Source organism: Penicillium hispanicum, assembly GCF_028827665.1.
Source record: "Penicillium hispanicum strain IBT 35686 chromosome Unknown utg000003l_segment0_segment0, whole genome shotgun sequence".
In the NCBI taxonomy this organism is placed as follows: Eukaryota; Fungi; Ascomycota; class Eurotiomycetes; order Eurotiales; family Aspergillaceae; genus Penicillium; species Penicillium hispanicum.
In genome coordinates, this window is record NW_026623195.1 from 3,074,696 (window position 1) to 3,630,801 (window position 556,106).

Below are 556,106 nucleotides of genomic sequence, written 5' to 3' on the forward strand. Positions count from 1 at the left end.
TAAAGACTTAAAAAAGAATAAACTTTAAAACCTTAGTTAATTTATAGCTTAAAGAGTATAATAAGTAAAAATAGTTTTTATAAATAAACTAGGAAATAGAAGTAGATTAAAAAAAGGTCTAAAATAGTTATTAGATAATTAATTCCTAAAAGCTATTTAAAAAAAAATCTAAAAAATAGAGAATAAGTATCCTAAAGATATCTATAGAGATACTAAAAACCCTAAAGATCTAAAAAACTCTATTATCCTAAAAAACTAATAAAATATTTTTAATATCTTAAAAATCCTTTAAAAATAAATACCTAAGAACTTAGAAGTAATTTAGCTAAAAAAGTGACCTAAATAGTATATTATATATAAAAAACCTATAAAAGGTACTATATAATAAATCTAATAGTAATAAATTAGTATTATATATTAAAGATATAAAAAGAATATACCTATATATATAAAAAGACTATATATATATTAGATATATAAGATATCTAAAATATAATCTAAAAGCTATAATTAGATACTATAATAAATTATATATAATCTATATAATTAATAAAATAGATTATAATAGAATTAATCTAAAACTACTATAATATATATAAAGACTATACTAAAAAAAATAATAATTAGTAACTATTATATAAAGAAAATATATAAAAACTAAAGTTTTAATAATAATCCCTAAAGAAAGCAGTATTCCTATTTAAATTATATTTAATTTTAAAGCTATAAAAAAATTTATAAATCTATAGTTTAGTACTAAATACTAAATACTAATAGTCTAAAAAAGTTAAATTATATTAATTATTAAGCTATATAGATAGGAACTAAAACTAAGAATTATTTACTATATAAAATAGGTTTAAATAATTATTAGAAACTATAAAAAAGAAATATATTTTAATATTACTAGATTAAGATAATATAATATAGTAATTAAAGTACTATAACTAAAATAATATAATTTAAAGATTAATTAATAATATAATAGTATTTATTTTAAAAACTATAAATATAAATAAACTAAAATAAAATAGACTAAATATAAAATATTAAGTAATAAAAAGTTTAGCTTTACAGAGATAAGAACCTATTATAATCTATATAAATATAAAGCTAAATAAAGTTAGTAGCTTAAAAGTAAAATATAGAATAAGACTATAGATATTAGTATTATTATAATAGTAAAATAGTTATTAAAAATAACTAATAATAAGCTAAAAGAATATATTATAGTGAACTATAAATTAAAAACCCTTTATATAACTAAAAAAAAGATATAGATATCTAAAAAGTACTATAAATACTAAAATATATTTAAGCTACTAAAAAATAGTAAACTACTAAAGTATAGTTTATTTAACTATAAAATTAAGATTAAAAAAGATAAAGAGCCTATATTCTAACTAATTTATTAGTTATTAAAGTTTAAATTAGAGATATTATAAACTTATATTAATAAAAATCTAAAAAAAGGCTATATCTAGAAATTATTATTATTAGCTAAATACTCTATTATTTTTATAAAAAAAAAATAAAAGTTTATAACTTTATATAGACTATTAATAATTAAATTTAATTACTATTAAAAACTAATATTTATTATTTTTAATTAAAAAAATCTAAAACTAGATTAATAAAATAAAATATTTTCTAAAATATAATATTACTAATATATATAATTAACTATAGATTAAGATAGATAATAAATAGAAAATAGTATTTTAAATAAAATATAGATATTTTAAATATATAATAATACTATTTAAGCTTACTAATATATTAACTATATTTTAATAATTTATCTTTAGTATATTAAAAGAGTATCTAAATATTTTTATAGTAATATACCTTAATAATATCTTAGTATTTTCTAAAATTATAAAAAAATATATTAAATATAATAAGAAAATCCTTTAAAAGCTTTAAGAGATTATAGTAACTTTTAAATTAAAGAAATATAAATTTTATATCTAAAAAACCAGATTTTTAGGATATATAATTAGTAATAAAAGATTTAGTATAAAAGAAGAGAAAGTGAGATTTATAAAGCAGGAATGGTATGATATTTCTGAGTTAAGGGGAAGAGTGCTTAAGTATGCGACTGTATAGGAGCATATAGTTACTAAAGAAACCACTTATATAGGTCCTGGGTTCCTAGACTATATCCTCCCCCACTAGATCTAAGTATATCCTTATACAATAAAGCACTTATACCTAAATCCTCCTAAAGTGCCGTTTTTATTAAAAAAGCCAGAGACCTAAGGTCTATATAGTAATATAAATAAAGGAAATATAGTATAAGCCCTAATATAGGTAGTATAGGCTATATTAATATAATAGTGAGGGCACAAATATATATTTATTTAGTGCTGCTACTTTTAAGACACTAAAGCCCCCTTCTATCACTAAAAAGGGAGCTTTTAGGGTATATAGTGTATATACTTAGTTATATAGTAACTACTATATATAGTTAATTATAGGGAAAACTGAGATATTAATTCTAGATACTAATTAATAAAGCTAAAACCTAGTAAATATTAAAAAATAGTAAGATAGCTATAAATAGCTATAATCTTAGTATTTAGCTAGCTAGATTAGTAAATAAAAGAAAATTAATCTTTATTTATAATTAGATAAATATATTTATATTATAATAGTAAATAAATATCCTAATTAGGAAATAAGATATAATCTTAGTTATTATTAGAGATATAAATATTATCTTTCTTCTATATCTCTCTTTATATCTCCTCTTATTTACCCTTTTTAGTCTTTAGTTAGTTATCTCTTTTTAAATTCTATCTGATTTTTACCTTTTTTTAACTTTTTCTTCCTAAAAACTTTTCTCACTATAAATAAGTAAACTTCCTAAACTATCTATATATATAAAAGTATATAAAGTAGTATATATATACTAATATAGTATATAGCTAAAACTAAAATAGTTATAAATCTATCTATATTTTTTAAAGGCTTAATAGTAGCTAATACTATAAATATATCTAAAATAATAAATTCCTTAGATATAATAATTCTATAAATACTAATTATATATATATTTATAGACTAGTAAAGTAATACTCTAAGATTAGTAAAAAGCATTACTATATATTAGGCTATTTTTATATAGTAGATTAAAGTAAAGGCCCTAACTAAAGAGATATATAACTTCTATAGAAAGATATTAGATCTATTTACTTTATACTATATCTTAGTTATTAAAGGTATATTTATTTTTAATAGTACTTATATTAACTATATATTTAGCTAGAATAGTAAATATTACTCCCTTTATAAATTCTTATATTTTTATATATAGTTTATATAGTAAACTAATAGTAGAATTTAGGATAGATTATAAAATACTATCTATATTTATTATAGACCTCCTATATATTTAGAATCCTAAATATCCTTTTTTAAAGGCTAATAAAGTAAAGCTTAGTTTAGCTATTTTTATAGATATATATAAGCTAATAAGATATAGATAATAACTCCTTTAATTATATCTAGTAGCACTATAACTATAAATAAAAAGTATAAATAAGCTAGTAATAAGCCACTAAAAACCCCTAAAAAAAAGATTTATAGGGTTTAACTAGCCTAAAATCTAGTTATAAAAAGCTATATAAGATTAGCCCTAATTTTAATACTTATTAGTATAAATCATCTTTAGATAACTATAAACTTAATAAGAGTAATAATCCTATAACCCTTTATTTAGCTTTTTAGAGTATTAAAATTATAAATATTTAGATCTATTTAGATATTAATTAGCTTACTAAGATATTTATAGCTATAGATAAACTAAAGACCCTATATAGATTAAAGAAAAAGAAGGAAAAGAATATCTTTACTATAAATAAAGATAAAAAAGAATAATAAATATTTATATATTAATATTTTAGTAGTTTTTAATTATTTTCTAAGTTTTTTAGTATTTTTTTATTTTCTAAGATATTTAATAAAAGCCTTTTATATTTATTATTATAGGTTTCTAGTAAGCCTTATAAAAGCTACTAATCTTTATCCTAGGATAAGACTATTCCTCTCTTTTCGCGTTTATTAATATATAGATAAAGAAGGATAAAGGATAACTATAGTAAATAAGCTATTAAATACTATAGTATCTTTTTTATACTAATAAATATACTAATTCTTCTAGTTCTATAATTTAAAGAATATCTCCTTTATTTTCTCCTAAACCCTTTTTATTAAGGCCTAGATCTATAGATTCCTAGTTATTTATTTCTAAATCCTATTTATTAGATTTAGATTTAATACTAAAGGATTATATTTCCTTAAATATAGTTTTAATAGGCCTTTATAAATATAATATAGTTCTATAGCTAGAGGTTTTAGTTCTTTTAGATATAGTTTACTATATAGCCTTTTTAGATAGGGCTTTTTTCTATATTTTCCTTATATTTATTTTTATTTTTATAATAATATAATTAATAATATCTCTCTCTTTTAGTAAATAAAAATAAATATCTAACTATTTAAATTTATTCTATTTAGTATATATAAATATAGAGAGATTAGTATATAAAAATATAGAAGAGTTATCTTTAATAATTATATAAACTTTTTTAGGTATTTTTATATATATTCCTATTTACTATAATATAGAATAAGCTACTATAAATATCTATAATTATATAAGATCCTCTCTATTTATATTTACTATAATTAGATATAATCTATTAATTAATATATAAAGCACTTATCTACTATATTCTTTAAATATATATATCCCTAAAGGGTAGCTTTTAAATATTTAATATAGACTAAACTATTTACTTTTAAACTTTTTTCCACTTTTATTTTAGATAAATACTTAATTCCCTATAAAAAAACTAGTTTTTATTACTATAAAGTCCTAAATCTATTTTTTTTAATAATATATATAAGAAAAAGTTTATTTACCTTTATTTATATATCCACTATACCTTAGATATAAAAATTAATATCACTAATACTATCTAAGGTAGATATATCTAGATCTTTAAAGATTTAAAGGTAAACACTATAAATAAAGAAGAAAAGACTAAAATATATAGATAAATATTCCTATATATATATAATAAAAAGGGCCTATAGTAGACATAGGTCCTAAATATATATTAGCTTATTTATAAGATATTTTATAAGTATTTATCTAAGTACCCTATTTAGATTCTCTATTTTCTTATTTATTTATAGATAATAAAGTATTATTATTTAATAGTAAGTCTTTAAGATTCCTAAAAAATATTAAATAGCACTAAATAATAAATTTAGCCTATTATTAGAGATTAGTTTCTATAAAGCGCTATATAGAAGGAAAATATCTTTATATAGGAACTAACTAAGCACCTCCTCTATAGCTTTAAGGATAGCTCTAGCTATTAACTATCTAGTTATATAATAAATAGCGATAATAATTTATCTATTCTTATTTAGGGTAGTTAGTAAATAATTAACTAAATTAATCCCTTAATATTTAAATAAATATATATTAGTAGTAACTATATACTATACTATTTCCTTTTTAAAAGACTTTTTTAGATTCTATAAAATTTAGTAATTTAAATACTTCTAGATAGCTTCTTTAATATCTAATTAAATATTAAGCTACTAAATATAGGGCTAGATAACCCTATTTAAATCTAAGAAACTAAAATATCTATACTTATAGTAAATCTTTTACACTAGATCTATATAAAAAAGTGATTTTAGATATAGTATTTATATACTATCTTTATAAATAAATATAAACTAATATTTTAAGGCCTTTTTAAATAATAGTATACTAATAAATAAAAAAAGTATCTAAAAACTTAGAGCTAAAATAAACCTTAATATAGTATAAATAAAGGCTCTTCCCTTTAGATATATACTATCTATTAGATATATAATAGTAATAGCTAGCTATTTATCTTTAGGAATTCTTAAGATTATATATATTATCACTAAATAAGCACACTAACTAGACTAGGTTATAGCTATATTTATAAATAAGTTTTTAATAAAATCTAGCTATTAGCTAATAGTATTAGAAATAATAGCTTTTAAATTTTTATAGTAGTATATCTTTAAATTATATTCCTAAAACTCTTTAATCTAGTAAGCTAAACATTTACTATATATAGTAGTTATCTATAAATACTATAAACCTTTATAATTAGTAATAATTATAGTTATTATTCTATTTTTAATATAATAGTTCCATAGATATAAGGCCTTTTTAATAGCTAAAAGCTTTTTTTTATAAATAAGATAATTTAGTTCTATTCCTTATAGTTTCCTCCTATTAAATATAACTAAATAAAAAAGATTAGCTTTATCTTACTATATTAAAACTATTTTAAAGGCCTATTTAGAAATATCTATTTTAATAGTAAAAGATTTTATGTAGTTTAGTTAAATTAAGATAAAAGCTATAGTTATAGCTTTTTTTAACTAATAAAATACTATTTTTATAGCTAAAATCTATTAAATAGGATAGAACTTCTTTATATAGAGCTCTATATTAGTTTCTTTTAGTAATTTATATAGTAATATATATATTTTTATAAAATTATATATAAAATAGTAGTAATAAATAATAAAGCTAAAAAATTAATAAACCTTATAAATATTCTATAAATAAAGCTATATCTAGATTACCTTAACTTTCTCTAGAAAAGGTAAGATAGTGCTATTTTAGAGGATATAGCTATAGAATTTTAGCTAATTTATTATAAAGATATACTTTTTTAGTTTAATATATAACTTTTACTATTAGAGTAAAAAGAGAACTATTTCTAGATATTTATAGTATTCTATTAATATATTAGAGAATATTAATATATTATTAAAGTAAATTACTATATTTCTATCTAAAAAAGGGTATAATATATTATTTATAATAAATTAGAATATTATAGGTATATTTATTAAACTAAATAATATAATAAGCTATTTATACTTCCTTTAAATAGTATTAAAAGCTATCTTTTTAATTAAACCTATTCCTATCTAGATCTACTAATATCTAAATACTAAATTAATTTTTAATAGATACTTTACTTAGCTAATTTAATCTAAAAGGTCTTAGATATATAAAAATAAATAGCTATTTTTAACAGTAATTTAGTTTAGTATATAGTAATTAATATATATTTATTACTTTTTACTAGATTTCTTTATAAAAATAATTAAAAAACCCTAAAAGCTTAAAAATAGCTATATAAGTCTTTTTATAAAAAAGATTATAATTTACTAGGCTTATTCCTTTAATTTTTCCTAGAATATTAGATATAAATTAATATTAATAAGAGCTTTTATATCTATATAAATCTTATAAATAATAAAACACTTTAAAGATATTTTATTAAAGAGTTTATCTTAAAAGATAAAGGAGTATTTCTAAATAAGTTTAGTTATATAGAGATTAATATAAATAATAAATATATCTCCTAGTTTATCTAGTTTTAAAGGCTTAATTATAATAAAATAGCTCTAAATTATTTTTTTCTTTAGTATTTATATAGTTTACTTTATAGATAAAAGATTTAGTATTTATAGACTACTATCTTATAATAGATATAGATTTATAATAGTATATATAATATAATAATAGCTTTTATAGTCCTATAAGATTATCTTTAGCAGTTTCTAGTTAAATAATAGTATTTTATTATAAAAAAAGTCTTAATTAATAATTAAATTATAATTAATAACTAATACTTAAGCCTTAATAAATCTTTACTAGCTTTTAATAAATATAAAGAGATAAATAAAATTAGATATAGAAAGATATTTACTATTAAGTAAGATTATAATAAAAGGGTTTTTTTAATTTTTAAATATAAACTATTAAATATATTTAGTCTAAAATATATAAAGATATAAATAAATAAATTATACCTATATCTATTAGTATCTATACTATAGCAGTTTTCGAGGTTTCCACTCTAATCTAGCCTTTATAGAATATTAAAAAGCTATATATAATATCTAGTAAAGCTAAAATATAGCTAATTTAATTAAGAATAAAATATTTTAGTAGTTTTAGATTTACTTTATTAGCTTTAAATAGATTTAAAAGGTTAGACCCCTTTAGATTAGATATAATTAAAGCCTTTTTAAAGTAACTAATAAAGGTTTTAGTATTATTTAGTTACTTTAATTTTTTAAATTAGCTACTATAAAAAGCGTTTAATTAAAAGATTTTTATATTTTCTAGCTAGTATAATAGTAATAATAAATATAGCTAAACCTTTTATAGTTATAGCACTAAAATAGTTTTTAGGGATTTTTTAATAGTTAGTTTCTTTTAAATATATTTATATATAAATCTCTATCTATATTAGTTATATTTTAATATATATAATTAGTAATTTTAGTCCCCTATTTAAAGCTAATAAAGTATTTAATAACTTCTATAAATATTTAGAGATAATAGAGATCCTTTACTTATTTCTTCTAGAGATATAGGTTTACACTATTATAAAGGTATTAAATAAATATTATCTTTAATATCTTAGGATTATATTTAATAAATACTTTATAAAACTCTATAGTATACTCTTAGAATAAATAGTTCCTTTAGTATATATTTTTAAATATCTCTTAATATTTCTTAGGGCCTTAATATTCTAAGAATTACTTTTTAATCTATATATAGTATTATTCCTATATAAAGAGTATAGTCCTATATCTATAATTAATAGTTTATTAAACTATATACTAGATATTAGTTACTTACTTAATTAACTATTTATTAGCTATAATAACTATATTAGGCCTTTTTAATAGTATATTAGTCTATTAAGCTAATTCTTAAAAGTAGTATTTATAGTTATCTAAATACTTTTATATAGAATCTTTATAGATTTATTTACTATAGTTATTAATTAAATAGATATTCTTAAAGAGGTTCTTCTTTATTAAAAGCTATATATTATTAAACTATAATCTCACTAATATAGATATAGGATTAGTTATAGCTAACAGTAAAATTAATATAGGTTAGTAGCCTTATTCTACTATAAATATAAATCCCTATAAAATTATATTTAAAGGATTTTCCTTATATTCTTAGTGCTAATATATCTCTTAAGCTATAAATATAATAGCTTTTATTTATATTTTAGGGTCTAGTAAAGTATTTAAGACCTTTAGTATACTATCTATAAATATATAGGGTAGTACTGTTAGTATATATTATAATTATAGCAGTAGGGGTCTTTTAGAATTTAGTAATAGATTAATAAAGCTAGTATTAGCACTAATAGATTAATTATTAATATTTATTTCTAATATTTTCTTAATTTAAAATATATAATTATATATAACAGAAAGTATAAATAAGTATATATAAATATATATATATCTTTATTTAAGAAAGAAAATTTCTTTACCCCCTATCTAGCTAATATATCCTTTTTTCCTTAGTTAGGACTAGTTAAGTCTATAGTTCTAAGGGATACTATCTATTTACCTCAGAGTTCACTAAGGGTCATTAGTAAATAAATTTTTTAGGGGTTATTAGGCCCTAGATCTATATAAAGGTAACTATATAGGAATATATAGTCCTATAAGAGAGTATCCTTACCTAAATAACTATAAAAGATTATTTATAACCATAATATACTACTAGATAAGATTTATAAAGTAGGAATAGTATAATATTTCTAAATTAAGGGGAAGAGTATTTAAGTACACAACTATACAGGAGTATATAGTTACCAAAGAAACCACTTATATAGGTCCTAGGTTCCTAGACCACAAAAGTATAAAATATTATTAAATAGCTAATACTAAAAAATCTTAAAAAGATATAGTAGTTTATAGGACTATATAACTATTACTAAAATTATATCTATAATTTTAGAAAAATTATAGTTAGATTTAATAAAATAATAAAAAAAAATAACTATTAAAAATAGAATAATAAAGCCTAAGAATTATTTAATAAACTAAAGTAATTATTTATAAAAGAAATAATATTAATAGTCTATAATCTAAAAAAAACTAATAATTATTAAAATAGATATATTAGATTATATATTAAAAATATAAATAACTTAACTAAGAGATAATAGAAAACTATAACTAATTATATTTTAGTCTAGGAAGATAATCTAAGTAAAGCTTAACTATAATATCTATAATAAAGAACTATTAGCTATAATATTAATATTTAAAATCTAAAAACTATATTTAGAAGGAGTAAAATATATTATAATAGTGAAATTAGATTATAAGAATTTAATATTTTTTATAATAATAAAAGAACTAATTTATAAATAAGCAAAATAAATAAAAGTTTTTATATAATATAATTATAGAATTAAATATTATAATAGTAAAAATAATAGCTAAATAGATATTTTAAATTAAAAACTAGACTATAAAGAAAAAACTAAAAAAATAATATTTATAATCTTAACTATAGATACTAAAAGAAATCTTATATATAATTATTAAATTCTTTTAGTAATTAGTAAAATTATAAATAATAAATAGATTAAAAAGATTAAAAAAATAACTAAAAATAATATAAAAATATAAGAAATCCTAGATATAGATCTAGAAGAAATAATTAAAAAATAAAATAAAAAAAAAATCTATATATTTTAAATATTAAAAAAAGAAATTATCTAATAATATTATAATATATTAATATATAGATATATAGGAATTAAAAAAATAATTAAATATATTTTATATAATTACTATTTTCTAAATATATATTAAAAAGTTTAGTAGTATATTATAATTTATAATATTTATTAATAAGATAAGCTAATAAAATATTAGCTATATAAAGAAATATAGAAAAATAAAGTATTAATATATCTATAAGAATAGATTATAATAGACTTTATTACTAAACTACTAAAATCTTAAAAATATAATATAATTATAGTTATTATAGATAAATTAACTAAATATATATATATAATCTTAATAATAAAAAAGATTATTATAGAAAAAATAGTAAATATTCTTTTATAATATATATTTATAAATTATAGGACTTTAAAAAAGATTATATTAGATAAAGATAAGCTATTTACTAATAAGATATAGTAATTATTTATAGATTAAATAGATATTAATTATAGACTTTTAATAGTTTATTATTTATAAATAAATAAATAAACAGAATAAATAAACTAAACACTAAAATAGTACCTATAATACTATATAAATTATTAATAAAATAACTAAATATAACTATTAATTATTATATAATTTATATATAATAATATAATATATTTAACTATAAAAGAATTATTATTTTATACTAACTATAGATATAATCTTTTATTAATTAGTAAACTATAAAATAATTATATAGTTATAGAATTAGTATAATTACTAATAACTAATATTTAGTAATTATATTTATAAATAATAAAAGATATTAAGTTTTTTAATCTATATATAAAAATATACTATAACTAAAACTATAAAGAGGGGCCTAACCTTAAAAAAGGGGAGAAAGTCTACTTACTATAATAAAATATTAAAATAAAATAACTAAATAAAAAGTTAGATTATAAGAAACTAAAACTATTTATAATTAAAGAAAAAATAAAACTAATTAATTACTACTTAAAACTACTAAAAAGTATAAAATATATTTATTTAATATTCTATATATTATTACTAAAATTAGTATTAAAAAATATATAAATTATTATTAATATTAAAATTAAAGAAGAAATAAAAGATAAATATAAAGTTAAAACTATTATAAAAAATAGCTAATTTAATAATTAGTAGTAATTCTTAATTAAATAAAAAAGGTATTTTACCTTGGAAAATATATAGAAACCTATTATAAATCTAAAAGGCTACTATTAACTAATTTAATAGTATTATTATAAAATAAAAAAGATACTTTAGAGATAGAAGCAAAGAAAATATTAAAATTAATATTAATTTAGTTTATAAAGCTTATTAGATTAATAAATATAATTAACTATATTAAAGTAAGACCTTTTAATATAGCTATAAAGATCCTATTAAGATTATAAATAGTAGATAGAGCAGACTTATTTATAGTATAAGCACTCTCTATAGGATAATCTTTTTAATAGATAGACTTAATATTCCTTTTTAAGATAATCTAACTTTTCTTTTTTATAATATTTAAGATCTTCTAGTTTAGAAATCTTTTTAAAATTATATACTATAAAATTATTAGTATATTTTTATAGTAAATATTTTTACTTTTAAAGATAAGAAAGTTTAGCTAATATTATCTACTATTATAGAAAGATAGCCTCCTCTTTTTCTTTAAGGGAATTTTAGTATCTAACTAAATAATACTATTTAGTATCAGAAAAAGTAGGGTTAAATATAGTATATTTTATATTACTATTACTTTTTATATAATTACTATAGTAATTAGAATAATTAAAATAGATATATATTTAATTAAAGTAAATATAATAGTTATAAGGAATAATAGACTAATAACCTTTATCCTTAATATAATAGGATAAAGTATTTTTATAAATAAAACCTTTAGAAGATATAGTTAAGATAATATAGTAGAAAAATCAGAAAAAGCAGAAATAGGGGTATATATTTATAAGATAGCTATACTTAAGAAATCTTTAGGATAAAGACCTAAAAGAAGGGGATAATATTATAGATCTAGTGTTAGTAACATACTAAAGTATAAAGATAGAGAAGTGATAACTAATTAACTTAGAAGTTATATAGAATAATCTTTAGACTATAATTAGGATAAGTGATAAATTATATAACTTAATCTATTAAGTAATAGAATTAGATCCTATTAAATAATAAGACCTAGTTTTATTAAGTGATATAATAGACTAAGTATATAGGAATACTTATTCACTAGTATATATTTAGTTCTTTATATTTAATCCTTTAAATTATTTAAGACTATCTCCTTTTACTGCACTAAGAGTAACTAGATTAGAATATAACTTATCCTTATTCTACTTTATATTACTTGATACCCTAACTAATATTTAACGGCCTTAGGAGCTTACTTAGAGATAAGCTATCCTTAAGTGACTGACTTAGTTAGCACCCCTGATTAATATACCTTTCGGGATAAACACCTTAAGGACTCTAGACCTATATAAGGCTAGGATAGCAGTAGTAACAGGAGATAGATAAGCTTAGAGGGACTATGGCTACTAAGATAAATATCACCTTTAAGGCAGCAAGGCTAACACAGCAGTAGACGATCAGCCAGTGTGTAACAACTATCACTTCCTACTATTATTAGATTATAGTTAATAATAGGGTATTAATTATTTTTTATCAACTTCACTTAAATCCTAAATTTAGCATTTAATATATCACACACTAGCTAATTATCCACTGCTATATTAGCCTTACTGCCTTAAAAGTAATACTTCTCTTAGTAGCTATAGTCCTTTTAAGTATACCTATCTTTTATCACTACTACTATACCAGCCTTATATAGGTTTAGAGTCTATAAAGTACTTATCCTAAAAGGTATATTAATTAAGGGTGCTGACTAAATTAGTCGCTTAGAGATAGTAATCCTTAAGTGAGCTCCTAAGGTCGTTAGATTATAGTTTAGGGTATCAAGTAATATAAAGTTAAACAAAGATAAGTTATATTTCCAATCTAGGTGTTCTAAGTGCAATAGTTTAATTGAACGCGAAGAACTAAATATATACTAGTGAATAAATGTCCTTATATATCCAGTCCATTATATCGCCCAATAAGACCAGGTCTTATCACTTGATAGGATCCGATCCTATCACCCAATACGTCGTCCTATCACTTAATAGGTTAAGTTATATGATTCGTCGTTTGTCTAAATCCCATTCTGAAGATTGTTCTATGTGACTTCTAAGTTGATTGGTTATCACTTCTCCATCTTTGTACCTTAGCGTGTTGCTGGCGCTAGGTCTGTAACAAGAGACAGGCAAGCTTAGAGGGACTATAGCTACCAAGAGAAGTACCACCTTTAAGGCAGCAAGGCTAACACAGCAGTGGACAATCGGCCAGTGCGTGACACTATCCTGATTGGATATGACTAAGTATGACTAACTTGATTAAGATTACACTTAAGTGTTCTTTTAGTTGAGTGGTCTACGAAGTCTGACATAGGGTTATAGAGTTAGTTCTATTAAATAGTGCGAGTACAAGCTGGATATAATATAGCCAGAAAATCGCGCAGATAGACTAGGTCTTATAATCAGCCTAAACTTATCGATCTAATCAGAGGTATTGTAGGGGCGTTTAAAGGGGGAACGAAGATAGGAAAACAGGAAGCGAATAGCGATAATAGAGCGACGCACTATAGATTTATATATTAGGGATATGAAGTCGCGAGGCGGTAACTGGATAAGCATACCTATTAGGGATTAACGTAACAGCTAAACCATATTAGGTGGGCACTAAACCACAGCGGGCGGCAGTAGGGGCGGATGCCAAACTGGGATCAGGAAGTTGCCGTTTCCGGCGGCGGCGACCCAAATCGATTTTCTACTAATTATAATAGATTTTTACCTATTAAAAAGTAACTAAGAATAAATTAGCTAACTAATATACTAAAGAAGCTACCTAGAAGTATCTTAACCCCTAAAACCCCTAAAACTAATATATCCTTCTTACTATAATGTTATAGACCTAGCGTTGATAACACGCTAAGGCATGAAAATAGAGGAACAATAACCAATAAACTTAGAAGTCATATAAAGAAACCTTTAGGCTATAATCTAAATAAATAGTAAATTATATAATTTAACTTATTAAATAATAAGGTAATATAGTAGATAATAAAATTAAATCCTATTAAATAAGAAAACCTAGTTTTATTAAATAATATAATAGACTAGATATATAAAAACAGTCTTTACTATATATATTTAGTTTTTTATATTTAATTTATTTATTATTACTTAAAATATCTAGATTAGAATATAATTTATTCCTAATTAACTTTATATTAATTAATACCTAATTAATATCTAATAACCTTAAAAGCTTACCTAATAATAGTGATCCCTAAATAACTGATTTAGTCAGTATCCTTAATTAATACACCTTTCAGATAAATATCTTACAGACTCTGAGTATATATAAGACCAGATAGGTAGTGGCAATAAGAGATAGGTAAGCTTAGAGGGACTATAGCTACCAAGATAAGTATCATCTTTAAGGCAGTAAGGCTAACACAGCAGTGGACGATTGGCCAGTGTATAACATATAATAGCTAAATACTATATCTAGGGGAAATAAATAGGATTTAAAGAGATTAATAAATAAAATAAAAGACTAGATAGCTAATAAAATAGCTAATTAAGGTATTAATAAAGAAAATATTAAACTACTAATCTAGCTAATATAAAGTAATATTATTAGTTATAATATAGCTTTAAACTAGATATACTATGCTAATAGCTTACCTAAAGAAAATCAGCTATTAAGAGACTAAGTAATATAAATATAGCTTAGTCAATAAAACTATAGATTATATCCTAATAATATACCCTTAGTATATAAATAAATAAGTAACTATATAGTAGGCTCTATTTAAATAAGAAGTAACTATTAATCTTAGCTATAATAAGCTACTATTATAATATATAGTAGTACTAGTAATAGCTAAATGTATTATTAAAATAAGGACCCTAAAGTAGTTTCTAGTAATAGATACTATAGCTATAAATAAATAAGAAATAGAAAGGAATAATTAGCAGAGTAATATAATAAAAATAGAAGGGTATATAGAATAGAAGGATAGAACTAAGTCTCCTATACTCCCTTAATTACCAATAGATATAGAATCGGCTAATATAGTATAGAAGTGGTATATAGATACTAAGAGATAAATAAGGGTAATCTAAAGATAACCTAAGAGTAGGAAAGGCAGTAGAAGAGCTATAGTAGCAAAGATACTATTAATAATATAGTGCTAGTAATACTTTTTAATAGTAGATATAACTATAGGGACTTAGTGGGCAGTAAACAGTTAACTCTCTTTTTACTATTTCCTTTATTGATTCAATTCTACTATACTTTACTATATATAATAGGCTGGTTAACCACTTCCACGCTATAGGCAGGCCTATAGCACTCCTATATAGCAGAATATATCATAGCGAGCTACAACAGGAATAAGAATTCATCATCATCATTATCATCATATCTCAGGTTTATTATATATATTAATAAAGGTATTTATATTAATCTAAAAAAAAGTAAAAGCTATTTATATATAGAAAGCTCTATAAATAGTCTATAATATATAGGGATTTTTAGGATTTATTAATTTTTATTAATTATTTATCTTTTAATTTATTATCTTATTAACCTTATTAATAAATTTAATAAAAAAAGATATTCTATTTTACTAGAATAATAAGTATTAATATGCTTTTATTAAATTAAAAAAGTTATTTATATCTATACTAATATTATTATACTTTAAAAAAGACCAAAAGATAATTATTAGAACTAATATATTAAGATAAATAACTAAAAGAGTACTATCTTAGTATTAGAATAATAATAACTTAGTTTTATATATATTGATCTTATATAAATTCCCTTTTACTAAGTTAAATTATAAGATCTTTAATAAAAAGCTATTTATAATTATATATATCTGATAAGAATAGAGGCTAGAGTTAAAGATGATCCTATAATTTACTATTATTATAGACTATAAAAATCGTTATTATTTTACTTAAATATAATATCTTAATAAATAATAGATATATTAGGTAGATCTAATAAATACGTTTAATTTTAATCTTTTTTATTAGCTAAAGAAGTATATATTATAACTAAATACCCTATCTTAATATAGATTAGATAGACTATAAGATATTATTAATAAAAAGCTATTAAATTACTTCTAGAAACTCTTTAAAAATATATTAATTTATATAATCTAAATAAGGCCTAAGCTAACTATAATAAAAAAGCCTATATAGATTTTATAAAGGACATCTTAATATTTAATAAACTAATAATATAGGAAGAATAGTAATAGATATAGAGAACTAATAGTATCTATTAAGCCTATTTAGAAGTATTATAGAAAAGAGACTAATAAATTACCATTAAAATAAAAGTAAAAATAAGCCTATCTAAGTACTATCTAGATAAATATAGTCTATTATACTTCTAATAATATATATAAATTCTAGATAATAAGCACTTATAGATAGGAATTATTTAAAAGGTTTATAACTCTTATATTATTAGCTATCTAGAGTAGGATATAACCTATATAATATTATTTTAATAATTCTTTTAGCTAAATACTATAAAGGATATATAATAATTCCTATAGAACAATATAATCTATAGAAGAAATATAGTATAGTATAATATAAAGTATAGTTTATTAAAACTATTACTAATTCTTTAGTAAATCTAAGCTAAAATATTAATAGATTTTATTATAGATCTTTTATTAATAAAAAAAGATAGAGTAATAAATCTATTAATTATTATAGATTAATTAATAAAAAATATAATTTTAATAAAGATATAAGAGATTACTTTAGAGTAAATTATATAAGTTTTTATAGTATATTTCTATATATACTATAGTCTTCTTTTAGTAATAATAAATAATTAAGAACTATAGTTTATAGGCACTTTTTAGTAAATAATATATAAAAAGCTATTAATTTGGCAATAATTATTAATAGCTTTCTATCTATAAACTAATGAAATAATAGAATAAGTAAATTAAGAGGTTAAATAGATAATATAAATATTTATAATATACATATATAGGATAATTAATTAAGTCTTCTATCTATTACTTTAGTAGTAATTAATAACAAAATACTATATCTATAGGGTTATTACCTTTTTTCTTTATATGTAGCTATTATATTAACCCCTTAGCTATTAAAAAAATAACTATTAATATTCTCTAAGATATTATATTAGCCTATATGAATAAAGCATTTATAAATTAACTATAAAAAGCTATTAATTAAGCTTAGTTAGTTATTATAATTATATAAAAAAGATAGTAAAAATAGTTAAATTAATCCTAGTAAATAGCACTAATTTATTATAAAGGGGATAAAGTATAGCCAAATTTATAAAATATATATATTTAGTGCTTATTACCCTGACCCATTTCCTCTGCTTACCTGCATCCTAGCCGTATTCAGCGCCACTCGATTGATCGCTGATACGCTATACGGATAAATAATTTAAATCACTACAATCGATTATGACGCGATGCCTGAGTAGCGAGGCAGGTCACCTGCTATGAGATTATCCCTTAGCTCTATTCTCTCCTTCCCCTCTCTAGTGCACCCCGTGTCTGCGCTTTTGTCTGCTTCTTTAGGCTCGATTATATATAGTCGTCGTTTCTCTGTTCTTTCTCTTCTTCGGCTGGATAGTCTGATCTTGCACTTGATACAGATCTTCCACACTATCAGATTATTTCAACGTGAGAATGACATCCAGCAATTGCAAGTCCAGTTATCCAATATACCAAAAATACCAAGATATATGATCATCCACATCACTACACCGTGAAGGCGTTATAAACCACTTTTTTAGAAGCCACCAACGCCCCTCACCCGCTTCACCGCACCAACCACTCCTTTAGCCCAGCTAAAATGCCCCGGATCAGTACCGATAGAATTCTCAGGAATCTCGCCAGTCGATGGATCATGCCAGCAGCCATCCTCGGTGCTCGCCGCACCGTACTTGGCCGTGTTCTGGTTATTGTCGATTGCCTCGCGCCATGTTTTGCAGACCAACCTCGAGTCAATGAGGACATTGATTTCCTGGCTGTGGAAGAAGGACTGCGTATCCAGATTGCCATTCCCTGGACCGGTCAGTTGGTCGATCGTCCAATGATCAAGGCTGGATGCGGTCTTACCTTGGATGGCGATCTGCTCATCCACAATCATCAACTTGATGTGACAGCTGCGCTTCTTGAATGAGTTGTGGATGGGCCGGGTTTGGTCTTTACCCACGTAGTAGAAGACGTCCAGGCGAGATTTCTCGTCCTCGGTTTCGAGGGTGTTGTACAGTCTGTTTGCGATCATTTCATTCGTCCCGTTCTGGAAGGGCAGCAGTTCACCGGCGTCGTTGTAGCCGAGACATAGGTAGCAGGAAACGGATATTCCGCGGCGGACAGCATTTAGGAGGGGCTCTAAGAGAGGTTCTGCGTTCATGTTCGGGGTCTGCAGGAAGATCGACTGCTGTGCGTTGTTGATGGCCGAGATCCAAGCGGCATTCTGGGGTGTGTGGACGCTGTTGTGATTTGGGGCTTTGGGACGATTTAGCACATTCCTCTTCTCCGGAAATGCAAGGTCCTACCTCCATATGGCTCTCGGTTGACCATTGCCATGGGTACGGGCTCGTGGTAAGGCAGCGTGATGTAGGGGTGCATCTTGTTTTGCTGGTCAGACTCGGGCGCGTCGCCAGTAGTCTCCGGTTGAATCGTCGTGTCTGTAACGCGTGAGTGAGAGTCTGATAATTGATCGGAATCGACACTTACTCAGATGGCGTGTCACAGCCTGGGTTGGGGTTTCTTCCCCGCGGGGACTGACGCTGTTGTTAACACGTTCGGTCTCACCCTGGAGAGTCTCATCGTAGTGTTCAGACTTGGTCGTATGCTCTGCGAGATCATGCGCTACTGCATCCGTCAATAATTCCATCTCCTGATTTGCATGACACGGAATGGGGGCATTCGCAGCTGGTGAGCTCAAAAGTGGCAACGGAGGAGCCAAAGGCTTTCCCCATGATAGCAAAGCGGAATCGTAGAATCCATCGACAATGGGACCCTCGATATGAGCCAACATCTCGAGGTTGTCATTGTCCTGGATGTTACTGCTCTGAAGCAAGGCGATCTGGCGATCAATGACCGTGAACTTGGAGTGGAAAGTGCCAAAGACCGGCCGGTGGAAATTAATCACTTCGAGATCGACATTGGGGATTTCTTTGGGTGAAGGTAACCGTACTTTCCCACCGCTGTATTGATCTTCAGGGACAGTGAGACGGTTCTCCATCACCTGGAGAATGTCAGAATGGATCTCCGAACGTGCGATTCGGAAGACAGACCTGACGAGGATCCCCACGATCATAGACCATCTTCATGATTATCTTCTCGCCTCGTTCCCCGGCTCTTCTCGACAATTCGCGAATCGCATTGGTCACTAGCGTCGATGCCTCAGAATGGATCCAAAAGTTGGTGCCCAAGAAAACCTCGTGTTTCGCGCGCGCAATGCAGTTGGCGAGATGGCGACAAAGATCGGGCAGCGGAGCGATAATGGTAAGAGGGACAACACCAGTGCTGCCCATCACCGGGGGTGATACCATGCCGGAGATTGGTTTCTTCTCGAGGGAGCATAATGCGTCATGATAGACCTGGTGCAAGACTTATAAGCCTCGGTTTTCCATCAATTGGGACGGATCGACGTACCTGAAGAAATAATTTGCTAGGCTCTGCTGCTCCCCAGTTCCCGCAGGCATGCACCCTTTGCAATGCGTCTTTCTTTTCGAATTCAGCCACCTCATCCTCGTGACCATCATTTGTGCGATGAAAGTGGTGGTGGTGGTGATCGTATAAAGTGTCGAAAACCTCCCCGGGAGTCTGCGACGGATCCCGTGCCAGCTCCGAGGTTACAGTGCGTGGCTCTTTGCACTGCTGATACAGCTTCCACGACAGCATAGTTTGGCAATGGCAGTCTGCGCCTGGTGATTGATAATAAATCGCAAAAATCCCAACCGCCAAAAGGAGTCCCAAAGCTGCCCCGAGTAACTGGCAAAAATAATTGAGTAGACGGATTGCAATGACCCATAGGTCGTTCATAGCTAGTGCCACGGTCAGTCTGGTGACGTAGAAGCCAGGGTGGCCAGTAGGAAATAATTATGGGAACTGATAACTGATGTTTGACGTTAAGCCCCATAGGGCTGCATGGCGCGAGATTGGGGGGCCGAATGATAAATGTGGATGCCTACTAGCTGGATGCATACATTGTACAGTATAAGGATCTAGCTCAGCCCTGTTTGCTTGCTTTCGCTCCTGGGCGACGTCATATCCTCCCCACTTTCTCTGGAATCCACGAAAGGCGTGGATTAATGAGTTCATCTCCAGCTGCGCAAACTTGTCTTTGTTCATAGATGCAGCCACTCGTGACTGGGAACAAAGGAATGCATAATGGAATCAATAGTAATTCCAACTTGACATTTCGATTTTTGTCTGTCTAGACATTGGGACTAATAATAGCAGGAGCTAGCCACGTCACTAGGTCAGAACTATCCCGATAGAGCAAGTTGCGAGAGCCAGAAAAAAACCCCTTCGGCCCTTCGGCGCCCGGGGAGTAGATGACGTAGTGGTCCCCACTAAAGCTTAGCAAGGCTTGTTTACACGGAGACGACACTCTGAGTATTTAATGCTAAAGATGAACACATTTTCCACGACTGGTTATTTCTCAATATGCCAAGTGGTCAATTACCAGCAGCCTTGAGACAAAGAAAAAGCTTACTATAAGCAGCGTCGTCTGTTTCCTCTGCAGTGCCGTAAGACGCCCGAACAGAGTTCTGCATTATTGGGGAAACGGTTTAGCATATCATCGTAAACCAGAAATACGCCCTACCTTGAGTTTGAGAATTATGCATTATTGGGCTCATACCGGATTGAATCGCCGTAGGTCGACGCAAATGCTATACTAGCTATGTAGCTACATTAGGCCGACGTGGAAAGTACTATTCTAGAGAATAATGGCGATCGAACCAAAGCAGATTGAACGAACCGGTGAGCTCGACTTCTGTGGTTATATGGTTATATTCTGTGCTGCACATGGACAGGCTAGAACACGTCTATTTTACACCAAGGCAAGTCAGAAGGATGATCCTCGGTGCCAGGTGTCTTAGGCCATGGAAAGACTGCTTACTTTCTCATCGCTAGACCCTCGTATCTCTGTCATCAATAATTCGAGCCGGGTACATGTCGGAAAAATTAACCAGGGATCTATCAGCCGGGTGGGAATTGAGCCCGCAGTTAGCCTATAGTGCAAAACTATTAATGCATCATGAGAGTCTATGTTTAAGACAGCCGAGCGATCCGAGTGCAAGTTGATGCAACTGATATGGTCATTAACACGGGGACGGGGCACCTGTCATTCAATGCAGCAAGCCCCTCGGGTAGCCTCCTGAAATATTTACGGGACATGTGTTACGGTTGCAATGACTATGTGCGCTATTTATATTGAGCCTGGGCCATCGATCCTAGATAGAATCGATATAGTGGTCTTTTGGCTGAATGGCAAGGCGCGTGCCTAGGGGTACCTTAACAACTTGTCTCCCTGTGACTATAGAGTATTGATGGGACTAGCACGAAAGTGGGGTTGGCCTTTCATTGATTCGTGGCGGAGTTCAAGCTCAACTACTACTTACTATCTTGGTCGAATTTTGCTGACATGTGAGGCTCTGTACTCCCTCGGGAGACACACCTAGTTCTATATGGAGCAGTTCGTAACCCTCTGGAGATCAATATGACATCTTGATTTGCTACATATTCTTGGCTTCATAACTATCAGAAGGTGGCTGAGATGGCGGTTGCAGCCTACTCTCTTACTGGTCATTCAAATGAGCGTGCTTTGTGCTCGTGTCGGAAAAGGCGCGCGCCTATCTTGATGGTCGAAGACAATGCCTCCCGTTTTCTAAAAGCGGTCCCACGAAGCCGTCTCCTTGACTGTCGGTGGACTATGTTCATTTTCGAGGGTATGCAGTTTATGTCAACGAGTAACTAGTTTCTCTATGTTGTCGGGGTGTTGCGACCATGTCCACAGACCCTGGAAAGCGAGAAAAGCCTAGTATAGGGTGAGATTACCACAAATAGCATGTCACAGTCTTAGGCGCTTACGCTCGCCATCCAACCCCGCTTCTTGACAGGACAGCGAAATATAAAACTAGGCAACGATGCAGCGCAAATTCCGAGTCCTTCCCTGTCACCTCGTCCAATATCCAACTGAATCAATCTGTATTCGATATGATACGCCTGCTCTGACTTATGCCCGGATTCATCTCTAATAACGCACAGCGTTCCATGTCCTCTGGTCGAAAAGGCAATTGTCCGGTTTGCAAACACATGAACGCCGTGCACACTTTCGAAGAATGTAAGGTGAAAGGCTGCCGAAATGAATGGAGTTATTGCCAAGCTACTGGAAGATGGTCGTTATGTGGAGTGTGTTTTGATCATCCAGGAGGTGTACCAGGAGGGACAGAGCCAGGAGGCTTCATCAGGGACGGAAGATCATGCCAGGCCTCGTCGGGACAGGATCCGGCAAAGAATTGAAGAGGCAAAAGACCCCATCACCCGAAGCTGTTGAATTTATACTGACAGCTTGCATCCAGCAGAATCATCCGAAGGCTCAATTTCAGATTGCCACTGCTGGATACGACTGATTTTTATGGCCGTTGGTTTCCATCTCCACGTCAGACGAGCTAGAACTGCTGGTGTCATATCGTGCCTGCCTTCTCAGCAGAATTTCTAGCCATTCATGATTCCAAATGTCCCTTTCTTCAGGCCTGATACCGTCGGTGAAAAATGTCCATGAAAAAACACTGCGGGTGGAGAGCTCGGAGAATTCCTCGTTAAATGTGTCGTCATCCAACTGCTGGGTTGCCGGACCAAAGGCTGACATGATAGACGAAAATGCGCGGCCGAGTTGGGAGAACGCTGCAACTAGCCGTCTATGTATAGCGGAAAGAGATGATCGAGGAAGAAGACACACGATGACCAACCCACCAGGCAGAAGCAGGCCACTGAACTGCTTTATTGGGAATTAGCAATCAATGGAAAGATGAGTTCAATAAACACCATTCTTACCCTCGACCTGCGCAGTCGAATAAGTGAAAGCCCAGCCACTCCCAAGATCATTTGATAAAGTCTCTGCGCTGAAAAGAAAGTGCTTCTCGCTGGTTGATGTGTAATTCCGTAGTCACACAGATGCTGGCTCTTCTCGCATTTCCAGTTCCACGAATGATATTCTAGACGATGATTACATGATAAATGTAGCCGAACCTCAAGAGAAGTATCTTTAAGGCTGACCCATCCAAAGGGGGGGTAAGGGGAGATCGGGGGTTCCCCGTAGACAGTGGACTCATTATCGGTAGCAAACAAGATCCGGAATTCATCTTCTCGGGGAATCATTTCCAGGCCTTCTTGTATATGGATCGGTACTCGGCGGTGACTGGCAGGGACCATGAATGACTGAGGAGATGCTGTCCACGCAACCGCCTCGAGGCATGCTGCGGGTATGACATAGACTTGATAAATCTGAAACACTTGGGGTAACAAGCCAGTGATCGCTGCACCAAGCCACAGTGGAGCCACATTCGGTCGACGAACTGACATCGCTGACACGATCGTATGGTATTCCTTTGACTGGAGAAAGGGGGGAAACACCTCATGTAACGGTGGATTGAGCCACTGACTGGCTAAATTGCAAGGAATACCGGGCTCCCAGAAGCTCCCAAAAAGACATGATGTGATCAGCCCTGAAGTGCCAGAGAGTACCATGTAATGAGAGAGTTCGGAGATACTGGGTATTTGGGAACCGTATTGTTGCTCGGTGTTCCGGCAAAGCACTGGGCCTTTGGTAGGCATAGGCAAGGTGACGCGGGCACCAAAGCGATTAGGCTCCGGCAGCGTAAGTGCAGCTGCAAAAGCCCACGCCAACTGATCAAAACAATCGTGGACCCTTGCGAAGCTGATGAGATATTCCTGGGCCTTGGATGATGAAGCTGGTTCATTGGAATGCCCTAAGGCGAGATCAGTAGGGTGAGATAGCCAGAATGGGCTACTGTTTAGATGAAATTCCCATACGGAGTAGTAGTCTCGGTTCTCGCGTCTAAGCGTTGCACTCCATCCACGCCCAGCGGCAAGAACGGCAGCCCACCATCTGATCTCAGCATGATTGTTGCTTCCTATCTCTAGGCGAAAGCCATCGCTGGCTGAATTATTCACCCTCTTGTCAGAAAATGCTGTGCAGTCGGTATAAACGAGCTTGTCGTTTGATGATGTTCGTCGTAGCTCAATCAAACGGGCTGAGACGACATATGACCAGCCGAGGACGAGGATAGCGAGGTAGTTGCCTCGCGCATCTGGGGCTAGAGACGACTGAAAGATGGGCAATTTTGAGGCATTTACTGACAGGTCACCAGTGTTTGGAGATGATGAGCCGACATAGACGCGTCGCGGCACGGCCTCCTTTATAGGAGGTAGTCCACATCTCTCTCTTGAGCTCTTATCCGACGGGACTGACCATTTGGAGAATCCCTCCAGTGACAAGTCACTTTCGGCAAGCTCAGCTGCATTAGAGGAACTTCTGGGAATTGAGGGGGTGTTGTTCAAAAGGGCCTTCATATTGCAGCAGGAATCCGGCAACCCAGGCAAGTACCGGGCGGAGGAGAGTAAAGAATGCCATGTTGAACGTGAACGGGCCAATACCATGGATGAGTGATGGCTGCCAGGGCGTAGGGCATCTTGGATGGAAGCCATGGGACACGATCAAACCGATGGGCGACATTCACTTTAGGGATGTTGGCGAGTCCTAATGCCAATCTCGGAGGCCGGAGTTCAGAACATCCGGAGCGGGAGAAAGTAGTATATGTCTGTCTGCCCTCATCCTTTATATTTCTTTTTCTCGTTTTCTCTTTTTTTTTTTCTCTCACTCTTTCCATGTACCCAACATTCCCTATATGCTCTGTTTCCTTCTCTCTAGTCCACGCCATTTCTTCTGGCCCATCACCGCACTCGATTGGCATATGTTGTATGTACACAGTGATGGGATCTGGTTCGTGTCCTAGATCCCACAGGGCTGTGTCGCTCTGATATCACCGTCCCTCCCACACGGCAATCAAACCTTCGTCTTGATCACCAACCCGGCCCTCATGAATCGCACGACAATAAGAATCAGCCCAGCGACGCACCCGGCCACGCCTCCATAAACCCACAGCCCCGTCCAATCGAGCGGATCGCTCTTTCCAAGCACCGCACCACCACTGGGCCCGCCAATCAGCAGACCCAGGCCGCCGATCGCAAAGCCCTGCCCAATGCGCGTGCCGATCATGGACTTGTTCTCGGTAAGCATGCGGAAGCACACCGGAGGCAGGGCGACCACAACGCCGCTGAAGAAGCCGGTGACGATGGCCTCGACAATCATGCCGGCCTCGTTGTGCACGCCAAGCATACATAGCACAGTGACACCCAGAAGCAGTGTGATGGGGACCATAGTGTTGAAGACGCCGATGCGGTCAGACAGCGCGTTCGGCGCGATACGACCCAGCACCGACCCGGCGTTGAAGATGGCGGCCATGTAGAACGCCATCGAGGAATCGGTGAAGCCCCGGTTCTCCGGGTAGAAGGAGATGTAGAAGATGAGGATGGCGTTGCCGATGAAGAGGATGACCACGCTCAGCGTGAAGACCATGAAGGGGGCGTCGGTGAACGCGGTCCAGTCGATGATCGCCCGCGGCTTGGGCGCGCGCACTCGCACCCGCATCACGGCCAGCGGCAGGATGAAGGTGGCCAGAGCGATGAAGCCGATGCAGCGCACTGCCCAGGGGAAACCAATTTGAGAGATCAGCCGGTAGAGTGCGATTGGGTAGATGATGCCGCCGAGCGACGAGCCAGATGAGGCGATGCCGACGGCCAGCCCTATGCGCGTGCTGAACCAGGTCGGGATCAGCGAGACGGTGGGCGTGAAGAGGAGGCCGCCGCCGATGCCGATGCAGAAGGCCTGTGCTAGTAATGCTTGCCAGTACTGTGTGCACAGGGAGAGCATCATGAGACCGAAGACGACCATGAAGCTGCCAGTGATGAGCAGCAGGCGCAGGTGGCCCCGGTCGTAGATCGGACCGGCGACGAGACCAGTCAGTTGGAGGAGGAAGCATTGGATGGAGCCAATCCAGGAGATGTTGGAGGAAGATGCCTCAAAGAGTTCGCCGCTCTCGTAGTAGGTTTGGAAGACGGCGAATGTGTTGATCATGCCCCATGTGTTGAAGAAGAGCATGAAACCCGCGGCGACTTGGAGCCATGCAACCAATCCACCATTAGGCGGAGGTCCAGGAATACTTGGAGCTTCAGGAGGTATGGGTGGCTTCTCGTCGGTCGCGAAGGTATTATCGTGGTTGTCGCGATCCATCAGTCTCTCTTCCTTGGGCGAGTGGTCGACGGCTGATTGAGAAGCCATGCTTGGCACTTCTATGAAAAGCCACTGATCCGTCTAGGGAGTTGCTTAGGTTGGCCATGTCGGGCACAGAGATGGGTATTTAAACAGGAGGATGGAAAGCATCTGAAATGAGGACGTGTTTTCCGCCGAAGCGGGCGAAACCAGGCGAGGCGTAGGTGAGACTTGCTCTTGTCCGCCGGGCGGGAGATCGGCCAAACAATCGACAGCCTTTCGTCCGTCGCGGCGGAATTAATCGAATCCAGTCTTATCTCCACGGCCTCCGTCAATCTCGGATATCGGCCAAGCATCATTCCTCTACCATCGGTAGTTAACGAAATGTCAAAGCGGCAGACTCCATGACGAAAAGCCACGCACCGCCCGCGCATTTCCGCCGTCGCGGCGATTTAACTCCGTCCTCCATGCATATTCCTACTCCTGTCATCCGCAAATCCATCGCTCAACCCTCCTAGCAGTTGCGAGACGAGTCACTCATCTCAGCACCGATGAATGACGCGACGGACGAAGAGTCAACAGCACCACTCCACCCAGAACCATCGGCCAAGCGCAGGAGGGTTCGCAAAGGGACGCGGTCCTGCTGGGAATGTAAGCGACGAAAGATCCGATGCATATTCTCATCCCCGGACGATGTCTCTTGTATTGGCTGCCAGCAGCGGCGCGCTCCATGTGTCAGCCAGCATATGCCCGAGGACTTGTCTCCGGCGAAAAAAGGCAGCCGACATCTTGGTGAGCGCATCGCAAAAGTCGAGGACTTTATAAAGAACTACGTTGCTGGCAATGCTGGTGACTCGGCAAGCCAGACTGAAGAAGGGGCGCAGAAAGAGAGACGACGGTTGGATTCGAGTGCTCGAGGTCTTGCGAAGGATTCAGCTCTTGCGCCGCACTCGGGGGGTATATCAGGACGAGCCAACCCTGAGCGATCTGCACTCCATCACCTGCTGGCGACTTTTTTGACTGAGCGTGATGCCAAGGTTCTGCTCAGTGCGAGCTCCAAATCGTCGCTTTACACTGAGCTGGTCAACACTCAGCCGCATAGCAAGCTGACACTCGAGTCGCTTGCTGCGTCATACCCTGCACCGGAGCTTGCTGGGCCCAACACCCATCCGGTCCTGCTGGCCAGGCAAATGCTCATGTTTGCAATTACCTTGCAGAGCCCGTGTGGGGAGAGGGTCTGTGGTCTCTCGGAGCCACAAGGCGTCCTGATGCGTCGTTTGATGACAGCTGCAACGACATCAGTGATAACCAAGGAGGAGATGTATGGGACTGTTGAAGGTTTGGTGTGTATCATGCTAGAGGGTGTCTTTGAGGTCAACTCTGGCAACCTCCGACGAGGTTGGGCAGTCTATCGCAGAGCGATGACCGTGGCCCAATTGATGGGCCTTCACCGTTCTCCCATCCCGCCCCTGAAGCACATCGACCCGGAGAGTAAAGCAGACCCGAAATTCATGTGGTTCCGCATCGTATACATGGATCGTTATCTCAGCTTGCTTCTCGGTCTCCCCCAAGGTACAACTGATCGAAGTATGGGAGCCACGTCGGCCCTGCAGCATGAACCACCTCTCGGTAAATTCGAGCGACAACTCACCGTCATTGCATCTGATATATTGGAACGCAACGAAAGCTCCTTTGTTGCGAGCGCAACTACCACGACCCGATCGATCGATTCGGAGCTATTGAGACTGTCTCAGAGTATGCCAGCCAGCTTTTGGCGGCCGGTCAATTTTCATAACCTCACTATCGGATCACCGGAGACACTGCTCGAGACCGTCCGTCTGGCATCCCAGGTCTACTACTATGGCTTGTTAATCCAGCTCCACCTACCCTATATGATGAATAGGGTCGGCGACCATGCCGAGCACGAGTACTCAAAAGTCACTTCTGTGAATGCTAGCCGGGAGATCATAACCCGCTTCATCGCCCACCGCACATTCAACCCAATGTCCTCCTGCTCGCGGCCCGTAGATTTCTTCGCTTTCTTAGCAGGAATGACGCTTCTCCTCGCACATCTCGACGCTCATCGACATCCAGAATCCCCCAACTTCCTGGCTCACCAGCGCTCGAGTGACCGCGCCATGCTCGACCAAGCGCTGGAGCGAATGGATGCAATCAGTAAGATGAACAAGGACGCGACCACCCGCAAGAGCGCCGAGTTAATCACACGCCTCCTCGATATCGAGGCCGATGCCGCCAAGGGAAGCATCTACACCACGAACACCGTCCCAGAAGCAGACCAGGATGCCGCCGAGGGTGTCGAGGACAAGCGTGACGAGCTTCGTCTGCATATTCCGTATCTCGGAGTCGTGAAGATCGCGCGCGAGAATCCCATTTCTTGCGAACGTTTCAACGCGGGATTGGGATCAGATCCTATATCATCGTCGAGCATCGCGTTCCCACCGGGGGTGTTAGTACCCGGCGCATCGAACGAGGCGCTTGCGCCTCTGTCCCATGCAACACTGGCGGAGGAGTTACACCCGCCGTCACAACGGCAGAATGCGCCGTTGCAAATGTGGGAGTACAATGCGCAGTCGAGCCGGCAATGGCCCACCCCTACTCAGGGTGACAGTGGTCTGGAACCACATATGCGACTCCCTGGCATCACGGCCAGTGTCGATGACTGGGCTTTTCAGGGGGTCGATATGGCATTCTTTGATAGTTTAATGAAAGGAATGCCCGGCGTGGATGACGAGGATGAGAGTAGTATAGTGCACGGCTAAATACTTGAATAGTACGTAGATACAACACCAAATCGCATATTCATGGTTTCTCGTGCCCAATTTGCAATATCGCGAATGTATTTGGTTCTTGCCAATGGGGAGTAGCCCAGAAATTCAACTCACGCCATCTCCATTATTGGGGGGGTTTTTTTTTTTTCTTTTTCTTTTTTCTTTTCTTTTTTCTTTTCTTTTCTTTCTTTCTTTCTTTTTTTTTTACGAATTCCACCATATCGGAAACACGAGACAAGGCCCCCTCAAAGTCGTCAAGCCTACATCGAGCCGAGAGAACGAAATGGACGAGGCATAGTTTTATTCATGTCAGGCATATACGACACAACCGCGCCGCTGTTCAAGTCTAAACCGTCATATGTACGCACAAATGCAAACGTGTCCAACATGAAAAAGAATACGAACCAAGCGCCGATGACGGGCAGTCATATCGCACAATTATGGATAAAAGGAGAAGAGGTGTTCGAATAGTTCAACGAGTCGTGACATCGTCCCAAAATCAAAACAGCGACAAGAACAACTGTACGCCTGCAACTAGCAGCAGCAGGGTCGAGACGCTCGTCACAGCCATACCGTGCACAGCGGCGGAGGCTTGACCGCAGCAGGTGCGGTTGTAGGTGACGTTGTTCATTTCAGCGGCAACTTCAAAGACGGAGCCGTTGAAGTTGCCGTAGTTGTAGTAGTCGACCAATAGGAAGTTGGGTGGGCGATCCCACATAGCTGCAGTCGAGTTAGTTTGATCCGGCACGAGAGGGGGAAAGTAGCTTCCGGGGTAATTGGAACTGACCGGTGCAGTTGTGCGCCATGAGACCCAGACTGCCGTAGTCAGAGACGCCATTGGTGGTCTGGATTTCGGCCGTATTGGGGATCAGCAGGCTGAAAGAGCCCAGACTGAGCTCCAGGTTGAGGTTGTGGTTGGCCATGTACATGCGCCCCTTGGCATCCTGGGTGGACAGACCCGGCGGTCGCTGCTCCGTGCAGGGGAACTCGCGATCCGTCGGGGAGAATGGGGTCTCCCATATTTGAGAGAACTCATCCAGGAGCCAGGGGACGGCGGTCTGGTTGGCCTGGTAGTCCATGAAGAAGACGACCCGCTTGTTGGAGAGGATCATCTCCGACAGCGTGGGCCAGTCCTCCAGACCCATCGGGATCTTCGGCGGGCGGTATACGTAAGGCAACAGACCAGACTGCTCGACCGGACCCGTGAAGTTCCCCGGCGCGACGTAGTCGGAGTTGCCCATCAAGATCGTCACCACCTCGTAGTGGTTCTTGGCCACCCATTGGGTCACCTCGGCAAGGTAGGCTTCGAGCGTGCCGACGTTGAGGATCTGACAGGAGCTATGACAGAGTGTCATTGTGCCATTCTGGTTGTGGACTTGGAATTGCACTGCGGGTGAAACAGACACAGAGTCAGCGGGGCACGGCAATTGATCATCTAGGACCGGGGCTGGTACGTACGCATGCGAACTCCGTCATTTAGCTGGTCGGTCACGGTCAAATCCTGGTTGGCGGCAGCATTGCCTTTGCGCACGAACGGGCTGTTGTGCGCAGCAACCATGGTGATGTTGGAGTACTTCCGCTGGCAGAACTCGACATAGTTATTGCACGGGCGGGTGTTGATCACCGGCGTCGCGGTCGCCGTGCTGGTCGTACTAGCGGTCGCGTTCATGCTGCTGTTTCCCAGGGTGGTGGTGCCGGCGCCTCCGACGAGCACAGTCAGTGAGTCCGAGGTGGTGGTGGTGAGGACCGTCTGGTTGCTAGTGGTCGTCGCCGAGGTGTTGCCAGTAATGCTCGAGCTGACCAGGACGGAGGCATCACCATCGCTGAGCGTGAGGGTGGTACTATAGACCTGATAGGAGCCCGACGGCATGGCCACGGAGCTGGGATCGCTGACCGTGGATGCATCTGACAGAGCCAGAGACGACGAGGTCGAGCTTGACAAGGTGGACGAATCAGTAGTGGTGGTGTCGTCGGCGCCCAGGGCCCCTCCTGCGAGGAGGGCGAGCACTAGTGAAGACCACCTCATGGCGATTGAGTTGGAGAGAACTCTCCGTGGGGAAGCAGAAAGATATCGGTCACAGCAGGTTGGGATCTCGGGTTCCGCCACGACCCTGGTGACCAAAACCTAGTGGTGCTAGTTCTGGTTTCCCCGAATGGTGCCAGTGGCTGGGCCAGGGTCTCAGTGGAGACTGGCACAGCCGTGAATGACGTTGCCTACCGGCGTTGCTGGGTCGATGGGCCAATTGACGCTGCAGAATCTGCAGATCCACCCAGCTGCGCAAAGAGGTAGGAGTGTGGCATCACAACGAATTGTGGCTGTCACCGACGGTCAATTGACGCGTAACTTGGTAGGACTATGAGTGCCATGTCCTGCTGGTCAATGAGCACCTTCGACATAGTATTGCACCCTGCCTTACGTGCAATTAGCCTTGCATGGCCATTGATGCGCATGATCGGCATGGCTAGAAATCAGCTAGCGGCAAGCCACTGACGATCGCACGGAAGCTGGTGGTTCTTGGTGGTTCAGGGATGTGCAAGTGGCGGGAGTGGATGCGATCAGATTGGGAATGTCGGTGGTAGATGGGAGAAAAAAAAGGTCGAGTGTCGGTGCCTAAAGTTGGACATTGCGGCGTCTAGACTTCCTGCAAGACTAGGAAACGTCATCTCCCATCTTCACGGAGACTCCCAGTTGGAGCTGTCTCCGTCTCCTCCTTTTCTCCCCTTCCACTCTCTCACTCTCTTTCCCTCTCCTCCCCCTCTTCGTCCTCCGTCTTCCATTATGGCCGGCGGGACGGACGTCCCCGTCAATGGCAGGCGAAAACTCCCCTTCTTCCGCCGCGCGACTCCGGCTCGACCGATCACTCGCCGGCGACAGTCCACCGTCCATTGGCATCGTACGGTGCGCTCTTTCTGCTACCTGATCGCGTGGATCTTCACCGTGCTGGTGGTGATCGGGAATGTCTCCAACAAGCCCGTGTTGCGCGACACGTACTTCCTCTACCTCGATCTCTCCAACATCATCCCCCTGTCAGTGCCCAATGCGGTGCTCATCAACTCAATTGCTCAGTCTATTGGGTTGCATGATTTCTACCAGGTTGGCCTGTGGAACTTCTGCGAAGGCTTTGACGGGCAGGGTATCACGCGCTGCTCCAAGCCGGAGACTTTGTACGCCTTCAACCCGGTCAAGATCATTCTCAGCGAGCTACTGTCTGGCGCTAGTAGTATGTCTTCCCTATCTTCCCCGTTGAGTGGACTGGCATTGGTCCTACACTTGCGACCGTGTTCCAGCGATCCACAGGCAATCCGGCGCTAACCGATCACCTCACCAGTTGCTCTGCCGTCGGATATCACACAACCGCTTCATCTGGCCAAAGTCGCGTCGCAATGGATGTTTGGGCTGTGGATCACGGCCGCCGTGCTCAACTTCATCATGATCTTCCTGGCTCCGCTAGCGGTGTCCTCGCGGCCTCCCCAGACCATCAAATCGTGGGTTGCTGCTCAGTCCAACGGCGCCCACATCTCCCCGTCGGCCCGCCTGCCCCACCGCCGCTGCCGCTTCCTCCTGCTGCGCTCGTTCCCGTTTCTCTTTCTCTCCTTCTTCACCGCGCTCATCACCATCGTCGCGTCGGCCATCGCGACCGTCATGTTCGTCATCTTCGCCAATGTCTTCGTCAACGCGGACCCCAGCCTGAACATCAAGGCCCACATCGGCAAGCAGATGTTTGCATTCATGTGGGTGGCGTCAGCCTTCAGCCTGATCCCATTCATCATCCAGCTCGGCTCCTGCTGCGCAGCCTGCTGTGGTGGCCGGAAGGCGCGCAAGAAGCTCAAGACCGAGGGTATTGACCTGCACGAAAAGCATGTTACGCCCAGCAGTGGGCCGGATACCCCGGCTGAAGCTCATGCGGTGACCACGGAGTAATTGGGATTTGCGGTGATTGGATATAATGGTCGCCTGACAGATTGGTCGCCGGGCGTGTGCCATATACTGGACGGCATGGTATTGTTTTTCTTGTTTAGAGATTCTCACATATGACGACGTGGACGATCTAGCGTGTCACGGATTCCCTGGTGTTTATAGTGTTTATTGACGACCTTTTACCTTGGATTTGCAGATAGTTATATTGGGCATATATAGAGAAAACGCAATTGTCGAGTCATCGGAATGTCTCCATCACCGATTCATCTGGATCTCCATCTGCATCACCATCGTGCGTAGACTATCCCTTGGATTCGCACTTAACCACCTAACCATCCAGTCCTATTCGAGATATTCCAATCCCAGCCACGTTTCGCATCATGCACTACCTGCACCCCGCAGTGCGAGGCTCATCGTATCCAGCGTGAACGGTATAAGCGTTGCTGCCCCACGCGCTAGTCCTAACATCGCCTCCACTCCAAGCCTTGTCGAGATCGCATCTTGTGGAATTGTCGGGATAAGCCCACACTGCCTCACGGGGAGGTTGGGGAATTCCAGCCAGCCATACGATACGATAAGAGAGACGGACCACTTGCGTCGGCTCTTGAGTGCATTCATTGGGGCCTCTAGGACTCGTATACGTACGGGCTTGACTGTCTAGACAAGACCCAGAAGAATGCCCACTGCCCTTCATAGACGAATGAAACTGGGTATGAATATGCTCGACCTACTCTGAATTCACCGTAATGGTCCACCGACAAGGTGCAAGATATCCCGATCATCTTCTACATCTCGCCCCATTCCACACGTCCAAACGTGGAGATGACATGTGGGGTTGTGGGGATAAGTTAATATAAATTTGGATGTGACAGTGGATCTGCTTTCGATCATTGTTGAGCCAGTCGATCTAACGAGTACCGCGCGAAACTTCATGATTTATATTCTAGTCACGCATCGGTCGTGATATACTCGCCGCTATCAAAGCATTCCACCTTGACAAGAGGCATCTGATCAGAAACCGAGCTTGCTGGTGATATGCTCGCATGCGGATACCCAGTTCGCCATCCTCATGTCCGGTGTCTATGCAGCCAGGCTATTGGAATTACCTGCGCGTGAACACCATCAGTACTGATCAGTCCCGATTGGGAGCTCAGAGTTCGCATCCGCCAAAAACCATCGTGCCAACCTCCCTCGGAATGCCCTCACATCCCGGAATAACCTCTTACACTGACCGCAAAGTCGTGACTCAATTCGACAGCCATGGAACAACGGGCGAGGACTGTCTCAGCCTCACTTTGGACACCCTTGCACTCCCCACCGCAAAAGCTGCACGTATTGATCTGCGCTGTATGCGCTGTCCTCGCTATCTGCAGGCGAACTTCTGCGAAGGCCACCGCTGATACCTCCGCCGACACGACTGTGGGACCTTAAGCAGTATTTTTTGTATTTCTGGGTGCGTTCCATGGCTCAGAGTTGCCGCTGGTATTTGGGACGTATACGGGTGATTGTGGATTGCGAATGGCTTTTGAGAGTGGGAATGGCGCGACGGTGTAGGTTAGTGGCTGGCTTTTACACGGGGAGGGCTTGAGGATGAGTACTGCGGGTGGTTCTGGGATGTTCACCAGCATTGTGTGGGAGGTAGTAGAGAGCATTATGGGAAGTGCGAATTCGCTGGCTGTCATTGTTTAGACTGGATTGGCACGAGTCATCGGATCGAATGTATGATACATCTCATGCCTGACACCACTTGGCCCAGAGGAGTTGAGCTGGTAGATCTTGCCTCTGGTTCTCGTCTTAGCGCAGGCGAGTATCTCTTTGGTATATTCCTATTCCATTTGCTTTCTGCAGAACACTCGTCCTGTAGAGGCGTAAGCTTGGTAGTAACGACTTCAGGTGCTTATGCGATAGAGAGACAAGTGCATCACGCTTCATTAACTTGCCACTACCTTCATCGGTAGATACAGAACTATCGTCATCACGTCCTCAGTCAGCTAACCTGGAATAAGCAGGCTCGAAATGGCTCAGCCTCTCCCTCTAAGCATTGGCGAGCTCTTCCTCCATCATGCGAGCCAGGTCGTCGTCAGTCGGGTTGTACGGCTCTTCGCTAGGGGTGCTGGAGTCGTCCTTCGCAAGTTCCTCCTCCATCATCCGGGCCAGCTCATCGTCACTCGGGTTGTACGGTTCCTGATCAATCATGCTGGAGTCGTCCTTCGCAAGTTCCTCCTCCATTATCCGAGCAAGCTCATCGTCAGTGGGATTATACGGCTCCTCAGCAACCGTACCGGGACTCGAGCTGTCGTTCGCAAACTCTTCCTCCATCATACGGACGAGGTCCTCATCGGTAGGATTGTAAGAATCGTTTTTCGCAGCGCGCTTTTCCTTCGGGAGCTGCTTTTCCATCATGCGTACGATGACGGCGTCAGTAGGGCGATTGGCTTCACCAGAAGTCGCATACACGGGGGAGATCGGAGCAAAAGGGCCACCGAGGGATCGGCGAATCCCCTTCTGGGTTTGAACGTGTTCGTAGCATCGACCGATACCGTACTTGATGGCGCCACTCTTCTTGCGCTGGTCGATGAGTTGCTGGAAGAGCTTCTGGGTGGCTTCGCTGTCGGTTCCCTGGTTACGGAGCCAGGTCATTTCCTTCTTTCTGAATTGGTTGTGAAAATTGGTCAGCTGGGTGTTTGCTGCTGGTGGTGCAGTGTTGATGTTGATTCCTGGTGCACTCACGGGGTCGACAGTCGAGTCCATGGTCAGATCGATGACATCGATGACTTGAATATCCTTGGGGGATTCCTTGGGGGCCTCGGTAGGCAGAGAGACATTGGTAGCAGCGGCGGCCATGGTAGCAGGCTGAGCCATGTTGCCGGCAGTTTTGCCCATAAGGTGGGCGAGGAAGCCCCATTTTTCCTCGAGCGTGAGACTGGCCAGAGGGACGTTACGGGCAGCGGTGGCAGCCATGTTGTCAGTTAGTGTCGAGCCAGCAGCAGAGAGATGGTTCGAGGGTGGACGCGTGGAAGGTGGTGTAGGAATTGGACCAGACGGTGCTGGGTTAGTCGCGACGCACACCACTGGAGAGGGATTGGCTGAGAGTGAAGCTGGCGTCGGGGCACACGACGCTAGGTGAGAGCCAGAGGGAAGAGTTGTGGAGAGACTGGTAGAGGGATGAGTTAAGGAAGGAGTGGGAAGTGAAGCGGGAGATGGGGGAGATATTGTAGTTCTAGGGCTGGGTGGGCTCGAGTGAATGAAGGCCGTGGACAGTTCATTGAATGCTTGACTCAACTGCTGGTACTTCCCTTTCCAGTAATCATGCGAGGCGTTTGCCTCATTGGGTGGTGGGTTGGTCGACTGGGAGACGGACTGCTGAAGCTGCTGATAGTCGCGCAGCAGTGAATTATGACTCTGAGCCACATCCACGTATTTGCTCCTCCACTCCTGGACATCTGCTTTGTACTGTTTTGCTCTCTGCTGCTGGGTCGAACACACGCGACGCAACGTTGCCAGCTCTGCCTCCATGGCGTGGATTCCTAGTTTGCCCGTTTTGGGATCAAAACTGGTGTACTTGAGCAACCCGTCGCGATACTTGTTACGCTCGGCCGTGAGCACATCCACCCGACGTCGAGAATTCACTAAGCGATTCTGGAGTGTCTGGTTGGTGACCCCAACCATTCTGGAATGCAGTTCGGGGGCCGATGGATGATACCCTACCGGCCCATACGGCGAAACATGATCGGAGTCTCGATGGCCACGGACTGTTGCTTCCACAGCCACATGATGTGCGAACTCCGCCTCGCCGATCGGAAACCTGTTTACTACCGCAGCGCTCGCTGATAAAGCAGCTGGAGTGTCTGGGGGAACATGGGATGCGATGGAGGCTTGATGTTCCGGAGTCATACCTAGCGGTTTCTCAATGACGGGCAAGGGAATTTGCCCGCCGATACTCGGCCTCTTGGTGACTGGACCAGCAACCGCGAGCTGGTCGACCTCATCTGCAAATGCTTTATCGCGAGTACGCTTATTTGAGTCGGCCAGCTGGTGTACAACTTGATGAAAATTTGTGAATGGATCGAAGTCGAGATCGAGTCCTAAGTCGTGGAGATCGATATCCGGGCCCTCTAACCAAGGGCCCGAAGGCTGAGACTGAGATCCAGGGGAGAGTGTAAGCCCCAGATCGCCATCCTCCATGCCATGAAAATCAAATGCAGGCAACTCACATTGCTGCTCCATGATCCCCTCCATCATGTTAGAATCTGTGCTTCAGACTCCGATCATGTCATTCTGTAAGGAATCAAGCGCACGGCTGTGTGGCTTTCTAGTAGAGACCAGAAGAGTTCATGGTAAAATAGAGAGTAGCATCAAGCTAGGTGCAATATTGCCCAAGGATGATCAAAGGCGCCTTTTGGAAGGAATGCAGTTTGCTGCTGCCAGCAGGGTGAGAAGTCACTTTTCTGTTTACAGCCACTTTCTGCCTGACATATCTGGAACCCTCACCGCTTCCATCCCAGCTTCTCCTGACCGCCCTCTCACCACCCACGTTGATTCGTCCATTATCTCCAACCACCAATATTCACCGCCCAGTCACGTGTACAACATGGCAGAAAACCATCAGTCCGCTCCGCCCGCGCTTGAGGCTTCCGCGCTCGATCTCGATTCCGATCCCAAGCCTGCTCGCCCCGTCTCCTACAGCGTCGGCACGAACCCCGGGGCCTTTACTGATTCTGTCTTCTCCCGTCGCCCAACTCTCCCTGCACCTGCTCCTACTGCCAGCGCATTTACTCCACCCGCCATGAGCGTCATCCTCTGCACTGGTAAGTGGGCCTGGTGGTCGAGGAGCTCCCCGCATTCTTCGCGAACATGAGCTAACCACTGCTGTTGCACCTTGCAGCGGGGTATGATCATATCATTCGGTACGTGGAGGGTCAATTCCTTGCCTTCTAGTCTTCTCTGTCAAGGCGTAATTTCATTGGTCTGTACTGATGCTATCCCTTGTATAGCTTCTGGGAGGCCCTTTCGGGCATCTGCTCCCGTACCATCCAGCACCCGGACTCCCAAGTCAATCGCCTGTGTATCACCCCAGACAAACGTTTTCTCGCGGCAGCTGGCCACAACAATGTCAAGCTCTTCGACATCAAGTCTACCAACCCCAACCCGGTCATGACTTTCGAAGGTCACACCAACAACATCACCGGAGTTGCCTTTCACTGTGAGGGCAAGTGGATGGTCACTAGCTCGGAGGATGGAACTGTGAAGGTCTGGGACACCCGTACCGGCAGTCTTCAGCGAAACTACATCCACCGAGCTCCTGTCAATGACGTTGTCATCCACCCCAACCAAGGGGAACTCATCAGCGGTGATCATGCCGGTATGGTGCGTGTCTGGGACCTGGGTGAGAGTGTGTGCACGCACCAGCTAATCCCGGAGGACGATACCGCCGTGCTGAGCGTGAGTGTGGCCAGCGACGGGTCTCTGCTGTGTGCTGGCAACAAGAAGGTATGTTCCTTACCTGCCCATCCGACTGCTCCTTCGCATTAACAATTCAATCCCAGGGCAATGTTTACATCTGGCGGATGGTCCAGACCGAGGAGGCTACCCGCATCATCCCCATCTGCACCTTCCAGGCTCACAAGGACTACCTCACTCGTGTTCTCCTGTCACCCGATGTCAAGCACCTGGCTACCTGTTCTGCCGACCATACCGCCAAGGTCTGGAATCTTGACCCCGACTACCCCCCTGCCAAGGTGGCGATCCGGGAGTGGCAGGAGAAGCAGGCGCGGAAGGAGAACGAGGAGGAGTCGACCAACACCCAGGACGACGTGGCGGCTCAACAGGGCCTCGATCTCCTCAACCAAGCCCGCGACCTGCTGCGCATCTTTGACCCCCCTGCCCGCGACCGAGAGCTGCTGCGGATCTCGGACAACGCCTCGCGCGCCGAGACTCCGCAGCAGACGTTCGCCGCACAGCCCGATGGGCCGCCCATGGACCCGGCGAATGGTACTCTGTTCCTGGAGACCACTCTCGCCAACCACCAGCGCTGGGTGTGGGACTGCGCCTTCTCGGCAGACTCGGCGTACCTGGTCACGGTATCGAGTGACCACTATGCGCGGCTGTGGGAGCTTAGCTCCGGCAATATCATCCGCCAGTACAGCGGTCACCACCGGGGCGCGGTTTGTGTCGCCCTGAACGACTACTCCGAGCCCCGTTGAGGCAGCTCGGTTTTATGTTTTTGCTTCGGGGAATTCGAGCGGAGTTCGAGGGGTGCTTCATGGCGTTTTTCTCACAATCATAGCATGGCGTAGGGAGGGAAGCTCTGAGATCTCGCTTCTGGTTATTACGTTACTTTCATGGAGATACCAACAGCAAAGGACACTTCAGTCCTAATGATATCATTACTTTTCATCATTTATCTTTCTCCTTGCCGTTAATCTGCATCCAATTAGCTCTCTCTTCCGGTGAGATCGAGCGTCCCGACCACAGCCTTTTCCGTGTCAGATAGTCTGCGACTTGAAGCAGGACCAAGATCTTCATCTCACCCCAAGTGGTATATTCACTACCACGCTGTCTTTGCTTGGTAATAGCGCCCCTCTTATTTGCTGCTGCCTCTGGGTTCTATACATTGTAAATTAGATTTCACCCTCTGTACGAACGGTCATTAGTGTTCTGTATGCCAAAGTCGATACAGATCACTCAGTTGTAGTATTTGTATACCGCCATCAACACGCCCTATGCTATCTACACGGTGATCCGAGCCGGACCATTCTCGGTGGCTAGACGACGAAACTGCTCTTCCTTGAAGACAACGATTTCTAGAAATTTCCGCAACAAGATAACAGACTAGACCCCACCGTCATCACAGGGTGTCCTACTTTACACAACTCGATCGGAGCAGTCTTGAGTACCTGATATTCAAAGACTGGTAGAGACAGCAATCGCTCAACAACAAAATCGACACAAGAAAGAATCGGATCTCAAAATACACCAGAGAAGAAAGCTCAAAGCACGACGCATTGTGAATCATTGACAAAGGAACTCGGTATAAACTGAATAACAGGAATCTCGAGGGGGACGGCGAAGACGAGAGATGAACGTATCCACACAAACATATGCCTCTCTAGTACCAATTCCCACGTTTTATTTGGATCACTCTTCGCAGGACAAGGCATCGCCGCGCCTAGTTCATCGCGAACCAGGTCACGCTGACCACGACGTCCAGCCCCCGCTCCTCGGCGCCGGGGTACTTGAAGGTCCACATGCCGTCGCGGTTGACGTCCCAGAAGGCGCCGGACGCGGAGTGCATCCCGCGCTTGCCGGCGTTGCTCTGGGCGCCCTCCGACGCGGCGGACTTGTCGATCACGCCCTGCTGCACGATCGTGCTGTTCACGGTGAAGCGGTACGGGGCCGGCTTGGAGGAGTCGGAGGGGGCGGTGGCGGTGATGAGGGACTTGAGGATGGTGTTCTGGAGATTGCCTGTGGTTAGATGGAGGTGCTGGATGGAGGTTTGGGGGTGGATGTATGTGGTCGCAGGGGCCGGAGTACGTACAATGATCTGCGAGTTCCACTGGCCGACCTTGGTGTGCTCGTACTCGGCACTGTCCTTCAGCGCATCATCGCAGGCCTGTCATGCCGTTTGTCAGCTCGTGGATCTGTTGAGGGAGCGAGACTTGACTTTGCGGTTGGAGGCAACGTACGTCGGCGGTGATCTTGGTCAGCTCCGGGATCGGGATGGGCTGGTGTCATGAAGCGCGTTAGTGAGAGCTGGCAAGGGTGGGATTCTTGCGAGTTGAGGTCGTTGCGGGCAGGAATCAGGCGATCGACCTACCGACACGGGAGTGTTGCCCTCGACGGCCATTGTGTTTGTTTCGTCGGGGTGGGTATTTTCAAAGTCTATCCAGAGGCAAACAGTCAGGTACTGCTATTTAAAAGGGTAGTGTGAGACTCGACAACGCCTCTTTGAGGCTCCAGACATGGCTAGAATGCAACCGCTAGGCGCGTCCGGCTTTGTGATGCGGGGAGACCAGGCCGATTGTCGGCTAGGCAGGGAGTGTGGTCGCAGATACAGCCAGGATAGTGCACCAGAACTCACTAGGAAGGATTGCAGAGTAAGGCAACAAGCTCAGGTGGGGAATAGCGACACAGTGAATAGCGGACTGATTGTTTGGGGTGAGTGGCATCATGGCGCGGGCGCGCGGGTTGAGGCTTAGCGCCGCGATTAGATAATAATCGCTATCGAGCCCTACCTAGGTAGGTAATTAATGGTGATTGTCGCGACATCTGCCACAGCAGAAATCTATAGCAGACTCTATCCTTCTGAGTGATAGGTGTGGCACATTAGCCGGGAAACGCATGAGCCAAACTATCAAGATGACAATGAACGCCCGACTGTTCTGATGTGACCGTGAAAATCCTTGGTATAGGAATGGGCATAAAACTGTGGATGCAAGATGTAAGCTGTCAGAACCAGCATCCACGGATATATAATTTGGGTTGTATAATAATTGTCGTTAAGAGCAACTGTACTCGGCCGTCGCTGTTGACGGTCAACGAATACACCTAGGTGTAAACATCAGAGAGAGCCGAAACTGGCTGCTAATGATTCTAGTGGTTAAAATCTCCTCCTCCTGCACTAATATCACTACGATAGACGACACGACTCGCGATGTACGACTGAAGTGCCCATTCGACTATTCTATCTAGACTTCTACAGGGGCAGTGGAATAGGTAAGCCCGCTAATACAAAGGAAAAGGACGATAAGTGCCTAGGTATGGCCCTGGATATTGTTCACATCAACCCCTGGCCCTGCGCCATAACCACTGAGAGTCCGCGCCGGCCTCTCCGTTCTAACGTCTGTTTTTTCTACTCCCAAAATGTGCCAATCCTTACTTCAGGCCCTGGGCGACAGAGGGTGGACTGTGTATCCGTAAATTGGAGAGCAACCAGTTAGCCAGCCAGATTAAACTCGTGGTAAAAGGCCCCATCGACAAGTAGGCGAATCGAGCCGACCCGTTCGTAGAAAATCAGTCCACACAACGCCAAGTCAACCCGCCTGTAGAGAATCGTCACGAGCTCATCACGAAGACATTTGGCAAACCACTCCGGCGGCGTGGCAAGTTCTTCCATTGCCGTCGCAGGTCTATTGCGAATGTGAGACAGAAAGTCGCGCATATCTTGACTCGCATACCACTGCTGATATGCCACCGACTCCGGGGGAAATGAGAAGCCGAATTCTGCAGAACGGCAATCGAGAATGAGCGTCCGGAAGTGCACGGCACGATCATCATATACTGGGAAACCCTGGGCGGGACAGAGACCCAGGCGGCCGTTCTTTTGGCCAACAGGCCCGTATCGAAGAAATCGCTCGAGGAGAGTAAAGAAGCCCCAGTCCATTTCGGTAGTGTCCCTGCTGTCCCATATACTACACAATGGACTTGGGTAGAGAATGTGACCGAACAACCGCACGTCCACTGTGAGTGTGTCCACTTGATTTGATATCCATGGCACTGAGAGCCAAGTCGGGAAAAGATCAACTTCGTTCAAGACGGAGAGATCCAGGATGTAATTGAGTTTTTTTGCTGTCTGGATAATACATCGTGTTTCAGCAGAGATTTGGTGGTTGGTCAGGAGAAGAGGAAGAGCGTTGGATGGGTGGGTTTCGCGTTGTTCATGATAGACTCCGCACATACTGGGTTGCACCGTAGATTCCATGTCAATGTAACGCACTCTGCCTACTCGCCATGGAGATGACGGTGCCTGAGAGATTGAGTAAAGAACAGCCTCGATGATGGCCGCGCGGAGCTCTAATGGGAGAGTTAAAAAGGGAACACATGATCCCGTCGTGCGATGGGCTTGGGGAGAGAATAAAGAATGGAGTTGATGGAGTGGTGCTCGAAAGAAAGAGAAGGAATCCAAGACTATCTATAGGCGAGGGCTGCCTCAGGCATGTACACTAACGAGTTCTACTTCGGTCAACAACGATGGATTTTCATATAGATAAAATGCCAACCCGTCTAGAACATGAGATTTCCATCTCGCGGGGCGATAAGGTACACTTGAATGTGGAGTTGGACAATGGAGAGACCCAGAGAAACGCCTGTCGGGGAGAGAATAGAGAAATCTGAAATGATACCTGTGTTCTTATTTACTCTCCAGAGATGTCACGGCCAAACAAGCTAACCTCGAACTAGTCAATGGCGACCAACACACGGTTGCGAGCTACATCCAAGCTTCAAACAAAGGGGCGCAACATACTACTAAAACATATGCTCAAACATGCACTGCTAGAAGAGATAGGTCATGGTGCCAGCGCTGGCAATATTGCCCGTTGGCCAGCTGATATCGGCCACAGCACGCTCCTTGCCGATATAGGCCAGACTGCCCTGATGACTGTATTCGAAGGGAGTTATGCCATGATGGGCCTCCTGCAGCTGCTTCTGGAGCCGTTGGATCTTGCGCAGGACTTGGCCATGCTCCCCATCGCTGTTGTCCTTCAACTCTGTCTCTAGAGCCTCGGTCTTAGCCATAGTATTGAAGAGATGACCTAGGAAGACGCCTTCCTGGCTAGCGACCTGGGCAGTCGGAGCATATTTTGTTATAGCGCAGTCGCCGATCGCCCAGATGTTATCTGTATCCTGAACGGCAAGATAGTCGTCCACCACTAGCCCGCAGGGAGAAGTTTGGGTAGGAATTTGGTTCTAGATAGATTATAAGTAGTGGAAAGCTTAAAAGAAAGATATAGAGAAGTTACGCTAGAAATACTAATATATAGAAGACTTATATAATCACGCAGTAAAGTAATTAAGAAATAGACGGCCTCGATTTTTGTAAGCCTCGTGGTGTTAGCTTCTTTGGGTCTGACTTCAATGAGCCGAGATAAACATCAATAGTTGTCCTCAATAAGCCTAATGGTGTCGTCTGGAATATGGCGTTCCTCCACTTCTTAACAACCAAGCGCCCTAAAATATATTGATCGACAGGGACAGAGATAGTTTGGGTAGTTATTTCGACAGAAGCCCCATAATTGTGATCTGCTGGGTTATAAGAGGCGAAATTGGATAGGGCGGATGGGACTCCCGAAGGGGGGCTATAACTAAAGTGTTGTGTCATGGCTATGTTGTAACGACTGTCCAGGGCGTCCAGGGCTGGGGGCTTAATTATGGGGACAAGGAAAGTACCGACCAATCAGCATCCATTAAAAATACCTTTGATACCTATAGGTCCGTAACATCTGGCTACCAAGAGAAGTATCATCTTTGAGGAAGCAAGCCAATACGGCAATGACCGAGAGGCCGATGCATGACATCCTTGGAGCGCGAGATATCTAGCTACGTATAGGTGGCCTATCTTATAACGTAACCGGTAAGCGAGCTGCGCACCCCAGAACACACAGTAACTACGATTCCATAACTCAACAAGCATATGATAATTCTATCTTGAAATTTAATATAGTGTACGATAGGGATGCCGTCGATGTAATATATGGTTTAAGGCTAATAAGAATAATGATATTCTGACATTACCATAAAATACACCTCATTTTGGCCATTCTCGGTTCATAAAAATATATCTGCACAATAACATGTCGGAATTGCCCGAGACTCTCTACATACACTCTATACACTATGACTAGTAGAGTATTAAAAAAGAAACCTCTAATAAGACTTGGTTGTTGATATATAGAGCTGTAATATATCGCTTTTACTATGCGTTTCGGGGTGCGCAGCTGGCTTACCGGTTACGTTATACGTAGACCGGAATTCATCTGCATTTCTATTCTGACGCTTCTATGCTCTATATCACCTTTCGTCTTATGGTAATGTATGTATCCTCCGCGGCTCAATCAGGTTGGTTCGCTGCAGGAGAACTGTAATACTTTGCTCTAATCAAACTCGGCGAGCAGGAGTAGTAGAGGCAGTAGGGATACGGCGTTGGCGTATATGAGACACCTAGATGGAACGGAGAGTCGCTGGCAGTGGGCGATAAAAGACCGCAGTAAAGGGGCGGGTTATTGTCCTTTGTCCTTCCATCCATATACGCCAGACCAAATACATCTGCGGGTGTGCTACCGCCTTCTCCAACAGTGTTAAGAAAAGATATATAGGCATCCCATTTCGCTACTTCCTCACTAGCTAGCTAGATAGGCCTAGATTAAGTAGTCAAGTGTGATACAGCTAAAAAATTTAGCCTTTTCTGGCCACTAGTAGCTATATATAGGCCTATTAGACTCGATCTTTATCAATTTTAGGTGTTTTAGATATATTAGTAGGTATAGGGTAATAGAAAAAATGAAAATTGGTATTTACAGTGGTTATTGGTTACGCTGTGGTGCACTAACATCCGAATGCGTGTGAGTTACCCAAATAGGAATAGTTGATATGGGTAGGGATATGCTATTACTGCTGGGCATACAGCTCATTAGGCGGTCCGCCAAGACCTCGGCAATAATGCCCCCGAGTCCGAGGTCTTGGCGGACCTGCTCCAAGGCTTAATGAGCTGTAAGTATAATTCGATTCCTGCTCTATATTGCCCTGATAGGAAGTGAACGCGCACATTGACCTCCCGCCCCGCTAACCCAAAGCGGAAATAAAACTACTTTTGGACCCATTCGGTGCAGATGATATTATCATAACTACGGTGTATGGTGGCCCAGGTCAAGTTAGGGATTTTGATCGAAATTGTTCAGAGATTTCTGAACCAAGGGAAACCATAAGATACCCTAACCTAGCTATGATGGGAGCCTATGAGATTCTGTAAGTACCTAGGTAAGGTCTAGAAAGCTGACCAAATGATAGGGACCCAGCGATGTAGGGGAAGTTTCATCGCGTAAATTGAGATAGATACCGTTGAAAATACAAGATCCGAGTAGGAGATGTTCGAGGGAAGGATTGATGTTTCACTAAGTCTGGCCCCAAAAGACACTACGGGGCGTCCTTGTTACCTTCTTATATCGCAGACATTCGCGTTTTCTTATTCTCTCGTTACCCCTGGCTTTCTACACGCTTTCTGCCACGATGAAGCTGGCACTGTTAGCCAAGGTATTCCTCCTAGCTGTGGCTAGCTCGGAGGTAGTGGCACGAGGAATACGACAGAGAGCGTCTGGTTCTCTTGTGAACCCTGCGCGAAGCACGAGGTTTGTTGCCAGATCAGTTTGAGGAAATACGTCAATACTAATAGCCTCTCTCGACCTATATCACAGTCATAGCGTATGCGCCAATCCACATCATACACACGCACCGAATTCGACTCAGACCGGGGCTGCGTCGAAGACATCATCTAAGGGATGGAAATACTCGCACCATAGTGACGAGATATACTTCAGTCCACACCATCCAACCAATTCACGCGCGGCTAGCACTGTTTCGGGGCACCATAGCGATTTTTGTACGCTTCGTCCAAGCAGTTCTCACGCGAAGAGCTCTGCCTCGAAATCGAGAACAACGAAAAGGATTAGCACTGTTTCGGGGCACCATAGCGATTTTTGTACGCTTCGTCCAAGCAGTTCTCACGCGAAGAGCTCTGCCTCGAAATCGAGAACAACGAAAAGGATTAGCACTGTTTCGGGGCACCATCACGATCATTGTACGCTTCGTCCAAGCAGTTCTCACGCGAAGAGCTCTGCCTCGAAATCGAGAACAACGAAAAGGATTAGCACTGTTTCGGGGCCCCATCACGATCATTGTACGCTTCGTCCAAGCAGTTCTCACGCGACTAGCACTGTCTCGAAATCGAGAACAACGAAAACGACTAGTACATCTACCACCACTTCCTCCGCTACTTCGAGCCATTCACCGAGCAGTACCCCAGTGAAAGGGGCCAACGGTGTGCCGTATTGGTCAAACGTCACTCAAGAACAGTGGGATGTTACGTGCGAAGTGCTCGCCGGGACCCAAACTTTTGCAAATGTATCCGCCGAGTCACTTCTTGAGGGTGAGTTCATTTCCCGATGTAACGAGACAGGATACTGGATCTGACGAGAATGGGTGTCTTAGCTGGGTGGAATGAGACCATGGGAGCTTTTAGAAAGCACAAAGGGGATAATACCATCCCTCAGAATTGGGACGAATTTCTCTATCAAGATTGGAATATTGGAAAATTCCCGAATTGTTTTGACACGTCAAACAGTGAATGTCTGTCTCCTCCAAGTTGCAATAACGGAAGTATTCCGGCGTTTCTGGAGGTCATCTTGATCAGTGTGATGGGAATTAATCGAGTAAGCAGTCATAACCTGTCCCCGGGTACCAAGTCTTCGCGTTCTGTGCTTACTCCAACCTAGGCGGCTGCTGTATCCGTGCAGGCATACCAGGGCGCTTTGGATGCCCTCCAAACGCAAGAGTATACTGAGACCTTCATCGAGTTAAAAGACCCCAACAATCAGTTCGATTGGATGGAATTCCTTGGATTGTTCACGGGCATTGGGGAGGCTTTAGTAGGCGTGGGACTGGCCGCAAGTATGGGCTCGCCCCTTCCTGACTCGACCAACCTTGAAATGTTTCTTTATTGATATTGTCTTGTAGGGGGAATAGCCAACATGGCAAAGGACTCGATTACAGCTGCACGTTCGGCCGTGAGCCAAGCTGGTAAGCCGTTCTATTCCCCATCTTCCCCCCTTGACGGCCTTATCCTCCGAGCTGACATCTACCCCTTCTCATGACAGCCGCTCGCGTAGGAAGCGGAGGCCTGCCTTCCTACGATGAGGCCACAGGCCAACTCGAATCGACTGTGCAACAAGCCAAAAATATATTGGCTCAGGCCCGTACGTATCCCGTTAGCCACACTCCGTGCTGACTGGTCTGACGTTGCTCCAGAGAACGCGAGGACCCAATGGAAAGAAGCTACTGGAGCGCTGGCTATCATGGGCTCCAGTTCGGCCCTGAAAAATACCAAGTAAGTAAATTGAATCCAATTTCGACTCGGAGATGAGCAGCAGGAACTTATGGAAGACCAGAAACTCCGTGGACCCAGTGGATTCCATCGAAGCGACGCTCGACAGTTACTTCAAGGAGTTTGTGACCCAAATCACAAATTCCGTGAGTAACTATTTGCAGACGATGTTCGGTGCCCTAAATGAGACTACTCAAGACCTCTGGACGAGCCTGGTCTTGGGAGGCGTCGGTTGGCAGTGGGCATCGGATCGCAACGATTCCAGCTCACTCCAGGAAGAAATACTAGCCACGTTGTATACTGGAGCATTTCCCCTTGCAAGGCAATTGTCCCCCGTGACGCAAGAGGCGGTCCTCCTGTGAGCACCCCGTTTCTTTCCCCTTCGTCTGCGCGATATGCGGCCACGGAGGCTTGAGCTGATTGGCAACAGGCGCCTGGACAAAGACGCCTACGACTACAAGTGCGGCAGTACCATCGATAACACGCCAGCAGACCAGAGTGCGCCCAGTAAAGCGATTGAAATTCCGCTTGGTGAGCTTATTATGAACAAGTATGCGCAGAAGGCCATGGTCTGCGATCCAGCGTTAGTTGTCTCCTGCTCCCCCATTCCCCCTATCCTCTTTCATTCCTTCGCTGCTTGAATTTGCTGACCAGTTTTGTCTCAAGTGGGAACACGTATCTACTGGTCAACGCAAGGTATTCCGTCTACACGCAGTGTAGCGATACACAGAAGGCGCGGGGTGACTGTTTGACGACCACGGAGGAGAGTATGCCATTTGTGAACTTGGCTGGCATGGAACTGGATACGCTCAATGGAGATTCCCCGTGGTATATCGAATTTAAGTAAGTTAGACTCGATCCAACCCTCCGTATACAGGACAGCTCGCTGAGCCGCAGTAACAGGGAGGTCGTTCGCAGCATCTGGGGGGGCTTTCTCGACAACGGCATGAAGAACGAATATGTGGGATCCCCAATCAGCCCGTTAGCCTCGCTCCCTGCTCATACAAGAATATAGACGATGAAAGCGCGCAATCGCAGATTGAACGATGACTGGACAAAGGTCATCGAGGATGACACCACCCTTGAGCTAGGCTACAAGGCTGCCGGATTTGTTCAAAACGTGACTGTATGCCTGAATGCTGATGAGGCGATAACAAGAATGGCAAATGGCGATCATCCACCATGTCCCACATCGCCTGATACAGGTTCCTCGGTCTATCAAGCGCCGGATAACGATGCAGGCTTTGCGTCGGGGTGGTGTACTATCCATTTCACCAAGGTCCAGAGAAACCTCCACGGGAGCACCAAGGATCGAATGAACGACTACAAAAACCCATTGACGGATTATTTGATGTCGCTGACGATTCTCGATAATAACGGGGATTTGATGGCTCATGCTCCCCTGCAACCTATGGACGTCCCGTTTCGAGTCACGAATGATAGTACTCGTCTGAATGGCGACTTCACGGTCAGGGCTGCGGACAGCGACTCTGGTCATGACGAATTCTGGATCAAAGACAACTACTGGAAATCCAATAGCGACGCTCAGAAATGTTCCTATGGCAAATGGGACAGCAGTTATGCCGAGGGCAGTTGTGGCTTCACATGCGACGCCAGCCCCCAGACAACTGCCCCGTCTGTGGATGTTCCCTCGAATGCAAGGGACGCTTGGATGGGCAATGCAGACGCAGCCCTGACTGACCGATCGACGCCCCCCTACACCATTTCCGGCGTGAAATCCTTTTCGAGCGGGACGTGTTCCATCCGCATTTTCCAGTGGCAGCAGAATGAAGCCAACGAGGACAACTGGCATAATCCGGGGACCTACAGCATGCAATATGCGGTATGGGATGACGATAACAAGCTGGTCGCATTCGCTCAACAAACCCACGGAGCCGTCGGTGCACAGATACCGGGCGGGTATATCACCTACTGTAACCAGATGAAGTCTGATGACAGTGCTGATGTCAAATGTGTTTATGCTGATAAATGGTGTCAAGTGGGCGGCGATTTCAACCACGGTTATCGGCAACTAGATTGCAAAATCGCCTGTCCCGCCGCGTCCTAGGAGTGAGCGGGTTGGCTCTTTTTTCCAGCGTTCGAGTGGCTATCGCCATGGGATTTTGATGCTAAAATAGCATCCCAACCGAGGCTCTGAGAGATGTCACATTTGATTCTATCATCGCCTGGCATAAACTTCCTTACTGTATCCTACATCGGGGGGATTTGTTCTAATTTCGCTTTTTCTTCTTTTGCCCTAGCTTAAACAAAAACCCACCATCAGGAAATGTGCGTTCTAATGTATCATATTGCAACATGCTAGCCGGGTATAAATGGTTTGCATGGTGCTGTGGAGCTTCAGTAGGTTTATTTAGCGAAATTTCTACCAGCTTAAGTTGATTGACGTATATTAGAGCTTATCCTACGAGCTCTAGAATATGATCATCTATAGAAGTAGATTTTAAGTAAATACGCTCTATCTTCACGGATTCACCGAATATTTCAAATATTTCATTGCGTTGGGCTGCGACCATGCCTCTGAACCTCGTCTTAAGGTTGGCGAGTGCCGTTTCTTGGGTTTTAAGGTATATGTTTCATGGAACAGGTTTATAAGAGGGCTGCTATTGGACTTACGTTACTAAGGAGACGAAACACACGCGTACATAGCAGGATCATTTTCGCGAACAGTTGCATGTCTGCGTTACTGCTGGTCTCAGGATCTTCGGCCGTCTGTAATAGCGAGACCCAGAAAAGCCCTGCGAGGCAACTAGGCTTCGAGCAATATTTTGACCTGCACAGGGCAAGGTATTCAAGCCAGCCCCCCACTCTCTCTTTTCAGGTTGATAAGACGTTTATTGTTCTTCTGGTAACTGGTATATAAGGGCTTCCATTCTCAACGGTACTCTTTTGGCTTTAGAGCTAGCCTAGTGGCTACGCTTAAGATGGCAACTATCCAGAGTTTGATCATGCGCCCGCCCCCAAGCATCTAGTAAATGCTGTACCTTTGGATGCTCATATTGTGGCCGGAGATGTATGGTTGATATGCGCTTTTTCGCTGCAAGTATACTCAATTGTCTATGCACTAATATTTCCCCAGTTTTGTTGTGGTTCTTGTGGCCGATATACTTCCCTTACCATCTGACGATCATTTCTGGGATTCTTCAAGGTAAAAAACATCAAGGGTAGATATTTCTCTCCCCATATATATCTACATACGTAAACACATGAATAGATATCTAGTCTTGTTTATATTGATTTGCAATTCATACTAGTCGTTCTCTCATTCCTTCCTTCCCCAGCACCCTCGCTATATTCGTATATTGTCCTGTGGGCTGATCATTCGAGTGGATCTTGTCTTGATCTGATCTGCCTGACATATACTGGGTAGATCCTCAGTACACTTATCTTTTCTTCTGATCCTTGATATATTGGAGGTCTACACCCGGCTACAAATGCAGAACGTGGTTGGAATCAGAAATCAAGATTGAAACAGCTCATTTATTCTGCCAACAGAAGTGATATATAAGTGAAGAGATACATGCAGGGGGAAAGCAGCAGGGAGTGCTTGATATGAAGAATTCAGCCTTTCGGCTCAGTTGTCGCTAATCCGGACGCGAACCGTCTTCACCTGTGTGTAGTTATCAAGAGCGTACGAGCCCAGCTCCCGGCCCAATCCGGATTCCTTGCAACCGCCAAACGGCATCTGGTAGTGGAGGGTATTGTAGTTGTTGACCCACACGGTGCTATTCAAGGGCAGTGTTAGCGACAAACCACAAAAGAGCTGCTAGGGGAGGACCATACCCAGCCTTCACAGCGTTGGACACACGGATTGCCGTGTCGATGTTCTTGGAGTGAACCGCCGCAGCCAATCCTGGATCAGTGTGTTAGTCGTGGTCTTGTCAAGTCCAAAAAGAAAGAGGGCCTCGCGCATACCGTAGTTGGTACTATTCGCCAATTCGATGGCTTCTGCCTCCGTGCTAAACTTCTGGACAGTGCACACAGGACCGAAGATTTCTTCTTTGACGATACTCATGTTCTCATTCACATCCGAGAAGATGGTCGGCTGGATATAGTATCCTTGGGAGCCGTGGCGAGCGCCGCCAGTAACCACATTCGCGCCGGCCCGCTTGCCCTCGTTGATATACCCCATGATGCGGTCGAATTGCAACTGGGAGACTTGGGGACCTTGGAATGTCTCGGCGTTCATGGGATCGCCGACCTTGTTCTGCTCCGCGCGTTGCCGGAATTTCTCCAGGAACTGATCGTAAATGGAGTCTTGCACGAGGATCCGGGATCCCGCGCAGCAGCATTGCCCGTGGTTGAAATAAATCCCGAAATTCACCCATGTCACCGCGTCTTCCAGGTCGGCGTCGGCGAAGACGATGTTGGGAGACTTGCCCCCGAGTTCCAGGGTCACTTTCTTCAGGTTGCTTTTCGCTGCCGTCTGGAGGATCTGACGACCCACCAACGTGGATCCAGTAAAGGCAATCTTGTCGATATCCATGTGCGAGGCAATCGCTGCACCGGCGGTCTTACCGAACCCGGAGATAATGTTGATGACACCAGGCGGGAAGCCAGCCTCCTTGACCAATTTCGCAGCGTAGAGCGCAGAGAGTGGCGTCTGTTCAGCGCTCTTCAGGACGATAGTGTTTCCCGTTGCAATCGCAGGACCAATCTTCCACGCCCACATCATCAACGGGAAGTTCCAGGGGATGATCTGGCCACAAACACCAACGGGCTCATGTCGGGTGTAAGTCAGACTACCCGAGTCCGTGTCGATTGTCTGCCCGTAGATCTTGTCTGCCCAGCCGCCATAGTATCGAATGCAGCCTGCCGAGCCGGCGATGTCCCCGCGAGCCATGCCGACACCTTTCCCATTATCCAACGCCTCGATCACGGCTAGGGTTTCGGCATCTCGCTCGAGCAGATCTGCGAGTCGAGTGAGAAGCTGCCCACGCTTGGACGGCGTGATATGCTTCCACTCGCCGTTCAGCGCGTTCCGTGCAGCCTGCACCGCGATGTCCACGTCGCGCTCTGTGGCTTCATGGACGGCAACGATGGGCTTTTCGTCATGGGGGTTGATGGTCTGGAAGGTCCTGCCATCAAAACCCGGGACGAACTCGTTATTAATGAAGCTGTGTAGTGCATTAGTGATGAGCAGGAGAAGCCTAGACGCGGTACTCACAGGCCCGTGGGCTGCTCGTATGTAAGCGAAGCAGTCTTGATGGTTTGCTGCACGGCCATGATGGAAGGGAGAGGTATGAAGACTGATGAAGGTGAGACGAAGTGGTTGGGAGAAGGGAAGCTCGGAGATTCTGAAAGTAAATCTCGATCAGCGTGCCAGGAAATCGATGAGGAGGATGATACCAGCCACTTTATACTTGTCGAACGGATTCCTGTTTCCCCCAGACCGGACGCCCAGGACTATTGTGCGGAGACAGAAGACCGCATGGACGACGTATCCATTGATCCGAGACTCCCTGTTGGCCTTTGTTCCCTAGCATCCTCACGCGGCGTGTTGTTGGCGTTGACCGAATTGATCATCCAAAACCTTCGTCAGAACCCCCACTTCGCTTCCGCATTCCGAATACTACTTCACGGCTCGGTCGAAAGGGAAGGCGACCCATCAGGGCAGATAGGCTTGACTGGTCGGTAGATCCTCTGATTTGGTGTCTGTTTGGATGCTCCGCGGGGTTTCCATAGTCCGCTTGGTGGATTGGGGCGTCTTGACAGGAACCTGGAGACCCCAGAATGAATCCATACCCGAGTTCCTCCGCATCGAACAGCGTCATTGCGGGGTTTTTAGTGTGGAGAACGTAATTTCCATCTGTCGGTCGCATTGCACTGGATCACTCACAGTCTGCTGGTTTCTCGGAATAGCGCTACGTCGATGACTAGTACAAGTCCGGAGTCATGGTTATGGAGACGAGTGACAAGGATCTCGTTTCTTGTGAATGACGCGTGTCAGATTGAGAAATTCCTGTATAGACTAGGAATGCTCTACTTGGTAGGAACCTTCTGATTTGAAGCTATCACAGCCATTCCAACCTGCTCGCGTGTCGTGGCGGCGTATGGAAAATGACTCGAGTATACAGATCCAGTGGAGATATCCACGAATATCAGATTTGCGTAAATCTATGACTTCGGTTTGTCATAGGCTACTTAGAAGAATACTCTGTTTTCGGAACCTTGGTTCATTTCAAGAAAATCTCTTAAACTTCGACTATACACGCATCTCGTTGCCGACTCCACACTCCGCTCACCTTATCCCAACAACAGAATAGATATGCACCACTCACCCCGTGGACATTCGAACAAAAATATCCGAACAAAACTGCACAGCGCGAATTCGCAGTTTATGGAATTATTAGGCCAGGAAATCCGGTTATTCGGGAATTTCCAGCACGTATCGGCCGGCAATCTTTCCTTGTTCTAGAGTTCTCTGTCAGCATGGGCCAGTGAAATGACAGCGCTCGACATAGCATACCCATCAGCTCATAAATATGGGGAAGGTCCTTCAGAGGAGCTGTCTTGAAGGGGGCTTTGATCAGACCGCGGTCGAAGAATTCGATTGCCTCGACACCGTCCTGGCGATTGCCAACGTAGCTTCCCTTGATGTTAATCATGCGCACCACTGTGTTCAGGACGGGAGCCTTCAGGAAGGCACCCGCCGGAAGGCCAATCGCCACCACGGTGCCTCGTGAGCGGACGTATTCGGTGGCTTGTTGGAATGGCTTCTCGGTGACAGCGAGAAGGATCACCGCGTGGGCACCGAGACCGCCGGGGGTAGCTGCTTGAACATCGGCGACCAGGTCCTTGGACTTGGTGAAGTCCACAAATGCCTAGTTACCCTCAATCGTTAGCAATTTGCAATATTAATATCTTAGAAGGTGACTTGGGATAGTTACCTCAGCACCGAGGCCCTGGCACATAGCTTCCTTCTCACTACCCCCGTCGATGGCGACGACGCGAAGACCCATCGCCTTGGCATATTGTATCGCAAGAGATCCGAGTCCACCACCCGCGCCGACAATCGCGACTGTCTGGCCCGGGCGCACACCGGACTCTTTCAGTCCCTTATACACCGTAATCCCGGCACACAGGACGGGTGCCACCGCGTCCAGTGGGGTGTTCTTAGATAGCTTCGACGCGTGGGCAGCCTTGCCAACAGTGTACTGCTGGAAAGTGCCGTCCACTGTGTAGCCAGATAGCGACGCATCCTGACATTGGGACTCGTGGGTCTGCCGACAGAATTCGCAAGACAGGCACGACCCATTCAACCACTTGATGCCGGCCGCATCGCCAATCTCAAACTCCTTGACCAAGGCACCCTTGGCCACAACGTGTCCGGCACCCTCGTGCCCGCCCACCAGGGGCATCTTCACAGGGAGCGGCCAGTCGCCCTTCATCGCGTGCAGGTCGGTGTGGCAGACGCCGGAGTACCGCATCTTGACCAGGATCTCGTCGGGCCCGGGCGTGGGGACGGGGATTTGCTTGTAGACTAGAGGGCCGCCGACCTTCTCGGCGACCTGCGCCCACTGCATTGCTGGGATGGACATGACGATAGGAAGACTGGGGAAGTTGGAGAAGATAATTGCGTGTGGGGATTCAAGATGGCTGTGGTCTGGTCACTGGAGAAGGGAAATGATGGAACGATGGGAGATGTGGGATGGGAGGATGGACCCTTTATAAGTCGTTGCGTCCGTTGGCTTCGGGCTCCTCAATCCCCGACTTCCCCATTCTTGTCGAGCCCCCGATGACGGACATATGGATCAGGTCGGTGTAACGGAGACTCCGCACTATCCAGAAGCCAGATCAATGCCTCCAAGGGAATGTGCCTGTGTCAAATCTGGGAAATGCGGGCGGCGGGGCAAACCGCGGGGTGGCAGGATCGACGGGGGAGATGCTCGTGAGGATGATGGAATCCGAGATCAATTCCCTCTGGCATATGCAGAGGAGTGTTTCTGTGGTAAGTTTTCCCCGCAAATGCTGATTGGGTGGAGAAGGCCGAGTGACGGAACCGCCCGAATCTCTGAAAGTTCCGCAGACGAACGTTGTTCAGCCCAACTTTCCTTTCTTCCGCACACCCGTGGGTCATTGGCCTCTTCAGCGATCAAGTCATGGTAGACCTTCTTGGTGTGGCAGACGAATCTGTTAGACTTCACTCATCGTCATTATCTCCCACTAGACCCAATTCGTGGGCGCAGAGAACCTTGAAACTGAATGCTATCATCATCGAACATGCGCCTATTAATGCTCCAAAGTCCCTGGGCCTGAGAGGGTAGAAGTGTCATACCTATCGTCGACCTCGGATTCTTTGGATTCCTTATCATACCTTGACTTGATTTCATAGGGGTTAGAACTATAGTTCTCAACTTCTCTGACGTGTTCTCATATTGTCAACACAAGAGCTCAGAATGAATGAAACGGCAGGTCTCTTCAGTAAAAGCAGGTCAAAGCGATACTAACCGTATCTCATCAGGCTCGCTCTTCGTGTCCCAGGCCCTGGCACCGCAAGGAACTGCCAGACACCTCCCTGGGGGAGAGCAGTTCACCCGTCTGCGCGATCCCCACCAAAGAAACTTGGATCGCTAGTGACAACGACAGTCAACATCAATTTGTGACTCCGGGAGAATACTCGCTCGTTGGGATTAATCTTTGTACACATACCATCAGTGACAAAAAATCCCGTTGGGATTCACCAACGGCCGATCCGCAGACCTCTCTTGGGGAAGCCACTGGTCCCAAGAAGTCAACGCATGAACCCTCGTCCGTGCCAGACAATCTACCCCTGGATGATTGGGCCAGTTGGAATATCCCGAGTGGAAATCACAATTCCCACCTCACTCCGGAGGAGAAAAATTATCCCTTGCGTGTTGAATATGTATCAAAGACGGACAAGATCCAGGCATTTACGATCAGCGCCCGGTGGTCCAGCACATTCCTTCCCGGACAGTACGATTGCTAGGGATGCGAAGGGGGTTGGCGTTATTCTTCAGTTTTGAGACCATTGAACCTATTGTTGTTTTCAACGGAATCGATTTATTCTACTTGCAAGTGCGCTCTCCATGAGGTATTCCAAATGAAAAAGGCACGCGCAAAGCTATACGGGAATCATATCGACGAGACAACCCCTTGGCACTCTCCTCAACCCACATACAGACTGTCAGCCAGTTGCTCCAACTTGGTAGACTGGATCTACAAGGGCCGAGCTTTCTGTTCAATAATTTCATGTATCCATCAACATGCTAGGTAGGCCACTCCCTTGGTTGCGGAGAAGGTTTTGCGGGGATAAACACGTCCCAGATGCGGCTCCGCATGAGGTACCCATGGACACGATCGCCCATGCATTAGCTGCGTCAGTGGGGATGTTGCATTTCCTGGATGCGGAGCCGCACGGCGAACCATTCTATCCTCGCTGTTACTTTCGCCCCGGTTTTTCTTTTGCGGAGGTGGCGCCCTCTCCACATCCCCCGGTCTCCCCTATGTGGGGACGACCCAGATCGTCGTTGGAAGATATTGCCAACTCTACAGGACGGCCGGATTGCTTGTTTCTTGCAAAAGCGAGCGGATCTGCTTGGAAGCTTCCGGGTTATGACCAGATCCTTGCGGTGTCGCTGGCATGCATCCACGCCCAGTGACGAGAGTTGGGTCGTCAGTACTTGGGAGGAGTTGTTGTTCCTTTCTTCCGCGTCCAATCAGATCGCTCGAGGGAACTCCTCTAGCCTACAGTGATGAGTTTACGCGAGCAATAAAGACTCCATGCCCCATTACAGACTGTTGAGCTCCTTCCAACTCACCCAGGTTCTTCTTCGTCTTGTCTTCTACCTCTGGACCTGTTCAATTACCCCAAGCCAAGATGGACAACGAGATCAATTACAATGGCGATACAAAAGCTCCTCCGCACGAGAATGAGAGCTCCGCGTCTGGACTGACCACAGTCCCGACGTCAGTCACCCTGACTGCCGAGCAATTCGAGAGGCTGTACCTCACGCCAATGACTCGCCGCCAGCCAGCCCTTGCCAAGCAGGTGGGCAATCCGACGCCGCTGTAAGTTCTTCTAATCTCTTCAGCCGCTGGGATAGGCCGTGGGAAGCTCCGACTAACTCATCGCAGAGCGCTGGGAGGGTTCGTGATAACTACCACGCCCATTTCGTGCTGCCTGATGGCCTGGAGGGGAGCCAGTGGCAATGGAATTGCATTCACGTAAGACACTAAACAGCCACCATGTGGGACGTGTGAGCTGACAGAGGACACCAGCGGCCCCATCATCTTCCTCGGCGGCCTCCTGTTGCTGATCACGAGTATTCTCGAGTTTGTCCTCGGCAACACCTTTCCCTGCGTGGTATTTGGCACCATTGGTACGTCAGGCCGCCTTTCTGTGCTTTCGTCTTTCTAACTCCGTCCAGGCGGGTTCTGGTTCGCTTTTGCAGCCACCATGATTCCCGCTTTCAATGCTGCCGGTGTGTCTCCGAGCCCTTCCTCTCCTGACCACGGGCATTTTCTAATACCCTCAAAGCTCCCTATTCCGCGTCCGGAACAGATACTGGTGCTGGGCTTCTCGGTGCTAACTTTATGAATACCTACGGCAAGTGAAAACCTTCTCTTTACTTTGGATCCACGTTGCTAACCGACCACACTAGCCTTTCTCTTCATTACAATGGCCGTCCTGATGTTCATCTTCATGATCTGCGCCACACGCACCAACCTGGTATACACGCTCATCTTCCTGTCGCTGCTCATGGTCTTTCTCATGTTGTCGTCGGCGTACTGGCGCCTGGGACTCGGTGACACCACGGTGGGTGATCGATGCGTGATCGTAAGTTTTTCCTGATTCTCAGATAAAGGTTCCACTGTGAGCGGCGCTAATGAGGTCATTCAAGGGCGCCGGGGCATCACTCTTCGTGGCTAGTCTACTCGGATTCTATCTGCTGATTGTTCAATTGTTCGATGCCTTGGGATTTCCGTTCAACCTCCCTGTTGGGGACCTGGGACAACTCTGGGTCCGCGGTCAACGCAAGTAAGTAGTTTCTGGAAATTGCGAGGGCAGCGTTCTGACTCGGACAAAGGGGCGAGCAGCGCGACGTGGAATCTGCCGCAGTCCGGGACAACTAAAGGCGACACCAGCACTGCGGCTTGGGGGCTTGCATGCATGTCGAATTTCCCTTGGTTAGTGAGAAAGGTGGATCCGCGTCACTGGTTCTTCATGTATCTAACGTCGTCCCCACGCAAGCTTCCCGGTGCGCGACATGAGCAACTCCATCTACCGGCATTTTGGCGTGCGAGGCATCTGGTTGGCGTGACTCTGAATTGCCATCATTTCTCCATTGGAGACATTGCTTTGTCAAGAGTCTCGAGGGTCACAGTGTATGAGCCCGCGCTATGATTATTTATTACTTCAATTCTCTTTCTCGAACCCTGTTCACCTATTGCAATATTGCTGTCTCAGTGGATAAGATCAGGTCACCACCAGATAGACTGCTGGATAGTGTCCATATAATAAGAAACTTCAATTCGTTGATATGCCAGTACACCTATATAGATTATGGCTGCAGACACCAAACTCCACTAATAAGTATATCTCCGCGGAGAACCCCAGAATTGGGAAAAATGGCCACCCAAGACAAGAGAAAGTTTGGTTTAGTCCTGGCGACTGGCCTCTCCAGCATCCACGAAATGCACCTATGCTCCTGGTCGCGAGGCAAGGATCCGTGTCCCACTTAACAGCCCGGGGAAAATCGCGATATATCCATGGATCCGTATTCCGTGCGGACTCGATCACGAAGTATTGGCTGTAACTCATGTATCGACAGCGACGCATGCCTGTAAAACAAGGCACCGGGGAAGGTCGAGCTGTCAATCCGTGGGAAAATTACGCCCGTTCCAGAGTCGCCTGATTACCTGCCGAAGAGGGTCCTTGGTCGCGAGTGTTCAGTGACAGGGACGATGGGAATATCGCACTCGAGATCTCGGTAAGGGGCGAACCTGGGGGATTGTATCCAATGGGAGCTTCGCCCAGTTCTATCTAGCATGTAGAGCATTCTCTCCACATACCAGTCTCGGGCAAAGGGAACTATCTCCGCGCCAGTCTACCCTTGCCTGAATTCATCCAGGATGCCACGGTTTAGCAGAGTCAGCATTTGACGCGATTATCCCCACGTCCTCGTCTTAAAGAAATCCGGCAATGGTGCAGGATTTTATTCTTATCCCAGACGTGATTGACGGTATCGGAGGGAGAATCCATGGATCCCAAGTTTCATGATTACGTGACAGTAACCGACCTTCCAAGGTTCACTGGAGCAAACCTAAACAAAACCTGGAGAGACCAATCAGATTGCAAGGTTTCGCCGGCATCGGGTTCGATGAGCTTGACTGTCTTTATTTGCCCAATCGCAAAGAGCGAAGTTGCCCCCATAGCGATGTTGACATCATGTATGTTCAGACTAGATATACACGAACGGATCCGGGGCTGGCGTACGTGAGTTCTGTCCAACAATATCTTCACTCCGGCCTAGTTCTCTTTTTTGCATTTGCTTTCCTTGACATATGTTGCAGCGGCCGACGAAGCAGTGGATGCTGATCCAAGTGGATCTATTCGTCTTCGCCTGTAGTCCCCTCGTGACCCATGATTACACTCCTCTCGCCTCATTTCGTGCTCCCACCGGTCACTGAAAATGACATGGTCATTGCTTCGCTTGCATGGGGCTTCACCGTGGGCTTTGGGTGGCTCACCACCTGGAAAGCCGTGCGACAGACATTACAGATTCAGAAGAGGAAGGGGATTCGGGTTCTCAAAAGCGCCTACGTCTGGATGGTATGGCTAGAGATCCTGGCGTGTCTCATCTTTAGCATCATCTGTTGGTTATATTTGCGGGGCGTGATTCCTCCTTGGTGAGCGTGAACTTGTCTGCCAAAGGAATTAGTGCTGACCGACCTGTCAGTTTTGCATTCTATTTCTCAATTGGTATGTCCACTGCGATGTCTCTCATCCACGTACTAACTCCTGCAAAAGTCACCACATGGGCACTACAGGTAATTGATTCCACTGAATCTGAAAATGTGAAGTGACCCACTGACGCGAATACCCAGGTCCAATTCCTCCTACAAATCATCATTAATCGCTGTTCACTTCTCCTCGCGAATCGGAAAAAAGCGCGCCACCTCACCATTGGCGTTGCCATCTTAATCACCGCCGTCAACATTTCGGTTTACACCATCTGGATCCCCGCCCGTCTCCAAATCTCAGCGCGCTACATCGCGATCAACGAGTGGTGGGATCGTTGCGAGAAGGGCATCTACCTTCTTGTTGACGCCTCGCTCAACCTCTACTTTATCCATATTGTTCGTAGCAGCCTCCTGAGGGCGGGTCTGACCAAGTACAAAACTCTGATACAGTTCAATATGAGCATTGTCGGACTCTCGCTGGGCATGGATGTCCTGATCATATCCATGATGAGTTTACGAAATACGTTTGTGTGAGTACTGTCCCTCGGACACGATGCGAATCCAGCACTGAGAGCCCCTGCTAGCTATATGCAATTCCATCCGCTGGCTTACATGGTCAAACTCAACATCGAGTTGTCCATGGCCGACCTGATTGCTAAGGTCGCGAGTGAGAGTTCCTGCGGCATCATCTCGGATGCTGCGTTGAGAAATTTAGAAGGGGGAGAGGACTTCAGACCCAGTATGAGATCCAGCTCGATTTAGAAAGAATGATATGGCGGTGGGATTTGTGATCGATCATCTTTTGGCGAGGCGCGAGTCGTAATACGGTATTTTAGCGCGTTTGATTGGTAGAGTAATCATCAACAATACCAATACGACGGAATACACATGGTTCCGCCGCCCCGGATTCATCGAGTCCCGTGCGTCGCCACAAACCCCGCAAACTCCATCGTCGGAGACGTGTTGTCCTCAGCTCTCCTCTCCCACGTATTCCATCTTCCATCTGATCCCATGGAGGACTCTCGTCGACGCCAGCTGCATAGTTGCGACCCATGTCGCAAAGGCAAGAGGGGCTGCGACGCACCGGTTCGTGAACTTGGCCCTGCCTCGCCAATGGCAGATTCTAACCTCGACATGTAGAAGAATCGCAAGGATAGCGGGTTTACTTCTTGCTCCAACTGCAGGCGATGGAAGAAGGAGTGCACGTTCAAGTGGCTCTCCTCCAAGCGGGCGGAGTCCAAGGGTCACCGCAGAAGAACGGATGCCAGCACTGCCGGTGCCCATCCCTCTCACACTCCCCCGTCTGTTGTGACACCATACGGTGTCACCTGGGCTGAGGGACCACGCTTATCAGAATGGTATCCCACCAATCCGGGTGGCATGTTGGGTGCTACCGAACCCACCAATTGCGCCTCCTTGCTGAACCTCACTCCTCCAGTCGCGGGAGGATTAGACGGAGGCGAGCTGGACCAGTATGACTTCTTTTCTTGGAGTACCGACATCCCACATGGTTGGCCGCCCAGGGCCGTGACGGAAGGATCCGAAGAGACCTCCAGCGAACTGGAATCCCAGGCTGTCATCCCTGATTTGATTCCAAGTTCTTTCCAGACCACACCTGAAACTGACCAACAATTCGAGGACGGATCCAAGCCATCCTCTTTCGAGTTTGCGGCCCCAGGGTACAAATATCCTGACCACGCATATTCGGTGCCTGAACAGAATTACAGATCGGCTTCATCATTCGAATGGCGCCTATGCACCGCCTCCGGCGACACAACTAGACAATATGCCCGTTCGACAATGACTAGTAACTTAATCCGCATATACCACGACAGTATGGAGAACGCGCTGTCGTGTTGGCTGACCGAGCACAACTGTCCTTACAGCGGCTCGAACAGCAATCTCCTGACCCACACAAAAAGGAAGGAATGGGGCCCGAGTTGGTCGAACAGAATGTGTATCCGGGTTTGTCAGCTAGATCGTGCCTCGTCCTCAATACGAGGCCGCGCGTTAAGCGCAAAGGAGGACCAAACTGCGGCCCGAGCCCTCCATCTAGCGATCATGGCATTCGCCTCACAGTGGACTCAGCATGCACAGAAGGGGACGGGGTTATCGGTCCCAGAATCAATCGCCCACGACGAGAGATCTATCCGAGAGAGAGTCTGGAATGAAGCACGCCACGCATTAGAGGAATCAGCCGGCATTCCCTCCTTTCGCATTATATTTGCCAACATCATCTTCTCTCTGACGCAGAGGCCGCTGGACAACGAGCAAGATGAACTCCTGGGCCAGTTATTGGAGAATGACAGTGCACCGCGGTTTCTGGAAGCCGCCAATCGTCAACTATTCACTTTTCGACACAAGCTCGCTAGGCTCAAACGAGAAGCTCTTCCAAGCACAAGAGAGCTTCGCAAGGCTTCGATAGGATCGATGATGAGCGACATGCTGGAAGTGCCGAACCCTTCTGGGTCCTCACAGGGCACTTCAATTCTGACTAGTTCCGAGCACCAGAGTACTTTAAGCCTTTTGTTCTGGCTAGGGGTCATGTTTGATACCCTGAGTTCTGCGATGTATCAACGTCCACTGGTGGTGTCAGACGAGGATAGCCAAATTGCCTCCGCATCGGCTTCACTGCTCGATTCGGCAGACCATGTTGACACCGATGGCTGGAATATCCCACGAAATCGGTCTCGTGAGAAACAAGACGTGTGGGGCGACTTCTTTCTCCGCGGCCCTGTTGAGCGCCCATATAGCCAGGCCCAACCAAGATGGCCGTGCTCCTACGAAGAGGCTGCGTCGGTGCTTTCAGAGGCAACCCCTGTCAAGGTCTTGCTTTACCGCCGGGTTACACAGCTCCAAACCCTAATATACCGAGGCGCATATGGCGATCGCCTCGAAGAAGTCATCCAGAAGACCCTCCTGGTGTATCAACATTGGAATTGCACCTATCAGCGATTCATGCTCGACTGCGTCGCTCACCACGACCTACTCCCGCCACGCATCCAGTCGTGGTACGTCATACTCGACTGTCACTGGCATCTGGCTGCCATGCTCCTAGCAGACGCGGTAGAGAGCATTGACCACGGACGACTCGGCTCTGAAACCAAACGCGAGGCTCGGGAAGTATCAGGCCTCATCTCGGCGCTGCGGATAGATAATGCCTTAGCGGTTGGTGCCCTTGCTCGCTCCTCGCTTCAAGGGCAAGAACCGACCATGCACCGCCATTTCCACGACTCTCTCAATGAGGTGGCTTTTCTAGTTGAGCCGTGGACCGTGGTTTTAATTCATTCGTTTGCCAAGGCGGGATATATCTCGCTGAACAGCTTCCGTGCGCCTCGCGCGCATGGGGCGTTGGCTGAATGCTTCCGACAGAATTGTCTGTTTTGCATTCGTGCGCTTCAATACCTGGGAAGAAAGTCCGATATGGCTTTCCTGGTTGCTCGAAATTTATCGAGGTCTTTGGATCCGAACAATGCGTCCCGTTTCCCTTGACAAGGAGATCAATGTCGTGAAGTACGGGATATACAAGCTTAATACAACGAGAGGGATGGCAAACCTCTCAAATCAACTATTTCAGCTCATCCTGGCAATCTTAAGTAGTAGGGGGCTTCTGAAGTTTCAGCTTCCTTGATGTTCCAGCATGATCAACCGTCCAGCAACAACGCTGTCCTGGTTCGGTGCAGCAAGCTAGTCGGCAATAGACACCACGACACCCAATGCCGTGTCAACGGCGCGGGGCTCCATGCGGTTCTGCGGCGGGCGATATGGAACAGTGACGGTGCTGACGCCATGGCACAAAGCAGCATCCACGGATAGTAATCCATCCTGTCATGGATCTAGGCTCATTTTCCTTATTAGACCCAATTCTCTGTGGCGGCGTCAGTGGCGGATCTTAGCTCATCTTGAGGGGAATGTGGAAAGAGCTAGAGCAGGAAGAGTAGCTGCCATGGCCATAGCTAGCCACGTCGGTCCATTTGGAACCAATTGGGCAGGGGGCACAGACAGGCAATTCGAAAGCGCTGTTCTATATGGGATTCAGTGCAATATCCCCGCCCAGAGCGTTGCACCCAGGCAGATTGGTGAAAACCAGTTTCCAACGCGAGCCCTGCGATATACTCAATCAGACTCAATTCGCGAGCTGAGTGTCGACGAGCCGTGCGTGGTTGATGATTGGACAGGGCAGGATGGAAAGAGTGGGAAATCCATCCGGCGTTAGTCTCAAAGCGACGAAGCTTGCAGAGACGAACATTCACAGTTGCACGCTTGACCTCTCTTGGTGCAATTTGCGAGTAGTGGATCCGGCTTCAGCCAGTCGCGAGTGAGAAGGGGAAGAAAGGAAGAGGAAGAAGAGTGTCTGCGTGGGGGCGATCGCGCGCGGGATCCTCCCAGAAGAGAAACTGAAGAGTAATTGCTCGAGACGATGTATTTAAGAGCATGAAGATGGACAACCACTACCCTTGGTTTTTTTTTTTTTTTCTCGCCCTCTTCTTCGTTCTTTTCTCCCTTATCTGCTCTGTTTTTTATTCCAAGACAACTTCCATCATGGCTGCGGCATTCGAGAATCCCAAGAAAGACGGTTTTGTTATGCAGCCATCAGACCCGTCGCCGCCACCTTATACATCTTTACCACCATCCACCGCGATCTATGATCAGCCAAGAGACATCGATCAACCGCTACCCGCGCCGAACCAGCCTGCAGATACATATCCCATATACCCCACATATCCTGCCTATCCCACATATCCCACGAATCCCAATCCATACCAGGCGCAACAACCCTACCAGGTGCAACAACCCTACCAGGTGCAACAACCCTACCAGGCTCAACAACAATACCAGCCAGAACAGCAACAGTGGCCAGTGTCTACACCTTATGGTCAACCCCCCGATCAACAGACATGGAACCAAGCACCAGATCCGAGCCCTTTGGGGCCGACCTACGGTCCAGAGCCTCCGTTAGAGCCCCAACAATCACCTCCAGCGAAGGGAAGGCCCTGCGTGATCCCTCGTAAGCAGGCGTCCGATCTCCCCGCTAGTGCTCTACTAATATCAATGCCACGACAGAAATCATAAAGATCTTCGGAGACTCCTACATGAGCCCCTTCGTCCGCCCCCACGCGCCGGAACTGGAGCTTGAACACGGCTTCACCCCAACCGAGCTTGCAGAGTTCATCGACGGTCTCAACGAAGCGTACATGACAAGCCACGGGATGCAAATGACCAGCGCGGTGGGCACCATAATCGGCAAGGTGCCCATCAAACCCATTCGGCTCCTCGGCCGCGGTGTCAACCTGGCCGCCGGGGCGGGCACGGCCGGGGTATCGATGCTGCGCACGAAGCAGTACATGAAGAAGGCCAATGAGCGCATTTTCAAGCCCAAGGGCCTCTACGCGCAGATCTGCAAGACGGATAAGATGCTCGAGCAGGTCGGGATGGTGGATGAGGCGGCTGCGTTTTCGCGGACGCAGTACGATGCCATCATGCACGCCGCGGAGCCGGATGGGTCGATGCGCCACCCTATGGTGAGGCGGATGGAGGCTTTTGGTGGCCGGGTGGTGGAGCTTTCGTTCGAAGATGCCGCGACGCCTGTTGAGGCGGATGACTGGGTGCATAAGGTCGGGGCATATACTGGCCAGCGTGCGGAGCAGAAACAGTTGGGAAAGCTTCGGCAGCAAGAACGAAAGCTGGAAAGAAAGTCTTCCAAGGCGGCGGAGAGAGAGAGGGGAAAGATCGGGCAGCGGCAGGGTGAGGTCGATGTCGAGATTGAGAAGATCGTGGCCGAGTTGCAGGGGCTTGATGTCCAGATACAGAACCTCGACGCGCACCAGCCCGGCTATAACGAGGCGCATCGAGAGCTACAGAGGGAGCACGGAGAACTGGAACAGAAGCTCCGCCCGACCCAGGAGAAGCGGTCGCAGATCGGTCAGATGGAAAGGCAGCGTGGCAAGGAGCACAAACCGGGTGCTGTGCCGTCGGGAACAGTCAATAAAATCCTCTGGATTGTGATCACTGCCGAGGAGAAAAGCGCTCCCGGTGACGACGATTGGGACTCGGACAAGCAGACTGTTTCGGACAAGAAGAGCGATTGAGCAGAGGCTGGCGGCCATGATCACAATGCTCCAGGTATTTCCTGCGTGTCTTTTAGTGCTAATTAGATTGCGCGATATTAGTTGATATTTTGAATTCTCGCAATACCCCATTCTGTTTTCTTCACTGAAAAGACCGGCTTACTCTATGACTTGGAGCTTCTCCTGGCGCCCATCCTCAGCTTCATGCAAATCTGAAATTTAGACACATACCCGTCTGCAACCATAATTCCATGCGCTCTCAGCCTGTCAGTGCGATCCTTTGCACAGCTCTGATGTAGTCTGAAGCGATGGTGGGTCAATTCAGGGCCAATGAAATGTGTGTTGATCGCCAGGGCTGAGTGTATATATTGTTCCCGAGTACCTAAGTAGATTATCCCCACGATGCTCGATCATGATGGCATATTCTGCACAATGAGGCTTCAGGTGTGTACACTAGAGTCATTCCCATTAACCCTCTGCCTAACTATTATCTGTATTTAGAGAGTGAAAGCGAGCATTTCCGGATATCTACGAGTACCGTGAGAGACCAACCGTTGGGGGCCTGAAGCTATCACCGACTCTTTCCCCGCTCTCCATCTTGCATCTTTCATTCCCCGCCAAGCTCGACCTGAAGATGCCCACGTTGGCGGAGTCGTATAGCATGAGTATGGCGAGTCCACCTCTCAGTACCAATGGTTTAGGTTCTCGTGCCTTGCACCAAGGCGTGGATGTGCAACGTGACACACTAGCAGGAGCCGAAGCCGACGTTGCACCATCGCATGCAGTGAACGTCGCCACGAGATGGAACGAGTCAAAAACGACGACATGGAAACTGAGCGCCACGCTCTGGTGTGCATTTGTCATGGGCGCCAATGACGCTGCCTATGGAGCCCTCATCCCATACGTACGCGCTAGATTCCAACCCCATCCCCACATTATCCTGACATCGCTTTCTAGCTCGAACTCTACTACCACGAGAGCTACACGGTGATCTCCTTGGTCTTTCTCTCTCCCTTCGTGGGCTATGTGGTCTCCGCAGTCCTGAGCAACGTGATCCATCAGCACTTTGGCAGACGCGGAATCGCCATTATCGGCCCTGCGTGTCACCTAGTCGCGTTCACGGTTATATCGATCCATCCACCATTCCCCGTGCTAGTAGTCATCTATATCCTGGTGGGTCTGGGAAGCGGCATCCAGAATGCAGCGTGGAACGTGTGGATCGGAAACATGGCCAACTCGAACGAGGTGCTCGGCTTCTTCCACGGCTTCTTCGGCGTGGGCGCGACCATCAGCCCCCTCGTTGCGACGACCTTGATTACAAAGGCTGGATGGCCGTGGTACTCGTTCTATCATCTGCTGGTATGCACCGCGACACGTTATCCCCTGCTCCGAGTAAATTGCAGGCTGACGCGCTGGACCGACTAGACCGGGGCAGCTGCGCTCGAGCTGCTCTACGCGGCCAGCGCATTTTGGAATGAATCCGGCCCCAAATACCGGCGCGAGAACCCCATTACCCCCGGCGAAGGCGGGCCGTTCTCCCGGACGCGTGTGTCGCTCACATACAAGGTGACCTGGATCTGCGCCGCATTCCTCTTTCTGTATGGCGGGGTCGAAGTAGCCATCGGCGGGTGGGTGGTGGTGTTCATGACCAACGTACGCCACGGCAATGCCTTTGCGTCCGGAATGACCGAAACGGGCTTTTGGCTCGGGATCACCGCCGGGCGATTCGTGCTTGGCTTTGTATCGCCGCGGGTCGGCGAGAAGCTGTCTATTGCGCTGTACATCGTTTCAGCGATTGCGCTGGAGTTGATATTCTGGCTTGTCCCGCAGTTCGTGGTCTCCGCGGTAGCTGTGTCCCTCGTCGGGTTCTTCATGGGAACCATCTTTCCTGGTGTTGTCGTGGTTGCGACGCGTCTCCTACCGAAGGATCTGCATGTGGCTGCTATTGGGTTTGCGGCTGCATTATCAATGGGCGGAGCGGCGGTCTTCCCATTCATGATCGGTGCGATTGCACAGGCAAAGGGCGTCACTGTCCTGCAGCCGATCTTGCTGGCAATGTTGGCCGTGGCGTTGGGTATTTGGGGGACCCTAATGCGGGCTCCCAGTGTGCAGTCTACCCATCATGTTTAGCTTGATGGATCTGAAATACGGAGAAATGAAGATTGGAGAGTATGGGACATTCCAGTTAGTAGAAGGTAGTAATTTGTTGTCCCTTGCATACATACGAGGGCTATTCGAGCGGAACCCAAACGGGTGAGATTATATCGCGGATTATATTGGTGGGCATATTAGACACATTGGAGGGGACTTCGTTTTCGAATGCTACCCAGATCGAGGGTATTGCGAAGGCAGTCGATGGATTAAGAACCGTTTGGGCCTTGAACTTCAAAAGAGTCTAGTGATGTTCGGATAAGTGAATAAGTGAGCGACCACGATGCGATGGGTTCGCCGTGGAAATGTGCTCTTCAACTTCGCGCTCATGACCAGCGGAACTTGTATTATTGGCTATTTTCAATGCCACGACTTTCTCTCGCTCTTCAATATGTCTGTATATTTGTTAGAAGCAGAGACTCGAATTGAACGGGAATCAGTGAAGGCTACCCTTGCAAATCCCGCGCGAGCCACACAGTTGAAGACACGCCCCAGCCAACTTTGACCAGGGTTTGGTAGCGATCAGCTAGGATCTTCCCAGGCTTCGCCGGGTAGAAGCACTTGGATCCGTATACTGGCGAGATCTCTTCATCAACGAGTATACCGGACGGTAAAGGGGGCCCGGGAAAAGGCACAGGAAGCGGTTTCTTGCGAAGCAAGGCGGGCAAAGCAGGAATGGACCGCTTTATAATGTTCATTACGGAGTTGCTCCCGTAAGCCGGCGGGAGAATGCGATATCAATGGGTGGTCGTTGAAGACGAAGATCACGAAGGAGCCCAAGCACGGCTGGTGCACATCATCACTTGGCCAGATCCCCCATGAGGCGACATCAAGCCGGTGAAACTTCTCTGTTTTTTTGATCATGTAGTCTTGTTTGTGACATTGTCTACGAAACGTGTCAATCTCAAATCCATTCATGCAGACATCATAACGACGAACCTCTACCCGATCGTCCCGAATATGACAACAAATCATCATCCATGGTTACTATGGGGGGGAAGAGGACTGGATTAGTTTACCACAGGACGGAAGAGAAGATCCATGGATGATAACTCACTACCTAATTATCTCTAATATAGATATATAGATATATAAGCGAGAATGAATTTACAATTCTATTTTAATACAACTTAGTCTATATATTACGGGTTCCCTCTATAAGATTCATGGACCTGGAGATTCGCAGGAGTCCTAGGCTAGAACTAAGTCAGTATGGGATATCAGGGTGCTGTAACAAAATGTTGTACATCGACGAATACCTAACGAGTATAGATAACGCTGTGGGTCCCGCTGTCCTCGGGGAGGGCAATTAAAAGGGCTGCCTATGATAGGCAGAAGGCTGAACTGCCCGACTACTCTAGAAGATTCCTCTTCCGTCGGAAACCCGTTAGAGTCTAGAGATGGCTGGAATCAACGCTGCCTAAACGGAACGCGGATATGCTTGATAAGGGAGTTGGGGGCCTGATGTGACCCACGAGAGGAGACCGTCTGGGTTTAAGAAGTCTCATTTTCCATCTTCGTGAACAATCGAACCACTTCTACAATACCACCTCCAATCGTGTGACAATGGACATCTTCCAATCCAAACGCCTCCTCTACCGGGCGCCTGAAGACTCCGACGCGGACAAGGCATTCTTCCACAAGCACATCGTCAATGACCCGATCGTTCAGACAATGAGCAACCCGCGCCTGCACCGACCGCTACCATCCAAGAGCGCAGAGGATACGATCAAATTCATCCAAGACGCTCTATTAGGCGTATGCATTTATGTGGCTCCCCAAGCGTCCGGGGACGAAAACTCCACGCCTGCGGGTGACGGACAAGCCTCGGAGAAACTGAAAGAGCCCAAAGGCACGCCGATCGGCCATGTGAGTCTGTTCAACTTCCTGGGCCCGAGTGCCAGCCACCACCGCAAGGCGATGCTGGGCATCTCGCTGGCTGAGGAGTATCGCGGCCAGGGATATGGCAGGGAAGCCATCGACTGGGCTTTGGACTGGGCGTTCCAGCATGCTGGTCTTCACCGGGTGTATCTCCATGCGATGGCGTACAACGAGCCTGCGCTGAAGTTGTACCGGAAGATGGGCTTTGTGGAGGAAGGTCGCGAGCGTGAGGCCTTGCTTTATCGACGCGCTTGGCATGATGTTATCAATTTCTCTATGCTGGAGCATGAGTGGGAGCAGCTGCGGGAGACGCAGAAAGCTGGGAAAGAGTGATAAGTTTGCCGTTTAACGAATACGTCCGCGTGAGAAACGATACGAGTCCGTTGTCATTCTTGTTCTACATACCCGTCAACGTCAATTGAAGTATATGTACACTTGGGAGACTTTCATAGAGAAGGTCCAAGCTAGAGGGCCTGAAAAGTAGTGCGGCTAGATGATGTACAAACGGCAATTTGATAGATTTCATGAGTTGGCTTCAACCTACATAAGTCTCCCTGTGGATCACTAAACGATGCGAACAAGATCGGAGAGGACGTCTCGCGGTGATATCGGAATCGGTCGTTATTTATTGATGGAACTGGCTGTCGCGTGTGTCATGGGTACTTCGTCTGTCGCGCTTTGGTCCTGGGCCCCTGGCTTTTTGCTGTCGATATGTCCCCATCCTAATCCAAAGCATGTGAAGAATGCGACTGCCGCAAGAGCAACTGCCAGATACTATACGCCCATAGTCAAGATACAGTTAGAGCAGTCTAGGAGATCAGAGATGGGGATTCTTACCCAGGACCGTGTCAATGCATGATTATACGCGAGAATCACCGAATCATAGGAGCCTGCCGGTATAAGATTCCGGAAGCTGGACGGCAGCGCACCCGCATCTACAATTTCCTGTGCATTCCTCAATCCAGGGATATAGGCGACCAGGGTAGCATAGAGGCGATTGGCAAAGATAGTCTGGCCGGACGCCGAGAAGAGCGAACCACCGAAGAATTGCCCGAATAAAATGAATGCGGTTCCTGAGGACACAAGGTCTGGTGGGAGTACAGCTTGTGTCGCGATGATAGGCTGCGTGCGGTGTTCCAGTATTAGTCGCAGATGTTAGCGTCTGGGTTGGGTAATACTCACTACTTGAATCGACAAACCTCGTCCGGCACCAATGAGTACTTGATAACCAATCCATTTGCTCGAGCCACTAGATGGGCCCATAGTCGTCAATAGACCCGCACCGATAGTAGTCAATGCGCATCCGACAAGTGCTGGAGGCGCGCAGTATCCGCTCTTGGAAACTGGCCGTAGGGTCAGTTTGCCATTGAAAAGCCGGATGGGAATGAAAGCGCTGGAACAGATTACTCACCAATTGCACCTGCAACAAGGGTAAAGAAAGTCTGAGAGGTAATAGTCGGTAATAGCATCACACCACTTCGAATGGGACTAGCGCCTTTGACGACTTGGAACCATAGGGGCAGATAGTAGGTTAGGATGATGAGTGATCCGAATTGGAACAACACGATCCAGAATCCGAAGAACGGAACCGATTTCTTGACGATTCTAGGCGTGATCATCGCTTTGTCGCCTTGATATTTCTCCTGCGCGATGAAGACAACGAATGTAGCTGCAGCACCACACAACAGCCCAATGATGGTGGCCGAGTTCCACGGGTATGACGTCCCACCCCACTGGATGGCGAGCAAAACCATGATGCAGGTTGGGCAGAACAGTAAGAATCCGATCGGATCAAAAAAGGTGATTGCCTGACCCAGATTTCTAGGAAGTGTTGAACCCTTACTTTTTGATGGAAATCTCAGAATCAGTAGGCATAAAGCAGTCACACCCCCTGGGGGAAGGTTGATATAAAAGCCTGAATAATATCAAATTTAGATCGGAACCAGTCGTTCAGGGTAATCTCGCACGTACACCATCTCCATGACACCTTTGAGGTCAAACCACCACCGATCAAGGGTCCGAAAACTGAGCCTATCGTGGCCATCGAGGTTCCTAGCCCGACCTGCCCTGTGCAAGTCCCGGTGTCAGCAGCCTTTCACTAGGCAAGCGTCGTTGCACATTTCATACAGGCTCTGGTAGAAGGCTTCATTTCTGTTCCCATAATGGAAAGGGAGCCATTATAGATTCCCGCACTCCCGAGTCCAGATATCGCTCGACCGATGATCAACATCTTGGACGAAACGGCCACGGCCGACAGAACGGATCCCAGTTCAAAGACGAAAAGGAACGCTAGGAAAGTGAACTGCTCAGATAACGTGTCAACGCGATATCCACACAAAGTCTCTCGGTAATCAGACCTTGGGCACGAAATGTGTGTAAAACTTCCCTGCCATCGGAAGGATCGCGCAACTAGATCGCATCAATGGTTAGTCTCCGGTGTCAGTCTTATACTGCGACAGACCTACAGCGCCATCATATAACTCGAGCTATACCACCCGATATCCAGTGTCGAGTGGAAGCGACTTGAGATTTGCGGCACTGCGGTGGAAATGATCGAGGCATCGAGCGTGGTGAGAAAAATCGCCATCAGCAAAGACACGGTCACGCAGTACATGCGGAACCCATGGAGATGCTCTTCTGGCTCCAACGATTCTCGTTCATCGCGTAGTCTCACTTCACTCGTCGACGGATCTACTTTCGGACCAAACGTATCGTGGTCCTCCATCGCGTCTTGAGGCACCATGGCGTATGGTATGTGAAGGTGTGGGATGGAGGTTTAGTAGAGGGGGACGCGACGGCCGGACGGAGGGCGCGGAGTATACGAGTCAATCGTGCATCCTGCAATCCGCGAAGCTTTCTTGATAGGGAAAAGGCGCCGATCCGTGTCAGGGTAATTGTTTCAATTCCCAGCTCGCCGAAACTACCAAACGGGCTTAGTCGCCCAGGGCGCAGAATGGGCCCGCTTGGGGGCTAGTATAACGAGCGCGAGCCTTGGAAGAATTCCTGCAGGAGTTCTAGAAGACGTTGCGGCAACGTACGCAGCACCTTCTCTACTGCTGTCTTGATTTCCGATCACCCCAATTGTGCTATGCATTTTTGAGAGCTTTATTTCCTGATGTGGGTGAAGAGCTCATGTATAAGCTCGTGGATTGCAAATGTTGTAGATTCAAGACCCCGATCTATCATGGCGAATAGTACTACGCCCCAACCTTCACACGCAGATCATTCTGAAACCGAGTAACTCCCGAGAGCATCGTTCGAACTGAAGACACTGAATCGTGTCCGTTGGATCCCGGGGACTGGCTCCGCGGCACCATCATGGAACAGATCACCACAAATGGTTGTGCAGAGTAGCTCAAGCGAGCTAGGAGATGACCCAATGTAGTTGAGGATGGGGCACTACATAGCTCTAAAGCTGGAAAGGGGGAGCACCCACTATCAGGCGTCAAAACTGAGCAAGAAAAGGTCGGAATGGGGTGCTCGCAGAAGTATGAGTCGTTGTCCCCTGGCGGGATCGCATCCGCGTAGATGTGAAGAACTCGGTGATAGCAAGTGAGAATCAACAAGGCTAGAGAATCGGCACAGGATGACAGCTCCAAACTATTCTCGGCCCGGCTCCAGAAGAGGTGGCAATAAACATCGATGACATCCATCAGCTCCTGCGTCATCTGTGCTATCAGTTGGATTGGCAAGCCGCCATCGGTTCCCCACGGCGTGGGACTGGGCCGCGGCGCGATACACGCGGCACCGAAAACGCTTGTCTGCACAAGAACAAGCTTTTGAAGACATTGGCTCCACAGGTGAGGACCCAATGGGTCTGGCGAGGGCGATGAAGAGTAAGCAAAGTCCGAGCCTTCCCAGACAGAGACTGCTGAGTCGGTTGGAGGGACTCCGGGCGCAGGGGGAACGCCCCATGACATCCCTTGAGAACTAAATATCAGCCGAAAGAGAACTAATATGGAGATTGTGGAACGCTTGGCTTCGGCTCACCAGACATGTCTAGCGGCAACGCAGACGGTGCAGGCATATCCAATGGTGCGTTCATACCGCGTGGGGAATCCACCAAGTCGGAGTCACCACCGTTGGAGATTTCCTGGAATTTGACTTCGGCGGCCGTTCTCTCCAATCGCCAAACTGTCTGATCCCAAGGCAGGGCTGTGGATCGTTTTCTCTTTCGCGGGCGCCCGGTTTGTAGGGACTGGCTGTGGATGCACAAAAGCCCGCTTGATAGACAACGCTGGCATCCATTTACATCTTCCGCTGTACGTTGACAGCGTAGCTTCTGACTATGGCAGCGATCGCAAGCTCGGCGAGTCTGAGAAGAAAGCATGGCAGAGGTATTCATTTCGTGATAGAGGCAGTTCAATCGGAGGAACAGAAGAAAAAACAACTCGTACTCCGAATAGTATCGTGGCCCTTGTGTGGTGGTGTTCGTAGAATGGGTCCGAGACTAGCCCATAACTGTCAAATGAGAAGGATGATGGACAACTCTAGAAGGATTTGAATGGCCTAGTAGCCAAATGCCGCCGAGCGCAGATATGTGTCTATGGTGCCAGCCAGGGCGTCCATAGATGTTCAGAATTCATGGATTTGACAGCTCCACCAGAACTGGAGGTGACTGAGGAGAGATGGCATCTTCCCTAAGAGAATACGACCTATTCCCAGCCATCATCGAGCTGTCATGCAGGTGGCCCTAGAAAGGGGCGGCCGTTCTGGGGCCAGAATCGCGACTCAGTCTTTCGACGGGCGTGGCGTCGGGAATATCTAGGAAGAGATCTCGGGACATTCATCGATTGGATGATTAGAAGAGGTAAGGCCTTAGGCAAGCCATAGTTCTTGGCGATTCATATTCGACGTAATTCGAACCAGAAGTTCACCCTGTCAAGAGGATCTGTCAAGCGGCGGCGTGAAAGGATCACTCTAAACGCTCGAGTCTAAGCTCAAGAGAAGCCCGGGGGGAAGTCCATGAACCCGTTCTCTATCTCCGTCAGCTTCAATCAAAGCACCCCCAATCATTCCCAGAGGGATCCATTACTCCGCCTGAGTGGGACTTTCCCCATACTCAAAAACCCACCGAAAAGTGGATCAGCCGAACCTCAGGGGTGTGCAGCGCCCGGTGTGAGGAGTGATTAATTGGCCTCGTATAGACCACGATCTATACGGTGGCCCCAGTCCGAAGACAGCGAAGGAGCCGATCCTGGATTTTACCCTCGCACAGCAAGCCCCATCGGGAGGATGACAGCGCAGAATCCCTACGATTCCGCGTTGGGGGATTACTCGCCCAACTCAACGCTGTCATTACGGGGTGGTAATTTGGTTGGAGGTGAAACATTGCGGTGTCTCTGCGTTGCATAATTTGACGAATATTCGACTTGACACTTCTGGCTTGACTCAAGCCCGGTGGCGCTGAAAGCTAGGCATAGACGGGAATACATGATTCAAACGGCGCAAGGCTTCAGTGTCTCCACCAAATATAGGCGACGGCTCGGGCGCCTTGAGGCCCGTTGTCTGGTTGGGGATCTGAGCTCGTTGGGGCAACCATTCCTTAGTATTGCGCCATGCAGAAAGGCCCAGGGCTGCCATTCCGAATGGGGTATTTGGATGTATACCAATGAATCGTAGAGTGCTGTTTACGAAACATTTAATACACCCCCAATAGAAGGAGCGCTGTCGACCAGGCCAAAGTTCTCTCGTTCACTCACTATTTTTCTTTTTTCCGGCCCTATACATCATGGACAGCAGAGCCAGGGAGCCCATTGCTATTGTGGGCAGTGGTTGTCGCTTCCCAGGAGGTGCGTCCTCGCCAGCACGTCTATGGGAGCTACTGCGTCAGCCTCGGGATGTCTCGAGCCATATTCCAGAAGACCGTTTCTCATGGCAAGGGTTCTATCACCCCGATGGCGCTCACCATGGCACGACCAATGCCACACGAGGTTACTTTCTCGAGGAAGGCATTCGTAATTTCGACGCCAAATTCTTCAATATCCCACCTGCAGAAGCCGACTCAATCGACCCGCAACAGCGCTTGCTCCTCGAAACCGTATACGAGGCCATCGAATCCGCAGGAATGAGCTTGGATGCGCTGCAGGGAACTCAAACGGCGGTGTATGTGGGCATGATGGCCTGTGACTATCAAGATGTCATGCTGGCAGACACAGAGTGTACGCCGACGTATACGGGCACTGGAAGCGCACGGAGTATCGCGTCGAACCGGATATCCTACTTTTTCGATTGGCATGGCCCATCCATGACCATTGACACTGCGTGCTCGTCGAGTATGATGGCCATTCACCTCGGGGTGCAGGCGTTGCGAAACGGAGACGCTCCGGTAGCTGTCGCCGCTGGGGCATCGTTAATGATTGGCTCTGGTAAGAGATTGGTATCAGCCTATTGACATTTCCCTGCGCTGACATCCGTGGATGACTCTCAGAGATTTTTACCGTGCTCAGTAATCTGAGCATGTTGTCGCCAGACGGCCGCTCCAAGATGTGGGACGCAGATGCCAATGGCTACGCGCGCGGTGAGGCGGTGGGTGCCATCGTTCTCAAACCACTCAGTGCCGCTTTGCGAGATGGTGACCCCGTCGAGTGTGTGATTCGCGAGGTTGGCGTCAATCAAGATGGCCGGACGAAAGGCATCACTATGCCAAGTGAGGTGGCCCAGGCGGCTCTCATTCGCCAAACATATCGTCGTGCCGGGCTGGATCCCACCAAGGCATCCGATCGTCCTCAGTACTTCGAGGCACACGGCACTGGCACTCCAGCTGGTGATCCAAGGGAAGCAGAGGCCATTACTCAAGCTTTCTTTGGCGCAGGCAGTGACCCGTCTGGCGACAACCCCTTGTATGTGGGTTCGATCAAGACCATCGTTGGCCACACAGAAGGCACGGCGGGAATCGCGGGTGTGCTGAAAGCATCCCTCGCCCTCCAGAATGGCTCGATTTCCCCGAATATGCTGTTGAACCGCCTCAGCGCTTCTGTCGCTCCGTTCACAAAGAACTTGAAGGTTCCCACCTCTCTGACTCCCTGGCCTACAGTGCCGGGCAACGCACCAAGAAGAGCCAGTGTGAACAGCTTTGGTATGTATCTCCCAGATATTGCCAGTCTACTGAGCGACACGCTCAAAGGAATCTGGCTAACTCTCGTGCACAGGATTCGGTGGTGCCAATGGCCATGCCATCTTGGAGAGCTTTGTCCCTCCGCGAACTGTCGAGCACAATCCTCTCGGCTCGATCTCCTTGTCTCCTTTCACCTTCTCTGCTCCATCTGAGCCAAATCTGAAGTCAACACTTGAGCGTTTTGTAGAGCATCTTCATAGATTTCCCGAAACGAATATTCGCGATCTTGCATACACACTCCAGGCTCGTCGATCGGTATTCCCCTTCCGCACATCATTTTCGTCTACCACTACCATTGGCCTGCACAAGGCAATCACACAAAAGCTAGAAGACAACCAAGACAAGAATGGCCCAGGTCTCGGTGTGCTCGCGCTGTCAAAGCCCAGCAAGAAGATACTCGGTGTCTTCACCGGCCAAGGAGCACAATGGGCGGGTATGGGTAAAGAGCTCATAACGCAGATACCCTATGCTCAGACTCTCCTGGGGGAGCTTGAGCACTCTCTCAACTCTCTTCCTGGTGCAGATAAACCATCGTGGTCACTTCGTGAGCAGCTGCTTGCTGGACCCGAATCCTCGCGGCTGAATGAGGCCGCGATAGCCCAGCCATTGTGCACAGCAGTTCAAGTAATACTTGTCAGCCTGCTCCAACAAGCTGGGATCAATTTCACTGCGGTCGTTGGCCACTCATCAGGTGAGATTGGTGCTGCGTACGCGGCGGGCTTTCTTAGCGCGTCCGATGCCATCCGGGTGGCCTACTACCGGGGTCTCTTCGCATATCTCGCCGAAGGACCGAACCACGAGAAAGGTGCTATGCTAGCCGTGGGGGCATCACTCGAAGATGCCCAGGCCCTCTGCAGAAATGCCGATTATGAGGGTCGCATCACGGTCGCGGCCAGTAACTCACCGGCCAGCGTGACCCTGTCGGGCGACATCGACGCTATCAATTGTGCGAAGCTGCAGTTCGACGAAGAGAAGACGTTCGCACGGCTACTCCGTGTGGATACCGCCTATCATTCCCACCACATGCTACCAACGGCCGGACCCTACGTGCAATCCCTGCAGAAATGCGGAATTGAACCCCTGACGCCTGAAAGTGGCCGCCCTCATTGGTATTCGAGTGTCAAGCCCAGCTCTGAAGCAATGCGACTGGGCAAGGAGCTGGGTGGTGAGTACTGGAGAGACAATATGACCCGGGCGGTCTTGTTCAGTCAGGCAATCGAGAACGCCATTGACTGTGCTGGGCCCTTCGATGTGGCCGTCGAGGTCGGACCGCATCCAGCTCTTCGAGGACCTTTTCTCCAAACCCTAGATGCTCTTACGGGTAAGAAGCTTCCATATTCAGGGTGCTTGGCCCGAGGTACGAACGACGTGAAGGCTTTCTCGGATGCACTTGGGTTTTTCTGGACGTATCTGGGCCCAGCGGTGGTCAATCTCGATGCCTACGAGCGCAAGGTCGCACCTGACAGTCCAAAGAGGACTTTCATCCGTGGTCTTCCGTCCTATCCATGGACTTATGAGCGCCCCTATTGGTATGAAACGAGGGCTGCCCGTCAAAGGCGTTACCGCGAACGCCCATTCCATCCACTCCTGGGAATCGCGGCTGGGGACGCGACGGAAAGTGAATACCGGTGGCGAAACTATCTTCGTCCCAAGGAGATTCCCTGGCTGGACCATCACCGTCTGCAAGGTCAACCCGTTCTTCCAGCTGCTGGCTATGTCTGCATGGCCTGGGAGGCAGCGCTCGAGGTCTCGGACGGCCGGCCCGTCCAACTCTTCGAGCTGCACAACTTTGAAATCGGGCATGGCCTGATGTTTGATGATAATCCTGCGGGCAGGGAGATCATCTTTACACTTTTTAATATCAAGAGATTTTCAGGGAACCCGGATACACTTTGTGCACGATTTTCCTGTCATTCTGTCGGCAGCCGAGAGAGTAATCAATTGTTTGTCAACGCTGGAGGCGAGATCACGGTGACCTATGGCGCACCTTCTGCGTCTATACTCCCTTCGAGCCCACAGCAGCTTACAAACCTCGTGGATACGGATCCTGACGCTTTCTATGATGCGTTGGCCCGTCTAGGATATGGGTTCGAGGACGAATTCCGGAGCATAGCTTCGCTCCAGCGGAAACTATGGCATTCGCGTGGTGTTTTGCGAAGAACCCCTCACAGTGAATTGCTCGTTCATCCTGCTACCCTCGATGTTGCGTTCCAGGTTCCCGTTGCGGCGACAACCTATCCCGGCGACGGGGTACTCTGGACACTTCATGCGCCGGTCATGGTGCGGCATATCAGCTTCAACCCCTATTTCGCCAACGTCAAAGAAGCAGACGAAGAATGGGTCTTTGAATCGACCTTCGCCAATAAGTACAGCATGCACAGAGAGGCAACTGTCCAAATCTACCCTCGAGGAAGCTCGAATGCTGTTTTCCAACTTGAAGGGATTGAAGGCAAGCCACTTTCGCCCATGACCGCGGCAGATGACAGGAAGCTCTTCTCAAAGAACACTTTTCACCAATTGTCTCTTAATGGTGATTGGGCTGCAGATGGACATAGAGCCTCGGCGAAGGAGTATGAGCTTGCCTATCTCCTTGAACGAGTTGCCTACTACTACCTTCGTCAATTGCATCAGAATGTCAGTGCACGCGAGAGGGAGTCTGCTCAAACCCATCACCAACACTTGCTGGCCTTTGCAGGCCTCCTTGTGGAACAAGTTGCGTCTGGTCAGCATGTCTGGGTCAAGCCGGAGTGGGTGGCGGATACGAAGGAAGATCTCATCGAGGCCGCGGTAGAGTAAGTCTGAGCGGAGATGGGCTAGTTTATGCAGCCTCACTGACATTTCCCTTAGACATGCCGATTCGATCGACTTGCGGATGATGCACTCTGTCGGCGAGAACGTGCTGCCTGTTGTTCGCGGGGAAACAACGATGCAAGACAATATGCTGGAGGACTATTACCGCTCCGCGTTGGGTTACCCTGTAATGAACAAATGGCTGGCTCGGATGGTCAGTCAGCTGGTTCATCGCTTCCCACGAATGAAGATCTTGGAGATTGGTAAGTCCTGAGGACTCGATATATCTATGCCAATCCTCACAAATCTCTAGGCGCTAGTACAGGGGCCACCAAGGAAATTCTTCATTCGACCGGTCTCAAATTCATATCCTACACCTGCACGGATATTTCCCCCGCAGTCCTTGGTCGTGCGGAGATGGAGTTGCAAGAGTTTGCCAGCAAGATAGAGTACCGAACTTTGGATCTCGAAGCGGATTTCGTGGAGCAAGGCTTTGGCGCGCAGGGTTATGACCTTGTCATCGCTTCTAATGCTATTCACGCTACCAAATCTCTTCACAAAACACTGTCTCGAGTTCGAGGTCTTCTTCGACCTGGTGGATATCTCGTGCTGTCAGAAATCACGGATAACTCGCCTACTCGATTCGGCTTTGTTCTGGGAGGTTTGCCCGAATGGTGGGTTGGACACGAAGATGGCAGGCCGTGGGCTCCGACTATTTCCACTGCTGAGTGGGATGGTGTCCTTCGCAAGGCGGGCTTCTCTGGAGTGGATGCGGTGACCCCAGCAGATGATCCACTGCCATACCCTTTGTCGATCATGGCTGCTCAGGCAGTGGATAGTCGTATCGAAGCCCTACGGGAGCCGCTTTTCCATCCTCATCCGATTGTCGGCTCCACGGGGAACCTGGGTGAACTACTTATTGTCGGCGGAAGCGGCCTGCAAGCTTCAAAACTTGTTCAAAGCATCTCGCGCATCATCTCGGCCCGATTCACAAAGGTCGTTTCGGTCAATAGCCTTGAGGCTGTTTCTCAACTCTCGATTCCCATTCCACCTAACATGATATTCCTCGGTGACCTGGATCAGCCCACCTTCAAGTCAATGACCGAGAGCAAGTTGAAAAGCCTCAAAGCCCTTATCAAGGCAGCCCGCAGTATCCTTTGGCTCACATTCGGCACTCGAGGAAGCGAGCCTTACAACAGCATGAGTATCGGATTTGGTCGATCGGTGATGCATGAAACACCAGAGATGCAACTCCAATTCCTCGATATCAACAAGCCAGGCCACGTCAATGGGCTTTACGTCGCGGAAACACTATTGCGACTGTGTGCGGTCACCAATTTGGCCAAGTCAGGACAGATGGAGGAGATGCTCTGGTCTTCTGAGCCAGAGATCTATCTCCAGGACGGCAAAGAGTATATTCCTCGAGTTATGCACGACCAAACTCTGAACGATCGCTACAATACCCGACAACGCACGGTCACGCACCAAGTCGACTCTTCGTCATCTTCCGTTCAATTGGAAGTTCTTCGTGACTCTTATATGCTCAAAGAGAAGCCATCGAAGGCACTCGCAGAGGCTGACATGGCCGACTTTGTCACTATTGAAGTCCTGGCATCAACCTTGGCTGCTGTCAATCTTCCGTCGATTGGACCGACTTTTATTGCTTACGGTGTAGTGAAAGGGACTACTGATACGGTTATGGTTTCTACTGCATTCAATGCTTCCATCTTGCAAGTCCCTCAGAAGCACCTGGTGGCATGTGGTGATCGTACAGCTGCTCGAGACCAAATATTGGACACAGTGGTCTGGGAGTTTACAGCTGAGCGACTCCTTGGGGAAGCTTTCCATTCTGGAACCATTCTCCTGTACCAGGCACCCGCCGGATTGACATCTGCACTGAAACGCCGCACTTCCGACAAGCAGGTGAATGTCATTGAAATTTTGCACACTGCAGCTACCGCGCCAAACCAGATCCATATGCATCCCAGGATTATGGCACACCACATTCCAGCGCTGCTCCCGCAGAGGGTTTCACTTCTCGCCAATTTCTCGCTCGATGGAGGACCCGGCAGCTTTGTGAGCCGTCTTCAAGCAAGTCTGATCCCGGGCTGCAAGGTGATAAGCTTGAATGATATGTTTAGCCCCGTCGTCGAGATACCCTGGTCAACCGCTGCGGACGCAGACAAACTCCATTCGTCTCTGAAGTGTGCAGCCACTACTGCTATGGAAGTACTATCCACTAATCCATCGCTACCCGACATCAAGGTAGCATCTGTGGAAGAATGTCTAGCCCAGGTTCCAGGATCAACAGCTGGATGGATCGTTAATTGGGAAGCAAGCCATAGCCTAAGCGTACAAGTTCAGCCAGCAACAGCTCAGGTCACGTTCCGTGGTGATAAGACCTACTTGCTAATTGGACTGACGGCAGATTTGGGTCAGTCATTGTGTGAATGGATGATTTCTCAAGGAGCTCGCACCGTCGTCCTTGTTAGCCGAAATCCCCGAGTGGAGCAGATTTGGTTGGACGCGCAGCAAAAGGACGGAGGTCAGGTTCATGTCCTCTCTGCGTAAGTCCATGCATTTCCGTCTTTTCCATTTGGAACATGGCCACTTAACTGACATTTCTATCGAATAGCGATGTGACCAAGCAGCAAAGTGTCCATCAAATGTACCAGAAAATTGTCACCGAGCTGCCCCCTGTTGCAGGGGTTGTCAATGCTGCCATGGTGATGCAGGATTCTATCTTTGCTAACACAAGCATCGACATGCTGAACAAGGTTCTCTCACCCAAGGTCGATGGAAGCAGATACCTGAACGAACTCTTCTCGGAGCCCAACCTTGACTTTTTCATTCTTTTCTCCTCGCTCAGTGTTGTGGGAGGAAATAGTGGCCAGACGAGCTATACTGCGGCAAACGCCTACCTCACAGCCCTAGCAGGACAAAGACGAAGCCAAGGTCTAGCAGCATCTGTAATGGACTTGGGAGCCGTTCTGGGTCTTGGCTACGTCACTCGCTCAGGAACGTTTACAGGCGATGACATTGATGCCTTTGGCGGCTATCCGATCGCTGAATCTGATTTGCGAGAACATTTTGCGGAAGCTGTGTTGGCAAGCCCAGTTGGGGAGGACAGCAACCATGAGATCATTTCAGGGGTCAGAGAAGTTGACCCTATACTGGACGACCGGGTGCCGTGGATTAACAACCCCCGAATGTCCCACTTGGTCGTTGACAAGGAAGCGCAAATCGCTGGCGGTCATGACGATAAAAAGAGCCTTCCTCTCAAGGAACAGCTCCGTGATGCAAAGACCATTCAGGAAACGCACAAAATAATCCTGGGTAGGTATCCCCTACTTTGGCTCTTTTAATTTATCTGCTAATTACTATCTCAGATGCTCTCACTGACCGACTTCTCGTTATCCTTCAGCTTCCCTCGGATGGTTTGGCCATCCCGGTGCCGTTGGTAGAGCTTGGAGTTGACTCTCTGGTTGCAGTTGAGATCCGCTCGTGGTTCATGAAGAAGCTCAGTGTAGAGGTTCCCGTGTTGAAGGTTCTTGGAGGGTCTACCATGCCAGATCTTGTCGATCACGCAATTCAACAACTTCCCCAGGAGGCTTTGCCGTGTCAAGCCGCAGAAGAGCCTGCCGCCGAGCCAAATACTACGGCCAAAGACGCAAACGATCCCCCTGAAACCTCGGGCCCTGTGGTAGAAAGCGATGCTACGATACCGACAGATCCCTCATCCGATGCCGATGATACAGAGCAGACCGGTTCAGACAAAGACATTCATCCGACTCCTCCATCGAGCCCCAGTCTAGATGGAGAAGAACCGTCATATGAACATGTCATCCAGAAGGAGGGGAGGATGTCGTTTTCCCAAGCGCAATTCTGGTTCCTCCGGCATCATCTTGAGGATCCCACCACTTGGAATGTCACCTTCTGTCATCGCATTGAAGGAGGCCTTGATCCTCAGGAAATGAATCAAGCTATGGTCTCATTGGGGAAATCCCATGAGGGACTGCGCACATGTTTCTTTGATGGAGGCCCTGACGGCACTCAGCCAATGCAAGGTGTTCTGGCCCAATCCCGTCTTAAGCTGGAGTTCCGTCAAATCAACCACGAGGACGAAGTCGATGCTGAGTTTGCACGACTACAGAGTTATGTGTACGATTTGCAACATGGCGATACTATGAGGGCCGTGCTACTTCGCAAGAGTGCCCAAGTTCATTATCTGATTATCGGGTATCATCATATCGCCATGGACGGTCTAGGATTTGCGGGATTCTTGCAAGAGCTCGTCCAGGTCTCGGGTGGTCTTCGCCTTCCTCCAATCAAACATCAAAATATCGACTACGCCGCAGAGCAACATGAAGCGTATGAGAGTGGTCAGATGACTCGTGAGCTGGACTATTGGCGAAAGGAGTTAAAGAGCCCACCGCAAGCGCTGCCCCTGCTCCCCTTCGCACACGTCAGCTATCGCCAGCCATTGAGAGTCCATCGGCACCACTTCGCTGATTTCCGAATCTCTCCAGTCCTGACTGCGAGGATCAAACGCCGTTGTCGTAACTATCATGTCACCAGCTTCCATTTCTACTTGACAATATTGCAGACATTGATCTTCAAGCTGGCTGACGTGGATGATCTTTGCATCGGCATTGCGGACTCCGGTCGCCGGGATCAAGACATGTTGCGGACCATGGGTGTATTTTTGAACTCATTGCCCGTGCGATTTACCAGAGACCTGAATCAAACCTTCGGAGAGGCCGTGCGAAATTCCCGGACGAAAGCGTACGGTGCTCTCGAGCACGGTAGCGTCCCTCTCAGTGTCATTCTCGAACAACTGCAGATACCCCGATCTACTGAGGCTGCGCCACTTTTCCAGGTATTCTTTGACTTCCGGCAAGGCGTCCAAGAGAGGATGGTGCTAGGAGGCTGTCAGGTCCAAAGGACGCACTGGGACTACGGCAGAACAGCCTACGACATTACCTTGGACATCATGGAGAATTCGGACAGCGACACAGTCGTTTCTCTAGCCACGCAGCAGAGCCTCTATTCTCAGGAAGATACCGAACTACTCAGTCGTATGTTCCAAACCCTCATCGAAGACTTTGCCACAAGTCCCGCGCAGCGACTTTCTGAAGCGCTGCTTTTCACCAAGGAGGATGTGAATAAGGCAATTGAAATCGGCCGCGGTAAGACCCGAAACTTACACGGATTCTTTAGGAATATTTGTGGTTGGTATGCTGGCACTCGCCGTCTCGACACTCTACCTTGATGATTCATCTTCAAAGAGATCAACAGATATATACATCACTGCGCACATGCCTCCTCGGGGTATCTACATGGGTAGCCACGCAGTGGGGAAATACATAGCTGTCCAGGAAGAGTGTTGAGCATTTGTGTCCATTATACTTACCGCAATTATTTTCCTGGGGCCCCTGTGTTATCGACGTCCATATTCAGAGGCATGCTAACTCTGAGAACAGGACCTCAAATGCGCTCATGCTGGCCCGAGACTGTGGACGCATGTATAGATCGTCACGCTGCTCAAGCTCCTGACTTGGTTGCCCTTGTTGACGGAGGCATCGATAGCGTTGATATCACATACCGCGAGCTGTCAAACCGCGCCACTTGTATTGCTTCGGCCCTCCATGGCCTTAAGGTTGGTGATAGGGTTGTCATCGCGCAGGAGCCAGGCTTCGATCAGATCAGCGCAATCCTGGCCACTTTCCGTCTGGGTGCGGTCTACGTTCCTGTCGATACTCGGCAGCCTATCCAACGACTTAGGGACGTGGTTGAGGACTGCCAAGCAACCATCATACTATGCCATACCAAGACCATTGAACTGGCTGACTCTTTGTCATCCGGGAAGACTCCGATTTTGAACACTTCCAGCATTGAGCAAAAGCAGCAAATGATGATCGAGCCTCGCTCCGTCAGCCCAAAGTCCCCTGCCATGATCCTCTACACCAGCGGATCAACAGGGAAGCCGAAGGGAACTGTCCTGTCTCATGGAAACTTTTGTCACCATCTGGAGGCCATGGCAACCACATTGAAGGTGGAAAAGGACATCATTCTTCAGCAGACTGCCTTTACATTTGATCTGGCCATGTCTCAGACACTCATTTGCCTCTGCACTGGTAGCACTCTGGTCATTGTGCCGCAGCCACAACGCAGTGATGTTGTGGCAATCACCAGTTTGATTTCGCAGAAGAATGTCACTTTCACATTTGCTACACCTTCTGAATACGCCGTATGGCTGCGGTTTGGTGAAAATCTCCAGTCTTGCAACAAATGGAGACTGGCTGTTAGTGGTGGGGAGCTGCTGACGCCTGCGCTTGTGGACGAATTCCGAACTGTGCTCAAGCATGCGCCACAGGTGATTAACTCATATGGACCCTCGGAGGTCACCATTGGAAGCCATTGCACTCCAGTCAACAGTCCATCAAATGGCCGTGCATTCCCCGTCGGGAAGGCTTTGCCTAACTACACCACCTATATCATGGATGAGAACCTCAATCCCCTGCCCGTCGGGTATCCGGGGGAGATCTGCATCGGAGGTTGCGGTGTCACTCTCGGGTACCTGAACAATCAGGATCTGACAAGATCCAAGTACGCCTCTGACTCTTTTGCCTCCGAGTATACTCTTTCCCGAGGATGGACGCAGATCCAGCGCACTGGTGATCGAGGTAGGCTGACAAGTGACGGGTCCTTGCATTTTCATGGTCGAATGGGAAACGACACCATCGTCAAGTTGAGAGGAATCCGAGTGGAACTGGAAGATATTGAAAACGTCATCCTTCGCCAGGCAGGGGGCGTTCTTGACCAGGCTGTTGTTTCAGTTCGTGGTGATCCAGCATTCCTCATTGCTCATGTGGTGTTCTCACAAAATGGCGCAAGTACCAACCACGACCTGTTCCTCAAGGATCTACTGTCGAGCCTCCCGGTTCCGCAGTATATGCGACCAGCCATGCTCATTGCCCTTGATGGGCTACCGCTTACTCCGCACAGCAAAACGGATCGTCGTGCGATAGCTAAGTTACCACTACCAGCAACGAGCCAAGTGTTCAGTGGAGATCGGGCATATCTGACACAGGCCGAGAAAGCGCTGAAGGCTGTTTGGAACGAGATCCTTCCAAGCGAATTAATCGACTTGACAGCTTCACGCCCTGACATTACCTTCTTCGACGCAGGAGGCAACTCATTACTTCTGATCAAGCTGCAGGATCTCATCAGGCGACGCTTCTCTGCTGTTTTGTCCCTGGTGGATATTTACGAAGCCCAGACATTGGAACTCATGGCGAAGCGCATTGAAACGGCAACGCGAGCTGCCCGGTTAGATTGGGCCGAGGAAACGTCTATTGGTGACATTTCTTTGCCTTCAATGCCGCCCAAGGCCGGCGCAGTGAGGGCTAGCAGCCTTGTTGTCATTATGACCGGTGCTACGGGGGCCCTAGGCTCTAGGGTACTCACCCAACTTCTGAGCGATTCGCGCGTCTCGCACATCCATTGTGTTGCAGTACGAGGAAACTCAAAGAAACGCCAGGATTCGAGCAAGGTTTCCTACCACGCCGGTGACCTGAGCCAGCCGTATTTGGGACTGGCCACGGAGAAGTTTGAAGAACTTTCCGCTAATGTTGACGCGGTTCTGCATATTGGGGCAAATCGCTCTTTCTGGGACAACTACCAGGTGACGCGCCAGCCGAATGTCAATTCCACCAAGGCTCTCGTTGCTCTTGCTGCTCCTCGAAAGGCTCCAGTTCATTACATCTCCTCTGGGGGTGTGTTCTTCGTCGAGCCAACACCCATGACCTCACAAGGCTCGAAGCTGCCGGAATCACGATGCGACTCGTCGCCCCCGTCTGATGGCTCTGATGGGTACTTGGCCTCCAAATGGGTCAGTGAAAAGATCTTGGAGAATGCGGCCGAGAAGATTCATCTTCCCGTCACGATTCATCGACCTATGCCCGTACAAAGCCCGAGCGCATCTACGAGCAATCACCTCCAGGCCTTGACAGAATTGCGTGACATCACTCAGGCACAGGGACTGAACAACGTTTCTTCTGGCGTGAAGGGTCACTTTGATCTGATCAAAGCGGATGACCTCGCCACGGCCGTGAGTTCTGCAATCTTCGGCGAAACCATTGCTTCTCCATCTTCATCTCCCGCGGTCTCCTATGTCCATCATCCAGGCTCCGTGCGTCTAGGTACCGATGACCTCGCGAGTGTGTGGGATCAAGTTGCAAAGCCAGCCGAAGAAAAAGAGAAAATCTCAGGCCCCGAGTGGATTGGACTGGTCAAGGCAGCTGGTTTCTCGTACTTGATTGTCTCCCAGGAATTCCAGTTCATCGGTGAAACAGCCGATGGAGAAGACGAGAAGTCCCCCCTTTTATCTCGACGATGAAATCTTTTCCTATATTTTGTTGTATAATTTCTGATTTGCATTTTGTGTGTATCTATTTTCATGTTAATTCTCTCCTTTGCAAAGCTTCGCATTTGTGTATAGATGTTATTAGATGGGACACACTTTCTGTTTGTTTACCTCTTATCCTCTTATCCTTTTATCTATTGGCCAATACCTCGTTCTTGTTGTGAACAGTGCTTTATCTCCCAGCGCCAAATTACCTGTTATTCTAACGAGAACCAGCCTAGCAAGACACCTCCACACGTGATGGCAATCGATGTCGTTCGTATTCTTATTTTCACCCCCTTGTCAATCTCGGCATTCTACAGTCGCTAAATCATTGCGAGGGCTCCTCTGGACATCACAAACGATGCTTTGTATATTAGCCAAGCTCAACGCTTGCTGACTTCGGTTGGTCTTTACAACGATCCAGCCCTGCATTAGCAGGCAAGACTGCGCAGGCTCCCCCCCCCCGGGGCTTACTGCGAGGCACCATCCCACTTCATCTTCAACGAACATAAGTCGATTGCGGAATGCAACTTCCAGTCACCCAGGACCATCGCAAGAATGGGCTTTCAGCGTCTCCCGGAAGAACTACTAGATCTTATCTCATCAGATCTCTCGCAATGGCACCCGCCAAGTCTGCAAAGCCTCGCTCTCGTTAACAAGTTCTGTTTTGCATGGTGTTGTCCAGTCATCCATTCGCTTCGCTTCCATGATGTGAAGGTAAAATTGAAGAAAAGCGATCATCTGAAACGGTCTCTGGCCAAAGACGTGGACAGAGTCCTGCAAATCCTACAGAATGTCAAGGCCACTCAGTATGTTCGTCGACTCGTCATCGATGAACACGATGAAGACACTTGCACTGAGTGCAAATGGGGCAAAGAATCCGATCTATGGCAGATACCAAAACTCAAAGACCTTCCACGTCCTGTGCTGGGTGAACCATTCCAGCCTTTGTACGGCAATATGAATCATCCGCACCATTACAGCGACTATCCGGACTGGGACCACACCCACGGATTGATCAAAGATCGTGCCGAAGATCCCAATGGGCTCTACAACAACTGGTCTTGGAAACCAGTAGTCCGTCTGATCCAAGCACTACCGAAACTGGCGGATCTCTTCTATTTCTGCGCCGCGCAGTTCCCGCCCTGTCTTCTTGACGCTCTTCATGAATATCGGCCAGACTGTCGGCTTCGTTTGCACTCGCTAACGCTGCTCAGCCTCAAACGTCTGGAAATGGACCTCCATGAGCTCCGAATCATGACTTCGCCCTCGTTGTATAGTATCGTGTTGGATCGAAATGTGTCCGGTGGCTCTCGATCTGTCTCGTACAGACGTGCGGCAAAGCATGCCTTACTACGTCTCATTCAGGGTGCTCCCAACTTGAAAGAGGTCTATATCTACCATACCGCAGAATATGCAACGAACGATGAGCAGGAACGGCATCTAGCTTTAGCTGATTCCCTAGACAAAGTCGAAGTCAAAGTCAAGAATCCATCCTATCTGAGCTCTGTGGTGCGTTTTCACGTCGCGGCCAGCAAGTACTCAGATATCCACATGCTTCGCGATTGGAGCTGGTATACCAACTTCACTGCCTTACAGTGCTTGGAGCTACGATTCGCTGTCAACCAAGAAGCCATCGAGCGGCACTTGCTACGCTGCGAGTTCCCATCTCTCCGGAGTCTTAAATGGTGGATGCGGATGAAGAACCAGCCGATCGGATTCTACACGACGGCCAGGCACTTCTTAGAAAGCTTGCCACCACTCGAGGAGCTTGTCTTGGAGGGATGGCACTCCCTCATCCCCGTGGATAGCATCGTGATCTACCACGGCTCCCGGCTCCGCAAGTTACACCTCCTATATCCGCACCGGCATGCCCGCCGATGTCTCGACGAGCCGGAGATAACCCAGCTTGCCCTGCACTGCCCGCGTCTGGAAGACCTCGCTTGCAAAGTCCAACGATCGCAAGGAGACTCGTCCGAGGTCGCGCGCTACCGTGCCCTAGGCACGATTCCACGTCTGAGATATCTCACGCTGTACCTTTGCGCTTCAGACCCAGCCCTGGACGGCGGCGAAGAAACCAAAATCGAGCCCTGGTCCTGGCACGGTAGAAGAGATCGCGATCTCGCGCCGACTCATCCGTCCTTCGACGACTTCGACAATGAACCCTCCGACCCAGATACGGCGCAGTACTACCGCAGCCGGAATGGTCATGCCCGCCGGCTGATGATCAATACCGCGGTGGACGAGAAGCTCGCTCGTGCGATCTTCCGGGTTATTGCGTCGAGTAAGCCGGTGCATGCGGTGGCTTTGCAGGGGCTGGATCTGCGGATGGACGAGCCCACGGACGCAGTGCATCATATGCTGTATACGCTGTCTACTTCGGAGTGGCGGGTTGAACCTGCACTGCGTGATTCAAGGAAGTTGGAGGTAGTCGAAACGCGGCTCACTAAGGATTGGGCGACGCGTGGAAAGCAGGACATGTTTGCGGAGCCTGGGCCGCGAAGCAATTTCCGACGTATTTGGCCCAGGCTGGGGACATTCTATAAAGAGGGAGATGGTTTAGAAGAGAATAATCATCCCTTGAGCTGGGTGAAGATGAATGTGCCGGTGGTCTTGGATTGGGGTTGGTGGAATGGTTGGTCGAGTCTTCCTCTTGCAACAAGATAGTACTTTTGACGATGTGAAGGTAATATGAATCGTTTTATTTTGTTGGCGCGCTTCTATTTCCTGAATTAAACAATCCTTGTCCCAAGACACTCGAATTCGGGAATACGCTTCATTCAACGAGATTCTCGAGTCCGCGGTCTAGACCTACCACAGGATATCTAATGGACGTTGCCAGTCCAGCCGTCCCCTGTAAGTATCGCAGTTTCTTCCAATAAGATAGCATGCACAGCCCTATTAATCTTGGCAGTGTCAGTTATGCCAAGGTATTGGTCGTCCACAACGCCATTGACGTCGTCGGCGGTGCGGGACGTGTGGCGTCCGACGAACCAGATAGGAGTATTCTCAAGAAACCCCTGTTCCATGCGGCATGGCGTATGCAGGCTGGCGAGCTCCCTTTGCTCAAGTATGGATATGGCAGGTTGGGCGACGAAAGGCTGATTTGAAGGGCCGTGTGGAGGTACTACTGCGCCTGGGATATATATACGGTGGGTGACTAGGATGTCAATGTACAAAGTGGTGTCGGGCTATACCCAGCTACTTACCAGAATACCTTTTGTGGTAGATATATCAAGCACAAATGCAATGCCCCTTCTGACCAGGTAGCTATCTATGCTGTAATATCCTGGAAGAATGTATGAATGACACAGGTCTACGGCGGGAAATAGAAAAGTAATCCAGAACGCTGGCGAAGATCCCGCCACACGAGAATAATTCAACTCGGCGAGCTGCCACGATGATACAATGAGGTACGTATTTACAAGCTGGAAAGCGCCACCCGAGAACGCACGACAAAGCACAAGCAATAAAGCGACAAGACGCGGCCAAGGAAAGGACGAAAGGAGGCACAAGGCATGGTTCACATGTCACCCGAATCCATGCTGGATCGGGGCCACACGCCAGGCAAGTCGATAGCTGATGAAGTACAGATGAACGGCGGCAGGACGGGGCAGCGACTGGATGGAATACTGCAGGACAGAGCCGGAGTTCCTGGGGAGGCGCGGTGCGGCACGCTACAAGAGACGGTGGGGACGAAGCAAGAGATACGGCTGGACTCTCGGTGCGAGGAAGAAGCGGAAGCAGAAGAGGTATGTGAGGAGAGAAGAGAGAAGCCGCCGCGGGATGAACATGGGACCGGATCGCCTCTGCGATCAAGCGGGGAGAAGTTGCTGGGTTGTTTGGGATCCATGGATTACTGGGGTCTAAGATGGGACAAGAACTTGATGTGGGATCATCCTGCATTGCACGGCAGAGTAGGGTGATGGACCTCTATTCTTGTCCGAATCCAAGTGTTTCCTCCACGGCAATGGACAGCTTGTGCTCCAGGGTGTCGTGCGTCTTGTATGGAGGGAGGTCAAGACGATTGAAGCTAGTATAATGTTAGCAGTGAAGCCAAAATTGCACAACGGGTGGTAGAAGGAATGCATACCAGGTGTGCGACTTGGGCAGCGCAACGGGGTCGCCAGACTTCTCGATTGTGAACCGTCGGGGTCCGTCAGAACCTTGAAGATCCTTGAAACCGTTGACGGGAATACGCGAAGTGCCAGTGGTGAACTGGAGAAGACGCGATTTCTGCTCCGCATCCCAGGTACGGACGATCTTCCAGAAGTTCTGGATGACCTCATCCTGCTCCTGGTAGCCGCGGTAGTCGGTGTGTTTCTTCCAGTCATCCACGTCGATATCAGCAATACCGCCAATAAGCAGTTCGAGTTCACGCTCGTCAAAGACATTGACCAGATCCGCCGGAATGAGCTCGTTAAAGCCAGACATGAACGCATTGAACTGTTCTTCAACTCGCTTGACAATCTTCCACTCTGTAACCAACCTGAGAAGCATCGAGTTAGCAAGAGGAATATCATGCATTCTGAACCACGAAGTACTCACTCAATGTATTGTGCCTTGTTCTCGTTGGAGACCGGGATATCCCGACCACCGGGTATCAAATCAATAGTGCGACGCTCGCCAAACTTCTCATCATCGACCGAGAATGTAAGTTCCACAATGCCTTCAATGTCATTATCCCTGAGTAAAATTAGCCGATAGCCCCGCCTACCGAACTAACATGGTCAACTTACAAGGTCCACGCCAAGTTTCGATGCAAGTCTTCATCGACGCCCTCCATGTCTTGGAGAGTGACCTTCTTCCGCAGCATCATCTTGTAGAATGCACCGATGAAGAACGAGTCCAGGAAGCGGCGGTGGAAAATTGCCAGGCCAACGACTCGCCCAATGAACTTGAAGTAATTGAGATGCTCGGGGTTGACGCCAGAGTGGGGATTAATCTGCAGGGTATAATTATCGTGGGCGGAGTATTCGAAAAGACAGTAGAAAGGATTGAACATTTCGTGGGAGAGAAGAAAGAAGAATTCACTGGCAAATTGTCAGTACTGGGCCAATAAACACATATAAAGCGAGGCATACCGAGAAAGACCACCATAATCCAGGCCATCTTCGCCGTCGAACTTGATCATCAAACGCTTCTTAAGGTCAGACGCACTCTGTCGCATGATCTCGGCGTATGAATCCTCAAATATATTGTTACGGCGAACTTTGACGTGGCACTGCCCAGACATGATCCGCAGAGCAGGTTGCGATCGGAAGTAGATCAACTTGCGGCGGAAGTCACGCTTGTACTGCGGTACGCCCTGATCCAGCGATGAAGGCAAGCGGGGGTCATCCCAGGTGGTTGTCTTGGTGTTGTGGTCCACAAAATACACTCGAGCAGTATTGGTGAGACGCATTTCCCATCCGCTCGGCAACGGGCCCAGCTGGGAAACAGGCTGCTGTTGGATGGTGGTGTTATTGCCGCCGGCATTTTGATTCTGGCCGTACATGCGAATGTACTGCTGTCTGCGGGGGTCGACCCAAGTTGTCGTGCGTGTATTGTGGTCGACAAAATAGGACCGGCCCTCTGGAGTATGGCGTTGTTCCCATCCGGGTGGAAGCTCTCCTGTGCCTGCAGTGGTAGCTCCCGTTGCCATCATCGAAACTGCGTTGGCATGACCTCCTGGAGCGGCCGGTGGAGGGACCGCCGCGCCAGGCGGAGGTGTGCTGGCCTGTTGTGCATCAGGCAAGTTCGGAGAACTGGCACCGGTGCGGTCCTCGGGTAGCATTCGACTCTGGTGAGCCCGTCGCTCCAGCTGCATGTTAGCTTCGCGCTGGCTGCGCTGAGTGTGTTCATTATAGTTGGCGGATGGTCGCGACCAGGTGGTAGTGCGCGTGTTGTGGTCCACGTAGTACGTCCGTCCTAGGTTATCCTCACGTCTTTCCCAGCCTGCGGGTAGCCGACCCTGACTATCTTCGAACGAACTCAAGTTGGCGCGCGAGGGAGCGCCCACCCCGGGAGGGGCGGCGGCACCGTTAGCAGTAGCGGCAGAGGGAGGAGCGGTAGAGGGAGTGCGGTTGTGGAGGGATGAACTGGATGCCGCGGCTGGCGACATGTCGGCGTGACTGGGACCGGCCTGCGATTGTGGTGTCGTTGCTGCAACTTGTGGAACGAGGCCGCTCGAGGTGGAAGATTGAGCCTGTTGGCGATGGAGCCCGTTCTGCGGGTTAGGATGAGGGGTAGTGAGGTTGGTCGACAGGTTGATGATCAGTTTTCCATGCACGACGAGGTTATCGTTCGACTTTTTGAGATCGCGAGTGAGCATTTCTGTGGGCAAGTAAGGTGAATGTCAGTCGGGTTGGAATCATCGCGTTGAACCGGCATCCTCCACAACGTACCATCACCGCCCATCTGAAGATCGATGACATCTCCGATCCGAACATTAATCACGCCCAAAAAGCCCTGATCCTTCTTCTTGAACTTCTTCTGATCGAAAATCTGGATGGCGAGAATGCTGTCTTCGTTGACTCGCCTGCGCCGATCGAACGCCGTTAATACCATTCATCTCCGATATCGCGCAAGCGGGGTACATCCACATACAAGTCAAATGGTTCGTTCCAGTAAGGGTTCAAGGTCTTTTTGATCACCGAGGTCGTGTGGGTTTGCTCGCCCCCGACCGTGGCCACAGCGAAAGGGTCGGGGAAACCTGCAAGAAAACGTCAGTCGACCACGCTTGGCCCGAATTGGGTGATCCGAGAGGAGCACGTACGGAAGACATCGCGTTTGTAAAGACCATCTGCCGCGATAACTGGTGGGAGAGAGGAGAAAAGTCAGCGTCTGGTCGAAGCAACAACGGACCCCGCAACGTCCCGCTTCGATGCAGGCGAGAAACAAGGCAATCTTACTCGTGACCCGGAGATTTGGCTGGCTACAATTCGACATGTCAGCATTGGGAGCAACGGAAAGAGAAAAATAAAAATTCGATCGGACAGAAGCCAGTTCGTGTAGAGAGATCGAGAGGAAAGTACGTACGCGGGCAGATTGGATGCCATGGTTGGCCCTGGATTGCTTCACAGCACACCGTCCGGTGCGAAAGGCCGATCAATCAAGCCCGGGGCGAGAAGGGCGGCGCGCACATCCACGAGGAAGCGTAAAATTGTGGGCGACCGGGGAGTGGTTGCCAGACCAGGGAAGAAAGGCACCGCAGCCAGGAGGAAGGTGTTTTCGGGGGGGGGGAGGAGAGGGGGAGGGGGAGGAGTGATGTGCAGAGAAGAATGGAGAACGGAGAATGGAGATACGTTGAAGGAAGAAGAGGGAGGGAAGGCTCAGGCTGGGCCGTCGATTGGCTCCGGGAGTGGTAGGGTGCAGGTACTCCCGCTACGTATTCACTATGGGCGTGGTACCTGATCGGTACTTGCGGGGCTGAGCCCGGCAGATGGCCTGATATCCTGGGCTGGGCCGAATCTTGTCATGGATGGACAGTCAACGCGAGGACAGTGAGCGCTGGGCAATGGATGAGCTGGCCGACACGAAATTGCTACCAGTAGGTGGTAAAGAGCAAGTGCGATGCAATGCTGCAAGTCGTCCAGCGTACGTAATACATTGGGCGGGTGCGGGCGGCAAGAAAAGCGCGTTGCATAGTTTTGCAGCGAGTGGCAACGAGAATAATAATAGTAGTGGCAGCAGGATTCGACACCCAATTCTAGTGCTGCGGATGGCATCCCTGGGAACTAGGCAGCCAAATTATGATGCTCTCGGCCATCGCCTCTCACCCACCACATAGATGCAGTCGGGGATCATTCTAACGGGCGTAAAAGAGTGATTCTGATACTCCAAATTCGAGCGCTTGACTAAATAGATTCGAAAATCTGAGCTATCCATGGTTACACTATTCACTCAGAGCTCCTGACTGCTTTTCGGTGAGTTGAGTACACTGCTTCCTGATACGTAAGCCCGGCGGTTATTGTACATCCCATTATCCCATTATCCTCAACTCCGAGGCCGCACGCCCCCAATGAACCCAAGAGGACCAATTGATGATGTTATTTTTTTTTTCCCGTCTTTTGCAATCGGACGCCAATTGACGCGGGTCTTTCGGAGTTGAGGGGCGTCCCGGCTTGTCCTTGCCGGTCTCTATGGCAAGGAAAGTGGAAATCTTAGAAATCAAGTAAGAAGAAAAAAGGAAAGTAAGAGAGCAGCGCCCCCTCAGCCACGAGATTAGTACGGAGCATAGCCACGACCGCGACCCCGATATCCACCGCCGCGGTAGCTGCCCCGGAAGCCGCCACGACCGCGGCCTCGACCCCGTCCACGGCCACGGGTCATACCTGGCAGGTTGGTGCGCTTCGGGGTGACCTAGTGCAAGGGAAAATGGAATGTAAGCTTCGGAACGGGCAACGGCCTTTCTTCGATCAGCTCCAACTTACCTTCAAGTTGCGACCGCGGAAAACGCTTTCGTTCAGAACCAGAGCCTGGGCTACCAGACTCGGCTCAGCAAATTCAACGTAAGCGTAGCTAGAATTCAACTCCGGTCAGCGTTTCCTACTAGCTAAGATGATGAGGGGAAGAATAGATCGCACCCCTTCGGCTGGCCGGTGAATTTGTCAAGCAGGATTGTGACCCGGTTAATCGAGCCGCAGCTCTGGAAGTGGGCTTGGATTTCCTCGGGTGAGGCGCCGTAGTCCACGTTGCCCACGAAGATGCTCCGTGCATCGATATCCTCCTTGTTCTCGGCGAGGTTCTCCGATTGCTGGTCGAGGTCGGCCTGCATCTCGCGCAGCTTGGCAGCTTCAGATTCCATCTCAGCCACGCGCTTCTTCATCGCTTGGATTTCCTCCTAAATGACAGTATATCACATTAGTCGTCCGGTTCAGTATGGCTCCATAATCCGAAAGCAAGTGCATGGTAGAGTCTCGTCGCGCGAGACCCTCGCATGTTGCGCAGGGTTCGTACCTCGTCATCGCCGCCCTCTCCCTGAGGAAGCTGCGCATCCTTAACCTCGGCCTCTTCGGCAGACATGTTGCTCAGTATCTTGTATGCTGCTGGTGGTGGAACCGCCGTGTCCTCTTCGATAGACGATGAAAGAGCGGCGGGAGCTCTTTGACGCGGATTGAATCCCTGGGCACCACGAAGATCGGAAACGGGGCAACAAAGGGGAGCTGAAGGATAGGCGCAAAACCCTAGCGAATATAAGATACAGAGTGGTTGGCTGGAGAGAAGAGCCCGGTGCACTCGGGAGCTTTGCGGGGAGGACGATGCCGCGCGATGGAAATTGGGAATCGGTGGCTTGCTGTTTCGGGACTAGCGCCATTGGCGGGACGCTGGACTCGGCGTCCATGATGTATAGGTTCAATCCTATATGATACACAATGGTAGTTGAAAGGGGGTTCTGTGGGTGTTGGACAGCGATTAACACATTACTAATTTATGTAGTTGATTGAGGGTGAAAAATTATGGGGGTAGGAAGTTTTTCTTGGGTACAAATGTCAAAAGTGTTCAAAACTGTGTACTTAAACACGTAGTTGGAGATGTCTGTGGTCTCTTAAGAATGTATCGTCAAAGTGGCCTGTGGTATACTTTGAGAGTTTTGGTATACACGCCGTTGAAAACCAATAGGGCCCAGGTACATAGATGGTATTCATGGCATACTAGCTCAAGCTCCAGGTATCAAGAAGTCATATTGAGAGCCAGGGGCTCGAGCGAAAAGACGAAGCGCAGTGACAAGAGGAAACGGATCATAAGGAGTCTATATACACAGGCTAATGCGAGATATGGGAGAAGAAAATGGGGGCGTTCACGACGCCGGGGCGGCGTGGTTCTTGCGGAAGGAGACCTTCTCCACCGAGACATTCTCCACGCCGTTGACATCGGTCTTGAGTTGATAGACATAAAGGACGAGGACATCACCTTGGATCTATGTCGGTCCGAGTCAATATGGGCCGGTGGGTCTAAAAGGAAAGAACTGCAACTCACGTCCATTAGGCAGAAGCTCGGCGTCGGCTCTTCGCCATCCGGCCAGTATCCAGAGCTCATAGCCCCCGTCGCACTGCCCGGGTTGATGAAGAAGCGCCCCTCCATCTCAAAGGCCTCGAACCGGTGGGTACCACCCCAGAGTAAGATATCCACGTCCATCTGGCGGGCTGCAATCAGGAGCGCATCGGCGTCGCCGGTCGGGACGATAGTATGGCCGTGGGTGAAGCCGATGCGGAGGCTGCCATGGTTGACAATCTTCGACAGTGGGAGGTTGGGGGAATCGACGTCGAAGTCACCCTTGACCATCTGCATGTCCGGGGCGACCTGGCGGAGAAACTCATAGGTGTCGCGGTCGGTCAGGTTGCCTAAACACAAGATTTGACCGATTTTCCCAGGGGTGAGAAGCTTCCGAAACTGCCGGGGGAGTCAATAGGGGTGTCTAGAGGATCCACATGACAGCAGATGCGTACCTTGGCCGGGAGATCCTAGGGGGGAGCAAGTCAACATCATGGAGCTCAGCTTAGGTGACGGCGGACTCACGGGCGCGCGGTCGGGGATGAACAGGTCACCAATGACCAGGACCAGACGGGCGGTCATCCTGGAATGGGTCTGGAAGAAAGTGAATGCTCAATGGGCCATTCCAGTTGGGATTCAAAGGTCGCAGAAGCGCAGGCCGATCGCAGGGGACGAGGGCGACGATGACGGTGACGCCTGGAGCTTCGCGGGGAAGCCACGTCGGGGCCCTAAACCCTATACGGCGCTTGTATCGGGCCTAGTGGACGCAGCTCTGGAAGACGAATCTCCATGGATGAGAGACCTGGTCGCTTTGATCGGATGCTTTGCCGATCCTCGATGGCTCCACGCCTTTGCTCGGCAGTCTTGTCCTGCTGTTATTCAACCAATCCTGCCCTCTCCATCCACGTCGAAGCTTCCATTGCGGAGCTCGCCGCGATGCTGCGGGGGATGGCGAGGACAGTGAACTACGGCGCAATCCCGATACTGCATGAGTCAATGGCAATTGGAATGTGCTGGGAAAGAGAAGAAGAAACCGTCGATATAGGCATTGGTGTTAAACTGCCTAGGTATCTTTGAGGAGCAGGAGGAATGTAGCCGCGATCTGTATACCTCGTCTCATATGCTCGAGAATTCATTGCTTGCAACGATCAATATATTCTGCAACTTCAATTACATCCCCCGAGACTGAAGACTCGGATTCCGAGTCTCTAGCGCTGCAACTGAGAATAGATGCTACGGCGTACAATGAAGCCAGAGTCGGTAGGGCCCGTCACGACTCCGCCAACGCGAACAACAAATCCGTTGGGGATGGAAGCGCAATCTTTCTTAAAACCCCGTCTTTCCTTCATCACATCACTCCATCACCCCATTACTCTCTTATCCAGCGATCTATACCACGCCAAGCCGTTCCTCGCTCAGTGACACCTCCATTCCTCCGCTCAGCCAATCCCAACTCTCGCTCCCCCATCGGCGGCGCTCCCCGACGCTTCAGCGTTTTGCCTCGGGAACTCACGCGCGATCCCGATCGCCTTCGCCAGAACGTCCAGTCAACCCCGCGGCTGCCCCGCCGCGAACCGGAAAAGCTGGCGCCCACGTCAACGAGGCAGCGCCTGAGCCTGATCTCCAGACACCTGGACCAGCGCCTGCCGTTGCCTGAACTGAACACGCCCTTCTCGACCGAGAGAAACTCCCTGTCTCCGGACGACGTGGAATATAAACCGATCGATCGCTCTATCCCTCCCTCTCCCTCTTCTCCATCGCCCACCATGTCTGCCCAAGCGCCTCACAACACCCTGCTCATCCCCGGCCCGATTGAGTTCGACGATGCCGTGCTTCAGTCCATGGCCCACTATGCGTGAGTGCTTCCTCCCCCCGCGATATACGTCAATTGGCTGACCTCTCGCGCGTGCTGCAGTGAGAGCCATGTGGCTCCCGGCTTCGTCAAGGTCTTTGGCGAGACCTTGACTCTGGTGCGCAAGCTGTTCCAGTCCACCGACCCCTCTGCCCAGCCCTTCATCATCTCCGGAAGCGGTACCCTCGGCTGGGATCTGGTCTCCGCCAACCTGATCGAGCGCGGCGAAGATGCCCTCGTTCTGAATACCGGATACTTTGGCGACTCCTTCGGCGCCTGTCTGGAGACATACGGTGCCCAGGTCACACAGCTCCGCGCGCCCATTGGCGGGCGCCCTTCGCTGGAGCAGGTGGAACAGGCGCTGAAGGAGAAGCCCTACAAGCTGGTCACTCTCACCCACGTCGACACCTCGACCGGTGTGCTCAGTGATGTCAAGGGCGTCGCCCAGCTCGTCCGCCGCGTCAGCCCCGAGACTCTGGTCATTGTGGACGGTGTGTGCAGCGTGGGCTCGGAGGAGATCGCCTTCGATGAGTGGGATCTGGACGCCGTTGTGACCGCCAGCCAGAAGGCCATCGGCTGCCCTCCCGGTCTGAGCATCGTCATGACCTCCGGCCGCGCCATTCAGCGCGCGCAGTCCCGCAAAACCCCGCCCGGTGCCTACTACGCCTCCATCGCCAACTGGCTTCCCATCATGCAGAACTATGAGAACAACAAGCCCTCCTACTTCGCCACCCCGCCCACCCAGCTCATCCACGCTCTGCACACCACCCTCAACCAGATCACCGCCCGGCCCATGGCCGAACGCTTCGCCATTCACACCAAGGTGTCCGACAGCGTCAAGGCTGCTGTCGCGCAGCTCGGCCTGTCCCAGCTGGCTGCTAGCCCCGAGGCCCAGGCTCACGGCATGACTGCCATGTACCTGCCTGAGGGTCTGACCCCACCCGACGTCCTGCCCGGTCTTCTGAAGCGCGGGGTCATCTTCGCAGCGGGCCTGCACAAGGAGATCGCCACCAAGTACATCCGCTTCGGCCACATGGGCGTCAGCGTCACTGACCCCAACCGCAAGGATATTGACAACGCCCTGGCGGCGCTGAAGGAAGCTCTTGCCGAGGCCAAGCAGGCCAAGGGCTTGTAAACAGACGAGCGTTGTTCTGGTTGAATATAAAATGTCTTAAATAGCATTCAGGGATACATTTTATACAATGGTGCCTCGGGACTTCTTACGGCAGGTAGATTAAGCACACGTTCAACGTCCCTTTCGACCGCTTCTTTCACTGTCTACGCCCGTATCGCTCACATGTAGCTATAGTTGTATCTGTAGGGTCACTAGATATCTGTTAATTTCTCTACGATGCTTTAGTGACGTGAAGTGTTGAATACAAGGTATCTTACTACAATAGTTCCTTGCAATCCTTACCGAATCTCTAGGATCATATATTGCCGTAGCGTACTCCTGGGCTATTGTTTCCCCTCTGTCGTTCCTGTCGAGACCTCTGGAGTACTTCAAGACAAATCCCGCCTTGCTCAACTCTCGCGATTTACGATTTACGCCAGGTTCTGAGGTTCCGAGCCCCTCTAGTGCCCCAATTTTCAATTCTCAATATCCTACCAGATAACTTCCTTTCAAGTTTCCACAATCAAGAGTGTGCGATGAGCTAACACAACTATAGTATCTTCATGGCTGAGACCCCGAGCCCGACGACCGCATCAACGAGCTAGGTGGACTGGTTAATAGTGAGGCCATAGAAATGCCAATGCTGAAGTCTTCTGTTATACACACACTGAGTTTACGTGCCGCTTCCAGCTTCAACATTGTCAATGCAGAACATGATGGGGAGTGCTTGGGCACTACTGGTAGGACTTATTTAATCGGCGCGTGTACACCAAGTCTGCAGAGCTCGTGGTAGGACATCTGTCTGGGTGTCTGGAGACACGAAGCTGTTGGTATTTTGTTCTTCCTCGGACATGTCTAGAGGTTGTACCCCGGTTATAACATTTGACTCGAGTGTTAGATCCATCGTGTATTGTAAACATGAAGCCCAAGAACTCTACATATAATTTTGAAATATATTAGAACGCAATAGATGACGAGTCGTAATCAGGGCTGACTGGAACCACGGATCTCGACCACAGCTGGCCCAGCTTTCCAGACACGTACATTCCCTAATCCAGGAGCGGCCACCGAAATACAATCAACAGCATAGAGATCACAGCTCACGTCGTAGCGCGTCATCGTTCCCTCTCACCCTCACTTTTCCACCTGACAATCGATCCCCACAGCACGCCCGACGGTTCTATATCTTCGAACATTTCACTGAGTAACGGCGTTACATCGCAACCATGGCATCTACCGATTTCCTCGAGATACTTGCTGATCTGCTAGGGGGTGCTCTCATGATCGTCTGCTTGATAGCCCTATTTTCGCTATTGCTTTTCGCTCTATTCAAGGCCACGGTATATGTCTATGGGATATACAAGCAAAAGCGCAACGCAAGAATCAAAACCCGCAAGGACGTGGAGCTGGAAGTCATCCACGCGGCCGACCCGGCATCCTCGCAGATCGTCGATCTGGAAGCTACGCGAAATCGCGCCGGCGAGGCAGAGTGGGCTGGAGAACGGGAATATGCGACCAAGGCCCCGACTGAGATGCTCTGGGATGAGGATGGGTTGTCGTCTTCGTTTACCGGGAGTCGGGGTGAACCGAGCTCGGACTCGGAAGACTCACGTTCCTCTGGGGATGGGGACGAGGATTTCGATGTGGCGGGGATAGAGAACAGGATGGGTTGGAGTTGGGGGTATAGTAAAGTATAGAAATTGTGGATCTGGGTGGATGTGATTCCAGCTCATCGAGGTGTCTTGCTTTTGAATGGTTCTTTGGGTGGTTGATGCTGTTGTTGAAATTATACATATTGTTAGACAGGCCTGGTTGATGAGACGTTTTGCTTTGAATTCACCTTGATATCGCTGTGATATGAAAAGGTCTTACTCTGTTACTATCCGCGTTTGCAAAATTCTCAAACTGTTACTGGAGGGTCCTAACTTGGCAATATATCATCCAAAGCCTGCAGTCTTGTTCAACCAAAGGTATTCTTTGCAGTCCAAGCATGAAACTTGAGGTATAAAGGGACCCCATGCCCAATGCGATAGGATCTCAGAGTTTCATAGAACAGGCACTATAGTAAAGAAATACTCAGCTTGCATACCAAGTGCTTGAACACGATGAATGACACGTATCCACGATATTCGGGTATACAATAAACAGGGAGAGAAATAAATGCAAATGCCGCCAGATCCACATACACACATTCTGTACTCATCACTCCTTTTTGTTCTTCTTGCTATTCCTCGACCCCTTGTTCTTCCCTTCGTCCTTCTCTCTCTTCCGCTTCTTTCCTGCCCCGTCCTTGTCATCTTTCTTCCCACCCTTCTTCTTCACTTCCGCTGCAGCCTTGGCAGCCCTCCTCTCTTTCTCTGCCTTGTCATATGCGATGGCCTTGGCCTCCTGGTCCGCGTGGGCCTGCAGGATCTCCGTTGGGTCGACATCCGGGTAGAAGCCGGAGACAGCGATGTTGCGGAGGACATAGGCGACCTTTTCGATGTCGACATGCGTAATCACCTCCAAGCCCTCGGTCTTCTTCTCCCCGTCCTGGTTATTTCCATTCTCCGTATTCTCGTCGCCCGCTTCGGCTTCAGCCTCAACGGCGCGGTTCATGCGCTTCTGCAGTTCCCACGAGGCATCCCACAGATTCCGATACTCGGCAATGTTGTATTTAACATTCAACTCGCCGTTGGGCCGCTTGAACTTGGAGACCTTCTTCTTCGGCTTGGAGGGCTCCGCGCCGCCGTTGCTGATCAGCTGCTTGGGCTTGGATTCCGTTTCGGGAAAGTCCTTCAGACACAGCCATAGGTACACGTCGTCGCTGTAGAACGGCACTTGGTGGTCTGCATCCCCGCATCCCGTGGCGATGGACAGCATCAAGGACGCAGTGGCCGTGCCGACGCCGCGCAAGGGCTGCAGAGCGTCGATGCTGGCTTTGGGAAAGGCCTCGTTGGGCGCAAGCATGGGATCCGCCGTGGGCAGGGCATTGATCGCCGCAGCCGCGCACCGCAGTACATTTTTGTTCTGGTTGGACTTGACCATGCCCATGAGCGTCGGACGGGGAAGACCGTGTTGTCTAGGAATATCAGCACACATCCTCGACGGAACCCAACGCAACAAGGGAAGAGGAACTCACGTCTTCCAATCCATGATAGTAATCAACTCCTGCTTATCGAAAAACGTCTCACTCTTTACCATCCCCGCCTCCCCATCAGCACCTACCAACCCCCTCCGCTCCGCCAAAGCCCGCGGCATCGTCTCATACCGCCACGCGTCCAACCTGGCAAACCGCTCCGTCTCCTCCCGGATATACTTCAACTCCGAGGGATTGAAATCCGTCTTCTGGAGCAGCGCTGCGCCCCGCAGATTGGCCGAGGCCGAGCCCGCCTTCTTCTCGGCGGACCGCTTCGATCCTTTCTCCGGCTTGGGCTGCAGCTTCAGCATGGTCTTGCGCCGCTGCACCTGCTCCAGCGTGGTCGGGTAGCAGGAGAGAAGTTTGCGAAAGGCTGGGAGCGTGATACGGTGGGGGTGGAAGGAGTCCTCGTCTTCTTCAGAGGCGTCATCGTCGCTGTCGGTGCCGTCTTCTGCATCTGAGGCCGCGCCGAAGCCGATAAAGTCCTCGTCGCCACCCAGGGAGATGAATTCTTCGGCGGGCGCGGTGGAAGCTTCAGGGCCCTTGGGAGGGTTTGTAGGTGCCTCTGCCGGGCTGGAGGGCGTGCTGGTATCTGTAGACATGCTGGACATGCTGGACCTGGGGGGACTGGCAGAGTAGGAGCCGCCCGCTGGAAGGGTGACAAGCTCTGTGTTGGCGAATTTGGAGGTAATGTAGAAGAATTGGAGTGTATGAAATGCTCAACTCAGCAGAGGGGGTAGGGAGATGGCCAATTGCGAAGTTGACGACCGAATCAAGTTGGACTCTGGTCCGCGCATCGCAAGAAAAAAAAGCAGAAATTGGCTGCGTTATCGCGATAAGGGTGTGGTATCTTTGGTATACTTGATACTGGAATATACCGGGGCCATGTATATTACAGTATCACAATACCACGATACCACAAGCCATGGAAAGATCATCAAACGCGAACACGAAACTGCTCTACGGAACACATCAGAGCATACATCCTTCTATCGAGCCAGGTCGCATTTTGGTTAATCTCACACCTATGTACATTGTAGTCCCACAGCCGTGAAAAGTCTTCATTAAACAGATAATCAAATACAGGCACATCATGAAGAAAGTCATCATCCGTCTCACCATCGGGCCATCATCAAGATGAGCCTGTAGACCGAACACGAAACGTCCACAAGGACGTTCAACATTAAAACAAACAGGGATAACACACTGTCATACAGGAGAACAGACATGCAACGATTTTTCGAATATGACGACCGGTCGAGGAAAGATAAGGGATGGTCGACAGATATCCCGGTAGGGAAAAGAAGAGGGGAGTAAGAGCGAACACATGGGTTATGCTGAGACACCGACAGTGTTGAATCGGCACAGAATGGGTGCAGCTGCCGCGTTTAACGGCTGGCCGGAGCGGGTCTGCGCACGTTGGGCTGCTTTGGATTGGATGCATCCTCAGTGGAGTGAACGAGACCACGACGCTGGTCATCGTGGTCGCGATCACCGAGCTTGGGAGCCATGGCAAGGTTACTGGATCGGTTCTGCTTGATTGGCTTGGAGAGCGGCGCGGCAGTTTGAGGATGAGGGTTCGTCAGTGCAGGACCGGGCTTGCCTTCAGCAGCCGCAGCGGTCCGAGCAACAGCGCGCTCATCATCCTCGACCTCGATGTGTCGGAATTCCTGATCCTCCTCGTCCTCGGATGAGCTCGAACTCTCCGATTCAGATGCGGCACCAAAGTCGTCCTCATAATCGCTGACCAAGCTGGGGGCTTGGTTGGACTCGATCGTGTTCGGACTGAGGTGTGCCGGGTGGTCCATTCCATCTGCGTCACGGGGAGTGCCCACGGAGAAGGCCTGGGAGGCGGCAGACAACGAGAGTGCAGTAAGACAAGTCTGGTGCTGCGGCTGAGGTCGGGAGGGAGTCAAATCCTGCGGCTGGTTAAAGGCACCAGCGGCGTGATCGAGAGCCTTTCGGCTGTCAGGCCGCTGTGACGCAGTCTGGGCGGCCGGCATGCGCATGGGCTGGGGCTTGGGGACTGCAAAGGAAGAATCCTGTCCGCAAGAAGCCGATGCATGGAACGAGCCCGACTCATACTCATCGGACTCGTCGTCCGACAGGCCACTCAGGTCGACGGGTGTCTTGGCTTCCGCCACCAACTTGTCGATGTCCAGGCTCATACCGCGCTTTTGGATAAGGGCAGAGAGATGAGGAGTAGCCGGCGAAGCGAGAAAGGAAGAATTGGCAGTCTTGGCAGTCTCTGACTTGCGGCGCGGCTGGCGGGCTGCCTTCACAGTGGCAGGAGGCGTGGCCACAGCCGAAGCGGCATTGACCACGGACTGTTTCCGGGGCGTGACAGCTTCCTTGCGGGGAGTTGGCAGGTTGGTTGCGCGGGAAGAGGCTGGCAGTGGCGAGTGAATCAACGGGTGCACATTGGCCGGCGTCGTGGCGATGGGAGTCGACTCGCTCTGGCCTCCGACCACGGCACCAGTGTCGTCCACTTCGACCGGCACGCCGCATTCGATCGCAGCAGCCTCATGGCTGACGTAGTTCCGGTTATGGGCGATGCGACAGTGGTTGATGAACCCCTGGGTGCTATAGAAATTGACCCTATCACAATCTAAGCACAGGAGTTTCACCATCACACCGTCGCACTTGCGCCGCATGAAGATCGGACCCGCCTTCTCTTTCTCCTTCTCTTTGGCCACCTGGTTCCCAAGTGCTTGCAGCTTGGAACCGCTCGAATTCCGCGAGGTACGCGTCTTGCCCGCCAGCGAGCTGTAGTCCTGTGGGTTTCCACGAGTCGACCGGCCCTCGGCCTGCGGAAGGCCAGTCCCCGCAGCGGCAGATAGTGCAGGATCGACCTCGCCGCCGTCGAACCGAGGGTCCGGCAGCAGCCAGCGCGCGTAGTGACGAGAGTATGGACCTTCCGTCACGCCCCAAGGCGCGGGCGAGACCGGTGCCAGGCCATTTCCAGGCGGCAACACCGATGCGCCCGTGCCAGCGCTCACGTCGGCTGAGATGCCGGTGGCCACCGAGCCGGGGTAGGGGATTTCCGCGCAGCGTCGCAACTGTTCCAGAGCGACCTGGCATTTGGCGATTTCCTGGTCGATCAAGCGTAGCTCGTTATGCTTCAGGAGCACCTCCAGGCTGAGTTGGGCGGTGATGGTGTCGCGTAGATGGTTGACGTCCGTGATCCGAGCGGCGGCCTGCGCCGGCGGACGCGCGGTCGCAACCGAGGATGTCGGCGCGACGGGCGAGGATGAAGCGGGATCCAAGGGGGGAGCAACGCTGGGCGACGGAGTGGGCTGGGCGGATTGCGCGATCGAAGCAGTCGAGTCGCTGGTGCGCAACTTGGTCGACGCGGGCGCGTCGCTCGCTGTGGAAGCGGATCGTTTGCGCTTGAGCTTGGGCAGCGACAGGGCGTTGACACCGGGGGCGCAGCCCGACGGTGCGATCATCTTGACCTCCTCTGCCATTATCTTGTTGCCTCCGATCGCAGAGGGCCAGGGTAGCAGTCGAAACATGCCATGCGAGAAGGAGTGGGAACCCGGGGGAGAAATAAATAGAACTTCAACAAATGTAATTAATTCACTGGGCCAGTGAATGAGTCCATGCGGGAGGGACTCAAATAATTACGGGGGTGGCGAGGTGGGAGGGTGGAAAGGTAGAAAGTAGAAAGTGGAAAGTGGAAGGCAAGACACGGGCGTGAGTGAATGAGGAAAAGGGGAGTTGAGGTAGTAAGGAATGGACGTCGACGAGACAAGACACTCGCGACCGACGAGTTCTCGGCGGGATCGGGAGTTAGGAGTTACGGGGGGGGGCGAGGCGAGGTGTGGCGGGTGTATTATTAAGAGGCGTGCGGATGGGGGGGAGGGAGTAGGAAGGGGAAGTAGAGGCGAGAGTAGAGGGAAATGGGAATAGGAGAATGGGAGAATGGGAGAATGGGAGAGTGGGAGAATAGGAATGGGAATGGGGAAACACCCGATCGCGGTAGAGAAAACGAGTTGCAGGGAAAGGGGGGGCCAAACAAAGGGGGCTCCACCGATTGCAGTGACTTTCGTGACGTGGGAGTTGCGACACGTCATGCAAGCGATCTAGACTCTGTGTTGCGACAATATCAGAATCATCGATGCTTCGACTCTGCAGTGCCCCGTGGCCCCTATATAGGAAGATATTATACCACTCTGGTCACGGATAAGGTGTGGTCTGGGCCTCCGGTGATAGCGAGTTAGCGACGGTGATCAGTTGTCCTTAGTTACTCCTAGATCACAACTAGCTTCCCCATCTATATGTAGCGCTAGGCTCCCGCGGAGTGCGTATATCGCGATCCATTGGGGTCGTTGCCCGTTTGGGGCTGTGCTTGCATGGCTGATGTATCTTCTGTACAGCCTACCCACTTTCCAGCTTGCTTACTTGGAAGTATAGAAATCTATCGTGTTCTCCACCACTGCTCAGTCGAATGTGGTGGAATCGGATCGAATCACCCCGATGCTCGGGCCCAGTGGGATCCGGATGGATCACATTCTGGAAGAACAGGGACTCTGGGCGCTTTGCTCCTGGGGAAGGTCGGGCGCAAGAATGAGGCAACGCGGCGAATCACAATGCGGTCGGAGACTTGGTGGGGCCAGATCATTACTATACATGTCAGCCTATATACGGACTTGGTACTTGTGTCTTCAAGTATAACGGATGTCGGTCAACTAACAACCTGGCATGAGAATACCTAGAATACCTAGTACTAGTGAACCCTGACCAGCATCCCCCCCCCCCCAGACTAATACTGCCGATAAAATACTCGTCCGTTTATACCAACGGATGATGCAGCAACCCGCATCTCCCCGGATATACATAGTTTCTCAGAGGCCAACCACCACGTGCGCCTTCTCACCGTCATAGCCATCCTTAGCAATCTTCACGACAGATGCCACACCTCCAACCTAATCTCCGTCATAACCGAGAGTAGTTCCAAGTGCGATAGTGGTGGGGCAGCGGGAAATTCTGAACATGCGGACTGGTTATTTTGGATGGCAGGCCGTGGAGAAAGGGCACAATTCGTGAGTCGAAGCTTATGGCGGAAGGGATCGGAATCTGTGTTGTTCCATAATGATAGCATGGCATTTTGGGTCTGACTGGGAACCACGGAATGAGATCTATGGTACCTAGCTGGATATATTCGTAGCAATGGTGTGCGATGGGGCATCGGTTTACACAGCACCCGCCACTTCCGCGGCCCACGCCAGCAGGACGGGAATAAATAGACACCACCCAACCACCCTAACGCCCCAATTGCAAGATCACGAATACTCCAAATGACGAATGGCCATGTGACCGGTCTTAGTGACACGAAGGGGGAGAATAATAAGTACCCGAAGGCCGTACCGAATGCGCCGAGAAAGCCTAATGAGACAGAGAAGGACCATTGACAAGCAGATGAAAACCCTGGACAGGGAAGACGGCCTGCAAAATGGGTGCGTAGACCGACAAGATTCATGCCAAACCCAAAGGAAACGCTAGAGACAGATTATGATGAGCGATGAAGGATCCGAGTAATGAAGCACGGGCCATATCAGTTTAACTCGCTATCCTGCATGCGTAGAATGAAGTTGACCACGACGGCAGCCAGCAGTGCAACGGCCAGAACGGTCGGCCCAAATCGGTCGTCGAAGCCACTCTGGCCTCGGCGCCGAATACTCTGTGCTCGCCAATGGAAGGTGACGACGGCGTATATCATGGCTGCCATGGCGATGATGGTGAAGAGGGCGGCGGAGATGCGGCCGACCCGGTCGCCAAAGTTGAGTAGACCCACGGCCAGCCCACCGAGGATGACAGTGAAGTTCAGCCAGGAGAGGAAGGTGCGCTCGTTGGCGAAGAAGACCTTGGGTTCGACGCGGGTCGGGAGGGCGATGCGCTTGCCTGCAGGATTGGAATGTTAGATCGAGTCCTAGACTGGCAGATCGCAGACCTATTGCACCTGGGCACGATTGGTCTTGTTCCTGTGATCATTTGACAAGCAACAGGACATCACGTACCCGGGGCAGTTTGAAGGAGAGGCTGGCTGGACATGGTGTCGAGATTGGGGGGTGGGGTTGAAGCCGAGAGATGGGGTCAGATAGGGCGAAGTGAGGTGAGGTGAAGCTGCACCGAGGTTGAAAACGATTGCGACAGCAGACACACGGGGTGGGTGAGGTCGACGAACACCGGGATAGCTGGAGGAAGATGAAGCAAACTGCAGAGAGGTTTTTCTCTCTCTCTCTTCACCGTTGAGAAAAGCACCGAGCGCAATTAGCAATGAACGAGGAACGTCGAGACCGCTAAGCTTGTACCGCTAACCCATATCGGGACTAGTGTGGGCGCTGTCTGCTGCACGTGCGCCCGTGATTTGCTGCTGTTGCACTCGGTGATCGGCCTGGGTATTGAGGCCTGCAACCACGTTGTTTCGGAATAGGTGGAAGTAATAGTTTTACGTTTCTGTATGTTTTGATTGGTTAAGTATATACCCCCTATTGGGCGGGATACCTAGGTCCTAGGTAGCAATATAGACTTCTTCAATTATGTACCTCCTATACTAACAGCACCTCTACCCGTTTTGTGTGTTTCTTGTGACTTGGGGGCATGCACAGTATTCTACTAGCGGAAAATGTGGTATCGAGGGCATCAGCCGATAGTAGCCTTGGGCATTCCAAAAGTCCACCTAATTTAAGGCACTGGCAGGCTTCTATTCTGCTGAGTGCAGCTTCCCCTCATATATGACGCATAGGGGCGGGCGTGTAGCACATATGTATGTAGCTATTCAGACGTGTATTGCCAGGTCTACGGTCAATGATGAGCGGTATGTAAACGCCAGTCCCTTGGACTATGAGAGGATGCGGCTCAAAGCTTTCCTTATCTGGATAGATCTTTACTACTTAGGTCATCCTCTCCTTCTCTCTTGCACCAAAAAAAGCTGCAATTTAAAACCCCACCTTGACTCCCGTCTTCAAGCGCCCAATAAGGTAACGCCACCATACACATCCTTGGCGACATAAGCTAGGTGCTCCGAAGAGAACCTTAATAGCCAATAGATATGGGACGGAGACCTTTGAATATATTGGTCTAAGCGCTTAATAGCGCCACTGGATGAACGGCCAATCAATTATTTAATCGAAGCTAGAGCGTTCTTGAGGATCTCGAAAAAACCAGCGCAGCATACACCAAGCCACGGCATCAAGATACGCCTACATTTCGCACTTGTGGAGTAAATAGAAAATGGAAGTTTGGCTTCACAATGCGTCTGATTTCCTACTAGATGGGACAGAACCGCAACTTCAGGTCGAATTGGTGTTTGTTCGAACTCGAGGTGTCGATATTGGAACAATGAGCACAGTAGGTACAAGTGCAAGGAAGCAAGATGTCGCAAGGGATGGAAAATATGCCAGACCGGCGACCACGGCGATTTAGGAGTATACGCCATCTATTCCCCGGTGTCCCAACCACCCCAGCTAGCGGCCCAGATGGTTTTCATGAATACATTGACCTCACGGTTTCCAATTCGAGAGCGCTATTCAATATCGTCGAGCCACCTTTCAACATGTCTGGTCTTTGAACCCGACTGTACTTCAATGTCCGATTCCGCATTGTCGGCCTCCTCTTCATCCGTATCTTCTAAGTCAATCCAAGAATGCTGGTATATGTGTCTTTCACTGCGTGGGTACCCTGTCGATCTCAACCATTTAAATATCCCACGCGTGGCTCCCTCAGAAAGGGATTGGGAGAAGAAATCATAGTTATAGTCGTCGAGCACAGTCGATGCACTGGGGACGGAATGCGATTTTTCGTCAGGTGGCTGGCTTTTTATTTCTTTTCCGAAGTCTTGAATCGAACGATCATTTTTGAGAAGCCATTCCCAAGATACGTATTCTAGGCAATGAACACCACATTGAGAATGTTGTCGAACTGGCAGCTCTGTATCGCATATTTGCGTGACCCCAAAGGGCTTCCACGGCCAAATTGGAGGCCGCTCATAGCCGTCGCAAGCTGTAATGAATAAAAGCCGGCATTCATCATCGCGGTGTATAGACTCGCTAGGACTATCCCCCATTTGAGATGTCAAGAACGTCTGTGTAGTCCTAGTCCAAGCAGAAGCTGGAAGATTTAGAGCCGTCATCCCTGCTCGTATGTCGCGCAAGATGGATTTTGCCAAGTCTGTGAGTATTGCACCGAGCCAGAGGATTCCGAGTCGAGGCTGTCGGTTTACAAGAACTACAGCTAGCGAACGTTTGCTGGACGATATCGAATCCAGAATCGCAAAAGCCGGGTTTAGCCACGCACTAACAAGGTTACATTCGACAGTTGAATCGAAGAAGGTGCTATACAGAAGAGAGCGTAAGCCCCACGTATTGGCACTCATTGTCATGTACTGAGGAAGTGCTTCGCTGTGGTCGTTGAGAAGGTCCAAGATCAAAGTAGAAGAGATATCAATAGGTTCCTTTGGTTCAAGCTGAGAAACTGCTTCTGGAAACGGAAGAGAAATTTCTCTCTTCCTCAGGGACGGAATATAGAGTACCCCAGCAAGGGCAACTGAGCATTGAGCGTAAAGACGATGGTGAGCACAGAATCGAGAGAGGTATTTAACAGCAGTCGCCGAGCGCGGCGGCTCTGACTTGGAACCCAGAAAGGCATTCGTGGCTAAAGTCAATTCGGCGTCCTTTAGCGACACCGACCATGGCGACAAATAGACATGGCCGTTGTACTTGGTGGTCGCATCCCAGCCGTCACCAGAACGCAAAACGGCGCGCCACCAAACGACCTCTTCTTCAGAAGCATTGCTGCCGAGGTCAATTTGAATCAAAGGGTGTTCATGCGACTGGGACGAGTTCTCCATGCCTTGCGCCGTATAGCTAATACGGCATTCGTGGTCGCCAGAGCGACTGAGCAACTCAACTCATCTAGCAGAAAGGATGTAGGCCCATGCCAGGTGTAGGACAGACAGATAATTCCCTTTGTCGTAACCTAAGAGACCCTGAACTCCGGGCCAGTCTGAAAAAGGAGCATCTTCTGACAACCCCACGGTTAGCCGACGGCCAACTGCTAATAGAAGTTGCTTAGGTAGGACCCTCGGCTGTAAGTCACAAATCCCTTTCGAGGTTCTCCACGTCGACCGACCGTTGACAACAAGACTGTCTTTCGACTGTGCCGATTGCTTCTCCTCGCAAGCGTATGAGACCTTCTTGTCGGAGGAAGTAAGACTATCACCGAGGAAAGGCGGAGTCTGGCCAACGAGGGATTTCAGGTCGATGGCTTGCTGGGGGAATGGCTGATCGTCGTTGCTAACACCTAGGTAGGAGGACCATTTCCGGAGGCTCTTTTGAAGGACCTGGTTGAATTGATCATCACTCGGGCGTGGAGCATCGCCCATAGCCACCCACCCATAGGTTGAGAAGGCCGTCTAATTGCTCGGGGCTTATCTGACACCAACAGCAGGCGAAGTGTGTCAAAAGATGAAGCGGCTTCTGTCTCTTCGCCGAGGTCCTTCGGGATTGCGGGATCGATGGTTTCAATGCTGGTTCTCAGGTCGAGAGTGCCGATCAGCAGTGACTGCTAGCTCTAGGTCACCAAGTTTAGGCACGAGCCTGAAATGGTCACCAATGTGGTATTTTTGCTACTGGACGATGGCGACGGGGCGCAGCAACTCGAGGACGCCAGGAAACAAGCTGCGACAGAACAGGAGTGACCCCGGCTGGGATAGACAGAATGCAGCGAATCACAAGCACGGGGGTGGACTGGGGCATGTGCAGGCGAGGTTATGAATCACCGAATTGAGGATGTAAAGCATCGAAGGGAAGGATGAAGAAGTGAAAGAGAAAAAGGTCGAAACAAGGCGAGGGTCGGGTTTTTTATGTGGGAGGTTACGTGACGGTGTATTGGAGAGCTAAGCTGGAAAAGCTGAAAAAAAGGAATTTACTAGGCTTCCATTTACGTGACCTCGCAGGTCTTAACCAATGGATTAGTTGATAGAGTAGTTCCTCTGCTTACGTCTAAATACTTAGTATTTTAGGTAGAAAGAGAAGAAGAGTATAGCCTAAGTAGTAAAAACAAATTATTTCGGTCTTTCGCTCAAGAAGGCCACTGTTTCTTGATCGTCGTGCTCCAGTACACATGTACATCCCTTGCTTCTCCTGGAGAAATTTGCACAAAACGTTTCGTTACCTCCAACTAAGCGAGATTTACCTTTACTCTGAGCTTTATCAGTAAATGGCCCTCTTCCACGGACCATAGGAGGCGGCTAAGTGGAAGTTCCATGGTTAGGATTGTAGACATCTGGACACTACGGAGTACACTAGGGTATAACGGGTTTACTTGAATCAATATTGATATTGTTAATTGGTGAGCTACACTGAAATCACCATAAACAGCTCTCCATAATGTAATTCTATTGGACCTCCACTCGCAATTACCACAAGCAAACCAAGCCAGCTGCAACTCATCGCCAATCATCCATCACGCTTGACTCACCTTGAACCCGCCAGGCATCTGGGTCTGAAACACGCCGGCTGGGTCGTACTTCTTTGCAACTCGCAGAATCTCGCGGAGATTGTCAGCCCCGTACCCTCGTAACGGGTTCTGGCTGCGGTCCGCATAGTTGAGGTAGATATACTCGTGGTCCTCGCCGATGCTGGCGGCGTACTCACGTACCTGCGTGATAATACGGTCGCCGGCGTACTTTACAAGAGAGTCGTCGCGACTGTCATCCCACGATAGGAACAAAAGATAGACTATCATGGTGGCAAGGCAAATGTTAGCATGGTGCACCAATCCCGCGCCCTGCATCCACGCACCTAGATGATTCTTCGTCATACGATCGATGCCCAGCACGTTCCCACCGTTTCGCTTGCCCTTTTGCCCAAACAACGCCGGGAAGGGCTGCAGAAAGCTGACAAAATTCCAGTCCGCGCTCTTCATGTACGGCTTCACCTCCTCTACGAGCGCGCCCTGCGTGTCGACGAGTCTCTGCAGCACCCGTTCGTCATTGCCAAAGGTCAGCGTCAACAGAATCACCCGCTTCCCGGCTGGCGGCGACGTCTCCATCATCAGGTCGTATATGTCAGCGTATCGGACCGAGCTCGACCAGCTCGGGATCGCAAGTAACTCCCGGTACGCCTCCGGGTTCTCCACCGGGAGTAGATACTGCGGCGCCGTGGCCGCGATCGTGGTTCCCAGCTGCGACGAGTACTGCCAGAAACTCACCAGGCACGCATTCGGGTCCTCCTCCACCCGGTTGGTGAAGTTGACCAGCGCCGAGATCTGCTGCGACACGGTCGACATGTCGTGCACGATGATCCCGCCCCACAGATCGCCCTGCGCGAATGCGCGCAGGTTGACTTTCGTGATGATGCCGAAGTTGTTCGAGCCGCCTTTCTGGGCGCGGAAGAGATCAGCGTGCGATGTGGTGCTTGCCGTGACGATCTCGCCGCTCGCGAGGACAAGCTCCATGCTCTCGATGTTGTCGCAGACAAAGCCGTCTCGGGCAGCGAAGTAGGATAATCCGCCTGGCGTGGGTTGGCATATGCTATATGACATGGGATGGCATCTGTTCGGAGGGAGTGTCACTTACCTCCCGTCACTAATCCCCCGACGCCGAGCGTATCGGATCGGCCACCCGTCACTGCGACGCCGTATTCTTTGAGGGTTTTATACACCGAGGCCCACCGGGCCCCGGCCATGATGGACGCGGTCGAGTTCTCGGCGTGGTACGTCGTCGCATTCATGAGGGAAAGATCAATCGTGACTCCATCCTGCACCCCCGCGGCACCTGCCCAGGTGGTGTGGCCGCCGCTGCGGACTGCAAACTTGCACTGAGGTGAGTCGTCGTCTGCCTCCACGAGGACCGTCACTGCTTGGGAGACCTCCTGGGCGGAACGAGGTTGAAGGATACAGGCCGGATAGAGGCGTGCATTGACGGCATAGTGGGAGTGTATGGATTCACGGTAGGATGGGTGAGAGGGGAAAAGCAGATTTGCGTTCAGCGGCGAGTTGTACAAAGCTGTGCACTTCCTAGACTCAGTTCTCATCGGCTTTCGTGCTGGGCCAGGCTGCAGGACATACACAAGCCGAGTTGCTAACAGGACATGTCTCTTGTACCGCACCAAGAAGGGCGATCACGTTCGGACAGACCTTCATCGAGCCGCAATTTCTGAGGAATACTTTGATCGAGGTGAGGGAAACACAGGGAGGAGTGCAAGGAAAATATCAGCTCACCATGATACCTCAGGACTCCACCACGACCAGATGATAAGGCTAACTATATTACGATTCCATCTAGACGGTCTGTGGAGACCGTTCAGGCCAGGAAATCCTGCTCGGTTTCCAAACAGGATCGTTGCTGACGGTGGAATGAGGGGTTCTCGACGAACTGTAGAATCCTGGAGCGACGCTGGTGGATCATGGCGTGCTCCACATTGGTGAGATCGCCAGCGACTCAACTGCGAACTCGGGCTCAGATGCAATGCGAAGCGGTGTATAGACAAGCTCAGTAAAGCGTAAGCAGCCCATGAACATCATATTTGGCTTATCTATATATCCCCAAGCTACGCCCAAACTACGCTTTACTGTCAACACTTCCTTACATCCGTTGCTGACTGCACAACTCGGCTGATTGGGGAATGGAGGATGTTTCCGGGATCAATAACGTTGCTATTGGGCCAAAATTCCCGAGTCATGCACTGTGGCTCCTACTAAAGAATAAAGGCTGGTGAGTGGAACGAATCACCCATTAGTGCGATGCGGGCTTCGTGTGCGCCGGTAGAGCTTGGGGGCCAATTTTGCAAGTCGAACACGGTGACAGGGCCATGAACCGACCATAAAAATCATGAGAGCATCACTGGAGATGAAACGTTTGGTCGCAGCCCGAGCGTGAGGCTGCCCGCACCATGTTTCTCTGGAAGTGACCTGATTCAAGCAAATTCACCTGCATGGTGGAGACCACTGTATGTGTAGGCTCTTCCTTGCCCCAAATATTCCTCGAGACCCCTGGATGGCTTAGGGCTTCAGGACCACGGCGTCGGTGTTTTCCCCTCGCTTGACGGTCACGTCTAATAAAGGAATTTAGTCAGGTCCAAAGTCCTTCCAACTCCTTTAATTGAAAAGAGGATGAAAAAGCAATTATCAATTTAGACCTATAAAAGGAGAGCTCAAACTCTGCTCCCGGCACCATTCGATTGACAACCTTGGAATATAAGATTCAGAGTATATGTAATAAGGCAGATCTAGCAAGACTGTATTAAGTCTATCATGACAACATTTCGGGAGAAAGACACGTAAAAGGGTATTTGTACTTCTGTTGCTGGTTGTCGGGGGCTCACTCATTCTGGCGTGCTTTTTCTTTCTGTAGGCGTCGCTGTCTCCACTTGATGCCGTACCTGGTCATTATCCACAAAATGGGCGACGCAGCTACTGAGATGAATGCCAGCGTCGTGTATGCCCAGCCCCAGCCCATAGCTATTTGCATGGGATTGATCGCGGCAGAGGCGGCGGCACCTAGTTCGCATCGCATGAGGTTGTTCGCCGCGGTTGCAGCAGCGGATTGCCCGGGCCATATGTCGACCATCAGAGCATTCAGGACCTGCGAAGTGGCGTTGAGGGCCCATCCACTCAGAAACAGCAGAATCACGGGCGCGGCCAGGTTGACCCGGCGACCCATGACCCAGCCATAGGCAATCATGAGTATGTTGCTCAGATAGTACACAGGTAAAGCGATTTCGAGCCTGGCTCGCTCGATGTTGAAGTTGGTGATATCCTGCCGCCGGTTTCTGACCACTGGCATACCGGCTCGCCTGGCATGTCGACGATAGTTCCAGTCCACAAGTCTTCCGGTTGTGAAGGCGGACGCGACACCACCTACACCGATAGGAAGATACATCAACGCAGTTTGGATGTTGTTAAACCGATATACTGAATGGAATGAGGCTGTTGCACCCGTCATGACAGCATAGAAACCAGCGTACATCAGCCCCGTTGTCAAGAGAACTGCCCCAGTCTCCACATCTGTCACAACGCGGAGGGTCGGCAACGGTGAGGGGAAACGGACCGCGTAGTTCTTTCGTGCGTCGGAGATCTCTTCCGGTGAGGCACTTTGCCCTCTTTGCTTGCGTCGTCGATGCCGGATATAATCCGTGAGAGAAATGTTGATCGGAGGGGGAGGTATTGATCCGTCTCCCACCACCTTTCGGCAGGTTTCTGGCAAGAATAGCAAGATCGACAGGAAGAAAACCCCGGACAAGATGAGAAGAAACCAAAATAGCCAGTGCCAGTCAAGATATTGACTTATCAGCCCCCCAATCACAGGGGATAACGATGGTCCCAGCATGCTGCCGAGGGAAGCAAAGGCAATGTAAGACCCTCTTTCGGAGGAGGTGATCATGTCTCCAACCAAGCCATTTGCCAGTGCCACAGTCCCACTGCTTCCTGCACTTTGGAGACATCTCAGGACAAGAAGAGCGGCATAACTGTTTTGCAGGCCGAGGCCCAGATTGGCAGCTAGATAAATCGTAAAGCAAATGATGTATGCGGGACGTCTGCCTGCGGTGTCGGAGAAGCCCGCGATCAACATCGGCGCAATGCCTTGCATGATCTAATGGATGAGTATTAACCGTGAGCCAGATGGTAGACCAGCATTCTTTGCAGGGCAACTTACCAGGTATGTGGTTACGGTCAGGTTCACTTTCGAGGTCGAGACATGCAAAGCATTGGCGATGGTATCGAGGGCTGGAAAGTAGATGCTTGAAGAGAGCGGAGAGAAGAAGGATGCCAGAGAGCCCACTACCACAATAGCACGCTTCTGGTTGACCGTGAAAACCGAGAAATCGCGTGTATCTGTTCCCGTGACCGTACTCTGGTCCGGTGCCGTGCTCTGATCGAGCTCTTTGGATGGATGGGTGGGTTTGCCATGCTGAGCAGTTTCTGGAGTTGGTCTGCTCATTCTCCAAGATCTAGACAGAAAAGAGGGAGAGAGACGATAGTGCAAGTGAGTGGGAAAGGGAACACTGTGCAGTCCGATGGTTAAGTAGATGATGAGACTCAGCGGTGATCCCGGTACCGGCTGGCTGACGTCCACGCTAACCATGTCGGGCGATCAACCGGATTTCTTCACAGCTTAATTCCTCTTGACATCCCGGTCCAATGCCGGTAACGGGATCTCATCTTTCCCTTCCATCCATGGATACTTTCAAGGTGATGTACCGGCTGCAAAAGTCCCTTGGGTGTCGTCTTGGTTTTCAAGAACTACCTTTACGATGCTTTCCCTTCTGGACCGAACTATCGATCTGCCTCGTTGTATCTGTCTTGAGAAGAGTATTCTCGCCGCTAACAATATCTCACCCTATTTCTGTGTGAGGTTGGTCGCATTCACAGTAATTGCAAAAGTCTACTTGCGTCACAACGTTCGTCGCAGATTACCCTCGATGTTTTGCAGGACATCAGTAGACTCCTAGGAAAAAGAAACATTGGGTGTGGTTGGTTTTGGAAAGTTCTGAACACTTTCTGGGTGAGCAAGGATTATTCCTCCCTTTCATCTCGACTTGCGGGGATCATCTTCGACGGTGACTGACTTCTTTGTCTGTCTCACCCCCCTCCCTCATTCTTTGTTTCTAAACACCTTTCTCGACTTTGGGTCTTCGATGCTAGCCTTGAGTGGCTCCCTGCCAATGCCCTATCTTGGATCCTTTGCTATCTCTTTGTGTTGCCCAATACCTTCTCGCCAAGTACGGGGCCACCGGGTCTTGCTTCAGGGATCTGTTCTTCGGAGAAGCCATCATCCCTACACAGGACCACAGTGTCAAAGAAACCAGGATGGAGCCGATGAGCATGCGCAAATGTGAGGCAAATGATAGGATTCGGGACGCAGTCGAGCGATGCATTGCTTTGCTGAAGCATGCCCCTCACTATCCACAGGTTCATGTATAAATGAGACCCTGGCCACTGTCGCAAATCGCTTCGAAGCATTCACCACTATAGTCCTTCTTGGCCTTCCTTTTCTATTGATTCGCCCCAATTAAACCCAAGAACCTCTGCGCGGTTTCCAATTCGCCAATATCTTCGATCGCAAAATGCCACCTCAGAAGAAACGTGGGAAACAGCTCAAGTCGGTCCAGAGCACTTCTCGCCCAGGCAAGAAATTCCTCTAGCATTCGGACATTTGTCCATTCTAACGGAACGAATAGATCACACCTCTATAACCTCCGGTCCTTCCCATCGAAACCCTCATTCTGGCGAGAGTAGCCCAAGATCCCCTCAAGTTGCCCGTCGCGGAAGGAAAAGAAAGGCCGAACCGATTCCCGAGGCCGCAGAATCCTCCTCAAAGAGATCACAGCCCCATGGAAATGCCCCGATGGCAAGTGGCGTTGCCACGGAGGATTCCAAAAACTCTACGCGTGAACGCAGTACTAAGGGAGGTAACCAAAAGAGGCTCTCCGCGATCGCAAGGCCCTTCAAGAGAAAAAGGGAGGAGGACGATACAGCGCTAGGCTCTCCATGGGACGAAACGACTCGCAGGAAGCTCAGAGTTGAGGATCTGGATCTCGAAAAATCCTATGTTGATGAGATCCCAATCCCGGACTCGGGTCATTCAGAATTAGGCCCGCGGAACCCTCGGTGGCAGCATAAGGGGAAGAAACCACTGATCGACGTGGACAAACTACCCGAGGGTTGGAACGCACGAGAGCCTGATCTTGACGAAGAGTGAGTCTCGCCCCAACATGAAGGGTTCGTTGACTGAGTTGGATGTGGTAGGGATATCGAAGGGCAGATCGAAAGATGTGAAGAGAGAATTGCCGATAATATCATGCCGCATTCCTTTACGCACAAACTGAAGATGTATCAAGCAAGAAGGGCCCTCCGCGAGTGAGTTCCTCTTTTCCTTCATGCTTTCGCGCTGTGAATTCGCTAAACAATGTGTCCCTTACAGCAAAACTGCTGTCGGAGAGCCGGCGGGTCTTGGCTGGCCCGTTTATCAGCGATTGGATAACCTCAAGCAAACCCAGACACAGCTGGAGAACGATGGCGATAAGTACGAGCAGCTACCAAACATCAAGGCTATTATTGAGGCCTACAGAAGCAAGAGATTGGGTTGGACTGGACTCGTCACCTACTGATCGAAGGGAAACCAGCTGTGTCTGCCAAGACCCTTTGATTGGGACGAGTTTGAAGCGATCAACTCGAAACATGATGGTGGTAAGAGCTTTTGGACGGAAGGAGTGGGTCGCACATTCCATGTACTAAGGTATATCTCATGGGCGCTAATAGCTGGACTGTAGATGTTTGGCCCAGGGCCTGTGCCCAGCGTGCCGGCCGTGAGTGTCAATGTCGACAACCGATTGACCTTGTTGCACACGGTATACTATGGCCTCACTAGCCCATTTGAAAACGGGTCTAACTTATCACCGAGCGTTTCTAGATCACACTTGCTCTTCGGCTGCCAAACTACCAGTATTGGGAGGAATTTAGCTTCATCTACGATACGGGGTCCTGCGTGATGAGCCTATTCGATCAAGATATCGAGACGTTAATGGGTCCCTTCCGTCCACCCGATGCCCCGGCTGTCCCAATCGTCAGCGGAATGGACATCACCACGCATTTTAACACCTTCAACGTTCCAGTCATCACTGTCGAGGTCACGATGCTCAATGCCAAACGGCAGCGACAGACACCGTGGACCCGCATCCCAGCCTTCATCAAGCCAGGAAGTTTTGTCAACCACCCTACAACGCCTCGATGTGACGGTCCCTTCTTGCATTATCTCTTCTACGTCGCAACGATCCCAGACAGGACTCCCAGTCTGCAGATCGCCACTTCACGATGGGATATTAATCTTGGAGGGGGGCTCAATATGAAGAAGAGAGAGGCGCCGGCCTTGAACACGATTAAATCGGCAATGCCACCATTTGGCTACGGTGATCTCACGGCCCAGAATGCACCAAAGGGTTGGGCGGCCATACACGGAGCAAAGGAGATGCCGAAGCCGGCGAGAGGAGTTCCATGACCACCTCACTCTAGTGAATGTTGCTCTGGCTTTTGCTCACAGCCTCGGGATTGGGTTTTATGATGTCGGTGACGTGCAGAGATCAAAGAGGTTCTGTCGGAGATTGCGTTCCGCTTCTTATTTTTGCTTATATTAGTTCTTGCAAGTACCGCCGGGTGGATTACAACATGAGATCGATGAGTCAAGTCACGATGTGATATAAATGCTAGAATGAAGGATTTCTTTTTTACTTGCTAGTGACCAGAATCTATCGAGCGAGAGGAGTTTCGTGGAGAGTATTTATCCAGTACTGGTATAATCCTCGCATCGTAGTTTCTAACACCAGTCTCTTCAAACGATGCTTGGTAGTGAAAATCAAGTCATCCTTGATGACAGATTTTGCGGTGTTATATCCATTGCGCTTAGGGTCTTTGTGGACGGGCTATTCAGCATAAGATTCTTTTTACGGCTTATCAATTCAAGGGGCATTTGTTTTACCGACTTTTATGTTCGTTGCATGAAATTGATATCATGCTAAATGCATTATGATGCCGGTTTCTTACGGCGTCAGAAAGTCCAGAACTAGCTTGGAAATCTCATCCGGCTTATCCTCGAGAGAGAAGTGTCCACGGCCTTCCACAATATCGAGTTTCGAGCCTGGGATTGCTTGGTTTAGTCTATGAGCCCAATCGACGATCTGCCATCCATCTTCTGCGCCCCAGATGATATGCACGGGCAATTGGCCAAGACTTGGGAGTTTCTCAACAATCTCCATCGTATGCTTGGGATCGTAATGGCGAATCTGGTGCTCGAAGAGACTGCCTTGGCCTACTGGTCCAGATATGTAATCGAGAAAAGTATCCAGGCTGCTCGCCGCAAACTTCTCCTTGTCGTGCACTGCAGACAACAGCCATTCTCTGAAATGGGCGCGATGATCATGATCAGACTTTTTGATCAAGCTCTCCAGGCCGACTTGCATCTGCTGCTTGGTTCGCTTCGACGGGTAACTATCGAAGCTCACGGTGTCGATCAATGTCAATGTCTTGACGCGCCGCGGGGATTGAACGGCAAAGCGTTGCGCAATAGCCCCTCCAATATCGTGTGCGACTATGTGTGTCTCGCGCAGTTCCCAATGAGACAGAAGGCCCTCCAGTATGGGGACTTGACCAGATATCGAGGTGTCAATAGATGAATCCCATGGGCGCTCAGATAGTCCATACCCGAGGAGGTCGAAGACATGGACTCGATAGCCCGCTTTGGTGAGACTGGGAACGACGTTGCGCCATATCAAAGATGATGAAGGCGTACCATGCACCAAGACGAGAGGCTCGCCTTGGCCAAAGACGCCATAGGCAATGCGGCCTCCATTGATCAGACAGTTTTCGGTGGCTAGTGGCTGCATCGTTGTGGTCTATATATGTCGACGATGTTTGTCTTTGCAACTTTGAAAGATGCAGAACTTGAGTCACTTAAACTGGTCAAGTCTTTAAATCGCAAGAGAGTTGGCCGGCAGTCATCTCCATTTGTCAGCGTCGCATTTCTCTGATGGCTTTTGGATTTCAAATCGGAAGGCTTCCGATGGTCGGATCTTAGGAGCTCATGCTCCAATCACAATTAGGGTCATGTCAAGCTGGCTTAATGTTACAACCCCGGCTCTCGCAGGGACACTATATATAGTCTCTACGGTCCTACGTACCTTTACACCCCTACGGACCGTCTCGCAGCGCCGGTCCTAACACCTGCGTAGTCAGTTGGGATATGAAAGCCCGCATAATTCACGGTGACAATCTGAGATGTCGCGCTGAATTACTTGAATGGTATTATTTATAGACGTTGTTTCATCCTTCTTTGTTGTCGCCGGTTGAATAGGGCTGTGAGTTGATATGCGGCTTTGTAAGAAGCGTGCATGATGCTTGGACTCTAAAGATAGCACCCCGTTGCTGGTATAGGGATAATCCAAGATTGTCGAGTTTCAGTCTTTTATGTTTGCAGCAAGTAAGCGCCTTCTTCTCTTTCTGAAACGAACCCAACAATGCCAGCGTACCCTCACTGGCTGCAACGGCCTGTACTTAGCTGGCACAGTTAAGGTTGTCGCTATATCGACTCGCAGATAAGTTAGCTCGATGCCCAACCACTTTCTTGTGCTCATAGCTTAGTTCCAGAGGCTGGAGTGCCAAATATTCAACTCACCGATTTCTGTGGTCATTGGACGTTGTATGTACCAAAGGGCGACGCTCTCTTTGTTTCCCCTAACTTCCTTTTACTCTGATGCCGGGAAAGAGAGATTCAACTAACAGCCTGAATACTTCAGGACTCGACTATCATTGAATAAACTCGATCGAGCAAAATGTCACTACAAGAACTGCCCACCGAAATCCTGCTCATCATCCTTGAGTTTGTTGGCAGATGTGCCTGCCGGACGACCAAGGCGCGTAGCCTCACTGTCTGCAAGTGGTGGCATCGTCTTGCAGAGCCAATCTTCCTGGAAGACATCACAGTCTCTGCCAGCAGACTTTCCAAACTGTCCAGCGCATCACAAACAAAGATCAGACTCTTCACCCAACGGTTGGCTGTCAACGTGGGTGACACGTCTCCAAGTCCAGTTCACGCAAAAGGTCAACATCCGCACGGTCGTCATCTGCGGTTGAAGAGGTCGCAGGAAAAGCGACTTGTTCTCCATCTAGAACGCCTCAATCTATTGCTTCGCAACTGCTCCAGTCTTGAGTCTTTCTCCCTTGGCTGTTTTCCCGATCTTTCTGATAGTCTTCTGGGCTCGTGGTCCCCTAGTCGACTTCTGGACTCACTGTGGTCGTCAAAAATCTCGCGACTGGAGATGGACACTGGAGGTGTGGATTTTGGCACAGAAACAGGCCATTTATGTCCTCAACTAGCGCTGCAGATCCCGTCGCTACGATTCGTTCGGCTGCGAATGCGAAGTATTTGCCCGGACATTCTTCGGCTACAACACGCAGGCACATTTGGCCCATCTCGAATTGAAGAACTTATTATCAACCTGAGTCTCGCAGATCTCAACCAATACTCGATCTCACTTAGCGCTCATTGCTCAGGGCATAGTCCGGGCTTGGATCTAGCAGAGGACATGATCGTGGCCGGCAAAGCCGCCGTCAGAGACACCCCAAGCCTCAAAACATTGAAGATTGTTGGCTATATATTCCCGAGCGGGCAGGCTGTGACGCATGATTGTGTGGCTGATATCACCAAAATCTTGTCCGAGGATCTGGATTCTGATAGCGACTGCAATTGGGCTTGTGAAGACTATAAAGGCTGACCAAAAGAGAGCATTTTCCTTGGCTTTTATAGCTGCATGACCAGAACCATCAGATAAAATAATTCCGTTTTCGCTTCTCTAAACCCCTCCGTATAGCCACATTAGCAAACCAAAGAATATGGCTTCAAATTCATGGGGGCTCGTCCAGTCTCGGTTGGGGCGAGAAGTGAGACTTGACGTCTCGGCCCAAAGCCAAGGAGGGGCGAGACTAGCAGAATGCAGTAGAGCCTCACGAACTCATCTTTCCACAGACCTCTCACGCCCTGTCATGCTTCCTTTCGGTATGCCTCACCTGCCTCTGGCTATCTAGATACCTCATCGGTATCTCTCACTGGCCATGGCAGTCGATGCAGCCGGGCTGCCCTTGGGCAAACTCCCCCCGCCGCGCTCAGCCGAGTTTCTATGGATCGACAACCATCGTGAGACTCGCGAGAAATCCAGTGGAAAAGCCACCTTTCGGTCCAAGCAAGCATGGCTGCGATCAAAGTCCCACAGATTGCGGAAACAAGCAGGTCTACAACGACTCAAAACCTCCATCGCCCCGTTTCCGACCACTGGGTGCGTCTCGGCGTCTACGCCCTCTTATACTGATCCACAGAGTCTGTCAGATCCGCATTCATTGGTCTTATACCCATCACTTACGGTGAGCATTCTCAAATGCTTCCCTTCCCTGCCACTCGACGTCAATTGGGATGTCAACTTGTACCTGCATCATTGTAAGTGGTTGTCTTGCCCCAGCAACCGAAAGTCGCTCCCACGCGACATGGGCCATCTTTTTCCAAGCTCTCTGCTAATAAATGATCCAGATGAGCATCACACGTCAAAGGCTTGCTTCCCTTTCGGACATGCCAGTATGACGCCTTGGTTTTGGCAGAAAGCCCTCGATCATCCCACATTGATTCCAATAATATTATCTTGCGGGGCATTCCATCGCTGTGCGAGTCTAAAGGCGAGCGGCGCTGCTCCGCATGTTGTGCACCGTTCTCGTCAAGATGCACTTCGACTCAGGGCAGATGCAATAAAGTCAATCCAGAAATTATTAGAGGATGCTTCGACGGTCTACTCAGAATCTGCCGTTGTGGCAATCGCCCGACTGTTGTGTCTGGAGGTGAGTATCCATCACCAGCCGTCGTTGTTCGAGCGTCTTGATTTGAGAGACATTGGCTGATGTAGGATTCTAGGGTGCCGAAGCCAATACAAGTGCCGTCGAGACACACGGTGTCGGTCTCAGAATAATCGTTGATAGCCTTGGGGGGTCAGACAACTTTGAAAGTCAGACAAATACTATTATCTATAGGTGAATGTTCCCTTGGGTGCAAGAGTATACTCTTGCTAACACCTTTCTCAGCTGCGACTTCTTAAAAGGTTACATCATGAACTCACCTCCCACATTCTCTGTGGCTGATCGGTGGGAACAAGACGTACAAAGCCAGATTGCTGTAGACCCCAACCGGGTACGCGCAAGATCCGCGCTTGGGAGTCACTTTGTGACCTCTCCTTGGTCTGGCGCTCTCCATTCATCATTACGATCATCGCTTCGGCTGTGCCGACAGCTAGCGCTCTATTTCGAGAGCACATTCTACGCCCAGCCAAAGCTATCTTCGGCAGGATTGGTCATTGAAAATAGCTTGCTTATATTGAGTCGCCGGCTGCTGTCTCTTTCAGGTGATCCTTTGCTCGATCCTTTCCAGGATACTTTGCGACAATCCATCCTAGTCTACTGTGGACTACGATTTTGGAAATTTCAGGGCATGCCATTCATGGTAGTTCATTTTGAGCGCTTCCAACGGACTTTGGTATCAAGTCTATCTTTGATTCAGGAGGATTCCCGTCTATGCTTCTGGGTTTTATTTGTAGGCGGGCTCGCCTCTCAAACGTTCAAATGTCATTCCTGGTTTTTGTTTCAGCTGAGGGAAACTGCGGAGCAGTTGTCTCTACGTGATTGGGATCATGCTCGCTCTTTGCTAGAGGGGTTTTTCTTTGTGTCCTACCCGAAAGATGATCCGGCGGAAGTCTTTTGGGAATCTGTACTCCAAAATTGAATGTATGCCTACCACTGAGCTCTTCTACCACTCGGCTCCGTTCTCTTCATCGCCAACGCACCAGCTCAAATGATTCGATCTATATACTACATTGACAACATCATTTTCAGACCCTAGGATTCACATGTGAGATTACTCCCTCGTGGGAATTCCAGTACGATCCGGTCGATGTTCAAACTCGTCGACAGATATATTGTTCTATCATAATCCATCATATTCCATTCATTTCATCGATGAGCTTGGCAATTTGCCTCTTGATAACCATGTAACCTTCATCGTGGGCTGATGAAAACTTATTCATGTTAGCATGGTCACCGTCGATAGTGATATGAGATGCAAGCTCGTGTGCCGAAAACGAAGCATCCTAGTCGATAACAATCAGGTTAGTCCTATATAAAATGGTAGAGTAATTGGTAATTCTGTCTAACCTTTCTCTGTGGGCGCTGCGCATGCTCGTCGTTCCTTTTTGCAACGGCATACGTGATATCAAATCTGCCGCTTATAGAAGAGAACTGCTTCAATACATCCAGTAGCCAGTGAGCTTCCTTGTAGGTGACGGTTTCCATTTGATCGGATCCGTGTATGCTCTCCAAATAAAGTTCCAACCCAGCAGTACTAGGTCCTAATTCAGGGGTTTCCATGAATATTATCCCATGGGTTGAGTTGCTGATTGTGCGAGAGCGCATGGAGAGGCTGTACAGCATGTTTTCAGAGTAAAGTATAGCCTAGATGGTTTCATCAGCACCATCTAGAGTTGTGTCGGGACAATGGTACTATACACTCTTTATTATACTACCACCGAAACTGTGGGCTAGGAAGATAATGGGACGATCGTGTGTCTGAAGGAAATTCGTTAGCATTATGTCTTCGGAAATCAGTCACCACTTATACATACGTCGGAAGCCTCTCTCATTTTCCATAAATCAGAAACCAGCTCTTCCGATATTCTTTGCAGGGGTGGTGATTCCGAATGGGATTCTTTGGCCGATGCATTGTAGCCCCAGGTAAGAACTCTGATACGCGGTATATCTGTTGGTAGCAATGTTTTAAGCCAGTTCACCCCGTTGGGAGCTGTCCATGATTTCTCTCGATGGCCGTTCAGTCCATGAACAGCGACAATGCTAAGATCGGCTATCAGCTCAGTCTGTGGCGGGATATGGCGTGTTGCATTCATACTCGACTAGCGGAGACTGGCCTTCGTACAACAGCTTGAGACCGTCTTCGCCAGATATATCCTGCTGTTTCCATTGCGATATCTAAATATCTATGAACACGCAAATCACACTACCTAGATACTGCATCTATGCTTACAGTCTTTCTGTCTGTTGACCGGGGCCGGCTGAGCGGCCAGCACCACATACAAGACATCGGCGTCACTTCTGGTAAGCGATGATATGAAGGACGATATGTTGATCTGTCAAGGTTGCTCCGAGAGCAGGCAGGTCAAGTTCAGCAGACGAAAACCACGCATGTCGCGTCAAATCGGTCGGTCACGTGTATTATGAGGTAAGCATATCACGACGCCCATAAAATTTCCCGACATCTCGCCGTCACCATTTCTCCCATTGCTGATTTGATAATGTCTGCAAATTCAGAGAAGCCAGGGGAATCAATAGGAGACGCTCTATCTTCGACCCCTGCGGACTCCAAAATCAACCATGCCGCCTCAATAGACTACTGGAGCAGTGTCCCCAGTACCTCGAGCCAGATGCTGGGCATGCTGGGCACTTATCCATGGTATACACGCATCGAGCTACAAGGGTCCAAGAATTTCCTGACCAAGGTCCGGCGACTGATACCGGGCATCTCTCCTGGCGGGAAATTCCGTTTGGGTGTGGACTGCGGCGCGGGCGTGGGACGCGTCACGGAGGGCTTTCTCAGCCATGTCTGCGAAGTGGTCGACGCGGTAGAACCCGTCGAGAAGTTCACTCACGTCCTCAGAGAGAGCAAGCTCAAACAAGAGGGCGTCGTGGGAGACATCTGGACTGTCGGTCTGGAGGACTGGCATCCGCAGAAAAACTACGACTTGATCTGGACTCAGTGGTGTGTGGGCCATCTGACAGATGCACAACTGATTGAGTACATCGCGCGGTGCCGCGGCTCGCTGGCCAAGACCGGTCTGATGGTGGTCAAGGAGAATCTTTCCACTGATCCTCGCAATCAGGATATGTATGATGACCTGGACAGCAGCGTCACGAGAACGGACGCAAAATTCCGGCAGATTTTCGACGCTGCAGGAATGGATGTGATCAAGTCCGAGATTCAGACTGGATTTCCCAAACAGTTCAAGCTGCTGCCTGTCAAGTCTTATGCGCTGCGACCAAAAGTTTGAACGGCTTGGAAGGAGCCGGCTGCTACAGCCTCTCACTCCATCAAGAATCTTGGTAGTCCCTTTGAGCTGCAGGGATTAGATTCACGAATGACCGACTCTCTCATAGGAGATGAGTACCGTCAGTTCAAGCATCCTCTGATAATTATTTGGATCGCGACTGCCAGTCTCGTGGGCACGGATCATTCACCCCACGCTGCGATCTGCATGCTACCATTGCATGTGAAGCTTGAATGAGTCTTGTATGATAATCCAGCCCAGCATATCGTTACGTCCTCGTGTTGGTATATCAGGTAAATCGCAGCAGAGGGTAATCCGGGATCCTCTGGCTTCCCTCACATAAATGGATACTGTTCGCAGACTAGAGTTCCAAATCTCTGCAGAGTATATTAACTGCCAATTCTACACTGCAACTGTATCTTAATATCTAAGATCAAGCAAATCAGTACAAATCTCATCGCTGCTAGATTAAAGAAGCACACTGCCTGTCTGACATGACGAGGCTGAACAGACATTCAACCCAGATGATTTGCACTCTGGTCCCAGCATTTCATAATACATCACCCATCATCCACCGTACGACTCATCGCTCGAGCTAAGCTGGCACAAAACCTTCGCCGCCATAGGCGTGTTGCCACACACTCGCTCCTTGGCGTATCCTTTAAAGTCGGTTGTGCATGTCGTCGCCAGATTGACGCACCCGAAAGTGCCGGCCGAGTCATCGCCAGGCGCGTATACGCATCCTGGCAACTCTGATTTGACTGAGAACGTGTGCTTGGGCGGGAAGGGCAGATCCCCAATCTTGATGTCGCCGCTCGCCTCCCAGCTGGACGCCGGTGTAGCGTTGCACAGATTGGGATTCTCGTCAGCATCGCCGCTCTTCACAACAAATGCCTTCCATTCTGGGTCCAGGGTCTCTTCGCTGAAGGCAATGTAAATTTCAGCGGTCGGAGATGCTGATGCCGAAGAAGTGGTGGAAGTAGACTTGGTTGAAGTCGAAGAGGTATCAGCCGACGACGTTGATGCCGATGAGGTAGTCGACATAGTCGAGTCACTCCCTGAGGATGATGACGTAGTCGACGTAGTCGAGTCACTCCCTGAGGATGATAAGGTAGTCGACGTAGTCGAATCACTCCTTGAGGATGATGGATTTGAACTACCGGACGCGGTGCTAGTCGAAGTTCCAGACGCAGTGCCGGCACCGGACGTCAGTGGTACCTCTCGTGCCACACAGGCAACCTTGGTGGTGCTTTGGATGGTCGTCGGGGTGGAAAAGCACCCCGAGGTGGCAAAGCATGTTGTCGTGACGGTTGACCAGTGTGTCACAGAAGTCACATTGTCTGTTAGGATGATTGACTTGGTTCCAAGAATCTCATCATCGAAGCAGTCAGTGAAGGTCACAGATGAGCAAGACGAGCTCGAGCTGGACGTTGATGATGAGCTCGTTGCGCTCGACGACTCGGTGTTAGACTTGGTCGATGACTGGGAGTCCGACTGGCTGGAGTCCGACTGGCTAGTGTTGTCATCTTTCTCCTTCTTTTCCACCTGCTCTTCCACGGATTGCCAGAAATCCGTAAGATCAACCATATCGTCCGTGAGATTCTCAACGGTTTTGATCTTGTCATCGGGGAGATCTTCGACGTCGTCTGGAAGGTTGGCATCTATTTCCTTTCCTACCTCGGAGATGCAGCCCAGGACACCACCGAGAGCACCACTAGCAATACTTGCGGCTTTACTAGCAGCACTGCTTCCAATATCCTTGACGGCATTTTCGGCTGTGCTGAGTGTGCTTCCGATATCACCAAACAAGCTTCTCTTCTTGAGAGATCCGGAGCAGCCAGACTTCGATGTATCAATGTCGTTCGTTTCGGAGTACTCCGTAGTGTCGTCGAGAAGCTCATTCAGCTCGCCTTTATACTTCTTTCTTGACGTCTTGTCCTTGATGTCATTTCGGTTGTCCCAGAGTAGCTTCCAGCGCCCTGCAAGGATAATACCCTGGTCAGAAGCTGCTCCGGAAGTGGTAGCAGTAGGGGCTGCAGTCAAGGTTCCCCATGCAACCTCTGATGGAGTGCCGGTCGGCTCGTATTCAACAATCGCAGCTAGCCATTCGGAAGAACTTCCAGTCAAGGAGCCACTGACCGCTAAGATATCCTCGGCGGATGGCCACGTCGTCGATACAGTGGGCTGTGACGCGGTGGTGCTTCCACTGGAGGACGTACCTGTTCCAGAAGCTGTCGAACCAGTAGATGTACCAGTGGAGCTGCCGGTCAAGGTGCCCGTTGAGGTACCAGTACTCAATTTTGAGCTACTCCTCGGAGCGCCGGATGGATCTGAAGGGTGGTGCGCCCCGTTGGTGCTGGTAGATGACCGACTCGTGTCGGTTGAGGAGTCAGTTGACGAGTCACCCCCTGTTGTAGACTGAGACGGAGATGACGATGAAGATGCAGCACTGCCACCAGACACAGAAGACTTCGAGCCACTCGTAGCAGAAGCCTTGCCACTGGATGATCCAGATGTTATCGTGTGAGCACCACGGGTAGACGACGAAGATGAGGTCGTGTCAATACTCAAGCGAGCAGCAGACGCAGTCTCATTGGCAGACGATTTATGGGATGATGACTTTCCGGACTTGGTTGACAACCTGGGACTGGTTATAGTCGAAGCAGGGGTACTCGAGCCTGCAGACTGCTTCGACGTTCGTGTACGAGCGCCACCGCGAGTGCTACCAGATACACCAGAGCGGGGGGTAGAATAGGACTTTTGCGGGGAAATCGGTGTGAAGTGAACAACGGGGATCGAGCCAGGCGGAATCGTGATGGAGGTGGTCAGATTCTCCTTACGGTATCCCGAATGGAGCGCTGTCGAAGTGAACGAAGTCGTAGGCGTCGATGAACCGCCTGGACTGCTGCCTCCAATTCCAATCGCAGTAAAGTCAACCACGGCTGCCGAACCGGACGGCACCGTGATGGAAGTGGTGAGAACCGTCACTTGGTCATTCTCATCGTGGTCCACAGCTCGCACGCCTTGTAGAAAGGGGAGCAACCAGACACCAACACCTCTCCAGAGAACCATCTTCTCAATGGGATCGAACGCCGGGGGAAGGAGTGGAGTGAGATCCGAGAGGCCGACAGATCTCTGCAAACACGTTTTATACGGCTTGCTGTGGCCCACTGGGAGTGAAACGCCCGGGGCCGGTCTATATACATCTCATGCTCCACCGATTCGACGAATCGACTTTGCTTTAGACAGCTCATGCGACAACATCCATGACAACATGCCCATGGCGTAATTATGCATCGACATGATTGCAACTGGGTCGAAAAGCGCCCGAGAGAGATGAAAGTGGATATCACAACAGTAATGCTGTTGCAGTGCAATTGTTCACGAATGGGGCCACTGTGCTTCTCGCATGACAAAAGTGCAGTCTGTTCTTGCCTTGCTTGGACGGGGACGAATGAAATCGCGCACTTCTCGTCAACGTCCCGGCTGTTCATTTATTTGCAGCAATCCGTCTGGCTTTCGTCCGAGATTTCAGCCTTGTCGGGACGCGTGTCAGTATTCCTTCAAAGTTGGCTATTAGCACCTGACTCGCAACGACATGGTTCATGGTGCAGGTTTATTTCAGATTCAAGGGCCATTCAGCGAGAGGAAACAGCCGGATGAACGATTATGAGCTGGCCCCAACACTCCTTTGTAACGGCTCCTGACTCACGGGGCCCAAGAGATGTCATGAATTCCGGAAATCCCTCCAGTTTTCACAATGCCCGGAGAGATCGCTACTTCGTTCGAGGCAGACAGACTTTCCTTTGCGAAAGTCCATTTGCATTCATCTGGCATGGAAAGTCCAAGGTGTGAACGTGCTGATGCATTCTTCTGCATGCATAGGATGTCGTCAGGATGTCCGGCATATCCACACCAGTGGAGCTCGGGGCCAATTCTTCACACGGTTGGGGCCCGCGTTAGACCCGATATGAGCTCGGAGATTTCGGAAAGCATTGAGTAACAGAATGAGGGTTGGCCCCAAGGGCGGTATCCTGTTGCCCTGCTACGTCCCCATAGCTATGATCCATAGACCAACAATAGCTTTCTTCGGATGGGATGCGGCGTGAACGCTACGTCGCTAGATAAGATGGAGGACCTTGTGTAGGATATATACGGCCCTTCCATTCGCCAGGCATCTGGAAGACAGCCAATCCCATTATCAATTATGACGGGATAAGAGCTTTGTACGCCCGACTTGACATCCTTCATGAAACCAATGTTTTGGCTGGTTGGAGTTTCTTGTTGAAAGGGCCGCTGCTTCTAGTAGAACACAAAAAAACTCCCTTTACACCTACATGCCTATCCATAGTTACAAGCCAGAGATCAGCTACGTCTCGATTTCGCCTCGGCGAAGCGCCAGAAAAGCCCTGACGTCGGTGGCGTATTGCAAGGCCTCAAGCAGGGGGATCAGGTGCAGCAGACCGTTATCCGTAGGGTCGTTGATCCAGCCCTCAATAGGGATGGCATTGTCTGTACAGTCAACGTTAGCATCAAGCGATCCCAGAAATCGAAATCCGATCGTGTAGCAACGCACCCTCATGGAAGATATAGCTCATCGGGCTGTTGTCCAAGATCATCACCTTGCTCAGATCCGGTTCCACAGAGCTGAGGTCTTTGATGTATGCGCCGTTGCGGAGCGTGCAGTGCTGTCGGTAATAACGGGCCTGGAAGTACTTGCGTTCCTGCTCGAGCCAGTCGATCACGGGATCGGCGTACTCCTGAACACTCGCCGTAAAGATCACGAGTTTGTACCACTTGCAGATCTTGCGCAGAAAGTCGTCGCAATGAGGCCGCTTGTGAACATAGTATAGAATCGGGTGTTGCGGCCCAAGGGTGGTCTGCGGCCCCCCGGGCGTCAATGCGGTCGTCATGGGCATAGAGAGTTTGACTTCCACCATGTGGCCGCTGGACATGCGTCCACCCTTGGCGAGCGAGTGAATAAGGGTTTCATCGAGGTCCAGCACCAAGGTCTTCTGTGGGAGCTTGGCATTGCGCGGAGCAGCGGTATATGAAGGCAAGCGGGGAGGGAGGAGAGGTCGCGGTGGAGTGGGAGAGTGCGGGTACTTGGTGATGCGATGAACTGAAGGAGAGGTGGGAGATTTCAGACTGTCCAAGTTGACGCCCGCCTGGACCCGGGCCACGCCCTCCGGCATCGGCGGACCCAAATCAGCACTCTGCGTGCGTCGCTGTCTCTGGCGCTTCAGAGATTCTTCGTTATGAAGCTTGATCCGTATAGATCGCCGCGGTGTGCTTTCGTCGGGAATGATGTCTGCGTCGTGGTCCAGGCTCTTGCTGGGCCGGTGGCTCTTTCCACTTGTATGTCCACCCGCACTTCGTCGCTCGTGATCTGATTCCGAGGTCGTTGACAGGACAGATTCACGAGATGTTTGGGATTTCAACTTGCGAGTAGACCCACTGCGTCGCCGAGTTTCTACCCGAGAGCCCCCTTTAACCGGCCGGTTCCTTGAACTGGAAGACGATCTCCAGATTTTCCTGACTGGAGCAAGGAGTGAATAACCCCCGTCAGTGTCGCGAAAACATTGCGCCACAAGCACGCCAGGGGCGGCAAGTGTAGAAAGAATAAACCGGATTGTTTCGGTGATCGCGTCGAAGATGCGCCGCGTGATAAGTCGCCAGGTACTCTTGGTTACGAGCGCCCCATTATTCTGAACACCATTTATCAAAAGCGCTTTCTCGTCGAGCGGATAGGGCGTGTCCTCTTCTCGGTCATATTCCGGGGGTGATACCGTGCCGTCGTAGCTCTTCTCGCCAGTGGAGCCCGTGCGAAAGCTATCTTGACTGTAAGACCGGAGCTTGCCAAGGTCTCCGGGCGGGGTCGCGCGCTGATTATCACCGTGTGACTGCGATCGTGGCCGCGCCGAACTGGAAGATTGGCCGATGACTCGCGATGAGAGTATGTTCAGCGAGTTCATCTTCCAACGAGGCCCACGGGAGACAGGGGCACGGGGGATCTAAAGACGGGTGGAAGATCGTGAGCGAGTCGTCAAAGCCACCTGGGGCAGTCCATCAGGGGTCGTATGGTCGTAGGGTCGAGGAGCCTCAAGGGGAAGGGAGGGGCATCGCAAGGAGACGTAAGCTGGACAAGTTCTACCGACCTCAATGCGCCAGTCACCCGTTACCTCGGAAGTACTTCCACGCCTCCAGTCCGGTTTCGACCACGAGTAGTAGCAAGGAATGCAAGGATGCCAAGAGAACGGGGGATTGAGTCAAAGGGACCGGAATCAAAAACGAACGCGCGAAGCCGAGAAAGGAGAAGAAGGGCGACAGAGGAACAAAGTGTGGGGAAGCGGACAAAGGTTGAACGGCAGAAAATCGGTTTCGTTGCCCACTTTGGCCGTCGCCTGTGATTCTTCGTCCTGCAGGAACGCCGTCTCTCTCTATCTGCAGCAGATTGCCGCGAGAGAAGAAGCAACAGGGCAGCGAAATATTTCCAACCCAGTCGAGAACCCTTCCATTCGGAGACTTTACCTACGAAGTGCGCTAACCCTACAACAAAACTTCGGCAATCCTCATCCCACTTCCTCATGCCGTCGACGTCGTTGGCCCTGACGCCGGGCCTGGCGTCCTTCCTCAAGTCTCTCAAGAATAGTCCGATTGATACCTCTATTGAGGATCTGATCTCGTGCGCCTCCCCCTAGAGTGTGGTTATCATACCATCCCATCGCTAACTATGAGGCCAACCCTCAGATTACTCAAACGACGTCAAATCCGCCATTCTCGATCATGCGCAACCGCAACGGCTTACCTCCTACGTGGAGTGGTCTCTATGTGCCGTACCTCCGATTCGGCAAAGCTTATTGAGCGGGTGCAGAGCGTGGGAAGGCGCCTGATGGCTGCGCAGCCTCGAGAGATGGTGGTGGGGAACATTGTACGACGAGTGCTCGGCCTGATTCGCGACGAGGCGGAGGATGATCGTGAAGCTGAGTTCGCTCTCAGCGAAGCTGGATCCGAAAGCCAGCCCCATACTCCTCGAGCTTTCGACGGTTAGTTTTCCCGCATTGCCTTCGAGAGCAGTAATGTGTGACTCATGAAATGGGAACAGATGCGTCACTGCCTCTGGACCGAGATACGCTCGGTCTACGAGCCGACGGCTCAGACCGATCTTCCTCCCGGCCTCCCCTTACCTCTATGTTTAGTCTCCTCTCCCATCCTGAACCAGAGACCTCGCTACCAAGCACACCGGGCACCCAATCTCCAAGTGGACGGGTGCCCGGTCACGGCCCCAGTAAAGATGTGCGAGCAGAGGTCTTGGAAGGTATTGGCGAGATTATCGACGAACTTGGGCAGGTAGACGACCAGATTGCCGCTTATGCATTGGATCATATTCACTCCAACGAGATTATCCTCACACATACCTCGTCGACGACGGTGCAAAGATTTCTGCTGAAGGCCGCCGCCAAGCGCAAGTTTACCGTGATTCACGCCGAGTCGTTCCCCAACAATCATGAGACTACGCATGCCACTGTCAGCGGCAGCACCTCTGGCGACGAGGAAAACTTGAGCTTTGAATCCTTCCAAAAGCCACTGATCGCCCACGGTATCACCGTCATCCTCATTCCTGATTCCGCCGTCTTTGCCCTCATGTCCCGTGTGAACAAGGTCATCTTGGGTACCCACTCTGTACTTGCTAATGGCGGCCTCATCGCGGCTGCTGGTACCCGTGTTATTGCCCGCGCTGCCAAAGTCCACCAGACCCCGGTCGTCGTCGTCAGCGGTGTCTACAAGCTGAGTCCCGTTTACCCATTCGACTTTGATGCTCTCATCGAATACGGCGATGCCAGCAAGGTCATTCCTTACGAGGATGGTGACCTGGTCGAGCAAATCGATGTGCAAAATCCGCTCTATGACTACGTCCCGGCGGAACTTGTCGATCTTTATATCACCAACTTGTAAGCCCCCCCCCCCCCCCCCCCCCTGCCCTTCGTCTTCTCGTTGCAATTTATATGACTGACCTTATCGTTTCCATGCAGAGGTGGTCATGCCCCATCATATCTCTACCGAATTGTGTCCGACCACTACCGAAAGGAGGACATCAGCTTTTAAAACAGATGTCAATCAAAAATCAATTGCACTACAGGTCGTCAGTGGGACGATTCAAGAAGCATGGTAGAAACAATACCCGAGGAATGATGTGCGATGATCGTTATGCGGGAGTCTTGACTAAAAGGCTTTCTATATGGAACGCTTGGCGAGTAGATATAAAGATCAAGATATACGTTATAAAATGGGAATTAAAGAAATCCCTTCTTTTCTGTTCCTTATTTACTACAAACGTTCGATGTAAATATTGACAAGCAATTGGTGTCTTTTCTCATAACGTAACGTTTCGAGATGTGATATATATTGGAGGTTCGCCCAACATTCGACATCGAAACATCTATTATATACAAATTTGGAATTTATATACCAGTAAAACAGGGAAATGAATTGGCATTGATCGTACTATCTGAGTGCAGCAACTCTTGCATGTATATCTTGGAGTCTGGTCACGTTAGGGACGGTGGTCCCGCATCAGCAGGAAGATGGGCCTAGAAACCTATAGATAGGCTCGACAAATACACCGAGCGATCCCGCAGGCGATAGTATAGAGATGTTATCCAGGTCGACTTATCAATGGACAGGGGCAACACGATATTACGACTTCTCAATGCTTACAAGTCCAATACGAGCAAGATGAGGTAACAAGCCCCCAAGATGAAGATCATAGCGCCATGTCTTTTTGGAATTTATCAAATCGTGGTAATTCGGACACATGCATCCAGACGAAAGCCCGCCCGGGTAGTATTTCCCCAAAAAAAATTCTCATGAAATCCAGGCGCTGATAAGGCGGGCTTCCTGTCCGACACCGATTCTACTCCTCGACCCCATTTTGCTTTTTGACTCTTTTAAGAGCGGGGCTTCTCCTTCTTCTCCTTCCACAGAGCGAGCAGACCGACACCGGAAACCTTGACGACCTTGAAACGGACACCGGGAATATCACCCTTGGCCTTGCCCTTACGACCGAAACCGGCCAGGAGAACCTCGTCGTTCTCGTCGATGAAGTTCAGGCAACCGTCGTTGGGGACTGTAGTAAAACGTCAAGTTAGCACCTTGTGTCTGTGATAGGATTTCGTTGGTCATTCAGTATCCGCGCGATCCTAAGCGCACATATCGCCAGATGACCCGAACATCGCTAACGCGTCATAATTCTGAGGGAGACCAACCGAAAGCAGCGACCTTCTTGCCGTTCTTGATCAGCTGGACCTTGACACACTTCCGGATAGCGGAGTTGGGCTGCTTGGCCTCAACGCCGACCTTCTCGAGGACGATACCCTTGGCGTGGGAAGCACCACCGAAAGGAGAGGACTTGTAGGCGGTACCGAGAAGGCGCTTCTTGAAGTGCAGGTCGGCCCAGCGCTGCTCCTTGCGGTGCGCCTGGAGCTTGCGGGCGGCGTTAAGACCACGGGGCTTTCCTTTACCCATATTGACGGATTATTCTTGACGGTCAACTAAAGCGAGAGAGAATTCGCGTTAGTCTTCGATTCTGATGTCTCCAGTCTTTGGCGAATCGAGTCGTGAAAGGGTTCGGCGAGTGTGCGTGTAGAGAGGGTCGAAGACAGTATCGGACTTTTTGTGCGTGCTGGCGATGTAGGGCTCGCCTTTCTGCCACACAAAAAGAAATCCCAGACGCCTTTGCCAACTGGAGGTGACACGGAGAGATGAATGGCGGTATACGTACCGGTTGAAACTGGGTGTTGTCGCCAAAAGGGCTGGGGGTCGTGGGGTGTCGAAAAGTCGAAGGTTTCGGATTCGCCTTGGACGGCCGCTCTCGCTTGCTTGGGACGCTTCCTCCCGTGACTTTGTGCGCTTGCCCTAAGCGAGTCACGGGATCCATCAAACCCCCACATCTATTATATAATCAAGTGCTCCCGATAGCGATAGCGATAACGGGCGTTATCGTTATCCGGCTCCAATCTACTTAGTTACCTAGGCTGCTGCATGGCGGAGCTGTTGATGGAACACAACCGCCATGGAATCATCGAAGAAACCTGCGAGCTCCCAGCGGCTACCACCGCCGGCCCTATTCCAGGGCCCTCCCTCTCACAATGCATCCAATATCTCTCTTTCAGTACCACCGGCCACCTCTAATCTTGCGACTCCTTCCGGCAGCCAACCTCCGCCTCTCCATCGCAACCGGTCACCCCGCAGCAATGACGGCAACAGCGTGGAGCATCGCGGTCTACTGTCACCACTTGTCGCTCGTCGCCCTTCCAAAAACGACGTCGATGGCTCCGATGCCATCTGGCAAGAAATGCAGAGCGCCTTGTCCGAGGTTGAATTGAGTGCTGTGACCAGAGAGCACGTCTTCGGCGAGAAACACGCAGAGGCACTGGAGGACTTGCGATTAAAACAATTAAAGCTTGCACAAGCTTGGGCGCGCAGTGAGGCTGACGATGAGGTTGTCGATTCTAGCCGCAACACTGCAGACGGAGATGCCGCTCTGCGACAAGGCTCTACAGAAGCAAGTAGCGCGGAGGCTGCAGCCCGTGAACAAGATCCCACGAGAGATCGCGTCTCGTATCGGGCTTTGGATGAGGAGACGGAAAAGGACATTGTTCTTGCGCGTAAACGGCGCGAGGCGAATGATCGATACTTTGACCGGGTCAACCAGGGCGTGTTAGATGTTGTTGCCAAGCTCGAGGAAGTCTCCCAGGCTATGCGCGCCATGGAGCGGGAAAGCATGGATATCTGGAGCGATTCAGAGAGCGCGACTACGGCACCGTCGTCGACCAGCATGGAATGACACCTCGTCCTGTTCAAGCGATGCTGGCCAACGCCAGGGCTTATCGTCTTGTCTATCATGCATTAATGCCATCATGGAACCGCGCTGGACGCGCGTCAAATCCCTGGCATCCATAATAATACTAATACTACATTGTAAACTATCACAAAATCGCAACATGAATCAAAGAAAGTCTATTTGACATCGTTAAGGGTATCCAAACTCCGGTACTCATCACGCAAATACAAAAAGAAACATATTGTACATATTCAGACATGGAGGTCGACTCAAGAGCAGGGTCGTCTCTTACTCTTTTTTGAGCAAGTTCATTGCGGCTTTCCATCCATCTGCTGCGGTGTCCCGCACATCTTCCCATCGAGTATCGTGCGCCTTGCGAGCCAATTTCTCGACCTCTTGATTCCACCGATGCTTCAAGACTTCTTTCATGGTTGTCTGATCTTCATGTCTGACACTTTGATCTTCCGAACATCGCGGGATATCCTGTGGAGCAAAGCGACGGTCATAAGCACCTGAAGACGAGGCTAGCCAGTTGATTTGATCAACTTGTTCGCGAATGGCTCTCCGCTGTTCCAGGCGATTGGCCCGGTGGACCTGGATAGTAAGGTACAAGACCGAGGTGGTGAGGGCAAAGCCGCTGAACTGATGATTGGACAAATGAGAATCAGTAAGCGTTCCAAGGTATCCAGATACAATGAGACGTACAAAGCCCACGAAGAAACCCATCGCGGCGATCTGTTCGATGGTCGCCTCAGCGCCAGTTGTTCATACGTGGCACGCTGAAAGCCCAGTCCAGGGTAAATCTTCGTATAGAAGGAGGTCCCCAGTTCGCAAAATAGACGAAATCAAATTGCCAGCGACCAAGGATCCCGTTGTGGTTGATCCGGAGGCGCGTGGAAAGGCGAAGTCGGCCAAGGCGGTGGAAGCTCCCCGATTGGCCGCGAGCCCGACTCGAATCTTTTGAGCCGAACTTCCCTATCACGTCTCTTCAAGTCGGAGTCTAAACAGAGCGGCAATCACCCGCAGACTCGAGTGGAACTATCAAACGACTGCTTCTGCCTGCAATTGGTATCTCCGTTTGTTTTTCTGCTTTTCTCCCTCTTCCTCAGAACCCTTTTCACCATGGCCGGCGGCGGAGGAAAATACCGGCACTTGGGTCGCAAGTCCTCGCATCGCCAGGCTTTGCTCCGCAATCTCGTCACTTCGCTCTTTGAGAATGAATCGATCACAACGACCTGGGCCAAGGCCAAGGAGGCTCAGCGTCTGGCCGACAAATTGATCACGCTGGGCAAGAAGAACTCGGAGGCCAGCCGAAGACGAGCCCTGGAGATTTTCTATGTACGTCTGTCCACATGAATGCCCTGTTCCATGTTGTCCTTGGGCCAGTGTGTTCGCTCTATGATGAACACACCACCAGAATTTGCTTTCTGACAGCCGCCACTAACACACGGGCTCCGTCTGATAGAAACCCCATTCGATCATCCCCAAACTCTTTGGTCCTCTCCGTGAACGTTATGCCGATCGCCCTGGCGGCTATACGCGTGTCCTTCGTGTCGAGCCCAAGCAGAAATACGAGTATTACTCCGTGCCGAAAGGAAACAAGAATGCTACACCGCAGCTCAAACCCCACGACCAAGCACCCAGTGCTATCCTGGAACTCGTTGACGGGCCAAAGGACGTGCGGTTTGCCATGACTGCACGCACAGTTGCGCGTCAGCGCGAAAAGGGACAAGATGAGCTGAACCAGCTCACTGCACTTAATGTGCGCAAGGTTACTCGGTTCCGCAAAAATGGAATTGAGGTATTGGAGGAGGCTATTCAGAATTTGAAGATCGGGGATAAAAAGAGCGTTCACAAGGAACCAGAATAAGAAGCACACGAGAGCTTAAGACCTGAGGGTGATGCTGTGTCTGATGTCTCTACCGATAAGCGGAACCTGCGCATTGATTCATCCTGCCTGTTCTTCACTGGAGTGTACCCACTTCATTTAAACCGCCTTTCCTGTGCTCTCGATCGCCATGTGTTTCTACGGAGTTTCTTGCTGATTTTATATTCTGGCATTTTGTCTTCCTGCGCCTGCACTCATGTGACATAGCCCGTGTACAGTATCCAGTGTTTTAATACCGTCATGAGTCCAAAATTTTGCCAAATCAAGTTCTATACGTCTAGTCTACACATATAACGCCCTATCATCTTCTCCTGTGAAGAAAAGTCCAGTGCGCCACTTGTGAGGTTCTGGGTAGCCAAATATCTTGCTGTCAAAACCAACGGCACTGGGAAGTCTAAGCCAACGTTGCTGAATTGACTGTTACTAGACAGCTAGAATGTATTCTTGATAAAACACTTGCAATCTTCGATTATATTCAATCGTGAAGGTTAACCATACGGCAACTTGATGTAGATACCAACCCATCAGGGATAGGTTGCGCCAGACTCGGAATCTTCTTTACGTCAGTATACCAGGTTGCACACCGTCATGCTTGGAATTTTGCCTCGGCCTTTTTATTGTAGGCTAATCTCAATTTTTGGGGGGTTATCTGCTAGGTGGTCAGACAAAGATCACTTGTATGAGCGCCCGTGGATGCAACAAACACTACTCACCCTGCATTAGATCAGCCCAAAGCAAGTTATCATGAGCTGTCAGAGGTGCGCCTGCACGGAAAATGAGCCATTCGATTCTCAACATAATACAGAAAAGACCCAACCCTCGTTCGTCACATACCAGCAAGGAGTAGTTTATAAGAACCATCGGCAGCGACAGCTGTAGTCGAATGAATTAACGATGGGCCTGTCGCATCTTTCTTGAACCAAAGTACTCGTTTAGGAAGAAGGCTCCGATCATCGACCAGTGATCGTCCAAGATACCAGTCGTCACATTCAAGACGACCCTGGTTCAGGGTGAAGACAGCCGGCTCGGGCCCGAGTGATGCGTGGATTTGAGCCTCGCCATTTTCATCAGCCTTGGTGACTGTTTGACCGTTGACTGTGACTGTGAAGGGGCGCTCGATGCAATCCATAAGACTTCTGGTCAATTCGGAGTGGTTCGTAGATACCAAGTGCTTGCGATGATGGTGGGAGGAAGGAGGAAGGGCAGTAGCGGTGGAGCGGGGACTTAGTGATCGGCTGCATTGCGCACTCGGATATCTTGAGCGATGCACAGTGGATGGCGAGTGAGCATTGCTCCGCTGAAGATATACTGCTGGGGCACGTTTTCCTCGGCTTCCAATGATGTCCCCATAGAATACATTCATCGATTCGCGCCGGAATGCGGTTAAAAAGCCGTATTGATAGCTAGGTAAAGAAAACTCGAGATTGACAATATTGAGAAACAAGATATTTGACAGCCTGTTATATTCTGGAGTATGAGATGAGACACCACAACAAAGTGCGCCGACTGTTGCATCAGATAAAAGCTACGGGATCAGAATGCCTGGAGATTCAAGACAGTGAAGGATGTTGATTCGTAGCTAACAGACGAGCGATGCTTCCGAGCGTCTAGATCACTGTGCACTGCCCGAACTGTACAGGCCAATCGGGCTGACACCTTCCATAATGAACGATTCTTACTAGGAATCCCTCATCGCAGACCAGCATGCACCTTACAGCCACTACGGGCGCATCACTCGACGCTGAAAGCCGCACCTCTAAGCCGCTAGTTGGTTTTGGAGACGCTCGAACCACCAGAAACCACGAGCGGACCATTCCTAGACACAGGTATCCCGTTACTGGTGAACGATGGCGGGTTAGGTATAGCAGTGGATCCAGATCGGTGCTTTAGATCAAAATCCGAGGGAACTTCAGAAGGTGGGGGTTTGGGAGGGAGGTGAGATGGGGTACCCCATTTGGCGATCGAGTCGCGAGTATTGGCGTTCGATACTCGGGCTGGGCTGATGGCAGACGAGTGATCCATCGAGCGGTTATGGAGGGTGTCTGGGTATCCAGTCCACTGACTTGGTACGCTGGGAGGCATGTTCCCATATGGTGCCATTGGAGGCTGAGCGCCTTTGCTTAGATGGCGTGCTGACGAAACCCCACCTGGGACAAATGACCGTGTCTGCGGGTTGAAATGAGACCTGGCAAAGTTGCCCGACATGGTGGGGTTTGCGGATTGATTCTGAAGCGCAGCATCCAAATGCTGCCCTGGATACTGGGCATAAGGATAAGCTGCCATGTTGGGCGTCATCGATTGTGCAGGGTAATTTGGCCAATGAACAGGCGGTTGATTTCGCTGAGGTGGAGGTTGCTGGTAATTGGTGGGGTAGGGCTGGGTGTTCCAACTAGGGGCTTGTGAGTATTGTGGAGGCTGGGGAATGGCGTAGTTGTTCATGGCCGGCGAAGATTTGCTCGGTGGCTGTTGGCTCATCATTCCTGACTGGTTGATCGAGGCATATCCAGAATATGGCGATTGCTGCGGCATGCTTCCTCCTTGCCACGAGCCATTAGAGGCCATCTGCGGCGACACTGCCATTGGATACTGCGACATGTTGTTCATGCCCATATTGCCCGGGTACAACACGCCATTCGGTCCAGGAGACATATAGCCGCCGGTGGGCGGGGACACACCAGGGCCAACCAGGTAAGGAACTTGGTTGGAACTAGGGTTATCGCTCACAGACGTGTTGTAAGAGACTGGGCCATTGTTGTATCCCGGGTAGTAGGCGTTGAATTGTGAACGGACCTCAAAGCTGTCATCGTGAGGCGTTCGCTGTTTGTTATTCTTTTTTCGCCCAGTCGTCGAGCTAGATCGCGATATGTTGGGGTTAGAATCGCCGCTAGCTGTGTCTGACTTGGCGCTTTCGGGAAAATCGCGGAAGATCCGCTCCCTGACCTCTTGATATTTGGCCTCTCGCTCTTCTCGCGTCAACGTCAATCGATCTTTAGCGGGAGTGGCACCTGCCGAAGAACCTGCACGATCTCCATCTGGACCGCTATCGCCGGCCTCAGAAGGTGCCTTGGACGGCACGGAAGAACTGGCTCCGACGCTACCTTCGGTAGAGGGTCGGTCTCCCTCATTCCGGCGCATGATCTTCATGGCCGGCACGCTTGGCGGAGGGGTGGTGTTGTTTGCAGCATGTATTGCAGACAAAGGAGCTGGCAAGCGGCAGAATGGGGTACGATGAAGCCGAACCGAGGTCACATTGTTGTCCACGAAATGCGTCAGGTGGTAGTAGTCTCCCAGTTTATGAGCAAGAAGCCGCCCGAATGCATTTGACGGCGGCAGCTCCAACGATTGTTCACTGGTCCAGAATAGTCAGTCTCCACGAATATCAAGCAAAACCATGGCCAGTTGCGTACCTGGAATCTCTGATGAAGTAACGGATCTTCTCCTCCAACTGAAGAATGAGAAGTCGGTCTTTGGGAGTTTTCATTGCCTCCAAGAGCTTCTCATCCGGTTCGAGGGGGAACCCATGCAGGCTCTGACCATCGGACAGATTACCAGTACTGGCAGGAATCACAAAGTTGTTCGAGACCGAGTCTGGAGGAATGGCGCCGGGAACTCGCTGATTCCCAGCACTGAAGAGGGGACCAGGCGCCGGTAGGATCCCGCGGGGTCGAAGGGCATTGTTATCGCGGAAATGATCTCGAAAGGCACGCCCACCGGCTTCAGAACCTGTCACTGAGTTGGGGGCACCAGACGCGATTCCCGATAGAGATTCCTCTTCATCAATGGCTTGCACACTAGCACTATCGTCCGGTCGTACAGAGTCCTTTTCGTCCATCGCAAAAGTAGTCACTGAGACCAAGCTCTTGGAGTCAAAATTGGTCATTTTTGTGGATGAATTGGAAAGGTGGGTGCGATCGTCGTCAAAGGAATTTTCACGTTTGAGCAAGCCGTTTTCCTGGCCATTAGGCAAAGACCTTGACCCTTCAGGATCTTTTTGCAGGTTGATGTCAATCTCCTGCACTGTTCTGCCTAGGTCGTCAACCCCAGCGTCGCTCGAGACACTCTCCTGCTTGCTTGTATTCAAAGTGTGTGGATGGGTTGAGGAGGCATCAGGGGCGAATGCTGCCGAGCAGGCTGATCCCTCTGCCGGTTGAGAAATGCCACTCTCGTCATGGGCAGTAGATGAATGAGGGTTGGGAGGAGCAGGCATAGCAGCGATCTGTTCGCAGGGAATGAGTAATTGTATTCCGCACACTTCACGGTGGGAGAGCGTACCTTTGCAAAGGAGAATTGACTATCCCCGGTTGTTGTACTTTTTGATGCCATGTCTAACTACACCCCACGGGATGTACGTCCAGACTGTTTTGAGGATTTCACAAAAGAAGAAGAAACAGAGTCGAGACACAAATGACCTCAACAGGTTTCCAATTTGGAAAGGCGCAAAATCGGTGATTGAATGGAAAAGATGTCACTGAAGAAACCCGCTTCACACAAGCCCAAAAAGAAAGACATATCTCTGGTAAAAGACATTCGCCATAAGGGAAAGGCTGTAGAAGAATTCGTAGTCAGGATCAACTATGAAACCGCAGTCAGACACACAGTCTCATAGTGCAAGGAAAGACGGACTCTTGGCGGAAAACAGATGGGGCAGGCAGATCTTACACGATGTCAAAGCTGGTTCATGATCAGGGCGATAGATGCCTCGAATTGAGATGAGAGCCACAAAGCAGGGGCACAGAGGACACAAAGTACAGAGGACTGGTAGGTGAGCCAGTCACACACGCAGACCGAGAGTCAACAGGCCCTTAATGGAAGCGTCACAAGAGAAGGAGCGCTGGGACGTCGGGAGTCTGAGTATTCTACAAGACCCGAAGTGTTCGTGGGCAAACTGATTTTGCCGCGCCTGACCGCCTCTGCCGCGCGCCTACAATTTCCTTTCCAATGTGAACAACCGCGGGGGAGTGAAGCCTCTGAAGGTCCATCTGGAGCAGCTTGATCTTGGCTGTTTTGTTCTGCTGATCCTCTCTATATAATAAACATTGTTTCTTTCACCGAACAATCCCCATCCCAATCGCCCATGAACCGCTACCGAAACGCCCCCGGCCTCCGAGGCCCTAGCAAAGCTTCAGCGAATACTTTATGCCAGAAATGCTTGAAACGAGATATGTCACTCTTTGCTCCTTATATGGTGGACTGCATTCTGACTCCAATATACGACACTACAGCTATGAGTGCAAGGCAACCGCACAAGAGCGCCCATACACGTCCCGCCCCTCGAGGACTCAACAGTTGCAGAATCCGCGGTTGATGCCGAAGCTCTCAACAGAAGTCCCCAATGACCTTCTACGGACGTAAGTTGAGCTCAGATTTTTGCCCCATGTGCTGACTTCCGCGCAACATTTGGTCACTAACGAGTGGACTAGCAATGGCGTGGCAGACGAAATATTAGCAAAGAGAGATGAAGAGCGTGGCCGGAAAAGAGACCTGGATGGAGAGGATGCGGCAGACTACCCTGGCTACTCCCCGAAGCGAGCGAGATCAGTGTCATCACATTCAACAAGCTCAGTCTCGACAATAAGCACAAATCGCTCGGCATCAGCGTCGCCTGATCGCAATAAGCGCCGTGCCGATGGCAATGGTCGCGGCGCTAGCTCTGAGTCGCCGCCTCCCGGCAAGTCACGAAAGAGAAGATACAGTGATTCGGCGGGTAGCTACTCCGGTTCTTCTTACTCGGGAGATAGACGGCGATCGCGGTCTAGAGAGTGGGCTGAGGATAGAAATATCCGGCGAAGACGCCGGGAAAGCAGTCCCAATGAGCGAGGAAGACACCGCGACGCCAGAGAACATTCCAGACGAGACCGGCGTAGTCGAAGCGCGGACAAGAGTCGAATTGCCAAGGAGCGACGCTCGATGACCCCCAACGCCAGCCATGACCGTTCTGGAAGACGGTCTTATCGAGATCGAGAGGTCCCGACAACCCAATCGCATGCCTCACAGCCCGCACGATCCAGACAGGATCCTAGGGCACGGCCGGAACCGCCTCGAGAACGAAGTCTGAGCCCATTCAGCAAGCGTCTCGCGTTGACACAAGCCATGAATTTGGATCGCTAAAGCTGTTTCTTTTGGTGGTCATTCCCGGGGAGTTTGGCATGGGTTCTCAAGCGTTTTCTCATCACGAACTTTCTCCTTTTATCAATTTTTTGCGTTCCGTGGATCTCCATTGGAACAATTGTATCAATAACATTCCTACATCCCAATATGCAAGACCCTTTCAACGCCCCATTTTGAGTCCTCGTCCTTAATTCGACGCCCAAGAGATGTCAGAAATGAGCCTAAGGGGATGGACATAAGACAATAACAAAGAACAGATTACAGTAAGTAAGAAACAGAGCAGTCAGGTCACGGCCACGGTCCTGCAATATAGGGTATCACTTCAGATCGTATCCTCGTCTTGCTCTTCCTGCTCTCGGACATGAATTCCCTCCACCAACATTTCACCCTCAATACCCACGTTCTCTCCCTGTTGGTCACCATTAGAACTACCCCCTCGTTCCTTGGCCGCACGTTGCGCAGTCTCGATTCGCTGCCGGACGAGTCGGGCAATGGCATTTTCCGTCCTCACGTTGAGAGTCTTAAGCTTCTCGTCCAGGTCTCGTTGCAAGTCCCAATTGGGCTTCTTCGGTTGTAGTTTGAACAAGTCAATTGGCTGGTCGGCATCTTCGTCTTTTTTGGCTTGTTCCTTGGCCGCGTCCGCAATCTCGGCGGCCTGGGCTTCCACAGTCACTTGTCCCTCGTGCGGACCTTGTTCAAAACCCAACTTGGGCCCCCGAGTCTCAGCGTCGTAGTTGCGACCGGAGAGATATGAAGTTGTCACACCAGCAGGCACAGCTTCGGCTGTTTCAATGCCCGCATCGGCATCCGGCAGAGTATCGGGCTCGGGTTGCTTGCGCTTCAGCGCTGCGAGCTTGGCGAGGCGGGCTTTGCGGTCGGTGGATGCCGCGTCCAGCGAGGCTTGATTCGACGACATGGCTTGGAGGATTGGGAGCGTATGGGATGAGGAGGATGTTGTGAGTAGTCGTGGTTCGAGAAGAGCAGATAATGAAAGCGATCTCGACGCAGCCCGCAAGTGCTCCGCATCTGGAAAAAGTGGAAGCGCGCGGTGATGCTGGAGCGATAAAGGATAACGATTGGGTGCGCCACACTCCAGCCACAGTCGGAGCGATTTCAACTTTGCGGAACAACTGCGACAACATCTTCTCTCCCTCTCCATCGCAGCATCTCGCACCGGTCTCTCTCCTTCTCACAATCCAATGCGCACGATCGCGGGCCCCTGAATGTCGTTTGGTCCGTGCCACTTTGTCCGTTCTCGGCTTCATAGGCTGGCATCGGCACAATGTAGGACCCCAGGCCATTGGTATTGGAGCTCGAGGGCAGGATACGGAGCCCAGTACGCGTCGGCCTACACTTCGTCGCTGACCGAGCTCTCTTCTGTGGATCGTGCATCAGTATCCCCTTTCCCCACACACGCCGATGTCCACGATTCGTCCGAACACGCCGACTTGAGCAACCAACCGATGCAGACAGCGAGGCCGCGGAAAAGGAGCAGACAACAGCCGAAAAGCCGAACTTCAGCCAACACACCTGCTGCTTCAAGCAATGATGCGGACACGGAATCCCCCTCGCGCAATAGCCCTGGCCGTTCCCGACGGTCTGTCTCGCGACCTTTAAACAAAACCCAGATTCGAAAGATCATCCACCGTGAAGGCTTCCATTCCCAACTCACCAATGTTGTGTATCGTCGGATTAATGGGGAATTGAAAACTCAGAACAGGTTTCTGTCCAACAAATCACTTTTCATAGCAGCTCTACTTCGAAGCAGGTCGATCTTCTCACGAGAGCTGGCGCTGCGCCAATGGAAAACCGCCTATGCGGAGATCTACCGGGCAAAACTGTATCAACGAAAGGTCAATCGTGCACTGGTCCCAGCCTTGAAATCGAGAAAAGGACAGGAAGACATACCTGCTTTCCTCGAGCAGATTCAAACCGACTGCCGCGGCGGTTTCCGAGACGCATGGCAAGGTATGCCACGGTATTCCAAGGCCACGATCTGGCAACCTCTCGCTATCTGGTTGCTACAAAATGATCCAAAGCTGGCTTTGGAGTTTTTGTTTGTCACCACAGAGACCCTAGAGAGCCCGGACTTTACCATGGTTGCGGATTGTTTCCTATATCTGGATAACTTCTACTACGCGGACTGGTTGCAGAATTGGAAAAATGACATTCATACTTACCCGTCACTGCTCGAGAAATGCCTCCGTCCGGGTACCTGGCCCATCGTGTCACTGCCAAACAAGGGGGCTCGTCTTTACATTCGACGCTCGCGCCCTCCGGGCGTCAGTCATGCGTTTCGGATGGTGAAAGAACGCAATATTGGTTTGTGTCCAGAAACGGCGCTGTGTTTCATGTGGCGATTTACCGAGTTGGGGGATGTGGATCGAGCATTTCAGGCTCTCGAATTCATCCCAAAGCTCAACGACCCTCATTTTTCAATCAATTCGACAGAGGTCTTCCGACATTGCTGTAAGCTTTTGACTCTCGATACCGTCCACGATAGCCCGAATGGACGCAATTTCCAAATCCTCCCGCGACTTCTCGAAATGGGCGTGCAACCAGACCGAGACATGATGAATATCGTCGTCTCCAACGCCTTCCGAACAGGTGATCCTCAGCTTGGGTTCGACATGCTTCAATTTATGAAGAACCACGGCCACGAGTTCGATTCATATACCTATGTGACCCTTCTCACTGATGCAGTCGCACGCGGAGATCGAGGTCGAGCTGACTCGCTGATCCGCGAGATTGAGCTGCAAGAAGACCTCCGCAGCAATGAATACCTCGTCAGCAAGATCTTCCATTCTCATTTCGTCTTCACGGCCAAGTATCAAGATGTCGACACCGACAGTTCGGCATTATTCTACTCAATGCTTGGCCTCTACAATCAACTTCACGACATCACGCCCCTCAGAGAACTCCTCATCATCCCTCCGCATTACACTCCCAAAGAAGAAGGAACGAACAGTCAGCCATCTTTGATAGCGCTTTTCATCATGATTGCAACTTATCTCCGCTGTCACAAAGGCCTCTCAAACGTACAGCGTGTTTATGGTCGGTTCCACGAACTCGTCAGACAGGGTCATCCATCCATTGCTCCCCTGGCAGCGACCGACCATACCTACAATGAATTCCTCATCGCCCTTCGGGACAACCCTCGTGGGCTGCGAACGTCCGTGCGGATAGTGGAGGACATGCTTCGACCCCCAACGTCGCAAGCCAAACAGGTCTTCACGCCTTCCAAGCCTACCATACGCACGTGGACGCTCCTCCTAAGTGCTTTCAACTATAGCAGGCAGCCCCAAGCTGTGGACAAAATCAAAGAGATGATGGCCAAGCATCATGTCTCCTATAGCGACGTGACCTGGAATATCATTGTCAATGGCTATGCCAATGCACAGGATATCCCGAGAACCGCCGTCTCCATCAAGGCCATGGAACAAGAAGGCTTCTCTATTGACAGCTACACGATGAAGAGCCTGCGGTATCTTCGTGACCCTGACCGTCTCTGGGTTGCCATAGATGAGTTGGATACCAAACCACCCCAGGCAGAACCCCAAGAGGCTGCCATCGACCCCGGTCCCGAGCTCACTGCTGACTGTGGTGCACCAGCACATGAGGACCTGGTTGACCGCGGGTTGAAAAGACTGCGCAGCAAACTCAAATCCAAGCTGTGAAATGGCCTTTTCTTCAAGCTTCTCTGCTTCTCTTGTATTGATTTATACAATCTGCATCGTATGATTTTGGCCAGACCGGAAACCCCATGTTGTGCTTTTTGTGTGGAGCTGTGTGAATTTGCCCTCAATGTACTTATACATAGAATCATTATGAAAGAAAAATGCCCCTGGCGTTCGAAATATTCATCGCTTTAATGACTTGAAGACACCCGATTCCTTTAACACCAGCTTTATTGTCATTCAGACATCGACACCGTCCGTCCGGCGGGAAGCAAGTAAGAGCAACCAATCAGCCGCCAAAGAAGATAGAGACCTAGACGACGGTGAGCATTCATTGACCTGTATTAATGGTGGTGAGAGGGTTGTCTTACTGCCATCAGGACACAGCATATGCTGACATATGGGCTGAGTCGTTCTCCTACCCGAGCACATTTCCAGAAGATGCCAAATACTCTACTCTCAGCCAGTCAGTAACCTCGCCACATATTCGTCTCTCCGACCCAATTTGATCTGATCATGGCATTGGGTCTTACCCGTTCTGGTTTCGATCCATGATACCGGGCATTATTGAATGCGCATAGGTGCTCGTGCAGATGATGAGCAAAATCACCAGGAGTAGTGATTGGAAATTGAATAGAGCCGACTAGGTACGTCTTGTGGTCAGCTATGGTTTCCGTGCAGGCAACGCACATGCTGAGATGGCCATCATAACATCGTAACATCAACAGCTCCGATCTCGATTGTACGAAGCCTTGCAAAACTGAACCGCTCAACACTCACCATCTTCAGTCACAGGCGTGTCCACGTTCTTCACAAGGAGCAGGCAAGTCCAAGCTCGAGTCGGAGAGTGTTGCCAGAGCTGAAGTGGCCGACTCGCCCGCACTGCTAGTTCTGCCCATCATGCCCGCCCACCGCACGGACCCCTCACCCCGGGGTTATCAGCGTCTCCGGCTGCGCGTCTCTCCGCCAGATCCATCCTCGCCTACCAGTCGATCGCCTCTCTCCACGCCCCCGCGCCCATCTGGCCTGCCATCTGTGTCGAGTGCTGTCCCATCGCGATACACAGCTCAGAATACTGCGCTCATCCGCGCTGGCTACACACCCGCTTGGGACCCGAACGAACGCTCCGCGCAAGCGGGCTCGACACCGACCTCAGACCCTTCGCCTTCGAAACGTCGCTCGCACAAGTCCACTATGGCGGAACCCCGTGCTCGTGTTGCCCGCCACAAGGGCCAGATGAACTTTGCCTCTGAACGTGAGTTACCTCTTTGCGTTGACTCGACTCTGGAAGATGATCGGCCGGCTAACTCGTTGAATCAAGTACGACTCCTGCTCCTGGCATACGGCGACCCAAGCCCACACCCATCTTTCCCCGCTGAGCCTCTTCCTGAAACAGTCCGCGTCCTCGATGAGATTGTCACAGACTTCATTCTCGAACTATGCCACGGTGCTGCGCAGGTTGCCCACCACGCACGCCGCCAGAAGATCAAGGTGGACGACTTCCGATTCGCCCTGCGCCGTGACCCGAACAAGCTGGGTCGTGTGCAGGAGCTGCTGCGCATGGAGCGTGAACTGAAGGAGGCGCGGAAAGCCTTCGACCAGAACGATGATCAGGTTGCCAAGGATGCGGGCAAGAAGGGTGCCGCTGCACTGGAGGAAATTGAGGGCAGTGAGGCTGTGCCTTCTGCGACTGGCACTAAGAAAAGCAAGGGTAAAGGGAAAAGAGCTGCTGCGCCGCGGCGGGAGTCTGATGCCACGGAGGAGTCAGTCCCTAAGAAGCGGAAGACTATCGGGTGATTTATCTCTCCGTGTGATACATCTTGGGACTTCGTGGACAGTAAAAACGCATCACCGGCGTTTATCAGAGGGGCTTTTCTTTTCTCTCTCTTTTTTTTTTTCTCGATGACCTTATCGGCCTTGCATATTGGAGTTTGGCGGGAAGATGTCGGATTCTCAGAAATACCCATGGACAATACAATTGCGCTTTTCGAACAGATTGAATACTCTTGTACTTCGTTTATACCTAAGAGTATCGGATCATAACAACCGGCAGTGTATAGACGGAGGCTTCTGTCAAAGAATCAATCCGCTTTCGACTGAGGTCCAGCTTAAATGGCCATCTCATCGACTCGATATAGCATTTATACTGTATCTTTATCCACCGCACGATCTTCGGGTCTCAACTCACAAGGTCTTATCAGTATATCAGAATTAGCACCAGTAGCTTGCTTCCAGCTACCCTATAATATGCAAATGCACTCTCTTATGCGGGGTCTGGAAAAGCTGAGTCCCAATCAAGGTTCTCATGAACGAACCTGCATCAATCCAGAGAATCCACAGGTGCCCAGCACAATTGGCGTTCGCTTGAACCACAGCTAGGCATATATACCTAGGTATATTCAGTATATTCAAACAAGCGGATCCCTGCACGTTCGGGCTGAATGTATTATAGCTGCAATACCAGGGGTGACAGAGACGTAAATTTGACTGGACCGAGTGGTTGACGTGGCACTGTACTGTGCACATATACCAACTTATACCGGTGGATTTCTGGTACTAAAATCGACTACCGAATAGCTGTTTGCATGGACTTGACTGCTGTTTCTACTTAGCATACTTTCACCCTACGTAGTTCTCCAAATTCAACCCAACAGCCAAGCTCACCCATACACAAGCACACCTAAGCATATATGCGCCAACGAGTATCCATTTTCAGCCCCATTGCAAGTCCCCGGGTAAATTACTCAAATTACCTACCAGCACCAGGCCCGGTGTTTCTCGAGTCTGTTCTCTCTCTTCGACAACCTTGGCTTGCATCCAACCGCTTTCTGAGCCAAAACCGACCATCACCAATCCCTTTCCCGAGTCCCAATATATTTCTCAATAAAGAAAAATGCCCCAAGCTATTCCTAAAGATCCCGATGACAGCGAGCTGCTGGAAGTGAAGAAACGCTACGCCGAAGAACGGGCGAAACGCCTCCGCGACGATGGCAATGCGCAATTCATCGACATTTCCCTCTCAGCGCGACATGAGCGTTTTGCAGAGGATCCCTGGGTCAACCCGGCCGCGATCGAGGCTGTGCAAAGCAAGTTTCCCAACAGCTCTTGCGAGATGCTCATCATCGGCGCTGGTTGGGGCGGGCTACAGTACGCAATCCGCATGGTTGAAGCAGGCATCCGCCCCGACGATCTTCGTATCATCGACCCGGCTGGCGGGTTTGGTGGTACTTGGTACTGGAACCGCTATCCGGGCGTGATGTGTGATATCGAAAGCTATTCCTACCTCCCTCTTCTTGAAGAGACCGGGTTTGTACCGAAACAGCGCTATTCCCATGGCGAAGAGATTCGGTCTTATGCGAATCTCGTTGCCCGGAAATGGGGCCTGGCAGACTGTGGTGTCTTTCAGACAAAGGCCCAGAAATTGGTCTGGGATGAAGCTGCAAAGGAGTGGCAGGTTGAGCTGGTCCAGCAGCGCGCTGGACATGCAGTTCAGCATCTCAGCGTCCGGTCTCGCTTTGTGGCCACGGCGACGGGTGTACTCAATTGGCCCAAGCTGCCTGATCTGCCGGGCATTCTGCACTACACGGGCAATGTCTTCCATACTTCTCGCTGGGCATACGATGTCACTGGTGGTTCGCCCACCGACCCGTCACTCACCAAGCTCCAGGATAAACGCGTGGCTATCATTGGCACGGGTGCAAGCTCTGTCCAGGTTGTTCCACACCTTGCACGCTGGTCGAAGCATCTGTACGTCCTCCAGCGAACGCCAGCGGCAGTCGACCGGCGAGATCAAAGAGAAACCGACGAAGAATGGTTTCGGAAGACGGTTGCGCAGTCCAAGTGCTGGCAGAGAGAGCGAATGAAGAATTTCCACCAGCACTTCACTCTTGACGAACAGCCGGAGATTAACCTGGTTGACGACGGCTGGACTCGCGCGCCTGGATTGGTCGGGCTTGCTGGGAATGCCAATGGGCCAAAGTCACTAGAGGAGGTCGCCGCATACACGGCAAAGCTGTATGATATCGACCACCCACGCCAAAGCCGCATCCGCGTCCGAGTCGATGAGCAGGTCAAGGATCCGGCGATCGCAGCTAAGCTGAAGCCGTGGTATCCGTCGTGGTGCAAGCGCCCACTGTTTCACGACGAGTACCTCGACACATTCAACCGCGACAATGTAACCCTCGTCGATACCGATGGCAAAGGCATTGACAGCCTGACCGAGGACTCCATCACCGTCGGCAACGAGTCGTACCCGGTTGATGTGATTGTCTTTGCTACCGGTTTCCGGGCTCCGGCGGCTGGTTCGTCTGCCGACAAAGCGAACATGACCGTCGTCGGCACTGACGGCATATCCATGAGTGAAGAATGGGACCGCGTGGGACCTACAACGCTGCATGGAGTCCTGGATGCCAAGTTTCCTAATTTCTTTCTTTCCGGGCCAGCACAGGCCTCGTTAAGTGGCAACTATCGGTTCAATCTCGATGAGCTCGCCAAGAATGCCGCATATATCATTGCAGAATCAAAGCGCAGGGCTGATGGGAAGCCATTCGCCGTCGCACCAACTGCGGAGGCTGCTGAAGCTTGGGCGACGCAGGTCATGATGCATGGGGCACCACTGGCTGTTGTATTGGGATGCACGCCGGGGTATGGTAACTTGGAAGGTGATATTGACCGCGCACCGGTCGAGAAGCAGATGGTCATGGCGCGCTCTGGTATCTGGGGATGGGGCATAGAAGACTTCGTTGCTGTCATTGAAGCTTGGCGGGCCGAGGGTGACATGCAAGGCATCGAGGTTCGAGTCTAGCATAGTGTGGTCTACGAAGTGCCAGAGGAATTTGGTGACAACCCAGAACCATTTATATTGTCTTGATACCACAGGAAATGACGCAGCCCAGAGGACAATGCTCCAGAGTGAAACAACTGTATACCGTTCATTGCGTGGTCTGGAAGTTGTAGCTCTTCGAAGCAAGCCTTGGTGTCTCGTAACGACGCTGTCCCCTTTGTTTATGAAAGGCATTCCATTCGAAGTTTCTGCTGGCCACTCTTGCAAATACAACGTATTTTCGAAATAAGGACGTCTCAGGATCGAGGGGCCTTGTCTCTTGCCATCATTTCACACCGTGTAGCTGGATCTAAAGCCGGTTGTAGTTTTGACCGTTGAACATGTGAGGATGCCCCTTATTCATGCTGGATGTTAATGTTATATTGTCTTCATCATCCACCTGGCGTTTGGTTGGAAAAAGAAGCCTTGAAGTATAAAGTGGTGGTTTAGGCCTGCTCGCTTGGCCGGCTTACCGATCACGTTAAATTGCTTAAATTGCTAGATCGTTACTGTAATTTAGACTCCCCTTGCGATTCCATTGGCCGAAGCATATATCGTTGTATCACCCACGTGACTGATGTAACGCTCATTGGTCAAAGCATTCATGGGTGATTCCGAGCACACTTCAGGGTCTGCATCTCCAATCCTCTTCTTGCTCAGTCCTTGTTCAACCAGACGACTTCATTATACTCCCGCTTCACTATACAGCATGGGCAAAGTGGATAAGACAATGTTGCATAGCTGGCAAGTGGAAAGAAGGAAATATCAGAACGTAACTGCGCAACGTCGACGACGTAAGTGAACATATACTGTCTCCTCCTGTGCTGTATCATCCAGTGGCTGAGTAAGGGTCCATAGGCGCGAGGCAGAGAGAGAAGGAGCGCCTTTCGCAGCTAGCAGCCGAGCATGGCCTCTTAGCAAATCCTCAATCGCAAATGGCAGCATATGGGGTTCCTAATCTTTCCAACAAGCTTGTCGCTTTATTGTTCGATGCCCTTGATTCCGACGCTGAGCGATCGAATATTGCCATTATAATGGCTTCAGAGAACTTTAGTCTACGAGACCTCATCAAATATGGCCTTATAACACTTGGCTACGCGATGAACCCCCAGGATTACAGCCTCGCAGAAAGTCAGCCCTTCCATACTTGGGCTTCATTAATACTGTCCACAGTCAAGAAACAAGTGGACCTCGAACGGCTTGTTTTAGCAGGTGCTCGGACTTTGGCTCAGCTCGACGGCCCTAAAGTCTGGACTGGGGAGCTCTCGAGAATCGCCTCAACAGCAGCCGAAGGGCCCTTATTGAGTCCCCCGCGCATAATCGAATCCATAAACTGTCCGCATCCTATAGGCTTCTTCGCTGCCTGCCTTGCAAATTGCCATCTGCTAGGTCTGGAGCCACACACTATTATGAAAGACGACGCAATATCACCGTTTTGGCAGACCCAAGACGCCGATCACCAAACTGGCGCTCGTGATGTGGAAATTCAAAGTACCACGCTGCTGCCACAGCAGATTTCGTTTCATGGGTTGACTAATAGCATACGCCCGACCCCGGAACAACTCACCATCCCTCACCATCCATACTTGGACGTCATTCCATGGCCTTCTTTCCGAGCACGAGCGGTTGTCGCATCCTCGATGAATCCACCGCTTATTGACGAGGGGGATTTATGCTTAGATCTTTTCAACAATGGTCTCTATTGTTGGGGCTCCCATGGAGTCTCTCTCCATGGCCGTGGGGAGGGAACTCCGTGGGATTCCCGTAGTTGGGAGGCAAAACCATGGTTTTTGCGAAAATGGTCTCTTCTAACGAGCGGTTCTGATGTCCAACATTCAAGTGCATGGTGGCGGTCCAAAAATTGACGTCGCCAATTCTTGTGGAAATTCGTTCTATGGAAGGCTTCGTCCGCATGTCTATGTTCACTGGAACTGGCGGTGATTGGGAATATTGACCGTTGAACATTTAACTCAGTCCACTAGGCACGTAGCCTCTTGAAGAATAAGCCGACGGATTGAAGAAAGACGAGAAGCGATTCGATCCTGAAGCGATTCTATTCCGTTCCCAGCAAGTCTCACAGTGTTTGGGGTTCGCCAACCATGTTGAACCGGAAAGGTCTCAATTAGGTCATAGATTTTCTACTCATCACTTCCAATTCTTATGCACGACCTGCGGCGGAGATCAAACTGACTTCACTCCAATGTTACAATGAGGATCATCAAAGTACATCTCCCGTATAATTTTCCATTTCTGCTGTTAGGTCTGAGGTTTCCATCCAGGCATCGATATAGTGATGTCTCGACAAGAACCCTCGGTCGGCATGCCGAGCCACTGCCGAAGTGCTGTGCGTATGGCTTCCGTATCATAAATGTGATATTATGACTGAGTGCCGTGGCAGATAAATTCAGTTATTACCACTAGCGCAAGTCAAGTCGGAAATGACGCACTCCAAACTGATCGATCTCGTTGGCGAGATTGGCGAGATGACCTCGACTTGTCAGCATTTGAGTTCAACGTGGGGCTCGAATTGCATCCTGATTAGCTTTTGCTTCATATGAAAATTACCAGATATGCCATATACAGGCTTGCACGCAATTATGCAGTGTCTTTTCCGATTCATTCAGCAAGATTGCCACCCAGCCAAACTCAAATGCTGACAGGCGTCATTTCTCAGCCGGGTGTCGATCACACGCCGTTCACATAAACCCCGGAGTGCACCTTACATTGCTGGAACTTGGAGTGCCCAGCATCCCGTTCAGCACTGTCAGATCAAAAGATTGCGACGAGTCAACTCTTCGACGCAGATAAGACCTCGACCTCATTCCTCCATCCCGAGTCTGCAGATCCTCCCCTTCTGACATCACTCCAACATGTCTATACCTCGCTTGAGCTCGATTTTCCCTCACAAACCCGTCCTGACCGAGCAGAATCTCCCCGATCAACGAGGCAAGGCTAGTCTTTGCCCGCCCTACCCTTCATTCAATAAGACAGTGCCAGTTGCTAAAAGTATTCCAGGTCTTCATCATTACCGGCGGCTCGGGTGGCCTAGGAAAGGAACTCGCTACGATCTTATACCAGCATAATGCCAAAGTCTATCTAGCGACCCGGAGCGAGAGCAAAACCACAGAAGTAATCAAGGAGATCGAGCGAGCTCACCCCGGATCCTCCGGTCAACTACTGTTCCACCCCTTACAGCTGGATGACCTGACTACCATCAAGTCATCTGCACAGCAGTTCCTGGCTCGTGAATCCCGACTAGACGTCCTCTGGAACAACGCTGGTGTGATGGTTCCCCCTCAAGGATCCAAGACTGTGCAAGGATACGAACTGCAACTGGGGATTAATAACCTTGGGCATTTCCTTTTTACCCAATTGCTCCACCCTCTCCTAGTTGAAACGGCCAAGGTGGCGCCCAAGGATACAGTCCGGGTCGTTTGGGTTTCGTCTAGTGCCGCCGACAACGCTCCTACTCCGGCGATTGATTTCTCGAACATGGACTATCATCGTGAAGAGGGCATCTGGACTAAATATTCTCGGAGCAAAGCCGGGAATGTTTTGCATGCGGTCGAGTTTGCGAGAAGAGCTGGAAGCCAGGGTATCATCAGCATGGTTCGAATGGCCTTCCTCCAATGGTTTTGACCGATGCTGACCGGAGGGAACAGAGCTTAAACCCGGGGAATTTTGTGACCAATCTTCAGCAGACAATGCCTAAATGGCAGCTGGCCCTGTTTGTATGTTCCTTCCCACGAAGCCCAACTTTCCTTTTCCCTTCTCTCCCGTCTAATGCCTGAACGCAGAGACTACTAACCCATGACCCGATTAATGGCGCCTACACAGAACTTTTCGCCGGCCTTCATCCCTCCGTGACCCAGGAGAACAACGGCGGTTGGGGTAAGTCTATAACCATTGGCGCGATCAGGAATATGCCTAGATATAGGGACTGATGCATCATCCTAGTGTCACCATTTGGAAAGTTGGAACCAGTGCGCAAAGATATGCTGGATGAAACCCTCTGTCGAGAGTACTGGGAATGGTCTGAAACACAAGTCATGCCGTACATGTGACAATTGGCAAGCAACGTTCTTTTTATATACTTCCCGATGCCGAAAATTTAGGAAACCTTAATGGCGGAGCTAGTTCTCAGGCTGTGAGTATCTTTATAGGAAGTTTTTCCAACTAAGTTATCTGAAAATGTGCCTTCGGCTACCGTATGAAAAAGCGTAAACAAGAGAGCTATTATTAGGCGAGAAAAGACTACTGAGGACGAGACCGGTCTTTATTCAGCAAACACAGTGCACCGCCTGTTCGAGTTTTAAGAGGCAGAAGGTTAAAGTTAGATATATAAGCAGATCGCTAGCTAGACTTGGATGTTGGGCCCGTTCAGAAAACCAGGTAACTCATATTAAACGGAGCATTAAGTATCAGGACACAAAATCCTGAAAGAGTTTGAGGTCAAGTTTTAGGTCACTATATCCAATAGCATCACCGCCAGCAAAATGTGCTTGGGACGTTGACGGTGATAGTGCTCTCATTATCTTCCGCCAATGTGAATTTCTCGGTCATAATTCCTGCATTCTCCACAACTATATCTAAGCTGTCTACACACATGGCGAAGGCCTTGAAAAATTGCAGCTTTCAGTTCGCAGAGAACGGGGGAGGAGGTTTATATTTCTGCTTCTCACTGGACATTCGAAGCTTCCGGCATTGGTATAATTGGAAGTCTAATGCTAAATTGTGGATTCCGCAGATCGGAATGCTCAGCAGTCAACGCTGGCTTAGATCTCAGTCATTTTCAGAACAAGTGGGATTCTGTAGCCCGCGATGTATGTCAGGTAGCATAAGGATAATGACATATATTTGGCCAAATAGCAGTATCGAACTGAACTCTTCATCCTTACCCCTTGTCTCAATCCACTCGGACACCAGCCCGGCTCCGCGGCAGTATAGACCCTCCTCGTACGGCAGCATATATAACTCGGTTCAGCAGGATCAACGATGAGGTGCGTACTGTGGTAGAAAATAGAGATGCAAGATGGACATGATCCAACTGGGAAGAGGGTGCAATCGATGGAGTCCATGTAAATCTATACTATTGCATCTGTCCCTCTATCCCATCAATCGGTTGATAGTCGAAGACATATTGTGACTGCATGGCCGGTTTGAAGACTCCCTTTCCGACCAACCCCTGGGTCTGGTTAGAGTGTAGAACTACATACACTACAGCCCTCACTCAGCACACGTTCTATGTACTCGCCGGGAAATCCTACCTGGACGAATGTTTTTCTGTAGTTGGCAGTGGCCTCTCTGTTCTTCGCTCTGCTAGGATCACCGAAAGCAGACTCCCGGTACTGCAGCACGCAGTTCTTCAGAACGGCCTTTTCGGATAGCGCTCGATGCTACTGCACAACCAGTATGCCTTTTGAGGTTGTAGCGCGGCAGCGAGGTCACAGAAAAGAGCGAGGATGCAGTAGATATGAAGCTCTACTAGGAGCGAGTGAGAAGCTGATAACCTCGGCGAGTGGAGTGTATATAAGGAGTGATCAGCAGAGATTGGGGGTGATAGAGGAAGCGATCTATGTGGTCGGTCGTGTCGTCTCAGAAGCCGCCATTAAAGACGCCTACTACTGCGTCGGCCAGAAAGGCTCGGAAATTCAGACTCAATTGGGATGGCTCGTCATTTGCGAAGGTTATAGTTCGTATCTAGAGCGATTTTGTCAGCATCACCTCAGACCGGGCTACAACACTGGAGATAACCGACCCGAGGAGAAATGGAGAAGTAGGGGGGTGCAAATGAGGAGGGCCCAAGGGCTGTTCATCAGGTAAGAATAGAAACGGTAGGGCTATCTCCAGTCTCGAAGTGACTGGCGATCGCGAGTTTCTTGCTAATACTGCTCCTCTTCGACATCAATGAAGACGCGGTTGTTAAATTCTAAAGTCGATCGCTCTCTGCAGTTGTTGAGAACTAACTGGCTTCACCAAGCCCGTCGTCGAGCCCACATCCTTGCTGGAGGCAGATCGACTGCATGTATATAGATGATTGCTATCACAGCACAGGACGAAGGGAGAATTTGAAAGGTATATACTTGGCAGTGACGAAGTGGAAAAGGCAGAGCTTTATGAAACAGTCTTGTGGGAAGTTCCAGAAAGCCTTGGTAGCAACAAAGTGACAATCTCAGGCATCACGGCATATTCCAGGTTGAATCGTCGATCTATACAGCCGCAACACTATTATCAGGACAGTATTGAATGACCGCTGGAGAACATTACGAATCCAGGCGTACACGTCAGGCTCTAACATTTTTATGTCCATTTCGTCATAACTAAACGCCGCGCCCAGGTAAGATGCGACTTCGTGATACTAGGCAATAGTGCCCAGTCTGTCCTGACTCTGTCTTCTGCGGCAGACCGTCTCTCACTATCTTCTAGGTCTGCATTTCCCGCAGTGTTTCCATCGTCTCACCCCCACGCTGGCTATGTGAACAAAGCCACATCGACTCCAATACGCCACTTTGCTTTTTTTTTCTGGTGGGGCTGTCTTGGTGTCAAGATAGCCGCAAAGGGAGATAGAATGCGGACGGGGGTGTTGTGTCTCCAATATTTCCGGTCTCGCAAGAGGAAAAAGGTGGGAGAGCGAAGAGAGGGAAAATGGTAAAGAAAAAAGAGAAAAGAAAAAGATAGAAACAAACAGAAGTACGAACCCAAAAATGTCGACACTAGGAATCGAGACATAAGAAACATCAACGGGGAAGAGTCTAGCTCCTCAGGATCTGGTCCCCTCATGCATCATTTCTCCTTTTCATGACCCCCCTATGCGCGGGTCTCTTCGGTAGCAGCCCGGTCCTGGCGCTGCTGACGGCCGCCCTTGCCGCTGCGCTGGCCGCGCTGCTGGCCCTCACCACCGGCACCGGCAGACTCGCCGCCGCCCAGGGTGAGCTGTGCAGTCGCTAGTCGGTTAGACAGCTCCATCTGTGTGCGGATGGTGTTGGCCAGGTAGGAAACCACCAGGACGTCCTGGATGTGGTTGTTGCTGCAAGCAAGTCAGTAACGTGAGTCAAGTATCAGGTCCGAGGGGAAACGTACAAGTCACGCTCGATATCAGCTGGCTCCACCTTGGGAGCGAGAGCGAGAGCGTTCAGCAAGAACTGGCCCATGGCGGTCGATGCCGGGGCCTCCTCGTCGATGACAGACTCGACATACCGCGCAACGCGGTCAATCATAGCCAGAACCTCCTCAATGGCACGCTCAAGAGCCTCAACGTCGGTGGTGATGGCGGCGGAGCGCTCCTCGACATCCTTGGCGTTGGCAATGGCCTCGAGACCGCTCTTGTCGGCCTCGCCGTATCGGAGCTCGTAGGGAACGGGAATGAAAGCGGCACTGTCGGCGGCCCGCTCAGCGGTGACACCAACGGGGGCGGAGATGTAGGCGCGGGTCTCGAGGTCTTTGCCGGGCTCGGTGGATACAGTCAAGTGGACAGCGGGGTGCGGCCATGTGCCGTCGCCCTGGCCGCTGTAGAAGTTCTGGATCAAGGCAGAGAAGGTGTTCAGCTCGGAGGCGGTGGCGTACCAACCGACCAGGACCTCGCGCGGGTTGGCCTTGAGGTGCAAGGCCAGCATCTGCTTGTGGTATTCCATGTCGACTTCCACCTGGTCCTCGGCTTCCGAGTGGCCCACGGCAAATGCGGAGCGCACTTCGACCTCGCCATCTTCCGATCGTGTTCCAAGCAGCGTTCCGATCACTCGTTCCTGGTCGGCGTTGCGGCGAAGAGAGTGGTCGAGAATGGAGAAGATGGCCTAGCGTGGACATTTAGCGGTGCCCCTCGGGGTTGTTTCATCCAGACAACGTTACCTGCGGCTGGATCACCACATTCAGAGGGGCGGTGGTGGGAGCGGTCCCGACGGAGACGGGGCCCAGGGGGCGGGCGAGGTGCAAGAAGGAGTCTTCGGCCATGTTGGGAGGGATGGGTAGGGGGATGTGTGGAAAGAGTGGCTTCTCACCAAACTCAGGCTCGACGCTCGGAGGGACAATTTTTCCTTGCAGAGTGGAGAGCGTCTTGGTTGTTCCGATTCTCTTTGTGTGTGGGAATTTTCGCGCTAAGATAAGAGATAAGCACCGTAAACTCCAACCAGGAAAAAAAAACCATCGCCAACTCCAACATCCCCCACACACCATGGCTCCCCCGCGAGGTGGCCGGTCGGCCAGAGGCCGTCAGCGGCATCGCGCGACCGGGCGCAATCGCTTCGCTTCCTCGCGCTTACATGAGGTCGAGTGAGTATTGTACAATGGAGAGATCGTTGGTTCCGAGAGCTAAGTGGTCACAGATCGGAGGAATCCTCCGGCGAAGAGGCAGGAAACGAACATGCAGACAAGGAGATGGGTGATGATACTCTGATGGATGATGCCTCTTCAAGTAGTGACGAGGAGGAGCAGACTACGGAGCGCCCGTACAATGAATTGCTGCAGCTACTCCAGACCGACACTGATCCCAAAGGACCAGCTCGAAAGAAGAGAAAGCTTGCCGCTGACTCGCAACCGGAGGATGTCACAAAACTAGCGACGGCCGAAGAGAGCGGCGAGCAAGACGAGGATGCTTTGGAGGCCCAGGAACCGTCTGACGATGAGGAGGGTAACCAAGAAGCCGAGGATGACGACGACGACGTTATCGGCCCCTTCGAGAAGCACTTCAGCCTACCAGAAGAGGCCACTCTCACTAAGAGGGTTGATCAAATCCAGTCCAACAAATGGAAGTCGGCCAAGAAAGAGGTGGATGAGCTACGACTGGTGCAGGCCATTCCTGATACTGAAGATAGTCGTGCATCATTACTCCCGGTCATGAAGAACACGACCAACTTGAAGGTACGTGCACTATGAGTCCTTGCTATACCATTAACTCCAGCATACTAAGCTGTTGTAGATCAAGAATAAATTGAAACCTCGCGTCGCGAAGCTCCTCCCCAACATTCGCGGACCCGCCCAACATATCGCACCCTATGTATTCGACTACCAGGACATTCTCTATGGCTCGCGGTCTGTGTCCACGGCAGGCGCAATGCGTGATATCATGGCCCTCCATACTGTCAACCATCTCCTCAAGACACGAGATCAAGTGCTGAAGAATAATGCCCGGTTAGCCAAGGACCCTGACACCGACATCGAGTGTCGAGACCAAGGTTTCACCCGACCTAAAGTCTTGTACATCCTGCCGACTCGGCAAGCTTGTGTGCGAGTGGTCAACGCAATCACCCGCTTCTACCAGGCCGAGCAGCAGGAGAACAAGAAGCGGTTCCTGGATACTTTCTCTGCACCCGAGGACGAGGGGTGGGAGAACAAAACGGAAGATGCCCGTGAACTGTTTGGCGGTAACAACGACGATATGTTTCGTCTGGGACTCAAGTTCACCCGCAAGACAGTCAAGTATTTTGCACAATTCTATAGTTCAGATGTCATCCTGGCCAGCCCGCTGGGTCTGCGAACAATTATGGACCAGTCTGAGTGCGTACTCCCAGCTTCCGTCAACTTGGACGTTCATCGGCGCGCTAATATTCGAGTAGTGCCAAGAAGAGAGACTCCGACTTCCTATCTTCCATTGAGGTTGTCATCGTGGACCACGCCGACGCTCTGCTCATGCAGAACTGGGACCACGTCTCATACATCTTCCAGCACCTGAACCTGCAGCCCAAGGAAGCCCATGGTTGTGATTTCAGCCGCGTGCGCAACTGGTATCTCGACAACCAAGCCCGCCACGTACGGCAGACCATTGTGCTCGCCTCCTTCATCACACCCGAGATCAACTCGCTCTTCTCCTCGCAGATGCAAAATGCCGCAGGCCGGGTCAAGATCACCCCAGTCTACGCAGGCGCCATCACGGAACTGCCCCTTCCAGTCCCCGTCAAGCAGACCTTCTCCCGCGTCGACAGTCTGTCGCCCGCCAAGGACCCAGACTCTCGCTTCAAACACTTCACAACCACCGTTCTGTCGACGCTCGTCAAGAACATCACGGGACGCGGGAAAGGCGGCGCCGGCACGCTGATCTTCATTCCCTCATACCTGGATTTCGTGCGCGTGCGCAACCATTTTGCCACCTCGGCGCAAACGACGAACGTCTCCTTCGGCGCGATCTCCGAGTACACCGAGACCCGCGAGATGTCGCGCGCCCGCAGCCACTTCATGACGGGCCGCCATTCGGTGCTGCTCTACACCGAGCGTGCGCACCATTTCCGCCGCTATCAGATCCGCGGCGTCAAGCGTATCATCATGTATGGTCTGCCCGAGAACTCCCTCTTCTACAGCGAGATTGTCGGATTCCTGGGTCTGGACCCGGCGGCTATTGACGAGGCAGCCGAGGGTGGCGTGCGAGCGTTGTTCTCCAAGTGGGATGTGCTGAAGCTTGAGCGCGTGGTTGGCACGCAGCGGGTGGGAAATATGCTGCGCGAGAAAGGAGGTGACACTTTTACTTTCGTATAGGCAGCTGGGATTTGCGCTGCATGGGGGGATGTGTAGATCGCCCACCGTAATGCGAACCAAGTACATACATATAGCTACTGTAACATGTGGAGCATTCAGAAATTGACTATGCATGTCTCTCAAAATGCGAGTCTTATCCTGTAGTTATCACAGCCCTGTCGGGTAACGTATGGGTTCTTGATGCTGATGCATGTTGTGCAGCAGCAGGCTTCAACATGCATGGCCATCGGCCACCAGTCGGAAATCGGAAGAGGAAAAAGGAACAAGAGAGCAATATCAGAGGTCATATTTATCTCCCTCAATACGGACGTCCCGACTCAACTTATGCTTAGCGGTCACTGGAGGCTCCACTCCTTGTCATGCGAGCACATCTTTTTTTTTTCTTTCCTCTACGCCCCTCAATCTCAACGCCTCCTTCTTTTCCTTCAGTGCTGTGCTTTCGTGTTGGTGTTAGTGTTGTTTCTTCTTGTCCCATGGCCCATTCTTTCTTTTCCTTCGCCTGGTTATAGAGCAGATCAAAGGATCGATCAATATAAAAAAAAATGCCTTCTCGACCCCCGGCCGATTCCCCACCTCACCAACCACTCCTCGCCAATAACGACTTCCAAATCCCACATCCTGACCCGACGCTGGACCAGACCTCAGAACAGGATCAGGAGCACCCGGATGCACCCCTGTTATCTGCAGTGCCATACCGCGATGAGGTAGATGACTCTTCGCTGGCCGAGTGCGAGCCTCGACCCATTGGGGACGAGAGCGAGGATGCGGCGGCAGCGGCAGCACGCCCCCGCCGGGCATGGCAGGCCAGAATGCGAACGTTCTGGTTGACGAACAAGGGCATGTTTTTGGTACTGTTGGCGCAGATGTTCGGGGCGTCGATGAATGTGATGACGCAAGTGCTGGAGATCTATAGTTCGATGCACCCATTTCAGGTCCGTCTCGTTCTCCCCTCGCCCTCTTGTCTTATCTGATTGCAAACTCAATTGTACTTCTCGCGTGCCGTCCACGATGTATACATACTCACCAGAACTTGTCTGTGGTAGATCCTGTTCGCCCGCATGTCCGTCACGGCACTCGCTAGCTACCTCTACATGTGGTATGCGCGGGTCCCCGCTCCCTTGGGCACACGACCCGTTCTCGGTCTACTGCTACTGCGTGCGACGTGCGGGTTCCTGGGCGTGTACGGGCTGTATTACTCGGTGCAGTACCTCCCGCTGTCGGAAGCAACGGTGCTCACCTTCCTAGCTCCAATCTTAACCTGCTACGCGTGCTCCTTCCTGATCCCCGGTGAGACGTTCTCGCGGCGCCAGCAGCTGGCTGCGGTGGTGTCGCTGGTGGGCGTCGTGCTCATCGCACGCCCATTCCAGACTCTCGACTCGGATGACCGTGGTGACGGTCAGGGCACGGGCGAGACTGAGAATCCCGGCGCCGCAGACTCGTACCACCACGTCCTCGCCACGATTGTCGCCTCCGTCGGCGTCCTCGGTGCGGCGGGCGCGTACACCTCGATCCGCATAATCGGCCGCCGTGCACACCCGCTCGTCTCGGTGACGTACTTCTCCACCGTGACGACGGTCATCTCGTTCATCGCGATGGCGGTCGTCCCCGGCGTACCGTTCCGCCTGCCCAGCACCTGGATCGAGTGGACGCTGATGGTAGGGTTGGGCGTGTGTGGGTTCTTGCTGCAGTTCATGCTGACCGCGGGCCTGTCGTATGTCCCGCCCGCGTCGGTTGCGAGCCCTAAACCGGGACAGGGTTCGCGGGCGACATCCATGGTCTACACGCAGATGCTGTTTGCCCTGTTCTACGACAAAGTCATCTGGGGAAGCACGCTGTCGCCCGTGAGCTGGGCGGGGTCGGCGCTGATCCTTGCATGTGCCATCTCTGTAGCGATGATGCAGGAGGGCCGATCAGAAGCCACGCCCGCCGTTGGTGGAGAGGATCAGCCACGATTCAAAGATGTGGAAGCCGACGGTGACGAGGTGGGCGTTGTTGCACGGGCGTAGCGGCGGGCGGATGGCGGGCATTGAGTTTTGGATGATGATATCCCCTGGACAGCTCGTATACCGGGATTCGTCCGCGGGATACCTTGTATCTACTATAGACGCCAGTCTGTACATAGTCGAATCATGCCACATCCGGGGAGGCGCGAATTGGCTTCAGCACGGACGCAGCTGAAATGCAGGATTGCGCGAGTCGGAGCACTCTGCTCCTTGTCGAAACCTCTTCAAATCACAATCGCCGCTGCGCGCGACGTCATAGGGTTGCAGCGCCCGCCCGGGATCGCCCGAGGCCTGTCATTGGCGCCGAAGTTGATGATGGCTTCGAGGCGTTTGTAGTGTGAAGAAAAAAAAAAAAACGGTGGTAGATGAGTTTCCTGAGACTCCGTCGTGGATCGCGGGCTCCATAAAAAGCCCACTCGCCCCGGTTTTCTCAAGTGGATTCTCTCTTCCCCAGATTTTCACTCTCAATTGCTCTCTTTTGCTTAGATCCGTTTTGATCTTGAATCCTGGATCGGCGCTATAGAGATGAACTGATTCGCCGCGAACTGAATCCCGCAGTCTCCCCGTCCATTCTTCCATTCAATAGTTTATAGAAGCCCCAGTTCTTTCTCATTCTCACCATCACCACTCTCCCCACTCGTCAACATGCGCCATTTCGATGCATGGGTCGTGCGAGACCCCTACTCCATCTGGCACTACTACGCCACCGGCCGTCGCTGGCAAGACACCGTCCGCAACCTCATCGCCGAGCGCAAGATCTGCGCTCCAGATGCCAATGCCGGCATCAATGGGCCTGACGCACCACCCATCGAGTCCTTCACCAGCGCCAGGCCCATGGCCGCGCAGGACAACTGCAGCCTGCTCACCCGCCTCCCCCCAGAGATCCGCCAGATGATCTGGGGCTACGTCTTCGGCGCCGACACCCTGCACCTGGTGCAAGTCAAAGACAAGATCCGCCACGTCCGCTGCACGCATCCAGCACCCTCCCTCACACACCACCGCCACTGCTGCCCGCTCACGCCAGCCCGCTGGCGCGTCTACGACGGCCGCGTCCCCGGCCACTCGGACCGCCTGCTCTACCCACACACCCACGAGCGGCTGCCCGAGAACCTAAGCAACGCCGGCGCCGCCCTGCTGCGCACCTGCCGCGCCATCCACGCCGAGGCCGCCGACCTGCTCTACCGCGCCGCCACCTTCGACGTCGACGACCTGTACACCTTCATCGCGTTCGCGAGCGCCGTCGGCCCCGCCCGCCTGCGCGCCATCCGCCGCCTCACCGTCCAGTGGATGCCGATCTGGCAGCCGCTCACGGGCCAGGACCACAAGGGCTCCATCTACGCGCACACCCACAGCGACGCCCTGTGGACGCAGTTCTGGGCGTGCGTCGCCGTCCTGCCCGCCCTGCGGGAACTCCGCCTGAGTATCGACCTGGGCCGCTTCACCGGCACCATGCACGGCGGCGGCGCGGTCGTCGTCGCCGGCCAGCGGCTGCCGCTCGTGCTCGCCGAGCCGTGGCTGTTGCCGCTGCTGCATGTGCGCGGGCTGTGTGACTTCGAGCTGGCTGTCACGGCGCGCTGTGATCCCGCGGCCAAGGGCGTGATCGAGGGCGATTTGTGTCGCGATGCGGGCGTGCTGAGGGATCAGCTGAGAGCGGTGATGTGTGCGCCGGTGGGGACCTTGCTGGAGGATATCAAGGAGCTGGGGCTGGATGGGCTGTGTACATTGGAGGCGCTGCGGGATGAATCGTCTGCGAGGAATGCGCGGCCGCTGGCAATTACTGCGGCTTGAACTGGTCTTGTCCTTGGCCGTGCTTGTTTTCGATGTGCTTTTTTTTTTGCGATTTGTGATACCCATAGCTTCGTTGCATTCTGCATTGCCGTTGACATCTCATATCAAATAGATCAAGGGAGCAGCAAAAGTGAAACAGATAAGAGTATGACCAGACCCGTGATACACTGCATGGAAGCGTCGTGGCAATTCTTTCTGAACCTCTACACATGGTGATCATGCAATCTATAATCTCCCTGCCAGATGTCGTATTCATTTCTAAGCCCGAGATACGGCGGGACGGAAAATTCACAAGCCAGGGCGATCTATACATCCCAATCCTTTCTTTTTAAAGCCCATGCCGAGGAGATCGCCCTGAAATCCTCATGCTGCTCAAGTCACCGCTCGTCCAGACCAATCTTTCTCAACCATGAACAGGAAAAAGCCAAAGAGAAAAATAGCAGCCACATAAGTCAGATAGAAGGAACGAAACACGGAAGAGGAAGATAGAAAGGCAAAGAAAAGCCGGCGGTAGAGGGGAGACGAGGGTTCGATTCGCGGAGTATTAGGGTTGGGGCATCGTCAACGCAAAGGAGAAACGCCAGGCACCAGACAAAAGAGACCGCCTGCAATTTGGGACCAAGTAAGCAAATCCGGAATTATAAGACACGAACGAATGCAAATGGGGTGGTGAGTGAGATGCAGTTAACTGGAATGTCAATTCAAATTCAATCGCCTTGTTATCTACTGCGATGTCGACACGCCCTTGCCTGCGCGACCGCGGAAGTCCTCGTCGTAGCCGTTGGTCTGTTCAGACTCTAGCTCGTCCTCGGCGGGCGACAGCGGGTGGCTAGGGGGCTCCTGGAGAGATTGCCGGCTGCGTGCCATCTGGAAGGCGTTAGTCACGATCTGATTAAAGAGTAAAGGGAGGGGAGCACAGGTGAAACGTACCCATGCTCGGACACCACCAATCAAGCCAAGGCTGTATCCTGTCGCGAAGTCTTCGTTCCGACCGTGGCCCATCGGGCTGTCGGGGCGGTTAAGAGCCTCGACCCGCGACAGGTGAGACTTGCTGCCGCCCGTCGGGCTCGCGAGAGGTCCCCGGGCACTGCCATAGTCCACGCTGTTGCGAGCGCTAGGCGCGGGGCTGTTGGGCCGACTGTTCTGCCAGATCTGTCGCAGTTCCCGTCCCAGCTCCTGTCCAGTCATCGTCCAGTTGTTGCGGATGTTGTCGCGCAGCTCCACCACATGTCGCTTGATCTCCAGCTCATTCTTCTTCAGCCACGATACATTCAGTTCCTGTCGGGAAGCACCACGCTTGAACTGGCGGGAAATGTACTGGTCATAGTCACGAACAATGCTGCAGAACGAGAAAAGCAAAAATTAGCTGATGAAGTTTGCACAAACGGCAAGAGACGAGTCGCATACCGAGTAATGATACCAGTGGTACTGACACCCTCGGTTCTCTGGGTGACCAGGAACTTGCCCTGCTCCTTGATGGGTGCGTAGATATCATCACCCTCCGCCGCCTCGTATGGCAGATCATCGTGGGCGACATAATCGATCTGGTGCTCTGCTAAGAAGTCGGGTGTCACCACCCAGGGGCAGCTTGGGATCACTTCATCGACCCACTTGCAGTGTCGGACGGTCTCCGCGCGCTCTGCACCACTGAGGACAGTCAGGCCCTTCCGCATGTGTGTCTCCTCATCTCCAGTAACTCCAACAATGAGATGGACATCTGGGAAGGCGCTCTTGGCCTGCTCTAGCTGCCTCATGTGACTGGTTCATGTCAGCAATGTTCAACCTCTTCCACACTCCCGCAGCCACGACCAACCCGTTCATATATGAAACGAAACAAGGAAGAGGAAAGACAAAGATGGAGAGGCATACCCAAGATGAAACAAATCGAACACTCCATCCGCATACACCCGCACCGGTCGCCCCGTCGGTGGCGGGTTCGTTTTGTATCCCACCGGGTCCTGTAGTACACCACGTTGCGGCGGCGGCATGGCCTCATCCGCAGGCAGCTTGATGTGCAGACCGGGGCGACTCCTGGGCCGATTCTCAATATCGCTGCTGGCCACGGTGGTTTCCGACGGCTCGCCAGGGTCCTCTTGATGGGCGGTGGTGCCGTTGGGTGTGACGGTCGACCCGGAGTGGCTCACATCACCAGAGCTCTTGCGGGCCCGTTTGGACGGCGGCACGGTGTCGTTCGAGCCGGCAGCCTTCTTGGGTTTGGCCGTCGACGCATTGGCGGGCCCCGTGGAGTCCTCGCCGCCTTCTTCGCCGGACGCGTCGCGTGAAGACGGCTGGAGCTCGGCCGGGCCGGGCTGGGGGACGGGGAGGTGCGAGGCGCTGCGCTTGCGCTTGCCGGCGGGGGAGGAGGACGGCGGCATGATGGTCACTGACGCCTCGGAGATGTCGGTCGAGGGTGGAGGGTTGAGGTTTAGGGAAGTAGCGGGAGAGTGCAAAAGCCCCCGTTGCGATAGACCCTGATCGTTTTTAGTCGGGTTAGGTGGGTTCGACGGGGGGTGGAGGGAGGGAAACCTTGAGAGATCCCGGGCCTCTCATGCTACGACAGCTGGTACCATCTTAGGGGTCCCCCGTGTAATTTTCCTTTTTTCTTTCCGGGCGCAAGTGGGGACTTCCGCCGCGATGAGCGCGCCGAGTGTGACGAAACGTGACCGTACGCGGTGACGCCGTAAACGGCAAAAACGACGTAGGCGTAATTGGCATCCGCCAAGACCCCCGAAGTGCGAGCATATAAATAGTACGACTACGAGTACGAGCACGCGCCAAGCTGGGTGGGAGTAATTATTCCATTCCGTTCGAACGTTAGAACAGTCATTCACTACGGGTCCCAAAAGAGGCTGCTCCCGGTCTCATGGCTGTCACTTGTATTACTCCTATTGCAACCATTTATGGCGGTGACCGCCATTGCCCGAGACTCCACGGCCGAAAAAGCCCCAGCATCTACCATGGCGGCCCGAACGGACTGCCGTCACAAGTATACCGAATACGCCACGGGAGTGGGTGTGAGGGTGGATGTGAATGTGGATGTGCCGGAGACCAGAGCCATCCTGGCTCCGATTCGCCAAGATCTAAAAAGGATGCATGGTTCCTGTGCCTGGCGCCGCCCCGGGAGCTTCTGATGGCGGAGAGGAGATCAGAGAAGACGCGTGGAAGTGCAATGGTTCGTCAATAGCGGGGCATTTTCTGCGGTATCTCGTGTGGTGTGAAGGCATAAAATAAGACAAGCGTGCTCTCATGAAGGCCCGTGACTCCCGGCGAGGGCCTCCCCCACGATCAGCCCCCGTTCTTCGTCCCAATCCCCAACACACTCTATCCTTTCCTTTCCAACTCTGACAATAATCCTTCTCGGGAAGAGAGCACAGAACGGACTCGAAAACAAGGCCCGAAGAGAACTGAGATAAAAAAAAAAAAAAGAAAAACAGAAAATAAAGGGCACGGGGGTCGTTGGTCGTAGAATCAGGGGGTGGCGAGGGAAAATAGGCAGGTGGAAGGTCGTTCACAAGACAAACAAACAAGATGGAAAAATAGAAAGAGAAGAAAGATCAAAGCCAGACCGAACAGAGGCAATGGGGTTCCCTGGATCAAGGACTATGCGGGCGTCGATTTCTCCTTGTCATCAGTGGAGGCCGGGGACTCGGATATTTGAGCGGGCGCGCTGCCTGCCTCCTGCTTCCCCTGCGGTCCGGGTGTGCCTTCGCGTTCATTCCGGGTAGAATGAGTCGGGTGCACCTGGTTGGCCAGATCCTGGTCTTCCGTTTGATCAAAGAGCTCCTCCTCGTGCTGGTCAGGAATAACCTCGGTGCCATCCCCCAGGAGAATGATCCGGCCGGAGCGGACGCTGTAAGCTCGCGAACGCTCCATCTCCATGTCATACTCGTCAGGCTGGTCCTCGAACTGGTTCCGGATCCCAGGGCCGCGGAATTCGGCTGTGCGCAACTCTGACCGTCAGCACGAAGCAAGACTCCCTTCGGGTTCCTCGTGAGACTTGCCGTACTCGGGCGGAGCACAAGGCCCGTCTCCGTTCGCAACCCGCTCTGCAATCTGGTTGTACCATTCCTCCTTGGTCTTGCCATTGAGCAATCCAATGATAGTCATGGTCATGTTGTCGCAGCCTACTCCACCGGTTTCGCTGTTGGAGGCAAGGCAGTTGTCCATCATGTTCTCACAAATCCGGGAGAGATCTTGCTTGGCGGCAATGCCTCTCCGCACAAATTCCACCACAGCCTGAGAGGACTGGCAATCCCAGATACCTAATGGGGTGTTAGCATGGCTTGTGTGAAAATTCCCTTCGCGTTCTGTTTTTGAACCGGTTTGGATAGTAAATTGGCGTACCATCGCAAGCAATCACAAGGAACTCATCATCCGCGGTGAGTTCGTGCACGGTCACATCGGGGTATGCGGTCACAATCTGCTGCTCGGGCGACAGCTCCGCACTCTTCTTGAATTCGAAATCGCCAATGGCACGGGAAAGAGCTAGGTTACCATTGACACGACCGAAGTCGACGAACCCACCCGCGGCGCTGATACGGGCCTTCTCGCCTGTGAGGGGGGGGGGGGTGAGCAAGGAGCGCTAGTTGGAAAACAGAGCAACGAAAGGGATACCGACCTTCGTTCTGGGGCTTGTGATCAAATGACAGCGGTTTTGCGCGGCCCTTGACCCCGAGCACTGACCGAGAATCGCCAGCATTTGCCTGTTGCACAGTCAACCATCTCCCCATTTTTGTCTGTCTTTCCGATCTCTCCGGGCACATACCACCCAGATCTTATTCTTCGAAATGATGCTCGTTGAAGCCGTACAGCCGGATACTTCCTCTTCGTATTTCGGGTCTGGAACGGACAAATTACTTGGTCAGGAGGTTGTGGGGGTCTCGAGATGGGTGGCAGTCCAATCTGCACGGCAAAGCCCACGAACCTTCCAAAATGGCCCGGTCGGTGGCCAGGAAACCGTCCTTGAGGGCCTGCTCGATATCACCCCGGGCGAACGAGTCCTGCTTAGCCACAATCTTGTGCAGATGTTCCCCCGCGAACAACGCGACTTTATCTCCACCGTGGCCGTCATATACACCGAAGAAGGCTAGACGCTGGTCCGGACCTGTCGGTTTCTCATCATCGCTGCCGTTGTACTTTGCGTGAAGATCGAGCACGGCGGCGTGGGCATCCTCCATACTGATTCGCCAGCCCTGCATGGCCGACACGCCATACAAGCAGCACTCATCTTCGCCGTCGGATGAAGTCTGAAAATGATAGACAAGAAGAGGAAAACGTTAGCCTAGGAAGTCATGATGACACCGGATATGGTGTTCTAGAAGCGAGTGGGTAGATGCCAGCTTTGCCATCCTGCCCGCCGCAATCACCTCAGCCCCTCCGAGTCAGCAGGCCCCGCATGTATGAACTCCCAGCGAGGATTCATGGCGATCGGAGCATGATAGACACGGTATCTCCTTCTCCAAATCATACACTCGGGAGCAAAGCGATCATCCACGAGAGAAATGGGGAGAGGGAGGGATCGTGGTGAGCACGCGGCTTGGGCGGGTGAACCGAGGGCGTTCAGAAAAAGCCCCGGCGTCACATTGGCAGTGTGGGGAGGGGTAGGGAAACCCGGGCAAATTGGAATTTTCGACCACTCACCTTCTCGACCACGGGCTCCGACAAGGTCTGACCCATAATGGCACGGATTGAATAAGTTCGGGGGAGTGGAGGGGGAGGAATTCGGAGGGGAGCACCAGATGAATAATGGTGGAAGAGGAGAAAGGAAGTCAGGTGAGGACGCAGGCCTTTCAGCGCGTCTTTGGGTCCCGCGATCAGTCGCCTGCCGGGTGGGGAACGATGACGATCTAGGGCTCGCGGCCTATGAGGAGGAAGGGGTCGGTATAGGAGTAGAAGGAAGAGCAAAAGGAAGAGCGCGACAGTCTTGGGATTGGCTCCAAGGTGTGAGACTCAGGTCGTTCGTCTAGGCAGAGATTTCCTCGGTCACCGCATTACCTTACGGTCGTGTGCTCTATACAGTCAGGTGACTGCAACGCCAGACTGAGCGAGTTCTCCAGTTTCTCCCGGCCTCGAGCTCCCTCGCATTCCCCTTTCTCCCTCGCAACTGGTTTTGGTTGGAGCAGCTGCCTCTTGGCCCTGTTCCTGGCCCTGCCGACTTCTGGGCCGACCGTGCCTCAGCCAGGCACCACTCGCCCTCAACGCCAAAGATCGTCACCCAACAGCCCACCGCGCCCGGCATGGGGCTCGTACGAAAAGGGGTAAAGGTATCCCACTTAGGGCCGGGTTGGTTGAGATACTGCATCGCCTCGGATACCACAGCCTCCACTGCCATCGACCTGAATCTCTACTTAGACACAGAATCCTTCCAAGTAGTACATAGTACATATAGTAGTGTCGCCTGTCAACGCGCCGATAGGCCACCGCACGTGCCACAGGCTGCCCTGAGCGAGCGTGGAAGCAATTGCCTATTCGAAACAGTGACATTTGGACTATCAAGACTAGCTCAACTAGCGTGAGATCTGAGATCTGTAACATCGTAACAAAACCAATGGATATCATGTTCGCCATGCCCAAGAACTCCATCCAAGAAGAAGACCACCAGAGCAAAAGGAAGATCAAATGAAGCCAAAGAGATAGGCGAAATTAAACAAATGCGAGCTCGCCGCTACTAGCGACTGGGAGACCACGAGAACTCGCGCTCTTAACCGGCGGTGGAGGCTCGAGGGGCACAGTGTTCCAGGACTGGGTGTCCGCGGCTTTCTGGGGGCTTACTTTGCGCGACAGGTGCTCTTCCAGATCGGAGATGATGGACGAGCTCGGTGGGACGGCCAAGTCGCCTTCGGCTCGACCCGCCGCGGGTTTGGCGTGGTTGTCCGAGTCCAAACGACGAGCACTGCTCAAGCTGGTCTCACTCCAGAATCGGGGCAGCGGAGAGATTACACCGCGGTAGTCCTGCGCCAGGCTTAGCTGACTCTGGCTTTTGCCGCCACCTTCGGCGAGCGGGAACAGACTAGGGGGTGGCTGCAAAGTCTGGTAGTGTGAGAGACGGCTATTGTCGTCGCCATACTCGGAGACGGACAAAGCCGTGGAGTGGGGTCGCTCTTGAACCGATTGTCGGAACTCGTCGGTGAACGTCGAAACAGAGACCGTGTCAGCACGGCTACGCAAACTGCGTGCTCGCTCGAGGGCGCGAATCCCAGATGTGCGGCGGCTGGTCTGCGCAGAGAACAATGGGTTCGTGGAGTTGCGGTGCTTGGCCCGACTGTGGACAAAGGCTTCAAGGGAATCAGCCTCGGAGATGGTAGACTCATCTGGCTCTACGGCTCGCAGTGTAACCCATTCAGAGTTTTCTGGGATGCTGGATGCCACACTGTGCCTCATCCGAGCAGGGACCGAAGGTCGGGGAAACAGCGGTGTCATGTTTGTCAAGCTGTTTTCGTCACTGAGCAGCGATGCGTTGGTGTTCTGCCATGACATGTGCACAATTCCATGTCCTGGAGGGCCAAACCCGCCGGCGCCGTGCCCAGCTCCACTCAGTCGCACCGGCAACCCAGAAGCAACAGATGAAATTCCACTGGAGCGTTTCGAATATCTCTTTGATCGCGATGACTGGACGGATTCGCGCTTCATGGCTCGTGGTTGAATCGGCTTCAGAGGCTCTCTCCGCGAACGATTGGTTGTCCTGCGACGCACGGGAGGGCTGCCCGTATACGAAACACGCTGGCTCTGTTTCTTGGTGGAGCTCTGGAAAGGCTTTTCTTCTTCGATGACTGAATCTCTCAGTGGAGTAAACCCTCCCCTTTTAGGAGAACGAGGAGGTGGGTTGGGCTCATGAATCACACCCAAGGACTCTCCTGGTTTATCGAATGGTGACACGTTCCACGCCGGTCCAAGTTCAAGTTTAGGGAGATCGGATGCAGGTGAGATTGAGCTCGCCCAGTCATCAGAATTATCATCTCGAGAGGGCCTTCTATTATCACCGGGCTGGCAACTGGGAAGATCTGGTCGAGCAGGTCGGGGCGGGGGTGATTTTGCTTGGAATGGAGCCTCCTCCACCGTGTTTGTCTTTCTTCGGCGGCGCCAGCAACAAAAGAGAATGATGGCACTTAAAATCACCACGACTGGGATGACCACGGAGATTGCAATGATTCCAGCTTTCTTGTGCGAAGAGCCGGACGAACCAGAGAATGGGTCTCCAGAGGTTGAGTTGGTATCTGACGGCTCGAGAACATCAAGCTCGAAATCCTGCGTATCCTGAGTCTCTCCTTGGTGTGCTGTCAAGGAAAGAGTGAATTTTTGCGGCTTCATGTCGGATGGGACATGTCCAAAAAGGGTTTTGTTATCAGGATAATAGGCGAGCCAAGAGGAAAGCCCCTTGTCTAAGTCGACATCGAGTTGCACGGAGTTGTCCGTCACAACGGACTGGTTGAATACGAATGTGAAATCCTCGCCTATAGTTGCTTCACAGCCCTGAACAGTTTCGAGAAAGAGCTTCAGAAATTGCAAGCGTACCATAAGCTTTGCCTGATTCTGATAGGTGTCTGTCACAGTAATGGTGACATTCTTGTTCACGGCATCTTTCGGGGGCGTGCCACTGAGAGATAGCGAGTCATTGTCCAGAGACAACCAGCTCGGCAAATTCGCATCGATATCAGAGAGATCCTTGCTCGAGATGGGAGAGTTATCCAGAGAAAGAAGATCACGAAAGTCGGGGCTGCTGAATTCGTCCCCTCGAGTCAGATTGAAAGTCTGGGTTGTTTCATTGAATGCCAGTATATGTGGTCCAATTACAATTTGAAAGGTCGCGTTCGCAGCGCTATATCCGGCCACATCCGAAGCAACAAGCTGGAAGTTGAAGGCCTGAGGCCCTGAACCTGGAAAAGCCGGGCTGTTTCCAGCAAATTTCAGATTTGATGGATCGAAGCTGATCCATGATGGTAGCGGGGCGTTATTGGGAGATGTTCCGTAGTATATCGTGGAAGGGTGAGTGTTGCGGAAGGTATCTGGGTCAAAGCTGATTGAGAACGGATGACCGGGGTGCATGAAAAGCGTGGATGGGTAGGACACGGGACCAAGAGCCTGTAACTGGGGGGTTAACGGCAAGCCTTTGGTTGGCCCTTCATCTGCTGTCACGATCAGAGTGACTTCCATGCTGTCGGAGTCAGATCCATCTGATGCCACGAGTTTGAATGTCTTGGACCCAGTGTCGCCGGATCCCGGAGTCCCTAATAGAGCTCGACTGCTGCTGTCCACGGAGAGCCATGACGGTGCATCCGAAAGCGAGTATCTAGTGCCTGAGTCGGTATTGGCAAAAGTGCTGTCTGCGAACACAAAACGAAATGGTCGTGAAACACGCGCGACTGGAGGTAATTGCGCGTTGATGGGATAGTTGGCCGATAAAGCTGCCGCGCTCACGGTAGCTAGAAAGACCAGACCCACGACGAGAAAGAACGCCATCTCAGGTTGAGATCCGGAACGAGTCCGGGGCACTGTATATAGCTCGGTAATGAAGCACAGCTAACAGAACCAGACTTTGAGGAGAAAATAATCGCTGAACTGGACACCAAAGAAAGCCTCACCCGTCAGATAGAAAAAGTGAACAGGGTAGATTGAAGGAGATGGAAGACAAAGATGAGAAGACACATCTCAGATCCCCATCAAGGACTCGGCTCCCTGGCACTCGGGCCAAGGGACTGATAGGGAGTCATTCAAGGCGTGCCCTTCGATGGTAGCCATGCCTGGATATGCTCAACGTCACCGGAGTATGTAGCAGAGTGACAGCAGAGAATGGGGAGCGCGCAGAAGATCGCGGCTCACGTTTCGGGGTGCGCGGGCTCCTGCAAGGGGGACACTCCTTCGGCAGCCAAGGAGCGTCGAACATGCCCAACCACTGCCATGCTCTCTGGCCCCTCGTAACATTGTCAGGGGGGCCTAGGCAGGCAAGGAAAGTTGTGCACTGAGAAAAAACCCCGACGGATCTCAGATCGCAGTGGCTCACCCGTCACGTTCCAGGTCCAGCACCATTCTGATGCCTGTCCGTCCAGGGGCATAATAGTCAGGGAGCTCTTCGCGCTCCTCAAATCCACACCTCCGATACAATGCTCTGGCAGGCTCCCTAGCCCCATCTACCCATAGCTGAATGCACTGGCAGCCCTCCTTTCGCAGGCGGTCGTGAATGTAGGACATAAGTTGCTGCCCGACGCCCTGGCGGCGATAAGCCTCGAGCACACACACCTTGTGCAAAAGTGCGATGCCCTTCTGGCGTACATACACTGCGTAGGCAGCAAGCTCGGGGGGAGCGCCATCAGCTGGCACATGGGTTCCGTATAGAACTCGCGTGTTGGGCTTTTTTCTCCATAATTCCTCGTCGAAGCCGAATGCTTCATTGGTTGGGAATGTCTTCTTCTCGACGCGTGCAATGCGGGTAAGAATTTCGAGGGCTTCGTTCCGCTTCAAAGTATGAATGTCCGAGACTTTCAAGGCACACATTGGCGACATTCTTGACCGCGCCGTTGTGATCACCAAAGATCATTCCGGAGTGTCGCATGGATCTGCGAGCGGGTCCACGGATCTGTTACATAAGCACCCAGGCATTGCCCAAGCCCTAAAATGCGTCTCCGGGTTACAGCTCAGTAGGTGTAGGAGTGGGCCCGCCAAGACCTCGGATTCGGCAGCATTATAATTCCGATCCCCTACACCTAGCGAGCTGCTTATGCACCCTGCTTATTAATTATATCAAGATCCCTCTCATACATCTGTTTAACCCCCATATCCGTGCAGCACGCCCATAAGACTCCCTCGACTGCTACAGCTGCTTTGAACTCGATTCATTGATTAGAACCGATTCCTACGCTTCTTTTTCGTATATCTGCCACATCTGGCTAGCACTGTAAGTATGCCGGCGCTGATATTTCTTTGTCAATTGATTATATATATGTATCGCCGATATACTGCCCTTATGCTTCTATGTATATCTCTCTTTTTCTCTTTAACTCACTCTCTTTTCCTATTTAATCAACTCTATCCTCTCTATTTCTTGCATTATTATAGCGAACTAGACCTTCCGCCTTAGCTAGGGGCCTGTAAAATAGCTATTTAAAGACCTAATAGTGCTAAATGCTGTTAATCCCGATCCGATATAGGGTTATTCTTTTAGTAAGTCTGATCAAGATATCATCTACGCGTTATTAATATCGATTCTGACTGTATATAGGCCCTATGTATAACCTAAATCCTGGTTAGAAGCTAAGTGTATACCTCGCCTTTCTGCTGTAGTAGTGGTGCTGGTATAATATCAAAGTGAGTGATATCGAAGTAGATATTACTGCTGGTAATGGTCCTCTAAATCCTATATTAGTCCTCAGTAAGGAGAATATCTTAGTCTGTCTGGTTGTTATTACTGGGCAGATAATATGTGGTTTTTGGTTTAAGATGTAGGTTGTATTCCGTTGTTATCTATGGAATGAGTATACTGGCTGCTGTAAGTTAACTTTATCCTGTGTATATATAGAGTATATGTTAACCTATCTTTAGTTATAAACCTAATAAGAATGCTAAAGTATGAGCTTGAGATTATAGCGGGGGTTAATAATATGATAAAGCTGGTGATCTATAGGACTTAGTGGAGTGCTGGATTTATATATAAGCCTAGTTGAGGCCCTAAGTATAGTAGGATTGGTTATTATACTGATGCTCTAGAGAGGATTATATGAGTATTAACTATCTATATTAATAATTAAGTTTAATTGGATTTAGTATATAGGATTTATCTTTCTAGCGCTAATAGGGTCGATATTTCTATTAAGTCTTAGTTCCACTAAGTCTGTATAATGTCTCCTGCTCCTGTTAAGTGAGTATATAACCTATAGATACTGGATAGCTTATTAACTATATCCTTCTTTATAGTGTGGTCTACCTATTCCTACTGGTCCTATTCTTTTTATAGGATTTGTAGTAGCTTCTTTTTTTTTCTTCTTCTCCCTCCTCCTCTGATTGTAACGATGATGATAGTGATGATGATAATGATAATAGTGATGATGATTATAATGAGGAGTTTAAGTCTTTCTATAGATTTAGTATAGATAATAATAATTATAAGGATAGTGGTGATATACTTCTACTGCTGCCTATAATAATAGGAGTTTACTAGGTTATATACCCTAGTTAAGAGTATATTATAGATAATAAGAAGGTTAATAGCGATAATAATAGTGATAGTGCTATAGAAGATAATAGTGATAATAATAGTAGTTGTACTCTGTATGACCCTGTATAGTATTTTTGATAATTATAATAATAATAGATTGACTAAACTATTTATTAAATCTCTGCTAATAGATAATTATATTCCTATTGTAGATTATATAGCTTCTGTAGCTATTAAATCTCTTTCTGTAACTGTCTTTCCTCCTTAGTATAAGAGGAGATTATCCCTCCTATAGGAGCTAGTGATTCAGAGATTACTAAGTCTACTCTCTTTAGTAAGCTACCCTATAGACCTTTTGATACTGCTCTACTCTATGTTAAGGTCTGATTGGTTAAATTAGAATCTGTAACTAATATTATATTAGAGTATAGTATAGGTAAGGGCTATATAGATAGCTTAAGTGCTATAAAAGGATTCTATAGATTAAATAGTAAGTATAGCTTTTAGATTTAACTTACTGTAACTTATTGGTTCTATATATCTAAGCTAATATTAATATATATTTAGCTTATATAGTGAAGATTAACTTACTTTTTTAGTGATACTTTTTACTGATTCTTAATAAAAGATCTATAAACTGCTAGATTAGTGCTTGCCTATTATATATATCCTGTCGTCTCTTCTTAAGCGTCTTATTAATATATCTTTTAGTCCTATTTAAAATATCCTTAGATTAGTCTTATATCAGGCGTTAATATAGGAGATTTACTAAAAGATAGCAGTAAGAAGTGTAAGCTTTTAGCCTACTATTTTATTATTGATATAATGACTGCTTTTAGAGATTTTAGTATAATATAGTGTATTAGTTTACTATAAGAAAAGAATCTTTAACTGCTTTAAGGTTAATCTAGTAAAGATCTAATTAACTTTCTTATTTTTTACCTAATTAATTATCTTTAGCTATTTCTTAGTTAGTTTATCTATAATATATAAGACCTTAGCTTTTAAGGATACTATAAAGATTAAGTTTAAGGCACTAATTACTTTATATACACTAAACTTCTTATAGAATATATATCAGATATAGGTTTAGTAGAAGATAAGGATATAGTGTAGGTGCTCTAACTAGGTATAATAAGGATCAAGTTAATAAAGATAATCCCTAAGTTCTGATAATATCAGTCCTAGTGCGATATATACTAAGTATATATAATATACCTAAGGCCTATTTCTTATATATATTAACAGTAACTGTCTAGATTCCCTTAATATTATCGTTATTCCTATACTAATATACCTAGTATATAGAGTATTTACCGACGTTATTAAAGATCTTAAAAAGTTTCTCGAATATCACTAAATAGACTATATAGGAGTTAATATTTATAAAGATATATATATAAACGACTAGTCCTATAAAGAGGGTTAATATTAATAAGTGATACTCTAAAAGGCAAGAATATATAATTGATAGTATCATTAAAAAATAATAAAGAGAATATCTTAGTATCCTTTTAAACTATCTTAAATATAAGATCTATCTATATATACTTTATATCTTTAAATAACTTTGCCTATTTATATATACAGTATATAATTAGGAACTTTATATAATCTATATTAAAGAAGTAGACCTCCTAAATCTACTACTTATTATTTAGCTTAGCTTAGTTAAAGAGATATTCTCTCTATATATCTATAAGACTGATACCCTAAAGATAGGTAAGAATAGTCTTCTTATAGATAAGTGCTATAACTCTATCCTTAATATTAAGAGAACTATATATATACTGGAGCACTAATATACTAAACTAGTATTCAATCTATATAAATCTTAGGGAGAATATTAAGCTATATACTGTTAAGCTAAGGATATTATAAGACTTAATTACGTTAATAATTTTATTAGAAATCTTTTTAGACAGTTTTAAGATAGATAGAGGGATATATAAATAACTTCCTCTGTAAGCTAAGATAATAAAAAGGAATTAGTGCTATACATAGGGAATATAAAGATCAAAGAGTATATTATATATTATTTAAATAAGCTTATTAGTACCCTAAGTATATATTAAGTCTATATTTAAAGTATTAGATCTATTAGTTTAAATGATATTAATTTAATATATACTATAGTATTTCTATTTAGCTAGCTGAGATATAATAAATATATAGTCTCGGTTCTGATAATATAGTAACTGTATACTATCTTATAAAGAAGCTTCAAAAAGGAGATATCAATATTGTTAAGAACCAGATATCTAAGTTGTCAGGATAGATAGCCTATTGGTCAGGTAAAGATAATTAAAGCAAGGAAGGATAATATCTAATTCAGACAGTAACTGATTCTTACAGAATCTAACTTAAGCAGCAAGGGAGATCTCTTTTTCCATCCCGAATTATCAGAGAATTGTAGGGATTTGTTATTAACTAGAGTTTATTATAATATTAAAGGATATAGTTGGAGTAACCTTCCTCTGTTCTACCTAGGGACCCTACCCCCTATAATAACTTATCCCCTCTCTTATAGTAGACGATCTAGCTAATAGATGAAGAAAGTATAGAAGGTTATAGAATATATTATAACTTTTTAACTAAAAAGACCTAATAGAAATATTACTCTCCCTTTAACTTATTATACCTTCCTATCTTAAGCTATCTACTATATAATAAAAAAGTAACTAAAGATTATAGGATAGAGTATATAATAAAAAAAAAGGCAGTATAAAATTATTAATTTGTTATATCTTCTTTAACTCTTCTATATTAATCTTTTAGTTATTATATCTTATAGTACTTTTTTAGTTACTATTAATCTATAATACTATTTTTACTAGGGATATTTAAGTTATTCTATTATAACTATATAAGGAGTGGTTCTTTTAGTAGCACTAATAATAATATATAAGATAGATTTAGAGGATTCTATTTTATATTATTATTACTATTCTAAGAAGTCCCTATACTATACTATAAGTGTCTTTCTGGTTTAAGAGTGAATTATAAGCTAATCTTAATAGGCGTTAATTAAGATATTAGCTAATATATATATTTTTATATTATTGTTAGAGTTAATTATAGATATTATAGATAGATATATATAGATCCTTATAATAGTAGTCTTTCCTATACTATTCACTTTTAGGCTAATAGCTATTATAAATATAGAAGTAAATAATATCTTTTTAGGGGCTAGTTTTAGTGTAATATAGACTATATATATATTAGAATATAAACTGTTAGGGCTAAAAAGTAAGAGTTATATAAATATATTAGTAAGTGTGATTTAGAATAGTTTTATTAATAAATTAAATAGGCTTATTAGGATAAGTATTATTAGTGTATAAATATTTATTAATAGGAAATATTTATTTATCTAAATAAGCTAATTATATTAGTGTGTCTTAATTTATATTTATATCTAAGTGATAATAGTTATATTTTATAGTATTATATAATTTAGTTATTTTTCTATAATATTAGGAATAGAATAGCTATAGATAGAGAAACTATAGTTGACTAAGAATAATTTTTTAGATTTAGTTCTTAGTTTATCTATAAGATATAGTGATATAGTATTATTTTATTAGTAAAGATATAGAGATACCTAAATAGTTTATTAAGGCCTTATAGTTTCTAATTTAGGTTTATTTTAGTTAGTTATTAAGGTATTTAGGTATTTTTGGCTAGTTTTATAGTAGAAATAAGAGATACTGTGTTTTTTCTAAAACTTCTTTTCTTTAATTTTCTAAAATTATATCTCTATTTACTTTTTATATTTTTAAAGTGTTTTTTTTCTAATTTAAAAGCTTTTCTTTATTAAATTAAAGTACTAATCTAGTTTTTAAAATATCTAAGGTAAATTTTACTCTATCTTCTATTTCTTTACCTCTTTCTTTACTATATAGGCTAATTAGTACCTTTTTATTACTAATTCACTTAATATATAATTATATTTATATTATTTAGTTTAACTAATATAGTTTTTACTTTTAGTTAGCTAAGAATAGCTAAAATAATATTAAACTATTTTAGGTAAACTATATATTTAATATACTGAATTCTTAAATATATATATTTTATTTAGTAGGGAATACTATATATAATTTAGTAAGCTTTTTATAATAATTTAAAAGTAATATATTTCTAATATAGATTAGATTCTAAATAAAATTGCTAAAGATATTATTAACTTAATAAAGTTAATTTAGTTAATAGATATATTTTAGGATCTTTTTTGCTCTTTTAATAGTGATTTAGTAGAGATTTTTAATTAGAGTGCTTAGCTAAATAATATTTAGCTTTATATAGTTTTAGCTATTAAAAAGTTATATAGGGCCTTTATATTTTTAATTATTTTTTATTAGTCTATTTATAGATTTTTAGCTATTTAAGTTTAAGTTCCTTTAGTAAGGGTTTCTTAATTATCCTTTAGAGGTTTAATAGCAATTTACTAATAATTTATAGACTATTTAATAGAAGTATTAGTAATTTTTAACTAGATAGATTACCTTTTTAAATCTTTTACTATAACTTAATTTTTAAGCTACTTTAAAATAAATTATTAACTATAAATTATCAATTTAGTATTAAATTATATCTATAGATAATAGTTATATACTTTAGATAATTATAAAGGTTTATTTCTATAAAGTAATTATAGAAATTATTTATAAAATAAATATTCTAGATAATAATAAAAAGGCTACTACTTTTTAGTTAGATATTTAGGACTAGTTAGAATTTTATTAGCTTTTTCCACTATTAATCTTATAGGGATTTAGTATTATTTTATAAGCTCTAATTATAACTTTTTTATATAATTTTTTAGCTTAATATATACTAAATTAATCTCTCTACTTTTTCTACTTTTTCCTAAATTTATTAATTATAGCCTAGATATTCCTTATATCTTTATATATAATCTATTAGTTATATTCTAATAGCTATTTTATCTATTTAACTAGGAAATAGTAATCTCTATTAATAAATTTTTTATTATAAATTTCTTTAACTTCCTATTTATTATTATTAGCTAATTCTAGTATTAGTAATAATTTAGTATTAATTCTTCCTCTTTATAGTTCTAGAAGAGATATATAGAATATATTATAGATTTAGGAATATTATTCTAATAATATTAAATAATATATCTAGGGTTTAACTATAGCTAAGATTAAAAAAGGTCTAATAAATTATAGGGCTAGCTTCTTAGATAAAAGCTTTAGTTTTAAATTATATATTAATAGGGCCACTAAATTCTCTTTTTCAAATTTTATTAGTTTATATTTTAAATTATAGTATTTTATTTAGGATTTATTTGATTTTTTCTATAACTCAGTTAATTCTTAACAGAGAATTTTTAATTTTTCTATTTATATAGTAGTAGCTAAGACCTTTTCTATATATAAATAAGCCTTAATTTAAAGGTAAAAATCTAATTAATAACTATAAAGAATATTAAATAAGCTTTTCTTAGTTATTATATTAACTATATTATTATATATAAATTTTACAGTATATAGTAAATTTAGCTATATTATCTATTATATATTAATAAAATATTATAGGTATTTCTTAAAAGTTTAATTTATTTATTCTGTTTAGTTATTTATTTATAAATAAAATATAGTAAATAGTTATTATTTAATATATATTATCTATACTAAAATTAACTAAAATTTACTAATAAAAATAGGGCCTTTATTAGATATAATACTATCTAAAAGTCTAAATTTTAATTCTACTTTATTATAAAATAGTTTAGCTAACTTTATAGAGTTAATTAATATAAAAATAAGGAAAAAAAGTATATTTTTATAAATCTATTAATAATAACTAAAATTAAGTTAATAAATTAATTTTTAAAATAGATAGTTAGTAACCCTATAATAAAATCTATTAATAGTTTAGACTAAAACCTATATAAAATTAGCAGCAATTTAAGTCTACTATAGAGCCAATATTATAGGGTAATTATTCTTTAATAAACTATATAGTCTTTAATATATTTAACTATATTATTATAGAGATTTACTTAATAGAATTTTTTTTAAGAACTTCTTCAGTTTAATTTTAGCTAAAATACTCTATAAAAGGGTTATTATAGTATAATAATAATAAATTTTGCTATAGCTATTCCCTAACTAGGATATATAGCTATTACTTATAATATAAAAGGTCTATAGAATTAATAATCTAGTCTTTCTCTAGATTTATCTCTAAAATAGTAGTTTTTCTATATTATATCTTAGGGTCTTTATTTTAAATCCTAAAGATTAATAATTTTAAATTATTATTTATTTTTATAGTATAAATCTATTTATCTATATATATAGCTTAAACTATATACTAAGAAATTTATTAATTATAATTTAATTCTTCCTAGATAGTTTAGTTAGCTATTTTTACTTTTTTATTTTTTTTTAGATTTATAGTATAAAGGGCTAAAAGGATCTCTTTTAAACTAAGATTTACTAATAATAAAATCTATTATATTTATTAATTTAACTATAATATCTACTTTATTCTTCCCTAAATTAGTAATAAAATAATCTTTTAGTAGGTTTAAAAGTTTAGTACTTAAAATATTTTTTAGGTCTAAGTTTACTATTTAAAATAATATATCTATAGGGTTTTTTTTACCTTTTTAGTACTAATTTATAAATTTAAATAGATTTAAAAATATATATTATTATATTTAATAGCTATTTAATTTAAGTTATCTTATAAATATTTATAAATTAGAATAGTTAGAAAGGACTTTAATTTAATACTTAGCACTTTTAAGATAATATTATTAGTGTTTAAATAACTAAATAATAGTAAATAGTTCTTAATTTAGTATCTTATAATTAATTTCTACTATTTAGAACTTTTATAACTAAAATAAAATAAGATAATAAACTCTATTATTATCTAGCTATAATAAGATACTAACTATATTTTAGTTAGAAATATTAGTTTCTAAATAAATTTATTTTTTTAAGTTAAAATAGTAAAATAAAGGGGCAATCTTAAATATAGTAATAAGATTATAAAATACTACAGTTTTAACAGTATTTAATTATATTAGCCTAGGTTTTTTCCCTTTCACACTACCCTTTAATAAAAAAGTTAATAGTAGTATAATTAAAGAATAATTTTTAATAAAATACTAATAAAAATTATAGAATCTAAGAAATACTTAAATATTATAGTATAATTTTAGAATTAGCTATAATTTAATAATAAAAACCTATTAAAGATCTATTAAAATATTTTCCTAGTTAATAATATACTTAAAGAATTCTACCTTATTCTAATAAAAAGTATATTTTAAAGGTTTTATATAAAGTTTAGTATTATATATTTATTATAGAATTTTATAAAGATATTAAATATATAAATCTTAATCTACTAAAAAGATTAAGATATTATCTAGATATATTACTATAAAAATATTAAGATATCTATAAAGCACTATATAGATATAGTTCTAGAATATTATAGATATATTAGTTAATCTAAAAGGTATTACTATATACTTAAAGTAGCTATATTAGATATAAAAAGCTATTTTCTATTTATCTCCTTTTTTAATTTAAATTTAGTAATATATATCTTAGATATTAATTTTATTAAAGTATTTTACTCTAAAGAGCTAATTAAAGATTTCTAAAATAAAAAATAATAGATATCTATTCTTAACTAAAACTTTATTAAGCCTTTAATAATCTATATATAAATATAAGCTACTATCCTTTTTAAGAATAAAAAAGATTAGAGTACCAATAGGACTTTTTAAATATTAGATATAGTAAAGTATAAAGTTTTTATTAAGGTATCAATAGAGTTCTATAAGTTCTTTTTGTAAAAGAGGATAGATTAGTCTATATAGAGGATTTTTATTTAGATTTAAGTTAACTAAATAATCAGTATTTTTATTAAAAGATAATATTTTTAATTTTTAAAAAGAAAAGATATTAACAAATTAGTATAGTTCCAGTAGTAATTTAATAGATTTTAGTAAAGATTTTAAATTATTATTTAAAAGTTATATTTCTTTTAATAATTAAACCACTATATAAATATATATTTAGTTTTAATAAGTTTTAGTGAATTTATATATAGTAAAAATAGAGAAAGTAAATTATTTAAACTATTACTAATTATTTTAAAGAGATAGATATATCTAATAGTTATTAATAGTAGTTTAAAAAAGCAAAATAGGACTACTTTATAATCTAGGGTCTTAATTAATTATAATATAAAGCTAAATAAATATTTTTTTAGTGCTTTTACTATTAGTTAAAATAATAAGAATTTTCTATATTTTATATATAAATATAAAAGATTATAGAATTCTAGAGATTCTAAGAGAATTAAGTTTTACTTATTAAAACTTATATTTTTATATAAATTGCTAACTAACTAAATTAGCTTCTCTATAAATATTAAGGTCTATATATATTTTAATATTATTTTAGATAATAATTAAAATATAAAATTATACAGTAATACCTATTAATAGCTATTAAATAAAAGTAGTAAGTTTTACTCTAATTTATTATTATTTTTTAATAATTCTGTGATTTAGTTTTCTAGGGATTTATTATTATCTTATTAAAAGGATTAAATAGTAGCCTTTTTAGATTTAAGATATTTAAAAAAATAATATTTAATACTCCTATAATTATAATACTAATTATATTTTTTATCTAGTTTATAATAGTTTAGATAAGATTTTAATAATAATTTATTAGTGTTTTATAAAAAGGACTTAAAAGATTAAGTTAATTAGTTAGAATTCTTTTATCTCTCTATAAATAAATATCTTTTATATTAAAAAGATTTATATTAATCTTAAAATTTAAAAGATTTCTATTAAAAAGAGGATTAGGATCTTTAATAAAATAAATTAGTATAAAAGATATTAGTCTTAGAATAATTAAATTATTAATATAATATTAATTTATCACAGTTTTACTTATAACTCTTAAAGTTTATAAGGCCTTAGTATTAATAGATAATAGACACTATTTCTTAGTAAATCTCTAAAAATTATAGTATATATTTTTAAATATAATTCTATAGGGAATTATAGAGTTTAGTGAAAAATAAGAGTATACACTCTTTTTTAGGAGCTTTTAGAAAGTAATATTCTAAAATATTAAGGTAAAAATAAAACTTTTTTAGATCTTAACTAAATTATTATTAAACTAAAATAAGCTTTTCTATAGTCTTTATTTCTAAAAAAGCAGTATTTTTAATTAAAGTAAAAGTCTATTTTTTAAATTTTTTCTATAAATTCTAACTATTATTAGCTTATTTTAGTGCTTTATTATCGACTTTTTAGTACTATTAATTATAATAGTTTCAGTTTAAATAGCCTAGACCTATAATAATTTTCTTTTTATCTATAAAATACTATTTTTAGCCTCTATAGAATAAGATTTTTATATTTATAAGCTAGATTTATTATTATTAAAAGGTAAAATAAATATTAAAAGTATTAATATTTTTAAAAAGGATATCTTTTTTTTTACACTATTCTAGGTATAAAAAAGATTCACTAGCTTATTAATTTAATAGTAATTTAGATATAAATTATACTTAAATAGTTAATCCTTTTTAAAGTAACTTATTTTAAAGGTAAATAGAATTTTAATATAGTTATTATAGTTATTAAAGCTTAGTGATTCTTATTTAAATCTTATTAAGTTTAGCTTTAAGCTAAGCTATATTAAGCCTTTCTAGATATATTTTAAGGAAGCTTTAGCTTTATATTATTAATAATTTAGGGTTAGCTCCCTCTCTTAGTAAAGTTTTAGTAGTAGTAGAAAGCAAAGTCTTAGAAATAATAAAAAGCAGAGTCTTAGCAGTAAAAAGTTCCCCTTAAAAGTGATTATCTAGTTAAGTTCAGGGTACTATAATTATCCTTAGGTAACTAAAAGAGAAGAATCAGAAATTATTAAGAACCAGATATCTAAGTTGTTAGGATAGATAGCCTATTAGTCAGATAAAAATAATTAAAGTAAGGAAGGATAATATCTAATTTAATTAACTCTTTCTTGGCAAAATTGTTTTCTTGGAATATCTTGCCAATGTGGGGCTTTTAGGCCTTAAGAACTTATTCAATTTTAAGCCATCCTTAGTGCTATTAATCAATCCTAATATTATTAGGATAGATTATAGCTATTGTTGGTGGTATACAAAACATATAAATACTGCCTATTCTGCTAGGAAAAAATGTGTAGCAATCTCTGACTAGCCTATATATAAATATTACTAGTATAGATAATATTGCTTATAGTGTATATTATATACTTACTAGAATTGAGAATAATAGCTTCTTAGTCGATAACTATATTGTCTACTTTGTCTAAAGAGTCAAATAATACACACTAAATACCTATAAAAGCGATATAGGATTAATACTGTGGGTATATAAAGCCTTAAAGAAGATCTTTAAAATAACTTTGTAGCTTAATTACTGAATAAAAACTATTAAAAAATTAATTAAATTAGCTTCCTAAATAAGTACCTCCTAATCTAATTTAACTAGATCCTTAGTAACCTTTTAGAATATTATATTATATATATAGAATTAGTAATAGTAAGTCCTTTTAAATAGTCCTATATCTTTCCTTTAGAGCATTAGTATATCCTTTTTTAGCATTAGTGATATTAAATTTTAGAAAGACTAAAGGTTATTATTAAAATTAAAGATAATAGTATTTAGTAAAAGCTATAAAAACTAATAATAAGCTAACTAGTGGAAATTATAAAGAGGGTATATAAGTTAGTTACTAAATAGAAGAACTTTACTGTTTTTATTAAGGGGGTATAGTTTAAAGCAGCTAAATAACTACCTTTTAAGGATATTATAATAGTTATTAATTCTATTGCTAATACTAATCTCTTTTATAAGTATAATAAATAGCTAAAAGCATTTAGCCTTAAAGCCTATATATAGATACTAATATAGGGTATAGTAGTATATAGGGTACTTATACACTTAATTAACTTACTAATAACTATAAAGTTAATATTAACTCTAAATAAAAAGCTAATTTACTAAAATATATTATTCTAAAGAGGATAAGATAATATTAGTATTATCTATATTAGTTAGCTAGTTTATCTAAAAGAAAAATACTAAAAAGGTTTAATTATAGTAGAGTTTACCTTTTTAATTATAGCTAATTAAACTATCTAATAAAATACTCTTTAAGAGTATTAAATCTACTAAATAATATATTTATACTATAAAGGCCAGTTAAGACTATATATAAAATACTAGAAACTAAGATATATATAGTCTTAGTACTTTTATCTAGTTAAATATAGTTACTATATAGATAGCTATTTAATCTAAGAGTACCTATCTACTAGAGGCTAAGCAATTCCTACTAAATATACTAACTATAGTAAAGGCTATTAGTCTAATTCTAATCTATATAAAATACACTAAAAGACGATAAAATAAGCAAAGAAAGCCCTTTTTAACTATCCTCTCTATTACTATATACCACTATATTTTTATTAGTAGATAGTATAGCTAATATAGTAGTAAATAAAGGCCCTTATTACTAATCTTTTAGCACTAACTCTAGTAATATCTTAGATATAAACAGTATTTTAGCCCTAAAAAAATACTAGATTAAAAGTATTAAACTATATATCTATACTAAAACAGACGACCTCTATATTAATATAGATATAGCTAGTAGACCTAATTAAACTAATAAAATATTAAAATAGACCTCCTAGCTTAAAAAATAAATCTAAATCCAGAGATAAAGATCTCCTAGTATCTATATAAACAGTAATAGCTATAAATAGATTAGCTAAATCCTTACACTCTTAGCTATAGGACCTATAAGATTAGTTATCTAACCCTAAACAATAACTCCACTAGCTTTAGTCCTTATAACTCTAATTTTTATAGCTATAGCTAGACTAGTATACTAAGATTAAAATAAAGATAAGATATATACTAAATCAGTTTAAAAACACTACTAAGAAACTACACCTAATTAAGCTAGAAAATATTATAGATAAATAAAAAGATAATAAACTATTACTAATTAATATTAATACTAATAATAATAATCTTTCTCTATACCCCTAAAACAAAACTAGCTATCTCTTAGATTAATTTACTAACTATAATATAACCTAAAAAAAAGAGATTAATATTATTTTTATACACTAAAAATATATAATCTATTATTAACTATAAAATCAGATTATAAATATTAACAAAGAAAGTATAGTAATTAAAGGTATAAATTTACCTCTCTTTTCTAAGCTATTCCTAGTTACCTCCTTTACTAAAACCACTACTAACATCAGTGCCTCTTATAAAAGAGTAATAGAATCCTTACCTTTAATAAACCCTACCTAATCAAGATCTTCCCCTTTTACCAATAATAAAGACAATAATAATAGTATAGAATATTATAATATATCTAAGAAGAGTAATAATAATTATTATTAATAAAAATATTTAAAATCCTTTAATATAATATATATAAAAAAAAGAATATAGTGATAGTACCCTTCTTTAAGGAAAAAAGGGTCTAATAAACAGATATTATCTATTTATAGGAGCTATAGAAAAATAAAAATAATAATATAACTTATTAACCAATTATAGCTATATATTAACTACTTTACCCCTATAGATATAGCTTAAATAATAATATATATAGTATCTATCTATTAATCTCAAAGAAGATTAATTTAGTAATATAGTCCTATTAGATTATTACAAAGGACTACTAACTACTTAAACTATAGTATATATATACTAATTAAGACTAAATAGATCTATTTATCTATAATATCTATAACTAACCTAGTAATAATACCCTAGCCAGAATCTATACTAAACTATTAAAACAGTATAACACAGAATATATTATTTTAAGAGACCTAAATACGCACTATCCAGTATAAAGAGGTCTTAGTTCTAGAATTAATTAAAAAAAAAATAGTCCTATAGCTAATAAATAATTATAGCCTAAAAATAACTATAAAAAAAAGAGTTATTACCTAGCAAAAAAATAACTAGTCCTCAGTTATTAACCTAACCTTTATAAATTCTATATTAGTAAAATATATTATCCACACAGAATAAGCTAATAATATTAAAAACTTATCAGACCACTAGCTAATCTAAATAACAATCAACATCAAAATATTACTATTTAAATAACCTTATTAAAGGAACTAAGTAGCTATAGATAATATAAAACTTATTAAATTTATTAAGACCTATCTAAAAGTAAAAGATTTATTAAAAACAGATACTTTATAGATTAATATTAAATATTAAACCTTAGTTAAGGTTATAGAAGCTATAATAAAAGAATCTATACTATAGTCTAAACTATCCTCCTAGACTAATCCCTCTTTCAATAAGATATATAAAAAAACTATCAAAACTATATACCACTTATACTACTAATTTACTAAAACTTAATACCTAAATAATTAAATCTAATATAAGATAGCTAAAAACTAGAAAAAATATATTATTAAGAAAATACTTATATATAGCTATTATTAAAAAGTATAGTAAGCTATTAAAAAAAGACCCTAAGGTTTTTAGAAGCTATTAAAATAGGCTAAAAATAGGCAAAGTACCTATAAATATAGAATTATATCTTTATTAAGAACCCTTAAAACTAAACCTTTTTTAAAGACAGTAAAAGAGAAGATATAAATATTTAAAACTACCTTTTTTCTATAACTACCTTTACTAGATCTATTAAATATTAGCTAAGAATACTATCTAAAAGATATTAACTTTTTAGAGATTATATAGTATAAGATTAAAGATATAGTTAAATCAGCTAATATAAATAAAGCTTTAAAAAAGAATAGCTTACTAAACTCCCTCTAGTAAAAGTTAATTAAGATATTAGTAGTTATAAAGACTCTCTACTAGTTATTTAATATATATATATAAATCAGCTATAATCTAGCTTATTTCTAAAAATTAATTACAGTGGTACTATATAAAAAAGGTAAATAAGACTTTTAGCTAGCTAAATTATACTAACTAGTAGCTCTCTTAAATACCTTTAGTAAATTCTTTAAATCAGTGATTATACACTAAATTAGTTATACTATAAAAGAGATAGGCCTACTATTAAATATTTACCTAAATAGCTAAAAAGGTATTTTAACTAATTATACTATCTACTAAATTATTAATTAAATTAAATATATATAGAGAAAGGATATATTAATAGTATTAATATTTATATTTAATATCTTTAGTATATATAATAATATCTCTTATATCTAGCTACTATATAATCTAAAGAAAAGAGGTCTTAGCTAGTTAGTCTTTTAGGTTAAAATATTCTTAACTAATTAAAATACCTATATCTATATATTAAAGGGCCTTTTTAGTAGAATCCCTATACTAATAGATATCTCTTAAAATTTACTGATCTTACTAATCCTATACCTCCTCTATAATATTAACCTAATTAAATAGTATATATCTTAAAAATATATACTAAAAAGATAATAGTATATTAATATAGGGAGCTATTAAATAGGGCTAAATATAAAATAGCTAAATATATATTTAGAGGATAAACTTAATAACTAACTATCAATAATAATATATAGCTAGATTAATAATATCTATTTAATTATAATTAAACACTCTAAAAAAGAAACTACTTATATACTATACTAGAAATATTAATTAGTATAGCTCTAGGCTAGCTAGTATATATCAGTTTTTAATCTAAAAAAATACTCACTAGTCCACTTTATTAACCCTATAAATAGTATTAAACCTTACTTTACCTTACTAAGGACGCCTAAGACTAAAATAGTTATATAAATTAGTAAAGATACAGAAAGATATTTTAGCTTCTAGCTAGATCTATAACTATTATTCTAGCAGCACTAACAGAAGATACTAACTAAAGCTAATATTAGCCTATAAACACTATAAAGGCTAGCTAGATTAACCTAAAATGTATCCTTAACTACTATATAGAAGATATACCTTATAGTAATAATTCTATAAATAATATATAATATATCAGTATAATTCTAATTACTACTAATAATAGTAAAAATATATAACTAAGTTATTTATTAATTTACTTCTATTTAAAAATAAGCTATATATCTTATTAGCAGTATATTTAAGATAATAATAGCTAACGCCTTTAATATAGAACTTAATCTACTTTTAATTAGACTATATATAAATAAATTAGTAAAAAAAATAGCTCTCAGAATCAGAACTAAACTGTCCTTTACTATCCCTAAAATAATACTACAATACTATACCTAAGATAAATATAAAAGAGATAAATAGACACTAATAGAAGCCTAAACCTAGTAAATAGATAGATACCTTATACCTTACTTAGAAACTATCTTAGTAAAAATAGACTAAAAAAGGTAAAAGATATTTATTTAAAAACTATAGTAAATATCTTTACTAATATTTATTAAAGACTATAAATAAGCTAAAAAAGATTATAAATATATTATTAAAATAAAATTATATAAAGTATTATTAATAATCTATACTAATAACAGTAGATTTAAAAATAGTATTAGAGCTATAGCTATAACTTTTAAATCACTAATAGATACTAATTAATATATAAAAAACTAAATAGGCTAGATTAGCTTCTTAGTAATATATATTATAGAACTAAAAGGAATAGAATTAACCCTTACACTAGCTAAAGAGGACCTCTAACTACTAAATAGCTAAACTAAATAAAGAGTAATTATCTTTACTAATAACTAAACTACCCTATAAGCTATCTATTAACCTAAGATACCCTCTAACTAGATATATTTAATATTATATATAAAGCTTCTTAAATAGCTCTCTATAGAGGATATCTAGCTAGAATTCTAATAGATTCCTATATATAATAGTATCCTAAAAAATAAATATATAGACTAGCTTACTAAAAAGGCTATAACTAATAAAGTTAAAATCAATATATTTAATAACTATATTTACTTACTATCTACAACTAAACAGAGTATCCAGTAAAAGATTAAATTACAGTAAATAAAAATATAAAAAAGAGGGAGGACTATAAAACCAACTAGACACTTAATTAAAGTGCTAGCTAAGAAAAATCTATTATACTAATAGGATATATAGAAGGCAATATTATTAATCCTAATTCAGCTATAAACTAGATATATAGCCCTTTTAGTATACTTAAACAAAATTAACCAATATAATAACCCTTATTATAGCTACAACAATAGAAACTAAACAGTTAAATATATCCTTTTAGAGTATATATATCTAACTAGCCTATATAAAGAGATACACTTAAAGCTAGATAAACAGAGTATCTTAATAGTATTTAGGGTAGATAGGATTCTATCAGAGATAGCTATAAAACCAATCATAGCAGATTTTATAATTAAATTAAGGCTACTAAAGTAGTTCCTAGAGATTAACCCAGATATAATTAGTATAGAACCAATAAAAGAGGAATAACTAGATAATCAAGTAATTAATATAAAAAAAAGAAAAGACTTAAAGGACTTAAAGGAAGCAGACAGCACTTACTAAAAAGCACTAAGACTTAAAAATAAATAAATTATAAACCAGTAATACAGTACTAAGTCCACTATACTATCATTAAAACCAATATACCTATATAATAAATAGCTATAGCTAATATAAAGAAGTAGTAGAAGTAAAGCACCCCTAATAATATAGGATCTTAGTAAATTAAAGAGCTAAAGAATAAAGCAGTAATACAGCAGAACTAAGGTCTCTTTAGTGATTTAAATAAATAGGGGTGATATAGAGAGAGGAAAAGAGGGCCCCTAGAGCTAGGCGTAGTACAGTTAGGTTATATATTCAGGATACTTTTCGATAATACACAACCATAGGGACTACATAGGGGCCCGCCACTTATTTAATTTCCTTTTTAGGAGTGTTTAGTCGGTTTACACTTGTTTAATCTCGTTTATTTGGTTTACACACCCATTTGTTCTGTTTGCGTCATTTCTTTCGTGCGGGCGGAACCAGCTGGTCAACAGTTCAATTCCGCCCGCGGCGCGGGCAGCCACTTTTCTGCTACAGACTAGTTCTATTAGCACTCCCACATAGCAGCATATATGTAAAGCTAGCTACATCGGGCAAATGAACTCATCATCATCATAATATCTAATTCAGATAGTAACTGATTCTTGTAGAATCTAACTTAAGTAGCGAGGGAGATCTCCTTTTGCATCCCAAATTGTCAGAGAATTGTAGGGATTCGTCATCGACTAGAGTTTGTTACGATGTTGAAGGATGCGGTCGGAGTAACCTTCCTCCGTTCCGCCCGGGGACCCTGCCCCCTATAACAAATATTGTCGATCTATAAAGACACTGCTTATATATAATACTAAGTCTATCAATCTAAGTGATTTAGGCAGCCTAAAAAGAAGGTCTAAATAGATTAAAGAAAAGTATAGCTAAACTAGTAAAGATTAAATACTTACAGTATCTCTAACCTAGACTAATAGCTTCTATCCTCAGCAGGTCTAGTATAAACTAGAATAAGTATATAGTCTATTAGAGTCCTAGTTCCAGAGAAAGCCCTAATAGAACTGTCGAGTCTACTGTTTAATCTATTCCAATATCCGCCTATAAACTGGCTGAGCTGCCTTTAAGTGGAGTTTATAAAATATCCTTAGATTGAAGTAATTATATTAGGCTGATGGAGTGATAAGCTTATTATATATAAACTGATAGTGTCTAAAACCACTATATCTATATAGCTGGTGCTAGTAGTATACTTCAGTATCCTTTATATACTTCCTAAAAAGTATACTTTATATCTTTTTTATCTATAGTAACTGAGATGTGGAGAATTAGACCTAATATACAAGCAGTTAATATTATATATATATTAAATATATAGTTAACTTACTAAGGATATCAGATCGCTAAAAACCTTATTAATCTCGATCTTATTGGATAGAATTCTTTTAAGAGGATTCTTCTGAAGATAGATAAAATATAAAATACCTTATTAATCAGTATCAGAATATTTAGGAGTAAGAATATAGTCCTGGAACTTATATACCTAAACGGAATTTCGATTATTTAAACTGATAATTAGCCTATTCTGTCGAAGATCAGCTTGATTTAGGCCTAAACTAAGGAAAGAAGGTGCTGATTCAATCTCCACTAAGTCCAAGGAAGCTAATTCAATCTCCACTAAGTCCTGTAGCTTAGAAAGGACTTGGTTATTAACGCAGTCCTCGTAAACAGAGCTCTCTGAAGCTAATTCTGATGCTGATCGAGTCCTTGATCGAGATGGGTGCACTAGGAGATTATAGAGAAGACTGTTGATAGTATAATTAAGCTCTCTTGGTGCAGGGAACGGTGGTGGAGGAAAGAATGTGCGGGATGCCATGCTGCAGAGTGACAGGGGTTAAACCAGATCGGATAGAAGATTAATGACAGGGATATGAAAATGGCTTACCTAACCAGCTAAGGAATCTTCCATTCCTACACCTAGCGAGCTGCGCAGCTCGCTAGGTGTAGGGGAGCGGTGAAATAATATGCCGAATCCGAGGTCTTGGCGGGCCCACTCCTGCACCTACCGAGCTGGGTGCCCATGCGTCTCGTCGCGGTCTGCGAAAAATGCATTCGCAGAGACAGTATACGGCTAGTCTAAAAAAAAGAGGCTTGAAGATCGTCTCATCTCACGTGGTATAGTGTGCTAGCTTTCAATCACTTCTTCGGTTCCTAGTCCCGAGGTCCCTGCCTAGGTAGTTTCGATCCAGGGGGACGCCCTGACTACCGCAACCACATGTTCCGAACATGCCTTCCTGAATCACATTCTGTGTTGGAACACAACTTTGTGGAATATGGAAGAGAAAATAAGAGCACTATCTCAAGGTCTCATTTGAAGCTTGAAGCCATAATAGGATAGTGAGCATGGCAGACCAAAGCGCAATGATTTTTAGATACAAACATATATTCCCAGGGTCGGGCGCTCAGCCTGTTCTTTGGGACTGCTCGTCCGTATTCAGAAAACCGTGTACATACCACTTTAGCCTATGGTGTTACAGACCTGTAGCTCGTTAGATTCTCTGTCCAAAGGGAAAGCGAGGGACCGAAGCAATGATTTCGATCAAATAGATCTCTAACGTGGTATTCAATGCTGCAATTTTGACAGGGTATCTATTTCCGTGAAAGGAGTCGCCCCAAACAAAACAGAAAAAGAGCTCTATATATGAGGCGCTAGTATCAGACGACACCACCGCTCCAGTCTCTGCGCAACTTTTCGTACTTCTTCAGGTCAGTGACACTTGGACGAATAAACGCCTTGGCAGCTACAAAGTCCTCAAACTTAATAGTGTCACGACGCTTGATAGCTGAATAACCAGCACGGCGCAATAAACTGCCCAAATCTGCACCACTGAAGCCTTCACATTCTTCGGCAAGCCTCCGGAGGTCATCGTTAAATTCAATAGAGATATTCCGAACGAGAGTTTGGAGTATCTCAACACGCTCAAGTGGCGAGGGCAGGTTGACAAAGAGCAAAGTCTCGAGACGACCGGGACGGAGCATAGCGGGATCGATAATGTCGGGACGGTTCGTCGCGGCAATAACATAGATTCCCTGGCGACTACTGCCCAGACCGTCGAGCTCGGTAAGGAGAGTGTTCACGACTCGCGCAGATGCCTCGGAAAGCGTGTCATCACGGCGAGGGACGAGGGCGTCGAGCTCGTCGAAGAAGATAACGCAAGGAACAGAAGAGCGAGCGCGAACAAACACCTGGCGCACAGCGCGTTCAGATTCACCAACAAACTTGTTCAATAGCTCGGGACCCTTGACACTAATGAAATTTGCGCGAGACTCATTGGCCACGGCCTTCGCCAGAAGCGTCTTACCGCAACCTGGCGGTCCCCACAGAAGAACGCCCGTAGGCGCGGTAATGCCGACCTGCGCATAGATGTCTGGATTCTTAATTGGTTCAACGATGGCAGTGGCCAGTTCGTCGCGAATACCGCTGAGAGCACCAATGTCGGCCCAAGTCGTGTCAGGTATTGTGGCAAAGCCTTCTCGCTTGGATGACGGTTGAATTTTGGGGAGCGCGATGAAGAAGTCTTCGTTTGACACGAGAACTGTCTGGGTCTCGTCGCCAACGGGTGTCTCTTTAGCGTGCGTGATGAGACGACGCAGTTCACGGACCTTGGGACTAAGATCATCCATCCCTTCAATTTCCATTTCCTCGCCGCTATTGGATTTGAGGATCTCTAGATATCGCTTGATAGCGGCCGCGCCTGCAGTTGAAACAAGGTCATTGAGATCGGCTCCGACGAAGCCGGGTGTTCTTTTGGCCAATGTCTTCAAATCAAGATCGTCAGCCATGCGCATTTTGCGTGTCAGTGCCCGCAGAATTTGTTCTCTGACGGGTTCCGAAGGGACTGTCATGTTGATCTCTTTGTCAAAGCGGCCACCTCGACGCAGAGCAGCATCCAGGCTGTCGGGGCGATTGGTAGCTGCGAGAACAATGACGGGTTTTCCATCAGTCTTTTCAAGGGCGATCTCGTCCATACACGTCAAAAGCTGGGCGACGATGCGCTTCTCCATTTCTCTTTGCGCACTCTCTCGCTTCGGAGTAATCGCATCAATCTCATCAATGAAGATTAAACAAGGAGCAATCCGCTTGGCCTCGTCAAAGTATTCACGCAGGGCCTTCTCAGATTCACCGGACATCCCCGACACGACGGATGGCGCGGAGATGGAGATAAAAGGCACGCCCAACTCAGCCGCAAACGCATTGGCGATCATGGTTTTACCGCATCCTGGAGGACCATGGAGCAACACACCCCGCGGTGGCTGGACATTGGATGACAGGTAGACCTGGGGTCGAGTCATGGGTAAGATTACCAGGTCACCCAATTCTTGAACAACATCATCCAGACCACCCAAGTCTGCAAGGCTGACATGTGTGGGTGGTGAGCGATCAACCGCCTCCCCTTTCCGCCGCTTGGATGCAGATTCCCCGCCATGTTGTCTTCTCTTTGAGCCCGAGGGTGCGGCTGCGGCTGCGACGGCGCCATTTGACTCGCCAGTCTTTCGAGACGGTGTGGATTTCGAGGCGGTCGACCACATGCCGACGATGCTTTGATTCACGCCATTGGGTTCCTATTCCACCCAGAATAATCAGAATGAAACTCCTGGAAGTTCCCATCGTGTGCGTCGCATACCGTCACGGGTGGTTCTTCCAGACCCTCAAAGTCACCCTCCACAGAGTCGTCGTCGTCGTCGCCGAGCACATCACTCTTCACGACTTCCAATACTCGTTCCAGACAGTCCTCCAGAAGTTTCTTAGGCTTCCGGTTCAAACTTGAATTCGATTTCTTAATTGTCTCATAGATAGCCGGGACCGATAGACGGATTCGGCCGGTGTCGGGCTGGTCGTCGATGATCTTGCGCACTACTTGGTAGACCTGGGCGCAAAGTATGAGCAAACACGACGCAGCACTTCAAGTCAGACGTCTTACCTCGCGGTCCAAGCCCTGGCTGAGGGTCGGTCTGCCCGCGCGATTCCTAGGCGGCATGGTGGACTTGATATGTGCGATAACCACAATCTCGAAAAAAAAATCGGGGAAGCGGAAGAGAGGGCGGCACCGAGAAATACGCGGATTGGCGGTCGCGGCGGTCTAGGTGGAACCCACGTCATCCTCCGCATCGCCGGCCTCGATCATACCCAGTTCCCGATCAACACAATGCAAGATGGGGAACACTGGTAGTTCACAAAAGATCTCATCTCAAGATCGGTGAGTTGCTACCGTTCATGGACTGTCTACTCGGTACACACGCAGCGTCCCACGCAGGAGCTCATACCTCATTTTCCCCTCACGAGACCCCTCCTCCGCCCTCTCGCACGCATGCAAAGGAAATCCATAGGCTGATGAGCATTCGTCCTGGGAAATATAGTGCGATATTAGATCTCAAGAACCAGCGCGATAAGCTGAAACAGTACCGCAAGCGCATCACTGTTCTCACTGATCGCGAGACCGAAATTGCTAAGGAATGTTTGGCGCAGAACGATCGGCGGCGAGCATTGCTAGCTCTCCGGCGAAAGAAATATCAGGAATCTCTACTGGACAAGACAGATGGGCAGTTAGCTCAGTTGGAGCAGTTGGCGGGGCAGGTGGAATTCGCGCTGGTACAGAAGGACGTGATGTTTGGTCTGCAACAGGGTACCCAGGTCCTGCAAGCCATCCACAGAGAGATGGGTGGAATCGAAGGCGTGGAGCGTATGATGGGAGAGACAGAGGATGCGCGCGCGTACCAAGAGGTAAGGACGCTTTCAGTCGAATTCTTTTTGGGGGGATTTGCTGATAGCTTCATACAGGAGGTGAGCCAGATGCTCGCAGGCCATCTTTCCAATCAGGATGAAGACGATGTGGAAGACGAGCTGGAAGAATTGCAACGCGAGTTCGCCCAGCCAAACCTACCCAACGTACCTACAGCAGAACCGCCTGTCGAGGAGCCCGAGCAGAAGGAACCCACCACCGAACGAGCAAAGGCAAAAGCAAAGGCTCCAACAGCTATGCTGGCTGCGTAATGTCCGCTTTTTTTCTCCTTGGATGACTGTTCAATCAGTTGCAAGAGATTGAGAAGAGCATTGCATGGTGTTGGCGGTTGGTTCAATTGCTTTTTCTTGTTCGTCATTCATTATGGTTGGTAATAGAAGACATGGTTATTACACATTGGATTGCCTCGGTCTCAAGAAACCCAGCTCCTCCCGCCAAGACAATATCTTCTGTATGCACTAAAGCATAGGCTTATTATTGACCGGGCATGATCCGTCCTCCGACGCCACTGACACCGGGGATCGCGACATGATCGTTAGGGTTGGCAGCAGCCTCATACAGGAAGCTAACGGGCTCTCGGTTCAATGCCATGAACTGACCCTTGAATCCGATATAGCCCACTTTGGTCACATCCTCTTCCCCGTCACTCCAATTATCCTCGAAAAAAAGTGTAATAGAAGTGGTGGTATTCCAGTGGGCACGATTCAACGGTAGCTCAAAGACATCAGCACCCGCTACGGGCTGTGGGATTTCGACGGTCTGTGTTGGAGAGAGTTCGGAGGCAGTAGAGAAATCGAGGTCATCACGGTTCTTGAACAACTTCAAGGTTTTTGGAGCCGAGGAAGTGGGCGCAGTGTAAATGAGAAGGGAATGAACTTTAACCTGTCCGGTGAATCTGCAGTGATGCTCGCGTCAGTTTTTGTTTCTTTTGTGATAACAATGAGGGGCATGAAGTGGGGGAGGGGTTATCGAATGCCACAAGGTCCCTGCAAAAGAATTGCAAGCGACACTGCGAAACAAAGAACACATATAGGAGAAAAATGGCACCATACGGGATGTACATCAGCAACTGCTCGTCGGCATCACTCTCAAGTTCAGGTTGGTCGTTCAATCTCTCAGTCCAAGTCTTTTCAACAATGGCAGATCCAGCCTTTGGGGTTGCCTCTAATGTGGAATCAGAAGTCAGTACTGGATTGGGAAGATGTAAAATACTGATGCACATGCCATTGAGGGTGGTGATTGAATCAAAGTCGATCTGGGTATAGAGCAGAGACTGGATCGCGGGGGTAATATCGTTGGAATGGTCATGCCCATCCTCTCCATGACAGTGTCCACCATCTCCATGGTGATGGTGATGATGACCCGACATGATTTAGAGGGCGTTTGTGGATTGATCAAGCTGTAAGAAAAGCTCGGAGAGAATCTGAGGCAAAGTTCAAGGAAGCTTAGAAGCTAAGAACGGATCTACTCCGCATCCCGTGACGTCGATCTGAACAGACCCTGGAGAATAATGAAAGTTACCTAGGTATGGACAGCACAACTGATTTGTTAGATCACATGCTTTCTAGCATTACATGCTATCTTATGTTATCTATGTAGTTTCTTCCCGTGGCTTAGGTAGTTTCCATCAACCGTCATCCACGCACAATCTGTTTTGCTGGGTATCTTCAGATACAGCATTTCATTTCTAGAGATATTATCTTCGGAGGTCTAATGAATTTTGAGGTTATTTTCAATAATTGGGTATCAGTTAAGAGGTTTTGTAATATTCAGGCGCATATTCCAAGAGATAGCTCTTTTCAATCTTTGTGAGATCACGAATGTAGGTCTTGTCGCCTGTTTGCATGATCTCATGAAAGATCACCCAGTCCGCTTTCCGATTCTGATGGCCAACAGTTAGTCTAAAGTAGAGCATGATGATTAAGACGTATATACTCACAAACATCAAAGAGCTCGGATGGGCATGGAGAGTCAGATTTCCACTGACAGTCTTGAAAGTGCCATCTGGTTGCATTTTGGCTGCATGTGCAAAGTAACCTGTGGTCAGGCACCGCTGGATATTCTCCGGTCGCTTGCTCAAGTCCATCGTGGAATGAGACGAGAGAGTCTCGTCAATCTGAATGCCGAAGCGCTCGAGATAGCGCTTCAGCTGGGCGCGGATGCTCACAGCCCGTTGCAAGGCCCGATAATTCAAGAGATTATCACGACACCATTTCGAGTCCTTTTTGCCCTTGGTCACAAATGCTTGGTACACATTGAGATAAGTGAGATGGTCACCTTCCTCAACAGCGAACTTTCGTCGATGGCTCTCGGCGGTTCGCTTGTCTCCGTCATGTTTCACCCAAACAGTCCCTTGGAGACTGACCATGGCCGCAATGGATAGTAATTCACTCGGACAACCGAATGCCGGTGCTGCAAGAAGGACTTTAGCCATCATTGGATCAACCGCCAGTTCCGCCATGCGCATCCCCAGTGGTTTTGTGAGTTTGGCATAATCATCAACTGCACCAAGCGAGAATAATAGCTCAAAAGCACGGATCACCAGTTCTGCAGGTGGTGATGTCAAGAAATCAAACCGCACAATATTATCGATTCCCAGTGCCTTGAGCTGCATGACAATGGGTGCCAAGTTTGACCGTTGGATCTCGGGAATAGTCGCCTCAGGGAGTTGGTCATACGTCTGCTGAGTGTAAAGTCGAAAGCATTTGCCGGGCTTCGTCCTCCCTGCTCGCCCGGCACGTTGGGTAGCAGATGCTTTCGATATTGGTACCGCTGTCAATGTCTCGATGCCAGTATTGGGATTATAGGCTCGAAGCTTTGAGAATCCACAATCAATCACATAAACAATCCCATCAATCGTGACGGATGCCTCTGCAATGTTCGTCGACACAATCACTTTCCGTGTGTTCTCTGGCGTCGGCTCAAAAACATACATCTGCTGATCAGTGGTCAGACCAGCATAAAGAGGCAACGTGAGTAGTGACGGAGCCTTAGGATGAAGGTCGGCTGCTCTTTCAGAGATTGACTGGATCGCCCTGTCAATCTCTTCCCGGCCTGTCAAAAACACAAGCACGTCGCCCTCTGCTTCTTGGGTGTGTATATCAAAAACCGTTTTGACCGCTCGTTCAACGTAGTCTTCCGCAGGAGACTCAAGGAACAAGGTGTCTACAGGATACATTCTGCCCTCCAAACTGATGATCCGCCCAACGCTTCCGCCCAGGTCCGCGGGCGGGGCATCAAGCTGATATTCATCACCAGCGAAGAATTTCAGAAAGTCCTCTGCTTGCAAAGTTGCACTGCTGATAATAATTCGAAGTTCAGGGCGCTTCTTTCTAATTTTCTTGAGAATCCCAAGTAGAACGTCGGTGCTTAGAGATCTTTCATGGGCTTCATCGACCATGATCACCGAGTATCGGGACAGCAGAGGATCCACCAGGGCCTCCCTGAGAAGCATACCATCTGTTAGAAACTTTATCCTGGTGGCTGCGGATGTGACATCTTCAAATCGAATTGTGTAGCCCACTTCTTCGCCAACCTTGCTTCGCATTTCCTCTGCGACCCGGGTTGCAACCGTGGTAGCAGCCACGCGTCGAGGCTGGTGATGATTAGTTAGCTCAATATAGTAAGCGCGAATATATATTCATAAGCTTACCTGTGTGATGGCGATGACCTTGCCATCTTCACACCAACCTGCCTGGTCCAGATACTGTGGAAGCTGCGTCGTTTTTCCACTTCCAGTTTGGCCCACAACAATGGTGACTGGATAGGTCTCCACCAGGTAAAGTAGGCTCTTTTTGTGTCTCGCAATAGGGAGAAGAGCGGATGGCTTGTACAGCGCCGGAATGAACGAGCTCGAGAGATCCAGCTCCGAAGCCATTTCGCTCGAGATGGGAGGATCAAGTATATTATCGGTACTTGTCAAGACCCGAGGCTTCACTCATGTGCATCTGAGATTCTTGCAATAAGAAAACAACATTCTGTGGGCTCTGGGGCTTAACGACAAGACAATTGAGGGCTCATCGTGAAACTCGTTGTGCTAAAGGCGGCAAACCGTTGCGCTCTATAAAAACACCCGTCATCACGTGCACCCCACGTCACTTGTTTGGAGCTTCCCCGATGTGTTCTGCCTGTTTCGCCTTGTCATCTTCTCGTCTGCAGGCAACACCTTTTCGTTGACTCTGTCTAATATCGCGGTTTTTGCTTGCTTTTTGGGTTCCTACGCTTCAAAATGTCGGAAGAGGATAAGACTGTATGTCCCGACCCGATCTGCAGGTGCGATTCAAAGGCTCACTTTAATATGCAGTCCACTCCTAGCAAACCCTCAGTTGCGCCCAATAGTCCTCGAGCTGAGTCGCCGACCACCGCGCGACCACTGGATTTTGATGATGAGCCCCAGGAGTCAGGTGGTGCATCTGCGACTGGAACACCTGCCCAGCAGTCCACCGAAACACCTCCGGCTGCCCCGCCAAAGCCGCCCCGACCTCTGAGCGTGAAAGAACAGTCAGAAAACACCTTGCGAGAAGCTTTCCCCACAATCGATGCTTCGGTAGTCAAGGCTGTATTGAATGCAAGCAATTGGAATGTCGAGCGAGCATTCAATGCCCTTCTCGGTTAGCAGGATACCTTTGCAAAAGCAAGACAATATCTAAATTCCAAACACAGGCATGACGGACCCTACTGCCCAGGAGGACATGGTCCCTCCTCCCAAGCCGCCTCGTCCAACACAACAGTCTACTTCAACCACCCAAAGACAGTTGGAAGCCGATGAACTGTATGCGCGTCAACTGGCTGAACATTACAATGCGTCGGGGCGTCGAGCACCGGCCCCAGGCTGGGAGAACGATCCACGATACCGCCAGCCGAGAGGAAGCGAGGAGTCAGAGGAGAGGGAATACAATTTCTTTGAGGGTATTTTCCATGTGTCCTTTGCCAAGTGTGCTCATGCTGACTCTAGGACGATCTCCAGACGATCTTCCCGCGATTCGTGAGAATCTACGTAAAGGATTCCTTGAAACACAAACGAAAGTCAACTCGTGGGTTGCGAATCTGAAGAAGAAGATTGATGGCGAGGAAGAGGAGCAGCCTAGTCGTGATCATGAGCAGCCCCCGACATATGGGCGCTCACGGCGTAGCGGTGACATGGGTCGTCGCAGTGGCGATCGAGAACGCTACGATGCAGACCCTCAGGTGCTAAGCGACGACTTCTCTGCGCTCGAACTCAGAGACTCCGAAGGTGAGATTTTTCTTCTTCTTCTGGGCAGCTAAGATCTATGTGTACTTTTGCTAACACCATGTCAGCTCCTCCGCCTCGGCCGCCTCGGCCCCTGGCAAACCCCAACTTGACGAAGACATCGTCCCCATCTCCTGATAAACGGAAGGTGTCCTTCCAGGACGGACCACCAACCGAGATCGATACCAATTACGACGCATCTTCCGCTACCAAACGCAGTACCCCCGCCAGTGGCGGCAAGCCCAGCAAGTGGCAGCCCTTGGCCACAGTTGAGCCTTCTCCCGTGGCCGAGAATGATCCGTTCAGCCTAGGCGACAGTGATGACGAGAAGGATACAAAGCCCAAAGAGCAGACCACCGTGCCGGAGAGTGACCAGATCAAGAAGGCCACCGAGGAGGCAATGGCCGGTGAAATGGGACCGTCTAAGGATAAGCAATCCGAGGAATCGTCGAAATGATCATGGAGGACTGAACCTTTGAGTACAGTTTGCTGCTTGCATTTGAGTTGTCTTTTATTTTGATATTCCCCCCAAGTCCATCGTTGACTTTTTGATCACTACTTATCCTTAAGTAATGAACTCAAGATGCTATTAGCATCCATCCCGTCCACATCCCCGATTTAGTCTACGATCCCGAGTAGAAATAGCCAATACAAGCTGCCTCATGAGACTCTGATTTCTTTTCCCAGGACATAGAACAGACCAAAAAAAGGGTATCTTTCATATCAGGCCGTCCCGGCCATCGAACGCCGTGAAAAGCAAAAATCGGCACACCATCCTTCAAGCATTGAGTCGAGTCATCCATGATGCCAAACAAGCACACAAGACCAACTGCTCCGCCATAGACTAGTCTCATCTAGAATTGGCAGCCTCCTTTCGTAAATCCTTGATAACAGCCTGTGTTTCATACACAGGTTAGTTGCAATTATCGCCTGAATGCCTCTGCTAGCGGGAGACACTGGGGACAGGTGGACGCGTACAGCAAGGGCATCAGGATTCACCCCATTCTCAATCAGCGACACACACAGAGACAGTTCAGTCCGATTGAGACTTGTGTTCTGGATATTGTTAACTCGGTTGCTCCGAAAGAATCGTGCCTTGGGCCGGGCAATCGATGGCATCGCAACAGGAAAATCCAGGGACACAGAACACAAAGAGCGAGCTAGTGACGCACCAGAATCTTGGAGATATCTTCAAGGATATCGATGACATCCCGGGCAGCTTGTCGCTTGTTGTCGGCTTCAGTGGGCATTTTTGTGTATTTGTCAAGAGAAATGGGAGGCGAGGATGCTGTGAGCAAACAGCAGCGCCGGAGTGTTGTGGTTCTTATGTGGGGTTTCCGGGCCTCAGCTTCAACCGCCTTTTATCCGCCAAGATGCTACCAAGCTATCCATGGATAGTTAACCCAACTCTGGTCATTTCCATCATGCGGTCTACCACTTGTGTGCCATTACATCTCGACGTGAGATAATATTTGTATCGCCTGGAAACTCATATTATGCGAAATACTGGATAACGCTCTGGAATAGTGTTGTATTTGACTACACGCACAATCCTTATCAGAACATATTTGCTGTGCAAAGATCGTGGTATAGAGATCAATAATATCCACATGAAAGTTCTAGAGTTCAATCAGAGAAACCAGTTACGGCAGAGCCTGGTGGTGAAGTAGGACGAAGTCTTAAAGTCGATAAATACTTTTTGAGGGAGTATGAGGCTATACAACAAACTATGCACACACACATACGAACATAACGCCATGTAAAAAGAGACAAGTGTATCATGCAGACAATCGTTGAAAAGAAACAATTACGTCCACAACCGACATGTTCCGTCCGCACCAGCACTGACACACCACGGCTCACGCGGATGCCAATCGATATCCAAGACACCCAGCTCGCCAGTGATCTTGTGGCCCTTGAGGACCTTCAGAGGGACGATACTGGCATTGCTGAGCATGTCGCCCGTGACGCTACCATGGAAAATCTGTAGCGAACCGTCGTCACTGGCATCCGCGAAAAGTGGGTACCGGCCACCGGGGTGGAATTTGACAGCGCGAATAGCCTTACGGTGGTAGCGTAGGGTCTTGTAAGGGCGCTGAGAGAGATCCAAATCATGCCAGAGCAGACGGCGGTCGTAGGAACCGACAATGATGTTGTCGCCACCAGAAGCAGTGGATGAATTCGGGTGAATATCGAAGGATGAGATCCAGCGCGCACCGGGCTGCAGGATCTTGACTAGAAGCTGACGTGACAGGTCGTATGCACGAATGGAACGCTGGTTTGCCACGAACAGTATCGGTTTTGAAGGATGGAAATGAGCGGTTTGCGGACCACCACCGCCCTTAAGGCGCCGGCGGAAGGGGAACTGTGTGAGGTGCTTGGAAAGGGTGTGGATAGAGATAGCGACGGAGGCTGGTGTTGAGGCACCAGAGCACACAGTGACGAAATAGTCGCCACGGCGGTGCCAAGAGATCGACTTCGGCACATAACGAAGAGGGATGACAGCGTAAATACCGGAATCTGCGAGGCTTGACGAAGGCCGAATCCATTTTGGGGGCGTATTCTTCTTGTTGGCATCGGCTGCGCTGGGCGCAGGCTGGGATGCTGCGTATCCCCAGCCCGCATCGAGAATCTCTAGACTAGTCTTCTCGATCTCGGGGTCGGCAATCGGAGGAACAGCGAGGAAAATATCATCGCCCGCAGCAACGGCCAAGATGACAGCGTCCTTGCCGGGGCGCCAGCGGACCACGTTGACTGCCTCATCGTCGTTCACCTTTGCACTCCACAGCTGGCGACCGGTGAGAAGTTCCCAAACACGAACCGTTCCGTCGTCACCGCCAGTCGCAAGCCAAATGCCGGACGGGTCAACAGCAAGCGAACGAACACGGCCCTTGTGTCCGCGGAACACGGTCGCACATGTAGTAGGGAACGGCTTCAACTCTTCCGGGCTGGGTAATTTAGGAAGAAGACTCTCGGGGTCGATGTTCAACTTGCTTCGCCGCACTCTTGGAGCAAGGTACAGATCAAGACAACGCTCAAACTTCTCCTTGACAAAGTTCTCATAACCGGGCACCTTGCGCAGAGAGCCATAGTCGTTCGGCAAAAATTCAGTCTCGCGATCTTCGGGGTCTGTCTGCTCCCATTCCTTACGTTCCTTGTTATCAGGAACATACTCAGGAGGCGGGTGGTAGCTCTCCTCGTATCCAGGAGGAGGAAGCTTAGGGGCTGGGATATGCATCGGGTGGTCGGAACGTTCAGCCTCGTCAGCCCACAAGTCGTAGTTGATAAGATCTTCATCCTTCTCTTCCCTCTCGGCTGGCGGCTTATAAGGAAGAATGCGGCCCTCCCGAATAGCCTTCACGAGCTTCATAACACGCTTTGCCTCATGTTTTGACGGCACAAATCGACGCTTGGGCTCAGGAGCAGCGCTGAGAGGCATGATTTCCTGCTTGCTGCTGAAGTATTCCACAAGGGGTTCATATTGATCGTAGCCTTCACCGGGGATTTCGTTCATCTGCACCTTGCGCAGCAGTTCCAATTCATCTTGGCTCAGCTCTAATGGTTTCCCAGTCGATGGATCCGTCAGACCAGTCCATCCCTTTGGAATTTCGATACTGTCCAGCAATGCATCCAACGCCTCGCCCTTGGCCGGGCGCATGATCTTTTTGCCATTGATGTCGTATCCAATGTGAGGATACTGGTCGTAAAAGGAAAGAGGGATATCTCCAATGGTGTTGGCATCCTCATCGACATCTGAGTAGTCCGAGTTGTCGTCAGGATTGATCTCATCGTACAGATAACGGTCGTTTCCGTTGGCGTCCTTGACAATGCGGACACCGGGTTCGTGGTCGACAGGGAAAGCTTTTTTAGTGTGCTTCTTCTCCTTCCCATCCTCTCCATCGGAGGGGATTTCATCACTGTCCAGTTCTTCTTCCCCATCTTCCTCGTCCTCGTCGCTAAAGTCGTCCACCAATTCGATTTCGGAGTCGCTCTCATCTTCCTCGCTCTCGGACAGATTGTTGGTGTTGTCCGAGAGAGCTCCATCCAAGTTTTCTGAGTTCAGCTCGTCACCTGAGAAGACTCCAGCCTCCTCCTCCACATCGCGAGTGACCGCCTTGCGCTTCTTTGAGGCCTTGGCATCCATGGTTACCGTTGAGCTTGAGACTTTGCAGGTCCGCGATTTTTTTTTCTTTCTTGACGGGTGATCTCACCGCCCACATGACTAACCGCCCCCCATCTTATCGCCTGCCCAGGTGGTTATCGATGATCCATGACATGAAGGCTCAACTTCTTTGCAGACTATCTGATTGTGGCTCACAGTTGATCAAGTTTTGCGGTGGCAGTTATGTCTGAACCTATGGACATATCATTGCCCTGTGGAAACTCTGCTCCAAGCTCAGAGCCCAAACGGCATTCAGCATGTGACGAATGCAGTGGGTTTTCCGAGTGGAATCCATAATTTGATCGGCGCTAATGACATACTGCTTGAATACAGGGAAACGAAAACTGAAATGCTCAGGTGACCTGAATGGCTGCTCTCGCTGCTTGAAACAGTCAATAAAATGCCATTACTCCGAACAGAAGCCCATGGGTCGACCACCTAAGAAGAGGGCACGAGCCGACGAGGGGGCAGAGTTCTCAACCCAGCAAAGCAATGACTTCTGGCCAACTCCAGAACACACTACCCCTGGTTCTTTCTCTGTGGCTCCAGACCCGACCGCCGCAACTGATGCACAACATCTTTGTCCGCAACTCTTTTGGCAATCCACAAGGCATTCGCCCTCCTCGCAGTCCATGTCTGATTTACTACTTACTGGAGGCGGAAATCGCGATAGTATCGGGTGCTCAGACCGGCTGAAGAACCCCAATCTTCCCGTTCCCTCATCATCGAGCCCTTGGCCAGACTTTTCAACCGTATCCGAATCATCTGCCATGCCATTCCCAGTACCTACGAACTTCCCAGAGATGCCTTCCTTCCCAATCACCACTACATCTGTTTGCTCGTCCGAGACACCCTCTCCTCGATGCGCCTGCCTCTCATATCTCTACCTTTGCCTTAGCCACATCTCCTCCATCGCCTCCTTCCCAGTGAATTCGCACACTCTGGGCTCTCTCTACATTGCAGCCCGGACAGCGCAGGACGTGATCCGCTGCGAGGCATGTCCCAAAGACTTCGCTACGGGCGTTCAGAACATCATGTTCACGGGCACCTTATTAACTGTTATTGCGGACGCATGGCTACGTGTGTATAACAGTGACGCTGCCGAGCTCGGCATACAATCCGCACCGCCGGAATTTGTCTCGCATGTCCTTCAAAGTGCCGATCCTGCACAAGCTTGGAATGATTGGCTACGGCAGATCGTCCGCCGTGCTGTCATCGGTGGCCCGTTTGGCACGGAGGCTGAGATACGCTGTTCCAACCAACGTGATCTCCTGTCACTTATCAACGAAGTTGAGAACCGCCAGCGGCGCTGGCATGAGCCTGGACAACACCCTCTTCATCATAACCCTCTTAGTCCTAGCCACCCAAAGGAACCTTGCGATGAAAAGGAACTCTTCTGTCTCCGTATTGTGGGAAGTGCGCGGGCCGTTCTTTCGAAATTCAACTTCGAGCCTAGTGAATTCCCCGATGGTATTGTTCCCGATGATCTGAGAAGCAAGCCAGTCTGATTTAATTTGATGGCTGGGGTTGGTGGGAGTCTGCTTCCGTATTTATGGAGGATATCAAGGGTAGGTTGTGCCATTTGCGTGGTTGTTTTTGCGGGTTTTGAAACTGCAGGCGTATATACACATACCACCAAGACGCGATACGCAGCACATGAATAATCAGAATTTCTGACCAACGAAGTTGACAACTGGCGGGATCATCGATCATTTCATTAATTTTTGGTATCAACATGAGAGCCCCAAGAAAATGAGGATACAAATCAAGCTTGATGATCCTTGGAATGCCAACCCTCATAATTGTAACGCCCAGATCATATGCGTCCCGAAACAAATCACAAGGTATTTCCTACTCACTCGTCCTCATCCTCGTCATCCACCACATAGCGGTTCTTCTTCCGAGCTGGTGGTGTGCCAGAGCGAGGCGTTTCGGCGTCAAGCTTGCGCGTAGGCTTTGCAGGCGCAACCTCCTCATCCGCCTCACCCTCAGCATCCATGTCTTCGTCCTCCAGCTCCTCTTCATCATCTTCTGCCTCTTCCTCAACGTCCTCATCACTGCCAACCAAGAATCCATCATCCTCGTCGTACTCGTCTTCGCGGGTACGACCACGGCCGTAGTCGTCTTCGTCATCTGTGTTAATCTCACCTCGGCGGTTGGTGCGGCGAGGCTTGCCACGGGGTCGAGTCGTAAGCAAACCATCATCTTCGAGACCACCGACACTTAAGCCCGTCTGGAGAGGACGGGGAGCTGCACGACGTCCGCGGTCACGATCCGCCTCACGGTCAGCAAGCATCTGGCGGCGACGCTCGGCCTTGATAGCCTCCTTCTCCATGTGCTCTGCCTTGCGCTGAGCCAGTTCAGGATCCTCCCTCATATCAATGACAGGTGCTGAGCCATCGGCAGTCTGCTTGCTGCCCCGAGAAGCCGCAGCCAGCGATTCTTGGAGTTTCTGAACAGCATCGTCGGTCTCTAGGGTAGTCGGAAGAACGGTGAGCCCGTGTGTGACATGTGAGGTCAATCGGAACATCATGGCAGTTTCTGCCGCGGCACCCAAGTAAACATGAGAGTCCAATTTGGTATCATAGTCGCCGGACTTGGAGAGAGGTGCAAGTGGTTTGGATTGAATGCGATATTGCTCGAGTGGAGCAGATGCAAGTTGGAGGGTAATAGACCCGTCTTCCCATTGGATCATGCGCGCATTCGACTGGAGTTGAGATTCATCATTGGGAGCTTTGCGCCAGCACAATGATGTCGCAGCCGTGGAATAGGGAGGTGCGACGTAGGTCTCAGGGTTGAACTCTTCCGATTCTATCGACAAAAACTCGGGGATGCGCATTGTGTAGACCTGTCAGAAAGGGTCAGAGCGGACCCAATGGCTTCTTCAGTCCCTTCTGCTGCCTACCTGTCCATCGTTTGTCATTGGTATAGGCGCCCGCGCAAGGTCCACGTCCATAATATTGAGTTCTTCAGCAACATGCTCTTCGTCCGCCACCTCGTCCATTCGGTCTCCCCGTCGGTCGTAGCGGTCCTCATCATCCCCCGAGTCTAAGCGCTCGTCATCTAAGGTGCGGTGACCCCGACTGGAGGCCTGATTAGTATTCTGCGCAATCTGCAACTCCAACAGTGTTGCGTACTCAAGATTCTCAAGTCCGCCTTCCTCGCCATCGGATCCGAACAAATCGGCGTCGTTGTCTTCGTCCATCTGGTCGCCATCAGCACCAAACGGACTCTTGTTGCCAGCATCGGAATCATGCTGAGAATCGCTGCGTGCGGGACTTTGCATGCCATTGGCACCAGTACCGCGGCCGGGCCGTCGGACAGCCTCCTCGTCGGATGACATGCTGTTGGGATGTTGGCTTTGCAGTGCTCTGTGACTGATGGGAAAGATAAAATGCAACAATTAGAATAAGAGAAAAGAAAGAAAGCAGAAAGGATAAGAAAGACCAGAGCCAGGGAGTTAGTCCCAGCTCTCGTTGCAAGCTCCCCCAAAGTGCTTCCATCCACTATTCCGCGGACTAACTCGATGATCCGCGCCGGGCCCCAAAGCAGTTTAAGCGGGCTAGGGGCGTGTAACTGGACTGGGCTTCACCGTCTCGTCCCTGTCGCGCCTTGCTTTGTTTCCATTAATTTGGATAGTTTCAGATTCCAAAATGGCCACATTCTTCCAGAGCGTGTAAGTTGTCACTTGCGGAGTGAGGCACAACAGCAGTTGCTGCGCGTTCCCCTCTCCGTTCTCTTTACATTGAGCCCTCTTCCCCCCTCATACTGCATTCAAAAGCAGCAAACCCCCCCCCCCCCCCCCGACGCCACAATCACCAGGCAGCTTGCAGGCTCTCCAAATTCTGATAGCCGCCCCAAATTACCTTCGATGAATCTTCCACCTATCCCAATTTTGATCTCATTGGCCTTGTCCTGAGCCACTGATTGCCCCTCGGCTGTGTTGCTAACCCGCCTTCTTACAGTCGCCAAGGGTTTGGCAGGGGAGGAAACAATAAGAACAACCCACCCAAGAGCCCTGCGCAAGCTCCTCAGGACCCTCGGGCCAGCAACATGTCGAATTCACCTTCGTTATCCAACAGCTTGACCATTGATAACCTCGCCGCGAATGATCCCGATGCCCCCAAGTACTTCTTCCAGGAGAAGTACGCCCCTTTGAACGTGAGGGGCAACTTTTTGACCCTATGTGCATGCCCGAAGAATGTGGAGCTTGGCGAATGGCTGGCTCACCAGAGTGAGTGTTATCAACAGCCCATGGCTGCTATTGAATCACGGTTACTGATGTGGTGGTCCTGCTAGTTGTTGAACAATACCGCCTGCTCCACGGTATGCTCCAGGTCATTCAGGAGGTGAACGCTGTCACGGGTGTTCCGATTTGCAATGAGAGCACATGTCCCACGATGTCTGCTGGCCGGTACGTAGGAGATTGCAGGGTAGAGATCAAATTTGGGTCATGGCCTACTAACGATCTATAGGTTGACTTACACCTGGCTGGTGGACGGCCGCGCGGCAAAAATCTCTGCCCCAAAATTCATCAACCGTGTCGAGAAGTGGATTGTCAGCAAGATTCATGACCCTGTCATGTTCCCCACCGAGAAGGTGACAGGCACCCCTGAGACCTTCGCGGTCAAAGAGGCCACTGCCGCTTCTGGGGCACCCTCAAGTACTACGGATAGCGCAAGCTCAGCTGGCACGAACGGCATTCCGTCCGCGGATGCGTGGATTGGGAAGTCGAGTGGTTTCCCGCAGACCTTTTATAAGGACTGCCAGGGTATCATGAAGCAAATGTTCCGCTGCTATGCGCACCTGTACCATGCTCACTGGCTGAACCCGTTCTGGCACATCAACAAGCATGACATCCTGAACATGTGCTTTGTGCACTTTGTGACAGTGGCCAAGTACTACCAGCTCGTGTCCGACAAGGAGATGGAGCCCATGCAGCCTCTCATTGACCTCTTCATCAAGCAGCAGCGGGTGCCTCCGGAGGCACTTAATGGAGGTCATTGGGCTCAGCAGCCCTCTACCTAAGGACTTTGCGAGTCTGGAGTATGTTCCCTTTTCTACATTGACGACCGTTGACATGTTCTTCAACCTGGCGTTGGGCCGCGCTGTCTTACATTCATGTTTCTGCTTCCTTCCTTTCCGCCATTCAGGCAAACTGGACAAAAATGCCAATTATTCGGCACAGATCCTGGGCTTTGAGCATTTAGCATGCGGTGTGAATTTTTTTATCATGATGATCTTGCATATTTTCTTCCAGTTCCAGCATCAGCTACTCATGGTTGAATATTTTGCGATTGAAGCCCCATCAGCTGGGGTGCTCCTCTGGACACGGCATTATGGGATGACCACTTGATGTGAGGATGAGTAGACACCTGAGTTTTCTCTTTCCGCCCTGATTTTCATCTGAATCTGTAGCATGCGTAGCAGTATCCAGGTCTAGCCGGCCATACCATCGAGTGCCAGGTCCAACGACCCCTTTTTTCTTCTTCAGAGCGCAGTTTTTGTTGTCTTGTAGGAAACCCTTCGTCGGCCCCTTGCGCTGTCGGGCGTGTCAACAGGACTGATTGCAAGGGACAGGAAGACTTCCCGATGCAGCTTTGCTGACGCCTCGCATTTCAGAATCCAGGTATTCGTCCTGATCGATTAATAGCACCGATGATGATTGGTAGGTATGGACAATCTTTCATGGGGCGGATTCACAGGTATACTCCGTTCTCGCCGTCCTGCCCCGCATCCGAGCTCTGATGTTGATGCGCAGAGGCTCCCCCGGTCGTCCCATTCGTTGCCGGCGCAGTTGTCTCTGTGGATGTATTCTGTTCTTCATTCTCCTTGTCATTCTCCTGCTCAGTCTCAACCCACGGCTGCCCGCGGTTCTCCAGCTCCATCTTGAGGAGCGAAAGCCGCTCATTCATGGACGTTATCACGCCCTCGTTCTCAGCGATATACCCTTCTAGCTCTTTGTTTTCTTCTTCGGCATCTTGTGAGCCTGTTGATTGCAGAATGAATTGTCTGAGTTCATCGTTCGAGCGATGGAGGTGGGAAACGGAGTTGCGTAGCTCGGCGACTTTGCCGTAGACTGCGGAAAGCGGGAGCTCTTGGATGGCCTCGGCGAAGGCAGCACGATTGATTGAGAGTCTTTCAACCGACATTATTGCTGTTCGAACTTTCCGCTGGGGATTCTGTGGAGTGAAAGAACTCTGACTTTGCTGGTGATGATGCAAGACTTGTGCAAATTTCTAAGGTTCGATCTCACCGAGGTCTGGTTCGTATCGTCCGCCTCATCACGTGTGAGAGGGGTATGCCAAGGTATATACACATTCGCATTCCATTTGGAAAAAAAAAAAAAAAAAAGTACAGTATAATTGAAGAGAGCAGCTGGAGTATGAGGCCAAGATAGTATTTGACCTTACTAAGTGGGCTATTTGATATTGTTTTGCATATACCTAGGTATTAGTGCAACAAATGAGCAATCTATACCCAGCCTTGGAAGTATATATTGTATGGCAGATCGCGAATTCCTTGTTTTACAAAAGGAGATAAGGGACCCAGACTGTTTCCACTTTTGCCTAGACCCTGTTAAAGATCCTATAGAGGCCTTATTATCATTTCTATCTACCTAGCCAACTCCTCTGGTTACTAAGTATGAACTCAAGATCCCGCAGCTCAGCAGTATCCCGGAGATCGGAACAACCCTGCGGCCCGGTCCATCAATGTCAGCCAAGAGTTGGACCTAGGCTAGCACTCATTCCCAATAACATTTGTGGCTCACTCTTTCTGAGGCGAGCCCGCCCAGTCTCAGGATTATGAGCAATGCGGTATGGGCTGCATGGCGGATCCCATGCTGGGGCCTTCAAAGCGCGAGCGTGCTCCCCAAGGTGACCTTCCGCTCTGCCTTTCGCGATCTCCGCATTACACCACCTGGTCTCTATAGCGCATGGAAAAGACCCTTTAGCTCGCTGAAACCCCTTTCTCGAAACAGATATCCCCCTGTCACGCTTCCACTCCTCCCTCAATTCTCGACACCCGCCCCCCTTCAGAGGAGGTTCAAAAGAACCGTCGCTTCCTCTCAGCCTGCACAAGGCCAGTCCGAGACGCTGCCCGACAGCAAGATCCTTTCCGACGCTGAAATAAAGGCAGTTTTTGGCCCTGAGAAACTCTCGGCAAAGTTGGGAAATCACACTCTTGCAGTCTTGCACACTCGGCGGTTAGAAGGAACACTCGACCTTGACCTTCCGACGGAAATCACCCGTGCTGTCCCCCAAACTCAGCTTGACAACGCTTTGAAATGGCTACGCACAAACTATCCAGTTGATGAAGATGCTGCGATTATAGCTCGGATCGAAAGAGAGGAGCGCGAGGCGGAAGAGAAACTCGTGCGACGAGCAGAAGAGCTTGGTCTCTACAAGCCACAGAGCGGCTCGTATGAAGCTGAGCGCGGCGAGGACGATTCCGTATACGGAAAGAGTGTTCTTAAGGAGGCGCGTGAGTCGAATGAGAAGCGGCTACTGGACGAAAGAGAGCGCAAGCGTCAGCAATGGCTGGAAGGCGAAAATGAGGAGCGTGAACGTCTTCAGCAGCAGATCCAAGGAAATACGGCTCTACAGCAGTACCAAGAGTCAGCTCTGACAGAGGGTATGTTTTTTTGAATATATATCGACAGAGGTTAAGAGCACCGCTGATATGCGCAGCTCGTCCGCGGGCGGATCCCCATGAGCGGCCATATCTCGCCTGGGTCCAGAAGCACCACATTGCTGGTACCCTCAACCAACCCGAGGCTGTGGATATCAGTAATGTATGAAAGACCTGGAATGACCCAAGAGACTGCGAGGAAAATCCAGCTCGACTAACGTGTGCATGTAATTACAGTCCCAACGTCTTGTCGCACCTCTACTTTTCACCCTCGTCATTGTCGGCCTCTGCTATGTCTTCTCCCAGAACTACGAGACTCCAGCGAGGCAAGACCGACTTTGGCCTAATGTCCCACCAGCTGCCGCAACGGTAGGAGCTATCATCGGTGCCAACCTGGCGGTCACTTTCTTGTGGAAGTATATCCCACCGTCGTGGAGACTACTTAACCGTTTCTTCGTCATTGTTCCATTTTATCCTAGCTCACTTAGCGTGATTGGTAGTGTCTTCAGCCATCAAACATGGAGACACCTGGGAACCAACATGATGGTCTTGGGCCTTATGGGGACTAGAGGTAAACATTCTGTCCTCCGTTCATTTCTGGCGATGACTGACCAGCTCATTATTCATGGATAGTTCACGATGAAATTGGCCGAGGAAACTTTCTGGCGATCTACATCGCATCCGGTGCTGTCGGTTCTTTCGTGTCGCTGTCCCGAAGTGTCTTGTTGGGAGCCCTCGGCATGACTTCTCTCGGTGCCAGTGCTGCCACCAGTGGAATTGTTGCTGCGTGGTGCATGTGTCATTTCAAGTAAGCTTCCCTACCTGGTATTGACAGAATTTGCATAACCAACACATTTTGCAACCAGTGACAAAATAACCATGTGGATTCTTCCTCATGAATTGCGCGAGACTATCTGGACACAGGGGTGGATTTTCTTAGCAGGACTCGTCGCCACCGAAATCTTGAGCATGGTGACGCCTGCTCGATTTTTGCGAGTGTTCCCCCTGTCCCGGCTCACCAAAATGGATCACGCCGCCCACCTGGGGGGATACTTTGCCGGCGCTGGATGCGGATATGCCGTGGCACAGAGAAAGAAAGCAGAGCGAGCTAGGAGAGCTCGTGATTCGAGGTGGTTCGAAAACCTTGTTCGATGAAGTGTACGTCAATAGCCCAAGAGTCTCCGACTGAGCACCTGTATCATATCAATTGTCTATATTTCACGGAAATCAACACATCTCGACTGGGATTGAATATCATGGAAAGACCTCTGTCTTCGAGGGCGATAGGAATAATCGAATTCACTTATGAAACCGGTTTTGGTTGGAATTCCTTTGTTCTAATCCCGGCACGTTTCGAGTCCGGCATTGTCCCGCTATCTTGTTCAACCCAACAACAAGGATGCGGCTTTGAAGACACAACTCGAAGGTCGGGTATATCTTTCGTCCTATTGTTTGCACCTTTGTTAGTTCGAGGGTCTCTTTGTGTTGTGGGTAGCAGCAAAGGGGATCTTTGTCCTCGATAATAGATTTCCTTTCAGGTCAGTCTCGCTTTTATTCCCCCAGAAGGCATTCTCAAAGCCATTCCTTGATTCGAGATCTCATGTTTCAAATCGCTCATTTTTGCAGGAAATTGCCGCCAAAGTTCATGGCTGAGGTTCCTTTATGATGAGCCATAAATATGGCCATCTGGCCCTGCTCATCGTCTCCCAAGCTTCTAACCATCCATCCCAACTTCCTGTACACTTGCTAATTTCGAGACACAAGCTATTCGCTTGATCTTTACCACTTTACTTCTTGCCAACCGCCGTATCAACAACATACGCACCACTACCACTATGAACGGGTCTTCACACCCGCAGATCAATTGGGACAAGAAGGTCCTGCCGCTGGAAGAGTCGCAATGCCGCAAGTCACATTTTTCCCGGCCAGATATCAACCGGGCCACCCAGATGCAGAAATTCGCCTGGCACCCTTGGAGTCGGACTGACTACCATCTCTACCTAACGTGTATTGAGCAGCGCAGAGACACTAGAACCCGCATAGAGAAGGTCCAGCTTCTTGAAACTGACAGATTCCGCCAGGTGTGCCTCGACGATCTATTCGACAGCGAGACTTTCGCCCGTGTGCCTGGCACTAGCCGCATGGTGACATTTGTGAGCCTCCCCGTGCTGCCTCTCTCCACCCAAGAGCAACCGACGGGACAGCAACTCGTTCTGGGCTTCGATCTCCAAAAACGCCGTCTGCTCGGGTACCTCTTCGACTCCGCGCCCGTCCACCTTGCTGACATGGGACAGGTATGGGAACGAGGTGAGCTGGTGATCGACATCGCCATCCGCCGCTTCCTGGACATCTTCCAGTACACTATGGAGGGCCACATTGAGATTCTGGACGTGGGCATGTTCCGGTTCTTCCGGGAGACAACGCGTGAGTTCCCCTTGGGACTGGACATGGTGATTACTATTCAATTTGCGCAGTTCCTGGACGACTTTGCCGATCTGCTGTGGGGGGAGGGTGCCAATTTTTGGGATACTTACAAGGTCTACGAGGAGAAGCTTCGCGATCTCCTCTCAAGGGCCTCGCGCGATGCGTGGTTTGCGGCGCGCGACGGGGTGACACTGGATATTTTCCGCCAGCGCAAGATCCAGGAGCTTGTATGTTGCAACTTGTTTCCCGAGATTCAGCATCATACTGCGGATGCGCCTATTGCCGATCAGACTGTCGAGCAGGCTACTCATCAGGAAATGTCGCGCCGTCTAGTGGTGATGTCGAACCAATTGCGGTCCGTCCACAAGCAGGTGCTGCAGATATTCTTTGTGCTGATATATCTGTTTTCCTTGGTCGCCTGAGCAGTTCACGCCGTACAAATTTAATGATCATGGGGAGCTTTGGGGGGCTGGGTGGATGGAGCCAAGCCAAGCCACTCGTCGGGATCCATGGCGAGACAATGGAGTGGAGATCGGTAAGATTGGATCGGGAATAGACGACGGGCTTGCAGGTCGAGCCCGAGGCGAAAAATGCATGTTTTAACAACAAAACTCAGTATGGAAGTAAATTGAAGCCAAATGTCCCTGGAGAACTGCCCACGTAGTTCTGTAGTCGCTGGTCATCAGAACGGCACTCGATCTGACCTCCTTTCCTGATTAGATTATATATTCCTTAATATAGCGTAGACATGAAAGTTATAAGCCCGGATTGAAATTCATCTTAACTCTCATTGTGCTGTCGTCTATGACCTACCCGAGTGTGATCCAAAGTAAAAGGCCATTTTCGTTGACAGAATCACCCATACAAAGTCAGCGATATCTTCAATGTATATGGTTACCTTCGGCCGTCGCACAAGGCAAAGCTTCCTTTTTTTTTTTTTTTTTTTTTTTTGGCCATGATCGCGAGAACCTAAAGAGATCAGTGAACTTAATACTCTTCCTGGGGGACCTGGCTAACATCTTCAATCTTCACAATGGTGCTCGCCCATGACTGGGCAGCCTCGGAGGATGCCGTTTTTGTCAGGCAGACATCGCTTGTGCTCGGCCGCTGTATTTTAGCACACATAGCACACATTATTCCCTAGCTTAGAATCAACATAGTCCTTTCCCGATTGGACCACATATCCAAACGAACGTCGCATGGAATATGACTATTGGCAAAAGCAAGGCCGTGCTTGCGCCGATCGGAGCTACTGTGCACCGCCACGCCCAGAAGCCAATCAGCGCCGACCAAAGACCGGTTTCTGTGGCGCTACGTGGCTCATGCTCGACGCGAGCTGAAAGCGCGCGACGTGATTGGCTTACCCTGCGCGGGGGGAGCGCGACGCCGCGCTTGGCAGCGTCATTGCCAAACAAAACCGAATCCGAGATCATAAAAATAATACGACTATATGTAAGCATGCGCGCAATGGCTGGGCCGCCAAGCCTCATAGGAGCAACGCATTGCCCAGAGCGGAACCCGGAGAACCAGAGGTCGTGAGCGACCAATCTGCAGCCAATCTCGCTTCTCAGCCCTGCAGCCCTACAGCTGCGTTGTTCTCTGGCCTTCGAGTCTGCCTAATCTCTTTTCCTCCCGTGCTCTCCTGGATTCGTACTTGCGCTGCTTGAAAAAGAACATTCCTCCCCGCCGCCTTTTCCCCCGTGCGACATCCTGTCCACGCTTCCCTCTCCTTTCGCCTTTTTCCTCTTTTCCCTTTTGAAACGGATTCCCGGTGATCTTTGAGAATCGCGCCAATTGCCTGATACCCCATGGCTGACTCTGCGACACAAGCCCCGGTCAATGGTACGTCGAATTCGAAGCTCATGGGCCCATGAACGCGCCGCGCTGTAGGCAGACTGCAAAGCTGACCGGACTTGCCTCACATCATTAGGGGCGATCCCAAATGGCGACTCGACACCCGTTACGCGCGCTGCCAACGACCGCTTCGAGCTTGTCTCCGGCCCGCTCATCAACCTGAAGAACATGCACTATGAGCCCTCGCCCGTTTGGCATGGCAGTGTGTTGATTGTCACCAAGCCGATCCAGGACCAGCCCCAGTTGCACCTACGCCAGCTCGGCCCCGTCGCAGGCCAAGACCAGCCCCAATTCCAAACAAATCAAACCGTTGACGGTCTGAAACTCTATGAGGATCCACAGAAGGCGTTCTGGCGATTTACTCTGGCCGTGCCAGTCGAGTCCTACGAGGCACGATGGGAATATGATATTCCAGGCTTATACAACGAGTCCAGCGAGCCGGTGAACGCCCCCTGGAACTTTGTGGTCCCCGCTGCAGATCAGTCCATGCGCATGATGTTCCACTCGTGCAATGGGTTCTCCGTCGGCACCGACATGGACGCCTGGGTTGGCCCGAACTTGTGGAACGATGTGCTGCGCGTCCACGGCGAGAAGCCCTTCCATGTCATGATTGGTGGTGGTGACCAGATCTACAATGATGGAATTCGTGTGGATGGGCCCTTGAAGCCGTGGACTGCCATTGGCAACCCGCACAAGCGCCGGAACCACGACTTCAACAACAAGATGCGGGCCGAGTGCGACGATTACTATTATGCCAACTATGTTCGCTGGTATAACACTGAGCCCTTCCGGGCTGCCAATGGCCGAATCCCCCAGGTCAATATCTGGGACGATCACGATATCATTGACGGCTTTGGTTCCTACACTGATCACTTCATGAAGTGCGCGGTTTTCCGTGGTATTGGTGGTGTTGCCTTCAAGTACTATTGCTTGTTCCAGCACCACGTCGCTCCACCCAAGTCCACCTTCACGACTGATGCACCCCAAACCATGCATGCAGTCAATGGGACCGCCGGTGCCGATCCACGTCAGCTTGAGAACACATTTGTGCTGGAGAATCAGCCCGAGGATGACAGTTGGATTGTAGGCAAGCGACCAGGACCGTATGTGGAAGAGCGTAGCCGCAGTCTGTACATGCGTTTCGGAAAGCGTATTGCTTTTGTTGGTCTTGATGCCCGCACCGAGCGTACTCGGCACCAGGTGAACTACCCGGATACCTATGACATCATCTTCGAGCGACTGAAGCGTGAGATTGCTGCGGCCGATGGCGAGATCAAGCACCTGGTTGTCCTGCTGGGTGTTCCGATCGCTTACCCGCGCTTGGCGTGGCTCGAAAACATCCTTACCTCTCCCATCATTGCTCCGATCCGCCTGCTCAACAAGCGCTTCGGTGTTGCGGGCGGTTTGTTCAACGAGTTTGACGGCCAGGTGGATCTGCTGGACGATTTGGATGACCACTATACTGCCCGTCAGCACAAGCGGGAGCGGAAGATGCTCATCCAGCGCCTTCAGGAATTGGCCCGCGCCCACTCGGTGCGAGTGACCATCCTGGGTGGTGACGTTCACCTTGCAGCCGTCGGACGCTTCTACTCGCATCCCAAGCTGAACCTGGCGGGCGAGAATGACCACCGGTTCATTGTGAACGTCGTCAGTAGTGCCATCACCAACAAGCCGCCACCCAAAGCGGTTGCCAACCTGCTGGCCCGCCGCAACAAGATCCACCATCTGGATCGGACCTGCGATGAGACGCTCATGCCATTCTTCGACAAGCAGCCAGGCGGTCAGGAGAAAAGCGCGTCGTGGAACAAGGTCACCATGCCGTCGCGCAACTTTGCCACTCTAACGGAGGTCGTGGCCCCGGTCACCAACGGCGATGCCAGCACGGAGACCGCCAAGCTGGATCATCTGCCCAAGGATGGCCATGCGCCGCTACACAAGGGCGAAGTCGATGCTGGTACATCCCACCGTGCAGCTGATGGGTTTAGCAGCGAGAGCGGCATGCACGGCGGTCTGGACGTGGCTATTCGTGTCGAGATCGATCCCCACAACCGGCAGGGAGCCACGGAGGGCTATGGCTTTAGTAGTAAGTGCAACCAATCCCAACGGACACAAGCTTTCTTCTCACCAAGAGACACAGTTCCGCCTCTGATGGCCACCGCGCCTCCGCCCTCTTCGTCTCGCCACAGCATCCGTTCGCGCCAGTCGCGTCACGAACAGGCCGGACGCCCGTCGACTGCCCAGTAACTGTAATGCCTGTATACCACTATTCACTATATAATCTCTTGATTCCCGTCCTGCGTTCTCTTTGTTATGCTGTTTCTCTGGATACCTCTTTCTACGTCATGCGGGGATTCTGATGGACGTGCATACTGCCCTGCCAAGTTCACTCTTTAAAACCTTCAAATACAACCAAGTCAAGCTCGTCGATCCGCTGCAAAGGCCCCACGCAAGGACATACTTGTTGCGGTTTAGATCCTGCTGGGATCGTGGTCGAGGTCCCCGACGCGCCTGTCTTTCGACTCGCTGAGAACCGCATTTTTTTACTAGTTGCGGGTTAGCAGGAGGTTCTTATCTCTCCCGTTGATCAGCCCAGCGCCTCCACCACATATTATACTTCGTTGCCATGGTGGAGCTATTTATCTCGCCCAGTGACAATCGTACTCTGGGAATACAACCGTCTGCTATCTGCAGCGATAACGATAGCTCGAACTCTGCAGCGTAGCCTGTGCGATCAGTAGAAGCGCGCCGTGCATTTCTCCGCCTGAAGAAGAGCAGGGGGAACGGATCCTCGCATAAGAAGCGCTCCAGGCCGCATGTTCTCCCTAGATTTGGTTCCTCCCCCGTACCTTTGATTCGAATCCCAGCCACGGCAGACTGCAGCGCAAATGACCCTATCATGAGCCTATCTGCCACCTGACGCATTGAGAAACAGAATTGTGCCCTGGTTACCAGTATTCCGTCTGTTGCTACCATGGGTCTCGACGCTGCCAACGAGAAATTCGCTGGTCCGTCCAGTGAACTACATGGCCCCGACCAGGAAGCTGGCGAGATCGCCAGCGTGCATGAACGTGAGGAGCTCGATCGCTTGGGATACAAGCAGGAGATGCGCCGCAATCGGTCCGTCATCACGCTGCTCTTTCAGACACTGGCCATCGCGGCAATTCCGTACGGCGAGGGCAGTCCCCTACTCAGCGCCATCTACGGCGGTGGCCAGCTCTCCATCTTTGTTGGGTGGATCGTCGTCTGCGTCCTCGATCAGTGTATCGCCATGTCGCTGGCCGAGCTAGCCTCGCGGTATCCCACCTCTGCTGGGCCATACTACTGGACCTTTCAGATCGCGCGCGGCTCCAAGACTACTGTATCATTTATCAGTGCTTGGATCTGGCTCGTTGGCAACTGGACGATTACCCTGTCCGTCAACTTTGGCTTTGCATCTATGCTCTCTGCCACGATCTCCATGTACCACCCAGACTGGAGTGCCAACAGTTGGCAGCTGCTGCTGATTTTCTACGCAGTCTGCATCGGATCCCTGATTATCTGTACCTTTGCCAATCGCTATCTACCCCAAGTCGACATCGCCTGCGCAACCTGGACTGCTCTCACGGTCGTCGTAATCCTCATCGCGGTCTCCGTCAAGGCAGATGTTGGTCGTCACAGTGCTGGATATGCTCTTGCTCACTATGATAGGAGCTTCGCTGGCTGGGGTAACTTCACCTTCTTCATCGGCCTCCTGCCGGCCGCTTATACGTTCTCCGCGATTGGCATGATCTCCTCTATGGCCGAGGAATGCGCCCACCCAGCCATCAAAGTCCCTCGTGCCATCGCGCTGAGCGTGCCAGTGGGCGGCATCACCGGCTTGTTCTTTATCATCCCACTCTGCGTCGCCCTGCCCGCGTTGGGAGACATCATCAACGCCCCCGGCGGCCAAGCCCTACCTTACGTGTTGCACCGCGTGATGGGCTCCCCGGGCGGCGGGCTAGGCCTTGTCTTCCTCGTGCTTGTAATCACTCTTTTCTGCTCCATCAGCATCACCGTTGCCGCATCCCGCGCGACTTGGGCTGTCGCCCGCGATAACGCCCTCCCACTCGCCCGTGTCTGGGCCCACGTCAACCCTCGCCTCGGTGTGCCCGTCTGGTCTCTCGTGCTGCTCACGATCATCCAGATGCTGCTGGGGCTGATTAACCTCGGCAGCTCGAGCGCCTTCACGGCTTTCGTCTCTGTCGGCGTAATTGCGTTGGCGGCCGCATACGCCATCCCCATCGCGCTGAGCCTCTTCCACGGCCGTGAGGAAGTCTCCCATGCGCCGTGGAACTGCGGTCCTATTGTTGGAACTACTGTGAATGTCCTCGCGCTTGTCTGGATTGCTTTTGAGCTGGTGCTGTTTAGTATGCCCACAGCTCTACCTGTCACGCCCGTGTCGATGAACTATGCCTCCGTCGTCTTTGTCGGGTTCATGGCTATTTCGGCCGTGTGGTATATTGTATATGCAAGGAAGTGTAAGCTCTTCTTGATTTTGTCTTTGGCTAATCTCGTCATTGGTCTTGCTGATGATACTCTAGATTATAAGGGCCCGCCGGCATCGGATGCCCTGGATTCCGAGTGAACTCTGCCAGGAGGATTGTGTTTTATAAATGCTGGAAGAGTCTCCGTCAATAGATAAAATACCTTTCGTATGCATATATCCAGAATATGAGTATTCCAGGGAAAAGATTGCAGCGTCATGGTGACTCAATTAACATCACTTTTCACTCTTGACGCGGCGCAATAACTCCATTCGAAGGTATGTTTGACTTGAGGATATAGACTCCCTCCGCAGCGATATCACTTCCTCTAGTAGAAGTAGCGGTGTGCCGCTGCAACCATCACAGCTACACCTGCAAAGAAAAGCAAGCAATCGGGAAGAGTGGAAATTTATCTTCCATGGGATGGGGATTGCCTGCCCCGCCGTCATCGACAGTCTCCATCTCGGTATTAATAACTCCTCCTGCTTCCACAGGAGATTTCAACGCCTTCATCCACCATCCATATCAGCTTCCCATCATGCCTAACGGATATTCCTACAAGGGCTCCGGCACCAACAGCCAGGTTCATTCTTCCGGAAGCCAGCTGATTATTTGAACACTTGACCATGAAGCATCCCCCTTCACGTTCAGGTTCATGTTCAATCTCAGAGGTCCGTTCTCAATACACGCGCTAATGGGGTATCAGGGCAACCACTACTGTGCTCGCGATTATGGCTCTGGCGCCTCCAACTCGAATAGCTACCACGACTCCAACTCGTGAGTTGTTGCGCGCCGTCCTTTCCTTCTTTGTTTTCTTTCACTTGCGTCTCAGATGCATTGGACTGGGATGGCCATCCGTGTGCTACCTCGTGTCGGGCGACAGAAATGGGTCGTACTACTACTCTAACTCGAATGGTAGCACGTACTACAACAATGGCAGCGATGGCTCGACTTACACCCCTTCTTCGGGTCAGTCTTCGGGCCAGAAGTAAGCCGTGACTTGCTCTCCTATGAACTTTCTTCTGCAATGGTTTGCCGAAATGACGCCTGGGGCTCCTCTGCGAGAAGCAAGAGAAATTGTATTGGATTCGGGCAATCGATTCTTGACAACTTGAATTGTTTTTTTTTTTTCTTTTTTCTTTTTTCTTTTTTCTTTTTTGATTCCGTGTTTACTTAGTTCCCTGCGCACGTAGGAACGTAGACTGTGTTGTAGAGCGAGTCGTATTAGCTTATAACTGATATCCATCCGTAAGTTGTCCAGTCTCCTGATCATCCAGGCCGTGATTCGCGCATCGTCGACGAGTCACACCCTCGTTGGGGGAGTGGCGCGTCGGTACAGGCGCAGGCTGGTCACCTGGACGACGGCGGCGGACAATCTGATACCCACGGTCTAGTTCGATCTCGACAGCTCCGCGAACCTTCAAGGCACTCACTGCGGGCCAGACGCCTCGCTCGCCTTTCAGCATCCATTCCGCCACGCGTTCTCGTGTCGGGGACTGGAAGACTTTGCCTAGATCCTCCACAGAAAGATCGGGGACCAGGGTTATGTTTGGACCCGGAATGGTCTCGTCAATCAACAACCGACTGATTGACCTGGGAAGGACTCCAATATAATCTAGCTGTCGTAGGCGATGGCGGAGCTCAGTCAAGACCAAGCGCATCAAAGGCCGAAAGATGTTGTTCCAGCCTGTCTGCCGGCAGTCTAAAAGGTTGAGCTCTGACCGTAGAAATGGGATTAGGTATGGTCGGGCCTGTGAGACGATAAAGTGATTGACATTAAAGAGCTCTGCAATGCGGGAGAGCGGTGATTCACCGTCATTATAGTGTATATGTCTCCAAGGCTGGAAGACGGCATCCTGCGCGTGTGGCCAAGGTTCAATTTTGCCAGTTTCGTTCTTGCAGTATATAGTGACTGGGGTAGAGCGAGAAGCGGAGGCGTTGGAGGCAGCAGCGGCAGACCAGATTAACTGAACCGTTAGTTAGAATTGCCCACTGTTAAACCGAACAAGACAGAGACATACCACATTTGGCGCAGTCAAGTAGTTGAGAAGATTGGGGGTGCCAGTCTTGCCCGCAGTGGCTACAGTAATATTCAAAATACGTTTCGATCGAGCATATGCCTCTTCGAACGTCAAATCGCCCACGTTTGCTCGGACGCATTCTTCCAGCCACTTCGTATCATATATGTGCCCCGTTTGGAGAAACCGCTTCAGCCGACGCGAGAAGTTCCATGTCCAGCTCTCGTCGGAAGCGCTTACGGGCTGGTCTTCTCCTTGGGAATCAATGGACAGACCAATTGTGTCTCCCTCCAACAATGCTAGCAGCTCACTCTCTGGATGGATGCCTACTAAAGCCGCGATCATAGCTCCCGTAGCAGTGCCGGTGATGATACGAGGTAAAAGCCCTTGCAGATGCAACGCTTTCACGACACCCAGGTGACATAGTCCAAAAGCGGAGCCACCCTGTAGGAGCAGTGTCGTGCGGCCGAATGCCTGTCGAGTGTCGTGTAGTAGCTCGAGCTTAGCTTGCGGTGTGAAGCCACTCGCGTGTACGGGGGCCGGCTGCAGCGAAGCCACATACTGAATCGACAGAGCAACCTGCGTTATATAATCATCGATCAGAAGCTTCGTCCCCGCGTATGCGTGCGTGAAGAGCTTGGCAGATGTGATGTTGCCTAGGTTGCGCACGAGTCCCGAGCGAAGTAGATTGACCAGGGTCAGGATGTCCTCGCTTTCACGTGCTTGCATCATCGCATCCAGACGCCCGACGATGAGCCGATAGTCATAGTGCCGGCTGACTGGATTCTGACGCCTGTGCATGCGATTAGCTGGATCATTCAGCTGGGTCGTCGGAGCTTCGAATGGCCATACCACAAGTCCTTGCTTAAGAGCTCATCCAGCTCAAACGCGGCTTGCTCCCACTCGGGATAGCTCTGTGCCGTAGTTAAAGTATGAAAGAGCTGAGCTCGAGGTGATTTCGATCTCCACCAGGACAGGACATGCTATGCGACTATGTGAGCCTGGATCTGGCTTTGCCGACGCTGGGCTATCTCGAATGGCGGACAGTCACTCCCCGCCATCGAGCGCCGGCAACAATGACGACTCACCCCCTTCCAGAATCTCGCGACATCCAGAATCATACTGAATATCGCCGACAGAAATCCCCACATATCGAGAAGCCAGGATGTCATTCCGCTGGCCAAGGAGTCCCAGGTCGAACGGGGAGGCTGGTGGTCCGGGTCTCGCTTTCACATGCTATTGCTACGTCACGCGCGGTGCACTCCGAGAAGAAAAAAAAGAAAACGCAACGGGGCGATTCAACAACCGAATGAATTCAAGATGAGACGAGATGAGAACAAGACAGATCGGGGGAAGATGAAAGTGGCTGTCGGGTAGGAGGGTGAAGTGTCGCTACCAAGGATCGCGCGGATCGTTCTCGACTCTTTTGGACTACAGACTGCGAGCATTCCATCTAGGCAGGTCCCGCAGCCTCCAACACTCTACAATCTCGCATACAAGGACCCTGGAAAAATAGTCACGTACAAAGTCGGACAAGTCGTGAATTTGCAAGGTCGTTGGTTTTTTGTCATTTCGCTTTGCTTCCCTATATGCAAGTAGGCGAAATTAAAAAAGAAGCTCTCCCGGACACCCGAACCCATTTTCAAGCGTCATCATTTACTCCGCCTCGATGATGTTGCCTCGCTCCGACACATACAGACCGTCCAAGAACTGGATAAGTATTAGCATGGGAAGTTCTGGTGGGGTAGAGATTCCACATGACAGGTGGAAATGGTAGTCAACGCACCTTACGGATATCCTTGTTCCGGACACGGCAGATCTGCTGGATGTCGGCGGCACTCTGGGAAACACCCTCCAGGGAGTTGCCGGACAGCTGGAGCTCGTCCTTGACGTTGGGGGAGGGGATGATCTCAACACCGGGCTGAGCAGTCACGCGGCGGACATACTTCTCACCCAGGAAGTTACTGCGGACAAAGATCTCGTCAATACTCATGGTCCATTCATAGCCGGACCGATCGTCACGGGGGATATTGTCGTAGTGGTACATACCGGATCTCAATCTCGGCGCAGCCGGTCTCAGCGTTCTTCTCGATGTTGACGTTGATGGGAAAGTGAGCGTAGACGTAGCGCATCTTGTACAGGAAGCCGCGGGTGACACCGATGACGAGGTTGTTGATGATGGTGCGGACGGTGCGGAGAGTAGCGACACCCTTGCGGGCACCGTGGTGCAGCTCGATCGAGATGACGTTCTTCTCCGGGCGGCCGAAGGTAACGGCGATATGAGAGAGGTCCTTGACAAGCTTGCCACGGGGACCCTCAACGGTCACAATGCGCGAACGAATGTGAACCTTCACTGTAGAGAGAACATCACAAATCAGTTCAGGTCCCCTTCTCAGTCTTGGTTGTGTAGTATATGGTTGGTCCAGTGCTAAAAAAAAACTCCTCCGTGTCGTCGCATGCGAAAAGAATCTGCCTAGGGAGCGGATAGGTGTCGGCGCAGTCGAACGATCTCCCTACTCAGGTCCATGTCCATGGCTGTCCCATGTTCATGAATAGGTGTGCCTATCCCACCACTCCCACAATCCTCTCGAAAAGTAAAAAAGGTCGCATGCTCACCATTGTCCGGAATGGGCAGCCGTTCCTCGGAGTGAATGTACCGCATCTTGACTGCGTGGGTGGAATTGGCCGAGGGGGTAAGTTGTCGATGTCGGGAGGTTCAAAATTCAGGTTGGAGTTGTTGGTGGAGCGAAATTACATGTCACGGGATTGTGCGTCGCTTAGGAACTAATTCGGCTTAGCGTAGGGTTGCTTATCGGCCAATGTGTTATCATCACGTGATTTGATAATAGATTGACTTTGAGGTTCCCATGTATCCCAAAGTAGGCTTACATCGCCTTCCAGTATTATTAGTCTTCAATATAGTATGTACAAAGCACGACCGCCAGAAACGCCAACTAGTGAAAATACAAACCAATGAGAATATACAAAAGAAAGAACATTTTCAAAGTTGGTTCTTGGGCGGTGCATGCGTGACATCCGCAACCCACTTGCCGCCCAAGGTTCGCAGCGTCGATGCCAGATCGTCGCTCTGGTCCAGCGCAGCGATATCATCTCCACCCCCAATACTCTTGCCATTCACCAGCACATTTGGGACGGTCCGGCGTCCCGTGTTCTGTGCCAAAAGGGTTTGAAGATCAGGTCCAAGCGGGTGTTGGTCAAGCTCGACCACGAAAGGCTTCGGGGAGATGGTATAAGCCTCCAATAGGATCGACTTGGCTTTCTTGCTGTAAGGGCAGTAGGACTTGGAGAAGATGATGACTGGACAGCGATGTGGTTAGCCTCAAGCTCAACGTGACTCGTAGATGGTTTGCATTTGCAGCGAAACGGCGAGAAGGTCAACATACTAGGAGATCGCTTCAGGATCGTGTTCAGTTCAGCCTTTGTATCCTGTTCGGCCTTCGCATCCTTTTCGGCCTTCGCATCCTTTTCGGCCTTCGCATTCTGTTCAATTGTCTCGCCTTCTTTCTGCGCGTCTGAAGAGTCTGAATCCGATGATGCGACTTGCTGGTCCGCCTTGTTCTTGGGAATTGTCATCTTCGTCCGCCCAGCAATAGGAACCTCTTGCAACTCCTCCGTCTGCTTGTCCTTGGCCGCTGGGACCGCTGGTCGCTCCAGGTTGACATTCTCAGCCTGTCCACCCACCGGTCGGGCCATAGCATCTTGGATTTTCTCTTTTGTTTTCATGTGTTTCGCTTCCTCCTTGGCCTGCATTGCTTGGAGCGTCGTTCGGTAGAACTTCTGATTTTGAATCCTGCTTGCCTCGCCCTATGGAAATGATTGTTAATGACTGTTGGGACTGCGGCACAAAAGACAACAACCTTAGGGGAAAGAACCGCATACCGAATAGTAAAACGTCAGGAACAGAACGGCGATGACCGTGATCATCAGGAGCTTGACACGCCGTTGGGAAGGCATACTGGGGTAATACTGGGGTGGTGTTAAATGCAACGGAAAGATGGGCGTAATGATGGTAGAATCGAAGCCGCAATGATGACTATGCGCGATCGGCGAACGCGACCTCGGGATGCAATACTGAAGTGCAACGTGACACTTCCCGGGCGCCAAGAAAACCCGGTCGACAAAGCTTCAACAGGATAGGAAATGCTTGAGACAGGAAGAAGATCTATCTCCTCGTGTGAGACAAAACCAGAATAGAATCGAGGGGAAGTGGGGGCATTTCTTCCAGGGGCGAAAGTCATCCCTGAGACCCGGTTGCGCGTGATGCTTGGCGGCAGTTAAGCTACGTCACGGGAACAGAAATTAAAATTAGATTTGGAGTTGGATTCTCAAGGCTGACATGGGTATTATGCTAAATCACAGGGTTTCTGGTCTGGAGACATCTCCACATGAGGACTCCATCAATGGGGCGTTCATCGGCCTGTAACTATTAGGTTTATGTATGTGGGTATGAGGGCAATAGGTGGTGGTGTAAGCAGTAGGGGAAAGAGGAAAGACCAAAGGCACAGGCCCAGCTGTAGTAGCCATTGTCAAAAGAAGGTGATTAAAGTCGGTTGGTTTGTACCGCCAGGGTGAGCTTTGCGCAGAACATCAAGCAAAGGGGTCGAGGGGGAAGATACAGAGAAGAAAAAAAAGGTCGAGTTGAAGGTGTCGGGGATTGACTGTATCGAAGAAGCAAGCAGGGCCTGAAATCTTTGGTTGATCGCAGCCGATCATGTCTGAATGGAGAGACCCGGTCGCGTGGTATAATGGGTGTTTGCTCGGCGCTTGCCCTGGACAATCGTCGTCCAGTCTTCCCACTCCTTAGCAATTTCAGTCAAAACGCTGCCCATCACACTCGCAGAAGCCATGAGACCGTGGCCTTCTCCGTCGAGAATTCGGACTTCACAGCGTCGCATCGTCTTTCCCAGCCAATGGACATTTTCCACGGGAACGCGAGTATCTTTACTACCATGCTGGATCACCACAGATCGGGTGATATCCACGTAGCGGAAACCAATGGTTTGGCGTCGTTCCAGACATATCAACAGATCGACAGCCGGGTTGGCATTTGTAGTGGCAAGCTCCCAGATCTTATGGGTCAGGCGGGTGTCATAGTCTTGCTGTCGCTCACGTTCTTCCTCAGGAGACTTGGCGCGAGAACCAAGGGTTGCATCGCTCCTTCTTGACGAGGCGTGGGCAAGATTTGGCGGCTTAGTCCCATTCAAAGTAGTATGATCCTGTGTTTGCTGTTTTTGGGAAGTCTCAGTGTTGGCTGCTACATCGGGCACAGCAGGTCCAGCATCTGTAGCAGAAGTCTCTTTGGCAGTCTTGCGCTTGGATCGCTTCGGGGATTTGGGAAGACTGGTGGTGATGCTCGCACTGGTGGCGCTCATGAAACTGGTATTGGCTACTTTAAGGAGTGATGTTGGAAGAGCACGAAGGATTCTTTGCGAGTAAGGGACTGCATTGTTCGGTGCAGGCTCTTTTTGGGAACCGATGCTGGAGAGTTGAGATGGAGGAATCCATGGCGCCAAAAGATGGATGCGCCCACGGATATGCTGTGGGATTCGAAGAGCCGTTGCAAGAGCGTATATCGCACCGGCCGAATGAGCGAGAATGGAGAATTTGGTTACCCGGAGGTAGTTACAGACAATGGCAACGTCATCTGAATCTTGGTCAGGAGGGGTTACTTCGTGACCGAAGAGTCGAGAGGTAACTTACCAGGCCAGCTGAGAGGTGTGCTCGGCTCATCCAATTGATGTGGCCCGCTCTCGCCAACGCCAGGGCGGTCCAGAGTCACCAAACGCAAATTGAGGGTCCGGGCCAGCTCATCGTAGAATGCCGGAAGATATCGAGTCAGCCCCATTCCAAGACAGCACAGTACAACATGCCCCTTTGGGTCGCCGACCTCGGAGAAGGCGATCGTACGGCCTGTAGTGGGATGCACCACCTTCTGCGTTAACTTTGGGGAAAACACATATTCATCCACGGCCACATCAATAGAATCCGCGCTGGATGGTCTTTCATTGCTGAGCGAAGACCGCCCAGCGATGGTAGGACCTGACGGCGAGCGGCGATGACTTTTTGTGGGTGTGATGGGCTCGAGAGACCGTCTATATCGTGATTTCTCGTATTCGAGCTTCTCCAATGGTGACTTGGACACCTGTGGTGAGAAGTTCGGGGGCTTCGATGCCAAGGGGGCTCCAGGTTTCGCAGCTCGATTCTTTCCAGTCATGACTGACGGTGACGGAGCGCTATCGTTCAAGGCAGAATAATCATCGTTGGCGCCAATCTGAGTCCCCCGGCCCTGGTCAACTTGACTAGCTCTACCCGAGGGCTTTGCCGGTTTCACAGGTGTCGTCCTTGTGGGGTTTCCAGGGCTCCCTGCTGCTTCCAACTCAGTCTTGATTTTCTGCTGGTGGTCCTTCAGCTCCTGAATCCTCCGGGTGACCTGTTCGGCATCATTGCTCGTCCCTGGCAGCCCATTTTCCGCAGTGGTCTCTCTGCTGGCGGTGGAAGAATATCGACTATGACGGGCAGACCTTCTCTTTTTCGAACCCGATGATTGGCTGTGTCTGTGTCGTAAAGACGAGTCCCGCGTTGGGATTATTCTCCCACTACCAATCCCCCCCGGGTTTTTATGAGTGTCCGGCGTGCTCTGTATGGATGGGTGTTCCCTGGTTGGCGGAGTACTCGTCACCAGGCCATCACCTGAATCCCTAGGGCCAGTTTCTTCGGCCACATCTGCCATGGAATGCATTGAGCGCAGACTAGCCCGGCTGCGTGGGACGTTATGCCGTAGTCCTCCCTCGTTGAGACTGTTGGTTTTTCGCAAACGGTCAATCGGCGTATCTTTGTCGAAGGAAAATTCGCGCGACGATCTTCTCAAAAGCCCGAATTGACCTTTGAGGCTCTTGCGTCCCGCGGAGCTATTAGATGCGATGCTGGCAGCGGTTGAAAGACGGGGGCCGGGCTCCGCACTGATCATTCCAAACGCAGTGTCTTCCGGTACAGCCATTACAGACGTATAGGAGTCTCTGGAAGCTGGCCGAGTGGACGAATCGGACGCTTTGAAGGGCTTAAATTTTGGCGAGCGTGGAGACTTGGGTGATTTGGGGGACGGGGGCGCTCTGGCCATGCGAATGACGGGGGCGAGTGCAGCATCATCTGGGTGCAGGAACGGACTATTCGGGGGCTCCTCGGCCGCGGTGTAAGTGCCGTAGCTCATTCCAAACCCATGCTGGTTGGACGAAGGAATGGTCAAACAAGGTGCCGTGTGCGGCACTTCCGGTAAGCCGGGATCGGAAGAGTCCTTCGAGTCGATGCGCGGCACGTTGTCGAAGTGCGAGTTCAGGGGCACCGAGATGGTGGACAGGGACGAGATTAGCGATGAGATGACTTCCGGCGACGTTGGATCGGCGGACGAGTTTGCTCCCTGGCCGCGAAGAGGGAGCGACTTGCGACGGCGACGGCGGTTGAGAAGGGCCGACTCCGCCTGTTTGGGCGGTGCCGGGGCACTTTGGTCCAGCTGCATGGCGTTCATTAGTCAAGGAGTGTCGAGTCAGAGTCGACAGGCCCCAGGATCAACGAGATATGCAGGGTGTGGTCGATGGGGTGGCAGCGCGCATGATCTCCTGCAGCCGTTTGAACACTGCGGTTTTGCGTGCGCTGTCGCAGTCCTTGCGAAAGCCCCTTACGGAGTCGACAGCGGGGGAACTGATAAGAGAACGGAGTGGATGTACATATGTCGAAGTTTAAAAGAAAAAAAGGAGTGGCGAAAAGAAAGGGGGGAAGTGAGGGTGACCAAGTGCAGAAAAGAGAAGAAAAAAAATTATAATCGAGGACTATCTGTCAGGGAGTCTTTTTTTCCCCCTCCGTATGGGTTATATGGGGGGTTTTAGCGTTCGCGCGCGCTTTCAGCTCCACCGATGGATCCCAATTTCCCACTCGTTTGTGTACAAACCCGAATGGGGAAGTATGAGCTCCGATCCATGGATCCCATCTGCCCGAAACCTTGATGGCATTAGACATTCAACTAGCAGATACGATCGAGATCCGGATTCGTGGACTCTATGGAATGCAATAGGCATTCCACGTGGAGTGTGAAGCACAAAATGTCTGGAGAGCTGCCAATCTTCTGGGATCCCCCCCCCCCTTAGATACGGAGTACCACGCGATCGGCAGCGCGCGGTTTCGGAGAGCAATCTGGTTTTCGGCATGAGACCGATTTATGACACGGTAGGGGGGCACGGATACACCAAAATGAAGGGAAAATGCACCCGGTAGTAACAGTCAATTTGAAACGATTAGTAGGGAAGAATCGCAGACGTTTCACAGCTTCCAGTCATTGGAGTGTTTACTTGAGAGCTTATATGTACGCATGTAGTAGGTAGCCACTTGCATAGACTATGTGTATATGAGCTACATGTCCCGTTGGAGCCCATGCTATTTACCCATCTTGAAGTTTCGCGCAACCAAAATAGTTCTCTTGAACATGGCAGGCTTTCAGACGTTGGATTTGCGACCATTATTATGTTATCAGATAGCAGTCGTCGACGAAACATGGATGGACGCCATACCGTACTGACCGCCCGCAAAGGATGCGGCAGTATCCACGCCGTTAGCCCCGAAGCTATGGGCGTCGCAACATTCCCCTCCACACGTCAAGACGGACGCCGCTTATCTGACCTAATAATTTCGATTGACTGCTCCGCTGCCGTTGAGACTATCTGAAAGACATTTAGTCAACTAGACATGAGGTGACCGAGCTTGCACAACCATCCATTGTCCGCAATGGACGCCTATCCAGAAGACTACGTCAACCACAATCTCCCTTTGGTTCTGCTCTCGGGCCTCGAAGCAGACTCAGAAGATGGATCGAGTTCCTCCGTGGATTACCCCTTACTTCCCGAGAGAGGGCACAAGATCTTCTCCGATTTTCCCCGCTAAGCGGGGCTGTCGCAGAGGAATTGCGGAGGGTACTGTTGGAGGAAGATGGATCTCAGATGCCCTGGAGATCAACGACCGGTTCGAATGGGAATCCTTCTTCACCGAATATGGGATATAGGATTAAGAGTACTGGCCGTGTAAGCACTGCCAATACCCAACACCCGCACCAGAAAACTACCTTCTAACCCAATTACCAGTCGTATCGACTCCCGCCTCGGAAAGCAGACCCTCCGCGAAGCTCCCCGCCAGCCAGTCCTACCGACACCGATAACGATATCTCGGCATCGAGCAGTTCTTTTGTCCTCCACTCGCCCATCTCGCCCTTGTCACCGAGCTCACCCACCTTTCCCGATGGCCTCCTCACACCATTGTGGGTGACGAAGCACCAGGAGCTCGTCCCCGCAGCAGTAATCACCTTCTTTCCTCTCTCCTTGGACTCAAACATGAACTCGCTACGAGACAATCAACTTAAAATTGAGATAAACAGTTTGAAAAAAGAGTGGGCGACCACTGGGTTTAAATCCCGGTTCTTGGTTGTCTTGATATCCGAAGAGGGCGAGGGTGGCTATATTGGTGAAATTGATGACCGCGTGGCGGCGATTCGCAGAGCCACAAACTTGGACCAGAAGTCAATATTTGTCATACCACCAGATGCCACATCGACGGAGCTGAAGGAATTTGTGAAATCACTGTTTGCTCTCTTGCAACCATCCGTCGTGGAATACTATCGGGACCTGTCCAAGCATGCTCGGCGAAAACGCAATCGAAGCAGCATTCCACCGCCGACTGCCCCTCCCACCAGTGGCACTTCCCAGACGCTATCTCTTCAGGGGTGGAATGTTCGATATGAATTCAAACTCGGCATCTTTGCTGAATTCCGCCAGGAAATGGATGCTGCGTGTCGAAATTACGAGGGCGCATATGGCACCCTGTTCGGGCAGGAGGTTTTTGAGAATATCGCAGGCTGGAGTCCTAGGTTCGAGGACGCACGTCTCTTGGGTGACACCCTGGCAATTCGTATTATTCGTTGCTTGCTATGGACAAACCAGACCACTGCTGCGGCCCGATTCTGGGTTGATCATAGAATCAATACCAAAGGCATAATCAATCGTCGAGGCAAAGGTAGCAAAAATTATGGATGGGAGGCCTGGGAGGCACGGTGGTCGATGATCATGGCCCAACTTATACGTCGAGCTGAAACGTTCCTTCTACCACGAGAGGGTTCTGCTGACCATACCTTGGAGGTTTCTCCCGTCTACAATGCCCCTGAGAAGTCCATCCCCGCGGGCGAAAAAGTCAATCCTTGGGAGCATCTACATCACGAGGGCTATTGGCTATACCGCTCAGCCAAACATACTATGCTTCGGAGAGCGCTTGCCCAGCAGATTCCTACCGAGGACCGAATAGCCCCTGGCCAGACACCTGCCTCTCAGATTGCGAGCAAGTCCTATCTATATGACACGTACCTTGCTCCTGAGACATACGTTGAAGCCCCTCAGACGGGCCAGATAGGCTTCGACCACTCTCAGTTGATATTGAACACTTTGAAAGCTGCCCATGAAGAATATTCAAAGCGGCAGCAGACTCGGAAGGTAGAAAGCTTGAGTCTTGAGATTGCTGAAGAATACATGCGAATTGGCTCGTGGTCCGACGCATATAGCGTCTTGCAGCCACATTGGTCCACCCTTAGTTGGCGCCGCTCTGGCTGGTGGCAACTAATGGAGAAATTAGGGTGGGCGCTGAGAGAGTCAGCCCTCAAAATGGAGGACAGCGAGACAGTATTACGGGTAGATTGGGAACTTCTGAACAGGGGTAAGTAACATCGGTTGCCCATACCTGCATAGTGCAAGGCTTTTCTAAATCATATTAACAGTTTTTCCGTCGAGATCGACATGGCATTATGACATTCATAAGAGTCTCGAGGACATCCCTTCAGAGAAACCCAAACCATCTGTCGTTCTTCGAGCCGAAGATGTTATGACGAGCTGTAAGTTGCTCTTCCAAATGACCAACCTTGAAGGGTCTGGTTCTGACACCGATACTTAATAGTGACCGCATCTCTCGCTTTCGAGAAGTCCGAGGGCAACGTTGGTGAGCCTCTTCAGGCTCAGCTTACTATTTCATCGTCTGCTCAAAAATCGTCATGCCCAATCAAACTTTCCGAGATCAAGCTTGTATTCGAGGGGTGTCTTCGTCCTGTCAAACTTCAGTCTGATCGAAATCAAAATGCCGACACGACGACCCCATGCATCATCTCATCACTGTCTCTTCGTGAACCGAGCATTTCAGGCGACTCTACCGTACAATCTCCCGCGGGCAGCTTGGCTACTCTACTAGGGGTCGCGGATCTGTCAATTGGGGCTTCTCAGACGAAAGTCTTCAATCTCACTTGCATTCCCCGCGAGGCTGGCGAGGCTCAGGTTGCTTCTATCACAATGCTTATGGAAGAGGAGAAGTTCGATCTCGCCTATGTTATTACAGATCACAACTCGCGTGAGTGCTTCTGGTGGCAAAAGACCAAGACGGGCACATCTCGTCGGAGGACTGGCAAGGATCGGGATACTGGTAAATGCAAGGTCATGCCCAAGCCACCCAAGATTCGCATTTCAACACCTAACCTCAGGGAAACCTACTATACTAATGAACGGGTTGCACTGGAAGTTACCATACACAACGAGGAGGATGAGGCTGCTGACGTATCGTCGGAGATCCGGCTGTTTGGCAGCCCTGAATCCGCTGCTAAGCTTGAATGGTCTGATACAGACGATATTTCCGACGCCGCAGCAACCGGGACAAGTTCTCCGACTGAGAGCCCGTCTCATTTCCTGAAGCGGACTGTTGGGGTCATGGAACGATCTTCTGTCAGAGACCTTAGTGTCATCCTGGCCAACACACAGGATGCGGTGAAGTACTCCCTTGAGATCTCTGCCGTCTACCATCTTGTTTCAGACGTCCAAACACCCATTATCAAGACTATTACAGTGGAACTTCTTTTCATTCGCCCATTTGAAGCCAACTATGAGTTCTTGCCTCAGATACACCCCCAGCCCTGGCCAAATTTCTTTTCGGTCAGCGACGACCTGATTGGAAATGATCCCGTGCCGACGCCGGGTGGCTTGTTGCAGAGGTGGTGCCTTAACTCCAAAGTGGTCTCATTTGCCACCGAGCCTCTTCTGATTGACAAGGTTGCTCTGAAGCTCTTGAACGTGACTGGTGGTGCTGTGTGCACTCTTGAGCCCGAGGTTCTCGTTAGCCCAGAAACGCCGCATCTTTCCCCAGAGGAATTACGGGATTCCAACTTCTTCCTCGACATACAGAAACTGACTCTGGGTGACCGCCGACCATCTGCAGTCAATTTGGCTTTGGAGATTGCTTGGCGACGACAAGGATCTGGCGCAATCTCATCCGACACTGATGAAAGGGTGACTCTTTCCACCCTCGAGATTCCCCGTTTCGTTGTCCCTATGGGCGAGCCTCGAGTCCTTGCCTCCGCCTCCGCCTCCAGCAACCTGCTGGGCCTGGTCCACCTTGACTATACCCTGGAGAATCCGTCCACCCACTTCCTCACCTTCAACTTGATGATGGAGGCCAGTGAGCAATTTGCCTTCAGCGGGCCCAAGACCACAGTCATCCAACTTGTGCCATTGAGCCGCCACACCGTTCGCTACAATCTCCTTGCCGCGAAACGAGGGCTCTGGATTCAACCGCAGCTGGTGGTCGTGGACACTTACTTTAACAAGACGCTTCGCGTTCTTCCCACCGGGGATATGCGTGCGGACAAGAAAGGCATCTCGGTGTGGGTTGATGCAGAGGACTAGGGTGGCTCTGGTGGGTTTCTGTTGTGTATTTAAGAGACGTTGTCGGTACAAATCATGAGACATGCGCAGCAACCCGAGTAGATTCATGAGATTTGAGGCCTTTGTACATTCAATGCAACAAACCATATCATTATGATCCGTCCCGTGTCCGCACCTCAAAACAGAGTAGGTATTAATCTACAGCATAATGCACACACTACAGGTTCATCTTGATCGTCTATGATGGTCAGCCCCCTTCTTTCTAGCCAAGCAGCTGTCTCAGCACCATCAGCTCCCCCTTTCATTTTGCAGCGCGTAATCTTAACTCATCCTGCGGGCATAAATTACAATGCAGACCCGTTCAACCCGCCGGCGAAAAAAAGAAAGCCGAGACCGAAGCCGTCCTGGTTCTTTGTCGACAGAAAAAGTCCGAGTGCCCCCATCTGAACCCTAGCGCTTCGTCAGTGCGTGCTGGTAGGCAGAGCAGAGCTGACCTCGATATTAGGTTGAAATGCAACCGTATGCACCCCTGTGACAATTGCATCAAGCACAATAGAACGTATCTGTGCCACTATACTGGCCCCCATGACCAGGACGCAATCACAAGGCATCTAAGAACATATCCGCAGTTTAGAGACCCACGTCAAGCAGTTGTCTACCGCTGGGGCTCAATCTTATCGTCCAAGCTTCAATTACTCAGTTCCCGGCCGCTACAAAATTGAGGCAGATATTTTAAGTGTGGCAATGGAAATTCTCAGGAATACGGACACTCGCGTCGGTCCCTCTGTTCTCTTGGGCTTAGCCACGAGACTAGCAATTCACGGGGGATATCACAGACGCGAAGCATTATTGTGAAATTTCTGTCTTCGACGGGGAGATGCGTCGCCGGGTTTGGATGTATCTCTATTTGCCCGATCACTACATTTCTCTCCAAGCCGGTCTGCCACCAACCACAACCCTTACACAATCTGATACCGAGGAGCCTCAGAATCTGAACGATGAGGACTTGGATCCCTCGACGACAATACTGCCCCCGCCAGACCACCGAGCGACAAGACGCCCATTCTCTTCCCAGTTGCCTTGAACCGCATCATGTCTGCTGCCTCCGAGATAACCAACAAGGTCTGCTCGATCAAGAGTGTTCCGTACAACGAGGTACTTCGTCTAGGCACGAAATTGAAGCAGCTTCATGCAACTGTTCCTCCTCCACTGCGATTTCGTGCAATAGGAGAATCGATCGCTGATCCACCAAATACCATTCTGGATCGCTATAGCATTGACCTGATGTATCCAAAAGCACGTTGTGATTTTCATTGACGGTATATGGCCCAACATCGCATGGATGCAGTGTATGCTTAGCCCAGACAAGAGTGCTTGGATGCGGCCAGAACAGTTTTGCAGCATCAGGCGGATATATTTGATGCGAGCTCCACCGGAGGCCAGCTCGGCTTTACTTCATTATTCTTCTCACCTGTCGTTGCCATATACTTTTGCTCCGCGGCTATGATCGCTTCGTTGGAGATATCACGCCTATCTCGCTATGATCTCAATCGAAACCTGTCGTCAAGCGAGAGACAGTCATTTTTGGCAGAAAGACGGCGACTCTCACGAGATTGAAAGGGCTTTTAGGATTTGGGATGATTTGCGGTCCCAATCCAAAGAGGCCTCGAAGACAGCTTAGGTCCTTCACATCATGTTGAAGGTTACGAATAACTATCTGCAACAAGGGGTAATCTCCGAGCAAGCACAGCCTTCAGCGGCTGGTTCCAGCAGTCAATATCAAAGCGGAGCAACCTATTACGAACACACTCCATTAGATTCTGATCTCATGGACATCACATTCTATCTAGGACAAGATGCGATTCCTGATACTCACAACACACAATTCGCTGGATCGAATGATGCTGTGGACGTTTACGAGCGGTATTGGGATAATCTGATGCATTTGGGTGGTGACCAATCATTTATTGACGCGAATCCGGAGGTAGACGACCAGGGACTCTTCGAAAATGGAGGTTTATTGATTACACCGAACTATATGCGAATATGATAATTATGGCCGGCTCGGCCAGGTGAAGCCGCAATACCCTGCTTCTGCTGAGCAGATGGTTCTTCCCAGACATATCCCTTGTTTATGCGAAATGGTAGGCAAACGGGATCTTCAATATTCGTGCGCGCGTTCTTCAAGAAGGAAAGACATAGGATCAACCCTCTCAATACTACCCTCGGGTCTAAACTCGGAGTGTAGGTATGTTACAGGTACTTTGTACCTGGCCTCCTGGACAGAGGGCTTATCACGTGCCAAGCCCTTATCACAGGTCTTCCTGAAGCGGCTAGCGGCGATCGGGCGTCGCAGCTCTATCCGCGAGCTTCGTCACTTCGGCTCGTGCTGCTCTGCAACGCGGGCAATCTCTCTCAGATTCGAAGACTGGCCAGTTCCGATACCACGCTGTGAAGTTCCGTCATTGCAGATATCCTCACTTGCATTCACTTCTTCAACGTTCACTTTTTACGCGTTCCCCACGTGTCTGTCCCGACTGCGCCGTCGCAGACCCGCAGCCATGACGACTCAGGCAGCCCTTATCGCTGATACCATTGTCGGTATGAAGCGAGCATTGCGCAGAGAGCGTGATGGTGAGTTGCACTTCGTTTGATAGAGCCTACAGTGCAGTGATGCTGACCTCCTGTCCTTGCAGATTCCGGCCCCGACGACTCCATCACCCAGCCGACTAATCGCGGAAATAAAATGAGGGCGAACGCGAAATATGTCCGTGAAGGAGCTATGGGCTATATTAATGCTGAAGAATTCTACAGAGAGGTGTGTGCTATTTGGGTGTGCGAGGGTCCTCGCGCCCTCTTCGCCCCGGCGGCGAGAACGGCTCGGGGGACTCGAAGACCGCCGCTAACGAATGACTTTCGAATAGAAAATTGATCATGCCGGCTACACACGTCATATTTTGCAGCGCAATCCCATTCGTTACGATTCAGAGGGGGACGAGCTCGATGAGGAGGATGAAGATTCTGAAGCTGACGCTGCAGCGGCCGAGGAAAACCCTTTCTCGGGAATTGCGCTTGAAAGTTAGTCATTCAACAACACTGTATACCCAGCCTACTTAACATGCTAATCTTTGTGATTCCACAGCGCTCTTGTGCCCCCTGAAACACCCTTCTGAACTTCCATCCCACCCTTCACTATCCCAGCCCTACACTTCCCAGGCCCTCGAGCAGATGACAACCGCAACCGAGAAAAAGCTGCGACAGGAAAGAGCTCTCCTTTGGCGCGCAAGGAATCTTCACCGGCAGTTCCTCGGCGACAGTGGTTGGATGCCCTGCGGCATTTTCGAAACCCAAGAGGATCGTTGGATTTTTGAGCCAAGGATTGCGGATGACAACCAGAATGAATCCATGGCTGAACAGGAGCTGAGCATGAATGGTACACCATCTGGAGGCGCCGGCTTCAATACACTGCCCCAAGTTCAATCTACTGCGGCGTCTGTCAGGGAAGCGCAGGCCCAACACGAGTCGGAGGACACACCTCAGACTGCAGAGAACGACGTGGAGATGACCGAAATTCCAGCAGTCCCGGGTGAGCAAACTACGAATAGTGAGTCTCGGGAACAAATCCAGGAGTTCAAGTCAGAAGAAGCCGATGCTACAGTCAAAGACCTTCCACCGCACCCAAGAGCCACAAGTGCACTAACTCGAGAAGGCAATGAGGCTGGTCTGACCGTTGGACTGGCTGCAACCGCAAAGCCTGATGACCAGCAGGAAGATATGGATACTTCCAAGGACGGAGAGAGGGCCGATACTGAAATAACAAATCGCGAAGCGGCTGAACTACACGAGGACGAGCACGGAGACGAACAGGATGCAGAGATGAGCGATGGATCATCCCCGGAGCCGCCACGTCGTATGACCACTCGTGCTCAGGCCAGTGCAGCCCACCCGTCCGGAAATCAGTCACCTTTATCGTCTGTCGGCACAGCTAGCACCCTCCCGACTCCGCATCCCCTGTTCCTCATTCCTGATCACGTCCGTCCAGACGCAAACTTTGGTCTTCCCGCTGGCGAAGCCGAAGAAACACGTCGACTTTTGTGGTCCTACATACAGAAACAGGAGGAGACAGTGCGAGGGTTTGAACATATGCTTGATTCTTTGCTGCGAGCATGCCACATGAAGGCGGATGTGCTGGAGTGGTGCAAGGCCGAGGGCCACGTGGGGGAGATGAGTGATGGAGAGGACTGGTATGACCGCGAGAAATGGGGTCTAGCTGAAGGCGAGGATCTCAAGAAAGGGACGGATGAAGACGAGGTGGAAACGGTTGACGACAGTCGGACGACGGCGAAACGGGGCCGCGGGCGACGCGCATGATGGCTATCTCCCACCATCTCCCCCTCTCTGCTGTCTCTCTGTCTCGTTTTCTCATAGCGTGGTGTTGGTGGTGTTCCGTAATGCATGATGATACGTCTCCCATAATGTCTGCCCCCCCCCCCCCCCCCAAGCGGGGAATGCATGGACCATGCGGTGTCGATATACCCTTTTGAGAATGAATATACTCAATTCACTTATTACCAGAGTCTTGGGTCAAAATCCTTCTACGTACCTGACATCCCGAAAGTGATGGCATAGCGTTGACTCCGCTGCCGCGAGATTACTCACCAGTGCAATACACAACCCTGGCGGCGGTCGTCAAGTCTCGGGGTGACCTAGTTGGTGTCAATGCAGGATCAGTAAAGCATTTCTTTGGTGCTAACATATGACGGTCCAAAGTGGGTTGATTGTGCCTGGCCGACAAGGAACTCCTCGGGACCATCGATCTACTCAGGTGTTATAGTCGAAATCCTCGGCAGCCCTAACCCGGGAAGCCGTCGTCTCCGTGCAACCGACCCGGTTGATACGAATCTTGTCGACTCGCATCTCCCATAGCCTATGTTCGACTACCTCCATGAGGCGGCCGGAATGCCATGATTTTGGCCAGCAGCTCGATCAGGAAATTCCCGCGCCGCAGGACCATTTTCTCATGCGAATAGCACTCTATCCTGGTTGCTCAATCACCTTGCCACGATTTACCTCGCACTCTCGTTGGCGCATAATACAGATGCCATTTTCCTTTTACACAGACTCAACCTCTAGGTACTGTGCTGAGGTGATTCAAAACTGTCAATTCCGAAGATCTGAGTTTTGGGACACTGTTCGAACAACTAAATGACACCGTAAGAACTCATGAAATAATATTTCCCAACAGAAATAGCACTTTCCTTGGCATCTAGATTCCGATAATAGTCTGAGAGGGGCTGACTGAGCTGGGAAGAACAGAATCAAGAGCACACTTACCAGCAAATGAAGCTGCTGACTATCGGATTGGTTCACGGAGTTGAAGTTTGCTTGCGTAGTATCTTCAGATCCATTAAAGATCACTGGTCTAGCCTGAGGAAGACGCGGGGCCAACGAACAAGCGCACATTGTCGTTATCTGGTAGCAAGTATACGAATAAGTCTATTCTACTTTCTATTCTGAGCGTGCTTTAGAAGGAAAAGTCTATAGAGCTTGCTTGAATTAGTTGCCTATGAATTATTTCCTACAAGAGCCGTCGGCATGGACTGTCGTAGTTCAATGTTTAGAGTCTCCGGACTTAGAGGTACCAACACGCTGTTGACGATTTTGTAGGTAATCAATTCATATCGTCCCATTGAGAAAATGAGTGCATCTCAACTTACGAATCTTACCTTGATTCTGATCGAGAGTGTCCATGTCAATGAGCTACCATCTCCCACTTCCCGGACTGTGGATGCCTCTGAACGTGTCAGCTAGTAGTGGAAGGCTTCTTTCTCTCATCTTAGGCACCAATCGTTCCTTTCTTCTCTAGAACCTCTCGTGTCATTTCCTGGTTTCCCTTCCCAACCTCCTTTCCTCCGTGTCTGTGGTCATCAGTCACGTCAACATCCAGCATCCCTGGTCCCCACAGCCATATCAATCTCACACACACACACACACACACACACACACAAGCCGATCTGATCCACTCACCTAGAGAGACTTCTTGGGCTTCACTTCAGGCGAGTAAGAAAAGGGTCCGTTATCACAATATGATGATCCGCTGACCATTAGTCTGAAATAGGCTTCAGAAGCGTTGCCCCTCTTCCTTCTAGTCCCTGAACAAGCTCTTCTTTCCGCGCTACAATCTCAACTCCTTGGGTGAAAACAACCCAATATGCCATCCACTTACACTCCTTTGAGCAAGCTGCCTCTGGATTGCTGGCTGCTGATCCTCGAGTATCTACCATCCAAGGATCTCGAGGCTGTGTCTCGAGTCTCCTGGGAGATTCGTGCATCTTCTGAGCCCTTCCTTTACAGGCACGTCAGCTTTGACTGGCGCACTGTGCCTTGCGATCGCTTGCTAAAGCTCCTTCGAACTATTCATCAACGACCAGAGCTTTCTGCCTGCATTGAAGAAGTCACCTTTGTTTCTGCCAGAGAAAACGAATTTCTGCCCTACCGGACGCTCAATTGGCGCAGTAGGTTGAATACTTCAGAATACGGGCCGGTGCTTGGTTTCTGCATTAGCATTGTTGAACAAGGAAAGTTTCCTTATCTTCGTTTCTGGAAGAATGCTCTACGCACTGCTTCTGGCTATGCATTTGCTGCTATCCTCATCTCGCAGCTTATCAACCTTCAAACTCTCCAGCTTGACTGCTCTTTTGTCTTGGAAGGCGGGTACACCGGGCTGATGATGAAGCACGCAATGCTTTCTGCACCCCCAGGAGTCCTGTCCGACTTTGCTAGACTCAAGGTAGTCGACTACGGTAGTAACTCGGCCCGCCTCAAAAACTACGCGTATTCGGCTGGGTGGATGTCTCCGAACGCATCACAGATTCCGAACTGGGATACCGAACAATTTGTGGGCTGGTTCTTTGTTCCCTCTCTCCGAGTTCTTTCCATGTGGGCGCGAACCCCCCGCCTGGCGCAAGACATCGCTCACACTACATCTATCAAACGGTGGAATCTGCATAGACTTCGCGTTCTCCAGCTTCCTCACTCCGCGGTGAGAGTTTCCGACCTGAACTTCCTGCTACCCTACATGCGATCGTTGGGGGCTCTGCACCTGGGACTGCATTTTGACTCTCCGGGGCTGGCGTGGAAGAGCTCGAGAGACCTCCAGCCCGGCCTCAGAGGCGTCAGTGCCACTCTGAACAAACTGTCACTCAACCCTCAATTCACTTTCCGGCGCAGGTCCAATGGACTGGAAGACGCAATCTGGTATGTTTGCCCACAGGAACAGATGAGGCTCGAGCCAGGGTTCCTCCGGGATTTCCCCAAACTTCGCTGCATTCACATCCCATTCTCGGACGCCACTGGATGGGGTACTCAGTCTACAAGCCTCGCCTGCGCTTTGCCGCCTCTCATCGAAGAAATCCATATCCGGGACTGCATGGCCGATCTCTGCTTGCCTGGTCGCCGGGGCGATGAGATCCTTGATTCGCTGGAGCAGTTCCTTGTCTTTCATGCTGCTCGTTTCCCGCATTTGCGGCGCATCGTCATTTACGTCGTGTATCTGCTCACTCTTTCTGATTATTTCACGCAAATGCACGACCACGTCTGCCAGCTGGGCCAGCAGAAGGGAATTCGAATTGAATTTCTCCAGCCTGATGGGAGGTCCATTGCGATATGATCGGCGGCAGCAGGTTGTATTGTCTTGAGCTGGAACATACTTTCTAATCTAATGATCGTGATCAAGGAACAAAAACGGAGTGATCTGCTTACATATGGGGAGCCTTAGGTAGCTCAGCTACAGAATGGATCCAAAGAAAAGTTTGAAATTGATGTGCTTGTTGTTTATCCGAAATCTACACATTGCGTTTCACGACGAATAACTGATCTTTCCCACTGTAAACTCAAGGTTCTTAACAGTAGGTTGGCTTTCCAGTTCAAGGTACATAATCGATACGAATTGGCTCGAAATAGCAAGATGTCACTTCGATCTTTTTTCCCTGGTAAAAAGGACAAGCTAGAGCATACATAATTCGGATGGTCCAAGCTACTCGGAGTACCCGGTCATCGCATCCGGCCAAGAGATAAGTGTCTACAGTAAAATGGCGTTGAAGGATCTGCACCGAATTCTTGTCGCTATGGGTGGATGGAAGAGTTTCTTTTTGAGTCGCGTATGGGAAAATAAAAATGGGTGCGCACACCCTGTGGCCTTACTCGTCCACTATATTGTGGGCCAATGGACGGGCCACCGTCTACTTTTTCAGCATCGTTGAAGATTCGAATGCGTCCGTGTGCTGGATAGCTGCCATCTCCAGCAAAGAAAGCCCCTTCGGGCTATCGACGAGAGGATCAGGCTTGTAACTCTCGGCCCGTTCGAGATTTGTCATGCGCGGATTGTGGATGTTGAATGTCCCAGCCAATCCTGTTATACATGCACATCGTTCATTGCTTCTTGCCGCCCTGCTTCTTGGCACGCTCACGCTCACGCTTGGCATAGATCTCGGCAGTAAAGGGGCTGGAAGACCCAAGTCAGCTTGGGTTCTGAGAATGACAGGAAAAGAAGAACTTACTCTTCCCACTGCAGAGCAAACCAATACATCACAAAGACCTCTAGGGTCAGCAGGAGCCCAGCCACCTTACCCTTGTACAGAGCAACGCCAAGGAAGTTCATGGTGCTCCCCCAGTACATTGGCGAACCTGTGACGTTGAAAGGGAAGCCAGTAACTGGAGCATCCATCAGGATACCGAAGTAGTCACCCAGATAGGTGCCAGTCACGCCCAGAGCCCACATGCTAGAAAGCACCAGAACAGACCCAGCCACGAACAGAACTCCACCGATGATGGGCTGATGCACCGGGACATAGAAAGGCTGCTCATCCAGAGCTACCTGGTACACATGGTCACGCAGAATTCCGAGGGAGAAGATAGTCAATGCAAGAAAATAACATCCTTTGTAGGCACCTCCGAAAATCCGAGTCAAAATGTGGTTGTGGTACTCTGTCGAGGGCCAATGTTAATTAAGTCATGGAGAGACCAACGAATGTTCACTGTTTACTTCGAGTATTGAACTAACCTGCACGGGCGACAATGCTGATAGAAAAAAAAAATACGTTAACTTATTTAAGCAACAATAGTGTCACCAGATGGAGACATACTTCCAGAAAATGGGGTTGAAGGCAATTGTCGCGGCGGAAACTGTTGGGATCAGCCTTCGATCACATGCAAAAGCACGGTGATGAAACACAGTCAACATTGACTTACTCGCGAGAGACGAGGAGGAAAGGTCGACAAAATCAGACAAGCTGGCCATAGTGAAGGAGCGTGTTGGGCTGGGACGGTAAGGACAAGGTGCAGAGGTGCAGAGGTGCAAAAGAGGGGAATTCGTTTACGAGGAGAAACGGGGTCCACGGGTCGATCGACACAGCTTAAGTAAACAATGACGTTTCTGAGCGGTCACGGGATCTGTATGCGGCCGTTGCGCGTTACTGCATCGAGGTATTGGGGTGTTCCATGATTCAGGGCAGTGCGGGATCCCTCTCCATGCTCCATATCTCACTGCTGCTTTTTCTATTCTAGATTCTCCCCGCCCAACAGCGTCCGCCTGCTGTCCCATCGCAAGCTTGTCTTGTCTTGTTCCATCACCAATGCCGTGTCGAGCTCCGCACTCCTGACCCACACTCGAGAAAGCGTCATGAGACGCAGGGCTCCCATACGTGTCCGGGGAGAATGGCCCTTTACCGCCGCGATCTGTTGCTAGCGGGTGCTGGCGGATTCATTGCTTGGGGCCTGGTGGTCCGCTGGTTGCCGATTCTTCGATATCTGGGATACGCTCTAGCTCTGGGCGCTGCGCTCTCCTCCGCCAGTTTTCTCGGCTTGGTTGTCTTGACAATTCGAACTCAGCAATATAGGAGGAATGGTTCCAAGGATGTCTCGGTCGCATTTGTCACCCCCAAGCATTGGCGAAAGGAGGCATTCAATGTGCGACGGAGCGCACGATACCGACCAAAGCCCCTCTACCCACAATCTTTTGTCGTGTCCGAGGGAATCGACGAGCTACTATCTCTTATAACTCGGGACTTTGTGTCCTCGTGGTATCACAACATCAGTCCAAATCCCGCCTTTGGGAACGAGATCGATCGGGTTGTCCGCGTTGCCCTCGAGAGTCTTCGCGATAGGCTCCTGGCGGAAGATCTGATCTCGTTGATCGTATCGCGAATTTTTCCGATCTTGACTGCCCATCTGATGGAATTTGATGTGGCCGAGCGCTCGGTGCGTGGACGGAATTTGAATCGCAATGTGACAGAATCCGACGAGCTAGACCTGGCCATCGCCAAGAAATTCCGTGAAGGCCGTCTTCACCCGGCTGTTGGGCTCTCATCATCGGATCAAAAGGCGGCCCAGCAGGAGTATCTGCGGAAAATTGCCGTTGGGATTCTTCCTCAACTGTTCCCTGAGAGTGTACTCAAGAGCCGGATTGTTTCTGTACTAGTTCGGGAAATCATTTCTTGCGCCGTTTTATTACCCATCGTGACAGCATTGTCAGATCCAGACACATGGAATCAGTTGATGGAAGCCTATGGCCGAACCGCTCTACAGGACCGGAAAACTGTACGAAAGTTGCGAGCTGCACTGGATGAGCATGCATCTCCCGTTCCCAAGTCAAAACGTGGACAGCCATTTCCGAAACTTGCAGCGAACGATTCTGAGCGAGCTTTTGAGAAGTTTGTCCGCACTATCCGGCGTTGCAATAACTTGTCTGATGCCCGTCGATTCCGTGCACTTGTTTCCAGCCAGTTAAAACGGGAAACCATGGTCGACGGGCAAGATCAAGTCTATCTCAAGCGGCTAGAAACAGGCAAACGAGTACTCGACCAGAAGGTCGCCATACTGTCCACACCAGGAGGATCTTCTCCTATTCCCCCCGCCGTTGCCGATGTCCATCGCCCTGAGAACCCCTCCATGGCACATGAGACTTCTTTGGTCGATGTGATGCGCAATGCATCGGGTCTCTCTTACTTTATGGAGTTCATGGACCGACAGAACTTGATGTCTCTTGTTCAATTTTGGATTGTCGTTGATGGGTTCCGAAATCCTCTGGAGGACGACTTCGGTGATGAGCTCTCTCCTGTCTCAGCGACATGGACGATTGCCGACAGAAATGACTTGGCACTTCTCAGTGAAACATATTTGTCCAAACCGGCGCTCAAGGTATCAGAGGAGTCTCGGCGAACAGTCAAGGCATTCTTGAGTGCCGGGAAGCGCGCAACTCCGGAGCAATATCGGAAAGCTCGAACAGTGGTGCTAACCACTCAATCGGCTGTTTTGGAAGAATTGGAAACCATTTATTACCCCAAATTCAAAGATTCTGATCTCTACTGGAAATATCTGGCGTCAGACCAGACTTCAGGCTCTCCGACAATGACTCGCCACCCATCTCCACCAATAGTTACTCCTGATACTTCTGAGAGACGACCTCTTCCCCCGCTCATTGTGCGCACTACTTCACAACCCACCGGCAAGCCAACCAAAGACCTTCGAAGAGCCGCCATCTCATCTAGCGACGTGCGGGCTATGGGCAAGCTTTTTGACGATGACGACTCATCACGAAGATCCATAGACTCTGAACGCTCGGCGCCTCTCTTTGATGATGACTATGAGGCAGACAATCTTGCTATGTCCACCCAGAGCTTGGGCAGAGACTCTCAAGATGGTGATAATGATGCCACTCAGAATCAAGTCCTCGAGACCATGGAAGCTGCTCTCAACGACATCATCACCAGTGAGCCAAAGAACACCAGAGTTGAGGATCTGAAACAAAATGACGCCTCTTCCCTCTCATTGCTTGGATCGGACCGCCCTGAGACCTCCCCTCGTAACTCAAGCGAGACACCTCGCATTGACAGTCGTGCAAATGAGAAAGCCAAGAAAAGCATTGCATCCCTGGGTCTGGTCGGCCACGGATCACGACTAGGTGTTTTTGATGATGATCTTTTCCCGGATCAACAAAAGTTCATCGAGGATGAATACGAAGAGCCTGTTGGTGCCGATGAGAAAGATCCGGCCGACGAGGTTCATGAAGCTGCACCGGGAGACCTTGGCCTCACTGAAGCCATTGAAGCTCTTAGTGTTGAGATCGACAAGCTTGGCGCACAGGATTCCGTTGTTGGGGCCTTGACCCGCAAAGCGGAATTGACGAACAACACGGCTGAGTTGAGGATTCTGCGCAAATCCAAGGCTAGCATCCAACGCGAGATTCATCGCAAGGAGATGCAGCGGCAGCAGTACATGATCCAGGAAAGTGACAACAGCTTGTATGGTCGCTCTACGGTCCGCATCAAGTCCATTGTGGTGGGCAAGGAGGAGGATGGCCGTGAATTTGCGATGTGTAAGATGGTCTCTTCTACTGAATCTTTCCTTTCTTCGGCTAATTCTCTTTCCAGACGTTGTTGAAGTCCAACGAAATGCCGGGGAACAGATGCCCGCGGCCTCCTGGGTCGTTGCTCGCCGGTATAGCGAATTCCACGAGCTCCACCAGAAGCTCCGTATGAGCTACCTCTCAGTCCGGCATTTAGAGTTCCCTCGGCGGCGCGTCGTCATGAAGCTTCAAAGGGAGTTTCTCCAGAAGCGACGTTTGGCGCTAGAGGCATATCTGCAACAATTACTTCTTCTGCCGGAGGTATGCCGCAGTCGCGACCTACGCGCCTTTCTTTCGCAACGTGCCATTCTGCCTCGTGAGGACACCAATCCTCGCAACAGTGAGGGTGAAACCAAGGACCTTGTAACCAGAATTTATAATTCTGTCACGGATGGAATGGATGACTTTCTTGGCAACTTTGGTGTTCTTGATCAGCTCTCCACAGCCGGACAGAATCTCATCTCAGCAGCAACGCAGCAAGCGGGTCCCATTGCGGCCCATGATCCGGTTCTTGTTACTGAAGATGCAGTCACAACTGCAGAGGCCGAAGCCGAGCTGAACGCCTTCGAGGACCGAGAACTAGAGCCTTTCATCAAACCAATATGCGATCTCTTCCTCGAGGCCTTCGAACTGAATCGAGGCAACAATTGGCTCCGCGGTCGGGCCGTCGTGGTCGTGCTGCATCAGCTCCTCGGCGGCACGATCGAGCGTAAAATCCGCGACAGCGCACACGCCTACTTCCAGGATGACTCCATTCTGCGCTACATCAATCTAGCCCGCGATACACTCTGGCCTGGTGGCGTTCTGCGCAAGGTGCCCCCTCGCTCGGCGTCCGATCGGCTCAAGAGTCGTGCCGAGGCGACCGTCGTTCTGGCGACCCTCATCCCCGATTTGGCGGCGAATGTCGTGGGCCGGGCAAATGCACAGGCTGCTGCCCGCCGACTCTTCGCTACGTTGAATAATCAACCTGTCAACACCCATCTTGCCTTTACTATCCTCGACGAGATTGTCCTTGTCCTCTTTGGCAGTCGAGAGCTCGGTCGCTCTCGCTAGCCCCCCGCGTTTTTTCCTCCTGCCCCCCCCCCCCCCCCCCCCTCTCTCTCTCTTCATGTTTCTTTCTTTGGTTCCATGCATGATGCTTCCAGATCCAACTTGATTGACGGTGTTGTTCCTTATTCTCGAGAGCGGTTGCTTGAGACAACACTTATTGTCCACATAAGCACGCTCTCCGATTCCCATTCATGTGCTTCAAATTTGCGTCTCCCTATCCAGCGATGTATATACTCATAGCCTTCGGACAAGGTGCCTCCTACATAATGGGGTAATGGTAGTGTTGCTGTCCTTGGACCACTTCGCCGTGTTTGGTGGCGTTCAAGAAAAAGAAATGATCGATACAAGCTAGAGCGAGCTAAGCCGCGGGTTGTGGGCCGGAGTGGATACACCATGCTTAGCGCAACGCCCACTCCTAACGCGACTCTACGTCTGCACCCGGGCAGACTTTACACTTTCCGGTGGACATTAGTGATTTGTATTGAGCCTCCCGAGTGAAAATGAGTGAATCGGTTCTGGGCCTGTTCTGTCTCGTCACCGGGTCTCACCCTGGATAAAAGTTGCGAGCCAGCGACGTCGTGGGAACGACTGCAAGCGCAGTAGATGGGAAGCACAAACACAGCAAAGTACACGACGAAGCTCAATTTCACTCCCGCGCCCTCTTTCAAGTCTTGTTTCTACATCCCGAAACCAGAAGAGAAACGTGCAATTGCAGAGCAGCCGATCGGGATCCCGTGAGATAGCAGAAAAGGATAACCATAGAAAGAAAGAAAAAACCACAGAACTTGGAGGGGTCAGGCCCTTATTGTTTTGCCGAAAATCAGAAAAATTCAGGACGAACTTGGAAGATAGGATGAGGCAGGGGAGGGGAGGGAGGTAATAAGGTAGATCTGAGCATCCGGGATCAGTTGCGCCCCACCTATGCGACCTCTTCCTTCTTCTTTTTGGATTTCTTGCTGGGCTGTGGCGTGGTGCTTTCCTTCTTCTGATGCACGATCAGCCTTGTCCAGCACTCCTCCTTATCCCACTCAAACCCAGCGAGGTAGGGGTTTTCTAGTTCGTCATCTGCCTACAGCCGGGTCAGCGGGCGTCTCAACACACCATCTCCGAGAACGAGTAGATGTACCTTCTTTTTGAATTGCTTGTAGATGGCATCCAGGGCGTCCTTGATGGTGACGCCTTTCATATTTCTCGCTGTGACCTCCAGTCCAAGGGGGAAGTGCAAGTCAATCTTTTTGACTGGCGGGTTGACGAGGTGGAGCTTGAGGATATCCTTGTCCTCAATTGAGTTGGGTGAGGTGTTGAGTTTCCTGCGAAGTCAGTTCATCAGCAGTGCTCTAGGAGGAGAGGATGGGAAACCAGGTGGCAGGAGCCAGCATACCATCCAGTCTTCTGTGTCTCGATGGGTAGAGTGATCTCGATCTTTTGTTCCTCTGGGCCAGAGTAGTTAGGATCTGGGGACATACGACGACAGGGGAAGGGAGCTGACTCACCCAGATCCTTGATGTTCCAGATACCCTCAGCCTGAGATGAAGCCCGCCTTTGTGTCTTCTTGACTTCCTTCTCCGTGGATGGAGGGGCTTTCTCGTCTGATATGGACAGGCCAGCAATGGCAGAATCGACTTTAGTGAGAGGAGCAGACATGACGGTTGATGGTTCAATGGAGAATAATGGAAGAAGGAAAGGACACGAGGAGAGAAGATCCGGGAAGAGAGGACAAGAGGGGGCCGAGAACAGGTGACCCAGCATTGTCCGAGGCGGGGGTTGTCAGTCATGGATGTCATGGGCAAGAGAGACCGGATCTCGCCATTCGCATTGTTTGCCCATTGACCACTCTCCCGCCCATGTCCCATTGATAACCCTACAGTATGGCACCACCTGCTATTACCCTACCAGACAAATGCTCGCATGTCTCGCCATCCCTCGCCTTCTCTCGCCTTCTCTCGCCTTCTCTCGCCTTCTCTCGCGGCAACCCCGGATCACACGAGCAACTGACATCAGGGGATTCTGTTTGGCTTCCCGCGCCAACCAATCTGCGAGCTGCACCCCGCATTCTGCTCCACTCGGCTTGAATCCCGATTGTGTGTTTCTCCCGTTCTAAATACGTTCTCCCCTTCGCTCTTCTCATCTCTACGTGGTCGATCTCATGATGGGACGATGCGCTAATGTCGAGGATTCGCCAGGATCGCGAGCGCCTACACTTCAGCATACCTCACGTTGTGCCAGTTTGGGCATGCGTCGTTCGCTATGTCATCATTCCAGTTCATCGGAGCTTGCCATTTCATCCATTCTCTTCCCACATTCCGCTAATTGCTCGCTCCTGCTGGTCCTAGCTCCGAGTTTCCGACAGCCAGCTACATCCCTTTGCATCGGCGGATTCCAACGCGGCCACGCCGATCGCCTTGGACGATAAGACAAAGTGGATCCGCCGATCTCCACACCAGCAGCGCGTGGTTATTATTAATCTCGAGCACTCCGAGCCCGAGACTGTTAATCTCTTAGATATACATCTGCGTGCATATACCTTCGGCGATGCCGATTGCGGTGCCGGTGGCATCTTGCGGTGGCCGCTAAGCTAGTCTAAAGCTGAGGTACTCGTTTGATGCCGAAAGCAAGCGACTGGGTTATAGAAGCGAAATTTCTTACGAATAGTCTTGAATACCCTGGTGGGTTCTTTCCTGGCCATTGAAGACGCGCGGATGTCCGTTCATACCTTTGACATATTACCGCCTCACTAGCTATTCTTACCTCCAGAGCTAAGTTGTGTGTCGCTAGCGAAGTCATAACACTTTGATATTCTCACAAAAGACAAAGCAAAAAATTTTCATTTCTACGGGTGTTTGATCTTGACGAGCTTTGGACAGTAAAATAAGAGATCAGAGCGCTGACCACGAACAACCAAACGGCCCCAGGATACTATATACATGTATACATATCTTGACGATCAGGACATCAGGTTGCCTCGGATCGATGTATCGTAAGTAAGAATGCCACTCGATATGAGGCTCTTGATCTTGCCGAACACTCTTTACTGAGCTTGGGGAGAGGGGGGGAGGCGAATATATTCTGCTGCTGCTATAACAAAATACCAGCAAACCTAATCAAAGTTTTTTTTCTTCTAATCCAGGCTCACCAAGTTGAATCCTCAACGCCATCCTTTTGAACGATCATCCATCCTCGCTTGGTATAGTCTCCAGGATAAGAAGGCGGTGAGGCCCAATTTTCTGCCGAAGACAAGCATCTTGCGCGCATCGAAAGCAACTCGGCCCTGGATCGCGAGCTACTTTTCCAACTTCCCTTAACCCGGCGTCCTTCTTACCCCCTCTGCATGAGCCGCCTTCATCAGTGAACGGTGGCTGTGCTATTTCTTCCAATTTTTACTTTTACTCAGCCTTTCTCGATTCCTTCACCCACAGAGCTCTCGAGCACCCTTTCAGATGTCCCTCTTCGGTTCCGTCACCACGCCGGCGTCAACTAGCCAGACGAATACTACCGGCGACATCTCCAAGGATGTGGCCCTGAACCAGCCTCCCGAGGATAGTATCTCCGATCTTCGCTTCTCCCCTGCCAGCGAGCACTTGGCCGTTGCGTCCTGGGACAAAAAGGTCCGCATCTACGAGATCAACGAGCAGGGCCAAAGTGAAGGGAAAGCACTCTTTGAACATGAAGCTCCTGTTCTCAGCTGCTGCTGGTCACCGGTAAGCTTCATACCTGGTAGTCGTTGTGCATTAAGACCGTGTCTTGGAAACTAACGCACGTGCTCTTTTCTTCCCTTTAGGATGGAACCAAGGTCGTTGGCGCTGGTGCCGATAAAGCTGCTCGCATGCTCGATCTCGGCGCAAACCAGACCACCGCTGTCCAGGTCGCTGAACATGCTGCTCCGATTCGTAGCTGTCACATGTTCCCCAGCCCGGCTGGTGGTTCTCCACTGCTCGTGACAGGTTCGTGGGACAAGACGGTGAAGTACTGGGACCTGCGGCAACAGACTCCAGTCGCGCAATTCGAGTGCCAAGAGCGTGTGTACACAATGGATGTCAAGGACAAGCTGCTGGTTGTCGGCACGGCTGATCGCTACATCAACATCATTGATCTCAATCAACCGACCAAATTCTACAAGACCATGCAATCTCCCTTGAAGTGGCAGACGCGGGTAGTCAGCTGCTTCTCTGATGCTTCGGGATTTGCCGTCGGCAGCATTGAAGGCCGCTGTGCCATTCAGTACGTCGAGGAGAAGGATTCGGCCTCCAACTTCTCCTTCAAGTGCCACCGCGAAACCCCGCCGACCAACCGCGATGTCTGCAACATTTACTCCGTCAATTCAATTTGCTTCCACCCCGTTCATGGCACATTCAGCACTGCCGGTAGCGACGGTACCTTCCACTTCTGGGACAAGGATGCCAAGCATCGTCTAAAGGGTTATCCGGCTGTTGGTGGTCCCATCTCTAGCACCGCCTTCAACCGCAGTGGAAATATCTTCGCCTATGCTGTCAGCTACGACTGGAGCAAAGGCTACTCTGCGAACACCCAACAGACCACGAACAAGGTCATGCTACACCCCGTCGGGCCGGATGAGACTAAGCCCCGACCCGGCACTCGCAAGCGGTGATAGAGCCAGCAGAGTGAGGAAAAAAAGGAGAAGCTGGATTTGCTTCTGAGGGCGTCATTTCTTCTGGCGCTATGAGCATTTAATGAACTTACTGTCATATCGGCGTGTATTGATTAGATAAATTTGCAAATGAGAATTCCTCTAACCAAGCTCCATGTTCTCGTATCGGATTTGCTACTCAATGCGGAATTGTTGATCTTTTACCTCTCATTTCACTCTGGTTGGACCTAGCAAATATGGTTTTCTGCGGGGCTACATTGTAGAGTGGAATGTTTGCATTCTCTCTAACCATATGAACCAATGATTGGTTCGATGTTGAAAACTACAGCTTTGATACGAGGACTAGGGGAGTCCCAGATCCTACTCATAAAGCAATAGATGAGATAATAGAGCACATGCAACATGCAATTCCCACTCTTTCCGAAACACCCTTCATAGATTCATATGTTGAATGAAATGCCAGTCCAACGTCTAGTATACCAAGGTCCCGAAACCATGTCAACATCACCCAACCATCACCATAAACTACAATATCGTGCGCCACAGTAGAAAAACTTAGCCTTCTCGCTCAAATCCAATCTTTTCTGCCACCGCGCATCTCCATCGTCGCTATTTACCTATGAGGTCGGAAGAGTCACCTGGGCAACGCCGTCGGTGACCTTGTCGACGGCAGCATTTGAGCTCTCAGCCGTCACGCTGGGTGACTCGGCACCGCCTTTGGCGGATGCCTCAACCCCGACAGGCTTCTTTTCCTTCTTTCCCTTCTTCTTCGCCTTCGCTGCGGCCTTCTTGGCTGCGATCTTGGCCGCCTCCTCTGCTTTTTTCGCTCTGTCGGCCTGAGAGCCACCGAACATCTCGCGCCATTCATCCGCTTTCTTGGGATCGATGCGTGAGAACAGATACTGGGCCTTGCCGATCTTGTGACCAGCCTTGAGGCTGTTGGGCTTCCAGCCGTCCTTGATAGCGTCTAGAGTCGGGATCAAAAGGATGGGGGCGTTTAGCTGTTCCAGAATGGACTTCGAGGTCGCGGGCATGTACGGTGCGAACACGGCAGACAGCAGGTGAATCAGGTTTAGGACGGTGCCCACAACCGCTGCAGCACGCTCGGGCTCATTGGCAATGAGGGCGTTGTCGAGGCGGTTGGCTTGAATGAGACCGTTACCGGCCTCGGCAATGCGCATGGCGGTGGACACACCCGCGCGCAGGTGCACACTCTCCATTTCTCCGATGTACTGGCGCAGGTGAACAGTGACCTCTTCCAGGAAGGGTTCGAAGCTCTCGGGGACAGTGAACTCGGGGATGACGGATCCGTATGACGCGGCAACAAGCTTGACGACACGGTTGACGAGGTTTCCCAGCTTGGCTAGCAGCTCGCCATTGTTGCTATCGAGGAATGTCTGCCATTCGAATTGAGTATCACCAGTCTCCGGACGGTTCTTAAGCAGGTAGTACCGCCAGACATCAGCTGGCACACCGGTTTCCTTTGCGTTGGTTCCAAAAACTCCAACGCCTCTGGACTTGCTGAACTTGCCACCCTCGTAGTTCAGATATTCTGTGGCGCTTAGGTGGTGGTTCATAGTCCACTTGTCGCCAGTACCGATCTGGGTTGCCGGGAAGATAACGCTGTGGAAAGGTACGTTGTCCTTACCCAGGAACTGGTACAGCTGGACATCCTCCGGGTTCCGCCACCAAAGCTCCCAGTCTTTGGTGTAGTTGGCCGTGATTGATGGGTAGCCGATGCAAGCCTCAAACCACACGTACAGCACCTTATTCTCAAAGCCATCCAACGGAACAGGGACACCCCACTTCAAGTCTCTCGTGATACCACGGTCCTTCAGACCCTCCTTCAACCAGGACTCAGTAATGACTCGTGAATTCTTCGGCCAGCCACCCGTCTCAAAAGACCCGTTTGCCCATTTCTCAACCTCCGGCTGGAGCTTGTCCAGCAGCAGGTGAATGTGTGTTGTCGAGCGGCGAACTGGAGTTGCTCCGTCGAGTTTGCAGCGGGGCTTGATGAGGTCAAAAGGATCGAGGAGGTTGCCGCATTTATCGCACTGATCTCCACGCGCATCGTCGTAATGGCACCGGGGGCATTCGCCTTCAACATAACGATCTGCCAAGAAGGAGCCATGCTGCTCGCAGAAGGGCTGTTCGGCTGTCCGCTCGGCGAGATACCCATTATCCCACAGCCGTTTGAAGATAGCTTGTGAGATCTCAGTGTGCTGCTGGGTCGGAGTGCGGCCAAAATGGTCGAACCCAATGTTGAACCACTTGTAGACTTCCTGATGGATCTTGTTGTACTTGGCACACAACTCTTCTGGCGTCACCTTCTCCTCCAAAGCTTTCGTCTCTGTAGCTGTTCCATACTCGTCCGTCCCACAGATGTATAGTGTTGGTCGTCCACAGGCTTTGTGGTAGCTGGAGTTTGAAAATCAGCTTTTGGATCTGATAGTGGGGTGAGTTGAGTCATACCGCGCGAACACATCGGCACTCAGCACAGAGCCGACGACATTGCCCAGATGGGGCACGTTGTTCACATATGGAAGTGCGCTAGTGACAAGAATATTGCGCTCGCCCTGCTTGGGCAAGATTGGGTCTGAAGCCATCGTGGTTGAGAAGATGGAGAGGGTGGTAGAGGGGAGCGGCGGGAAAATCGAAAAGTGGGCTATCGCTCGTGACATACGCCCCGCATATCAAAATTTCCCTTTGTCACTGTCGGCTCAATCACCCCTTGCTTTGAATACATTTCCTCTTGCATTTATGGACTCTAATCTTCTCGATAGTCTCCTTGACCTGGAGCAGCAATTCTATCAAGAGGGCTATGATTTAGGCGTTTCCGATGGCGCAGAAGCCGGCTACACCGAGGGTAGCGTCTTCGCCGTGGAGAAAGGCTTTGAGAAGTTTGTGGAGATGGGACGCCTATATGGCAAGGCCTTAGTCTGGGCCCAACGCTTGGCCGACCCAAAGTCATCTGAGGCGTCTGAACTGATATTGTCTCGTCCAGCAGGCACATCTGACGCCTTGTGCCTCGACCCGCCAATCTGTCGTGACATGCCCAGCCTTCCAGCGACTAGTACTCGCCTGACAAGAAACCTGTCGACTTTATTGGAGCTCGTCGATCCAGCTTCCTTGGACATGACAAATACGGAAGAAGCCGTGAATGACGTGGACGAGCGTCTAAAGGGAGCCGCTGTCAAAGCCAAGCTTGTCCAACGAGCGATGGGTGAAGGCGAAGAACCATTGAGTGGCGACTCGCACGTCAAAGACACTTCTAAACCAGGGGATGGAACTGGCAGCATTGAAGATATCAGCTCCTTGAACGTGCGTCACTGAGGCCATCACAATGTCTGTTTCTATTCGCCACTGGCAGGCAAATATCTGCCAAATCCATATATATTCGACTCCTCAAGAATGATTTCAGAAAATTCCGGAAGAGTTACGAGCTAGATAAAGGCTGCATCCATTCCCAGCCTCATTTCCGAGGCCAGCTACCCTCAAGCACTCTCCCGAGTCTTTCGAATTTTCAACCACTGGATTGTGCCTCGTACTGCTCGTTCTGCGAAGAAAACTTGTCATTGCTGGTTCACCGGTGGCCCTCTATACTCCTGCCGAACCTCCAACTCTGGTTACTGCTAGTTGTGAAATATTTAGCCAAGTGAGAACCAGAGCCCATTCAGAGAGGCTGAAAGAACAACACACCTTACAAAATCCCGGAGACTACGATGAGGTTGGGGCAGCACCGCTATATCGTGAACAACCAAGAGAAGACTTTTTAGCCGCCATATTTGCCATGCAATTAAGATAACACCGGCAAGTTACTTTCTTTTCATGTCATTAGTTATAAAGGTTCCTTTTTTTTTTGTCTTCCAAAAGATAAATCTAACTTTTTCAAACTCCGTACTGTTTGAGAACTGCATGGGTTCATTGTTCAAGACTTCTAATGGCCATGGCCATAGCACCCTCCTTGGTCTTATGGCCACCGATAAATCCACTAGCATGAACAAAAACAGCACCCTCCGGAAGCTTGGCCTGACCAGCCTTCTCAGCCTCCGATGCCATCAAGCCATCTAGATCCTGATCACGGACACCGCGCCAGACCTCGGGGAGCGGCTTCCGGGAGACGAAGCTTCCTTCGGACTCGGACACGCACTGGACTCGCCATTTGGAGTCTTCGGTGGCACTCTCAGGGTATAGAACATAGTACACCTGGGATGCAGGGTCAATCTCCGTGCCTCCCGAAGCATCCTTTTCGAAATTGTATAGGTGCTCCTTCCAGGGGACACCACCTTGCGGGAGAACAATGATGCGGCCAGACGGGTGAACATCGGCACGAGAGCTATAGGCAGCCCCAACGGTGGTGCGGGCAGGAAGCCACGAGGAGCTGGCATGGTGCAGCTTCCGAGTGAAGATGTTACCAATAAGCGTACTGGCCCGAGCAAACAGACTATCCTCGTCTTGCGGCTCACCGGGCGGGCTAGTGGGGTCGGGGTTGTTCATGTCATTCACAATGGAAGCGAGGGTGACACCGCCATCCTTGAAACGCTTCTCCAAATTGGCCGCGGAGATGGCCGCTGGGTCATATGCAGAGATACCGTTGTCATTAGCGTCGATGGCCTCAATAAAATCTGTATAGAGCTTTTCATAGAGTAGATCAACGTCGGCGTGGTCCTCGGGCAGGGACATGTGCTGGGCAATGATTGCACGGCCAAAATGCATGTACACCAGTCCGGCAGACGAAAGCTTGGTGTAGTGCTGGGGGAAGCTCGTGGAGAAAGTCCGCTGGTGGTGATCGTATCGATTGAGCGCAGGGTCGTACACCCCACCGACGTCAACCACAGTGTGACAGGGCTCTAGCTGAGCTGGATCACGAGTACGGACGAGCGGGGAGGAGGCGTAGGTGGGCAAAAGACGGAGAAGGTAGACCGCGAGAGCCTCGTCGGCATGGAAATGACCACTGGAGAGCCGTTAGTTTCCCGACGACCGACATCTTTCGCAGGACATGATGGAGAAGAGAGATCCTTACTTGTGAGTACCGATCAAAGGCGATGGGGTCTTCAGCTTCTTTGCAGCAGTCTCGGCCATTTTGAATAACTGAAATCGCAGCATCCAAGGTTATCAAAAGGATGATTATGATTTGCTGCGCTTTGGTTGCGCGGCTTATCTGCGGCCACCATATCGGGCAACTAGGGCTCTGACCAAAGGGTGAAGCATGTCACCTGATTGGGGAGGGTGGTCATTCGCTCTTTCTTGGCCCAGTCTCGGTACTAGGTACATAGTTCCATACGCTTGATCTCGGCACTGTTGCAAGTACTGGGTACATGTTCTATTTGGCGTCCACTTCGCATTTCCACGCCGTTCTGGACTCCCACGAGCCAATCCCCTCCTTCTCTGCATGAGATGCTCGTGTCTTCTATTGCGACTATACGTATATAGTTTCGTAATTTTGAAATCAGCTCCAGGATCGAAGGCTCTGTGATGGTGTGCTCTGACCGCCAGTCTCGTCCCCGGGATACGTTTCTTAGCACCAACCTGGGGGAAAGTGAAGAACCAGGACTGCTGTAAAGCGTCATCTACAAAGAAAGAGAGCGACCACGCATCCTGGTAATTCTTCTTATCCTCTGCTTCTGCTTCGGCCTCTTTCCTATCCGTCTCCGTCTCGATCTCCTCTCCGCTGGCACTCCGTGTCTCCCATTTCCTGCATCGCCCGGCGCTGGGGCCCACGTGAAAGTCGATAAGCTCCAGAAGAGAAAAAGAAAAATAAAGTCGTGTGCTTCCCCTCCCCTTCTCCTCCTTCCACCACCAACGCGATCCGATCTTGTTTTGCGCGCCCGCGCGTCTCCCGATGTGGCTCTTTCGAGTCTTCTCCTCGGCCGTCTTCCTTGCCGTCACCGTCTCGTCCATTCCGTTGGCCTTTGATGTGGGCGGCAGGACATGCGGTCTGGCCTTCTCGCTATCCCTGGCCAGCTTCTACTTTCTCGTCTCGCTCTTGCGCCTTACCACCCCGGATCGCTCATGGTTTCGTTCATCGCTGATCACCGTTATTCGCTCAACGCAATGGATAATCATTCCTATCCTGTTGATCTGGTCCCTGAATCGATTCTCAGTCGATGCGGACAATGGTGGCGGTTGGGTGGAGCGCACTCTCAGCGGAAAGCGAGCGCAGGATAGCTCCGTTCACGAATGGCTTTTCGGTCGCGACGGTCTGATAGAAACGATGACCCTGGGTAACTGGGACCGACTGCTGAGATGGTCGACTCCCGTGTTCCAACTTGCCGAGGGTTTCTGCAGCCTGCTGGTCATCCAAGCAGCCGGGCAAATTACCCGCTGGCTCGTGAACCGAGGTGGACGGAGCGATAGCTGGATGGTATGTTTACGTCTATTGGGTTTTTCCATCTGCGCGACAACGTGTACTTACTCCCATCACAGATCGGTCTTTTGGTTGTATCGGCTACTGTAATCTCCAGCTCCGTTTATTTCCTCTGGCGCGTTCTCCAATTCCCTGAGATTTCCAACGTGGATGCAGCCTTAATCGGCGTCTCCGTCACTTGCGCAGTCATCTTGTGCGCCTGGGGCATTGGCAGCGGACGTGGTAACCCAGTCGAGAGTTCTCTGCTCTTCGCCTACATTGTCCTTTGTATCTACCAGATCTTTACCGATTATCAGCCGTCATACCCTGTGGATTCGATTCCTTCGCCTTCGCAAGTGGGCGACTTTCCTCCGCTTCCGCCCATTATCATGGCATCCTACACCACCCTCATGCATGCCTTGTCTCTGCTTCCGTCCATCATCCACGCGGCCTTCAACGTGATCACAGCGGTCTTCAGTGCTGTCACCCCGTCTGTTCTGATCTCACTCGCGTACCGATTGCTCGTGCTGTATGCCTCGACGCGCATTATCCCCGCTGTCCGTGAGTCTGGGGCCCGTGCCCTCTCACAGGAAGCTTCACTTGAAGACACCGATGCAGCCGGGCAGGTTCTCGGCTTTTTGAGCTACTTTTCTCCTTCCATTCTCATTGCTGTCTATACCAGTCTGTTGATGCAACACTTCTCTTCCACGTCACAGGCGATGGGAGGAAGCGGCGAATGGTGGAGCAGTCAAAATGGCGGCGGAGGAAATATTTGGAGATGGATCAACCTTGCTTGCACCATCACCCTTTATGCGGTGGAGCTCTGGCTTGGGGAGCACGATGATCTCGACAACGGACTGGCTGGTCACTGGAAGACCGACTGAACTGTTGCCCTCCATGGGGAATGATAAGCGCGCACATTGTCCCTCTCTTGCAGATAAGACTTGTGCACGCTACAGGTGCATAAACGCGCACTAGTATTCCTCCGCGGCCACGTTCCATTTACCTCAGGCGAAGCAGTCATCTTTGATTCAGGTGGCCTATCTGGCAGCGGTGGCTGTCCCCCAAAAACGCCACATATTGTTGGGAGGGGTCCTTGAAAGGCCGAAGTCAGGGGACAGCCCATCGAACACAATCACTGAAGAACTGCAGTGGTGCTACAGGGATATCCCTAGGGCAGTACCAATATCTTGTGCTTTCCAGTGTCATCTAAAGCCGAGATGATCCCTCGCCCCGATTCCAGCTGCAATCCATGGGGATCTCGCACGTCTTCCTTTGACTGATGCTATAGACGGACCCAGTATTGGAAACACTTTCCTTGATCCTGGTCCTCCGCTTTTGTGGCCTCAGTCCTTGCTCCCCTCAAGTGTATAACCAAGCCCCTTTTCTCAATACCAATTCTCAGGATGACCCGTATCCTGAAATGGATACTCCGCTTTCCTCCTTCACCTCCCCAATTGCGTGTTGACTTTTTACCAATTCCTGGCTCATTGATGGACTCTATCTCCATTTCTCGTTCCTATCGCCTCGCCCTCTTCCCGCAACCATGATATCCAATACAAATTTTCCTGCTATTTTTTCATTCCTCGCCGTCTTCCTCCCGTCCATACTATGTGGCGCCTATACCCTCCTGTCCTTCTCTGCTTTGTCTCGCTTCTTATTCTCCCTTGTCCTTTGGGTTGAATACTGTGCCATTCGTCCTACTCAGTACGATATCCGACTACTCTTGCTTGCCATTTCTGTAAATAGAAAACCTGGGGGTTCCTTGTCTTCTTTCGCCCCTTGTGATCCGGGCATAGAATTAATTAGAATCCTGTCTACCGGTTGCTGTACTTTTCTCGCCTACTCGATAGATAGTACTGCACAGCCTGCACGACATTCTAAAAGATAAGATCATTTCTCGTCGATAGTCTCGAGGTCAACAACTTGAACAGGTGAATGAGCCGTAGGAGAAGGTACTATCCATAAGCAACAGAAAGAGAAGAGAAAACGGTAAGACATGCGAGGTTAACAAAAGGCAACATGGATGCAGCATATGCAAGACATTCTTGGTGCCAGGAAGATGGCAGTAGGGCATAACGCAGGTGGCGAAGATCGCATAGGCTGAAATATCGACAAGATGAAACGGGGACAAGAGAAATCCAACGGTATGTCAATTGTCGGGGGTCATATCCATAAATTGAGACTGCATAGAAGCCAGATCGTCGACGACTTAGCGTATGAGATGACTTGAGGACCAGGCCCTCGAATCTCGCCCAGCATCACGTCGAAAAGTCACACTGCGCACAAGGTTCTTCCGTCTCTTTTCTTTTGAAGTGTTTTTTGGTGGGAAGCCTTCCCTCCCGATTGATTCCATTGGGTGTCATTTGCCCTGTCCCGCAGTGCACCTCATCCCCGGAAGAATCATTCCCATAGCGCCAGGCTTTTGAACAAAGATAAAGAAAAGGAGCAATCCCAGCCTGATCAGAAGTAAATGCAATGGAGCCAGCAGTGTTTACCGGCGGATGGGCACACCCTCCCGGGCAGGCGGAGGGCTGACACTAGGCTCCTTCGGCTCATTTTGCTGATCGAGGGGACCGGCAGACCCTTCGCTAACGCTGGTTCCGCGCTGCAAGTAGCTACCTTCTTTCACGGGGCTGCGACTCTGGAACCCGACCGAGCCTGGATGGCCACTGATGCTACCGGGGATTTGTTGTCCTTGCGCGCTGACGGTCCCGCCGTTGTTGGTGGCTGCTGCCGGGTTGTTGGCACCCGGCGACGTTGCGGTCAGATGGGGGATATTCTCCGGGACTGGGTGGCGCGATCCGATGCTGGTGACACCGACGTCCGAAGCTTTGCCCGCCTTACTGAGGGCGTAGTCACCCGAGTCGAAGTATTTCCGTTCCTGAAGAAAAGAAAAGGAGTCAGAAGATATATGAGGATTAGGGGGTGGAGAGGGGCAGTATCGTCGATACGTCGGGCGGAGGAGGGGTTCAACTGAACTCACCTTGAGCTTGTTCTGCAGGAGGTCTTTCTTGGTAGGCATCTTGCCATACAGGCGGAGGAGCCGCTGTTCCTCCGGAGTCAAGGACTAGAGCAATGCTTTAGTTATTGTGCCATCAGGAAGAAGAGAGCCGGGGAAGCGGACGCACGTTGATATCAACCTTGTTCTGTTGGTGGGGGTTCATGGTGTCGCGTTGTGTGGAAATGTAACTGAGGGCGGGGGTGTTGAAGGAGAGGTTGGGTGAAAAGCGTCCGGTGGAAGGAGGGGGGAGCGCGAGGTTGATTAATACGGGGAGAAGGAATTTCTGCGCGGGACAGTCAAGCACAAAGTCGAGAAGGGAGAGGTTGGGTGAAAAGGGTCCGGTGTAAGGACGATGACATGCGCAGTGGAGCTGTAGAAATGGGAACCGAATCCGAGTCGGAGACTATCGATAACACACGCCTGTCCGCGGGGCTCTGCTAGCGGCACATTTTTACTTGTAGAGAGTTTCAAGAATGCCGGTAGGCTTGCTGCTTCCGATTTCGACCTATGCGGCTTTCCGATCCCCCGCCGCTATTTCGATCTTGGATCACTCCTGACTATGCTATTGTGAACATCCATGGATGGCGAGCAACCATCGTACGTCATCAAGGAGGCCATGACGGGAGGCAAATTGCTTTCGATTTCCAGACACACCGGCCTCATAAATCACAGTAGCCATAGAACCGACCGCAATGACTCCAGGGAAAATTCGGGCGTCGTGTTCGACAAAAGGTAGACAAAAGAAGTAGAAGGCACTGAGCTGGACTGGCGTACGCGGAGGTCTGGACGTCGCCGCACATTCTAGGTTTCGACAATTCATCGTCGACTCCAGCCGAACTTGAACTCTCTTCCGCCTTTCCAGTCCTCCACACCCCCCGCCATGAGTGATCAGAAGACCCAGGAACCAGTGGCCTTTGTGGTCGAACACTTGGATCCCGAGCTGGGTCCTTGGTCGGCGCTGGAATACGGCTGCATCGCGCGCGAGTCCCATGCCCGCGGTGCCCGATTCCTACTCAGTTCGGTGCCGGCTGCGCTGCAGATGCCCGCCGACCTGGCCGCCACTCGCGGCCTCGAGGTGGAGCAGCGCAGCGTCGAAGAGATCTTCTCAGACCGGAAGGACAAGGTTTGTCTACTAGACCCCGCCGCTCAGGTCGAGTTGAGCCCGGAAGATGGGGATACCTTCGAGGTCTTTTTGTTCGGCGGCATTCTCGGTAACGAATTGATTCCCTTCCCACATTACCCGCGATTTCCACTAGGGGTTTGTTTGAAGCTCCAATTTGAATTCAGAACTAACCTCGTGCGTCTATCCCGGGGACTGCAGGCGATGATCCGCCGCGAGGTATGTACATATTGCGCTCGTGGAGCGGTAGTCGACTTCCCGAAAAGACAGTAGCGTGCTGACAAGCATAGATCGCACATCCGAACTGCGGAAAAAGGGCTATATCGGCCGACGATTGGGACCCAAGCAGATGACGACCGATACAGCCGTGCGAGTAACTCGCATGGTGGTGCACGAGCGAGGTGCGAGCAGTCTCTTCCTCTGGGGGTTTGCGTCTAGATTTGCAAGTCACAAAGCTTACATTCACACCAGTGCCTCTGGAGCAAATCTCCTATGCTGACTACCCCGAGATTCTGATAAACGAACACGAGCGGACGGAAATGCCCTTCCGCTACGTCAAAGACGCCAATGGCCAACCGATCATGCCCGAGGTGAGACGAGACATCCGCTCTCAAGACGCCGCTAGTAGTAGAGTCGGCACGCTGACAGAGACACTCAGGGGATGGTGGATCTGATTAAGAAGGACGCCGACAAGGGTGTCGGCGATCTTTTCTGAGGTTAGAATTGGCGGGCCCATGCCATTCTCCGAGGGCGAAATTCAAACTATATATATCTGTGTATGTATAGACCCAAGGATAAGACCAGGCGCGGTCTTATAACCGAAATGGACTCCGCCATCACGAGAGTGAAAAGAGGGAGAGTACGCACTTTCCAACTCCCCGAGGGGAGTTGAGGGGGATTAAGTGGGCTCTGGAGAGATGGTCGGGCGATACAAAACCATCTAGAATCCAATCAAAGCCTCAACTATCCTGTGCCAATAGCCTCGGTGCGCTCGAAGAGGGCGTGAATAACGGCGAGAAGAGTGGCGCATCTATAGAGCCCCCGAAAGGGGAAACGGGACATGGTATCTGTACTATTATGTAATGACAGATTAATTTCTCAGCTGCAATATGAGTGGTGGCTGTACTATACTTGTAATAACGAAGAATTTCTCATTACCGCAAGGCCACGCCAGCAACTCCAAACGCCGCCGCCTTTGACACCCCAAGGAGCCTGCTTATTTCGTTATCTCTTTGACCTGCTTCTCGTCCGAAGAAGCCATCTCTTTTTGCCCTCTCAATCGGCGTACTCATCGTGGATGCTCGCCATCGATTTTTCTGCCCATTCTCCTTCTATTCTCTCTTCGTCTTGCTCGTGCGCCTCTCACCCATTGCTTTTCCTCGCCCCGGCCCGGTTTCAATGATCGCTTGAACCGCGCAAAAGTCCCAGTCCGCCTCGGACCTTGCCAGACTCGCCTTTTAGCGCTTCGTCTCTTTCCTTTGACAGTCCCATGAGGAAATCGATAGTGGTCATCCTCTAGCATGCTCCCCATACCTTCCCTCCCTCAATCCAAAAGAGGCGGCGCCCTGGCTATGTTGTCATGGACGCTGTCCCTGGCCCTGGGACCGGCGCTGGCGGCGGCGGCTTCGGCTGCTGATTATTACGTCCATTCACTGCCAGGAGCCCCTGATGGTCCCTTTCTGAAAATGCATGCTGGGTAAGTCGTAATTTTTATTGATCGCGACGACCAAGGGATCGCAGCTAATATGGAGACTCGACAGGCACATCGAGGTCGACCCGGAAAGCAACGGCAACCTCTTTTTCTGGCATTTCCAGAATCGGCACATCGCGAACCGGCAACGAACTGTCATTTGGTTGAATGGTGGACCAGGGTGCAGCTCAATGGACGGCGCCCTAATGGAAGTTGGTCCGTACCGACTCAAGGACGACCACACATTGGAATACAATAAGGGATCATGGGACGAGTTTGCCAATCTGCTGTTTGTTGACCAGCCTGTTGGGACCGGCTTCAGCTACGTGAACACCGACAGTTATATCCATGAACTCGATGAGATGTCTGCTCATTTTATGGTTTTCTTGGAGAAGTTCTTTGAGTTGTTCCCCGAGTACGAGAAAGATGATGTGCGTCGTTCCCGTTTACCAGGAACCACCCACCCATCGTGGCGATATAACTAGAGACACGGCTGACGGTGTGCAGATTTATATTTCTGGTGAATCGTACGCGGGTCAGCATATCCCCTACATCGCGAAGGGCATCCAGGAGCGGAACAAGGCGGCTGCTCAAAACGGCAAGGACCAATGGTCGCTTCGCGGGTTGCTGATCGGCAATGGTTGGATTTCGGCCGTCGATCAGTATCCGGCGACTTTTGAATTTGTCGCAAGGGAGGGCCTGATCCGGGAAGGAAGCCAGACTTATAGGAATCTCGAGGCCTTGAATTCTGTTTGCCTTTCCGCGCTGGAGACACCCGAGGCCAACAACCAAATCAATATTGATGAATGTGAGATGATCCTGAGAGAGTTCACGAAACTCACGAGCACGCCAGACGGCCTGTGCTACAACATGTACGATGTCCGACTGAAAGATGAATACCCGTCGTGTGGCATGAACTGGCCACCGGATTTGGAGTACATGGAGCCATACCTTCGGCGACATGATGTGGCTCAAGCTTTGAACCTCAACCCCGGAAAGATGACCGGCTGGCAAGAATGCTCCGGCCTGGTGAGCAGTGCCTTCCGTGCTGCCAACTCCCGTCCGGCTGTCCAGCTGCTCCCTGGACTTATTGAATCTGGTGTCAATGTTCTCCTGTTCAGCGGTGACAAGGATCTGATCTGCAACCACATCGGTACGGAGACCTTAATTCACAATATGAAATGGAAGGGAGGCACCGGCTTTGAGACCTCACCAGGCGTTTGGGCTCCGCGCCATGACTGGTCTTTTGAAGGAGAGCCGGCAGGAATCTACCAGCACGCCCGCAACCTGACCTACGTTCTCTTCTATAATGCAAGTCACATGGTTCCCTTTGATCAGCCCCGCCAGACTCGCGATATGCTCGACCGTTTTATGAAGGTCGATATCGCCAGCATCGGTGGTAAACCGGCGGATTCGCGTATTGATGGCGAAAAGCTACCACAGACCTCTGTCGGTGGTCACCCTAACAGTACCGCTGCCGAAAAACAGGAAGAGCAGAAGATGAAAGAAACCGAGATGCATGCCTACGCAAAGTCTGGCGAGGCTATCCTGGTAGTCGTTATCATTGGTGTCACTGTGTGGGGCTTCTTCATCTGGCGCAGCCGTCGCTCTCATAAGGGTTACCGCGGCGTACAGGACGCGGAAATGCGAGGAAGCTCCACCTTGGGTCGCTTCCACAGCAAGCGCTCGGCTGCCGACGTTGAAGCTGGTGACTTTGACGAGTCTGAATTGGATCAGCTCCATTCGCCTGGTCTTGACCGAGAGCATTACGCTGTCGGCGATGCTAGTGATGACGAGGATAGCGACCATCAGTCGCCCGCAGCAGGAAACAATGCCCCCCATCCTTCATCATAACAAGCAACATTTCCCGAGTATGGTGTCGAGGTTCCTCTACCTGGAGTTTGTTCATGATTCTCCTGCGCTCTTCATGAGTGGGCATTTGTATAAAGCGGAGACGTATACTCTAATAGACTTAAATATATTTGACTCCTATGTATATGGTTCGTACTCTAGCTGTCCAGGCGCATTTTTTTCGGTGCAGGGAGATGAACTGTTCCCCTCTCGCTATCTAGTCAAATGTTGAGCCTTATTGCGACGTTGGTCTCTGAGAGTCATGCAACCATAGAGATTCCTTGTATGTGTGGATCATGGCTGCAGCGTCCAGACTTTGACGCTACCATCATCCGCCGTCGTCACCAGGATCTCATCTTCCTCGCGCCCTGCAGATCCATGATTCGCTCGTTTCGTCCATGCAATATGGTTGATCTCGTAAATTCCATGCGCACCATCCAGCACGGCAAGAACCGTCCACTCAGTCTGTAATGAGGTCTTATTCTCGGAGTCGGTTTCCATGGCATCGGGATCGGTCGACGTCGGCACAAACCGTTCCTCGTATACAACGATGCGCCCATCAGCACCCACAGACGCAACGAGTCCGGTTCGCTGACTCCATGCAACGGCGTAGATAGCCAGCTCATGAGCATGCGGAAGCACCGCATCTTCCTCCCACGTCTCATCGGTGCCCGTTGGCCGAATAATGCTTGGGATCCCAGTGGCAGCAGACGAATTCACTCCCGGCTGGACACTTTCCTTCGGCAGGCGGCGCCAAACTCGCACGGTGCGATCGTCCGAACACGAAATCAGCCGTGGGCCGGAAAGAGCGCGCTGCTCTCGCCATTGAATCTGCAGCGAAGACGAGTCGACACCTTCTGTCGAGACAGGTACCGTCTCGGTGCCCTCCCAATCCAAGAACCACACCGTTCCTTCGTGCTTCTTGATGCAGGCAACCTGTCCCCAATCATCCAGGTCTTCGCGCCATAGACGAATCGTGTCGTCATATCCACCGCTTGCGAGACACTCTTCGACTGGGTGCCACGCCACAGTCTTGACATCTCCGCCATGCTCCTGCATCACAGCCACGGTCTCGAAGTTATTGTCCCCGTCATCGAGATCCTCCCAGATCCAAATCGATTTATCGCGTGCACAAGTCGCAAGTAGCATTCCTGACGGCGACCATGAAACAGACTTGACCTCGCTGTCATGTCCGTCCAATAACACGGCGAATCGCCACTCCTCTTCCTCTTCGTCGCCATTCTCAGAAGCATTAGAGACATCTCGGTCTGTAGCTTCGCCATCGAGGCGGTTTGAATGGTCACTGAGCCCCCACCCTGAACTTCCTCCCTCCGCCCGTCCATAACTGTCCCACCGCCGCCAAATTCCAACTGTCGCGTCAAAACTACCTGTCGCCAGCACGCTCTCCCCGGAGATGTGCGGCTTCCATGCGCACGTCCGTACGCTACGCTTGTGTCCACCGGAAATCGTAGAGAGGAGTTTGAAGTTGGTGAGCGAATAGACCCGCACCGTCTTGTCGGAACTGCAGGTTGCGACGATGGGGAGCGTCGGATGCGGCGCAGTGAGCCAGGTTCGCTCCAATGACGGAGGCGTCAGATCTGAGAGAAGGGAGATCCGCGGCTTAGCCATGGTGTGTGTCTGGAGAAGGGAAGCAGGTGCACGTCTCCGTGGCTTGTGGGTGGCGGAGGGGAAATTTTGGATGCGGCTTGACGTGGGGTTGCGATTAGATAGAGCTGTTGCTTATTGATCAACACGGATGAACTGCTCCATAACTAAGGAACCTACTCGATAACGACCTGATAACCAAGCAAATGGGCGTATGCCTCATGCGTAGACTTGAAAGATTGGTTTGAATGTGTCAAAAACTCGCAATTGCATTCCCAGGTGCCGATAATTTCATCTTCTCATTACAATTCACAATGCCGGTCCTGCCAATCTACCATAAATTCCAGACCTAAAAAAACAAATCAAGCGACAAGGACGAGAACCTCGGAAACCATGATATTAGTATATGTATGCCCACGTGTAAGACAAGTCATCATTGTGGGGAAACGCCTTCTTCATATAGACGCTCATAAACTGTTCCGTGGCAGAGCCAATCTACCTCCCGTACTTTCTCCAGCTCGTCCACCAACTTGCCAACTTCATTGACAAACTCCGGCATCCCAGCGCCAGCCAGACTCTGACTTGCTGTCGTTGTTGCCCGCACCCTCTCCGAGGCGCTCGAGGCGCTAAGTCGAGAAAGCACATGACTTCGAAGTCGCGATAGAATCAGTCGAGCCACCGGGTCTGTAAAGCTGGCTGCAGATGATCCAATTCCGGCAGACTCGGTCGCCAAAGCCCTGGAAGTGGCTAATCTGTCCGGGATGTCATCAGGGCACACTTGAACAGCACCCTGGAGTGCGGCTGTAGTGCTTGCCGTGGCGACAGGTGCCAGGACTCGTCGGATCGTGGCCGCAAGTTGGGCACTTGCATTAGGCGGCATTGGGTGCGTCGATTCAAGGATAGATTGCACACGCTCTGCACTGATCTCATTAAAATCCAGGGAAAGAATCCGGTCGGCTTCAGGCCGCCACTGGGATCGAGCATCACGCTTCATCAGATTCTTGGCAGTCAACAAGATGGATGCCGTTGCTACGACCTGGAAAGCTCTTGCGTGCAAGCGCTCTAGTCGCCGATGGTCTAGTGCCAAGGTCTCCGGTATCAAATCCTCCGACACAGTAGCATTGCTAAACACAAGGTCTGCGAGACCATGGGCATATACCCGGGAGACAGGTGGACGAGGTTCGCCCTGAATATTTTCAGGATCTCGCTTCTTCATTTCGTCCACAATGATCTTGCGGTGGATTCGCCAGAAACGCCTGGTCTTACCCAGGCTAATTGACCCGTCGGTCACGCTCCGATCAAAGGTTCGTTCTTCATATCCGGGTGCTTCTTGAATCAGCTGTGGCGCTGCAATTTGGATCATGAAGTTCGTGTGATCCAGCGACAGCAGGTCTATAATGCTCATCAACCTCAGTAATCGATCAATGGCGTCTCCTGAAGTGTCCTCGGCAAAGTCTTTGATCACGGGGTCACGGTATGGAGCGCAAAGGCGAGGCAGGATACTGTTCATAAAGTCGAAGAAATTATCATAGGAAAATGAGCCGCTTTTGCACTGACTCTCGACCAATTTAGGATCCAGCACCTCACTGATGAGAACGTAGAGAGAATTCCCAGGTCGGAGCGAGCGTAGTAGGCGGTCCTGAATTACCGTGGCCATGGCAACAGTCCAGCTAGTGCCATGTCCGGCCTCGACATCTCGTCTCATCTGATCACACATGTGCTCCATTATTCGCCTTCGGGGTTCCGTATATGACGTCTCCTCAATCTTATATTCTTTATTAAGGAGAAGCTCATGCACCAGTACTCGGTTCTCGGGGAGAGCAGTGAGAATCTTGGTGAACTGTTCATGTGGAGAAGCCCGCTGCCTGTCCAATTCTTGAAGAACTGCAGCATCGACATTGTTGAACGACTCGCTAATAGGCGATGTCATACTTTCCGTCAGAACGTCTGTCGAGGTAGATGCCACCTCGGCAGATCGAGGGATAGCCTGCTTAGAAGCAGAGCGTTTCTTTTCCCGCTTGGCCTTCTTGAGCGAGTCTCGGACCATCTGCATTGCACGATCAGAGCCAGCGAGCCGCTTGAGTCGAGCCAGGAGGAGGATCTGGTTTTGGCGAATACCCTGTCGATAATCTTCCGCAACGCCACCGGCAGTATCATCTTTAACGGTTTGCCAAATCAGTTCGAGCTCAACAAACTGCGCGAGCATGATTTCAATCAGCACGGTAGAATCGTGCGACTTCCACGCGTGGAACGCTGAAAAGAAAACATTATGAGACTCGCAAAGCGTTTGCAAATCGGCTGTGATCACAGATGGCGAGCAACAGCCAGATGACAACAATGCGGCGACCTGGTCGAAGCCTATCAACAACTCACGCGCCTTTGATATCAAATCCTGCTCCTGTTCTCCATCTCCACTCAAGACCTCGGCTGGATGGGTGACGATGAGATAGCTGCTCAGGAAGGTGCGCACGGCGCCGCGTTCACCCAGGGGCCCGCCTTCCATGTCCTGTAGCCCACAAAGCCGAAGGACTTTGGTCATGATCCCCAGCACCTCCCGGTTCGACACGAAAGCTCCGACTTCTTCGAAGGGCATTGTACGCACCCGGTCGACGGACAAGTTGAGAGCCCGGAACTCCTGCATCACCTTCTTTGCATGACGGGTTCTCCAAACAAGCTGTATTTTCCGAGCGGCCGCATCCTGGGTGAGCGACTTGGTGACGGTTCGAGCCATTTTCTTTTCCTCCGCAGCCGGCAGGCTGCTGGTGCGCTGGCGCCGATGAGTTTGCTGGTAGAGGGTGCGTCGCTTTTCTGCTTCAGCAAATTTCTCTGCCATTTCCAGCCTCAAGCGAGCGTGCTCTGCGGCCTGCTTCTCCCGCTGGTCCTCGGCTTTCTTCTTTGCTCGCTTGACCTGGTCCTCACACTTGGCAGTAATGTCCGCCAGAAGACGCTCTCGGGCTTGTTGGGCCGCCAACGCTCGCTCCTCACTGTGCAAGTTCCTACTTGCCGCCTTCGCTAGGGCGGCACGCAATCTGACCTTCTCAGCATGAAGCGCACGGTCAGCTAGCCGTGCTTTGCGGCTTTCAAGGATCGACGTGCGCCGGAGGTGTTGGGCAATATTATCAGCGCTCGGCGTGCCATTTGAGGAGGCGTTTGAGTGGTGTGAATGAATCGAGGAAATGGAACTCCGGCGTGATGAGGCGGCGGAGGAGCGGCGCGCCTTGCTACTCCGGCGGTAGAAGCGAGCGGCAATGTGCGGCGGTAGTGTTAGTGGCAGTGTCTGCTCTTCAGACAACATCTCCACGTCGGGCTCATTCACAGAATCGGGAGAGAGGGGCGAGGGCCCTGCATCGGGAAGCTGGATCTCGATATCGGAGTTGCGACGCATCATCTTCGAGTCAGATCGACTGCGACGCTGCGTAGGGGGCAAGAACACGGCGGGGCAGAACTCGACTGATAAGAGATTAGATGCTGACGTGGGTGCAATTCACGGGTAATTCCCGGGTGAAGCCAGAGTCTGCGTCACACCCTGGGTTAAACCTAGGGCTCGAGAAAGGAGGAAAGTGATCTGGAAGCCTGAAACTAGGCACGGGGGAGCATTCTCGTGCCAGGGCGGCCGGGGTAGCGGAGGGATCCGTGCTTCGTTTCAGAATGGAAGGCGAGCCTTCAATTCATTTTGGAGGAAAGGAAGGAAAGGAAGGGGGGAAAAGGAACGGAGGAAAGAAAGAAACGGGTGAGGCAGTCGGGATTCTCAGCCTTTCCACGAAAGCAGTCAGGATAAGGTGATTTGCTGACCAGATGGAATCCGATGGCCGCAAGCAGAAAGACGTCAACGTAGCTTAGCTAAGCTGTCTCGGTCATCGTGATGGTGTGTTTTCAGCATGATGGATCATGTCTGGAATGTAGTTTGGGCTCGGATGAACGTTTTCAGGGTCATTCCGTGGTGAGATGGCACCTGTCTAACCTCATCTTAGGTTGTTGATGGTAGGCGAGGGAGTCAACGCTCCATAATAAACAACCACCCATCGGAACACAATGCATCCAAGGTATCCGACCATACTTCAACCGAGAGACGAGAGTATACGACCCAAATCAATTCATTGTAGGCCTGACGATTTGTACAATCTAGAATTTACACTACCGCAGATCCAGGGTCGAGTTGTAAAGGTGTGGTGCTCCCCAAATCCGAGAGCTACGCGTCGTCGCTCCGCAGTCCACACAGTCCATATCGGTGGCCTCGAACTCTCAGTAAGTGATAACTATGTGATCTCGCAGAAATGATAGAGATGCCCAACTGCCCATATTAAGGACGTCCCGGAGGACCCAGCCGATATGGAAAAACCTGCTGTATGATTTGACATAGAATCAGATCTAATGTATCTAAGGATGTGTAGCATATTCTCCGTTGAGAAATGAAATGAAACACTCCTACGTATGATTCACTGCTGTCTTATCGTGATGCTAATGTGACTTCATAAATACAGAAATATGTAGGCGCCATGCAATCTGAAGCAGGCTGTTTTATGTACTGCTAGGCCAAAGGAAGATGAACATCCAGAAACTGGGTGTTTTAATTGGCCCTTGACGCCGGGAAAATAGACGAGAGCAGGCGAAATTCTGCAGAACATTGTGGACTTGGGAAGACTTCGGGTTGGACGAACAATCCTTGTATCCGCCTAATGTTGTTGTTCGTCTTGGAAAGTGCAATTTTGTTTAGACAAGTCCAGTCAGGTACCATAGGGCCAATGGCCGGCCATATTTCCAGGTATCAAAGACCTGGGAGATTGTACCAAGATTTGCTCCTCAATGCCAAATTGAGGACATAGCGAGCACCTCATGTTCGTGTAAATAGTCGCGTGGTGAAGCTATGTGTCAACGGATACCATCTTAATTGTACTCTTTTAAGAGACGCTGTGATCTTGGAAACCAAGCAGTCCCACTCAGATCATCGATGACCGAAAATGTCGATGTATTCGACTTCATCCTCCTCCTCATCATCATCACCGTCACCTTCCCCGTCTGACCCCACGGAGTCGGATGATTCTGCATCGTTTTCCTCCTCAGCATCTGAGGCGCCTTCAGCTGTTGTCTCGCCCGCAAGGAATCCATATCGGTCCCGAAGCTTTCTACTCAGGAAGTTTAGTGCACCATACTCTGTCTCGCCATCGGCTCTGGATAGATTTCCAAAGAACGGCATAGACGAATGTTTTTCAGATTCACGCTCAGGGGGTAGGCCAAAGTAGTTGCTCACAACCGGTGAAATAGCACGGCCATGAGTCATGTTGTAAGACACAAATCGTCTATCAGATTGAGTAGCCATGGGGACACTAAGGTGAGAATGAGAGGTGAGACTCGTGTCGAGATGCAGGGCGGCCAGCGATGTTGTTGAATCCTCATTTCTGTTCAATGACGACGAGCGCGGCCGAGAGGGGAGTTCGCCAACACCTTCTTCGTCAAGCATGACAGATACATCTCCTTGCAAAAGCCGGATTTGAGCTGTGTTGTAAGACTCGCATCTACTTACATTAGCACGTGTCCATAAATTGCGGAGCAGGGTTACACACAAATCACATTTCAAGCCTAGCCAATGGTACTTGACAATCGATTTAGCGCCACAGTCATTGCAATAAATGAGGCCTTTAGTGTCCTTGAAGTCGGCAGGCATAGGCTGACTTTCGATTGTGCGATCCAGGTTTCTGAAAGTCGATTCCATGTTGGTAATGGTCTTACTGCAGATAGGACAGCGGAAGGAGGTCTTTGAATATTCCGAGAGACATTTATGGTGAATGCTATGCCCGCATCGCATCACGACGACCGTCTCTGGCGAAGTGAACATGTAATCCCCACATATGGGACAGTCGCACTGCGTGGACCTTTCGATACACCGATGTGTGTCCTCAATCGAGATCGGTAAACAGACGGAGCATGTCTAGACACAATGAGCATCCTTTCTTAATTTCAATTTGTGGCCGTGGGAAGAGCGGTCATGCAAAGAGATATTACCTTGCAATGGAAGAAATCTTTGCCAAGTCCCTGCCCAATCCGGCAGATACCACAATCAGCGCAATGGTAAATGCTCTTCTTACTATCGTTGTCCCATAGTTTGCAGATTTCACAGTAGTATTGAGCACTCTGTTGGCCGCATTGTCTGCAATTTTGTGCCGCGGGTTGGGGATGTCCACAAAGCATGCATAGCATATGTTCTGTGTCTCGACGAATGAGATGATGATCCTCGACTACATCATGACAGAATCGACAAGTATACCACTTCTTGCAGGTAAAGCATTGAAGTTTGACATTTCGCATGTAGTGCTGGCAGCCCAGAAAGGCCTCTTCCAGCTCTTCTATGTCCGGATCTTCGTCTCCTGCATCGGCTACTGGCGACTCAGGCTCGACTCTGGAAGCATATGTGGGTTGCAAGTCTTCCCGTTTCAGCGAAAATAGGGTCTCATGCTGTGATGTTGAGGCTGTCAATGTTGGACTCATCGCACTCGTATCTAAAGCTTGTTTGACTTCGGGACCAGACGGACTCGTAGGGATGCCCACGCTTAAAGGGCTTAATTGCGGAGACATCGCTGCTGATCCGTTTGGTAGCGACGATCGAGAAGAGTTATAGCTGGCTGTCATCAGGTCATGGATCATCCGTGCCTTCTCATCGTTGCTGCAGGCCAAGTCCCGTATAGCGTGTATCTTGTTCCGTAACCACCCCATTCCGTCATCTGCCGGTAAAGAGGCTTGACCAAGTTCATCGATATTGAAAGAATGACCTCGATGTCTCCCAGTTGTTTCACTTGTGTCATGTCTCAATCCGAAGGTGACGTCCGAGGATCCATTCGGCTGTATCATTGAGGCTGGACGTTCGGTGCCAGAATCTTGACAATCTACCGAGACTATATGCGTATCATCTTCAAGGATGGTCTCAGGTAGGTTGCCGTTGCTTGTTCGACTGGATACCGGGCCATTCAGAGGCACTAGTCTAGTGCTCTCTGGCTCAGAATCTCGGCCACTCATGTCCTTCGGTAGATTCGTGAAGAAGTGAGGACTGGGCAAAGACACTGCATCTCCCCCAGCCAAATCCGTTCTACCGGGATCTTTTTTCACGTCGAGGGCAAGTGGAGGTTCGGTCTGACTATTTCGGGTCGGTTTTGTTTGTCCGATCGGGGACTCCGCCTCGTTCTGTGACGGGGGGTGGCGAGAGGTGTGTATGCTTCCGAATTCGGCCAGCAGCGAAGAGACGAAGCTGCTCATGAAAGCTGTGCCGGTCACATCAGATTGCAATGACCACCAGCCGAGCAGAAAATTGACCTGGAGAAAGATACTTGGGTGGTGGTGACATGTGACGTTGTTGGGCTGCTGAATCATCATCACATGGTGGCCGCCCGCGGAGATCTACGTGCTACCATGTATGAATCCCAACATGCCAGCCTAGTCCCCACATATCGAGATATCTCGAGAAGGATGTAAATTGTAGAATAATGTCTTCCGAGCACACTCATTCTTGGAGATTTTCCACTATGGCAATTCTATTTCGGACTAATTGAACCCGCAGGTCACAGACCTGCAGCAAATCTGCATCGGATCTGATTACTTCCCATGGCCGTTTTCCTGGGGCGACCGGGAGCGGCATCGATAACATCGATGATCCCACGATGCTGCAGCCTCCAGTGAAAAATAAGCATCAATCAGAAACAAATATTGCTCATAATGGTAGCGGAAATCGGTAGAGGGAGATTGGGACCCGTTAGGCCTGAGCAACCATACCCAACAATCCCGAGATTTGTATGGGTGGGTATGTAACGAGATCCCAGACTGGACGAGATCTAGTGGGTAGCTTCCGATTTGGGAGAGCTGCCTCCTCACCCCGTTCTGGATTCATGCCCAAGGAAAATACTGGCGCCTGACGGGGACCGGTGGTGCCGGTGGTGCGGCGAATGGGAGCTGTATTCTGCCTTTTCAGTTGGAACTGTCCTATCACTTCAAACACATCCCCAGACTCTCATTCAGACGCTCGAGAGTGGAATTGTAATGTTGGAATGCATTCTGGCGTAGCCGATACTCCGCTTTCCCGAGTCCGAGAACTTTTAACCTGTGGCCAACTCAGAGATATGCTTCTCCCCCTCTGCATCTGCCGGTACGGGGGCACCTACATGCGAGACTCTTTTGCGACCTGGGGCATCTCCCAGAATCGAACGATCAAAAGATTCCGCACAATCCTATGTTCAAGACCTGCAAATTCGGTGGCGGACTCGAGGAAACGCAGAGTGTTGGCGATTCGCGACGGATCGAAGTCTTCGCGGGAAGAGGATCGAAAAGCATTGCGTAACGTTGATCGTAGAGCATGGCGAGCCGGAGTCGAATAGCGGATTGCTTTGAGACCTTGTCGGTAGAGGTGACGGTATGCATAGACGATAGCTTGCTGTTCAGCCAGTGAGCTGGCCAAGATCGAAGCGCTCATTGCCTCGGGCAGTTGCAGTATGACTGATTTGTTCGAAGATCAGCGCAACCGCAACGAACAAGTTGGAGCTGCGGCCTCGGGCCGCGCTAGCCTGATCTGGACATGGTGACTTTGGGCCGCAACGAGCCCTGGTGTTCACCTTGTACTTTCCCATTTACACACCCCCAACCTTGTGTTCTATCTCTTGCGAGCTCCCGGTCACTTCTTGTCGAACTGGCTTCAACAGTTTATCCAACGTGTCTGTCTTCTATATGACCACCGTGGACAGCGCGTCGACCCCACCCGATGCCACCCCCCGGGTGTGGTTTTTTTTATGTGAACTGACCGCCCGTTTCCACGCTGACCTACAAACCGACCTTGACGGCTCCGCCACTGGCATTAGAGTCAGAAACATGTGTTGAGACTTCTGTGTGGGACTGTCTCAAGAGTCAGCCTGAGAAGAATGGCTCGAGTCGTGAGGAGAGCCGCCTCGGCTTCAGTCAGGCGCGCCCCCAGTCGGGCTGTCCAAAGGAGAGCTCGAAAGCACAAAGTGATAATGGAGTCGGTGACCCAGGAGAAGAAAAAACTTCGCAGTGTCGTATGTGTCTTCTCGCGAGGATTTTGCATGGATGGTGCTTGACAGTTGGAATAGATCTCTTTCGAAGTGAAAGCGCCGAGTGGATACACCTTTATCCCGGCAGGCAATCCACTGCTCACCACGACATGTAAAGAACGATGCCGAAAAGAAGGACTTCAAATTTATGCAGTCTCTGTAGGTTGAAAGTCTTCAGATCGCCGCCTGGGGCTATTTGAGCATAGCTTATTCCCCGCAGACAACTCCTCATACGCGCACCCATAACCTTTCCCAACATGTTCATCGCATAGGATATCATTTCCCCAGCACTGAGGTGGCAGCTGCCTGTTCGGAACTAGGACTCTATCTTACGAGTGCAGGAAAAGCAGTGCCTTTCCATACTCTTGGCACTGCAAAGCATCATACACCTGCCGACTCTGAAGTTTCTCAGGAGGTGATCAATATGGAGGCAAGGGATGCCATTAAAGACTTGTTTCCTAATATCCCGGACAAGGATCTGTTTCAAATAATCAAAACTGCATTTCAAAAGGTACGTTCACAAAAACCCCCCCCCCCCCGACTGCGAAGGATGAAGATCAGGGATGTCTGACGCCGTTGATGTTAGGGTCAAGGGAAAGTCGGCACAGCACCTGAATTACCTTTGGCTCGTAGAGCACAGTTGGCAGTGGTGGCGCACATTCGCCATATTTACACTGACTATGACCGTCTCCTAAAATCTGGTTCCTTCCATGAGGCAAGGTCTGCAGTTGAACAATCCACCCTGGCAAAGCTAATTGCGTGGCGGGGTGATGACGAAAATGGTCAGACTGTCTTGGAGGATGTCTTTCGCGAAGTTATTGTCATATCCGACGATGAAGACAGTGAAACAGATGAAGGGGTTGCTGCAACAAGTACTCGTGACCCTAGTGTGGAGGTCCTTTCCAGAAACGCCAGGACCCATGAGATACAGACATTAGCGGTCCCTTCCTTGAGATCTTGCCACCAAGACTCTCCTCAAGAGCTCTCTGAAGAGGCTCCGCCGCCTGGGTTCCGGTTTGTTGCCAAGATGCCAGCCAAGAAGGCCATCGATCGTCGAGGATTTAGCCGATACCAAGCATGGAACCGCGCTTTGAACCGATATCGGGCTGAGGCACATGGCACTGAGCAAGACGCGCATGGGGATGGTCCAGCTGAACAGCAAAGCCCGCGTTACGTGAAGCGACCTGTTGCAACACATGAACATTCAGACCCTAGACGCCTGGATATTACGCCCCTACCCACAGAGGCCATTACTAGATTTGCACCAGGACGTGTTCATGTTGGAAGTCCAGCCCAGCGAATGCTAGGTGTTCCAGCAGCAAATCGACTGGTAGAAAAGCATGTAGGTGCTCAGGAGGCTCAATCTCCTTTGGATAATCAGCGAATACCTTCTCAACATGGGTCTATTGTAAGGCCATCAGTACTAACCACGCAGCAGCCGCATGAGGTTCGTTCTTTGGAGAAAAGCCCTCGCTCAAATGGGCAAGTCTTCTATTTCCAGAACATGCCTCACCTGGATATGGAGTCCACTCGAGCCGAGAGGTTTCCAGTATCCTCAATCAATAGGGCGAACGTCCCTATATTTGTGAGCGGTCCCAAGGAGCTGCATGACAGTAGCGAAAGCCAACTTCGGACCCGGAATGAAACCACCATTCCTCATCCTAGGTCAGGAGTGAACCCATCAAATCCCCAGGACGTTGTGTTACCATCTATTGAAACTCCTTGGACACCGGAGAAGCGGCAATCGGAGGGCCGCTTAGAGAACCTGACGAAGAGAATGTCGCTCCGCTCCTTAACTCCAGGCCATTCCTCAGGAGATATCTCCCATAATACCAATGTTGCCGCACTAGACGGCCCTGATCAAGGTTTCAAGAGAAGACGGCTGGCATACTATGGCCCGCGTCATGACAATTCCAGCCTTGATAATCGGAATCGACCCATTGGAATATCGGCCTGTGAAAAAATTGATCCAAAAGGTCAATACCGCCGCAATGAAATCGTGCCAGAGCACCGTCCACAAGGCAGCTTTCATTACCGTCATGATCAGCCCACCTTAATGGAACAGCCTGTACTCACAGGGCATCAGCGAGAACGGCCGTCGAGTTCCCTTGTACTCCCACAGGTCAATCCAGATGCTAGGGCCTTTTTGGATCGGACCCGAGTCGTCGATTTACACGAGCAAGCCCCCTTTCAATATCCTCAATCTGGACCCTCCGGAATCAACGGTGTGACTATGGCTGGAGACCGTGCTCGCAGGTCTGCACTGGATGTTTTACGTCCCGAGACCCAACCGGCTTATGATGATGATCGTAGTCCACGTATGGATCGTGTGCGGCCAACTATGGTCAAAGAAATCCGTGCTCCTCTCTGGCAGCCTCGTATTGATGGTAACCGTCCTGTGGTCCACGATGCTCCCTTCGATGGACAGCTTTATGCTGATGGCTTTGTCCGTCACGTTGACATTCGCGAGCCGAGACCGGCCGAATACTTTACCCGCAGATCCAGGAACCAGCCCATGCGTGGGGGAGAAATCTACATTCAGCCCAGCCGGGCGAGGATCCCCGACCGTTATGCTGCCCAGGATCCACCCCAGCGTCTGAAAGCCTCCGGGAAAGGTCAGGTCCCGAGTCTGCATATGGCGGACACCTCTCATAACCAGATCTCCGATGTTGCTTCTGGGAAGCATGAGCAGCTTCAGTTGTCTACTGCAACCTCTCGTGAGAGGCGCCCTGGGAGCGGATTCAGCACCACACGGTAAGCCCATTAACATGGGAACTACTACTTCACTTGCGCACATCCCTTCGCATCATCCAGGGGCTTACTGACTTTGCTCTCAGACGTGTGCATGATCCCCGGTCGTTTCCAATGGCGGAGCAGAACCGCCCAATCTACGTACAACGGGTTGAGTCACGCCCGCCGCAGTATACTGCGCCAGATGAAAGACATATTGTCATTGTCGAATGAAGGAGGTTTCAGGATGGCGTTTGTGGAGGGCATTCTTTGGTTTGCATTTGTTTCCATCCATTGTTGTCCATGATACCCACCTGCATATTCTTAGAACGCCTGTATTCATGGGACTACAATCTCAGTCGTCATGCGACAACATGCATCTTATTACTCGGGCCTTGCGTAGTCTCTCCCTCGTGTTTGAGTAGTTTGTGAATATTAGGAGGGAGATGCAGTATGTATATTGCGCTTATAGAATGGTTTCCGACAGCCAAACATCCATCCGAGCAGCCTCTAATTTACCCCCAGGTATGAATCGGTGGCATCTTGGTCGATGAAAAGACATAGGCCCAAAAACAAGAGCTTTCTGGGATACCGCGTAGCGGACAGATCAAACACTCATGGTCTGCCCATCTGCCTCGCCACTGTTCACCGTCTTCCCGGTCTTCTTGATGACTTCCAGCACTGTGGCATATGACACAGTTGGTTCGGTGGAGACAAGCGCTGTCTGGGAGTCAAGGTTGACGTCGAAGGACTTGACGCCTATGGTGTTGTTAGTACGATCTCAGGAGGACCATGGTGGCAAGTATAAGGTAAGATAATATCATACCTTCCAGCTTCTTGAGCACACGCTCCACGGCGCCGGAGCAGCCGCCACAGCTCATGGATACGTTAAACTTGTACTGGTGGTCCGACATGGTGGTGGGATGAAGAGTCAACGAGCGCGGGGCTGCGGGAGGAAAGGCGGAATGTAAAGTCGGCAGCGACAACTGACAGAGATCAGAGAAAAGCAAGGGGCAGAATAATACTGCTGTGCATCGGATGCTACACGGAATTGACAGGGACATATACACAAATTTATAATCCCCTCTGCGCTGGTCTCCCCCGGCTCCAGGGTCGCGGCTTTGTCATAGGTGTTTCATCCCTTCCAGTGAGCGATTTCCGCGATTGGCCTCCGCGCCACGGTGGGTTCTGCAATAAACATAGTAGTCGCACGTAATATCTTTGCTTCTCGACTCTCTACCAGCTCTATTAATGGCTAGAAACCTGCTGCCCGCCGCTTCTTCTTGTTTTTGCCGCTTTTCTTCACTTCGCGTGTCCCAAACTGGCCTCGCTCCATCTGGGTCATCGGCTCCTCCATCGTAGGCTGGCTGCTGGGGAGCGGGAAGGTAGATGGTGGGTGTTCAGGCTGACTACCCCAGTTACGTGTCGTGAGTGCCACAGGCGTCGGTGGCAGGGATGAAGGATCGGGTGCAACGATTCGCTGGGATCGCTTCTTGCGCAGCCGGTGCCTGGGGGTGGTCGGCCCTGATGCCCCCTCTCTCTCGTCCAGGAGATGTGAAGTCTTTTGCCATTCATAGGTGGCAGGGTTGGCTCCTGTTTGCCAATGGAACAGCAAATTGGCGACATTTCGGGGCATCGCACGGGGTTCTTTGAAGGTGGTAAATGCGGCGAGATTACTGTAGACAGGCGCGGGGGCTTCTTTCGGTCGATCGCCAGATGCTCCATCTGCCTGGAAACGCCTCTCCCTTACAGCCAATGTTTGGCTCAAAGGGATCTGCGAAGATGATAACTGAGGGCGAAGGTCCGGGGGCGACGTCACGCGTCTGTCTGCACCTCGATCCACGTCGGCCGATTGGGCTGGAGGGGGTGCTTTATCATCACTGGGCTCGTTGGAAACCCGGATCAGTCGTGCTAGGAGAAGATCAAGGGCAACCCCTCGAATGATTTTTTCCTTCATTCGACGAGTGAGGTCGGGTATGTCGTGAGGGAGGTCTGTCAGCCACTCGTGAACCAGTCGATCGTAGGTCTCCAAGAGATCCAATGTCAGCTGTTTTTCATGTGACGATGTCGGCATGCCATGGAAGAGTTTGGAAAGCCGTAGCGGCAAAGCCATGAACCCAGGTTGACCTTGAGGGTAGGGGTGTTGAGACAAGGCGGTTGAGACAAGGCGCGCCAGGTCATGAGCGTTCTTATCAATATCGTGCAGCACAGGTCGGCCACCGGTCAACTCAAGCCTGGATGTGATCAGTGCTCCAATCCCTAAAAGGGCCTATGGTAGTAGTTCTCAGACTCACATTGTTTCACTTGCTCGTCCGTCGGTCAAGCTCTCAGTCATATCATTCTCCAATTTCTCAATCATTTGGTCCAACGTAGCCGGCTGTTGTTCCAGACCACTCTGCCTTGCAGCTTCGGGTGTTCCCACAGCAAGTCCATATACAGGTTCCCAATTCAGAGTCCAGTCAAGATCGGTGTCAGTGATTGTAGGCATAACATGTGGAGAAGGCTGGGGATCGGAGGGGCAGGCATCCACAGACTCATCCCAATCGTCCACGACGAAATTCTCATCATCAATGTCTCTGTCCTTCCCGATCGGCCTGTGTCGTTTCAATCGCATAAGACTGCTGTCTTCCTCAAGGTTTAGATCCTGCTCGCTGACATTCTTATCCGGTCCTTTGAAGATTGTTTCGTGCACAGCAAGAGAAGAGTCAATCCAAAATAGCTTGACAAGCGTCAGGCCAGGGTTGTGGTGCGCTTTGCTCACGGGTGCAACAGAGTGAGCAACTTCCCTGAAGACGAAATTCGAGTAATGGGCAAGATTCGTTTGCTCAATAGAAGAAACATCGACTACTGATGGGACGTCGAGTAAAAAAGGATCAGATACAGCTATTGACTCCATCTGGTCATCGGCGACAAAGGGGCATGGAAACACTTGTACCAGCTCAGCAAGTCGAGAATATAATACGAGATGTAAATCTGGCTCGGTCAGTATTCGCATCGAATGGCGGAGAGCTGGGCACATACCCCCATTCATTACTAACTCGCTAAAACGCAGGGTTGTGTCTTCTGGGTCTCGGAAATGACGCCAGGCTAGACGAGCATGTAGAGTTGGTCTCAAGCCCATTTCATTTGGCCGAGTCCCTGTGCTGTCGAACCAGAGCAGCCGAGACGTCGTCAGGACGAAAAAATGAGATTTATGCTGGGTGCTTCTTCGCACATCCAATATCCACTCGGATTGCTTGCCCATGCTGAGCTCGATAATGCTGGACCGAATATTATCACCGGTAATTTGGAAAAGCATAGCGCTGCGACGATCGGCAACCAATATAGTCGAAAAATCGGCAATCCACTCAATAGACGCCCAACCATCATGCCGAGGACCATTCGCACTTGGCTTGTCCTCCATCGTCAGCGAACCTTTCGGGCCAGGGGTGGCAGTCCAGTTAGCCTTGCGTCGTTTTTCTCGGCCCATGATCTCCCAGATGCTCCAGTTTCCCGCAGTATCAACGATGGCCAACTGTTTCTGATACCAAGGATTGAATGCTACCCCGGCATGCGGGAAGGTGCCCGTGTATTCTTTCGAGATTTTCACTGCGGGGTTCGCATCAAGCCTAGAATTTCGCAAAGGCATCGAAAGCGTTGCTATATCTTCATTTTGTATGTGCATGGACACACGGTCTCGTTGGTATAGAGGGCGAAAAACCACGGTTGAATCTGACATGCGAGCAGCCATCCAAGTGGCCTTCTCCTCGTCGTCTTCTGCCGGTCTGGCAAAGCAGATTTGAAGAATTGGAGCCCCGTGCGACGACCATTCAGTCGTTTCCGCATCCCCAATGGACGGTACCCGCAATGCAGAGTCCTCAAAAATGAGCTCTGCGGTATCTTCTACCATCACTCGAAATGAGACCGTATTCCCACATTCTCCAGTCACCACCGCTGCGATAGCAACTGGAGACGGACGAATCTTTACATCATCGTTTCCGAGGTCTACCGCAAATCCCAGGTCCAGAAGCGAGGAGACTTGGGGGTCATAGAGGTCATTTATAGTTGTGACGAACTTGGAGAATGAGTCGTCGCGAATAATGGACCAGTGTGTTGCCAGATCGGGGTGCGCGTTCGGGATCAGCTTCTGATCTGGTGGTCGGATCGTCTCAATTGACCGGTCAGGTTTGATGACGATAAGTGGCGTGGGCACGGTCGTCTTCGTCAAACCAGTGTAGGATATCGAGGGTGGCTGGATAAACGAGCGCGAGAATGTCCAGGTCTTCGTCTCGGGGAGATAGACAGCTCTTCCCACATGCCCATAGTGTAGAGCACTGTCGGGATGTTCATCCATCGGATCTTCTTTTGTTCCTTGCGATGTGCGCAAGGCCCAGCCAGACCATGTCGAGGACTGGTTAGGCGATGAGAGAGAGATTTGGCCAATCAATAATTTGAATGGGTGTCGACAGCAGGGTCATCCAAGCTCGCAAGTTTTTTGATCGCTTATCGATAAGCCCGCCCTTTCGTTGCGCCGCAACCAAACACGCCGATCCCCACGCGTTGGGCTTTCTTCCACCAACATCGCGCCGACGACTTCGCAGCGCAACATCTGGCATATCTACCATGGCTTCTTCATTCGAACCTTCTCTCTCGACAAGTGGCATGCGCCCCCCTCTTGCGTCGGCGGATGCCCCGTCGATGGCCGACTCGTTGCCTAGCATAAACTTCGGGTTCGAAGACCTGCGCAATCGAATGGCCCAATTCACCGCCAAATTTGACGCCTTCATTGAGCGAGGACGTAAACAAGTGCTGGAAGAGCGAAATCAATTCCATATCAATCTTGCTGAATTGCAAGGTACGAGAGCGCCACTCATTTATTCCGACCAGTCACTCACCGTGATACTACAGAGGACGAGCGAATGCGACAGCGGGACATTGAAATCCTCAATTTGAAATCACAGACCCATGAACAGACACTCCAGAAAGAAGCGGCCGAAGCAGCTGAGATGCATGCCGCTATCTCTTCCATCACCATGGAACGCGACTCGCGACTTAGCAAGAGGGACCGCCTCAAACAACAGATTGCAGAGACACAGAAGGCGATCAATCAAAAGCTGGAGGCGCAAAAGATCCACGCCAAGCATTTGGATGCGCAGTCCCGACTCAACTTCCCCGAATTGGAATTTTGGCAGGATTATCTGTGTTTACGGATTGAAGGAGCGGGTCGTGAAGACAGGTTAAAATTCGTTTACAGTCATCTATTGGAGAAAGACTGGGAGGCCGAAGCGTGGTTTGAACTAGGAACCGCTAGCCGCGACTACGAAGTGTTTCACACGCGGCCCAAGGTGGATCGGGATGCGTTGGAGCGTGAGGTCGATCTGGTCAATGATGATCGGGACTTTGGGGGTTTCCTCAAGCGAATGCGCAAATTGTTTATGGAGACCATGAACTAAGGCTGCTTCAATTGTGGTCGGATATCTTTGATGTGAGATTCATAAGTTTTATGCACAGGCAGGACTGAGTTTTCCCAGATCATCAATGTTACGTAGACTACCTAGGTCGGTGTAGGGTGCTCAGCCCCCTGTGGCCTCGCGATAGAATGCCACACTTCGATTTGCACCCGCAGTCGCAAATGCTTCCGAACGGTTCGTTTTGGGGAGCCAGATGACGCTCCAAACCGCCTTTTCAGTTTCGGAGTGAGTGGCAACACACGTTTTAGAGTCAATTGACCAGACCTTAACCTTGCCGTCAAATGAGCTATAACATGCGTCAGACCGAGACTGGCCGATCAAACTGAGAAGAAGCTATGAACTTACCTGCTGAGAAGGTATTCGCCTGTATTGCTCCAAGAAAGAGACAAGATCCAAGCGGAATGACCCGAGAGGTTGGCAATCTGTTCACCAGATGATGTGTCATACAGTACAATCACTTTGGAGTCTCCAGCAGCTGCCAATATCTTCCCACCGGGTGAGAACGCCACAGCTCTGACCGCTTGCACCAGACCTATAGATGCGTTAAATATCTGTGGTTCTTGATGATCAATATCACGGACCTGACAGGGAGAAGGGCATGCGGCCCTCTGAGGTCGTGAAAATGTAGACAGCGCCGTTCTCATGCCCACTGGCAAGTTCATTGCCATCGGTCGACTGTAGTTGTTAGCAAAAGTTGGATTGGATTTTTTTTTCTTTTTGACTGGAGAGACCTACCAGGTCGATACAGGTACCAAAGCTGCCTTTGGTCTCATGATCTCGGAGCTGCTTGCCGGCGTCGCTCAGATCCCACACCCTAAGATGGCCATCTTGGGAAACTCCTGCGAGATACTGCCCATCCTCAGACAAGGCAATCGCCCATGCATTCACACTCGCTAGATGAGCTGTAGGTTTTTGGTTAGCCCGCTATTGCTTCCTCGTTGATCTAGGGCTGCTCATGCCTGTGGTAGACTGGTCTGCGGACCAATGACCCTCCTTGCAAGACCAGACCTTCACGTCACCTGCAAATCCAGCGCTCACGGCGCGGGTACCCTTGCCGTCGGTCACGACGTGGTGGCAGCCCAATGAATGAGCCTCGTCAATGGACTGAACCAGTGGGAATTCGGTGTCGAGGGTCGAGTGTACCTTCAAAGATGGAGCACCCGATGCCGATAAAATCTGCTTCTCAGTCGCTGCGAGCGAAAAGATATCAACGGGGTGCGCTGAAACTCGTTAGCACATCCCATGGGTCAGTCTCATGGGCCAGATGCCAGCACCCACCATTATCTGCTGAGCCCCACGCAAGATATTGCCTCGACTGTTGAAAGTTAGCTGTGGCATCAATCACAAGCTCGAGTCTTTCATACCATTTTGGATATTGTCTAGGATTGCGTGGGTGGTTGTTTAGGCTCGCTGTTTCACGCTGTTGCCGAGCCATGACGTTCCACTCGCGGAGGCCTGCATTCCATTCCGCCTTTGCTTGCAAATCTGCTTTAGGACACTGGGAAAAGTTTCAACTCTATGGGTCTACACCACTCTGCCCAAAGATCGTCTACTGATGAAATGCATTTTGAGATTGTTGGAGTTAATTGAATAAGAGACCGGATCCGAGCAACGCCAAAGAAAAAATATTTATTGATTCCCACATAACCAAACGCCAGGTGCCATGCAGCCTATATCTTCACCACACAATTCTAGAAATACAGTACCCTTCACTTTTCACTTTCCAGGGTCAAGTCTGACAGGCCTTGCAATCTTGAGAAGTGACTACCCTCTCGTTCAATCACAAGGCTCATGCAGTTTGCACAGTTTTCCACGATTCCTTGATTTCTAACGAACTGTCAGTTCACCTGATATCCTTGTGTTCAGGAAGGCACCTATCCCAAAAGATAGTTCCAATTAGGTCTCATCAAGGGCTCATCGTGGATAGCATTTCCCAGAGAAAAGCAAAACCCCAGGGCTGATTCAGTTTAGTCTGCACTCACGTACCTTTGACACAATGGGGGCACAACAGATGAGCCCGCTTGACTTGTCCACAGCCAGGGCATTTGTTGAGGCTTTGCACATCCTTTAGAGCCTTCCCTGCCATTTGTCGGTGGCGCTTCTTCATGTGCGAGGTCTTCTTCTTCGGAACGGCACGGAGGACAGACTCCCAGAGGTCGGCGAGCAGCGGTGGAACAGTGATAGAGATGGGGAGAGCAAACGACGTCGCCAGGAATCTCAAGGGAGTGGGCTGGGATGTCCGCGACAGCGGAGCAAGCAGTCGCAGAGCCATTCTGTTGCGTGGGTGGTGGGAGGGAAGCGCACAAGGTGTAGAAAGCCAACCTTGGGTCGCGCCGTAAATGCGATTGGCGAATGCAAGAAATGCAAACACTGCTCGACTTCTCTTTGCGCAGAGAGGACACACTAGGCCCAAACAGGGATAGCCCACCCCTGAGTTTCGATAGGGAAATAACAACGCCGACCTTAAGGGGGTTCTCCAACATCTTCACCTGGGGAACGCTCTGTGTCTTCACCCCTACCTCATTCCCACAATGGCTGCCGCTACCAGTGCTGCTTCGGCTCAGCAACCCACCGTTTTCCCCCACAGCCATGTCGGTTTCGACAGCATCACCTCGCAGATCGAGCGGAAGCTGTTGAAGCGTGGTTTCCAGTTCAATGTCATGTGTGTCGGTATGCTTGACCCCTCAGCCTGGTTCGACATGTCTGCAATGTTTCAGGGAACTGACTTTTGCTGGTAGGTCAAACTGGCCTGGGCAAATCGACTCTGGTTAACACCATCTTCGCATCCCACTTGATCGACTCCAAGGGCCGCCTGACTCCCAATGAGCCCGTTCGCTCGACCACTGAGATCCAGACTGTCTCGCATAGTATGTTTCCTTGTGCAGGACTATTCAAACACATATGGCGCTCAATGGCTGATTGGTTGGTTAGTAATCGAGGAGAATGGTGTGCGTCTTCGCCTGAACATCGTGGATACACCTGGCTACGGTGATCAGGTCAACAATGATCGCTGGTAAGCATGCAAACATACAACCTTCCCTCTCGAGCACTTGCTACATTTGTAAAGCTTGTGCTAACCGTAACTAGCTGGGATCCCATTGTCAAGTACATCAAGGATCAGCACTCGGCTTATCTCCGCAAGGAACTCACTGCTCAGCGTGAGCGCTACATCCAAGATACCCGTATCCACTGCTGCTTGTTCTTCATTCAGCCCTCTGGTCATGCGTGAGCCTCCCCCAGCCACCAATGGCATCTTGAGCCTGCCCAACTAATCCTATCCACATGATTATCTAGCCTCAAGCCAATCGATATTGTCGTTCTGAAGAAGTTGTCGGACGTTGTCAATGTTGTTCCTGTGATTGCCAAGGCCGATTCCCTGACGCTCGAAGAGCGCCAGGCATTCAAGGAGCGGATCAAGGAGGAGTTTGCTTTCCACAACCTGAAGATGTACCCCTACGATAACGACGAGCTTGACGATGAGGAGCGGGCCATCAATGCCCAGATTAAGGTAACCAAGCCTTGACGCAATGTTTCGGTGTGGCTCTGACACATTTCGCAGGATATTATTCCCTTCTCCGTCGTCGGTAGTGAGAAGACTATTGTCGTCAACGGCAAGCAGGTTCGCGGCCGCCAGAACCGCTGGGGTGTCATCAATGTCGAGGATGAGAACCACTGCGAGTTTGTTTACTTGCGCAACTTCCTGACCCGCACTCATCTCCAGGATCTAGTCGAAACCACCAGCCAGATCCACTATGAGACCTTCCGTGCTAAGCAGCTTCTGGCGCTGAAGGAGAGCAGTGCCGCTGGGGGCCACACTGGTGGTAGTCGGCCCATCAGCCCCTCTGCGGATCGGGAGCTCAGCCGCAACTCGCAACGGGCGGCTATGAATGGATACTAATCTATCTCCATCGCAGATGGTGTTGTGATTGTCGCACGTTTGGCGAAGTGGGCGCTCTCTGAAGCGCGACGGTAGCAAACATTCCAGCGGACAAGGCTCATCATTCCCTCCGAAAATTTTACTGTCCCTTTCGACGCCAGCAGGCCCTTGCAGATATCCCATTTTTCTTTGCGTCTCCTGTTTTCGTCTCCGACATTCTGTACCCCGGGTTCCTCTCTTCTCTGAAAGTGATCGATCGGGCTTTCCCTTATTCTCTAGGATTCGTGTTGCCGGGGGAAAGAGTCCGGCATCCAGCGCTTGTATCTGGCCTTTCCCATGTACTTAGTTTCCTTAATTGACCCTGATGAGAAATTTCTTATTCTTGGATTGCTGCGCCACGATGTCATGGTGTCAACGTTGCTTGCAAGAATGCTTCTCGAGCCGAGTGATGCAATCGAACAACATCTTATGGGATAAGAGTATGCTGCGATGCGTACAACTGGCCGCCGTCTTATCACCCACTGCTCCCCTCGCACGCCTTTTTCAAACCATCGTTGACCATGGTTCGATCACGGGCAGCTGCTGCGATTAGTCGATTTCATTTCTTTAACCTGGATCAACCGCCTGCGCAAGCTCTCCCCTTCAGTCCACCGGGCGCAGGGCCGCCTCTCAAGCTCCTCCAGAGATGGTGATACCAGAACAAAAGCATCTGGGGTTGCAGTTAATGCGCCTCGCCCGCCTATCTATAACCATTTCAGTGTGCATTCTCACTCCAAGGAGATGGATGTCGGAAGACTAGGCTTTGGGTTTTCATCCCAATTTCCCATATGCAGATGCGATCCTTCTCTGCAAGATTTCAATGTGGCTTTCGTCCCATAGTAATTGCCACTAAATCCAGCTATGGTTCCAAAATAGGCCACTTCATCCCTCTTGACTATCAATTCCAGAAAAAGTTCTTCATTGGAAAAGGCTTACTCCATGGCATTCTGCTCACCAGGCAGGAGAGCACACCTCATGCCCATACACACGTAGTTGATGCCAGCCCAGCTTGCTCTGTTTTCACAAGACATGATGCGGCGTATGCGTCTGGGGCAGGGGTTGTCACATATTAGATACAGAGAACTCGAACTAATCAGGGAACTCGCAAAAGAATAGCTCCCAATTCTGTGCTTGTCATACACAACCTGGCCGCGGACGGGGTCTACCGCTTAGGTGCGGTCGTGGCTCGGTGATTATGGAGGTGTCAAGTTCAGGAGTATGGATATAGCGGCACTGGGAGCTATTCCAGATGCGACCTGGTTCACAGAGGATGTCAAGAGCAGATAGACAGGACACGAAAGGACGCAAAGCAGTGCATAAATGGGACCGGCACGATGAAGCCAATCCATGTGTGCATGAAAGTCTAGAACGAAGGCGAAGGCAGTGATGCCAATTCTCTAGTGGGGGCCTTTATACATACACCAAACTAAACAAGCACTCAATTATTGCCTATGACTTGGACGGTCCTGGATGGCTTCCTCGTCTCATTGTACTCACGCTTCCGGCCTCTGCTTCCTGCTCCAGAAAATTGGACCACAATTCGGCCAGTGTTTCTTTGCTCGAGGCGCCGTTGTCCATGAATTCAGTAGCCAGATTGGGAGTGCTGGGAGTGCGCAAAGGAGTACCTGGCACCCGAAGCTTGCCTGGCATATTTGATGTACCTGGTCGGGCTAAACCAGCTTGTTCTCGTTGTTCTGTATGAAGGTGTCAGTTAAGCAAAAACAAGAAAACCGGCAGTACCTACCATCATCCCAGCCCAAGAGAGCTGCAATTAGCTGAAGGATTTGAAACTTCTTAGGATCAGATCGATCCAGCGCAAGGAAATGTAATAAATGGTTGGTAACAATATGTCTGGCGAAAGGTCAGTGATTATAATCTCTCAGTCTGGCAAGATCATGTTTAGCTCACCTGTCCACATTATCTTCCGGCTTTCCTTTCTTGAGGAAGCGTAGGGCCTTCGTCAGATGGTCATTCAGCGTGACGGCCTCATGCCGCAACTTGCCGATAAGAAGATTCTTCTCCTTCACTTCCTTCTCAAAGGGTCGAACCCGCTCCAGTTCCTCCTGTGCATGGTGGAGAGTCTTGTCGGCGTCATTAGCTTGTTGCTGTGCTTCACGTAGGGATCTCCTCAACTCCTCAAGTTGAGCATCGGAGCTTTCCACAAGTTCCCGCAGTTCCTGTTTTCGAGTGGACTGAATATCCTGCAAAGCCCGCTGTAGGCCGTCGACGGTTGATTGTTGAGCATCATGTTCGTTGGACGATTTTTCGTAGGCATCACGGAGGTTGCCGAGCTGCTCCTCGAGGTCGACAACCTTCTCATTCAGGTTTTCGCGAATAGATCGTTCCTCCATGGCGAGAATTTCCCAATTGTGCATAGCCTCCTTCGCCTGCTCAAACTCAGATTGAAGGTATGACTCTTGTTCCATCAGCTCTTCTTTCTCCTTGAGCCAATTTTGCTGGGAGAGATTAGTCCGATCTCGAAGGGTGGAAATCTCCTTCGATTTCTGAGCCGATTCATCAGAAAGCATTGCTAGTTCTGTAGATTTTGATTCGAGCTCTGTCTTCAGGTTCTCATTCTCATCTTCGATCTCCTCGATTTGGGATCGCGCTTGAGCCAATTCCTCCTGGAGGGAATGAGCAAGACTATCGAGAGCAACAATGAGGCAAATAAACGCACCGCATCCTCCTTGAGTCGCTCCCCAAGTTGGGACTTGATTGTATTCACCCGCTCCAAAAGCTTCTGAAACTGCGTTTCTGCCTGTTCTTTCTTGGACTCGGCGTCATCCAATCTCTGCTGCAGAGCCTCCATGTCGGCCGTGTGTTTATATTGGATCTCCTCCAGGGATTTGCGCATGTCGGTCACTTCGGCTCGCAGAGAATCTCGGTCTCGAACGAGTGCATCGAATCGATCTTTGGGCTCGGCATTGCCCATGGCAGGATCGTGGGACTGTCGAATATCGTCGCCAGCGGGTCCTTGAGGATCAGCATCCTGTTGCTGTGTGCTGTCCGCTATCTCCTCGGGCTGAACACCATCTGCGTCCGGGTTTTCGAGTGGGTCATCTGGCTCATCGACGTCGTCCTTGGGCCTTCTTCAGTAATGGTTGCAACAGGAGACAGGAGAGGGGTGGCAGGCGCACACACCTGAGAGACGTCATTGTGGTTTCCTGCTGCATCTACAGGCTCTCTTGCATCCTGCTGGGCATTCTCTTTGGCCTTTGCGCCCTTCTTCTTGTTCTTCTTCGACTTCGCGCCTAGAGACCGGGGGGCGGGGTGAGTGGATTGCAACCCTCGGAGGAATTCGTCAATGTTCGCACCTTGCAGGGTCGGAGGATTCTCTCCAGGCATTCTGGGCAATATTGTAAGGCGATCCCAGTGGAGGAGGGGGAGAACAAGATGGCGAATTGCCCAAAGTTGGAAGACTGTCAACACCTCCACTAGCGCGGCCTGGGGAGACCTTTCCGCCCTGCGGGATTGCGATGATTAATCCGACAAATCACAACGCAGACAAGATGGGACTTGATCTCTACAGTGAACTGCACCCTGAAGAGCACTTTATTATGTATTCCCATACAGTATGGTTGCATCACTCAGGTCTCTTTTAGGGGGGCTAGATGTCGAGTCACCTGCTGCATTGCCACTGCTAATTGATAGCTATCTGGGCCGATGAGATTCCTCAAGAGTTTCTATAGGAAGCCTTGCTCTCAGCTTGAGCTACTGAAGATCGCAAGGGCCTTATGCATTCTGGTGGTCTTCTCACTTAAAAAAAGAAGAGAAAGAAGGAGGTTCATGGCTTCATTTCCGATGGTCTGAGATCGCGCAAGGTCGTCATTACATAAAGTCATCCAGGAAGTCCTCGTCTCGGTCTTGGTTGCTGCTGGCCTGCATGTTCTCCTCGCTGAACATGTCGTCATATGCATGGTCCTTTTGCCATTTGAGTTGTTCACGCTCTCTTTTCTCAAGCTTCTCCTTCTCCCGTTGCTGCTCTCGGTTTTTTCGTTCATCGTGTCGCTTCTTCTTCAAGAAATCCTCTCTTTCAGCTCGTAGGTCAGGGAACTTCTCAACGCGGGTCTTGTTGAGCCGGTTGACAATTGGGTTCTCGCGCTCTCGGACTAGAACTTTGCGGACCAACTTCGGATTATGGAAGGATACCTGGCCGGTGGCCATTGAGCCGTCCTTGTACAGATTTGACCACGGCGTGTAGATGATCGTGATATTGTCCTTTTTGTTGCCTACGCGTGTCCGTCAGTCTCCGTGGGCGGGTCATTATGTTCACCCGGGGGGGGGGGGGGGGGGTCTTTTACGGACCCTCTATCGAATTGGCCTTGGTGAGTTGGGCGCAGTCATCTAGAAGCGCCTGAGGGATGTTGTCCCAGGCTTCCCCGTCGCGCATGCGTAAGTAGACGTGGGCACTCGATAGGTTATCAACGTGAAACTGTGAGCGTGAGGATTAGGGCGATTGTCGCTTCGGCCGAGAGTTTAAAGAAGACCAACCCTGTCGCGGAAAGAGATCAGTCAATAAGAGTTACCCTAAGCACAGCCTTGATTGGGGACAACCACACCAGACATCCTGGTCCAATCCAAATTTAATCAGATCCTCATCTGGCAAACCCATTAGAAGCTTTCTTCGGTAGGCCAATCGATGCCATACTCTCGAACTTGTCCTTGCCGACATAAATGAACGCGGCGGGACTAACCACATTTGACGTGAAGTAATAGACCATGGTGGGCGAGCGGCCAGTAGTATCTTTCCAATCGCAACCTGAACAAGTTGGTTTCCAAAAGTCGCTGGCGGGAAGAATTATAGATTAGTCAGCACTATAGATCTGGCCCTGCGCAGCCCGGAACGCGTGTCTCTAGTACCTAGGTACCTAGGTATCTGTGATGTTTTCTATATATACGGGGTAGAAGCCAGCATTATTGCCGCGAGAAAAGCGCGGGAGTATCGAGTACATTACTCTCTCTCTCTCTCTCTCTCTCTCTCTCTCTATTTTAGTATAACCATGCCTGCTCAGTTCGAAATGTATCGGTTATTGTTTTTTACCTAAAGACACATACCCTGCATCTCTCAGGTAAGGTCAGCTGGTGTGAACAACGGCTCCTGGAATAGACCTATTTTCCTTTCCAGGGACCAGTGAACAGGCTTGTAAGCATATACCCGGAGACAGAGGGAGGGGGAAACTCCAATCATCCTCTCCAAGAATACACCTGGGCAGGCTCGGACAGAATGGAGGCACCAAGCAATCCGCAGAATTCCTGCAATTGATGTATATACATATATACTTATATACTTATATACTTATTAGCATGAGCGACTGGCGGCTCCTCAAAGTGGAAGTGAAGGGAGAGTAGTGTGCAGGTTGATGGAATTCCAAATTTGGGACCAATGGGTGAGTGTGTGGTCAGTGTAACGAAACACACAGGGTAAAATCCCTTTCGGTTCATGAAATCCCAACATGGAAAAGGCATGGCCTTGCTGGCAAATAACACATGTAGGGTCGTCGATCAACGATGAGACTTGGCAAGTCATGAAGTACGTCTCTCCGAGGAACTGATGGAGAACCGGCCGTCTGATTGGGAAACCTCAGTAGCCCAACGGGGGTCAGCGCAGGGTCGACGCAGGTGAAACCACCTGGGACAAGAAGAAGAAAAAAAACCATGGAAGCTCAGCGAGTCGAAGCTTTGGCTCGTTTCGGTCCGCTCAGCCACGCGGTTTAAAGTTGGGGAGGTGGAGTCGAGACCACGTCCGCCCCGTTCCTGGTCCAGCACACTCAGCTAACATGATTGCAGGTCTCGGGAAGTAGTCATGCAAATCAGACCATCTTGCGTGACGTGGGGAATCAACGGACCTCATTCCGGCGCAATAACCACTCCGGGATCTAGCTTCCTTTCGGTGCGAAACCTTCGGCCTGCTCTCCACTCGCCCCTGAAGCCTCCTTGAGCTCCAAGCTCACATCCGTTCTTTATGATTTTGACTCTATAATCCGACCTCACATTTGACCGGGTGATGATATCGTTTTCACGAGATGATGGGAACAGCCTTCAAACCCCAGAGACATATGGGCGGCTGTGTCGCTCGCGCCTGTTGAGACATTCTGAAACGGCCCAGGAAGCTCGCGATCATCAAAGCGACCCAGATGAGACCCAAAATGGGGCAGGATGGATGAGATGCCCTTTGGAGGTGGAGAGCTTGCAGTTGAGAGAGCCATCGGTATTCAAATCCTGCGATAAAGCGACGACCGGCTCCTGGCACCTGTAAGCAAAAGTCAACAGTTCAAACATCGAAGAAAGATCAGCACTGATTCCTGAATTGCTGAGTTACGCGTTGTGAGCGACTCGGCTTGAGCGAGGTGCGTGCAATGCCTGCTCCCGAAGGCTTCGCCAGAAGATCTTCGGCTGGGCGAGAAGGGCAAACGCACGCCCCCGGCGAGGAGGGGGAAAAAGCCGTCGACGCCTCGTTCATAAGTGTTGCGGAAGGGCCAACCGGGCGAGTCGAGGAGCCTCACCATCTCCAGTGGAGCAGGAAGATCTCCACTCAACTGAGGCACCGGACTTGTTGGGCTCTTGGGGGGGGGGGAACATGCACCATTCCCAGGCATCGAGGCGGATTCGTCGCGCCTCTAATCTAATGGCCCTAAGCGACCTGTCCCGACCCTGGAACCCTATAGCTTCGCGGCGAATCAACACCCAGCAGACGTGGGCTCGTCTCGATCCTCCCCGGCTAGTTCGATCCTAGCCGGAGCATGTCATTTCTGGTCCGAGAAAACCGTTACGCCAAGGGACGGTGGTAAACGCGGGCGAGCCCGTCCATGGCAAACCACACCCCACCACACCTTTCCGACCCTTAATTATCCCAGGCCATCCTGATGTTCCTCTCCCGGCCTCCCCGTGGCTCTCGCGAGGGCGTCTTTTCTTTTTTCGTCTTGCCCTACGCTTTTATGCTTCCGGCCACTCTCCTTCTCACCCTAATCGTCGGGATGAAGTCCGAGCTGTGCCTGATCTTGTGCAACGGGACCGTCTGGGTTGAATAATCCTGATCTTGCTGCTGCTGGCCTTTTCTTCCGGGCGTCACTCCTACAAATCTCGGGACTACTGGGCCGGGGCCCTCACCCCCCTTTCCCCCTGCTCCACTTTGGCTCCATTCCATGATTGAAAAGACTCGGAATCTCCGTCTGGTCGCATGCAGAATTTCACCTTCTTGTCTACGCTATCTATCCTAATTCTATCGGAACCCTCGGGCGCATCTCCAATCCTCCCTTCCGCCGTCCGCGGCATTCCCTTCACGGTCTCGGAGGATATCCCCCACATTTGGGCCTTCGCGCGCCTCTCGCCATGCCCAACGTGATGAAGGACCCGGCCGGTGTTCGACAGGCCTTGGAACGCGCCCGGAATTGCGAAGATGCCACAGTGGACCCTCAGACTGCCGCCATTCTGGAAACCGCCATCACTGAACTATGGAACCGTATCCAGGCTGAGCCTGACAACTATATTCTCAGCCGCGATGAGTTTGCTCTCTTCAATTATTTTCTCGAGCGCTATCGTGGCTCAGCCGTCGCCCAAAGGGCTGTGGCTCGATTTTGGAATAACTACCACGGCTCTGCAAATGCCGATGCTGGGGGCAAAAAATAGCGGGTGCCACTGCCACTAGATCAACTCTGACAAGGCAGACGAACTGAATGGACAGGTTTTTTTCCCCCACTCAATTTTCCAGGGAAAGGCCAAAGGCGGGCCCATCTGCATCAGGAAGAAATGGCCGTGAGGACTCGTCTGCACTGCACATCTGCAATTGTCTATCGCATGCTAGCGCAAGACAGTCAACAAGCAGTGCGCCTCGCGAGATATTCACCCATGCCAGAAGTCCACATGTCACCACACCGACAGTCCCTCAGCCAGTCACTGCAAAGCGATCGTCGTATTGGTCATAGATTTGCTGGCAGTGGATCAAAGAGCAAATTGTCTGCTGGATCGCCCGGTTCTTCTCTGGCCATAGGAAAGGAGGGGGGAGTGAGCATGATGCAGGCCATTTCGCTTCCAGCGGGAATCGGTGGTCGTATGGGGCATCAGGACATGCTTGGATCCCTGTCTCAGTCGGGACCGCATGCATCAGGCAGGGCATCTCCGCATGCCACACGGTGGCATCTGATTGCAAGAGAACAAGAAAAAAGACTTGAAGGGGGGTGGACAGAGAGACTAGAAGGGCCAGTCAACTTCTTGGAACGAAGCGATGAATTTGTATATAAGCATGGCCGGGTGGGGAGCCCTATGACCCTGGCGTTCAATCGCGGAATTTCCTATTCTAAGAGACGTATGGCGAATCAAGTATCCATGGAGAGCCGCGGTGTGACACAACTGCCTGGCCCCGTCAGCAATTCTCCGACTGGCCCACCACGGTGGGGATAGGATGTACTCGGGCGGTACGGGGCATTGAGGGACAGAGACATCTCTTGAGTTGCTCGGTTGAATGTCTACTGCAATAGGTTGCCCAGGCCAGGGAAAATCATTCCTTGGTATCAACGACTCCGAGCTGCAGCGTAAGAGTCCAGCAAAAGTCGGTGGGCTGAGCTGCAGGTGCCCATCATGATGGAGAGCCGAAGCAGTGCCAGACTGGGATTTCTGTGGACAAAATCAGGATGTCGCCATGTGGAAACAAGCCCTATTGTGGATTGCTACGGACTGAGGAGATCTTATTTCACTTGCAGGGACGTGGTCCAGACCTCCCGCTCGCTCCCAACCCCTAAGTAGTTGGATGTTTCTTCTGTCTTTTCTGTAGACCAGGAGCTCAGGACGAGTGGGCACTATCACTGCGACAATAACAAATGAATAGACAATACTTAGGAGGGGGAATTGTCCGCACACGAAAAACTGCCTCCTGCAACTCCTGCTCTTAGGTTCTGGATAATGGATCGAATAGAGGAATACACACCAACCACACACTAGGAAAGATAAGTCGTCCGCCACTTTTAGGAAGAAAATGATATCCTTGACTTACAACGACCAATGCGAGAAACATGAGGGAAATATTGAAGCTAAACATGATCCGCTGTCTCCAGGTCAGGAACCAGCGGCGACGATTCATGTGGAGCCAGAAAAATCCCGGTAGACCGAAAGAAAACCAGCTGGCAAACAAGGAGCTCTGACAGGACAATAAGCCTTCTGTTTGTTTACCACACTAACGAGCAGAACAATAGTTACTTACTGCAAGGCCAAGCACGTCGTTCAAGACGGGTACTCCTTCTGCAATGACCCCAGACATGACCCACAGAGTAGCATTAATAAAAACCCATAAGCACCGCACAGTGATGGACCGGGTGTGTATGGCATCCGTACCTCGGAATCGGCGGACGTAGATGTACTTGACTGCCACATGAGCATTCACAACTCCTCCGATCAAGATCTGAATTGCATGTCAGCCAGAAACTAGGCCATGAATTCCTCTATACTGCAGGGCATATACCGTTGGAATTGCAATGCCATAAGAGATCCGACGAAAGAGCTGCGCGGCAGAATTCAAGGCTGGTGATGTGACCTCTGGGCCGACATAGACATATATCACAATGGCTACGGCGGTGTATAGTATCATTTCACTGGTCTGCAGCAGGGCTAGCGCTTTAGGAAAGTCATCAATATCCTGCAGCTCGGAAAACAGTGTGAAGAAGGCAACATGGCCAGCATATGCAAAGACAATGTTTGCAACCGCAAGACATGCATCATGCACTATCGGTGCAGGGGTCAAGAACGCCAGTCGCTCTACATTCATCTTGGCCAGAGAAACTCCAGCCATGGGGGTCATAACAGCACCGACAATGCTAATGAAGCCCACCGAGGACAGATGAGAAAGCCTTTCTAGTCGCCGGGGAAGAGTCAACAGGAACGAGACAAGCACACCAATAGCTGCGTAAAGGATGGTACAGTTGGAGTGGTCAGCTAGGACGTTCATCATGATTGAGAAGGTCAAGGCATGGCTTGCCATCACGAACACCAGGAAAACCTGCTGCCCGAAGCCTAGGACCCGCTGGCTGAAATGACCCACCAGCAGTTCTCTTGCGTCCGCCATGCTGTAGATTTGCATGCGTCGATGCTTCAGTTGGCGAAAAATGTATCCGGTGTAGATGGAGATGACACCAACCGCCAGGTTGATCAGAATTCCGCTTGTAAGCCACGTTAGCCACGCCCGTCGTTCAGAAACCAGCATATGAAGTGAGAAGGAAGTTCACGCATACGAAAAAAGACCTAGCGTTCCTAGTGCCTTGGGCAGTGCGAGAATTCCGAGCGAGATCGTCTCCGCGATCATGACTGATGGTTGTCAGGACCAGAACCGTGTGGATATGACGAGTTGGATGACCTACTCATGCTGGTTTGCCTACAGGATAGCTCAGTGTCAAACTCGATCTTCCGGGGCAGAGGTCACATACCACCAGGTCACAGTCCTGTATTGCACGACGGCCTTGCTTTCATCACCGAATGGGTCCTGGTGCCCCGGTGACGCTGGTGCAGACCCAGTTTGTTTGTCATCGAGGGCGTTCAGTCCCATCGTGCCAAGTTCCACTGTTGAGGGATTACCGCCAAGTTTTTGGTCCTGCGGCTCCATGATGAATGGGATGGTAGCTTGGCAGATAGAGGCAAAGTGCGAAGTATCGAGTACACGCAAAGCACCATCTAGGCCGCGCCTGCCGTTCGGTGGGCCGGAATCAGAGTATTGCCGGGATAAAGAAAGCGAAAAGAAACAAGACACTTCTATTTGTACATAACCATTCTATATATTAACACATCTATTTGTTGGCTGGGGACTCCGGGGAGATGAGAGGGCCGGAACTAGGGCTGGCAACGTTTTCACCCTCAAGAATATCGGCTGGTGGGTCTGGGTTGACTGTCAGCATTTGTCTTGAATCTTGGGTGCCGGGGGAGGATGGAGAAACCTACCGGTTCGAGAAAATGACTTGCGTTCCTCAATGTCAAGGTCCTTAGCCCGTCCCTTCTCAACCTCCTGCCGTGATAGGCCAAGGAAACTCTTGGGAAGACCCATGGAAGATAGGTATGAGACCGACTCCTTCCACTCGACATCCTTGCGCTGGTTGTTCCAATTCAACTCCTCGGCCATGAGGTCAATCACGTTCGGCAGCGCTTCCAAAGCAGCCTCGGCATTCAAGAAGGCCAGGCGGGTACGACGGGCAATAACATCAACGGCAGTCTGGGCATACTCGTGGCGGACTGCATAACGGACCTCGCCATCCACGAAGGGGTAAAGGGGCGAGATGCGGCAACCTCGGACGGGGTAGCGGGCGTTAGTCGGGGAAGACAGAGCAGCAACTTGCCAGGCTCGGTCACCATAGGATGTGGTGAGATGCTGAGCCACATCAGTCTCGAGCCCAAAGTGCTGAATTAAGTTGATAAAGAGAGTGTTAGAATAGCCGTGAGCACCAATTAAGCGCACCTGATGGGTCTGGCATGAGCCGTCCAGGGTTGCACCATCAGCCACCAGGCCACTGCCGCCAACTCCACTGATATCCGGGACCGAATGCAACTCCCGGGGCTGCAGATTAAACGAACTGATAGCCTCGTCTACAGCCTCCTCGGCCATCTGGCGGTAGGTGGTCCACTTACCACCAGCACAGGTCAGCAGGCCGGATGGGGAGACGGTAATCAAGTGGTTGCGGACCAGGGCCTGTGAGCTGGTCTTGTTCGGGTCCCGCACCAGAGGACGAATACCCGACCAGGCCGCTAGAACATCGCTGCGGTCGACGGTGATATCTGGAGCCAAGTAGCCACGAATCTCGGAGAGAATCCAGTTGATGTCCTTCTCGGACGGTTCGGGGTGGGGAGTGATCTCAGTGGGGGCATCCGTGGTACCGGCAATGGTGTTCCCATGCCAGGGCAAGAAGAAAATGACACGGCCGTCCGAGGTAGACGGATCAATCAGACCCATGTTTGATGGGCTGTAGTATCCGGGAAGGATGACGTGGACACCGGAGCTGGGAGCTACAATCTCCTTGATTTCCGGTTCATCCATCTTGCGAATGGAGTCGGTGAACGGACCGGTGGCATTGATAATACCCTTGGCCCGAATGGGAAACTCCTCAGCCTCTTGGCCATCACGGCCCGGAATCACGTCCTTCATGCGCGCACCGTTCAGCTTGCCAGAAGCGTCCTTGGTCAGACCGGTGACTTCCATGTGGTTTACAACGGTGCCGCCGTAGAGCGCGGCAGTTGTAGCCAAGGAAACGTTCATGCGGGAATCATTGTGGGCACCATCATAGTACACCATGGCTCCAATCACGTTGTCCCGCTTGAGCATGGGGAAGGCATCAATAGCTTTGCTCTTGGTCAGAAAATAAGAGCTCTCAATGCCTTCCGAGCCAGCCAGGAAATCATAGGCTTTACAACCGGCCCAGAAATAAGGAGCGTGCCACAATTTCTGTAGCGGCACCATGATGGGCAGCCATTGCGAGAGGTGTGGGGCGGTGTTCAAGAAGTATTTGCGCTCACGGAGAGCTTCCTTCACCAATTTATATCTATAATGAGCCGTCGCCCGTCAGCAGATCCCTCCCAAGGACATGGTCAACACAGGCGAGGGTGATGAAGAGGGATGAATGCGCTCCAATAAGGGAGGAAGAGGGAACAAAACTGACTGGTTGTAATCCAATTCCCATACAGCCTTTTCCAGATAGCGCACGCCACCGTGCACCAGCTTGGTACTCTTGCTGCTCGTTCCGGCACTGAAATCGTCTCGTTCCACCACGGCGACCTTCAGACCACGCGTGGCCGCATCCAAGGCGATACCGGAGCCGGTGGCTCCGCCACCGATGACCAGCAGATCGTATGGTTCATCGCTCTGGCTGCGTTTCAGGTCCTGGATCTGTTCGAGACGAGATTTGATGGTTGGGAAGCTGGGCGGGACCAGTTTGCCTTCATGGTAGCCGGGTGGGGGAACGGCGGGAGCTTCCAAGCCGGGGATGTTACGGGGGCGGTAGGAAATGTAGAGAACGCCGGCTCCGGCGGCCGCGGCCGCCGAGGTATAGAGCAACGGTCGCAGGAGCTTACGCGAGTGACGAGCGGCCATTCTCCGAGGAATAGGGGACCCGGTCGGTGGTCAGAAGGAAGGGGAATTGATTATGACGATAGTGATTCCAATTGGGTCGGAGGAATTGATCCCAGGACCAATGGCGCGCTCAATGTGAGATCACGCCCTGGAAGAGATGAGTGTGAGAAGGGATAGAGAGTGAAGAAAAGGCTTGGGGAAGGGAGGAGAGGAGAGGAGAGGAGAAAAGGTCCGGGGGGGGGAAATAATATTGAGTCAAGGGAGACCAGGGCAAGATTAGCGACAGACCGCGTGGTCGGTACACCTTCCATAGCAAACCGGTTCACGGGGGAAGAGTTGTGGTCACCTCGCCGCTGCGTCATTCGAGACTGGGTCTGGGCCAGTAGAGCCAAGCAGTCCGGGAGCAAGCTGGGCAACCGGCACGCATGATTGTCGCTGGGCCCAGTTCTCCCACCAATGACGGGCTCGGGTCTGGTGAGGCTGTCCTTGTCCGGATTTCCACCCCGGACCCATGTGACGTGCAGAGATTTCGGAATCGATGATTATTATGATTATGATTATTTCTCCTGGCATCTGATGACTGAGGTGCGATTGCTCCCCCAAATTCTAATGCTGCCAGGTTCCCCTTACCCAATGGGACCATGCCATGGGTTCTGCTGTGTCCATATATACATGCATGTATATCAGTGAGCCCCAAGAAAACCGACATGGTTGAATATATGCCGAACAACCACAGCGAATAATCCCGAGTGGTTCTCCAGCGGGTCCCCGCAAGGGACACCGTGTCTAACCCCCTATATATAAATCTCTGCGTGCGCAGCTGACTTGCGGCTCGATCCACTCGATCGCGGCCCCAGTTTTCCGAATTTCCAGGTTTTCCAGTTTCTCTTCCATTTTCAGGGGGTTCCCTTCGACGGGATGGGTGGTAATGTATGTACCTTCATGTCTTCCTGCCATACCGGAAATCGTCTCCACGTTCCTTGCAGGGTTGTGGAATGTACCGCGCTGTTCTGTCTCGCCAGAGCAACCACAACGGTGGCTACAGCCATGATTTTCCCATAAGGAGTCTAGCTCCTGCTATGGTATGTATACATATATATATGGATAGGTCGAGTGGGTCGTGGGCGGCATTATTATTATTGCTTATTCTTCGCGCTGTAGTTACCGATGCATCATTCCCTTGTACATAGAGCTATATAACAGTACATTGTAGTTGCTAAATATCATTTGCGTTTGCAGTTGGTACTCCCTGAGGACTATATAGTTATTTGCTCCATGCTTTGGGTAGGCCTACATATGCATGTATGTACATACCGGTCGGTACCTCACCTAACCTAAGTATCTTTGATCGTAGAGGTCGTTAGCGATGTAAGCCTATATATATGGTCAAAGTATGAAGTTCAGCAAGGTCCATCCCCCGGTGCGGAAGAATTCCGGGTGGAAAGTGGCCACGGGGGCGACACTGGGGGGGAAGATTACGGGGTAGCAAACCTGTTAAATTCTGCCCGAGATATTCGAGAGTCGAAGAGGAAACGGAAATGTTCTTCATTCTCCACGTTTGACGGCCAAAGCGCCTATAAAATATGATCTCCATGAAGTCCCTTAGATCCACACCAGGATCGAGCCATGGCTATCGCGACTGAGCTAGCAGTTTTAGAGGGCTGAGCCATCCAGTCCGTAAGGCTGTTTCTGGGCATCGCCACGTTCGTGATGTCTTTGCTCTATGTCGTTCTCAATAGGGCATCGGCTCGCGTCAAGGGCATGAAGGGTCCGGCCTCTGATTAGGAGGCTGGCCTGAATTCGAGTCAATGCCGCTGAACAGTACCGGATTTGGTCCAAACAGTTTCGCTTCGTGTATCAGATCATGCTGGGAAGCCATCCCCGTTGTGGTGGTTAGATCTGCAGCAGCAGCAAAGGTGTTGTTTGGTTAGAACGCCCAAGCCTTCAGTTCGCGACCTGAATTCTATACTTTCCCACTAGCGTCGTAGGAGGAAGACCTGTTTGACGAGATCGCCCAAGTCGAAGAGGAAATCAGCAAGTTCCCGAAGTACGGGCAATCTTCAGGACTACGTCCTGCTCCTACCCCTTAATCCCTTCAGCAGCAACTCCAAGAAGGCTGCTGAGATGCGCATACGCTGAGACAAGTATTTGGGCTCTCTCAATCGGGTCCTGGACACCTGAATGGAGAAGGGCACCTATAGGCAATGCATACAGGCGAATATAATTCTCGGCAAGGAAGCCAAGCTTAACCATGCGGAGTTCACCTCAATCAGTTTGACAATGCCGTTGCGCGGTCTTGATACCGTTACCACCCTCGTGGCATGGAGTGTTGGCCTCCTCTCCCAGCGTCCGGATGTGCAGGAGAAGGCCGGAAAAGCCATCCAGGAGATGATGTATGGTCAAAAGGAGCCGATGTGCTCAGTTGACGATGATCACAAGTGTGTCTATGTCACCGCTCTAGTTAAGGGACGTCTTCGGTACAATTCGTTCCCCCTTCCTGAAAAGATGGGACTGAGCTCTCGCACCCCTCAGATACTTCACGGTCCTTCGTTTGGCTCTTCCCCAGACATCAATCTGAGGGACCATCTACCATGAGATTGTGGTTCCTAAGGGCACCGTTTTCTTTCTGAATGCATGGGCATGCAATCTGGGCGAGTGGTACAACGTCGCATATCTCCTGCACCGGGCTCAGACACTGACAGGTCATCCGAAATACAGACCCAGGTGTGTGTGGACAGACTCAGACGTGTTTCGACCGGAGCGGTGGTTTGAGTAACCGGACGCGCCGCTGTTCACCTACGGCATGGGTTACTGCATGTGCGCAGGCTCGTTGCTGGCCAACTGTGAACCCTACCTGGTCTTCATGCGCATACTCAGCAGCTTCCATATTGAGCCACATGATACCATAGACTGGCACCCGGTTCGCGGCAATTCAGACCCGGCCAGCCGTGTTGATATCCCGCAATAATACAAGGTGCGGTTCGCACCTAGAGATGTGGAAGTACTGAGGGAGACCCTGGAAGAATATCGAGGCAAGCTGGGATCACGAGGAAGATAAGAGAGGGACGTGCCCCAAGAGGACATGACAGTAGCAAAGCACATCGCAGGAAATTGGGTACGGTGGGAAAGAGGAAACAAAACGACTTGGCCCTTACACACGGGCTCGGGACGGGAAGCGAGATCAAACCACTCAAACGGGTGGAGCATCGACGGGGATCCCCACTGTTTTATACCCATCCATGGATGCTACAGTAGGTAGCCAGTTACGAGGAATGAATAACAATGACACCAAAGCTACCGACTCTGATCAGCTCGGGCCAATCGGGGCTCCACCGAGCTTCTTTCATAGGTACATAAATGCCTATAGTTATTAATCTACATTCTGCATGAATCGTCTGAGAAAATCAACAAGCCAAAGCAGACTGGTGAGGTCTGCGCAAACATTCTGGTCCGGTGTATCATGAGGCCATCCAATCCTCGCAACGCCAATATGTCAGTGTACACAAGTCAAGAAGCACAAAAAGAAAGAAAGGGTATAGGCGATCATCAAGATCAAAGTCCAATTTCGAGGTCAAATCCAACAGTCCAGATTCCAAATTCTTTGCACAGACGCCTGGTTTTCCGGGATATGCAATGTGTCGCTGAGAGCAGATAGAAGGGTGAACGGGGCGCAATGATCTGCCCTCGAGGGTCGAAGAGTAAGTCGAAGGAGGCATTAAAAAAAAGGCCAAGGGTTTGAACCTTAAGAGGTGGTCAACCGTCGTTTCAGATCTCGCACTGGGTCGAAGCAGCTAGCATAGTCGCGCAGCTCGTCTTGGAGATGATCGGAGAGGGTGGAATTGGAGGCATGGCTCCTCAGGGAAGAGAGAGATGTCTGGGAGGACGAGGCTGAAAGACTGCGAGCCGAGGGAGTCTCCGCGGTCGAGTCCAAGGTGGAGGAACGCGAGTGAGCGGCCGTAGATTCTCGGGCCTTCTGGGATGCCCGTTCAATCTCTGGTGATGGTCGGTCCAACTCAGCAAGCCGGCAGGATTGCGAGCAGTAAGGGGCGCCGAGGGTTTGTCGGTCACAGACCAGACAAAAATCCAGAGACCATTCAGTAGACATGGTGATGGCCGTGATGCGAGGAGGAAGGAGGAAAGCACTGGAGCAGGGAGAGAAGGAGTGAAGAAGTTGTGTAGCTAAAAACGAGCACAGCGATCACCTTGATCACCTCATAGGGCTCCACTAGCCCGGAGTGTCCCCATCATGCCACACCTGGGTTTCGAAGGCAAATATACCTCCCGTATCCCGTCAATGCAGTAGGGACACGACTGCGGGGGCGCGCTCATACACAGAGATTATGGCGTGGTTCGGGCGCTTAAGGCAAAAAAGAAAAAGCGGGCCTTGAGCGAATTATGCAGGCGCCTCGAATAGGCAACCTGCCCCACTGGCAACCTGCGATACTTCTGCATTATACTGCATGACTGAGGGACTAGCAAGTACCGGGCAAGTGCCTAGCGACCTACTTGCCTGCGTGCCTGCGTGCCTCACGGGCCTGTCATCTGCGCACATGGGGTCTGAGCGTATGCCCCCCCCCCCCCCCCACTATTTGTACTGTATATATATGGTCACAGAATACATGTACGTACATAGTGGGTGGGAGTCGGGATGCTGACTGGTAGACTCTGGTGGAGAACCTTGGAAGAAAAGATTATTCCCTGTGCAGATAAGTCCTTAGTGGCAGATCTCCAAAACCTTGCCCGATTGCTCCAGTTCCATGCACACTTGCCCCCTTTTCTCCTTGATAAGCCCACCTGCCCTCTGTGTATACGCTATCTACCAGAACTGTAGAGTGACAGGGTCACGAGAGAAATACTATGCTCAATGCGGGGGAGGGAGGGTGCGTCGGGAGTGCTTTGCCCCATGAGGAGCTGGTGGATCATCCTGGGCATCGTGCCCTGATCTTGCTCGGACCATGTCGAGGTCCGGGCCTATAGGCGTGCCCATGAGGTAAATTGAAGACCGTCAGTGCAGGAGTTGTCGTGGTCGTAAGTCGGGCGCACGTAACAGGTACAAAGGCGGAATAAATTCGGGATCATCGAAGAAATCACCAAAAGTGAGGGAGTGAGAGAATTGGGGAAGTCACCCAGCTTCATTCGCCAGTCTTCTCACGCCGGTCGGCGGGGATGCGAACCAAGGTGGCTGGCAAATGACTCTCGTTGGGGGAGATCTCCAATTCCTCGGCTCCCGTGGTATCTTGGAGCCCACTGGCTTTTTCTGCGGTAGCGGGGTTAGCGAGCGCATTTTTCCTGATAAGCATCACTCGGAGCTTACTGGAGGCGAGACTAATGGCGCGGAGGACATTTTCCCAATTCGAGAGAACGCATGCAACCGCTGGTTCCAGTCAGCGAGGTTAATGGCAGACTACGAGAGTTTGGAACCACCTTCGGTGCCATCTTTCAACGTGGCAATCTTGCTCTCGAGCGCCTGCATTTGCATAGCTAATGTCCCGCTCAATTCGCGGAGCTGTCGAAGGTTCTCGAGCTCGGCTTTTTTCGCGGCAATGCGCGTCGAGAGGGCCGACGAAGGCTGGGCAGCTGGCTGACGAAGCCCTGCACCGGGAAGCATGGAGGTTGGTCGCGACGAGTACGCCATTGCGCGCGGGCGGCGGGGGGAGAGAAGATAGCAAGAGAGTGTGGCGCGTGCTGAAACTGAATTGCGGCCCCCGAACATCAAGGGAAAGTATGTATGAGGTCACGGGGCTTGCACATTAACTAACTAGCCTGCCAACCTTGGAAGATCGCCCAGGAGGGGAACTGCTGAGTCACCCAGATATGCACTAGACCAAATCTGGACAAACATCAACACCCGTGTTTACCTGCTACCCTCGCACTTGAACCTCGATCATCCGCGGAATTCGATCGCACTGCGGCCAAGCCCCCCAACATGGCCCGACTCAATGACTACGCGGCTCCACCAGAGTCGGTGGAAGCACGTAAGTCAATATCCCAAATGTTTCCTGAGAATGGTGCTGACACGATGTTCCAGTAAAACGACGATTCGTACGACAGAACCGGGAGATCGCGCGCGTCAATTCAATGCAATCTCTCCGTATCCGCAGCCTGGAATCAGAGGTGTCACATCTTCTAGCTGAGAATGTATCGCTTCGGGAACAGGTCATCAACCTCACGCAGGAGATCGAACGACTGGAAGCTGTCAAAGGTCTACACAATGGAGTTTACGAGATAAAGTCCCGCCTGGACTCCAAACTTGCAGAGTTGAGCAATCTCGCATCTGAATTGGGTATGCTGCCCCGGAGAGCAGGCAAACTGGATGGCGGAAAATCCAACATCGACCCCAATTGTCGGAAGGCGACAGCACCCGATTTGAAAGCCCGAACGGCTGAGTCAGAGCATCTGACAGAAATTGATTATGGGAGACTGCCCCCAATCCTGGAGAACAAATACTATCCTCGAAGAACGCTAGAGTAAGCACCGGCTCTATTATTTTGCCAGGCCTATGGCATGACTGATTGGCCTAGGGCACAAGAGATTCAGAATCTCGTGCAAACCGACTCTAGCCTACTCGGCACACCACAGCCTGGGGTGATGGATGTCTACGAAGATGATTGCGCGCAGCCTCATGGTGCCGAAGTGATCGAAACTCTGCCTGAGAGTCATACCGATGAAACCACCAGCCCCGAAGCTTTGCTCCCGCCCACGCTTGAGACACGGAAGAGAAAGAAGAAGGCAGATACAATGACCATAGATTCTGGATACCAGCCTCCTTGCACACAACCCATATTTAACGAAGGAACCGCCCATCTCACCAAGTCTGGAGCTAAGCGCAAGTTCAGCCCAGATGACGATGGGTTTCTGCCCGATCTGAGTCCGGACCACAACGAGTTCCAGTTTAGCCGAGCTCATTGTAGTCCAAGAAAGTCTACGCCCTCATCCGACCTGAACAGAAAAAGTCCTTCTCCAAGCAAAACATCAATGAGTACGCAACAAAGCTCTGCCAACCTTGAACCTGCCAAGCGGAAGGTTCTTGAGCCGAGTATGAACCATACCACTTTGCTTCATTTTACAGTGGTGACCTGCTCAGCTAACAAATTGACAGAGAGTGCAAATTTAAGCCTTGGCTCGCCCAGAAAGGTCTGCGCAACGTCGAACTCGGACAAGATCGCACATCGCATCGATAGGGATGGAAATGCCAAGTCGTCTCGAAAGCCCAAGGAGAATGAAAACCACGTGGGCAAGCCTTTGACTCAGAAGAGATCTGATCGGGGCTTGCAGCAGGAAAATCGCTCGAGTCAGTCTATTGATCTGCATGAAGCTGCGCAGAGTCAATCCCAAGACACACTCGCAAAGGATTCACCCGCAGAGAATTTAGAGGAGTGTTTATTGGGAATGTCTGAAGGGACAACTACATCTCGTCCCTCACGGCGTCGTGGTGCAGTGGTCAGCTATGCCGAGCCGAATTTGCGAGACAAAATGCGTCGCCCGACCAAAGAACTGATCGACGCCGTGGGAAAGCATGGAACACGCCGATCATCCAGCTTTCAGGTTATTCATGACAGTATGGGCGAGGAGGGCGAAAAATCTCAACGCAGCAGGAATGGCATCAGCCCCCGTCCTCCCTCCGCTAGGAACTTCCCGGCAGATCTAACCCTTGCGGACCAAGCCACAGACATATTTTCCGCCGGTGGTGATGGCAACCAACTGTTTGCAGCAGTATCAAGGAGAAAACGCAAAACGTCCTCCAATGTCAAAGACAGTGATGTTCATACAGGCCTAGATAGCGGGGATCCTTCAGCCGCAACCTTGATATTCAAGGCTCCACACTTATCCAACCGCCTGTCGAAGACCTCTGGCGAAGCGTTGAACTCTCGGAGGCAATCCAGACGACACTCTTCAAATCCGAAGAACACGACCGATAGCGCATCGCCTCGAAAGGAAGTGAATGTTAACAATGAGCCGCAGTCTCCTCTGTGGAACAAATCTCCAATCGACATGGCATCTTTAGCGCAGAACGACGACGGCCTGGATGAAGAGATTTCAGGGCAGCGGCTCCCTGTGATAGATGCAGAAGCCAGGCGGGAAACCCGCGTTGCGACCAGAAGAAAAAGTATGATGGTGTGAGGCTTGGTGGCATGCCTCGAAGTTCAATCTTCTAATCGTGTATTTATATTATAAGACTGTATCTGCTGCAGTAAAGATACCCTCCGCTTGTCTTCTTAGCCTGGCAATTCCAAGTTATCTTTCTTTTTTAGCCTTAAGATCCACCAGTCAACCGCATTCAATTTAATATGAGAAACCCCTAGTGGACTGGGAGCGCGAGTGAGAGTCTGACTTTCCAGGTTCTCTATGCAACCCGGCCCTTGGACTCCCAGCCCTTGGACTGGCGGGAAACTTCGAAGGTGGGAAGGAAAAAAACCCTCGCGGCAGATCGTGAGTAGAAGCCGTCAAATGGCACCTTCCGCAGACTGAATCAATCAGCCGCATGAATTTCTCTTTGCGAGCATAAGTGTTGACCACTGCAAAAGTCCTTGATGAAATCACGCATGATCAATGTGCACCATTCATGTATACCGCGATATGTTCTTCGATGACTTGGGCATCTTCTCATATGCGTTCGGACTCGGTTTTCTGTGCCTTGCCTGACGATGCTGAGAACAGCAGCCACTGGTCGTCTGATCTGGCGATTGCTCCTGCGAATTCCCATCTCTCGGTTGGCGCCCTCGATTGTGGGGATGGTGGGAGTTATTTCTTCCGAGTCTACGACGGTCCACCTCATTGTCACTTTCGGAGTCCGAGGAATTGGAATCAGAGGACGAGGACGAGGACTCAGAGCTACTTTCCCCCACAGGTCGCGATTTGTGGTAGATACAGCACACTACCCATGCTCAGCAGTCATTCCCCAGTGTGGGTCGCCAGAACAGAAACGAACGGACCTTTGGAACTCTTCTTGCCCATTCCTTCGTTATCCACCACGTCCTCGCTCCATCGGATACGACGAGCGGCCGAGGGCTCTCCGGTAGTAGTCGTGGAATCTTCGCCCCTCAATCGGAGAGTTCCTGAGAGGCGAACCGTCGACGAGTCTCGGGATGTCTCAGTGGTGGTTTGCAGCTGGGGATTTGCGCCAGGCTGACGTGTTCGAGACATGGCAGATGATATCTTATGCCAGTAGCCAGTGGGATGGGATGTATAAATCGAAACCTTGCACAACGCGAGTTGCAGACGACAACTTTTTGAGGCGAGCTTCACGACGGCAAAATGAAATGACCGGTAAGACTCTCACCGCCTTGGCTCCCCGGGTCTGATGAACAACTAGTGTGGGTTCCTAGGACCTTCGAATGGCGAAAGGTCGGACATGGCTAGAAGATTTTTTTTTAAGAGAGCTATCTTAAGAAAATATCAAACAGAACCGCCTTGCGAAGGGTGAGCGTGCAGAGTACAGAGTATCGTAGGGGGGAGTGGGTATGCAAACTAGCATGATCCTACACCAATGTCGGACCGGCTCCGTCGCAGGGAGCGCGGCTCTCTATGCTGTATGCTGCCCCCTGAGTGCTGCCGCCTGCCTCCTCTGAAGGGTTAGAGTTCATACAGGGACCAGCCATCCAAGCCGTTATTGGCCGGTCTCGGTATCGACGTGTCCTCTGTCCATCCCGAAGAGCCAGCCGACACAGGTGGGGGGAACTCGGACCGTAACTCGTGATCGAGTCATAGTTCGTCTTCCTGGTCCATCTCCGACGGTTTCAGCAAGCCTCCCACTTTCATGGCTCGGTTTCTCTCGGCAGTTTGTGCATCACGAACAGCTTGCTCGCGTTCCTCGGCATAGAGCTCTGCGTTGTCGCCGGAGAACTCCTTGAGCGAAATCAGGAAATCACGCAAATGGGTCTTGAACTTGTTCAGGTCATCGGTATATGCGAATAGCCCAATCACAAATTGCTTGATTTGCACACTGCCGTGACATTAGTATCTGCCGATGTCCTATCCCTTCGGGGGGAGGGGCATGAAAGCGACCTACTCTTGCAAATTCTTGAACGCATTCTGTAACAGGTTGGCAATGTACTCCTGCAAGAACTCCTTGTTGGACGTCCCCACAGGTGCTTGCTCGGGGGCATAGATGGGTTCTTGGATCTTGCCAGATTCAATGAAGTAGAACATGCGCGATAGGAGCATAGCTTGGGATTTGAAACCTAGGGGGAAGAGACACGTCCTCAGCAATAAGTCGCAGCCAAAACAAATGAAGTGGGGGGCAACATACCAGCCTTGTGATCACTGTCGGTAAGGACGAAGAATACATCCTGGAGAATGGGAATATAGAATTGGCGGAAAAAGATGCTCGACGTCTGCATGTCAGTCTCGGCCATATTATTCATCAGCTCCAGGCACATGGTGAGGCCCGTGTTCTCAACCTCCCGGTTATCGTGCTTCGATGCCCACATGCAAGAATCAATGACAAACTTGAACTGCGGGGCATCAAGCTTCAACAGCGCTTGGAAGCAGTACAGGTTGATGGCCTGAAGAAGCTTGAAAAACTGAACTCGATGTTCAGGGTACTCGTGGAAATCCTTGTTGATCATTTCCAGAGTACAGCTGAATACGCTATCCATGATAGCCGGAATTTTATCCTCCATCAGATTCTGTTAGAGAAACATTCTGTTAGCTACTTCGGAGCGAATTGACAGAGTCCTAGTCATAGCAAAAGGTTTAGTCCAAGACATACGTGAAGCTTGTGGATGATTGTGGTCACAACATTCAACACCTCTGCTTCTCGAGCATCGGGCACGTTCCGGTGGTAGTCGATAAGAACAGCCTCCAAAAGAGCCGGGACCATGTTGGCATTGACCATTTCAAGGTCGTCCGACTTCTCCACATAGGTATCAACGAGCTTCAAGATCTCCTTCTTGATAGTCCGAAGCCCGCGGACTTTGGGGGTCTTGGGCGCAATATTCCCTATAGCCGAGTCGATTTAGTTAAGTTACCTTTCCACAAATGGGTTGAGAAGTTTTACCGTCAGTCGCCACAGCTTCGTTGATCAGCTGGCTAGAGGCTCGGTACATGTTCAACATGTCATGATAGATGCGGCCGATCTGGGAATAAAAATAAGTTCCAATGGATGAGCACGCAGCGACGTTGGTTTTCATGATATTGCCAATGATCTTGATCGTGTTTCCATCCTGAAGAATGGCGGCATTTTGGTTGGCTTCCGCGATGATTTGATCCCAAGCTGAGTTTGGCAGAGCCATCAGGTTTTCTATCAGGCGATCCTGCAGTCCCTTCTGACCCTGGGCAGAGATCATGTAGCCGCACGCTTCGTAGAACGTATGAATCTGCTGGGGAGAAAGGTCCATGGTGATCTTTCTCATATTTCGAACGATCTCCTCGATGAATGCTTCACTCTCCCCTGGCTGAAGGGCCACAAAATGGCGTCGGCACTTATTGGCAATCTTGATGAATGTATCACAAGCCATATCTTGGACACCTACATTGAGTCAGTCAAGCGAAAAGGCAAATGCATGCATGGGGGACGGGCGGGCGGACCTTCGTGCGTCTCGTGCATGAACTCGAAGAGCTTATTGACCACAGTTTTCAGGAACTTCCAGTGAGCCTTCAAGAATCGAGGGTACTGGCCCACAATGTACATGATGTTACTCGCGACGACGGCCTTGTTATCCTTTCCACGTTTCTGCTCTGTCAGGCCGAGTAGATCCTTGATAACAGTGACCAGGAACCGCTTTTCCGTCTCTTCATTCATGGCCCCCGAGATTGAACCAATTGCCCAACACAGAGTATTGCAATTAGCCCATGACCATTCAGACCCATCAACTTGCTTGGCCAGCTTGTCAATCATGATGGTCTCAGTATCCACCACGTCCAGGTGGGTCAAGTAGACCAAACATTCTCGAATGGTTTTATACAGTTGAATGGTGTCGCTTTCCTTCACGAATTCACGCACTATCTCGCCCTCGTCGTTCTCGACAATCAGAACCTCTTCTGGACGGACCATTTTCTCGATCATGACAGTGCGAAGGTTCGATAAGACGGTCTCATATTTGTGCTTGCGGAGGGGGTAGTTGGCAAGGGTACTGGGGTGGGGAGCACCACCATTGGACAGACCGCTCACACCCATCGACACCAGCGGATTAATATCTGTGATAGGAAGCTGTTGCATCTCTTCGTACAGCTCTTGTACCAACCGGGTCCAGTAATCCAAGCAAATCTTGAACACCTCACGATCGTCAATTTGACTGATCCGGATCAAGTAAAAATGAGCGTGTGTAAGATAATCCTGGTTTGGCAGCTTCTCAACGAGCTACATATCCGCATGTTAGTCAACTTTAACAATGTTGCAGCTATGGGTATAACGGCAACTGAATCACCTACATCTAAGTGGGCACTGAAAAAGCTTGATAGGAAGAGTGCCAGGTTTGATACGAACTCCTGGTCTCGCCCGTTGCTCCGCGCGTAGGTTTCCTTGAGATCCATGGACAAAGGGATAACATTTGAGACCTTGGTCAGGGTTTCTGTGAACATGTGCACCAATCGCTCATCGTAATTGTAAGGCGAGCCAATTTGTAAGCCGCCGATCTCGGTGAGGCACTTGAGCGTGACATTTCGAAAATCCGGGATGTCCAGGAATCGAGTGAGGAGGGTATTGATGATAGGGGTTTCGAAGATATAACCCAGCGGAATCCAGTTGAGAAAACGCAGAAGTGTTTCAAGTGTTGCCTTCACGAGACTTGGCTGATTCGCGGTATTGAGCACCTCGGAGCAGAGTTGAAAGATGGATGCGAATTCCTGGGTCATTGAAGTCTTCAGGTTCCGGGCCTTGACAGAAGTCATTTGGTCTTGCGAGAAGTCAAATACTTCCTCCGACAACAACCGCAGAATGGCCATGTTGTTTTCACAGATCGAGAGGCTGGCATGGCAGGAAGAGATGATTTCGTTGATGAAATTGGGCCAGTTGTGGGGCCACTCCTGCTTCAAGATTGACACCAGGACCAGGTTCAATTTGTTCAGAAACGCGCGTTCACTGTGAAGCTTTTCCTCAGAGCTGGAGTTCTCGATGATGAAATTGACGATGAAATTCCGGATGCCTTTATCGGGGGGTTCACGCTGTCAGTGTATGTTCGAGTGTGCGATTTGTTGGGGGGGCGGGAGGATAGATCCAAGTTTGAAAATACCTTGACATTGATCTCTTGGTAGGACCTTCCATCGAGTCATGATCACATCGTCGAGAACTTGGAGGGCGATATCTAGACACAGTTAGCAAGCACGCCCCGACCGGGTGGATGGAATGCGCAACCCACATTTTGTTTGGGGATAGGATGCCTCCTGCAAGATATTGCCCACAGTCACCCACGCATCGGGGTTTTGTTTGAACTAAACATCCGATGAGTGTGTAAAATCGGGGCGGGTGGGAGCGGCAGAGCTTACTTCTGTCAGGGTCTGCTGGGCTTGTCTTTGCTGCAGGTCGTCAGTTCAAATACTCGCGCACGTCTATCCAGGACGCCTAAAAGAAACCAGGAAATGAAACTTACCACGTCCCCTTTGCCTTCGAAGAAAGCCCGGACCGTGTTGTCCAGCTCTTGTACAGAAACAGACATGCCGCCGCAAAGATTGGCGAAGTCGCCGGGGTCACGGAATGGGCGTCACGACACAGAATCGTTGGCCGGGAAATCGAATCGGGATAGACCGAGATAAAGTAAATTGGGAAGGCTGTAGAGTCGCCTTCGAGAACCTTGGCGGAGAAGGTTGTAGAGAGGAGGGGGTGGTGGTGAGGTCAAGAAGGACTAGTGGGGTAGCAAGAGGGATGCTCTGGAGGGGTTTTGGGTAACACCTCTCTCTCAGCTCTCTTAGTAAAGAGAAATGATAGGCTAGAAACACTCTAGAAACTGGGGAGGTCGAGTGCGGGATTGGTATAATTGCAGAAGGGGAAAAAGGGGAGTGGGATGAAGAAAGAGATTTAGGAGCGCAGAATAACACTGGCGGTGAGCAGCGCGTCTCTCTTGTTTGACTTGATGGTTCTTGCTTTTGGCCTGGGAGACAAGGTTGGTTCGGGATCTTAGTCAGCCAAGCTCCCGACGCGCTTACGGAATTCGGTAGCAAGCATGATGTTTCCCGATCCCATAGGCGGAAGATAGAGTCTACACAGGACTTAGCTGTACAGGACTGTCGATATGCTTGGTGATACTATTACTTCTATACAAACAACCCTAGGGTACCCAATTCGGATTAAGCTGTATATATAAAAATCCAGGAGATATATGCAGACCCACCCGTCTCTCTCAATCTTTTAACACATCCAGATATATACACATGATGGGAGTGAAGCTGACGCAGAAAACAAGAAACAAGAAGGAACAGCAGAAGAACGAGGGTGCAGGGGCCTATAGGGTGAAAGGCACGGATCGGGGCCAACGGGGGAACCGGGGAAGGTCGGCCACTAACTGCGCGGACGTGACCAGCTGATAAGCGATGCATAACCGCCCAATGCGCCCTCACGGCGCCAATGGCGAATATGGCATCGCGCCGCAAGAGGCCGCCCGAGTTGCGCGCCCCACCGGGACACGGGGCGCCTGGGAACGCGCGCCATTGTCGCTCCGGTCGCCTGGGAAATGATGGGTGTCTCAGACCCGCGCACACCTCACCTGGTCACGGCGCCTGCGCCTTCCGATTGGCGGCCATCGTGACGCCGTCCTTGCCGATCGCGCGCCAACTCCTCTCTCCCCTTTCCCTTTTTTCTCCCGCCCCGACGTGCTGTGCGGCGGATGGGGGCCGTCGATTGGGTTGGGGATTTTTTGGGGGGTGTGGGTAGAGGGCGAAAGGCTGGATGGTTGTACTTTTCCGCTCTGTAGGTCGTGGTGGTGGTAGTCCTGGTCGTAGTATATAGACCTTTTTATTCTTAGCAGCGCCCCCCCCCCCCGGTTCCTCTTTTCCCTTTCCCTCTCCCCTTCTTCCTTTCCCCGTTCATCCTTCTCTATTCCTTTCCCTTCTCTCTTCTCTGTCTCCCTCTTCCCTTCCCCCCTCTCCTCTTCCCTCCAACTCTAACATCGCCGCCCCCACCCCTCCGCCTTCTTTCCTCAACTTCCCCCGGGCTATTTCTTCTATTCTCCCACCCCCTCTCCCTTTACCTTACCAAATCCATCTTCTGCTTTTCACAGTTTCCGTTGTTATTGTCCTAGGTAGTCTGTCTGGTTCCATTGGGCCCGAGACCAATTGTGCCCACCTCGCCCCGAGCCGCCCCACTCCAGACGAGATTACCGCGACTCTCTCCTTCCCCGGAGCACTCATTCAGAGAAGCGAAAACCAGCGAGTTCTCGTTGCGAGCCATATCAGCTCTGCTTCGGTATCTTTCACTCTCTCTATTGGGTATTCTATTTTCAATTGCGGGTTCGGCTACCTTTCGGCGCGCGCCTATGGTGTCGAGGCCTACCCGCACCGTCTGTGTCTAGGCCCTCTCCTGCCACAGCTCATGGCTCATTGACATCAAACCCCGAAACCACACTGTAAGCTCTTTATACGACCCGATCTCCGCGTCGTGCGTGGATTTCTATCCACAGTGCAAAGCAGCTAGAGAGGGAGAGAAAGAGCAAGAAAGAAAAGAAACCTAAAAAAGCAATGACGGCCGTCGCATCCGCCCCCGTGATGAGCAACCATGACTCCGGGACTGAGACGGGCACGGAACACAGCCCATCTCGCTTCACGGCGGTTAATGGCAGAGACGCCTCATCAGCTTCCGGGGCGAATGTGGGGAACCCCCTCCCAATCACTCAACCAGCCACTGGTGACCGAAGAGGATCTCCAGAGACTCATGAAGCCTTGCGGCAAGATAAACTCGCGGAGCGGGAAGATTATGACCAAGATGATCAGCTATCCCCACGATCCTCGCTGCAGGGAACGGTGTCCCAGAATAGACATAAGCGCAAGAGATCGGATTCTGGGGGGCAGGAGTCTCGGCACAATTCAGAACCACGCGGAGTGGGGAGAGACCCGAGCCGTCTAGATGACTTCAGTGCACATCCCAACTCTAATGGGGCAGGATCAGGGTCAGTCTCGGAGATCGAGCCAGGACATCCGCCAACGTCTGGCCACCGGTCCGATACCAATGAGCCTTCTCAGTCCGCGTCCAATGGGCCATGGATTGAATACGATTCACACCTGATCACCCAGGCTCAGCGGGCTCAGCAGATCGATGCGTCTGATGTGGAGTTGGTGGATGCGCTGCAACGAGAGGCGCAAACCCAAGAATCTGCTTCACGGAACATCGGGGCGAACCGCCTGACTTCGTCCGCTCCCAGTGTTCAGCCGGCACCTTCACCAGCGTACTCATCTGAACGCCAAACAGCTGCAGTTCAGGTGGCACCCAAGAGAAAACGCGTTTTCAGCAATCGAACCAAGACCGGCTGCATGACCTGTCGCCGCCGAAAAAAGAAATGCGATGAACAGCATCCAGCATGTGAGTCTTCTCGTGAAGGCGACTTTCGAGCCATGAAACGCTCGAGCGGCGTTAATGGACGAAAACTGATCATATCTATAGGTAACAACTGCATCCGCGGTGGATTTCTCTGCGAAGGTTACACGTCGCGAAGCACTTGGCAAAAGCCTTCCAGCTCAAAGGCACCCGTCCTATTGCAGTCAAAGGAAGGCTACCCAGAGATCAGTGGCCAATATCTACCAGAAACTGCACAACACCATGATCGACAACCGAGCCTGGCCGAACACATCGACTCGCGGAAGATGCGACCAGTAGTCATCGAGGATGTTGAGCGACCAACTCCACAATACAACACCAGCCCAACGGGTGCGGGCTCCAGTCATCCGTCGTGGTCAAAACGAGGCTGGCCTAGTACGGGTCATCCGACCTATCCATCGGAACATCTCGCCAAGGCCGACTATCGGGAAGTTCCACCGATCCACGAACCATCACGAGAGGGGCCGCCTAAGCCCGAATATCCAGTCGTCCAATCGATCCGCGAACTTCCCCCAGGGCCGCACCCAAAAGCCAATATTGCCTTGTTCCAAGGCGGGGTGGAACCACGACCGCTGCCCACCGCGCCCATAGATACCAATAGCCCCCAAGCCCAGGCGAGAATGGCTCTGAGCATCGAGCATCAGTTGTCCGGTCGCGCAACCTCCGGAGACGATACGGAGAAAGACAAGATGATCCGAGGCGACCTCTATCGACCCTTCGACGTTCAATTGGTGGAGGACCGTGACCGATGTAAGGGTGCCCTGTGGAGGTTCAACAATGCATGTAATCCATTGAATGGACTCGGCTCGAAGGAACAAAATCGCCTACTCAAGGAGATCCTAGTTCCGCCATCCAGTTCCGCCGTCAATTCCCCTGCTGGCGTCGCGGGTTGTCGGGCAGCTGGCTCCATTGGACAGGGGGCTGTTGTAGAAGCTCCCTTCAGTTGTCATTATGGCTACAATATCCACCTCGGAGAGGACGTGATGGTTTCCCATAATTGCGTCTTTGTCGATGACAGTGTTATCAGCGTCGGTGCCCATACCTGGATTGGTCCCAATGTCACCATTCTCAGTTCGATGGCCCACGCCAGTATGCAGGAACGCAAAGGCTCACAGAGTCGCTATCAAGGTCGTCGAGTCACTATCGAAGAAGACTGCTACATCGGAGCCGGGTGTACTATCTATCCCGGTGTATCTCTCGGCCGAGGCACTTATATTGCTCCGGGGGAGGTTGTTAAACAGAATATCGTGCCTTATGGATTTCAGGGATTCAAGCCGAGCTACATGTGAGTCAGCATGGGTGTTCACAATTCAACTCCCTATCGATCATCACCCTGCTTGATCTCTTGGTCTCACTCTGCAATGTTCGATGTTACTGTTATGTGTGGATCACGATGTATTAGCTCTTTTGCCTTTGGATTTTTCTATTCTGAGTAAATTTTGAGTGGGCGCTCTGGAGGACAGGAGTTGATTGAGTCTTTTGTCCGTCGCACCTCTCCCTGCCGATTGGCTTGTGTTGTCTGATGGCAGTATATAATCATTATGTCCGAACTGGAACGAACCCGTTAACATCCCGAATAGCCCGGGAATGAAGATGTTAGGATCAAGAGATAAGATTAAGAAAGAGATAATACATGGCCGTGGCGGACAGTGCCGAGGCAATAAAGAATCACATTGTGGGTATCTGGATATGTTTGAAAAGTGTTGCAAGAGATGCATACCCCCCGACACAAGTTCACCTCGGGGGCCTTATCGTGTAGAAAATCTGTAGGGCAGGCAGAGCCTCACGCATAATCGAACCACGCCCGCAGTATGCAGAGACCTCAGAGCCAGTCCAAGAATTCTGGAACAAAGTAGCTCACAACAATCCCTGCCCCTGCCCTGAGGATTCCCTCGGTGCTTTCAAAAGCCATGGCCTTAAGGTCGAACACGCCGGCCTTAGCACCTGCGTGAATCATGGCATATTCACCGCTGACCTGGTACGCAGCCACCGGAAGATCCTGGGCCAGGTCTTTCGCGTCACGAATGATATCCAGGTAGCTACTTGCAGGCTTAACCATGATGATATCGGCACCCTCAGTCATATCTCTCTGGATCGCACGCCGAGCGAGACCACGACCACCTGGGGGGAGCTGGTAACAACGACGGTCACCAAATGAAGGACATGAGCCAGCTGCATCGCGGAACGGCCCATACAGGCAGCCACTAAACTTGGCACTGTAAGACATCAGAAGCACACGGTGAGCCAGACCAGCCTCGATCAGCTTGAGCTTAATGGCTCGGACTCTTCCATCATTCATGTCAGAAGGTGCGACACAATGGGCGCCAGCAACGGCATATGCCAGAGCAACATCGGAGATCCGATCAACGGATTGCGCATTGTCCAAGGTGCCATCTTCTCGAAGGATTCCACAGTGGCCGTGGGACGTATATTCGCACAGGCAGACGTCAGTTGTGATGTACAGCTGTGGAAAGCGAGACCGAAGGAGCCGAATGGCTTGTATCACAGGTCCTGCTGGATCATCTGCGGCCGTGCCAAGTGCATCCTTGGCGGAAGGTTGTAGCGGAACTCCAAATAGTATCACTGAGCGCAACCCTTTCCGGACCAATGGGGACAGGAAAGGAACGAGACGATTGATGCCTCGACGGCATTGATTGGGAAGCGACGGGATAGGGGTCTCTTCATCGGGGTTGTCGGTGATAAACAGCGGGTAAATAAGCATCTCCTGGGAAGAATGATAAGCTGGGGGATTCGAAGGACAGCAGTCAATGCCTATGTGATACGAACCTTGGTCAGTTGTCTCTCTGCCTGCCATGATCGGCTCAGTGGGTGGCTGTAACCGGCATGAAGCTGGCTGGAAATGTCCCCGGATATGCTGACACTTGTAGCAGCGGTGCTTGTGTATGACCGAGCAGTGCGGGATTGGGCGTGTGAAATCTGTGAGCCACGATCGTCCACATTCGAATCTCGAAAGGCAATATCAGATACAAGGTTAGAGAAAGACATGGAGGCCTCTAGGATGTAACTGCCTAGGTGTCACGGTAGTGATGGAGGAATGTCAAAAGGAAGCAGTTACAGCACGTAGGAGAGAAAGGTGGGGGGGGAAGTAGCAGAGTGGCAATCGGAGTTTGGTCGGCACAGAAATATATGATCTGTCAGCCGAGGAAGGCGGGTAAGGCGGGTAAGGCGAATGCCCACGGCTGTGATTGGCGAGGTGCCACATGATGTCCCAACGAATATCAAAATTCTACCACAGCTACATCAAAGCCCCCTCGTATATCTCGCTCGATGGATCGCCCTGCGATTTATACGCCTTGGAATTCTCTCCAACAACAGCAATCACCGTTCGTCATTTGCCACCTCTTGAGACAGTGCCGCTGTCCCAGAAGGCCTGCCCGCCCCGATGGACCGCAACTGATGCTGCTTATACATGGGGAACTGGCTGGTGCTCAGCGATAATCCTCATGGTATCCCTGGCATCTCTTTATTAATAGCAGAGGTGGCGGGGTAGCAGCAGGGGTGGCTTCTTCTGTCTCCCACATACACTCCCGAGGGAACCAATATAACCGCACTAGAAGCAGCCAGAGCAGATCCCCTTGTGCGGGGCTTCATACCAGAGCCTTTCGCTCGGTTGGGGCTATTCGATATATCCCGATCAGGTACCCCGGTATTGTATGACTTTTGAAGTCGCCAGTAGCATTCCTGCATGTTCCCTTCATGTTGACCCACTACAGTCCCCTGGTCGATGAAATATTGGCCTTTCTGTAGGGACTCTAGAGTTTAGAGCTGAATCTTCAGGAGAATTGCCCTCCAAACGCCTGAGAATCTCATAGCACCTATTCCGATATAATATAGATCAGATACTAGGCTATTTACACCGCAGCTCTCGCAACGAGCGAGGTTAGTACTACCGCAAGGCTCTCTAGCTCGGCTCGCCGATTGCACCCACATAATGGCCGATGCCAAAAACCCTACCACCATTCATATATACCATGTGCCTCCTTAGCCATAGGAATAGGTGTTTTCCGGGTTAGATTATCGATACTTGTCTGGTGGCTAGCCACCTGGGCTGACCTTACTCAGATATTCTATTCTAGACCACCTGTGAACCACAGCTTTGTGTGGCTGCAGATATGCATGTATCTATGGCAGATGAACGAAGCAGTAAGTCCTTATCTCGATTCACACGGCGTTTTGATACTAGCAATGTCTTCTGTATCATAACTGCAGCGAACAAAATATGCCACAGGCCTCGTATACAGCTCTTATATGTATAATATCATGCTTCCAATACACGAAGTATATATATATCGGTCGATAATTCTTAGATAGGTCGCTATAACTGTTGAGGTCTACTTAATCCCTCAACGTAATGAATGCCTTAGAATCGCTGATACTGGAGTATGGTGATAGGAACTTGCTGACGAGCTATATACTTGGATAGAGACTACCTATGTTCCCTGGGTGGCAAATAGGTCTTTATAGAGGGGCTAATGAGGTGTACTGTGTCGGGCATTTTATGATCAAGTAAATCGGGCGTTATGAGGAAATCATATAAATTCTGTCCCCAGTAGTAATGAGGTTACGTGGGACCGCCTACCTTCTTTACCTGTCTTATCTGTTGGTCTGACTAGACACTTAGGCGCCCTCAAAAGGGAGGCGTCCCCGAACGTTGGATATATCCTTGCCTTGCATCCGTAACGTCGGCAGCAGCTGGCAAACAGAGACTAGCAGCAGCAATGCCAGGAATATGTTGATACTGAAGAACATTAGGGGAGACGAGGTCTGACCCCAGGAAGTCTGCTCACACTGAGCTGTGAGGAGACCACAAAGTCTAGGGCATCTGATGCAACAAATAATCTTGCTTATATTAGACCGCCTCATTTTCTTCCTCTTCGAACACCTGAAGCTCTATATCTATAAAACCAACTTTTACCTTGGTTTTCTTTCTAGAGTTATAATCTAGGAATATCTAATACCCCTATAAACAGCCTATCAATTTGGTCTGGCCACACTCGAAATTTTCCCGCTAAGATAGCGATTTTAGGATTTAACAACTTAACTGTTTTTCACAAGTTTGTGTGGAAATAGGTCTTTTTCTTACATATTTATACTAAATAAAGAATAGATGGTGATTATGTATTCTACCAGGGTTGAGTAGATAATTTAGATATATATCTTGTATAGGGCTCCTTTAGTAAAAAGGATCTACAAAATTTTACTTAACTTCAAATGCCTCTACCCCATTACACAAAGAATACCCAAAGAAAATTTTGTGTATAAAGATAAATTCCGATCGATTCTGAATAAGTTAAAATTATCTACAAAATATGTTATTTTATAAAATTATAGTGATAGAGCACTTCATAAATTGCTTGGTTGGCTATTTTATATGGGAATTTGGGTAGTGTCGCCAAACTTAGTTGGTATCAGTATAGTACAAATATAAGGATCTCTTATGATAATTACGACTTTCGCATCAAAGACACATTTTAGAGGGTATACTAAATTACGTATGCATATACTCAGAGCTACTTGTGTATTCGCGTGTATTCTACGACTTCAAATTGTACTAGCAATAGTGGTTGTATTTATGATCCCACTCTCTTCTTGGATTTCCATCATATAATGCCCACAAGAACTAACCAAATTACAACCCACTCTATAACTAAACTTGGTATCAGGGTCGAGAGGAAGAGTTATCGGGGACAATAAGCTAACAATCGAATCGAGAACTAAACAGAGCCTTCTACTTAGCATCATTGCACCGCCCGCACTTTAGCCTCTTGGCATCTATGGATGATATAAGTCTACAGGTGAGACTTCTCATGTTAATATTTCTTTGTTAATGCCCGATATATCAGTTCCTATCCATGGCCACTATTATCTCGGTCACATTTCTGTATCCTGCGCCTTGCAATTCTTGTTAACCCCCCAACCCCTGGTTCTTACCATCACACCCATCCACACCCAATCCCAAACACCCAATTCCACACACCCGATTCCACACACCCGATCTTGTCAGCTTGACTTTACCATGGCGTCGTTTCTGCCAGATACTGCCATGATTTGCAACAAATGCAACTTCAGCGGCCACTTTGCTCGGGACTGTGATAGGCACTGCAGGTGGTGTCATCATATTATGAGAGCTAACCATTATGCAATCTGCAATCGGGCACCAGACTGTTACAAGTGTGGCGAGAGGGGACACCTTCCCCAGAAGAAGCAGAAGCGCAAGGCAGAACGCCAGCCGAGCTCCGAGAAAGAACAAAGGTGCTTCAACTGTGGCGAAGAGGGTCACACCCAGACCGAACCAACCTGCTTTAAGTGTAAACAGCGAGTCCACTACAAAAGGGACTGTCCTTAGATCGACATAACAACCTACAAAGAGAGAAAGGGAAATTCGTCAACAGAGAGCCAGCAGGTAGGCTAGTACATCTTACATATAGTTCATCAATACTTATTGACGCATTGAAACTCTCAGTCACATCCCGAAATCAAGATGCCGGAGCTTCGCGCCATCATTTCGTCGTTGGTAAACAAGCTGTACAATGGAAAACTGGAGGATCGGCTGATCAATCATATCCCCTACCATTCCGTGATTGACGCCATTGGGGGCACAGAAGAATTTACCCAGGTCGCACTGAATGCGATTGATGCTTGTGCCCTCGCGCTTCAGGGAAGTTTGATAGCAGTGGAGAAGTAAGTTGTCTTAGACAAGCACCTCTCAAAAAGAGAGTATGTATTTGAGAAGAAGGAAAATCTGATATATCCCAGATTGGACATTATTCGGGAATACCAGTCTCAAGAATCAAATCCTTGGCCTCATTTCAATGGGGGATATCTGGATTATATCACTGATGTGCGGGATAAGAGCTACTGGCGTGGCTATGTGGGACAGACCTCAGATTTGGCAGAGCGAATTCCTTAGCACTTCCGTGCAATTCGAAAAGGAAAGACCGGGGCTCTACACTACTACATGATTACCAAAAGTTCTGCTGCGGGTTTCTGCCATGGAAATTTCATCCGCCTTTGGCTACTCGAGTTCCCTTGGAAGACTGAAGGTGCAGTCAGACAGGTTTTTGAAAACGTTTTGGAAATGATCTTCACACATGCTTTTCAGACGATCTGGCCCTCGATCCTAGAGGAATACTTCGGTCCCAGTCCGGAAAACTCGTATTCAAATGTCGGTCTCAACATAATTCCTCCGCTTATGCAAGGGAGAGAGCTTTCACCGAGAGTTCGAGGAGACTTTGCCAAGCTTCTAGAGAACTCCGACGATCCCGAGATACGTGAGTGGCCCAAGGTTCGGGCACAGCAAGAAATGCGACCCAGAGTTCCCAAGGGCCACATGACTGTTCTTTAAAACTGATGCCGAAACAATACGTCGACATTCTTCGCCACGGCCTTCAGACAAGGCTGGGTCTATTAAACAGTATTTCATGGCAAGCGGTGGAGAAAGTACCGTGGGCACCTCCTGAAGAACGGGCGACTGTTGATATCAAGACTTGGTTTGGGGGTATATCAGCCTGGCTACTTGAACAGCAAATTTGCAACTCCAGCGAGCTGGTGGTCCCGGTGGGGGCCATGTCAGAATGTATTGGTGTTGTGCTCGATAGCACACCATGTCATAAATATGATGACGGGGTTTAGCTCCCATGGGGCCTGAGGGAAAGTGGTTTCACAGAGCAAAACTCCTTGGTATGGATCGCCAATTTCCAAAAGTACATGCTCATCCCTGGTTCATTGCAGGCCAGCCGACAGGGTCCTCTTGACACACATGTGTTGTCAAAATACACACAAGACCTGATCGAGAAAAGTAGCATGCGGGTTATCTTCTCGGTGGTCAAATGGCAGAAGATGTGGCGATTTTGGAAGATGACCGGACTCAAGCAGTTAACTTGAACATTCAAGGTCTGAACTACCGCGCCTGGATAAGGCTGAGTATAGGGCTGACCGGGTGACCGGGTGGAAATGGTTTTACTAGTATTTACTAGTAGCTCTGTGTTGTTTACCACTTTTTATCACTTCTTTTTTTCTCACCCGGTCACCCGGCGAGCTTCATTCACCCGGTCAGGTTATTTATAATAGCTATTAGTAATTCTTAGTAATTTATAGTAGTTAATAGTTATATCTATAGATTATATAGTTATAAATCTATATCTAGTAATTTCTAGTAGCTAATAGTAAAATCTATCTATCTATATAACTATATAATCTATAGATTTATATATCTCTAATATTAACTAGAAATTATTAGTAACTACTAGTTATATATATATATCTAGTAATTTCTAGTAACTAATAGTATAATATATAGATATAGATATAGATATAGATATAGATATAATTATTAACTACTAAAAATTACTAGTAGCTACTATAAATAACCTGACTGGGTGACCAGGTGAAAATCTAAAAAAGCTGACTGGGTGATTATTAGATTAGCTAAATAGGAATTTATAGTAATTACTAGAAATTCTTAGTAAAATTCACCTAGTCACCCGGTGAGTTTATTAGCTAGAATTCTAGTTTTTTTTTCTATCTAATCCTATATAGAATTTATTAGTATATACTAGTAATTATTATAGCTATTAATAACTACTAATAATTACTAGTATATACTAATAAATCTTATTTAGCTGACCGGGTGAACTAGTTTTTCTTACTAACAATTTCCTTTTCTTACTACCTTTTACCACTAAAACTTTTTAGATTATTATATATCTACTAGTAATTACTAGTATATATTAATAAATCCTACTTAGCTGACCAGGTGAATAGAACTCACTGGGTGACCGGGTGGTTAAAATTACCACTGATTCCTATAGATTCCTACTATTTACCACTGATTTTTTAGCCACCCGGCCACCCGGTCAGGTTTTTCCACCCGGCCAGCTTAGATCATGTGATATAAAAATATCAGATCAGAATGTTTACTATAACCCTCTAGTAAAGACTGGTAAACACTGGTAGCTACTAAGAATAAGCTGACCGGGTGACCGGGTTTCACCCTGCCACCCGTTCACCCGGTCACCCGATGAGCCAAACCCCTGATAAGGCTGAAGGGGCACGCCATTGAACGCATATTCGTGAGGTCTCCCGCTCCTCTAGTCAAACTGTGGTCGACCAAAGGCCTAGCTGCCCAAAGGATTGGTGCTTTGTTCAGATTCGTCGGGGCACTTACGGAGGTCAAGCTTTTCAAGCATTTTTCGATAGTGGCCTTACGGTAGCGTTGATCGTTCGTGGATGGGACGATGAAAGAGCCGAGCGAGTTGAGCCATTGCCCCCAAGGTTAGACGAGATTAATACGACTTTAAGGGCGTGGCTCGAAAAGCTGGGGTTCACAGAGAACGATGACATTCGTCGCCTCGCAGAGAGCGGTAACGGGTCATTGAGGTTTGGGTTGCTTGTTCTCTCTAAAGTCCTACCAAGACAGCCAAGGGTGGGCGGCAGACGGATTCCAGACTCCATGTCCATGGTAAGTCGCAGTGTCATTACACCAGAAACACTGGACCGGGTCCGTGGATTGCTCAAGGAGGTTCAGAACAGGCATTCTTTCCAGTCCAGGGACGAAGATGCTGTTTCTCACTGCCTATTACCCGAGGAAACGAACATTGTGGAAGAAGCTATCTTGATTGAGGCGACAGACTGCGGAAGCGCTTTCATCAAAGAGTTTGATTCCAATACAGGGCAAGACTGGGTCGCTCCTGTTGGAAGTCATGGAGTGCAGAGAATTTCATCTGGCAGAACATATGCAAATGTTATGGCTTTCCGAAAAAACTTGAAGCTTTTGAATGGGTACTTTTTCAAAGGCACAGAGTCCAACAAAGGAAACCATAGTACCTACCAATTCAATGTTCAGCACACGACCTTCCGAATCCATAACGCACCCCCACATTCCAGAGGTTTCTTCTTGGAAGCTGAGCTGGCATCTGCTGGCGAAATGCATCCTCATTGCAATGCCAAGCAAGCCACGGAGGATGATCCAGGAAAACGATTTGCCCTCCGAGCCTTCCTTCGGGACGAAGATGGAAAAGAATACTATGAGGGGCATTCTAGAAGTGATACATGGCAAGCAATTGCAGTTGCAAATTCGTTCGTTGATGGCCTATCTGGTGATTCCCTGGAAGAGATCTGCCTCCGACGAAGACGATTTGTATTCATCGATCCAAGGCTCCATAATATACCCTCATCCCTGGTACCTTTTATCAATGGGGCTTACCGAGATAGCGATGGAGCTGTGGTCACATTTGGTGGGATTCACGGAAGAGGCGAAAATTGTAAGGGCAATTGCTGCTATATGGCCATGGCGATGAATGGGATGGGATCGTGTGGAGAAAATTTAGCATTGTAAGAACTGGGCTGTTCTACGGGGCCCCGGAGATATGTGCTGGAAACAAAGCAACTTATGATACGATCGGTTGAGATAGCAAAATTAGGAAGTTTCTCTTCGCTATATTCAAGAACCTTTGGCAGTCGATATTTATGCACCTATGCTAGATGAACTAGGTCTGCTGATTCTCCTCCCTCCTGCTGGGCGTTGGATCATGATGCTAGATATAAGAGAATCCTGCATCCAAGGCAGTTTGGCCGAGTGGTCTAAGGCGATTGACTGTGAGTAGCTCCACTTACGTCTAATTTCAACCATTTTCTAATTTCCAACAGAGAAATCAATTCCGTTCGCGGGCGGCGGTTCGAATCCGCCAGCTGTCGGTTTTTTTGGTTTTTATAAACCAACAAAGATATATAGTTGGTATGATATACTCCAACAATAAGTTTTCTATAATTTAGAGCCTTTTTTTGGAAGGGTTATTTATAGATCCTGTCTGACTTACATCTGAAAGGAATGGATGTAAAATTATTACCAAAGTTCAATCTATCCAAGGCAGTTTGGCCGAGTGGTCTAAGGCGATTGACTGTGAGTAGCTCCACTTGCGCCTGATTTGACCACTTTCTAATTTCCAACAGAGAAATCAATTCCGTTCGCGGGCGGCGGTTCGAATCCGCCAGCTGTCGTTGTTTTTGCTTAACTAAGTTAGTATACTCCTAACAATAGGTTGTATGTCTATGTACTGTATTATTAAGAGAGGGAGGGTTAGATTTTCCTTATGGAAGGGTCCACTTATTTTTATCCTGTCCGGCTTATACCTTCACGCCATAGGTTAAACTTCGTTGCATAGAAGTCACCCAAGGCAGTTTGGCCGAGTGGTCTAAGGCGATTGACTGTGAGTAGCTCCACTTACGTCTAATTTCAACCATTTTCTAATTTCCAACAGAGAAATCAATTCCGTTCGCGGGCGGCGGTTCGAATCCGCCAGCTGTCGATTCTTTTTTACTGGAAATAAGGTGGCTGTATGTAATTGCTTTATATATCCTTTGTGTATGAATGTATAATTATAACTTTAGCCTTATTTAAGTTAAGGCCTTCCGAGTATAATGTCTACTGTTTCAAATATTATCCCCCTTTTTCTTATATATCCTCTGCATTTTTAGCCTATAAAAGACAGAAGAAAGTCCAAAGTATAGGTCTAAATCAAAGCTAGGGAGAAGGATGATGATGATGGTGGTGGTAGTGGATTTATCTGCCCAATGTATATGAAAGGCTGTAGCTGAATTGAATTTTTTTTGGATTATACTCATGAGATTTGCAGAGCAGGAATGACATGATATTTCTAAGTTAAGGGGAAGAGTGCTTAAGTACGCGACTGTATGGGAGCGTATGGTTACCGAAGAAACCACTTATGTAGGTCCCGGGTTCCCAGACCACATCCTCCCCCACTAGATCCGAGTATATCCTTATGCAATAAAGCACTTATACCCGAATCCTCCCAAAGTGCCATTTTTATTAAAGAAGCCAGAGACCTAGGGTCTATATAGCAACGTAAACAAAGGAAATATAGCGTAAGCCCTAGTATAGGTAGTGTAGGCTATATCAATATAACAGCAAAGGCGCGAATATATACTTATTCAGTGCTACTATTTTTAAAGCACTAAGGCCCCCTTTTATTGCTAGAAAGGGAGCTTCTAAAGTATATAATATATATATCTAGTTATATAGTAACTGCTATATATAGTTAATCACAGGGAAAACTAAGATATTAATTTTAGATACTAATTAATAAGGCTGAAACCTAGTAAATATTAAAGAATAGTAAAGTAGCTATAAATAGTTATAATCCTAGTGTTTAGTTAGCTAAATTAGTAAATAAAAGAAAATTAATCCTTATCTATAATTAAATAAATATATTTATATTATAATAGTGAATAAATATCTTAATTAGGAGATAAAGTGTAATCTTAGTTATTATTAAAAATATAAATACTATCCTCTTTCTATATCTCTTTTTATATCTCCTCCTATTTACCTTTTTTAGCCTTTAATTAGCTATCTCTTTTTAAATTCTATCTGATTTTCGCCTTTTTTTAACTTTTTCTTCCTAAAAGCTCTTCTTACTATAGATAAATAAACTTCCTAAGCTATCTATATATATAAAGGTATATAAGGTAAAGTGTATATATTAATATAGTATATAGCTAAAACTAAAATAGTTATAAATCTATTTATATTTTTTAAAGGCTTAATAATAACTAACACTATAGATATATCTAAAATAATAAATCCTTTAGATATAATAATCTTATAGATACTAATTATATATATATTTATAGACTAATAGGGTAATACCTTAAAGCTAATAAAGAGTGTTACTATATATTAGGCTATTTTTATATAGTAGATTAGAGTAAAAGCTTTAACTAAGGAGGTATATAACTTCTATAAAAAGATATTAAGTCTATTTATTTTATATTATACTTTAATTATTAAAGGTATATTTATTTTTAATAGTATTTATATTAACTATATATTTAGCTAGAATAGTAAATATTATTTTTTTATAAGTGCTTATATTTTTATATATAGCCTATATAGTGGATTAATAGTAGAATTTAGGATAAGTTATAAAGTACTATCTATATTTATTATAAACCCTTTATATACTTAGAATCCTAAGTATTCTTTCTTAAGGGCTAGTAAAATAAAACTTAGTTTAGCTATTTTTAGAGATATATATAAATTAATAAGGTATAAGTAGTAACTCCTTTAGTTATATCTAATAACACTATAACTATAAATAAAAAATATAAATAGGCTAATAATAAGCTACTAAAAACCCTTAAAAAGAAAGGTTTATAGGATTTAGCTAATCTAGGGTCTAATTATAAAAAGTTATATAAGACTAGCCCTAATTTTAATATCTATTAGTATAAATTATCTTTAGATAACTATAAACTTAGTAAAGATAATAATCCTATAATCTTTTATTTAGTTTTTTAGGATATTAAGACTATAGATATTTAGATCTATTTAGATATTAACTAGTTTATTAAGATATTTATAGCTATAGATAAACTAAAGACCCTATATAGATTAGAGGAGAAAAAAAAGAAAAATATCTTTACTATAAATAAAGATAAAAAAAAGTAATAAATATCTATATATAGGTATTTTAGTAATTTCTAATTATTTTCTAGATTTTTTAGTATTTTTCTATTTCCTAAAATACTTAATAAAAACCCTTTATATTTATTATTATAGGTTTTTAGTAAACCTTATAAAGGTTATTAATCTTTATCCTAGGATAGAACTATTCCTCTCTTTTTATATTTATTAATATATAGATAAGAAAAAATAAAGGATAACTATAGTAAATAGGCTATTAAATACTATACTATCCCTTTATATTAATAAATATACTAGTTTTTTTAGTTTTATATCTTAAAAGATATCTCCTTTATTTTCTTTTAAACCCTCTTTATTAGGGCCTAAATCTATAAATTCTTAGTTATTTATTTCTAAATCCTATTTATTAGATTTAGATTTAATACTAAAAGATTATATTTTCTTAGATATAGCTCTAGTAAGCTTTTATAAATATAGTATAGTTCTATAATTAAAGATTTTAGTTCTTTTAAATATAGCTTACTATATAGCTTTTTTAAATAGGGCTTTCTTCTATATTTTCCTTATATTTACTTTTATTTTTATAATGATATAATTAATAATATCTCCCTTTTTTAGTAAATAAAAATAAATATTTAACTATTTAAATTTATTCTATTTAATATATATAAATATAGATAGGTTAGTATATAAAAGTATAAAGAAGTTATCTTTAATAATTATATAAACTTTTTTAGGTATTTCTATATATATTCTTACTTATTATAATATAGAATAGACTACTATAGATATTTATAATTATATAAGGTCTTTTTTATCTATATTTACTATAATTAGATATAATCTATTAATTAATATATAGAGTATTTATCCACTAAATTCCTTAAATATATATATCCTTAAAGGATAGTTTTTAAATATTTAATATAAACTAAACTATTTACTTTTAAACTTTTTTCTACTCTTATTTTAGATAAATACCTAATTCTCTATAGAGAAGCTAATCTTTATTACTATAGAGTCCTAAATCTACTTTTTTTTAATATATATATAAAAAAGAGTTTATTCACTTTTATTTATATATCTACTATACCTTAGATATAAAAATTAATATTACTAATATTATCTAAGATAGATATATTTAGATCTTTAAGGATTTAGAGATAGACACTATAAATAAAGAAGAAAAGACTAAAATATATAGATAAATATTCCTATATATATATAGTAAAAAAGGCTTATAGTAGATATAGGTCTTAAGTATATATTAGCTTATTTATAAGATATTTTATAAGTATCTATCTAAATACCCTATTTAAATTCTTTACTTTCCTATTTATTTATAGATAATAAAGTATTATTATCTAATAATAAGTCTCTAAGATTCTTAAGAAGTATTAAATAGTATTAAATAGTAAATTTAGCTTATTATCAGAGATTAGCTTTTATAAAGTGCTATATAGAAAGAAAATATCTTTATATAAGAACTAGCTAAGTACCTTTTTTATAGCTTTAAAAGCGGCTTTAACTACTAACTATCTAATTATATAATAAATAGCTATAATAATCTATCTATTCCTATTAAAGATAGTTAATAGATAACTAACTAAATTAATCCTTTGATATTTAAATAGATATATATTAGTAGTAACTATATACTATACTATTTCTCTTTTAAAGGATTTCTTTAGATTCTATAAAATTTAGTAATTTAAGCACTCTTAGATAGCTTTTTTAATATCTAATTAAATATTAGGCTATTAGATATAGGGCTAAATAACCCTATTTAAGCCTAAGAAACTAAAGTATCTATATTTATAGTGAATCTTTTACACTAGATCTATATAAAAAGGTGGTTCTAGATATAGTATTTATATATTATCTTTATAGGTAAATATAAACTAGTATTTTAGGGCCTTTTTAGATAATAGTATATTAATAAATAAAGAGAGTGTTTAAAAACTTAGAGCTAAAGTAAACCTTAATATAGTATAAATAAAGGCTTTTCCCTTTAGATATATACTATCTATTAAGTATATAATAGTAATAGTTAGCTATTTATCTTTAAGAATTCTTAAGACTATATATATTATTACTAGATAGATATACTAACTAGACTAGATTATAGCTATATTTATAGATAAATCTTTAATAAAATCTAGCTATTAGCTAATAATATTAGGAATAATAGCTTCTAAATCTTTATAGTAATATATCTTTAGATTATATTCCTAAAACTCTTTAATTTAGTAAACTAAATATTTACTATATATAGTAGTTATCTATAAATACTATAAACTTTTATAATTAGTAATAATTATAGTTATTATCTTATTTTTAATATAATAGTTTTATAAATATAAAGCCTTTTTAATAGCTAAAAGCTCTTTCTTATAAATAAGATAATTTAGCTCTACTCTTTATAGTTTCTTTTTATTAAATATAACTAAATAAAAAAGATTAGCTTTATCTTACTATATTAAGACTATTCTAAAGGCCTATTTAGAAGTATCTATTTTAATAGTAAAAGATTTTATATAGTTTAGTTAAATTAAAATAAAAGCTATAGTTATAGCTTTTTTTAACTAATAAAATACTACTTTTATAGTTAGAGTCTATTAAATAAGATAGAACTTTTTTATATAGAGCTCTATATTAGTTTCTTTTAGTAATTTATATAGTAGTATATATATCTTTATAAAATTATATATAAAATAATAGTAATAAATAGTAAAGCTAAAGAATTAGTGGACTTTATAAATATTCTATAGATAAGGCTATATCTAGATCACTTTAACTTTCTCTAGAAAAAGTAAAATAGTCCTATTTTAGAGGATATAGCTATAGAATTCTAGCTAATTTATTATAAAGATACACTTTTTTAGTTTAATATATAATTTTTACTATTAAGATAAGAAAAAGACTATTTCTAGATATTTATAGTGTTTTATTAGTATATTAGAGAATATTAGTATATTATTAAGGTAAACTACTATATTTCTGCTTAGAAAAAAATATAATATATTATTTATAATAAATTAGAATATTATAAGTATATTTATTAAACTAAATAGTATAGTAAACTATTTATACTTCCCTTAGATAGTATTAAAAGCTATTTTTTTAATTAAATCTATTTCTATCTAGATCTACTAATATCTAGATACTAAATTAATTTTTAATAGATACTTTACTTAACTAATCTAATCTAAAAGATCTTAGATATATAAAAGTAGATAGCTATTTTTAATAGTAGCTTAGTTTAATATATAATAATTAATATATATTTATTACTCTTTACTAGATTTCTTTATAAAAATAACTAAAAAGCCCTAAAAACTTAAGAATAACTATATAAGTTTTTTTATAAAAAAAATTATAATTTATTAGGCTTATTCCTCTAATTTTTCTTAAGATATTAGATATAAATTAATATTAATAGAAGCTTCTATATTTATATAGATCTTATAAACAATAAAGCACTTTAGAGGTATCTTATTAGGGAGTTTATCCTAAAAAATAGAGGAATATTTCTAGATAAATTTAGTTATATAGGGATTAGTATAAATAATAAATATATCTTTTAGTTTATCTAGTTTTAGGGGCTTAACTATAATAAGATAGCTCTAGATTATCTTTTTTTTTAGTGTCTATATAGTTTACTTTATAGATAGAAGGTTTAATATTTATAAATTACTATCTTACAGTAGATATAGGTTTATAATAATATATATAATATAGTAATAGCTTTTATAATCCTATAAGGTTATTTTTAGTAATTTCTAATTAAATAATAGCACTTTATTATAAAGGAAGTCTTAACTATTAATTAGATTATAATTAGTGGTTAATACTTAAGCCTTAATAAATCCCTATTAGCTCCTAATAAGTATATTAGAAAAATAAATAAAATTAAGTATAAAAAGATATTTACTGTTAGATAGGGTTATAATAAAAGGATTTTTTAATTTTTAAATATAGACTACTAAATATATTTAGTTTAAAATATATAGAGATATAAATAAATAGATTATATCTATATTTATTAGTATCTATACTATAGTAGTTTTTAAGGTTTCTACTTTAATCTAGCCTTTATAGAATATCAGAAAGCTATATATAATATCTAATAAGGCTAAGATATAGCTAATTTAATTAAAAATAAAATATTCTAGTAATTTTAGATCTACTTTATTAATCTTAAATAGATCTAAAGGGTTAAACCCTTTTATATTAGATATAATTAAAACCTTTTTAAGATAATTAATAAAGACTTTAGTATTATTTAGCTATTTTAGTTTTTTAAATTAACTGCTATAAAAAATATCTAATTAAAAGATTTTTATATCTTTTAGCTAATATAATAGTAGCAATAGATATAGCTAAACCTTTTATAGTTATAATACTAAGGTAGTCTTTAGGGGTTTTTTAGCAGTTAATTCCCTCTAAATATATTTATATATAAATCTTTATCTATATTAGTTATATTTTAGTGTATATAATTAGTAATTCTAGTCTTTTATTTAAAGCTAGTAAAGTATTTAATAACTTCTATAAGTATTTAAAAGTAATAAAGGTCCTTTATTTACTTCTCTTAGAAATATAGGTTTATACTATTATAGAGATATTAAATAAATATCACTTTTAATATCTTAAAATTATACTTAGTAGATACCTTATAGAGCTTTATAGTATACTTTTAGAATAAATAGTTCTTTTAATATATATTTTTAAATATCTCTTAATATTTCTTAGGGCCTAAATATTCTAAGAATTGCTTTTTAATCTATATATAGTATTATTCTTATATAAAAAGTATAGTCCTATATCTATAATTAATAGTTTATTAAGCTATATACTAAATATTAGCTATTTATTTAACTAACTATTTACTAACTATAATAACTATATTAGACCTTTTTAGAAGTGTATTAGTCTATTAAGCTAATTCTTAAAAATAGTATTTATAGTCGCTTAAGTATTTTTATATAGAATCTTTATAGATTTATCTACTATAATTATTAATTAGGTAAATATTCTTAAAAAGGTTCTTCTTTATTAAGAGTTATATATTATTAAACTATAATCTCACTAGTATAAGTATAGGATTAGTTATAGCTAATAGTAAAGCTAATATAGGTTAGTAGCCCTATTTTACTAAAAATATAGATCCTTATAGAGTTATATTTAGGGAGTTTTCTTTATATTTTTAGTACTAATATATCTTCTAGGCTATAAATATAATAGCTTCTATTTATATTTTAGGGTTTAGTAAGATATTTAGGACCTTTAGTATACTATCTATAAATATATAGAGTAATACTACTAATATATACTATAATTATAGTAGTAAAGGTCTTTTAGAATTTAATAATAGGTTAATAGGGCTAGTATTAGCACTAATAAATTAATTATTAATATCTATTTCTAATATTTTCTTAATTTAAGATATATAATAATATATAATAAGAAGTATAGATAAGTATATATAAATATATATATATCTTTATTTAAGAAAGAAAATTTTCTCTGCCCCCTATCTAGCTAATATATCCTCTTTTCTTTAGTTAGGACTAGCTAGGTCTATAGTTCTAAAAGATACTATCTACTTATCTTAGGGTTTACTAAGGATCACTAGTGAATAAATTTCTTAGGGGTTATTAGGCCCTAGATCTATATAAAGGTAACTATATAGGAATATATAGTCCTATAAAAGAGCGTCCTCACCTAAATAACCATAGAAGATTATTTATAACTATAATATACTACTAGATAAGATTTACAAAGCAGGAACAGTATAATATTTCTAAGTTAAGGGGAAAAGTGCTTAAGTACGCGACCATATAGGAGTATATAGTTACCAAAAAAACCACTTATACAGGTCCTAGGTTCCTAGACTATATCAATGAGAAAATGTGGTGCTGCAGATAACCACTATTCCTATAGACTAAAAGGTCTAGGAATAAAACCATCTGAATGGTTTCATCCTACTATAGCTTATATATTAATAGGGGTCCTGAGACTATATCCTCCCCTACTAAGAATCAAGCTTAACCTTAAGCTGTTTTTCCTAACTGATTTTTAAGGCTTCCTTAGAGCCTAAAGCCGGAATCAGGTAATCTTACCTAGCCTTTTACTAGGTCTTTTAGCAGATTAAATCCAGAGGATTATACTTATTAATATATATAACCACTAAGCAGCAGCTTACTCAGGGTATTAGGGTAAATCCTTATCTAAGATCAAACGTCACCTAGATAAGGAAATATATTAGATAATCAATCCAGTGGTATAATTATATAATAGGTACGAAATAAATCCAGTAGTATACACCCGGATTCAAACACACAACCCCTAAATTCTAAGTTAGATGGTTTTAAATGAGAAAACACAGTGCTGCGGATAACCACTATTCCCATAGACTAAAAGGTCCAGGAATGAAACCATCTAAATGGTTTCACCCTGCCACAGCTTATATATTAATAGGGGTCCTGAGACCACACTCAGTTCTGCCCGGTATATAGTCCAGTTTGCTGGTAGGGCACTATAACTAGCTGGGTTAGCTAGATTATATTATAGGAAGGCAAATAATCTAAATACCGAAGTCCTTTCTGCTCTAAAGGCTTCTTATTAGCCCCTTCTTCTACTATATTTAACTTTATACCCTAATACTATATCTATACCGGCCAATATATTTATCTATTTATCTAATTAACTAATATTAGTAGGAAATAGGAGTAGCAAATTTAGCAGCTAATAAGGTAGTATATTAAAATATTAAGGCATCTCCCTAGTTTTTAGACTAGATCCCTCCTTCTGTTATTAAAAGTTTGCAAATAAGCTAGCGCTATTAAAGCTATACTGATTAGTTAAATTTACTATAGAGTTTAGTAGCCTATACTAGTGTCACGCACTGGCCAATCGTCCACTGCTGTGTTAGCCTCGCTGCCTCAAAGGTGATGTAATGGGCCCATGCCCAATGTGGATCATATAAGGTGTTGGAGTTTAAGGACTTAGGAAAGGGTCTGCCTTAGGCCAGAATGGCACTACTCCAGATCTGGAAGGACGTTTTGAATGGATGGGATGAATTAAATTGATTAAGGATAATAGTTCTAGATAGGAAAGCTGGCGGTCTATATAGGGTATAAAAGGGATTATATAATAATAGGGGTAAATAATAGGAAATAAGGATCTATATAGATAGGAAGGAATAGAATAGATAATTTAGAATATAATAGAAATTCTCTAATTTAATATACCCTTTTTAGCTTAAAAGATAAAAATAAAACTAATTAAACTAAAAAAATATAATAATATGTTTTAGATTTATTTAATTTATAAAAAATAAATACTATTGAGATAAAAAGATTTTTATTATTTTATTAGTAATTATCTAATTAAATAAGATTTATTTAATTTCAATTCTATTTATTAAGATCTTTTACTATAATTAATAATAATAAATATTTATATAATATAATTTAGTAATAAAAATAGAATCCTTTTTAACTAAAAAATTAATAGTTTTTTAGTTATTATATATATTCTAGATTAAATTAGATTATTTTTAATAAATATTAAGTCTATAAAAATTACTTAAATACTACTAATAAAGTAAAAAATTTAGTTCTAGTAGTTAATATAGTAATATTTTTTTATTTTTTTAATATCTAATTAATAAAGCTATTAAATAAAATAAATATATAATCTTTAGTGTGTGGTCCAGGAACCTGGGACCTGTATAAGTGGTTTCTTTGGTAACTATATACTCCTATATGGTTATGTACTTAAGTGTAATAGGCCCATGCCTGATATAGATCACGTGAGGCATATGCCCACACCCATATAAAAACCCTTGCCTACCATAGATAGACTATATTTCCTTAAGATTAATATAAACTATATATTGGCCTAGTCCTATTAAATCAATTTAGCTATAGCCCTTTATATATATTAATCTTCTAATCCTTAATCATTAAACTATAAAAACTAACGAAAAGCCCTAGTTAAGTCTGACTCCTAGGCTTACAGCAGAATTACCCCTGAATCACTAGTGATTCAGCCATAATAATGAAAATATTCCTTACACTTACTAAGAGTCCCTAAGATATATTAGAAAAGCCCTAGAAGGACCTTTATCCTAGGTATATAGTAGAAACCTACTTAAATCCTCACTAATTCAGTATAGTAGAAGATCTCTTACACTCACTAAGAGCCTCTAAGATATATTAGAATATCTCACACTTATTATAAGTTCCTAAGATGTATTAGAATACCTTACACTCACTAAAAGTCCTTAAGATATATTAGAATACCTTATACTCACTAAGAGTCCCTAAGATATATTAGAAAAGACCTAGAAGGACTATATCCTAGATATATAACTAAAGAACTAGGAATTATATAAATCGACAATAAATCCCTAATAAACAGTAATAGAACCTTAGTAGATATCCTTATAGATAAAGGAGATTATCCTCTAGTAGAGATATACAATTAAATACTTAATAAGTATATAGGAATAAGCAATAGAATAGTATTAGTAGTACACTACTGTTTAGGAAGAAAAGATATAGCACCTTAAAGAAATACTTTAATAGCTAAATATAAGCTAATAAAAAAAATAATAAACTAGTATTAGAGATAAATAGAACTTCTAATAAATTAGTATTAATTCTAGAAACACTATAATACTAACTAAGGGCTTATTTATTAGACCTTATTCTATTTATAAAAAATATAAATAATTAGCTAATCTAGAGAATTATAATAAAAAATAAACTAGTAATTAATAATAAAGCTATTAGATTATTAAATAACCAGTTTATATATATATTCTTTTATTTTAAAAAGCTAGTATAAAAGAACTATAGAATATTTATAAAATATTATTAAAATACTATTAAATTAAATAATCTTCTTAAATATCTAGAGAAGATCTATAAAGACCTAAATATTTAAGTATAAGCTACTAAATAATTATATTAACTTTATTAGCTAGAAAGAGCTTCTTTTTTAAAGTTTTTACTTTATCTAGAGAAAGAGTTTACTAATATAGATACACTAGATTAAATAAATAAAGTAAAGAGATAAATCCTATTAAGCTATTTAAACTAAATAATAAATAGATTATTTATAAATTATAGTATACTTTTAACCTTTCAAGGCCTAATTAGCTATTTTTATAAGATTAATATAGATATAAAAGCTTTTAACTTAGTTCTAAAATAGAACTAATTAATCTAAATAAGCTAAATAGATTAGTAAAAAAGAAATTAATTACTATTAAACAGAAAAAAGATATTTATAATATAATAAATATAGCTATATAATTATAAAATATTTAGTTTTTCTAGTATAGAACCTTAACTATATACTAAAAAAGAGCTATATTATTAAAAGATTATTAAAAGACTAAAATATTAATAATAAACTATTAAAGATAAAGTAAAAAAACTATATAAAGAAGTTATATTCTACTATTAAAAAAATTAGCAATTCTAATAGTATAAAAAAAATATTATTTATTAAAAAAAGTAAGTTAAAAAATAAATAGCTCTTATTCTTAGTTATAAATAAAAATAAAAAGGAGTTAAGAAACTATTTAAAAGTAAAAAACCTCTATTTCTAGTTAATATTAAAGTAAATAGAATTTAGTTTACTAGTACTTTAATTAATTTAGATTATCTAAGTTATATAACTATAAATAGAAAATTTATTAAAACTTTTAATCTCCTATATATATTAATATAACTATAATAATTTAACAGAGTAATACTAAATTAGGGTTAAATTATATATATAATATATTTTAACACTAATATCTATAACTACTAGTAAGGAACTATCTTTATATATATTATTAAAGACTAAATAAATACTATAATCTTAGATATATCTTAGATAAAGGATATAAATAGAATATATTTACTATAAAAAGGTATCACACACTGGCCTCTCTTCACTACTGTGTTAGCCTGCTGACTATAAAGGTATATTTCTCTTGGTAGCTATAGTCCTTTTAAGCCTATCTATCTTTTATACCACTGCCTTGTAGGCCTTATATAGACTTAGAGTCTATAAGGTGCTTATCTATAAAGGTATATTAATTAGGGGTGCTAACTAAGTTAGTTACTTAGTAATTAGTATCTCTAAGTAAGCTCCTAAAGTTATTAAATATTATTTAAAGGGTATTAATATAAATAAAGTCTAATTATATTATTAATCTAATAGTCTAAGTGTAATAATAAGATTAAATATAAAGAACTAAATATATATTAGTAAAGACTATCCTTTTTATACTTTAGCTTATTATATTACTGATAAGACTAGGTTTTATTATTGATACCCTTTAGACCTATTACTAATAAATCTAACTTATCACTAATAAATTTATAGTTATATATTATCCTAGGGTTTTTCTTACTATAGGATAAGTGTGGTTATTGCCCTAACTTTTATATCTATTATAGGGAGTGTCTTATCCTGAGGCTACTTATCTCTTATATTATTTCTTGTCCTAGGTCCTTTGTTACCCTAAGTTATTCTGTATTATAGGATAATTAGCGGAAACACTATAGTTCCTGAGTTAGATTGTTATATAATATTAAGTTGATTAGATATTACCTCTCTGTTTTTATACCTTAGTGTGTTACTGATACTAGGTCTATAATATTATCCCCTCTTTTAGTATCTTTGTCCTTAAAGACTTTTTAAGTATAGTTATCCCTTTAGGTGTGTGTCTATTTTCTTATTTTTCTAGTATATTATCTTAACTATATCTTTTAAGGCTTCTATTCGTAAGAATGCTTTATTGTGTTGTATTAAAGATAAGGGTTATTAATATATTATTTTTTGTGATTATTATATTTATTTTAAGAGAGTGTGTATTTATTCTAATTTTTCTGACTGCTATAGTGCCTATATATAAGATAGTAGTAGTATTAAGTGTGTTATATTAAAATCTGTTCTTTCTAATACTAAATAGCGCTATCTAATAAAGGCTTACTAGGCCTTATATAAGGAGTGTGAGATTGCTTTTGCTAAGTTACTGTATTTTAAGAAATAAATATTGTTTTTTGAATCTTATACTAGTTATTTTATTGCTTATAAATATAAGGAAATTGCTAAGCTTAAAGACCTTAAATGTCGCGAAAAAGAGGAGTTAGATTATCTTAAAAAAATATATATATTAAATTTAATTATTAAAAAGATTATTTTATAGAGAGTACTTATACTATAAATAAATCTACTTTATCTGCTATTTATAATCTTAATAGGATCTTTATAGCTATATTAAAGGGTTTTACTCTAATATAGTTAATTATATCTATTAATTTAATAGATCCTATAAACTAAACTAATATTAATTTTAATATTTTTTTTATTTTTATCCCTAAGGCGTCTTCTTCACCTTATAATAATACTATTAAACTAGCTAATAGTAGCCTTTTAGGTTTATAATAGATTCCTATATATTTTCTAAGGTAAGATACCTTTTCTATTTAACTAGGAATTACTACTAACTATTATATTAGCTATCTTTTATAATAGCTTTAATTTTATATTTATATTCTATTTTTTTTTAATTTCTATATTAGTAGTAATTTATATATTTTTTAATATTAAGTCTAGTAATAATATATAAAATATTAAATAAATTTATTTTATACTTTTTAGTAGTTTTAAATAGTAATTAATTGATTTTATTTTTTCTTTAATTGTGAATAGTCTTAGTTTTTTATAGTTTAGCTTTTTATTTAGTCGCTTTATTTTAATATTTTATTATAGTAAGTAGACTTTTTCTCTTTTTTTAAGGTTAAGCCCCTTTCTATAGTTTTAGTTATAGTATATTTTTATATATAGATTAAGAAATTTAATATCTTTTATTATCTATAGATATAGTTATTAAATACTAATTCTATAACTATATAGTTACTTTATAGTTTACTAATTAATAAAAGATTATATCTATAGTTAATATAAAATAGTGATTCTTTTATAGTTAAATATATTATATTGTTATATATAAATTATATAATTAATAATAGTTTTATTTAGTTATTTTGTTAGTAGTTTATATAATATTATAGGTATTATTTTAGTATTTAGTTTATTTATTCTATCTGTTTATTTATTTATAGATAGTAGGCTATTAAGAGTTTATAATTAATATCTATCTAATCTATAAATAATTACTATATCTTGCTAGTAAATAGCTTATCTCTGTTTAATATAATTTTTTTAGAGTCCTATAATTTATAAAAATATATTATAGAAAGATACTTACTATCTCTTCTGCTATAATTCTCTTAGTTATTAGAATTATATATATATATTTAGTTAATTTATCTATAATAACTATAATTATATTATATCTTTAAGATTCTAGTAATTTTATAATAAAGTCTATAGTGATCTACTCCTAGAGATACTTTAATACTTTGTTATTTTATATTTCTCTATATAATATATATCTAGCTATTTTATCCCTTTAATAAATATTATATACTATAATATACTATTAAACTTTCTAATATATATTTAGAAAGTAATAATTATATAAAATATATTTAATTATCTTCTTAATCCTTATATATCTATACATAAATAAATTATAATATTGTTAAATAACTTTTATTTATAATAAATAAGATATATAGATTAATCTATAGATTAGGATTAATCTATTATTTTATTTTTTAATTATTTTTTCTAGATTTATATCTAGGATTTCTTATATTTTTATATTATTTATTATTACTTTTTTGATCTTTTTAATCTATTTATTATTAGTAACTTCACTAATTACTAAGAGAACTTAATAATTATATATAAAGTTCTTTTTAGTATCTATAGTTAGGATTATAAATACTATTTTTTTAGTCCCTTTTTTATAGTCTAGTTATTAACTTAAAATATCTACTTAGCTATTACTCTTCTTATTATAATATTTAATCTTATAATTATATTATACTAGAACTTTAGCCTATTTTACTTATCTATAAATAAATTCTTTTATTATTATAAAGAATATTAAATTCTTATAATCTAATTTTACTATTATAGTGTATTTTACTTTTTTTAGATATAGTTTTTAGATTTTAAATACTAATATTATAGCTAGCAGTTTTTTATTATAAATATTATAGTTAAATTCTATTTAGATTATTTTTTATAACTAAAATATAATTAGTTAAAATTTTCTATTATTATCTAGTTAAGTTATTCTAGCTTTTAATATATAGTCTAATATATTTATTTTAATAATAATTAGTCTTTCTTTATTGAATATAGCTAGTATAGTTTATTTTATAAATAACTACTCTAAGTTATTAAATACTTTTTATATTTTATTATTCTATTCTTAATAGTCTTATTTTTTTATTATTTTATTAAGTCTAATAATAATTTTTCTAAAATTATAGATATTACCCTAATAATAATTATAAAATCCTATAAACTATTAAACTTTTTTAAGATTTTTTAATATTAACTACTCTATAATACTATATACTTTTTCTTCTTTTATACTAAATCTTTTATTGCTAATTATATATCTAAAAAACCTAGTTTCTTAGATATAAAATTTATATTTTTTTAGCTTAAAAGTTATTTTAGCTTCTTAAAGTTTTTAAAGGATTTTTTTATTATATTTTATATATTCTTTTATTATCCTAGAAAACACTAAAATATTATTAAAATAGATAACTATAAAGATATCTAGATATTCTTTTAATATATTAAAGATAAATTATTAAAATATTATAGATATATTAGTTAGCTTAAATAGTATAATTTTATATTTAAAATATTTATATTTTATTTAAAAGGCTATCTTCTATTTATTATTTTTTTAATTTATAATTAGTTATATATATTTATAATATTATATTTTATAAAGTAATTAGCTTTTTAAATCTAGTCTTAGATTTCTTTAATTAAAAATAATAAGTGTTAGTCTTGAATAGTAATTAAATTTAATTATTAATAATCTATATAAAAATATAGATTTCTATCTTTTTTTTTAATAAAAATAATTAGATATCTAGCTAGTAATAACAATTTCTAGATATAACTTTTTTTTAAGTTTTTATTAATATATATTTATAATATTTTTAATTTAAACTTTAATAGTTAGTAGATTAGTTAGAATCTAGGCTTTTTGCCTTTTTTGATCTTAATTTTATAGTTAAATAGACTATATTTTAGTAGTTTACTGTCTTTAAATAGCTTAAATATATTTTAGTATTTATAGTACTCTTTAAATATCTATATCTCCTTTTTAGTTATATAAAGGGTTTTTAATTTATAGTTTACTATAATATTATTTTTTAGCTTATTATTTAATATCTTTAGTATTTACTCTGTTATAGCTATAATATTAATATCTATAGTTTTTTATAGTATCCTGTTTTTGGGCTGCTAACTCTATTTAGTTTTATATTTATATAGATTATAATAGATATCTGTCTCTCTAGGATTAGGTTTTTTGCTACTTAGTATCTCTATTTTAGTCTATCTATCTTTTATTTATTTATAGGTATAATTTTTAAAGTAAATACTGTTTTTCTGCTAATTAATTCTTAGATTATATTATCTTAACTATAGTACCTTAATTATTATATTATATTATTTTAATCTAGTAATATTAAAATAAATTCTTTTTAGATAGTTATTAATAATTATTTTAATCTATTTAGTATAATATATAATCTTTAGTCTTAGTTTCTTATTATATAGGCTAATAATAAAAATAATTTAGTTTTTTTTAATTACTAGTACTTAACTTTTTATAGTAAACTATAGACTTATAAAATTTCTTACTGCTTTAAAGTTAATTATAACTTAAGTAGAAATACTATTTCTTTTAAGTATTAATATAAAAGCTTTAATTTTTATATACTATCCCTATACTATTATAGCTAACTGCTGTTTCTTCTAATATAGTTATTTTTTATATTATCTTAGTTTAGGTTTAAATCTATAGTTTATCTTTTTTACTATATATATCTAGTAAATATAATTATAATATCTAATTATTGCCCTAAGATAATAGTCTAGGTACTATATATATCTCTTATATATATAATTATTGTTTATATATAGGTATATTCCTTCTATATCTTTATAGTATATTACTAAGTTATTATCTTTACTTTTATTATATTTATTAATTAGAGCCCTTTATAGGTCTCCTATATATAGCTAACTATCTTAGTTGCTTTTTTAGCTAAACTACTACTAAATTTCTAGGAAATTATTACTAAAAGATTCTTAAGATATTAAAAGCGCTTTATTAGTTCTTTAAGATAGTAAAGTTTTTTAGATCTTTAAGGTTCTTAGCACCTCTATAGGTATCTTTAAAATATCTATTCCCTATCCTTTAGATTTATCTAATAGCTTTTAGGAATTAGTTATCTATAGATTATATTAGACCTTTTTCTAATTTACTTTTATCTTATCTAGGTTAATCTATAGATATATTTCCTAGTAGTTATATTTTTTAAGTTAAAAATTAACTAAAGTCTTAGAGCCTATCTTTTACTAAGTCTCTGCCTCCTATTTATATCTAAAATATAGCTTTAGTAAGTTTTTAGGCTCTAGCTATAGTATATATTTATCTTTAGTTTTGTGATTATTATCGCCTTTAAATAAGATTTATTTTTTATCTAGTAATTCTTATATTACCTTTAGCTTTTATTATTTAGCCTTTAGATCCTAGATAATTTCTCTATATAGCTTATTAAGGATCTTAATATTTTTTTTAACTCTTTTTAGGACTATCTAGTATTTCTTTTATTTAATATACTAATTAAAGTTTAGTATCTATATATCTTTTTTAACTATACTTTTTAATTATTTTATATTATTTATTATTAACTATTTAATTCTAGGCTTTAATATCTCTTCTAAGATATTTATATCTTCTTAAGTGTTATTATTTACTATACTTTTTTTAGTATAATATCTTCTCTTATAGATCTCTTTTAGTGCTAGTTTAATCTCTTTAATCTTCTCTACTTTAGTCCTAGAGCCTTTATAGATTCTATTAAATACCTCTTATATTTCTATAGTATATATATTAGATATTTATCTCTTTAACTAAATTCCCTATTCTAGTTTCTATCTATTAAAATCACTCTCTAAGATATTATATTAGCTTTTTGAGCTTAGTTTATCTTATATTATATAAAGTATCTTTACTTTCACTATTCTAGTGGTATTATATATACCTTATTCTTAGATTATATAGATCTACTATAGTCTTTTATTATTTATTTTACTTTTATATTCTCTTATTATATAGCCTAGTTTACTATATTTAAAATAAAGTCTTTTTTTTTATACTAATTCTATTTTTTAGTAAAGAGCTTTACTATATTAAGCTCTATTAGTTATAAACTATAGAGGTTACTATACTATCTTTTTACTAATTATAGTCTTTATCTACCTTTTTAGTATTAATATCTATTTTAGCAATATCTTTTACTTTACTATACTTTATATTACTATAGCCTATATTTATATAATTAGTTATTAAACTTTACTATAATTTTAATTATTTATAATAATTCTATAGATTAATTAATTTATATAAGCTTATCCTTAATTTCTTTTTTAAGACCTTATTTAAATAACTAGATATAGGTATTATTACTATAATCTAGATATAAAATAATTTATTAAAATTTAGTAGTATAGATATTTACTAAACTGATCTATTAAATTTATTTAAGTTATTTTTTAGTTATCCACTGAGTATTAATATTTTTAAAGGTTTATTTAAGCTTCTTTTTAAATATATAATAAGCTATAAAGATCTCTATTATTATATCTCTTTAGTTTAAAGATAATTTATTATTGAATTCCCTAATATATAGTTTAAACTATTTAAATATTTAACTTTAAAAGTATATAGATATATAAATTATTTTATTAGCTTTTTCTATATAATTAATAATATAAAGCTATATTTCTATTTATATAAAAAACAATTATAATTTAGTTTAATCTCTATAGTAAAAGTCTAGTTTTAGTGATTTTATTAATATAGAAGATCTTTATATTACTAACTATTCTTATAGTTATAAAATTATTCCTATTAATTTATTATTTATAGGAGGCTAAAATATTAAAGCCTATCCTTTATTAGTACTATTATCTTTTACTATAGTTATACTTTAATAAGTTCTAATAAGGCGTTAATATCTTTCTTAATTTTAACTAAACCTTTCTAAACTAAGGTTTAATATATTAATCCTTTAACTAGCGTTTAATATATTATATACTAGCCTTTCTTTACTGCTATATTAGTTTACTAACTATAAAAGTATACTTCTCTTAGTAGCTATAGTCCTTTTAAGCTTATCTATTTCTTATACTACTGCCTTATAGGCCTTATATAGACTTAGAGTCTATAAAATACTTATTTATAAAGATATATTAATTAGGGGCGCTAACTAAGTTAGTTACTTAGTGATTAGTATCTCTAAATAAGCTCCTAAGGTTATTAGATATTATTTAAAGGGTATTAATATAAATAAAGTCTAATTATATTATTAATCTAATAGTCTAAGTGTAATAATAAGATTAAATATAAAGAACTAAATATATATTAGTAAAGACTATCCTTTTTATACTTTAGCTTATTATATTACTGATAAGACTAGGTTTTATTATTGATACCCTTTAGACCTATTACTAATAAATCTAACTTATCACTAATAAATTTATAGTTATATACTATCCTAAGGTCCTTTTTACTATAGGATAAGTATAGTTATTACCCTAACTTCTATACCTATTATAGGGAGTGTTTTATCCTAAGGCTATTTATCTCTTATATTATTCTTTATCTTAGGTCCTCTATTACCCTAAGTTATTCTATATTATAGGATAATTAGCAGAAATACTATAGTTCTTAAGTTAGGTTATTATATAATATCAAGTTGATTAGATATCACCCCTCTATTTTCATGCCTTAGTGTGTTACTGATGCTAGGTCTATAATAGAAGGGTATATAGATATCTTTATAAAGATAGGTAAGAAGATATAGTGCTAGAATAAAAGAGATAATATAATTAGACTAGTTAGAATAAAAAAGCTAAAAATAAAAAAAGTAATAACTATATCAATTTAGTAGCTATTTAATAATAATCTATAATAGGATTATATATAGATTAAAAAGGTTATATTAGATAATATTAATTACGCCCTATAACTTAAAAAGCCTATTAATCTAAAAAAGAAGTTACTAAAATAGTATTAGCTATAGCTAGATATATTTAATTAATAGCTAACAGAGAGACTATTACCCTATTAGCCTAGAATTAACTATAAGATTCTATTAAAATATAACTAAGATAGTATTAAAGAGGCACTACCCTATAGTCTTTTATATAGTATAAATAAAGAAAAACTACTATATCTAAGGAAGATATTAATAGATCTCCTAGATAAGAATTTTATCTATATAAATAAGTCTCCTATAGTAGCCTTAATACTATTAATATAAAAACTAAAAAAAGATATATAATTCTATATTAACTATTAAAAGATTAATAAATAAAATATAAAGAATCAGTACCTTTAACTATTAATTTAAAAGAGCCTGAAAAATATATTTAAAATATAATAGTTTATAAAACTAAATATTATTACTGTTTTCTATAAGATTTAAATATCCTTAAATAAAAAATAAAAAACTATATTTTATATATAATATAGCCTTTTTAAATAGAATATTACCCTATTTAGATTTATTAATATATTAGCAATTTTTTAATAGTTTATTAACTAAATACTATAAAAGTATCTTAATAATTTTATTTTTACTTATATTAATAATATTATTATATATTTAAATAGATTATTAGTAGATTATTGCTAAAAAGTAGATAAAATATTATAGAAGTTAAAAGATACTAAATTATAGTATAATATTAAGAAGTTAGAGTTTAAGCAGTAAATAGTAAAATATCTTAGATTTATTATATATATTAGTAAAGGTATTTATATTAATTTAAAAAAGATAAAAGCTATTTATATATAAAAAGCTCTATAAATAGTCTATAATATATAGGGATTTTTAGGATTTACTAACTTTTACTAAACGTTTATCCTTTAATTTATAGCTTTATTAGTTTTATTAATAAATTTAATAAAAAAAAGTATTCTATTTTAATAGAATAAAGAGTATTAGTAAATATTTACTGAATTAAAAGAGTTATTTATATCTATATTAGTCCTAGTATATTTTAAAAAAAAAACTATAAAATAATTATTAAAACTAATATATTAAGATAAGTAACTAAAACTATATTATTTTAGTGCTAAAATAATAATAAATTAGTGCTATATATATTTATATCTTAAAAGTTCTCGTTTACTAAATTAAACTATAAGATCTATAATAAAGAACTATTTATAATTATATATACTTTATAAGAATAAAGGCCTAAATTAAAAATAGTCTTATAATTTACTATTATTATAGACTATAAAAACCTTTATTATTTTAATTAAGTATAGTATCTTAATAAATAGTAGATATAATAGATAGACTTAATAAATAAATTTAATTTTAACTTTTCTTATTAACTAAAGAAATATATATTATAACTAAATACTTTATTCTATTATAAATAAGATATACTATAGAATATTATTAATAAAAAGTTATTAAATAACTTCTAAAAACTCTTTAAAAATATATTAATCTATATAAATAGAGTAAAATCTAACTAAATTAATTATAATAAAGAGGCGTATATAGATTTTATAAAAAATATCTTAATATTTAATAAACTAATAATATAAATAAAATAGTAATAAATAAAAAAACTAATAGTACCTATTAGATTTACTTAGAAATACTATAAAAAAAGGATCAATAAATCACTACTAAAACAGAAATAAAAATAAACCTATCTAAATGTTATTTAAATAAATATAGTTTATTGTACTTCCAGTAATATATATAGATTCTAGATAGTAAGCCTTTATAGATAAGAATTATTTAGAAGATTTATAATTCCTATATTATTAACTATCTAAGATAAAATATAACTTATTTAATACTATTCTAATAGTTCTTTTAGCTAAATACAGTAAAAGATATATAATAATTTCTAAAAAGCTATATAATCTATAAAAGAAATATAGTGTAGTATAATATAAAGTATAGATTATTAAAATCACTACTAATTCCTTAATAAATCTAAGTAGAAATATTAATAGATTTTATTATAGATCTTTTTTTATTAGATAAAGATAAAGCAATAAACTTATTAATTATTATAGATTAGCTAATAAAAAATGTGATTTTAGTAAAAATATAGAGGATTATTTTAAAATAAATTACTAAGACCTTTATAGTATACTTCTATATATATTATAGTCTCTTATTAGTAATAATAAATAATTAAAGACTATAGTTTATAAAAGCTTTTTAGTAAAGAGTTTATAAAAAACTATTAATTTAGTATTAATTATTAACTATTTTCTATCTATAGATAAATAAAATAATAAAATAAATAAATTAAGAAGTTAAAAAGATAATATAAATATTTATAATATATATATAGAATAACTAAATAAGTCTATTATTAGTTATTATAATAGTGATTAATAACTAAAATACTATATTTACTAATTTATCCCCTTTCTTTTTTATATATAATTACTATATTAACCCTTTAGTTATAAAAAAAGTAACTATTAATACCCTTTAAGATATAGTATTAATATATACTAATAAATTATTTATAAATTAACTATAAAAAGCTACTAATTAAGTATAGTTAGCTATTATAATTATATAAAATAAATAGTAAAAATAGTTAAACTAAGCTTATTAAATAGCACTAATTTATTAGCTAAAAGATAAAATATAGCTAAATTTATAGAATATATACTTTTAGCACCTATTAAAAAAGTTAGATTAGTTATATATATAGTATATAGTTAGGGATATCCTATCACTATATACTATATATCTAAATATACTATTAAGTATATACCTAGTATTCTATATAGAGTTAATCTACTTTATAGTATTAGACCTATTCCTATTATAAATTATTAATAATTTATAATCTTCTTTAATTAAAGTTAATAATAAACTAAAATATAAAATAAAAGAGTTCTTAGCAGTAAAAAAATAATAAATTAGCTAAAGATAATATATAAAAGTATTAGTTAAATAGGCAGAGTACACAAAAATAATATAGGAGAGTATAGATATAGTAAAAGACTGTACTATACTAAATAAATATAAACGACGCTTTAGGCTAGTTCCTAGGCCTATTCAGTATTAATCTAATGCTAATAGCAATATTATTATACCTTCTATCTAGTTAAGATAAAAAAAGGGGTACTATAATAGGCCTATACCCAATATAGATTATATAAGGTATATACCTATACCTATACAAAAACCTTTATCTGCCATAGATAGACTATATTTCCTTAAGATTAATATAAACTATATATCGGCCTAGTCCTATTAAATCAATTCAGCTATAGCCCTTCACATTAAGCACTCTTCCCCTTAACTTAAAAATATTATACTGTTCCTGCTCTATAAATCTTATCTGGTAGTATATTATAGTTATAAATAATCTTTTATAGTTATTTAGGTGAGGATGCTCTTTTATAAGACTATATATTCCTATATAGTTATTTTTATATAGATCTAGGGCTTAATAACCTCTAAGGAATTTGTTTGCTAGCGACTCTTAGTAAACCCTAAAATAAACAGATAGTATCCATTGAGAATTATAGATTTAGCTAGTCCTAACTAAGGAAAAGAGGATATATTAGCTAGATAGGGGGTAGAAAATTTTTCCTATCTTAAAAAGAAATATATATATATTTATATATATTTATATATATTTATATATATTTATATATATTTATATATATTTATTTATACTCTTATTATATATAATTATACACTTTAAATTAAAAAATATTAGAAATAAATATTAATAATTAACTTATTAGTATTAATATTAGCCCTATTAATCTATTATTAAATTCTAGAAGACTTTTACTGCTATAGTTATAATATATATTAGTGGTACTGCTTTATATATTTATAGATAGTATATTAAAGGTCCTAAATACTTTATTAGACCCTAAAGTATAAGTAAAAGCTATTATATTAATAGCCTAGAAGATATATTAGTACTAAAAATATAAAGAAAATCCTTTAAATATAACTTTATAGGGATCTACTTCTATAATAAAGTAAAATTACTAACTTATATTAATTAGTTTTATTATTAGCTATAATTAATCCTATATTTATATTAATAAGATTATTAATAATATATAGTTTTTAATAAAGAAAAGCCTTTTTAAAAATATCTATTTAATTAATAATTATAGTAAATAAATCTATAAAGATTCTATATAAAAATATTTAAATAACTATAAATACTATTTTTAAGAATTAATTTAATAGATTAGTATATTTCTAAAAAGGTTTAATATAATTATTATAACTAGTAAATAGTTAATTAAATAAGTAACTAATATTTAGTATATAGCTTAATAAATTATTAATTATAGATATAAGACTATATCTTTTATATAAGAATAAGACTATATATAGATTAAAAAGTAATTTTAAAGTATTTAGGCCCTAAAAAATGCTAAAAAAATATTTAAAAATATATATTAAAAAAAACTATTTATTTTAAAAGTATATTATAGAGCTTTATAAGATATTTATTGAAATATAATCTTAAGATATTAAAAATAATATTTATCTAATATTTTCATAATAATATAAATCTATATCTTTAAAAAAATAAGTAAAAAACCTTTATTACCTTTAAATATTTATAGAAATTATTAAATATTTTACTAATTTTAAATAAAAAACTAGAATTACTAATTATATATATTAGAATATAACTAATATAGATAAAGATTTATATATAAATATATTTAAAAGGAATTAATTATTAAAAAACCTTTAAAAACTATTCTAGTACTATAATTATAGAAGATTTAGTTATATTTATTATAACTATTATATTAATTAAAAACTATAAAAATCTTTTAATTAGATATTTTCTATAGTAATTAATTTAAAAAACTAAAATAGTTAAATAATACTAAAACTTTTATTAACTATCTTAAAAAGGTTTTATATATATCTAATTTAAAAAGATTTAACCTTTTAGATCTATTTAAGATTAATAAAATAGATTTAAAATTACTAAAATATTATATTTTTAATTAAATTAACTATATTTTAGCCCTATTAAATATTATATATAGCTTTTTAATATTCTATAAAAGCTAAATTAGAATAAAAATCTTAAAAACTACTATAATATAGATACTAATAGATATAAATATAATCTATTTATTTATATCTTTATATATTTTTAACTAAATATATTGAGATTTATAAAGCAGGAATAGCATGATATTTCTAAGTTAAAGGGAAGAGTACTTAAGTACGCAACCATATAGGAGTATATGGTTACCAAAGAAACCACTTATATAGGTCCTAGGTTCCTAGACTATATCCTCCCCCACTAGATCCAAGTATATCCTTATATAATAAAGCACTTATACCTAAATCCTCCTAAAGTGCTGTTTTTATCAAAAAAACTAGAGATCTAGGGTCTATATAGTAATATAAATAAAGGAAATATAGTATAAACCCTAGTATAGGTAGTATAGGCTATACTAATATAATAGCGAGGGCGTAAATATATACCTATTCAGTGCTGTTACTTATAAAGCACTAAGGCCTTTTTTTATTGCTAAAAAGGGAGCTTCTAGAGTATATAGTATATATATCTAGTTATATAGCAACTACTATATATAGTTAATTATAGGGAAAACTAAGATATTAATCCTAGATACTAATTAATAAGGCTAAAATCTAATAAATATTAAAGAATAGCAAAGTAGCTATAAATAGCTATAATCTTAGTATTTAGTTAGCTAGACTAGTAAATAAAGGAAAGTTAATCTTTATCTATAATTAAATAAATATATTTATATTATAATAGTGAATAAATATCTTAATTAAGAAATAGGGTATAATCTTAGTTATTATTAGGGATATAAATACTATTTTCTTTTATATTTTCTCCTATTTACCTTTTTTAGCCTTTAGTTAACTGCTTTTTTTTAAATTCTATCTGATTTTTACCTTTTTTTGACTTTTTCTTTTTAAAAACTCTTTTTACTATAGATAAATAAATTTTCTAAGCTATCTATATATATAAAGGTATATAAGATAAAGTGTATATACTAATATAGTATATAGCTAAAACTAAAGTAGTTATAAATCTATCTATAGTTTTTAAAAGTCTAATAGTAACTAATACTATAGATATATTTAAAATAATAAATCTCTTAAATATAATAATCTTATAAACACTAATTATATATATATTTATAGACTAATAGGGTAATATTCTAAGGCTAGTAAAAAGTACTACTATATATTAGGCTATATTTATATAGTAAATTAAAATAAAGGCCTTAACTAAAGAGATATATAATTTTTATAGGAAGATATTAGATCTATTTATTTTATACTATATCTTAGTTATTAAAAATATATTTATTTTTAATAGTATCTATAGTAATTATATATTTAGCTAGAATAGTAAATATTATTTCTTTTATAAATCTTTATATTTTTATATATAGTTTATATAGTAAATTAATAGTAGAATTTAAGGTAAATTATAGAGTACTATTTATATTTATTATAGATCTTTTATATATTTAGAATCTTAAATATCTTTTCCTAAAGGCTAATAAAGTAAGATTTAGTTTAGCTATTTTTATAGATATATATAAGCTAATAATATATAAATAATAACTCTTTTAGTTATATCTAGTAGTACTATAGCTATAAATAAAAAATATAAATAGGCTAGTAATAAGCTGCTAAAAACCTTTAAAAAGAAGGATTTATAAGGTTTAGTTAGTCTAAAATCTAGTTATAAAAAAGTATATAAGATTAGCTTTAATTTTAATATTTATTAATATAAATCACTTTTAAATAACTATAAATTTAATAAAGGTAATAATCCTATAGCTTTTTATTTAGCCTTTTAGAGTATTAAAGCTATAGATATTTAGATCTATTTAAATATTAATTAGCTTACTAAGATATTTATAGCTATAAATAAACTAAAGATCCTATATAAATTAAAGGAGAAAAAAGAGAAAAATATCTTTACTATAAATAAAGATAAAAAAAATAATAAATATCTATATATAGGTATTTTAGTGGTTTCTAATTATTTTCTAGGTTTTTTAGTATTTTTCTATTTTTTAGGATATTTAATAAAAGCCTTTTATATTTATTATTATAGATTTTTAATAAGCCCTATAAAGGCTATTAATCTTTATTTTAGGATAGGACTATTTTTTTTTATATTTATTAATATATAGATAAAAAAAGATAGGGGATAACTATAGTAAATAGGCTATTAAATACTATATTATCTCTCTATATTAATAAATATATTAGTTTTTCTAGTTCTATATTTTAAAAGATATCTTTTTTATTTTCTTTTAAACCCTTTTTATTAAGGCTTAAGTCTATAGATTCTTAGTTATTTACTTCTAAATCCTATTTACTAGATTTAGATTTAGTATTAAAAGATTATATTTCTTTAGATATAGCCCTAATAAGCCTTTATAAATATAGTATAATTCTATAGCTAAAGGTTTTAGTTCTTTTAAATATAGCTTACTATATAGCTTTTCTAGATAAGGCTTTTTTCTATATTTTCCTTATATTTACTCTTATTTTTATAATAATATAATTAATAATATCTCTCTCTTTTAGTAAATAGAAATAAATACTTAACTATTTAAACTTATTCTATTTAATATATATAAATATAGATAAGTTAGTATATAAAAGTATAAAAGAGTTATTTTTGTTAATTATATAAACTTTTTTAAATATTTCTATATATATTTTTATTTACTATAATATAAAATAGGCTACTATAGATATTTATAATTATATAAAGTCTTTTTTATCTATATTTATTATAATTAAATATAATCTATTAATTAATATATAAAATATTTATCTACTAAGTTTTTTAAATATATATATCTTTAAAGGATAGTTTTTAAGTATTTAATATAGACTAAACTATTTATTTTTAAACTTTTTTCCACTTTTATTTTAGATAAATATTTAATTCCCTATAGAGAAGCTGGTTTTTATTACTATAGAGTCTTAAATCTACTTTTTCTTAATAGTATATATAAAAAAGAGTTTATTTATCTTTATTTATATATCTACTATATCTTAGATATAAGAATTAATATTATTAGTACTATCTAAAATAGATATATCTAGATCCCTAAGGATTTAAAGATAAATACTATAAATAAAAAAGAAAAGACTAAAATATATAGATAAATATTCCTATATATATAGTAAAAAGGGCCTATAGTAGATATAAGTCCTAAATATATATTAGTTTATTTATAAGATATTTTATAAATATTTATCTAAATATCTTATTTAGATTCTCTATTTTCCTATTTATTTATAAATAATAGGGTATTATTATCTAATAATAAATATTTAAGATTTTTAAAAGATATTAAATAGTACTAAATAGTAGATTTAGTTTATTATTAGAGATTAGCTTTTATAGGGTACTATATAAAAAGAAAATATCTTTATATAGGAACTAGCTAAATACCTTTTTTATAGCTTTAAAAATAACTTTAGCTATTAACTATCTAGTTATATTATAGATAGCTATAATAATCTATCTATTCTTATTTAAAGTAGTTAATAAATAACTAACTAAATTAATCTTTTAATATTTAAATAAATATATATTAGTAATAACTATATACTATACTATTTTTTTTTTAAAGGACTTTTTTAGATTTTATAAAATTTAGTAATTTAAGCACTCCTAAGTGGCTTTTTTAATATTTAATTAAATATTAAGCCACTAAATATAGGGCTAAATAATCCTATTTAAGCTTAAAAAACTAAAATATCTATATTTATAGTAAATCTTTTATACTAGATTTATATAAAAAAATAGTTCTAAGTATAGTATTTATATACTATTTTTATAAATAAATATAAATTAGTATTTTAAGGCCTTTTTAAATAATAGTATATTAATAAGTAAAAAGAGTATTTAAAAACTTAGAGCTAGAGTAAACCTTAATATAGTATAAATAAGGGCTTTTCCTTTTAGATATATACTATTTATTAAGTATATAATAGTAGTAATTAGCTATTTATCTTTAGGAATTCTTAAGACTATATATATTATCACTAAATAAATATACTAACTAAGCTAGATTATAGCTATATTTATAGATAAATTTTTAATAAAATCTAGTTATTAACTGATAGTATTAAAAATAATAGCTTTTAAACCTTTATAGTAGTATATTTTTAGATTATATTCCTAAAACTCTTTAACTTAGTAAGCTAAATATTTACTATATATAGTAGTTATTTATAAATACTATAAACCTTTATAATTAGTAATAATTATAGTTATTATCTTATTTTTAATATAATAGTTTTATAGATATAGGGCCTTTTTAATAGCTAAAAGCTTTTTTTTATAAATAGGATAATTTAGCTTTATTTTTTATAGTTTCTTTTTATTAAATATAACTAAATAAAAAAGATTAGCTTTATTTTACTATATTAAGACTATTTTAAAGGCTTATTTAAAAGTATTTATTTTAATAGTAAAAGATTTTATATAGTCTAGTTAAATTAAAATAGAAGCTATAGTTATAACTTTTTTTAACTAATAAAATACTACTTTTATAGCTAAAGTTTATTAAATAAGATAGAACTTTTTTATATAAAGCTCTATATTAATTTCTTTTAGTAATTTATATAGTAGTATATATATTTTTATAAAATTATATATAAAATAATAGTAATAGATAGTAAAATTAAAGAATTAGTAGATTTTAGAAATATTTTATAAATAAAACTATATCTAGATTATTTTAATTTTCTTTAAAAAAGATAAGATAGTCTTATTTTAAAAAATATAACTATAGAATTTTAGTTAATTTATTATAAAAATATATTTTTTTAGTTTAGTATATAATTTTTATTATTAAAGTAAAAAGAGGACTATTTCTAGATATTTATAGTATTCTATTAGTATATTAGAGAATATTAGTATATTATTAAGATAAATTACTATATTTCTATTTAGAAAAAGGTATAATATATTATTTATAATAAATTAGAATATTATAGATATATTTATTAAATTAAATAGTATAATAAATTATTTATATTTTTTTTAAATAGTATTAAAAGCTATTTTTTTAATTTAACTTATTTCTATTTAAATCTATTAATATCTAGATACTAAATTAATTTTTAATAAATATTTTATTTAGTTAATCTAATTTAAAAGATCTTAGATATATAAAAATAGATAGCTATTTTTAATAGTAGCTTAGTTTAATATATAATAATTAATATATATTTACTATTTTTTACTAGATTTCTTTATAAAAATAATTAAAAAGCTTTAAAGGTTTAAAAATAACTATATAAATCTTTTTATAAAAAGGATTATAATTTACTAGGCTTATTCCTTTAATTTTTCCTAAAATATTAAATATAAATTAATATTAATAGGAGTTTTTATATCTATATAGATCTTATAAATAATAGAGTATTTTAAAGATATTTTATTAAAGAGTTTATCTTAAAAGATAAAAAAGTATTTTTAGATAAGTTTAGTTATATAAAGATTAATATAAATAATAGATATATCTCTTAGTTTATCTAGTTTTAAGGGCTTAACTATAATAAAATAGCTCTAAGTTATTTTTTTCTTTAATATTTATATAGTTTATTTTATAGATAAAAGATTTAGTATTTATAGGCTACTATCTTATAGTAAATATAGATTTATAATAATATATATAATATAGCAGTAGCTTTTATAGTCCTATAAAATTATCTTTAGTGGTTTTTAGTTAAATAATAGCACTTTATTATAAAAGAAGTTTTAATTAATAATTAGATTATAATTAATAGCTAATATTTAAGCCTTAATAAATCCCTATTAGCCTTTAATAAATATAGAGAGATAAACGAAATTAGATATAAAGAGATATTTACTATTAAATAAGATTATAATAAAAAGGTTTTTTAATTTTTAAATATAAACTACTAAATATATTTAGTCTAAGATATATAAAGATATAAATAAATAGGTTATATCTATATCTACTAATATCTATACTATAGCAGTTTTTAAAGTTTTTACTCTAATTTAGCCCTTATAGAATATTAAAAAGCTATATATAATATTTAGTAAGGTTAAAATATAGCTAATTTAATTAAAAATAAAATATTTTAGTAGTTTTAGATCTATTTTATTAGCCTTAAATAGATTTAAAGGGTTAAACCTCTTTAGATTAGATATAATTAAAACCTTTTTAAGATAACTAATAAAGACTTTAGTGTTATTTAGCTATTTTAATTTTTTAAATTAGCTACTATAAAAAATATTTAATTAAAAGATTTTTATATCTTTTAGTTAGTATAATAATAGCAATAAATATAGCTAAACTTTCTATAATTATAGTATTAAAATAGTTTTTAATAGTTTCTTAGTAATTAGTTCTTTTTAAGTATATTTATATATAAATCTCTATCTATATTAATTATATTCTAGTATATATAATTAATAATTTTAGTCTTTTATTTAAAGCTAATAAAATATTTAATAACTTTTATAAATATTTAAAGATAATAAAGATTTTTTATTTACTTCTTTTAGAGATATAGGTTTATACTATTATAAAAGTATTAGATAAATATTACCTTTAATATCTTAAGATTATATTTAGTAAATATCTTATAAAACTTTATAGTATATTTTTAGAATAAATAGTTCTTTTAGTATATATTTTTAAATATCTTTTAATATTTTTTAGGGCCTAGATATTCTAAGAATTATTTTTTAATCTATATATAATATTATTCTTATATAGAGGATATAATCCTATATCTATAATTAATAGTTTATTAAACTATATACTAGATATTAGTTATTTATTTAACTAACTATTTACTAGCTATAATAACTATATTAAGCCTTTCTAAGAATATACTAATTTATTAAGCTAATTCTTAAAAATAGTATTTATAGTTATTTAGGTACTTTTATATAAAATCCTTATAGATTTATTTACTATAGTTATTAATTAAGTAAATATTCTTAAAAAGGTTTTTTTTTACTAAAAACTATATATTATTAAACTATAATCTTATTAATATAAATATAGGATTAATTATAGCTAATAATAGGGTTAATATAGATTAATAGCCCTATTTTATTAAAAATATAGATCTTTATAGAGTTATATTTAAGGAATTTTCTTTATATTTTTAATACTAATATATCTCTTAGGCTATAAATATAATAATTTCTATTTATATTTTAGGGTCTAGTAAGGTATTTAGAACCTTTAGTATACTATCTATAAATATATAAAGTAGTACTATCAGTATATACTATAATTATAGTAATAAAGGTCTTTTAGAATTTAATAATAGATTAGTAAAGCTAATATTAGTGCTAATAAATTAATTATTAATATCTATTTCTAATATTTTTTAATTTAAAGTATATAATTATATATAATAAAAAGTATAGATAAATATATATAAGTATATATATATTTTTATTTAAAAAAGAAAATTTTTTTTACCCTCTATCTAGCTAATATATCCTCTTTTCCTTAGTTAGGACTAATCAGGTCTATAGTTCTAAAAGATACTACTTACTTATTTTAGGGTTCACTAGGGGTCACTAGTAAATAAATTTCTTAGGGGTTATTAGGCCCTAGATCTATATAAGGGTAACTATATAGGAATATATAGTCCTATAAGAGAGCGTCTTTATCTAAATAACTATAGAAGATTATTTATAACTATAATATGCTACTAGATAAGATTTATAAAGCAGAAATAGTAAAATATTTCTAAGTTAAGGGGAAGAGTGCTTAAGTACACGACCATATAGGAGTATATGGTTACTGAAGAAACCACTTATACAGGTCCTGGGTTCCTGGACCACAATTTTTAATAGTTTATATTTAAAAATTAAAAAACTTTTTTTATTATGACCTTATTTAATAGTAAATATCTTTTTATATCTAATTTTATTTATCTTTTTATATTTATTAGAAGTTAATAAAGATTTATTAAAATATAAATATTAATTATTAATTATAATTTAATTATTAGTTAAGATTTCTTTTATAATAAAATACTATTATTTAATTAAAAATTACTAAAGATAATTTTATAAAACTATAAAAGCTATTACTATATTATATATACTATTAAAAATTTATATTTATTATAAAATAGTAATCTATAGATATTAAACTTTTTATTTATAAAATAAACTATATAAATACTAAAAAAAATATAATTTAGAGTTATTTTATTATAGTTAAGCTCTTAGAACTAGATAAATTAAAAGATATATCTATTATTTATATTAATCTCTATATAATTAAACTTATCTAAAAATACTTTTCTATCTTTTAAGATAAACTTTTTAATAAGATATCTTTAGAATATTTTATTATTTATAAGATTTATATAGGTATAAAAGCTTTTATTAATATTAATTTATATCTAATATCTTGAGAAAAATTGAAGGAATAAGCTTAGTAAATTATAATCTTTTTTATAAAAAGATTTATATAACTATTTTTAAACTTTTAAAGGTTTTTAGTTATTTTTATAAAGAAATCTAGTAAAAAATAATAAATATATATTAATTACTATATATTAAACTAAGTTATTATTAAAAATAACTATTTATTTTTATATATTTAAGATCTTTCCAATTAGATTAATTAAGTAAAATATTTATTAAAAATTAATCTAATATTTAAATATTAATAGATCTAGATAAAAATAAATTTAATTAAAAATATAGCTTTTAATACTATTTAGAGGAAATATAAATAGTTTACTATATTATTTAATTTAATAAATATATCTATAATATTTTAATTTATTATAAATAATATATTATATCTCTTTTTAAATAAAAATATAGTAATTTACTTTATAATATATTAGTATTTTTTAATATATTAAAAGAATACTATAAATATCTAAAAATAGTTTTTTTTTATTTTAATAATAGAAATTATATACTAAACTAAAAAATATTTTTATAATAAACTAATTAAAATTTTATAGCTATATTTTTTAAAATAAGACTATTTTATTTTTTCTAAAGAAAATTAAAATAATCTAGATATAGCCTTATTTATAAAATATTTATAAATCTACTAATTTTTTAGTTTTATTTATTATTATTATTATTTTATATATAATTCTATAAAAATATATATACTATTATATAAATTATTAAAAGAAATTAATATAAAGCTTTATATAAAGAAATTCTATTCTATTTAATAAATTTTAGCTATAAAAGTAGTATTTTATTAGTTAAAAAAAGTTATAACTATAGCTTCTATCTTAATTTAACTAGACTATATAAAATCTTTTACTATTAAAATAAATACTTTTAAATAAGCCTTTAAAATAGTCTTAATATAATAAAATAAAGCTAATCTTTTTTATTTAGTTATATTTAATAAAAAAACTATAAAAAATAGAGTTAAATTATTTTATTTATAAAAAAAAATTTTAATTATTAAAAAAGCCCTATATCTATAAAATTATTATATTAAAAATAAAATAATAACTATAATTATTATTAATTATAAAAGTCTATAATATTTATATATAATTACTATATATAGTAAATATTTAGTTTACTAGATTAAAAAGTTCTAAGAATATAATTTAAAAATATATTACTATAAAGGTTTAAAAACTATTATTCCTAATACTATTAGTTCATAGTTAGATTTTATTAAAGATTTATCTATAAATATAGCTATAGTTTAGCTTAACTAATATATTTAGCTAGTAGTAATATATATAGTCTTAAGAATTCCTAAAGATAAATAACTAACTATTACTATTATATATCTAATAAATAATATATATTTAAAAAGAAAAGCCTTTATTTATACTATATTAAGGTTTACTTTAGCTCTAAATTTTTAAATACTTTTTTTATTTATAAATATATTATTATTTAAAAAGGCCCTAAAATATTAATTTATATTTATCTATAAAAATAGTATATAAATACTATATCTAAAATAATCTTTTTATATAAATTTAGTATAAAAGGTCTATTATAAATATAGATATCTTAGTTTCTTAGGCCTAAATAAGGTTATCTAGCCCTATATTTAGTAACTAAATGTTTAATTAAATATTAAAAAAGTTATATAAAAATACTTAAATTACTAAATTTTATAGAATCTAAAGAAATCTTTTAAAAAGGAAATAGTATAGTATATAGTTACTATTAATATATATCTATTTAAATATTAAAAGATTAATTATTTAGTTATTTATTAATTATCCTAAATAAGGATAAATAGATTATTATAGCTATTTATTATATAATTAGATAGTTAGTAACTAAAGCTATCTTTAAAACTATAAAGAAAATATTTAGTTAGTTTTTATATAAAGATATTTTCTTTTTATATAATATCCTATAAAAGTTAATCTTTAATAATAGACTAAATCTACTATTTAGTATTATTAGATATTTTTTAGGAATCTTAAAGACTTATTATTATATAATAATATTTTATTATTTATAAATAAATAAGAAAATAGAGAATTTATAAAATATTTTATAAATAAACTAATATATATTTAGGACCTATATTTACTATAGGCCCTCTTTACTCTATATATATAGGAATATTTATTTATATATTTTAGCCTTTTTTTTCTAATTTATAGTATCTATCGTTAGATCTTTAAAGATCTAAATATATTTATTTTAGATAATATTAGTAATATTAACTTTTATATCTAAAATATAATAAATATATAAATAAAAGTAAATAAACTCTTTTTTATATATATTATTAAGAAAAAATAGATGTAAGACTTTATAATAATAAAAGCTAGTTTTTTTATAAAGAATTAAATATTTGTCTAAAATAAAAATAAAAAGAAATTTAAAAATAAATAATTTAGTTTGTATTAAATATTTAAAAGCTATTTTTAAAGATATATATTTAAAAAAGCTAATAGATAAATATTTTATATATTAATTAATAAATTCTACTTAATTATAGTAAATATAAATAAAAAAGACTTTATATATATTATGACCCTAGCCCTTGCAGGGACTATATATATAGTCTCTATAGTCCTATATACTGTATATACCTATGGTCTATATAGGCTGCTGTACTATATAGGGGCTTATATCCCTATATATACCTAGAAAGCACACTAATAATTAGTTTATACTCAGAATTAAGTTATTGGTTTCTTCACTCTAATCCTTTTATTATCTCCTTAGACTGCTTTATAAAGCCAGTCTTAATATTTTAATTGCTTTAAATGGACTAGATTAGACTGTTAAAACCCTTAATAATGTCTTATATTATTTATAGTAGCTTATATCTCCTAAAAGAGGATCTTATAGAAGAAGGCTAGCTAGAAGTAATAAAAGAAGGCTAATAAAAAGCTATCCTATTATAATCTATTATAGCTACTAATCTACTAAAAAATTATTCCTTATAGGCACTTAATCTTTTATAAGATTTAGAAATAGTTATATTAATTATTTTTAAATAGCAAAATAATATAGTAGATATACTATATAATATTAAATAAAAAGAATAAAAAAAATAGTATAATTTATAGTTAAAAAAGAATAAAGTATTAAAGTAGCTCTTTATAGCTAAAGATAAAAAGGCTAAATTTATAATATAACTCTATAAATAAAAGCTTATTAATAAAGCTAAAAGAAATAGGGTTAGTTAGATAATAATAAGACTACTATTATAAATATAGTTTTTACTTTAGCTATTTTATAAATATTTTAAAGGCTACTATCTAAATCTATAAATAATCTATTAATAATATCATTAATAGTTTAATACTAAAAGCCTTTATTACTTTTTAGTAGATTTAAAAATCATTTAGCTAATAAATAAGTTTATATAAAAAAACTATATAGTCTTTTTTAAATATATTAATTTTTATAAAAAAATCTATTAAAAAGTAAGGTATTTTAAAAATAAAGCTAAGCTTTTTTTTTAATTAATATTTTGAATAATTTATTTAGAATAAAAAAGGTTACTAAAGCTATTAAATTCTTTTTAAATAATATTATAATTAAATAATTAGATTATTACTAGATTAATCTATTAAAAATTACTATTTTTACTATTTACTTTATATAAAAAAGCTAAAAAGACCTTTATAGGGTTTTTAAACTAATCTAAGCTTTAAGAACTAATAAATAAGCTTATTTAAAGAATTTAAATAGATAATTTAATAATAAAAAAAAGATTATAGAGATTAACTAAAAAAAATAAATAAAAAATTAATAAATATATAATAAAAAAAGATCCTTAATAATAGTTTATTATATATTTAGAGAATAATATATATTTTTTATTACTAAAAAACTATAATAATAAAAATCCTTTATATTTACTATAATAATCTATAAATAAAGCACTATAGTAAATAAAGGACTAAAGAAAATATTTATATATAATATTAATAGTATAATATATATAAAATAATTAAGTTATATATAAATAAATATTTTATATATTAATATAATACTATTTATTACTATAAACTATATAAATTATTAAAATCTTTATTATTTTATAAATATCTATAAAATAAATAAATATTAACTTTATTACTAGATTACTATCTATAAAGTAGTAAAGAAGAGTCTTTAATACTATTATAATAGTAATAGATCTTATAATAAAGTATTCTTTTTATATTTTTTATATAAAAGATATTAATACTAATAATCTTATATATCTTTTTTATAAATATATAATAATAAAATATAATATACTAGATAATCTTATAAATAATAAAGGTTTAGTCTTTATTAATATATTTTAATTAATCTTTTACTATATATTAGATATAAAATATAGATTATTTATTATATTTTATCTTTAAATAGATAGATAGATTAAATAATAAAATTAGATTTTTAAATATTATTTATAAAGCTATATAAATTAGTATTAAAATAATTAGTTTTAATAGCTACTAATAAGATAGTATATTTATAATAGTATAATCTATATAATCTTTAAGATATTATTTATAAAAGCCTTTATAGATTATAAATTAGATTTTTATATCTTAATTAAAAAAGAATTAATAAAACTATATAAAGATATAAAATAGTAAACTAAAGATCTAAAAAAGATATAAAAAGACTTTTATATATATTTAAAGAGAGTAAAAAAGGTAATAAAGAAAATATATAATAAAAAATATATAATAAAAAATATATAATAAAAAATATATTAATAAAACCTTTATAGTTAATAATTAAGTCTTTATATATAATAAATATTTAGACTTAAATAGATCTTACTAAAAGCTAAATTATTATTATACTAGATCATTTTAGATTATAGATATTATTAATAAATAAATATATAAATTAATCTTTATATTAATATACTATAAAATATATTTAATATAGTATATTTTACAATTTAAATTATATAAAAATAATTGATAATAAAAGTATAATTAACTAAATTTAATCTTTATTAATAAATATTTTAAATTTAAAGTAAAATATATTTTTAAAAGCTATAAAAATAATATAGAATTTTTAGTTAAATAAAAAAGCTATAAAGATAGTAACAATATTTAAAAACTAAAATTAAATCTTAAAAATATAGAAATACTAGATTAATTTAAAAAAAAAGTAAAACTAATAAAAAAATTTTAAAAATTAATTAAATATACTTTTATAGCTATAAAAAAAGAACTTAGTTAATTAAAAAAAATCCTTTAAAATAAATATAGTACTAAACACTAATTTATACTATATAACTATAAATTACTAAAAATAGTTTAAAACTATAAATATTTATTAATTAGTAAAAATAGCTAAATAATATATTTACTAAAAGGATTTAGTATTAGTTTCTTTTAGCTAAAAGAGCTAGCTAAACTATATAAGAATTAATATTAAAAATAAACTACTAGCTAGAGATATATTAATATAATATATAGATACTATAGAAAAAGTTATATTACTATCTATAAATTTATAGGATAAAGATCTAAATTATATTAGTTTAAATATAATTTTATAAAAACTACTAATAAAATTACTATATTTACTAAGTACTATTAATAATAACTATTATATTTTTTATTTCTATATACTATTTTTAATATAACTATTATAATTATTATAGTAAATATAGTTAATATAGGGACTAATAAAAAAAGCTATTTTTATAATAGTAAAAAAAATTATATCTTTTAATATATTAATGAATAAATTACTTAGATTAATCTATTAAATTGATAATTATTATATACTATTAAACTTTTTAATAAAACTAATTTACTATATAGTTTTTATAGATATTATAAAAAGTACTAAAATAATTATATTAGTTTTATTATTAAAATAAAGATTAATCTAAGATATAGTTTATTAGTATTAGAATTTACTAAGAAAGAATATAGATAATTCACTATAAAATAAACTTATTAAAAAGCTAATAATATATATATTTTATCCTTTTAAAATTAATAATATATATATATATATATATATTTATATATACTAAAATTACTAAATATATTATATATACTATAATACTATTAGATTTAATAGTATATTTAGTAGTTATTAGTTTAAAATATATATATTAAGTATTATAGTAATAAAAAAGATAATAGATTAATACTATAAAAATATACTAAATAAATAATTTTTATAAAAGGACTTATAATAAAGAAACTATTTACCCTATTAAATTATAAATAAACTATATATAAAAAGTCTATATCTTATAAAGACGCTAATTTACTATAGTAAAAATAAAGAAATTAGAGGAATAAAGGCCTTATATTAACCTATAAGGATATAGGCCTTTAAAAGAGGGGGGTAATATTACAACCCTAGCCCTTATAGAGACTATATATATAGTCTCTATAGTTTTATACACTATATATACCTATAGTCTATATAGGCTGCTGTACTATATAGGGACTTATACCCCTATATATACCTAGATAGTATACTAGTAATTAGTTTACACTCAGAATTAAGTCATTAGTTTCTTCACTCTAATCCTTTTATTATCTCCTTAGACTGCCTTACAGAGCCAGTCCTAATAATATAGCTATAAATATTTATAGTAGTTTATTTTATATTATAGTAAATAAAAATATATATAAAAATATTTAAAGAAGTTTATATAATTATTAAAAATAACTTTTTTATATTTTTATATATTAATCTATCTATATTTATATATACTAAATAAAATAAGTTTAAATAGTTAAGAGTTTACTTTGATTTAGTAAAAAAAAGAAATATTATTAATTATATTATTATAAAAATAAAAATAAATATAAAGAAAATATAGAAAAAGGCCTTATTTAAAAAAACTATATAATAAACTATATTCAAAAAAACTAAAATCTTTAGTTATAGAATTATATTATATTTATAAAAATTTATTAAAACTATATCTAAAAAAATATAATTTTTTAATACTAAATCTAAATCTAGTAAATAAGATTTAAAAATAAATAATTAAGAATCTATAAACCTAGACTTTAATAAAAAAGGTTTAAAAGAAAATAAAAGAGATATCTTTTAAAATATAGAATTAAAAAAAATAGAGTATTTATTAATATAAAAAAATAATCTAATATTTAATAGTCTATTTATTATAGTTATTTCTTTATTTTTATATTTTAGTATATTACTAACACTAGGTTTATAATATTATCCCTTCCTTCTAGGTCTTTATCTTAAAAACTCTGAAGTATAGTGGCTTTTATTAGTGAGTGATTTTTTCTTTTATCTACTTTTTACTATATTTCCTTTAATTAAATTTATATCTAGTCTAGATATTTTTTTATTATACTAATTATATCTATATTAATAGTTATATAAAGTGTAATATACCTAAAAAGTCTTTTTTTAATACTAAATAGTATTATTTATTTTAGTTTTAATTATCTTTTAATAATAAAAAGGAAATTATCTTTACTAAGCTAATATATTTATATAAATAAAGGAGATTATTAAAGAAATATATAGGTAATTTTATTATATATAAATATAAAAATATTACTAAGCTAGAAGAGCTTAAATATTAAAAAGAATAGGAGTTAGATTATCTTAAAAAAATATATTAAGTCTATCTAATAAAAAGATTATTATATAGAGAGTACTTATACTATAAATAAGTCTATTTTATCTACTATTTATAATTCTAATAGGATTTTTATAGCTATATTAAAGGGTCTTATTCTAATATAGTTAATTATATTTATTAATCTAATAAATTTTATAGACTAATCTAATATTAATTTTAATATTTTCTTTACTTCTATCTCTAAAATATCTTTTTTACTTTATAATATAAATTAACTAATAATAGCCTTTTAAAATTTATAATAAGTTTTTATATATTTTTTAAAATAAAATATCTCTTTTATTTAATTGAAAATTACTATTAACTATTAAATTAGCTATTTTCTATAATAATTTTAATTTTATATTTATTTTTTATTTTTTCTTTAATTTCTATATTAATAATAATTTATATATCTTTTAGTACTAATTCTAATAATAATATATAGAATATTAAATAAATTTACTTTATATTTTTTGGTAATTTTAAGTGATAGTTAATTAGTCTTATTTTTTTTAATTATAAATAGTCTTAATTTTTTATAGTTTAGTTTTTTATTTAGTTATTTTATTTTAATATTTTATTATAATGAATAAATCTTTTTTCTCTTTTTAAAATTAAGCCCCTTTTTATAATTTTAATTATAGTATATCTTTATATATAAATTAAGAAACTTAATATCTTTTATTATTTATAAATATAGTTATTAAATACTAGTTATTAGTAATTATACTAATTCTATAACTATATAGTTATTTTATAGTTTACTAATTAATAAAAGATTATATCTATAGTTAATATAAAATAATAATTCTTTTATAGTTAAATATATTATATTATTATATATAAATTATATAATTAATGATAATCTTACTTAGTTATTTTATTAGTAATTTATATAGTATTATAGGTACTATTTTAGTGTTTAGTTTATTTATTTAGTTTATTTATTTATTTATAGATAGTAAGCTATTAAAAATCTATAATTAATATCTATTTAGTCTATAAATAATTACTATATTTTACTAATAAATAGTTTATTTTTATTTAATATAATTCTTTTTAATATTTTATAACTTATAAAGATATATCTTAGTAAAATATTTACTATCTATTCTGTTATTATCTTTTTAATTATTAAGATTTTATATATATATTTAGTTAGTTTATTTATAATAATTATAATTATATTATATTTTTAGGATTCTAGTAATTTAGTGATAAAATCTATCATAATCTATTTTTATAAATATATTAGTATTTTATTTTTTTATATTTCTTTATATAGTTATTTTATTATTTTATCTTTTTAATAAGTGTTATATACTATAATATATTATTAAACTTTTTAATATATATTTAAAAAGTAGTAATTATATAAAATATATAGATTAATCTATAAATTAGAATTAATCTATTATTTTATTTTTTAATTATTCTTTTTAGATCTATATCTAGGATTTTTTATAATTTTAGATTATTTTTAGTTTTTTTTTTTATCTCTCTAATTTATTTATTATTTATAATTTTATTAATTACTAAAAGAATTTAATAATTATATATAAGATTTTTTTAATATCTATAGTTAATATTATAAGTACTACTTTTTTAGTTATTTCTTTATAGTCTAGTTATTAATTTAAAATATCTATTTAGCTATTATTTCTATTATTATAATATTTAATTCTATAATTATATTATATAAAAATTTTTATTTATTTTATTTATTTATAAATTAGTTCTTTTATTATTATAAAGAATATTAAATTCTTATAATCTAATTTTATTATTATAGTATATTTTATTTTTTTTAAATATAGCTTTTAGATTTTAAATATTAATACTATAGATAATAATTTTTTATTATAGATATTATAATTAAACTTAGCTTAGATTATTTTCTTAAATTAAAATATAATTAGTTATAGTTTTTTATTATTTTTTAGTTAAATTATTCTTATTTTTATATATAATCTAATATATCTATTTTAATAGTTATTCGCTTGTCTAGGTTATAGACTGCTAATATTATTTATTTTATAAATATTTATTTTAATTTATTAAATAATTCCTAGACTTTACTATTCTATTCTTAGTATTTATTTTTTTTATTATTTTATTAAATCTAACTATAATTTTACTAAAATTATAAATATAATTTTAATAGTAATTATATAATCCTATAAATTATTATATCTTTTTAAAATTTTTTAGTATTAGTTATTTAATAATATTTTATACTTTTTTTTATACTAAATCCTTTATTATTAATTATATATCTTAGAAATCTAGTTTTTTAGATATAAAATTTATACTATTTTAATTTAAAAGTTATTATAGCCTTTTAAAACTTTTAAAGAACTTTCTTATTATATTTAATATATTTTTCTATAGTTTTAAAAAATACTAAAATATTATTAAAATATAGCTAATATATTAGTAAGCTTAAATAATATTACTATATATTTAAAATATGTATTTTTTATTTAAAATACTATTTCTTATTTAAAATACTATTTTTTATTCAAAAAACTATTTTTTATTTATTATCTTTTTTAATTTATAGTTAATTATATATATTAATATTATATTTTATAAAATATTTTATTTTAAACATTTAGTCATAGATTTTTGTAATTAAAATTAATAAATATTAGTTTTTAATAGTAATTAAATTTAATTATTAATAATCTATATAAAATTATAAACTTTTATTTTTTTTTATAAAAATAATAAAATATTTAATTAATAATAATAATTTTTAAATATGACTTTTCTTTAGATTTTTATTAATATTAACTTATAATATTCTTAATTTAAGTTTTAATAATTAATAGATTAATTAGAATATAAACTTTTTACTCTTTTAAATTTTAATTTTATAGTTAAATAAACTATATTTTAATAATTTATTGTCTTTTAATAGTTTAAAAATATTTTAGTATTTATAGTACTTTTTAAATATTTATATCTCTTTTTTAGTTATATAAAAGGTTTTTAATTTATATTTTACTATAATATATTTTTTTAATTTATTTATAATTATAGTTTTTAAAATAAATATTATTATATTATTAATAAATTATTGTATTATATTATTTTAATCTAATAATATTAAAATATATTTTTTCTTTATAGTTTTTAATAATTATTTAGATCTATTTTATATAGTATATAATTTTTAGTTTTAGTTTTTATTTATATAGTTTAATAATTAAGATAATTTAATTTTTTTCAAATTATTAATATTTAGTATTTAGTGCTAAACTATAGACTTATAAAAATTTTTACTATTTTAGAGTTAAATATAACTTAAATAGGAATACTATTTTTTTAGAATTATTATTAAAATTTTAGTTTTTATATATATTATAATAATTTTAGATTAATTTTACTATAATTAATCTTATTAATTATATAGATTATATATAATTTATTATAGTATTTAATTATAGCTTTTAGATTATATTTTAGATATTTTATATATTTAATATATATATAGTTTTTTAATATATATAAATATATTTTTTTTATATTTTTAATATATAATACTAATTTATTATTATTAGATTTATTATAAAATACTTTTTATAGATCTTTTATATATAATATACTATTTAGATTATTTTTTTAACTAAACTTTTTTTAAATTCTTAGATATTTATTTCTAAAAAGTCTTAAAATATTAAAAGTATTTTATTAGTTTTTTAAAATAATAAAATTTCTTAAATCTCTAAGATTCTTAGTACTTTTATAGATATCTTTAAGATATTTATTCTCTATCTTTTAAATTCTTTTTTTAATAACTTTTAGAAATTAGTTATCTAATAACTATTTTAGACCTTTTTCTAATCTACTTTTATTTCTTAGTTTATCTATAAAAACTATTTTTTTTATTATATTTTTTAAACTATAAATTAACTAAGGTTTTAGAGTTTATTTTTTTTAAGTCTCTATTTTTTATTTATATCTAAAGTCTAGCTATAGTAAATCTTTATATTTTAGCTATATTATTTATTTCTTTTTAGTATTATAATCTCTATTATTTTTAAATATAGATTATTTATTATGTAGTATTTTATTAATAGCCTATAGCTTTTATAGCTTAGTTTTTTTATTAAATAATTTATAAAGTTATCTAAGAATATTAATATACTTTTTTATTTTTTTATAGGCTAATTCTGTTTTTTATTATTTAGTTAACTCCTTTAAATTAATAATATTAATACCTTTATATATTAGGGTCTTAAACTATTTTATACTATTTATTTATTTTTAATATATTTTTTTAATTTAATTAATATCTTTATTAATCTTATTTAGGCTCTTTTTAAACTTTTAGATATTTTTATCTATTATTATAATAGTTTTTTAATCTAAACTCTTATAATTCTATAATTTATCTATTTGGTTATTTTAGACTATAATTAATAATTATTTTATATTATTTAGTATTATTTATTTAATTTTAGGTTTTAGTGCTTTTTCTAAGATATTTTTATTTATCTAAGTTTATCTTATTAATTTATTTTTTATATAGTATTTTCCTTCTTAGATCTTATATAGTATTTATTTAGCGTTCTTAGTTTTTTCTATTTTATCCTTAAAATCTTTATATATTTTATTAAATATTTCTTATATTTCTATAGTATATCTTTTTAATATTTAGTATATTAGCTTTAAGCCCTATTTTAGATTTTATTTAGTATTAAATCTCTAATTTAGTTTATTTTATATTATATAAAATATTTTTACTTTTAAAATTCTAGTTATATTATATATCTTTTTACTAAATAATATATATTTATTATAATTTTTAATTATTTATTTTATTTTTATATTCTTTTATTATATAACTTAGTTTATTATATTTAAAATAAAGCTTTTTTTATTTATATTATTTTTATTCTTTAATAAAGAGTTTTATTATATTAAATTTTATTAGTTATAGTCTATAAAGATTACTATAGATTTTTTTAGACTATTATAGTCTTTATTTATCTTTTTAGTAATAATATTTATTATTTTAGTATTATTTATTATATTATATTTTATTTTACTAAAACTTTTATTTATATAGTTAATTATTAAATTTAATAGCTATTTTAATTATTTTTAATAATTTAATAGGTTAATTAATCTATATTAATTTATCTTTAATTTCTTTTTAAGACCTTATTTAAATAATTAAATATATATATTATTATTATAATCTAGATATAATATAATTTATTAAAATTTAGTAATATATATATTTATTAAGCTAGTTTATTAAATCTATTTGAATCTTTTTTTAGCTATTTACTAAATATTAATATCTCTAAAGGTTTATTTAAGCTTCTTTTTAAAGATTTAATATACTATAAATATCTTTTTTATTATATTATTTTAATTCTTTATAGGCTTTTTATTAGATTCTTAAATATAACACTTAAATTATTTAAAAACTTATCTTTAGAGAGGTATATAGATATATATATTACTTTATCTACTTTTTTTATATAATTAATAATATATAACTATATATTATTTATATAAAGAATAATTATAACTTAGCTTAATCTCTATAAAAAAAGTCTAGTTTAGATAGTTTCACTATTAATAGCTATCTATATACTAATTAATTTTATAACTAAAAGACTATCTTTATTAATTCTATATTAGTAAAAAGTAGTAATAGTATATATCTTACTTATCCTCTTTTTATATTATTAGTACTATTACTTTTTACTATTATTAGATTATAGTTAATAATAAAGTATTAATTATCTTATTAACTTTATTTAAATCCTAAACCTTTAGTATTTAGTATATTATATACTAGCTAATTATCTATTACTATATTAGTTTTATTACCTTAAAAGTAATACTTCTTTTAGTAGCTATAGTCCCTTTAAGCTTATCTATCTCTTATTACCACTATTTATCTAGCCTTATATAGGCTTAGAGTCTATAAAATATTTATCCTAAAAGGTATATTAATTAAAGATATTAACTAAGTTAGTCACTTAAAAATTACTATCCCTAAGTAAGCTTTTAAGGTTATTAGATATTAGTTAAGGTATTAAGTAATTATAAAGTTAAATAAGAATAAGTTGTATTCTGATCTGGATATTCTAAGTAATAATAAGGATTAAACGCAAAGAACTAAATATATATTAGTAAATAAGTCTCTTTATATATCTAGTCCGTTGTATTGTTTTAATAGGATCTAATCCTATCCTCTTAGTATATCTATCCTATTTCTTTAATAGGATTTATCCTATCTTTTTAATAAGACTAGTTATATGATTTATCCGCTATCTATGACTTAAGGGTTCTAATTATATAACTTCTAAGTTAATTAGTTATCACTTCTCTATTTTTATGCCTTAGTGTGTTGCTAATACTAGGTCTATAATATTAGTATCTAGGATTAATATTTTAGTTTTTTTATAATTAACTATATATAGTAGTTACTATATAATTAGGTATATATACTATATATCCTAGAAGCTCTCTTTTTAATAATAAAAAAGGGGCCTTAGTACTTTAAAAGTATTAGCACTAAATAGATATATATTTATACTTTTGCTATTATATTAATATAGCCTATACTATTTATACTAAGGTTTATACTATATTTCTTTATTTATATTACTATATAGACCTTAGGTCTATAGCTTTTTTAATAAAAATAGTATTTTAAAAGAATTTAGGTATAAATACTTTATTATATAAGGATATATTTAGATCTAATAAGGGAGGATATAGTCTAAGAATCTAGGACCTATATAAGTGGTTTTTTTAGTAACTATATATTCTTATATAGTTATATATTTAAGCACTCTTCCTCTTAAAAATATTATACTGTTCCTAGTCTATAAATCTTAAGTGCTTTTTTATTTTATATTATTACTATAATTAGTATTATTTATTATTGAAAAGACTAAACTAAAATATATACTATTATATAAAGTAGTATAGTTTTTAGTTCTATATTAATATAAGATTAACTATTTTACTATATAAAGATAATATAAATAAGGTTAATAAATAAATTTAAAAAAGATTTAATATATTTTAGTTAGATTAAAATAGACTATAATAGTAATAAATAGGATAGAATTAACTATTTATTAATAAATATAATATTAGTTTTAATTAGTAATAATATTGAGATTTATAGAGTAGGAATAGTATAATATTTCTAAGTTAAAGGGAAGAGTACTTAAGTATATAACTATATAGGAGTATATAGTTACTAAAGAAACTATTTATATAGGTCCTAGATTCCTAGATTATATCCTCTCCTGCTAGATCTAAATATATCTTTATATAATAAAATATTTATACCTAAATTCTCTTAAAATACTATTTTTTATTAAAAAAGTTATAGACCTATTATCTATATAGTAATATAAATAAAGGAAATATAGTATAAGCCCCAATATAAATAATATAAGCTATATTAATATAATAGTAAAGGTATAAATATATATTTATTTAGTATTAATACTTTTAAAGCACTAAAATCCCTATTTATTACTAAAAAGATAATTTTTAAGGTATATGGTATATATATATAGTTATATAGTAATTACTATATATAGGTAATTATAAAAAAAACTTAAATATTAATTTTAGATATTAATTAATAAGTTCTAAAATTTAGTAAATATTAAAAAATAGTAAAATAGCTATAAATAGCTATAATTTTAGTATTTAATTAGCTAAATTAGTAAATAAAGAAAAATTAATTTTTATCTATAATTGAATAAATATATTTATATTATAATAGTAAATAAATATCTTAATTAAGAAATAAATATAATCTTAATTATTTTTAAGGATATAAATACTATTTTTTTTATCCCTTTTTATATCTTTTTTTTATTTATCTTTTTTAGTTTTTATTTAGCTATTTTATTTTAAATTTTATTTAATATTTATCTTTTTTTGATTTTTTTTAAAAAACCTTTTTACTATAAATAAATAAATTTTAAATTATCTATATATATATAAAAATATATAAAATAAAATATATATATTAATATAATATATAGCTAAAGTTAAAGTAGTTATAGATTTATCTATATCTTTTAAAGGTTTAATAATAGCTAATATTATAGATATATCTAAGATAATAAATCTTTTAAATATATTACAACCCCGGCCCTTGCAGGGACCACACACATGGTCTCTATGGTCCTGCATACCATACACACCCATAGTCTATATAGGCCGCCATACCACATAGGGATTTACACCCCTATACACACATAGATAGCATACTAGCGATTAGTTTATACTCAGAATCGAGTTATTGGTTTCTTCACTCTAATCCTTCTATTATCTTATCAGACTGCCTCACAGAGCCAGTCCTAATATTCTAATCGCTTTAAACCTACCAGATTAGACTATTAAAACCCTTAACAATATCTTATATCACTTATAGCAGCTCATACCTCCTAAGAGAGGATCTTATAAAAGAGGGCTAGCTAGAAGTAATAGAAGAAGGCTAGTAAGAAGCTATTCTATCATAATCTATTATAGCTACTAATCCACCAAAGAATTATCTTTTATCTTTTATAGGCACCTAATCCTCTATAAGGCTTAGAAATAGTTATACTAATCACCCTTAAATAGCAAAATAATATAGTAGATATACTATATAATACTAAATAAGAGGAATAAAGGAAGCAGTATAATCTATAGCTAAAAAGGAATAAAGTATTAAAATAGCTCTTTATAGCTAAAAATAAAAAGGCTAAATTTATAGTATAACTCTATAAATAAAAACTTACTAATAAAGCTATAAAAAAGTAAGATTAATTAGATAAAGATAAGACTACTGCTATAAATATAGTCTTTATCTTAGCTATTTTATAGATATCTTAAAGGCCACTACTTAAATCTATAAATAACCTATTAATAGTGCTACTAATAGTATAGCACTAAAGGCCTTTATTACTCTTTAATAGACTTAAAGATAACTTAGCTAATAAGTAAGCTTATATAAAAGAGCTATATAGCCCTTTAGATATATTAATCTTTATAAGAAAATCTATTAAAAAGTAGAATATTTTAAAAGTAAAGCTAAGTCTTTTCTTTAACTAATATCCTAAGTAGTTCTACTTAAAATAGAAAAAGGTCACTAAAGCTACTAAATTCTTCTTAAATAATATTATAATTAGATAGTTAGATTACTACTAGATTAATCTATAAAAAAAAATCTTATAGAATACCCTTAAAATATAGGCTTTTATCTAAGTAACTAACCCTATATAGTTATAAAGGGATACTAAATAAAACTAATAATATACTACTTAGAAGTATAATAAAAATATTTATATATATATATAGTATCTTATTATAATTTATAACTAACTATAGACTATATCCTTAAAATAAAAGTATATTAATTATTTAGAGACTAAAGTAGTTAATAAGGTTAAATTAGAAGTATACTAATAAAAAAATCTATATAACTATATTTAAGATAACTAAGTTATTTACTTAGTATATATAGAGGATAGTATACTTTTATATACTATAAAGCTTAGACTTAAATATTACTAAAGAGTACTAGATAAAAGTACTAATTTAAAAGCTAATTTAAAGAAACTATATAAGTATAATTAAAAATCTACTAATACCTAAAGTAGTGATAAAAAGAGGCTTTTTAAAGACTTATAGGATAAAAAATATAAATATATACCTAGAATACTAAGATAGCAGTATACTAAAAATAATCTTTACTATATCTATAAAAAAGTTAGTTATCTTAGTAAAGACTATCTAAAAAGCTAGAAGAATCAGTAAAATTAGCTAAAAAAATAGAGAACCTAGTACTATACACTATAGCAGTATTAGATTTCTTAAAAAAAAGCTTATAAAAAAACTTTTTCTATATATTAATCTATAGTATATTTATAGTAGATATTTATAAAAGTATACTAGTTTAAATCACTAAAATATTAATTAATAATAAAGCTATATAAATCTTTATTAATTAATATTAGGTAAAAATAAACTTAGAAGATATAACTATAAAACCCTATTTAGTTAAAATAATTAATAAATATAAGATCTATTTATATAGTTAAAGAGAAGTAGCCTTAAGACTAATAGATAGCTAAAAAAAGTATAATATTACTAATATCTTTTATAAAACAGTTAATATAACTAAATATAGTATTATTTTAGAATATAACTAACTTTAAGTAGTTAACTTAGATATTAACTAAATAGCTAATAAGTAATTATACCACTAAAGTATACTAATTAAGATTAAAATAATATCACTAGAAGCTTTTAAATAAGAACTATTACTAAAAATAGTATTCTATATTTTTTATATAACTTTATATAGATTAAAAGATAAAGGAAGACCTACTATAAAAGCCTATTTTATAATAATAAAGATAAAATACCCTATATATATAGAATATACTAATTTTATAAATACCACTAATAAATAGTAAACCACCCTATTATTAAAGTATACTATATATAATTAACTATTAAATTAGAACTAAAGAAAGAACCCCTATTTAAGCTAATATATCTTTTATCTAATATATCTTTTATCTAATATATCTTTTATCTAATATAGAATTAGAAGTTCTTTATATATATATTAATAAAAACCTTAAAAGAGATTAGATTTAACCCTTAAAGAGTCCTATAGATATACTAATTCTTTTTATACCTAAAAAAAACAGAAAACTTAGATTATATATAAACTATTATAGTTTTAATATAATTATAATTAAAAACTACTATCTATTACTATTAATTATAAAGTCCCTTTTATAGTTAATAGATATATCTATCTATACTAAACTAAATCTATATAATATATATTATTAGATCTAAATTAAAAAAGGCGATAAATAAAAAACTATATTTAGAATATATTATAGTCACTTTAAATACTATATAATATCTTTTAGATTAATAAATATACTTATAACCTTTTAGTTATATATTAATAAGGCCCTAATAAGCTTAGTTAATATTTTTTTAGTTATATACCTTAATAATATCTTAATCTTCTTAAAAAATAAAAAAAGCTATATTAAATATATTTAAACAGTGCTAAAAAAAGCTTCACTAATTTAAGCTCTATATTAAACTTTTAAAATATATATTTTACACTAAATAGATTAAATTCCTAGGATTTATTATCTTATATAATAATATTACTATAAATCTAGCTTAGATAAAAATAATTACTTTTTAGCCTAAACTAAAATATATTTTTAATATTTAATAGTTTATTAGTTTTATAAACTTCTATTACTAGTTTATTAAATTATTCTTAAAGATAGTAATACTATTTAATACACTAATCTAGGGTCTAGATACTTAGAAGAAAAAGTAAAATAAAAAGAAAATTAATTTCTATTTTAATAAAAGTATAAAAAAGCTTTCTATAAGATTAAAAGGATTTTATAAAATATACCTCTTTTAATATATTTTAACCTAATATTTAAAACTTTTATAAAGACTAATATATTAAATAAAATAATTAGTAAAATCTATTTATAGCTATAACTAAAGATAAATATATAAAAATCTATTATCTTTTACTTAAAAAAGATAATCTTTATAGAGACTTAGTATAAAGTTAAAAACTAAAAGATATTAGCTATTATAAAATCCTTTAAAAAGTAATAATTATACTTTAAAAGAAATCTTAATCTAATAATTATAAAAATAAATTATATAAATTTAGTTAGTTTTATAATAATAAAAGAGCTTTTCTATTACTAAATATACTAAGTAAAGTACCTAGCTAACTTTAATTTTATAATCTAGTTTAGAACTAACTTAATAAACTCTATAGATATACTAAATAAAAAACCTAATTATATATAGAATATTATTTAGGATAGTTTATATAGTATAATATTTATAAAAAAATTATAAAAGATAATCCTTAAAAGTGTTATTAATTAATCTAAAAAGGTTTAAAGATTAATAATTATCCTAAATATAATAAATTAAAAATCACTATCTCTATCACTTATTTTATATAAAAAAGCTAAAGAGACCTTTATAAAGTCTTTAAATTAATCTAAGCTTTAAAAACTATTAAATAAGCTTATTTAAAAAATCTAAATAAATAATTTAGTAGTAAAAAAGAAGATCACAGAGATTAACTAAAAAAAGGTAAATAAAAGATTAGTAGATATATAGTAAGAAAAGACCTTTAATAATAGCTTACTATATATTTAGAGGAAGATATATATCTTTTATTATTAAAAAGCTATAACAGCAGAGATCCTTTATATTTACTATAATAACCTATAAATAAGGCACTATAGTAAGTAAAAAACTAAAAAGAATATCTATATATAATATTAATAGTATAATATATATAAGATAATTAAGTTATATATAAATAAATACCCTATATATTAGTATAATATTATTTACTACTATAAGCTATATAAATTACTAGAACCTTTATTAGTCCTATAAAAACCTATAAAGTAGATAAATATTAACTTTATCACTAGATTATTATCTATAAAATAGCAGAGAAGGATCTTTAATACTATTATAGTAGTAATAGACTTTATAATAAAATATTCCCTTTATATCCTTTATATAAAAAATATTAATCTTAATAACCTTATATATCTCTTCTATAAGTATATAGCAATAAAGTATAGTATACTAAATAATTTTATTAATAATAAAGGTTTAGTCTTTACTAGTATATTCTAGTTAACCTTTTACTATATATTAGATATAAGATATAGATTATCTACTATATTCTATCTTTAAATAGATAGATAGACTAAGTAGTAAAATTAAATCTTTAAATATTACTTATAAAGCTATATAAATTAATATTAAGATAACTAGCCCTAATAACTATTAATAAAATAGTATATCTATAATAATATAATCTATATAACCCTAAAAATACTATCTATAAAAGCCTTTATAAAGTATAAGCTAGATCTTTATATCTTAATTAGAGAGAAACTAATAGAGCTATATAAAGATATAAGATAGTAAACTAAGGATCTAAAAAAGATATAAAAAGACCTTTATATATATTTAGAGAGTAAAAAAGGCAATAAAAAAGATATATAATAAAAAATATATCAATAAAACCTTTATAGTTAGTAATTAAGTCTTTATATATAATAAGCACTTAAACTTAGATAGACCTCACTAAAAGCTAGATTATCACTATACTAGACTATTTTAGATTATAAATATTATTAATAAATAAATATATAAATTAGCTTTTACATTAATATACTATAAAATATACTTAATATAGTATATCTCACTACTTAAACTATATAAAGGTAACCTATAGTAAAAATATAAATAACTAGATCTAATCTTTATTAATAAATACCCTAAATTTAAAATAGAATATATCTTTAAAGGCTATAAAGATAGTAAAAATATTTAAGAACTAAAATTAAACCTTAAAAATATAAAAGCACTAAATTAATTTAAAGAAGAAAAAAGATTAAAACTAATAAAAAAGCCTTAAAAATTAACTAAATATACTTCTATAGCTATAAAAAGAAGACCTAGTTAACTAAAAAAGAATCCTTTAAAATAAATATAACACTAAATATTAGTCTATACTATATAACTATAAATTATTAAAAATAGTTTAAAACTATAAATATCTATTAACTAGCAAAAATAGCTAAATAATATATTTACTAAAAGAACTTAGTATATATTAATCTCCTCTAGCTAAAAAAGCTAGCTAAACTATATAGAAATCAATACTAAAAATAAATCACTAGCTAAAGATATTATAATATAATATATAGATACTATAGAAAAAGCTATACTATTACCTATAGACTTATAAAATAGAGATCTAAGTTATACTAACTTAGATATAATCTTATAAAGACTACTAATAAAATCACTATACCTATAAAATACTATTAATAATAACTATTATACCCTCTATCTTTATATATTATTCCTAATATAACTATTATAATTATTATAGTAAATATTATTAGTATAAAGATCAGTAAAAGAAGCTATTTTTATAGTAGTAAAAGAACTATATCTTTTAGTATATCAGTAAATAGATTACCTAAATTAATCTACTAAATTAATAATTATTATATACTACTAAATATTTTAATAAGACTAATTTACTATATAGCTTCTATAGATATTATAAATAGTGCTAAAATAACTATATTAGCTTTATTATTAAAGCAAAGATTAATTTAAGATACAGTTTATTAGTATTAGAACCTATTAGGAGAGGATATAGATAATTTACTATAAAATAAACCTACTAAAAAGCTAAACAGTATACACACTTTATCCCCCTAGGACTAGCAATATATATATACCCCTATATATACTAGAGTCGTTAAATATATTATATATACTATAATACTGTTAGATTTGATAGTATATTCAGTAGTCGCTAGTTTAAGATATATATATTAGCTATTATAGTAATAAAGATAATAATAGATTAATACTATAAAGATATATTAGATAGATAATCCTTATAAAAGGACTTACAATAAAGAAACTATCTACCCTACTAGATTATAGATAAGCTATATATAAAAAGACTATATCTTATAAAGACGCTAGTTTACTATAGCAGAAGTAAGAAAATCAAAGGAATAAAGGCCTTATATCGACCTATAAGGATATAGGCCCTCAAAGAAGGGGGGTAATATTATAACCCCAGCCCTCGCAGGGACTATATATATAGTCTCTATAGTCCTATATACTGCACACACCTATAGTCTATATAGGCTGCCGTACTATATAGGGATTTACACCCCTATACACATATAGATAGCACGCTAGCGATTAGTTTACACTCAGAATCGAGTCATTGGTTTCTTCACTCTAATCCTTCTATCATCTCATCGGACTGCCTCGCAGAGCCAGTCCTAACAAAATATAATAATCTTATAAATATTAACTATATATATATATTTAGAGATTAGTAAAATATAACCTTAAAGCTAGTAAAAAGTACTATTATATATTAAGCTATATTTATATAATACATTAAAATAAAAACTTTAACTAAAAAAATATATAATTTTTATAAAAAGATATTAAATTTATTTATTTTATACTATATCTTATTTATTAAAGATATATCTATTTTTAATAATATTTATATTAACTATATATTTAGCTAAAATAGTAAATATTACTCTTTTTATAAAATTTTACATTTTTATATATAGTTAATATAATAAACTAATAGTAGAATTTAGAATAGATTATAAAGTATTATTTATATTTATTATAGATCTTTTATATATTTAGAATCCTAAATATCTTTTTTTAAAAGCTAGTAAAATAAAACTTAGTTTAGCTATTTTTATAGATATATATAAATTAATAAAATATAAATAGTAACTCTTTTAGTTATATCTAATAATATTATAGCTATAAATAAGAAATATAAATAAATTATTAATAAGTTACTAAAAACCTTTAAAAAGAAATTATAAAGTTTAGTTAATTTAAAATCTAACTATAAAAAGCTATATAAGATTAGTTTTAATTTTAATATTTATTAATATAAATTATTTTTAAATAATTATAAATTTAATAAAAATAATAATCCTATAATCTTTTATCTAATTTTGTAAAATATTAAAACTATAAGTATCTATAGCTATAAATAAACTAAAAATCCTATATAGATTAGAGAAAGAAGAAAAGAAAAATATTTTTACTATAAATAAAGATAAAAAAAATAATAAATATTTATATATAAATATTTTAATAGTTTTTAATTATTTTGTAAATTTTTTAAGTATTTTTCTTTTTTTTAAAATATTTAATAAAAACTTTATATATTTATTATTATAGATTTTTAATAAATCTTATAAAAACTATTAATATTTATTCTAAAATAAGATCATTCTTTTTTTTATATTTATTAATATATAAATAAAAAGAATAAAAAATAATTATAATAAATAAACTATTAAATATTATACTATCTTTTTATATTAATAAATATCTTATTTCTTTTAGTTCTATATTGTAAAAAAATACCTTTTTTATTTTTTTTAAATCCTTTTTATTAAAGCTTAAATTTATAGATTCTTAGTTATTTACCTTTAAATCCTATTTATTAGATTTAGATTTAGCACTAAAAGATTATATTTTTTTAAATATAGCTTTAGTAAATCTTTATAAATATAATATAGTTTTATAATTAAAGATTTTAAATTTTTTAGATATAGTTTATTATATAGCTTTTTTAAATAAAACTTTTTTTTATATTTTCTTTATATTTATTTTTATTTTTATAATAATATAATTAATAATATCTCCTTTTTTTACTAAATAAAACTAGATTTTTAATTATTTAAATTTATTCTATTTAGTATATATAAATATAAATAGATTAATATATAAAAATATAAAAAAAATATTTTTAATAATTATATAAATCTTTTTAAATATTTTTATATATATATTTACTTATTATAGTATAAAATAGATTACTATAAATATCTATAGTTATATAAAATCCTTTTTATCTATATTTATTATAATTAGATATAATCTATTAATTAATATATAAAATATTTATCTACTAAGCTTTTTAAATATATATATTTTTAAAAGATAGTTTTTAAATATTTAGTATAGACTAAACTATTTACTTTTAAATTTCCTTCTATTTTTATTTTAGATAAATATTTAGTCTTTTATAAAAAAGCTAGTTTTTATTACTAAAAAGTCTTAAATCTACTTTCTCTTAATAGTATATATAAAAAAAAGTTTATTTATTTTTATTTATATATTTACTATATTTTAGATATAAAAGTTAATATTATTAATACTATCTTAAATAAATATATTTAAATCCCTAGAAATCTAAAGATAGATACTATAAATTAGAAAAGAAAGGCTAAAATATATAAATAAATATTCCTATATATATAGTAAAAAAGGCCTATAGTAAATATAAGTCCTAAATATATATTAATTTATTTATAAAATATTTTATAAATATATATTTAAATACCCTATTTAGATTTTTTACTTTCTTATTTATTTATAAATAATAAAATATTATTATATAATAATAAATCTTTGAAATTCCTAAGAAATATTTAATAGCACTAAATAATAGATTTAGCTTATTATTAAAGATTGGCTTTTATAAAGCACTATATAAAAGAAAAATATTTTTATATAAAAATTAGCTAAATACTTCCCTTATAGTTTTAAAAATAGCTTTAATTACTAGCTATTTAGTTATATAATAAATAACTATAATAATCCATTTATTTTTATTTAAAATAATTAATAAATAACTAATTAAATTAATTTTTTAATATTTAAATAGATATATATTAATAGTGACTATGTACTATATTACTTTTTTTTAAAGGATTTTTTTAGATATTATAAAATTTAGTAATTTAATTATTCCTATATAGTTTTTTTAATATCTAATTAAATATTTAGTTATTAAATATAGAGCTAAATAACCTTATTTAGGCCTAAAAAACTAAAGTATTTATATTTATAATACATCTTTTATACTAAATCTATATAAAATGGTTATTTTAGATATAGTTTTATATACTATCTTTAGAAGTAAATATAAGCTAATATTTTAAAGCCTTTTTAGATAATAATATATTTATAAATAAAAGAAGTATTTAAAAGTTTAGAGGTAAAATAAACCTTAATATAATATAAATAAAGGCTTTTCCTTTTAAATATATATTATCTATTAAATATATAATAGTAGTAGCTAGCTATTTATCTTTAGGAATTTTAAAGATTATATATATTATTACTGAATAAATATATTAGTTATACTAAATTATAGTTATATTTATAGATAAATCTTTAATAAATTCTAGCTATTAATCAATAGTATTAAAAATAATAATTTTTAAATATTTATAGTAGTATATTTTTAGATTATATTCTTAAAATTCCTTAATTTAATAAATTAAATATTTATTATATATTATAGTTATTTATAAATACTATAGATTTTTATAATTAGTAATAATTATAGTTGTTATCTTATTTTTAATATAATAGTTCTATATATATAGGGCCTTTCTAATAGCTAAGAGTTTTTTCTTATAAATAAGATAATTTAGTTTTACTTTATATAGTTTCCTTTTATTAAATATAATTAAATAAAAAGAAATTAATTTTATTTTACTATAATAAAATTATTTTAAAGGCTTATTGAAAAATATTTATTTTAATAGTAAAAGATTTTATATAGTTTAGTTAAATTAAAATAAAAATTATAGTTATAGCTTTTTTTACTTAATAAAATATTATTTTTATATATAAAGTTTATTAAATAGAATAGAACTTTTTAATATAGAGTTCTATTTTAATTTATTTTTAGTAATTTATATAGTAATATATATATTTTTATAAAACTTTATATAAAATAGTAAAATTAAAGAATTAATAGGTTTTATAAATATTTTATAAATAAAACTATATCTAGATTATTTTAACTTTCTTTAAAAATAATAAAATAGTGTTATTTTAAAATATATAGCTATAGAATTTTAGTTAATTTATTATAAAAATATACTTTTTAGTTTAGTATATAATTTCTATTATTAAAATAAAAAAGGACTATTTTTAGATATTTATAGTATTCTTTTAATATATTAAAGAATATTACTATATTATCTAAATAAATTACTATATTTCTATTTAAAAAAAAGAATAATATATTATTTATAATAAATTAGAATATTATAAGGGTATTTATTAAACTAAATAATATAGTAAACTATTTATATTTCTTTTAAATAGTATTAAAAACTATTGTTTTAATAAAAACTATTTTTATCTAGATTTATTAATATCTAAATATAGTTATACTAGTAGATCTATCTAACTATCAGATCCCAAATATCTAGTGTGAGTGTATACCACTGTTTATGTATAATATATATAACTAACCTAACACTAGTATAGTTCTTTTACTTCAATAAGAGCTCCTTTAATGGCCGAGCGAGTATATTATTATTAGGGATATAAATATATATTATTCAGTATAGAGTAATATTAATACCTAAATTGATAAAGAAGCTAAAAAACTTATTACTAAAGGATTAGAAATAGAACAGGAGAACCCTATTCCTAAGGTTATTATTCTATATAGAAGCCTAGAAGCTTTAAATCTAGAACCTATATTATTAATTATTAAGAGTTTAAATTAATAATAAATTAATATTGACTTTTTAGTAATTTAGATTAAAAAGAAAAACCCCTAGATATCTCTAAGTTAGATTCTATAAGAATCAGTTACTGCTTTAATTAGATGTAATTATTTTTACCCTATATTGTCTCTATTTAGCTAATAAGTTATCTATTTTAATTATTTAGATATCTAATTTTAATAATTTCTAATTTTTCTTTTTCAGTTACTTAAAAATTATTATAGTATTTTAAATTTAATTAAAGACATTTTTAAAAATTATGTGTCTTTAAATAAAAACTTTTCAATAAAAAAAGGTCTTTTTTAAATTTTTAATAATTTAAAATTAAAATTTTATAGAATTATATTTAAAAAAAATAAATAATATTTAGATTAATATAAAACTAAATAAGATTTAAATAAAAATCATAAAATATAAATAACTTTTTTAATTATAATAAAATTTTAAATAATTATAAAAAAAGATTAATAAAAAAAGAGATTAGCTTTTAAAAATAATTTATATTTAAATTATATTAAATTATTATAAAAAGAAATCTATTATATTAATTAATTAATAAAAAAAAGATATTCTTTTTTAAAAATATTAATATTTTCAATATTTATTTTATCAAAGTTAAAAATAATATTTTATTAATAAAAAAATTTATTATAAAATTAAATTATTATAAAATTAAATTATTTAAATTATATTTATTATAATTAATGATACTAAAAAATAGATAATAAAATATTTAAATCAACTAAAAATAGCTAAAATTTATAAAAAGAATTTAAAAATTAAATTTTTATATTTATTAAAAATATTATTTTTTTAAAAACTAAAATTATATAAAAATTTATATTAGCTTAATAATAATTTAAATAAGATCTAAAAAATTTTATTTTTATCTTAATATTTTAAAATATTATTTTTTAAAAGCCTTTAAAAAAATATATATACTCTTTTTTTCACTAAATTTTATAATTTATTATAAAATTATAAGTAAAACTATAATAAATTAATATTATATTAGTAGTTTAATTATCTTAAAAATAATTTAGAAAAAGAAGAAGAAAAAAAAGAATTCTTATTCCTATTATAGCTTACTATAATATATACTACTATATAGGAGTACTATAGGCCTACCTACAGTATAGAAGTAGTTAACTAGCCTATTCTATATAGTAAAGTATAGCAGAATTAAATCAATAAAGGAAATAGTAAAAAGAGAGTTAACCGCCTACTGTCTATTAAGTCCCTATAGTTATATCTTTTATTAAAAAGTATTATTAGTACTATACTATTAATAGTATTTTTACTATTATACCTCTTTTACTATCTTTTTTACCTTTAGATCACTTTTAGATTTTCTTTATTTATCCTTTTATATCTATATATTACTTTTACACTATATTAACTAATTTTATATTTATTAATAATTAAAAAAATATAAAAGATTTAGTTTTATCTTTTTATTTTATATACTTTTCTATTTTTATTATACTACTTTATTAATTATTTCTTTTTACTTTCTTTTTTATTTATAGCTATAGTATTTACTACTAAAAATTACTTTAGGGTCCCTATTTTAATTATAAATTTAGCTATTATTAGTATTATAGTATACTATAATAGTAGTTTATTATAACTAAAATTAATAACTATATTTTAGCTAAATAGTATATACTATATAGCTTTTTTTATTAATATACTAAAAGTAGATTATTAAAATATAGTTTACTATTTTATTAATTAAATTATATTTAAATTATTTAGTCTTTTAATAGCTAATTTTCTTTAAATAAACTACTAACTTAATATATCTAGTTTAAAACTATATTATAACTAATAATATTATTTTATATTAACTATACTAATAGTTTAGTATTTTTTTAATTAATATTTTAATTAGCTATTTTACTAATTATTTAGTCTTTTTTTTATTTATTAATTTTTTATATACTATTAATCTTTTTTTAGATATAATATTTAGCTATTATAGTAAAAAAATATATTCATTTTAAAGATTTTAAAAGTTAAAATATTTTAAATAGTTTTTTTAGTATATTAATTAGTTAGTTTATTTTTTAGTTATTTTTTAATAAATAAAAATCTATTAGAATTAGTACTATATTTTTTATATATTTAGTTATTAAAGTAAAGTATAATAGTTAATAAAATAGATCTATTTAAAAGATATCTAGGACTAATAGAGGGCCTATAAGGCTATTTAGCTATTAAAAAAGATAACTAATTTATATAGAAATTAATTAATAGATATAACTACTAAGTAGTCTAAAGTGATTTAAAGGCCTATTTTAATAGTATATAGCTTAGCTATATAGACTATAGTATATTTTTAGCTTTTATCTAGCTATAGATATAATACTAACTAATATTAATTACTATTATAGTATTAATTTAGCTTTTATAGCTACTACTAGTAGTAAAAATTATTAATAGTTATTTATATAAATTTATTATAATAATATTATTATATTTTTTAATTACTATTTTTTTATTATTAATAAATATTTTTAATAATATTTAGTAAAGTATTTAAATAAATATTTTTTAGTTTTTTTAATTTTAGTCTATTAATATTAAATCTAAAAAAGCTCTAAAGTATCTATTTATTTTTTAAATTTATATTTTTATTAGTATCTATCTATTTTAAAAATAATTATTTTTTTAACACTTTTTAGCTATTATTAAAAATATAGTAAATATTAATTTAATATATAGTTAAACTATAACTTTTTTAATTAATTAGTTTATTTAAAAGGTAATTAATAATAAATATAGCTTAATATTAAAAGCCTCTACTACTATAGTTTTAAATATTTTATTCATTAAATATATTATTTATTTTTAAATAGAGATAAATAATTTATAGATTAAATTATAAATAATTTTATTAATTATAAAAGACTAAAACTAAACTAATATACTATATAGTATTTATAATATAATTACTATTTAATAAATCTAATATATTACTAATAATAATATACTTTAAATAGACTTAGTAGCTATATAGGGTCTAAAAAAAGATACCTATTTTAGCTATTATCTTTTTATAATAATAATAAAAGATTAGCTTTAAGTTAAATTAAAAGCTAAAATATTATTTTACTATTCTAGTTAGTTAAATAACTATACTATTAAATAGCTATAGTTTTATATAGTAAAAGTAGTTTTTTTTTATATTAATAAAATAGATTAAACTATATTTTTTAGGGTTAAAGACTAATATATATTAGCTTATTTAGAGGTCTATCCTTCTATATACTATATATAGCTTAGTATTAGCTTTTTATTTATTATCTTTTACTATAATAAAATATATATTATTTATTTAGCTATTAAAAACTATTTTATTTAAATAGTTTTTAATTAAATTAATATTATAAATTAAATAAAAAATAAATAAAATAGATAAATCTTATAAAATATCTATAAATATAAAAATCTAGCTAAATATTTTTTTAGATATAAATATAGATATTATAGTTTAATAAGAATATCTATATTTAAAATATTAAAGCTTTTAATTAATATTTTTTTAAGTTATAAATAAACTATATATAGAAGATATTATTATAAATACTAAAAATATTAAATATAAATATTAATATTATTAATTTCTTTTATCCCTATATAGTTTTAATATAGTTAATAATATTATAAATAGTATAGTTAGTTAAGATTCTATAGTAATTACTAAAATAGATTTTAAATAGTAAACTATATTATTTAACTATATAGCTAATTTAGTATATAATAATTAATTTAAAGAATTTACTAAATATATTAAATAATACTATAGGCTAATATAATTTAGTAAATTAAAAATCTTACTCTTCTCCTTTTTATAGTATAACTATAATTAAGCGCTAAAAGTATAATAGATTATATTTAATATATATATAAATATTAAATTGCTAAATAAATATATCTTTAATAATTAAGATTATAATTAGTTTATATTATAAAAAGTCTAGATAAAAGTTGTTTTTTAGTACTTTATCTATTAATACTATATATACTGCTTTTTTGATTTTATATAGTTTAATTAAAAATATATCTATTACTTCTAGATAATTAAGTTTATTAATATTAACTAAATCTATTTTTAGTAGTTATAAAAAAAAGCCTTTTTAAATATATCTATTTTTTTTAATTATCTTTATAAATACCTTAACTATCTTAATTAAAAAAATAATACTACATTTATAAATATTTAGTCTACTTTTTACTTATTTAGATAAATACTATATATCTACTAAACTAATTTTATTTATTTATTATACTTACTATTAGGGGGCTAATAGCGCCCTTTAGACCTCTAGCTGTAGAGGGGATATACTATAGAATATATATGGAGTAAAGCGCTTTATCTATAGTTTTAAATGATTATATGATTAAAATTTATAAAGATACTAGATTATACTGGCTAGTATTGTATACTGGCTAGTGCTGTTTGATAGTACTGCTTACTTGTTAGTGCTGCTTGATGGTACTGCTTGCTCGTTAGTGCTACTTAATAGTACTGCTTACTAGCTAGTGCTACTTACTAGCCAGTGCTGCTTAATAGCACTACTTACTGGCTAATACTGCTTAATGGTACTACTTAATAGCACTGCTTACTCGCTAGTGCTGCTCACTATTCTATTTATCTTAGTTCTATAAAGGGTAAAATATATAGGTATATAGCTATAATAGAACAGGTAAGGTAGATAGGCCACTATAGGGGCTAGTAGGCTAATAAAACATATTATAGGGGGCTAACCGCTGAGCTATATAGCTAATCAATAAGGCTGACTGTAATAGGTAGAATTACTATATCCACTACCTATAAGAGCTAATTATAGCCTATTTTTCTGCTAATAGGAGCCAATTAAAGGCTATTTAGGTAGATACCTTAGTAGCCTAAATAATTTCTGCTACTATTAAGGGGTATAGCTAATAATAGAAAAGAGGGCTAAAAAGACTAAATAGGGGATAATCTATCTATAGGCTAATTAAATATATAATAGATATAGGCTAAATACTATAAATAGCCAATTAGATATATAGTAAACAAAGTTAAGTGACTGTAATAGGCAGGATTACTATATCCACCGCCCTATATCCAGCTAATTAGGGGCGGGAATTCTTTTAGCTTAAAAATTAGATATATCTAGCACTTTTCTAGAGATATAATATACTCCGCTTCGCTCCACAATTAATATATATAAACTATCTATCTTTTTATAAAATATATTTTAATATTATAAATAAATATATACTATTTCTATATATACTAAAAATATATACTTAAAAAGATATACTAAAAATAGTATATTAGCTTATATACTTATTAAAGTTAAGATTTAACTATATTAATAGTTTTACTTAAAGTATTAATTTCTTTACTATACTATTAATTATTTATAATAAACCTATACTTTTTACTTTTATATATATTTTATCTGCTTTTATTAGATTATAGCTAATCTAATAGACTTTAATAAATTTAGTAAATATCTTTTAATTAGTAATACTTTAATTCTATTATTCTAGCTATTTAAACTAAAATATAGTAATATTAAACTTAGTATATACTAAGAAATAATCTAAAAAGTATTCTATATTATTAGCTTATCTATAGTAGACTAATCTATTTATAAAGCTAAAGCTAATTATTATAAGATTAATCACTGATATATACTAATTTCTTTATTAGATAATTTAGCCTTTATCTATAGTTAAATCTAAACTAAATTTATTTATTATCTATAGTAGATCTTTTATTTCTTTATTAATATCTATATTAATACTACCCTATACTAGATAATATATATTTATATTACTAATAATAATATATTTATTTAGCTATTAGTAAAGTAGCTTTTATTAAATTAAAAGAACTATATTAGTATTAAGTTAATTATATATATTATAAATAAATAAAGATAAGTCCTTATACTAGATTTTTAGGATCTAATAGTTAAATAAAATCTATTAATATAATCACTTAGTAAAATTAATCTTTTTTAAAACTAAAAGATATATATTTAATAGAATATCTAATAATAATTTAGAGTAAACTAGCTAAAATATTACTATTACTGATTAATATATAGTAAATATATTTATATTTCTCTATAGTTTTTACACTACTACTATATTTACCTTTAATATCTTTTTATCTTTTAGGAATATAGCTATTACTAGCTATATTTTATATATATTATATTAAAGGATTTTAAAGTGATTTATTGATAGTCACTGTCCTTTAATACTAAGTGATACTTTTTATTATCTAAGTCTTTTATATTAAATACACTATTAATAAATATTAAAAAGGAGTATAATAGTAATAGTAATAGTATATAGACTTTTAATTTAATAATAGCTTACTAATATTCTAGGCTTATTAAGTTAAAGAGAGGATCTATAGGTTCTAATATATTATTAATAGTAGTAAATTATATTATAGGGTCTTCCTAGGTTATTTTTTTATCTATTTTAATAATTAATAGATCCTTTTAAAGATTATTATTATCTAGCTATTTATCTATAATTTTAGCTTTAGTCCTATATTATTTATTAATAGTCTAATTATATACTATTTTATTACCCTAGTTAGCACTTTAGCTAATAGCTAATATAGTTTAGATATACTCTATTAATATTAGTATAGTATCCTTAGACTTATTCTTTAAACCTTTAAGATAACTCACTTTATATTTTAGTTTAATAAAATCTACTAAAAAAGCAGACTAAGAAAATATAATAATATATAGCTTATATACTAAAGTATAGATTAATATATCTAGATCTATTTTAGTAGTCTATAAAGCTTATAAAAGATACTAGGCTTACTACTAAAAGGGAGGGTATATCTAAAAAGATATTTAGAGGGCAGTAATATTACTATTTATAGTCCTTTAGCTATTATAAAGATATACTATTACTCTTTTAATTAAAAGTAAAAAGAGATTTATAGAGATAATAAAAAAGAAAATAGATATCTTTAAAAAGGCCTTTTTTCTATAACTACTAAATATAGATTTATTAAATATTATTAATTATATCTATCTAAAATTAGTAGATATATCTTTAATTAAACTATGTAAAATTAAAAAAGTAGATTATTCTATATTAATAGATAAAATACTAAAAGATAATTCTTATTTAAAATTTTTTTAATATAAACTAATTATAATCTTAATTATTAAAAATATATTTATTTAACTATTTAATATTTATATATATATTAGCTATAATTTATTATACTTTTAGTGTTTAATTATAGTTATATTATAAAAGAAAGATAAATAAGATTTTTAATTTGCTAAATTATATTAGCTAGTTATACTCTTAAATATATTAAATTAGCTATATTATTAAATAGTATAGTTTATTATCTAAGATCTATTTTAGTAACTACTATAGTATCTTTATTAATTATATTATCTATAATATTATTAACTAAATTAAGACTATATAAAGAAAAAAGACGTTAGTAGTATTAATATTAATATTTAATATTTTTAGTATTTATAATAATATCTTTCTAAATAGTTTATTTATAACCTTAAAAAATAATAGTTAAAAACTTTAGTGCTTTAAATATAGATATTTTTATTAAACTATAATAATATATATATCTATATACTAAAGAGGATATCTAGCTAGATTCTTATTTAGATAAATATCTTATAAAGCTTATTTATTTATTTATTTTTTATCTAATCTATAATATTTATTTAATTAAAAAATACTTAAATAAAATAGTTATTAATAGCTAAATTAATAATTTATATTTTATCATAATAAAAGATAGTAAATAAAAAATTAATATTAAACTTTATAGAGTATATAAAAAGATAGATTTTTAAATAAACTAATATATATTAGTTTTTAATCTTAAGAAATATAGCTTAATTCACTTTATTAATATAGAGAAGAGTCAACTTTATTATATAAAAGTATAGTTTATTAATAAAATAGTTATCTAACTAACTAAGATTATAAAATATTATTTTAGCTTTTAATTTAATTTAAAGTTAACCTTTTATTATTATTATAAAAAGATAATAGCTAAAATAGATATATATTTTTAAGCCCTATATAATTTATTTAGATTAAACTAAAATATATCTTTTTTAGTAATATAATATATTTACTAAATAGTAGTTTTATTATAGATATTATATAGAGTCTTAGTATAGTTTTAGTTTTTTTAATTAATAAAACTATTTATAATTTAATCTATAGAGTATTTATTTCTAGATAGAAATAAATAGTTTATTTAATTAATAAAATATTTAGAACTATAATAATAAAAACTTTTAATATTAAACTATATTTATTACTAATTATCTTTTAAATAAACTAATTAGTTCAAAAAGCTATAATTTAATTTTATATTAAATCTAAATTTATTTTATTTTTAATAATAGTAAAATAATAAAAAGATAACTATTTTTAAAATAGATAAATATTTTAGGGCTTTTTTAGATACTATAATAAATAAATAGAAAAACTAAAAGATATTTATCTAAATATTTTAGTAAATATTATTAAAAATATTTATTAATAATAAAGAGAATATAATAAAAAATATAATAAAATTATTATTATAGGAGTATATAAATAGTTATTTACTATTTTTATTAATAGTAGTAACTATAAAAGCTAAATTAGTATAGTAATAATAGTTAATATTAAATAATATTAAATTTATAGTTGAATAAGAACTAAAAGTATAGTAATAGTCTATATAATTAAACTATATATAGTCAAAATAGATCTATGAATTACTTTAAAATACTTATTAACTATACTGATTAATTAGCTCAAATATAGCTTAATTAGTTTTTTTAATAGCTAAATAGCCCTAAAATTCTTTTATTAATCTTAAATGTCTTTTAAATAGGTTTACTTTACTAATTACTATATCTTACTATAATAATTTAATATATAAAATATATAGTGCTAATTTTAATAAATTTTTATTTATTAAGAAATAACTAAAAATAAACTAGCTAATTAAAATATTATTAAAAAACTACTAAAATATTAATTTAGCTAATATAAAATAATATTATTTATTATAATATAGCTTTAAATAAGATATATTAAGCTAGTAACTTATTTAAAAAAAATTAACTATTAAAAGACTAAATAATATAAATATAATTTAATTAATAAAATTATAGATTATATCTTAATAATCTATTTTTAGTATATAAATAAAAAAAATATCTAGTAAATATTATTTAACTAAAAATAGTAATTAATTTTAGCTATAATAAACTGCTTTTATAATATACTATAATATTAAGGACTTTAAAGTAGTTTTTAGTAATAGATACTATAGCTATAAGTAAAGAAAAAGGGGAAAAGGAATAATTAATAAAGTAGTATAATAAAAAATAAAAAATATATAGAATAGGAGGATAAGACTAAATCTCCTATACTCTTTTAATTGCTAGTAAGTATAGAATTAGCTAAATATAGTATAGAAGAGATATATAGATACTAATATATAGATAATAAAAGATAAATAAAGGTAATCTAAAGGTAAGAGAATAGTGGTAGTAAAGATACTATTAATAGTATAGTATTAATAATATTTTTTAATAAAAGGTATAACTATAGGGACTTAGTAAATAGTAGGTAGTTAACTCTTTTTTTACTATTTCCTTTATCAATTTAATTTTACTATATTTTACTATATAGAATAGGCTGGTTAAGCACTTCTATACTATAGATAGGCCTATAGTACTCCTATATAGCAGTATATATTATAGCGAGCTATAACAGGAATAAGAATTTATTATTATATTAAATATTACTTTTTAAATTATTTAAAAAATAAAAAACTATAATTTAATCTTTTTAATAAGAAAATAATAAATTATTAAAAAACTAAATTAGTAAAATATTAAAAAATAATAATAAGCTAAAAAATATGTATAATTTTTATTTAATAATTTTTTAATAAATACTATCATATAATTTTATATTCTAATTATTATTAAAATACTTTTAAAATATATATAGATCTTAATATCTATAAAAAGGTTAATTTAGTTAATTAATAATTTATATAAAAATATAAATTTTAATAAATTAAATTTAATATTTTAAAAATCTTAAAGATTTTATAATCTTTTATATTTATATATAAAATATAGAAAGTTTTTATTATATTAGTAAATAGTAAAAGAAGTAAAAAGTTATTTATTTAATTTTATATTATCTTATTAAAACTATATATATATCTATATAATTATTTAGTTATTAAAAAAATAGTTATTTAATAATAATTTAAAATATATTTTTAAATATTACTAAATTATTTTTAAAACTATATTAATTTATTAATATTTTTTTTAAAAAAAATCTAAAATCTTATTTTATAGTAAAAAGACTAATTATATTATTAATTTTAATCTTAATAAGAACTTTTTATGTAGATTAATTTATTTACTCTTTTAAACTAAATTAATAAAAGTCTATTAATATATTAATAAAAATCTCATATTTTATTATATTTAATATTTAATAAATTCTATAAATATTTTAATTTTATTTATTTTTAAAAAAGATATTAGCTTTTATTTATATAACTATTAAAAATTTAATAAGATTTTAATTAAAAAGAAATCTTTAATTAGCTTTTTAACATAAAATATTTTAGTAAAAGTAATATTTAAGATATATACTATTAAATTTAAATTAAAAAAAATAATAAATAACAAATAGCTTTTTATATTTAATATAGATATTTTAAATATATAATAATATTATTTAGATTAACTAATATATTAATAATTTTTTAGAATTATATCTATATATATTTTATAGATATCTTAATATTTTTATAATAATATATCTTAATAATATTTTAATCTTTTTAATAAATTAAGATTTTTATATATAATATCTATAGGAGTTTAAGGACTTAGGTAAAGGTCTGCCTTAGGCCAGAATAGCACTACTCCTGATCTAGAAAGATATTTTAAATAGATAGGATGAATTAAATTAATCAAAGATAATAGTTCTAGATAGGAAAGCTAGTAGTTTATATAGGGTATAAGAAGGATTATATAATAATAAAGGTAAATAATAGGAAATTAGGATTTACCTAGCTAAGCAGTAGTAAAACTTCTTAAAAAAGAATTAAATAAACCCTAAATAAAATAATATAATTTATAGTATAAATTTATATAATTTAAAAGATAAAACTTAATAGTATTATTTATATATAATCTAAAGCTAAAACTCCTTTTTAAAAAGCTAAATCTATAATTTATTAGATTTTTCTAAGTTTTAACTATAGTAAGATTATAAATATACTAATTAGTATTACTAAAATAATATATATAAATTTATAATATCTTCTATATATCTTTTTTAGAACTATAGAAAGAAAAGTAATACTAAAATTAACTAATAATAATAAAGAAAAAGTTAAAAAAAATCTATAATAAAAATTTTATTAATAAAAACTACTATTTTTTAATTAAATAAGGAGAATAGCTATTAAAATATAATTAATAAATTATATATAAAGAATATCTAGACTATAGTTAATAAATTTAAAAAAAAGCAGAAAAAGTAAAAAGATTAATTTAGTATAAACTAAGTAAAAAATTATATAAAAAAAGCTATAACTAAAGCCTATAAAATAATACTAAATCTTTATAGGATTAATAATAAAAGAGGTACTAAAATTCTAACTAATTTCAAATATTTAATTAAAAAATAGCTACTTTTTTATTATTATCTAGAATATTTATTTTATAGATAATTTCCATAATTACTTTATAAAAATAGACTTTTATAGTTATCTAGAGTATATAATTATTATTTATAAATATAATTTAATATTAAATTAATAATTTATAGTTAGTAATTTATTTTAAAGTAAATTAAAAATTAAATCTTAATACAAGATTTAAAAAGATAATTTATTTAGATAAAAATTACTAATACTTTTATTAAATAATCTATAAATTATTAATAAATTATTATTAAACCTTAAAAAGATAATTAAGAAATCTTTATTAAAAGAATTTAAATTTAAATAGTTAAAAATCTATAAATAGATTAATAAAAAATAATTAAAAATATAAGCTCTATATAATTTTTTAATAAATAAAACTATTTAGAGCTAAATATTATTTAACTAGATATTTTAGTTTAAAACTTTTCCTAAATTATTATTAAAAAAATAAAAAAGATCCTAAAATATATCTATTAACTAAATTAATTTTATTAAATTAATAATATTTTTAATAATTTTATTTAAAATCTAATTTATACTAAAAATATATTATTTTTAAATCATTATAAAAAGCTTATTAAATTATATATAGTATTTTTTAGTAAATAAAATATATATATTTAAGAATTTAGTATATTAAATATATAGTTTATTTAGAATAATTTAATACTATTTTAGCTATTTTTAATTAACTAAAAATAAAAACTATATTAATTAAACTAAATAATATATATTTAATTATATATTAATTAAATTAATAATAAAAAAAATACTAATTAGCCTATAAAATAAAAAAAAAGTTAAAAAATAAAAGATAAAATAATATTTTTTTTAAATATTTTAAAATTTTAATTATTATTTTAATTTAATAAAAAAGCTTTTATATTAGTAAGAAAATACTTTAAAAATATAAAAGGTAAATAAAGATATAATTTAGAAAAATTAAAGAAGAGAAATTTTAAAATAATATAGTATTTTTTATTTTTATTATAAAATTAGCTAAAAATATTTAAATATTTTAATAATTAACTAAAATAAATTTAAATTAGAAACTATAAAATTTTAATAAACTATTTAAGTATTTTTATATTATTACTAATAAAATAATACCATATTACTATATTTTATAGATAAATTAAGAACGAAATCTAAGAAATTATTTTTAGTTAGCTATAGTTTTTTTATTTATAGCTATTTTATCTTTAATTTGATAAAAAAATAACTAAATTATATAATACTATACAATATAATTATTACTACTAAGATATAAATATAAATTAATAACTCTTGGCAAAATCGTTTTCTTGGAATATCTCGCCAATATAGGGCTTTAAGGCCTTAAGAACTTATTTAAATTTTAAGCTATCTTTAGCACTATCAATTAATCCTAATATTATTAGGATAGATTATAGCTATTATTAGTGGTGTATAAAATATATAAATACTGCTTATTCTACTAGGAAAAAATATATAGTAATCTCTAACTGGCCTATAAATAAATATTACTAGTATAAATAATATTATCTATAATATATATTATATATTTACTAGAATTAACAATAATAGCTTTTTAGTTAATAACTATATTATCTATTTTATCTAAAAAGTTAAGTAGTATACACTGAATACCTATAAAGGTAATATAAGATTAATACTATAGGTATATAAAGCCTTAGAGAAGATCTTTAAAATGACTTTATAGCTTAATTACTGAATAGAAACTATTAAAAAGTTAATTAAATTAATTTTTTAAGTAAATATCTTTTAATCTAATTTAATTAGATTTTTAATAACCTTTTAAAATACTATACTATATATATAAAATTAGTAATAGAAAGTCCCTTTAAATAGTTTTATATTTTTTTTTAGAGTATTAGTATATCGTTTTTTAATATTAATAATATTAAACTCTAAAAAGATTTAAAAATTATTATTAAAATCAGAGATAATAATATTTAGTAAAAGTTATAAAAATTAATAATAAATTAATTAATAAAAGCTATAAAAAGAGTATATCAGTTACTAAATAAAAAAACTCTATTACTTTTACTAAAAAGGTATAGTTTAAAATAGCTAAATAATTATTTTTTAAAAATATTATAATAGTTATTAATTTGACTATTAATATTAATCTTTTTTATAAATATAATAAATAACTAAAGATATTTAACTTTAAGGTCTATGTATAAATACTAATATAGGGTATAGTAGTGTATAAGGTATTTATATATTTAATTAATTTATTAATAACTATAAAGTTCATATTAACTCTAAATAAAAAGCTAATTTATTAAAATATATTATTTTATAGACGATAAAGTAATATTAATATTATCTATATTAGCTAACTGATCTAACTAAAAAAAAGTGCTAAAAAGGCTTAATTATAGTTAAATTTATCTTTTTAATTATAATTAATTAAACTATTTAGTAAAATATATTTTAAGAATATTAAATCTACTAAATCATATATTTATACTATAAAGGCTAATTAAGACTATATATAAAATACTAGAAACTAAAGTATATATAGTTTTAATATCTTTATTTAGTTAAATATAGTTATTATATAAATAACTATAAAATTTAAAAGTATTTATCTATTAAAAACTAGGCAATTCCTATTAAATATACTAACTATAGTAAAAGTTATTAGTTTAATTCTAATCTATATAAAATATACTAAAAAGTGATAAGATAAATAAAAAAAGCTTTTTTTTAACTATTCTCTTTATTACTATATATTACTATATTTCTATTAATAGATAGTATAGTGAGTATAATTAATATAATAGTAAATAAAAACTTTTACTATTAACTTTTTAGCACTAATTTTAGTAATATTTTAGATATAAATAGTGTTATAACTTTAAAAATATATTAAATTAAAAATATTAAACTATATATCTATATTAGAATAGATAATCTTTATATTAATATAGGTATAACTAATAGACTTAATTAAATTAATAAAATATTAAAATAGACCTTTTAGATTAAAGAATAAGTCTAAATCTAGAGATAAAGATCTTTTAGTATCTATATAAATAGTAATAGCTATAAATAGATTAGTTAGATCCCTATATTTTTAGTTATAGGATCTATAGGATTAATTATCTAACTTTAAATAATAACTTTACTAGCTTTAGTTTTTATAGTTTTAATCTTTATAGCTATAGCTAGATTAGTATACTAAGATTAAAATAAAAATAAGGTATATACTAAATTAGTTTAAAAATATTACTAAGAAATTATATTTAATTAAGCTAAAAAATATTATAAATAAATAAAAGGATAATAAACTATTATTAATTAATATTAATACTAATAATAATAATTTTCTTTTATATCTTTAAAATAAAACTATCTTTTAAATTAGTTTATTAATTATAATATAATCTAAAAAGAAAAGATTGATATTACTTTTATATACTAAAGATATATAATTTATTATTAACTATAAAATTAGATTATAAATATTAATAAAAAAAATATAGTAATTAAAAATATAGATTTATCTCTTTTTTTTAAACTATTTTTACCTATCCTTTTTATTAAAGCCACTTTTAGTACTTATATCTTTTATAAAAAAGTAATAAAGTCCTTATTTTTAGTAAATCTTATTTAATTAAGATCTTCCTTTTTTATTAATAATAAAGATAATAATAATAATATAGAATATTATAATATATTTAAAAAAAGTAATAGTAATTATTATTAATAAAAGTATTTAAAATCCTTTAATATAATATATATAAAAAAAAGGATATAGTAATAGTATCTTTTTTTAAAGAAAAAAAGGTCTAATAAATAAATATTATCTATTTATAAAAGCTATAGAAAAATAAAAATAATAATATAATTTATTAACTAATTATAGCTAAACATTAATTATTTTATCTCTATAGATATAACTTAAATAATAATATATATAGTATTTATTTATTAATATTAAAAAAATTAATCTAGTAATATAGTTCTATTAGATTATTATAAAAGACTATTAACTATTTAAGCTATAGTATATATAAACTAGTTAGTATTAGATAGATCTATTTATTTATAATATCTATAACTAATTTAGTAATAGTATCTTAGCTAAAATATATATTAAGCTATTAAAATAGTATAATATAGAATATATTATTTTAAAAGACTTAAATATATACTATTTAGTATACTATAGGAAGGTCTTAGTTTTAAAATTGATTAGAAAAAGGAAAAATCTTATAATTAATAAATAATTATAGCCTAAAGATAACTATAAAGAAAAGAGTTATTATCTAGCAGTAGAATAACTAATTATCTATTATTAATCTAATATTTATAAATTCTATATTAGTAAAGTATATTATCTATATAGAGTAAACTAATAATATTAAGAATTTATTACATTATTAGTTAATTAGAATAATTATTAATATTAAGATATTACTATTTAAATATTCTTATTAATAAAACTAGATAACTATAGATAATAAGAAATTTATTAAATTTATTAAGATTTATCTAGAAGTAAAAGATTTATTAAAAGTAAATATTTTATATATTAATATTAAATACTAAGCTTTAGTTAAAATTATAAAAGCTATAGTAAAAAAATCTATACTATAAACTAAACTATCTTTTTAGATAAATCTTTTTTTTAATAAGATATATAAAAAAGCTATTAAAACTATATACTATCTATACTACTAATTTACTAAGACTTAATATTTAAATAACTAGATCTAATATAAGATAGCTAAGAACTAAAAGAAATATATTATTAAAAAAATATTTATATATAACTATTATTAAAAAATATAGTAAACTATTAAAAAAGAACCCTAGGGCCTATAGAAGCTATTAAAATAGACTAAGAATAAATAAAGTATTTATAAATATAGAATTATATCTTTATTAAGAATCTTTAAAGTTAAATCTTTTTTAGAGATAGTAAAAGAGAAAGTATAAATATTTAAAGTTATCTTTTTTCTATAACTATCTTTACTAAATCTATTAAATATTAACTAAGAATACTATTTAAAAAATATTAACTTTTTAAAAATTATAAAATATAAGATTAAAAAGATAGTTAAATTAGCTAATATAAATAAAGTTTTAAAAGAGGATAATTTATTAAACTCTTTTTAGTAAAAGTTAATTAAAATATTAATAATTATAAAGACTTTTTATTAGTTATTTAATATATATATATAAATTAGCTATAATTTAGTTTATTTCTAGAGATTAATTATAATAATACTATATAAAAAAGGTAAATAAGACTTTTAGCTAGTTAAATTATACTAATTAGTAGCTTTTTTAAATATTTTTAGTAAATTTTTTAAATTAATAATTATATATAGAATTAGTTATACTATAAAAGGGATAAGTTTATTACTAAATATTTATATAGATAGTTAAAAAGGTATTTTAATTAATTATATTATTTATGAAATTATTAATTAAATTAAATATATATAAAAAAGGAATATATTAGTAGTTTTAATATTTATATTTAATATCGTTAGTATATATAATAATATCTTTTATATTTAACTATTATATAATCTAAAAAAGAGATCTTAACTAGCTAGTTATTTAAATTAAAATATTCTTAACTAATTAAAATACCTATATCTATATACTAAAAGGCTTTTTTAGTAAAATCTTTATACTAATAGATATTTTTTAAAATTTATTAATTTTATTAATTTTATTAATTTTATTAATTTTATTAATTTTATTAATTTTATTAATTTTATTAATTTTATTAATTTTATTAATTTTATATCTTTTTTATAATATTAATCTAATTAAATAGTATATTAATATAAAGAGCTATTAAATAAAGCTAAATATAAAATAGCTAAATATATATCTAAAAAATAAACTTAATAATTAGCTATTAATAATAATATATAGCTAAATTAATAATATTTATTTAATTATAATTAGATATCTTAAAAAAGAAACTATTTATATATTATATTAAAAGTATTAATTAGTATAGTTTTAAGCTAGCTAATATATATTAGTTTTTAATCTAAAAAAGTATTTATTAATCTATTTTATTAATTTAGTATACAATATTAAATCTTATTTTACCCCTTTTTAACTAAATAAGATTATAGTATAAACTAATAAAAATATAGAAAGATATTTTAGCTTTTAGTTAGATCTATAGTTATTATTTTAGTAATACTAGTAAAAAGTGCTAGCTAAAGCTAGTACTAGCTTATAAATACTATAAAGGTTTGTTAGATTAATCTAAAATATATCTCTAGCTATTATATAGAAAATATATCTTATAGTAGAAGTTCTATAAATAATATATAATATATTAGTATAGTTCTAACTATTATTAATAAAAGTAAAAGTATATAACTAAGTTATTTATTAATTTACCTATATCTAAAAATAAATTATATACTTTATTAATAGTATATTTAAAATAATAGTAGCTAATATCTTTAATATAGAATTTAATTTATTTTTAATTAGATTATATATAGATAAACTAATAAAAAATAGCTCTTAGAATTAGGACTAGACTATCTTTTATTATTCTTAAGATAATACTATACTATTATATCTAAAATAAATATAAAAAAAGTAGATAGATATTAATAAAAGCTTAAATCTAGTAAATAAATAAATATTTTATATTTTATCTAAAAATAGTACTTATTAATATAAACTAAAAAAAAAGAAGATATTTATCTAAAAACTATAATAAATATCTTTATTAGCATTTATTAAAAATTATAAATAAACTAAAAAAAATTATAAATATATTATTAAAATAGGATTATATAAAATATTATTAATAGTTTATATTGATAGTAATAAATTTAAAAATAGTATTAAAGCTATAGCTATAATCTTTAAATTATTAATAAATATTAATTAATATATAAAAAGCTAAATAGGCTAAATTAGCTTTTTAGTAAATATATACTATAAAACTAAAAGGAATAGAATTAGCTTTTATATTAACTAAAAAGGACCTTTAATTACTAAATAGCTAGACTAAATAAAAAGTAATTATCTTTATTAATAACTAAACTATCCTATAAACTATCTATTAATTTAAAATATCTTTTAACTAGATTTATCTAATATTATATATAAAACTTCTAGAATAGCTTTTTATAGAAAATATTTAGCTAAAATTCTAATAGATTCTTATATATAATAATATCCTAAAAATTAAATATATAAAGTAATTTACTAAAAAGGCTATAACTAATAAAATTAAAATTAATATATTTAATAACTATATTCATTTACTATTTATAGTTAAATAAAGTATTTAATAAAAAGTTAAATTATAGTAAATAGAAATATAGAAAAGAGAGAGGACTATAAAATTAACTAGATATCTAATTAAAATATTAGCTAAGAAAAATCTATTATATTAATAAGATATATAAAAAGTGATATTATTAATCCTAATTTAGCTATAGACTAAATATATAGCCCTTTTAGTATATTTAAATAAGATTAATTAATATAATAGCTTTTACTATAACTATAATCATAAAAACTAAATAATTAAGTATTTTTTTTAAAGTATATATATTTAACTAATTTATATAAAAAGATATATTTAAAGCTATATAAATAAAATATTTTAATAGTATTTAAGATTAGGATTTTATTAAAAATAACTATAAAACTAATTATAGTGGAATTTATAATTAAATTAGGGCTACTAAAATAGTTTTTAAAGATTAATCTAGATATAACTAGTATAGAATTAGTAAAAAAGGAATAACTAGAAGATTAAATAATTAATATAGAGGAAAGAAAGGACTTAAAAGAAATAAATAGTACTTATTAAAAAACACTAAGATTTAGAGAATAAATAAATTATAAACTAATAGTATAGTACTAGATCTACTATATTATTACTAAAATTAATATATCTATATAATAAATAACTATAGCTAATATAGAGAAGTAGTAAAAATAAGGTACCTTTAATGATATAGGATCTTAGTAAATTAAAAAGCTAAGGAATAAGATAGTAATATAGTAGAATTAAGGTCTCCTTGGTGATATAAGTAAGTAAGGGTGATATAGAGAGGAAGAGAGAGGAAGAGAGGGCCCTTAGAGCTAGCCATAGTATAGTTAGGTTATATATTTAGGATACTTTTTAATAATATATAACTATAGGGACTATATAGGGGCTTACTACTTATTTAATTTCCTTTTAGGCGAGTTTAGTTAGTTTACACTCGTTTAATCTTATTTATTTAGTTTATATACCTATTTATTCTATTTATATTATTTCTTTTATATGGGTGGAATCGGCGGGTTAATGGTTCGATTCTGCCCGCGGTATAGGTAGCCACTTTTCTGCTATAGACTGGTTCTGTTAGCACTCCTGTATAGCAGTATGTATGTAAAGCTAGCTATATTGGGCAATGAATCCATTATCATTATCATCATTATCATTATATAAATATAAATTAAGATATATTAATATAATTAGTTTATTTAAATAAATAAATATTTATATATTAATAATATTTATTCTAATAAGCTTATTTAATTTATTAATAAAACTATTTTAAATTATATCTATTAATATATTTATATCATTTTGATTTTTTAGTTTTAATAATTTATACTTTAATATTTATATTTTAATATATATAGTATATATATCAGTTAATATCTTAATCAGTATTTATTTAGATTAGTTTATAATTTACTTTCAAACTAAAAAAATACTTACTATATAGTATAAAGATTTTTTTAAAACAGTAATAATAATATAAAATAGAATCCTCTAAGTCTATTTTATATATTATTATTAATATTACTAAAAAAGCTATATTTTATATAAATATAATAAAATAACTTAAATATTTTTAATAAAAATAATATTATAGATTAATAAAAACTAAAAAATACTCTAAGATATAATAACTAAAAGATTAATATAGAAAAATTAAAGAAGATATAGTAAATTAATAATTTTTACACTACCTTTTCTTTATTTATATACTCTATTTTATAATCTTTAATTATTTTTTTATTATATAGTAGCTAAGCTATTTACTATAAAAAGGGATATAGTTATTATTAAAAGATTAGAAATAAATAGAAGAACCCTATTTCTAAGATTATTATTCTATATAGAAGCCTAGAAGTTTTAAATCTAGAATCTATATTATTAATTACTAAAAGTTTAAATTAATACTAAATCAATATTAACTCTTTAATAATTTAGATTAGAGAGAAAAACCCTTAGATATCTCTGAGTTAGATTCTATAAGAATCAGTTACTACCTTAATTAGATATAATTATTCTTCGCCCTATATTATTTTTACCTAGCTAATAGGTTATCTATCCTAATAACTTAGATATCTGATTCTTAACAGAGCTACTATAAACAATAGATAAATTTACCTTAGATTTAACTATAGAAGAGGGCTAAGCCACTTAGTAAAGGAACTAGTAGTCTTTAGTGATTAATTTAATACTAATTAGTTTAACTTTAGTAAGAAAAATAATTTAATATAAATAAGTAGATAATATAGAATACTCCTTAAATCACTTTTTAGTATATATAGAGCTTAATATTACTATACCTTAGTTTAAATAGGTAAAATAATAAAATTAAAGAGCTATAAACTAAAAAGTACTTATAAAGTTTATTAAAATCCACTAAACTAGCTAAGATCTATTAAAGATAGATAGTATATAGATAGAAATTAAAAGTATAAGACTACTATAAATAATTAATATAATAATAAAAGAATTAATATTTTAAATAAAACTATTGATATAATGAAATCTAGACTTCAATAAAAACTATAAAAAGGTATATAAGTTAGTATACTATCTTTAATATATCTTTTTAAATATATAGTCTTTATATATATAGAAATAATATATTTTTATTTATAATATTAAGGTATATTTAATTAAAAAAAGATTAGCTTATATATATTATTAATATATATAGTAAATAATTAAAGCTAGCCTAATAAATATATAGCGCCTATTAAAATAGGTAAAAAGTAAGCTAAATATTTATAAATAAGTATTATTTTTTAATTAAAAGTGAGGGGAGACTTATAAAGATAGTAAAAGAGAAAGTAAATACTTTTAAAAAGGCTTTTTTTTATAAGTACTAAATATAGATTTATTAAATATTATTAGCTATATTTATCTAGAATTAATAAATATATTTTTAATTAAACTATATAAGATTAAAGAAGTAATTTATTTTATATTAGTAAATAAAATACTAAAAGATAATTTTTATTTAAACTCTCTTTAATATAAACTAATTATAATCTTAGTTATTAAAGATATATTTATTTAACTATTTAATATCTATATATATATTAGCTATATTCTATTATATTTTTACTGTTTAATTATAGTTATATTATAAAAAAAGGAAAATAGAACTTCTAATTTACTAAGTTATATTAGCTAATTATACTTTTAAATATATTAAATAAGTTCTTTAAAATAATTATTATATACTAAATTCAGAATATATATTTTATTATAATAAAAAATAATAAATAAAAAACTAATATTAAATTTTATAAAATATATAAAAAAATAGATTTTTAAATAAACTAATATATATTAGTCTTTAATCCTAAGAAATATAGTTTAATTTACTTTATTTATATAAAGAAAAGTTAGCCTTATTATATAAAACTATAATTTATTAATAAAATAATTATTTAACTAATTAAAACTATAAAATATTATTTTAGCTTTTAGTTTAATTAGAAATCAATCTTTTACTATTATTATAAAAGAATAATAGCTAAAATAGATATATCTTTTTAAGCCCTATATAGTTTATCTAAATTAATCTAAGGTATATCCCTTTTAGTAATATAATATATTTATTAAGCTATAGTTTTACTATAGATACTATATAAGATCTTAATATAGTTTTAGCTTTTTTTAATTAATAAAACTATCTATAATTTAATTGATAAACTATTTATCTTTATTTAAAAATAAATAGTTTACTTAATTAGTAAAATATTTAAACCTATAATAATAAAAGCTTTTAATATTAAACTATATTTACTATTAATTATTTTTTAAATAAACCAATTAGTTAAAAAAGTTATAATTTAACTATATACTAGGTCTGAATTTATTTTACCTTTAATAATAATAAAATAACTTTTTTTAAAATAAATAAATATTAATAAAAATATGGGCTTAAAAGATAGATAAATACTTTTAAGCTTTTTAAATTTAATATTTATTAATAAAAACTAAAAAAGTTAAAAGATATTTATTTAAATATTTTTATAAATATTATTAAAGATATTTATTAATAATAAAGAGACTAGAATAAAAAAATATAATAATATTATTATTATAAAAATATATAAATAACTATTTATTATTCTTATAGATATAAAGAGTTATAAAGGCTAAATTAATGAAATAATAATAGTTAATATTAAATATTATTACTTTTATAATTAAATAAAAACTAAAAATATAGCTATAGTTTATATAGTAAAACTATATATAGTAAAAATAGGTTTATAGATTACTTTAAAATATTTATTAACTATATTTACTATTTAGTTTAAATATAGTTTAATTATCTTTTTTAATAGCTAAATAACTTTAAAAGCCTTTTATTAGCTTTAAATACTTTTTAAGTAAATCTACTTTACTAATTATTATATTTTATTATAGTAATTTAGTATATAAACTATATAGTACTAATTTTAATAAATTCCTATTTATCAAAAAGTAGTTAAAAATAAATTAGCTAATTAATATATTGAAAAAGTTACTTAAAAAAGTCTTAATCTTTAAAATCTTGAAAATTAATATACCTTTTTCACTATAATAGCTAAATATTATATTTAAAAAAAATAAACTAAATATAAAAGAACTAATAAATAAAAAAAACTAACTAGCTAATAAAATAGCTAATTAAAATACTATTAAAGAAAATACTAAAATACTAATTTAGTTAATATAAAATAATATTATTAATTATAATATAGTTTTAAATAGGATATATTAAGCTAGTAGCTTATTTAAAAAAAGTCAGCTATTAAAAGACTAAATAGTATAAATATAGCTTAGCTAATAAAACTATAGATTATATTTTAATAGTCTATTTTTAGTATATAAATAGAAAAGAAGCTATATAATAGATACTATTTAATTAAAAAATAGTAGTTAATTTTAGTTATAATAAATTATTTTTATAATATATTATAGTATTAATTAAATTTATAGTTAAAATAGAGACTTTAAAGTAATTTTTAATAATAAATACTATAGCTATAGATAAAAAAAAAGAAAAAGAATAATTAATAGAGTAGTATAATAAAAATAAAAAGATAGAACTAAATCTCTAATACTCTTTTAATTACTAATAAATATAAAATTAGCTAATATAGTATAAAAATAGTATATAAATAGTGTATTAGTACTAAAAGATAAATAAAAATAATCTAAAGATAATTTATAAGTAAAAGAGGTAATAAAAGAGCTATAGTAGTAAAAATACTATTAATAGTATAGTGCTATTGATACTTTTTAATAGAAGATATAACTATAAGGACTTAGTGGGCAGTAGGCGGTTAACTCTCTTTTTACTATTTCCTTTATTAATTTAATTTTACTATACTTTACTATATAGAATAGGGTGGTTAACCACTTTTATACTATAGGTAGGCCTATAGCACTCCTGTATAGCAGTATATATCATAGTGAGCTACAACAGGAATAAGAATTCTTCTTCTTCTATATATTATTTCTATATTATATTAGCTAACTCTATATTTATTAGTAATTAAAAGAGTATAAAAAACGTAGTTCTATTTTTTTATTCTATATATTTTTCTATTCTTATTATATTACTTTATTAATTATTCTTTTTTATTTTTTTTATTTATAGCTATAATATTTACTATGACAAACTATTTTAGGGTTTTTATTTTAATTATAAATTTAATTATAGCTAGTATTACTATATATTATAATAATAGCTTATTATAACTAAAGTTAATGGTTACTTTTTATTTAAAGGTTTACTATATAGTTATTTATTTATTTATATACTTAAATATATTACTAATTAAATATACTATTTATTTCTAGATAAAAATAAATAATTTATAGATTAAGTTATAGATAGTTTTATTAATTAAGAAAAGTTAAAATTATATTAATATCTTATATAGTATTTATAATATAATCACTATTTAGTAAATCTAGTATATTACAAATAGTAATATATCTTAAATAGATCTAGCTAGGCTATATAGAGTTTAAAAAAAGATATCTATTTTAGTTACTATCTTTTTATAATAGTAATAAAAGGTTAATTTTAAATTAAACTAAAAACTAAAATATTATTCTACTATTTTAGTTAGTTAAATAGCTATACTATCTAAAAACTATAGTTTTACATAGTAAAAATAGTTCTTTTTTATATTAATAAAATAAATTAAGCTATACTTTTAAAGGTTAAAGACTAATATATATTAATTTATTTAAAAGTTTATTTTTTTATATACTATATATAGCTTAATATTAGTTTTTTATTCACTATCTCTTACTATAATAAAATATATATTATTTATTTAGTTATTAATAACTACTTTATTTAAATAGCCTTTAATTAAATTAATATTATAAATTAAATAAAAAATAGATAAAATAGATAAACTTTATAGGATATTTATAAATATAAGAATCTAGTTAAATATCTTTTTTAATATATAAATATAAATACTATAGTTTAATAAAAATATATATATTGAAAGTGCTATAGCCTTTAATTAGTATTTTAAATTATAAATAAGTTATATATAGGAGATATTATTATAAATACTAAAGATATTAAATATAAATATTAATACTATTAATTTCTTTTATTTTTATATAGTCTTAATATAGTTAATAATATTATAAATAATATAGTTAATTAAGAGATTATAGTAACTATTAAAATAAAATTCAAATAGTAAACTATATTATTTAATAATACAATTAATTTAGTATATAATAATTAATTTAAAAAACTTATATTAAATAGTACTATAAGTTAGTATAACTTAGTAAATTAAAAATCTTACTCTCCTCTTTTTTATAGTATAACTATAATTAAATACTAAAAGTATAATAAGTTATATCTTATATATATATATAAATATTAAATAGCTAAATAAGTATATTTTTAATAACTAAGATTATAATTAACTTATACTATAAACAGTTTGATTAAAAGTATATTTATTATTTTTAGATAGTTAAATCTATTAATATTAGCTAAATCTATATTTAGTAGTTATAGGAAAACAGCCTTTTTAAATATATCTACTTTCTCTTTAACTATCTTTATAAATATTTTAGTTATTTTAATTAAAAAAGTAATACTATATTTATAAATATTTAATTTACTCAGTTAGCTTTAATTATTTACTATATTTACTATTAATATATATAAACTACCTATCTTTTTATAAAATATATTTTAATATTATAAATAAATATATACTATTTCTATATATACTAAAAGTGTATATTTAAAAAGATATATTAAAAGTAATATACTAATTTATATATTTTTTTATAATCTTTATTAAAATTAAAATTTAATTATACTAATAGTTTTATTTAAAATATTAATTCTTTTATTATACTATTAATTATTTATAATAAGCCTATACTTTTTACTTTTATATATATTTTATCTATTTTTACTAAATTATAACTAGTCTAATAAACTTTAATAAATTTAGTAAATACCTTTTAATTAATAGTATTTTAGTTTTATTATTTTAACTATTTAAACTAAGATATTATTAAGTTCAGTATATATTAAAAAATAATTAAAAAAAATATTCTATATTATTAGCTTATTTATAATAGATTAATCTATTTATAAGGCTAAAGCTAATTATTATAAAATTAATTATTAATATATATTAGTTTTTTCATTAAATAATCTTGTTTTTATTTATAGTTAAATCTAAGCTAAATTTATTTATTATCTATAGTAAATCTTTTATTTTTTATTAATATTTATATTAATACTATTTTATACTAGATAATATATATTTATATTACTAATAATAGTATATTTATCTAGTTATTAATAAAATAGCTTTTATTAAATTAAAAAAACTATACTAATATTAGATTAATTATATATATTATAGATAAATAAAAGTAAATCTTTGTACTAGATTTTTAAGATTTAATAGTTAAATAAGATTTATTAATATAATTACTTAGTAAAGTTAATCTTTTTTAAAATTAAAAGATTTACCTTTAATAAAATATTTAATAATAATTTAAAATAGATTAGTTAAAATATTATTATTATTAATTAATATATAATAAATATATTTATATTTTTTTATAGCTTTTATATTACTATATTATTTATTTTTAATATCTTTTTATCTTTTAGGAATATAGCTATTATTAGCTATATTTTATATATATTATATTAAAGGATTTTAAAGTAATTTATTAATAATTACTATCTTTTAAATTAAATAATATTTTTTTTATTATTTAGATTATCTATACTAATTATACTATTAATAGATATTAAAAAGAAATATAGTAATAGCTATAGCTATAGCTATATTAGTAGCTTTTAAGATTTATAGATCTTTAGTTTAAAAATAGTTTATTAATATTTAAAGCTTATTAAATTAAAGAGAGGGTCTATAGATTCTAATATATTATTAATAGTAGTAAACTATATTATAGGGTCTTTTTAGATTATTTTATTATTTTCTTTAATAGTTAATAAATCCTTTTAAAGATTATTATTATCTAGCTATTTATCTATAGTTTTAGCTTTAATATAGTAATATTTATTTAGTTTATTTATCTAATTAATACTCTAATTAGTTATTAGTGTTATTTATATATATTTTATTAGTATTAATATAGCTTTTTTAGAATTATTCTTTAAACCTTTAGAATAGCCTATTTTATATTTTAGTTTAATATAGTTTATTAGTAATATTACTATTAAAGTAGTAATTAGCTAAAACTAGAAGGTAATAATAGTCTAAAATTTATATACTAGAATATAAATAGATATATTTAGATCTATTTTAGTGATTTATAAGGCTTACTAAAGATATTAAGTCTACTATTAAAGGAAAAAATATATCTAGAAAGATATTTAGAGGGTAGTATTATTACTATTTATAGTCTTTTAGTTAATACTATTATAGAGATAAAGTAAGATTTAATAGAAAAATAGGCTTTTAGCTAATATCTTTTTTACTTTTACTATAATCTTTTATTTAATCTTACATTTTTAGCTTATTAAATAATATCTTTTACTATAGTTAATATATTTAATTAAGATAGTTTAGCTTTTATAAATAAAATACTCTTAAATTAGATATTTTACTATATAGTAACTATATTTAAACTAGTTTAAGTAGTATAAATAAATATATTTTAGTTTCTAGTATTTCTAATATATTTTTAATTAATCTTTATAATAAAAATAAATTATCTAATAGATTTCTTTTTTTTTAGATTATATTTATAAAAATAGCTTAGTTAACTATAACTAGACTATTAAACTTAATAATAAAAAAGCTATATTCTTATTAATATATAAACTATATTAACTAATCTAAATATATAATATATATTTATATTTATACTATATATCTAAATATAAAAATTTTAATACAGTAGTTTTTTTATAATATCTTTTATTACCTCTAAAATAAACTTAATTATCTAGATAAATATACTATAAATAACTATTTTTTATATTAACTACTAGATTATATAGCTAATACTAAATATTTTTAGCTAATTAATATATTTTTATAGTAGTTTTACACTAATAGTATTTACTACTATAATTATATTTTTTAAAAATAGTTTCTAGACTATAATAAACTAAATACTATTAGTTAATATTATACAGTCCTTCTGCTTAGTTACTATTATTTTTTATCTTTTTATTTAGTTAACTAGCTCTTTTAAAATCTTAGTATATATCTATTTTTTAAATATACTAATCTTAATTATTATTTTATAGTCTTTTTATAGTTTAATATTATTTACTCTAAAAAATAATATATCCTCACTATAGTTAATTAAAACTATAGCTATAATTAAACTTTACTGCTATTTATAAATATAAAAGTTATACTAAAAGTTAGTAGAATCAGTTAAAAAGTTTATTATTTATATACTAAATATACTTAATACTACTATTTTAATATATTCTATATACTAATTTAGCTAATTAAAAGATTAAATAATCTTAGCTATACTAGCAGTATTACCTTCTTAAATATTTATTATATACTACTAGATCTAGTTAATAAAGCTAATAATAACCTTATTAGGGTATAGGCCTAAGTTTTTAATATAGGTTAGAATAACCTATATACTATATACTAGTTCTTCTATTGTGATAGTGCTAGGTTAATAGTGTAGTTATAGGGTTATAGGTTTTATACCTCTCTTAGGAGGCAGTTTTTATATATTTGTATTTATAGCTATAATTATAGCTATCCTAACCTATAAACTAGATATTAGATAAAAGCTCTTATTATCATAGATAATTTAAACTCTTTAATAAGGTCATAGGACCTCTAGTTGTTAAGATATTATAAGAATTCGATTCTGCTAAGAAAGAGTTGTTCAAAGTTCATAGTAATTCTATACTAATAATAGTATTTAGTACTATAACTATGTCTTCTAAAAATAGTTCTTAAACTATAATAAACTAAATATTACTAACTAATACTATAAAGTTTTTTTATTTAATTATTATTATTTTTTATCTTTTTACTTAGTTAATTGGCTCTTTTAAAACCTTAATATATATCTATTTTTTTAAATATACTAATCTTAATTATTATTTTATAATCTTTTTATAGTTTAATATTATTTATTTTAAAAGATAATATACTTTTATTATAGTTAATTAGAGCTATAGCTATAACTAGACTTTATTGCTATTTATAGATATAGAAGTTATAGGAGTTTAAGGACTTAGGTAAGGGTCTGCCTTAGGCCAGAATAGCACTACTCCTGATCTGGAAGGATACTTTGAATAGATAGGATAAATTAAATTAATTAAAGATAATAATTCTAGATAAGAAAGCTGGTAGTCTATATAGGATATAAGAAGGATTATATAATAATAGGGGTAAATAATAGGAAAGTAGGATCTATTTAGCTAAACAGTAGTGGACTAGATAATTTAGAATAAATATATAATTTATAATATAATTCCTATATTATTAAACAGAAAAAAAGGATAGATAGTCTAAATAGAAAAAGGGTTATCTTTTAGATATTAATTTAGTAAAATAGAAAGATAAAAAGAATAAATACCTAAAATAATAGATAAAAAAAAAAGTCTTTAGTTTAAATCCTAGTTAAATTAAAATTAAATAAATAAATATTCTTAAGAAGAATTTTTTAATTTAATATACCTTTTTTAGGTTAAAAAGTAAAAATAAAATAAATTAAACTAAAAAAATATAGTAATATTTTTTAGATTTATTTAATCTATAAAAGATAAATACTATTTAAATAGAAAAATCTTTATTATTTTATTAGTAATTATCTAATTAAATAGAATCTATTTAATTTTAATTCTTCTTATTTAGACTTTTTACTATAACTAATAATAATAAATATTTATATAATATAGTTTAGTGATAAAAATAGAATCTTTTTTAACTAAAAAATTAATAGTTTTTTAGTTATTATATATTATAATAATATTATATTTTAAGTTAAATTAGATTATTTTTAATAAATACTAAATCTATAAAAGCTATTTAAATACTATTAATAAAGTAAAAATTTAGTTTTAGTGGTTAATATAGTAATAGTTTTTTATTTTTTTAATATTTAATTAATAAAGCTATTAAATAGAATAAATATATAATCTTTAGTACTTTTTTATTTTATATTATTACTATAGCTAGTATTATTTGTTATTTAAACGAATTAAGCTAAGATATATATTATTATATATAATTATATAGTTTTTAGTCCTATATTAGTATAAGATTATATATTTTATTATATAGAGATAATATAAATAGGGTTAGTAAATAAATTTAAAGAGGATTTAGTATATTTTAGCTAGATTAAAATAAATTATAATAATAATAAATAGGATAGAATTAACTATTTATTAATAAAGATAATATTAATTTTAATTAATAATAATATTTTTATTTAATTAGTTAAATTAATAGAGATTTTTATTTAAGAATAGGGTTTTTAGTAGTTTTTAATTAATTATTTAAAATTAATAGACAATTTTTTTTATATAAAAATCTTAGTAAATCTATAGGTTTTTAGTTAGCTAATTTTAGATAATCTTTATATTAATAAATAAAAAGAGCTTTTTTTTTTTTTAAAATTATAAAAAATATATAGTTTTTATCTAATTTTCATAATATAAATATAGTTATTAAAATAGTAAATACTAAATAAATTATTAATAAAGATTATAATAAAGATTTTTTTATCTATATAAATATATAGATTTTTTAAAATAAGAAAAAAGCTTAATTAGATTAGTTTTAATCTAATCTCTTTTTACTATAAAAAAGGTAATATTCTAAGATTATAAAATATATAATTTAGATAAATTATATAATTTATTTTACTATAACTAAATAAAATATAGTAATAAATCTTTTTATTTAGAGTACTATTTAAAAAGATATTTACTATATCTATTTATTATATATTTAGATTAAATATAGTAATAATAGTTAATAGGATCTTAAAAGATCTAGTAGTAAAGATAGTAACTTAAATATTTAAAGATTTAATTAATTAGAGATTACTATATATATATATATATTTTAAACTAAGATAGAAAGCTATTTTTATCTAATTTATAAGAAAAAATCTATTAAAATAGTAAGATCTAATAAATAGTATAATCTAATTAGTTAATATTAAAATAATTAATCTAATATAAATAAATAATATTATTTTTTAAAATAACAGTTTATATATTTATCTAATTTAACTTTTAATATTTTATTTCTATTATATTATAAAATTTTGATTTATAGATATAGTAATTAATATTATATAGTGAATTAAAAAGTAAAGTAAAAAAAGACTATTAATAGTGATTTTTTTTAGCTAATTTAATAAGATTATAGAGAAATAGTATAATAGTATATTAATAGTATTAGTCTAATATTATTTATTAATTAGATTAAATAATAGTAATCTAGGATATTTTAGACTAAAATAAGTATTTTAATTAAATTTAGTATTATTAATTATAACTATTAATTTTAAAAACTATTATTTTATTAATTCTATATTATATATGAAAAATATTTAAAATAAAAAAGATATATAATTATTATTATAATTATTATTTAATATATTAAAGGATGTTAATTTATTAATTTTCTTATATATAAAAAAAGAGAGTAAAATATCTCTAATAATCTTATTATTTAAATTATAAAGATAGTAAATTATTTTTTTTTTAGTTAATTTTAAAAGTTTTAGTAATTATTATTTATTTTAAAATTTATACTATTTATATTATTTATAATATTTATAAAGGAAGAAAATTCTAATATATTAATATTTTTAATAATTTTATTAAATTTAAATAATATAAATATCTTAATTTAGTAATAATTATTATTAAAAATAGATATATTATTATAAATAAAGAAAAAATAAAAAAAACTAGTTTTATTAAAAATATAGTTATATATATAAATAATTTAATTTAATTAAAAGATCTAGATATATTATATATTTAAAATATTAAAACTAATAAAATAACTAATTTAAATATAAGATACTAATTTTTTTAAATATAGAAGATTTCTAATATAAATATAGATCTTATATCTATAGACTTAAAAATTTAATAAATCTAATTTTAGTCTTATATAGCTAAATTATAATTAACTAAATTAATTAGATAAAATCTAATATAGTAATTTTTATCTTAATTAGTAATTTAGGACTTAATTTAAGATATAAATTACTATATTTATAATTTTAAACTATAAATCTTCTAAAAGATTAATATTTATATATATAGATCTAGCTAATAAGATAATTAATTTACTAATATATTTTATATAATTATTTATTTTAAAATAATAAAGTAAAATAATATTAGTTTTAATTCTTTCTTTTTTAACAAAACTAACTAATAGAAAAAAATTCTAATCTTTATTATAGTAGATTTATTTTAGTTTAATATTAAAATAGATATTAATAAACTATATTTTATTAAATAAGGCTTTAGAGATTTAGTTCTTTAATCTAATATTTTTTAATAAATAGTATTAAATAATAAAGCAGAATAGATAGCTAATATAAATATTATAATTAAATATATAGATTATATATATAAGGTCTTAATATAGGGTTTTAAATAGTTTTTATCTTATATTTATAAGATAGTAGGATATTTAGTATTTAATTTTACTTTTTTAGTAAATATTATATAATTTAATAGTATTTATTTAATCCTTTTTAGATATATAATTAGTTAATTTAATAAAGACTTTTATAGTAACTAATTCTAAATAGATTAAGGTTTTAATATTAATATATTTTAGTTATTAATACTATAGATTAAAAGTGCTTAAAGCTAAATAAGGTTTTACTAATTTAATTATATAGATTTATTAATAAAAATAAATAGGTTTTTAGTCTTAAGTTATATAGTATAGACCCTAGATAGTATATATAGAATAAATAGATATATCTATTTAATTTTTAAAGAGATAAAAAAATATATAATAAAAGATTCTAATAGATTTTATATATAATATAAAGAAGATATTAAAATAGAAATCTAGTATATATATATATACTGTTTAAGATAGAAAGGCTATTTATTATATAATTAGCTAGGCTAAAATAAAGCTATTCTATATCTAAAAATAGCAGTAGAGCTATCTCTAACTAAAACTTTTTTTACTAATATATATAATTTATAATTAATAAATTATATATAATTATTAAGTATATAGATATTAAATATTATATTATATACTAATTAATTTTATAAGATAATTCCTAATTAAATAAATATATTTAAATTATTAAATAAATATATAATACTGATTTTTTATTAAATATAATATTATTTATAGATTTAAATAATATAAATTTAATAGTTTTCTTTTATATATAAATAGATTTAAAATAGTTATATATCTTTTTAATCTAATCTTTAGCTTTTTTAAATAGTTTTTAATTAATTAGTTAAATTTTAAGATTAATATAATAGTAATTAATAAAATTATATAAATCTTTATATAAATTTTTATTACATAAATAATATTATTTTTTTTATTATAGATTTTTCTAATTAAATTTAAACTAAAAAATAGTATAAACTATTTTCAATAATAAGATTTTTAATTAAAATAGATTAAGATAAATTAATTTATAATAGTATTTAATTAGGCTAAAAAAAGAAGATAAAATATTAATAGATTTACTTTTTTTTATTTAATTAATTAAATTATTATACTAAAATTCTATAAAATATAAAGATAAAAATATAATAAATTTTAAAAAGTTATATAATAAATACTAAAGATTTTATGTTTTATTTATATTTAGTATTTTTATTTTAAAAAATAGACTTTTCTATTTAATTAGTTATATATTAATTAGTTAATTTTTAATAGATCTTTATTAAAATAGATATTATTAATAAATTATATAATATTTTTAAGTCTTAGTAAAAAAAGTATATTTATTATATAGTATTATTATAATATTATAAGATTAATTAAGATTAAATATAATTTATTAATTATCTATAAAAAAAGTAAATAAAATATAACTAATTATATAACTAATATAGCTAAAAATTTAATTATAATCTTAAAAATTAATTTCATAATTATAGTATATTTAAATTTATATTAATTATTAAGTTTTATTAAGATTGAATAAAGACTTAGTATCTTTTTAGATAGTAAAAATAATAAATTTATATAATTAAGATAAAAAAACTTAGTAAATTAATTAATCTAGATTAATATATTACTATATATTATAGATTCTAGAAGTTTACTAAATATAGTTAGACTATAAAATTCAGTTATTTAATATATATAGAATAATAGCAGTTTTAGTACCTATTAGTACCTAAAAGATTAAAGGTTTAGGTATTAAAGCTAAAAAAGAAAGTGATTAATTAAAAAAGCGATAATATAATTAAAATAAAGATAGATATATATTTAGAAAAGAGATATCTAGGCTTATAACTATAGGAGTTTAAAAACTTAGATAAAGGTCTATTTTAGACTAGAATAGTACTACTCTTAATCTAGAAGGATATTTTAAATAAATAAGATAAATTAAATTAATTAAAGATAATAATTCTAGATAAAAAAGCTAGCAGTCTATATAGGGTGTAAAAAGGATTATATAATAATAAGGGTAAATAATAGGAAAATAGGATCTATTTAGCTAGATAGTAGTAGATTAGATAATTTAGAATAAATATATAATTTATAATATAATTTATAATATAATTCCTATATTATTAAATAGAAAAAAGGGGTAGATAGTCCAAATAGAAAGAGGGTTATCCCCTAGATACTAATTTAGCAGAATAGAAGGGTAAAAAGAATAAATACCTAAAATAATAGGTAGAAAAGGGAAAGGTCTCTAGTTCAAATCCTAGTTAGATCGGAATTAGGTAAATAGATATTCCTGATAGGAATTCTCCAATCTAACAGAAGTTATACTAAAAGTCAGTAAAATTAGTTAAAATTATAGTATTTATACTAAATATATTTAATACTACTATTTTAATATATTCTATATATTAGTTTAGCTAATTAAAAGATTAAATAACCTTAGCTATATTAATAGTGTTACCCTATTAAGTGCTTATTATATACCACTAAACCTAATTAATAAAACTAATAATAATCTTATTAGGGTATAGGCCTAAATTTTTAATATAGATTAGGATAATCTATATACTATATACTAGTTTTTTATTGTGATAGTGCTAGATTAGTAGTATAGTTATAGGGCTATAGGTTTTATACCTCTTTTAGGAGCCAGTTTTTATATATTTATATCTATAGCTATAATTATAGCTATCTTTATCTATAAAATAGGTATCAGATGAAATCTCTTACTATTATAGGTAATATAAGCTCTTTAGCAAGGTTATAGGACCTCTGGTTGTTGAGATATTATAAGAATTCGATTCTGCCAAGAAAGAGTTGTTTTCTTTTTTAAAACTATAAAAAGAAAAAATTAATACTAAATTATTATTAATACTAAAATTAATTAATAATAATAAATAAAAATAAAAAAAAATCTTAGAATATATTTATTAATTAAATTAATTTTATTAAATTAATTTTATTAAATTAATAATATTTTTTATAATTTTATTTAAAATCTAATCTATATTAAAAATATACTATCTTTAAATTATTATAGAAAATTTACTAAGATATATATAGTATTTTTTATTAAATAAAAAATATATATTCAAGAATTTAGTATATTGTATATATAGTTTATTTAAAATAATTTAATATTATTTTAGCTATTTTTAATTAACTAAAAATAAAAATTACATTAATTAAACTAAATAATATAAATTTAATTATATACTAAATAAATTAATAATAAAAAAATATTAACTAGTTTATAAAATAAAAAAAATAAAAAATAAAAAATAGAGTAAATTTTCTTTTAAATATTTTAAAATCTTAATTATTATTTTAATTTAATAAAAAAAAGCTTTTAAATTAGTAAAGAAATATTTTAAAAATATAAAAAGTAACTAAAGATATCATTTAAAAAGATTAAAAAAAAGAAGTTTTAAAAAAATATAATATTTTTTATTTTTATTATAAGACTAGTTAAAAATATTTAAATATTTTAATAACTAACTAAAATAAATCTAAATTAAAAACTATAAGACTTTAATAAATTATTTAAATATCTTTATATTATTATTGATAAAATAATACTATATTACTATATTTTATAAATAAACTAAGAATTAAATCTAAAAAATAATTTTTAGTTAGCTATAATTTCCTTATCTATAGCTATTCTATCTTTAATATTATAAAAAAATAATTAAATTATATAATACTATAAAATATAATTATTATTACTAAGATATAAATATAAATTAAAATATATTAATATAATAGTTTTTTTAAATAAATAAATATTTCTTATTAGTAAATATTTATATATTAATAATATTTATCTTAATAAGCCTATTTAATTTATTAATAAAATTATTTTAGATTATATCTACTAATATATTTATATAACTTTTATCTTTTAGTTTTAATAATTTATATTCTAATGTATATATAATCTATATTATATTAAAATTAGCCTCTAAAAAGATATTATTTACTTCTATATTTATAATAGCTATTAGCTTAAAAATAAATAGTATAAAAAATACTATTATTATAGAAATCTATATATATTTATCTATAATATCTATAATTAACTTTAATAATAATATAAATATATATATATATTAGTGTTATACACTAGCCGATTATCTACTGCTGTGTTAGCCTTACTACCTTAAAGGTAACACTTCTCTTGGTAGCTATAGTCCCCTTAAGCTTACCTATCTCTTATTACCACTACCTATCTAGCCTTATATAGGCTCAGAGTCTGTAAGGTGCTTATCCTAAAAGGTATATTAATTAGGGACGCTAACTAAGTTAGTTATTTAGGGATTAGTGTCACTAAGTGAGTTTTTAAGATTATTAGATATTATTTAGGGTATTAATTAATATAAAACAAATTAAGAATAAGTTATATTTTTATCTAGATATTTTAAGTAATAATAGAAAGATTAAATATAAAGAACTAAATATATATAGTAAAGACTGTTTTTATATATTTAGTCCTTTTTATTATATAATAAGTCTTTATTTATTATTAGTAAGTCCCTTTTATTAGTAGTAAGTCTTATTTTATTGCTGATAAATTATTATATATTATTTATTGTTTAGTATTTATATATAGTATACTTTATAATAGTAAATAGATACCTATTTTTTATATTATTATATAGCTGTGTTATATATTTTAGGTTAACTTTTTTAAAAGGTTTTTTTTATTTTATTGTTTCTAGGGTAGTGTGTTTAATAGGTTTTTATTATTTTTTTAGTGTTTTTAGGAGTATGGTTTTTTTAAATAAATTATAATATTATCCCTTTTTTTTCTAGGTTTTTGTCCTTAGAAATATAAATAGTATTTTTTTTTAATAAGTACTTTTTTCTATTATTATATTTTAAGTTTTTTCTAATTATATTATTAAAGTTATTAATTTATAAGAATTAATTTAGTATTTATATTAAAGAGGAAGGTTATTAATTAGTAATTTTTTATAACTATTATATTTAATTTAAATAAATATATATCTATTCTGATTATTCTAATTATTGTGTTAACTATATTAAAGATAATAATAGTACTAAATATATAATATTTTATTTTATTTATATAGATATAAAATAGTAATATTTAATAAAATTTTAAAAAAAGATTATAGAGGAGTATTATATTTTATATTGTACTATACTATATTTTTTTTATAGATTATATAGTTTTTTAAAAATTATTACATATCTTATAATTTAACTTAGTAAAGAGAATTTCTAAAATATAAATATATATAGTATTAATTTATTATTATTTTAGTACTAAAATAATATAGCTTTAATTGGCTATTTAAATATATTAAGATTAATATAGATATAAATAATTTTTTTAGTTTAATAAATATTTATTAATATTTTTTATTTTATTAAAATAGAATATCCTTCTTTATTAAATTTATTAATAAAGCTAATAAAGCTATAAATTAAAAGATAAATATTTAGTAAAAGTTAATAAATCTTAAAAATCCTTATATATTATAAACTATTTATAAAGCTTTTTATATATAAATAGTTTTTATCTTTTTTAGGTTAATATAAATACTTTTACTAATATATATAATAAATCTAAGATATTTTACTATTTACTATTTAAATTTTAATTTTTCAATATTATACTATAATCCACTATCTTTTAATTTTTATAATATTTTATTTATTTTTAGCAGTAATCTACTAATAATCTATTTAAATATATAATAATATTATTAATATATATAGAAATAAAATTATTAAGATACTTTTATAGTATTTAGTTAATAAACTATTAAAAAATTGCTAATATATTAGTAAATTTAAATAAGGTAATATTTTATTTAAAAAGGTTATATTATATATAAAATATAGTTTTTTATTTTTTATTTAAAGATATTTTAATCTTATAAAAAGTTATAATAATATTTAATTTAGTAAACTATTATATTTTAGATATATTTTTTAAGGTTTTTTAAATTAGTAATAAAAAATATTAATGTTTTATATTTTATTTATTAATCTTTTAGTAATTAATATAGAATTATATATTTTTTTTTAGCTTTTATATTAATAATACTAAGGCTATTATAGATAATTTATTTATATATATAAAATCCTTATTTAAAAGATTTATTAATATTTTCTTTAATCATAGTAGTTCTTTTTTATTTATACTATATAGAGAACTATAAAGTAGTATCTTTTTAATACTATTTTAATTATATTTTTATATTCTAATAAAATCTTATAATTAATTTTAGGCTCGTAAGATAGTAGCTTTTTTATTAGTTATTAGCTAAATATATTTAGCTATAGTTAATACTATTTTAATAATCTTTTTTTTATATTAATAAATTTCTTAGATTATAAAATATAGTTAATATTATCTAATATAATCTGTTTAATTTATATATAATTTTATTATAGATTATTATTAAATAGCTACTAAATTAATATAGTTATTATTTTTTTTATTTTTAACTTTTTTATTTTAATTAGTTTAATTATATTATCTTTTTTATTTTAATACTATATTTTTTATTTATTTTTATAAAGATATCTATATACCTTTTTTATAGTAAATATATTCTATTTATATCTTTTATTAAGATATATTTAAAATTATAGTATTTATTTGGTCTTTAATAATATAAATAAAGATTGCTTTTTATTAGCAACTATAGATATTAGTGTTAAAATATATTATATATATAGTTTAATCTTAATTTAGTACTATTTTATTAAGTTACTATAGTTATATTAATATATATAAAATATTAAAAGTTTTAATAAGTTTTTTATTTATAGTTATATAATTTAGATAATTTAAATTAATTAAAATATTAATATGATAATGATGATAATGGATTCATTTGCCTGATATAGCTAGCTTTATATATATATTACTATATAGGAATGCTAAGGGAACTAGTCTATAGCAGAAAAGTGGCTATTTATACTATAGGCAGAATTAAACTATTAACCTACTAGTTCTGTCTATATAAAAGTAATAATATAAACAGAATAAATAGGTATATAAACTAAATAAATAAGATTAAATAAGTGTAAACTGACTAAATCTATTTAAAAAGGAAATTAAATAAATAATAGGCCTTTATATAGTCTCTGTGGTTATATATTATTGAAAAGTATCCTAAATATATAATTTAACTATACTGTGCTTAGCTCTAAGGGCCCTCTTTTCCTCTCTTTATATTACCTCTATTTACTTTAATCATTAAAGAGACCTTAGTGTCACGCACCGGCCGATTGTCCACTGCTGTGTTAGCCTTGCTGCCTCAAAGGTAATACTTCTCCTGGTAGCCATAGTCCCTCTAAGCATACCTGTCTCTTGTCACTGCTGCCGCATCGGCCTTATATAGGTCTAGAGTCTGTCAGGTGCTTATCCCGAAAGGTGTATTGATTAGGGGCGCCAACTAAATTAGTTACTTAGAGATAGTAATCTTTAAGTAAGCTCCTAAGGTTGTTAGATATTGGTTAGGGTATTAAGCAATATAAAATTGAATAAAGATAGGTTATATCTTAATCTAGGTATTCTAAGTGTAATAGTTTAATTAAATATAAAGAACTAAATATATACTAGTGAATAAGCATCTTTATATATCTAGTCTATTATATTGCTGATAAGACTATATTTTATTATTAATATCTTCTAAGTTTATCACTGATAAGTCTACTTTTATTATTAATAAGTCTTAGTTATATAATCTAATCTTTCTTTTATTGTAATCTAAAGGTTTCTTTATATAACTTTTAAATTAATTAGTTATCACTTCTCTATCTTTATACTTTAGTGTGTTACTGATACTAGATCTATAATATTATCCTCTCTTTTTAGGTCTTTATTTTAAAGATTTTTAAGTATAGCTGCTTTATAAGTGTGTGTCTTTATTTCTGTTTTTTTAATTTTTTTATTATATTATCTTAACTATATCTTTTAAAATTTTTATTTATAAAAATACTTTATTTTATTGTATTAAGGATAAAGGTTACTAATTTATTGTTTTTTATAATTATTATATTTATTTTAACTAAGTATATATCTATTTTAATTATTCTGATTACTATAGTGGTTATATAATAGATAAAGATAGTATAAAATATACTATATTAAATTTTACTTTCTCTGATATAGAGTAGTGCTATCTAGTTAAATCCTAAAACTCTATTAAAAAGGAAGAGGAGGCTATTTTAGCTAAACTCTTTTATTTTTAAAAGTAAAAATATTTATTATAAAAGTATATTAGTAATTTTATAGTATATAATTTTAAAGAGATTTCTAAACTAGAAGATTTTAAATATTATAAAAAAGAAGAGTTAGATTATTTTATAAAAGAATATATTAAGTTTATCTATTAAAAAGATTATCCTATAGAGAGTATTTATATTATAAATAAGTCTACTCTATCTACTATTTATAATTTTAATAGGATTATTATAGCTATATTAAAGGGTTTTACTCTAATATAGTTAATTATATTTATTAATTTATTAAGTTTTATAGACTAGACTAATATTAATTTTAATATTTTTTTTATTTCTATCCCTAAAGTGTCTTTTTTACCTTATAATAATATTATTAAATTAGCTAGTAATAGCCTTTTAGATTTATAATAAGTTCCTATATATTTTCTAAGATAAAATATCTTTTTTATTTAATTAAGAATTACTGTTAACTATTAAATTAGCTATCTTTTATAATAGTTTTAATCTTATATTTATTTTTTATTTCTTTTTTAATTTTAATATTAATAGTAATTTATATATTTTTTAGTGTTAGTTTTAGTAATAATATATAGAATATTAGATAAATTTATTTTATATTTTTTAGTAGTTTTAAGTGATAATTAATTAGTTCTATTTTTTCTTTAATTATAAATAGCTTTAGTTTTTTATAATCTAACTTCTTATTTAGTTATTTTATTTTAATATTTTATTATAGTAAGTAGACTTTCTCTTTTTTTTTTAAAGTTAGGCCCCTCTCTATAGTTTTAGTTATAGTATATCTTTATATATAAATTAAAAAACTTAATATCTTTTATTATCTATAAATATAACTATTAAATACTAGTTATTAGTAATTATACTAATTCTATAACTATATAATCACTTTATAGTTTATTAATTAATAAAAGATTATATCTATAGTTAGTATAAAATAGTAATTCTTTTATAGTTAAATATATTATATTATTATATATAAATTATATAACTAGTAATAGTCCTATCTAGTTATTCTATTAATAATTTATATAATATTATAAGTACTATTCTAATATTTAGTTTATTTATTTTATTTATCTATTTATTTATAGATAATAGATTATTAAAAGTCTATAATTAATATTTATTTAATCTATAAATAATTACTATATTTTACTAATAAATAGCTTATCTTTATCTAATATAATCTTCTTTAAAGTCTTATAATTTATAAATATATATTATAAAAGAATATTTACTATTTTTTCTATAGTAATCTTTTTTATTATTAGGATTATATATATATATTTAGTTAATTTATCTATAATAACTATAATTATATTATATTTTTAGGATTCTAGCAGTTTAGTAATAAAATCTATTATAATCTATTCCTATAAGTATATTAGTATTTTACTCTTTTATATTTCTCTATATAGCTAGTATTTTACTAATTTATCTTATTAATAAATATTATAGATTATAATATATCACTAAACTTTCTAATATATATTTAGAAAATAGTAATTATATAAGATATATTTAATTATTTTCTTAATTCCTATATATCTATATATTAGTATATTATAATATTATTAAATAACTTTCTTTTTTAATACTTAAAATATATAGATTAATCTATAAATTAGGATTAATCTATTGTCTTATTTTCTGATTATTTCCTCTAGGTCTATATCTAGGATTTTTTATATTTTTATATTATTTTTAGTTACCTTTTTGATTTACTTAATTTATTTATTATCTATAACTTTATTAGTTACTAAAAAGATTTAATAATTATATATAAGATTTTTTTAGTATCTATAGTTAAGATTATAGATATTACCTTTTTAGTCTTTTTTTTATAATTTAATTATTAATTTAAGGTATTTATTTAGCTATTACTCTTACTATTATAATATTTAATTCTATAATTATATTATAAAAAGACTTTTATTTATTTTATTTATTTATAAATAAGTTTTTTTATTATTATAAAGAATATTAAATTCTTATAATTTAATTTTACTATTATAATATATTTTACTCTTTCTAAATATAGTTTTTAGACTTTAAATACTAATATTATAGTTAATAATTTTTTATTATAGATATTATAATTAAATTTTATTTAAATTATCTTTCTAGACTAAAATATAATTAGTTATAGTTTTTTATTATTTTTTAGTTAAGTTATTCTTACTTTTAATATATAATCTAATATATCTATTTTAATAGTTATTAATTTCTCTAAATTATAAATTATTTATATTATTTATTCTATAAATAATTATTTTAGTTTATTAAATAATTCCTAGGCTTTATTATTCTATTTTTAGTATTTATTTTTTTTTATTATTTTATTAAGTTTAACTATAATTTTTCTAAAGTTATAGATATAATTCTAATAATAGTTATATAGTCTTATAAATTATTATATTTTTTTAAGATTTTTAGTGTTAACTACTTAATAATATTTTATATTTTTTTTCTTCTATACTAAATCTTTTATTACTAATTATATATCCTAAAATCTAATTTTTTAGATATAAAATTTATATTTTTTTAGTTTAAGAGTTATTATAGCTTTTTAAAGTTTTTAAAAGACTTTTTTATTATATTTAATATATTCTTTTATAGTTTTAAAAAATACTAGGATATTATTAAGATATATTACTATATAGATATTTAAATACTTTTTTAATATACTAAAAATAAATCACTGAAATATAGCTAATATATTAGTAAGTTTAAATAATATTACTATATATTTAAAATATCTATATTTTATTTAAAATACTATTTTTTATTTATTATTTATCTTAATTTATAGTTAATTATATATATTAGTAATATTATATTTTATAAAATATTTTATTTTATAGATTTAATCTTAGATTTTTTTAATTAAAAATAATAAATATTAGTTTTTAATAGTAATTGAATTTAATTATTAATAGTCTATATAAAATTATAAATTTCTATCTTTTTTTTTATAAAGATAATAGGGTATTTAATTAGTAATAATAATTTCTAGATATATCCTTTTTTTAGGTTTTTATTAATATAGGCTTATAATATTTCTAACTTAAAATTTAATAACTAATAAATTAGTTAAAATATAAGCTTTTTACTTTTTTTTTATCTTAATTTTATAGTTAAATAGATTATATTTTAGTAGTTTACTGTTTTTTAGTAATTTAAATATATCTTAGTATTTATAGTACTCTTTAGGTATCTATATTTCTTTTTTAGTTATATAAAAGGTTTTCAATTTATAGTTTACTATAATATATTCCTTTAGCTTATTATTAGTTATTTTTAGTAACTATTTTACTATTATAATAATATTAATATTTATAGTTTTATTTTATATTTTATTTTTAGGCTACTAACTCTATTTAATTTTATATTTATATAGATTATAATAAGTTCCTATTTCTTTAGAGCTAAACTTTTTATTATTTAATATCTTATATCTAGTTTATCTTTTTTTAGTCTATTTATATTTATAGTTTTTAAAGTAGATACTATTATATTACTAATTAATTTTTAAATTATACTATCTTAGCTATAGTACTTTAATTACTATATTATATTATTTTAATTTAGTAATATTAAAATATATTTTTTCTTAGTAATTTCTAATAATTATCTAAATCTATTCTATATAATAAGTGATTTTTAATCTTAGTTCTTATTTATATAGTTTAATAATTAATATAATTTAGCTTTTTAAACTATTAATATTTAGTATTTAGTACTAAACTATAGATTTATAAAATTTCTTATTATTTTAAAATTAAATATAACTTAAATAGGAATATTACTTTTTTTTAAGATTATTATTAAGGCTTTAGCTTTTATATATCTTCCCTATATAGTAGCTACTAATTATTATTTTTTTTAGTATAGTTTTTATATATACTATAGTGGTTTTAAATTAATTCTACTATAATCTATTTTATTAATTATATAGATTATATATAATTTATTATAGTATCTAATTATAGCTTTTAAATTATACTTTAGATATCTTATATATCTAATATATATATAGTCTTTTTATATATATAGATATATTCTTTTTATATCTTTAATATATAATACTAACTTATTACTATTAGATTTATTATAAAGCACCTTTTATAGGTCTTTTATATATAATATACTATCTAGATTACTTTTTTAGTTAAATTACTCTTAAGTTCTTAGATATTTATTTCTAAAAGATTCTTAAAATATTAAAAGTATTTTATTAGTTTTTTAAAATAATAGAGTTTTTTAAATCTCTAAAGTTCTTAATACCTCTATAAATATCTTTAAAATATCTATTTTTTATCTTTTAGATTCTTTTTTTAATAGCTTTTAAGAATTAATTATTTAATAACTATTTTAGATCTCTTTTTAATCTACTTTTATTTCTTAGTTTATTTATAGAAATTATTCTTATTTATTATATTTTTTAAACTATAAATTAACTAAGATTTTAGAGCTTATTTTTTTCTAAGCTTTTATCTCTTATTTATATCTAAAGTTTAGTTATAGTAAGTCTTTATACTCTAGCTATATTATTTACTTTTTTTTAGTATTATAATCTCTATCATTTTTAGATATAGATTATCTATTATCTAGTATTTTATTAATAGTTTATAGCTTTTATAGCTTAGCCTTTTTATTAAATAGTTTATAAAGTTATCTAAAGATATTAATATACTTTTTAACTCTTTTATAGGCTAGTTCTATTTTTTATTATTTAGTTAATTACCCTAAATTAATAATATTAATACTTTTATATATTAAGGTTCTTAGTTAATCTCTATTTTTTATTTATTCTTAATATATTTCTTTAATTTAGTTAATATCTTTATTAATCTTATCTAGGCTCTTTTTAATCTTTTAAATATTTCTACTTATTATTATAATAGTCTTTTATTATAAATTTTTATAGTTTTATAGTTTATTTATCTAATTATTTTAGATTATATCTAGTAGTTATTCTATATTATTTAGCACTATTTATTTAATTCTAGGCTTTAATACCTCTTTTAAAATATTTTTATCTATCTAAGTTTATTTATTTTTTATATAATATCTTCTTTCTTAGATCTTATATAATATTTATTTAGCCTTCTTAGCTTTCTCTACTCTATCTTTAAAGCCTTTATAGATCCTATTAAGTACTTCTTACACTTTTATAGAATATCCTTCTAATATCTAATATATTAGCTTTAGGCCCTATCCTAGATTCTACTTAGTATTAAATCTTTAAATTAGTTTATTTTATATTATATACTCCTCTTTTTTAAGTAATATAAATCTACTATAGCTTTTAGTTATTTATTTTATTTTTATATTTTTTTATTACATAGCTTAGTTTATTATATTTAAAATAAAGCTTCTTTTTTTACACTATTTCTATTTTTTAGTAGAGAGTTTTACTATATTAAATTTTATTAATTATAATCTATAAAAATCACTATAGATTTTTTTAGACTATTATAGTCTTTATTTATCTTTTTAATAATAGTATCTATTATTCTAGTATTATCTACTATATAATACTTTATTTTATTAAAGCTTCTATTTATATAGTTAGTTATTAAATTTAACTACTATTTTAATTATCTTTAATAATTTAGTAAATTAATTAATTAATATTAATTTATTCTTAATTTCTTCCTTAAAACCTTATTTAAATAACTAAATATATATATTATTATTATAGTCTAGATATAATATAATCTATTAGAATTTAGTAGTATATATATTTACTAAGCTAGTTTATTAGATTTATTTAAGTCTTCTTTTAGCTATTCACTAAATATTAATATCTCTAAAAGTCTATTTAAGCTTTTTTTTAAAGATTTAGTATATTATAAATATTTCTTTTATTATATTACCTTAATCTTTTATAGGCTTTTTATTAAATTCTTAAATATAAAGCTTAAACTATTTAAAAGCCTATCCTTAGAAATATATAGATATATATATCACTTTATCTATTTCTTCTATACAGTTAATTATATATAACTATATATTTATTTATATAAAAAATAATTATAATTTAGCTTAATCTTTATAGAAAAAGTCTAATTTAAATAATTTTATTATTAATAGCTATTTATATACTAATTAATCCTATAGTTAAGAAACTATCTTTATTAATTTAGTATTAGTAAAAGGTAGTAATAATATATATCTAGCTTATCCTCTCCCTATATTACTAATACTATTACTTCTTACTATTATTAGATTATAGTTAATAATAAAATATTAATTATTTTATTAACTTTACTTAAATCTTAAACCTTAGTATTTAATATATCACACACTAACTAATTATCTACTACTATATTAGCCTTACTACTTTAAAAGTAATACTTCTTTTAGTAGCTATAGTCCCTCTAAATATATCTATCTCTTATCACTGCTATTATACTAGCCTTATATAGGTCTAAAGTCTATAAAGTATTTATCCTAAAAGATATATTGATTAAGGGCGCTAACTAAGTTAGTTACTTAGAGATAGTAATCTCTAAGTAAGCTTTTAAGGTTATTAGATATTAGTTAGGGTATCAAGCAATATAAAGTCAAATAAAGACAGATTATATCCTAATCTAGGTGTTCTAAATATAATAGTTTAATTAAACGCGAAGAACTAAATATATACTAGTGAATAAGCGTCCTTATATATCCAGTCTATCATATTGCTAATAAGACCATGTCTCATCGTTAATATCTTCCAAGCTTATCACCAATAAGTCTGCCCTTATCGCCAATAAGTCCTGGTTATACGATCCAATCCTTCTCTTATTGTAACCTAAAGGTTTCCTTATGTGACTCCTAAGTTGATTAGTTATCACTTCTCCATCTTCATGCCTTAGTGTGTTGCCGATGCTAGGTCTGTAACACTTAGTTCTATAGTATTACTATTTTATTTTTTAGCTTTTTAATTTACTAAGGTCTTATATCACTAAAAATACTTTATTTTTATTACTTTTTTATATTAGCTATAGCTATTTATTGTGTAAATATACTGATTTTAATAATAATATAATAGATCTAATACTATATTATTAGTTTTATAATTTATTTATTTTTTTAGTTTTAGTACTTTTTCATAAATACTATCTATTTTATCTAAGTTTATCTTTTTTTATAATAATTATTTAATTATTTAGTTACTCTTTTTTTATTAGTTCTATATTAGTTATACTTAGATTAATTTTTAAAAACTATTTTAGTACCTTTAATTTAATTATAAAATTAGCTATAATTAGTCTTATAGCTATTTTTAATAGGATTTTATCTATTTTAAGTGTTATTAAGATATTTTATTTATTTAATTTTAAATATATTTTTTATATAGATTAGTGAGATAGATATACTTTAAAAGGATATATTTAACTATTTAGTTTTTATTGTTATAGCTATAGTAAAGGTTATTATATTAATTAATTTTATTTAAATATACTAAAAAGGCTATATACCTTATTTATAGCTAAATTAAGACTAATAATATTATTTTTTATATATTTTATTAGTATAATAGATTTTTTTAGCTAGTATTTTAATTAAATATTTAGTTAGTTTTATAGTCTTTCCTTTTTTTTATACTTTTATTTATTATAGTTTAATCTTTTATTAGATATTTTATTTAGCTATAAATAGTAAATAGATATAGTTATTAAATATATTAATTTTAATTTTATTAGTTATAGCTTTTTTAGTAAATTAGTCTATATATTTATTTTTTAAAATACTATTATAATAGGAATTTATTAGAATTTTAGCTAAATATCTTTTAAAAAGAGCTATTCTAGAAATTTTATATATAATATTAAGTAAATCTAGTTAAAAGGTATTTAAGGTTAATAGATAATTTATAAGATAATTTAGTTATTAATAAAGATAATTACTTTTTATGTAGCTTAACTATTTAGTAGTTAAAGGTCTTTTTTAGCTAATATAAAGATTAGTTCTATAATTTTTAGTTTTATAGTATATACTATTAAAAAGCTAATCTAGCCTATTTAGTTTTTTATATACTAATTAATATTTATTAGTAATCTAAAGGTTATAGCTATAGCTTTAATACTATTTTTAAATCTACTATTATTAATATAGATTATTAATAGTATTTTATATAATTTTATTTTAATAATATGTTTATAATCTTTTTTAGCTTATTTATAGTTTTTAATAAATATCAGTAAAGGTATTTATTATAGTTTTTAGATAAATATTTTTATTTTTTTAGTCTATTTTTACTAAAATAGCTTCTAGATAAAATATAAAATATTTATTTATTTATTAAATTTAGGTTTTTATTAGTATTTATTTATTTTTTTTTATATTTATTTTAGATATAGTATTATAGTATTATTTTAAAGATAGTAAAAGATAGTTTAGTTTTAATTTTAAAGCTATTTTTTTATTAGTTTATCTATATATAGTTTAATTAAAAGTAGATTAAATCCTATATTAAAGGTATTAATTACTATTATTTTAAATATATTACTAATAAAATATATAGCTTATTTTTAAATAAAGGTAAATTAATAAATAATTTAGTTATATATTTTTACTATTATTAGTAATAGTTAAAACTATACTAATATATTATATATTATTTATAGAATTATTACTATAAGATATATTTTTTATATAGTAGTTAAGGATATATCTTAAATTAATTTAGCTAATTTTTATAGTATTTATAGGCTAGTATTTATTTTAGTTAATACCTTTTATTAATACTATTAAATTAATAGTTATAGATATAGTTAAAAGCTAAAATATCTTTTTATATTTTTATTAGTCTATATAATTATCTTAGTTTTAAGTATTTTTAGTAAAGTAAAATAAGGTTTAATACTATTTATAAGATTAATAAAATAGACTAATAAGTACTTTTTTAAGTTAAAAATTAATATATATTAGTTAGTTTAGAGCTATAGTAATTAATATTTTTAGTGTAATATATAAATAGTTTTTTTTTTTAAAAATATTTAATTATAATTAAATGAAATTATTCATTTAGCTATATACTATTATTAATAACTGATTATTAAGTTTATTTTTTAAATATGTATTTAGCTATTCTATATTTAGTTTTATTTAATAGCTTTTTATATTAGTATATTACTATTTTTTTAATATATATTTTTAAAATATATATTATTTAATTAAGTTAATATTATAGAGATAGTATAGGATTAATAAAATTAGTAAATTTTAAAAAAATATCTATTAGTATAAAAATTCTATTAAAAAGGCCTTTTAGTATATAAATATAGATATTTTAATTAGTTAGAAATATTTTAACTTAAAAGATTAGTTAGCTAAAATCTTTTTTTTTAGATTATATAGTAGCTAAATATAGAAGATATTATTATATATAATAAAAATATTAAATATAAATATTAATACTATTAGTATATCTCTTTTTTATATATATTTAATTTAATTAATAATTTAGTAAATAATATAGTTAGTTAAAATATTTTTTTAGCTATTTAGGTAAATATTTAATAATAAGCCTATTTTCTTTATGTTAGATTGGAGAATTCCTATTAGGAATATCTATTTATCTGATTCTGATCTAACCAGGATTTGAACTGGAGACCTTTCCCTTTTCCACCTATTATTTCAGGTATCTATTCTTTCTACCCTTCTATTCCGCTAAATTAGTATCTAAGAGATGACCCTCCTTCTATTTAGACTATCTACCCCTTTTTTCTGTTCTATAATACAGGAATTGTATTTCTGCTTAAAGTCTACTATCCTACCTAATTATACTTAATTATTCTATCTATTAGAGTTATCTATCTTCTAGATTTATTATTTAGGTTAAATTATACTAAACCTAAAGGAGGTATATCAGATTAAGCTATCCTAATTAGATATAACTAAATATAACTAACTTAATTAAAATTATATTTAAATATTCTTTTAGTTGAGTGGTTTATAAAGTCTAACAGTTATAAGCCTAGATACCTCTTTTTTAAGTGTATATCTATCTTTATCTTAATTATATTATCACTTTTTCAATAAATCATTTTCCTTCTTTAGCCTTAATGCCTAAACCTTTGATCTTTTAGGTATTAGTAGGTACTAAAGCTGCTATTATCCTATATATATTAGATAACTAGATCCTATAGTCTAACTATATTTAGTAAACTTCTAGAATCTATAATATATAGTAATATATTAATCTAGATTAATTAACTTACTTAGTTCTTCTATCCTAACTATATAAATCTACTATCTTTACTATCTAAAGAGATACTAGATCTCTGCTTAATTTTAATAAGGCTTAATAATTAATATAGACCTAAATATACTATAATTATAAGATTAATTCTTAAGATTATAATTAAATCTTTAGCTATACTAGTTATATAACTAGTTATATCCTATCTACTCTCTTTATAGATAATTAATAAATTATATCTAATCTTAATTAACCCTATAATATTATAGTAATACTATATAATAAATATATTCCTTTTACTAAAACCTAAAAGTATTATATAATCTACTAATAATATCTATTCTAGTAAAGACCTATTAAAAATTAACTAATTAATATATAGCTAACTAAATAAAAGAGCCTTTTTTTTAAAACAAAAATACTAAATATAAATAAAATATAAGACCCTTAGTATTTATTATATAATTTCTTAGAATCTATTATATCTCTATCTTTATATTTTATAGAATTTTAGTATAATAACTTAACTAATTAAATAAAAAAAAGTAAATCTATTAATACTTTACCTTTTTTTTTAGCTTAATTAAATACTATTATAAATTAATTTATTTTAATCTATTTTAATTAAAAATTTTATTATTAAAAATATTTTATATTATTTTTTAGTCTAAATTTAATTAAAAAAATCTATAATAAAAAAAATAATATTATTTATATAATAAAGACCTATATAAAGGTTTATATAATTTTATTAATTACTATTATATTAATGTTAAAATTTAATTAATTAATTAAAAGCTATTTAAAAAAGCTAAAGATTAGATTAAAAAAGTATATAATTACCTTAAATTTATTTATATATAAAAAAAAACTATTAAATCTATATTATCTAAATTTATAAATAACACTATATTTAATAAAAAATTAGTATTATATATTTATCTAATAATTTAGATATATTTATTTATTTAATTAAGAATTATTTTATAAGACTAACTAGTATATAATATAGTATTTAATATCTATATATATAATAATTATATATAATTTATTAATTATAAACTATATATATTAGCTAAAGAAGTCCTAGTTAGGGATAGCTCTACTATAATCCTTAGATATAGAATAGCTTTATTCTGACCTAGCTAATTATATAATAGGTAGCCCTTCTATCTTAAATAGTGTATATATATACTAGATTTCTATTTTAATATCTTCTCTATATTATATATAGAATCTATTAAAATCTTTTATTATATATATCTTTATTTTTTTAAAAATTAAATAGATATATCTATCTATTATAGCTATATATACTATTTAGGGTTTATACTATATAATTTAGGACTAAAGACCTATTTATTTCTACTAATAAACCTATATAATTAAATCAGTAGAGCCTTATTTAGCTTTAAATATTTTTAATTTATAGCACTAGTAACTAAAATATATTAATACTAAAACCTTAACCTATTTAAAATTAGCTACTATAAAAGTCTTTATTAAATTAATTAATTATATATCTAAAGAGGATTAAATAAATACTATTAAATTATATAATATTTACTAAAAAAGTAAAATTAAATACTAAATATCTTACTATTCTATAAATATAAAATAAAAACTACTTAAACCCCTATATTAGGACTTTATATATATAATCTATATATTTAATTATAATATTTATATTAGCTATTTATTTTATTTTATTACTTAATACTATTTATTAAAAAATATTAGATTAAAAAACTAAATCTTTAAAGCCCTATCTAATAAAATATAGTTTATTAATATCTATTTTAGTATTAAACTAAAATAAATCTACTATAATAAAGACTAGAATTTTTTTTTATTAGTTAGTTTTCTTAAAAGAATTAAGACTAATATTACTTTACTTTATTATTCTAAAATAAATAGTTATATAGAATATATTAATAAATTAATTATTTTATTAACTAGATCTATATATATAAATATTAATTTTTTAGAAAATTTATAGCCTAAAATTATAAATATAGTAATTTATATCCTAAATTAAGTTTTAAATTACTAATTAAAATAAAAATTACTATATTAGGCTTTATTTAATTAATTTAGTTAATTATAATTTAGCTATATAAGACTAAAACTAGATTTATTAAATCTTTAAGTTTATAGATATAAAATCTATATTTATATTAAAAACCTTTTATATTCAAAAGAATTAGTTATTTTATTAGTTTTAATATCTTAAGTATACAGTATATCTAGATTTTTTAATTAAATTATATTATTTATATATATAACTATATTTTTAATAAGACTAATTTTTTTATTTTTTTTATTTATAATAATATATTTATTTTTAATAATAATTATTATTAAATTAAGATATTTATATTATCTAAATTTAATAAGATTATTAAAAATATTAATATACTAAAATTTTTTTCTTTTATAACTATTATAAATAATATAAATAGTATAAATCTTAATATAAATAAAATAAATAATAACTACTAAAGTTTTTAAAATTAACTAAAAAAAAATAATCTACTATTTTTATAACTTAGATAATAAGATTATTAAAAATACTTTACTCTTTCCTTTTATATCTAAAAAAATTAATAAATTAGAATCCTTTAATATATTAGATAATAATTATAATTATATATCTTTTTTATCTTAAATATACTTTATATATAATATAGAACTAATAAAATAATAGCTTTTAAAATTAATAGTTATAATTAATAATACTAGATTTAATTAAGATATTTATCTTAGTTTAAAATATTCTAGATTATTATTATTTAACTTAATTAATAAATAATATTAAACTAATACTATTAATATATTATTATACTATTTCTTTATAATCTTACTAAATTAGCTAAAAAAGATCACTATTAATAATCTTCCTTTATTTTCTAATTTACTATATAATATTAATTACTATATCTATAAATCTAAGTTCTATAATATAATAAAAGTAAAATATTAAAAGCTAAATCAGATAAATATATAAATTTTTATTTTAAAAAATAATATTATTTATTTATATTAGACTAATTATCTTAATATTAATTAATTAAATTATACTATTTATTAGATTTTACTATTTTAATAGGTTTTTTCTTATAAATTAGATAAAAATAGCTTTTTATTTTAGTTTAAAATATATATATATATATATATAGTAATTTTTAATTAATTAAATTTTTAAATATTTAAGTTACTATCTTTATTACTAGATTTTTTAGGATCTTATTAGCTATTATTACTATATTTAATTTAAATATATAGTAAATAAATATAGTAAATATCTTTTTAAATAGTATTTTAAATAAAGAGATTTACTATTATATCTTATTTAGTTATAATAAAATAAATTATATAATTTATTTAAATTATATATTTCATAGTTTTAAGATATTATTTTTTTTATAGTAAAAAGAGATTAGATTAAAATTAATCTAATTAAGCCTTTTTTTTATTTTAAAAGATCTATATATTTATATAGATAAAAAAATTATTATTATAATTTTTTATTAATAATCTATTTAATATTTATTATTTTAATAATTATATCTATACTATAGAAATTAAATAAAAATTATATATTTTTTATAATTTTAAAAAAATAAAAAAGCTCTTTTTATTTATTAATATAAAAATTATCTAAAATTAACTAACTAAAAAGCTATAGATTTACTAAGATTTTTATATAAAAAAAATATTTATTAATTTTAAATAACTAATTTAAAATTACTAAAAACCCTATTTTTAAAATAAAAATCTTTACTAATTTAACTAATTAAATAAAAATATTATTATTAATTAAAACTAATATTATATTTATTAATAAATAGTTAGTTTTATTTTATTTATTATTATTATAATCTATTTTAATCTAGCTAAAATATACTAGATCTTTTTTAAATTTATTTATTAACTTTATTTATATTATTTTTATATAATAAAGTATATAATTTTATATTAGTATAAAACTAAAAATTATATAATTATATATAATAGTATTTATTTCAATCTGATTTTTTAAATAGTAAATAATACTAACTATAATAATAATATAGAGTAGAAAAGCACTAAAAATTATATATTTACCTTATTTAGTAATTTTATTAATTAAATATTAAAAAATAATAAACTATTATTATATTAACTATTAAAGCTAAATTTTTTATTTTATTAGTAATATCTAAATAGTTTCTATAGATTTAGTATTTATTAAAAATAATCTAATTTAATCTAAAATATAATATCACTATAATATATAATAACTAAAGAACTATTAATTTTTTAATTAAAAAAAATTCTATTTTTATTACTAAACTATATTATATAGATATCTATTATTATTAGCTATAGTAAAAGATTTAAATAGATAAAATTAAAATTAAATAAGTTCTATTTAATTAAATAATTATTAATAAAATAATAAAGACTTTTTTATTTAAATAGTATTTATTTTTTATAGATTAAATAAATCTAAAGGATATTATTATACTTTTTTTAGTTTAATTTATTTTATCTCTATCTTCTAAGCTAAAAAGGGTATATTAGATTAAAGAATTTTTATTAAGAATATTTATTTAATTCTGATTTAACTAAGATTTAAACTAAAAATTTTTTCTTTTTCTATTTATTATTTTAAGTATCTATTTTTTCTACCCTTCTATTCTACTAAATTAGTATTTAAAAGATAACCCTCCTTCTATTTAGACTATCTACCCCTTTTTTCTATTCTATAATATAGGAATTATATTATAAATCATATATTTATTCTAAATTATCTATTCTACTGCTATTTAGCTAAGTAGATCCTATTTTCCTATTATTTACCCCTATTATTATATAATCGTTCTTATACCCTATATAGACTACCAGCTTTCTTATCTAGAACTATTATCCTTGATCAATTCAATTTATCCTATCTATTTAAAGCATCCTTCTAGATCAGGAGTAGTGCCATTCTGGCCTAAGGCAGACCCTTACCTAAGTCCTTAAACTCCTACACTTTATAATATAACTAATTTAGTATATAATTATTAATTTAAAAAATTTATTAAAAATATTTAAAAAAGCTATTAGCTAATATAATTTAACTAACTAAAAATCTTATTTTTTTATATAGTATTATTATAATTAATTTTTAAAAATAAACTAGATTATAGCTAATTTATATATATATATATTAAATAACTAGTAAAGAGTCTTTATAATTATTAGTATTTTAATTAACTTTTACTAAAAGGAGTTTAGTAAGCTATTTCTTTTTTAAAATTTTATTTATATTACCTAATTTAACTATATTTTTAATCTTATACTATATAATCTTTAAGAAGTTAATATTTTTTAGATAATATTCTTAGTTAATATTTAATAGATTTAGTAAGGATAATTATAAAAAAAAGATAGCTTTAAATCTCTATATATATTTTTTTACTGCTTTTAAAAAAGATTTGGCTTTAAAGGTTTTTAATAAAAATATAATTTTTTATTTATAAATACTTTACCTATTTTTAGCCTATCTTAATAATTTTTATAGACCTTAGGGTTTTTTTTAATAGTTTATTATATTTTTTAATAATGACTATATATAAATATTTTTTTAATAATATATTTTTTTTAATTTAGCTATCTTATATTAGATCTAGTTATTTAAATATTAAATCTTAGTAAACTAGTAATATAGATAGTATATAGTTTTAATAGTTTTTTTATTATTATTTCTTTTATGTGGGCGGAACCGGCTAGTTGATGGTTCAATTCTGCCTATGGCGTAGGCAGCCACTTTTCTGCTATGGACTGGTTCTATTAGCACTCCCACATAGCAGCATGTATATAAAGCTAGCTTTATCAGGCAAATGAATCCATCATCATCATCATCATCATCAATAACAGGGGAGGAGAAGAAAGACTAGTGTAAAGCAAGAGCTCCTTGAGGCCAAGATAGGTATTATATAGTATATTGCACACATCTAAAGAAAGTCCCCCTTTGTAAAACGAGAGCTATATCCACTAGCCTTGTTCATCATTTCCCGTCTCTGTGTATTAGAGATACTAGAAGAAAGCGCCATATCTTTCTCGCGGTCAAAGGCGCGCGCTCTTGGGTCATCTTCTTTCTTCTCGCGAGCGTGAGTTTGATTATTCAACCAAGTATTTTTGCCAGTATGATCCTATAGGGGGGAAAAGATGGTTAGCACCTGGTAAGCTCCTTAGCCTGGATCTGTAGATCTCACATTGAATTTCTTAATCTTCTCTTCCATGGCTTTGGCCCGGGAAGTATTAGTGATTGATGATGATTCCCCCGTATTGTCAGATGAGGCACTGACGCCCATCACTTCATCCTGGAGGCGTCGCATCCTCTCCTCTGGTGTTTCGACCCACGAAGGATCAGCTTGCTTAGAGCTTTTTGCATGCGCCGATTTGCCAGTCTGAAACTTCCGACTCTGTACCCGTGTTGGGTCAATTTTGTTGGCCCAGTCACTGTTGTCGGGTGGTTGCAGCATCCACTGATCCCGTCGACTTTCGATGCTGTCGGACTTTGCCTTGGAAGGAGTTGACTTATGTTCTGGCTGGTCTTGAGGAGCTGTAGAATCTCCGTTGGCCGGTGGCAGACTGGGTCCAAAATCGTCATCACTATCGCTGTCAGACTGGCTGTGGCTTTGTGTTTGGTCTGGCCCAGAAAGCGAAGTGGGTGGTGGTAAAGAGGGCCCTATCACTCTCCGCTTGGGCGATGGTGATATTTTACCCTCAATGTCATCCTCAGGGGAATCAAATTTCCGCTTTTCATTCGACCTCATTGTCTGTAAGATTAGCGAAAAGAGAAAGGAGGAGGAGGAGGGGTGGAGGAGGGGAGGTGGTTTGTGGAATTACTACATAGGAAAAACCAATCATGGGAGCACCGGATCACGTGATGAGGATGTATATCCAGCGATTCAGTAGTACCAAGAAACATATAATGGTTAATGTACTTAAAGATGACCAATATTCAGTATGTGAGAAACTAATCCTTGTATTTGCTACACATATGGATACTTACTGCTGAATGGGTACCGCACCAAACATAGGGCTTCTTTGTATATAGTACATACTGGATCACCGTCCCTGGTTATCTTGCGCCGAGCCACTAGAAACCGCACTACCCATATACTGTAATGTTCGAGCATGCGTGTCTACGAGAACTCCCTTCAATCTCTTAAATCCTCCCTTGTGTATATAGGCTTGATTTATCCCGAGGAAATTGTGCCGCCCAGACCCTCAGAGCTTACCTGCAGTGATGTCATTTGTAGATTTCAAACCGAGCATCCACATCTGCATCGCTTTAGCCAGGATCTCGGGATCAATTGCAATTTGAGAACGTAGATATTGACAGCCACACCAGTAGCTATATAAGAGCATGATGAAGTAAAATTCCACGTATGTGTAGTATTCATCAAAACGAACTGTGTAATCACAAACTACCTACTATAGACCAACTGCCGTGCACCGCCTACCTTTCCAGGTAAACCATTGCTGCCCCGCCCGGATGTGTCTTCAACAAAGCTCCAAGTCGTCCTCAAATTCGTTCTCGTTCTCAACTGCCAAGTCAAGCTCGGGTTTCGTTCTTAAGTTTCCCTGTTGAATAGCCGACAACCATCTTTGCTGAAACCTGCACCATATTTCTTCACTAGCCCCCTTCCTGGGAAATTGATTCGCTCACCTTTGCTGAATGGGCGGCGACCTCTTTGAATGATGCGATTCTCTACTGTCTAGGCCTGGCCTCCCCCACTGTTGATATCTCACACAGAGCATGATTGAAATATCTGCGCCTTCCTATGAGGAGTTGCAAAATGAATCCTCAACCGTCCCCGGCGCAGTCTCGACCAAATCAAGAGGAAACATCTGCTTTGGTTCAACCGAAGACGAGCATACTCTCCAATGACAAACGACCATCAGCATCATCACACAGTGCAGAATATCGACAACAGATCCTTCTACCAAGCCACGATGATGAGAAATTGCCCAGTCGTCCTCGACGATTCCTGGTCCAACCGCTGGAGACAACTTCGCGAAGCTCTCATAGGCCTCAGGCAACTCCAGCCCCGAACAGCGCACAAAACCATAGTAAAGCCTTCAATTCCCCTCCCGGCGATCAAAACCAACCAGGAGAGGGCCCTGCGCGCCGGCAAATTCTGCCAGGAATTATCGAAACGACCGAGGTCAGTAACCGAGGGACCACCCTGGCGGCTACAAAAACGCCGGCGCCAGGTCACTCTGACGGCGCTGCCATCGGCCCGAGACGGTTTAAGCCGGAAATCCTCGAAACAGAGCACCGATCTGTGAAAGGGAAGTTGTCTGAAATTTCTCATCAACGTGATGCCCGAAGCACATCGATAGCCCTCACCAGCTTGCGGTCACAACCATCGGGAGCCGCACATCAGTGGGATTGCAATCGGGACACTTCCACACACCTAACCGACTCCAAGTTCTCTTATGTAAACCTTCTCCGCCGGTACGAGACTCGGAGGCACTCATTCCGCGTTCCAGAACTCCCTCCTATCCCATCCAGTAGCAGCAGCGAGGAATCCGCGGAATCTGCAGAATCCACGTCTCCGTCCTCAAACCCCACTAAGGCGTCCCAGAAAAGGACCGAGGACCAAAAAACTGGAAAAATTTTTCGAGAAAGCTGCGATGGGGAGTTCTCAGAGTATCTACTCTCTCTCGCTGCTCGTTCGGCTCAAAAGCAATTGAAGGAGCAGGCGCTCGCCGCCTTTCCGAACGAACAAGTCTACCAGCCCGTAGACCATTTCGCCATCGATGAGGAAGACAGAGAAATAGAAGAGGAAGGCTGGATGTATCCTCAAACACATCATCTCAAGTCCCGGCGCCAATCCTCCGCAGATCTCACCTGGGAACTCGAATACATGCGACAACACAAGGAAGACGCTGAGCAACGACTTCGGGCAATGGTAGCACCTCAGAATGCTAATATGGTGTCCACGGGACGTGATATGATCCAAAAACCTCCTGGTGTAAGGCCACCCATGCTCGGACACGACATTGTTCTGCCCTGGAGCCAATCGCCAGACGGAACACTCTGTGAAAGCAACAGTGTCGATAAGAGCTCGCAAACACCTCCAGATCGTTGCATCGGCTGTGGTGGTCTCTGGTGTGCAACTAATAGAGCTGAAGATGGGCGAGGGCCAGGTCTTTGGATGGGTACTTGTCGCAAAGAAAAGAGCCATGGACGGGGATCTCCAGTATTAACTGGAATTATGACCCCGATGACCCAGAATGAGTCCCAAGTAAGCTCTCATCTGTTTTCGGGTCCTCGTAGGAGCCATCGAGATACATTGACCCAAGATGGACCTCGAAATGACGTTGATACTACCGGAAAGACCCTCGATGATGAATTCCACGATGGGTTTGTCACACAAATCTACAATTACCTCTCCCTGGGCTATCCTTGCGTTGCTCGATACTACGACCATGAACTCAGCCGGATCTCTGCCATTACCGTCGATAGTCTTCGACAGGACGATTCGCACACCGATGCGCGTGGCTATGTGGTTGCTCCAGATAATGACACCACTGTAGCATGTAAGAGATGGAAGGCCCTTCGTCTCTATATACATGAATGGGCTCGCCAGCAGCCGAGCATGGCAGAGGATGACACGGCCCTTGAGGCGTGGGGGGTCCCGGAACGGAGAGGAAGCTGGGCAGTCTGAAACCCCCGTCTCCCATTTTGATTTGATTATTTGTGTCTCTTATGGTCTGCCAGCATTACATACCCAGCGTGTCGAACTAATAAAAATTTGCATTCTCAAGGCCATAGCGCCGCTTGTGGGTCTGATTTCTTTTATCTGCAAGCTGGTCTCGACCTGAATTCCCCGTGTAGACTTGAGCGGAAGTCACAAATAAGCTGGCGAATTTGTCCAAGTTCGATGAGAGCACAACGGCCCTGGAGGTGGAAGCATCCTGCCATGTCTCTCACCATTGGGGATATACTGAGAAAGGGCTATCCCTTGTATGAAACACCGAAATATGCCGCGACTGAGCTGGTGACAGGACTCAACAACCTTAGCAGGGGGCCGTTTTCTGAATCCAGAGCACCTCGTGGGTGTAGAAAAAAGTGGCGTCACAATGCCGAAATCGTCATCAAGAAACAGCAACAGTCCTGCCAGATATTTATGGACTGCCTATCGCCCTATCCGCAGTACTGAATTAATGAGTGTGCTCATTCGAAGACGGCTGAGCCAGCATACTTCCTCTTCGCACTGTCTCATGCACAATACCTGGGAAGATCTTCTGCTTGGGGACGACCTCATCTGGACCGGCAGAGTTACTGCTGGCGGGATTGGGAAACTCACTCCCGCAAAGATGAGCTCGACTGGGTTGACTAAATAGCGTACCCGGGGAAGTTGCCTGATCTGTGATATGCGGATCAGAGCAAGGACTGTCGGGGTCCTTGGTTGACATAGGAGTAGGATCTTGATTACAGAACCCAGATGGCTGCGTAGCGGTCGATTGGGGGGAAGCTGGTCGAGTTATTCTGGACGAGTTGACTGCGACGTTTGAATTGAGAATATAAAAAGAGGGTGACATGGACATACTTTGAGCCCCGGGTTTCATAGAGGTATTTGTGGCAGTATGGAGGAGACCAGGGGCCAACCCGTTGCGTCCATCGGTACCGGACCTCTCTGAATATCGCTCGATTCTGGTTTGAGGGGAAGACAGTTCGATTAGCCATTCTGTCCTTATCTCTTGTCGCATTCTTCTGACCGAAGAGTATCATCACTCACAAGGACAATTCTGCCATCAGAGTTTCGTGCCGGAAGGCCTCACGAATGTCGGGAACGTTGCTTTTTGCGACGTTGTTGCCAGCCACTCCCGGGGAACTGCACTGCGAGCCAAGCCATCTTTGTTTCAAAGGGAGCTCGAATCCACTTTGGTCAACCGAATGTTTGGCTAGCTCACACATATCGACTGCGCTAAATTTGTAGATCTGGGCGGCCACAGAATACTCCTCAATCAAAGGTTCTTTGGTAAAAGCAAACTGTAGTGGATCATCGGTGGACAAGGAAACATTTAGTCCACGCTTGAAAAAGCTGGCGCAGGGGTTCTTATCGTAAGTAAGAAACAATGCGTTATTGCTGAGCGGCGACATGGCAATGCCAATCTGGTCAAGGTAGTAGAGGTATTGTAGCAGAGGGACCTTGCGTAGGAGAATCCCATGACTGATGCTTTGACAGCACAGAAAGCCCACGGCTAGATGGTCCGGATCCCCTGCTTCACCACAATGGGGTCGCAGAACGAAGGTATTGAACCCCCGACGTTGCCGCCAGTTATTGAGAGAGGCGATGTTGGCAAACATGAAGTAGATCCAGTAGCTATACGGCGGGTTTTGTTTCGTGTCCCATTCCCTCGGAATGGGATACTTTCTGTAAAACCGACGTTCGGCCTTGCTCTCATCATCGACGCTATCGAAACCGACAACACGTTGTAGGAAGATATGAAGTTTGGGGTGACTGGAAGGATCATTGGTCACTTCAAATAGAGGCTTAAACACGTTGGTAATAACCTGTTCAAAGTTCTCCATCATTCCACTTGACTTGTACACGTCGTAGAGACGTGGGACCTGGATTAGCCAGCGGACATTGGGGGAGAAGAGCTTGTTGTCCACCACCCACGCGGCCAACTTGTCCCATTCTTGAATAGATCGCCCATATATGGAGATCCGCCACTCGACCATTTGATACTTGCTGGATTCAAGGTCGGAGATGACTTCTTTGGTAATCTCAGCTAGATAGCGACCCTTGATGTAGTTGTCTGTCTTCAGGAAGATCTCACGAAGACGGGATTCCCCCACAGGATTATATTTCAGGTTGAACTTGTCGAACCGATGGAAGGAGTCGGTGTGCGCCTATGAGATTTGGTCAGTCATGAAACGAACCAAGGGCACGACACGCAGACTTACATGCATATCCAATGTATCAATGCTGAGGTCATAGGCTGTTAGATTGATGCTCTCAAAGACTTCTCTCAGTGTCAGATGCTTTCCATCTCGAAAGAGAACGACCTCATCGGGTGATTTCCTCATTTTGCTTTTGATGAAGCGAAGAAGGTGTTTCTGATTCATGCATGCCGAATGATGAACATGGGTATCCACTTTACGGACATTGTAAAAATCTCGATGTGGCACTTTCTTGCTGTCGGCGATCTCCTGGTATTCGTTGAGTAAGGTGTAGAGTTGGAACTTGCCCTCCAGGTAGGATAGCCGTTTGAAAGCAAAACTTTTGGCCGGTCCATCCGTCGAGACATCCACCACGGCGTCTAAATCCATATAGAAATCTCGAAGTGAGGGTATCTGAACAGCTGGTTCGTGCCGATCGGCCGCGATCTCCGATTCGTACACTTGATATACACTGTTGCCATCCAACCGGTATGTCCAGGATGACGGTCCTGGGACAGGTAATAAGTCAGCCATATCGAAATCCTCCCCAATATCTTCACCCATCTTTCTCTTCTTGCCAGCCAGGTCCGACGGGCCCCCGACACTGCCTGGCTGGTATTCCTTGCCATCATCCCAGGCTGGCTCGGGCGGAGGGGGGTAGACGACCCATTCAGATCGGTCTCTCGGATCGTCACCGGGCCTCTGCAGGGATAGCCCCATATACTTAGCACGGCGATCCAAAAGATCCCTGATCTTGCGGTAGATGGCATTCAACTCCGACGTGACAGCATCTCCCCCGGGTGCAAAGCTGTTGGCTCCCTGAGACAGCCCAATGCCCAGGCCAGCTCTGCGAAGGCCCTCTGCTGCCGGTAGGTAGGGTCCCTGAGTATGAGCGACGCCCAGAGGCATAGCTTGGTCTCGAGCTGAGTGATCTGCGGCCAACTGGCTAGCCTCCTCCTGGTAGGCTCCGTCGGGTCGCAGGCGAAACGGAGATCCCTGATGCTCGTGTGGCCGCGAAACTTGAGGCTCATCCCGCACAGCCTGGCTCTTAGGCTGAAGAATGGTATCCGGGGCGGTTGTGACTAAACCTTCCTCGTGTGGCTCGGTGACGGAGCGTCTATCGGGCTGTACCGGGCTTGCTGGCATTGTATTGTCGCCACTCTTCGATGCCAGCTGATGATGCTGATAGAAGAGTTTGGCTTCAGCGTGGCTCATGGACTTCTCGTAAGCATAGTCGTAGGTGGCTGTCTTCTGCTGTTGATCTCGAGGCAAAATATCGGCGCCCGAGCCCTGCGACTTCGGATTTTCATGGATTGGTGAGCTAAGGGAGCTCTCACGAGAGCCCTGAGAATGAGAAGGTTCATCGTAGGGTGACGCGCTGGCATTGAGATTGTGACCGAGCATGTCAGACTCGGAAGACCCCATGACCTTCCCACTTGATTGCAGTACAGGAGTGAATCGGAAATGGATATTAGATGGGAAGGGAAGCAATCAATATTCAGAAAGGGCGACAGGAAAGCGGAAAAGTGGAAAAGGCAGAGGGGAAGAGACAGAATCACTGTATTCTGGGAGAAGGTGAAAGCTGCATGATGTATATGATTTTTTTTCGTTCTTGTGGTCTCAGTGGGCGTCGCAGGGCCAGAATCGAGTGGATCCGAGGAGGCTGAGTCACTCGGTGTGTTTTGTATACCGTGTCTTGACGGGGAATGTTGAAAAAATCTCTATAGATAGGTCCCGAGTTCCTAATCTGGAGGGATTATTGAGTAGGAGTTTAGTGTGCTCTTTGTAAGAGATCATGCGAGGTAAAGAGACAAGGACATGATGGCGAGGACTACTATGACGTGACGACCGACGTGTATAACTAACTAGTTATAGATCGTTAGATACATACAGTGGCTACATCTGTTATAGCTCGTTCTCCGTCATCCTGGAGTGGACCCAACTTCCTTTCCGCCAGGCGACCGTCATTCCTCCACATCTCAATCATCAACTTCTGGTTTCTCTCGACCACGTTGCGAAGTGGCAACTATCCATCCCTTAATCTTGATCAATTCCATATTCCATCTGTACTCCGTTTCTGTGTCTCGTTCGGTGAGCAACCCCCTCACTTAACTTCCAACTACCATTTCCCAACCCCTCAAAATAGCCCCTAAGTTGGGTTCGGTTCTGTGACTGACAAGCTTGTGCATGATACAGCTCCCCCCTCCATTCCCCCTCTTCACCTGCCATATCTTGTCAAATCGTGGTAACGCTTGGAGTTTCCTCCCCGATCCTCCGTGTTTGTCGCAAGCCATGGCGTCTCTCAATCTTTCAGCCAATGGTCCGTCCATATCGAAGAGCTACCAGGCTGTCGTGAACGCTTCGCCCTCCAGTGCTGGTTCTCCTACCTACGGGCAATGGGCTGTCTTCTCTGTCTCAACACCACTTGTCAGCGCATTCCAGCAGGATGCGGGGAGCAAAGAGAGTGTGTTGAAGGTTCAAAGCACGGGAGGTCGGTTACCCCTGCTTTTCTGCCCTGCAGCTTGCTTTGGTGCTGACCATGCCTGCAGAGGGTGAATTGGTGGATCTCATCGACGAATTCTCGGAAGGCCGAGTACAATTCGCTTATGTGAAGGTCACCGATCCCAACACAGGTCTACCCAAGAATGTCCTTATTGCATGGTGCGGCGAAGGGGTTCCGGAACGGACCAAGGGTTACTTCACGAGCCATCTGGCCAGCGTGTCTAAGTTTCTCCATGTGAATTAGTCCCCTGCCACCCGCAGACTTTTCAACTCTTCGACTGGTCGGACTGACCATTGGACACTACTCTAGGGCTATCACGTTCAAATTACCGCAAGGGCCGATGGCGATCTTAGCCCCGAGGGTATCGTACAAAGAGTCGCCGACTCCTCGGGCTCCAAGTATTCGTCTGAATCCCAGGCCCCGGTCGCATCCCCCGCCTCGTCTACTGGTACCCGCCCTCCCGTTGCCAGTAAGCCTGTATTTACTCCCAACCGGTCTGGTGGGATCGCCCCAAATGTGTCTCGCCCCAAGCCCCTCACGTCCTCGACCAGTGTAGATGATGATGGCTGGGGTCCTGATGCGCCTCCAGTGACTCGAACGCAGCTTGAGAAAGTCCAGCCAGCATACCAACCGACGAAGGTGAATCTGCAACAACTCAAGGCGGAGAACCAGTCTTCTATCCCTCGACAGCCTGCACCCGTCTCCGAAGATCGCGGCGATATTGTGCGAGGGGGCTATCAACCGATTGGCAAAGTTGATATTGCGGCCATTCGAAGACAGGCCGCTCAGTCGGGCGATCTCAAAGACGATCGCCCTGCCCCCGTTAAAGGGGCCTATGAGCCTGTGGGCAAGGTAGACATCTCCGCCATCCGTGCGAGAGCTCAGAAACCTGAAGGCCCTAGCGATGACGCACCGATAGTCCCAAGCCCCGCTCCCCGCAATGAGCCTACTACGCTTCCCGAACGCCTGGCTGCGAGCCCCAATGCGGAGAGACTAACAAATCTGCCGAAACCAAAGGTCGCGAACAAATTTGGCCCAGGCCCATCATTCCCTGGTACGAAACCGCCTCTTCCTGCAAGTGCAAGCGCATCGTCGACTGCTCCGCCCCCACAGGTTGGAAGTGCTAGTCGAACTTTCGCGGATCAAGGAGGCAAGACACCCGCTCAGTTGTGGGCAGAGCGCAAGGCCAAAGAACGTGGAGGAGCTTCTCCTGCAGCGGACGTGGCCCCTGCTCCTATCAAAAGCCAAATTAGTGGCCACGGGGATTGGAAGAGCACGTATACTGGCAAATCATGGGCCCCGGTGCCTACTGTCCAGGATAAGGCCAATGTGCCCCGCATAGTGGACGCTAAAGCCTCCGAGGACCAGGAAACTCAGGCCACAGATTCTGGTTCTCAAGTTCGTGATACTCGCGGCCAAGTTACTGAAGAATTTACTCAACCCGTGGCCGCAGAGGTGCCCGCTCCGCCTCCTATTCCTCAGGCTAGTCGCCCCATTCCAGTGCCTGGGCTACCGGCGAGGCCTACGGAGCCTGAACCCGAGCCCGAGCATGACTTTCAACAGGTCTTGCCAACACCGGCACCGCAACCGCGTTCTCCTACGCCCCCCACTCCTCCTGTGCGCGAGAGCTCACCCATCCGGGTAGCTATGCCCGTTGCACGTGGTGTTGCCGATGCCCACGAGGAGCAACATTCGCCCCCCCCTGCTATGCCAATCCAGAGTCTGCAGGAGTCTGTTCCCGACGAGAAAGATCTAGAGGAAGATGATCTTGGCCGAGCTGCAGCTGAAGCCACTGTTTCTAACCAAGCTGAGGGTGGACCTCGTGCTGTTGTGCAATACGACTACGACAAAGCCGAGGACAATGAGATTGAGCTTCGTGAAGGAGAGTTTGTGACCGATATTGAGATGGTAGACAAGGACTGGTGGCTAGGCGTCAATGCCCGCGGAGAGCGGGGTCTCTTCCCTGGCAACTACGTCGAGATCGTGGAAGACAAACAGACCGCTCCGACACATGCAGTAGAGCCTGAACCCGAGCAACAGCCCGAGCCCGTCCCTGCTGCTTCGGCACACGGACCCACTGCAACGGCACTTTACGATTACGAGGCTGCGGAGGACAACGAGATCAGCTTCCCCGAGAACGCGAAGATTGAGAATGTCGTAAGTACTTGTCTCGGTTCATGCGTGTTGATTACGCGTGCTAATTTTTCTTCTAGGAGTTCCCTGATGATGACTGGTGGCTTGGAGAGTATCAGGGACAACGGGGGCTGTTCCCAGCCAACTACGTCCAGCTGGATGAGTAAAGAGGGAAGCTCCGAAGGGCCAAAAAGCCGTATTGTGTGTAAATAGCTACCTGTGTATCTTTTTGTCCTCTTATCATCCTCATTTCTCTTTTCTGCAATCCTTACACTTGACCTGATCATCCGTCCGTCCATTGTAGCTGATGCTGCATGTGAAATATCATCCTCGGGGTGGCCCAACTAGAAGACGTCATGGGGTTCATTATATAACCACGTTATGTCAGCGTCACATGACTATAAACTGCCATAAACAAGTCTCCCGAGGCCGACTCCGTTCGCGGCCTTGCGAGAGAACTTTGCTTGCAACCCCGAGGGCAGTCTTATCCTGCCGACACACCTCCTTGTGCGCCGCTGCGAACCTCCCTGGGGCTGACGTTCACACCCATTTTCCATCATCATGGCGTCGCTCGGCGAGGATCTGCTCGTCACTGTGAACAAGCTCCAGGACCTGGTGTTCAACACCATTGGGAATGACTCGCTAGATTTACCCCAGATCGTGAGTTGTATAGCAAACGTGCCTTGTAGCTGTGCGTGAGAAAGCTCTGGACTAATACTTTCAGGTTGTCGTCGGCTCTCAATCATCCGGCAAGTCGTCGGTCTTAGAGAACATTGTTGGCCGAGACTTCCTACCACGCGGTAGCGGCATCGTCACGAGACGTCCGTTGATTCTTCAGCTCATCAACATCCCTAGTGAACGTCACGACAGGCCTGAGACCGACGAGGTTCATGTGCCGCACACGGCAGCCAGCGTCGCTGGTCAACATGAATGGGCTGAATTCCACCATCTCCCCGGCCGCAAGTTCGAGGACTTTTCTTCGGTGAAGCAAGAGATCGAAGCAGAGACTGCCCGGATCGCAGGAAGCAATAAGGGCATCAACAGGCAACCGATCAATCTCAAAATCTTCTCCCCTCATGTTCTCAACTTGACCCTTGTGGATCTACCCGGCCTGACCAAAGTGCCGATTGGCGACCAACCGTCGGACATCGAGAAACAGACTCGCACCCTGATTCTAGAGTATATCGCCAAGCCCAACAGCATCATTCTTGCGGTGTCCCCGGCCAACGTGGATTTGGTCAATTCTGAGGCATTGAAGCTGGCGCGACAGGTGGACCCTATGGGTCGGAGGACCATTGGGGTCCTGTCCAAGCTGGATCTGATGGATCACGGTACTAACGCCATGGACATTCTGTCCGGCCGCGTGTACCCTCTGAAACTTGGATTCATCGGCGTAGTCAACCGATCGCAACAGGATATCCAGTCCGGCAAGTCTCTGGCGGATGCCCTACGAGCGGAGGCCGACTTCTTCCGCCATCACCCTGCCTACCGAAACATGGCAAACCGTTGTGGAACCCAGTTCTTAGCCAAGACGTTGAACACGACCCTGATGTCACACATCCGTGATCGATTGCCTGATATCAAGGCCCGGCTCAATACTTTAATGGGCCAGACCCAACAAGAATTGGCTAGCTACGGCAACAAACAGTTCAGCGGCAAGGAACATCGGGGATCCTTGATTCTGCAGCTTATGACCCGCTTTGCATCCTCCTTCATCTCTTCCATTGACGGAACGTCGTCGGAAATCTCAACCAAGGAGCTCTGTGGCGGAGCAAGAATCTACTATATTTTCAACGAGGTGTTCGGAAATTCCCTGGAGACGATTGATCCCACACACAACCTAACTGTGTCCGACATACGAACAGCTATTCGCAATTCGACCGGCCCTCGGCCTAGCCTGTTCGTGCCGGAGCTGGCTTTTGATCTGCTGGTTAAGCCGCAGATTAAACTCTTGGAGGCCCCTAGCCAACGGTGCGTAGAACTAGTTTACGAGGAGCTTATCAAGATTTGCCACACTTGTGGATCGCAAGAACTCTTGCGGTTCCCCCGCCTCCAAGGCAAGCTTATCGAAGTGGTGTCAGACCTTCTCCGCGAACGCCTGGGACCTTGCTCGGGCTATGTCGAATCTCTGATTTCTATCCAGAGGGCCTATATCAACACCAACCATCCCAATTTCCTTGGCGCCGCCGCGGCCATGTCATCCATCATTCAGAACAAGCAGGAAGAGGAGCGGAAGGCCATTTTAGCTGAGGAAAAGAGGAAGCGTGAAAAGCGACGGATGAAGGAACTCGGAGCAGCGAACGGTACTACCGGCACACCGGATGAGGAGGAGACATCCACCGAATCCAAATCACACAATCTCCCCATCCGAAGTCAGTCTACAAAAGGCGCGCGGAGCATGTCGCCCCGCAACGCAGAGAATGGTATTACAGCATCTCTGAATGGCGTTCACGCAAACCACCCGACTGGTTTCGGAGGTTCGCATACTGCCCGTGATTCCTTCCTCAACTACTTTTTTGGCAAAGAGGGTGGCCTCCAGAGTGCGGCTGCGCCGCCACAGCCTGCCATGAACCGAGCCGTAAACCACGCAGGCGAATCCAGCATCAGTCAGAGTATTCGTCGCGCCGAAGTACGATCGCCAGTGATGCCGTCCGAAGAGTACCAAGTCTCTTCCGAGTACGGAGGCGATGTTTCTGTATTTGTGAGTAATACCTCTTCCTGAGGATGGTCTTAACGGATTTTAACTAACCTACCTCCCACAGCCGCACGATAACGCGGAACCAACTCTCACAGACCGCGAGATGCTAGAGACCGAGCTAATCCAACGGCTTATCTCCTCCTACTTCAGTATTGTGCGGGAGACCATTGCCGACCAGGTTCCCAAGGCCATCATGCATTTGCTCGTCAACCACAGCAAGGATGTAGTACAGAACAGACTCGTCAGCGAACTCTACAAAGAGGACCTCTTCGGGGAGCTGCTGTATGAAGATGATGGCATCAAGGCCGAGCGCGAAAAGTGCGAGCGATTGCTCGAGACGTACAAAGAAGCCGCGAAGATCGTGGGCGAGGTGTTATAGACGCGGACAAGACAGGGCGTTTGGGCTGCGGATGACCGCACCGTGTTTTAAGTATCGGACGTTGGAACTCGGTTTTGTGATATTGTGGATGTACAATTACTTGGGGCCGGATGCACATGCTCGGGATATATCTGCTTACGTATGTCTCTCTAACTTGAGGATTCTGTTTCGTTCTCTCGTTCCCTCTTTCCTCTCTCCTCCCTCTTCTGGCTTTGCGCCATGTGCCTACCCTGAGCTTTTGCCGGTGCATCTGTGTGGCAATGTGAATGAGTTCGACGTGCGATGCTATCGAATATACCGCTATGCAACTGAACATGTTCAACGTGCTTTTCTGGAGGCGATCTTCCGTAGCCGTGTACCCTCGAATCCATATAGTCCACCCCCCACAAAGACTAGGACCGCACCGGCCAGAACTGCGGATGCTAGATGGTTACCAAACAGGTAGATCGACAGCAGGAGGGACACCAATTTGCGGATATTCAGAACGACGGTGACCGTCAGCGACGACGACTTGGCGGACAAGAGATGGACCCCCCGAATACACAAGTACTGGGTCAGCGCATTCATCATCAGGTAAGCTACCTGAATCGGAAGCCGTCCCAGCACCGAGTGGACTGACGCGTGCCTTTGGACTGTTGTCAGCATGGCAACAGCCGTGCCACTCATCGTACTCGACGAGAGGCCGGATAGAGGAGTGGCAGCCGGGTCAGGCATTCTGGAGAGCAGCGAGGGTGTCGATGAGACCACACGCCACTGTGACGAGAGCTGCGGGTAGCTAGTCAAGAATAGAGGCAAGGATAGGGTATGCGAATAAAACAGGGCCTCCTTCCAATGATCTCGCCCATAGGTCGCATATAACCGATCCGCGTAGATTCCCTGGAATGCCGATAGTACCATGGCCAAAGCAAGGATTGTGAATCCCGTTACGGTGGTTATCATGGCGGTATCTGAGACGGATCCAATCTCCACAGTCTGATCTTGGGTCTGCGCATCGGCCAATGCGGCGGCCACCACGCCCACTGTCAACATAGCCACGGCCAAAATTTGACCCCGGGAGTATCTTCTATCATTGAAGAGATACCCAACTACCATGGAAGCCACCGGACCACCGGACCGTAAAATAATGTGAAGTGGGACAGAAATTCTATACGCAAATGCCCAATTGTTCAACAGATTGACCGTCACGAAGAAGGAGGTGTATATCAGCCACGATCGTAGCGGTATGGCGCGGGGGCTGAGGAAGAAAGCCCGAGGCCCGGCGGACAGGGATAGAAAATGCGGCAGAGTGAAGAGGGCGCACAGGATGAATTGCGCGAAGGTGATTAACGGACCTGTGGTGAAGAGTTCAAGACGGGTCGGGGAGAATGTCCGTAGGCTTCAAGGCTTACCGGCCGTGGGTTGCTCCCTGTGGAGGCCAAATTAGTTGGCGACATCTCGAGCATTACACACGAATCGAACTTACTTGATGATTGCCTCCAGAGCAAACACCTGGCAACAGAGTGTCAGTCACTTGTTTCCAAGACTCGGTGACGCACTTACATTGGCACAACAACCTCCGAAGATAAGGGAAACCATCAGGACCATGTTAGCCCAGGTTGGGACTACCGCATGCGCCGCTGCGGCGACCAGACCCGCATTTCTCTTCTGCTCACTGGACTTGTTGATACCCGACTTCGGCGCGAGCTGGGAGGGAGGTGCCACTCTCGCATTGCCCGTGGACGAGTGGGTGAACGTATTGGTTGGGAGAGCGTAAGCGCCAGGGCTCCGTTTCGACGCGTCATTGTCATTGATCATTTTCAAGGGGAAGCGGAAGATAGGAAAGATCAGTGGCAATGCGGCATTGCGGGCTTGGAAGTGAGGTGTTGTCAAGTGGAGTCAAAGAGGACACGGCGTGGAACGCGGGAAGTGGAAGGTGGAGTACTGCGTCCGCTCTCTGCTCTATATACTTCCTCTTCTCCCACCTGTCCTTCTCCTAGGGCTTTGCGGTCTACGATAGAGTTAGCTATCTACTGTCTTATCACACCATCCAAGGATGCTTATCTAGATATATGTTGGGTAATTAACTGGCGTCGAGTGCCGAAGAGCCTCGAATTTATACATCCTGGTGGACAAAGTCTGAGAATTGGAACGCCCCGAGACAGAATGAAGGATTCTTCCAAACAGGACACCCTCAATCATCCACAATATCGTCGTCGCTGAGAAACAATTTCTCCTCCTCCGGGGGAGGTGGAGGCAGCCAAGGCCCAGATCCGACGCCGCTGGGCTTGGTCTTCTGGGGCTGTGAGGGGGGCAGTCCGTCTTCCTCCGCATCGTCCAGCCGGATACCCGGAATACTTGTGATCTGGTCCAGTTGCTCCCATGCAGGGTCATCGCGTCTGATCTGTGCCATGTAGGGTAGCTGATGGAGCAGAGCATCGTCTCGCGACATCATGGTCACAGTCACGGCTGAGGAATTGATATTGGTCCCCTGTAACGAGGCCGGAGAACCCACCTGGAGGGTCTTCCAGGAGGTGACACCGGTAGGGTCAGCCGGAGAATTCAGGTTGCGATGGGGTGGGCGAGGGGCTTTGAAAGGATCGAGCATTTGCTTGATCCACGAATCCACGAGACCGTCAATCTCCTCAGTCTTTCTCCATAGTCGTAACGAGGATGGGTACAGCATCTTGTGGGGATCGCCTGGCCGACTCCGCCCATCACCAGGTATTGGTTGTCGTTTGACGGGGTATGGGAGAGCAAACAAAAGCCCTCGCGCTGCAACCTGAAAGCTGATTTCATCCTGGCGTAGCATATCGACCCCAGAGTTCAATGGCGTTGCGCCAATCCCAACTCCTTGCCTTGCCGCCTGAGCTGGTCTACGGTCAGCACTCAAGATGTCACTGTCGGAGAGCGCTTCGAGGCATCCATTGAGGCTATCGACGAACGATACCCCATCGCAGGATGGTGGATAGTTCTCGTGGAGGGCACAGATAAAGGTGGAGATATCAGTGCCGGTTTCCTCCATTAAGTCATTGACCGCGACCTGCGAGATTTTGACTCGATGAGATTGAGATGAATGAGCGGGCGGTGGGGGCGGAATCGGAAAATTGGCGGGCATGAGACTCGCATCAAGACGTTTGTTGTAGACAATCTTGCCCACGGCGTGAAACATCCCAAGACTCGCTTCTCTCTGACATATCATTTTGAGTGATTCTTCCTCCATTTGCGTCAGTGCAGATTTCCCCCGGGACTTCTTGCCCTTGCCTTTCGTGAGCGTATCTCCCCATTGACCCGCTTGGTCGTCTTTCAAGCAGAGGAACTCCAGAGATGACACCGCACTACGAATGTCTCCTATCTCGGCCATGGTGTTCAGAACTGCCGGTCCGGGAATACGCACACGTTGCGAACATCGAGCTTCCTTTTCTAGGACGGATCGAAGTGCCTTGTGCATGAAGGTTGGTGCAATGCTGTTAAAGTCAATAATCGAGGTACTGGGATGGTTGTACAGCGCAGGTCCAAGCAACCGATGAACAGTCAGATTTTCGGAAATCGAAGATGCTGAGCTCAACAGCGTCTCTGAAACAATCATCACCATGGGTGGATGTATCCACCCGCCATGTGCAGGATCTGCCGCGGCGAGATAGCGTTGCAGCGAGGCACGGAAGGCAGCCAGACTGAAGGAATTCCGATTGAGCACAGTAGGAAATTCTTCCACTAAAAGAATGCGTCGATTATGCGAGGGTCGTCCAGAGGGATCTTTCGACTCGATGGCATCATCCAAGTCAAGACGTCCAAACCGATCGCCCCGGCCAAGAAAATCCTCAAAATGAGCGCTGACCGAGATATACTCTTGGGCAGTGAACTCAGAAACTGCCGGATTCCTCCACTCAATAACGTCGTATCCAAGGGTTTTGGAGAGTAGAGTTACCGTTGTTGTCTTTCCGGAGCCGGCGGGGCCGCGTAAGACCAGTAATTTCTAGGACTTTTAGCAGAGGGGCTCGTAATGATATGATAATGTCTGAAGTCCTTTTGAAAAATACTCACCTCCTTACGCCTGCCAGAGAAGGCATCCTCCAGCCAACCTTGTACATCAGAGACCTTTTTCTTATGAACGGCTAATTCGTCCAGACTGGACGGACCGAATCGCTGGGCCCACGGCCGCCGATCAACTTCCATTGATGAGTGACCAGCATATTTTCGATTGCCATGGCCACTGGACTCCGAGGGCATGAGGAAGCGCCTCGCGGAATGGGGTTTTGGCCCTGAGACCGAAGTTTGTCTGGGTATTGATGACCGCGCCTCGGAACTCTTGTCACGATAGCGTACACCAACAGCTTGCTCAGGATTTACACTGATCAAGTGTTGCGAAAAGATTTCGTCGTAAGAATCGTAGTCATCTTCGATGATGTCTGCGTCAAGGGTGGACTCGGCGACGGGAGCGAGGGGCCGCTGTGGTTGGAACTTCCGCGAAGACCATCGTTGGCCTTCCGTTGCTGGCTGAAAGAAATTGTGAAGAGATTTGAATTTTGTCTGTTTGATTGGAGATTCAGACTTTCGCGGGGATGGCGAGGAAGAAGGAACTCGAGCTGAGTGAGCTTGACTGGAACTCGCTTGCGAGGTCGCTTTGGGGCGCGACGAGAGCGCGACGGGGTTGGAACGCGTTGTGCCGGATAGATTGGACGCTCGTTCCCTCTGCAACTCACTCCCACGAACGGACCGGCGCTGTCGTTTGGGGGGACGGCCATCCATATCCATGACGAGTCCGGGGAGGGAGCGAAAGGCGAAGAGCAAAAGCCCCGTCCGATAAGCCTATGACGCCAAGCGTGGGGATCCACCGCTTGTTTATCAGCGGCGTCCCTGATGATGAGGATGAGGAGGATTCTCATGGCCTAGGTATTATTCTTAGTGGGATACTCATCCCCTCCAGTGCCCGACAGATCTATCCCTCTCGACCAGTTTTGGCTATACATAAGCACAATTGTCATTTGGTATTCATTGATCCACACTCTCGTTAACATTTACTTGGTGGTATTTCCCCGCTTGTACATGGTCCGACTCCAATTAGTGTATCATACATATCCAGCCACAATGGGTATATCGACAACGTTTCGACCCTTAAGTCAAAGAAAGAAAAAAGAAGAAGACGGAGTAAAGAGACAGAATCGGTCCCAACTCCGGCGGCTATGCGCCGCCAAAGACATCATAGTAGTAATCCTCATCCAGGCCGTCTCGCGAGGGCACTGGCGGGGCTTCACCTGCAAACGTTGCGTCGTCAAAACGGACGTTGAGAAGCCGGATCTTCAATCCATAGTTGCTGACAAGATTGATCAACTTGGTTGTCTCCGTGGTGATCGGTTGTTGGTTGAGAAGCATGAGCAGGCCATCCAACCACTCTGATGCCACGCTGTGTGAGGCAGGCCGAAGCGTGAGAAGCACCACCTCTTTCTGGGTAGACCGGCTGCCGGTCCGAGTGTGACCATGGTTCTTCGAATGACCCGTAGCGGAAGAGGATTGCGCATATCCGTGAATGGTAATCTTTGTCGAGGCATGGCGTGGGGCCGTTTTCACGGTAGACGACGAAGAGTGGTCAGGGTTTGTCGACACATTGGAGACAACCGAAGAGACATTAGAAAGATCGACTAGATAGCCCTGGTTAGCATCCCGATAGTTACTAGAATTTGACCTGTCCACGGAGGTATCTCACTTTTCTCAGGAAGCGCATCAAGCTCCGGAGCTTTACTCTCCATAGAGGTAAACTCTCCAAAGTGCAGATATCGTCGGTTGTGGGACAATTGGATGTATTGATGCGTAGCCGAGGGTCGTGGAATCGACCCGGGTTCAGACTTGTAATTCGAGTCGAGTGCGAACCAGGCACCCTGTAGCAAGCATCGAATGCGTTGCTCCTTTACAAACTGTAGCGCTTCATGATGAAGCTCTTCTCGCACCTGCTGCAAGTGCTGGCCCCATGCATCTTCGTATGTGAGTTCGAGAAGTTCCATTTGCAGCTCCCGGAGCCGATGGTATTCGAAATTTGCCAGTTCCTCCTCGACATCTTGGACATCCTTCGTCCGAGAAGCGCCTCCTACCACAGATTCAATTAGAATACGAACCAGCTCTACAAGCTTGTCCAGATCTTCTGTTTCGGCAGCCGTCGCCTTCCACATCCGGAAAAACGCTTGTAGTCCTGCCACATGCAACCGAGTCCAGTGGAGGAGCAAAGGCTTGAATAGCTTATCGAGACTGGATCGTGATTCCAGAAGCATGTAGCTCTTCGAGTCTTCCATATCGGACTTGTCAACCTCGAAGTGTTCATACAAAATGGAGGTCACTGCCAAGGACGCGCGGGCAATGGGGCACCGCTGCCGGGCTGGTTTCGTCGACTGCTCAAGGAGCATCTTCTGGAATTCATCTTGGTGGTTGCGAACATAGTCGGCCAGATCCATCATCCCCAAGAAGCCTACCTCGTAGAACTCTGTAGCGGGGTTCTCCGATTCGAATCCAAGTCGCCGCCACTTTTCTGGGTGGTGTCGTTTGGAACGCCGAGTGTCGTCACCATTCTCTATCGCTTCATCAGAGCCTTTGACTGGGTTACTGGCGAGATGAATCCCCTTCAGTGCTCGCCGATGCTCCGGCTTCTCCTGGTTAAGGGGAAGTTCTCTCCACTTCCGAAGCAGAACTTTGGTCAGAGACTGAAACTCAAGCAGCGGATGGGCCAGGTCCTGTAAGGCCGAATCTTGCATGAGTACATAGACTGCTCGAATTACACCCAGGTCCTGTAGCTTTTGAATGAACTTGGGCCACTCGGCTTCGGAATCGAAGGTGATCGAGTCACGCATGAGAGAGTTGATTAATTGGAGCGCATTTGCACACAACGCATGGTCCGCGGACGACAGCCGGCTGACGAGCATCTCCAAAAACTGAGGATATAGCGCGATCGCTGGCTTGAGAGCTCGGAAGCCAAACATATCAGGCTGCGACGAGCGGCCGCCGGAGTGGGGGTGCGAGACAACGGAGACGAGAATCGACATGGCACCTCGAAGGATGTTGACGAGAGGGTGGGTGACGATCAATTCGACAATCTAAGGGGGGCAAAAAAAACCAGGGGATGTTCTTAGCAGGCATTCTGGAGACCTGGAGCCACGAAGGCGCGAGAGATTGGGGTGGGCTTCATTCTTACTCGTTCGACTAACTCCTGGTCGACGCATTCCCATCCTTTGTCCACCTCGAGTAGTCGCGCAAAACTGGTCAGACTGTAAGCCAATGTATTCCCACTCGCGTGGAGGGACAAATAGCGCAGCCGAGTTAAGCCACCCTCGGTGATAAAGAGGTCTGCGAAGGACGGGTCGCCGATGTTGCTTTGGAGCTTGAAGACGGCCATTTTGCGCACGGCATCCTCGTCGCTCCCTAGGCGCTCCACCAGTTCGGCGACATTGACATTATCCATCGCGGTATCACTCCCCCAATTGGGCCGTAGTCAACTTCGGGGGGGGGGGGGTATGGGAAGAAAGGAAAATGGCGGAGACCCGGAGACTCGACTCGGGGGGGGGGGGGTGTTTGGCGGCATCAGGGGGGAACTGTGGGGCAATTGGGATCTGAGCTACGAGTCTAATTGTGCTCGACACCCACTTGGATTTCTATTTGGGCCTTGAATGGGTTCAATTTCAATGTTTTCAGGGTCGAACAATTATTCGCTGAATTAGAAAATCCCATAGAGGATTTATTCATACATCAAAACAAACGGATGAGGATCCGGGGGAAGGTGTGTTTTCCTGGCCCGGTGAATCTATACAGCATTTTCCTCACTGTTCCAACACCGGAAACATGCAGGGCCATACGCCACAATAGATCCGCCCTGCAAATTATGTACTGAAGGGGTGGAATTCCCATCGAAATAAATAAAAAAGATAAAAAGAAGAGAGGGGGGCAGGAGAGAGGGGATGGGGGTTTCTTGTGCCTTTTTTTCTCCCTTCGTCCCTCCTCAAAATGAGCTAGGAAACCTGCCTAGCCCATCCATCATCCATGGACAACAAAGAGGTCATCGACGCCAACCAACATTCCAGATAACATGAGCAATGTCCCGAGCTGTATTAACGGTATCAACGACTCGGCCCAGAAGGCCATTACTGACGAGCTCGCCCTCGCCCTCGCCCTCGCCCTCATTGTAGGGCATGAACATGCCGGACGCAGTTAGCCGCAGTGGACGATCAGACAATTCGTCCTCAGCCTCGGGGACGAACCACGGCTGATTTTGATTTGTGTAATGACCGGTAAAGTCCAGACTGGGGTCCTCGTCGTCCTCGTCAAGGAGAAAATTGGCCGACGTCGATGACGGCGAGGGCCGCAAGGTCTCCACAGACGGGGTGGGTGACAGGGTAGATGAAGGGGGTTGAGTGGTCCAGCGATCAAGAATGGAACCACCGCGCGATTCCGGGGTGTCTCCGCGGTATTTAAGAGTCGTTGATGGAAGGGGCGCGATCGTCTTGCTCTCGCTGCCGAAGCTATTTCGCGGGGTGGTCCGGTTGCTGATGGACGCGTTGCTCGAAATTTGTTGCATCATGACGATATCGTCATCTGATGACGACTCTTCGTTTAAGGCTACGGGCCAGCCGTCCTCGTCGTCGCCCTCTTTGGCCTCCACGGCGATACATTGGACCACTTCGTTGTTGAAATGGATGTGGCGGCGCTCACTTGGGGATGTTAACCCCGACGAGGACGAGGCAGTGAGCGTGCCCCCAAGGGAATAGGTGGAACTTCCTGTTCGGTGATGGATTTGGTCTAGATCGGTGTTGGACCGGGGAAATGGGGGTCGTGTCCAGCCATGCTCGGCCTCTTGCGCCTTGAGAATCGCTCCCGCATGTTGCAGGAGTGTGTGCTGGGATAGTGACTGTTGTAGAATGGTCTCCGATGCAGTTCTTTTCTTCAAGATGGGTTTTCGTTCGAGATAAGAGTTGGGAGTATCGAGTCGACTGGGTGGCGGCGACGCATCCGACACCACGGCGTCACTCGAACTCGACGTCTTCAGAGGACCATAGAGCCACGTCACATCACAGTCCTTCAGCCTGCAATCCACAAGAGTTAGCCGTGGAAACTGGGCGAGAAGCCAGCAGCCATTGAATCACTCACCAATTCAACGTCTCCGGAGAGATGGTCCCGAGGTGATTCTTGGCCTTGGCCCATGTTCTCCACGACGCGTTTTCCAGTCGCACGCCATTGCTGTAGTCGCTCTTCCGGGCAGTCACATACCGCCAGGATGCCCAGATGTCTTCTTCCCGCCAATCATGGGAGAGATAATCTACATGTCGAGAGGGCTCGACCTCGATGGAGGTATCGTCGGCGGCCGGGGTTCCGCAGGTCCAGGGGACGGGGGAAGTGGAGGCCTCTACGGACACCTCGCTCAGGACGTCGGGCTCCTCGTGACCAGCCGAATGGGCCGCGGAGTCGGCATCGTACGAGGGGAGGATCAAGTCATCGTCCAAGGAGAATGTGCTGAAAGTGGTGGGGCTGTAGGTAAGGTGGTTTTGGGCGGCCGGGGCAAAGGTCGGCGAGGGCGAGGCGGAGGAGAGAGTCGTTGCGACGGGGCTGGAACACTCCCGGGTTGAAGACTCATGTTGCATGGGTGATTTGATCGCAAAGCCGTTGTCCTCGAGGAAGTATCGTTGCGCGGTGGGGGATTGCAGGAGATCCGGGGGAATTTGTGACTGCGAATGCTGGTCGCGGGGAGCCAGCACCGCCGTCATCTCCCCGAATGAACCGGCGTAGAGGGCTGCAAGGGCGAGAGAGGAATTATAGAGGCAGGGCCATCACCCACGAGATGGGAGGCGATCGAGAGATAACCGGGATATAGGGATGGGTAGATGTGGGGGAGTAGGAATAAGAAGAAAGTGCGGGTCGGGCGGATGAGAAGGAGGAATTCGTGGAGAAGCGGAGAGCGAGCGATGATAACCAGAAGAATTGGGAAGACGATGATGAAAAGAAAGTGGTGACACAAAAGGATACGCCGGATCCGGCCATCCGTTATATGCGCCACTAGATCCCCCCATATCTGTCTTCTCTCTATCTCGACCGTGATCTCTATCTGCTCTCCCTCTCGCTTGCTTGCTCGCTCCCTGCCTCGAATGCATCGACTTCCCTCGCGTACAGACACGAAATCCGGGACGAGAATCCCCTAATGCGCGCCTCCCCACTGTGGAGCAGGGGGTTTAACGTTCGCGAAACCGTCGGGGCATCACAGATACCATACAGCCAGACCATGCAGGTTAGGTCTGAGCACCGACTTGGGGTCGCACATCATCGACGTGGGGTTTGGAGAGGGAACTGTCTTCCATTGCTAGAGTAGACCTCTCTGGCGATGGCGATGGTACGCTACGTAGCGATGACCGAGATGGGAGACGGGACCCGATCCGGATTGGATGGTTCGCTCTTTTTCTCGCCCAGCCGGACCATCCTGCTATCCGGATCTTTGCAACGCTCGCCGCCGAGGTTGGCCTCGTTGACCATCCCAGATTCAAAACACACCAAAGGACCGTGCGGTGCACCGCGAGTCCGTTCTCTCCGATCGACGGGCCGAGATGGGAGACTCGATGCGGCCGACGCCACTTGCAGCACGGGCCGCTGGTCAGAGAGCGAGAGCGAGAACGAGAAGGCGCGTTGCGATGAGCAGTGACGATCAACACGGATCAAGAATCGTAGGTCTTTTCCGATTCATACATCTACTACTGTATAATGTAGTCCTTTTCATGCCTGGCGCATCCATGGCTGTTCATTTGCCAAGCTTGAGTACATATCGATATCCTGATCCCACTAGTATAGATAGCTGCCATATTCGAGAATGTCTCGGCATCCAATCTAGGCCCAACCACCCCGTTCGCCTCTTAGGTTCTTCGTACATCTGGGCAAGAATTGCCTTTGGTCTCTGCGGGTGCATGAAGACCGTGGTTGGCCCCAACTTAAACCCTCTCATGATTGAGCTTGCGAGCCAGTGTCGTCGTCGCACCGCTGCATAAGACCGCCTCGTTATAGCCCAGGCCCTGGTCGAGCCCCAGAGTGAAACGCCCCCCTCACTTTGCCACTATCAGACCCATGTTCTGGCCCAGCCATCTCCAGATCCTCATCTCCCCCGCGGAGACGCAACCTCATCCCGTGCATGATAAGCGGGATGTGCCAATTGACGCGACAAACCCCACGCTCTTCCCTCCCCAACGACTTTACACACTTCCAATTTTTTTTTTTAAAAAAAAAATAAAAATAAAAAAAAATAAAAAACGCCCGTCGGATACCCGGGCCCCTATTGGTCATTCGGAACAAAATTTCCTACGGCACAGGATCTTCCTAGCCGACTATGGCCGCCGAAGGGAGCCTCCGGAAACTTGTCCTAGCCGGCTTTCGGGCTGCCTTGGATTGATCGTATGGGTGGAATTGCTCTCACTTCTCCCAACACGTTGGACCCAATGTAGAGGAGAGAACGGATATTGTGATCAACTCAACCGTCCCTGTGACTATCTCTCCGCCCTTTTCTTTCCCCTGTGTACCATTATCCCGGCACCAATTGGCGTGTCTAGGGCCTTTATTCGGCCTGCGAGTACTTCGCACGAATGCACCTCAACGGCCCGGCATGGGTGGCCGCTGCATTGGCCCCATTGACAAATGGACTAGGGCGAGGGTCGTTTCCTCTTCTCTCTTCCCCAGGGCGAGACCATAACAACAGTTGGAATCCCCGCCCCCAATGGGACACCCCCAGAAAGTTTCTTTTGTCATTCTTTTCTTGCGCCACTAGAAGCGGGGTTGGGGCAGGTGGGTGGTGCAAAGACTGAATAGAAACGAAGAGATCGACAAATGGATTCCCATGATCGACCGAGAACAACGGAGCATACATCCCCTATCTCCTATGTTATGGATGTCGTCTGTCGTCTGTTGCCGCGCGTACCTATAACACGATGCTCATTAGGCTATACTTCTACCGGCCGTAGTACCGAGCTATTCTGGATCCTACATAGATATGTATTGCCTGCATAATAATGGAGGCACAACTCCAACCTGCACGCTGTCATTCGCATCGAGCAGAAGGTCGATACCCCGACATGTCAGACACTGTAGGTATGATATCTCGGAGTGTATCTCCCAACCTTGGAACTCTCCATATATGTATAGGTCTGTACCGACAGACCCACCAGTCTCATTTTCGACCAACCGAAAACGCGCATTTGAGATCACATGACCAGAATATTACCCAACGGGGCCTAGCGTCACCGCTGCCCCTCGTCCCCGCGGGCGCGCAGTCGCAGGCGACGGTCTAGACAAAACGTCGTCGAGCGTCAACTGTTGACAATCCCCCCCCCCCCCCCCCCCCAAGTGAAAAATATGGCTGAGGTGGCAGACTCAGGCCCCGTCGAGCCCCAGGCCCGACACGTCGTATATTGTGGAGGTGAGTTACCCCCCCGTGCCGCCCTGCTGGGTTTCTGTGGGAGCTTTCGTCTGCGGAACCTTCCCAAGCTCGACCCCGAAATTTCAACGCTGACGGAATCGACTCTGAATAGTATGCACACTTCCCCCGGAGGTATGATCGATTCCTGGAGTGAAAATTGCTCTCGCTCTCCCCTCCTTCTGCCCCACCTGACTCGGACGACGCCATTGACCGACCCGGCATATGTAGTACTGCGAGTTCGGCGGGACCGCAAAGAAATGCGAGGATTGGCTGAAAGACAAACACGCTGACCTTTGGGCTCGGATTTACTCGGAGGGTAAGGCCTAATTCTCCTGCGCTGCTCATTCTCGCTCCCTGCACGGGATGGGTCTCTGATCTCTCTCCTTTCTTCTCCTTTGGAATGCATGGCCTAATCGCTAGTTCCAGATGCACTGACGGCCAACCTCTCCACCCTCTCGGTATCCGCCCAAGAACGCGCCGCAAAGGATGCTGCCAAGAAGGAGGCAAAGGCCGCACAGAATGAACAACGAGACGCGGAGCGTAAAGCGGCGTCCAAGGTCATTATCAAGCGCGTCGAACGCAACAAGCGCAAGCACGTCACCGTCATAATGGGTCTGGAGGTTTTCGGGCTTGAAAACAAAAAGCTCGCCAAGGAGCTCGGGAAGAAATTTGCGACGGGATCGTCAATGACCCGGTCGCCGGCCGGGGCCGAGGAGATCACAGTGCAGGGTGACGTGAGTGAGGACGTTAAGGAGTGGCTGCTGGAGGTATACGGAAGCAAGGTACCCGAGGCGAACATCGAGCTCGTGGAGGACAAGAAGAAGAAAAGCAGTTCGTGAGAGCCAATTTCGAGGAGGCGCTCTGACGACGACAACGAATGCATTTGCGGAGAGGGTATCATGACATGACTGAAATTTTCTTTAACAAAAAAACACAATGGAAGCAGGTAGCACATTAGCTACACTCCAAAGCCATAATATGGTAGGCCGCGCCAGTTCAAAGCTCATCCAACACGCGCAGAGGATCATGCTCCGTGGGCGCTGCGTCGGGTTGATCTTGGGAACTAGTCATCAACGTAACACTCGGCGCCGCGTGCTCAAGGCTCTGGCGGCGATCCGCTAGACTTGATGGATACCACGACGAACCCGGTTGGCTTTTGGGGGCGTTGAGACCGAGGACCGACTCCCATGTATCAGATGGATCGGGGGCACCAGGAGAAGACCGATTCAAGGTCTCCGTCAAAGGCGGAAGGTTCTCGCTCGGTAAACTGAGCGCGGGCCAGTGTTGAAGGACCAGAGCCAGCACGAGCACCAGTAGCGCGCTGGTTACGACAGCCCAGAAGATACGAAGCCGTCGGCTGACGCGAGACTGCCATTCAAACTCTCTCTTCTCCCAACTGTCAATCTCGCGTCGGACACTTTCGAGTCGAGTGCCCAGACCCTCCACCCGCTTCCGTCCCACCTTCATTCGCGCCTCCAGCGCGTCTGCTTTCTGGATCTGAGGCTCGAACCCCTTCAGGTCGTTGATTTGTTTGCGAGTCTCTTGGTCAAGTCCGGCTGTTTCGCGCTCGAAATCGTTGAGAAGGACAGACGCGGAATCGGAGAGTTCCTGAAACGACCCAATCGTCGAATTCAGGGCAGTGACCTTCTCTAGCAAGTTGTAGTATGTGTAGTCGAGCCGTCGGGTGAGGTCTGTCGCTAGTGTTCCGATGGAAGAGAGTGCGGACCGCAGATACCTTTTGATGAATCGTCAGTGCATAGGTCTGATGCATGGCGAATGATGCTAGATCCTCACTCTTCGCCCTGTTTCCTCCGTTTCTTCACTTGCTCTAGGTCTTCTATGGATTGTATCTCCTGGCGCCGAATGGGCCCTAGCCGTTCATGCTGTTCTGGCGTGTCCAGGAGGCTGCCCCGGCGGCTGCCTGTCCCCAATCCAGTCGTGGAGTCGGAACCCCATCGTGATCGAGTCGTCTCCCGCGTGATTGGTCGAAGCAGTCCGTCATCACCCTCACGGTCCTTGTCCCTGCTACTCGACCAGGCTGGTAGCAGCCCCCGTGCACTCGCGGAGGATGCAAGTTGGCTCATGGGCCGCGGGAGGCGGATTTCCCGCGACTTGCTATGCTTGTGCCGATGATGTGATTTGGGTCCGTCGAGATCCAACGGGTCGATATGGTGGCGGTGGTGGTGATGATGAGGGGAGTGTCGGGAATGGGAGCCGGTGAGGACAGGCCCTGGGGAGGTTTCTCCATCAGCCTGACTATGGACACGTCGCGAGGACCGCCGGTGGGCCCAGATGTTCTCTGGCTGATATGCAAATGGCTGGTCAAGGCTCTGCTGGTCCTTGGGCCGTTGACTGGGAGCGGATCCATGGGTCAGAGGGAAGGTAGTGGAGGGTTTTCTGGTGGAGGAAAGGGGCAAAGGGGGGTTGGGATGGGGTTCCATATCAGCACACTCTAAGCTGTGTCCTTTCGAGTCGCAGGGCCTGATCAACAGGCTGGGGGCAAGGCCTATAGAAGCGTGCAAGGTCGAGTGTGAAGAATGGGAGAGTGGGCGATGACGCCAAGGCCAGTTGGAGCGCCGATGCAGATCGACGTCGTGCAGAGGCGATCAATGCATTGGAGAGATCGACATGAAATAAGACACATTGCTGAATACGTGCTTTTTCTACGGGTACATGAGAAGAGAAAGAGACACAGATAGAGCAATGCAGAATTATAGACAGTCGTAAAATTGGCTCGCTCGCGATGGAATCAAGTCCCTTGGAAACCCACACACCTAGGAAACGCCGGTAACCCAACAGCCCGAGCCTCGTTTGCCTGTTGATCTCTATTTATGCCCCGAGGCATCAAGACCACCATCAACCGGAGGCGATGTACATGCATGGTTTTTTGTGTCGTGATAGATAGGGAGGATGGCGGGAGAGAAAGAAGGTCGTGCTCAAGACCTCACGAGCTGAGCAGTTTGTTGCGCTTCTCGCGGCGCTTCAGTCGCTCGACCCGTTTGCGATGCATCTTCTCTGCCATCTTTTCGTAGCGTGCCTTCTCCTCCTTAGCAGCTCGACGGTCCTTAATGCGCTGAATATGGGCCTGGCAGAAGGAAGCTAGTGTTAGTCGGGGGAGCGAACGGTGAAACATGACAGAAGAAAATAGAAAACGTAGAATGAAAAGTTAAAAAGAAAACGGGAAGAAAAGGAATCACCACCAGCTTACCTGTCGCTCGGCCTCCTTCTCCTCCTTCATCTCGCGCTCCCGTTCCTTGACAGCTTCTTGGTGCTTACGAGCTTCCTGTCGTTTAGCGTAAGACGTCAAGCCCGCATTGGGGCGGAACGGCTTCTTAGAGTCATGCCAGTTTTTGCCTGAAGGACTTGGGGTTAGTCGGGAAATGAAGACCGAGGCCGGTGGGGAATTTTTCGGAGTTGCTTGGGGAAGAAGGAGAGGGGGACGCATACCGTTCTTGCGTATGCCCTGGACCGGGGCAGCGCTGCTAACGCTGCCAGTTGCAGCGGCCAGCGTTTCAGAGGAGGACATAATGCTCCAATTAACAAGCTCAGCCGGTTGCACAGTTGCACTCGTGGAGAACAAAGAGGTGAAGGGAAGAAGCGGGCGTGTCGCGCGATCCGCTCCGAAATTTTCACTCGGAGATTATCTGATCGATAACCGGGCTTGGCGGGCGCTAGCAGAAAACTTGCAACCCGGACCTGATTCTGCTCCACTTGGCTTTTTCTCCCTAACCTGCTCCATCCTTCCAAACGGGGCACTGTTCGCTGTTCGCTATTCGCTATTTGCCGCGTGTCAAATCCCCTATTCTTCAGCTTCGCTTCTACAGGCGGGGCTGGGCCGACAGTCACACCGCTCCCCCCACCTTCGCCGCGGAAACAAATCGCTCATAAGCGACGAATTCAACCTTCTCCTCCCCTCCCCCCTCCCTCTTCCCTGCTCTCCTTTCGAACGATGCTCCTGCGATAACATTGGACTTGCCTCCTTTGTCTGCGTGTGCGAGTGTGTGCCAATTGGACTGTTGGATCCCTTGATGGCGGCGGCCGAGCATGCGATCACGGTCGTCAGCGATGAATCTATGGAACTCCCCTCTCTCCCACCTAACCAGGGAGTGGAGGCGATGAAAGATATCGTCTTCGGATCTGTAAGGAACTTTGCACCCCTCAGCTGCGGCTGTGTAGACGTGTTTGCTAATCTTCCGCGCTCCAGGCCGCAGGAATGGCAGGAAAGCTCATCGAGTATCCCTTCGACACCGTCAAGGTCCGCCTGCAATCTCAACCAGAACACCTGCCACTCCGCTATACAGGACCACTGGACTGTTTCCGTCAATCCTTCCAGGCCGATGGTGTTCGGGGGCTATACCGGGGCATCAGTGCCCCGATGGCCGGCGCCGCCGTGGAGACGAGCTGTTTGTTTTTCAGCTATCGCATTATCCAAGATACTTTGAAAGCTACCGTCTTCCCTGGAACCGAACAACTACCTTTGACTGCCCTTGTGGCAGCGGGTGCAGCCTCGGGATCCATCACGTCGCTTGCCCTTACCCCCATCGAGCTCATCAAATGCAAGATGCAGGTCCCCATCGAGTCAACGGGGCACAAGGCTCCAGGTCCGCTTGCTCTTATCACGGCTGTGTTTCGTCAGGAGGGACTACTAGGGTTCTGGCGTGGCCAGCTTGGAACCCTGATTCGGGAAAGCGGAGGCAGTGCAGCTTGGTTTGGCGGCTATGAAGGAGTCTCATCGCTCTTCCGAAAGTATTGGCCATCTCAGTCCTCGGCTGACTCCCTTCCCGTGTACCAGCAAATGATCGCTGGAGCTACGGCAGGGATCAGCTATAATTTTCTGTTCTACCCGGCCGACACGATCAAGTCACGCATGCAGACTGCAGACCTCTCGCTGCTCCCAGTCGACGGGGGGCGACAGACCTTTTGGGGCGTGGGCCGAGGCCTCTGGAGACAGCATGGCCTACAGGGAATGTATCGCGGGTGCGGGATCACCTGTGCGCGCTCGGCTCCCAGCTCGGCCTTTATTTTCTCTGTTTATGAAGGATTACGATACTATTTTGGATGAGTCGCCTCGACCGCATATAGATTTTAAACCTGCACATATTTCGGTCCTCGTGTGGAATAGTCGCTGACTCCTATACCCCGTGATGCCATTTGGATAGAAAACAGACTCCGTCGTCAAATTGCCCATATCTTCCGGCTCTACCACCTTATGTTTTACTTGACGATGGTGCAGTGTCTGCGGTTGGAGACCTGCTGCAAAAGCGTGAGTTGTCTCAGGGTTTCGCGGTTCGTCGACAAGCCATGTTCCGGTAGTGGTCCCAATCTCATCACCATGATCCCCACGAACTTGACCTATGGCATTAATGAGAGTCTTGGGGAGAGTGGCTTTCCAGATACCCAGCTCTGCTATTTGCTTCGAGGAAAAGAATCATCTGTTGCACTTTAAACAGGCTCGCCGTTGGCGCTCCTTCGTACCCGCGGATGGTTATATGGGCGCGCACACCTATGCCTTAAACTGGGATACCTGCACTGGAAGAATGTATATACTCCATTGATCTCCAGAGATACATAAAAAAAGCAACTCTTGTTTTAGTTAGGCATGGACACCATAATTGCGCGGCGTTCGTCATTCCCAAGGTTCTACCATTCCTAGCTTCTCTTCTCTCAGTGGAACAGATCCTTCCACCTCACTTGTTCATTGCTAATTTGTATCAATCATTCTGACCCTGTCTCCCGTCCCCGAGACTGCCACGATACTCATCTCTTGATGTCCTCCTTGAGCTGCAATATCCAGAAATTCCTGGACAGTCATGGCCAGCCCTCGCTCGCTCAGAAGGTCCTCGCCTGCCAGTGTCCCGCGCAGGAAGGGCCCGTTCATCGCCCCATTCAACTCCCACACCTGTCCGTCTTTTTGAACAAGCGCGATAAAGTGATGACAATTATCCTCCCGGGGCGAGGGAGCCGCCGAGGCTCCTCGGGATGCGGCCACCATATATGCCTTCTCTAAGAACGATGACTGATACAGCAGATCTGCTCTCTCACGAGGCCCGAGCTGGATGGCCTGCTGGAGAAGCCCAGCGAGCTGGGATCCCGGGATGATATATCGCCCCCCGTCCAGGTTCAATATGCAGTGCAGGAGTGCCATGAGGCCACACGCGTGACCGATCGTCTGCCTCATCCACACAATGGGCTCGTCGGGGCCGGATCCCTGGTACTCTGCGATCGTGGGTTCCACTGCAGCGCGTGCGGTGTTGTAGATAGGCCGGTCACAGAGCAGAATCACCGCATGCACCGGGCGAGGAATCTCTGCGAGCCAGTCGGGATCCGTGGAGAATACGTCGTAGAAAGCGAGTCCCGGGCCCACCCCAAGATTATCGCAGAGACGTGACAGCACCTCGGGGTTGTTCTCTGGCAGTGTGCAATCTGAGCCCCGACGCCGCCATTGCAGAAGGAAGCGAAACCCTTACCGAGGGGGATGAAGGTCTTCCGGCCATTGACGACCTCTGCTGGGGGAATCTCTGACATGCTCCGCTGGATAGGATCACAAATTGTGCTATTATGTATGGTCTTCACCAGACAGAATGAGGAAGGTGTCTGTGGTTCAACCAGCGCAAAGAGCGGCGGGGTTAGGACACTGCGTCGTCGCCGGGCCGAGTGAGAGACGATTCCGCCCTACCTAGGTACCTTTCCATGCGTTGCATCTCTCTGCGTCGAGACCTGGCAACGGTCATGCCAAGGTTACTGGAAACCCGGGACGATCTCACAATCGAGAAGTCGATATCAAGGTTCACATCGGCGTCTCTGCAAGACAAAGCAGATACTTAGTCTATGCTTCGTTCCTCTCACTGAACACAATATCTTCTTTCAACGGAGCAATTTCAGCCTGACAACGGCCAGCAAGGAAAAAAGTCCTCTGTCACTATGCTATTTCCGGCAATGACTACAATGGCCATCTTGGAGCCGGCATCGTCTCCATCTTTTTGTGATTCTGCTCGTCTCCTTGGCTTTCACCATCTGTCCAGTAGCTTCCAAGCGGATCCCAGAGTGGAAGATGCCATTCATGGTGTACACCTTTGCCCCCTGTTTGGCACCGGCGCCATCGCATTCATCCATTCGCTGGACTCGGCCTACAAACGGATCGGGCCCAAGACCTGGGTTGGAGAATCAGGGACCTGCCTTGTGCTCGCTCCATCGTGAAGGTGGATAGAGCACAGATGCAAAAGAAGAAGAAGAAGAAAAATCGGCATTAAGCTAACTGTACTGGGCGATATGGTAGGCGACCTAGAGCATACGGATTGGATCGATCGGTCGAGAATGAATTTCCCGACTATCTCGGAGTCGGCATATGATTCGGGGCTGACGGGAATCCGAATGGATTCTGGCCACTGCCTAGATCCCTTCTGTATGAGACCATCTCGGCCGGTCCACCTCCGCTCCGTGGAGTCTCCGCGGGTCGAGCTCATAAAACGGCACCAAGGATACCATTTGGGATGCCACTGGAAAGTAGAACGAAATGCTGGCACATATCCTCCTCGTCGGCAAGGTCCTCGGCGTCGTATTGAAGCAGTCCGGGATCCGATTGCGTCTCTGGTTTTCGTCGTTTCTGCATCGACTGACCTACAAACCGGGACCGGAGCCCAAAAACATCGTCATCGTGGGCGCATCTTTTGCAGGATACCACGCGGCCCGATGCCTGGTGAATGCAGTCCCATCGGGATACCGGGTGGTGGTGATCGAGAAAAACAGTCACTTCCAGTTGACCTGGGTGCTCCCAAGGTTTTGTGTGGTGGACGGGCACGACTACAAAGCTTTTATTCCCTACGGTCCATATTTGAAAGCCCCATCCGGGTCTTACCGTTGGATTCAAGATACCGTTGAATCCATTCGTCCCAATTCCACGCCCCGGGGTCAAGGCACAGTCCAAGTTGCATCAGGAGAATCGATCGACTACGAGTATCTAGTATGGACAACAGGCTCATCCGCCGCCCTCCCGTCGCGCTTGTCCCACGCCGACAAAGACGAAGCATCGAGAGGCCTTCAGGATCAGCGACAGCAGCTCCAAAAAGCACGGGACATCGTCGTCGTGGGCGGCGGCCCTGCTGGTGTCGAACTAGCGGCCGATGCAAAGGCACAGTATCCCGAAAAGAACGTAACGCTGATTCATTCACGCAAGGCCTTGCTGTATGACGGGTATGGAATAAAGCTACACCGCGCCATCCACAAGGCCATGGAGGAACTGGGCGTCCATCTTGTGCTAGGAGAGAGGCCGGTCATTCCCGACGGCGTCACGGGCGACATTACGCTGAGCGATGGCTCCATTCACTTTGATCATATGGTTAGCTTCTTGCTCCTCTCCTTTTCTCCCCGGGCGCTATATACTTACTCTGAGGGCCAGATCAAATGTACCGGACAGAAGCCAAGATCAGAGCTCCTTCGATTTCTGTCCCCTACAACGTTTTCTGCATCGGGGCATATCCGGGTCAAACCCTCATTGCAGGTCGCAGACGATGCATTCGATCGCATCTATGCGGCAGGCGATGTGATATGGACCGAGCATCTCAAGAATGCTCGTTCGGCCATGCAGCAAGCACAGATAGTTGCAGATAACATTTGCCGCGCCATTCGAGGCGGACAGCAGATCGAATACCAGCAGCAGTGGTGGGAGGGGACTACCAAAGTCACTCTAGGTCTTGTAAGGACTCTCCCTGGTTGGGCACAATGCCAATGCTAATCTTGTTTGGATAGGGGGGATCGGCTGTTTTTATGACTGATGGAGAGGCTGAGTGGCTAGTATCAATGAAGCAGAAGACCGACTTGGACAGTTGGATGGTTTGGAAGGCTTTGGGCGCAAAGCCCTTCAAGGACAACGTGACCAGTTTTGAGAAGGATTAGCCATGGAGTCGCCGCCTTGGATATAGAATGGCCAGGTTTTCTCGTCGGGAAATGTATGACTCTATTGCTTCCTTATATTTGAACTTACCTGTGGCTCGTCTTCTAGAAGAAAGCCGCTGATAATGTTCTTGCGCATCGGAGAAAGATATATAGTTGAGTTGATAATGGATGGCGATAAGCATCGCTAATCCAACCGCTCCTCCCCGCTTTAACCCACCACTTCGCGACTTTGGAGCATTCCCAACATTTCCAAATCTCCCCTCGTCAGCTATTATGCCTCCCGTCAAAGGGCCCATCTCGGCGCAAGAGCTGGAGATGCTCTCTACCAAGGCCGTTTCCGCCAAAGGAGCTGCATATTGTATACTGTGCCCCATCCGTGCCGAGTGATCCCTCTGCTGATCCTCACTGACCAGGCCCTTACTCCAAGTTCCGCGTCGGCGCATGCATCCTGACCGCGTCGGGGGAGTTTGTGGTCGGCGCAAATGTTGAGAACGTCGCGTATCCCGTGGGAACCTGTGCAGAGCGCGTCGCGTTTGGCACTGCTGTCGTATGTCCATCTCCTGTGTCCCTTCCCCCTCCGTCACGATGCGCCGGGTCGTCGTCAGTCAATGAGTAACCATTGATGGCTAGGTGGCCGGTCATAAGGAGTTCAAGGCCATTGCGGTCGCGACAGATATCAAGCCGGGGGCGTCGCCTTGTGGCATGTGTCGACAATTGTAGGTCTCTTCCCTTCCATGCTCCGTGTCACCCCTGTCTATATGATACATCATCCACAGAGATATGTGCTGATACAGATCAGTATGCGCGAGTTCACGACGCCGTCCTTCCCAGTGTACATGTACGATGCAGAGGGGTCGTACAAGGTTATGACAATGGGCGAGGTTTGTATACCTTCTTGCCTATAAGTCACTGCTAGCAACACTTACTGACCGATGCAGTTGCTCCCGGACTCGTTTGGGCCGGATGATTTGCCCCGGGATTGATCAAGAATGTTAGCGAGTGTGTGGATAGGAGAACCTAGTGAGGATGATCTTATACAGCGAAGAATCAAGAATGCTTGTAGCCAAGAGAAGAATCGCTTTGATAATCATGATGTTGATGTTTTCAAATCAAACCAAAAAAAAAACCTCATTCAAGAAGAAGCAACTTTCTATACCTTTGCGATTCGAAAATAGGTCGGACTCAATCCAACAGAACAAGTCCCGACACCGACAAGATATGCAATACATCACAGAAAGTGAAAAGAGTCAAAACAAAACCAAGGTTGCAGGACATGGCGCGCTCATAATGTCACATCAAAGATTCCAATCAGATCCGATCCCACTCAACTCTACCGAGAACATCACTCGCTGTATTGCAAATGACAGATCGGAAAGCAATCACGCCTCTTCATCCTCGTCCAAATCATCTGCGCCTAGCAATTCATCCTCGTCGTCCACCACGTGGGTGTAATCGCCTCGGCGCGCCGCAAAAGAGCCACGGGTCGCATACGGTCGCTGGTATCCCCGACCGCGGGAGCGAATGAATCCCGTGGTGCTACGCCAGAGGCTCATGATGAGCAGCGGCAACGATTGGGCCACTGCTACGACGCCAGCAATAACTGCCACTGGTATCGCAACCAGCGGCGAGTCCCGGGAGAGCCAGCTCTGGGACGAGGAGCCTTCGCCGAGGCGGATTTGTCCAAACTTGCCGTCCCATTTGCTGTAGACGTAGTATCCAATAATGCCCGCGGCGGTGATGGGTGTCACAATGGCAAAGAAGAGACCCGCACCGCTGATACCATGCTTCTTATTGAATTCATCCTCCATGTCAGGACACGGGTGCATCTTGATCTGGTCATACAGGTCTCCACCCTGGCATGTTGTCTGTGGAAGGCGTCGGTACCCCGTGGGTTCCCACCACTCAACGAGTTCAGGATCTTCGAAGCACTGTAGACTGTGGTCGGGAGCGGCCAGGCCTGGCACGAGACCACAACTGCCGTCGCTCTGCATTTCATAGTTGTAATCACTATGTCCTTGTCAGTGGGCCAACTTCATTGTTTCTTATGCACGCGTGGACTTACCATTCGAAATCGGCCCGGGTGCAGGTGCAGTTTCCGCCAACCCGGTGAATATGCGGTTCGCGCCAGTTGATCCAGCAGTCGGCATCGGGCTTCTTGCGGTGATACTGCTCGACGTGGCCAAACAAGCAGTTGCCCTCCTGTAACGGGTGCTTGGGCGTCCATAAGTAGTAGTCTTTGCTATTATCCACCGCTTCATCCAAGTGGCACTGCCGGCTCCAGATACCACTGAAGTCAAGGTTGATCGTGGCAAATTTGCCCTGTGCGGATTTGGCTTCCTTGGCCCACAAGAGGAAGTTCTTCGATGTATCGGAGGGCACAGTCGAAATATCAGTGACGATCATGTCCACGTCCGAGAACTGGAACTCCTTCCAAGTGTTCCCCTCATCCAGACTGTAGGAAACATACTGCGTCGGTTGCAGCTCGCTGACAAGCACAATGATTGACCCGGCATCGCCATACTCGAACATGTACCGGCCCTTCTTGACATGCTTCCAAGTGATACCGCCGTCGCTAGAGAGGAAAGTATCGGCGGCGTCAGTGCTCGACAGATATTCACCGACATTACCAACGCCGATCATCACGCCGATAGCTGATCCGGAATAAAAGGTATCTCGCCAGTCGCGCCGTTCTGTGTAACCGTGTAGATGCAGAGCGCATTGATATGTACCATGACCCTCCTCAACAGAGCAGTCGAATTTGTTGCCGTCAACATCGCGAGTGGGAGGTGCCAAAAGCGCCCATTGACCGCCATCATTGTGAGTGATCACGGAACGCAGCTTCTTCGCCATGCCCTTGTTTGTTACTTCGTCCACATTTGCAACGACATTGGCAATAGCGACACCTTCGAGGTTGGCCATTTTCTCAAAGTCGACATAGCCGCGATCGTTGACATTCAGTGCTTCGAGACTTTGAACGAAGTAAGTACCATTGCTGTTACTCTTGACCAACGAACCATAACTGCGGCCTTCGACTGAGCTAATCTCCACATGCAAGAACAGTGCATAGGTAGAACCGGGAAGTGCCGTGTACATAGGCACATCGATGTTAAAGGGGAAATGAGCCTCAGCGAAGACCCGGGCGTCCATACTGGAGCTGACATTCAGGTACTTGTGCTTGTCTGTCGGGTAGGTAGCCACAACAATGAACTCATTCATTGTCACAAAGTGGGCGATATTGGCGTTGATGACTTCGGAATCAGCCCAGCTCTCCAGACTCTCGCTGGACACCAGCTGCCGATTGTTTTTCTTGTTCTCCTTTTCGTACTGTTCACAGATGACAAGCTCCTCGCTGTCCTCGCGACCTTCGTGGTAGGCAAACACACATGAACCAACACCGCGAAGCATCAGATGCCAATCGTTCCCACGGTTTTTAGTCCAATAAGCATCGTTAACGCAGTCACCACCAGCGCAGTTATTACTGCCGATCCAGATCATCCAGTCCATATATTTCTCATGGAACACCAGAGGCGGCGCATCTGTGGCTATTAAAGAGGTGGGCTTATCAAACTTGCGGTAGGTGTATCCACGATCGATGGTTGAGAAGACCTTATTGCCTTTCGTCAAGAAATAAGCACCGTCACTGTAGTAAGGATGCTGGATCATTTCGACTACCTTCTCGCCCTTTAGAGCTGAAGGCTGTTCCCACTTCTTGCCATGATCGTGAGTGACGTACAACTCATATTTGTCGGTAAGCAGGAAAATGGTCTCGTCGTCTCCGGAGTTGCTCGTCTGCCGTTCCAGATAGAAATAACTACTCTGTGTAGCCGTGAACGGTTGAGGTTTGCCGACATGGACCTTGCCATCGGTAATAGGCGAGCTGGTAGAGTTTCCGCAGGAGAGCTCAACATCCTTATCAAGAGACTCGCCGCCTTCCCGGATACATGCATTTCCAGGAATAAGTCTCCAGCCAGAGGGGCCCATATACTTGTCATTGGGGTCCTTGCATTCGCCCGATGGCGGGATCAAGGGAACAGCTGACACACAGCTCTTGCCGTCCTCGCTGCGCTTGAAATTGTAGTCGCATTCAAAGTCTTCAGCAGAACATTTGCATCGCTCAAACTTGGGGGGATCCATTTCGAATTCCTTCTTGATGAAGCAGTCCGCGTTGGCCTTCCGACGCTGGAAGGACTGCTTGTGGCCCATAAGGCAGTCAGCCTTGCCGTCTTTCCCCACGCGGGCAGTCCATATCTCGAGATCGTCTTTAGTGCACTTGCGCTCGTGGAGACCGTCAAAGTCGATAGAATAGATGATAAATTGGCTGTCATCGCTGGATATGCCGACAAGCAGGAACTTCAGGCTGGTTGAGTCTGGGGTTGTGGTGATATAAAGGGGCTTGATCTTGTGCTTCAGCTCAAGAGGTTTCTCCCACTCCTTGCCATGGTTGAGAGAGTATTCCACCTTGTCGGTCTTTCCATCGTCGCTGACAGCCACGATCACACCTCCTTGGTCACCAAACTCAAATCGATGGGGACCTTTGAGCGCGCGCTGCCAGTTGAGACCGGCATTGTCGGAAACATAGAGGTCACCCTCTGAGTATTTCTTGAGGTGGTCGCCAGTGTTACCCACGCCCATGACGAGACCCGGCGCTGGACTCGAAAACATTCGGCCAAGGGAGGGAAGCTCATGCAGCGCATCATAGGTGGTCATTGAGTGAAGGTGTAACCTGTCGTCACCGACCTTGAGGGGCTGGAACGTTCGCCCATCATCAAAACTAACGCTGCTGATGAGCTTCTTTTGCTCATTGTCAGACTTTGCCACCTCTTCCCAGTTCTTGACAGTGTTGACAATGACAATTCCCTGGATATCGGCTACTTTCTCAAAGTCTACCAGGCCGTTGATGTCCCGATTGGTGTGTTCGATGTTGGGGGAGAAATACGTGCCGTTGGAATTGGAAGAAAAGAGAACACCAACTCGGTTGTCATGCCAAGTTGTTTGCACGTCCACCTGGATACTGTAGTTGGTGCTTTCCAGGAGGGTGTATGCATCTTCCTCCATTCGGTGGCCACCAAACTCCGCACGATGCCATTCGGCCGAGTCATCACTGACGTATAGAGCCTGCTCGGTGGTGCCTCGAGATTGAACACCCGCCACGATATACTTCTTGACCGAGCGAACCTTGATCTCAATGCCACTCACGGGCCGTCCACGGTCCAGATTGACCTCGGTGCCGTCCACATCGTCGTGGAAGAAGTTATCTGAGTATACCAAGCGTTCAGACCGATCAAAAGGCCCCCTCAGCCCAGGCACCACACAAAGAATCCGGTCCTCCAGTGTGTCCAGCACATCAATATCCTGCGCAAATTCTGGGGTACTGGCTGCCCATGTACATTGCAGCATCAGCTCGCGCAGCGGTTTGACAGTCTTGAAATCATCTGTTGTGTAGTAGGCTTGCGGCACACACCCTGTGCTTGTGCAGTCCAAGCCCATGAAAATCACCTTCTTGGGATTCCAGCCATTGAAATTTAACGGAGGGCTGCGCATTGACAGGAGAGGCGGGGCGTCAATCTGGAACGCATCCCAGGACTTGCCCTGGTCGGTGGTGATCCAGTGTTTGCCATTCTCGCCGAGCACGTACGCGCGGTGGTCGTCATGCGGGTGGCGCCAGATCAACACAACAGAGCCTGCCATGCTCCCGTCGCTGCCCTTGATCACTTCCCACTCATTGCCGCCATCGAACGAGACATGTGCGTTGCGTGATACCGCATCCCGGAATAGAATCGTGTTTGTGCCTTGGAAATAGAAGAGGTCTAGAGGAGGATGGGTGAATTCATTGGATTTGACTTTCGGATTGTCCCCCTTTGCTGTGGCCGGCTGTGTGGCAAAAGCCAACAGCAGTCCTACCACGACAAGCAGCCACCGAGGGATCATGACCGCTGATACTCAGGCATCTGAAGGGGTACGCGATCGGGGGTTGGCGATGCGTAACGTCCTAAACTGCCCGCCGGCCGATTCGGACGCAGACAGAATTGATAGTTGAAGGGATTCAAGAAACAAAAGACAAGAGGGTGGCAAAAATTAGAGTCACCAGTTGCCCCTGAGCCAAAAGCCTAGGCAGAGCACAATGTCTAAATGTGAAGCGCGATGGAATGGATGACGGAGCTGCGTGGCCTCAGCCTGGGGGAGCTCCCCTATCACGTGCAGGGCTTATCGCTATCGCCCGAACCATGGATCGGCTGTGCCGGTATGTACATCTATTATATGATTTAGGTTGGGGCAGTACATGTTTGTGATGTATAGCAATAAGCGGAGCTTTCCATGCTTTGCTGTGAATAGGGGCTCGGCAGCCTGTGAGAACATGTATGTACAAGGGGCTGCAAACCCAAAACGAATATACAAGGGTGGGCGCATCCAGGTCCCGGGAATCTGAGAAGGAAATGAAACAAGACAAGCAACACACTGACCCCAATGCAAAAGAAAAAACAGTCTTCCTCAGTAAAGCGCCCCTCAAGGTACTGAATATGTCCCGAACAATAAACAACACAGACGCTGAATAAACGAAAAGAATGAGGACTCTCCAAACAGAATAGAGGAAAATGTAACAAGTCGAATATGAAGGTCCAGCATCGCCATCTAAAGATGCCGTCGGAGCTTGCGCCACATTCTCCTCACTGCGCTCTGCTCGTTCAAGTCGGAGCTCCAGAGTTTCTGTCTGCATTCGGCGGGTGGTAATGCAGCAAGGCGCAGGGGATCCTCCTGGGGGAACGAGGAGGGTGTGGGAGACTGCGTGCGCAGATCAGGTCGGGTCAATGTCATTTTCAACGTCATTTCGCGATTGCCGGGCAGACGCTGCAAGCCTGATTTGGATACAGGCAGAAACGACTGACGGCGTTGCAATAAAGACGGTGTATCCATCGACGGTCGAGGGGTTTCTCGCAACTGGGACGATAGCCGCGTCGCCGCCGTTTCTTCCTCTAACGACCCGCCCGGACTGCCTACCACGGTCCCATCATCATCCTCGAAGAAAGTCCCCACGCAGTCCTGCTTCAACGGTAGTGGTTGGAGCGGGACGGGCTCTGGGGCGAGGTTTTCTTTGTCTTGACCTAGAGCGGGAAAGCCAAATTCAATGGCTTCATCAAATTTCTGCGGGGATGCCAGATACACGCGCAATTTGAGACGGGCATCTGGGTCTTGGTAATACTGTGCCGTGGGATCCATGCTCGAGGTAGAAGATTTGGGGGCGTGGTGACTCGATTTTTGACGGGACGCGGGACGGGAGGTGGGGGATGCATTGATGACTGGGGTGAACGGAGGCATGGAGTGGCTCGAAGGGAGACCCTGTGGCACTGACGCCGACGGTCGATGTTTTAACGAAGTGTGTGTTGAGAAGGAAAGAGACCGCGCGAAGGAGGGGCGACGCCGTGACTTGGGTTTGGTCGCCGCGGCATCTGCTACATGAGCATGATACTCATCCAAGGACAAATCCAGATCGCCATCCTCGTCGAGCCACCGAAAACTCTCGTAAAGCGATTGATCCATCTTGGAATCGACTTCGTCCCAGTCAGACTCGGAGTCTGAATCCCAGAAACTAGTGGACGGCTGGCCCACGGGCAGAGTGATGTCGGACGGTAAACTGTCGGTGGACGAGCGACGATGCTGGGCACTACTATCGCGGCGATAGAAGGCCTCGTCGGCGGCGTCGAGAATGACGCTGTCGCGGTAGGCGTGCCGAAGACGAAGACGTTCTTCGGGCGAGAAAAGCTTTTGTTGGATCTTAGCGGGGAGGGCGTGAAAGCATTGCGAGTCGGCCTGGGCCACCAGGTAGGCGAGTTGCAAGGAACCGGGTTTATGCAGTTTCCGGGGACAATAGAAAGCACGTTTCTCCAGACCGCGCCTCCGGGTCAACGAGGTTGTGGAAGCATTGCGAAGCGCACGCGAGTGCAGAGGGCCAGGCCCAAGACGGGTAGGCCGAGCCCGGACATGATAGTTTGGCGTGGAGCTCATCGGCGCAGGGGAACTGGGATCGCTCTGCGCTAGCCGCATGCGCATGCGCTCGACATTCGAGAAGAACTAAGCGAGTCAGCAACAATGAACAACGAGGGAGGTGGAGATGAGGTGGAGTCCCGAGCCCTCCGTGCGCCAATCCAGCTGGAGCGGGCAGCGCCATGGGTGATAGTGCGGATGACGGCCCCCTTCACCGTGGTTCAGGGGGAAAAGACCGTGCCCAACGGTAGTGGCGGATGGATTCACAGATGGAGCAAGGATGGGAGGGTTGAGTTCTCCCGCAAGGCCACTCGGGGAATCTCGTATCGACTGCAAAGGCGAACTATCGAGCTGACTATATCTGCGCGCTGCTCCACCCGGCAAGGGGGGGGGTGGCACACGAAGAGATCAAGGGAAAGAGAAAAGGAAAAAGAAAGCTTACCTTGCGTCTCACCGCAGGCGGGAGAGAATCCAAATCCTCGCTGGCCGACCACTGCATGGTTGTGCGTCTCTCGATCTTGATCAGCCCTTTTTTTTTTTTTTTTTTTTCCCTTGGGCTTCCCCCGATCCTCACAGAGCTCCCGCAATGGTGTAGATGGTAGATGTGTATATCGGGGCTCAACAATGAGCGAACCGAGGGGTCGGGTGGCGGAAGATTGTTTCAATGCCAGTCGAGTCGATCGGAATCAATAGAGGCCAATGATCACCAGGGGGAATCCGATGGATTGGAGCATCAACGACTCGAGGTCCACGCAGAGAGAGAAAGAGGAGGAAAAGTGATCGGGATAGGCGATCCCAGTGAATATATAGCTAGCTCTCTTCCGGGACTCTCTTCCCCGGCTCTCTCGTCCCCTCTCTTTCTTTTGCCCCGGCGCAAGGATGTGATTGGAGCCCTGTAGCCAGCCCAATCTCAGCCATCGCAGCTCTCCAATGCTGCCACAAACCCAAACGCAACGGGTGCACAGACCGATGTGATGTGACGGGGATCTATTTCGAGACCTGTCACCTCGCGCCCCTCTCGGAGTGGAGTGTCGTTGCGGATCTATGTACATACATATGTACTGTATATACAGCATGGAGCGTCTGAGGAATCCTTGTGACGAGTCATGAACTCTCGATCGCGTCGGCGGGCGTTTCAAGACTAGGATTAATGACCTTGAACTAACAATACCTTCACTGACGACATCTACCGACATGCCTAGTACCCAGGAAATGAAAGGGACTGCCAGTCTCAACCGAGAAGGCGGGTGCAAGGAGATGTCTTCTGCGGGAACCCTCGTCATTGCCGGCGACAATAGGGTTGTGACTGGTCATCCGGGATCGTCGTCGTTCGAACCAGCCCTACCGGCGCGAACTGAAACCCCGTCTGAAACTGCTGGAGATATTTCCAGGGTCCCAGCATTCGTTGCGTTGTCAATGCCGACAGAGACGGGAATTGCAATCTGTCCAGGACAGATTGAGCGCAAGAAAAGAAGAAGGGAGGATGGATACTCCGGAGTACTTCCCAATACTTCTCAATGTACCTTTTTCAGGGGGGGGGGGGGGAACACGTATAAACACTATATACTACACTATTTATATATCTACAGTAAGACCCTACTACCACAACCCCCAGTTCACTACGACATAATACCCAGTCCACCAGCACCCGCGCCCATACTGAGGCAATCTATCTTCGCGCCCGGTTGGATGTGGGACCCCTGCGCACGGCCGATGAGCTGTCAGTCGCCGATCGCCGATCCCAGACTCGAAGATGTTCGTGGTGGATTCTTACGAGACAAAGAGAAACGACCAGCCCGAGGTCGGAGGGCTCGAGAAGCAGGTGTGATTGGCAGATCCCATGCGCCGCCCAATCTATCGTGCAGTCAAGATACGCAAGCGACGCCACCGACAGACGAATGCTCCCAAACAAAATTCGAAACACGATTCAAAAAGAACTTGAGAAAAATCCCCGACCACCGATCCCATAACATGGTAGGATACGGGAGACCCTCTTCCTTCCCCCATGGGCGGGCATACCTTGATGCAAAAAAGTACAGCTCTATGTGACGTGTCCCACCGGGTTTGTCTCGGCTTACAACGCGTTGAGCACTTGCTGCATGGCCACCGTGTTCGAATCCTCCCGCCGCGACACGTACGCCCGCACTTCCTGGACGCTGAGTTTGGCGTCTTGTCCCCCGGCGCCTCTGCCCGAGCCCGCTCCGCCCGTTGTCCCGCTGGCCGCACCGCCGCGGATGCGCTCGCGTAGAGCCTCGACGCCAATGACGAACAGACTGCCCACTTCCAATAGCACGTCCAGCGCGCCACCGGGCCCCTTAGTCTCCTCCTCGATCTCCCATGACTTGAGCAGGTCCGCATACTGCGTCATATCCTTGGTCACCATTAGACCGCCCGGCCCGCTTACGGCGAACCGCTTGAAATGCTCCAACAGCAATGCGCGCGTCCCCAACGCAATCTCCGTTAGGACTTGGCGGACATTGGCCCCACTGGCGGGTAACGAAGTCCGCGCGATGTTGTGCAGCCGCGTTAGAAACGTACAGATCGAGGTGCAGGTCTAGAGGCAGTGTCAGTTGACTCCTCCAGCTTGGTCTTGTAGGTTTGGTTCCATTTCATCTCGTTTCCTTCCGTTCTTCTGCTTCTCTGCCCTGGCGTAGCGACACACACTGGGGAGGGGGAGGGGGAGTTTATAGGGGAAAGCCACAACTCACCGGGGTTTGTAACATCTCTAGCCATGCGGCATTGTCGCTCTCACGAGGCCGAAAGTCATTCTTCCTCTGTCCGGACAGTAACCGGCTCACCCAGGCCAGGGTGGCATCAATTGTCTTTTGCTCAATGGTGTTGATCTTCTCCTCAATCCGAGACGTGGTCTGGCTGGTGCGCTTCTCCATGTCGTGGCGGGTGGTGATGCTACCCGCCGCCAATGGCAACAGGACCGCCTTCACACACATCACCATCAAGGTGGTAATGCTAATGGTGGTCCGGACGGACGGAAGGTACGCAAAGTCTGGCTCGATCTTCCCCAACTCCTGGGTAGTCGCTGCCTCCAGGGCGGCGTCCAAGCAAACATCGACGTACCCGTCGCCCATGGTGATCAGCACCAAGGTCAACAGGGCCGATACATCTTTGTGGGTGTCGGTGTTGACGCTTAGCTCGAGCCCACGGCCCACGGCCTCCGCCAGCCACTTCAGCATGCGCTTGGCGTCGCTCAGGTTGGGCTGACCATCCTCATCGGTGAGTTTGATTTCTGTCAGCCGCATGGTCTCTGGGATCTCGCCTAGTTTTGCCACCTGCAGCAGCCTTTTCCTTTGCATGGGTGACATCTCAGGTAATTCAAGCCGGGCGATAAAGGCGTCTCGGGCGGTGGAGAGCAGTTCGGTCCCAGGTCGAGATAACGAGGCCATGAAAGTGGTTGCGGCTTTTTTGCGGCGGGCATGATAGCTAGTAAATTTGAACAGGAGGGCACTGAACAAATCCTCTAGGGTGCGCTTCTCACGTTCAATGTAGGAAGACCCCACAAAGTAGGGCACAAACAGCTCTTCCAGCTGTTGATCCAGCAGCAGTGCTGTCTGGGAGGAGATGGGGTCTGGATGCTCTGTCAAGCCATGCGCTTTCAAGTCGTCAATCAACGTGCTGATATAACCCCGAGAGCTCTGGAGGCATCGTAGAAAGGCCAATGACGAGACCCCACTGGCTTTCTCCAGCACCATCTCCAATCGCTGCTGGATGGACTGTTGGAAAACTCGCTGCACAAACTTCCCAAGGACCTGTTCATGGTATGGAAACGCTCGCCGGATGATTGCCGACTCCTCTTGCACCACAACTTTGACTTCGTCCAGCAGGGACTGCAGACTTGGTTCGACGCCTGGCAGTTCTGCATCCGGGTCGGCCATCTTTTCCCACGACTCAGCATCACCGCCCACTTCCTCAGTTACTAGCTGACTTCGATCGATAAAGAATTGATGCTGGTTGACAAACAGCGCAATCACACTGGCACCGCCATTGAAATCTTGCAGCACTGTAGCACAATCCTTCATGCCCTCAAAATTGGCCTTGCGGTAGAAATCATCAAACTGCTTCAGCAGATCTTTCTCCAAAGTCTCTGAGAATTTCTCAATGATCTCCCGTGTATTCCGCCGCGGTGGGAGATCCCCACTGTGGAGGTCTTCGGAAGGGGAGTTCCCCCCCTGGGTGCCACTGGCGGTATTGCTGGCCGCTGGAGTCTCCTGCCAGCTCTGGGGATCAAGTCGTTGACTTATCCTTAACAGTTGCCGTGCAATGTGGGCAGATCGAACCTTTGCCTCGCCCGTACCAGAGCGCCGCAGGTTCTCCAGAAGCGAAATCTCGCCGCGATTGCTGACCCCGTCCCAGCACTCTAGCAAGAAATGGGCGTCCAACGCCCGGCGGCGCTGTCGGTCCAGTTCCTCCAGTCTCCTTCCAGTTTCCACCGCCATGTTCCCGGTTCCTCCTGCGCTCTCTAGGCCGGTGGTGCCATTCAGCGACGTGTCAAGCTGCTGGAAGGACTCGATGGTCTGTCGCAGCTTCCGGCCGAGGGTGGTGAGGTTTTGTGAGTGTTGAGCTTCTGCTCGTCGGACGGCTGCAGACAGCTCATTCTCGCGGATCTCCAAGTCGCCAGAGAGCTCGCCTAGGCGCCGTTGGGCATTTTCGAAGGTCCGGATGAGGGGCTTTGGATCGAAGGGTTGATTGGCGGCGCCCGCCGTTCCGACGTTTGTGCGGCGTCCTGCGATAGCTGTGTCCGAGAGTGCCTCGATAAACTCCTTGACGATGAAGTCCCGGCCCGAGAAGTCGTCGAGCGTGAAGCTAGGGCCCTTGGGGAAGACGGTGCGGGCGGGGTTGGAGGAGACTATGGATGCATTGTCGGGCATCATGGCGATTGCGAGGCCGGAGTCATGGGCCACCTTGGGACCGGCTCAATGGTTGGATCGGCCAGTTAAGCCCTGAAAGAGTTGAGGTGAGTCCGACTTGAAGAATCCGGGGAAAGCTGAGATGCGCGCGGGAGTTTGGAGTTGCGGACATGTATTTCCACGCGTAGAAGCTAAATTGCCACCGCTCTACTCGGGACCGAATAAAAGATGGCTCGTGGATATCATTACCGTAGACTTTATTTTATTTTGTAACTAGCTACTGGAGGTTTAACCATTACTACCGTAGGACTCTTTATGTCGAGAATAAACAGCTCTTGTCAATGTTGTCGGTTGGTGATGTTGCAAGCTATGTTTTCCAGCGGAACTTGCAACGGCTTGGCCATAAGCTACAGGCCGAGCCGGTTAGGATTGAATGGCTATGTCCCTAGGCAGCTGCCTTGTCATACAAGGCAGTTTTCTAATTCCCAGCATCAGAGTCCTATGAACAGACCGACACATTTCCAAGCGCGGGCCTAGAATCCGTCAACCTGTAAACGCTCGCATTTACATGCGGACGGCCACGTACCATAAGTGCAACGGCTTCTTCCCGCTCTCTACTCTTCCCTCCGAACCGCACCACCATGGTCTCCCAGCAAGACCGCGAGATCCTGCGCGCGGAGATCCGCTCACGCGGCACTGAGCTGAGCGCCACTGATCGCGAGAACCTCATCAAGCCGTATCTCCCCGATCCCGCCGAACTATCGCGACGACCCCAGCCCTCGACCTCTTCCTCCTACCAGCGCCGGCAGAAGACACGCAAGACTCCAATCCGCACGTTCGTCAAGTCGCAAATCCACCACTTGGCCTATGCCCTCACGCACATCTTTTTTGGCATCGTGGTGCGCTTGCTTCAGGCCTATCACGCCGTTGTCGACCGCGTCTTCGCCATCGTCTACCATCACCACCGCACACCCGAGCTGATCCGCAAGGATGTGCGTGGCTTGAAGCGGCTTCCACAGCATCTGAGTGTGATTTTGAATTTGCGCACCGAGGATGATGCATTGGCGGTGTTGATGGATGAGGTGGCCGAACTCGCTGCCTGGAGTGCATGTGCGGGGATCTCCCAACTCAGTGTCTTTGAGAAGACTGGTATGGAATGAAGGTATTCGCCTTGAAAATGTTGCCATACTGATCCGAATCCTCTAGGTGTGCTCAAGTCCTGTATACCGGCTCTGCATCAGATCATCACTACCAAGTTGGCATCGTACTACGGTTCGCCTTCGCAGCAGCCTTTTCTGCAAGTCTTTGCCCCCCACCACCCCGTTCATGGCATTGCAGCGAATCCCAACTCCGACAAGCCATCTCTTGCTCTTCTTCTGCTGTCTTCCACTGACGGTCGTGAGACCCTCGTGGACCTGACCAAGACTCTGGCGGAGATGTCGCAAAACGGCAAATTATCGCCAGAAGACATCACACCCGAACTCGTGGATGCGGAGATTAGCGAGATCACCACTCAGCCACTTCAAGCCCATGGCAACAACGCCGCCAATATCCTCAAGCCCGAACCAGACCTTCTTCTGGTGTTTGGACCCTTCCTTAAACTGGATGGCTATCCGCCATGGCAAATCCGGTTGACGGAGATGTACTGCACTGGTGACCGGAGCCACAGTGTGACCGGGTATGGAGAGGCTGTCGAGTACCAGGGATTCATGCGGGGACTGTGGCACTATGCTGGTGCCCAGATGCGGTTTGGACGGTGACTTTTCAAAAAAGGATGGAATAGAGTGAAGAAAACACAGAAGAATTGGAGTCACATTATCATTCATCATTTGTGTTATACCCTATCAGCATTAAAATGAGTCTCTATTATTCATATTTCTGTATATCTCACGAATTGCATGTCATCCTCAAGAGACCTGCTGGATGACTATTAACTATAATCTGTATCGGTATCACTATGCCATGCCGAGGCGTGAAGGTTTAAACAAATGCAACAAAAACTAAGTTGACACAGAGACATGATTAGGAATCACCACGTCCTAATAGGCAGAGGGGGTAATAAGGGGAGGCGAATAGAGAAAACCAAGACAAATGCAATCCCAAACGCACACATATAATCCAACGCCTGCGTAGCTGCCTGTAAATGAAGCCTCCAAAATGGAGAAGCTGATGACGATCTCCCGGTGACAAAGCTGGGTCGGGATTCAGTTCATAGGGTCGTTTCCATTGCAGTTCATAATTTCAAGATGTCTGCCATCGACATCTAGCAAGAGAGAGAGAGAGAGAGGGGGGGGGGGGGGGGGCGAAGAATAAGAATGGAGGATTTAACCATTCATATCTGCGTGGCTCGTCCCATTCAGTGTCCACCCAGATGTCACTGACCCAGTTGGCCAGGACGCTGAGTGACCGCGAACACAGTCCAGACATCGCACGATTTCGATGCCGGTCTCAGTAATGCCTTCAACAGCGCAGCTGGAGCAGATCTTTCTGCGTAGCTCGTTGTCCTTGCTATCGAAATCCTCCGTTGGACTGCTTATATCAGATTTGGTGTGGCCGCCTAATGACATGCTGACGATGCCAGGGCACAAGTGGGAGTCGCATTGACGCAGACAGATGAAGCAGGCTCGCTCACTACACAAGTCACAGTCGGCGTAGGCATCGAGTACTTGCCGTGTTGTAGGGCGTCGATGGCAGATATGGCATGGACGAAGGGCTGACGGCGACGTTGATGGATAGGAGAGTGGTACGAGAGTCTTTGGAGAAACCGGCGGGGAATAAGGGTCTGGCACTGGGGCGTAGGCATTGGGAGAGAGGAGAGAGGATTGCTGAGGGGTCGGAAGAGAAAGATACGGGGGTTGAACGTGCCGGCGCTTGCGAGGAATGCACCTGGGGCGGAAAGATAGATCCGCCCCCTCTGTTGGATGTCGGACCAAGGGCAGGGTACGATTGCTATCGCAGTCTGGGCGATCGACTCGAAACGGCACAAAGGATGATCTGGTCGAGAATGAAGGGTGTTAGTTATTGGAGACTCCATGCAACCGGGCATGAGTATCTTTGAACTTACGGCCGGGTCAGGGTTGTGGAATCTTCGTGGTCTCGTTTGCGTTTCCTCCAGCTCGCAGTAATGGAGTCTGTAGGCTCCGAGAAGCTGGGCATAGTTGGAGCAGGGCAGCAGTCCCACCAATGCATGGGTAGTAGGAGACACTCAGAAGTAAGAGTTGAGGGGGTGTTGACAGGCTCAGGCCGAGCGCTGCGAGGACAGAAAATAAAGCTTGGGCCAGGTCACGGTACCTCAGGGACCCGCGTCGGCCTCACCGCCCTTCAGGTACCTGTCCGTTGTATGGGCTACCAGGTATGTAGATACTATCGGTAGCTTTAGAGCTGGCCATGGAGAATAAAAAACACGTCCGAGTTTCGAGTTTCGAGTTCATGGGCCTTATTAGAATGGTGAGCGTGAGCCTTTTTCTTTTTATAGAGATGAGCATATTCCGATGGCATTGTGCTTGATCCAGTCACTGTAGATTATCGCTTTTAATCTCACTGGAAGTCCCCTAGAAACGGATTCAGATAGATCAGATATGGGATTGGGGCTCGCAAAGCACGGGAAGGGCTTTAAGGGATCGTTCGATTGCGAAGCTGCGCAAGCTGAAGCCACACCAGTATTCAACCTTGGACGCGTGGAATAATCAAAGATCGGTCTTCTTCGTGACCTGAAGTCGTCGTCATATCATTCCTTGCTTAACTAATTAGTTTAGCCAAATACTCCTTATTTACTGATTTAGTTAACTGTGTGTCCCAAAATAGCCATATGGCTGTGGTAGGGGTCCTTAAGCGGTCGTTCAGTGGCACATGAATTGCTCCATGTCTGATTTGATTCAGGCCGGCAAAAGTTTTATCCCCATTGATAGCTAAAATTAAACTCAGCCTGAGACCTACATATGAGCGCCTTCGGCCCAATCCGACAGGACTGGGCGCACTTTTCTTATTGTATCGGGATCATGGGTGGTACTGGTGGCATGGTCCTGAGCTTCAGAGATTCAAATGGAGCAAGGGCGCTGACCAGGGCATAGACCTCGCAATATAGTCGAACGTGACTGGCATCAGGGTTACGGGTCCTGGAAGCCACACTGCAGTTTTTCACTCCATCGGGGAGCCGATAATAAGTCTACGCCCTGTGGAGATCGGGATACCGAGTCCTCAGGGCAGCCCGCTTACCTCCCGGGGGGAAGGGGAGGGGGGGAGCACTGCCCCCTGTCCTTACAAGTTTCTGTTTTTAGGTGCCCTAGTAGATTGGATTTGTGTTCCTGTTGCATTTCCCTGGGTCTTGCGATTGCCCAAAATAAAAGGCGTGTGGGTTCGTGGGGCAGTAGTCGACGGGCGATGGGAGCTGTAAACGAGAGGTTGTGCTGAAGCCAAACTGCCGATGGTCGGCAGTTGTGAATGGAGTGATTGGGGAACTAAGGAGAGGTTGCGACACGCAAGTAGAAGCGACCACAATCGAACCTCAGATAAATCCCGATATCCCTTAGCCGTCCCTATTGGAGTATATAATGTACTTTGGGAGTACGATGAACTGCCAAAAAAAAAAAAAAAAAAAAAAAAAAAAAAAAAAAAGAGGATATAGGAATACGCTATGCATATATCTGAATCTATTACGCATCATTCTTATTCCCACCTTCTTATTCCCACCTTCTTATTCCCTCCTTTTGCCCCCGTTTGTGGGGACGTGGGGAATTCCCCTGATGCGGCGCACTTCACTGCGTAGTAACTATCGATAGATGTCCTATTCGCAGGGCTGCTCCTAGTGACTGACCAAGTCCACCTTCTCCGTTCTGGTTGGATGCCCTGATCGCCTCTTGCATTGCGTAATCCATCTAGCCTTCCGATTGCATCGCGCCGCCTTTTAGTGACATGCGCCACGATTTGTCGATTCTACACGACTGTGGTTGCTGCCCGCCAACGCCTCGGTTCTTAATCGCGCACTCCCGCGACCGCGGGAATTGACTTCGCGACATCGCCGAGCGCTCCGACTGCATGGTCCTACATGGCACGTTTCCTGACCCGAACTCACCGTCCTCATGGATGAGGGCTCCGACCAAGCCCCTCGGCGGAAGAGGGTCTCCAGGGCCTGCGACCGCTGTCGCAGTAAAAAGTGAGTCGGCCATCGCACCCGCGGTGACTCCCAAGCTAACTGCACCCAGGACAAATGTGATGGCGCCCGTCCCACTTGTTCCGCCTGCCAGGCAACGGGCCAGACATGCTCCTACGACCCTCATATGAAGAAACGTGGCCTCCCCGAGGGTTATGTGCGCGGCCTGGAGAAACTATGGGCTTTATCGATCTGCAACATCGACGGGTTTGAGGACACGATGCTGGCCATGCTGGGAACCACCGCAGAATGCACCAGCCGCCGAGGGAAGTTGATGTCAGTATGGACAGGGGACAGCACCTCGGAAAGCCTGCATGAAACGTGGAAGACCAGTCGCTTGTACAGCGCACTGGAGAAGATGCTTTCTAACTCCGAGGCCGTCCCAGCGGCAACGGGCAAACGATCACGAAATGATGATCATCAGGACGGACCGGCCGGTCGATGGGGGTTCCGAGTTGGCAGAGACGCGACGCCGTTGGGCCCCGAAGCACCGCGAGTCGTTGGTCCGGCTAGTGTCTCCCCCAGCACCAAACGTGCTCGACTGGCCCAGGCCTCGGAAGGTCGTGGCACACCATGGGCTGATGCACCACAAGGACTCCAGTTGCCGCCACAGACATCTCAATTGCTCGACATCTATTTTACTGCAACCCACTCATGGTTCCCGGTCGTCGCAAAACACAGCATCCTCCGCGCCTCGTACCTCTACGCCAATGCCCCGTTATCCGTGACAACAACCTCCCCCGGATCCGGCGATCATGCTGCGCTATGGGCAATACTGGCTTATACTATCACACAGTCACGAACAGATGCTCAAGCCAGCCCGGCGCGGGCTGTGTCTCTCGCGAATGAATATTATGCCGTGTCCCGACGTCTGATCCCCTCGGAAAAGGAACGCTACGAGCTTGGCCATATCCAGGCATTACTACTCTTGACTTTGGTCAATGTGGGCCTCGAGGACTGGACGGCTGCATGGCTTTTGAGTGGTCAAGCAGTGCGCATGGGGATTGCCATGGGCTTGGGAGCCTTTACCAACACGCGACGCTCGGATGAATCGAGGCAGGGCAAGGCTGTTTTCCTGGGTTGCTTCGTGATCGATTCTTTGTTGTCCTTCCGCCTGTCGAGATGTCCCGCCATGTCCTCGAATGATTTTAGGGCGGTCGGTCCGTTAGAAGAAGATGGCTTGGAAGAGTGGAATTCGTGGGTGGATGTTCTCCCTCCTACAGGGGCTTTTCGCGGTCAAAACCCCCCACACAGGGGACCGCTTTTAGCCCTGAGTGGTTTTAACCGCTTGGTCGAATTGGCAAGCGTGCTGAATAAAATATCACGAAACCTGTCGATGGGGTACACGTCAGCTACATTTGCCCAGCAGCTCGTGCTGGACCTGAAGCAGTGGGATGACACCCTGCCGCTGGGGTGTCGCTTGATCGGGCCCGAGAGCATCTATCCTGAACGTCACTCCACCCTCCTGCCGCACCAAAGCTATCTTGGCCTGGCATATACGGCAACGTTACTCTGGCTCTACTTGCGTCTCGTTCCAGGTGAGCAGGGACTGCATCAATCCCAGCGGCCAGCGACCGAGGGCGCCAAGAAGCTTCTTTATCGCGGATTGACGATGATTTCCCAGCATCTGGAGAATTTTCCCATGTGCGGGCTTCCACCCATTTTCGAATTTGGCCTACGCACGATCTCCGAACAGGCGTTGTCACTGCAGCACACGCTCGAGTCGACCGATCATTTCCCATTTGCCCAATGGACCAACGAGTTCCGACATATGGCCACAGTCTTGATTCCGACATGGCCCGTATATGGCTCCCTGATCTCCTCTATGGAACGCTGGGGGCAGTCTAGTGATTTAACCGGGGCAGCAGCGCCACTATTTCCTGGACAGCCCGCTGCTTCTTCGATGCCAGGGACCGACCCTCCGCCAGGGTCTATGCATGCTTCGGATGTCGGCCACAGCATGGCCCCTCACGACCAAAGCAACTATGCGTCCTCCATTCTCGGCATTAGCATCCCCATGGATGCACAGTCCATGACACCCAAGGACACCGTTATGGAGAATGTCGATCTGGCCACGATGAATGTCCCGTTGCAACAGCCGATGGAACCCCGTGCGATGAGACTTGACAAAATACCGCCCCGTGGTGGACCGGACGGGCTGTACCCGCCTGGTAGCAGTCATACTCAGCCCCACACACCTGACTCTTCCACCTCGCATCCCCTCATGGCCGGGGAAATTCCCATGAGCGATCGACCCAGTTTCACCAGTGATGGCATGGCGTTTAATCCCGCCGGACCGGGCGACCTTGACGCGATCTTCAAAGATTTGGCGTATCTGGACACGACCGAGTGGTCCACCAATCGCGAGGCTGGCCTCAAAGACTTTGGATTCATGGATGACAGTACCTTCCAAGCGTTCTGCCATGACCCAGATCGTCTGGTTGGATCTCAGCCGCTGGTTCACCCGCCATCCATTGCGGATATCTGGCCGCCGCCGGGCTTCTTTCCCGAGACCTTCCAAGATATTCCTGAAAAGCCTGTAGGGGGTTGACGGGCTATTTGGAACTCATCTTGAACGGTATGTGGAATTTCACAACTGGGGTCGTCCTCTACCGAATATCAGCTTGTCTATATGTATACCTAGAAGAGACCAAGGTGCATGGGTGCATGGTTAAGTGGTGGTTATCGTCACCCATCTTGGTCTAACGAACAGGAGGCCGGCTGGTTGGTTCTCCGTCCGCCTGCACGTCGTCCAGAGTCCGCTGTTGCATGCAAGGACGCTCACGTCCTTAGCCAATTGAGGTTGCCCTGCTTAACCTTATCCAGTACCCCGTAAGGGGAGAGCTGACTTCTTTTCCCTCTTTCCCTTTCTGTTGATAGGCCGCGTCTCCACCTTGGAAGCGAGCCTGATGACGAGTGTCCGTGAAATCAAAGATGATCTGGGAGTGTAGTGGCCCTCTGATGTACCAATATACCCGCACCGCAGGGCAAATCACCCTCGATGCACCTGCAAAAGAGTGGTTATTTCATCATGAAGAAATGAACGCGAAGAGTCCTAGTCCGAGGTTAACAAGTACCCCAGGTATCTCGTAATCACCGGAAACACACGTGATCCCCTGCAGGTATCCGCGATCCGTGGTTCGTGGCGCTCGTTCTTAAATCCTGCGATTTGGGAATCGCAGATCGTCGACTCAGCCACTCCGCGGTTCAATAATCCCGTGCAAGGACCCTATCTCTGCCACGCTTTCTCACCGACCTGCGATGGGGTCCTTTATCCCTCCCGGCCCCCTGGACGATCGCTGGATCCCCTCCTGAAACCGAGTCCAAACTCCACTCTTGCAAGCTTCAAACAGTTGATCCTTGCCTCGCGCTGGTTCAAAAAAACCCGCATCCCATGACGCCATGCGTGGGGCAGCGGGTGGTCTTGAGCTCCCACTGTGAACCTCGTTGGCTCGTGGCCCGCGTGGTCGATGCTCAACCCCCATTATTGCTCTGAGCGGTTAGCCTATCACTCTCGCGCTTCCGTTGCTGGCCAAATCATTCGGTGAATGGTGAGTTGGCCCATGGATCGCCACACTCGACACCCGCCAGGCTGTGGGGTTGTCGAACCCGTTTGCTCCTCAGTAATGGATGATCTTTGACCCTTTTTCTGCACGTTTCATCAGGCGCCGGCTGCTTGATCTTGCCTTCTCCTCGCCTCCCTTCCGCGCTTTGTTTCCTCCGATGGCCCTCCCTTCTGTTACATTCCTTCTTTAACCCTTCGTTCGTCTCCCTCCCCTCTCTCTCTTCCTCGCACACACTCTCCCTCGGCGGCGACGATGTTGAGTTCTCCGCGACGAGGGATCCTTGTTGCCTCTCCGCTTATTACCCTCCTTTTGATCTACTACCTCTACCTATTCCCGAGCACAAAGCCAGTCGCTACGAACCCCTCGAAGGAAGAATGGAACTCGGAGCAAGGCCATATTGTCCTTGAAGGGGCGCAGTCTAGTCCGTTGCCCGATGACCAGAACCCAGACGCGACATTGGAGGAACGGTGCGCGCGCTTAGGCCCACACCTCAATGACATCTTCGTGGTCTTGAAGACTGGGATCACAGAGGCTCTTGAGAAGGTGCCAGTGCAGTTGCGCACCAGTCTCCAGTGTGTCCCGCACTTCGCTGTCTTCTCTGATTATGAAGAGACCATCAATGGCGTCCGCACTTATGACGTCTTGCAAAATGTGACTGAACGCACCATTGAGCGCGAGCCGGAGTTTGAATTTTACCGCCACTTGCAAAAAGTCGGTCGCAAGGGCCTGTCGGAGGAGGACTGGGGCAGCGACGAAAACGGCCCCTTTGGCAAGACCAACAACCCCGGGTGGAAGCTAGACAAGTGGAAGTTCCTCCCTATGGTGGACAAAGCGCTGGAGGCCATGCCCAATGCAAAATGGTACATGTTCATCGAAGCTGATACCTACGTTGTCTGGCCAAACCTGGGGAACTGGCTGGCACGTTTGGACCACACTCACAGTTACTACCTTGGCAGTCCAATGCAAATCGGGGACACGCTGTTCGGGTACGGTGGTGCCGGTGTCATTCTTTCCCACAAAGCGGCCTTCCTTTTGCATAGCCATCATGTCGAGGCCCAGGGGAAGCTAGAGGAAATGACCTCCAACGAATGGGCCGGAGATTGTGTCTTGGCCCGGGCCCTGGCAGAGACGCACATCCCCTTGACTTGGTCTTGGCCTATGATGATGACATCCCGACCTTCAGAAATCGATCACTTCTCCGAGGGGTACGGCCGGCAGCCCTGGTGCTACCCAGTGATCACATACCACCACATGAGTCCGCGCGACATCGAGGAAATGTGGCTTTTTGACCGGACGTGGTTTAGGAGTGGGAAGAATTCCTTGCTACTGCATGGTGACGTTTATCGTGAGCTCATTCACAATGACCATATGGCCGAGCGTGAGGACTGGGATAATCTCTCGGGGGCTGATATTGTCTTCGACCCCCCAACATCTTCGTCCCTAGAGTCCTGCGCCGATGCTTGTGCCCAGAATACCGAGTGTCTGCAGTACTCCTTCAACCAAGGCGATAACGTCTGCAAGCACGCGTCGACCACTTTTGGTGGTGTTGCCAACAACGGGACTTTCTCTGGCTGGATGACTAACCGCGTTCAGCGGCTATTGGAAAGCTTCCAGTCGTCCTGTCCCCAGGTTGGATACATCTTGAACTAAGTTCGACAAATTTCCCTGGGCATTGTCACACCCTTAACACTCTTTCCCTTACCTCTTGGTCCGCTGTACATAGTATACCCCTTTCTTTGCATATATTTCCTTTCGTTCTCCTCTACACCTTGACCCCTGGGTGATGAGGTCATTGGTGAGGCGTTATGCTGGAGTACTTCATTGGCATCTGCTGGGCAGACAAGTTCTTTCGCTCCCGGTCTTCAGACGTTCTACATTTTCTTGCATTTTGATTTCCTCGAGCGGCATATGTCGCTAAATGGACTAGCAGAGCTACTGGCACTTTGACTAGATTTGAGATTTTTGACGATTAGCCAATCACCATGGAACTGCATTTTACTACTTGGATGTCCGTATCTCGCCAACCTAGTTTGAGATTCCGTTCAGTATGTACGCATGGAGGCTATATAAACACAGTCAAACTTGTACCGGAAGAAAAACAGTCATAGAATCTCGAACGGTCATCACGGTCGTCCTTCGTATACCACGGCATTGCTCTGTTTTCCTTGTCACTTAAACTTGGAATGCGGTCCCTGCTTACGCAGGCTCTCTGCCTTCTGCTGCGGGTCTGTTGCATCGTCCTCGGAGGAGCACCGGCGAAATCGTCAGGACAATGGCAACGCAGACCACAGCAGCTTGGATTCCAAAAACAAGCCCTAGTCCATTTCGGTCGATCCATGTAGGTTGAAAGTATCCCACTGCGAATCCACCACAGGTGCGCCACATGTTGAGGATGGCCGACACACCAGCAGGCTGCTCGGGGTACTTCTCAAGTGCATAAGCAGTGATTGCCCTGCGAACCGTCAAGTCAGCCTCGATTGGTTTGTCCTCTTTCTCTCCTGCATTCTTCGCAAACGACGAGCGACGAATCAAAATCGCCGAACTTACACAATTGTAGCAACCATGCCAATATTGACCATAATCCAGCCAAAGGCCAGGCCAATCCAATGCTTGCCAAAGTTCATGGTGAGTCCGTAAGTGAGCAGGCCACAGGACATGCTGCCGATAGGGAACCAGACTCCGTGGAGGCGGTACTCGCTGCGCCAATGGGATGCGTGGCGACGATAGACCCAGCTATTGAAGAAGTGACCAAAGATCCAACCTGGAATGTATCAGAGGGACGTTGATTGTCGAGCACAGCAACGACAGGAACAAACTGACCACAGAGGGCTCCGATTACGCCTGCAAAGCGCATGGATGACGCTTGCATCGTGTTAAAGAGGTAGGGCGGGCTATGGAGGAATGTGTCGATGGTGGTGGTGATGCCTGCAGACATGGCGATTAAGCACGACTGGGAACAGCCGTCCGCGTGATACGGGGAGATAACATACCAATGGGCCAGGTGAATGTGACCAAAACCGCCAAACCTATGCCAGTCACGAATCAGACCTTTGGATGGCACGTATAGATCGGATTGTGTCGGGCACTCACCTGTCATCAGAAGAGGAAACTGGAACACGTAGGATATGAGGGTTCGGCAGCAGTATGCCAAGGTCGATCTCTTGGGAACCTCGGTATTGCCGATGCCAAAGTAAGATCCCAACCGAGAGCATGCCGGTCCGGGCTTCCCAGGAACGTAGTAGGTTTCCCGCCCAAATAGGAGAACCATGATGGTGGAGGCGCCATATAGGGCTGTCAGGACTCTGAATGAGTCGCGCCAGTTTGTACCAGCACCAATGTATCCTGCAATTGCAGGCCCGAGGAATGGACCGATGAGGAAGGTAGTGCCCCTGTTGCTGGTGTGTCAATATTGATTGATGCCACATGGACTATTCGTATTGGTGATCAAGGCCAATCCATCGAAACTTTCAAGGCACCTACCAGATATTGACCATGCGTGGCCATTCTATTGCAGCCGAGTCAGCTTGATCCCAGTGCGATCTTTCCTCCGGCATGCGAAGACATACCATCAGGCCTGTACATATCGTGGATGATTGGCAACCCAATCACCTGCGGTACCGTGCCGAACAACCCCTGGAGAGAACGAAAGGCTGTGAAAGTCGAGTAATCATGAGATAGAGTGGCGCCCAGTACCATGAACATGGTGATGATTTGGGGCCAGATCCAAATTGGCAATCTGATTGTAGATAGAGCCTATCAGCCGGGGTGATCCTGGGTCATCTCACGCAGTCAGACTACTTACCGGCCGTAAGCTTCGATGAGCGGAACCGCAAAGATGCCCCCGAAGCCCTGCAGCAAGATGCCATAGTTCATGCTCGTGGCCGAATGGTTGATCGTGATGTTCCAATCTATTGCTTGCTGGGTGACCAGCGTTGAGCCCCAGACCATCGCTCTGCAGCGTGATCAGCAGCGGCCAAGGTATGGACCGTCTCCAACGCGACTCGCCGTACATACCCGTCCGCCAGCAAGGAACTGGACATGAGCGATACGAAAAGCCACGTCTTCCGCGCCGAACTCCAGTTCCGTGGAGCCCGCGTGTCCATCGCCTCGGAGTCCTTGAATTCGGGGTCTGATGGACTGACGGCGCGGTCCATCTCACGCAACGTGTCGACCGGGGAGGACTTTTCCATGACGGCGCAAAAACACAGCGACGTTGCCCAGGCACACGATCAGAAAGGTGGTAAACAGCCACGAGGCAAGGGGAAAGAAGAGGAGACTATCGTTTCCTTTTCGTCTGTGCATGAGGGCAACAGCGAAGGTTTTATGCATGGAAGAGTCCGATCGAACACATGGCTAGGGAGGGGAGTTCTCGCGTGGCTTGTGTTGCGCAGGACTGAGATAAGAGAGGGAGAGAGAGGAAATGATAGACAAATCGGAGGAATCAGGGCCTTGAACGAGCATTCCCCTCGTCCTTCTCCCCTGAGAGGCTGATGTATCATCTCGATCAGCCAAGGCGAGACTCGAAAGAATCTGATTCGACCACCACAAGGGAGGAACCACACCGGGCGATTGATCTATGTACATGTCGAATCATACTAGGATACGTCAGTTACTGACTCGGTACTCTAGGATCGCGCCCGACCTCGAAAGTACACCAACTTATACTATACCTCTACTAGTAGTATGTCCATATAATATAGTTTCACCAGTGCTGGGGACGATCGACGTGTCTCGCGGAGGAAACTAGAAGATGCGCGATCGATGGACTCATCGACGGCCCTAGCGAGGGTGGCGCCCCTTGCATGCGCATCGCCTGTGATTCGCCCTCGCAAGATCCGGACGCACTGGACTTTCTGCTTCTGCTCATACCCGTGGACGTGGTCAGGTCTGGGAGCGCAGCGTGGTGTTGGACGTGGAATTCGACCGCGTGTCTTTGTCCCCCAGATGGAATAGAAATATTCATCGGAGTGCTTCCCCCCCACCTCATCTTCCCACTCACGTTGATCGTGGATCTTGAATCAATGTCGCTGCTCGAACGATTCGCTCAACTTCTGGGCCGACCAACGCCTGCGCCTCCAGCGGCATCTGCAGTGCCACCTGGTGCTGCTCTCGCCGCGACCGTCACGGTGGTCAGTAATGCAATACAATTCCAGATCGTCCCACAACAGACGCAGGGACTGACATTGATATTCGAGGTCATAGCCAGCATCGCTGGGCTTCGTCCCCGTCGCCATTCACTTTGATCTTTTTGGCAGCTTGGTGCGCTTGGGAGGAAACGCCACATCGGAACAAGTGGCCAATGCCAGCAACCAGGCCCAGTCCAAGGATGAGCCGGAGATCTGTACGTGCGCATCGCCGGATCAATCTCGATTGGATCTGCTGCTAATCCTTCGGACTAGGCCCAAGGCTCGCATGTATGTAGATCGCACCTTCTCGACGAAAATCCCCCGTGCAGGAGGGATGATAGTGACTTGCTACAGCCGACACCTTGTACATCATGGCTGGGCTCGGACTGGTCGACCGCGTGGCCGAGGACCGTTTCAATGCGAATGCCATTACCCGGCACATGGTTGACATGCCGTCGGCGCAGCATGGGGCTCTGCATTTGTGAGTGTCCCGCGTCGTATGTGTGTTCGGCCGGTCTCAATTGCCCTTCGAATGACATGCTAACCCCTTCAACTGATAGCACCACTGAAGGAATGATGGCCGGTGCGTTCCTGATGAAGAAACTCCAGGACACCAATTTCGCGTACCCATTTGCCGAGGCCGATGGCCCATTCCAATACGCGCACCGGCTGATGGGAGAGGAGCAGCTGTCGAGACAGCACACCTACTCGATCATGGAGGCCCAGGGCCGCATGGACAGCTTCAATCAGTTTATGGTGGGCAAGTTTCTCAAGTTTGGAACGTTCCCCAACCGGGTCAAGGGAATGGGCTACGATCTTGACGCAGTGCTGGGCAATCGGGATGATATTTCCTCCGTCGCCATGGTGGATATTGGTGGCGGGCGTGGTGAGCTGCTGCTCGAAGTCCAAGCGGCCTACCCACACCTCCAGCCGGCGCATTTAGTTGTTCAGGAATTCAACGCCGTGATTGGCGATGTGCCTGGGGTGCGCTTGATGGAGTGGAACTACAAGGAGAGCTCGGAACAGCCCGTGGTCGGGGCCCGGGTCTACTCGTTGCAGCACATCCTGCACAATCTGCCGGACTTGGATGCCGTGGCGCTCTTGCAGAAACTATCGCGTGCCATGGCACCCTCATCGCGACTGCTGATTATCGAATACGCGAAGAACTTGACCTATACGTCTCTGCACTCCAGCATGATTGCGTTGTATGGTGGCCGGGAGCGTAGTGCAGCCGAGTGGCAACAGCTGGCTCAGGTGTCGGGACTGGAGGTCAGCTTTGAGGCATACGTTCGTGCAGGCGAGTCCTTAGTGGAGATGAGGCGTGTGAATTGGTGAGAGCTCGCGAGTGAGAGTATCGGATGATTTTCCAAACGCTCGACTCACTTTGATCTATTCAATCCATTGGCGTATGCTTCTCAACTTCAATCTACGTATATTCTAACAACCTCAAAGTCGTTCGTAAGAATATACATGTAGTCCACAACAATTGTAACAGAATAAGATATTCAAAGAAACGAGACAAACTGTGAGACGTGTCCCTAGTCCATGCATAAACTGTGATCGGCTCACGAACTCGTCTCGGATGGAATCGATCCATCACATCCCGGAATGTCATGGCTTCACATCCGCCCCAGACGCCAAAGGACAATCTTCCTGTGTCCACCAACGAGACGTGATGCTCCTTACATTTGAGCTCCCTCCCGTCCAGGCTGAACTCAACTCGGCAACGCACTGAGCAAGGGTTCATTTGCCTTTGGTCCACTTGCGAATCCTCGTCAGGTCGCCCGCCCACATATGGTGAGATTTACGCGCTCCACAGCGCTGGTCTCCGATGACCGACTGCACCATCTGCGCCCTTTCCTCCCTTCTCCCAGATGGTCGGGACCGGCAATGGGCTGCCCAGGACATAGTGTGATGCTTCGTTTTTCTCGTCACACCCCCTTGCGCCATGGCGCATGGCTATTGCATGGTTACCATTCGTCCCCGATGTCCTCCCACCCACCAGGCTGGAATGTCGCCTGTGGCATCCACATGGACTGGCAGGAATGAACAGAGGAAGCGCTGCTTACAGGTTATTGTGGAATCCCGGGAAAGCTAAAGTTGCGATCCGAGCAGCTGGACGCGCACTGCTGGCGAAATTCTCACGACTGATTCCCTATGTTCGTCCCAATCATTTCTTCTTGGTCTTGTCACACCGGGAAAAACCAGATTTGCGATTCTTGGAGCCATTGGCTCTGGGGTAAAGGACTCGTTCCTGGTGATTCACTCCCGACAGTCACGGATTTGTCCTGCATCCCTTGTTAGGCTCGACTCCCGAACTCTCTCGTCTGACCTGTCCATCACTCGAACTCTGTCGGCTGTGGATTTCCGTCCGACAGGGTGATGCTTCGACGACGATCTGATTCATCAGTGCACTCTAATGGGCGGGCATTAGCCTCGCCTGTCAGATCCCTATCATTACTCCGTGCCCAATGCCGTCAATGCATTATTTGTACTTGAATCAAGCCCTCCGCGCTGCAACAAGATCTCAGGGTCTTTCTTGTCTTACCGTTCTTGCGTGACGAGACGGTTCTTGCACCATGGACATCCCACATCCTGGGGAGGGAGATGTCAACATCGGTTTGTCGCGTGCTCGACACAGGAACTGGAGAAGAGTTGGCTGACATTGATCCTTGGTATCTCCTACAGGCACTGCCACGTTCGATGCTTGCTGGGTAGGCAACTGCAGGACTTCTCTTTATCTGGTAGTTGCATAACTGACCGCCATCCAGACTCTCACTGCGATTGTTGGTGTCGCCCTGCTTTTTCGATATACCGTCAAGGCTTGGGTGCTCTGGGCATTGCCCCAGGTCACTACTCCACAACGCGTATGGGGCATCGAAGACTTCTTCTTTTTGATAGCATACGGATTTGACATCACCCATATCACCATGATACAAATGAGGTTGGTCTGTTGTTTGTTTCTGGTTGAAGAGTTCGTCCACTTAATGGAATTTTGTCTAGTGCTCACTATGGGTTGGGACGCCACTTCTTCTACCTGTCCCCCGAGGAACGAATTCACGCCTTGAAGTGGGATTTCATTTCGCAGCCAATTGCCGTAGCATCCGCAATGGTGTCACGGACAGGCATGATGTGGTTTCTTTTGACCTGTTTCGCCGCGAGCGATCGCAAGATCCGGGTCTCGATCATCGTGTGCGCCATTGTGCAGATCGTTGTGAATATGGTGACCATCGCGCAAATTATTGCTCAGTGTGGGCCCAATCCATATCGAACAGTCCGTCAATGATTTTCCGTTATACTTTGCATAGAGCTAACTCTCCAACTAGTCGGATCGAGTGCAATATTTCCATTATATGTGGACGCCACTCCCAGCGGACGGCTCCGTCAAGTGCCAGTCACCATCGGTCCAGACCACCGTCGGGTTCGTCCAGGGGGGTTTTAATACCGTCATTGATTTCTTTCTGGCGGTGCTTGCTGCGGTAGAACTATGGCAGTTCTTTCTGCGAACCTTGCATCGCGACCCCAATATCTCCTTCTGGTCCCAGTTCCGGAAGATCAACAGCACTGTTCGATCACGTCGCATATGGCAGACCGTGACTCTGAGTGGACCACTGCTACTTTCTGGCGCTGCCTCCATTGTAAAGACCTATGTAAGTGAGGAATATCAGAGTCCCAATATGCGACTGGACTGACCAGCATGCTACTAGTAGAAATTGAAGTCGCTGGGTGACCGACTGGATTTCACCTATAACATTGTTTCCTTTGTGCTCTGGGTGAAGTAGGTCTTCTAGACTGAACCTTTATTGACCCTCTCTCTGACAGTCACAGAATTGAGAACTACAGTATTCTCCTTGCATCGTGTGCCCCGGTAGCTCGACTCTTCCTGCGGGCAATCGTCGACAATCGCCGCGATGGCCGACCCACCGGCTACTGGTCTCGTTCACGATCCACCAACAACAATAACAACAAGAACAACAATGAAACCGAGCTCAAGAACCGCGCCAAAGATCAGTGGCTGGACTCCGCGACCGTGTCCAACTGGCAGGACGAGGAAAACCCTCCCACTGACTGGAATCCGACCACGGAACGGTCGGAGAGTCGAATCTCCAAGGCCAAACAACCAGACTATGTGGATGATGGCTGTGTTACCGTCCAAACAGACATCGTTGTCCAGGTGGATGATGGTCGCTCCACTTCGTCGGGAGGTGCGCGGTTGTTGCCCGAGGGAAGCGAGCCTCCTCATGGATTGGACCACCGCTGACGGGGCAATCCTGATGATATGACTGGGTGTATAAACTCGACTTAATAGGCGTATATAATGCAATCACGGAGACTCGTACGACCCTCATCTTTGGGTGTTGTAGTGTCAGTTCATCAATCCGCCGGCTTGGCCTCCCAATAAGAAAAATCCTACTACACTCATCAATATTGAGATGAACCCGTCTCGACACTGAATTCATGCTTGGGAAACAACGCCCATGTACATTCAGCCGGACATGTTGCCCTCCAAAAGTATTTCCAAGTGGACTGGGTGCTGCATGCCGCACCAATTGGGATCTTTGTCGTTGCGGTCGATCTTGATACAGTCTTCCCAGATCAAGACGACGCACCGTGATACTTTGCATGATTTTGTTCGCCTATAAAAGAAGAGCCATGATGACACTGGTACATGTTTAGAGCCAATTATCTGATACGGCTGCTCGTCAACCAATAACCAACATACAAAACTCACCATGGGACCGGGCTTGAAGAGAATTGCCGCGCGACACAATCGCCTGTAGGGGCTTTAAGGCGTAATCTTTGTTCGTGATATAAGGCTGAACAGCCTCGCTCAACTTTAAAGGGTTGGAAACCCATGTCAGTTGCGGAATCCTATTGGTTTAGTATCTGAGGAGCGATCTTTCCACTGGTCCTGGGAAGAGCTGATGGTGACCTCCTTGGCGGCTCAAGTCCAGGATATGTCGTCTATCAGAGGGTTTTTTCCACAAGGGTTTCCCGACACGTAGTGGAATGGTGTGGATTTTTTTGCGTGGCAATTGAGTCTGTTTAATTTGGGTAAAGGCAGGACGAGCCTGGGAAATAGATAATTAACACGGTCTTCGATTTTTATAGTTGTAGTATAGAGTTGGACCGCCACGCTAGTCGTGGCGTGGGAACATACACGGCAAACGGCGGATTCATCTGACCATAAAATTGCTTAGGATACCTGGAATGTCTATAGAGCTATTGTCAATGCAGAACTCCAAACAGGGCGAATTCCGCACGTTGATACATTATGAGACAGAATGAGTGGTGCTCTGTTCAGCGCCTTGGGTCCGCCAGCGCATTGTGAATGAGATCATTCTGCGGCATTGATAAAAGGTATAGACTGAGACTGAGACTGAGACTGCATCATGGGATGGATTGGGAATCACTTCCCGTGTCGAGTATCATCCAAGTAGAGAATGATCAATGGTCCGGCTGTTTTGTACGTAAAGTGTAGGCAATTTTAGAAGTAACGAGAAGCAGACAGGCAAAAAAGAAAGGCAACCTGGAAAGGCATCCTGGATTCTTTCATCGGTGACTCGTCTCCGCCATTCACGTGGCTGCGTGGATATGACAGGCGCGTGCCTGCCCGAATAGGAAGGCGCAGTGAATGCAGCGAGTGAGGGATGCCTGAGGCCCTGGGCTATAAATATCGCCTTCTTCGCCCTCCCTTCCTCTTCTTCTCTCTTTCTCTCCTCGCACCTCATGAAACTCGTTTCCTCTGGGGTGCCAGTGTGGGCTTTGTTGGCTTTTATGTGCTTCTTCAACATTTCTTTCGTTGGGTTCAACACCCAACACTTCCCTGGCTTCAATAGCCAAGCTGTTCTTTTTTTTAGACAGCTGGGACCCTGCCAGACGCGAGTCTGAGGGGGCACCATGGGAGGATGGGCCATGTTCTTGGGGTTCAGCGACACACAGGGCTCGTGCCTCAGGCCTCGGTGCGAGCTGTATGCAACGGACAAATGGGTTCCTCAATGGGCATGTGCCGCGGACGATGGTGGTGGCTCTGGGGGCAGAAGCACATTGTTTTGCAGCATGATGAATCCACTCCAATGATTCTGCGGCTTTGTCTGATTGGAATCCCCCCGGGCTCCTATCAACATTGCGGCTGGATCCATTCTGTGCCAGGGGACACCCCTCGGGAGGGCCGGGCAAGCCTGACAGAGGGCTCCCTCACGTTCATCCAGTGGACCTGATGCGAAACACCTTCCTACCTGTTGCACCATCTTGTATTTAACCCTGGTGGTGTTGATCCGCTCCGTGTAACTAGTGACCAGCCTTGGTGTTGAGTGGTTGTTAATGCTGCTGCTGCTGCTGTAACTATATCTTCACCAATAAATGTGGATCCCTGTTAAGGTTCCTCCCGTGTTTTCGTATCAATTCCCGATTCCCACATGGCCATGGCTGACAAGGCACGAGACTATCCAAGATGCCAGTTCCATTTCACGATGCAGCAAACATTCCGAAGAAGCGATTGATTTGGATATTAAGTCCCTGAGGCATTTATTTGGTGAGGACCCAACAGGTGTGGAGACATGTCTATGCATGGGTACAGCTAGGTTTCCTGATATGCTGCTTAGTTTAGCAGCATAAAACCGTATAAACATCGGAATATCTCCTGGACAGGAAAAGAGGGTAGAGCAAGATTTTAATTTTGACAAATCCTTTGACAGAGGACTGTGAGGTCTTATGTACAGCCTGCCCCTATAGCTAGAGTGTCTATGTTACAGCCCCCCCCCCCGTAGATGCCCTTGTTTGAGATCAGGCCTTGAGTAAATTCAATCCGGTTGCTTCTATTGAATCAAATCCATCAGGGTTTGAACATGACGTGCCTCCAGGCTGTAGACTGTTTCTTGGATCTGCTTTGCTCGTTCTTCTCCATAGATATCCGAGGCCAATCCAAGATATTTGGCAATCACCTGTTCACGCGCGGATTCGTCTGCCCTGTCCTCCAATCCAGGCTCGATGTCCTTCTCCACGGTCGATCCATCCCCGAACTCGATTTTAATCCTTTGTTGGTAGGCGCTTAGATTTTCACCGGGCACTATCGTAATGCGATCCGCCAGGGCATGGATATCTTCATCGTGCAATCGATCATACCCAGCCCACCCAGTATGCCCGCCGTGGAGCCAGGCCAGCGAGACTTGGTAGTAAGCCGAGAACTGAGCATCCACGATATTCTGCGGGTGGACCTTATTCGGGGTCGATGCGCCAACGATGGGAATCTGATATGCTGGGAGCTGAACGGTGATCGACTTGACCTCATTGGTCCACCGATCGGGTGCTCGCAGGTCGTCCACCATCGTGATGAGTCCATGGGTCATCCGACAGGCTGGAAAGGGCTTCCAGATCGTCTCCAGGAAGACCCATTCCGTTCCGAGACCTTGGCGGAGCTTGTCGTAGTCCACCGTTGCGGGGGTGTAGGCATTGAAGAAGCCAAATTTGCCTTCCAATATCTTGGCTGCGCCAATGACTCCGGCCTGTGCGAGCTCCACACACATCCAGGCATCGTGCACGGTGAATCCCGGATGCAACCGCTTGTTCCAGGATCCATTCTCGAGATACTGCATCGATCCGGCGGCCTTGGATCCGGCAAGACCAAAGGCCATCTCGATCAACGGCACTGACAGGCCCTTGATCTTCGCAATGGTTGCCACGGCACCGAAGATGCCCGCGGTGGCCGTGTTGTGGAACCCACGCGAGTACGCTGCTTGAGTCAGAGCTCTTCCGAGGCGACAGGTGACTTCATATCCCACGGCAAGCGCTGCCAAAAGGGTTTCAGTCGAGCTAGATGAATCCTCGGCGGCCACGAGTCCAGCAGAGATGGTTGTCGTGCCTGCGTGCAAGGCCCCGGGTGCGAATGTATCGTCGAAATCCAGGGAATGAGCCAAGAGCCCGTTCAAGAGGGCCGCATACTGCGCTGTGAACGTTTGGCCACTGGCAATCACGGTGTGAGATCCCCCTCGGCCATTGAGTTTGGAGATTGCCTCGAATACGGGGCCAGTCGATTCGGCCTTCTGCGTTGCTGCTGACGCCACTCCAATGTAATCGAGCAGGAGGTTTTTCACAGTCGCGATGACTGTATGATCCAGCTGCTGGTAGTTGGTATGATATACAAACTCTGCCACGATCTGAGTGATGGGCGGGATCGGTGGTTCGGCTGAGTGCTCCATGGCTTCGGTAGGTTGGAATGCTTGGTCTTCCTCCACCGAGGCGATTTAGGACTGTATTTAATATCGTTCCTAGAGCTGTTAGCCATCGTCAACGAAGCCGGGCCGATGCGGCAATGCGTGTATATGTGCGAGGCCGCGAGCGGGCCGACGCACTATGGAGACATCGGCGTTTCGACTGGTTTCGCAAAATGAAGCCCGGAGAGGAGAAAGAAAGAGATCGAAGCGGCCGACGAATGGTTCTGCTAATGCGAGTATACCCAGGTAGATGACGGGGGCTTCTACCAAGTACCAAGTAGATCTTTACAAAAGTCCCCTGCGCGTCCCCGAGTTATACTCCTCCCTCATACGCGTTCCCACCGGCCATCTGATCAAGTTCCATAGCTTCATTCAATCCACAGATTTTGTACAGAGAAGCTGGAGGAATGCCGGCAGTCTCGTCAGGGAAGTCACCCGTCTCTTTTAGACACTGGACAGACTGAGTGATGGACATGTAAGCCGCCCGGGTGCAGATGGCCGGATAAATGATGATTTTAAAGCCAATCTCCTGGGCCTGAGCGACCGTGAGTCGCGGTGATACTCCTCCCTGGACCATGTTGTACAAGACAGGCGTCGGGTGCAGTTCCTGACATGCGCGCCGCGCCTCGTTGACAGTGCGAATTCCTTCCAGAAACGCAACGTCAGCACCCAGAGCAATTGCCATCTGGAGCCTTTTCATGGCAGCCTCAAAGCCCTGTAGCTGCAGGGCGTCGGTACGCGCGATGATCACAATATCGCCGTGGAGTTGTTGCCGCATGTTGACGGCTGCTTGAATACGTGATCTGTATTCATTTTCGGACACGAGCTGCTTATTCTTGAGATGGCCACATCGTTTGTTGACGACCTGGTCCTCCAAGTGCAGAGCTGCAACACCTGCCCGCATGTACTGGGCCACAGTCCGGCCAACCATCAAGGGCCCTAGCAGTTTTCAATTAGTCGCCAACGAGATATACGGCTTGAAGATACAGGCGGCAATACCTCCATATCCTGTGTCTGCATCTGCAATGAGCGGGATCGATGGGTCCAAGCTGGCGATGAGACTCGCGTTGTCTCGCATGTCATTCAGTGTCGCCAGCCCCAAATCGGGCATTCCTAGTCGAGAGACAGAAGTCCCCGATCCCGTCTATTGATTTAGCTCATCGCGAAGTAGGAACCCCTGGGAGAGTGATTCTCACCATGTATAAGCCTTTGAATCCTGCATGGAGTGCAACGCGGGCACTGAGGCCGTCGTAGACTCCCGGACATACCACGATCCCATCTTCGCTCGCTAGTTGACTTCTCAGCAAGGCTGCTGGGGCATGAGATGCCTGTGTGCTTCCCATGAGGAATACTTCGGGCATGTCACCAGTCACCAATCACGCAGGAGGAAAAAAGAATGGTAAAATGCAATCTCGGTTATTTGAAACCGCCTATGGCTATCGTCATAAACCACGAGATCTATGACGGCCATTTATGTCGTGTGTTCCAGGCGGGGGGTTGTGCTCGACGTGCCGGGGAATGGAATCTCACACCGGAGATGGCACTGATATCGGCAAACGAACAACAGACAGGGGAACAAGTATTCACAGGTAGGGGATATTTGTGACATATCTCGGTTTTCCATGAGGGTGATGCCATTCTGGGGTTTCCCTGGAGTTGCTGCAGATGGGCATTTTGCGATTTGGGTCAAAATGCCGGGATCGGCCAACGTGCGATGCTCTTTCTCCAAACCGAGGAACGTCGTTACAAAATAGACCGCCGACAGCACCGTGAGAAGCCATGTAAATCTTTCTTTGTCTGTAATCAACCAAAATGTCGCCAACGGAGCATGATGACGGCATGCTTGCTAGTCTTTCTCGAAGCATATCGCATGCACTGCACCAAAGCCGCGGGATTCAGCTGGACCTGCCTACTCCGGAATCCATGCGAAGTTCAGGTAAGATATTAATTTCATAGAGGTGGGGATTGCTTATAGCTCTGTCCAGGTGAAAATAGTGATAATGAGCCCTATACCGCAAATTTTGTGGCAATACTTGACAGCTTTATTCAAGCTCTGAGTCGTCGGGGCCACAGGCCCGAGGCCGAGGCAATTCAACGAGCCAAGGATATTGCCTTGGAGCCCAAGTCCCTTGGAGGCCTGGATATTGCTATGCGGAAGCCCCTGGACCAGAATGGATTTGATTCCATAGTGTTTTGGGTCGAAGCATGGCTTCAATCTCTGTCGTCGGCGGAGAAAAGTCGGCGACTTCAGTGTCCTCTGCCGGTGCGACCATCGCAAAGGCGTGGAATGACACTGACTGAGAAGATCCTTGCACATCACTCAATTGGGTCAGTTTCATCATCCGGTCTCGCTGCTGGAGACTTTGTCCGAGTCGTCGTAGACTGGGTCGCTGCGTCTGAAATATCGTACTTTGTGAGTCGTTTCCTCCAGTTCGTCCTCGATTAGTTTTCAATGCTCATATGGCTTCTTGCAGTCAATGACAAAGACTCTTTCTCAGCTAGACTCCTACACCATATGGCGCAACGATCGGTTTTGGCTTGCTGGTGACCATGTTGTTGACCCTCGAACATATGATACACCCTTGAATCGTCGGCTGATCAATGCTGCTGAGCAAGTGGCTCACAAATTTCGATTGACAGATTACAAAGGGCCCAATGTAGGATATAACGGGCCGCACTTTCTGTTTCATTGTTCTGACATTTGCTGATTCAAGGGGCCAGTATACCATCATGCATACTGAGTTTGTGCGCGAACGAGCGGAACCTGGGATGATCGTTGTCGGCGCCGACTCTCGTAATAATCTCTCAAAATTCCGAGTCTTATGCAAGCCACTAACCATTCCGTAGATACTTGCTCCTCTGGTGCCGTTGGATGCCTTGCCGTTGGTCTGGGTGCTGCCGATGTGGCAATGAGTCTGGTCACTGGAGAGACTTGGTTCAAGGTTCCTGAATGTGTTCAAATTCGATTTGTTGGACAGCCCCAGCTTGGAATCGGAGGGAAAGATATTATCCTCCACATCTTGGGAGAGCTTAAACGCAACACGGTGGCAGCTGAGAAGGTGGTCGAGTTCTCAGGTCCTGGCTGTCAGTATCTTTCCGTGGATGCACGATTTGCAATCTCGAACATGTGCACAGTACGTCGGTCCTATAAGAGCCGAGGTGCATCCGGATTAGAGCCGTGAGCTGTTCTGGCTGATACGATGCATAGGAATTTGGTGCCATAACTGGGATCTTCGTACCAGACTCCACGGTGCAAGCCTACATCTCAGGTCGAAAGCACAGAAACAGGAAGTCTTCATCGGTTTACTTCCGGCCTGACCCAGATGCCACGTACTCGGAAGAGTATGATATTGATCTCGCCGACGTGAAGCCTCTCCTTGCCATCTATCCCTCGCCGGATGACGTGGTTCCGGTAACCAACAAAGCTGGCTTGCATCTAGACGGATGCTTTATCGGAGCATGCACGACAACAGAAGAGGACTTGGTTCTTGCTGGCCTTGTCCTTGAGGTTGGTCTTCGGTGGAATCTCCCATTGGTGCCAGGAAAACGCCATGTGACTCCTGGGTCAATTCCCATCCGATCCAGACTCGAGGCATTGGGCCTTTTAGATATCTTCAAGTCCGCCGGCTTCTCAATTGGTGCTCCTGGCTGCAGCTATTGTGTGGGCATGGGGGCCGATCAGGCCGGCGAGGGAGAGGTCTGGCTCTCGTCGCAAAATCGGAATTTCAAGAATCGAATGGGCAAAGGGGCCATGGGAAATCTTTCTTCTGCGGCAACGGTGGCAGCATCATCGTTTGCGATGAGAGTGGCCGATCCATCGCCTTTCATCGCCGAGGTCGAGGCAGGGTATTTTGACGCGATCAAAGCTCATCCCTTGAGAAAACCGTCGCCCTCTGCGGTCAAGGAAACGAAGCTCGCGTACGTGGAGCCTCACTATCATTCTTCCGCCGGCCAGTCCTTCGCTCAGCACAGGTCGAAGGCAGGGGAAAGAGGCAATGTGTCGATGCCATCGCACAATCGGCGAGCCTCAATCGTGGACAAAGTTATTCGACTCGGCGACTTTGTCGACACAGACCAGATTGCACCAGCCGATTGCCTTGTCACTGCGACAACCGATGAGGACCTGGGGGATCACTGCATGAAATACACCATGCCTCAATTTCGCGCAAAAGTCCGCGATGGGCTAAGAGTCGTGGTTGCGGGCAAGGCCGTCGGGGTGGGATCGTCCCGAGAGGCTGCAGTTCGTGCATTCAAAGGTGAGTTAACGAAGGGAGAATCTGGAGATTGGGAGAGGTCGATCTACTCACATCGATATTTCATAGGTCTCGGAGTCAGGTGTGTCATAGGGCGCTCATTCGCCTTTATATTCGGTCGCAACCTCCCCAACATGGGCATTCTGCGCTTCGTCATTGATGATGATGTGTTCTATGAGGCAGCAGTGGATGGTGTCGAGATTCAAATTAGCCTGGATGATCGACAGGTCCAGGTTGGTGAGTTGACGTTTCACTTTCAGTTGTCGGACATGGAGCTGGCCCTTATTGAGAACCAAGGCATGACAAGTGCCTATCAGAAATTTGGGAAGGATATCTTCCATTCCCTTTCTGGTGGAAAAGGAATTCATGAATTCAGCCAGGAACTAGTCGACGAGAAGTCGGAGTTGCCCGCGGGCATGAGAGATTTACAGTGGTAGAGCAGGATTTCATTATGTTTCAAATGCTTGGGGATATCAATCCAAAAAACACGATCATATGAATATTTGCCAGTAATCCAATACTTCCATTGTTGACCAGCTGCATTGATATCAGGCTCATTGGCTGCAAACTTCAATTTACAAGGTATATCTGAAATCCGGATGGGCATCGCAGAGCTCTTCATAGTCCTTCGCACTGTCAGGGTTGAGCTCGCCCCGTGCTGCAAATTCAGCAGCCACGGCATCACGCCGTTTATTCTCATGCGAAAACATCCACATTGTTATCACAACTCCAACCACCCCGAGGGCATTCAGCCCCAGCAAGGTACCGTGCCCTTCAAAGAAGCGAGGCGGATCAACGTAGACCTGGGTGCTGATAATGCTATAACATTGAATGAATATCTGGGCAATGGCCCAGGCTGTGGCTCGCTTGGTGAAGCCAGCGTGTGAGATCAATACCCACGCGCTTGATAGAACAACAGCCGGGTAGGCACCAGCTGCGACAAAGGAACAGCCCACGATAAGGACCGCTTTGGTGGTGCTTGTGAGAAGCATGATGTACCCAATTAGACATATAAAAAGGCAGATCAACGTGGGGACGCCCTTTTTGTCAAAATGATCGGCCAGAATATTTCCAATCGGGAGTGTGATAATGCCAAATGCATATGGGATGATTGTGTATAGCTGCGTCATGACTGGATTGGATCGAGCGTCAGTGATTTGATTCTAAAATGGAGAGTAAATCCATGACTGACGTGGAGAGAATCCAAATAGATTAATGAATGTCGGTAGGAAGACTCCAAATGCTGCCACGTTCAGACACACCGCTGCAACCGCCATTGCCTGGAGCCAGGACTTGGGGTCCTTGATGGCAAGCCATATCTGTGCAACTTTGAGGCTGGAGCCCGGCACGTTGCGAGCTATCACATTGCGATTAGAATACATCTGCGCTATGACTGTCTAGCCAGCCTCTGTGACTATTCGACGTACCTGTCTTGGTTCTTTGCAGAATCATGTCCCGCTCCTCTTCCTCGCGGAATATCCAGCTTCCGTGCTTTGCAACAGCTTCTGGAAACTTAGGAAGAAAGACGAGGACCAGAAGTCCCCAGAAGATGGTTGGAACTCCCTCTACGATGAATAACCAGCGCCAGGATGAGATTCCCTGGCTACCATCCAGGTGTCTATCGACACCGTATGAAATAAGTCCCCCGACCGCCCCCGCGATTGGTGCTGGAAGATAGAAAAATGCTGCAGGGAGTGAGTACGTTCTCATGCCGCTTCTCCAACCAATGAACTCACCAGCCCTGGTGCCTACTTCATTTGGGTAATACCACTGTGCAAGATAAAGGTTTCCTGTCTGGACAACCGCTTCAAATGCGCCCGTGAGGACTCGAAGGACCATGACTGGTGCGTAGGAATGCGATGCAGCAATACAGCAGGCGGCCACTCCAAATAGGACGACGGAGGTTCCAAAAACCAGAGGCGCCGGAATACGTTGCAGTGTCAATGCTGCTGGAAGTTCAAAGACCATGTAGCCGACGACTGTAGTCCCATACGTTAATGGAATTCCCAGGTGACTTGCAAAGCAAGAAACGGCAATGAACAACAGTCACTCACAGAACATCATCAAGCAGTTAAAGTACTGGCTACTTGAGATATGGAGGCCGACCTCCAGACCCATGACTCGCGCATTTCCGATCTGGGTTCGATCCTGCACAGTCTCCTTTTAGTGATCGGGGGTCTCCAAGTGTAATAACGGCATTGTCACAAACCAGGTAGGCAAAGAAAAAGCAACCTGCCAGCAGAGGCACAATGGCCAGATCCTGTTTCAAAAGCAGTCGCTTTTCCCGTGGTGATCTCTCATACTTAAAGGTAGAATGTGGAGGGCAAAGTTTCTCGTAATTCTCTGCATACTCGACATGGTCGTCAGTCACTTTTCTTTCGAGTTTCTCCATTGTGAGTAGCTCGCAGGAATGATCATAAAATACGTGTGGGGGTAGAGAAGGAGAAGAAGAAGAAGAAGAAGAAGGCACTCACTCGTCCGTCATTTATCAGCATGCCTGCACCGCCAATCATAGCTCAAACCGAATCCGGGGTCAAGTTGGAGTTCCCCGTGGGGTCAATGCACGTTTTCGAATCTCGAAGAAGCTGGATATTTGCCGATGAATCCGGGGTAAAGGCCGATTCTAAGCCAATTCTCCGATACCACGCCCATCCACGCGGAGATATGTCATGCAAGACACGATAGAGCTGAGGCTGAAGCCGAAGCTTGAAGCTTTCTCTGGCTCATCATTGGATTGCACCGGGGAAACATAGCTTGAATGGTTTTCTGTGGTGAAAGGGATTAGCGAGTAAATAGTGGAGGGTATCAAGTTCTACCTCGTCCTGACGGAGAAGCGGATGACATGCAATCAGCATGGGCAAGGCAATGTCCGTTTATGAAGTCAGAATCAAGACAGCCAATGACGAGAGGCCAATGACGCAACGTCTTTGCATTCTAGAATCCTTTTGCCTGCATTCCCCAGACACTCAGTAACCGAACGGCGATGATTGGCACTTGGGCGAGTACCTAGGTATATATCTCGGGCCGCTTACGCAGCAACGCGGGGTTGAACGGAGCCGAGTGACTGGCCAAGTACTTGGCAAGCTTGCAACCTGTAACTAGCTCTGTAGCTCAAACTGGTCTCATTGGGAAGCGTGTTGTGTTGTTCAAACCAGAAGTGAGTCCCGCCGAGATGATGGAAAGACCAAGGCGGGCCGGAAGAACAGTCAAGGCGTGCACCAACTGCCGGCAGCAAAAGGTCAGTGACTCGAGACCGGCACCTTTCTTGTTCCCCCAGCTGAACCTGCGAGCAAAGCTTCGCTGTGATGCCAATGAAAACCGCTCACGGCAGTGCTCACGGTGCGATCGACTGGACCTCGAATGTGTCGTCTTAAGGACGTTTAAACGGGTCAAGAAGAAAACGTGGGTGGCAAGCTGACCGCAACCAAGGATTACTTGTGACAGCGGAATAGGAAGGCTGAGCTGCAGCATGAAGTCGAGATCTTGCGCCAGCAAATACATACAGGCTCATCAGCCAGTCCTCCGGTCGACAATTATTTCGCCCCAGCAAGCAATGGCGATCAAGAGCATGTTACTGCACCGCTAATACCAGACCCATCCCCGGGTGATCAAACGATAGGTGATGATGTGCGGTCTGACGGCAGGACTGGACACCATGATCTGAATGAAACACCTTTGCTTCCTGGAATGCTTGACCGTCGAATCAGGAATGAGAGCCCATGTACGTTACCGCGGTCCCTGAACGGCTATTCAGTGGAAGCGCAGAAGATTGACGACTGTTTCTTTCTGTAAGTTCCCAATTGGTCTAGAGTCAGACACGGTTCATACTGATACGTTCAACATAGGTTCTTCTCCCACTACTCTCACGTCCTACCCATTTTAGACGCATGCAAGTCACCCGACGTATACTACTCTCGCTGCCCACTACTCTTTTGGACCATTTTAGGGGTTGGATCCCGTCAGTATCGCCGAGACCCGACGTTGCTGACGAGGCTCGCACCATGCATTGAAAGTATGGCTTTGTCCTCGCTGGCCAGCCGAGTCGCCGTAATCGAGATGATCCAGAGTCTCCTCTTACTATCCTTATGGCCTTTTCCTTTCAACTCTGCCAACAAGGCCATGGTTCACATCTTCAGTGGCGCAGCAGTCAATCTAGCGCAACAGATTGGGTTGCACGTTGTTGGTGTCGGACAGGACTTTGCCCGAGTGAAGATCGATGCAGATGAGGCCGCCAAGGCTTACAGGGCACAGCTATGGCATTACTGTCTTTTGGTAAACCAGAGGTGAGGTACAATAGAGGCGATTGATGGGATTTGGTTAACGCTTTACGGTATTAGTGCCAGCTATGCCGATGGCCTTTTGCCCGGAATTTTGACCACTCAGAGCCACACTGAGATCCAGCGTGCCAAGGCCTTACTGCCTCCATCTCTCCAATACCAAAGACAAATTTACGAAGTCGCGGTGAACGCTACACAGGCCATGCAGCAGGCCGGTGTGGCAGACGATAACGGGTGTAGTGCGGCACTCTTGCATGCTTTAATCGACAACTTTGATCGAGAACTTTCCTCGATCCCTCTCGCGGAGGGTTCCAGTCATATTAGTAGGTGAGCTCTGCTATCCCCAGCTGGGTCATGTCTGATAAATTCTTAGCCAAACTCCATTATGCCATAACACGGCTACATATTAGAACATTCACATTTTTCAGTACTCCCGGGCCTGAAACCTTCATGGCAATAGTGGACCTCTACCACACAGCTGTGAGTGCAATAGATGCCCTAACATCAACGAGTGGACCGGCAGCAGCATGTCCATTTTTTATGTACCGCGTGATTCTGCTGGCTGCCTTTAGCATCCTCAAAATCCTCCGTAGCGATGCTCACCAATCCGCGGTCGACGCGAGCGTGGGAGAGGACAGTTATTTTTCGGCAATCATGTTTCTCAAGCAGATGTCCATGGCTCACGACGACATCACTGCTCGCAGTGCTGACATTTTGGCTCAACTGTGGGCGAGCGACACAGTGTTCAAAGGTCCTGATGGAAAACGAGATAGTCTTTCATTGCGGATCCGGAGCCGTTTGACAATAAGCGTGGTGTATGACTGTTTTTGGTGGTGGCGTGAAGAGATTGCTGGCATGTCAAGTCCATATCAGGAGAGGCGAACCGTCAATCAGGAAGGTTGGTTGCCCTTGGATGACTCACTTGGGTATAGTTCCTATCGCGTCGAGGTGCATGCTTACAAGTCTTGCAGGTATTCTAGGTGGAAGACCAAGGCCTCTGTCAGATAGCGCCCCTAGCCAGGCAGGCTGTGGTCCATCTCCGTTGGCATTTCAGAGTATCCCATACCTCGGCGCTGAATTCGATGACCTTGCAGAGTTCAGCTGGTCAGGCGCTGGGAAAGACCCGGTACTACATCAGACAATTGACCCGGTGTTATGGGTGGTCGGATCAGGCAAGGAACAAGATGAGGCAGTATACGGCTCTCAGTCTACGCCCATCATCTAATATGGCCAAATAAAACCATTATACTAGCTTCTTTGCTTTAGCATACTTCCATGACGAGAAAGCAATCACACGCGATCGGATCGGCCAGTAAAAAGCAGAAAGCTAACCGCCAAGTGAGAAAAAGCAGCACAAAACATAAAGCTACTTCATGCATCGATCCGAGCCGGTAGATCACAGTCCTCGTCAACAGATCCAGCTTCTCCGTCCTCCACTCCCGCTTATGAAGCGATCTCAGACAACCGTGGAGCGCCACATTGGGGCTCGTCCAAGCCGGGCTTGGAGGCAAGATACTCCTGGGCAAGCACATGTAGCCGCCTCACCTAGCGCCTCCCCCCGGACTTGGCTATTGGCGGTGTACTTATTGTGGTCGGGGTGGATAGTGGCGGGATCGAGCGTAGGCAAGCCATCTATCCCTGTAAAGGTTTAGGAAGAGATGTGGGAATAGATGTTGGAGGTGTAGGTGGTAAGGTTGCTTTTGCTCTAGTGCCCTTACTTTATACGCCCCCCCCCCCTTAAGCTTACCCCTGCTAAAGGTATTATACTCCACTCCTATTTAGGCGCGGGATTCTCATATTTTTATTCTTTGTTTGATTTTTTGGTTCCCCTATATGCTCGGCTCTATATGACAGATTAGGGTGATGAAGCTGCAGCGTTCTTCCTGGCCTCCCCAGTGGTAATTGGCATACGCGTAGAGAGTGCTAGGGGCCACTACACAGGATTACTGACAGGTGGAAGAAGTCGAGGCCATTCTTGCGCCGCCGGAGACTGGCCTCTTGGCATAGGGAGGCCTGATGGAGTGTGTTCAGCGGAGTTCCAGGGTGTATACCGGAAATACATATATGGGGGTTGTAGTTCCATGCCAGGGCAACTTGGAAAGTGAATTCAACCATGTCGCGTAGATCAATCCATCAAGGCTTCTCTCACTTGGTTTGCCTCCCTCATCCTTCCATTTCATATACTACCCGCCCTCGGTTCTATTCGCCTTTTCTATCATATACGATCATCAGTCATAGATCCAGGAGATATTTCTTCTCCACCTGACTCGGCCTCCAAGACCGATAGCCCTCAATTGTTGCATGCGGCCGACCTGAAGAGACAGCCGCTCCTACGGTATACCTGGCAATACGCTTCATCTAGAGTCTACATAACATCAAGCAGCTTTATGGAGCAGGTTATACGCTCGGTCCAGGGCTGGCGCACAGAAAAGGCCAGACAGTATCATCTTACCTAGTCGCTTCGCAAATTTATCCATGACTATGCTAGCATCGACCATGACCTAACGGCCGAGTCTCTTGCTGCCTCTATCGCAGACTCCAGCAATACCTAGCTAAGGAACCGAATTGACGACATCCTTGCCCAACTAGACGCGTTGAAAGGGGGAATTCGCGGTGGGCCACATGCCCAGCCGCAGTGATGGTAGAGATGGTCTGTCTAGCCTTTTCTTTTTCTTTGTTTTTGTTCTTTTTATTTTCTGTCCTGTCTTCCTGGCCATGGAGACAATTATGGAGATAATCCCCAGGGGCTAAACCCAGCCATTCGTACATTTCCTCATGATCCAAGTAACGCTATTCAAATTATATCACGTTCCCCATAAGCATGTAGATCCCCAAGCTCGACAGCAGATCCTTTCATCTCTAAACATCCTGCCCTCTTTGTTACTCTTCCATTTTTCCCTCGTTCTGTTCATCTTCATCTCTTCCTCTCCACGCCAAGTCTACGCCAGCCCTGCTGGTTCTCTCCCCCATCGGATTACAGTATGTACAATTACGAGCATCCGCAAACACATTTAATTGACCAGCCAGACATCATCGGGAATATACACTTTTCCATCCATTAGCCGCCTGGATGTGCGAACAAAAGCAAGCACGTTGAACTCTGGACGATCAAGCGAAATAAACGATGATTTCATGCCTTGAACAGCGGCTTCCACTTTGACAGGCATGATCCCCAATGGATGTGTAATATCAAAAATGTCACTCGTCAATGCCTCCTCTCCTACAACCTGATACACGATAGAGTCGCGAATCCGGCTACAAGCTGCCATGCAGGCCGCGATGGTCCCGGCCATACTATCATGACACATATTATTCAAGATAAACCGCGATGTGATGTGGCCCCTTTGCTCTTGGGGTGTGCATGCAGTGACGAGGACAACGGATGGCAGGCCAAGAGATTGTTCGTCAACGAGTTCCCAGTTCACACATCTGCCTAAAACCTGGGCGGCTTTGCCTCGAACCTCTTTGCAGAGGCTAATGATTTGGCAGCTGTTGGTGATATCCGCGGCGCTGAGTGATGCCAGGTTGGTCACCCCCAAATCTTCCGCTCGCACAAAGACGGTTAGAGTGGCTATGTCCACAATGGTGACCTCGATATTCCTTTGGTCAATTTGGAGGTTGTCCGTTGTATTCCCGGTAGGAAGGGGGCCCATATCATGGAAGCCCCCAATTGTCTGTATAGTTGTCAGAGCAAGTTATGACATGTTATTAGGACTCCCCGATCGATACGCACATTGCGAAAGTCCATAAGAATTGGCGCACCAGTCCCCGGGACTCCTGCCATTTCATAATTCCCTCTGGAGAGAGATTTCTTCGATACTGGGTCAAGCGGGACATGTGCAATGAGAACCCTGCGAATCGCAGTTTGGTAGATGCGCACCTCCCGAGTGAGAAGGGTGGGATCAACGGACTTGCCGTAGCGAAAAGGAGTCTTGATCATATCCTCATCAATCGCAAACGGTCCAACCCCAGAACTGACGTTCCCACAGTTCCCGTGAAACCGGATACTATCTTCCCCAATGCTGACCTGAGCATAGCTATAGTCCACATCGGCATCGGGGCGATCTGAGCTCTTGATGATGGCAACTTTGGACGTCACGATGCGGGTTCCCCCAAGCCCGTCGATCTGGAGCGGGTCTGGAGTCCCCATTGCTCGCTTGATCACTTTGTCACGGAGAGCTCCAGGAGGGGGGACATCCTCGTCCTTGAAAAAGAGGGCTTTGCTGGATCCGCCGCGGACTAAAGCGGCCGGTATGCTGGTCTGACCCGGGAGCATGATATGATTGTTGCGACGGAGAATCCCTAAGTTGTGACGACTGAATGTACGCTTGACCGTCTTATATATTCACTGGACACTCGCACTAGGCGGGTGTAGAACTTATCATAAATTGAGGGTATTGTCCGTGTTCCGCTCTAAAAGCCGATCGGAGATTTCTCTCCGAATTCGATCTATATCTCCGGTTCCCGCGGCCAGAAAAGAATCATCCGGTCATCGATAGACCGGGAAATCGGCTAAGCAACCTCCATCATCGAGATCAAAGAATAGATGTATACATCCTGGCTGGAATTGTTCTCAGTGTGGTCATTCTCGCTTGGATGAGGTTGTCCCAGACAAGCGGACTGCCGATGACGTAGGCCGAATGTCAAATTCCAACCGTTCACTGGAAATGTCGCACATGCGAGCGAGATATCACCACAAATGCTGGTCGATACATGAAAAGAAAGCACCAATTGCTGAAGTGTCGAGGGAGCCTAGGGATCTTAGGCGTATCCCATTCCCTTCCTCCACCAATTCCACACCCCCCGTTGCGCCATGCGACCGCCAAACTCCTTGACACTGTCAACTTCTGAAAGTCCGCGGTCAATCGAGCTCGAGTGCAATTCCTTCGAAGGACTCTGGCCTGCATGTGCATTTGCGTTGTCCGGTGCCAGTTGTCCCGGTCTTGTGACCAGCTGGAAATCCTTGTAACGAAGCTTGCGCACCACTCCAACCCATGACTCGACCTGTGCCTGGTCACGGCCCTCGACATACATGATGCCGGGGCAGCCCCCGGAGCGCAGGAGCACAAAGCATTGGTGGGTGTCGGCGGCGCGCTTCAGGGCCGCGACTTTCTTGCGAGAGGTGATGTGGTGGGTACGTATCAACGCATTGTAGAGCATGGTTTGTGGGGAAGTGCGGACATGGCGGGATCGTCCTGCAGGATGCACTTGCAGTCGCAGTTGCAGAGACGAGGGACACAAGAGTCTTGCAACATTTCCAACACGGAAATCCGTCGATCGGGAGGCGGTGTGGGTGATGACTCAGCGGGCGCCGATCGAACCTTGGAAATCATTGGAATCCGATCCAACGGCGATCGCTTTGTTTCTATTCCATAATACGATTGTAATTGGATGGATTTTCAATTGACCCGCGGGATGACTGGTAAGTGCTGGCATGTTTTCATTTGTAGTGTTTGAGGGTTGCCATTCCTGATGGTCGACACGAATATGCAGATATGTACATGCAGATCGTATAGTTCCAGCCGGATTTTGCATACCCTATGCACGTAGGAGAGCCAGATATATATATTTCCGTCCTATTCAGCTATGTACTTCAGCAATATGGATCAATCCTTGAAATAATTCGAGAACATCCATCACAGTCAATTTTGATCATAACCATTTCTAGATATGCAGGGAATTCTCCCGATTGGCGTCGAAAAAGAGAAACACGGCCATTGTGTGGCGTGCCTGAGGCTCCGACGATCGGCGTCGCCTGCAGCTGTCATCCGCATCATGAGGGAATTCTGCTTCTTCCTTTCTTCACGTCGCAAGAAAAAAAAAAGGGCGGGACTCGGCCACGCCAGAAAGCAGACAGCAGTGATCACAAAGGGCTCCTGTCGTATGGATCCTTCCATCGTGTCCCCCAGTCGACAGAGCCACCTGACTTGACTCTTAATAATGCACAAATCCATCAGAAGGATGCCAGCCCTGCAGCCTGGGTCGTCTATCTCCGCCACGTTCCACCTATGGCATCATGGGGATTGAAAGACCGCCTTGACGAAGTAACCGCCGGCGTGCCACTAGCTTGCCACACCGACCTGTCACCATCACCGCCAGGAATCGGATCCGCTCTGAACCGCACTTGCGAGTGGCTGGCGCGGTGGAGCCTCTCCTCTTGGCTTCCTGATTGTGCCAAACTTACGCCGCGGTGTCCGCGGCATGCGCCGCTTTTCCATGCTGCTCTCGAAGGAGTCGCCTGAATCGGGGAAATGAAGGGGTGCAGCCTGGTTCTTCACCCCTAGGGGCTCTCGTGGCCAGTTCCCTGTGCATCGCTGATTGGCCTCCGGAGACCCGATTGCGATCGGATAGTCTCATCCGTTCGTGATGGCCCCACAGGATCTCGTTGCTTCCCAGCCGGATTCAGTTTTTCTTTTTCGTGGGATTGGCCATCTGGGGAAGAAGAGTCACGGTGATGCTTGGCTTCCTTTCTGGGGCCCCAATAGATTCGGGGCACTCGCTTGTATAAAGATGGGAGTTCAAGACCAAGACCTTTTTTCTTCTTCTCTTTCTTTAACCGCCTATGAGGAGATGCTGTCTATTGTGGCCATCTGTACACAATAACACTGGTTCTGAAAGGGTTGAAAGATGCCTGCTCCACTTCATTCTCGTCCTCATAACTCATCTTTTGCTTCCGGCCAGGAAGTATCACCCCTAGGAGACCATGGCCCACGGGTATATGTATCCCACGAGGATGAAGATGCCATCGCCGATATCCACCATACGTTGACTGAGAAGGATCACTCGGCTTCGAATCAAATTTACTCAGAGCCTCACTGCTCTTTCGATAAGTTTCTCGAGGAACAGGTCCAGGGAGGCAAGAAACGCTCTCATCTCGGTGTATGTTTCCAATCCCTGTCCACCTGGGGTGAGGGCAATGGCCATGCCGACATCAAGACTCTGGGAATGGCATTGTGGCGCACAATCACTCTACAGGATATCTATGAATGGACCATCCAGCCGTGGTTATCGTCCAAGAAGCCACAGAGCGGCCGTGCTCTGATCCGTGATTTTTCCGGGGTGGTGGATAGTGGAGAGATGATGCTGTAAGTGCACCTATCGCCTGCAACGCGTTGCATCGCCTGATAAAAGTCTGAATAGGGTTTTGGGCCGCCCAGGAGCTGGTTGTTCAACATTACTTCGGACAATTGCTGGCCACCACTCCTCTTTTCTCGGGGTTACAGGCTCCATTGACTATTCTGGCCTGAACCCCGAGGAGGTTCGCAAGCATTACCGCAGTGCTGTGGTCTACGTGCCCGAAGACGATGTGCATTTCCCGACACTCAATGTGAGACAGACTCTGGAATTTGCACTGCAAAGCACAACACCGAAGAGGTATCAGGACCGAATCCCGCGGTACCTTGAGATCTACGGACGTGTGTTTGGAATGACCCATACGATGAATACGCTGGTGGGCAATGAGTATATCCGAGGTGTTTCGGGTGGTGAGCGTAAGCGGATTTCAATTATCGAATCGCTGGCTACGGACTCGTCGGTTACTTGCTGGGACAACTCGACTCGTGGACTGGATGCATCTTCTGCCCTGGACTATGCTCGCAGTCTGCGTATCATGACTGATACCTGTGGAAAGGCAACATTGCTCACCCTGTATCAAGCTTCCGATGCCATTTATGCACTGATGGACAAAGTTCTTCTCATCGACGAGGGTCGAATGCTGTTCCAGGGCCCGGCCAACGAGGCAAAGCGATATTTCGAGGAGCTGGGATATGAATGTGCCGACATGCAAACCACTTCTGATTTCCTCACCAGCATCACCGTTCCCGAGCGACGAAGGTTTCGACCCGGATGGGAAGACCGGGCTCCAAAGGGGCCGATTGAGCTAGAAGCGGTGTTTAGGCAGAGTTCCGCGTTCAAAAGTCTTGAAAGATTGATTGAGCAGTACGAATATCAGCGCACTGGCGACAAGGGAAATGGATTATGCTCCACAGACTCGGAGTGTGGAAGCACGGAAGAGTTCAAGCGGACGATGCAGAGTGACAAGTCTCGTTTCGTGTCGTCCAATTCCCCATACACAATATCACTGTTTCGGCAGATCGTCCTTTGTACTCAGCGTCAGCTGTGGCAGCTTAAGGGCCACATGGGCCCATTGTACATCAAGCTGGTCTCCGCCGTGATTAACGGGCTGTTGATCGGGTCAATGTTCTATGACCAACCCCAGACCACTGACGGCATGTACTCGCGTGGCGGTGTCTTGTTTTACTCTTCCATCTTGCTTGCCTGGCTGCAGATGTCGGAACTAGAAGATGCCATGCAGGGCCGCGATATCCTTACTCGTCAAAAGAAGTTTGCATTTGTTCGTCCCAGCGCGGTCTGCTTGGCTCGTGTCCTACAGGACATGGTGATAAGCACGCTACTCACCTTCCTATATCTTGTTGTGTTTTACTTCTTGTCTGGTCTACGCTCTGATGTGAGTCTCAATTCTCATCTATGCTCTCATTCCTGGATGTGCTGACATCATGACAGGCTGGGCCATTCTTCATTGATTTCCTCTTCATCCATATGTGCACAATATGCATGACATCGCAGTTTCGTGTTTTTGCTGCGCTTTCTAGAAACTTTGAAGTGGCGTTGCGATACTGCGGTGTGGCTATGTTGATGTGCATCGTCTTTGGTGGCTACCTCCTTTCAGTCGAAAAACTGATTCAAAATGTTCCTTGGGTAGGCTGGATAGCGGTACGTCTCCACTGATTGCTCTCATCTTCGTTGAAGACTAAATCCTTGAATTCAGTACACGACACCCGTTTTATACGCCTACGAGGCCGTCATGGCTGCCGAATTTCATAACGTCAACTTCACCTGTGCCGCTTCATCAGTTGTACCATCCGGTCCCAATTACACTGACGTTGCATATCAGACCTGTGCTTATGCCGGGAGTCAGATCGGAACCACCATCGTGAATGGTGATGACTATCTGGCGACACAGTTTGGTTTCCACTATAGCCATGTGTGGCGCAACTTTGGCATCCTCTGTCTTTTCACAGTGGTTTTTGTTGCGTTAACCTGCTGGCTGAGTGAAGTACTGGAGTGGGAGTTGAACAGTACTGGTCCGATTCAATACAAAGGGTCTCGCCGTTGGTTCAGTCGCCCAAAGGGAGCAAGTCTGGATGAGGAACAAAAGCCCGTCCCAGCAGACCTCAGAGTATCCCCGATTGCATTTCCCAATGCCAACCCTAAACCAGCATTGGTTGGTACTGATTCCACTTTCACTTGGTCTGACCTTGAGTTGGATGTGCAAATTGGCAAGGAGACTCGCAAACTGCTTGACGGTGTCTGCGGCTACTGTAAACCGGGGAGTCTGACAGCCCTTGTTGGAGCTTCTGGGGCAGGAAAATCTACATGTAAGACTTGGTGAATGGAGAGAGTTTTGGCATAAATTCGCTGACATTTGTTGGTTCAGTGTTAACTGCACTCACCCAGAGGCAGAGCGCCGGTATCGTCACAGGGTCTATGTGCGTGGACGACCAGCCAATCGACGCCTCCTTCAACCGGCAAATCGGATACTGTCAGCAGATGGATATTCATGACGAGAGCAGTACAGTTCGCGAGGCATTCGAATTCTCTGCTCTCCTTCGACAGAGCCATCATATTCCCAAAGAAGAAAAGTACGCATATGTGGGCACCGTTCTGCATACATTGGATCTGGTGGAGCTGCAAAACGCCGTGATTGGGTCCTTGGACATCGAGAAGAAGAAACGCGTCACAATTGGAGTGGAACTGTGTGCCCGGCCCAAGCTGCTCCTGTTCTTGGACGAACCCACAAGCGGACTCGATAGCCAAGGCGCAACCAGCATCGTAGCACTGCTTCGGCGTCTGGCTAATCAGGGACTGGCGGTTCTCTGTACCATTCACCAGGCCAACCAGCAGCAATTTGAGGAGGTAAATATATGTGCTCTGCTTTCCCATGGATCATGTGTTAACAAATTCCAGTTTGACCGTGTTCTTGCCCTGAGTCCTGGTGGAAGCACTTATTATTTTGGACCAGTCGGCGAGTCCGGTCAGGCGATTTTCGAATACTTCCACAAGCACGGACATGACTCTCAAAATGCGACCAATGCGGCCGATTTTCTCATTGAGGTGGTGGTAGATGGTATGAAGGACACTGGAAATCAGGCTAACTGGGCGTCGGTTTGGCGGAACTCGGAAGAGGCCGCCGCTGTCAAGGAAGAGATCGCGGCCATTCGCTCTCACAAGAAGAGAAAGGCTGGCCAAGAAGCCCCTATGTCGCCTCCACTCTGCCATCAAATTGCCTTGCTCACTCAACGGACCTGTCGCCAGTTCTGGCGAACCGCTGAATATCCATATTCGCGGCTCTACGCTTCGTTCATCCACGCGCTGATCAACGGACTTACCTACCTCCAGATCGGAAACAGTAGCACTGATCTTCAGTCAAAAGCATTTTCCTGCTTTTTGATCCTCATGCTAGTGCCTGAGTTTATCAACGCCATCTCCATGCGATTTATCTTAAACCGTGACATCTGGCTGGCACGAGAGGGCCCAAGTGGTGTGTATGGCTGGGTTGCATTCAGCACCGCGCAAATTGTCTCTGAGATCCCATATGCCATTGTGGGTGCGGTCATCTTCTATGTTTTATACTACTTCATGGTTGGACTACCGCTGGGTTTCGCGGCAGGATACACTTTTCTCATGTTCCTCATGTTCTTCCTTTTTGCTACTTCCTGGGGGCAATGGATTGCTGCGTTGAGGTGCGAACAAGTATCAAACACCCTTCTCGAGATCAATACGCTGACAATCACGCTCTCAAATCAGTTCTGATGCTATGATCGCAGCAACTTTGATGCCGTTCTTCATCATCATGTGTGAGCTCTTTAACGGTACCCTGCGCCACCATGACCAGATGCCTGCATTCTGGAAATACACCATGTACTACATCACGCCATTCACCTACTGGATTGGTGGTGTGTTGACTGTGGTCTTGCGCGGCACCGACGTCCACTGCACGGGGAGTGAATTGACCATGTTCGACAGTCCACCTAATATGTCCTGTGACGAATATGCTGGGTCCTGGATAAATGCGACAGGTGTTGGCTACCTTTCCAATCTCACGAGCAGCGGCCAGTGTGGATATTGTGCATATCAGCACGGTGACGATGTGAGTCGGATCTACCCACTGAAGACCTTTTCACGCCAGAGTTAACTCATGGGGCAGTACCTGTCCGCAATTGGACTCGATGAATCCAAGATCTGGCTTTATTTTGGCATTTTCTTGACTTTCACCATCACAAACTACCTGATGGTGTATCTTCTTGTTTACGTGCGGTCTGCTATGAAACCATTTTGGCGATCGAAGTGATGCTTGAACACTGTTCTCGATATCTTGCACATGCCAACTGTATACTACATCACGGATCGAGTCATTGACTCTTGTTTCCGTTGGAGTCACAAGAGCGACTATTCTGTTGAAATAGATTGGATAATGTCCATGGTCTATGGTCTAGCTGCGACATAGATGAGACACATAAGACATGGCGATAAACTCTCTTTCATACTGAGGGGGCAGAATAGAGCAGAGATAATCGCCCCAATCCTTCCCGCGTTGGAAATTCACATACGTGGTGAAGTATTCCCACCATTCGGGATACCAGCCAGCGAATTCCCAGTCGAGGACAGCTGTAACTTGGCAATTTTCATCCACTAGGATATTGCGAGAAGAGAAATCGGCATGCGTGAAAACAATATCGTGACCATCGGTCAGCGCGCAGTTCGCATAGTATCGAAGCGGCGCGGAGATTCCCGAGCTGAGATCGTCCAGTATCCATTCATTGAATTCCCGCTCGGAATCAAAGGGCCCTCCTTGGATAGACGTCCACTTGCCCATTGAGACGGTGCCACGATCAACCGCACCGATGTACTCGCCTTTTAGATTGCGCAATTGGCAGAGGTAGCCACGAAGTTGTTGCGTAATGGATTGTTTCTGATCAGGGCTTAACGTGTCCCAGACATCTTCCAGCGACTTGCCAGGCATGTAGTCCATCACGATGCCGACCAATACCCCATCCTCCCAGCGCACGTCGTGCACTTTCGGTACCGGAATGGATGTCTTTTCCGCAACGAAGCGAAGATTCGAAGCTTCGTGGATTCGAAGATCTTGGGCTTTTTTCACCACGAGATTTTCGCTGATTCGAACAATCTTGCGGCCGTGAAAGGTGTAGAGCACCTCGCCTTCTTCGTCTCTTACTTTGGCTCTGGCTTCTGCTTCCTCGGCTTGTATTTGGTGGAAGTTGAGATATTGGTGCATCAGCTTGGCCTTGAGCACAGCTTTGTCTTTGTCAAGGGGCTGGTTCTTTGGCGGGGCTTCAACTTTCACCCTAGCCCCGACTTCAGTTGGGAGTTGAGTGTGAATCTGTGGTTGGTCACTTGGCAAGGACTTGTTCTGGAAGGTCCCTTCCCTCGTTTCGTCTCTGTCCATCGCTTGACTTATTTCCATGATCTGTGGATCCCAAGAGCGAAGATTGAGCTGGAGCAGCCAAGCGCGGGCTTCCAGACTCGTGCCAGTTGCTGATGCAGGATGACAGGAAGTACTAATGGCTTGTGGCGAGATATTGGCTCTGATAGGGAGTGACTTCTGGAGAGAAGCATTCTGTTGTCAACACCAGGATTCTTCGGGGTAACATCGAAGGGCCAGCGAGGGTGGGATCTTGTATCACATGAAGCACTAACTGGATTAAGACTACTAGGTACACAACCTTGGAAGTACCTCCGCTGAGAGTACATACGGCGACAAGGACTTGACGATATTGACACTTAGGATTCATGGAGATAGAATTACGAGAGAAGAGAAGGAAAAGTTTTTCGGGCTCACAATTTCCGATTGCACGAGAACTTCGAAGTAATTGTTGTAATTATAACCAGTTTATATACACTGACAGGACCCTCTTATACAATGCGACAGAAGAGCCCTCCAGCACCACTGACCCGCTATCCCACGGGGTAGTATATCGGGTCTAGTACGCATAGCGGAAATGAGGATTCTCCTTGTCGGTGAGCCCCGCCCACTTGGTCTCATCAATCATTGACTCGGTCACCGAGCCCCGTGTCTGGTCTCGCCGACGATTCTCCCAAAGATAATAGAGGAACAGTACGACGGAGAGAACTGCCGCGCCGGCTTGCGTGGCGAGCACTGCAATCTTCGCCGGTTGGTACTCGGGCGCGTCGCGGGCCTGGAAAGTCTGTGGCCCGATGATGTTGCCGACCGAAAAGGAGCCAGCGACGAGCGCGCTGGCGAATGCGCGCTTGGTATGGCCGGCGCAGTTGGCCATGGTCCACTGATACAGAATCGGGAGCGTTGCCACAATGGCGTTGACCAGGTAGATGCCGATCAGCACGCCAGCGGTGTTGGTCTTGGGGAGGAAGGACATGAGTCCGCCACCAATGATGCCGGGGATGGTGCATAAGACATTCCAGGCCCAGCGATGGGAAGTTTGGCGGATGCCAAATCCAACCAGGAGGGTAAAGAAGATGCTTACAAGGCCTGATGGAGTGTTGAGAAGGGCTGAGATGGGACCAGAGAATCCAAAGCCGGCAATCAATGTCGAGGAATACGTTGTCACAACACCGCTGGAGACGGACATCTAAAACCAAAAGAGTAAGCATATCGATCTAATAGAAGACGGGAGAAGGAGGCTTGACTACCAATATCGTGGTCAGTGTCAACAACCAGAGCTGGATATCCTGAACAGCCTCCCAGATCTGGTTCAAACTCAACGCCGAGCTCCAAAGACCGGTCTGGTTCTCGCTGACGTGCTGCAGCAGTGCGATCTTCTCGCGGTCCGACAACCACAAAGCTTTGATTGGCGTGTCTGGGACGAAGAAGAAAGTCAATGTGCCCACGACGGCAGTCACCAGCCCTAGTACTAGGAACATGATGCGCCACCCATCCAAGACGGCATACTCGACGTGCTGGAAGGCAAAGGAGATGATGCCGCCGATGATCTGTGCAACACCCAGACCCATATACCAGAAGGTGAAACGAGGTGCTTGCTCGCTGCGCGTGTAGAACTGGCTACTTAACAGCATCAGCGATGGGCCGACCGTTGCCTCAAAAATACCGAGAAACACCCGGGCGACCAACAGGCTCTGGTAGTTGTGAGCGCCAGCCGAAGCAGCAGCCGCAACTCCCCAGAGGAAGACGTTGCCCCCGAGCCATTTGGCAGCAGGGGTTTTCTGCAAGCAGTATACTGTGCATGGCATCAGTTCATGGCCGATGCTAGCAAGGGGGGAGAAGGCCGCGAAACTCACCGTTGGGGACCTCTGCAATCAGGTAGGCGAGGAAGAACCAGGTAGCCATGTTGGAAAATTCATTCCCGACCAATTTGAGATCCTTTTTCAGTCCCATCACTGCGGCATACTACGGTTGGACATGGTTCACATCAGCTGCATCGATGACCCGGGGAGGCAAGTGACTCACGTTCAGCATCACTTTGTCCAGGAACTGCAAGACATAACAGCCAAACAGGTACGGCATCAACCGCCGATCGATCTTGCGACGGAGTGCCACGAGATCGACGCTGGCGTTGTCATTCTCGTGGGCCTCGAGATAAACCACGGCGTCGTCGAGTCGATCAGCGCCCACCGTCCGGGGAACTGCATCGGGCTGCTTTTCGCCCATGTCCGACCACAGTTGCAGATGGGATCAAGGCGAGGACAAAAAGCGCAGAGACAAGAGGAGGGGAATTTTCCAAAAAGCAGCAGCAACACCGGAGAAAAAAAAGAAACAATGGGAAAGCTCGGAGGGAGAGGTGGAACGCGCATAATGGAGTGAAATGCCGGCCTGAAACGAAATACATGCAGCGAGCTTCGGCGTCCATGCAGGCTCTAGACGGACAAATGATCATCCCTAGTCGCAGGATACCAGATCAAATCACTGTGAATCGGGCGATCGACCGTCGATTCCTGCCTGATCCGTCCCTTAGGGTTTGCGACTCTCCACCCTGGCGTCGAACTAGACCGGGACCCTGGTCGCCAGGTATCGCGCTGTCGGACTGTCATCTGGCATATTGCACGGATCTTCTTCCGGATACCAGCATTGGAGACTGCCGTGCGTGATTTTGGACTGAGTTCTCACTGGTTCATTCGGGCTCCCTTGGGGGTGGACGGGTCTCGCGGATGGCGCAAGGGGGAGCAAGAGGCAGACGCGTCCACGCGATTGGCGCCAGACGAAATTGAAAATTGACTGGACAGAAGCAAAGAAGAAAGCAAGGCCACGCATGAATGCAAGGTTCACTGTCTTCACGTGGAGTGATGGCTTGTTCCATCTCGATGCTGTGA

General features: G+C 42.6%; 162 protein-coding genes across 162 annotated transcripts; 74 read left to right on the plus strand and 88 right to left on the minus strand.

Annotated features, from left to right (window-relative positions):
* Positions 1–18,539: 18,539 nt before the first annotated feature.
* Positions 18,540–20,806, minus strand: N7459_003588 (IQ calmodulin-binding motif protein; the record flags this gene model as incomplete). Its single annotated transcript, XM_056942772.1, has 6 exons — positions 18,540–18,814; positions 18,869–19,261; positions 19,312–19,443; positions 19,493–20,006; positions 20,056–20,361; positions 20,417–20,806. 6 exons carry the CDS (start codon positions 20,804–20,806, stop codon positions 18,540–18,542), a joined length of 2,010 nt encoding a protein of 669 aa, XP_056802655.1.
* A 2,569-nt stretch (positions 20,807–23,375) lies between these two features.
* Positions 23,376–25,366, minus strand: N7459_003589 (uncharacterized protein; the record flags this gene model as incomplete). The annotated part of the gene is made up of 2 exons (XM_056942773.1): positions 23,376–23,771; positions 24,023–25,366. The coding sequence occupies 2 exons, from the start codon at positions 25,364–25,366 to the stop codon at positions 23,376–23,378; spliced, it is 1,740 nt and encodes a 579-aa protein (XP_056802656.1).
* Positions 25,367–25,859: 493 nt separating this feature from the next.
* Positions 25,860–27,194, minus strand: N7459_003590 (uncharacterized protein; the record flags this gene model as incomplete). The annotated part of the gene is made up of 1 exon (XM_056942774.1): positions 25,860–27,194. The coding sequence occupies one exon, from the start codon at positions 27,192–27,194 to the stop codon at positions 25,860–25,862; it is 1,335 nt and encodes a 444-aa protein (XP_056802657.1).
* A 482-nt stretch (positions 27,195–27,676) lies between these two features.
* On the plus strand, positions 27,677–29,905 carry N7459_003591 (uncharacterized protein; the record flags this gene model as incomplete). The annotated part of the gene is made up of 1 exon (XM_056942775.1): positions 27,677–29,905. The coding sequence occupies one exon, from the start codon at positions 27,677–27,679 to the stop codon at positions 29,903–29,905; it is 2,229 nt and encodes a 742-aa protein (XP_056802658.1).
* Positions 29,906–30,413: 508 nt separating this feature from the next.
* On the minus strand, positions 30,414–31,940 carry N7459_003592 (PI-PLC domain-containing protein; the record flags this gene model as incomplete). Its single annotated transcript, XM_056942776.1, has 3 exons — positions 30,414–30,634; positions 30,702–31,301; positions 31,373–31,940. 3 exons carry the CDS (start codon positions 31,938–31,940, stop codon positions 30,414–30,416), a joined length of 1,389 nt encoding a protein of 462 aa, XP_056802659.1.
* Positions 31,941–32,693: 753 nt separating this feature from the next.
* N7459_003593 (SUR7/PalI family protein) lies at positions 32,694–33,836 on the plus strand (the record flags this gene model as incomplete). The annotated part of the gene is made up of 2 exons (XM_056942777.1): positions 32,694–33,135; positions 33,244–33,836. The coding sequence occupies 2 exons, from the start codon at positions 32,694–32,696 to the stop codon at positions 33,834–33,836; spliced, it is 1,035 nt and encodes a 344-aa protein (XP_056802660.1).
* Positions 33,837–35,867: 2,031 nt separating this feature from the next.
* N7459_003594 (uncharacterized protein) lies at positions 35,868–38,075 on the minus strand (the record flags this gene model as incomplete). The annotated part of the gene is made up of 1 exon (XM_056942778.1): positions 35,868–38,075. The coding sequence occupies one exon, from the start codon at positions 38,073–38,075 to the stop codon at positions 35,868–35,870; it is 2,208 nt and encodes a 735-aa protein (XP_056802661.1).
* Positions 38,076–38,424: 349 nt separating this feature from the next.
* On the plus strand, positions 38,425–40,036 carry N7459_003595 (WD40 repeat domain-containing protein; the record flags this gene model as incomplete). The annotated part of the gene is made up of 4 exons (XM_056942779.1): positions 38,425–38,641; positions 38,719–38,740; positions 38,828–39,323; positions 39,380–40,036. The coding sequence occupies 4 exons, from the start codon at positions 38,425–38,427 to the stop codon at positions 40,034–40,036; spliced, it is 1,392 nt and encodes a 463-aa protein (XP_056802662.1).
* Positions 40,037–41,001: 965 nt separating this feature from the next.
* N7459_003596 (dynein light chain Tctex-type family protein) lies at positions 41,002–41,679 on the minus strand (the record flags this gene model as incomplete). The annotated part of the gene is made up of 3 exons (XM_056942780.1): positions 41,002–41,445; positions 41,519–41,557; positions 41,650–41,679. The coding sequence occupies 3 exons, from the start codon at positions 41,677–41,679 to the stop codon at positions 41,002–41,004; spliced, it is 513 nt and encodes a 170-aa protein (XP_056802663.1).
* A 1,089-nt stretch (positions 41,680–42,768) lies between these two features.
* N7459_003597 (uncharacterized protein) lies at positions 42,769–43,533 on the minus strand (the record flags this gene model as incomplete). Its single annotated transcript, XM_056942781.1, has 1 exon — positions 42,769–43,533. One exon carries the CDS (start codon positions 43,531–43,533, stop codon positions 42,769–42,771), a length of 765 nt encoding a protein of 254 aa, XP_056802664.1.
* Positions 43,534–44,105: 572 nt separating this feature from the next.
* N7459_003598 (uncharacterized protein) lies at positions 44,106–44,931 on the minus strand (the record flags this gene model as incomplete). Its single annotated transcript, XM_056942782.1, has 2 exons — positions 44,106–44,519; positions 44,800–44,931. The coding sequence occupies 2 exons, from the start codon at positions 44,929–44,931 to the stop codon at positions 44,106–44,108; spliced, it is 546 nt and encodes a 181-aa protein (XP_056802665.1).
* A 4,792-nt stretch (positions 44,932–49,723) lies between these two features.
* Positions 49,724–50,773, plus strand: N7459_003599 (uncharacterized protein; the record flags this gene model as incomplete). The annotated part of the gene is made up of 1 exon (XM_056942783.1): positions 49,724–50,773. The coding sequence occupies one exon, from the start codon at positions 49,724–49,726 to the stop codon at positions 50,771–50,773; it is 1,050 nt and encodes a 349-aa protein (XP_056802666.1).
* A 1,524-nt stretch (positions 50,774–52,297) lies between these two features.
* N7459_003600 (aldehyde dehydrogenase family protein) lies at positions 52,298–53,949 on the minus strand (the record flags this gene model as incomplete). The annotated part of the gene is made up of 4 exons (XM_056942784.1): positions 52,298–52,448; positions 52,507–52,576; positions 52,639–53,840; positions 53,891–53,949. The coding sequence occupies 4 exons, from the start codon at positions 53,947–53,949 to the stop codon at positions 52,298–52,300; spliced, it is 1,482 nt and encodes a 493-aa protein (XP_056802667.1).
* Positions 53,950–55,090: 1,141 nt separating this feature from the next.
* On the minus strand, positions 55,091–56,264 carry N7459_003601 (zinc-dependent alcohol dehydrogenase; the record flags this gene model as incomplete). Its single annotated transcript, XM_056942785.1, has 3 exons — positions 55,091–55,137; positions 55,193–55,547; positions 55,614–56,264. The coding sequence occupies 3 exons, from the start codon at positions 56,262–56,264 to the stop codon at positions 55,091–55,093; spliced, it is 1,053 nt and encodes a 350-aa protein (XP_056802668.1).
* Positions 56,265–58,564: 2,300 nt separating this feature from the next.
* Positions 58,565–59,729, plus strand: N7459_003602 (uncharacterized protein; the record flags this gene model as incomplete). The annotated part of the gene is made up of 6 exons (XM_056942786.1): positions 58,565–58,755; positions 58,822–58,911; positions 58,966–59,066; positions 59,115–59,168; positions 59,349–59,524; positions 59,589–59,729. 6 exons carry the CDS (start codon positions 58,565–58,567, stop codon positions 59,727–59,729), a joined length of 753 nt encoding a protein of 250 aa, XP_056802669.1.
* Positions 59,730–61,330: 1,601 nt separating this feature from the next.
* N7459_003603 (uncharacterized protein) lies at positions 61,331–62,184 on the plus strand (the record flags this gene model as incomplete). The annotated part of the gene is made up of 2 exons (XM_056942787.1): positions 61,331–61,519; positions 61,795–62,184. The coding sequence occupies 2 exons, from the start codon at positions 61,331–61,333 to the stop codon at positions 62,182–62,184; spliced, it is 579 nt and encodes a 192-aa protein (XP_056802670.1).
* A 518-nt stretch (positions 62,185–62,702) lies between these two features.
* On the plus strand, positions 62,703–65,142 carry N7459_003604 (uncharacterized protein; the record flags this gene model as incomplete). The annotated part of the gene is made up of 2 exons (XM_056942788.1): positions 62,703–62,740; positions 62,835–65,142. The coding sequence occupies 2 exons, from the start codon at positions 62,703–62,705 to the stop codon at positions 65,140–65,142; spliced, it is 2,346 nt and encodes a 781-aa protein (XP_056802671.1).
* A 1,050-nt stretch (positions 65,143–66,192) lies between these two features.
* N7459_003605 (uncharacterized protein) lies at positions 66,193–66,723 on the plus strand (the record flags this gene model as incomplete). Its single annotated transcript, XM_056942789.1, has 1 exon — positions 66,193–66,723. The coding sequence occupies one exon, from the start codon at positions 66,193–66,195 to the stop codon at positions 66,721–66,723; it is 531 nt and encodes a 176-aa protein (XP_056802672.1).
* Positions 66,724–66,743: 20 nt separating this feature from the next.
* Positions 66,744–67,739, plus strand: N7459_003606 (uncharacterized protein; the record flags this gene model as incomplete). Its single annotated transcript, XM_056942790.1, has 1 exon — positions 66,744–67,739. The coding sequence occupies one exon, from the start codon at positions 66,744–66,746 to the stop codon at positions 67,737–67,739; it is 996 nt and encodes a 331-aa protein (XP_056802673.1).
* Positions 67,740–68,352: 613 nt separating this feature from the next.
* On the plus strand, positions 68,353–69,848 carry N7459_003607 (MFS transporter; the record flags this gene model as incomplete). Its single annotated transcript, XM_056942791.1, has 3 exons — positions 68,353–68,622; positions 68,676–69,077; positions 69,144–69,848. 3 exons carry the CDS (start codon positions 68,353–68,355, stop codon positions 69,846–69,848), a joined length of 1,377 nt encoding a protein of 458 aa, XP_056802674.1.
* Positions 69,849–71,435: 1,587 nt separating this feature from the next.
* Positions 71,436–72,083, plus strand: N7459_003608 (GNAT family N-acetyltransferase; the record flags this gene model as incomplete). Its single annotated transcript, XM_056942792.1, has 1 exon — positions 71,436–72,083. The coding sequence occupies one exon, from the start codon at positions 71,436–71,438 to the stop codon at positions 72,081–72,083; it is 648 nt and encodes a 215-aa protein (XP_056802675.1).
* A 330-nt stretch (positions 72,084–72,413) lies between these two features.
* N7459_003609 (MDR family MFS transporter) lies at positions 72,414–74,493 on the minus strand (the record flags this gene model as incomplete). Its single annotated transcript, XM_056942793.1, has 8 exons — positions 72,414–72,524; positions 72,588–72,872; positions 72,933–73,093; positions 73,162–73,665; positions 73,722–73,817; positions 73,878–74,052; positions 74,108–74,159; positions 74,216–74,493. Coding segments are annotated over 8 exons (1,662 nt in total), but the record flags the coding sequence as incomplete, so codon positions are not given.
* A 2,988-nt stretch (positions 74,494–77,481) lies between these two features.
* Positions 77,482–90,058, plus strand: N7459_003610 (lovastatin nonaketide synthase; the record flags this gene model as incomplete). The annotated part of the gene is made up of 8 exons (XM_056942794.1): positions 77,482–78,118; positions 78,181–78,828; positions 78,902–81,659; positions 81,715–81,920; positions 81,971–84,224; positions 84,293–84,993; positions 85,047–86,846; positions 87,141–90,058. 8 exons carry the CDS (start codon positions 77,482–77,484, stop codon positions 90,056–90,058), a joined length of 11,922 nt encoding a protein of 3,973 aa, XP_056802677.1.
* Positions 90,059–90,625: 567 nt separating this feature from the next.
* N7459_003611 (uncharacterized protein) lies at positions 90,626–92,734 on the plus strand (the record flags this gene model as incomplete). Its single annotated transcript, XM_056942795.1, has 1 exon — positions 90,626–92,734. The coding sequence occupies one exon, from the start codon at positions 90,626–90,628 to the stop codon at positions 92,732–92,734; it is 2,109 nt and encodes a 702-aa protein (XP_056802678.1).
* A 1,266-nt stretch (positions 92,735–94,000) lies between these two features.
* N7459_003612 (NEDD4 family E3 ubiquitin-protein ligase) lies at positions 94,001–97,107 on the minus strand (the record flags this gene model as incomplete). The annotated part of the gene is made up of 10 exons (XM_056942796.1): positions 94,001–94,100; positions 94,161–94,556; positions 94,616–94,753; positions 94,807–95,100; positions 95,152–96,382; positions 96,454–96,587; positions 96,656–96,761; positions 96,825–96,863; positions 96,961–96,983; positions 97,088–97,107. 10 exons carry the CDS (start codon positions 97,105–97,107, stop codon positions 94,001–94,003), a joined length of 2,481 nt encoding a protein of 826 aa, XP_056802679.1.
* A 1,165-nt stretch (positions 97,108–98,272) lies between these two features.
* N7459_003613 (polyadenylate-binding protein) lies at positions 98,273–99,392 on the minus strand (the record flags this gene model as incomplete). Its single annotated transcript, XM_056942797.1, has 5 exons — positions 98,273–98,410; positions 98,482–98,569; positions 98,635–98,891; positions 99,008–99,213; positions 99,287–99,392. The coding sequence occupies 5 exons, from the start codon at positions 99,390–99,392 to the stop codon at positions 98,273–98,275; spliced, it is 795 nt and encodes a 264-aa protein (XP_056802680.1).
* Positions 99,393–99,848: 456 nt separating this feature from the next.
* On the minus strand, positions 99,849–100,624 carry N7459_003614 (vacuolar protein sorting-associated protein 29; the record flags this gene model as incomplete). The annotated part of the gene is made up of 4 exons (XM_056942798.1): positions 99,849–99,968; positions 100,028–100,441; positions 100,498–100,512; positions 100,568–100,624. 4 exons carry the CDS (start codon positions 100,622–100,624, stop codon positions 99,849–99,851), a joined length of 606 nt encoding a protein of 201 aa, XP_056802681.1.
* A 1,184-nt stretch (positions 100,625–101,808) lies between these two features.
* N7459_003615 (alanine--glyoxylate transaminase) lies at positions 101,809–103,029 on the plus strand (the record flags this gene model as incomplete). Its single annotated transcript, XM_056942799.1, has 2 exons — positions 101,809–101,897; positions 101,958–103,029. 2 exons carry the CDS (start codon positions 101,809–101,811, stop codon positions 103,027–103,029), a joined length of 1,161 nt encoding a protein of 386 aa, XP_056802682.1.
* A 1,205-nt stretch (positions 103,030–104,234) lies between these two features.
* On the plus strand, positions 104,235–104,705 carry N7459_003616 (uncharacterized protein; the record flags this gene model as incomplete). Its single annotated transcript, XM_056942800.1, has 1 exon — positions 104,235–104,705. The coding sequence occupies one exon, from the start codon at positions 104,235–104,237 to the stop codon at positions 104,703–104,705; it is 471 nt and encodes a 156-aa protein (XP_056802683.1).
* A 505-nt stretch (positions 104,706–105,210) lies between these two features.
* N7459_003617 (uncharacterized protein) lies at positions 105,211–106,728 on the minus strand (the record flags this gene model as incomplete). Its single annotated transcript, XM_056942801.1, has 2 exons — positions 105,211–106,069; positions 106,130–106,728. 2 exons carry the CDS (start codon positions 106,726–106,728, stop codon positions 105,211–105,213), a joined length of 1,458 nt encoding a protein of 485 aa, XP_056802684.1.
* Positions 106,729–107,514: 786 nt separating this feature from the next.
* On the minus strand, positions 107,515–109,641 carry N7459_003618 (uncharacterized protein; the record flags this gene model as incomplete). The annotated part of the gene is made up of 1 exon (XM_056942802.1): positions 107,515–109,641. One exon carries the CDS (start codon positions 109,639–109,641, stop codon positions 107,515–107,517), a length of 2,127 nt encoding a protein of 708 aa, XP_056802685.1.
* A 2,042-nt stretch (positions 109,642–111,683) lies between these two features.
* On the minus strand, positions 111,684–112,180 carry N7459_003619 (putative vacuolar transporter chaperon Vtc1; the record flags this gene model as incomplete). Its single annotated transcript, XM_056942803.1, has 2 exons — positions 111,684–112,030; positions 112,147–112,180. The coding sequence occupies 2 exons, from the start codon at positions 112,178–112,180 to the stop codon at positions 111,684–111,686; spliced, it is 381 nt and encodes a 126-aa protein (XP_056802686.1).
* Positions 112,181–113,654: 1,474 nt separating this feature from the next.
* N7459_003620 (uncharacterized protein) lies at positions 113,655–115,511 on the minus strand (the record flags this gene model as incomplete). The annotated part of the gene is made up of 2 exons (XM_056942804.1): positions 113,655–115,023; positions 115,084–115,511. 2 exons carry the CDS (start codon positions 115,509–115,511, stop codon positions 113,655–113,657), a joined length of 1,797 nt encoding a protein of 598 aa, XP_056802687.1.
* A 1,082-nt stretch (positions 115,512–116,593) lies between these two features.
* N7459_003621 (FAD-binding oxidoreductase) lies at positions 116,594–118,273 on the minus strand (the record flags this gene model as incomplete). The annotated part of the gene is made up of 3 exons (XM_056942805.1): positions 116,594–117,642; positions 117,708–118,143; positions 118,199–118,273. The coding sequence occupies 3 exons, from the start codon at positions 118,271–118,273 to the stop codon at positions 116,594–116,596; spliced, it is 1,560 nt and encodes a 519-aa protein (XP_056802688.1).
* Positions 118,274–119,450: 1,177 nt separating this feature from the next.
* On the minus strand, positions 119,451–121,070 carry N7459_003622 (MFS transporter; the record flags this gene model as incomplete). The annotated part of the gene is made up of 2 exons (XM_056942806.1): positions 119,451–120,722; positions 120,786–121,070. 2 exons carry the CDS (start codon positions 121,068–121,070, stop codon positions 119,451–119,453), a joined length of 1,557 nt encoding a protein of 518 aa, XP_056802689.1.
* Positions 121,071–122,477: 1,407 nt separating this feature from the next.
* Positions 122,478–124,127, plus strand: N7459_003623 (uncharacterized protein; the record flags this gene model as incomplete). Its single annotated transcript, XM_056942807.1, has 6 exons — positions 122,478–122,827; positions 122,879–122,989; positions 123,054–123,214; positions 123,270–123,319; positions 123,403–123,480; positions 123,543–124,127. The coding sequence occupies 6 exons, from the start codon at positions 122,478–122,480 to the stop codon at positions 124,125–124,127; spliced, it is 1,335 nt and encodes a 444-aa protein (XP_056802690.1).
* Positions 124,128–124,665: 538 nt separating this feature from the next.
* Positions 124,666–125,508, minus strand: N7459_003624 (alpha/beta fold hydrolase; the record flags this gene model as incomplete). The annotated part of the gene is made up of 1 exon (XM_056942808.1): positions 124,666–125,508. The coding sequence occupies one exon, from the start codon at positions 125,506–125,508 to the stop codon at positions 124,666–124,668; it is 843 nt and encodes a 280-aa protein (XP_056802691.1).
* A 945-nt stretch (positions 125,509–126,453) lies between these two features.
* Positions 126,454–127,395, plus strand: N7459_003625 (uncharacterized protein; the record flags this gene model as incomplete). Its single annotated transcript, XM_056942809.1, has 1 exon — positions 126,454–127,395. One exon carries the CDS (start codon positions 126,454–126,456, stop codon positions 127,393–127,395), a length of 942 nt encoding a protein of 313 aa, XP_056802692.1.
* An 853-nt stretch (positions 127,396–128,248) lies between these two features.
* N7459_003626 (uncharacterized protein) lies at positions 128,249–129,437 on the plus strand (the record flags this gene model as incomplete). Its single annotated transcript, XM_056942810.1, has 3 exons — positions 128,249–128,503; positions 128,577–128,692; positions 128,744–129,437. 3 exons carry the CDS (start codon positions 128,249–128,251, stop codon positions 129,435–129,437), a joined length of 1,065 nt encoding a protein of 354 aa, XP_056802693.1.
* Positions 129,438–129,648: 211 nt separating this feature from the next.
* N7459_003627 (uncharacterized protein) lies at positions 129,649–130,003 on the minus strand (the record flags this gene model as incomplete). Its single annotated transcript, XM_056942811.1, has 2 exons — positions 129,649–129,801; positions 129,866–130,003. 2 exons carry the CDS (start codon positions 130,001–130,003, stop codon positions 129,649–129,651), a joined length of 291 nt encoding a protein of 96 aa, XP_056802694.1.
* A 1,013-nt stretch (positions 130,004–131,016) lies between these two features.
* Positions 131,017–131,769, plus strand: N7459_003628 (N-terminal protein methyltransferase; the record flags this gene model as incomplete). The annotated part of the gene is made up of 1 exon (XM_056942812.1): positions 131,017–131,769. The coding sequence occupies one exon, from the start codon at positions 131,017–131,019 to the stop codon at positions 131,767–131,769; it is 753 nt and encodes a 250-aa protein (XP_056802695.1).
* Positions 131,770–132,333: 564 nt separating this feature from the next.
* On the minus strand, positions 132,334–134,838 carry N7459_003629 (uncharacterized protein; the record flags this gene model as incomplete). The annotated part of the gene is made up of 1 exon (XM_056942813.1): positions 132,334–134,838. The coding sequence occupies one exon, from the start codon at positions 134,836–134,838 to the stop codon at positions 132,334–132,336; it is 2,505 nt and encodes an 834-aa protein (XP_056802696.1).
* A 1,297-nt stretch (positions 134,839–136,135) lies between these two features.
* On the minus strand, positions 136,136–137,741 carry nemA (Nem1-Spo7 phosphatase catalytic subunit NEM1; the record flags this gene model as incomplete). Its single annotated transcript, XM_056942814.1, has 2 exons — positions 136,136–136,278; positions 136,343–137,741. 2 exons carry the CDS (start codon positions 137,739–137,741, stop codon positions 136,136–136,138), a joined length of 1,542 nt encoding a protein of 513 aa, XP_056802697.1.
* Positions 137,742–138,353: 612 nt separating this feature from the next.
* N7459_003631 (translation initiation factor eIF2B subunit beta) lies at positions 138,354–139,872 on the plus strand (the record flags this gene model as incomplete). Its single annotated transcript, XM_056942815.1, has 4 exons — positions 138,354–138,451; positions 138,517–138,812; positions 138,872–139,718; positions 139,800–139,872. The coding sequence occupies 4 exons, from the start codon at positions 138,354–138,356 to the stop codon at positions 139,870–139,872; spliced, it is 1,314 nt and encodes a 437-aa protein (XP_056802698.1).
* An 842-nt stretch (positions 139,873–140,714) lies between these two features.
* Positions 140,715–141,291, minus strand: rps23 (40S ribosomal protein uS12; the record flags this gene model as incomplete). Its single annotated transcript, XM_056942816.1, has 2 exons — positions 140,715–140,893; positions 141,033–141,291. The coding sequence occupies 2 exons, from the start codon at positions 141,289–141,291 to the stop codon at positions 140,715–140,717; spliced, it is 438 nt and encodes a 145-aa protein (XP_056802699.1).
* Positions 141,292–141,838: 547 nt separating this feature from the next.
* On the plus strand, positions 141,839–142,612 carry N7459_003633 (DUF5315 domain-containing protein; the record flags this gene model as incomplete). Its single annotated transcript, XM_056942817.1, has 1 exon — positions 141,839–142,612. The coding sequence occupies one exon, from the start codon at positions 141,839–141,841 to the stop codon at positions 142,610–142,612; it is 774 nt and encodes a 257-aa protein (XP_056802700.1).
* A 285-nt stretch (positions 142,613–142,897) lies between these two features.
* Positions 142,898–143,335, minus strand: N7459_003634 (MICOS complex subunit Mic12 family protein; the record flags this gene model as incomplete). Its single annotated transcript, XM_056942818.1, has 2 exons — positions 142,898–143,251; positions 143,315–143,335. 2 exons carry the CDS (start codon positions 143,333–143,335, stop codon positions 142,898–142,900), a joined length of 375 nt encoding a protein of 124 aa, XP_056802701.1.
* Positions 143,336–143,731: 396 nt separating this feature from the next.
* On the plus strand, positions 143,732–144,479 carry N7459_003635 (mitochondrial 54S ribosomal protein bL17m; the record flags this gene model as incomplete). Its single annotated transcript, XM_056942819.1, has 2 exons — positions 143,732–143,947; positions 144,075–144,479. The coding sequence occupies 2 exons, from the start codon at positions 143,732–143,734 to the stop codon at positions 144,477–144,479; spliced, it is 621 nt and encodes a 206-aa protein (XP_056802702.1).
* Positions 144,480–145,111: 632 nt separating this feature from the next.
* On the minus strand, positions 145,112–145,626 carry N7459_003636 (uncharacterized protein; the record flags this gene model as incomplete). Its single annotated transcript, XM_056942820.1, has 3 exons — positions 145,112–145,146; positions 145,211–145,261; positions 145,332–145,626. 3 exons carry the CDS (start codon positions 145,624–145,626, stop codon positions 145,112–145,114), a joined length of 381 nt encoding a protein of 126 aa, XP_056802703.1.
* A 635-nt stretch (positions 145,627–146,261) lies between these two features.
* Positions 146,262–148,820, minus strand: N7459_003637 (putative R3H domain protein; the record flags this gene model as incomplete). Its single annotated transcript, XM_056942821.1, has 3 exons — positions 146,262–147,846; positions 147,905–148,713; positions 148,770–148,820. The coding sequence occupies 3 exons, from the start codon at positions 148,818–148,820 to the stop codon at positions 146,262–146,264; spliced, it is 2,445 nt and encodes an 814-aa protein (XP_056802704.1).
* Positions 148,821–149,642: 822 nt separating this feature from the next.
* Positions 149,643–150,605, plus strand: N7459_003638 (zinc finger CCHC-type containing 10; the record flags this gene model as incomplete). Its single annotated transcript, XM_056942822.1, has 2 exons — positions 149,643–149,845; positions 149,918–150,605. 2 exons carry the CDS (start codon positions 149,643–149,645, stop codon positions 150,603–150,605), a joined length of 891 nt encoding a protein of 296 aa, XP_056802705.1.
* Positions 150,606–150,927: 322 nt separating this feature from the next.
* Positions 150,928–151,521, minus strand: N7459_003639 (CCDC12/cwf18 family protein; the record flags this gene model as incomplete). The annotated part of the gene is made up of 1 exon (XM_056942823.1): positions 150,928–151,521. The coding sequence occupies one exon, from the start codon at positions 151,519–151,521 to the stop codon at positions 150,928–150,930; it is 594 nt and encodes a 197-aa protein (XP_056802706.1).
* Positions 151,522–152,068: 547 nt separating this feature from the next.
* Positions 152,069–154,282, plus strand: N7459_003640 (pentatricopeptide repeat protein; the record flags this gene model as incomplete). Its single annotated transcript, XM_056942824.1, has 1 exon — positions 152,069–154,282. One exon carries the CDS (start codon positions 152,069–152,071, stop codon positions 154,280–154,282), a length of 2,214 nt encoding a protein of 737 aa, XP_056802707.1.
* Positions 154,283–154,571: 289 nt separating this feature from the next.
* On the minus strand, positions 154,572–154,974 carry N7459_003641 (uncharacterized protein; the record flags this gene model as incomplete). The annotated part of the gene is made up of 3 exons (XM_056942825.1): positions 154,572–154,595; positions 154,654–154,740; positions 154,816–154,974. 3 exons carry the CDS (start codon positions 154,972–154,974, stop codon positions 154,572–154,574), a joined length of 270 nt encoding a protein of 89 aa, XP_056802708.1.
* Positions 154,975–155,182: 208 nt separating this feature from the next.
* Positions 155,183–156,079, plus strand: N7459_003642 (putative transcription initiation factor TFIID subunit 13; the record flags this gene model as incomplete). The annotated part of the gene is made up of 1 exon (XM_056942826.1): positions 155,183–156,079. One exon carries the CDS (start codon positions 155,183–155,185, stop codon positions 156,077–156,079), a length of 897 nt encoding a protein of 298 aa, XP_056802709.1.
* A 1,096-nt stretch (positions 156,080–157,175) lies between these two features.
* N7459_003643 (flavin-containing monooxygenase) lies at positions 157,176–159,086 on the plus strand (the record flags this gene model as incomplete). The annotated part of the gene is made up of 1 exon (XM_056942827.1): positions 157,176–159,086. One exon carries the CDS (start codon positions 157,176–157,178, stop codon positions 159,084–159,086), a length of 1,911 nt encoding a protein of 636 aa, XP_056802710.1.
* Positions 159,087–160,039: 953 nt separating this feature from the next.
* Positions 160,040–160,969, plus strand: N7459_003644 (DUF3425 domain-containing protein; the record flags this gene model as incomplete). Its single annotated transcript, XM_056942828.1, has 1 exon — positions 160,040–160,969. The coding sequence occupies one exon, from the start codon at positions 160,040–160,042 to the stop codon at positions 160,967–160,969; it is 930 nt and encodes a 309-aa protein (XP_056802711.1).
* Positions 160,970–161,974: 1,005 nt separating this feature from the next.
* Positions 161,975–163,168, plus strand: N7459_003645 (uncharacterized protein; the record flags this gene model as incomplete). The annotated part of the gene is made up of 5 exons (XM_056942829.1): positions 161,975–162,055; positions 162,120–162,713; positions 162,767–162,835; positions 162,902–162,995; positions 163,062–163,168. 5 exons carry the CDS (start codon positions 161,975–161,977, stop codon positions 163,166–163,168), a joined length of 945 nt encoding a protein of 314 aa, XP_056802712.1.
* Positions 163,169–165,911: 2,743 nt separating this feature from the next.
* Positions 165,912–167,051, minus strand: N7459_003646 (eukaryotic translation initiation factor 3 subunit F; the record flags this gene model as incomplete). Its single annotated transcript, XM_056942830.1, has 3 exons — positions 165,912–166,131; positions 166,185–166,894; positions 166,950–167,051. 3 exons carry the CDS (start codon positions 167,049–167,051, stop codon positions 165,912–165,914), a joined length of 1,032 nt encoding a protein of 343 aa, XP_056802713.1.
* Positions 167,052–167,271: 220 nt separating this feature from the next.
* N7459_003647 (UTP25 family protein) lies at positions 167,272–169,565 on the plus strand (the record flags this gene model as incomplete). The annotated part of the gene is made up of 4 exons (XM_056942831.1): positions 167,272–167,369; positions 167,423–167,957; positions 168,016–168,593; positions 168,653–169,565. The coding sequence occupies 4 exons, from the start codon at positions 167,272–167,274 to the stop codon at positions 169,563–169,565; spliced, it is 2,124 nt and encodes a 707-aa protein (XP_056802714.1).
* Positions 169,566–170,107: 542 nt separating this feature from the next.
* N7459_003648 (DMT family transporter) lies at positions 170,108–171,571 on the plus strand (the record flags this gene model as incomplete). The annotated part of the gene is made up of 2 exons (XM_056942832.1): positions 170,108–170,497; positions 170,609–171,571. The coding sequence occupies 2 exons, from the start codon at positions 170,108–170,110 to the stop codon at positions 171,569–171,571; spliced, it is 1,353 nt and encodes a 450-aa protein (XP_056802715.1).
* A 642-nt stretch (positions 171,572–172,213) lies between these two features.
* Positions 172,214–173,356, plus strand: N7459_003649 (uncharacterized protein; the record flags this gene model as incomplete). The annotated part of the gene is made up of 1 exon (XM_056942833.1): positions 172,214–173,356. The coding sequence occupies one exon, from the start codon at positions 172,214–172,216 to the stop codon at positions 173,354–173,356; it is 1,143 nt and encodes a 380-aa protein (XP_056802716.1).
* A 723-nt stretch (positions 173,357–174,079) lies between these two features.
* Positions 174,080–175,731, minus strand: N7459_003650 (choline-phosphate cytidylyltransferase; the record flags this gene model as incomplete). The annotated part of the gene is made up of 4 exons (XM_056942834.1): positions 174,080–174,223; positions 174,287–174,695; positions 174,764–175,114; positions 175,226–175,731. 4 exons carry the CDS (start codon positions 175,729–175,731, stop codon positions 174,080–174,082), a joined length of 1,410 nt encoding a protein of 469 aa, XP_056802717.1.
* A 1,225-nt stretch (positions 175,732–176,956) lies between these two features.
* On the minus strand, positions 176,957–179,032 carry N7459_003651 (PP2C family serine/threonine-protein phosphatase; the record flags this gene model as incomplete). Its single annotated transcript, XM_056942835.1, has 7 exons — positions 176,957–177,306; positions 177,331–177,618; positions 177,701–177,907; positions 177,975–178,059; positions 178,122–178,195; positions 178,281–178,602; positions 178,997–179,032. 7 exons carry the CDS (start codon positions 179,030–179,032, stop codon positions 176,957–176,959), a joined length of 1,362 nt encoding a protein of 453 aa, XP_056802718.1.
* Positions 179,033–179,998: 966 nt separating this feature from the next.
* N7459_003652 (putative transmembrane glycoprotein) lies at positions 179,999–182,812 on the minus strand (the record flags this gene model as incomplete). The annotated part of the gene is made up of 1 exon (XM_056942836.1): positions 179,999–182,812. The coding sequence occupies one exon, from the start codon at positions 182,810–182,812 to the stop codon at positions 179,999–180,001; it is 2,814 nt and encodes a 937-aa protein (XP_056802719.1).
* A 537-nt stretch (positions 182,813–183,349) lies between these two features.
* Positions 183,350–183,853, minus strand: N7459_003653 (GNAT family N-acetyltransferase; the record flags this gene model as incomplete). Its single annotated transcript, XM_056942837.1, has 1 exon — positions 183,350–183,853. One exon carries the CDS (start codon positions 183,851–183,853, stop codon positions 183,350–183,352), a length of 504 nt encoding a protein of 167 aa, XP_056802720.1.
* Positions 183,854–204,759: 20,906 nt separating this feature from the next.
* N7459_003654 (putative AAA family ATPase/60S ribosome export protein Rix7) lies at positions 204,760–207,083 on the minus strand (the record flags this gene model as incomplete). The annotated part of the gene is made up of 3 exons (XM_056942838.1): positions 204,760–206,667; positions 206,730–206,972; positions 207,027–207,083. The coding sequence occupies 3 exons, from the start codon at positions 207,081–207,083 to the stop codon at positions 204,760–204,762; spliced, it is 2,208 nt and encodes a 735-aa protein (XP_056802721.1).
* Positions 207,084–207,258: 175 nt separating this feature from the next.
* N7459_003655 (ESCRT-III subunit protein VPS20) lies at positions 207,259–208,096 on the plus strand (the record flags this gene model as incomplete). Its single annotated transcript, XM_056942839.1, has 3 exons — positions 207,259–207,302; positions 207,463–207,826; positions 207,884–208,096. The coding sequence occupies 3 exons, from the start codon at positions 207,259–207,261 to the stop codon at positions 208,094–208,096; spliced, it is 621 nt and encodes a 206-aa protein (XP_056802722.1).
* Positions 208,097–208,319: 223 nt separating this feature from the next.
* N7459_003656 (PITH domain-containing protein) lies at positions 208,320–209,214 on the minus strand (the record flags this gene model as incomplete). Its single annotated transcript, XM_056942840.1, has 3 exons — positions 208,320–208,740; positions 208,898–209,009; positions 209,058–209,214. The coding sequence occupies 3 exons, from the start codon at positions 209,212–209,214 to the stop codon at positions 208,320–208,322; spliced, it is 690 nt and encodes a 229-aa protein (XP_056802723.1).
* Positions 209,215–209,595: 381 nt separating this feature from the next.
* N7459_003657 (putative ATP dependent RNA helicase) lies at positions 209,596–211,722 on the minus strand (the record flags this gene model as incomplete). Its single annotated transcript, XM_056942841.1, has 3 exons — positions 209,596–209,727; positions 209,785–211,440; positions 211,498–211,722. 3 exons carry the CDS (start codon positions 211,720–211,722, stop codon positions 209,596–209,598), a joined length of 2,013 nt encoding a protein of 670 aa, XP_056802724.1.
* A 351-nt stretch (positions 211,723–212,073) lies between these two features.
* N7459_003658 (uncharacterized protein) lies at positions 212,074–213,532 on the plus strand (the record flags this gene model as incomplete). The annotated part of the gene is made up of 5 exons (XM_056942842.1): positions 212,074–212,094; positions 212,149–212,455; positions 212,508–212,753; positions 212,812–213,078; positions 213,144–213,532. The coding sequence occupies 5 exons, from the start codon at positions 212,074–212,076 to the stop codon at positions 213,530–213,532; spliced, it is 1,230 nt and encodes a 409-aa protein (XP_056802725.1).
* Positions 213,533–213,925: 393 nt separating this feature from the next.
* N7459_003659 (mitotic-spindle organizing protein 1) lies at positions 213,926–214,325 on the minus strand (the record flags this gene model as incomplete). Its single annotated transcript, XM_056942843.1, has 3 exons — positions 213,926–213,970; positions 214,054–214,131; positions 214,248–214,325. The coding sequence occupies 3 exons, from the start codon at positions 214,323–214,325 to the stop codon at positions 213,926–213,928; spliced, it is 201 nt and encodes a 66-aa protein (XP_056802726.1).
* Positions 214,326–214,882: 557 nt separating this feature from the next.
* Positions 214,883–217,219, minus strand: erb1 (ribosome biogenesis protein ERB1; the record flags this gene model as incomplete). The annotated part of the gene is made up of 1 exon (XM_056942844.1): positions 214,883–217,219. The coding sequence occupies one exon, from the start codon at positions 217,217–217,219 to the stop codon at positions 214,883–214,885; it is 2,337 nt and encodes a 778-aa protein (XP_056802727.1).
* Positions 217,220–217,662: 443 nt separating this feature from the next.
* Positions 217,663–218,745, plus strand: N7459_003661 (Zn(II)2Cys6 transcription factor rglT; the record flags this gene model as incomplete). The annotated part of the gene is made up of 1 exon (XM_056942845.1): positions 217,663–218,745. One exon carries the CDS (start codon positions 217,663–217,665, stop codon positions 218,743–218,745), a length of 1,083 nt encoding a protein of 360 aa, XP_056802728.1.
* A 347-nt stretch (positions 218,746–219,092) lies between these two features.
* On the minus strand, positions 219,093–220,580 carry N7459_003662 (Paf1-complex subunit LEO1; the record flags this gene model as incomplete). The annotated part of the gene is made up of 2 exons (XM_056942846.1): positions 219,093–220,085; positions 220,143–220,580. The coding sequence occupies 2 exons, from the start codon at positions 220,578–220,580 to the stop codon at positions 219,093–219,095; spliced, it is 1,431 nt and encodes a 476-aa protein (XP_056802729.1).
* Positions 220,581–220,890: 310 nt separating this feature from the next.
* N7459_003663 (Mob1/phocein family protein) lies at positions 220,891–222,265 on the plus strand (the record flags this gene model as incomplete). The annotated part of the gene is made up of 4 exons (XM_056942847.1): positions 220,891–220,913; positions 221,203–221,471; positions 221,537–221,651; positions 221,713–222,265. 4 exons carry the CDS (start codon positions 220,891–220,893, stop codon positions 222,263–222,265), a joined length of 960 nt encoding a protein of 319 aa, XP_056802730.1.
* A 671-nt stretch (positions 222,266–222,936) lies between these two features.
* On the minus strand, positions 222,937–223,389 carry N7459_003664 (uncharacterized protein; the record flags this gene model as incomplete). Its single annotated transcript, XM_056942848.1, has 1 exon — positions 222,937–223,389. The coding sequence occupies one exon, from the start codon at positions 223,387–223,389 to the stop codon at positions 222,937–222,939; it is 453 nt and encodes a 150-aa protein (XP_056802731.1).
* A 654-nt stretch (positions 223,390–224,043) lies between these two features.
* On the plus strand, positions 224,044–226,024 carry N7459_003665 (rhomboid protease PCP1; the record flags this gene model as incomplete). The annotated part of the gene is made up of 5 exons (XM_056942849.1): positions 224,044–224,872; positions 224,929–225,032; positions 225,107–225,440; positions 225,503–225,677; positions 225,736–226,024. The coding sequence occupies 5 exons, from the start codon at positions 224,044–224,046 to the stop codon at positions 226,022–226,024; spliced, it is 1,731 nt and encodes a 576-aa protein (XP_056802732.1).
* Positions 226,025–226,704: 680 nt separating this feature from the next.
* On the plus strand, positions 226,705–227,715 carry N7459_003666 (uncharacterized protein; the record flags this gene model as incomplete). Its single annotated transcript, XM_056942850.1, has 1 exon — positions 226,705–227,715. The coding sequence occupies one exon, from the start codon at positions 226,705–226,707 to the stop codon at positions 227,713–227,715; it is 1,011 nt and encodes a 336-aa protein (XP_056802733.1).
* A 1,386-nt stretch (positions 227,716–229,101) lies between these two features.
* N7459_003667 (uncharacterized protein) lies at positions 229,102–231,391 on the plus strand (the record flags this gene model as incomplete). The annotated part of the gene is made up of 2 exons (XM_056942851.1): positions 229,102–229,135; positions 229,224–231,391. 2 exons carry the CDS (start codon positions 229,102–229,104, stop codon positions 231,389–231,391), a joined length of 2,202 nt encoding a protein of 733 aa, XP_056802734.1.
* A 727-nt stretch (positions 231,392–232,118) lies between these two features.
* Positions 232,119–233,750, plus strand: N7459_003668 (putative amino acid permease; the record flags this gene model as incomplete). The annotated part of the gene is made up of 1 exon (XM_056942852.1): positions 232,119–233,750. One exon carries the CDS (start codon positions 232,119–232,121, stop codon positions 233,748–233,750), a length of 1,632 nt encoding a protein of 543 aa, XP_056802735.1.
* A 593-nt stretch (positions 233,751–234,343) lies between these two features.
* N7459_003669 (uncharacterized protein) lies at positions 234,344–234,641 on the plus strand (the record flags this gene model as incomplete). Its single annotated transcript, XM_056942853.1, has 2 exons — positions 234,344–234,426; positions 234,482–234,641. 2 exons carry the CDS (start codon positions 234,344–234,346, stop codon positions 234,639–234,641), a joined length of 243 nt encoding a protein of 80 aa, XP_056802736.1.
* A 237-nt stretch (positions 234,642–234,878) lies between these two features.
* On the minus strand, positions 234,879–236,839 carry N7459_003670 (triacylglycerol lipase family protein; the record flags this gene model as incomplete). Its single annotated transcript, XM_056942854.1, has 4 exons — positions 234,879–235,616; positions 235,671–236,460; positions 236,520–236,650; positions 236,756–236,839. The coding sequence occupies 4 exons, from the start codon at positions 236,837–236,839 to the stop codon at positions 234,879–234,881; spliced, it is 1,743 nt and encodes a 580-aa protein (XP_056802737.1).
* Positions 236,840–237,323: 484 nt separating this feature from the next.
* Positions 237,324–239,642, minus strand: N7459_003671 (60S ribosomal uL6 domain-containing protein; the record flags this gene model as incomplete). The annotated part of the gene is made up of 7 exons (XM_056942855.1): positions 237,324–237,377; positions 237,454–237,631; positions 237,717–238,020; positions 238,284–238,329; positions 238,702–238,985; positions 239,072–239,492; positions 239,568–239,642. The coding sequence occupies 7 exons, from the start codon at positions 239,640–239,642 to the stop codon at positions 237,324–237,326; spliced, it is 1,362 nt and encodes a 453-aa protein (XP_056802738.1).
* A 755-nt stretch (positions 239,643–240,397) lies between these two features.
* On the minus strand, positions 240,398–243,210 carry N7459_003672 (alpha/beta fold hydrolase; the record flags this gene model as incomplete). Its single annotated transcript, XM_056942856.1, has 2 exons — positions 240,398–241,332; positions 241,389–243,210. The coding sequence occupies 2 exons, from the start codon at positions 243,208–243,210 to the stop codon at positions 240,398–240,400; spliced, it is 2,757 nt and encodes a 918-aa protein (XP_056802739.1).
* Positions 243,211–244,460: 1,250 nt separating this feature from the next.
* Positions 244,461–248,434, plus strand: N7459_003673 (uncharacterized protein; the record flags this gene model as incomplete). The annotated part of the gene is made up of 5 exons (XM_056942857.1): positions 244,461–244,556; positions 244,583–244,753; positions 244,814–246,428; positions 246,490–246,603; positions 246,666–248,434. 5 exons carry the CDS (start codon positions 244,461–244,463, stop codon positions 248,432–248,434), a joined length of 3,765 nt encoding a protein of 1,254 aa, XP_056802740.1.
* A 1,672-nt stretch (positions 248,435–250,106) lies between these two features.
* On the plus strand, positions 250,107–250,463 carry N7459_003674 (uncharacterized protein; the record flags this gene model as incomplete). Its single annotated transcript, XM_056942858.1, has 1 exon — positions 250,107–250,463. The coding sequence occupies one exon, from the start codon at positions 250,107–250,109 to the stop codon at positions 250,461–250,463; it is 357 nt and encodes a 118-aa protein (XP_056802741.1).
* A 511-nt stretch (positions 250,464–250,974) lies between these two features.
* On the plus strand, positions 250,975–252,784 carry N7459_003675 (RXT2 domain-containing protein; the record flags this gene model as incomplete). The annotated part of the gene is made up of 4 exons (XM_056942859.1): positions 250,975–251,047; positions 251,110–251,231; positions 251,338–251,491; positions 251,556–252,784. The coding sequence occupies 4 exons, from the start codon at positions 250,975–250,977 to the stop codon at positions 252,782–252,784; spliced, it is 1,578 nt and encodes a 525-aa protein (XP_056802742.1).
* A 1,840-nt stretch (positions 252,785–254,624) lies between these two features.
* On the plus strand, positions 254,625–256,082 carry N7459_003676 (F-box protein; the record flags this gene model as incomplete). The annotated part of the gene is made up of 1 exon (XM_056942860.1): positions 254,625–256,082. One exon carries the CDS (start codon positions 254,625–254,627, stop codon positions 256,080–256,082), a length of 1,458 nt encoding a protein of 485 aa, XP_056802743.1.
* Positions 256,083–256,843: 761 nt separating this feature from the next.
* Positions 256,844–257,711, minus strand: N7459_003677 (bifunctional phosphatidyl-N-methylethanolamine N-methyltransferase/phosphatidyl-N-dimethylethanolamine N-methyltransferase; the record flags this gene model as incomplete). Its single annotated transcript, XM_056942861.1, has 5 exons — positions 256,844–256,916; positions 256,972–257,398; positions 257,475–257,491; positions 257,557–257,596; positions 257,663–257,711. 5 exons carry the CDS (start codon positions 257,709–257,711, stop codon positions 256,844–256,846), a joined length of 606 nt encoding a protein of 201 aa, XP_056802744.1.
* A 416-nt stretch (positions 257,712–258,127) lies between these two features.
* rgsC (putative intermediate filament protein (Mdm1)) lies at positions 258,128–261,869 on the plus strand (the record flags this gene model as incomplete). Its single annotated transcript, XM_056942862.1, has 2 exons — positions 258,128–260,786; positions 260,842–261,869. 2 exons carry the CDS (start codon positions 258,128–258,130, stop codon positions 261,867–261,869), a joined length of 3,687 nt encoding a protein of 1,228 aa, XP_056802745.1.
* A 916-nt stretch (positions 261,870–262,785) lies between these two features.
* N7459_003679 (uncharacterized protein) lies at positions 262,786–263,510 on the minus strand (the record flags this gene model as incomplete). The annotated part of the gene is made up of 4 exons (XM_056942863.1): positions 262,786–262,935; positions 262,993–263,176; positions 263,248–263,320; positions 263,360–263,510. The coding sequence occupies 4 exons, from the start codon at positions 263,508–263,510 to the stop codon at positions 262,786–262,788; spliced, it is 558 nt and encodes a 185-aa protein (XP_056802746.1).
* Positions 263,511–265,303: 1,793 nt separating this feature from the next.
* On the plus strand, positions 265,304–266,472 carry sonA (putative nuclear pore complex protein (SonA); the record flags this gene model as incomplete). The annotated part of the gene is made up of 2 exons (XM_056942864.1): positions 265,304–265,564; positions 265,645–266,472. The coding sequence occupies 2 exons, from the start codon at positions 265,304–265,306 to the stop codon at positions 266,470–266,472; spliced, it is 1,089 nt and encodes a 362-aa protein (XP_056802747.1).
* A 617-nt stretch (positions 266,473–267,089) lies between these two features.
* On the minus strand, positions 267,090–269,078 carry N7459_003681 (methionine--tRNA ligase MES1; the record flags this gene model as incomplete). Its single annotated transcript, XM_056942865.1, has 2 exons — positions 267,090–268,890; positions 268,945–269,078. 2 exons carry the CDS (start codon positions 269,076–269,078, stop codon positions 267,090–267,092), a joined length of 1,935 nt encoding a protein of 644 aa, XP_056802748.1.
* Positions 269,079–269,232: 154 nt separating this feature from the next.
* N7459_003682 (Yae1 family protein) lies at positions 269,233–269,805 on the plus strand (the record flags this gene model as incomplete). The annotated part of the gene is made up of 1 exon (XM_056942866.1): positions 269,233–269,805. The coding sequence occupies one exon, from the start codon at positions 269,233–269,235 to the stop codon at positions 269,803–269,805; it is 573 nt and encodes a 190-aa protein (XP_056802749.1).
* A 588-nt stretch (positions 269,806–270,393) lies between these two features.
* N7459_003683 (MYG1 family protein) lies at positions 270,394–271,554 on the minus strand (the record flags this gene model as incomplete). The annotated part of the gene is made up of 2 exons (XM_056942867.1): positions 270,394–271,426; positions 271,496–271,554. The coding sequence occupies 2 exons, from the start codon at positions 271,552–271,554 to the stop codon at positions 270,394–270,396; spliced, it is 1,092 nt and encodes a 363-aa protein (XP_056802750.1).
* Positions 271,555–272,314: 760 nt separating this feature from the next.
* Positions 272,315–273,702, plus strand: N7459_003684 (ICE2 family protein; the record flags this gene model as incomplete). Its single annotated transcript, XM_056942868.1, has 2 exons — positions 272,315–272,836; positions 272,899–273,702. 2 exons carry the CDS (start codon positions 272,315–272,317, stop codon positions 273,700–273,702), a joined length of 1,326 nt encoding a protein of 441 aa, XP_056802751.1.
* A 1,610-nt stretch (positions 273,703–275,312) lies between these two features.
* N7459_003685 (endosulfine family protein) lies at positions 275,313–275,985 on the minus strand (the record flags this gene model as incomplete). The annotated part of the gene is made up of 3 exons (XM_056942869.1): positions 275,313–275,702; positions 275,805–275,888; positions 275,950–275,985. 3 exons carry the CDS (start codon positions 275,983–275,985, stop codon positions 275,313–275,315), a joined length of 510 nt encoding a protein of 169 aa, XP_056802752.1.
* A 717-nt stretch (positions 275,986–276,702) lies between these two features.
* N7459_003686 (SAM-dependent methyltransferase) lies at positions 276,703–277,657 on the plus strand (the record flags this gene model as incomplete). Its single annotated transcript, XM_056942870.1, has 4 exons — positions 276,703–277,033; positions 277,233–277,343; positions 277,414–277,532; positions 277,601–277,657. 4 exons carry the CDS (start codon positions 276,703–276,705, stop codon positions 277,655–277,657), a joined length of 618 nt encoding a protein of 205 aa, XP_056802753.1.
* An 805-nt stretch (positions 277,658–278,462) lies between these two features.
* Positions 278,463–280,486, plus strand: kexA (serine-type carboxypeptidase kexA; the record flags this gene model as incomplete). The annotated part of the gene is made up of 3 exons (XM_056942871.1): positions 278,463–278,638; positions 278,703–279,063; positions 279,140–280,486. 3 exons carry the CDS (start codon positions 278,463–278,465, stop codon positions 280,484–280,486), a joined length of 1,884 nt encoding a protein of 627 aa, XP_056802754.1.
* Positions 280,487–280,777: 291 nt separating this feature from the next.
* On the minus strand, positions 280,778–282,112 carry cia1 (iron-sulfur cluster assembly protein CIA1; the record flags this gene model as incomplete). Its single annotated transcript, XM_056942872.1, has 1 exon — positions 280,778–282,112. The coding sequence occupies one exon, from the start codon at positions 282,110–282,112 to the stop codon at positions 280,778–280,780; it is 1,335 nt and encodes a 444-aa protein (XP_056802755.1).
* A 409-nt stretch (positions 282,113–282,521) lies between these two features.
* Positions 282,522–285,476, minus strand: N7459_003689 (IQ calmodulin-binding motif domain protein; the record flags this gene model as incomplete). Its single annotated transcript, XM_056942873.1, has 1 exon — positions 282,522–285,476. The coding sequence occupies one exon, from the start codon at positions 285,474–285,476 to the stop codon at positions 282,522–282,524; it is 2,955 nt and encodes a 984-aa protein (XP_056802756.1).
* A 1,554-nt stretch (positions 285,477–287,030) lies between these two features.
* Positions 287,031–289,447, minus strand: N7459_003690 (RING finger and CHY zinc finger domain-containing protein; the record flags this gene model as incomplete). Its single annotated transcript, XM_056942874.1, has 3 exons — positions 287,031–287,601; positions 287,650–288,014; positions 288,089–289,447. 3 exons carry the CDS (start codon positions 289,445–289,447, stop codon positions 287,031–287,033), a joined length of 2,295 nt encoding a protein of 764 aa, XP_056802757.1.
* Positions 289,448–290,056: 609 nt separating this feature from the next.
* On the minus strand, positions 290,057–290,540 carry N7459_003691 (uncharacterized protein; the record flags this gene model as incomplete). The annotated part of the gene is made up of 2 exons (XM_056942875.1): positions 290,057–290,171; positions 290,233–290,540. The coding sequence occupies 2 exons, from the start codon at positions 290,538–290,540 to the stop codon at positions 290,057–290,059; spliced, it is 423 nt and encodes a 140-aa protein (XP_056802758.1).
* Positions 290,541–290,982: 442 nt separating this feature from the next.
* On the plus strand, positions 290,983–294,096 carry N7459_003692 (DUF2293 domain-containing protein; the record flags this gene model as incomplete). Its single annotated transcript, XM_056942876.1, has 5 exons — positions 290,983–291,117; positions 291,172–291,291; positions 291,353–291,643; positions 291,719–293,886; positions 293,970–294,096. 5 exons carry the CDS (start codon positions 290,983–290,985, stop codon positions 294,094–294,096), a joined length of 2,841 nt encoding a protein of 946 aa, XP_056802759.1.
* Positions 294,097–294,469: 373 nt separating this feature from the next.
* Positions 294,470–294,776, minus strand: N7459_003693 (copper metallochaperone ATX1; the record flags this gene model as incomplete). Its single annotated transcript, XM_056942877.1, has 2 exons — positions 294,470–294,621; positions 294,689–294,776. 2 exons carry the CDS (start codon positions 294,774–294,776, stop codon positions 294,470–294,472), a joined length of 240 nt encoding a protein of 79 aa, XP_056802760.1.
* A 341-nt stretch (positions 294,777–295,117) lies between these two features.
* On the minus strand, positions 295,118–298,195 carry N7459_003694 (uncharacterized protein; the record flags this gene model as incomplete). The annotated part of the gene is made up of 3 exons (XM_056942878.1): positions 295,118–296,096; positions 296,157–296,835; positions 296,884–298,195. 3 exons carry the CDS (start codon positions 298,193–298,195, stop codon positions 295,118–295,120), a joined length of 2,970 nt encoding a protein of 989 aa, XP_056802761.1.
* Positions 298,196–298,464: 269 nt separating this feature from the next.
* On the plus strand, positions 298,465–299,294 carry N7459_003695 (kinetochore Spc25 family protein; the record flags this gene model as incomplete). Its single annotated transcript, XM_056942879.1, has 2 exons — positions 298,465–298,696; positions 298,750–299,294. 2 exons carry the CDS (start codon positions 298,465–298,467, stop codon positions 299,292–299,294), a joined length of 777 nt encoding a protein of 258 aa, XP_056802762.1.
* A 120-nt stretch (positions 299,295–299,414) lies between these two features.
* Positions 299,415–300,679, minus strand: N7459_003696 (SKI complex subunit WD repeat protein SKI8; the record flags this gene model as incomplete). Its single annotated transcript, XM_056942880.1, has 7 exons — positions 299,415–299,598; positions 299,658–299,844; positions 299,894–299,987; positions 300,048–300,214; positions 300,272–300,532; positions 300,591–300,627; positions 300,677–300,679. The coding sequence occupies 7 exons, from the start codon at positions 300,677–300,679 to the stop codon at positions 299,415–299,417; spliced, it is 933 nt and encodes a 310-aa protein (XP_056802763.1).
* A 422-nt stretch (positions 300,680–301,101) lies between these two features.
* On the minus strand, positions 301,102–301,584 carry N7459_003697 (mitochondrial 54S ribosomal protein bL32m; the record flags this gene model as incomplete). The annotated part of the gene is made up of 2 exons (XM_056942881.1): positions 301,102–301,139; positions 301,299–301,584. 2 exons carry the CDS (start codon positions 301,582–301,584, stop codon positions 301,102–301,104), a joined length of 324 nt encoding a protein of 107 aa, XP_056802764.1.
* Positions 301,585–301,843: 259 nt separating this feature from the next.
* aspD (septin aspD) lies at positions 301,844–303,210 on the plus strand (the record flags this gene model as incomplete). The annotated part of the gene is made up of 6 exons (XM_056942882.1): positions 301,844–301,982; positions 302,051–302,179; positions 302,244–302,325; positions 302,400–302,537; positions 302,607–302,820; positions 302,872–303,210. The coding sequence occupies 6 exons, from the start codon at positions 301,844–301,846 to the stop codon at positions 303,208–303,210; spliced, it is 1,041 nt and encodes a 346-aa protein (XP_056802765.1).
* Positions 303,211–304,677: 1,467 nt separating this feature from the next.
* On the minus strand, positions 304,678–306,573 carry N7459_003699 (putative Golgi matrix protein; the record flags this gene model as incomplete). The annotated part of the gene is made up of 5 exons (XM_056942883.1): positions 304,678–304,922; positions 304,973–305,079; positions 305,137–305,852; positions 305,906–306,307; positions 306,370–306,573. The coding sequence occupies 5 exons, from the start codon at positions 306,571–306,573 to the stop codon at positions 304,678–304,680; spliced, it is 1,674 nt and encodes a 557-aa protein (XP_056802766.1).
* Positions 306,574–307,056: 483 nt separating this feature from the next.
* Positions 307,057–307,949, minus strand: N7459_003700 (uncharacterized protein; the record flags this gene model as incomplete). Its single annotated transcript, XM_056942884.1, has 4 exons — positions 307,057–307,457; positions 307,534–307,660; positions 307,755–307,795; positions 307,877–307,949. 4 exons carry the CDS (start codon positions 307,947–307,949, stop codon positions 307,057–307,059), a joined length of 642 nt encoding a protein of 213 aa, XP_056802767.1.
* Positions 307,950–310,557: 2,608 nt separating this feature from the next.
* Positions 310,558–310,854, plus strand: N7459_003701 (uncharacterized protein; the record flags this gene model as incomplete). The annotated part of the gene is made up of 1 exon (XM_056942885.1): positions 310,558–310,854. One exon carries the CDS (start codon positions 310,558–310,560, stop codon positions 310,852–310,854), a length of 297 nt encoding a protein of 98 aa, XP_056802768.1.
* A 1,777-nt stretch (positions 310,855–312,631) lies between these two features.
* On the minus strand, positions 312,632–313,813 carry N7459_003702 (uncharacterized protein; the record flags this gene model as incomplete). The annotated part of the gene is made up of 2 exons (XM_056942886.1): positions 312,632–313,373; positions 313,638–313,813. 2 exons carry the CDS (start codon positions 313,811–313,813, stop codon positions 312,632–312,634), a joined length of 918 nt encoding a protein of 305 aa, XP_056802769.1.
* Positions 313,814–313,994: 181 nt separating this feature from the next.
* On the minus strand, positions 313,995–316,282 carry N7459_003703 (glycerol-3-phosphate dehydrogenase GUT2; the record flags this gene model as incomplete). Its single annotated transcript, XM_056942887.1, has 3 exons — positions 313,995–314,083; positions 314,146–315,734; positions 315,852–316,282. 3 exons carry the CDS (start codon positions 316,280–316,282, stop codon positions 313,995–313,997), a joined length of 2,109 nt encoding a protein of 702 aa, XP_056802770.1.
* A 1,689-nt stretch (positions 316,283–317,971) lies between these two features.
* On the plus strand, positions 317,972–318,400 carry N7459_003704 (uncharacterized protein; the record flags this gene model as incomplete). Its single annotated transcript, XM_056942888.1, is given in 3 exon segments — positions 317,972–318,029; positions 318,047–318,177; positions 318,242–318,400. 3 exon segments carry the CDS (start codon positions 317,972–317,974, stop codon positions 318,398–318,400), a joined length of 348 nt encoding a protein of 115 aa, XP_056802771.1.
* A 42-nt stretch (positions 318,401–318,442) lies between these two features.
* N7459_003705 (uncharacterized protein) lies at positions 318,443–318,856 on the plus strand (the record flags this gene model as incomplete). The annotated part of the gene is made up of 1 exon (XM_056942889.1): positions 318,443–318,856. The coding sequence occupies one exon, from the start codon at positions 318,443–318,445 to the stop codon at positions 318,854–318,856; it is 414 nt and encodes a 137-aa protein (XP_056802772.1).
* A 1,147-nt stretch (positions 318,857–320,003) lies between these two features.
* N7459_003706 (uncharacterized protein) lies at positions 320,004–320,366 on the minus strand (the record flags this gene model as incomplete). Its single annotated transcript, XM_056942890.1, has 1 exon — positions 320,004–320,366. One exon carries the CDS (start codon positions 320,364–320,366, stop codon positions 320,004–320,006), a length of 363 nt encoding a protein of 120 aa, XP_056802773.1.
* Positions 320,367–321,393: 1,027 nt separating this feature from the next.
* N7459_003707 (DASH complex subunit DAD2) lies at positions 321,394–321,896 on the minus strand (the record flags this gene model as incomplete). The annotated part of the gene is made up of 2 exons (XM_056942891.1): positions 321,394–321,635; positions 321,686–321,896. 2 exons carry the CDS (start codon positions 321,894–321,896, stop codon positions 321,394–321,396), a joined length of 453 nt encoding a protein of 150 aa, XP_056802774.1.
* Positions 321,897–322,187: 291 nt separating this feature from the next.
* N7459_003708 (shugoshin family protein) lies at positions 322,188–324,382 on the plus strand (the record flags this gene model as incomplete). Its single annotated transcript, XM_056942892.1, has 4 exons — positions 322,188–322,236; positions 322,290–322,728; positions 322,783–323,297; positions 323,361–324,382. The coding sequence occupies 4 exons, from the start codon at positions 322,188–322,190 to the stop codon at positions 324,380–324,382; spliced, it is 2,025 nt and encodes a 674-aa protein (XP_056802775.1).
* A 452-nt stretch (positions 324,383–324,834) lies between these two features.
* On the minus strand, positions 324,835–325,405 carry N7459_003709 (PPP1R11/YPI1 family protein; the record flags this gene model as incomplete). The annotated part of the gene is made up of 2 exons (XM_056942893.1): positions 324,835–325,145; positions 325,195–325,405. Coding segments are annotated over 2 exons (522 nt in total), but the record flags the coding sequence as incomplete, so codon positions are not given.
* Positions 325,406–325,963: 558 nt separating this feature from the next.
* Positions 325,964–329,856, minus strand: N7459_003710 (exportin CRM1; the record flags this gene model as incomplete). The annotated part of the gene is made up of 11 exons (XM_056942894.1): positions 325,964–326,204; positions 326,271–326,442; positions 326,511–326,889; positions 326,973–327,202; positions 327,261–327,731; positions 327,791–328,562; positions 328,634–329,346; positions 329,434–329,505; positions 329,560–329,632; positions 329,687–329,716; positions 329,791–329,856. 11 exons carry the CDS (start codon positions 329,854–329,856, stop codon positions 325,964–325,966), a joined length of 3,219 nt encoding a protein of 1,072 aa, XP_056802777.1.
* Positions 329,857–331,870: 2,014 nt separating this feature from the next.
* Positions 331,871–334,012, plus strand: N7459_003711 (uncharacterized protein; the record flags this gene model as incomplete). Its single annotated transcript, XM_056942895.1, has 1 exon — positions 331,871–334,012. The coding sequence occupies one exon, from the start codon at positions 331,871–331,873 to the stop codon at positions 334,010–334,012; it is 2,142 nt and encodes a 713-aa protein (XP_056802778.1).
* Positions 334,013–334,545: 533 nt separating this feature from the next.
* Positions 334,546–335,729, minus strand: N7459_003712 (porphobilinogen synthase HEM2; the record flags this gene model as incomplete). The annotated part of the gene is made up of 2 exons (XM_056942896.1): positions 334,546–335,448; positions 335,511–335,729. The coding sequence occupies 2 exons, from the start codon at positions 335,727–335,729 to the stop codon at positions 334,546–334,548; spliced, it is 1,122 nt and encodes a 373-aa protein (XP_056802779.1).
* A 3,496-nt stretch (positions 335,730–339,225) lies between these two features.
* On the plus strand, positions 339,226–340,089 carry N7459_003713 (uncharacterized protein; the record flags this gene model as incomplete). Its single annotated transcript, XM_056942897.1, has 3 exons — positions 339,226–339,425; positions 339,459–339,615; positions 339,655–340,089. The coding sequence occupies 3 exons, from the start codon at positions 339,226–339,228 to the stop codon at positions 340,087–340,089; spliced, it is 792 nt and encodes a 263-aa protein (XP_056802780.1).
* Positions 340,090–462,376: 122,287 nt separating this feature from the next.
* Positions 462,377–463,201, minus strand: N7459_003714 (GPALPP motifs-containing protein 1; the record flags this gene model as incomplete). The annotated part of the gene is made up of 2 exons (XM_056942898.1): positions 462,377–462,574; positions 462,638–463,201. 2 exons carry the CDS (start codon positions 463,199–463,201, stop codon positions 462,377–462,379), a joined length of 762 nt encoding a protein of 253 aa, XP_056802781.1.
* A 1,029-nt stretch (positions 463,202–464,230) lies between these two features.
* On the plus strand, positions 464,231–466,108 carry N7459_003715 (uncharacterized protein; the record flags this gene model as incomplete). Its single annotated transcript, XM_056942899.1, has 1 exon — positions 464,231–466,108. One exon carries the CDS (start codon positions 464,231–464,233, stop codon positions 466,106–466,108), a length of 1,878 nt encoding a protein of 625 aa, XP_056802782.1.
* Positions 466,109–467,178: 1,070 nt separating this feature from the next.
* On the minus strand, positions 467,179–469,758 carry N7459_003716 (uncharacterized protein; the record flags this gene model as incomplete). The annotated part of the gene is made up of 2 exons (XM_056942900.1): positions 467,179–468,303; positions 468,358–469,758. 2 exons carry the CDS (start codon positions 469,756–469,758, stop codon positions 467,179–467,181), a joined length of 2,526 nt encoding a protein of 841 aa, XP_056802783.1.
* Positions 469,759–470,625: 867 nt separating this feature from the next.
* On the plus strand, positions 470,626–473,136 carry N7459_003717 (putative actin binding protein; the record flags this gene model as incomplete). Its single annotated transcript, XM_056942901.1, has 4 exons — positions 470,626–470,824; positions 470,883–471,070; positions 471,146–472,993; positions 473,050–473,136. 4 exons carry the CDS (start codon positions 470,626–470,628, stop codon positions 473,134–473,136), a joined length of 2,322 nt encoding a protein of 773 aa, XP_056802784.1.
* Positions 473,137–473,530: 394 nt separating this feature from the next.
* On the plus strand, positions 473,531–476,046 carry N7459_003718 (dynamin-related GTPase DNM1; the record flags this gene model as incomplete). Its single annotated transcript, XM_056942902.1, has 3 exons — positions 473,531–473,629; positions 473,694–475,670; positions 475,732–476,046. 3 exons carry the CDS (start codon positions 473,531–473,533, stop codon positions 476,044–476,046), a joined length of 2,391 nt encoding a protein of 796 aa, XP_056802785.1.
* Positions 476,047–476,364: 318 nt separating this feature from the next.
* On the minus strand, positions 476,365–477,840 carry N7459_003719 (uncharacterized protein; the record flags this gene model as incomplete). Its single annotated transcript, XM_056942903.1, has 4 exons — positions 476,365–477,377; positions 477,435–477,451; positions 477,509–477,534; positions 477,586–477,840. The coding sequence occupies 4 exons, from the start codon at positions 477,838–477,840 to the stop codon at positions 476,365–476,367; spliced, it is 1,311 nt and encodes a 436-aa protein (XP_056802786.1).
* Positions 477,841–478,216: 376 nt separating this feature from the next.
* N7459_003720 (uncharacterized protein) lies at positions 478,217–480,777 on the minus strand (the record flags this gene model as incomplete). Its single annotated transcript, XM_056942904.1, has 2 exons — positions 478,217–479,998; positions 480,067–480,777. 2 exons carry the CDS (start codon positions 480,775–480,777, stop codon positions 478,217–478,219), a joined length of 2,493 nt encoding a protein of 830 aa, XP_056802787.1.
* Positions 480,778–481,203: 426 nt separating this feature from the next.
* N7459_003721 (ELMO/CED-12 family protein) lies at positions 481,204–483,466 on the minus strand (the record flags this gene model as incomplete). The annotated part of the gene is made up of 3 exons (XM_056942905.1): positions 481,204–481,661; positions 481,727–483,101; positions 483,200–483,466. The coding sequence occupies 3 exons, from the start codon at positions 483,464–483,466 to the stop codon at positions 481,204–481,206; spliced, it is 2,100 nt and encodes a 699-aa protein (XP_056802788.1).
* A 591-nt stretch (positions 483,467–484,057) lies between these two features.
* On the minus strand, positions 484,058–485,759 carry N7459_003722 (protein phosphatase regulator REG1; the record flags this gene model as incomplete). The annotated part of the gene is made up of 2 exons (XM_056942906.1): positions 484,058–485,081; positions 485,146–485,759. The coding sequence occupies 2 exons, from the start codon at positions 485,757–485,759 to the stop codon at positions 484,058–484,060; spliced, it is 1,638 nt and encodes a 545-aa protein (XP_056802789.1).
* A 2,620-nt stretch (positions 485,760–488,379) lies between these two features.
* Positions 488,380–489,282, plus strand: tma22 (putative RNA binding protein Tma22; the record flags this gene model as incomplete). Its single annotated transcript, XM_056942907.1, has 2 exons — positions 488,380–488,554; positions 488,870–489,282. The coding sequence occupies 2 exons, from the start codon at positions 488,380–488,382 to the stop codon at positions 489,280–489,282; spliced, it is 588 nt and encodes a 195-aa protein (XP_056802790.1).
* Positions 489,283–489,439: 157 nt separating this feature from the next.
* N7459_003724 (uncharacterized protein) lies at positions 489,440–490,884 on the minus strand (the record flags this gene model as incomplete). The annotated part of the gene is made up of 2 exons (XM_056942908.1): positions 489,440–490,178; positions 490,238–490,884. 2 exons carry the CDS (start codon positions 490,882–490,884, stop codon positions 489,440–489,442), a joined length of 1,386 nt encoding a protein of 461 aa, XP_056802791.1.
* A 503-nt stretch (positions 490,885–491,387) lies between these two features.
* N7459_003725 (CGR1 family protein) lies at positions 491,388–491,969 on the minus strand (the record flags this gene model as incomplete). Its single annotated transcript, XM_056942909.1, has 3 exons — positions 491,388–491,528; positions 491,652–491,797; positions 491,891–491,969. 3 exons carry the CDS (start codon positions 491,967–491,969, stop codon positions 491,388–491,390), a joined length of 366 nt encoding a protein of 121 aa, XP_056802792.1.
* A 502-nt stretch (positions 491,970–492,471) lies between these two features.
* On the plus strand, positions 492,472–493,505 carry amcA (putative mitochondrial ornithine carrier protein AmcA/Ort1; the record flags this gene model as incomplete). The annotated part of the gene is made up of 2 exons (XM_056942910.1): positions 492,472–492,582; positions 492,648–493,505. The coding sequence occupies 2 exons, from the start codon at positions 492,472–492,474 to the stop codon at positions 493,503–493,505; spliced, it is 969 nt and encodes a 322-aa protein (XP_056802793.1).
* A 639-nt stretch (positions 493,506–494,144) lies between these two features.
* On the minus strand, positions 494,145–494,968 carry N7459_003727 (ubiquitin carboxyl-terminal hydrolase; the record flags this gene model as incomplete). Its single annotated transcript, XM_056942911.1, has 2 exons — positions 494,145–494,851; positions 494,911–494,968. 2 exons carry the CDS (start codon positions 494,966–494,968, stop codon positions 494,145–494,147), a joined length of 765 nt encoding a protein of 254 aa, XP_056802794.1.
* A 988-nt stretch (positions 494,969–495,956) lies between these two features.
* N7459_003728 (uncharacterized protein) lies at positions 495,957–497,335 on the plus strand (the record flags this gene model as incomplete). The annotated part of the gene is made up of 2 exons (XM_056942912.1): positions 495,957–497,135; positions 497,189–497,335. The coding sequence occupies 2 exons, from the start codon at positions 495,957–495,959 to the stop codon at positions 497,333–497,335; spliced, it is 1,326 nt and encodes a 441-aa protein (XP_056802795.1).
* A 273-nt stretch (positions 497,336–497,608) lies between these two features.
* Positions 497,609–498,318, plus strand: N7459_003729 (cytidine deaminase; the record flags this gene model as incomplete). Its single annotated transcript, XM_056942913.1, has 5 exons — positions 497,609–497,693; positions 497,749–497,882; positions 497,966–498,051; positions 498,135–498,216; positions 498,274–498,318. The coding sequence occupies 5 exons, from the start codon at positions 497,609–497,611 to the stop codon at positions 498,316–498,318; spliced, it is 432 nt and encodes a 143-aa protein (XP_056802796.1).
* Positions 498,319–498,714: 396 nt separating this feature from the next.
* Positions 498,715–503,263, minus strand: N7459_003730 (vacuolar protein sorting/targeting protein 10; the record flags this gene model as incomplete). The annotated part of the gene is made up of 2 exons (XM_056942914.1): positions 498,715–499,342; positions 499,398–503,263. 2 exons carry the CDS (start codon positions 503,261–503,263, stop codon positions 498,715–498,717), a joined length of 4,494 nt encoding a protein of 1,497 aa, XP_056802797.1.
* Positions 503,264–503,965: 702 nt separating this feature from the next.
* Positions 503,966–505,814, minus strand: N7459_003731 (uncharacterized protein; the record flags this gene model as incomplete). The annotated part of the gene is made up of 2 exons (XM_056942915.1): positions 503,966–505,402; positions 505,758–505,814. 2 exons carry the CDS (start codon positions 505,812–505,814, stop codon positions 503,966–503,968), a joined length of 1,494 nt encoding a protein of 497 aa, XP_056802798.1.
* A 1,575-nt stretch (positions 505,815–507,389) lies between these two features.
* N7459_003732 (exocyst subunit SEC10) lies at positions 507,390–510,201 on the minus strand (the record flags this gene model as incomplete). Its single annotated transcript, XM_056942916.1, has 2 exons — positions 507,390–507,869; positions 508,024–510,201. The coding sequence occupies 2 exons, from the start codon at positions 510,199–510,201 to the stop codon at positions 507,390–507,392; spliced, it is 2,658 nt and encodes an 885-aa protein (XP_056802799.1).
* Positions 510,202–510,818: 617 nt separating this feature from the next.
* On the plus strand, positions 510,819–511,937 carry N7459_003733 (ditrans,polycis-polyprenyl diphosphate synthase; the record flags this gene model as incomplete). Its single annotated transcript, XM_056942917.1, has 2 exons — positions 510,819–511,326; positions 511,384–511,937. The coding sequence occupies 2 exons, from the start codon at positions 510,819–510,821 to the stop codon at positions 511,935–511,937; spliced, it is 1,062 nt and encodes a 353-aa protein (XP_056802800.1).
* Positions 511,938–512,501: 564 nt separating this feature from the next.
* On the minus strand, positions 512,502–513,333 carry N7459_003734 (uncharacterized protein; the record flags this gene model as incomplete). The annotated part of the gene is made up of 2 exons (XM_056942918.1): positions 512,502–513,171; positions 513,242–513,333. The coding sequence occupies 2 exons, from the start codon at positions 513,331–513,333 to the stop codon at positions 512,502–512,504; spliced, it is 762 nt and encodes a 253-aa protein (XP_056802801.1).
* Positions 513,334–515,255: 1,922 nt separating this feature from the next.
* N7459_003735 (putative C6 transcription factor) lies at positions 515,256–517,877 on the plus strand (the record flags this gene model as incomplete). The annotated part of the gene is made up of 2 exons (XM_056942919.1): positions 515,256–515,294; positions 515,421–517,877. 2 exons carry the CDS (start codon positions 515,256–515,258, stop codon positions 517,875–517,877), a joined length of 2,496 nt encoding a protein of 831 aa, XP_056802802.1.
* A 1,267-nt stretch (positions 517,878–519,144) lies between these two features.
* On the plus strand, positions 519,145–520,542 carry N7459_003736 (uncharacterized protein; the record flags this gene model as incomplete). The annotated part of the gene is made up of 1 exon (XM_056942920.1): positions 519,145–520,542. One exon carries the CDS (start codon positions 519,145–519,147, stop codon positions 520,540–520,542), a length of 1,398 nt encoding a protein of 465 aa, XP_056802803.1.
* A 546-nt stretch (positions 520,543–521,088) lies between these two features.
* Positions 521,089–523,082, minus strand: N7459_003737 (putative MFS transporter; the record flags this gene model as incomplete). The annotated part of the gene is made up of 9 exons (XM_056942921.1): positions 521,089–521,344; positions 521,440–521,653; positions 521,713–521,817; positions 521,883–521,918; positions 521,983–522,281; positions 522,373–522,397; positions 522,459–522,628; positions 522,695–522,844; positions 522,907–523,082. 9 exons carry the CDS (start codon positions 523,080–523,082, stop codon positions 521,089–521,091), a joined length of 1,431 nt encoding a protein of 476 aa, XP_056802804.1.
* Positions 523,083–523,913: 831 nt separating this feature from the next.
* N7459_003738 (putative O-methyltransferase) lies at positions 523,914–525,353 on the plus strand (the record flags this gene model as incomplete). Its single annotated transcript, XM_056942922.1, has 4 exons — positions 523,914–524,021; positions 524,095–524,233; positions 524,373–524,499; positions 524,579–525,353. The coding sequence occupies 4 exons, from the start codon at positions 523,914–523,916 to the stop codon at positions 525,351–525,353; spliced, it is 1,149 nt and encodes a 382-aa protein (XP_056802805.1).
* A 1,244-nt stretch (positions 525,354–526,597) lies between these two features.
* N7459_003739 (uncharacterized protein) lies at positions 526,598–528,279 on the plus strand (the record flags this gene model as incomplete). The annotated part of the gene is made up of 7 exons (XM_056942923.1): positions 526,598–526,637; positions 526,707–526,732; positions 526,790–526,962; positions 527,022–527,292; positions 527,345–527,668; positions 527,729–527,796; positions 527,847–528,279. The coding sequence occupies 7 exons, from the start codon at positions 526,598–526,600 to the stop codon at positions 528,277–528,279; spliced, it is 1,335 nt and encodes a 444-aa protein (XP_056802806.1).
* Positions 528,280–530,836: 2,557 nt separating this feature from the next.
* Positions 530,837–532,216, minus strand: N7459_003740 (MmgE/PrpD family protein; the record flags this gene model as incomplete). The annotated part of the gene is made up of 1 exon (XM_056942924.1): positions 530,837–532,216. The coding sequence occupies one exon, from the start codon at positions 532,214–532,216 to the stop codon at positions 530,837–530,839; it is 1,380 nt and encodes a 459-aa protein (XP_056802807.1).
* A 328-nt stretch (positions 532,217–532,544) lies between these two features.
* On the minus strand, positions 532,545–533,592 carry N7459_003741 (isocitrate lyase/PEP mutase family protein; the record flags this gene model as incomplete). Its single annotated transcript, XM_056942925.1, has 3 exons — positions 532,545–533,170; positions 533,219–533,375; positions 533,428–533,592. The coding sequence occupies 3 exons, from the start codon at positions 533,590–533,592 to the stop codon at positions 532,545–532,547; spliced, it is 948 nt and encodes a 315-aa protein (XP_056802808.1).
* A 451-nt stretch (positions 533,593–534,043) lies between these two features.
* N7459_003742 (aconitase family protein) lies at positions 534,044–536,921 on the plus strand (the record flags this gene model as incomplete). The annotated part of the gene is made up of 6 exons (XM_056942926.1): positions 534,044–534,167; positions 534,217–534,644; positions 534,706–534,888; positions 534,953–535,025; positions 535,079–535,365; positions 535,440–536,921. The coding sequence occupies 6 exons, from the start codon at positions 534,044–534,046 to the stop codon at positions 536,919–536,921; spliced, it is 2,577 nt and encodes an 858-aa protein (XP_056802809.1).
* Positions 536,922–537,059: 138 nt separating this feature from the next.
* N7459_003743 (major facilitator superfamily domain-containing protein) lies at positions 537,060–538,876 on the minus strand (the record flags this gene model as incomplete). The annotated part of the gene is made up of 6 exons (XM_056942927.1): positions 537,060–537,616; positions 537,677–537,841; positions 537,912–538,169; positions 538,221–538,463; positions 538,539–538,644; positions 538,694–538,876. 6 exons carry the CDS (start codon positions 538,874–538,876, stop codon positions 537,060–537,062), a joined length of 1,512 nt encoding a protein of 503 aa, XP_056802810.1.
* Positions 538,877–539,656: 780 nt separating this feature from the next.
* Positions 539,657–542,077, plus strand: N7459_003744 (uncharacterized protein; the record flags this gene model as incomplete). The annotated part of the gene is made up of 6 exons (XM_056942928.1): positions 539,657–539,886; positions 539,937–540,272; positions 540,330–540,767; positions 540,822–541,084; positions 541,135–541,659; positions 542,028–542,077. 6 exons carry the CDS (start codon positions 539,657–539,659, stop codon positions 542,075–542,077), a joined length of 1,842 nt encoding a protein of 613 aa, XP_056802811.1.
* A 1,695-nt stretch (positions 542,078–543,772) lies between these two features.
* On the minus strand, positions 543,773–545,037 carry N7459_003745 (PrpF protein; the record flags this gene model as incomplete). Its single annotated transcript, XM_056942929.1, has 2 exons — positions 543,773–544,435; positions 544,495–545,037. The coding sequence occupies 2 exons, from the start codon at positions 545,035–545,037 to the stop codon at positions 543,773–543,775; spliced, it is 1,206 nt and encodes a 401-aa protein (XP_056802812.1).
* Positions 545,038–545,522: 485 nt separating this feature from the next.
* On the minus strand, positions 545,523–545,921 carry N7459_003746 (uncharacterized protein; the record flags this gene model as incomplete). The annotated part of the gene is made up of 1 exon (XM_056942930.1): positions 545,523–545,921. One exon carries the CDS (start codon positions 545,919–545,921, stop codon positions 545,523–545,525), a length of 399 nt encoding a protein of 132 aa, XP_056802813.1.
* Positions 545,922–547,388: 1,467 nt separating this feature from the next.
* On the plus strand, positions 547,389–552,132 carry N7459_003747 (putative ABC multidrug transporter; the record flags this gene model as incomplete). Its single annotated transcript, XM_056942931.1, has 8 exons — positions 547,389–547,846; positions 547,902–549,228; positions 549,285–549,494; positions 549,550–550,159; positions 550,219–550,697; positions 550,749–551,524; positions 551,589–551,931; positions 551,989–552,132. The coding sequence occupies 8 exons, from the start codon at positions 547,389–547,391 to the stop codon at positions 552,130–552,132; spliced, it is 4,347 nt and encodes a 1,448-aa protein (XP_056802814.1).
* Positions 552,133–552,273: 141 nt separating this feature from the next.
* N7459_003748 (aminoglycoside phosphotransferase family protein) lies at positions 552,274–553,248 on the minus strand (the record flags this gene model as incomplete). Its single annotated transcript, XM_056942932.1, has 1 exon — positions 552,274–553,248. One exon carries the CDS (start codon positions 553,246–553,248, stop codon positions 552,274–552,276), a length of 975 nt encoding a protein of 324 aa, XP_056802815.1.
* A 535-nt stretch (positions 553,249–553,783) lies between these two features.
* N7459_003749 (putative MFS transporter) lies at positions 553,784–555,447 on the minus strand (the record flags this gene model as incomplete). The annotated part of the gene is made up of 4 exons (XM_056942933.1): positions 553,784–554,410; positions 554,472–555,016; positions 555,078–555,186; positions 555,247–555,447. The coding sequence occupies 4 exons, from the start codon at positions 555,445–555,447 to the stop codon at positions 553,784–553,786; spliced, it is 1,482 nt and encodes a 493-aa protein (XP_056802816.1).
* Positions 555,448–556,106: the final 659 nt, after the last annotated feature.